This window comes from Panulirus ornatus, chromosome 6 (assembly GCF_036320965.1).
Source record: "Panulirus ornatus isolate Po-2019 chromosome 6, ASM3632096v1, whole genome shotgun sequence".
Lineage (NCBI taxonomy): Eukaryota > Metazoa > Arthropoda > Malacostraca > Decapoda > Palinuridae > Panulirus > Panulirus ornatus.
In genome coordinates this window covers 19852748-20429463 of record NC_092229.1, presented here as the reverse complement: position 1 = coordinate 20429463, position 576716 = coordinate 19852748, and the positions used below count along the sequence as shown (strand labels likewise).

At 41.4% G+C, this 576716-nt stretch overlaps 6 protein-coding genes across 12 annotated transcripts; 3 read left to right on the top strand and 3 right to left on the bottom strand.

Annotated features, from left to right (window-relative positions):
* Positions 1–32132: 32132 nt before the first annotated feature.
* Positions 32133–101495, bottom strand: LOC139749117 (uncharacterized). 3 transcript variants are annotated; one of them, XM_071662711.1, is made up of 4 exons: positions 101302–101495; positions 98957–99024; positions 72043–72243; positions 32133–38636 (listed from the first exon to the last, which is right to left on the bottom strand). In XM_071662711.1, exon 4 carries the CDS (start codon positions 38322–38324, stop codon positions 32880–32882), a length of 5445 nt encoding a protein of 1814 aa, XP_071518812.1. In that variant the 5' UTR covers positions 38325–38636; positions 72043–72243; positions 98957–99024; positions 101302–101495; the 3' UTR covers positions 32133–32879. The 3 variants fall into 3 exon arrangements, with proteins under 3 accessions (XP_071518812.1, XP_071518814.1, XP_071518813.1); XM_071662713.1 differs by having other exon boundaries at positions 32133–38618; positions 101302–101482; XM_071662712.1 differs by lacking the exon at positions 98957–99024 and having other exon boundaries at positions 101302–101464.
* Positions 101496–105723: 4228 nt separating this feature from the next.
* LOC139748942 (uncharacterized) lies at positions 105724–112995 on the top strand. The gene is made up of 3 exons (XM_071662301.1): positions 105724–105857; positions 106531–106624; positions 112583–112995. The coding sequence occupies exons 2-3, from the start codon at positions 106538–106540 to the stop codon at positions 112820–112822; spliced, it is 327 nt and encodes a 108-aa protein (XP_071518402.1). The 5' UTR covers positions 105724–105857; positions 106531–106537; the 3' UTR covers positions 112823–112995.
* A 7832-nt stretch (positions 112996–120827) lies between these two features.
* On the top strand, positions 120828–196274 carry LOC139749116 (RNA-binding region-containing protein 3). Of its 2 annotated transcripts, none has more exons than XM_071662709.1 (7): positions 120828–120946; positions 131302–131453; positions 157853–157978; positions 172128–172262; positions 172423–173159; positions 180050–180203; positions 196099–196274. In XM_071662709.1, exons 2-7 carry the CDS (start codon positions 131317–131319, stop codon positions 196259–196261), a joined length of 1452 nt encoding a protein of 483 aa, XP_071518810.1. In that variant the 5' UTR covers positions 120828–120946; positions 131302–131316; the 3' UTR covers positions 196262–196274. The 2 variants fall into 2 exon arrangements, with proteins under 2 accessions (XP_071518810.1, XP_071518811.1); XM_071662710.1 differs by lacking the exon at positions 120828–120946 and adding an exon at positions 120954–121110.
* LOC139748941 (choline transporter-like protein 1) lies at positions 135207–135956 on the top strand (the record flags this gene model as incomplete). Its single annotated transcript, XM_071662300.1, has 1 exon — positions 135207–135956. A coding segment is annotated over one exon (651 nt), but the record flags the coding sequence as incomplete, so codon positions are not given.
* A 335-nt stretch (positions 196275–196609) lies between the features above and the next one.
* On the bottom strand, positions 196610–332873 carry LOC139749115 (alanine--glyoxylate aminotransferase 2, mitochondrial). 2 transcript variants are annotated; one of them, XM_071662707.1, is made up of 11 exons: positions 332533–332873; positions 304900–304997; positions 295439–295623; positions 274032–274155; positions 273358–273546; positions 237104–237301; positions 232435–232527; positions 221685–221906; positions 221231–221307; positions 210771–210942; positions 196610–199060 (listed from the first exon to the last, which is right to left on the bottom strand). In XM_071662707.1, exons 1-11 carry the CDS (start codon positions 332570–332572, stop codon positions 198962–198964), a joined length of 1497 nt encoding a protein of 498 aa, XP_071518808.1. In that variant the 5' UTR covers positions 332573–332873; the 3' UTR covers positions 196610–198961. The 2 variants fall into 2 exon arrangements, with proteins under 2 accessions (XP_071518808.1, XP_071518809.1); XM_071662708.1 differs by lacking the exons at positions 304900–304997; positions 332533–332873 and adding an exon at positions 301941–302095.
* A 4537-nt stretch (positions 332874–337410) lies between these two features.
* On the bottom strand, positions 337411–574394 carry LOC139749114 (protein CIP2A-like). Of its 3 annotated transcripts, none has more exons than XM_071662706.1 (18): positions 574278–574394; positions 566588–566710; positions 535047–535225; positions 513831–513945; positions 491705–491875; positions 488855–488968; positions 475549–475685; positions 475184–475339; positions 472401–472524; positions 468117–468370; positions 457099–457249; positions 434925–435040; positions 420670–420859; positions 393758–393910; positions 391702–391836; positions 379783–379960; positions 373918–374036; positions 337411–337487 (listed from the first exon to the last, which is right to left on the bottom strand). In XM_071662706.1, the coding sequence occupies exons 2-18, from the start codon at positions 566690–566692 to the stop codon at positions 337446–337448; spliced, it is 2439 nt and encodes an 812-aa protein (XP_071518807.1). In that variant the 5' UTR covers positions 566693–566710; positions 574278–574394; the 3' UTR covers positions 337411–337445. The 3 variants fall into 3 exon arrangements, with proteins under 3 accessions (XP_071518807.1, XP_071518806.1, XP_071518805.1); XM_071662705.1 differs by lacking the exon at positions 337411–337487 and adding an exon at positions 356059–356200; XM_071662704.1 differs by lacking the exon at positions 337411–337487 and adding an exon at positions 359339–359722.
* Positions 574395–576716: the final 2322 nt, after the last annotated feature.

Below are 576716 nucleotides of genomic sequence, written 5' to 3'. Positions count from 1 at the left end.
TGGAAATGGTGAAGAGCTTGTAGATTTATGTGCTGAAAAAGGACTGGTGATTGGGAATATCTGGTTTAAAAAGAGAGATATACATAAGTATATGTATGTAAGTAGGAGAGATGGCCAGAGAGCGTTATTGGATTATGTGTTAATTGACAGGCGCGCGAAAGAGAGACTTTTGGATGTTAATGTGCTGAGAGGTGCAACTGAAGGGATGTCTGATCATTATCTTGTGGAGGCTAAGGTGTAGATTTGTATGGGTTTTCAGAAAAGAAGAGTGAATGTTGGGGTGAAGAGGGTGGTGAGAGTAAGTGAGCTTGGGAAGGAGACTTGTGTGAGGAAGTACCAGGAGAGACTGAGTAGAGAATGGAAAAAGGTGAGAACAATGGAAGTAAGGGGAGTGGGGGAGGAATGGGATGTATTTAGGGAATCAGTGATGGATTGTGCAAAAGATGCTTGCGGTATGAGAAGAGTGGGAGGTGGGTTGATTAGAAAGGGTAGTGAGTGGTGGGATGAAGAAGTAAGATTATTAGTGAAAGAGAAGAGAGAGGCATTTGGACGATTTTTGCAGGGAAAAAATACAATTGAGTGGGAGATGTATAAAGTATAAAAGAAAGAGACAGGAGGTCAAGTGAAAGGTGCAAGAGGTGAAAAATAGGGCGAATGAGAGTTGGGGTGAGAGAGTATCATTAAATTTTAGGGAGAATAAAAAGATGTTCTGGAAGGAGGTAAGTAAAGTGTGTAAGACAAGGGAGCAAATGGGAACTTCAGTGAAGGGTGCAAATGGGGAGGTGATAACAAGTAGTTGTGATGTGAGAAGGAGATGGAGTGAGTATTTTGAAGGTTTGTTGAATGTGTTTGATGATAGAGTGGCAGATATAGGGTGTTTTGGTCGAGGTGGTGTGCAAAGTGAGAGGGTTAGGGAAAATGATTTGGTAAACAGAGAAGAGGTAGTAAAAGCTTTGCGGAAGATGAAAGCCGGCAAGGCAGCAGGTTTGGATGGTATTGCAGTGGAATTTATTAAAAAAGGGGGTGACTGTATTATTGACTGGTTGGTAAGGTTATTTAATGTATGTATGACTCATGGTGAGGTGCCTGAGGATTGGCAGAATGCGTGCATAGTGCCATTGTACAAAGGCAAAGGGGATAAGAGTGAGTGCTCAAATTACAGAGGTATAAGTTTGTTGAGTATTCCTGGTAAATTATACGGGAGGGGATTGATTGATAGGGTGAAGGCATGTACTGAGCATCAGATTGGGGAAGAGCAGTGTGGTTTCAGAAGTGGTAGAGGATGTGTGGATCAGGTGTTTGCTTTGAAGAATGTATGTGAGAAATACTTAGAAAAGCAAATGGATTTGTATGTAGCATTTATGGATCTGGAGAAGGCATATGATAGAGTTGATAGAGATGTTCTGTGGAAGGTGTTAAGAATATATGGTGTGGGAGGCAAGTTGTCAGAAGCAGTGAAAAGTTTTTATCGAGGATGTAAGGCATGTGTACGTGTAGGAAGAGAGGAAAGTGATTGGTTCTCAGTGAATGTAGGTTTGTGGCAGGGGCGTGTGATATCTCCATGGTTGTTTAATTTGTTTATGGATGGGGTTGTTAGGGAGGTAAATGCAAGAGTTTTGGAAAAAGGGGCAAGTATGAAGTCTGTTGGGGATGAGAGAGCTTGGGAAGTGAGTCAGTTGTTGTTCGCTGATGATACAGCACTGGTTGCTGATTCATGTGAGAAACTGCAGAAGCTGGTGACTGAGTTTGGTAAAGTGTGTGAAAGAAGAAAGTTAAGAGTAAATGTGAATAAGAGCAAGGTTATCAGGTACAGTAAGGTTGAGGGTCAAGTCAATTGGGAGGTAAGTTTGAATGGAGAAAAACTGGAGGAAGTAAAGTGTTTTAGATATCTGGGAGTGGATCTGGCAGCGGATGGAACCATGGAAGCGGAAGTGGATCATAGGGTGGGGGAGGGGGCGCAAATCCTGGGAGCCTTGAAGAATGTGTGGAAGTCGAGAACATTATCTCGGAAAGCAAAAATGGGTATGTTTGAAGGAATAGTGGTTCCAACAATGTTGTATGGTTGTGAGGCGTGGGCTATGGATAGAGTTGTGCGCAGGAGGGTGGATGTGCTGGAAATGAGATGTTTGAGGACAATGTGTGGTGTGAGGTGGTTTGATCGAGTAAGCAACATGAGGGTAAGAGAGATGTGTGGAAATAAAAAGAGCGTGGTTGAGAGAGCAGAAGCGGGTGTTTTGAAATGGTTTGGGCACATGGAGAGAATGAGTGAGGAAAGATTGACCAAGAGGATATATGTGTCGGAGGTGGAGGGAAGGAGGAGAAGTGGGAGACCAAATTGGAGGTGGAAAGATAGAGTGAAAAAGATTTTGTGTGATCGGGGCCTGAACATGCAGGAGGGTGAAAGGAGGGCAAGGAATAGAGTGAATTGGAGCGATGTGGTATACCGGGGTTGACGTGCTGTCAGTGGATTGAATCAGGGCATGTGAAGCGTCTGGGGTAAACCATGGAAAGCTGTGTAGGTATGTATATTTGCGTGTGTGGACGTATGTATATACATGTGTATGGGGGTGGGTTGGGCCATTTCTTTCGTCTGTTTCCTTGCGCTACCTCGCAAACGCGGGAGACAGCGACAAAGCAAAAAAAAAAAAATTATTATACTATGCCGCTCTCCCATGTTAGTGAGGTAGCACAAGGAAACAGACAAAAGAATGGCCCAACCCACGCACATATACATACCAATACATTTCAATGTATACATGTATTCACATGTACATATTCTTATATACTGCCTTCATCCATTCCTGCCACACATGAAGGGTGGAGGGAATGAGAAATGGGAAACCAAATTGGAGGTGGAAGGATGGAGTAAAAAAGATTTTGAGCAATTGGGGCCTGAACATACATAAGGGTGAAAGGCGAGCAAGGAATAGGGTGAACTGGAATGATGTAGTATACCGGGGTCAATGTTCTGTCAATATATACATATATATATCCCTGTGGATGGGGGGAAAGAATACTTCCCATGCATTCCCCACGTGTTGTAGAAGGTGACTAAAGGGGGTGGGAGCAGGGGGCTAAAAACCTTCCCCTACTCATATTTTAACTTTCTAAAGGGGAAACAGAAGAAGGAGTCATGCGGGGAGTGCTCATCCTCCTCGAAGGCTCAGATTGGGGTGTCTAAATGTGTGTGGATGTAACTAAGATGTGAAAAAAGGAGAGATAGGTAGTATGTTTGAGGAAAGGAACCTGGATGCTTTGGCTTCAAGTAAAATGAAACTCAAGGGTAAAGGGGAAGAGTGGTTTGGGAATGTCTTGGGAGTAAAGTCAGGGTTGGTGAGAGGACAAGAGCAAAGGAAGGAGTACCACTACTCAGGCAGGAGTTGTGGAAATATATGATAGAGTGTTAGAAAGTAAACTCTAGATTGATATGGGTAAAACTGAAAGAGGATGGAGAGAGATGGGTGATTATTGGTGCCTATGCACCTGATCATGAGAAGAAAAATCATGAGGCAAGAGTTTTGGAAACAGCTGAGTGAGTATGTTAGCAGCTTTGATGCACGTGACCAGGTTATAGTGATGGGTGATTTGAATGCAATGGTGAATTATGTGGCAGTTCAGGGAATAATTGGTGTACATAGGGTGTTCAGTGTTGGAAATAGTGAAGAGCATGTAGATACGTGTGCTGAAAAAGGACTGGTGACTGGGAATACCTGATTTAAAAAGAGAGATATACATAAGTATATATATGTAAGTAGGAGAGATGGCCAGAGACCATTATTGGATTATATGTTAATTAATAGGTGCATGAAAGAGATTTTTTGGATGTTAATGTGCTGAGAATGGCAACTGTAGGGATGTTTGATCATCCTTTTGCGGAGGCAAAAGTGAAGATTTGTAGAGGTTTTCAGAAAATAAGAATGTTGGGGGTTAAGAGAGTGGTGAGAATAAGTAATCTTGGAAAGGAGACTTGTGTAAGGAAGTACCAGGAGCGATTGAGTGCAGAATGGAAAATGATGAGAGCAAATCACCTAAGGGGAGTGGGGGAGAAATGGGATGTCTTTAGGGAAGCATTGATGGCTTTCAAAAAGATGCCTGTGGCATGAGAAAGGTGGGAGGTGGGCAGATTAGAAAGGGTAGTGAGTGGTGGGATGAAGGAGTAAGATTGTTAGTGAAAGAGAAGAAAGAGGCATTTTGACAATTTTTGCAAAGAAATAGTGCAAATGACTGGGAGATGTATAAAAGAAAGTGGCAGGAGGTCAAGAGAAAGGTGCAGGAGGTGGAAGGGAGGGCAAATGAGAGTTGGGGTGAGAGACTATCGTTATATTTTAGGAAGAATAAAATGACATTTTGAAAGAAGGTAAATAAAAAGTATAAGACGAGAGCAAAAGGGAACATCAGTGAAGGGGGCTAATGGGGATGTAATAACAAGTAGTGGTGAAGTGAAGAGATGGAGTATGTTGAAGGTTTGTTGAATGTGTTTGATGACAGAGTGGCAGATATAGGGTCTTTTGGTCGAGATGGTGTGTGGAGTGAGGGTCAGGGAGAATGGTTTGGTAAACAGGAAAGAGGTGGTGAAAGCTTTATGAAAGATCAAAGCCGGAAAGGCAGTGGGTTTGGATGATATTGCAGTGGAATTTAATGAAAAAGGGGGTGACTGTGTTGTTGACTGGTTGGTGAGGGTATTCAATGTATGTATGGTTCATGGTTAAGTGATTGAGGATTGATGGAATGCATGCATCGTGCCATTGTAAAAATGCAAGGGGGATAAAGGTGAGTGTTCAAATTACAGAGGTATACATTTGTTGAGTATTCCTGGTAAATTATATGGGAGGGTATTGATGGAGAGGGTGAAGGCATGTACAGAGCATCAGATTGGGGAAGAGCAGTATGGTTTCAGAAGTGGTAGAGGATGTGTGGGTCAGGTATTTGCTTTGAGGAATGTATGTGAGAAATACTTAGAAAAATAAATGGATTTGTATGTAGCATTTATGGATCTGGAGAAGGCATATGATAGAGATGCTGTGGAAGGTATTAAGAGTATATGATGTGGGAGGTAAGTTTGATAGAAGCAGTGAAAACTTTTCTCGAGGATGTGAGGCATATGTACGAGTAGGAAGAGATGAAATTGATTGGTTCCCAGTGAATGTTGGTTTGCAGCAGGGGTGCGTGATATCTCCATGGTTGTTTAATTTGTTCATAGATGGGGTTGTTAGGGGGGTGAATGCAAGAGTTTTGGAGAGAGAAGCAATTATGCAGTCTGTTGCGGATGTGAGGGCTTGAGAAGTGAGTCAGTTGTTGCTCACTAGCGGCTGATTACAGTGAGAAACTGCAGAAGCTGGTGACTGAATGTGGTAAAGTGTGTGAAAGAAGAAAGCTCACTGTAAATGTGAATAAGAGCAAGGTTATTAGGTTCAGTAGGGTTGAGGGACAAGTCAATTGGGAGGTAAGTTTGAATGGAGAAAAACTGGAGTAAGTGAAGTCTTTTAAGATATGTGGGTGTGGATTTGGCAGGAGATGGAACCATGGAAGCGGAAGTGAGTCACAGGGTGGGGGAGGGGGCAAAGGTTCTGGGAGCATTGAAGAATGTGTGGAAGGAGAGAATGTTATCACGGAAAGCAAAAATGGGTATGTTTTAAGGAATAGTGGTTCCAACAATGTTATATGGTTGCGAGGTGTGGGCTATAGATAGGGTTGTGTGGAGGAGGGTTCATGTGTTGAAATAAGAAGTTTGAGGACAATATGTGGTGCGAAGTGGTTTGATCAAGTAAGTAATGAAAGGGTTAGAGAGATAGGTGGTAATTTAAAGAGTGTGGTTGAGGGAGAAGAGGGTATATTGAAAAGGTTTGGTCACATGGAGAGAATGAGTGAGGAAAGATTGACAAAGAGGATATTTGTGTCAGAGGTGGAGGGAACGAGAAGTTGGAGACCAAATTGGAGGTGGAAAGATGGAGTGAAAAAGATTTTGAGCAATCAGGGCCTGAACATACAGGAGGGTGAAAGGAGTGCAAGAAATAGAGTGAATGGATGGCACTATGTGATATACTGGGGTCGACGTCCTGTCAATGGATTGAACCAAGGCATGTGAAGCATCTGGGGTAAACCATGGAAACTTTTGTGGTGCATATGTATATAATATCTTTCTTTCCTTCATACTATTCGCCATTTCCCGCATTAGCGAGGTAGCATTGAGAACAGAGGACTGGGCCTTTGAGGGAATATCCTCACCTGGCCCCCTTCTCTGTTCCCTCTTTTGGAAAATTAAGAAAAAAAAAAAAACGAGGGGAGGATTTCCATACCCCGCTCCCTCCCCTTTTAGTCCCATTCTACGACACACAGGGAATACGTGGGAAGTATTCTATATATATATATATATATATATATCTTTCTTTTTTCTTTCAAACTATTCGCCATTTCCCGCGTTAGCAAGGTAGCATTAAGAACAGAGGACTGGGCCTTTGAGGGAATATCCTCACCTGGCCCCCTTCTCTGTTCCTTCTTTTGGAAAATTAAAAAAAAAAATTATGAGAGGGGAGGATTTCCAGCCCCCCCGCTCCCTCCACTTTTAGTCGCCTTCTACGACACGCAGGGAACACGTGGGAAGTATTCTTTCTCCCCTATCCCCAGGGATAATATATATATATATATATATATATATATATATATATATATATATATATATATATTTTTTTTCTTTCATACTATTCGCCATTTCCCGCATTAGCGAGGTAGCGTTGAGAACAGAGGACTGGGCCCTTGAGGGAATATCCTCACCTGGGCCCCTTCTCTGTTCCCTCTTTTGGAAAATTAAAAAAAAAAGTGAGAGGGGAGGATTTCCAGCCCCCTGCTCCCTCCCCTTTTAGTCGCCTTCTACAACACGCAGGGAATACGTGGGAAGTATTCTTTCTCCCCTATCCCCAGGGATGATATATATATATATATATCCATATATATTCCCTGGGGACAGGGGAGAAAGAATACCTCCCACGCACTCCCCGCACGTATATATATATATATATATATATATATATATATATATATATATATATATATATATATATATATATATATATTGCCCTGATTCAATCCACTGACAGCACGTCAACCCCGGTATACCACATCGATCCAATTCACTCTATTCCTTGCCCTCCTTTCACCCTCCTGCATGTTCAGGCCCCGATCACACAAAATCTTTTTCACTCCATCTTTCCACCTCCAATTTGGTCTCCCACTTCACCTTGTTCCCTCCACCTCCGACACATATATCCTCTTGGTCAATCTTTCCTCACTCATTCTCTCCATGTGCCCAAACCATTTCAAAACACCCTCTTCTGCTCTCTCAACCACGCTCTTTTTATTTCCACACATCTCTCTTACCCTTACGTTACTTACTCGATCAAACCACCTCACACCACACATTGTCTTCATTTGCTTTTCTAAGAATTTCTCACATACATTCTTCAAAGCAAACACCTGATCCACACATCCTCTACCACTTCTGAAACCACACTGCTCTTCCCCAATCTGATGCTCTGTACATGCCTTCACCCTCTCAATCAATACCCTCCCATATAATTTACCAGGAATACTCAACAAACTTATACCTGTGAAATTTGAGCACTCACTCTTATCCCCTTTGCCTTTGTACAATGGCACTATGCACGCATTCCGCCCATCCTCAGGCACCTCACCATGAGTCATACATACATTAAATAACCTTACCAACCAGTCAATAATACAGTCACCCCCTTTTTTAATAAATTCCACTGCAATACCATCCAAACCAGCTGCCTTGCCGGCTTTCATCTTCCGCAAAGCTTTTACTACCTCTTCTCTGTTTACCAAATCATTTTCCCTAACCCTCTCACTTTGCACACCACCTCAACCAAAACACCCTATATCTGCCACTCTATCATCAAACACATTCAACAAACCTTCAAAATACTCACTCCATCTCTTTCTCACATCACCACTACTTGTTATCACCTCCCCATTTGCGCCCTTCACTGAAGTTCCCATTTGCTCCCTTGTCTTACGCACTTTATTTACCTCCTTCCAGAACATATTTTTATTCTCCCTAAAATTTAATGATACTCTCTCACCCCAACTCTCATTTGCCCTCTTTTTCACCTCTTGCACCTTTCTCTTGACCTCCTGTCTCTTTCTTTTATACATCTCCCACTCAATTGCATTTTTTCCCTGCAAAAATCGTCCAAATGCCTCTCTCTTCTCTTTCACTAATAATCTTACTTCTTCATCCCACCACTCACTACCCTTTCTAATCAACCCATCTCCCACTCTTCTCATGCCACAAGCATCTTTTGCGCAATCCATCACTGATTCCCTAAATACATCCCATTCCTCCCCCACTCCCCTTACTTCCATTGTTCTCACCTTTTTCCATTCTGTACTCAGTCTCTCCTGGTACTTCCTCACACAAGTCTCCTTCCCAAGCTCACTTACTCTCACCACCCTCTTCACCCCAACATTCACTCTTCTTTTCTGAAAACCCATACAAATCTTCACCTTAGCCTCCACAAGATAATGATCAGACATCCCTCCAGTTGCACCTCTCAGAACATTAACATCCAAAAGTCTCTCTTTCGCACGCCTGTCAATTAACACGTAATCCAATAACGCTCTCTGGCCATCTCTCCTACTTACATACATATACTTATGTATATCTCGCTTTTTAAACCAGGTATTCCCAATCACCAGTCCTTTTTCAGCACATAAATCTACAAGCTCTCCACCATTTCCATTTACAACACTGAACACCCCATGTATACTAATTATTCCCTCAACTGCCACATTACTCATCTTTGCATTCAAATCACCCATCACTATAACCCCGTCTCGTGCATCAAAACCACTAACACACTCATTCAGCTGCTCCCAAAACACTTGCCTCTCATGATCTTTCTTCTCATGCCCAGGTGCATATGCACCAATAATCACCCATCTCTCTCCATCAACTTTCAGTTTTACCCATATTAATTGAGAATTTACTTTCTTACATTCTATCACATACTCCCACAACTCCTGTTTCAGGAGTACTGCTACTCCTTCCCTTGCTCTTGTCCTCTCACTAACCCCTGACTTTACTCCCAAGACATTCCCAAACCACTCTTCCCCTTTACCCTTGAGCTTCGTTTCACTCAGAGCCAAAACATCCAGGTTCCTTTCCTCAAACATACTACCTATCTCTCCTTTTTTCACATCTTGGTTACATCCACACACATTTAGACACCCCAGTCTGAGCCTTCGAGGAGGATGAGCACTCCCCGCGTGACTCCTTCTTCTGTTTCCCATTTTAGAAAGTTAAAAAATACAAGGAGGGGAGGATTTCTGGCCCCCTGCTCCCGTCCCCTCTAGTCGCCTTCTACGACATGCGAGGAATGCGTGGGAAGTATTCTTTCACCCCTATCCCCAGGGATAATATACATATATATGCATACATACATACACATACATATGCACATATACACACATACACACATATACATATATATACATATGAAAAATGTAAGAAATAATTTAGAAAACTGAAACTTCTAGCTTGAAATGAAATAAAAATGAATGTCATAATGGTTCAACCTCTGGCTATGGAAAAGGGAAATGTATAATTTATTTACACAAACGTCAATAGTAGTTTTCATCAATTTAACCACTGTATCATACTGCCTGGTCCACTTCTCTTATCATGAAACAGGAATATTGGCTTATGATGTTTCTCAATTTTCTTCATTACACAAAGTACAACCATATCTTGGCTACATGAGGGTAGGTAGTTGGTCATCCGCCATAATAAAGCCTTGACAGACCAAAAATTTATCTGGACCTCAACTTTTCCAGTACATTTATGAAAAACACCTTTTTGCTTTCCATTTGTATCACTTTTTTTTTTTTTTTCCAAAAGAAGGAACAGAGAATTGGGCCAGGTGAGGGTATTCCCTCAAGGCCCAGTCCTCTGTTCTTAATGCTACCTCGCTAATGCGGGAAATGGCGAATAGTTTGAAAGAAAAAGATATATATATATATATATATATATATATATATATATATATATATATATATATATATATATATATATATTATATATATATATTTTCCCTGGGGATAGGGGAGAAAGAATGCTTCCCACGTATTCCCTGTGTGTCGTAGAAGGCGACTAAAAGGGAAGGGAGTGGGTGGCTGGAAATCCTCCCCTCTCTTTTTTTTTTTTTTAAATTTTCCAAAAGAATGAACTGAGAAGGGGGCCAGGTGCAGATATTTCCTCAAAGGCTCAGTCCTCTGTTCTTAACGCTACCTCGCTAACATGGGAAATGGCGAATAGTATGAAAGACAGATGTATATATATATATCTATATTATTATTTTGCTTTGTCGCTGTCTCCCGCATTAGCAAGGTTGCGCAAGGAAACAGATGAAAGAATGGCCCAACCCACCCACATACACATGTATATACATACACATCCACACACGCAAATATACACATCCACACACGCAAATATACATACCTATACATCTCAATGTACACATATATATATACACACAGACATATACATATATACACATGTACATAATTCATAGTCTGCCTTTATTCATTCCCATCGCCACCTCGCAACACATGGAATAACAACCCCCTCATGTGTGTGAGGTAGTGCTAGGAAAGACAAAAAAGGCTTCATTCGTTCACTCTCATTTGCCCTGTTTTTCACCTCTTGCACCTTTCTCTTGACCTCCTGCCTCTTTCTTTTATACATCTCCCACTCATTTGCATTTTTTCCCTGCAAAAATCATCCAAATGCCTCTCTCTTCTCTTTAATAATCTTACTTCTTCATCCCACCACTCACTACCCTTTCTAATCTACCCACCTCCCACGCTCCTCATGCCACAGGCCTCTTTTGCGCAAGCCATCACTGCTTCCCTAAATACATCCCATTCCTCCCCTACTCCCCTTACCTCCCTTGTTCTCACCTTTTTCCATTCTGTACTCAGTCCCTCCTGGTACTTCCTCACACAAGTCTCCTTCCCAAGCTCACTTACCCTCACCACTCTCTTCACACCAACATTCTCTCTTCTTTTCTGAAAGCCCCTACAAATATATATATATATATATATATATATATATATATATATATATATATATATATATATATATATATATATATATATATATATCATGTGAGAAACTGCAGAAGCTGGTGACTGAGTTTGGTAAAGTGTGTGAAAGAAGAAAGTTAAGAGTAAATGTGAATAAGAGCAAGGTTATTAGGCTCTGTACATGCCTTCACCCTCTCAATCAATACCCTCCCATATAATTTACCAGGAATACTCAACAAACTTATACCTCTGTAATTTGAGCACTCACTCTTATCCCCTTTGCCTTTGTACAATGGCACTATGCACGCATTCCGCCAATCCTCAGGCACCTCACCATGAGTCATACGTACATTACATAACCTTACCAACCAGTCAACAATACAGTCACCCCCGTTTTTAATAAATTCCATTGCAATACCATCCAAACCTGCTGCCTTCCCGGCTTTCATCTTCCGCAAAGCTTTTACTAACTCTTCTCTGTGTACGTGTAGGAAGAGAGGAAAGTGATTGGTTCTCAGTGAATGTAGGTTTGCGGCAGGGGTGTGTGATGTCTCCATGGTTGTTTAAAAAAAAATAATATATATATATCCCTGGGGATAGGGGATTAAGAATACTTCCCACGTATTCCCTGCGTGTCGTAGAAGGCGACTAAAAGGGGAGGGAGCGGGAGGCTGGAAATCCTCCCCTCTCGTTTTTTTTTTTAATTTTCCAAAAGAAGGAACAGAGGGGGGCCAGGTGAGGATATTCCACAAAAGCCCAGTCCTCCGTTCTTAATGCTACCTCGCTAACGCAGGAAATGGCGAATAGTTTAAAAGAAAAAATATATATATTTTTTTATTATTTTGCTTTGTTGCTGTCTCCCGCGTTTGCGAGGTAGCGCAAGGAAACAGACGAAAGAAATGGCCCAACCCACCCCCATACACATGTATATACACACACGTCCACACACGCAAATATACATACCTATACATCTCAATGTACACATGTATATACACACACAGACACATACATATATACCCATGCACACAATTCACACTGTCTGCCTTTATTCATTTCCATCGCCACCTCGCCACACATGGAATACCATCCCCCTCCCCCCTCATGTGTGCGGGGTAGCGCTAGGAAAAGACAACAAAGGCCTCATTCGTTCACACTCAGTCTCCAGCTGTCATGCAATAATGCCCAAAACCACAGCTCCCCCTCCACATCCAGGCCCCACACAGCTTTCCATGGTTTACCCCAGACGCTTCACATGCCCTGATTCAATCCACTGACAGCATGTCAACCCCGGTACACCACATCGATCCAATTCACTCTATTCCTTGCCCGCCTTTCACCATCTTCCATGTTCAGGCCCCGATCACTCAAAATCTTTTTCACTCCATCTTTCCACCTCCAATTTGGTCTCCCACTTCTCCTCGTTCCCTCCACCTCTGACACATATATCCTCTTGGTCAATCTTTCCTCACTCATTCTCTCCATGTGACCAAACCATTTCAAAACACCCTCTTCTGCTCTCTCAACCACACTCTTTTTATTACCACACATCTCTCTTACCCTTACATCAAACCACCTCACACCACATATTGTCCTCAAACATCTCATTTCCAGCACATCCACCCTCCTGTGCACAACTCTATCCATAGCCCACGCCTCGCAACCATACAACGTTGTTGGAACCACTATTACTTCAAACATACCCATTTTTGCTTTCCGAGATAATGTTCTCGACTTCCACACATTCTTCAAGGCTCCCAGAATTTTCGCCCCCTCCCCCACCCTATGATTCACTTCTGCTTCCATGGTTCCATCCGCTGCCAAATCCACACCCAGATATCTAAAACACTTCACTTCCTCCAGTTTTTCTCCATTCAAACTTACCTCCCAATTGACTTGACCCTAAACCCTACTGTACCTAATAACATAGCTCTTATTCACATTTACTCTCAACTTTCTTCTTTCACACACTTTACCAAACTCAGTCACCAGCTTCTGCAGTTTCTCACATGAATCAGCCACCAGCACTGTATCATCAGCGAACAACAACTAATTCACTTCCCAAGCTCTCTCATCCACAACAGGCTGCATACTTGCCCCTCTTTCCAAAACTCTTGCATTCACCTCCCTAACAACCCCATCCATAAATAAATTAAACAACCATAGAGACATCACACACCTCTGCCGCAAACCTACATTCACTGAGAACCAATCACTTTCCTCTCTTCCTACATGTACACATGCCTTACATCCTCAATTAAAACTTTTCACTGCTTCTAACAACTTGCCTCCCACCATATATTCTTAATACCTTCCACAGAGCATCTCTATCAACTCTATCATATGCCTTCTCCAGATCCATAAATGCTACATACAAATCCATTTGCTTTTCTAAGTATTTCTCACGTACATTCCTCAAAGCAAACACCTGATCCACACATCCTCTACCACTTCTGAAACCACACTGCTCTTCCCCAATCTGATGCTCTGTACATACCTTCACCCTCTGAATCAATCCCCTCCCATATGATTTACCAGGAATACTCAACAAACTTATACCTCTGTAATTTGAGCACTCACCTTTGTCCCCTTTGCCTTTGTACAATGGCACTATGCAAGTATTCCTCCAATCCTCAGGCACCTTACCATGAATCATACATACATTAAATAACCTTACCAACCAGTCAACAATACAGTCACCCCCTTTTTTAATAAATTCCACTGCAATACCATCTAAACCCGCTGCCTTGCAAGCTTTCATCTTCCGCAAAGCTTTTACTACCTCTTCTCTGTTTACCAAATCATTTTCCCTAACCCTCTCACTTTGCACACCACCTCAACCAAAACACCCTATATCTGCCACTCTATCATCAAACACATTAAACAAACCTTCAAGATACTCACTCCACCTCCTTCTCACATCACCACTACTTGTTACCACCTCCCCATTAGCCCCCTTCACTGAAGTTCCCATTTGTGCCCTTGTCTTACGCACTTTATTTACCTCCTTCCAAAACATCTTTTTATTCTCCCTAAAATTTAATGATACTCTCTCACCCCAACTCTCATTTGCCCTCTTTTTCACCTCTTGAACCTTTCTCTTGACCTCCTGCCTCTTTCTTTTATACATCTCGTGCTAATTTGCATTAGTTCCCTGCAAAAATCGTCCAAATGCCTCTCTCTTCTCTTTCACTAATAATCTTACTTCTTCATCCCACCACTCACTACCCTTTCTAATCTGCCCACCTCCCACGCTTCTCATGCCACAAGCATCTTTTGCGCAAGCCATCACTGCTTCCCTAAATGCATCCCATTCCTCCCCCACTCCCATTACCTCCTTTGTTCTCACCTTTTTCCATTCCGTACTCAGTCTCTCCTGGTACTTCCTTACACAAGTCTCCTTCCCAAGCTCACTTACTCTCACCACTCTGTTCACCCCAACATTCTCTCTTCTTTTCTGAAAACCTCTACAAATCTTCACCTTCACCTCTACAAGATAATGATCAGACATCCCTCCAGTTGCACCTCTCAGCACATTAACATCCAAAAGTCTCTCTTTTGCATGCTTATCAATTAACACGTAATCCAATAAAGCTCTCTAGCCATCCCTCCTTCTTGCATACGTATACTTATGTATATCTTCTCTTTTTAAACCATGTATTCCCAATCGCGAGTCCTTTTTCAGCACATAAATCTACAAGCTCTTCACCATTTCCATTTACAACACTGAACACCCCATGTATACCAATTATTCCCTCAACTGCCACATGACTCACCTTTACATTCAAATCACTATAACCCGGTCTCGTGCATCAAAACCACTAACACACTCATTCAGCTACTCCCAAAACACTTGCCTCTCATGATCTTTCTTCTCATGCCCAGGTGCATATGCACCAATAAACACCCATCTCTCTCCATCAGCTTTCAGTTTTACCCATATCAATGTAGAGTTTACTTCTTTACACTCTATCACATACTCCCACCACTCCTGTTTCAGGAGTAGTGCTACTCCTTCCCTTGCTCTTGTCTCTCACTAACCCCTGACTTTACTCCCAAGACATTCCCAAACCACTCTTCCCCTTTACCCTTTAGCTTCGTTTCACTCAGAGCCAAAACATCCAGGTTCCTTTCCTCAAACGTACTCCCTATCTCTCCTTTTTTCTCATCTTGGTTACATCCACACACATTTAGACACCCCAATCTGAGCCTTCGAGGAGGATGAGCACTCCCCGCATGACTCCTTCTGTTTCCCCTTCTAGAAACTTAAAATACAAGGAGGGGAGGGTTTCTAGCCCCCTTCTCCTGTCCCCTTTAGTCGCCTTCTACGCAACGTGAGGAATGCATGGGAGGTATTCTTTCTCCCCTATCCCCAGGGATTTTCATTTTTTATTATACTGTGTCACTGTCTTCCGCGTTAGCGAGGTAGCACAAGGAAACACATGAAAGAATGGCCCAACCCACCCACATACACATGTATATACATACACATATACATACCCATACATTTCAACGTATACATATACATACATACACATGTACATGTTCATACTTGCTGCCTTTATTCATTCCTGTCGCAACCCCGCCACACATGAAATATAATCCCCCCCCCCTCCCACCACAAGGTAGCACTAGGAAAAGACAAAAGATCACATTCATTCACACTCAGTCTCTAGCTGTCATGCGTACTGCATTGAAATCACAGCTCCCTTTCCACATCCAGGCCCCACAAGACTTTCCATGGTTTACCCCAGATGCTTCACATGCCCTGGTTCAATCCATTGACAGCACATCGACCCTGGTATACCACATCGTTCCAATTCACTCCTTCCTTTCACGCCTGTATGTTCAGGCCCCAGTTGCTCAAAATCTTTTTCACTCCATCCTCCCATCTCCAATTTGGTCTCCCACTTCTCCTCGTTCCCTTCACCTCTGACACATATATCCTCTATTTCAATCTTTCCTCACTCATTCTCTCCATGTAACCAAACCATTTCAATATACCCTCTTCTGCTCTCTCAACCACACTCTTCATTACCACACATCTCTCTCGCTCTTTCATTACTTACTTGATCAAACCACCTCACACCACATATTGTCCTCAAATATCTCATTTCCAGCACATCCAGCCTCCTCCACACAACCATATCTATAGCCCATGCCTCTTAACCATATAACATTGTTGGAACCACTATTTCTTCAAACATACCCATTTTTGCTCTGAGATAATGTTCTCGCTTTCCACACATTCTTCAACGCTCCCAGAACCTTCCTCCCCTCCCCCACCCTGTGACTCACTTCCATTTCCATGGTTCCATCTGCTGCCAGATCCACTCCCAGATATCTAAAACACTTCACTTCCTCCAGTTTTTCTCCATTCAAACTCACCTCTCAATTTACTTGTTGAGTCAATTTACTTGTCCCTCAACCCTACTGAAACTAATAACCTTGCTCTTGTTCACATTTACTCTCAGCTTTCCTCTTTCACACACTTTACCAAACTCAGTCACCAACTTCTGCAGTTTCTCACCCGAATCAGCCACCAGCACTGTATCATCAGCAAACAACAACTGACTAACTTCCCAAGCCCTCTCATCCACAACAGATTGCATTACTTGCCCTTCTCTCCAAAACTCTTGCATTCTCCTCCCTAACAACCCCATCCATAAACAAATTAAACAACCATGGAGACATCACTCATCCTTGCCGCAAAACCAACATTCACTGGAAACCAATCACTTTCCCCTCTTCCTACACATACACATGGCTTACATCTTCAATAAAAACTTATCACTGCTTCTAGCAACTTAACTCCCACATCATATACTCTTAATACCTTCCACAGAGCATCTCTATCAACTCTTATCATATGCCTTCTCCAGATCCATAAATGCTACATACAAATATATATATATATATATATATATATATATATATATATATATATATATATATATATATATATATATACGAATAAAGTGTATATGAACGCGCACCTTCATAGAACACACAAAGCTCCAACAGCCAGGATCGAACCTGGGACCCCTTATGCAAGAGGCAGGCATGTAACCGCTAGGCTAAGGGACTGTATAATAGGAAACAACTATTCGAAATACTAAGTATTTAGTATTTCGAATAGTTGTTTCCTATTATACAGTCCCTTAGCCTAGCGGTTAGCATGCCTGCCTCTTGCATAAGGGGTCCCAGGTTTGATCCTGGCTGTTGGAGCTTTGTATGTTCTATGAAGGTGCGCGTTCATATACACTTTATTCGTATTCATATAACTCCTCATTGTACAGTCAGGTTCGGTAAAACGCTATCAGCTGGCTATGTGTTCTGTTCGGAAACAACCGATAGACCCCGTTGCTCACCATTGTGAGACGAAAGGTATTCGAGTACTTAGTATTTCGAATAGTTGTTTCCTATTATACAGTCCCTTAGCCTAGCGGTTAGCATGCCTGCCTCTTGCATAAGGGGTCCCAGGTTCGATCCTGGCTGTTGGAGCTTTGTATGTTCTATGAAGGTGCGCGTTCATATACACTTTATTCGTATTCATATAACTCCTCGTTGTACAGTCAGGTTCGGTAAAACGCTATCAGCTGGCTATGTGTTCTGTTCGGAAACAACCGATAGACCCCATTGCTCACCATTGTGAGACGAAGGGTATTCAAGTACTTAGTATTTCGAAGTTGTTTCCTATTATACAGTCCCTTAGCCTAGCAGTTAGCATGCCTGCCTCTTGCATAAGGGGTCCCAGGTTCGATCCTGGCTGTTGGAGCTTTGTATGATATATATATATATATATATATATATATATATATATATATATATATATATATATATATATATATATATATATCATACATGTGTATATATGTATGATATATATATATATATATATATATATATATATATATATATATATATATATATATATATATATATATATATATATCCCTGGGGATAGGGGAGAAAGAATGCTTCCCACGTATTCCCTGCGTGTTGTAGAAGGCGACTAAAAGGGGAGGGAGCGGGTTGCTGGAAATCCTCCCCTCTCGTTTTTTTTTTCAATTTTCCAAAAGAAGGAACAGAGAAGGGGGCCAGGTGAGGATATTCTCTCAAAGGCCCAGTCCTCTGTTCTTAACGCTACCTCGCTATTGCGGGAAATGGCGAATAGTACGAAAGAAAGATATATATATATATATATATATATATATATATATATATATATATATATATATATTTTTTATTTTGCTTTGTCGCTGTCTCCTGCGTTAGCGAGGTAGCGCAAGGAAACAGACGAAAGAATGGCCAAACCCACCCACATACACATGTATATACATACACGTCCACCCACGCAAATATACATACCTATACATCTCAACGTATACATATATACACATACAGACATATACATATATACACATGTACATCATTCATACTGTCTGCCTTTATTCATTCCCCTCGCCACACATGAAATAACAACTCCCTACCCCCCTCATGTGTGCGAGGTAGCGCTAGGAAAAGACAACAAAGGCCCCATTCGTTCACACTCAGTCTCTAGCTGTCATGTAATAATGGACCGAAACCACAGCTCCCTTTCCACATCCAGGCCACACAGAACTTTCCATGGTTTACTCCAGACGCTTCACATGCCCTGGTTCAATCCATCGACAGCACGTCGACCCTGGTATACCACATCGTTCCAATTCACTCTATTCCTTGCACGCCTTTCACCCTCCTGCATGTTCAGGCCCCGATCACTCAAAATCTTCTTCACTCCATCTTTCCACCTCCAATTTGGTCTCCCACTTCTTGTTCCCTCCACCTCTGACACATATATCCTCTTTGTCAACCTTTCCTCACTCATTCTCTCAATCTGACCTAACCATTTCAAAACACCCTCTTCTACTCTCTCAACCACACTTTTTTTATTACCACACATCTCTCTTACCCTATTATTACTTACTCGATCAAACCATCTCACACCACATATTGTCCTCAAACATCTCATTTCAGCACATCCACCCTCCTGCGCACAACTCTATCCATATCCCACGCCCCGCAGCCATACAACATTGTTGGAACCACTATTCCTTCAAATAGTGATGTAGGAAGGAGATGGAATGAATATTTTGAAGGTTTGTTGAATGTGCTAGATGACAGAGTGGGTGATATAGGATGTTTTGGTTGAGGTGGTATGTGGAGTGAAAGGGTTAGGGAGAATGATTTGGTAAACAGAGAAGAGGTAGTAAAAGCTTTGCGGAAGATGAAAGCCGGCAAGGCAGCGGGTTTGGATGGTATAGCAGTGGAATTTATTAAAACGGGTGACTGTGTTGTTGCCTTGTTGGTAAGGATATTTAATGTATGTATAACTCATGGTTGAGTGGGAGATGTATAAAAGAAAGAGACAGGAGGTCAAGAGAAAGGTGCAAGAGGTGAAAAAGAGGGCAAATGAGAGTTGGGGTGAGAGAGTATCATTAAATTTTAGGGAGAATAAAAAGATGTTCTGGAAGGAGGTAAATAAAGTGCGTAAGACAAGGGAGCAAATGGGAACTTCAGTGAAGGGCGCAAATGGGGAGGTGATAACAAGTAGTGGTGATGTGAGAAGGAGATGGAGTGAGTATTTTGAAGGTTTGTTGAATGTGTTTGATGATAGAGTGGCAGATATAGGGTGTTTTCGTCGAGGTGGTGTGCAAAGTGAGAGGGTTAGGGAAAATGATTTGATAAACAGAGAAGAGGTAGTAAAAGCTTTGCGGAAGATGAAAGCCGGCAAGGCAGCAGGTTTGGATGGTATTGCAGTGTAATTTAAAAAAGGGGGTGACTGTATTATTGACTGGTTGGTAAGGTTATTTAATGTATATATGACTCATGGTGAGGTGCCTGAGGATTGGCGGAATGCGTGCATAGTGCCATTGTACAAAGGCAAAGGGGATAAGAGTGAGTGCTCAAATTACAGAGGTATAAGTTTGTTGAGTATTCCTGGTAAATTATATGGGAGGGTATTGATTGAGAGGGTGAAGGCATGCACAGAGCATCAGATTAGGGAAGAGCAGTGTGGTTTCAGAAGTGGTAGAGGATGTGTGGATCAGGTGTTTGCTTTGAAGAATGTATGTGAGAAATACTTAGAAAAGCAAATGGATTTGTATGTAGCATTTATGGATCTGGAAAAGGCATATGATAGAGTTGATAGAGATGCTCTGTGCAAGGTATTAAGAATATATGGTGTGGGAGGCAAGTTGTTAGAAGCAGTGAAAAGTTTTTATCGAGGATGTAAGGCATGTGTACGTGTAGGAAGAGAGGAAAGTGATTGGTTCTCAGTGAATGTAGGTTTGCGGCAGGGGTGTGTGATGTCTCCATAGTTATTTAATTTGTTTATGGATGGGGTTGTTAGGGAGGTAAATGCAAGAGTTTTGGAAAGAGGGGCAAGTATGAAGTCTGTTGGGGATGAGAGAGCTTGGGAAGTGAGTCAGTTGTTGTTCGCTGATGATACAGCGCTGGTGTCTGATTCATGTGAGAAACTGCAAAAGCTGGTGACTGAGTTTGGTAAAGTGTGTGAAAGAAGAAAGTTAAGAGTAAATGTGAATAAGAGCAAGGTTATTAGGTACAGTAGGGTTGAGGGTCAAGTCAATTGGGAGGTAAGTTTGAATGGAGAAAAAATGGAGGAAGTAAAGTGTTTTAGATATCTGGGAGTGGATCTGGCAGCGGATGGAACCATGGAAGCGGAAGTGGATCATAGGGTGGGGGAGGGGGCGAAAATTCTAGGAGCCTTGAAAAATGTGTGGAAGTCGAGAACATTATCTCGGAAAGCAAAAATGGGTATGTTTGAAGGAATAGTGGTTCCAACAATGTTGTATGGTTGCGAGGCATGGGTTATGGATAGAGTTGTGCGCAGGAGAATGGATGTGCTGCAAATGAGATGTTTGAGGACAATGTGTGGTGTGAGGTGGTTTGATCGAGTAAGTAACGTAAGGGTAAGAGAGATGTGTGGAAATAAAAAGAGCGTGGTTGAGAGAGCAGAAGAGGGTGTTTTGAAATGGTTTGGGCACATGAAGAGAATGAGTGAGGAAAGATTGACCAAGAGGATATATGTGTCGGAGGTGGAGGGAACGAGGAGAAGTGGGAGACCAAATTGGAGGTGGAAAGATGGAGTGAAAAAGATTTTGTGTGATCGGGGCCTGAACATGCAGGAGGGTGAAAGGAGGGCAAGGAATAGAGTGAATTGGATCAATGTGGTATACCAGGGTTGACGTGCTGTCAGTGGATTGAATCAGGGCAAGTAAAGAGTCTGGGGTAAACCATGGAAAGCTGTGTAGGTATGTATATTTGCGTGTGTGGACGTATGTATATACATGTGTTTGGGGGTGGGTTGGGCCATTTCTTTCGTCTGTTTCCTTGCGCTACCTCGCAAACGCGGGAGACAGCGACAAAGCAAAAAAAAAAATATATATATATATATATATATATATATATATATATATATATATATATATATATATATATATATATATCCCTTGGGAAGTGAGTCAGTTGTTGTTCGCTGATGATACAGCGCTGGTGACTGAGTTTGGTAAAGTGTGTGGAAGAAGAAAGTTAAGAGTAAATGTGAATAAGACCAAGGTTATTAGGTACAATAGGGTTGAGGGTCAAGTCAATTGGGAGGTGAGTTTGAATGGAGAAAAACTGGAGGAAGTGAAGTGTTTTAGATATCTGGGAGTGGATCTGGCAGCGGATGGAACCATGGAAGCGGAAATGGATCATAGGGTGGGGGAGGGGGCGAAAATTCTGGGGGCCTTGAAGAATGTGTGGAAGTCGAGAACATTATCTCGGAAAGCAAAAATGGGTATGTTTGAAGGAATAGTGGTTCCAACAATGTTGTATGGTTGCGAGGCGTGGGCTATGGATAGAATTGTGCGCAGGAGGATGGATGTGCTGGAAATGAGATGTTTGAGGACAATGTGTGGTGTGAGGTGGTTTGATCGAGTGAGTAACGTAAGGGTAAGAGAGATGTGTGGAAATAAAAAGAGCGTGGTTGAGAGAGCAGAAGAGGGTGTTTTGAAGTGGTTTGGGCAAACGCGGGAGACAGCGACAAAGTATAATAAAAAAAATATATATATCCCTGGGGATAGGGGAGAAAGAATACTTCCCACGTATTCCCTGCGTGTCGTAGAAGGCGACTAAAAGGGGAGGGAGCGGGGGGCTGGAAATCCTCCCCTCTTGTTTTTTTTTTTAATTTTCCAAAAGAAGGAACAGAGAATTGGGCCAGGTGAGGGTATTCCCTCAAAGGCCCAGTCCTCTGTTCTTAACGCTACCTCGCTAATGCGGTAAATGGCGAATAGTTTGAAAGAAAGAATAGCTCATGGTGAGGTGCCTGAGGATTGGTGGAATGCATGCATAGTGCCACTGTACAAAGGCAAAGGGGATAAAATAGTGAGTGCTCAAATTACAGAGGTATACATTTGTTTAGTATTCCTGGTAAATTATATTGGAGGGTATTGATTGAGAGGGTGAAAGCATGTACAGAGCATGAGACTGGGAAAGAGCAGTGTGGTTTCAGAAGTGGTAGAGGATGTGTGGATCAGGTGTTTGCTTTGAAGAATGTATGTGAGAAATACTTAGAAAAGGAAATGGATTTGTATGTTGCATTTATGGATCTGGAGAAGGCATATGATAGAGTTGATAGAGATGCTCTGTGGAAGGTATTACGAATATATGGTGTGGGAGGCAAGTAGTTAGAAGCAGTGAAAAGTTTTTATCGAGGATGTAAGGCATGTGTACGTGTAGGAAGAGAGGAAAGTGATTGGTTCTCAGTGAATGTAGGTTTGCGGCAGGGGTGTGTGATGTCTCCATGGTTGTTTAATTTGTTTATGGATGGGGTTGTTAGGGAGGTGAATGCAAGAGTTTTGGAAAAAGGGGCAAGTATGAAGTCTGTTGTGGATGAGAGAGCTTGGGAAGTGAGTCAGTTGTTGTTCGCTGATGATACAGCGCTGGTGGCTGATTCTTATGAGAAACTGCAGAAGCTGGTGACTGAGTTTGGTTAAGTGCGTGAAAGAAGAAAGTTAAGAGTAAATGTGAATAAGAGCAAGGTAATTAGGTACAGTAGGGTTGAGGGTCAAGTCAATTGGGAGGTAAGTTTGAATGAAAAACTGGAGGAAGTAAAGTGTTTTAGATATCTGGGAGTGGATCTGGCAGCGGATGGAACCATGGAAGCGGAAGTGGATCATAGGGTGGGGGAGGGGGCGAAAATCCTGAGGCCTTGAAGAATGTGTGGAAGTCGAGAACATTATCTCAGAAAGCAAAAATGGGTATGTTTGAAGGAATAGTGGTTCCAACAATGTTGTATGGTTGCGAGGCATGGGCTATGGATAGAGTGGTGCGCAGGAGGATGGATGTGCTGGAAATGAGATGTTTGAGGACAATGTGTGGTGTGAGGTGGTTTGATCGAGTAAGTAACATATGGGTGAGAGAGATGTGTGGAAATAAAAGGAGCGTGGTTGAGAGAGCAGAGGAGGGTGTTTTGAAATGGTTTGGGCACATGGAGAGAATGAGTGAGGAGAGATTGACCAAGAGGATATATGTGTCGGAGGTGGAGGGAACGAGGAGAAGTGGGAGACCAAATTGGAGGTGGAAAGATGGAGTGAAAAAGATTTTGTGTGATCGGGGCCTGAACATGCAGGAGGGTGAAAGGAGGGCAAGGAATAGAGTGAATTGGATCGATGTGGTATACCGGGGTTGACGTGCTGTCAGTGGATTGAATCAGGGCATGTGAAGCGTCTGGGGTAAACCATGGAAAGCTGTGTAGGTATGTATATTTGTGTGTGTGGACGTATGTATATACATGTGTATGGGGGTGGGTTGGGCCATTTCTTTCGTCTGTTTCCTTGTGCTACCTCGCAAACGCGGGAGACAGCGACAAAAAAAAAATATATATATATATATATATATATATATATATTTTTTTTTTATACTTTGTCGCTGTCTTCCGCGTTTGCGAGGTAGCGCAAGGAAACAGACGAAAGAAAGAAATGGTCCAACCCCCCCCACATACACATGTATATACATACGTCCACACACGCAAATATACATACCTACACAGCTTTCCATGGTTTACCCCAGACGCTTCACATGCCTTGATTCAATCCACTGACAGCACGTCAACCCCGGTATACCACATCGCTCCAATTCACTCTATTCCTTGCCCTCATTTCACCCTCCTGCATGTTCAGGCCCCGATCACACAAAATCTTTTTCACTCCATCTTTCCACCTCCAATTTGGTCTCCCTCTTCTCCTTGCTCCCTCCACCTCCGACACATATATCCTCTTGGTCAATCTTTCCTCACTCATCCTCTCCATGTGCCCAAACCACTTCAAAACACCCTCTTCTGCTCTCTCAACCACGCTCTTTTTATTTCCACACATCTCTCTTACCCTTACGTTACTCACTCGATCGAACCACCTCACACCACACATTGTCCTCAAACATCTCATTTCCAGCACATCCATCCTCCTGCGCACAACTCTATCCATAGCCCACGCCTCGCAACCATACAACATTGTTGGAACCACTATTCCTTCAAACATACCCATTTTTGCTTTCCGAGATAATGTTCTCGACTTCCACACATTCTTCAAGGCCCCCAGAATTTTCGCCCCCTCCCCCACCCTATGATCCACTTTCCGCTTCCATGGTTCCATCCGCTGCCAGATCCACTCCCAGATATCTAAAACACTTCACTTCCTCCAGTTTTTCTCCATTCAAACTCACCTCCCAATTGACTTGACCCTCAACCCTACTGTACCTAATAACCTTGCTCTTATTCACATTTACTCTTAACTTTCTTCTTCCACACACTTTACCAAACTCAGTCACCAGCTTCTGCAGTTTCTCACATGAATCAGCCACCAGCGCTGTATCATCAGCGAACAACAACTGACTCACTTCCCAAGCTCTCTCATCCCCAACAGACTTCATACTTGCCCCTCTTTCCAAAACTCTTGCATTTACCTCCCTAACAACCCCATCCATAAACAAATTAAACAACCATGGAGACATCACACACCCCTGCCGCAAACCTACATTCACTGAGAACCAATCACTTTCCTCTCTTCCTACACGTACACATGCCTTACATCCTCGATAAAAACTTTTCACTGCTTCTAACAACTTGCCTCCCACACCATATATTCTTAATACCTTCCACAGAGCATCTCTATCAACTCTATCATATGCCTTCTCCAGATCCATAAATGCTACATACAAATCCATTTGCTTTTCTAAGTATTTCTCACATACATTCTTCAAAGCAAACACCTGATCCACACATCCTCTACCACTTCTGAAACCACACTGCTCTTCCCCAATCTGATGCTCTGTACATGCCTTCACCCTCTCAATCAATACCCTCCCATATAATTTACCAGGAATACTCAACAAACTTATACCTCTGTAATTTGAGCACTCACTCTTATCCCCTTTGCCTTTGTACATATATATATATATATATATATATATATATATATATATTTTTAGCGAGGTAGCGTTAAGAACAGAGGACTGGGCCTTTGAGGGAATATCCTCACCTGGCCCCCTTCTCTGTTCCTTCTTTTGCAAAATTAAGAAAAAAATGAGAGGGGAGGATATATATATATATATATATATATATATATATATATATATATATATATATATATATATATATACTTTGTCGCTGTCTCCCGCGTTAGCGAGGTAGCACAAGGAAACAAACGAAAGAATGGCCCAACCCACCCACATACAAATGTATATACATACACGTCCACACACACAAATATACATACCTATACATCTCACCGTATACATATATATACACACACAGACATATACATATATACACATGTACATAATTCATAGTCTGCCTTTATTCATTCCCATCGCCACACACCACACATGAAATAACAACACCCTCCACCCGAATGTGCACGAGGTAGCTCTAGAAAAAGACAAGAAAGGCCACATTCGTTCACACTCAGTCTCTAGCTGTCATGTATAATGCACCAAAACCACAGCTCCCTTTCCACATCTAGGCTCCCCAGAACTTTCTGTGGTTTACCCCCGACGCTTCACATGCCCTGGTTCAATCCATTGACAGCATGTTGACCCCAGTATACCACATCGTTCCAATTCACTTTATTCCTTGCACACCTTTCACCCTCCTGCATGTTCAGGCCCCGATCACTCAAAATCTTTTTCACTCCATCTTTCCACCTCCAATTTGTTCTCCCACTTCTCCTCGTTCCCTCCACCTCTGACACATATATCCTTTTGGTCAATCTTTCCTCACTCATTCTCTCCATGTGACCAAACCATTTCAAAACACCCTCTTCTGCTCTCTCAACCACACTCTTTTTATTAGCACACATCTCTCTTACCCTTTCATTACTTACTCGATCAAACCACCTCACACCACACATTGTCCTCAAACATCTTATTTCCAGCACATCCACCCTCCTCTGCACAACTCTATCTATAGCCCATGCCTCACAACCATATAACACTGTTGGAACCACTATTCCTTCAAACATACCCATTTTTGCTTTCCAAGATAATGTTCTCGACTTCCACACATCTTTCAACGCTCCCAGAACTTTCGCCACCTCCCCACCCTATGATTCACTTCCGCTTCCATGGTTCCATCCACTGCAAAATACACTCCCAGATATCTAAAACACTTCACTTCCTCCAGTTTTTCTCCATTCAAACTCACCTCCCAATTGACTTGACCCTCAACCCTACTGTACCTAATAACCTTGCTCTTATTCACATTTACTCTTAACTTTCTTCTTCCACACACTTTACCAAACTCAGTCACCAGCTTCTGCAGTTTCTCACATGAATCAGCCACCAGCGCTGTATCATCAGCGAACAACAACTGACTCACTTCCCAAGCTCTCTCATCCCCAATAGACTTCATACTTGCCCCTCTTTCCAAAACTCTTGCATTTACCTCCCTAACAACCCCATCCATAAACAAATTAAACAACCATGGAGACATCACACACCCCTGCCGCAAACCTACATTCACTGAGAACCAATCACTTTCCTCTCTTCCTACACGTACACATGCCTTACATCCTCGATAAAAACTTTTCACTGCTTCTAACAACTTGCCTCCCACACCATATATTCTTAATACCTTCCACAGAGCATCTCTATCAACTCTATCATATGCCTTCTCCAGATCCATAAATGCTACATACAAATCCATTTGCTTTTCTAAGTATTTCTCACATACATTCTTCAAAGCAAACACCTGATTCACACATCCTCTACCACTTCTGAAACCACACTGCTCTTCCCCAATCTGATGCTCTGTACATGCCTTCACCCTCTCAATTAATACCCTCCCATATAATTTACCAGGAATACTCAACAAACTTATACCTCTGTAATTTGAGCACTCACTCTTATCCCCTTTGCCTTTGTACATATATATATATATATATATATATATATATATATATATATATATATATATATATATATATATATATATATATATATATATTTTTTTAGCGAGGTAGCGTTAAGAACAGAGGACTGGGCCTTTGAGGGAATATCCTCACCTGGCCCCCTTCTCTGTTCCTTCTTTTGCAAAATTAAGAAAAAAATGAGAGGGGAGGATATATATATATATATATATATATATATATATATATATATATATATATATATATATATATATACTTTGTCGCTGTCTCCCGCGTTAGCGAGGTAGCACAAGGAAACAAACGAAAGAATGGCCCAACCCACCCACATACAAATGTATATACATACACGTCCACACACACAAATATACATACCTATACATCTCACCGTATACATATATATACACACACAGACATATACATATATACACATGTACATAATTCATAGTCTGCCTTTATTCATTCCCATCGCCACACCACCACACATGAAATAACAACACCCTCCACCCGAATGTGCACGAGGTAGCTCTAGAAAAAGCCAAAAAGGCCACATTCGTTCACACTCAGTCTCTAGCTGTCATGTATAATGCACCAAAACCACAGCTCCCTTTCCACATCTAGGCTCCCCAGAACTTTCCGTGGTTTACCCCCGACGCTTCACATGCCCTGGTTCAATCCATTGACAGCATGTTGACACCAGTATACCACATCGTTCCAATTCACTCTATTCCTTGCACACCTTTCACCCTCCTGCATGTTCAGGCCCCGATCACTCAAAATCTTTTTCACTCCATCTTTCCACCTCCAATTTGTTCTCCCACTTCTCCTCGTTCCCTCCACCTCTGACACATATATCCTTTTGGTCAATCTTTCCTCACTCATTTTCTCCATGTGACCAAACCATTTCAAAACACCCTCTTCTGCTCTCTCAACCACACTCTTTTTATTAGCACACATCTCTCTTACCCTTTCATTACTTACTCGATCAAACCACCTCACACCACACATTGTCCTCAAACATCTTATTTCCAGCACATCCACCCTCCTCTGCACAACTCTATCTATAGCCCATGCCTCACAACCATATAACACTGTTGGAACCACTATTCCTTCAAACATACCCATTTTTGCTTTCCAAGATAATGTTCTCGACTTCCACACATCTTTCAACGCTCCCAGAACTTTCGCCACCTCCCCACCCTATGATTCACTTCCGCTTCCATGGTTCCATCCGCTGCAAAATCCACTCCCAGATATCTAAAACACTTCACTTCCTCCAGTTTTTCTCCATTCAAACTTACCTCCCAATTGACTTGTCCCTCAACCCTACTTTACCTAATAACCTTGCTCTTATTCACATTTACTCTCAGCTTTCTTCCTTCACACACTTTACCAAACTCAGTCACCAGCTTCTGCAGTTTCTCACCCGAATCAGCCACCATCGTTGTATCATCAGCGAACAACAACTGACTCACTTCCCAAGCTCTCTCATCCACAACAGACTGAATACTTGCCCCTCTTTCCAAAATCTTGCATTCACCATCCTACCAACCCCATCCAGAAACAGATTAAACAACCATGGAGACATCACACACCCCTGCCGCAAACCAACATTCACTGAGAACCAATCACTTTCCTCTCTTCCTACACGTACACATGCCTTACATCCTTGATAAAAACTTTTCACTGCTTCTAACAACTTGCCTCCTACACCATATATTCTTAATACCTTCCACAGACATCTCTATCAACTCTATCATATGCCTTCTCCAGATCCATAAATGCTACATACAAATACATTTGCTTTTCTAAGTATTTCTCGCATACATTTTTCAAGGCAAACACCTGATCCACACATCCTCTACCACTTCTGAAACCACACTGCTGTTCCCCAATCTGATGCTCTGTACATGCCTTCACCCTCTCAATCAATACCCTCCCATATAATTTCCCAGGAATACTCAACAAACTTATACCTCTGTAATTTGAGCCCTCACTTTTATATCCCTTAGCCTTTGTACAATGGCACTATGCAAGCATTCCGCCAATCCTCAGGCACCTCACCATGAGTCATACATACATTAAATAACCTTACCAACCAATCAACAATACAGTCACCCCCTTTTTTGATACATTACACTGCAATACCATCCAAACCCACTGCCTTGCCAACTTTCATCTTCCGCAAAGCTTTTACTACCTTCTCTCTGTTTACCAAATCATTCTCCCTAATCCTCTCACTTTGCAAACCACCTCGACCAAAACACCCTATATCTGCCACTTTATCATCAAACACATTCAACAAACCTTCAAAATACTCACTCCATCTCCTTCTCACATCACCACTACTTGTTATCACCTCCCCATTGGTCCCCTTCACTGATGTTCCCATTTGTTCCCTTGTCTTACACACTTTATTTACCTCCTTCCAAAACATCTTTTAATTCTCCCTAAAATTTAATGATTCTCACCCCAACTCTCATTTGCCCTCTTTCTCACCTCTTGCACCTTTCTCTTGACCTCCTGCCTCTTTCTTTTATACATCTCCCGCTCTCATTTGCATCATTTCCCTGCAAAAATCATCCAAATGCCTCTCTCTTCTCTTTCACTAATAATCTTACTTCTTCATCCCACCACTCACTACCCTTTCTAAACTGTCCACCTCCCACGCTTCTCATGTCACAAGTATCTTTTGCGCAAGCCACCACTGCTTCCCTAAATACATCCCATTCCTCCCCCACTCCTCTTACATCCTTTGTTTTCACCTTTTTCCATTCTGTACTCAGTCTCTCCTGGTACTCCCTCACACAAGTCTCCTTCCCAAGCTCACTTACTCTCACCACTCTCTTCACCCCAACATTCTCTCTTCTTTTCTGAAAACCTCTACAAATCTTCACCTTTGCTTCCACAAGATAATGATCAGACATCCCTCCAGTTGCACCTCTCAGCACATTAACATCCAAAATTCTCTTTCTCGTGCACCTACCAATTAACACGTAATCCAATAACGCTCTCTGGCCATCTCTCCTACTTATATACATATACCTATGTATATCTCTCTTTTTAAACCAGGTATTCCCAATCACCAGTCCTTTTTCAGCACATAAATCTATAAGCTCTTCACCATTTCCATTTACAACACTGAACACCCCATGTACACCAATTATTCCCTCAACTGCCACATTACTAACCTTTGCATTCAAATCACCCATCACTATAACCCTGTCTTGTGCATCAAAAATACTAACAAACTCAATCAGCTGCTCCCAAATCACTTGCCTCTCATGATCTTTCTTCTCATGCCCAAGTGCATGTGCACCAATAATCACCCATCTCTCTCCATCCACTTTCAGTTTTACTCGTATCAATCTAGAGTTTACTTTTTTACACTCTATCACATACTCCCACCACTCCTGTTTCAGGAGTAGTGCTACTCCTTCTCTTGCTCTTGTCCTCTCACTAATCCCTGACTTTACTCCCAAAACATTCCCAAACCATTCTTCCCCTTTACCCTTGAGCTTCGTTTCACTCAGAGCCAAAACATCCAGGTTCCTTTCCTCAAACATACTACCTATCTCTCCTTTTTTCTCATCTTGGTTACATCCACGCACATTTAGACACCCCAATCTGAGCCTTCAAGGAGGATAAACACTCCCCGCGTGGCTCCTTCTTCTGTTTCCCCCTTTAGAAAGTTAAAATACAAGGAGGGGAGGGTTTCTAGCCCCCTGCTCCCGTCCTCTTTAGTCGTCTTGTATGACACGAGAGGAATGCATGGGAAGTATTCTTTCTCCCTCTCAAAACAAATTTGAGAGAATTCAAAAACTTTTCAAGAACAAAACTGAGGGATGGAACATATGAACTACCATTAGAGGATGAAGGAACTGGAACTGTATGGCCTAGAAAGAAGAGACAAACATGGTAATCTAAGCTTAGTTGAAATATTGAAAGTATAATGGAGAATTATTAAACCTGAAAGCCTATCAAGACAGAAGATACAAACTATGAAATTTCCAAGAATAGAGTGGAACATATCGAATATAACAGATAAGATTATAAACAAACCTACCAAGGAAGCTAAAATGACTATTCAGTATGCTACTTAGAGACATAAGAAACCTACAACTACAAAAACATTCAAAAGACAAATCAACATGTGACTTGAAATCAGTCCCATATGAACCCATACTTGCCCTACCATCATGGCAAAATCTCATTGTAGGTACTTGAAGAAAGGTACTTTAAGTAAATGGCAGTAGAGACATGTGAGACTCTGGGAACTTTATGCATCCTGTACCAGAAACAGACTTGCCGGACACACAGAGATTATGGGGAGCTCCTTCTCTTGGTGACTGCAATATACATGTACTAGAGTAAATATGGCTCCACTATAACTAAAATTTATAATGGCCTTAGGAAGCTTTGAAATGGCCCTGGTTATGTTACTTGATAGAGTTGCTGTTCTGGTCACATATGCATTCCAAACATTTTGCCACAAGCTACATGTGAACCAGTTTGTGGCAAAACCTGGACCTGAGGGGTTTTGTTGGAATATTAAAACAAATGATATCTGCAGTCACATTTTCACTTTCTTTTCCAAGGCACCGGACATGATATACGTCTTTATCACTTTTGACAATTTTACACAAGGTATGAAACAAATGATATACTTCTTTCGTTAAGTGTGGTCATCATTTAAAAATACAAATTAGTGAACTATACATTCATAAAATTCTATGTACTGTACAAAATTTACAAAACTTTCCCAATAAGTGTTTTCCTTGCAGTGATAAGCAAGCTGCTGAATCTATATAAAATAGTAAAAATCATAAAAACCACTTTTGCAATTCCCTTACGATCATGTTAAAAATTCAGCAAAATGTCCTGAAAATTATATACAATGCAGTATTCAATTAAGTCTAACAACCATTATCAAAACTTCAACACTGCTTTCCTGGAAAAAACAAAATAAGGGTTCTCCACCATATGTTTATCAACAATATATACAACAATGTCACTAATTACATTCTCATAAACATACAAAATTAACAAAAATACATCTATAATACCTATTACTTCTCAAATCCTTCACAACAAGAACACCTGACTTCTTAAAACTTCCACTGTGCTTTTTTCCTTTATCTTCATTTTACTTTATTATTCTTTAAATTAACATAGGAACTTGTGTTCTATATCAAGATGTATTTCCTTTACACTACTATGAGGACTTGAAAGGACAATATTCCCTTGCAAACTGTCATTTACCAACCAGGTATTCTTGTATAATACAAATTAGAAGTGTTAATGTATACAAAATTAAATCTCAAATGTACGTATATTCTTTCCGTGTATTCTCATGTGATCTTTAAGCCTCGACGACTGGGTGAAGGCTTTATTACAAGCAAGACACTGGTATGGTTTTTCATTTCTATGTTTTTTGCTGTGATTACTTAAATAAGCTTTTCGACTGAAAGTTAAGCAACACTGATTACACTTGAAAGGCTGTTTTGCAACATGAGTCCCTAAGTGAACTGTGCAGGAACCAGTCCTTTTATAATGTATGTCACAGTCTTTGCAGTACTGGGAAATACTAAAATTTTTCTCTTTAACTGTTCTTTGTTTGGATTCCTGTTGATCTGGCTTAATACTGTCCAATGTACTCAATACTTCATGTCCCATTTTGCTTTCATCATCTTTCAGATCAATATTATCCTTTACTATATGGGATTCTGGCTGAAACAAAATGTCACTTTCACTATTACACCTTTCTCTGAAATTTTTGTTTGTTTCAGTACTTGAGTCAAGAACAGGTGACAATTCCTTACTGCCTTTTCTACTCAATTTTGAACATTTTCTTTTAACCCTTTTAACTGTTTGTGAAGGCTGCTGCTTTAATTCAAGATTTTTTGAAACATCTACTGAATGGTCTTGCATGCCTTTGCACCACATTGCAACATGGTGCTTCAACTTGGAAGATCGAGTAAACACTTTTCCACAAGCTTCGCAGGAATACAATGTATCATAATCTCCATCAGGTGTTTTATGTAGTTTTTTCACCTGCTTATCAACTACTGTATTAGATGCTTTGCTAGACTTTATTCTATCTGGCAGTATACTTGATCTCTTATTCCTTTTATTTTTCAAACGTGTACTTCCTCTTACAGATTTATTACCAACTCTGCCTGCATATTCTTGAGTATGTGTTATACTTCTCTTCACTGGATTTCCTTTATATGAATGTCTGTTTGATTTTGGTTTCATAATTCTATGTTTTTTAATTGTTTTCACATTTTTTGTTGGCCCTCGACTTGACTTTTCAACACTTTCCTCAATTCTTCTGGCTGTGCTATCACTATAAGAATCACTTTCCACACACTGGTTTGGCTGAACTTGACCATCATCATCATCATCATCATCACTACAGCTATCAAAATACTCCTCTTTGACATCTTCCTGTCCTACAAAATTATAATCCTTGTATCTATCATCTATTCTACCATGCTTCACTCTTTGGTGAAATTTTAACGCTGATGCCCTTCTGAAAGGTATCCCACAATCCTCACAAACCTGTTGTGTGTCTCCTCCATGATGCAACAAGTGAGTCTTGTATTCACCGAAGTCTTTCAGTGTTACACTGCAAACCTTGCAGGTAAATATCTTGACAATACTTGCAGGACTGACTTCTGCTGTTTCAGGTGTCCTGTTCCTTTCAGATACTCCTTTTTCATTACCTGGATTTTTCTTTCTCCTAAACTGACATTCATCCTCACTCTTCTCATCCAAGTGAGTATCTAATTCAGTCATGTCTATGCTTTTATCATCACTATCTTCTATGTCCATACAACTTTTCTGGTGTCTCACTAACTGACTACTTAATTTAAAACTGGTTCCACATATACACATATGCTTCTTGATAGAACAAGTATTAATGCCTTCTTTATCTTCCATGCATTTTTTAATATGACTTTTCAACATACAAGACTGAATAAATGAAACTCCACACTTCTTACAGACAAAAGATTTTTTCCGAGTATGACGAAGTTCATGGGAGTTCAAGTGGGCTTTCTGCCTAAAAGCTTCCTCACAGAAGCTGCATTTGTATGGTCGCTCTCCAGTGTGACATCGCTGGTGAGATTTCAGATAGGTTGCAGTGTAGGGTTTTTCACATATATCACAAGTTTTCATTTTAGCTGAAGAATTTTGATTAACATCCTCCTTAAGTTTTTCTTTTCTTGGTCGTCTAGATACAATTTTCTCAAATTGTAATGGCTGCTTAAACTCACTTGGCTGATTATCAAAATCTAAGATTGGCAGATTTCTTTCCCCACTCATAGCATATTCATTATTCTTTATAACATGAGCTTTTTCATTATGAAGGTTTTTAATATGGCGTGTTACTGCAGATCGCTGTGAAAAACATGAACCACACTCTCCACACTTATATGGTTTCATGCCAGTGTGCCTACTCATGTGATCCTTTAAGTGTGTTATTTGTCTAAATGCTCGAGGACAAATATTGCATTTGTATGGTCTTTCTCCTGTATGCATTCTCATGTGACTATGAAGATTAGATGACTGTAAAAATGGCTTATCACACACTTTACATACCCAAATTTTTCTACCTATACTGTTAACATAAGTGGCATAATTCTTTTCACTGAACTCATCTTTTATAGGTTCAGATGTATCTAATAACTGAAATTCTGGTCTTGGACCTTGGCAAGCATCACTCTCTCTATCAGTATCCTTAAATTCTGTTGATTGTTCAATTTCATTTTTCACTTTTATGTCAGACACAGTATCACTGACTGGACTTTCCCCTACTTCAACACAATATCCTTCAGTTTCCATAACCTCCATCTTCTCATTCTTAATAAGTGTGTCATCAAAGTCTGCTACTGGCATCACTTCACTCTTCACATAACCATCTGCATCGGTGACATGTATCACCTCTTGTTTTACTTGACAGTCATTTGCCTCAGTTACATTAATAAATTCCTCATTCACTTTATCACCATCAATTATGTCTTTCTGAATATCTTTTATTGATGGGTTTATAACAACAAAGTCCTTTTCTTCTCCTATTTTGACATTAATACATACATCTGACATTCCACTCTCTGTTAAGCTCATTTCATGTTGGGTGATCCTATGGTTCTGCAGGGAAGAAAGATCTAGGAACCCTGATCCACATATTTCACAAATGCACTTGTGATCTGAATGTTTGAGACTGTGCTTAATCATACTAGTTTTGCTTTTATAACGAATTCCACAAATCTTACATTCATATGGTTCTAATGATATATGAGTTCTCATGTGATCTATCTTGAAGCACTCATTAATAAAAGTCTTTTTGCAGACTTTACAATAAAAATTTCTAACTTTATGTTCTATCACTGGTTTATCCTTTTTTGTGACTACATTCCTACCCTCAGCATGCTTAGTCTTTCTATGAGAATTTAACCTTGAGGACTGGGTAAAAGCAGCATTGCAAATGGTGCAGACATAAGGCCTTTCTCCAGTGTGAATTCTTATGTGAGATCGAAGGTGTGCAATCTGCTTAAAGCCCATTCTACAAAAGTCACAAAAATATGGCCTTTCTCCTGAATGTGTGCGCATGTGAGATATGTAATTTGAAGAAGTTTTACAAACTTTTCCACACTGCTGACAATCATACACCTTCCGGGGCTTCACTCTCTTTTCCTTCAGTTTTTTGTCTTTAACTTTGACTCTCACAGACACAGGTCTCTCACAGCCAGATTTAGGCCTCTTTTGCCTCCTTGGACTGATATGGTCATCATCTGATAATTCATTGCCCTTTGATTTCCTTTTCTTTGGTTTTGTCAACTCTACCTCTCCCAACATTTTAATACCATGAGTCTTTGTTTCCTGGGGATGAATCATAATGGGATCTTCATTTCCTTCTTCTATTACATAGGTTACTTCAGTCAGATGTTCCAGTCCATCATTCCATAAAAGAAGACTTGTGCCATCGGCATGAATCTCTTCTCGTACAACTTGTGAATACCTATGTTCATCATCAGCCAACTCCCCCCGGACATCTTCTGGACATAAGTGTGATTCTTCTTGATAATGATGAATATTATCATCATCATCGTCATGTTGTTCCTGCATCTCTTTTGGACTGCTGTTCATTTCAACCTCAGGTACTTCTACAGGATAGTTACATACATCAACTTCGTGGATTTCTTGGACCACACTTTCATAGGCTTCCTTATGAACATCATCCTTTTTTGAAAATGTTTCAGGAGAATTTTCTACAATAGTTTCATTTCCTGGCACATCCATGGCATGGTTAGCCACTTGCAGTGGTACTGATATCATGCTGTCACTGGAGTTTGTTGAATCAGATATCAATGTGATGTCTTTGTTTCTCAGTGAAGGTGGTAAAACAATAAAAAATCCTTTCCCATGTTCATCTTGGGTTTCCAAAACAGTTCCACTTACTAATGCTGCTCGCACATGATCAGGATGCACAACACTGCCAAGGTTCTGTATATTGTCACACAAGCTAGATGCTAAACTTTCCTTCACTCTATTTTGTGAACATTTCTCTACAGGACCAAGTATTACTTCGCTTCTCCCAGTCTCATTACTATCAACTGTTGAAGGGATGTAAATATTACTATCTGATTTTGCTGTGCCTGGTATGCTGGATGTGATCCTTCTAATATGTAACTGTTCTTCATAAGAAACTGTATTATTTTGTGTTTTGTGCACAGCATTTGGTGTATTTTTTGTTCCAGCTGAATTTGATACAATTTCTGAACTTGGGGTATTCCTGTTCTTACTGGCGGCTACTTCAGCGGGTGGTGTAGATTTTAAGGCTTCATGCGCTGTCTTGTTAAACACATACAAGTAATCGTGCTTCTTAGTATGAACTTTACGATGCAAAGATAAACCAGCCAACCGTGAAAACTCTTGTCCACATTCCTCACACTCAAATGGGCCTACATTAATATGAACCCCTTTATGCTTTTGTAGAGTAACCTTTTCTCGAAAATTTACTCCACATTCATCACATTTAAATCGTCTCTCCCCAGTATGTATCATTCTATGAAACTTTAATCTTGTTGCATTAGAAAACATATGGCCACATTTCTCACACTGGTATGGCTTTTCACCAGTATGGGTTCTCATGTGCATTATCATATGCATCTTTTCATAGGTAGAATGATTACATATGTTACATGAATATGGTTTGATTCCAGAATGCTTTTTCTTGTGTAAATTCAAAGATGACTTCTGAACAAATGTTGAGCCACATTCATCACACTCAAAAGGACGTTCTCCTGTGTGTGTTCGTCTGTGATCTGTTAAGTGATGTCTCTGTCTAAATGCCTTTTGGCATATGATACATTTATATGGTTTTTCTCCAGAATGTGTCATCATGTGCTTTTTGAAATTTGCAGATGACTGTGATATCAAGTTGCACTTTTCACAAGGATAAGTCTTCTCTTTTATCTTCCTTTTTTCTCCCTGGATCCTGTTAGCTACTGTAACATCTTTTAATGCTGAAGATAATTTCATATCATTATCCTCATACCCTTTATCAGGATCATCAACAGCTTCTTCCTTCAGCATAATGTCTTCATGCACAGACCCTGATGACATCCTGATGTTTTGTAATGGGTTTGACTCATGTACAACACAAGCCTTGCCTGGAAATTTATAAACTGATTTTTCCTCACAACGGTCCTGAATAGTTAGCTCAGTCTGAAATATTCTTTCTATTACCATAATGCTCACTTATGTCTATCTAATTTTCTGAAGTTTACAAATGAACTAACACTTGTGTCAAGAGTATGTAACACTGTAATTACATAATTGTACGGTACAGGTAGGGAGTTTTACACTCATAGGACCCTATCTCTTGAATACTCTCTACTATTGAACAACCTTTCAAATTTATGTATGTTGTCTGCATTAATCATGTCCTCAGTCAATCTGTTCTATTCATCAATTCTGTGAAGTCCACAGCAAGTTAGTTTGTCTTGATAACTACCATGCCACATTCTTGTATGACGTCCATATCTGAAATATTTCTCTCATCTGTAAATAAAATAATTCCATCTTATTCTTGCCCTACGCCACAATGTTAGTTCACTACTCTTCTATAGGTATTACTTTGGTCTTTTGTTTATGAGAGCTGACTGCTTGTGTGCCCCTACACTAGCTAGGCCATGCAATACTCAAAAAGCTGCTGCATTACATGATTATTGTGAGGCCACTGCCAACTCAAGTTGTGCTGTTTTGATACCTATTTCTTTCCCTACACCTCAAAACTTTGGAACTCTCTACCTTCTTATGTCTTTCCCAATAACTATGACCTGGCACAAGTTTTTCACATCCACCAAAATTAGTAAATACTTTCCCTTGTCTCTTCTTTTTCCAATTCATTAAGTTTCTATATTTCAATTAAGGCCCAGCCTTGATACGGACTTTAGTCAATGACTGGAGCCTCAAAAAAAAATACTTGATCACTATTCCCCATGCTAGCAAGGTAGTGACAGGGATAGTCAAAGAAAGGATGCATTCACTCACTTCCATTCTCTACCTGTCATACACAATGTGCCAAAACCACAGCCCCCTATCACAATAAGGTAGCACAGACCTTTCCACGGTTTCCCCTGGCCACTTCAAAAGTCCTGGTTCAGTCCATTGACAGCATGTTGACCCCTGTACACCAAAGTGTTACAATTCACTCTATCCAATGCACCACCTTTCACCCTCCTCCATGTTCAGAGCCAGATCACTCAAAATCTTTTTCACGCCATCCTTCCATCGAAAATTGGTCTCCTCGTCCAGAGCAGGAATGTATATCCTCTTTGTCAATCTCTTCCCACTCATTCTCTCTACATATCCAAACCATTTCAGCACACTCTCTTCAGCTCTGTCAACCAAACTCTTTTTATTATTGCACCTCTCTCTTATCCTTTTATTACTTACCCAAACCACCTCACACAACATATCGTCCTTTAACAGTTTATTTCCAACACATCCACCCCCTCTGCACATCCATATCTATAGCCCATGCCTTGCACTAATACAACATTGTTGGGACTACTATACTATCCAGCATACCCATTTTTGCCCTCCCAGATGACAAACCTCTCCTTCCACATATTTTTCAATGCTCCCAGAACCTTTGCCTCCTCACCCACCCTATGATTCACTTCTGCATGCATGGTTCTATTTGTTGCTATGTCCAAACCCAGGTATCTAAAGCACTTAAACTCCTCCAAATTTTCTCTACTCAAACTCACACCCCCAACTAACCTGTGCCTCTAACCTGCTAAACCTAATAACCTTGCCTTTGTTCATATTTACTCCCTCCCTCCTTTCACACACTTCCAAACTCAGTCATCAACTTCTGTGGTTTCTCACTCGAATCTACCACAAGTGCTGTATCATAAGCAAACAACAAATGACTAACTTTCCAAGCCCACTAATCCTTTAAGTGCTGTATCATAAGCAAACAACAAATGACTAACTTTCCAAGCCCACTAATCCTTTATCTCTCTATATCACTGATGCCCATTCTCTCCAGGAACTCCCATCAATGAGGTGGCCACAGCAAAAGTCTCCACTTGTCCCTGTCCTTAAAAAGCCTCCCTTGCACAGACCATTCCATTCATTCTTCCACCATCTCTCTCTCTCCAGTATTCTTCCACTCCATTTCTCCCCATTACAGGTAAATTTTCTTTCACACCAACCTCTTTAATCATACAATCATAAACTCTCCTTGTAAACCCCCCATCTTGCATTCTTTCCAAATGCCCATACCACCTCAGAGTATAACTTTTCATCCACTCTACCAGTCCACAAATCATTCCCTTTACATTCCTTGTCATACAAAATCTCTCATACACCACATCACTTCTTTCTTCATTTCATTTAGTCATACCATGTACTCCTCCCAAATGGCTCAGTTCCACAGCCAGGATTCTTGATTTCTGTGACTCATTCTATGTCAATGTTTTATTTGGTTTCTTACTGTGACTCATTCTATGTCAATGTTCTATTAAGGGACCAAATGACTCTTTTACCCTCTGCTACTTAACTCTTCTTCCAAATCACCAAACTCATCCAAGATAGCTCCTAAATACTTAAATTCTGTCAGTTCTTCTGATCTTTCTTTCCCATATCTATAACACAGTTTAGTACAATTTCTCCTTTTCACTTTATAGGGCTTTGCAAAATCTATACTTTCACTCTGTTTCCTTTCAAACACCATTACTTTACTTTTACTCACATTTATCTTCAATTGCCCAAACACACAACCTTCTACAATTTCTCTTCACTCTCAGCAAACAACATAGTATCATCAAAAAACAAACTTTTCACTCACCACTATACCTCACCATCAAAATCCATCTCTACACCCTCTTTCCCTAGCTCTTCTTTCATCTCTCTAATCACTCCATCCATAAATATGTTAAAAAGCCATAGTGACATCATGCATGTTTACCAAAACTTTCTCTCAACTCTCCATCCACTCTTACATGTGCATTTGCTACTCTATAGAAGGCTTTCACACCGTCCATCAGTTGTCCCCCTACCCGATCTATTCTTAACATGTTACATAAAGCATTCCACTGGACTTTGTCATACGCTTTTTCCAGACTCATAAACAGATACATACAGCTTTTTACCTTTTGCTAGATACTTTTCCCATCATTTTCAACAAAAAATCTGATCCACACATCCCCAACCTTTCCTAATGCCCCCTTGCTCTTCATTTACTTTGCATTCAGTGAGTTCCAAAACTATATCAATCAGCACTTGTGCATAAACTTTTCCTAATACACATAACAGACTTACTCCCCTGAAATTACTACATACATCCTTAGCACCTTTTCCTTTAAATAATGCAACAATAGTAGTTTTCACCTGATCCTCAGGCACAAACTTCTGTTTCCAATCTACATATCAAATGCATTCACTCTATCACTTTCTCTACCATACTTAAAAATTTCAGCTATTATCCCATCCACTCCAGGTCCCTTTCCTACCTTCAACCTCATTACCACCCTCTTTACCTCCCTTCACACAATAGGCCATTACTCATACATCCTCAATGCTAACTCATCTCCCACATTTGGGTACTTCAAAATGCTCTTTCCATTTTTCTCATTTTGATTTAGCAACTTACTTCCTTACTTCTCACATTAACACTCCCATTCTTACATCCACCTCTTCCCTTTTTCATCTCCTTCCAGTACAATTTCATATTTCCCTGAACTTTTCACACAACTTTCTTCCAAAATCTTCATATACTCTTTCTTAGCTTTCCTCTACCAGCTTCATAACATTCTGCTTACACATCTTATATTCTTCCCTCCTTTGCTGTAATTTCACAGGAACATTCTTTCAAGCAACATACCACATGCTTTTTTCTTCATTTTCATAGCATTTCTAATCTCATCTATTCACCATGCATTTACTCTTTTATTCATATATCTCACAACCCTATATCCAACTCCTATTTCTACAACTTTTAACAGTCTTTTCAAAACATTTTAAATGCATTTTTCACACATGACTGCATCCGCACATTTACTGCACTTTTATCTAACCTTTCAGTCACCCTTATTTTATACTCCTCCCTTCATTAATTCTGATTAATCTTCTCACTTGCCAACAGTTCTACCTCTTCATTCTTCCTTATACCATACCTCCACTTCTCCCTGATCCTCACCTACACAAGAACTGCAAAATGGTCAGAGACTCCACAGAATCCTTTCACACTCAAACATCCAGCACAATCTTTCTCTACCTTTCTTCCACTGTCAAATAGTCGATCAAACCCTTTCATTCTTCTCTTCCATCACTTCTCATCCCATATACTTATAAATAATCTTGTGCTGCAAAAAGTTATCTGTCAGGAATAACTCCCACTCAGCACAGATATCCACAAGATAACCTCCATTCTCATTTATTTCAGGCACTTCCCATTCACCAACTATCATGCCAATTTCATCATATCCCATCTCATTCATATCAACCATTACAACTAATTTTTTCTCTCCTCAAAACCGTTTATACAGTCATTCAAATTTTTCCAGAAACATTTCATTTCATTGTTACCTCACAGAGTCTTTATATTCACAGGCACATGTACACATACTCATGTAAACTTTGAAAATCCACACATATACACATACTCATGTAAACTTTGAAAATCCAATCTTTCCTTTAACCCACACTATTTTTTCATCCATTCCATCCACGCTCTGTAACACCTTCCCAAACTCTCGGTGATAAGACAATTACACAGCCTTCTTCCCAACATCCCTGATAATTCTTATTCAAGCCTGTCAATACCAATCCTTCCATGCCCTCCCACAACTTACATTCATCGTTTCAATTTTCACTCCCAAACACCCTCCCCAAGGATACTGGTTTCCCCAGTCCTCAGCACATCCAAACTATAACTTTTAAATTTCTCCACAAGCTCCCTCCTTTTACTGTCATCAGTCATCCCATTAATATTCAAAGCCATCACCTTCAACTGCTCATCCCTTTTGCTCTCCAGCATAACTGGTGGACTCCAGTGCCACTTCTTTGCATTTATCACCTCACACATGACAAGTCACTGGCACAGCAACTCCAGTGTAGTGTATCCCAGTGGCAGCAGGGCTCTCATACTGACCAAAAAACTAAAACCTCAGCACACCTCAAGTGTTTGTCTGTTCAGAAAAATAAAATACTGTTGCCTTCATGGAGTTGGACATCACATCCCCCTCCTGTCCCATCCCAAACAAGGTCACCATGAGGAGGGGTCAGACTTGGATACTACAGAGAACCAGTGTGTCCTCTTGACGCACTGAAATTCAAACATTTTCCAATTTTTGAGCCCTTACGACAGTTTCAGCACCTCCTAACCTCACTGGTTACAATACTGTGACTGCATACTTGCCACTCTCTCCATAACTCTTGTATTTATCTCTCTCATCAATCCATCCATAAACAAATTAAACAGCCAGGATGACATCACAAACCTGAGCCAAAGACAAACCTTCCTTTGGAACCATCAACCTCCTCTTTTCCTATTTGTACAAACACTGTACTTGAAAATAAAAAATCTTCATGCTGCTTCTAGTAGCTCTCCTCCCACACCATACATTCTTAAGGCATCTCTATCAACACTATCATATACTTTCTCCAAATCCATTATATATTTTATTTTGCTTTGTCGCTGTCTCCCGCGTTAGCGAGGTAGCGCAAGGAAACAGACGAAAGAATGGCCCAACCCGCCAACATACACATGTATATACATACATGTCCACACGCGCACAATATACATACATGTACATCTCAATGTACACATATATATACACACACAGACATATACATATATACACATGTACATAATTCATACCGTCTGCCTTTATTTGTTCCCATCGCCACCTCGCCACACATGGAATAACAACCCCCTCCCCCCTCATGTGTGCGAGGTAGCGCTAGGAAAAACACCAAAGGCCCCATTCGTTCACACTCAGTCTCTAGCTGTCATGTAATAATGCACCGAAACCACAGCTCCCTTTCCACATCCAGGCCCCACACACTTTGCATGGTTTACCCCAGAAGCTTCACATGCCCTGGTTCAATCCATTGACAGCACGTCGACCCCGGTATACCACATCGTTCCAATTCACTCTATTCCTTGCATACCTTTCACCCTCCTGCATGTTCAGGCCCCGATCACTCAAAATCTTTTTCACTCCATCTTTCCACCTCCAATTTGGTCTCCCACTTCTCCTCGTTCCCTCCACCTCTGACACATATATCCTCTTGGTCAATCTTTCCCCACTAATTCTCTCCATGTGACCAAACCATTTCAAAACACCCTCTTCTGCTCTCTCAACCACACTCTTTTTATTTCCACACATCTCTCTCACCCTTACATTACTTACTCGATCAAACCACCTCACACCACATATTGTCCTCAAACATCTCATTTCCAGCACATCCATCCTCCTGCGCACAACTCTATCCATACCCCATGCCTCGCAACCATACAACATTGTTGGAACCACTATTCCTTCAAACATACCCATTATTGCTTTCCGAAATAATGTTCTCGACTTCCAAACATTCTTCAAGGCTCCCAGAATTTTCGCCCCCTCCCCCACCCTATGATTCACTTCCGCTACCATGGTTCCATCCGCTGCCAGATCCACTCCCAGGTATCTAAAACACTTCACTTCCTCCAGCTTTTCTCCATTTAAACTTACCTCCCAATTGACTTGACCCTCAACCCTACTGTACCTAATAACCTTACTCTTATTCACATTTACTCTTAACTTTCTTATTTCACACATTTTACCAAACTCAGTCACAAGCTTCTGCAGTTTCTTACATGATTCAGCCACCAGCGCTGTATCATCAGCGAACAACAACTGACTCACTTCCCAAGCTCTCTCATCCACAACAGACTGCATACTTGCCCCTCTTTCCAAAACTCTTGCATTCATCTCCCTAACAACCCCATCCATAAACAAATTAAACAACCATGGAGACATCACACACCCCTGCCGCAAACCTACATTCACTGAGAACCAATCACTTTCCTCTCTTCCTACACGTACACATGCCTTACATCCTCGATAAAAACTTTTCACTGCTTCTAACGACTTGCCTCCCACACCATATATTCTTAATACCTTCCACAGAGCATCTCTATCAACTCTATCATATGCCTTCTCCAGATCCATAAATGCTACATACAAATCCATTTGTTTTTCTAAGTATTTCTCGCATACATTCTTCAAAGCAAACACCTGATCCACACATCCTCTACCACTTCCGAAACCACACTGCTCTTCCCCAATCTGATGCTCTGTACATGCCTTCACCCTCTCAATCAATACCCTCCCATATAATTTACCAGGAATACTCAACAAACTTATACCTCTGTAATTTGAGCACTCACTCTTATCCCCTTTGCCTTTCTACAATGGCACTATGCAAGCATTTCGCCAATCCTCTGGCACCTCACCATGAGTCATACATACATTAAATAACCTTACCAACCAGTCAACAATACAGTCACCCCCTTTTTTAATAAATTCCACTGCAATGCCATCCAAACCTGCTGCTTTGCCGGCTTTCATCTTCCGTAAAGCTTTTACTACCTCTTCTCTATTTACCAAATCATTTTCCCTAACCCTCTCACCTTGCACACCACCTCGACCAAGACACCCCACATCTGCCACTCTATCATCAAACACATTCAACAAACCTTCAAAATACTCACTCCATCTCCTTCTCACATCACCACTACTTGTTATCACCTCCCCATTAGCGCCCATCACTGAAGTTCCCATTTGCTCCCTTGTCTTACGCACTTTATTTACCTCCTTCCAAAACATCTTTTTATTCTCCCTGAAAATTAATGATACTCTCTCACCCCAACTCTCATTTGCCCTTTTTTTCACCTCTTGCACCTTTCTCTTGACCCCTGCCTCTTTCTTTTATACCTCTCACACTCATTTGCATTTTTTCCCTGCAAAAATCGTTCAAATGCCTCTCTCTTCTCTTTCGCTAATAATCTTACTTCTTCATCCCACCACTCACTACCTTTTCTAGTCAACCCACCTCCCACGCTTCTCATGCCACAAGCATCTTTTGCGCAAGCCATCACTGCTTCCCTAAATACATCCCATTCCTCCCTCACTCCCCTTACATCCTTTGCTCTCACCTTTTTCCATTCTGTACTCAGTCTCTCCTGGTACTTCCTCACACAAGGCTCCTTCCCAAGCTCACTTACTCTCACCACTCTGTTCACCCCAACATTCTCTCTTCTTTTCTGAAAACCCCCACAAATCTTCACCTTTGCTTCCACAAGATAATGACCAGACATCCCTCCAGTTGCACCTCTCAGCACATTAACATCCAAAAGTCTCTCTTTCATGCGTCTATCAATTAACACGTAATCCAATAACGCTCTCTGGCCATCTCTCCTACTTACATACGTATACTTATGTATATCTTGCTTTTTATACCAGGTATTCCCAATCACCAGTCCTTTTTCAGCACATAAATCTACAAGCTCTTCACCATTTCCATTTACAACACTGAACACTCCATGTATACCAATTATTCCCTCAACTGCCACATTACTCACCTTTGCATTCAAATCACCCATCACTATAACCCGGTCTCGTGCATCAAAACCACTAACACACTCATTCAGCTGCTCCCAAAACACTTGCCTCTCATGATCTTTCTTCTCATGCCCAGGTGCATATGCACCAATAATCACCCATCTCTCTCCATCAACTTTCAGTTTTACCCATATCAATCTAGAGTTTACTTTCTTACACTCTATCACATACTCCCACAACTCATGATTCAGGAGTAGTGCTACTCCTTCCCTTGCTCTTGTCCTCTCACTAACCCCTGACTTTACTCCCAAGACATTCCCAAACCACTCTTCCCCTTTACCCTTTAGCTTCGTTTCACTCAGAGCCAAAACATCCAGGTTCCTTTCCTCAAACATACTACCTATCTCTCCTTTTTTCTCATCTTGGTTATATCCACACACATTTAGGCACCCCAATCTGAGCCTTCGAGGAGGATGAGCACTCCTCGCGTGACTCCTTCTTCTGTTTCCCCTTTTAGAAACTTAAAATACAAAGAGGGGAGGGTTTCTGGACCCCCGCTCCCGTCCCCTTTAGTCGCCTTCTACGACACGTGAGGAATGCGTGGGAAGTATTCTTAATCCCCTATCCCCAGGAATAATATATATATATATATATATATATATATATATATATATATATATATATATATATATATATACATATATATATATATATATATATATATATATATATATATATATATACATATATATATATATATATAAATATCTATATATATATATATATATATATATATATATATATATATATATATATATATATATATATATATATATATATATATTTATTTATTTTGCTTTGTCGCTGTCTCCCGTGTTTGCGAGGTAGCGCAAGGAAACAGACGAAAGAAATGGCCCAACCCACCCCCATACACATGTATATACATACACATCCACACATGCAAATATACATACCTATACATCTCAATGTACATATATATATACACACACAGACACATACATATATACCCATGCACACAATTCACACTGTCTGCCTTTATTCATTCCCATCGCCACCTCGCCACACATGGAATACCATCCCCCTCCCCCTCTCATGTGTTCGAGGTAGCGCTAGGAAAAGACAACAAAGGCCCCACTCGTTCACACTCAGTCTCTAGCTGCCATGCAATAACGCCCAAAACCACAGCTCCCTTTCCACATCCAGGCCTCACACAACTTTCCATGGTTTACCCCAGACGCTTCACATGCCCTGATTCAATCCACTGACAGCACGTCAACCCTGGTATACCACATCGATCCAATTCACTCTATTCCTTGCCCGCCTTTCACCCTCCTGCATGTTCAGGCCCCAATCACTCAAAATCTTTTTCACTCCACCTTTCCACCTCCAATTTGGTCTCCCACTTCTCCTCGTTCCCTCCACCTACGACACATTTCAAAACACCCTCTTCTGCTCTCTCAACCACACACTTTTTATTACCAAACATCTCTCTTACCCTTTCATTCCTTACTCGAGCAAACCACCTCACACCACATATTGTCCTCAAACATCTCATTACCAGCACATCCACTCTCCTCTGCACAAGTCTATCTATAGCCCACGCCTCGCAACCATATAACATTGTTGGAGCCACTATTCCTTCAAACATACCCATTTTTGCTTTCCAAGATAATGTTCTTGACTTCCACACATTCTTCAAGGCTCCCAGAACTTTCACCCCCTCCCCCACCCTATGATTCACTTCCGCTTCCATGGTTCCATCCGCTGCCAAATCCACTCCCAGATATCTAAAACACTTCCTCCAGTATTTCTCCATTCAAACTTACCTCCCAATTGACTCGTCCCTCAATCCTACTGTACCTAATAACCTTACTCTTATTCACATTTACTCTCAGCTTTCTTCTTTCAATCACTTTACCAAACTCAGTCACCAGCTTCTGCAGTTTCTCACATGAATCAGCCACCAGTGCTGTATCATCAGTAAACAACAACTGACTCACTTCCCAAGCTCTCTCATCCACAACAGGCTGTATACTTGCCCCTCTTTCCAAAACTCTTACATTTACCTCCCTAACAACCCCATCCATAAACAAATTAAATAACCATGGAGACATCACGCACCCCTGCCGCAAACCTACATTCACTGAGAACCAATCACTTTCCTCTCTTCCTATACGTACACATGCCTTACATCCTCGATAAAAACTTTTCATTGCTTCTAACAACTTACCTCCCACACCATATATTCTTAATACCTTCCACAGAGCATCTCTATCAACTCTATCATATGCCTTCTCCAGATCCATAAATGCTACATACAAATCCATTTGCTTTTCTAAGTATTTCTCACATACATTCTTCAAAGCAAACACCTAATCCACACATCCTCTACCACTTCTGAAACCACACTGCTCTTCTCCAATCTGATGCTCTGTACATGCCTTCACCTCTCAATCAATACCCTCCCATACAATTTCCTAGGAATACTCAACAAACTTATACCCCTGTAATTTGAGCACTCACTCTTATCCCCTTTGCCTTTGTACAATGGCACTATGCAAGCACTCAGCCAGTCCTCAGGCACCTCACAATGAGTCATACATACACTGAATAACCTTATAACCAGTCAACAATACATTCACCCCTTTTTTCAATAAATTCCACTGCAATACCATCCAAACCCGCTGCCTTGCCAGCTTTCATCTTCTGCAAAGCTGTTACTACCTCTTCTCTGTTTACCAAATCATTCTCCCTAACCCTCTCACTTTGCACACGCCTTGATCAAAACACCCAATTTCTGCAACTCTATCATCAAACACATTCAACAAACCTCCAAAATACTCACTCCATCTCCTTCTCACATCACCACTACTTGTTATCACCTCCCCATTAGCCCCCTTCACTGAAGTTCCCATTTGTTCCCTTGTCTTATGCACTTTATTTACCTCCTTCCAAAACATCTTTCTATTCTCCCTAAAATTTAATGATACTCTCTCACCCCAACCCTCATTTGCCCTCTTTTTTGCATCTTGCACCTTTCTCTTGACCTCCTGCCTCTTTCTTTTATACATCTCCGATTCATTTGCATTATTTCCCTGCAAAAATCATCCAAATGCCTCTCTCTTCTCTTTCACTAATAATCTTAATTCTACATTTCACCACTCACTACCCTTTCTAATCTGCCCACCTCCCATCCTTCTCATGCCACAAGCATCTTTTGCACAAGCCATCACTGCTTCCCTAAATATATCCCATTCTTCTCCCACTCCCCTTATGTCCTTTGTTCTCACCTTTTTCCATTCTGTACTCAGTCCCTCCTGGTACTTCCTCAAACAAGTCTCCTTCCCAAGCTCACTTACTCTCACCACTCTCTTCACCCCAACATTCTCTCTGCTTTTCTGAAAACCTCTACAAATCTTCACCTTCACCTCCACAAGTTAATGATCAGACATCCCTCCAGATGCACCTCTCAACATATCAACATCCAAAACTCTCTTTTGCGCGCCGATCAATAAGCTCATAATCCAATAACGCTCTCTGGCCATCTCTCCTACTTATATATATATATACTTATATATATATATATATCTCTTTTTAAACCAGGTATTTCCAATCACCTCTCCTTTTTCAGCACATAAATCTACAAGCTCTTCACCATTTCCATTTACAACACTGAACAACCCATGTACACCAATTATTCCCTCAACTGCCACATTACTCACCTCTGCATTCAAATCTCCCATCACTATAACCCTGTCTCGTGCATCAAAACTCCTAACACACTCACTCAGCTGCTCCCAAAACACTTGCCTCTCATGATCTTTCTTCTCATGCCCAGGAGCATATGCACCGATAATCACCCATCTCTCTCCCAATTTCAGTTTTACCCTTATCAATCTAGAGTTTACTTTCTTACACTCTATCACATACTCCCACCACTTCTGTTTCAGGGGTAGTTCTACTCCTTCCCTTCCTCTTGTCCTCTCACTAACCTCTGACTTTAATCCCTTCCTTGTATTTTAACTTTCTAAATGGGGAAACAGAAGGAGTAATGTGGGGAGTGCTCATTCTCCTCGAAGGCTCAGATTGGGGTGTCTAAATGTGTGTGAATGTAACCAAGATTAGAAAAAAGGAGAGATAGGTAGTATGTTTGAGGAAAGGAACCAGGATGTTTTGGCTCTGAGTGAAACAAAGCTCAAGGGTAAAGGGGAAGAGTGGTTTACGAAAATATATTCTTTCTTTTTTCTTTTCTTTTAAGCTATTCGCCATTTCCCACATTAGCGAGGTAGCGTTAAGAACAGAGGACTGGGCCTTTGTGGAAATATCCTCACCTGGCCCTCCTCTGTTCCTTCGTTTGGAAAATTAAAAAAAAACGAGAGGGGAGGATTTCCAGCTTCCCGCTCCCTCCCCTTTTAGTCGCCTTCTACGACACGCAGGGAATACGTGGGAAGTATTCTTAATCCCCTATCCCCAGGGATAATATATATATATATATAAATGGAAAACAGAAGGAGTCAAGAGGGCGAGTGCTCATCCTCCTCATAGACTCAGATTGGGGTGTCTAAATGTGTGTGGATGTAACCAAGATGTGAAAAAAGGAGAGGTAGGTAGTATGTTCGAGGAAAGGAACCTGAATGTTTTGGCTCTGAGTGAAACGATGCTCAAGGGTAAAGGGGAGGAGTGGTTTGGGAATGTCTTGGGAGTAAAGTCAGGGGTTAGTGAGAGGACAAGAGCAAGGGAAGGAGTAGCACTACTCCTGAAACAGGAGTAGTGGGAGTATGTGATAGAGTGTAAATTCTCGATTAATATGGGTAAAACTGAAAGTTGATGGAGAGAGATGCGTGATTATTGGTGCATATGCACCTGGGCATGAGAAGAAAGATCATGAGAGGCAAGTGTTTTGGGAGCAGCTGAATGAGTGTGTTAGTGGTTTTGATGCACAAGACCGGGTTATAGTGATGGGTGATTTGAATGCAAAGGTGAGTAATGTGGCAGTTGAGGGAATAACTGGTATACATGGGGTGTTCAGTGTTGTAAATGGAAATGGTGAAGAGCTTGTAGATTTATGTGCTGAAAAAGGACTGGTGATTGGGAATACCTGGTTTAAAAAGCAAGATATACATAAGTATACGTATGTAAGTAGGAGAGATGGCCAGAGAGCGTTATTGGGTTACGTGTTAATTGACAGGCGCACGAGAGAGACTTTTGGATGTTAATGTGCTGAGAGGTGCAACTGGAGGGATGTCTGATCATTATCTTGTGGAGGCTAAGGTGAAGATTTGTATGGGTTTTCAGAAAAGAAGAGTGAATGTTGGGGTGAAGAGGGTGGTGAGAGTAAGTGAGCTTCGGAAGGAGACTTGTGTGAGGAAGTACCAGGAGAGACTGAGTACAGAATGGAAAAAGGTGAGAACAATGGAAGTAAGGGGAGTGGGGGAGGAATTGGATGTATTTAGGGAAGCAGTGATGGAGTGCACAAAAGATGCTTGTGGCATGAGAAGCGTGGGAGGTGGGTTGATTAGAAAGGGTAGTGAGTGGTGGGATGAAGAAGTAAGATTATTAGTGAAAGAGAAGAGAGAGGCATTTGGATGATTTTTGCAGGGAAAAAATGCAACTGAGTGGGAGACAGATGTATAAAAGAAAGAGACAGGAGGTCAAGAGAAACGTTCAAGAGGTGAAAAAGAGGGCAAATGAGAGTTGGGGTGAGAGAGTATCATTAAATTTTAGGGAGAATAAAAAGATGTTCTGGAAGGAGGTAAATAAAGTGCATAAGACAAGGGAGCAAATGGGACTTCAGTGAAGGGCGCTAATGGGGAGGTGATAACAAGTAGTGGTGATGTGAGAAGGAGATGGAGTGAGTATTTTGAAGGTTTGTTGAATGTGTTTGATGATAGAGTGGCAGATATAGGGTGTTTTTGTCGAGGTGGTGTGCAAAGTGAGAGGGTTAGGGAAAATGATTTGGTAAACAGAGAAGAGGTAGTAAAAGCTTAGCGGAAGATGAAAGCTGGCAAGGCAGCAGGTTTGGATGGTATTGCAGTGGAATCTATTAAAAAAGGGGGTGACTGTATAGCTGACTGGTTGGTAACGTTATTTAATGTATGTATGACTCATGGTGAGGTGCTTGAGGATTGGTGGAATGCGTGCATAGTGCTATTGTACAAAGGCAAAGGGGATAAGAGTGAGTGCTCAAATTACAGAGGTATAAGTTTGTTGAGTATTCCTGGGAAATTATAGGGGAGGGTATTGATTGAGAGGGTGAAGGCATGTACAGAGCATCAGATTGGGGAAGAGCAGTGTGGTTTCAGAAGTGGTAGAGGATGTGTGGATCAGGTGTTTGCTTTGAAGAATGTATGTGAGAAATACTTAGAAAAGCAAATGGATTTGTATGTAGCATCTATGGATCTGGAGAAGGCATATGATAGAGTTGATAGAGATGCTCTGTGGAAGGTATTAAAAATATATGGTGTGGGAGGCAAGTTGTTAGAAGCAGTGAAAAGTTTTTATCGAGGATGTAAGGCATGTGTACGTGTAGGAAAAGAGGAAAGTGATTGGTTCTCTGTGAATGTAGGTTTCCGGCAGGGGTGTGTGATGTCTCCATGGTTGTTTAATTTGTTTATGGATGGGGTTGTTAGGGAGGTGAATGCAAGAGTTTTGGAAAGAGGGGCAAGTATGCAGTCTGTTGTGGATGAGAGAGCTTGGGAAGTGAGTCAGTTGTTGTTCGCTGATGATACAGCACTGGTGGCTGATTCATGTGAGAAACTGCAGAAGCTGGTGTCTGAGTTTGGTAAAGTGTGTGAAAGAAGAAAGTTAAGAGTAAATGTGAATAAGAGCAAGGTTATTAGGTACAGTAGGGTTGAGGATCAAGTCAATTGGGAGGTAAGTTTGAATGGAGAAAAACTGGAGGAAGTAAAGTGTTTTAGATATCTGGGAGTGGATCTGGCAGCGGATGGAACCATGGAAGCGGAAATCAATCATAGGGTGGGGGAGGGGGCGAAAATCCTTGGAGCCTTGAAGAATGTGTGGAAGTCGAGAACATTATCTCGGAAAGCAAAAATGGGTATGTTTGAAGGAATAGTGGTTCCAACAATGTTGTATGGTTGCAAGGCGTAGGCTATGGATAGAGTTGTGCGCAGGAGGGTGGAGGTGCTGGAAATGAGATTTTTGAGGACAATGTGTGGTGTGAGGTGGTTTGATCGAGTAAATAATGTAAGGGTGAGAGAGATGTGTGGAAATAAAAAGAGCGTGGTTGAGAGAGCAGAAGAGGGTGTTTTGAAATGGTTTGGGCAAATGGAGACAATGAGTGAGGAAAGATTGACCAATAGGATATATGTGTCGGAGGTGGAGGGAACGAGGAGAAGTGGGAGACCAAATTGGAGGTGGAAAGATGGAATGAAAAAGATTTTGAGTGATCGGGGCCTGAACATGCAGGAGGGTGAAAGGTGGGCAAGGAATAGAGTGAATTGGAAGCGGAAGTGGACCATAGGGTGGGGGAGGGGGTGAAAATTCTGGGAGCCTTGAAGAATGTGTGGAAGTCGAGAACATTATCTCGGAAAGCAAAAATGGGTATGTTTGAAGGAATAGTGGTTCCAACAATGTTGTATGGTTGCGAGGCATGGGCTATGGATAGAGTTGTGGCAGGAGGATGTATGTGCTGGAAATGAGATGTTTGAGGACAATGTGTGGTGTGAGGTGGTTTGATCGAGTAAGTAACGTAAGGGTAAGAGAGATGTGTGGAAATAAAAAGAGCGTGGTTGAGAGAGCAGAAGAGGGTGTTTTGACGTGGTTTGGGCACATGGAGAGGATGAGTGAGGAAAGATTGACCAAGAGGATATATGTGTCGGAGGTGGAGGGAACAAGGAGAAGAGATGCTCTGTGGAAGGTATTAAGAATATATGGTGTGGGAGGAAAGTTGTTAGAAGCAGTGAAAAGTTTTTATCAAGGATGTAAGACGCTTCATATGCCCTGGTTCAATCCATTCACAGCACGTCGACCCCGGTATACCACATCGTTCCAATTCACTCTATTCCTTGCACGCCTTTCACCCTCCTGCATGTTCAGGCCCCGATCACTCAAAATCTTTTTCACTCCATCTTTCCACCACCAATTTGGTCTCCCACTTCTCGTTCCCTCCACCTCCGACTCATATATCCTCTTGGTCAATCTTTCCTCACTCATTCTCTCCTTGTGCCCAAACCATTTCAAAACACCCTCTTCTGCTTTCTCAACCACGCTCTTTTTATTTCAACACATCTCTCTTACCCTTACATTACTTACTCGATCAAACCACCTCACACCACATATTGTCCTCAAACATCTCATTTCCAGCACATCATCCCTCCTGCGCACAACTCTATCCATAGCCCACGTCTCGCAACCATACAACATTGTTGGAACCACTATTCCTTCAAACATACCCATTTTTGCTTTCCGAGATAAAGTTCTCGACTTCCACACATTCTTCAAGGCTCCCAGGATTTTCGCCCCTTCCCCCACCCAATGATCCACTTCCGCTTCCATGGTTCCATCCGCTGCCAGATCCACTCCCAGATATCTAAAACACTTTACTTCCTCCAGTTTTTCTCCATTCAAACTTACCTCCCAATTGACTTGACCCTCAACCCTACTGTACCTAATAACCTTGCTCTTATTCACATTTACTCTTAACTTTCTTCTTTCACACACTTTACCAAACTCAGTCACCAGCTTCTGCAGTTTCTCACATGAATCAACCACCAGCGATGTATCATCAGCGAACAACGACTGACTCACTTCCCAAGCTCTCTCATCCACAACAGACTGTATACTTGCCCCTCTTTCCAAAACTCTTGCATTCACCTCCCTAACAACCCCATCCATAAACAAATTAAACAACCATGGAGACATCACACACCCCTGCCGCAAACGTACATTCACTGAGAACCAATCACTTTCCTCTCTTCCTACATGTACACATGCCTTACATCCTCGATAAACACTTTTCACTGCTTCTAACAACTTGCCTCCCACACCATATATTCTTAATACCTTCCACAGAGCATCTCTATCAACTCTATCATATGCCTTCTCCAGATCCATAAATGCTACATACAAATCCATTTGTTTTTCTAAGTATTTCTCACATACATTCTTCAAAGCAAACACCTAATCCACACATCCTCTACCATATATATATTTATTATTTTATATTTATTATACTTTGTCGCTGTCTCCCGCGTTTGCGAGGTAGCGCAAGGAAACAGACGAAAGAAATGGCCCAACCCCCCCCTACACATGTATATACATATGTCCACACACGCAAATATACATACCTACACAGCTTTCCATGGTTTACCCCAGACGCTTCACATGCCTTGATTCAATCCACTGACAGCACGTCAACCCCGGTATACCACATCGCTCCAATTCACTCTATTCCTTGCCCTCCTTTCACCCTCCTGCATGTTCAGGCCCCGATCACACAAAATCTTTTTCACTCCGTCTTTCCACCTCCAATTTGGTCTCCCTCTTCTCCTCGTTCCCTCCACCTCCGACACATATATCCTCTTGGTCAATCTTTCCTCACTCATTCTCTCCATGTGCCCAAACCACTTCAAAACACCCTCTTCTGCTCTCTCAACCACGCTCTTTTTATTTCAACACATCTCTCTTACCCTTACGCTACTCACTCGATCAAACCACCTCACACCACACATTGTCCTCAAACATCTCATTTCCAGCACATCCATCCTCCTGCGCACAACTCTATCCATAGCCCACGCCTCGCAACCATACAACATTGTTGGAACCACTATTCCTTCAAACATACCCATTTTTGCTTTCCGAGATAATGTTCTCGACTTCCACACATTCTTCAAGGCCCCCAGAATTTTCGCCCCCTCCCCCACCCTATGATCCACTTCCGCTTCCATGGTTCCATCTGCTGCCAGATCCACTCCCAGATATCTAAAACACTTCACTTCCTCCAGTTTTTCTCCATTCAAACTCACCTCCCAATTGACTTGACCCTCAACCCTACTGTACCTAATAACCTTGCTCTTATTCACATTTACTCTTAACTTTCTTCTTCCACACACTTTACCAAACTCAGTCACCAGCTTCTGCAGTTTCTCACATGAATCAGCCACCAGCGCTGTATCATCAGCGAACAACAACTGACTCACTTCCCAAGCTCTCTCATCCCCAACAGACTTCATACTTGCTCCTCTTTCCAAAACTCTTGCATTTACCTCCCTAACAACCCCATCCATAAACAAATTAAACAACCATGGAGACATCACACACCCCTGCCGCAAACCTACATTCACTGAGAACCAATCACTCTCCTCTCTTCCTACACGTACACATGCCTTACATCCTCGATAAAAACTTTTTACTGCTTCTAACAACTTTCCTCCCACACCATATATTCTTAATACCTTCCACAGAGCATCTCTATCAACTCTATCATATGCCTTCTCCAGATCCATAAATGCTACATACAAATCCATATATATATATATATTTTTTTTTTTTTTTTTTTTTTTATACTTTGTCGCTGTCTCCCGCGTTTGCGAGGTATATATATATATATATATATATATATATATATATATATATATATATATATATATATATATATATACACGTATATGCTTGTGGCTTGAGAAGCATGGGAGGTGGGCAGATTAGAAAGGGTAGTGAGTGGTGGAATGAAGAAGTAAGATTATTGGTGAAAGATAAGAGAGAGGCATTCGGACGATTTTTGAAGGGAAATAATGCAAATAATTGGGAGATGTATAAAAGAAAGAGGCAGGAGGTCAAGAGAAAGGTGCAAGAGGTGAAAAACAGGGCAAATGAGAGTTGGGGTGAAAGTGTATCATTAAATTTTAGGGAGAATAAAGATGTTTTGGAAGGAGGTAAATAAAGTGCGTAAGTCAAGGGAACAAATGGGAACATCAGTGAAGGGGGCTAATGGGGAGGTGATAACAAGTAGTGGTGATGTGAGAAGGAGATGGAGTGAGTATTTTGAAGGTTTGTTGAATGTGTTTGATGATAGAGTGGCAGATACAGGGTGTTTTGTTTGTGGTGGTGTGCAAAGTGAGAGGGTTAAGGAGAATGATTTGGTAAACAGAGAAGAGGTAGTAAAAGCTTTGTGGAAGATGAAAGCCGGCAAGGCAGCGGGTTTGGATGGTATTACAGTGGAATTTATTAAAAAAGTGGGTGACTGTATTGTTGACTGGTTGGTAAAATTATCTAATATACGTATGACTCATGGTGAGGTGCCTGAGGATTGGTGGATTGCTTGTATAGTGCCATTGTACAAAGGCAAAGGCGATAAAAGTGAGTGCTCAAATTACAGAGGTATAAGTTTGATGAGTATTCCCGGGAAATTATATGGGATGGTATTGATTGAGAGGGTGAAGGCATGTATACAGAGGATGAGATTAGGGAAGAGCAGTGTGATTTTAGAAGTGGTAGACAATGTGTGGATGAGGTGTTTGCTTTGAAGAATGTATGTGAGAAATACTTAGAAAAGCAAATGAATTTGTATGTAACATTTATGGATCTGGAGAAGGCATATTATAGAAATGATAGACATGCTCTGTGGAAGGTATTAAGAATATATGGTGTGGGAGGCGAGTTGTAAGAAGCAGTGAAAAGGTTTTATCGAGGATGTAAGGCATGTGTACGTATAGGAAGAGAGGAAAGTGAATGGTTCTCAGTGAATGTTGGTTTGCGGCAGGGGAGCATGATGTCTCCATGGTTGTTTAATTTGTTTATGGATGGGGTTGTTTGGGAGGGAAATGCAAGATTTTGGAAAGAGGGGCAAGTATGCAGTCTGTTGTGGAAGAGAGAGCTAGGGAAGTGAGTCAGTTGTTGTTCGCTGTTGATACAGCACTGGTGGCTGATTCGGGTGAGAAACTGCAGAAGCTGGTGACTGAGTTTGGTAAAGTGTGTGAAAGAAGAAAGCTGAGAGTAAATGTGAATAAGAGCAAGGTTATTAGGTACAGTAGGGTTGAGGGACAAGTCAATTGGGAGGTAAGTTTGAATGGGGAAAACTGGAGGAAATGAAGTGTTTTAGATATCTGGGAGTGGATTTGGCAGCAGATGGAACCATGGAAGCGGAAGTGAGTCACAGGGTGGGGGAGGGGGCTTAGGTTCTCAGAGCGTTGATGAATGTGTGGAAGGCGAGAACATTATCTTGGAAAGCAAAAATGGGTATGTTTGAAGGAATAGTGGTTCCAACAATGTTGTATGGTTGCGAGGCGTGGGCTATAGATAGGGTTGTGCAGAGGAGGGTGGATGTGTTAGAAATGAGATGTCTTAGGACAATATGTGGTGTAAGGTGGTTTGATAAAGTAAGTAATGAGAGGGTAAGAGAGATGTGTGGTAATAAAAAGAGTGTGGTTGAGAGAGCAGAAGAGGGTGTTTTGAAATGGTTTGGTCACATGGAGAGAATGAGTGAGGAAAGATTTACAAAGAGGATATATGTGTCAGAGGTGGAGGGAACGAGGAGAAGTGGAAGACCAAATTGGAGGTGGAAAGATGGAGTGAAAAAGATTTTGTGTGATCGGGGCCTGAACATGCAGGAGGGTGAAAGGCGGGCAAGGAATAGAGTGAATTGGATCAATGTGGTATACTGGGGTTGACATGCTGTCAGTGGATTGAATCAGGGCATGTGAAGCATCTGGGGTAAACCATGGAAAGTTGTGTGGGGCCTGGATGTGGAAAGGGAGCTGTGGTTTTGGGCATTATTGCATGACAGCTAGAGACTGAGTGTGAATAATGGGGCCTTTGTTGTCTTTTCCTAGTGCTACCTCGCACACATGAGGGGGGGAGGGGGATGGTATTCCATGGGAATTCCATGGGAATGAATAAAGGCAGACAGTGTGAATTGTGTGCATGGGTATATATGTATGTGTCTGTGTGTATATATATGTGTACATTGAGATGTATAGGTATGTATATTTGCGTGTGTGGACGTGTATGCATTTACATTGTGTATGGGGGTGGGTTGGGCCAATTCTTTCGTCTGTTTCCTTGTGCTACCTCGCAAACGCAAGAGACAGCGACAAAGCAAAAAAGAAAAAAAAAAGTCTATATATGTATACATTGAAATGTATAGGTATGTATGTATGCATGTGTGGATGTGTATGTATATACATGTGTATGTGGGTGGGTTGGGCCATTCTTTCATCTGATTCCTTGCACTACCTTGCTAACGCGGGAGACAGCAACAAAATATAATAAATACAAGGTGCTTTGGTTAAGGCGGTGTGCGAAGTGAGAGGGTCAGGGAGAATGATTTGGCAAACTGAGAGGTAGTGAAGGCTTTGCAGAAGATGAAATCCGGCAAGGCGGCAGGTTTGGATGGTATTGCTGTGGTATGTATTAAAAAAGGGGGTAACTGTGTTGTCGACTGGTTGGTGAGGATATTCAATATATGTATGGTTCATGGTGAAGTGCCTGAGGATTGGCAGAATGCATGCACAGTGTCATTGTACAAAGGCAAAGGGGATAAAAATGAAAGTTCAAATAACAGAGGTATAAATTTGTTGAGTATTCCTGGGAAATTATATAAGAGGGTATTGACTGAGAGGGTCAAGGCATGTACAGATCATCAGATTGGGGAAGAGCAGTGTGGTTTCAGAAGTGGTGGAGGATGTGTGGATCAGGTGTCTGCTTTTAAGAATGTATGTGGGAAATACTTAGAAAAACAGATGGATCTGTTTGTAGCATTTATGGATCTGAAGAAGGCATATGATAGAGTTGATAGAGATGCTTTGTGAAAGGTATTTAGAGTATATGGTGTGGGATGTAAGTTGCTAAAAGCAGAGAAAAGTTTTTATCGCGGATGTAAGGCATGTGTAAGAGTAGGATGAAAGTGATTGGTTCCCAGTGAATGTCATTTTGCGGTAGGGGTTCATGATGTGTCCATGGTTGTTTAATTTGTTTATGGATTGGGTTGTTATGGAGGTGAATGTGAGAGTTTTGGAGAGAGGGGCAAGTATGCAGTCTGCGGTGGATGAGAGGGCTCGGGAAATGAGTCAGCTGTTGTTTGCTGATGATACAGCGCTGGTGGCTGATTCGGGTGAGAAACTGCAGAAGTTGGTGACTGAGTTTGGTAAAGTGTGTGAAAGAAGAAAGCAGAGAGTGAATGTGAATAAGAGCATGGTTGTTAGGTTGAGTAGGGTTGAGGGACAAGGAACAGAGAAGGGGCCAAGTGATGATTTTCCCTTTAAGGCTCTGTCCTCTGTTCCTGATGCTACCTCACTAACACAGGAAATGGCGAATATGTACGGAAAAAATAATTTATATATGATAATGAGTTACCTACGGGCGAGGAAGATTTGAACTGTCTCCTACCACACGGCAGGGCAGCACACTATCTTTTGGACCAAAAGCCAACAAAAGCTTTTAATCTCAGACCAACCCATGGTCTATGGGATCCCCAAGCACATTTCATGACCTGAGAGGCTAGGGAAAGCCCTCGCCAGCTGTAAGTCATTGGCAGCATCACATCAATCCTCCAATGCTACAGTTGAATTTATACATCTTTACATGACATGTATTGGACACATGGAATAGATGTTAATGATAATGAATAATTTTCCTTAAATTTACTTTCATTCACTGAAGAACCCTTTTTGGCAAATTTCACAAATTTTCTTTTTGTAAAAAATTTAAAATACCTTTACTTAATAATGCTTTCAATAAATTTAATGGAAGATAGTCTAATGGAAGATAGTCAAACTTTATTGTTATCTCAAGTAGAAAAAGTAATAAAAAAAAAAACTGACTCATTTTTAAACGGATAACCGACTTTTGGGGAATGTTCTTGAAATCGAGATAAAATGAAAGGATTAGGTTACGGTCTGGATAATGCATGGTGCTTCTGAAATCGAGATACAATGAAAGGGTTCGGTTATAGTCTGGGTAAAGCACAGGGAAAAGGGTGTCGCTATTCAAAAAGCCAGATCCAGGTTATTTTCTCTTCTATGTAGTTGTGCTCTCAAATGACTCAAAAGTATATTTATTAATTCATTTTACTTTGTCGCTGTCTCCCGCGTTAGCAAGGCAACGCAAGGAAACAGACAAAAGAATGGCCCAACCCACCCACATACCCATGTATATACATACACGTCCACACCCACAAATATACATATCAATACATCTCAATGTATACATATATATACACACTAAGACATATACATATATACACATGTACATAATTCATACTGTCTGCCTTCATTCATTCCCATCACCATCCCACCACACATGAAATAACAACCCCCTTCCCCCTCATGTGCGCGAGGTAGCGCTAGGAAAAGACAACAAAGGCCACATTCATTCACACTCAGTCTCTACCTGTCATGTATAATGCACCGAAACCACAGCTCCTTTTCCACATCCAGGCCCCACAGAACTTTCCATGGTTTACCCCAGACGCTTCACATGCCCTGGTTCAATCCATTCACAGCACGTCGACCCTGGTATACCACATCGTTCCAATTCACTCTATTCCTTGCACGCCTTTCACCCTCCTGCATGTTCAAGCCCCAATCACTCAAAATCTTTTTCACTCTGTCTTTCCACCTCCAAATTCGACTCCCACTTCTCGTTCCCTCTACCTCTGACACATATATCCTCTTGGTCAATCTTTCCTCATTCATTCTCTCCATGTGACCAAACCATTTCAAAACACCCTCTTCTGCTCTCTCAACCACAATCATTTTATTACCACACATCTCTCTTACCCTATTATTACTTACTCGATCAAACCACCTCACATCACATATTGTCCTAAAACATCTGATTTCCAGCACATCCACCCTCCTCTGCAAACTCTATCTGTAGCCCACACCTCACAACCATATAACATTGTTGGAACCACTATTCCTTCAAACATACCCATTTTTGCTTTACGAGATAATGTTCACGACTTCCACACATTCTTCAATGTTCCCAGAACTTTCGCCCCCTCCCCCACCCTATGACTCACTTCCGCTTCCATGGTTCCATCCGCTGCCAAATCCACTCCCAGATATCTAAAACACTTCACTTTCTCCAGTTTTTCTCCATTAAAACTTACCTCCCAATTGACTTGTCCCTCAACCCTTGCTCTTATTCACATTTACTCTCAACTTTCTTCTTTCACACACTTTACCAAACTCAGTCACCAGCTTCTGCAGTTTCTCACCCAAACCAGCCAACAGCACTGTATCATCAGCGAACAACAACTGACTCACTTCCCAAGCTCTCTCATCCACAAAAGACTGCATACTTGCCCCTCTTTCCAAAACTTGCATACACATCCTAACAACCCCATCCATAAACAAATTAAACAACCATGGAGACATCAAACACCCCTGCCGCAAACCTACATTCACTGAGAACCAATCACTTTCCTCTCTTCCTACACGTACACATGCCTTACATCCTCGATAAAAACTTTTCACTGCTTCTAACAACTTGCCTCCCACACCATATATTCTTAATACCTTCCACAGAGCATCTCTATCAACTCTATCATATGCTTCTCCAGATCCATAAATGCTACATACAAATCCATTTGTTTTTCTAAGTATTTCTCACATACATTCTTCAAAGCAAACACCTAATCCACACATCCTCTACCATAAGTATATTTATTATTTTATATTTATTATACTTTTGTCTCTTCTCCCGCTTTGCGAGGTACAGATAAAAAAACAAAAAAAAATAAAAAAAAAAAAAAATAAAAAAGGCCCCCCCCGCAAGGAAACAGACGAAAGAATGGCCCAACCCCCCCCTACACATGTATATACATACACATCCACACATGCAAATATACATACCTACACAGCTTTCCATGGTTTACCCCAGACGCTTCACATGCCCTGATTCAATCCACTGACAGCACGTCAACCCCGGTATACCACATCGTTCCAATTCACTCTATTCCTTGCCCGCCTTTCACCCTCCTGCATGTTCAGGCCCCGATCACTCAAAATCTTTTTCACTCCGTCTTTCCACCTCCAATTTGGTCTCCCTCTTCTCCTCGTTCCCTCCACCTCCGACACATATATCCTCTTGGTCAATCTTTCCTCACTCATTCTCTCCATGTGCCCAAACCACTTCAAAACACCCTCTTCTGCTCTCTCAACCACGCTCTTTTTTATTTCAACACATCTCTCTTACCCTTACGCTACTCCACTCGATCAAACCACCTCACACCACACATTGTCCTCAAACATCTCATTTCCAGCACATCCATCCTCCTGCGCACAACTCTATCCATAGCCCACGCCTCGCAACCATACAACATGGTTGGAACCACTATTCCTTCAAACATACCCATTTTTGCTTTCCGAGATAATGTTCTCGACTTCCACACATTCTTCAAGGCCCCCAGAATTTTCGCCCCCTCCCCCACCCTATGATCCACTTCCGCTTCCATGGTTCCATCTGCTGCCAGATCCACTCCCAGGTATCTAAAACACTTCACTTCCTCCAGCTTTTCTCCATTTAAACGTACCTCCCAATTGACTTGACCCTCAACCCTACTGTACCTAATAACCTTGCTCTTATTCACATTTACTCTTAACTTTCTTCTTCCACACACTTTACCAAACTCAGTCACCAGCTTCTGCAGTTTCTCACATGAATCAGCCACCAGCGCTGTATCATCAGCGAACAACAACTGACTCACTTCCCAAGCTCTCTCATCCCCAACAGACTTCATACTTGCCCCTCTTTCCAAAACTCTTGCATTTACCTCCCTAACAACCCCATCCATAAACAAATTAAACAACCATGGAGACATCACACACCCCTGCCGCAAACCTACATTCACTGAGAACCAATCACTCTCCTCTCTTCCTACACGTACACATGCCTTACATCCTCGATAAAAACTTTTCACTGCTTCTAACAACTTACCTCCCACACCATATATTCTTAATACCTTCCACAGAGCATCTCTATCAACTCTATCATATGCCTTCTCCAGATCCATAAATGCTACATACAAATCCATATATATATATATATATATATCTATATGATATACACGATTATGCTTTGTGCTTGAGAAGCTATGGGAGGTGGCAGATTAGAAAGGGTAGTGAGTGGTGGAATGAAGAAGTAAGATTATTGGTGAAAGATAAAGAGAGGCATTCGGACGATTTTTGAGGGAAATAATGCAAATAATTGGGAGATGTATAAAAGAAAGAGGCAGGAGGTCAAGAGAAACGTTCAAGAGGTGAAAAAGAGGCAAATGAGAGTTGGGGTGAGAGAGTATCATTAAATTTTAGGGAGAATAAAGATGTTTTGGAAGGAGGTAAATAAAGTGCGAAAGTCAAGGAAACAAATGGGAACATCAGTGAAGGGGGCTAATGGGGAGGTGATAACAAGTAGTGGTGATGTGAGAAGGAGATGGAGTGAGTATTTTGAAGGTTTGTTGAATGTGTTTGATGATAGAGTGGCAGATATAGGGTGTTTTTGTCGAGGTGGTGTGCAAAGTGAGAGGGTTAAGGAGAATGATTTGGTAAACAGAGAAGAGGTAGTAAAAGCTTAGCGGAAGATGAAAGCTGGCAAGGCAGCAGGTTTGGATGGTATTACAGTGGAATTTATTAAAAAAAGTGGGTGACTGTATTGTTGACTGGTTGGTAAAATTATCTAATATACGTATGACTCATGGTGAGGTGCTTGAGGATTGGTGAATGCGTGCATAGTGCTATTGTACAAAGGCAAAGGGGATAAAAATGAAAGTTCAAATAACAGAGGTATAATTTGTTGAGTATTCCTGGAAATTATAGGGGAGGTATTGATTGAGAGGGTGAAGGCATGTATACAGAGGATGAGATTAGGGAAGAGCAGTGTGATTTTAGAAGTGGTAGACAATGTGTGGATGAGGTGTTTGCTTTGAAGAATGTATGTGAGAAATACTTAGAAAAGCAAATGGATTTGTATGTAGCATCTATGGATCTGGAGAAGGCATATTATAGAAATGATAGACATGCTCTGTGGAAGGTATTAAGAATATATGGTGTGGGAGGCGAGTTGTAAGAAGCAGTGAAAAGGTTTTATCGAGGATGTAAGGCATGTGTACGTGTAGGAAAAGAGGAAAGTGAATGGTTCTCAGTGAATGTTGGTTTGCGGCAGGGGAGCATGATGTCTCCATGGTTGTTTAATTTGTTATGGATGGGGTTGTTTGGGAGGGAAATGCAAGATTTTGGAAAGAGGGGCAAGTATGCAGTCTGTTGTGGAAGAGAGAGCTAGGGAAGTGAGTCAGTTGTTGTTCGCTGTTGATACAGCACTGGTGGCTGATTCGGGTGAGAAACTGCAGAAGCTGGTGACTGAGTTTGGTAAAGTGTGTGAAAGAAGAAAGCTGAGAGTAAATGTGAATAAGAGCAAGGTTATTAGGTACAGTAGGGTTGAGGGACAAGTCAATTGGGAGGTAAGTTTGAATGGGGAAAACTGGAGAGAAAAATGAAGTGTTTTAGATATCTGGGAGTGGATTTGGCAGGCAGATGGAACCATGGAAGCGGAAGTGAGTCACAGGGTGGGGGAGGGGGCTTAGGTTCTCAGAGCGTTGATGAAATGTGTGGAAGGCGAGAACATTATCTTGGAAAGCAAAAATGGGTATGTTTGAAGGAATAGTGGTTCCAACAATGTTGTATGGTTGCGAGGCGTGGGCTATAGATAGGGTTGTGCAGAGGAGGCGGTGGATGGTTAGAAATGAGATGTCTTAGGGACAATATGTGGTGTAAGGGTGGTTTATAAAGTCATAATGATAGGGTAAGAGAGATGTGTGGAAATAAAAAGAGCGTGGTTGAGAGAGCAGAAGAGGGTGTTTTGAAATGGTTTGGTCACATGGAGAAATGAGTGAGGAAAGATTGACCAAGAGGATATATGTGTCAGAGGTGGAGGGAACGAGGAGAAGTGGGAGACCAAATTGGAGGTGGAAAGATGGAATGAAAAAAGATTTTGTGTTGGATCGGGCCTGCAACATGCAGGAGGGTGAAAGGCGGGCAAGGAATAGAGTGAATTGGATCAATGTGGTATACTGGGGTTGACATGCTGTCAGTGGATTGAATCAGGGCATGTGAAGCATCTGGGGTAAACCATGGAAAGTTGTGTGGGGCCTGGATGTGGAAAGGGAGCTGTGGTTTGTCATTATTGCATGACAGCTAGAGACTGAGTGTGAATAATGGGGCCTTGTGTCTTTTCCTAGTGCTACCAAGTCGCACACATGAGGGGGGGAGGGGGAATGATTGCATGGAATTCCATGGGAATGAATAAAGGCAGACAGTGTGAATTGTGTGCATGGGTAATATATGTATGTGTCTGTGTGTAAATATATGGGTACATTGAGATGTATAGGTATGTATATTTGCGTGTGTGGACGTGTATGCATTTACATTGTGTATGGGGGTGGGTGGGCCAATTCTTTCGTCTGTTTCCTTGTGCTACCTCGCAAACGCAAGAGACAGCGACAAAGCAAAAAAGAAAAAAAAAAGTCTATATATGTATACATTGAAATGTATAGGTATGTATGTATGCATGTGTGGAATGTGTTATGTATATACATGTGTATGTGGGTGGGTTGGGCCATTCTTTCATCTGATTCCTCCTTGGCACTAACCTTGCTAACGCGGGAGACAGCAACAAAATATAATAAATACAAGGTGCTTTGGTTAAGGCGGTGTGCGAAGTGAGAGGGTCAGGGAGAATGATTTGGCAAACTGAGAGGTAGTGAAGGCTTTGCAGAAGATGAATTCCGGCAAGGCGGCAGGTTTGGATGGTATTGCAGTGGAATCTATTAAAAAAGGGGGTAATCTGGTGTTGTCCGGACATGGTTGGTGAGATATTCAATATATGTATGGTTCATGGTGAAGTGCCTGAGGATTGGCAGAATGCATGCACAGTGTCAATTGTACAAAGGCAAAGGGGATAAAAATGAAAGTTCAAATAACAGAGGTATAATTTGTTGAGTATTCCTGGGAAATTATATAAGAGGGTATTGACTGAGAGGGTCAAGGCATGTACAGATCATCAGATTGGGGAAGAGCAGTGTGGTTTCAGAAGTGGTGGAGGATGTGTGGATCAGGTGTCTGCTTTTAAGAATGTATGTGGGAAATACTTAGAAAAACAGATGGATACTGTTTTGTAGCATTTATGGATCTGAAGACGGCATATGATAGAGTTGATAGAGATGCTCTGTGGAAGGTATTAAGAATATATGGTGTGGGAGGCAAGTTGTTAGAAGCAGTGAAAAGTTTTTATCGCGGATGTAAGGCATGTGTAAGAGTAGGATGAAAGTGATTGGTTCCAGTGAATGTCAGTTTGCGGTAGGGGTTCATGATGTGTCCATGGTTGTTAATTTGTTTATGGATTGGGTTGTTATGGAGGTGAATGTGAGAGTTTTGGAGAGAGGGGCAAGTATGCAGTCTGTTGTGGAAGAGAGAGCTAGGGAAGTGAGTCAGTTGTTGTTCGCTGTTGATACAGCACTGGTGGCTGATTCGGGTGAGAAACTGCAGAAGTTGGTGACTGAGTTTGGTAAAGTGTGTGAAAGAAGAAAGTTAAGAGTAAATGTGAATAAGAGCAAGGTTATTAGGTACAGTAGGGTTGAGGGACAAGTCAATTGGGAGGTAAGTTTGAATGGAGAAAAACTGGAGGAAGTAAAGTGTTTTAGATATCTGGGAGTGGATTGGCAGCAGATGGAACCATGGAAGCGGAAGTGAGTCACAGGGTGGGGGAGGGGGGGGGGGGGGGGGGGGGGGGGGGGGGGGGGGGGGGGGGGGGGGGGGGGGGGGGGGGGGGGGGGGGGGGGGGGGGGGGGGGGGGTGGGCCATTCTTTCGTCTGTTTCCTTGTGCTACCTCGCAAACGCAAGAGACAGCGACAAAGCAAAAAAGAAAAAAAAAAAAATATATATATATATAATATATATATATATTTATTTATTTTGCTTTGTCGCTGTCTCCCGCGTTAGCGAGGTAGCGCAAGGAAACAGACGAAAGAATGGCCCAACCCACCCACATACCCATGTATATACATACACATCCACACATGCAAATATACATACCTACACAGCTTTCCATGGTTTACCCCAGACGCTTCACATGCCCTGGTTCAATCCATTCACAGCACGTCGACCCTGGTATACCACATCGTTCCAATTCACTCTATTCCTTGCACGCCTTTCACCCTCCTGCATGTTCAAGCCCCAATCACTCAAAATCTTTTTCACTCTGTCTTTCCACCTCCAATTTCGACTCCCACTTCTCGTTCCCTCTACCTCTGACACATATATCCTCTTGGTCAATCTTTCCTCATTCATTCTCTCCATGTGACCAAACCATTTCAAAACACCCTCTTCTGCTCTCTCAACCACAATCATTTTATTACCACACATCTCTCTTACCCTATTATTACTTACTCGATCAAACCACCTCACATCACATATTGTCCTAAAACATCTGATTTCCAGCACATCCACCCTCCTCTGCAAACTCTATCTGTAGCCCACGCCTCACAACCATATAACATTGTTGGAACCACTATTCCTTCAAACATACCCATTTTTGCTTTACGAGGTAATGTTCACGACTTCCACACATTCTTCAATGTTCCCAGAACTTTCGCCCCCTCCCCCACCCTATGACTCACTTCCGCTTCCATGGTTCCATCCGCTGCCAAATCCACTCCCAGATATCTAAAACACTTCACTTTCTCCAGTTTTTCTCCATTAAAACTTACCTCCCAATTGACTTGTCCCTCAACCCTTGCTCTTATTCACATTTACTCTCAACTTTCTTCTTTCACACACTTTACCAAACTCAGTCACCAGCTTCTGCAGTTTCTCACCCAAACCAGCCAACAGCACTGTATCATCAGCGAACAACAACTGACTCACTTCCCAAGCTCTCTCATCCACAAAAGACTGCATACTTGCCCTCTTTCCAAAACTTGCATACACATCCCTAACAACCCCATCCATAAACAAATTAAACAACCATGGAGACATCAAACACCCCTGCCGCAAACCTACATTCACTGAGAACCAATCACTTTCCTCTTTTCCTACACGTACATATGACTTACACCCTCAATAAAAACTTTTCACTGCTTCTAACAACTTGCCTCCCACACCATATATTCTTAATACCTTCCACAGAGCATCTCTATCAACTCTATCATATGCCTTCTCCAGATCCATAAATGCTACATACAAATCCATTTGCTTTTCTAAGTATTTCTCACATACATTCTTCAAAGCAAACACCTGATCCACACATCCTCTACCACTTCTGAAACAACACTGCTCTTCCCCAATCTGATGCTCTGTACATGCCTTCACCCTCTCAATCAATACCCTCCTATATAATTTACCAGGAATACTCAACAAACTTACACCTCTGTAATCTGAGCACTCACTTTTATCCCCTTTGCCTTTGTACACTGGCACTATGCAAGCATTCAGCCAGTCCTCAGGCACCTCACCATGAGTCACACATACATTAAATATTCTTACCAACCAGTCAACAATACAGTCACCCCCTTTTTTAATAAATTCCACTGCAATACCATCTAAATCCGATGGCTTGCCAGCTTTCATCTTCCACAAACTTTTACTACCTCTTCTCTGTTTACCAAATCATTTTCCCTAACCCTCTCACTTTGCACACCACCTCGACCAAAACACCCTATATCTGCCACTCTATCATCAAACACATTTAACAAACCTTCAAAATACTCACTCCATCTTCTCACATCACCACTACTTGTTATCACCTCCCCATTAGCCCCCTTCACTGAAGTTCCCATTTGTTCCCTTGTCTTACACATTTTATTTACCTCCTTCCAAATCATCCTTTTATTCTCCAAAAAATCTAATGATACTCTCTCACCCCAACTCTCACTTGCCCTCTTTTTCACCTCTTGCACCTTTCTCTTGACCTCCTGCCTCTTTCTTTTATACATCTCCCACTCATTTGCATTATTTCCCTGCAAAAACTGTCCAAATGCCTCTCTCTTCTCTTTCACTAATAATCTTACTTCTTCATGTCACCACTCACTACCCTTTCTAATCTGCCCACCTCCCACGCTTCTCATGCCACAAGCATCTTTTGCATAGCCATCACTGCTTCCCTAAATACATCCCATTCCTCCCCCACTCCCCTTACGTCCTTTGTTCTCACCTTTTTCCATTCTGTACTCAGTCCCTCCTGGTACTTCCTCACACAAGTCTCCTTCCCAAGCTCACTTACTCTCACCACTCTCTTCACCCCAACATTCTCTCTTCTTTTCTGAAAACCTCTACAAATCTTGACTTTCACCTCCACAAGATAATGATCAGACATCCCTTCAGTTGCACCTCTCATCACATCAGCATCCAAAAGTCTCTCTTTCGCGCACCTATCAAATAACACATAATCCAATAACACTCTCTGGCTATCTCTCCTACTTACATACCTATACTTAGGTATATCTCTCTTTTTAACCAGGTATTCCCAATCACCAGTCCTTTTTCAGCACATAAATCTACAAGCTCTTCACCATTTCCATTTACAACACTGAACACCCCATGTACACCAATTATTCCCTCAACTGCCACATTACCCACCTTTGCATTCAAATCACCCATCACTATAACCTGGTCCCGTGCATCAAAACTACTAACACACTCACTCAGCCGCTCCCAAAACACTTGCCTCTCATGATCTTTCTTCTAATGCCCAGGTGCATATGCACCAATAATCACCCATCTCTCTCCATCCACTTGCAGTTTTACCGATATCAATCTAGAGTTTACTTTCTTACACTCTATCACATACTCCCACCACTCCTGTTTCAGGAGTAGTGCTACTCCTTCCCTTGCTCTTGTCCTCTCACTAACCTCTGACTTATCTCCCAAGACATTCCCAAACCGCTCTTCCCCTTTACCCTTGAGCTTCATTTCACTCAGAGCCAAAACATCCAGGTTCCTATCTCTCCTTTTTTCTCATCTTGATTACATCCACACACATATAGACACCCCAATCTGAGCCTTCGAGGAGGATGAGCACTACCCGCGTGACTCCTTCTTTTGTTTCCCGATTTAGAAAGTTAAAATACAAGGAGGGGAGGGTTTCCAGCCCACCGCTCCCATCCCCTTCAGTCGCCTTCTACGATATAATTAAAAGTAATTATATCATATATATATTGAATAGCTACCTCTTTTATAATGCATTAGAAATACTTCCAAGAATTTCCTAACTGATATTTCTAACCCATATTTGTTTTTAGGTTAAAATTTCCAATCATCTTCCAGACCAGATTATCTGATCCACAATTATGATGAGTAAATATATATGATTTTTACCTCTGATTGTGTGCAGATGAAAGCAATGAGGAAGTAGAGGTTTTCCACCTTACTATCACTTTCACTGCTCTTGTCACAAGATGTGCCATGTAGCTCAATGATTCATGTATCATATGATGGTTCTTGCCCTCTTCTGAAATCCCAGCTGATGTCTGATTCCACCAGTTACCCAGAGATGTTGCTTTCAGCCTCCTCCCACAGCTAAAAAAAAACATGTATTTCAGTTATCTACAGGTCATCATGGAAGATGCACATACATTGATCAAGCATGATACCAAATATATTTGCCCACAATCATATAATACATATGAGACACATGGTAACTAAGTAATAAAGAATATCAGAAAAAATGAAATAAGCAAAAAACATTTTAAAGAAAGCATAGCTCAAACCAGAACATAACTACAATATTTCTAAGCATTTCTGACGATGAAAAACAATATCATTGTTAGTGGAATGAATAAAAATACTATACATTTTGTTTAGGTTACAGCTTAACACTGGTTTTTAAGGATCCAATTACAGTCAAATAAACTGTAACTGTGAATTCACTTAGATAGCAACCATTCTATTCCACTCTTTGCAGGTGAACAGAATCATGGATTCAAGTATATTGATGTCTCATGCTGCAAAGTGTCCTCAAAAAAGTCCGAATACCATTTATGATACGGCTTTCAAATTTCAGATTACATTTGTGGAACAAATCTTATTGCAGGGACCTCTTGATTTACACCATTTTCCAGAATAATGCACATGGTCAATTTACTCCCTTTCTTACTTGATGTGGCCTTATGTTTGGAATAATGCAATCACTGTTGGTCAGGCAGTGTGGTTGTGTGGCATCTTCAGCACCATATGAGAAGCCCACATACACATGGCATAGGTATACAGCAGCTTCCCACCCTGAAGCCCTCAGTGCATAGATACAGTCTACAGTCAGAGTGCTACACTATTTTGTGTTAAAGTATATATGTGGCACGTTTTGCCCCTTGCATCATAACACCAAAGAAAATTTTAAGTTCTCCTGGTAAAGGTGATGCTAAGAAGCATAATGCCATCACCACTGAGGTTCAGATGCATTGCTCAAATGTTATGAGAGAGGTTAACAAACAACTGATATTACGCATGCCCTTGAATTTGGTGAATCTACTTTATGGATGATTCGTGATGCACATAAGATCAAGTATAGTGTCAAGAGTGGAACATTAATCAAAACATCGAAGACCTTACATTCTCAAAATCTGATTATGGTGAGAATTGAACAAATGAACACATAAACACCAAACTCATTAAAATGTTCCCAACAGCATGCTTGCGATATATAATGACTTGGCAGTAGCAGAAGGAGAAGTGAGGACATTTCAAGCAAGTTCTGGTTAGTTTGCAAATATTATGAAACAATGCAATTGCCACAACATAAAGATGACTAGTGAAGCTACTTCCGCTGATTATGTTGTAGCAAAAAACTCCCAAGGAACCCTCTTTACTGTTATTGTCTCAAGTAGATTTTTAACATAAGGATACATGTGTCAGAGGCAAAGGGAACAAGCAGGGGACCAAACTGAAGGTGGAAGGCTGGACTGAAAAACATTTTGAGCGATCGGGGCCTGAATACATAGGAGGGTGAGAGGCATGCAAGGAATATAGTGAATTGGAACGATGTGCTGTTAATGGACTGAACCTGGGGATAGAAGAGAAAGAATACTTCCCACGCATTCCTCACGTGTCGTAGAAGCGACTAAAGGGGACGGGAGCAGGGGGCTGGAAACCCTCCCCTCCTTGTATTTCAACTTTCTAAAAGGGGAAACAGAAGAAGGAGTCACATGGGGAGTGCTCATCCTCCTCAACGGCTCAGATTGAGGTGTCTAAATGTGTGTGGATGTAACCAAGATGAGAAAAAAGGAGAGATAGGTAGTATGATTGAGGAAAGGAACCTGGATGTTTTGGCTCTGAGTGAAACGAAGCTCAGGGTAAAGGGGAAGAGTGGTTTGGGAATGTCTTGGGAGTAAAGTCAGGGGTTAGTGAGAGGACAAGAGCAAGGGAAGGAGTAGCACTACTCCTGAAACAGGAGTGGTGGGAGTATGTGATAGAGTGTAAGAAAGTAAACTCTAGATTGATATTGGTAAAACTGAAAGTGGAAGGAGAGAGATGGGTGATTATTGATGCATATGCACCTGGGCATGAGAAGAAAGATCATGAGAGGCAAGTGTTTTGGGAGCAGCTGAGAGAGTGAGTTAGCAGTTTTGATGCATGAGACAGGGTTATAGTGATGGGTGATTTGAATGCAAAGATGAGTAATGTGGCAGTTGAGGGAATAATTGGTGTACATGGGGTGTTCAGTGTTGTAAATGGAAATGGTGAAGAGATTGTAGATTTATGTGCTGAAAAAGGACTGGCAATTGGGAATACCTGGTTTAAGAGGAGAGATATACCAAGTATAAGTATGTAAGCAGGAAAGATGGCCAGAGAGCATTATTGGATTACGTGTTAATTGATAGGCACGTGAAAGAGAGACTTTTGGATGTTAATGTGCTGAGAGGTGCAACTGGAGGGATGTCCAATCATTATCTTGTAGAGGTGAAGGTGAAGATATGTAGGAGTTTTGAGAAAAGAAGAGAGAATGTTGGGGTGAAGAGAGTGTTGAGAGTAAGTGAGCTTGGGAAGGAGACTTCTGTGAGGAAGTACCGGGAGAGACTGAGTATAGAATGGAAAAAGGTGAGAACAAAGGACGTAAGGGGAGTGGGGGAGGAATGAGATGTATTTAGGGAAGCAGTGATGGCTTGCACAAAAGATGCTTGTGGCATGAAAAGAGTGGGAGGTGGGCAGATTAGAAAGGGTAGTGAGTGGTGGGATGAAGAAGTAAGATTATTAGTGAAGAGAAGAGAGGCATTTGAACAACTTTTGCATGGAAATAATGCAAATGACTGGGAGATGTATAAAAAGAAAAGGCAGGAGGTCAAGAGAAAGGTGCAAGAGGTGAAAAAGAGGGCAAATGAGAGTTGGGGTGAGAGAGCATCATTAAATATTAGTGAGAATAAAAAGATGTTTTGGAAGGAGGTAAATAAAGTGCGTAAGACAAGGGAACAAACGGGAACTTCAGTGAAGGGGGATAATGGGGAGGTGATAACAAGTAGTGGTGATGTGAGAAGGAGATGGAGTGAATATTTTGAAAGTTTGCTGAATGTGTTTGATGAAAGAGTGGCAGATATAGGGTGTTTTGGTCGAGGTGGTGTGCAAAATGAGAGGGTTAGGGAGAATGATTTGGTAAACAGAGAAGAGGTAGTAAAAGCTTTGAGGAAGATGAAAGCTGGCAAGGCAGCAGGTTTGGATGGTATTCCTGTGGAATTTATTTAAAAAAAGGGGTGACTGTATTGTTGACTGGTTGGTAAGGTTATTAAATGTATGCATGGCTCATGATGAGGTGCCTGAGGATTGGTGGAATGCTTGCATAGTGCCATTGTGCAAAGGCAAAGGGGATAAAAAAGAGTGTGCAAATTACAGAGGTATAAGTTTGTTGAGTATTCCTGGGAAATTATATGAGAGGGTATTGATTGAGAGGGTGAAGGCATGTACAGAGCATCAGATTGGGGAAGAGCAGTGTGGTTTCAGAAGTGGTAGAGGATGTGTGGATCAGGTGTTTGCTTTGAAGAATGTATGTGAGAAATACTTAGAAAAGCATATGGATTTGTATGTAGCATTTATGGATCTGGAGAAGGCATATGATAGAGTTGATAGAGATGCTCTGTGGAAGGTACTAAGAATATATGGTGTGGGAGGCAAGTGTTAGAAGCAGTGAAAAGTTTTTATTGAGGATGTAAGGCATGTGTATGTGTAGGAAGAGAGAAAAGTGATTGGTTCTCAGTGAATGTAGGTTTGCGGAAGGGGTGTGTGATGTCTCCATGGTTGTTTAATTTGTTTATGGATGGGGTAGTTGGGGAAGTGAATGCAAGAGTTGTGAAAAGAGGGGCAAGTATGCAGTCTGTTGTGGATGAGAGAGCTTGGGAAGTGAGTAAGTTGTTGTTCGCTGATGATACAGCGCTGGTGGCTGATACGTGTGAGAAACTGCAGAAGCTAGTGACTGAGTTTGGTAAAGTGTGTGAAAGAAGAAAGCTGACAGTAAATGTGAATAAGAGCAAGGTTATTAGGTACAGTAGGGTTGAGGGACAAGTCTATTGGGAGGTAAGTTTGAATGGAGAAAAACTGGAGGAAGTAAAGTGTTTTAGATATCTAGGAGTGGATTTGGCAGCGGATGGAACCATGGAAGTGGAAGTGAGTCATAGGGTGGGGGAGGGGGCGAAAGTTCCGGGAGCGTTGAAGAATGTGTGGAAGTTGAGAACATTATTTTGGAAAACAAAAATGGGTATGTTTGAAGGAATAGTGGTTCCAACAACGTTATGTGGTTGCAAGGCGTGGGCTATAGATAGAGTTGTGCGCAGGAGGGTGGATGTGCTGGAAATGAGATGTTTGAGGACAATATGTGGTGTGAGGTGCTTTGATCAAGTAAGTAATAATAGGGTAAGAGAGATGTGTGGTAATAAAAAGAGTGTGGTTGAGAGAGCAAAAGAGGGTGTTTTGAAACGGTTTGATCGCATGGAGGGAATGAGTGAGGAAGATTGACCAAGAGGATATATGTGTCAGGGGTGGAGGGAGCGAGGAGAAGTGGGAGACCAAATTGGAGGTGGAAAGATGGAGTGAAAAAGATTTTGAGTGATAGGGGCCTGAACATGCAGGAGGGTGAAAGGTGTGCAAGGAATAGAGTGAATTGGAACGTATGTGGTATACCGGGGTCGACGTGCTGTCAATGGGTTGAACCAGGGCATGTGAAGCGTCTGGGGTACACCATGGAAAGTTCTGTGGGGCCTGGATGTCGAAAGGGAGCTATGGTTTCAGTGCATTATTACACGACAGCTAGAGACTGAGTATGAATGAATGTGGCCTTTGTTGTCTTTTACTAGCGCTACCTCGCACACATGAGGGGGGAGGGGATTGTTATATTCATGTGTGGCAGAGTGGCGATGCAAATGAATAAAGGCAGACAGTATGAATTATGTACATGTGCATACATGTATATGTTTGTGTGTGTATATATATGTATACGTTGAATTGTATAGGTATGTGTATTTGTGTGTGTGGACGTGTATGTATGTACATGTGTATGTGGGTGGGTTGGGCCATTCTTTCGTCTGTTTCCTTGCGTTACCTCGCTAATGCAGGAGACAGCAACAAAACAAAATAATAATAATAATAATAATAATAATAATAATAATAATATATATATATATATATATATATATATATATATATATATATATATATATATATATATATTATCATTTTTTTTTTATTATACTTTGTCGCTGTCTCCCGCGTTTGCAAGGTAGCGCAAGGAAACAGACGAAAGAAATGGCCCAACCCCCCCCCATACACATGTATATACATACGTCCACACACGCAAATATACATACCTACACAGCTTTCCATGGTTTACCCCAGACGCTTCACATGCCTTGCTTCAATCCACTGACAGCACGTCAACCCCGGTATACCACATCGCTCCAATTCACTCTATTTCTTGCCCTCCTTTCACCCTCCTGCATGTTCAGGCCCCGATCACACAAAATCTTTTTCACTCCATCTTTCCACCTCCAATTTGGTCTCCCTCTTCTCCTTGTTCCCTCCAAGTCCGACACACATATCCTCTTGGTCAATCTTTCCTCACTCATCCTCTCCATGTGCCCAAACCACTTCAAAACACCCTCTTCTGCTCTCTCAACCACGCTCTTTTTATTTCCACACATCTCTCTTACCCTTACGTTACTCACTCGATCAAACCACCTCACACCACACATTGTCCTCAAACATCTCATTTCCAGCACATCCATCCTCCTGCGCACAACTCTATCCATAGCCAACGCCTCGCAACCATACAACATTGTTGGAACCACTATTCCTTCAAACATACCCATTTTTGCTTTCCGAGATAATGTTCTCGACTTCCACACATTCTTCAAGGCCCCCAGGATTTTCGCCCCCTCCCCCACCCTATGATCCACTTCCGCTTCCATGGTTCCATCCGCTGCCAGATCCACTCCCAGATATCTAAAACACTTCACTTCCTCCAGTTTTTCTCCGTTCAAACTCACCTCCCAATTGACTTGACCCTCAACCCTACTGTACCTAATAACCTTGCTCTTATTCACATTTACTCTTAACTTTCTTCTTCCACACACTTTTCCAAACTCAGTCACCAGCTTCTGCAGTTTCTCACATGAATCAGCCACCAGCGCTGTATCATCAGCGAACAACAACTGACTCACTTCCCAAGCTCTCTCATATATATATATATATATATATATATATACATATATATATATATATATATATATATATATATATATATATATATATATATATTTTTTTTTTTGCTTTGTCGATGTCTCCCGTGTTTGGGAGGTAGCGCAAGGAAACAGACGAAAGAAATGGCCCAACCCACCCCCATACACATGTATATACATACACGTCCACACACGCAAATATACATACCTACACAGTTTTCCATGGTTTACCCCAGACGCTTCACATGCCCTGATTCAATCCACTGACAGCACGTCAACCCCGGTATACCACATCGATCCAATTCACTCTATTCCTTGCCCTCCTTTCACCCTCCTGCATGTTCAGGCCCCGATCACACAAAATCTTCTTCACTCCATCTTTCCACCTCAAATTTGGTCTCCCACTTCTCCTCGTTCCCTCCACCTCCGACACATATATCCTCTTGGTCAATCTTTCCTCACTCATTCTCTACATGTGCCCAAACCATTTCAAAACACCCTCTTCTGCTCTCTCAACCACGCTCTTTTTATTTCCACACATCTCTCTTACCCTTACGTTACTTACTCGATCAAACCACCTCACACCACACATTGTCCTCAAACATCTCATTTCCAACACATCCACCCACCTGCGCACAACTCTATCCATAGCCCACGCCTCGCAACCATACAACATTGTTGGAACCACTATTCCTTCAAACATACCCATTTTTGCTTTCCGAGATAATGTTCTCGACTTCCACACATTCTTCAAGGCTCCCAGGATTTTCGCCCCCTCCCCCACCCAATGATCCACTTCCATTTCCATGGTTCCATCTGCTGCCAGATCCACTCCCAGATATCTAAAACACTACTTCCTCCAGTTTTTCTCCATTCAAACTTACCTCCCAATTGACTTGACCCTCAACCCTACTGTACCTAATAACCTTGCTCTTATTCACATTTACTCTTAACTTTCTTCTTTCACACACTTTACCAAACTCAGTCACCAGCTTCTGCAGTTTCTCACATGAATCAGCCACCAGCGCTGTATCATCAGCGAACAACAACTGACTCACTTCCCAAGCTCTCTCATCCACAACAGACTTCATACTTGCCCCTCTTTCCAAAACTCTTGCATTCACCTCCCTAACAACCCCATCCATAAACAAATTAAACAACCATGGAGACATCACACACCCCTGCCGCAAACCTACATTCACTGAGAACCAATCACTTTCCTCTCTTCCTACACGTACACATGCCTTACAGCCTCGATAAAAACTTTTCACTGCTTCTAACAACTTGCCTCCCACACCATATATTCTTAATACCTTCCACAGAGCATCTCTATCAACTCTATCATATGCCTTCTCCAGATCCATAAATGCTACATACAAATCCATTTGCTTTTCTAAGTATTTCTCACATACATTCTTCAAAGCAAACACCTGATCCACACATCCTCTACCACTTCTGAAACCACACTGCTCTTCCCCAATCTGATGCTCTGTACATGCCTTCACCCTCTCAATCAATACCCTCCCATATAATTTACCAGGAATACTCAACAAACTTATACCTCTGTAATTTGAGCACTCACTCTTATCCCCTTTGCCTTTGTACACTATATATATATATATATATATATATATATATATATATATATATATAAGTCGAGAACATTATCTCGGAAAGCAAAAATGGGTATGTTTGAAGGAATAGTGGTTCCAACAATGTTGTATGGTTGCGAAGCGTGGGCTATGGATAGAGTTGTGCGCAGGAGGATGGATGTGCTGGAAATGAGATGTTTGAGGACAATGTGTGGTGTGAGGTGGTTTGATCGAGTGAGTAACGTAAGGGTAAGAGAGATGTGTGGAAATAAAAAGAGCGTGGTTGAGAGAGCAGAAGAGGGTGTTTTGAAGTGGTTTGGGCACATGGAGAGGATGAGTGAGGAAAGATTGACCAAGAGGATATATGTGTCGGAGGTGGAGGGAACAAGGAGAAGAGGGAGACCAAATTGGAGGTGGAAAGATGGAGTGAAAAAGATTTTGTGTGATCAGGGCATGAACATGCAGGAGGGTGAAAGGAGGGCAAGGAATAGAGTGAATTGGAGTGATGTGGTATACCGGGGTTGACGTGCTGTCAGTGGATTGAAGCAAGGCATGTGAAGCGTCTGGGGTAAACCATGGAAAGCTGTGTAGGTATGTATATTTGCGTGTGTGGACGTATATACATGTGTATATATATATATATATATATATATATATATATATATATATATATATATATATATATATATATATCTTTTGCGCAATCCATCACTGATTCCCTAAATACATCCCATTCCTCCCCCACTCCCCTTACTTCCATTGTTCTCACCTTTTTCCATTCTGTACTCAGTCTCTCCTGGTACTTCCTCACACAGGTCTCCTTCCCAAGCTCACTTACTCTCACCACCCTCTTCACCCCAACATTCACTCTTCTTTTCTGAAAACCCATACAAATCTTCACCTTAGCCTCCACAAGATAATGATCAGACATCCCTCCAGTTGCACCTCTCAGCACATTAACATCCAAAAGTCTCTCTTTCGCACGCCTGTCAATTAACACGTAATCCAATAACGCTCTCTGGCCATCTCTCCTACTTACATAAGTATACTTATGTATATCTCGCTTTTTAAACCAGGTATTCCCAATCATCAGTCCTTTTTCAGCACATAAATCTACAAGCTCTTCACCATTTCCATTTACAACACTGAACACCCCATGTATACCAATTATTCCCTCAACTGCCACATTACTCACCTTTGCATTCAAATCACCCATCACTATAACCCGGTCTCGTGCATCAAAACCACTAACACACTCATTCAGCTGCTCCCAAAACACTTGCCTCTCATGATCTTTCTTCTCATGCCCAGGTGCATATGCACCAATAATCATCCACCTCTCTCCATCAACTTTCAGTTTTACCCATATTAATCGAGAATTTACTTTCTTACATTCTATCACATACTCCCACAACTCCTGTTTCAGGAGTATTGCTACTCCTTCCCTTGCTCTTGTCCTCTCACTAACCCCTGACTTTACTCCCCAGACATTCCCAAACCACTCTTCCCCTTTACCCTTGAGCTTCGTTTCACTCAGAGCCAAAACATCCAGGTTCCTTTCCTCAAACATACTACCTATCTCTCCTTTTTTCACATCTTGGTTACATCCACACACATTTAGGCACCCCACTCTGAGCCTTCGAGGAGGATGAGCACTCCCCGCGTGACTCCTTCTTCTGTTTCCCATTTTAGAAAGTTAATACAAGGAGGGGAGGATTTCTGGCCCCCCGCTCCCATCCCCTCTAGTCGCTTTCTACGACACGCGAGGAATACATGGGAAGTATTCTTTCACCCCTATCCCCAGGGATAATATACACATATAAGTGTGTGGAAGAAGAAAGTTAAGAGTAAATGTGAATAAGAGCAAGGTTATTAGGTACAGTAGGGTTGAGGGTCAAGTCAATTGGGAGGTGAGTTTGAATGGAGAAAAACTGGAGGAAGTGAAGTGTTTTAGATATCTGGGAGTGGATCTGGCAGCGGATGGAACCATGGAAGCGGAAGTGGATCATAGGGTGGGGGAGGGGGCGAAAATTTTGGGAGCCTTGAAAAATGTGTGGAAGTCAAGAACATTATCCCGGAAAGCAAAAATGGGTATGTTTGAAGGAATAGTGGTTCCAACAATGTTGTATGGTTGCGAGGCGTGGGCTATGGATAGAGTTGTGCGCAGGAGGTTGGATGTGCTGGAAATGAGATGCTTGAGGACAATGTGTGGTGTGAGGTGGTTTGATCGAGTAAGTAACGTAAGGGTAAGAGAGATGTGTGGAAATAAAAAGAGCGTGGTTGAGAGAGCAGAAGAGGGTGTTTTGAAATGGTTTGGGCACATGGAGAGAATGAGTGAGGAAAGATTGACCAAGAGGATATATGTGTCGGAGGTGGAGGGAACGAGGAGAAGAGGGAGACCAAATTGGAGGTGGAAAGATGGAGTGAAAAGGATTTTGTGTGATCGGGGCCTGAACATGCAGGAGGGTGAAAGGAGGGCAAGAAATAGAGCGAATTGGAGTGATGTGGTATACAGGGGTTGACGTGCTGTCAGTGGATTGAACCAGGGCATGTGAAGCGTCCGGGGTAAACCATGGAAAGCTGTGTAGGTATGTATATTTGCGTGTGTTGACGTGTGTATGTACATGTGTTTGGGGGGGGGTTGGGCCATTTCTTTCGTCTGTTTCCTTGCGCTACCTCGCAAACGCGGGAGACAGCGACAAAGTATAAAAAAAAAAAAATATATACATATACACATACACACACATACACATACATACGCACATATACACACACACACATACATATATATACATATGAAAAATGTAAGAAACAATTTAGAAAACTGAAACTTCTAGCTTGAAATGAATGAAAAAATGAATGTCACATAATGGTTCAACCTCTGGCTATGGAAAAAGGAAATGTATAATTCATTTACACAAACGTCAATAGCAGTTCTCATCAATTTAAACACTGTATCAATAAGCTTCAATGTCTAAGCTACATTTTTCTCCAATTTCACTATTTTCTTGTCAAAACACCATGTATGAAAACTATCACTCCAGTAACACAACTATATACATTTACTTCCCCTTTAAAAAAAAAGTTCTGGGGAAGTCTGTCTCGATACACTGCGGGAAACTCTACCACCTGGCGAGGTTTGTGTTGCAATGGTTCCCGATTTACAAACGTAGTAGCATCACTGCGCAAAAGATGCTTGTGGCATGAGAAGAGTGGGAGGTGGGTTGATTAGAAAGGGTAGTGAGTGGTGGGATGAAGAAGTAAGAGTATTAGTGAAAGAGAAGAGAGAGGCATTTGGACGATTTTTGCAGGGAAAAAATGCAATTGAGTGGGAGATGTATAAAAGAAAGAGACAGGAGGTCAAGAGAAAGGTGCAAGAGGTGAAAAAAAGGGCAAATGAGAGTTGGGGTGAGAGAGTATCATTAAATTTTAGGGAGAATAAAAAGATGTTCTGGAAGGAGGTAAATAAAGTGCGTAAGACAAGGGAGCAAATGGGAACTTCAGTGAAGGGCGCAAATGGGGAGGTGATAACAAGTAGTGGTGATGTGAGAACGAGATGGAGTGAGTATTTTGAAGGTTTGTTGAATGTGTTTGATGATAGAGTGGCAGATATAGGGTGTTTTGGTCAAGGTGGTGTGCAAAGTAAGAGGGTTGGGGAAAATGATTTGGTAAACAGAGAAGTGGTAGTGAAAGCTTTGCGGAAGATGAAAGCCGGCAAGGCAGCAGGTTTGGATGGTATTGCAGTGGAATTTATTAAAAAAGGGGGTGACTGTATTGTTGACTGGTTGGTAAGGTTATTTAATGTATGTATGACTCATGGTGAGGTGCCTGAGGATTGGCGGAATGCGTGCATAGTGCCATTGTACAAAGGCAAAGGGGATAAGAGTGAGTGCTCAAATTACAGAGGTATAAGTTTGTTGAGTATTCCTGGTAAATTATATGGGAGGGTATTGATTGAGAGGGTGAAGGCATGTACAGAGCATCAGATTGGGGAAGAGCAGTGTGGTTTCAGAAGTGGTAGAGGATGTGTGGATCAGGTGTTTGCTTTGAAGAATGTATGTGAGAAATACTTAGAAAAGCAAATGGATTTGTATGTAGCATTTATGGATCTGGAGAAGGCATATGATAGAGTTGATAGAGATGCTCTGTGGAAGGTATTAAGAATATATGGTGTGGGAGGAAAGTTGTTAGAAGCAGTGAAAAGTTTTTATCAAGGATGTAAGGCATGTGTACGTGTAGGAAGAGAGGAGAGTGATTGGTTCTCGGTGAATGTAGGTCTGCGGCAGGGGTGTGTGATGTCTCCATGGTTGTTTAATTTGTTTATGGATGGGGTTGTTAGGGAGGTAAATGCAAGAGTTTTGGAAAGAGGGGCAAGTATGAAGTCTGTTGGGGATGAGAGAGCTTGGGAAGTGAGTCAGTTGTTGTTCGCTGATGATACAGCGCTGGTGGCTGATTCATGTGAGAAACTGCAGAAGCTGGTGACTGAGTTTGGTAAAGTGTGTGGAAGAAGAAAGGTAAGAGTAAATGTGAATAAGAGCAAGGTTATTAGGTACAGGAGGGTTGAGGGTCAAGTCAATTGGGAGGTGAGTTTGAATGGAGAAAAACTGGAGGAAGTGAAGTGTTTTAGATATCTGGGAGTGGATCTGGCAGCGGATGGAACCATGGAAGCGGAAGTGGATCATAGGGTGGGGGAGGGGGCGAAAATTCTGGGGGCCTTGAAGAATGTGTGGAAGTCGAGAACATTATCTCGGAAAGCAAAAATGGGTATGTTTGAAGGAATAGTGGTTCCAACAATGTTGTATGGTTGCGAGGCGTGGGCTATGGATAGAGTTGTGCGCAGGAGGATGGATGTGCTGGAAATGAGATGTTTGAGGACAATGTGTGGTGTGAGGTGGTTTGATCGAGTGAGTAACGTAAGGGTAAGAGAGATGTGTGGAAATAAAAAGAGCGTGGTTGAGAGAGCAGAAGAGGGTGTTTTGAAGTGGTTTGGGCACATGGAGAGAATGAGTGAGGAAAGATTGACCAAGAGGATATATGTGTCGGAGGTGAAGGGAACGAGGAGAAGAGGGAGACCAAATTGGAGGTGGAAAGATGGAGTGAAAAAGATTTTGTGTGATCGGGGCCTGAACATGCAGGAGGGTGAAAGGAGGGCAAGGAATAGAGTGAATTGGAACGATGTGGTATACCGGGGTTGACGTGCTGTCAGTGGATTGAATCAAGGCATGTGAAGCGTCTGGGGTAAACCATGGAAAGCTGTGTAGGTATGTATATTTGCGGGTGTGGACGTATGTATATACATGTGTATGGGGGGGGGGTTGGGCCATTTCTTTCGTCTGTTTCCTTGCGCTACCTCGCAAACGCGGGAGACAGCGACAAAGTATAATAAAAAAAAAAATAATATATATATATATATATATATATATATATATATATATATATATATATATATGAGTAATGTGGCAGTTGAGGGAATAATTGGTATACATGGGGTGTTCAGTGTTGTAAATGGAAATGGTGAAGAGCTTGTAGATTTATGTGCTGAAAAAGGACTGATGATTGGGAATACCTGGTTTAAAAAGCAAGATATACATAAGTATACTTATGTAAGTAGGAGAGATGGCCAGAGAGCGTTATTGGATTACGTGTTAATTGACAGGCGCGCGAAAGAGAGACTTTTGGATGTTAATGTGCTGAGAGGTGCAACTGGAGGGATGTCTGATCATTATCTTGTGGAGGCTAAGGTGAAGATTTGTATGGGTTTTCAGAAAAGAAGAGTGAATGTTGGGGTGAAGAGGGTGGTGAGAGTAAGTGAGCTTGGGAAGGAGACTTGTGTGAGGAAGTACCAGGAGAGACTGAGTACAGAATGGAAAAAGGTGAGAACAATGGAAGTAAGGGGAGTGGGGGAGGAATGGGATGTATTTAGGGAATCAGTGATGGATTGCGCAAAAGATGCTTGTGGCATGAGAAGAGTGGGAGGTGGGTTGATTAGAAAGGGTAGGGAGTGGTGGGATGAAGAAGTAAGAGTATTAGTGAAAGAGAAGAGAGAGGCATTTGGACGATTTTTGCAGGGAAAAAATGAAATTGAGTGGGAGATGTATAAAAGAAAGAGACAGGAGGTCAAGAGAAAGGTGCAAGAGGTGAAAAAAAGGGCAAATGAGAGTTGGGGTGAGAGAGTATCATTAAATTTTAGGGAGAATAAAAAGATGTTCTGGAAGGAGGCAAATAAAGTGCGTAAGACAAGGGAGCAAATGGGAACTTCAGTGAAGGGCGCAAATGGGGAGGTGATAACAAGTAGTGGTGATGTGAGAAGGAGATGGAGTGAGTATTTTGAAGGTTTGTTGAATGTGTTTGATGATAGAGTGGCAGATATAGGGTGTTTTGGTCGAGGTGGTGTGCAAAGTGAGAGGGTTAGGGAAGATGATTTGGTAAACAGAGAAAAGGTAGTAGAAGCTTTGCGGAAGATGAAAGCCGGCAAGGCAGCAGGTTTGGATGGTATTGCAGTGGAATTTATTAAAAAAGGGGGTGACTGTATTGTTGACTGGTTGGTAAGGTTATTTAATGTATGTATGACTCATGGTGAGGTGCCTGAGGATTGGCGGAATGCGTGCATAGTGCCATTGTACAAAGGCAAAGGGGATAAGAGTGAGTGCTCAAATTACAGAGGTATAAGTTTGTTGAGTATTCCTGGTAAATTATATGGGAGGATATTGACTGAGAGGGTGAAGGCATGTACAGAGCATCAGATTGGGGAAGAGCAGTGTGGTTTCAGAAGTGGTAGAGGATGTGTGGATCAGGTGTTTGCTTTGAAGAATGTATGTGAGAAATACTTAGAAAAGCAAATGGATTTGTATGTAGCATTTATGGATCTGGAGAAGGCATATGATAGAGTTGATAGAGATGCTCTGTGGAAGGTATTAAGAATATATGGTGTGGGAGGCAAGTTGTTAGAAGCAGTGAAAAGTTTTTATCAAGGATGTAAGGCATGTGTACGTGTAGGAAGAGAGGAAAGTGATTGGTTCTCAGTGAATGTAGGTTTGCGGCAGGGGTGTGTGATGTCTCCATGGTTGTTTAATTTGTTTATGGATGGGGTTGTTAGGGAGGTGAATGCAAGAGTTTTGGAAAGAGGGGCAAGTATGAAGTCTGTTGGGGATGAGAGAGCTTGGGAAGTGAGTCAGTTGTTGTTCGCTGATGATTCAGCGCTGGTGGCTGATTCATGTGAGAAACTGCAGAAGCTGGTGACTGAGTTTGGTAAAGTGTGTGAAAGAAGAAAGTTAAGAGTAAATGTGAATAAGAGCAAGGTTATTAGGTACAGTAGGGTTGAGGGTCAAGTCAATTGGGAGGTGAGTTTGAATGGAGAAAAACTGGAGGAAGTGAAGTGTTTTAGATATCTGGGAGTGGATCTGGCAGCGGATGGAACCATGGAAGCGGAAGTGGATCATAGGGTGGGGGAGGGGGCGAAAATTCTGGGAGCCTTGAAGAATGTGTGGAAGTCGAGAACATTATCTCGGAAAGCAAAAATGGGTATGTTTGAAGGAATAGTGGTTCCAACAATGTTGTATGGTTGCGAGACGTGGGCTATGGATAGAGTTGTGCACAGGAGGATGGATGTGCTGGAAATGAGATGTTTGAGGACAATATGTGGTGTGAGGTGGTTTGATCGAGTAAGTAACGTAAGGGTAAGAGAGATGTGTGGAAATAAAAAGAGCGTGGTTGAGAGAGCAGAAGAGGGTGTTTTGAAATGGTTTGGGCACATGGAGAGAATGAGTGAGGAAAGATTGACCAAGAGAATATATGTGTCGGAGGTGGAGGGAACGAGGAGAAGAGGGAGACCAAATTGGAGGTGGAAAGATGGAGTGAAAAAGATTTTGTGTGATTGGGGCCTGAACATGCAGGAGGGTGAAAGGAGGGCAAGGAATAGAGTGAATTGCAGCAATGTGGTATACCGGGGTTGACGTGCTGTCAGTGGATTGAATCAAGGCATGTGAAGCGTCTGGGGTAAACCATGGAAGGCTGTGTAGGTATGTATATTTGCGTGTGTGGACGTATGTATATACATGTGTATGGGGGTGGGTTGGGCCATTTCTTTCGTCTGTTTCCTTGCGCTACCTCGCAAACGCGGGAGACAGCGACAAAGCAAAAAAAAAAAAAAAAAAAAAATATATATATATATATATATATATATATATATATATATATATATATATATATATATATATATATATATATAGGTATGTGACTGACTGGTGACTGAGTTTAGTAAAGTGTGTGAAAGAAGAAAGTTAAGAGTAAATGTGAATAAGAGCAAGGTTATTAGGTACAGTAGGGTTGAGGGTGAAGTCAATTGGGAGGTAAGTTTGAATGGAGAAAAACTGGAGGAAGTAAAGTGTTTTAGATATCTGGGAGTGGATCTGGCAGCGGATGGAACCATGGAAGCGGAAGTGGATCATAGGGTGGGGGAGGGGGCAAAAATCCTGGGAGCCTTGAAGAATGAGTGGAAGTCGAGAACATTATCTCGGAAAGCAAAAATGGGTATGTTTGAAGGAATAGTGGTTCCAACAATGTTGTATGGTTGCGAGGCGTGGGCTATGGATAGAGTTGTGCGCAAGAGGATGGATGTGCTGTAAATGAGATGTTTGAGGACAATGTGTGGTGTGAGGTGGTTTGATCAAGTAAGTAACGTAAGGGTAAGAGAGATGTGTGGAAATAAAAAGAGCGCGGTTGAGAGAGCAGAAGAGGGTGTCTTGAAATGGTTTGGGCACATGGAGAGAATGAGTGAGGAAAGATTGACCAAGAGGATATATGTGTCGGAGGTGGAGGGAACGAGGAGAAGTGGGAGACCAAATTGGAGGTGGAAAGATGGAGTGAAAAAGATTTTGTGTGATCGGGGCCTGAACATGCAGGAGGGTGAAAGGAGGGCAAGGAATAGAGTGAATTGGATCGATGTGGTATACCAGGGTTGACGTGCTGTCAGTGGATTGAATCAGGGCATGTGAAGCGTCTGGGGTAAACCATGGAAAGCTGTGTAGGTATGTATATTTACGTGTGTATGACGTATGTATATACATGTGTATGGGGCTGGGTTGGGCCATTTCTTTCGTCTGTTTCCTTGCGCTACCTCGCAAATGCGGGAGACAGCGGCAAAAAATATATATATATATATATATATATATATATATATATATATATATATATATATATATATTTTTTTTTTTTTTTTTCGCTGTTTCCCGCATTAGCGAGGTAGCACAAGGAAACAGTCAAAAGAATGGCCCAACCCACCTACATACACACGTATATACATACACATCCACACACGCACATATATATATCTATACATCTCAACGTGTACACATATATACACACAGACATATGCATATATACACATGCACATAATTCATACTCTTTGCCTTTTATTCATTCCCATCGCCACCCCGCCACACATGAATTGACAACTCCCTCCCCCACATGTGCGCGAGGTAGCGCTAGGAAAAGACAACAAATGCCACATTTGTTCACACTCAGTCTCTAGCTATCATGTATAATGCACCGAAACTACTGCTCCCTTTCCACATCCAGGCCCCACACAACTTTCCATGGTTTACCCCAGATGCTTCACTTACCCTGGTTCAATCCATTGACAGCACGTCAACCCTGGTATACCACAATGTTCCAATTCACTCTATTCCTTGCACGCCTTTCACCCTCCTGCATGTTCAGGCCCCGATCACTCAAAATCTTTTTCACTCCATCTTTCCACCTCCAATTTGGTCTCCCACTTCTCGTTCCCTCCACCTCTGACACATATATCCTCTTTGTCAATCTTTCCTCACTCATTCTCTCCATGTGACCAAACCATTTCAAAACACCCTCTTCTGCTCTCTCAACCACACTCTTTTTATTACCACACATCTCTCTTACCCCTTTCATTACTTACTTGATCAAACCACCTCACACCACATATTGTCCTCAAACATCGCATTTCCAGCACATCCACCCTCCTGCGCACAACTCTATCTATAGCCCAGGCCTCGCAACCATATAACATTGTTGGAACCACTATTCCTTCAAACATACCCATCTTTGCTTTCCAAGATAACATTCTCGCCTTCCACACATTTTTCAACGCTCCCAGAGCTTTCGCCCCCTCCCCCACCCTATGACTCACATCCATTTCCATGGTTCCATCCACTGCCAAATCCACTCCCAGATATGTAATATAATAATGCCCTTTGACCATCTCTCCTACTCTCATGCATATACTTGTGTACACCTCTCTTTTTAAACCAGATATTCCCAATCACCTGTCTTTTTAAGCAAACAAATCCACAAGCTCTTCACCATTTCCATTCACAGCACTGAATATCCCATGTACACCAATCATATCCTCAAATGCCACATTACTCACCTTTGCATTTAAATCACTCATCCCTAATATTTGGTCTCATGCACCAAAACTGTTGACACACTCACTCAGCTGCTCCTACAACATTTGCCTCTCAAGATCTTTCTTCTCATAACCAAGTGCATAAGCACCAACAATCAAACATCTCCCTCCACCCACTTTCAGTTCTACCTACATCAGTCTAGAATTCAATTCCTTATACTTCATCACACACTCTGGGGCTATGGGAGAAAGAATACAGCCCATGTATTCCCTGCGTGTCATTGAAGGCAACTAAAAGGGGTGGGAGTGGGGGGCTGGAAATCCTCCCCTCCAGTCTTACTTTTCCAAAAGAAGGAACATAGAAGGATGCCAAGTGAGGATTTTTCCCTCAAAGGTTCAGTCAATTGTTTCTTACATTACCTCGCTATCATGGAAAATGGCAAATAAATATGAAAAAAATACATATAGAGTATGGGAGTGGGGGGCTGGAAATCCTACTCTCCAGTTTTTTTACTTTTCCAAGTGAAGGAACAGAGAAGGGGACCAAGTAAGGATATTCCCTCTAAGGCTCGGTCCTCAGTTCTTAATGCTACCTAGCTAATGCGGGAAATGGCGAATATGTAAGAAAAAAAGAATATACATATATATTCTACTTCAATATCTAAAAGACAGAACAGAAGAGGCCAAATAGTGAGTGCTCATCCTCCTCAAAGGCTCAGGCTGGGGTGTCTAAATGTGTGTGGATGTAACCAAAATAAGGAGAGAAAGATAGGCAGTATGTTTGAGGAAAGAAATCTGGATGTTATAGCTCTGAGTGAAAAAAAGCTCAAAGGTAAAGGGGAAGAATGGCTTAGAAATGTTTTATGAGTAAAGTCAGGGGTTGGCAAGAGGACAAGATCTCACAATAGTAGCACTACTCCTGAAGCATAAGCATGAGTTATGGGAGTCTGTGAGAGCATAAGGAAGTAAATTCTAGATTGATGTGGGTAAAAATGAAAGTGGATGGCAAGAGCTGGGTGATTATTAGCACTTATGCACCTGACTATGAGAAGAAAGATTATGAGAGGCAAGCATTTTTGGAGCACCTGAGCAAGTGTGTCACCAGTTTTGATGTAAGAGACTGGGTACTAGTGATGGATAATTTAAATGCACTTACATCGGGTATTAGTGATGGATAATTTAAATGCAAATGTGAGTAATGTGGCAGTTGAGGGTATAATTGGGGGCCTGGGGTATTCAGTGTTATAAATGAAAATGGTGAACAGATTGTGGAGTTAAGTGCTGAAAAAGGACTAGTGACTGGAAATAGCTGGTTTAAAAAGAGGGACACACACAAGCTTACATACATGAGTAGGTGAGATAGTCAGCAGGCATTACTGGATTACATATTAATTGATCAGCATAAAATAGAGACTTTTGGGCATATATGTGCTGACACAGGCAGCTGGTGGGATATCTGATTATTAACTTGTAAAGGCGAGGCTGAATATTTGAACAAGTTTTCAGAAAAGAGGAAAAATGTCAGTGAAAAGAGGGTGGTGAGAGTATGTGACCTTGGAAAAGAGACCTGTGGAAAGACATACAAAAAAAGCCTGCATGCAGAATGGCAAAAAGTGAGAGCAAATGATGCAAGGGGACTGAGTGAGGAATGGGAGGTATTTAGGGAAGCAGTAATGGCATGTGCAAGAGATGCATGTGGCATGCAAAAGGTGAGCAGATTACAAATGATAATGAGTGATGGGATATGGTAAAGTTGCTACAGAGAGAAAAGGGAGACATTAGGAAGGTACTTTCAGGGAGGGAGTGCAAATGACTGGAGGATGTACAAGAAAATGCAGGAGGAGGTTAGGAGGAAGGTGCAAGAGTTGAAAAAGAGGACAAATGAGAGTGGGGAGTAAGTGAGTAACAATTCCTTGCGAGCTCTGGTATAGGCCTTAGGACATCATCTCAGTCCTATGGCAAACTCCCAATGGCTCTTGTCCTCTAGACACTGATGAATGTCGTTTTTACAATGGTTACATCAGCATGTCAACAATCCCCCAGCCAAACCGCTATCCGACCTTGCTGCCATGGCTGATCGGCTCTGCCATGTCCATGCACAACAGTCCCTCACCCTCTCCAACCTCTTATCTTCTGACATCCTACTGGGTGCTCCACACTCTCATCCAACAGCACAACCAAGTATGAATGTACTCCTCGTGCCAATGTCTTCAACCACCACCTTCAGTCGCCTAGAGGACCTATCTATTAAGCTTGACTTTTACCAACAACACTTACTTAGCAGTTCCTCATCATGGAACCCCACTCAATGCCCCACAAAATCTAGCCACACGTAACACCTCTGCTCATATCACCACACTTACGGATCGCAAGTGCACAAGTGTGAAGCCCCCTAAAAACTCCACCCACAGGCAATGTTGACAGCCAATCCTTCTGCCCATCTGAGAGCCCCAATGCTGTATGTACCTGACTGTCTCTCTGGCCACCATTTCCTCATTGATATTGGAGTGGCAGTAAGTGTAATTCCACCATCTCCAGAAGCCATGCTCCACTGTACTCCTCGCTATGACCTTCTTGCCGCCAACAGCACCTCAATACCCATGTTCTGCTGGATACCTCTCAAGCTAGACCTAGGCCTCCAATAGATGTGCCAGTGAGCTTTCCTCATAGCCAATGCCCAACAACCTATCATAGGGTATGATTTTCTGGTACATTATAACCTTTTGGACTCAAGGAACAACAAGCTACAGCCCTCCATTATAGAACTTTTCCAGCACCCCTAGCTCCCCATGTTGCTGCCATCACTCCACATGCATTTACACCATTCAATGATGTTTTATCTGAATACTCTGACATCACCAAGCCATCATCAGACACTGCCACTGTTAAGCAATCAGTTACATATCACATCAACACATCCAGCCTTCCTACATCTGAGAAACCATGACAACTTCTTCCTGAATGTTTGATGGTCGCCAAGGCAGAGTTTGACAAAATGTTGAAGATGGGGATCATCCGTCCCTCAGACAGTCGTTGGGCATCTCCCCTGCACATGGTACCAAAGTCTTCCCCCAAAAAGTGGCGTTCTTGTGGCAACTACCAGGCCTTAAATAATTTAACGCATCCAAAACTGCAACCCTATTCCTCATCTGCAGAACTCCTCCCTTGATGTCCATGGTTCAGTGATTTTCTCGAAGATTGACCCGGTTCATGCTTTTCATCAAATCCCAGTGGAGCCTACAAACCTAAGATGGCTTAGGACTATTTGAATTCATCCAGATGCCTTAAGGTTTAAGGAACACAGCCCAAACATTTCAATGCTTTACAGAACAAGCACTTGGCAGCATTCCTGGCTCTTATGCATACCTATACAACATTGTAATGGCTAGTGGTGACAAGAAACAACACTTGCAACACCTATGTCGGCCATCTACAAGACTACGGGTTTAAGGAATCCAAATCAACCCCAACAAGTGTGTGTTTAGTGTCACCTCACTAACATTTCTTGGTCATCAGAAGTCTGCAGAGGGCATCCTTCACCTAGAAGAGAAAGTGCACACTATAAAGGGTTTCCTCAGCAAGTGTCACCTAGGAAATTAGGTGAGATCTTAGGAATTGTACATTCTTTTCATCATTTTATCCCACACTGTGCTGACATCCTGAATTCCCTCCTCAACCTCTTCAAAGGTACCAGGAGCTTTCATGTGGCCCTCAAGTAGTACCCTGAAGCAAATATCACCTTCACCATGATCAAGGATAAGATCTCTAAACATACCCTTCTCTTATATCCTGCACTAGGTGCACCCAAAAGCCTTTCTATCAATGCCTCTTCCTCAACCATAGGAGCTGTCTTCCACTAGCATGTCGCCAAAGATTGGCCATCTATCATCTTCTTCTGGAGGAAACTCACATCAGCAGAGAAGTACAGTACCTTCAACAGAGAACTGCTGGTGATTTACGGTGTCATATGGCAATTCTGGAGTTTCCTGGAAGGTCAGGAGTTCCATGTTCTCAAGGACCATAAAGCCTTGACACACGCCATCATTACCATGAGTGACATCTATTCACCTCAGGTCACCCAACATCTGAATTACACATCTCAGTTTACCATAAACTTCCATCATGTGAAGCATACAGACAACCCAGTGGCCAATGCCCTCTCACAGCACCCCCATTGGTGCAATTGTGTCCTCTGCTCCAATGACTACACCATGATTGAAGCTGCCTCATGGCAGGATCCTGAGTTGATTTACCATCATGGGTCAGCGTCGTCCCTTTGGATCACCGAAGCCCCTATTCCTGGCTCCAGGTGAGCAATCACATGTAATGCATCTCAACACCCCCCACCTCCACTCTTGTATTTCCAAGCCACATCAAAGATACATTTTTGACACTCCAATCCCTCATGGTATCTGTGCAACACAGCACCTCACTCACTGGGTTGTTTGGCCAAGGATTGATGCAAATGTCTGGTGTTGGGCCTCCTCCCAACTCGTGTCAACATTCAAAGGTCCACCAACTCACATAGGCTCCATTCCTGCATGTTGATGTGGTACACAGGGATATTGTCAGACCAGTCTTCCCCCTTTGGGTAATAACTGCTAACTCCTGCTCTGCATCCACCGTTTCTCCAGATGATCTAAAGCTATACTCATGGCCAATATGTCTGCTGAATCCACCACCCAAGCTTTCCTCCATGGATGGATCTCCCAGTTTGGGGTACCTTCTGTTGTTATCATGGAACAGGAAAGACAATACAAGTCAACCCTTTGGATGGAACTCCTTCAGTTCCTTGGTTCTACTCATAACAGAACCATGGCTTATCACCTGCCCTCCAACAGTATAATAAAATTATTTCACATGCAGGGCAAGGCCTCACTCATGGAACAACCCCACCCTCCTCTTGTCCTATTAGGCATCCATTCAGCAATGAAAGAAGATGTGGATTTTTCAGCTGCAAAACTGATTTATGCTTCCACTTTCTGACACCATAGGAATTTCCTCTCCCCAACACCACTCTACACTACCAGACCCCAGACATACATGGAAAGGCTGTGTATCATGCTTGCTGACATCCACCCTGTTCCACCTCACCATCCCTCCACTCAGCCCACATGTTCCTCAAGATCTCCTCTTCGTGACCCACGCTTTCATCCAGGTAGATGCAGTTCATCACCCCCTTACAGCAGCCATATGAAGGTCCCCTCAAAGTACCTGTCCCATTCCCACAAACACTTCACTACTGAACACCATAGAAAGACAGACATCATTTCCTATGACAGCTTGAAACCTGCACACCTTGACACCCCTGTCGAAGTCCTTACTCGACATCCAACTCTCACCCATCCCTTCTCTACTTCCTATCTATCTTTTCCTAAGGTTCCAGTGGCACATTCACAGACTCCAGATGATCTCCAAACTTTCTTACTGGTGCAACTGGGCCAGACCAGGGATCACTACTACCATGAAAAACCCAAGACATCACATCCACCAGTTCCAGACCACCACCTACAGGACCATGCATCTGACCATCACCACCAGGACCAGACATCAAACCACTAGGAACATGGAACAGACCACCAGGACTACACATCAGACCATCAAGACCCCTCAACTGATCACCTTCCCTTTCCACCAGTGGTCAATGTCCAGCCTCATGAAGTACATTCATTCCCCTGCCTATTCCTGGGTCTCCCCATAGTAAAGTGAATTTCAATCCAGATGGCTACATCACATGCACTGGACATTATCTCCACCACACTTTCTGCTACCCAGACAGTAAACTTCTATGACAGAGAAAGGGTATTGTAACATTACTACCTGACCTCCCATCACTCTACTGACTGTACCATCTCCTTCATCAACACCTAACCCTAATTTAAAAGAAAAAATTCAAAAAGGGAGTAGTGTAGCAACCCTACTGTCGTCCCACAAGTGTCACCTTAATGACAACTCCAAGCTTAACTGGGTGGCAGGTAATAGCCTGTGACTTCATCTGACCTAATAATCCTCAGAAAAATGTGCTTGGTGGCCTATGCAATACTAATCTTTGACATCCAAAAACTAAATGGTTTGGTGGCAGTGGATCAAAAGCTGCCATTGTAATTATAGATGACATGACTATTCCCATGTGAGGCACTACTCTTACGGACTTAACCTCAAGTCCAACAGCTTGGAGAGAGTTCAGAAGCTTGTAATAATTGGCTTTGATGTCTCTAATTCCCTTTGGGAGAAAACCTTTCCCAGACTTGACCTCACCACCTCTAAGATACCCTGCAGCAATTCAGTCCGGCAATCAACTTGCCACTAGACAGCAAGTGCACCAATCCGATACCTTTAGTCATGGCAATGGACTCTAAAGTCCATCAGCAGAAGTCCCAATATGACTCCTGATGTTTCATTTTCCTGGCAAGTTGCATTGTGGTGACTCATCTCCAACATTCACAGTTGGCAGGTCTCAGTGGGACCTTCACTCCACCTACAGGAGCTCCATATCGACTTGGCAGCCATGCACTTCTCCCATGTACTGCTTCATCTGATGCCTACCATCACCAGCATCAAAGGAACCCTGCCGAGCCTGTCTCGTATTACTTGACCTACCTTACTTTAATGCTTTTTCAACATAATCCTGCACCTCTAGTAACCTAATGCCCTCTGTTATCTCACCTTGTATATCTTATCCAATAGAGCATTATTGTTGTTGTTTAACATGTTTCTTTTCCCCTTTCCCAGTTTTACCATTCTAATAAACCCAACCAAGAACACAAGAATATCCTGTATGGAAGGAAAGTTGCTACAAGCAGTGAAAAGTTTTTAACAAAGGTGTAAGTCATGTGTACGAGTAGGATGAGAGGAGGGTGAATGGTTTCAAGTGAAGGGTGGTCTGTGGCAGGGGTGTGTGATGTCACCATGGCTGTTCAATTTGTTTATGGATGGGGGAGGTGAGGGAGGAAAATGTGAGTCCTGGAGAGAGAGATTTGTAAAGAGTCTGTTGGGAATGAGAGGGCCTGGGAAGCAAGTAAGTCCTTATTACTTATAATACAGCACTTGTGGCAGATTCGAGTGAGAAACTGCATAAGATAGTAACTGAGTTTGGAAGACTGTGTAAAAGGTTTATTTGGTTTAGCAGGGATGAGGGACAGGTTACTTAGGATGTGATTTTAAATAGAAAAACTGAAGGAAGTGTTTTATATACCTGGGAGAAAACATGGCAGTGAATGGAACCATGGAAGTGGAAGTGAATTATATGGTGGGTTCGGGGGTGAAGATTTTGGGAGTGCTAAAAAGTGTGTGGAAAAAGAGATCGTTATCTGGGAGGGCAAAAATAGGTATGTTTAAAGGAATGATAGTTCTAAAAATAATATATGGATGTGAGGCATGGGCAAAGGAGGATGGATGTGTTCAAAATGAAATACTTGAGGAGAATATGTGGTGTGAGGTGGTATGATCAAGTAAGTCATGAAAGGGTAAGAGAGAGGTGAGGCAATAAAAAGGGTGTGGTTGACAGAGCTGAAGAGAGGTCCTGAAATGGACTAGACACATGAAGAGAATGAGAGAGGATATATGTGTCAAAAGTAGAGGGGAAAAGGAGAACAGGGAGACAAATTGGAGATGGAAGGAAGGAATGAGAAAGATTTTGAGCAACCAGGATCTGAACATGCAGAAGGGTGAAAAGGGTACATGGGATAGAGTAAACTGGAACAATGTGGTATACTAGGGTCAACATGCTGTCAACTGACTGAACCAGGGCAGGTGTAATGTCTGGGGTAAACCATGAAGAGGTCTGTGGGGCTTGGATGTGGAGAGGGAGCTGTAGTTTCAGTGAATTACACATGACAGCTAGAGAATGGGTGTGAGTAAATAAGGCCTTTTTTTGTCTGTTCCTCGTACTACCTTGCTGGCGCGTGAAACAGCAATCAAGTATGAAATTTATATATATAAAACAAGGTTGACAGAGATGCTTTGTGGAAAGTGTTACAAATATATGGTGTGGAAGGAAACATTTTAGAAGCAGTGAGAAGTCTTTATCACGAGTGTAAGGCGTATGTGTAAGAAGGCAGAGAGAAGGGCGAATGGTTAAGGGATGTGTGATATCACCACAGCTGTTTAATTGTTTATGGATGGGTTGGTGAGAGGGGTAAATGCAAGGGTACTGTAGTGAGGGACTGGTATGTAGTCTGTATGGGGTAAGGGGGCCTTGGAAGCGAGTCAATTGTTGTTTGCTGATGAAACAACACTGGTGGCAGATTCGAGTGAAAACTGTATTACTTGGTGTCTATGTCTAGGAGAGTGTGTGAAAGGAGGATGTTGAGAGCAAATGTGAATAACAGCAAGGTTATTAGGTTTAACAGGGCAGAGAAAGAGGTTCATTAGGGTGTGAGTTTGAATGGGGAAAAGTTGAAAGAACTAGTGTTATAGAAGCCTGGGAGTGGACACAGCAGTCAATGAAACCATGGATGTGGAAGTGAATCATAGGGTGGGTGATGGGATGAAGCTTTTGAGTGCAATGAGGAATGAAAATGAGTGTATGAAGGTTTAATAGTCCCAATGATGTATGGATGTGAAGCATAGGCTACATAAAAGAATTCATCTTAAATACTTACATGACTCAGAATCAGTGTTTCCATTTAAAACATTATGATGCATGGCGCCACCACGGGAAAGTGTGAATCTGAATGAAAAGGGAAATTAGCCATTATTAGACCTCATAGGCAAGTTATCTTATTTTTTACAGTTTTATCTTATTTGAAAAGTGATCATATAAAAATACACCTCTACAGAATCACAACAAGTTCCACGTGAATGTGTTGTCATCTGCAAATATTCTCGCACATAGTTTGAGGGTATTTGCAATTTATGCTAAGATGCCATAAACATTACCCCAGCCTTATTTGATGAATTTTGGCAAAACTGATACCAATCAAAGTAATGTTTTAGAAAACTGATGCCATCTTTGCATATCATAGGAATAAAAAAATCTCTACTGAGGCATCTTTACAATTTGTAGAGGACAAATGATGAAAGACTTTAGGTTTAGCACTTGTAACTCCATCAATTCTAGGTTTTCATAAAGCGGGCAGCATTTTGAAATCATAGAGTAAAAACTCAAAATCAAGAGCTGACTGTTTAAAAGATGCAATCATAACACCTCCATTAAATCCTGCAAATAGTAATTGAACAGGAGGGAAGCCTACAGCATCTTGATAGTATTTTCTGATGTCCTCATACACATTGTGAAGACATTAGTACAGAGTCCTTCCTGAAGACAGCTAACTTGGCAATTGTTAAAATTCTATAACATTTCAATTGGTTATCAAGTTGCTAAAAAAGCAAATGAAGCTGTAAAAAGTAATTTATACATGCTAGCAAAGGCAGCCATGTGTATTAACATTTGAATCCCACTTAATCTGAGTTTTGCAAATATGTTGGGTGAGTTCTGATGTCTACATAATTTTAGGGCTTACATTAATTCTCATGAGCTCTGTCCCATAAACAATCAGATTCCTTTATATGCATCTGTACTCATCAGTCACATTCTAACAAAAAACGAAAGAAATGACAGAGATAAGTGGAGTGCTACACATGATTTTCTAAGAATGCATTAAAATATCGAAGACTTCATAAATGCTGTTTTTGATTTCCGTATTTTACATTATGGTATTATTAACCCCACATTTTCCCTAACCCTTGTGACTCTAACATTAACAAGCAATACAGGAAGATAGTTTGAAAGGGTAGCAAATCAAAATCCCACTCTTAAATCATTCGTTACAAGAGGAACAATGATTTCAAATGAGAAAAACCAAGAAAACAAATTATCTAAAGTGGTATTTCTATTTCTAGACTTGTACCCAAACTGATTCACTACACAGAAAGCACTTGGTACTGAGTGCTTTTACCCCACAGTTTTCTAATTCAAAGCTCACCCTTCTATATGGGACTTAAAACTATCGAAGTTGGAAGTGTTACAAGGAATAACCTACACTATGAGCACTATACAATTGCAATGTGTTACAGTTATCTCCCCTATTTACCCATAAATGTTATGGTTACCTATTATGTCTTATTAATTTTTCTTTGAGAAATTGTATAGAAACTGGAGGATGGCCAAGATCAAGTCTCTTTCTCTCTCTCAGGAATGGCCATAAGAGGAAGATGTGGTACAAGGCTGTTGGTAAATGTATAATGTAATCTGTAAACGTTTCAGTCATTTCAAACCCATACGTGAATTTGCCAGAGTGATGTTACATAAAGTAAAATAGAGAGAGATCTATGTATCGAGAATAAATGGTATGATTTATGTTAGGAGAGAAAACAAAGTTTATTTTGCTATTATAAATACACTTCTATAGAACTTTATCTGTGTTTGGTATTTAACCAACTAGAGAAGGGAATAACATGTACAACTACGGCTGTCAGCTGTCGGGAGATGTCAGCCAGATTGTGAGGGAATCTGTGTCTAGCCCAAATCCCTATGTTAACAGAAGCTGTTAAAACAGTTAACTGTTTTAATGGGGCTATGGGCTGATTATACACCCTTCAGTGTGTGAGGGGTGGAGGCATTACGTAGCAAATGAATGGTAAAATCACTCGTCAAAATTTATTAACTTCATAACAGGTGTCCTCTTTCTGCTAGATTACACAAAATAGACTTTAAAAACAAAAACAGAAATCCTCTGCTGTTAGTGAAAATGCTTAAAGTAATTCAGTATTAAGTACAAACATTACAGAGACTGGTGCAGTAGTATAATAGACTTAGTCCCTGAAGGCCAGGGTCCTCGGTCCAGGTCCGATTGCCTGACTGCCCTGCCACCTTGCTCGTTCCAAGTTTTTTTTTCATTCTTATCTATACTAAGCATTGAGGATAACTTCTGTTTCCTCATATGTTGTGCTAAATCCCTCATATCAATTCATCTCGTCAACAACGGGGCACTAGAGAGAGGCTTACCTTTCAATACAAAATCTCATTCAAGTAAACGTTGGTGTAATAAGCTCTTCATATGAACCCATCTTAGTTAACATTTACTGACGAATGGCGGTCTATTATGTTAGTGCTGTCTTTAATTCTTGTTTTGAATGCTACGGAGACAACACCTCAGCCATATTTCTATTTTTTTTCTTGGATGACTGAAACAAAATAAAGTTTAAGACAAGTGACTACGCACAAGTAACGTGAAGACTTTAATATCATCTACTTTTCGTTTACTATATAATCAATAGATGGCAGTAGTATCCCGATTTCAGCAGTCTGCTACTATGTTATTAAAACATTTAAACTATTTTTATTACGAATTCTTGTCACAAATTGGAATTTGTTTATCACCTCAGGATCTTTACATACTCGGTGGAGAATCACTAGCCTTTGATAATTAATTTTCTTCTTGGTTAGGTGTATTTACGCAATTTCTTGAGGTACTGACGTGATAAAAGTCAAATACGAGTTTTAATCTAATCTAATTAAAAGAACAAGACTCCATTAAAGGCTCCATATTTACGTATATCTATACTAATGGAAAATAAATAATTGAATTTCGTTGGCTTCCTGTGGATATATAATGACATCAATACAAAATAGGTTGGTTATTTGGGATTTAAGGAGACTTTTGCCACAGCCACCCCATTGATGGAAATTCCCAGAGGGAACGGGCGTCAGAGATATAGACAGAGTAGATAGATAGGTAGTGTGACCAACTTTTTTGAGTTGCGCTGATTTACATCTAGTATGAGGTGGTATGTAACTACTTACATACCTACATTAACACGAGCCCCTCCATTTTTTTCAGCTCCCCCCACCCCCATAAGATATTGTAAGATTTTACGTTGCAGTGATTGTATAATTTCTCTCAGAAAATCCACTGTCCTGCATTTCTTCCCGTCAAGCATCTCTAGTCTTGTTTCTCGTTCCACCTGAAATCCCTAAAACCGGTACATACATACGTAAGGGATGTATGACGAGTGACTGGTGCCATGAGTTACTGGGTATGCATCGCCACCAAGAGTGTTCGACTCCTTCCTGGTACAGTACAAATAGGTAATTACAGCTGCTAAAGTACATACACGATGAGCATATGCAATTCAGATAATTTTCTTTTTACCTGATACTCTTATTCATAAAATATATAAATGTGTTACACACAATTATCATTATTCAGTCTTTAAATCTAAGTGTACACAGGAATATGTTCATACATGTAACAAGAGCGTATCAAGAAATTCTTGAGTCAAGCATAAATTTAGGAACTTTTATATACCTTATTTCTGAGGCTAAGAAATAAAAAACGCTCGAGCAAAGGCATATTGTTTTTAATATTTGTTAAAAAAGCTAAATATTTCTTTAATCTTTGTTAAAAAAACTAACATTTATTTTAGCATCAAACTACATCAAAACATCATTATGCTAGGATTTTATGTTTATTTATTTATTTGTACTGTAAACCCTATATATCTAGATAATGAAACAGTTAATGTTGATTAACTGAAAATCAATACTCACGAACTGAAACTAATGATACTACGAAAATTAAACAAAAATATATAGAAAACCGATTTGTGTGTAGCGTCTTTGACGAGTTTTGCTACAATTGATATTACTGATTTTTTGTGCTGATATTACTGATCTTTTGTACCTTGATTGTTTTTCATATGAGGTTCAGTTTTAATGAACGATGCAAGTTGACTGTACTACACCTTTTTGCAATATAGCCAATTTTTCGGTGATTATTACAAAGTTCAGAGCTCTGAAACAATGGAACATTGTTCGAAACAGATTGATAGAATAGTACATTAGTACAACAACACGTGGACAAAGTTCAAAATTGTCGGACAAATGACATTCCTAATGATAGTACCACACAATACATGTGTCAGTACGGCAAATACTTCAACAATTAATACTATTAGTACTACAATTATAGAACATGGAATTTCATATCAAAACGATCTGGAACATCGTACATTCGTATATCCTCGATCTATAGGCGGTGCCCATAGTTGCTATATACCACAAGATTTTTGTTATGGCAAAGTAAGTATTCTATGTAATGAAAATATGTACACCTGTACGTAGATTGAGTACGGTAAATATATGTTGTATTAGGAGGTTACCCATTATTACCTACCAAATTTCTTGCACTGTACTTTCATACTGTAGCCTACAGTAATGCATAATCTATTCATAACACCCGCAACAACAATGGCATTATTATACGTACGGAATGTAATTGATTAAATGTATATGGCTATTGTTTATATATTTTGTTTGATTGTCGTTGATGTTAAGTCTATGTATTTTGTGGATTTGTCGTTCAGTCTTCTCATATCAAACTATTTTGTGGGAATGACAAACTTTATAGTTTGTCATTCCCACGGTGGTATGGTAAATGACTCTGTGATATTAATGATGACCACTGGTTTTCTATTCCTCATCTCTGTCAGTAATGCAAAAAGATGTATTTAAGCTGTTCATGTTCATGGAAATCCATTATAATGAAATTTAGTTAGTCTGTAAACTTGGTGAGTGATTAGGAAGTGCACAGGTTTGTGAGGAAAACCACACGACTTGGTTCCTTGAAGGGGTTCCTCCTCCGTACTTTTATTTTTGCCTCACTCTTTCCGGCTTTCGCGGCAACAGTAGGATGCCCCTTAAGAGAAATATTTTAGGCATAAATGATGTGTCATCTAATGTTTGTCCTTGATGACTCTGATGAATAAACATGATAATCAACACGAGAACAACAATTCCTGACAGAAAATGTTACCTTCTGATTTTCTTTTTCATGTTTTCTGGTTTTCATGAGAAATCTGAGAGAATTCTGAAAACTTGCGTATCTAACAATGTTTAGATTGAACGTCACATGGAACTGGAGTAGTTAGACAGAACTAGGGTATAAGAGAATGTCAGGTCTTGTCCATTATTTCAAGAGTCAGATAATCTTGGCGTAAGCTTAGAGTGACTTTACTGGGTATACACATGTGCAATGCACCACAAGGTACATCGCGTAGTTTCCAGTAGGATAACCTACTGAAGTTTTACAAACTTATTTTCAGGAGGGCCCTTGTAGCAAGATGGAACAGTCAACAAAGGAGTAACCGCACCCCACACAAGACACATTTGCACATATAACACCAAAGAACACCACGACCAAAAATATTAATGCACAAAAATAGTCATGCAATGTTATATGAGAAATGGATATTTTCTGAGTACTAAATTCTAATCAATTTTAATAATATCTTAAAAAGGTGACACCAATATAATCGTGCGGCGATAACCAGACCATGCCCTAATTGTCGGGTAGGTCAACATGGTTTAAGAAAATTCAAAATCTAATTCTCTGTAAATCTTTCAGACGGAAATATCCTTTCTACTTACACTACAGATGTAACTTTGATGGTTTTCTTCCCAGTCATTGGCAAATTAACATCTTATTATTGCAGTTTCATAAAAGTTGTTATGATAAGGGAGTGGCTAGAGAGTGGGTCCACCTCGGTCCAGTTTATCTACCGCTTACCTGACCCAAGGTCGAATGAGACATTGTATTGTCAGCTGTTGCTGCTGCAGACGGGCCAGCGTTGTTTATTCATTTAATCTTCGTCAGTACTATGTAAATGGTAGATTCTCAGTCTTTATTTTTTCCGTTGTAATTGTCTTTCTGCCATTTCGTTCTACTTTAAACTATGCCATTTTGCCAGTTTTATGTGCCATTTTGTCCAAAGCCACTGTATCAGAGCGCTGATTTCAATGTCTCGTTGCTTGCAGTCTTACTGAGAAAATTATTAAACCAGTATCCATAGTTAACTTATTCCTTAGCTTCCACTTGATCGATCTCTTAGCCTTCACTTACCTGATCCCTCCCCGAGTCTGGGCCAACTTTTTCAAATGTTCATTTCCAGGGAATTCATCTCTATTCAAAACAACTGGTAACCATGTCTAACTGTGTACAATTTGGACATTGGAACACATCCAACTTATTGAAATTCTCAGTTATGCTTTTTTTTTCTACGAAGTGCGTCTTGATTGTTCACGAGACTACCAGACATTGCAGATATAACAGGCTACAATGTCGACTCATCAACAAAGAAATTAAGTAATGAAAAAGATGCCATCAACCAAAACCACTCACACACACACACACACACACACACACACACACACACACACACACACATATGCACATCCTGTCCATGAGATATTGTCGGTAAGACAAGATCATTGTTTTAGGTTAAGCCATTCAAGAGCTGAGGATGAGTATCTCCAAAAAAAAAAAAAAAAGTGTCCAACACTATTCAGGTTACCCTGACATCAGGAGGGTTTGTAAAATCTAAGAAGACAATGAAGTGCGTGGGTAAAGTATGGGTCATCTTCCACACCCTTATCCCCCGGTGACCTGCATCTCACCTCACTGGTGAGGGAGGGGATGAGGGTTAACGTGCTGGAGGTTAGTGGGTCTGGTTTATTATCCCAGGTCTCCTACTAACGTTCACATTACCGTGGAACTCTTCGCAGTGAGTGTTGTTCCCTTACTATTACTGCAATCAAATACTGTGATTTAGAATACACTAATGTAGTCTTTAAGATATATTTGTACATTCCTAAGCATAAGAAGTGCGCCAATTGACCTACAGAGACCTAAGCGACCCCCTGCACATAACACAGCAGATGCGTCGCCTTGCCTGTGGAGCCACTGAGTTTTTGAGGTTTTGGCCTGCTTGGTTAAACTAACCACATTTTAAGACTGGATAACCATGGCATTTATAGTTTTTTTTTTTTACATTATTTTGTGTCTATAGAGTGAAGTTTTATTTTCATGTGTCATCATTCTTAGTGGTGTGCAAAATCTTTGGTCTTACTGATTCCACTATTTATTTTCATACGTTATTCCTCTTTGTGGTGTACAAATCCTTCGTCTTATTGTTTCATCTATGTATAGATGTGTATTAATGTACACAACTTCCTGTAGAGATATATAATAGATGTGCATTAATGTACACAACTTCCTGTAGAGATATATTATAAATGTGTATCAATGTACACAATTTCTTGTAGAGATATATAATAGATGTGTATTAATGTACACAACTTCCTGTAGAGATACATAATAGTTGTGTATTAATGTACACAATTTCCTGTAGAGATATATATATCTGCTTCATATGATTGCTGGTGTGGTGTCTCTAGGCGAAAGATGGGTCAATTGTTCTGCTCCTGCCGATGGATTTGCAGGATCATGGACGGCATCGCTGAACTGGTGTCTCCTCCCACCAAACGCAAGGTTAGTTGTATCTGGTAAATATTTACTTTCCTTGTATCTGTGCCTTAATCGACTCACCTAATAGATGAAAAGTTGTACTGAATGAGAATCCTACTTACCCTGACATATTTCGAGAGAAAAAAGTTTCTTAGTTCAACATTTGACCTCAAATCGTTGTTTGAGGACAGTTTTTACGTGTTTTTTTGTTTGTTTGTTTCGATATTCCGAGACACTCATTGTACGAACAAACGATTCATAACTTTTGAAGTCAGTTTTTCACGTTTATGAATTTTTCTGTTGTACTTGTTTATTTATTGCTAATCGTCACAGATCGTGAAAACAGCTGGCAAATTGTATCACACAAGCTACATAATACAGTAGATATCCTACGGCTAGTATAAATCAGAGTTTGATTTATTAGACTTGGGAAAAGTAAAGGATTACAGAAGGAAGAGGTGGATGAAGCCCCCCCCTCCCCCTTCCCCCACTTTAAAACGGATTTGTGCCCTGCACACTTTTTAAGTTGCGCCCCTTTAGCGTTGAAGTTTTCTAACATTTCCAACGAAGTCATGGGGGCTAGGGAGCGTTTGTGTCACATATGACATCAACGAGTGACGCCTCAGCCACATTTATCCTAGAGAGGCAAGCACCTTGTGTGACCACACACCTACCTGCACATTGTACTTGTTAAGGGAATTTTATGTGTAACCTTACTATTAATTGTATCTGAGTTTAACAGGTGAAAAATACAGAATTTTGTCTGAACGTAGGTCAATCGTGATGACTATTCTTTGCTTGCCTTAATGTACATTAGAAATATTTCAAGTAACATCCGTTCAGATTTATCTAAACTTGATCTCGCAGCTCTAGCGCCTTTTCGTGAGTCGTTACCCGCCTTTGTGAATGTGATCATCCGCGACTGCCTTTGAAGGCTCGTGTGCAGTGGGAGCCCCATATTTGATAAGAGTATGCTTTATAATAGGGCCAGTGGCCGCACAAAACCAGTCCTGAGCTGCATGTGGCCCACAGGTCGGGGATCATAGTAAACTACAGTCTACACAACTTATTCACTTCCTATGAAGAAAGATCTGGGAAATGTGACACTGTCAGGCTGCCATTTGCACACTGTAGTATGTTGTGTTGGGATATTAGTATAATATACGAACGAGACATGATATTTATGAGAGAAGTTAACTTCCCAGAAAGGTTGTGTGTACAATATCCCATGTAAAGTGTGTAGTCCGTTTTAAATTGATCAAACTGGTAAGGTTCTTAAGATCAGGGTTAAGCAACATATAAACAGTTTTAGCTATGGTCAAGAAATCCAATGCGCTATTTCACTTCAATGACTTTGGTTATCAAATTGTCCGAAGCAGTGTTAAGGTTATCACATAAATTAACTCAGTAATGGATAGAAATACTGTTGAATCGCTTTTTATCAAATATGGTAGAGATATTACAAATCAAAATGTTGTTTTATATGAATTAGATAACTTTTTAAGTGGAAAAAATGTGAATATGTTTTCAAGAATATAGGTTAACCTGAGATTGTGATTTGAGAGGTAAAGTCGTCGAGGCTGACCACTGCCCTAATCCCTTCCCTCAATTCATTTGCCAGCCCCGCCTGGTGGTGGCGGCTGCTCGTATATCATATTTTGGTTCTATCTGTGCTCAGTCCTGACGATGTAATTACGCGAAAGCGCTGAACACCGTATTTTCCATTTCCCTTTTATTTTACACACACACACACACACACACACACACACACACACATATATATATATATATATATATATATATATATATATATATATATATATATATATATATATATATATATATATTTATATTTATATTTTATTATACTTTGTCGCTGTCTCCCGCGTTTGCGAGGTAGCGCAAGGAAACAGACGAAAGAAATGGCCCAACCCCCCCCCCCGTCACATGTATATACATACGTCAACACACGCAAATATACATACCTACACAGCCTTCCACGGTTTACCCCAGACGCTTCACATGCCCTGCTTCAATCCACTGACAGCACGTCAACCCCGGTATACCCCATCGCTCCAACTCACTCTATTCCTTGCCCTCCTTTCACCCTCCTGCATGTTCAGGCCCCGATCACACAAAATCTTTTTCACTCCATCTTTCCACCTCCAATTTGGTCTCCCTCTTCTCCTTGTTCCCTTCACCTCCGACACATATATCCTCTTGGTCAATCTTTCCTCACTCATCCTCTCCATGTGCCCAAACCACTTCAAAACACCCTCTTCTGCTCTCTCAACCACGCTCTTTTTATTTCCACACATCTCTCTTACCCTTACGTTACTCACTCGATCAAACCACCTCACACCGCACATTGTCCTCAAACATCTCATTTCCAGCACATCCATCCTCCTGCGCACAACTCTATCCACAGCCCACGCCTCGCAACCATACAACATTGTTGGAACCACTATTCCTTCAAACATACACATTTTTGCTTTCCGAGATACTGTTCTCGACTTCCACACATTCTTCAAGGCCCCCAGGATTTTCGCCCCCTCCCCCACCCTATGATCCACTTCCGCTTCCATGGTTCCATCCGCTGCCAGATCCACTCCCAGATATCTAAAACACTTCACTTCCTCCAGTTTTTCTCCATTCAAACTCACCTCCCAATTGACTTGACCCTCAACCCTACTGTACCTAATAACCTTGCTCTTATTCACATTTACTCTTAACTTTCTTCTTCCACACACTTTTCCAAACTCAGTCACCAGCTTCTGCAGTTTCTCACATGAATCAGCCACCAGCGCTGTATCATCAGCGAACAACAACTGACTCACTTCCCAAGCTCTCTCATCCCCAACAGACTTCATACTTGCCCCTCTTTCCAAAACTCTTGCATTTACCTCCCTAACAACCCCATCCACAAACAAATTAAACAACCATGGAGACATCACACACCCCTGCCGCAAACCTACATTCACTGAGAACCAATCACTTTCCTCTCTTCCTACACGTACACATGCCTTACATCCTCGATAAAAACTTTTCACTGATTCTAACAACTTGCCTCCCACACCATATATTCTTAATACCTTCCACAGAGCATCTCTATCAACTCTATCATATGCCTTCTCCAGATCCATAAATGCTACATACAAATCCATTTGCTTTTCTAAGTATTTCTCACATACATTCTTCAAAGCAAACACCTGATCCACACATCCTCTACCACTTCTGAAACCACACTGCTCTTCCCCAATCTGATGCTCTGTACATGCCTTCACCCTCTCAATCAATACCCTCCCATATAATTTACCAGGAATACTCAACAAACTTATACCTCTGTAATTTGAGCACTCACTCTTATCCCCTTTGCCTTTGTACAATGGCACTATGCACGCATTCCGCCAATCCTCAGGCACCTCACCATGAGTCATACATACATTAAATAACCTTACCAACCAGTCAGCAATACAGTCACCCCCTTTTTTAATAAATTCCACTGCAATACCATCCAAACCTGCTGCCTTGCCGGCTTTCATCTTCCGCAAAGCTTTCACTACCTCTTCTCTGTTTACCAAATCATTTTCCCTAACCCTCTCACTTTGCACACCACCTCGACCAAAACACCCTATATCTGCCACTCTATCATCAAACACATTCAACAAACCTTCAAAATACTCACTCCATCTCCTTCTCACATCACCACTACTTGTTATCACCTCCCCCACTTGCGCCCTTCACCGACGTTCCCATTTGCTCCCTTGTCTTACGCACTTTATTTACCTCCTTCCAGAACATCTTTTTATTCTCCCTAAAATTTAATGATACTCTCTCACCCCAACTCTCATTTGCCCTTTTTTTCACCTCTTGCACCTTTCTCTTGACCTCCTGTCTCTTTCTTTTATACATCTCCCACTCAATTGCATTTTTTCCCTGCAAAAATCGTCCAAATGCCTCTCTCTTCTCTTTCACTAATACTCTTACTTCTTCATCCCACCACTCACTACCCTTTCTAATCAACCCACCTCCCACTCTTATGCCACAAGCATCTTTTGCGCAATCCATCACTGATTCCCTAAATACATCCCATTCCTCCCCCACTCCCCTTACTTCCATTGTTCTCACCTTTTTCCATTCTGTACTCAGTCTCTCCTGGTACTTCCTCACACAGGTCTCCTTCTCAAGCTCACTTACTCTCACCACCCTCTTCACCCCAACATTCACTCTTCTTTTCTGAAAACCCATACAAATCTTCACCTTAGCCTCCACAAGATAATGATCAGACATCCCTCCAGTTGCACCTCTCAGCACATTAACATCCAAAAGTCCCTCTTTCGCACGCCTGTCAATTAACACGTAATCCAATAACGCTATCTGGCCATCTCTCCTACTTACATAAGTATACTTATGTATATCTCGCTTTTTAAACCAGGTATTCCCAATCATCAGTCCTTTTTCAGCACATAAATCTACAAGCTCTTCACCATTTCCATTTACAACACTGAACACCCCATGTATACCAATTATTCCCTCAACTGCCACATTACTCACCTTTGCATTCAAATCACCCATCACTATGACCCGGTCTCGTGCATCAAAACCACTAACACACTCATTTAGCTGCTCCCAAAACACTTGCCTCTCTTGATCTTTCTTCTCATGCCCAGGTGCATATGCACCAATAATCACCCACCTCTCTCCATCAACTTTCAGTTTTACCCATATTAATCGAGAATTTACTTTCTTACACTCTATCACATACTCCCACAACTCCTGTTTCAGGAGTATTGCTACTCCTTCCCTTGCTCTTGTCCTCTCACTAACCCCTGACTTTACTCCCCAGACATTCCCAAACCACTCTTCCCCTTTACCCTTGAGCTTCGTTTCACTCAGAGCCAAAACATCCAGGTTCCTTTCCTCAAACATACTACCTATCTCTCCTTTTTTCACATCTTGGTTACATCCACACACATTTAGGCACCCCACTCTGAGCCTTCGAGGAGGATGAGCACTCCCCGCGTGACTTATATTTATTTTGCTTTGTCGCTGTCTCCCGCGTTAGCGAGGTAGCGCTTCTGTTTCCCCTTTTAGAAAGTTAAAATACAAGGAGGGGAGGGTTTCTAGCCCCCCCCCCCGCTCCCGTCCCCTTTAGTCGCCTTCTACGACACGTGAGGAATGCACTTTATTCGTATATATATATATATATATATATATATATATATATATATATATATATATATATATATATATATATATATATATATATATATATATATATATATATATAAATATATATATATATATATATATATATATATATATATATATATATATATATATATATATATATATATATATATATATATATATATTATACTTTGTCGCTGTCTCCCGCGTTAGCGAGGTATCGCAAAAAAACGGACCAAAGAATGGCCCAACCCACCCACATACACGTCCACACACGCACATATACATACCTATACATTTCAACGTATACGTATATATACATACACAGACATATACATATATACACATGTACATAATTCATACTTGTTTTCTTTATTCATTCCCGTCGCCACCCAGCCACACATGAAATGACAACCCCCTCCCCCTGCACGCGCGCGAGGTAGCGCAAGGAAAAGACGGCAAAGGCCACATTCGTTCACACTCATTCTCTAGCTGTAATGTGTGTGTGTGTGTGTGTGTGTGTGTGTGTGTGTGTGTGTGTGTGTGTGTAGGTATATGGCCCTGACATCAATTTAATGTTTATAATATATGATAATTATTTTGGAGTTAGGTGGGTTAGGAAGGGGTTCATGATAAAGGTAGTTCGGTAACGAGACCAAATGACCATTTTTAACACTGTTCAACTGTAGTCATGGAATATGACGTCACCCTTCAACTACGTTATTGGGAATTTAATGGTGTTCCATGCTCCTGGAGCAGGTAGAGTAATCCTTGTAATTTTGTGTTGAGCAGCACCGAGTGGAGCGAGTGTGGTGGGCGCAGCCATGTTTACAACAGCTACGTGGCGACCGCCAAGAACGAGACGAGGAGGACGTGTTCCATGTGTGTGAGTTGCTTGTCACCTCCGTAGACCACAACAACGGCCAGACCGGTAAAACTCCCAATCATTACGAGCGAGTGGCCTCCATGGGCGAGGAGGTGTATGAGGAATGGACACCAGCGTACCTACGTCATAATAGCAACATATTCTGAATCCTCGCTAACCCCAAGGATGTATTTCTCACACATCACTGATGAAGCCTACCTACTGTTGATGGGAGACGTCATTAATGAACTGGCAATTTGTCTCTCAGTGATAGTGAATAGTTCGATCAAGAATAAAAGACAGTAATCAGTACAAAATGTATCAGTGACTAAGTATGAGTAAAACTAAGTATGAGTAATCAGTACAAAATGTATCAGTGACTAAGTATGAGTAAAACTGATATATTTGTCTTACTGGCAAAATCGCAGTTTTGTAAACTGGTAGACAAATGTGACTCCTGTATGATCAAGACAAGGGTGACTTATTGACAGATAAAGGACAAGTGTAACTGAAGAGTGTGGTTAGGATAAGATCATTTACCTTCACTTATGTCTACTATTCTAGCATAAGTTCTCTATGACATCGGCTTTATACGTTGCTAATGGATTTTTTTTTGTGTGTAGTTGGTATTGAATAAGCTGGGGACGGTTTGTACATCCTGGTGTAAAGAAACTGCAGCATCTAACGGATGTGGACACTAAGCTGGGCTAGTCTTATATTCAATCAAGAAAATTAATCAGTGAACTTAATCCTATTATCTTCAAAAAACACGATTGTCATCGCATATAACCTCTTAAGATCCCATTCTCAGTGGAGTTACTCACACCTGCTTCATGATACCCTACATGCATCTCTTATATGTCCCTAAGACACATAGCATCAAATTCTATAAAGCAATCAATTAATGACATTTGTTTCTGTATTCCCATGATTGTCTGCGCTACGACGTAATCGAGCGACCCTCGTTCGTTCATGTGATAATCTGTACTGTCGGAGGTCCTCGGGTCGTACGTCGTCACGGAGCAACTAATGAATGATGTGGTACGACCCTCCGCTACGATGACGTTGCCTTTGACCTGACTTGTAGAGGTCAAGTCTGAGGTTACATCATCAGACCCTACGTTCGCATATTTTGTGTTCAAGATGCTAAATTCAACTTTTATTTCTTTGTATGGGGTCACAGTAAGCCCAGGGCCAGATAATGGATAATTAAGTCACAGTTATATGGTAGAAGCAGAGATGATTAATATGTAAATTTGGTACACCGATATCTCCTTCATGGTGGGTCCGGCTGGGCCTCTCAGAGGAATTCTATCATGAGTCCAAATTTTCTTTCGGGTCCCCTTCCCTTATCCATTAGTCATCCTGTTTATGACCACTACGGTTATATATATATATATATATATATATATATATATATATATATATATATATATATATATATATATATATATATATATTATACTTTGTCGCTGTCTCCCGCGTTTGCGAGGTAGCGCAAGGAAACAGACGAAAGAAATGGCCCAACCCCCCCCAATACACATGTATATACATATGTCCACACACGCAAATATACATACCTACACAGCTTTCCATGGTTTACCCCAGACGCTTCACATGCCTTGATTCAATCCACTGACAGCACGTCAACCCCGGTATACCACAGCGCTCCAATTCACTCTATTCCTTGCCCTCCTTTCACCCTCCTGCATGTTCAGGCCCCGATCACACAAAATCTTTTTCACTCCATCTTTCCACCTCCAATTTGGTCTCCCTCTTCTCCTCGTTCCCTCCACCTCCGACACATATATCCTCTTGGTCAATCTTTCCTCACTCATTCTCTCCATGTGCCCAAACCACTTCAAAACACCATCTTCTGCTCTCTCAACCACGCTCTTTTTATTTCCACACATCTCTCTTACCCTTACGTTACTCACTCGATCAAACCACCTCACACCACACATTGTCCTCAAACATCTCATTTCCAGCACATCCATCCTCCTGCGCACAACTCTATCCATAGCCCACGCCTCGCAACCATACAACATTGTTGGAACCACTATTCCTTCAAACATACCCATTTTTGCTTTCCGAGATAATGTTCTCGACTTCCACACATTCTTCAAGGCCCCCAGAATTTTCGCCCCCTCCCCCACCCTATGATCCACTTCCGCTTCCATGGTTCCATCCGCTGCCAGATCCACTCCCAGATATCTAAAACACTTCACTTCCTCCAGTTTTTCTCCATTCAAACTCACCTCCCAATTGACTTGACCCTCAACCCTACTGTACCTAATAACCTTGCTTTTATTCACATTTACTCTTAACTTTCTTCTTCCACACACTTTACCAAACTCAGTCACCAGCTTCTGCAGTTTCTCACATGAATCAGCCACCAGCGCTGTATCATCAGCGAACAACAACTGACTCACTTCCCAAGCTCTCTCATCCCCAACAGACTTCATACTTGCCCCTCTTTCCAAAACTCTTGCATTTACCTCCCTAACAACCCCATCCATAAACAAATTAAACAACCATGGAGACATCACACACCCCTGCCGCAAACCTACATTCACCGAGAACCAATCACTCTCCTCTCTTCCTACACGTACACATGCCTTACATCCTCGATAAAAACTTTTCACTGCTTCTAACAACTTTCCTCCCACACCATATATTCTTAATACCTTCCACAGAGCATCTCTATCAACTCTATCATATGCCTTCTCCAGATCCATAAATGCTACATACAAATCCATGTGCTTTTCTAAGTATTTCTCACATACATTCTTCAAAGCAAACACCTGATCCACACATCCTCTACCACTTCTGAAACCACACTGCTCTTCCCCAATCTGATGCTCTGTACATGCCTTCACCCTCTCAATCAATACCCTCCCATATAATTTACCAGGAATACTCAACAAACTTATACCTCTGTAATTTGAGCACTCACTCTTATCCCCTTTGCCTTTGTACAATGGCACTATGCACGCATTCCGCCAATCCTCAGGCACCTCACCATGAGTCATACATACATTAAATAACCTTACCAACCAGTCAACAATACAGTCACCCCCTTTTTTAATAAATTCCACTGCAATACCATCCAAACCTGCTGCCTTGCCGGCTTTCATCTTCCGCAAAGCTTTCACGACCTCTTCTCTGTTTACCAAATCATTTTCCCCAACCCTCTCACTTTGCACACCACCTCGACCAAAACACCCTATATCTGCCACTCTATCATCAAACACATTCAACAAACCTTCAAAATACTCACTCCATCTCCTTCTCACATCACCACTACTTGTTATCACCTCCCCATTTGCGCCCTTCACTGAAGTTCCCATTTGCTCCCTTGTCTTACGCACTTTATTTACCTCCTTCCAGAACATCTTTTTATTCTCCCTAAAATTTAATGATACTCTCTCACCCCAACTCTCATTTGCCCTTTTTTTCACCTCTTGCACCTTTCTCTTGACCTCCTGTCTCTTTCTTTTATACATCTCCCACTCAATTGCATTTTTTCCCTGCAAAAATCGTCCAAATGCCTCTCTCTTCTCTTTCACTAATACTCTTACTTCTTCATCCCACCACTCACTACCCTTTCTAATCAACCCACCTCCCACTCTTCTCATGCCACAAGCATCTTTTGCGCAATCCATCACTGATTCCCTAAATACATCCCATTCCTCCCCCACTCCCCTTACTTCCATTGTTCTCACCTTTTTCCATTCTGTACTCAGTCTCTCCTGGTACTTCCTCACACAGGTCTCCTTCCCAAGCTCACTTACTCTCACCACCCTCTTCACCCCAACATATATATGTGTATATATATATATATATATATATATATATATATATATATATATATATATATATATATATATATATATATATACAGTGAAAAGTTTTTATCGAGGATGTAAGGCATGGTTGTTCAATTTGTTTATGGATGGCGTTGTTAGGGAAGTGAATGCAAGAGTTTTGGAGAGAGGGGCAAGTAAGCAGTATGTTGCGGATGAGAGGGCTTGGGAAGTGAGTCAGTTGTTGTTCGCTGATGATACAGCGTTGATGGCTGATTCGGGTGATAAACTGCAAAAGTTGGTGACTGAGCTTGGTAAAGTGTGTGAAAGAAGAAAGCTGAGAGTAAATGTGAATAAGAGGAAGGTTATTAGGTTCAGTAGGGTAGAGGGACATGTTAACTAGGAGGTAAATTTGAATGGAGAAAAACTGGAGGAAGTGAAGTGTTTTAGATATCTGGGAGCGGATTTAGCGGCGGATGGAACCATGGAAGCGGAAGTGAGTCACAGGGTGAGGGAGGCGAGAACGTTATCTCGGAGAGCAAAAATGGGTGTGTTTGAAGGAATAGTGGTTCCAACAATGTTATATGGGTGCGAGGCATAGGTTATAAATAGGGTTGTGCGGGGGAAGGTGGATGTGTTGGTGATGAAATGTGTGAGGACAACATGTGGTATGAGGTGGTTTGATTAAGTAAGTAATGAAAGGGTAAGAGAGATGTGTGGTAATTAAAAGAGTGGTTGAGAGAGCAGAAGAGGGTGTATTGAAATGGTTTGGCCACATGAAGAGATGAGTGAGGTAAGATTGAGAGTAAGATTGACAAAGACGATATATGTGTTTGAGGTGGAGGGAACGAGAAAAGGGAGACCTAATTGGAGGTGGAAGGATGGAGTAAAAAAGATTTTGAGCAATCGGGATCTGAACATACAGGAGGGTGAAAGGCATGCAAGGAATAGTGAACTGGTACGATGTGGTATACCGGGGTCGACGTGCTGTCAATAGATTGAACCAGGGCATGTGAAGCGTCTAGGGTAGAACGGAAAGTTTTGTGGGGCCTGGATGTGGAAAGGGAGCTGTGGTCTCGGTGCATTACACATGGCAGTTAGAGCGTGAGTGTGAATGAATGTTGCCTTTGTTGTCTTTTCCTAGTGCTAACCCCGCGCGGGGGGGAGGGGTGCCATTTCAAGTGTGGCGGGGTGGCGGTAGGAATGAATGAAGGCAGCAAGTATGAATATGTATATGTGTTTATGTGTATATGTCTGTGTATATATGTATATGTATACGTTGAAATGTATCGGTATGTATATGTACGCGTGTGGGAGTTTATGTATATACATGTCTGTGTTCTTGGGTTGGGCCATTCTTTCGTCTGTTTCCCTGCGCTAGCACATAATACATTTGCCAAGCACATTCTCATTCATACTTGAAAGAAGCTGTATAAATGCTCACAATGCTCAAAAGTCCTCTCTTATGAGGTCAATTTACTACAGTACATGACTTCTATGTGAGTAAAGGACTATGAATGTTCACAGTGACGAAAAGACCTCCTATTGGATGAGTTAGTGAAGTACATAAATACTCACACTTTAGAGTAATTGCATAATTGTTCACATGACATACTTTCTCCTTGAGGAGTCATTTGATGCGGCACATAATCATTAATACTTTAGAGAAGCCATTCACGTGTTTATATGGCCAAAAGTCCTTCTCCCAAAGGAATGCTCCGGAGAACCACATGGCTATTCACGCAAGAATACCATGTGAATGTTTCCTGATATGTGAATATGCACGTTTACAGTTCACGATGACCTTTTACCCAAGTATTATACGAGTGAACCACGTAAGTATTCACTGACGAGACACTACACTAATGTTCGGTGCTGAAGACCTTCCAGAAAAGTAATTTAGTAGAACACACAATTATTCCTAACGTGAAAAAAGCATTCTTACATTGGAGTATATTATCGTAACAAATGATTGTTCACGCACGTGAAAAACCATAAGAATTTTCCCAATTCCTAACGACCTCTGAAAGTAAGAAGTATATAGTGAAGCACATTACTGTTTAGTCAGACTAAAATCCAAAAAGAAAAAAATTTCGTTGCCAAAGTATCTGACCAGAGGTTATCTTTTTCAACATATTATGGTTCATAAAAGATAGAGGACATTCATTTGACCATTAATATTCGGGAAAAATGCTTCCACAGAAAATTCATGGCCTCTGAGAGGGAGGTGCAGGGTATACATTGTATGTGGACGCGGGGGTCCAAAAGAAGGCTCGGGAATTTCCCGGGATGCCAGGAAATGCAGAAAATCAACATAGCGCTCCATGTCACCCTATTTTCATCTATACCCTTATTAGCGTTATAGCTCATGGCATAAAACCGTAGTAGATAAAAACAGGATGACTAATGGAGAAGGGAAGGGTCCCCAAAAGAATCTTTGTACCCCATGATAAAATTCCTCTTAGGGGCCCTGTTTACACTACAAAACTGCTTAGTCATGCCATTGTTCCTGCCATGGTGAACTTCAGTGTAACAAGATGCTGCTCCCTAAGGACCATTTAATGTCTTACCTGCGATTAGAGAATTCTGATTGTTCTGAGGAAGTGAAAGAATAAGTTGGTATTAGTGCAGACTCCATTATCTGCAAAGTGGATTGATAATAATGATAATAATAATAATAATAATTGAGGGAATAGTGGTTCCAACAATGCTATATGGTTCTGAGGCATGGGCTATAGATAGGGTTTTGCAGAGGAGGGTGGATGTGTTGGAAATGAGATGTTTGAGGAAAATATGTGGTGTGAGGTGGTTTGATCGAGTAAGTAATGAAAGGGTAAGAGAGATGTGTGGAAATAAAAAGAGTGTGGTTGAGAGAGCAGAAGAGGGTGTATTGAAATGGTTTGGTCACATGGAGAGAATGAGTGAGGAAAGATTGACAAAGAGGATATATGTATCAGAGGTGGAGGGAATGAGGAGATGTGGAAGACCAAATTGGAGGTGGAAGGATAGAGTGAAAATGATTTTGAGTGATCGGGGCCTGAACATGGAGGATGGTGAAAGGAATAGAGTGAATTGGACTGATTTGGTATACCAGGGTCGAATATTGCAAGGAATAGAGTGAATTGGAATGATTTGGTATACCAGGGTCGATGTTCTGATAGTGGATTGAACCAGGGCATGTGAAGCGTCTGGGGTAAACTATGGAAAGTTTTGTGGTGCCTGGATGTGGAAAGGGAGCTGTGGTTTCGGTGCATTATACATGATAGCTAGAGACTGAGTGTGAACTAATGTGGACTTTGTTGTCCTTTCCTAGTGCTACCTTGCGTATCTCTGGGGGGAGGAGGGTGTCATTTCATGAGTGGCGGGGTGGCGTCGGGAATGAATAAAGGCAGCAAGTATGAGGTATGTACATGTGTATATATGTATGTCTGTGTATGTATATATATGTATACGTTGAGATGTATAGATATGTATATATGCGTGTGTGGACGTGTATGTATATACATGAGTATGTGGGTGGGTTGGGCCATTCTTTTGTCTGTTTCTTTGCGCTACCTCGCTAACGCAGGAGACAGCGACAAAGCAAAATAGATAAATAAATAAATATGTATATATATATATATATATATATATATATATATATATATATATATATATATATATATATATATATATATTGAAATGTTTAGGTATGTATAAGTGCGTGTGTGGATGTTTATGTATATACATGTGTATGTGGATGGGTTTGGCCTTTCTTCATCTGTTTCCTTGTGCTACCTCGCTAATGCGGGAGACAGCGACAAAGTATATATTTTTTTTTGTCGCTGTCTCCCGCGTTTGCGAGGTAGCGAAAGTATGATATATATTTAATAATAATAATGATAATGATAATAATAATATTAGTAATTATAATTTTCATTATCATTATCATTATAATTAGTCATTATTATCATTAGGAATGTAAGTCCAATCCAGTAAGAATATAAAACTACTCTGCAAAGTACTGTTACACCCACCAACAAGTTAGCAAAATATAATATACAGAATGCCATGATCTGCAGCCAAAAATATTCAAGGTCAATAGATGCTAATAATGTTTTTATTTCATCAATTCACGAAAGACTTTACAGCCGCAAGTACGATCTTTATCGCTCCATCGTGTTTGTTGTTATTGGTGTGTGGCCGCATCCTCATAACCAAGGAAAGTCAGATTCTAACCTCCCACATAACCTCAGATAGTCTTGTTTACAATTATTGACTGTGAATGGTTAGCATTCTTATATTCATTGCACCTAATGTATATTCGTTAATTAGATTTTATTCTCTGTTCAGCTGGGATATCATGCATAAAAGATTTAGGTTTTGGAGGCGTCAGACATTACAGCAACTAAACGCACCATCTAAGGTTGTGTTGTTGATAGTAAATAAAAGTCTGGCTGCATGGGGTTGATTATATGAGTTACAAGCATACCTCTAACAACACAGGTAAAGAGGTAGCACAATCATTAGAGGCAACTGTGTTACATATACCATAAGTGGTAGCAGACGAACTATGTTCTCCGTAGAAAAGAAAAGAAAATCGGAATTGTAGAAAGATTACCCTCTTTGCGTCACTGTATAATTGAAGCGATTGACTTTTCACAAATAAGGTTTGTTGCATATGGATCGAGGTTCCAGTAACTTTGCATCGAAACTAACTTTAAGAAATAGATACTTTTGATGAAGGTCTTTAATATGATTTGTGTTTAGCGCCGCTTTGAAATTCCCTTTAAGAAATGGTTACTTACGGTTATATGTGCTTTATATAGTTCTTTGAGATTACAGAAATACATGCAGAGGATAGTTTGAAGCATTATTTTGAAAGACATTAGGTAAAATGAGAACAGGTATGTATACATGAATCATGTAGAAATAGACAATACACTTGCAAATGCAACAATGGAACCCACAAAAAACCTTCCGTTGTATAAAGAATGAAATTAGAAAAAATCAATGTGTCATGATAAGAATCATCATGTGTTGTCTTTGTGCATCCAACACCATGTTGACAGCGCATTTTCATAAGACTGGCTGCTACTTTCGATATAAATTACTGAAGATTAGAATAATTTATCAATGTCAAAGTAAAGTCTAAAGTTCCTTTAATTGTTTATAGAAGTGTATTACCTGCTTGTACAAGCATTACCTCCTTATTTTTCAGATATACTAATGCCTTCTTACTTAATGTAGTTCATTAGGGTTCCAAGTTTAACTCCATGGTTATATCTTTAATCACAACAAATTATGTGAATCACCTAAGCTATGGGTAGCTCTTTCCCGAAACTATTTTGGATACATGATTAAAATGATAAAGTATCTCAAAAGACTTGAAAGTCACATATTGAATAATCCACCCCGTTTTTCTCATTGCCACAGACATCACCTCACAACAGAAGTAGGCAAGATTGAGGCATGCACATGGTTTTTATTTCCTTAAAAAGAATATTCTGATTGTCTTATTTGTCCATTTTTACTGTGACTAGCAGGTGAGGATTTCATAGGACTTGTTGATTCATTTGTAAATGATTTTAAGCTATTGATATATAGCTGTTGATGGATAATCTTAAATTTTCCATCTGCTGAGCCCATAGCCACCATGGAATTATGTGTTGTAGGATAGGAATCATTACTCTGAGCAAGATTTCTTTGCAAAGACTCCAGATCGGATGCTGAACCTTCATTTATATGAAGAGAAATATATCATCTTGCAAAATATATATATATATATATATATATATATATATATATATATATATATATATATATATATATATATATATATTTTTTTTTTTTTGCTTTGTCGCTGTCTCCCGCATTTGCGAGGTAGCGCAAGGAAACAGACGAAAGAAATGGCCCAACCCACCCCCATACACATGTATATACATACGTCCACACACGCAAATATACATAACTACACAGCTTTCCATGGTTTACCCCAGACGCTTCACATGCCCTGATTCAATCCACTGACAGCACGTCAACCTCGGTATACCACATCGATCCAATTCACTCTATTCCTTGCCCTCCTTTCACCCTCCTGCATGTTCAGGCCCCGATTACACAAAATCTTTTTCACTCCATCTTTCCACCTCCAATTTGGTCTCCCACTTCTCGTTCCCTCCACCTCCGACACATATATCCTCTTGGTCAATCTTTCCTCACTCATTCTCTCCATGTGCCCAAACCATTTCAAAACACCCTCTTCTGCTCTCTCAACCACGCTCTTTTTATTTCCACACATCTCTCTTACCCTTACGTTACTCGATCAAACCACCTAACACCACACATTGTCCTCAACCATCTCATTTCCAGCACATCCATCCTCCTGCGCACAACTCTATCCATAGCCCACGCCTCGCAACCATACAACATTGTTGGAACCACTATTCCTTCAAACATACCCATTTTTGCTTTCCGAGATAATGTTCTCGACTTCCACACATTCTTCAAGGCTCCCAGGATTTTCGCCCCCTCCCCCACCCCATGATCCACTTCCGCTTCCATGGTTCCATCCGCTGCCAGATCCACTCCCAGATATCTAAAACACTTTACTTCCTCCAGTTTTTCTCCATTCAAACTTACCTCCCAATTGACTTGACCCTCAACCCTACTGTACCTAATAACCTTGCTCTTATTCACATTTACTCCTAACTTTCTTCTTTCACACACTTTACCAAACTCAGTCACCAGCTTCTGCAGTTTCTTACATGAATCAGCCACCAGCGCGGTATCATCAGCGAACAACAACTGACTCACTTCCCAAGCTTTTTCATCCCCAACAGACTTCATACTTGCCCCTCTTTCCAAAACTCTTGCATTTACCTCCCTAACAACCCCATCCATAAACAAATTAAACAACCATGGAGACATCACACACCCCTGCCGCAAACCTACATTCACTGAGAACCAATCACTTTCCTCTCTTCCTACACGTACACATGCCTTACATCCTCGATAAAAACTTTTCACTGCTTCTAACAACTTGCCTCCCACACCATATATTCTTAATACCTTCCACAAAGCATCTCTAATCAACTCTATCATATGCCTTCTCCAGATCCATAAATGCTACATACAAATCCATTTGCTTTTCTAAGTATTTCTCACATACATTCTTCAAAGCAAACACCTGATCCACACATCCTCTACCACTTCTGAAACCACACTGCTCTTCCCCAATCTGATGCTCTGTACATGCCTTCACCCTCTCAATCAATACCCTCCCATATAATTTACCAGGAATACTCAACAAACTTATACCTCTGTAATTTGAGCACTCACTCTTATCCCCTTTGCCTTTGTACAATGGCACTATGCACGCATTCCGCCAATCCTCAGGCACCTCACCATAAGTCATACATACATTAAATAACCTTACCAACCAGTCAGTAATACAGAGAGTATCATTAAGTTTTAGGGAGAATAAAAAGATGTTCTGGAAGGAGGTAAATAAAGTGCGTAAGACAAGGGAGCAAATGGGAACTTCAGTGAAGGGCGGAAATGGGGAGGTGATAACAAGTAGTGGTGATGTGAGGAGATGGAGTGAGTATTTTGAAGGTTTGTTGAATGTGTTTGATGATAGAGTGGCAGATATAGGGTGTTTTGGTCAAGGTGGTGTGCAAAGTAAGAGGGTTAGGGAAAATGATTTGGTAAACAAAGAAGAGGTAGTAAAAGCTTTGCGGAAGATGAAAGCCGGCAAGGCAGCACGTTTGGATGGTATTGCAGTGGAATTTATTAAAAAAGGGGGTGACTGTATTATTGACTGGTTGGTAAAAGAAGGAACAGAGAAGGGGGTCAGGTGAGGATATTCCCTCTAAGGCCCAGTTCTCTGTTCTTAACGCTACCTCGCTAACGCGGGAAGTGGCAAATAGTATGAAAAAAAAAAAATCCACTGACAGCACGTCAACCCCGGTATACCACATCGATCCAATTCACTCTATTCCTTGCCCGCCTTTCAACCTCCTGCATGTTCAGGCCCCGATCACTCAAAATCTTTTTCACTCCATCTTTCCACCTCCAATTTGATCTCCCACTTCTCCTCGTTCCCTCCACCTCCGACACATATATCCTCTAGGTCAATCTTTCCTCACTCATTCTCTCCATATGCCCAAACCATTTCAAAACACCATCTTCTGCTCTCTCAACCACGCTCTTTTTATTTCCACACATCTCTCTTACCCTTACATTACTTACTTGATCAAACCACCTAACACCACACATTGTCCTCAAACATCTCATTTCCAGCACATCCACCCTCCTGCGCACAACTCTATCCATAGCCCACGCCTCGCAACCATACAACATTGTTGGAACCACTATTCCTTCAAACATACCCATTTTTGCTTTCCGAGATAATGTTCTCGACTTCCACACATTCTTCAAGGCTCCCAGGATTTTCGCCCCCTCCCCCACCCTATGATCCACTTCCGCTTCCATGGTTCCATCCGCTGCCAGATCCACTCCCAGATATCTAAAACACTTTGCTTCCTCCAGTTTTTCTCCATTCAAACTTACCTCCCAATTGACTTGACCCTCAACCCTACTGTACCTAATAACCTTGCTCTTATTCACATTTACTCTTAACTTTCTTCTTTCACACACTTTACCAAACTCAGTCACCAGCTTCTGCAGTTTCTCACATGAATCAGCCTCCAGTGCTGTATCATCAGCGAACAACAACTGACTCACTTCCCAAGCTCTCACATCCCCAACAGACTGCATACTTGCCCCTCTTTCCAAAACTCTTGCATTCACCTCCCTAACAACTCCATCCATAAACAAATTAAACAACCATGGAGACATCACACACCCCTGCCGCAAACCTACATTCACTGAGAACCAATCACTTTCCTCTCTTCCTACACGTACACATGCCTTACATCCTCAATAAAAACTTTTCACTGCTTCTAACAACTTGCCTCCCACACCATATATTCTTAATACCTTCCACAGAGCATCTCTATCAACTCTGTCATATGCCTTCTCCAGATCCATAAATGCTACATACAAATCCATTTGCTTTTCTAAGTACTTCTCACATACATTCTTCAAAGCAAACACCTGATCCACACATCCTCTACCACTATATATATATATATATATATATATATATATATTTTCATACTATTCGCCATTTCCCGCATTAGCGAGGTAGCACTAAGAACAGAGGACTGGGCCTTTGAGGGAATATCCTCACCTGGCCCCCTTCTCTGTTCCTTCTTTTGGAAAAAAAAAAAAAAAAAAAAACGAGAGGGGAGGATTTCCAGCCCCCCGCTCCCTTCCCTTTTAGTCGCCTTCTACGACACGCAGGGAATACGTGGGAAGTATTCTTTCTCCCCTATCCCCAGGGATAATATATATATATATATATATATATATATATATATATATATATATATATATATATATATATATATATATATATATAATATCCATGGGGATAGGGGAGAAAGAATAATTCCCACGTATTCCCTGCGTGTCGTAGAAGGCAACTAAAAGGGAAGGGAGCGGGAGGCTGGAAATCTTCCCCTCTCGTTTTTTTTTTAATTTTCCAAAAGAAGGAACAGAGAAGGGGGCCAGGTGAGGGTATTCCCTCAAAGGCCCAGCCCTCTGTTCTTAACGCTACCTCGCTATTGCGGGAAATGGCGAATAGTATGAAAAAGAAAAAATATATATATATATATATATATATCCCCTGGGGATAGGGGAGAAAGAATACTTCCCACGTATTCCCTGCGTGTCGTAGAAGGCGACTAAAAGGGAAGGGAGCGGGAGGCTGGAAATCCTCCCCTCATTTTTTTTTTTCCAAAAGAAGAAACAGAGAAAGGGGCCAGGTGAGGATATTCCCTCAAAGGCCCAGTCCTCATCCTCTGTTCTTAACACTACCTCGCTAATGCGGGAAAAGGCGATTAGTATAAAAAAAAAAAATATATATATATATATATATATATATATATATTTTTTTTTTTTTTTTTTTTTTTATACTTTGTCGCTGTCTCCCGCGTCTGCGAGGTAGCGCAAGGAAACAGACGAAAGAAATGCCCCCCCCCCCCCCTACACATGTACATACACATGTCCACACACGTGTATACATACCTACACAGCTTTCCATGGTCCACCCCAGACGCCTCACATGCCTTGATTCACTCCACTGACAGCACGTCAACCCCTGTATACCACATCGCTCCAATTCACTCTATTCCTTGCCCTCCTTACACCCTCCTGCATGTTCAGGCCCCGATCACACAAAATCTTTTTCACTCCATCTTTCCACCTCCAATTTGGTCTCCCTCTTCTCCTCGTTCCCTCCACCTCCGACACATATATCCTCTTGGTCAATCTTTCCTCACTCATTCTCTCCATGTGCCCAAACCATTTCAAAACACCCTCTTCTGCTCTCTCAACCACGCTCTTTTTATTTCCACACATCTCTCTTACCCTTACGTTACTTACTCGATCAAACCACCTCACACCACACATTGTCCTCAAACATCTCATTTCCAGCACATCCATCCTCCTGCGCACAACTCTATCCATAGCCCACGCCTCGCAACCATACAACATTGTTGGAACCACTATTCCTTCAAACATACCCATTTTTGCTTTCCGAGATAATGTTCTCGACTTCCACACATTTTTCAAGGCTCCCAAAATTTTCGCCCCCTCCCCCACCCTATGATCCACTTCCGCTTCCATGGTTCCATCCGCTGACAGATCCACTCCCAGATATCTAAAACACTTCACTTCCTCCAGTTTTTCTCCATTCAAACTTACCTCCCAATTGACTTGACCCTCAACCCTACTGTACCTAATAACCTTGCTCTTATTCACATTTACTCTTAACTTTCTTCTTCCACACACTTTACCATATATATATATAGGATTGGCGGAATGCGTGCATCGTGCCATTGTATAAAGGCAAAGGGGTAAGAGTGAGTGCTCAAATTACAGAGGTATAAGTTTGTTGAGTATTCCTGGTAAATTATATGGGAGGGTATTGATTGAGAGGGTGAAGGCATGTACAGAGCATCAGATTGGGGAAGAGCAGTGTGGTTTCGGAAGTGGTAGAGGATGTGTGGATCAGGTGTTTGCTTTGAAGAATGTATGTGAGAAATACTTAGAAAAGCAAATGGATTTGTATGTAGCATTTATGGATCTGGAGAAGGCATATGATAGAGTTGATAGAGATGCTCTGTGGAAGGTATTAAGAATATATGGTGTGGGACGCAAGTTGTTAGAAGCAGTGAAAAGTTTTTATCGAGGATGTAAGGCATGTGTACGTGTAGGAAGAGAGGAAAGTGATTGGTTCTCAGTGAATGTAGGTTTGCGACATAGGTGTGTGATGTCTCCATGGTTGTTTAATTTGTTTATGGATGGGGTTGTTAGGGAGGTAAATGCAAGAGTTTTGGAAAGAGGGGCAAGTATGACGTCTGTTGGGGATGAGAGAGCTTGGGAAGTGAGTCAGTTGTTGTTCGCTGATGATACAGCGCTATTGGCTGATTCATGTGAGAAACTGCAGAAGCTGGTAACTGAGTTTGGTAAAGTGTGTGAAAGAAGAAAGTTAAGAGTAAATGTGAATAAGAGCAAGGTTATTAGGTACAGTAGGGTTGAGGGTTAAGTCAATTGGGAGGTAATTTTGAATGGAGAAAAACTGGAGGAAGTAAAGTGTTTTAGATATCTGGGTGTGGATCTGGCAGCGGATGGAACCATGGAAGCGGAAGTGGATCATAGGGTGGGGGAGGGGGCGAAAATTCTGGGAGCCTTGAAGAATGTGTGGAAGTCGAGAACATTATCTCGGAAAGCAAAAATGGGTATGTTTGAAGGAATAGTGGTTCCAACAATGTTGTATGGTTGCGAGGCATGGGCTATGGATAGAGTTGTGCGCAGGAGGATGGATGTGCTGGAAATGAGATGTTTGAGGACAATGTGTGGTGTGAGGTGGTTTGATCGAGTAAGTAACGTAAGGGTAAGAGAGATGTGTGGAAATAAAAAGAGCGTGGTTGAGAGAGCAGAAGAGGGTGTTTTGAAATGGTTTGGGCACATGGAGAGAATGAGTGAGGAAAGATTGACCAAGAGGATATATGTGTCAGAGGTGGAGGGAACGAGGAGAAGTGGGAGACCAAATTGGAGGTGGAAAGATGGAGAGAAAAAGATTTTGTGTGATCGGGGCCTGAACATGCAGGAGGGTGAAAGGAGGGCAAGGAATAGAGTGAATTGGATCGATGTGGTATACCGGGGTTGACGTGCTGTCAGTGGATTGAAACAGGGCATGTGAAGCGTCTGGGGTAAACCATGGAAAGCTGTGTAGGTATGTATATTTGCCTGTGTGGACGTATGTATATACATGTGCATGGGGGTGGGTTGGGCCATTTCTTTCGTCTGTTTCCTTGCGCTACCTCGCAAACGTGGGATACAGCAACAAAGCAAAAAATAAATATATATATATATATATATATATATATATATATATATATATATATATATATATATATATATATATATATATGTGGTGTTTAGGTCTACTTAACTAGTTCAAACATATGATTACCATTGTTTAGTTTATAATTTGTTTATGGATGGGTGTTTAGGGAGGGAAATGCAAGAGTTTTGGAGATAGGAGTGATTATGCAGTCTGTTGGAGTTGAGAGGGCCTGGGAAGTGTGTCATTTGTTGTTTGCCAATGATACAGCACCGGTGACTGATTCAAGTGAGAAACTGTAGAAGTTGGTGACTTAGTTTGTAAAAGTGTGTGAAAGGAGAAAGTTGAGAGTAAATGTGAATAATAGTAATGTTATTAGGTTCAATAGGGTTGAGGGACAAGTTAGTTGGGATGTAAGATTGAATGGAGAAAAATTAGTGGAAGTGAAGCATTTTAGATATCAGGGAGTGGACTTAGCAGCATATGGTACCATGGAAGCAGAAGTGTCACCAGATGGGGGAAAGGGTGAAGGTTCTTGGAGCAGTGATGAATGTGTGGAAAGAGAGAATGTTATTTTGTAGAGCAAATAAGGGTATGTTTGAAGGAATAGTAATCCCAACCATATCATATTGTTGCGAGGCTTGGGCTATAGATAGGGTTGTATGGAGAAGAGTTGATGTGTTGGAAATGAAATGCTTGAGGATAATAAGTGGTGTGAGGTGATTTGACTGAGTAAGTAATGAAAGGGTAAGAGAGATGTGTGGTGATAAAAAGAGTGTGGTTAAGAGAGCAAAAGAGGGTGTGTTGAAATGGTTTGGACACATGGAGAGAATGAGTGAGGAAAGGTTGACAGAGAGGATGTATATGTGTCAGAGGTTGAGGGCACAAGGAGAGACAGGAAACCAAATTGGAGGTGGAAGGATGGAGTGTAAAAAATTTTGAGTGATCGCTGCCTGAACATACAGGAGGGTGAGAGCTGTGCAAGGAATAGAGTGAATTGGAATGATGTATACCAGGATCAATGTGCTGTCAGTGGATTCAACCAGGGCATGTGAAATGTCTGGGATAAACCATGGAAAGGTCTGTAATAGAAAACGTACAGTTGAGGAAAATCACAGAACAATATTACACACGAAAGTCCACTAAATATACTGAGAAGGGCCCAGCGAGACTGTTATTGTTTGGATGTGTAATTGAGGTCAGATTCGGCTGGTCTGATTCTTTTAGACTTTTGTAACATTGGACTGTGTTCCTGATGTCCAGCAGTAGGACCATGTTCCTGATGCCCAGCAGTGGCAGACTTGGTAGCTTGTGGCGGGCCAATGACGTGTCCCATCCATCTCCATCCTTATTGTCTGGATGTTGATGACAGGTGCTTTCTGACATATGTGAATGGGTTCTCATACCTGTAGTCTCCTCCAGTCACTGCAACTAGTAATGATTTAGTGTTATTCACTATAATCTACTTTATTAGTCTCCTTCCATACTTTTGTTCATGATGTTTGATTCCACCTTTTTGTAAGTGGAGCAAAAGGCTGAGGCTTAGGGTGCAGTTTGTAAATCCAATTTACTTTATGTTCTGAGGCTGACAGTCCCCAATATTGCATAGGTACTCATATACCACATCAGTATGGTTCAAACTTCCAGAGCAACCTGCCATACACAAAAGTATGGTAGGCCTCTTTTTGCTCTCTTTTTCATCAATGCCAGTCTGTTGGGCTAGACTTGTTCCTTTTTCCATACATACTTCATATATCGATTTCCCTATTTGTACCTCTACGTACTTTTTCCTATTGCTTTTTTGTATTATATTATTTTCTCCAATTTTTTCACTCAAGCTTTGGCCTTAGTGAGGACTTCAGACCTTGTAACATAAAAGAAGAGATGGAGGGTTAACCAGAATTAAAAGATGGTGGAATTGAAACTCAGATATAAGAAAAAACTTTGATATTATTATTGCCAACACTTTAAGACCTTGGTTTGTAATGGGAAAATAGCTTGGACAGTGAAATAATGTGAGGGTGATTTTTTGAGGTTTGGCCATGTGGTTCAAAGACTGGATAAACTGAAGGATGAGAAAGTTAAGAGTGAGGTGAAGTAGTGCTAAGCAGTAAGTCGAGATGCTGTGAATATAAATAGGAGGTAACAAAGAATATACTATATTTGAGTGAAATAGATGGAAATACATATACAGGAAGAACAAAAGTAAGACAGAGGGACAGATTGAGGGAGCCCATATATGGGGAGTTTGTCTTGATGAAATGCAAAGAAGTATTTACATATGGTACCCATCAAAGCTGTTTGGGAGAATCTTTTTGGGATATTGATTAAGGTGCACAAGGAATTGTTATTATAGTTCAGATATATACATATAACATTTCAGATTTGAGATAACAAGATGCCAAACATCCTTCAAATTTGGTCCTTTGAGAAGACAATGACTGACAAGGACAAGGAAGAACTTTTGAAACATTTCGGAGCTGTGAATGTTAAGCATGTTGCTCGCCATGGCAAAAACGTTGTTGCACTTGCAAGGTAAGGTCTGAACGAGTGAAACAGGAGTGTGCACAAAAGTGTGTGTATATTATCTCGTTTATCTAACTCTGTCTATCTATCTATCTATATATTATTATTATTATTATTATTATTATTATTATTATTATTATTATTATTATACTTAGTTGCTGTCTCCTGTGTTAGTGAGGTAGAGCAAGGAAACAGATGAAAGAATGGCCCAACCCACTCTCATACACATGTATATACATAAACACACACACACGCACATATACATACTTATACATTTCACCGTATACATACATATACATACACAGACATATACATATATAAACATGTACATATCCATTCATGCTGCATTCATCCATTCCTGTCGCCACCCCTCCACACATGTAAACCCCCCCCTGTGCACGTGCGTGCGAGTAGGCTAAGAAAAGAAAACAAAGGCCACATTCATTCACACTCACTCTCTAGCTCTCATGTGTAATGCACCAAAACTACAGCTCCCTTTCCACATCCAGGCCCCACAAAACTTTCTGTGGTTTATCCCAGACACTTCACATGCCCTGGTTCAATCCACTGACAGCACATCCACCCCAGTATACCACATCCTTCCAATTCACTCTATTCCTTGCACGCCTTTCACCCTCCTGTATCTTCAGGCCCCGATCGCTCAAAATCTTTTTCACTCCAGCCTTCCACCTCCAGTTTGGTCTCCCACTTCTCATTCCCTCTACCTCTGACACATATATCCTCTTTGTCAATCTTTCCTCACTCATTCTCTCCATGTGACCAAACCATTTCAATACACCCTCTTCTACCCTCTCAACCACATCCTTTTTATTACCAGACATCTCTCTTACCCTTTCATTACTTTCTCGATCAACCCACCTCACATCACATACTGTCCTCAAACATCTCATTTCCAACACATCCACCCTCCTCTGCACAACCTTATCTATTATACCCCATGCCTCACAACCATATAACACAGTTGGAACCACTATTCCTTCAGATATACCCATTTTTGCTCTCCGAGGTAGCATTCTCGCCTTCCACACATTCTTCAACACTCCCAGAACCTTCGTCCCCTCCCCCATCCTGTGATTCACTTCTGCTTCCATGGTTCCATCCGCTGCCAAATCCATTCCCAGATATCTAAAACACTTCGCTTCCTCCAGTTTTTCTCCAAACTTACTTCCCAGTCTACTTGTCCCTCAACCCTACTGAACCTAATAACCTTGCTCTTATTCTCATTTACTCTCAGCTTTCTTCTTTCACACACTTTACCAAACTCAGTCACCAACTTCTGCAGTTTCTCACCCGAATCAGCCACCAGCACTGTATCGTCAGCGAACAACAGCTGACTCACTTCCCAAGCTCACTCATCTATAACAGACTGCATACTTGCCCCTTCTCCAAAACTCTTGCATTTCCCTTCCTCACAACCCCATCCATAAACAAATTAAACAACCATGGAGATATCACATATCCCTGCTGCAAACTGACATTCACTGGGAACGAATCACTTTCTTCTCTTCCTACACGTACACATGCCGTACATCCTCAATAAAAACTTTTCACTGCTTTTAGCAACTTACCTCCCACACCATATATTCTTAATACCTTCCACAGAGCATCTCTATCAACTCTATCATATGCCTTCTCCAGATCCATAAATGCTACATACAAATCCATTTGCTTATCTAAGCATTTCTTACATACATTCTTCAAAGCAAACACCTGGTCCACACATCCTCTACCACTTCTGAAACCACACTGCTCTTCCTCAGTAGGATGCTCAGTACGTGCCTTCACCCTCTCAATCAATACCCTCCCATATAATTTCCCAGGAATACTCAACAAACTTATACCTCTGTAATTTGAGCACTCACTTTTATCCCCTTTGCCTTTGTACAATGGCACTATGCAAGCATTCTGCCAATCCTCAGGCTCCTCACCATGAGTCATACATACATTGAATAACCTTACCAACCAGTCAACAATACAGTCACCTCCTATTTTAATAAATTCCACTGCAATACCATCCAAACTCGCTGCCTTGCCAGCTTTCATCTTCCGCAAAGCTTTTACTACCTCTTCTCTGTTTACCAAATCATTCTCCCTAACCCTCTCACTTTGCACACCACCTCAACCAAAACACCCTATATCTGCCACTCTGTCGTCAAACACATTCAACAAACCTTCAAAATACTCACTCCATCTCCTTCTCACATCACCACTACTTGTTATCACCTCCCCATTAGCGCCCTTCACTGAAGTTCCCATTTGTTCCCTTGTCTTATGCACTTTATTTACCTCCTTCCAAAACATCTTTTTACTCCTTAAAATTTCATGATACTCTCTCACCCCAACTCTCATTTGCCCTCTTTTTCACCTCTTGCACCTTTCTTTTGACCTCTCACCTCTTTCTTTTATACATCTCCCACTCATTTGCATTATTTCCCTGCAAAAATCGTCCAAATGCCTCTCTCTTCTCTTTCACTAATAATCTTACTTCTTCATCTCACTACTCACTACCCTTTCTAGGCTGCCCACCTCTGACGCTTCTCATGCCACAAGCATCTTTTGCGCAAGCCATCACTGCTTCCCTAAATACATCCCATTCCTCCCCCACTCCCCTTATGTCCTTTTCTCTCACCTTTTCCCATTCTGTACTCAGTCTCTCCTGGTACTTCCTCACACAAGTCTCTTTCCCAACCTCACTTACTATCACCACTCTTTTCACCCCAACATTCTCTCTTGTTTTCTGAAAACCTCCAAAAATCTTCACCTTCACCTCCACAAGATAATGATCAGACATCCCTACAGTTGCACCTCACTGCACATTAACATCCAAAAGTCTCTCTTTCGTGCACCTATCAATTAACACATAATCCAATAATGCTTTCTGGCCATCTCTCCTACTTACATATGTATACTTACGTATATCTCTCTTTTTAAACCAGATATTCCCAATCACCAGTACTTTTTCAGCACATAAATCTACAAGCTCTTCACCATTTCCATTTACAACACTGAACACGCCATGTACACCAATTATTCCCTCAACTGCCACATTACTCACTTTTGCATTCAGATCACCCATCACTATAACCCGGTCTCGTGCATTAAAACTACTAACTCACTCACTCAGCTGCTCCCAAAACACTTGCCTCACATGATCTATCTTTTCATGCCCAGGTGCATATGCACCAATAATCACCCATCTCTCCATCCACTTTCAGTTTTACACATATCAATCTAGAGTTTACTTTCTTACACTCTATCACATACTCCCACCACTCCCGTTTCAGGAGTAGTGCTACTCCTTCCCTTGCTCTTGTCCTCTCACTAACCCCTGACTTTACTCCCAAGACATTCCCAAACCACTCTTCCCCTTTACCCTTGAGCTTCGTTTCACTCAGAGCCAAAACATCCAGGTTCCTTTCCTCAAACATACTACCTATCTCTCCTTTTTTCTCATCTTGGTTACATCCACACACATTTAGACACCCCAACCTGAGCTTTCGAGGAGGATGAGTACTCCCAGCGTGACTCCTTCTTCTGTTTCCCCTTTTAGAAAGTTAAAATACAAGGAGGGGAGGGTTTCCAGCCCCCTACTTCCATCCACTTTAGTCGCCTTCTACAACACGTGAGGAATGCCTGGGAAGTATTCTTTCACCCCTATCCCCAGGGATATATATATATATATATATATATATATATATATATATATATATATATATATATATATATATATATATATATATTTGCACTGTAGCAAAAGGGTCACTGCTTATTACCATTTGTAAGCTACCGAGGCTGATTATACAGTGGATTACAAAGAAGTGTAAGGATCCTGAACATAGCTGTGCACGGTGTGGTCTTAGACTTTGTTGCTGTTGCCTTTGGTGCTTTGAACACTTCCTTAAATACATGAACCACAATGCTTACACCGTCACAGCTACCAGAGGGACTGCATTCTGCACCTCTGCCAAAATTGCTTGGCGTGTGGTGCTAACTAACATGCTGCAGGTGGCCACAGTGAACAGTGTTGGTGACTTGACACTGTTCTTGGCCAAAGTAGCTGTGACAGGAATTGTATGCTGCATCGCTCTCCCAGTGCTGCATGCTGACCCCACTCTTCACCTCTATGCTATACCACTTATTGTTACAGCTGTGTTTGCATTCTTCATTACACATTGTGTCTTTTCCGTCTATGAGATGGCAGTTGATACATTGTTCTTGTGCTTCTCTGATGACTACAACACATATGACACTACAGATGGTCGGGAATTGGTTGCTGACAAAGAACTGTATGAGTTTATGGTCAAACATGAGGACATTGACAGGAAAAATTCTCGAAAATCTCGAAGACGAGACCCACCTGAAACAATCAGGTTTAAAGAAGGAACTGTTTAAGTGTGATTTACTTAAAGTGGTGTTTGCTTCATCAGACATTATTTGAAATTAAATTTCCTTAACTGGATATATAATGCATATCCAGGAGCAGCATACTGTTTTGTTTTGTTTTTTCTTTTTACAGTATACATCCAGAAGTGTAGATATAAAAGGGCATTGCAGGATGTGGTACCAAAGTATTATCTTATTTATTAAGATTATTGTTTTGATAGTTCTTATTCCTAGGTCTGGGGAATATCTGGAAGACAGAAGCAAAAGATATTACTGCCTTTTTTTTTTGGTTTAGCGAATCAAAATTTGTAATGAAATATTTTATTTAGATCCCTGCATAAGCATTGGTACCTTAATGATCTGAATTTTATCTGAGGTGTCTTATTGAGATACCATAGCCCATCTGTATTGAGAGAAGAAATTTCTATGCTTGTTGCAGTCAAGCACACTTGCCTTTTTCACTACTAGTACAGGAGGACAGGTCATATTACTGAGAATTTATGATATTGATCACAATATTTCTTAATTATTTTGTAACTCTGTAAATATTTTAGGTCTGTGATCTATGAAATGTGATATATATATTTCCATAAAAAAAAATTTTGTTATTGCCTTATTAATGTTTTGCCTTCATGATAATCAGCATATTTAGATTTCCTGTACAGTATTTTTCTTTTGACTGATTGCAAAAGTGTACATGAACTAGAATCAGGAAGTTCAAGATGTGTGTGTGTATACATATATATATATAGGGGATTAAGAATACTTCCCACGTATTCCCTGCGTGTCGTAGAAGGCGACTAAAAGGGGAGGGAGCGGGGGGCTGGAAATCCTCCCCTCTCGTTTTTTTTTTTTAATTTTCCAAAAGAAGGAACAGAGGGGGCCAGGTGAGGATATTCCAAAAAAAGGCCCAGTCCTCTGTTCCTAACGCTACCTCGCTAACGCGGGAAATGGCGAATAGTTTGAAAGAAAGAAAGATATATATATATATATATATTTTTTTTTTTTTTTTTTTTTTTTTTTTTGCTTTGTCGCTGTCTCCCGCGTTTGCGAGGTAGCGCAAGGAAACAGACGAAAGAAATGGCCCAACCCACCCCATACACATGTATATACATACGTCCACACACACGCAAATATACATACCTACACAGCTTTCCATGGTTTACCCCAGACGCTTCACATGCCCTAATTCAATCCACTGACAGCACGTCAACCCCGGTATACCACATCGCTCCAATTCACTCTATATATATATATATATATATATATATATATATATATATATATATATATATATATCTTTCTTTTAAACTATTCCCCATTTCCCGCATTAGCGAGGTAGCGTTAGGAACAGAGGACTGGGCCTTTTTTGGAATATCCTCACCTGGCCCCCTCTGTTCCTTCTTTTGGAAAATTAAAAAAAAAACGAGAGGGGAGGATTTCCAGCCCCCCGCTCCCTCCCCTTTTAGTCGCCTTCTACGACACGCGGGGAATACGTGGGAAGTATTCTTAATCCTCTATCCCCAGGGATATATATATATATATATCTTTTCTTTCAAACTATTCGCCATTTCCCGCATTAGCGAGGTAGCGTTAAGAACAGAGGACTGGGCCTTTGAGGGAATACCCTCACCTGACCCAATTCTCTGTTCCTTCTTTTGCAAAATTGAAAAAAAAAAAAAAAAAAAAAAAAAAAAAACGAGAGGGGAGGATTTCCAGCCCCCCGCTCCCTCCCCTTTTAGTCGCCTTCTACGACACGCAGGGAATACGTGGGAAGTATTCTTAATCCCCTATCCCCAGGGATATATATATATATATATATATATATATATATATATATATATATATATATATATATATGCTTGTGGCATGAGAAGAGTGGGAGGTGGGTTGATTAGAAAGGGTAGTGAGTGGTGGGATGAAGTAAGAGTATTAGTGAAAGAGAAGAGAGAGGCATTTGGACGATTTTTGCAGGGAAAAAATGAAATTGAGTGGGAGATGTATAAAAGAAAGAGACAGGAGGTCAAGAGAAAGGTGCAAGAGGTGAAAAAAAGGGCAAATGAGAGTTGGGGTGAGAGAGTATCATTAAATTTTAGGGAGAATAAAAAGATGTTCTGGAAGGAGGTAAATAAAGTGCGTAAAACAAGGGAGCAAATGGGAACTTCAGTGAAGGGCGCAAATGGGGAGGTGATAACAAGTAGTGGTGATGTGAGAAGGAGATGGAGTGAGTATTTTGAAGGTTTGTTGAATGTGTTTGATGATAGAGTGGCAGATATAGGGTGTTTTGGTCGAGGTGGTGTGCAAAGTGAGAGGGTTAGGGAAAATGATTTGGTAAACAGAGAAGAGGTAGTGAAAGCTTTGCGGAAGATGAAAGCCGGCAAGGCAGCAGGTTTGGATGGTGTTGCAGTGGAATTTATTAAAAAAGGGGGTGACTGTATTATTGACTGGTTGGTAAGGTTATTTAATGTATGTATGACTCATGGTGAGGTGCCTGAGGATTGGCGGAATGCATGCATAGTGCCATTGTACAACGGCAAAGGGGATAAGAGTGAGTGCTCAAATTACAGAGGTATAAGTTTGTTGAGTATTCCTGGTAAATTATATGGGAGGGTATTGATTGAGAGGGTGAAGGCATGTACAGAGCATCAGATTGGGGAAGAGCAGTGTGGTTTCAGAAGTGGTAGAGGATGTGTGGATTAGGTGTTTCCTTTGAAGAATGTATGTGAGAAATACTTAGAAAAGCAAATGGATTTGTATGTAGCATTTATGGATCTGGAGAAGGCATATGATAGAGTTGATAGAGATGCTCTGTGGAAGGTATTAAGATTATATGGTGTGGTAGGAAAGTTGTTAGAAGCAGTGAAAAGTTTTTATCGAGGATGTAAGGCATGTGTACGTGTAGGAAGAGAGGAAAGTGATTGGTTCTCAGTGAATGTAGGTTTGCGGCAGGGGTGTGTGATGTCTCCATGGTTGTTTAATTTGTTTATGGATGGGGTTGTTAGGGAGGTAAATGCAAGAGTTTTGGAAAGAGGGGCAAGTATGAAGTCTGTTGAGGATGAGAGAGCTTGGGAAGTGAGTCAGTTGTTGTTCGCTGATGATACAGCGCTGGTGGCTGATTCATGTGAGAAACTGCAGAAGCTGGTGACTGAGTTTGGTAAAGTGTGTGGAAGAAGAAAGTTAAGAGTAAATGTGAATAAGAGCAAGGTTATTAGGTACAGTAGGGTTGAGGGTCAAGTCAATTGGGAGGTGAGTTTGAATGGAGAAAAACTGGAGGAAGTGAAGTGTTTTAGATATCTGGGAGTGGATCTGGCAGCGGATGGAACCATGGAAGCGGAAGTGGATCATAGGGTGGGGGAGGGGGCGAAAATTCTGGGGGCCTTGAAGAATGTGTGGAAGTCGAGAACATTATCTCGGAAAGCAAAAATGGGTATGTTTGAAGGAATAGTGGTTCCAACAATGTTGTATGGTTGCGAGGCGTGGGCTATGGATAGAGTTGTGCGCAGAAGGATGGATGTGCTGGAAATGAGATGTTTGAGGACAATGTGTGGTGTGAGGTGGTTTGATCGAGTGAGTAACGTAAGGGTAAGAGAGATGTGTGGAAATAAAAAGAGCGTGGTTGAGATAGCAGAACAGGGTGTTTTGAAGTGGTTTGGGCACATGGAGAGAATGAGTGAGGAAAGATTGACCAAGAGGATATATGTGTCGGAGGTGGAGGGAACGAGGAGAAGAGGGAGACCAAATTGGAGGTGGAAAGATGGAGTGAAAAAGATTTTGTGTGATCGGGGCCTGAACATGCAGGAGGGTGAAAGGAGGGCAAGGAATAGAGTGAATTGGAGCGATGTGGTATACCGGGGTTGACGTGCTGTCAGTGGATTGAATCAAGGCATGTGAAGCGTCTGGGGTAAACCATGGAAAGCTGTGTAGGTATGTATATTTGCGTGTGTGGACGTATGTATATACATGTGTATGGGGGGGGGGGTTGGGCCATTTCTTTCGTCTGTTTCCTTGCGCTACCTCGTAAACGCGGGAGACAGCAACAAAGTATAATAAAATAAATAAATATAAAATATATATATATATATATATATATATATATATATATATATATATATATATATTATTTATTATGCTTTATTTTGCTTTGTTGCTGTCTCCCGCGTTTGCGAGGTAGCGCAAGGAAACAGACGAAAGAATTGGCCCAACCCACCCCCGTACACATGTATATACATACACGTCCCCACACGCAAATATACATACCCATACATCTCAATGTATACATATATATACACACACAGACATATACATATATACACATGCACACAATTCACACTGTCTGCCTTTATTCATTCCCATCGCCACCTCGCCACACATGGAATAACATCCCCCTCCCCCCTCATGTGTGCGAGGTAGCGCTAGGAAAACACAACAAAGGCCCCATTCATTCACACTCAGTCTCTCACTGTCATGCAATAATGCCCGACACCACAGCTCCCTTTTCACATCCAGGCCCCACACAACTTTCCATGGTTTACCCCAGACGCTTCACATGCCCTGATTCAATCCACTGACAGCACATCGACCCCAGTATACCACATCGATCCAATTCACTCTATTCCTTGCCCGCCTTTCACCCTCCTGCATGCTCAGGCCCCGATCACTCAAAATCTTTTTCACTCCATCTTTCCACCTCCAATTTGGTCTCCCACTTCTCCTCGTTCCCTCCACCTCCAACACATATATCCTCTTGGTCAATCTTTCCTCACTCATTCTCTCCATGTGCCCAAACCATTTCAAAACACCCTCTTCTCCTCTCTCAACAACACTCTTCTTATTTCCACACACCTCTCTTACCCTTACATTACTTACTCGATCAAACCACCTCACACCACATATTGTCCTCAAACATCTCATTTCCAGCACATCCACCCTCCTGCGCACTACTCTATCCATAGCCCACGCCTCGCAACCATACAACATTGTTGGAACCACTATTCCTTCGAACATACCCATTTTTGCTTTCCGAAATAATGTTCTCGACTTCCACACATTCTTCGAGGCTCCCAGGATTTTCGCCCCCTCCCCCACCCTATGATTCACTTCCGCTTCCATGGTTCCATCCGCTGCCAGATCCACTCCCAGATATCTAAAACACTTTGCTTCCTCCAGTTTTTCTCCATTCAAACTTACCTCCCAATTGACTTGACCCTCAACCCTACTGTACCTAATAACCTTGCTCTTATTCACATTTACTCTTAACTTTCTTCTTTCACACACTTTACCAAACTCAGTCACCAGCTTGTGCAGTTTCTCACATGAATCAGCCACCAGCGCTGTATCATCAGCAAACAACAACTGACTCACTTCCCAAGCTCTCACATCCCCAACAGACTGCATACTTGCCCCTCTTTCCAAAACTCTTGCATTCACCTCCCTAACAACCCCATCCATAAACAAATTAAACAACCATGGAGACATCACACACCCCTGCTGCAAACCTACATTCACTGAGAACCATTTCCCGCGATAGGTAGCGTTAAGAACAGAGGACTGGGCCTTTGAGGGAATATCCTCACCTGGCCCCCTTCTCTGTTCCTTCTTATATATAAATATATATATCCCTATCCCTGGGGATAGGGGAGAAAGAATACTTCCCACGTATTCCCTGCGTGTCGTAGAAGGCAACTAAAAGGGGAGGGAGCGGGGGGCTGGAAATCCTCCCCTCTTGTTTTTTTTTTTTAATTTTCCAAAAGAAGGAACAGAGAAGGGGGCCAGGTGAGGATATTCCCTCAGAGGCCCAGTCCTCTGTTCTTAACGCTACCTCGCTATTGCGGGAAATGGCGAATAGTTTGAAAGAAAAAGAATATATATATATATATATATATATATATATATATATATATATATATATATATATATATTTTTTTTTTTTTTTTTTTTTGCTTTGTCGCTGTCTCCCGCGTTTGCGAGGTAGCGCAAGGAAACAGACGAAAGAAATGGCCCAACCCACCCCCATACACATGTATATACATACGTCCACACACGCAAATATACATACCTACACAGCTTTCCATGGTTTACCCCAGACGCTTCACATGCCGATTCAATCCACTGACAGCACGTCAACCCCGGTATACCACATCGCTCCAATTCACTCTATTCCTTGCCCTCCTTTCACCCTCCTGCATGTTCAGGCCCCGATCACACAAAATCTTTTTCACTCCATCTTTCCACCTCCAATTTGGTCTCCCTCTTCTCCTTGTTCCCTCCACCTCCGACACATATATCCTCTTGGTCAATCTTTCCTCACTCATTCTCTCCATGTGCCCAAACCATTTCAAAACACCCTCTTCTGCTCTCTCAACCACGCTCTTTTTATTTCCACACATCTCTCTTACCCTTACGTTACTTACTCGATCAAACCACCTCACACCACACATTGTCCTCAAACATCTCATTTCCAGCACATCGATCCTCCTGCGCACAACTCTATCCATAGCCCACGCCTCGCAACCATACAACATTGTTGGAACCACTATTCCTTCAAACATACCCATTTTTGCTTTCCGAGATAATGTTCTCGACTTCCACACATTCTTCAAGGCTCCCAGAATTTTCGCCCCCTCCCCCACCCTATGATCCACTTCCGCTTCCATGGTTCCATCCGCTGCCAGATCCACTCCCAGATATCTAAAACACTTTACTTCCTCCAGTTTTTCTCCATTCAAACTCACCTCCCAATTGACTTGACCCTCAACCCTACTGTACCTAATAACCTTGCTCTTATTCACATTTACTCTTAACTTTCTTCTTTCACACACTTTACCAAACTCAGTCACCAGCTTGTGCAGTTTCTCACATGAATCAGCCACCAGTGCTGTATCATCAGCGAACAACAACTGACTCACTTCCCAAGCTCTCTCATCCCCAACAGACTTCATACTTGCCCCTCTTTCCAAAACTCTTGCATTCACCTCCCTAACAACCCCATCCATAAACAAATTAAACAACCATGGAGACATCACACACCCCTGCCGCAAACCTACATTCACTGAGAACCAATCACTTTCCTCTCTTCCTACACGTACACATGCCTTACATCCTCGATAAAAACTTTTCACTGCTTCTAACAACTTTCCTCCCACACCATATATTCTTAATACCTTCCACAGAGCATCTCTATCAACTCTATCATATGCCTTCTCCAGATCCATAAATGCTACATACAAATCCATTTGCTTTTCTAAGTATTTCTCACATACATTCTTCAAAGCAAACACCTGATCCACACATCCTCTACCACTTCTGAAACCACACTGCTCTTCCCCAATCTGATGCTCTGTACATGCCTTCACCCTCTCAATCAATACCCTCCCATATAATTTACCAGGAATACTCAACAAACTTATACCTCTGTAATTTGAGCACTCACTCTTATCCCCTTTGCCTTTGTACAATGGCACTATGCACGCATTCCGCCAATCCTCAGGCACCTCACCGTGAGTCATACATACATTAAATAACCTTACCAACCAGTCAACAATACAGTCACCCCCTTTTTTAAAAAATTCCACTGCAATACCATCCAAACCAGCTGCCTTGCCGGCTTTCATCTTCCGCAAAGCTTTTACTACCTCTTCTCTGTTTACCAAATCATTTTCCCTAACCCTCTCACTTTGCACACCACCTCGACCAAAACACCCTATATCTGCCATTCTATCATCAAACACATTCAACAAACCTTCAAAATACTCACTCCATCTCCTTCTCACATCACCACTACTTGTTATCACCTCCCCATTTGCGCCCTTCACTGAAGTTCCCATTTGCTCCCTTGTCTTACGCACTTTATTTACCTCCTTCCAGAACATCTTTTTATTCTCCCTAAAATTTAATGATACTCTCTCACCCCAACTCTCATTTGCCCTTTTTTTCACCTCTTGCACCTTTCTCTTGACCTCCTGTCTCTTTCTTTTATACGTCTCCCACTCAATTGCATTTTTTCCCTGCAAAAATTGTCCAAATGCCTCTCTCTTCTCTTTCACTAATACTCTTACTTCTTCATCCCACCACTCACTACCCTTTCTAATCAACCCACCTCCCACTCTTCTCATGCCACAAGCATCTTTTGCGCAATCCATCACTGATTCCCTAAATACATCCCATTCCTCCCCCACTCCCCTTACTTCCATTGTTCTCACCTTTTTCCATTCTGTACTCAGTCTCTCCTGGTACTTCCTCACACAAGTCTCCTTCCCAAGCTCACTTACTCTCACCACCCTCTTCACCCCAACATTCACTCTTTTTTTCTGAAAACCCATACAAATCTTCACCTTAGCCTCCACAAGATAATGATCAGACATCCCTCCAGTTGCACCTCTCAGCACATTAACATCCAAAAGTCTCTCTTTCGCGCGCCTGTCAATTAACACGTAATCCAATAATGCTCTCTGGCCATCTCTCCTACTTACATAAGTATACTTATGTATATCTCGCTTTTTAAACCAGGTATTCCCAATCATCAGTCCTTTTTCAGCACATAAATCTACAAGCTCTCCACCATTTCCATTTACAACACTGAACACCCCATGTATACCAATTATTCCCTCAACTGCCACATTACTCACCTTTGCATTCAAATCACCCATCACTATAACCCGGTCTCGTGCATCAAAACCACTAACACACTCATTCAGCTGCTCCCAAAACACTTGCCTCTCATGATCTTTCTTCTCATGCCCAGGTGCATATGCACCAATAATCACCCATCTCTCTCCATCAACTTTCAGTTTTACCCATATTAATCGAGAATTTACTTTCTTACATTCTATCACATACTCCCACAACTCCTGTTTCAGAAGTATTGCTACTCCTTCCCTTGCTCTTGTCCTCTCACTAACCCCTGACTTTACTCCCCAGACATTCCCAAACCACTCTTCCCCTTTACCCTTGAGCTTCGTTTCACTCAGAGCCAAAACATCCAGGTTCCTTTCCTCAAACATACTACCTATCTCTCCTTTTTTCACATCTTGGTTACATCCACACACATTTAGGCACCCCACTCTGAGCCTTCGAGGAGGATGAGCACTCCCCGCGTGACTCCTTCTTCTGTTTCCCATTTTAGAAAGTTAATACAAGGAGGGGAGGATTTCTGGCCCCCCGCTCCCGTCCCCTCTAGTCGTTTTCTACGACACGCGAGGAATACGTTGGAAGTATTCTTTCACTCCTATCCCCAGGGATAATATACATATATATATACACACACACACACACACACACACACACACACATACACACACATACGCACATATACACACACACACATACATATATATACATATGAAAAATGTAAGAAACAATTTAGAACACTGAAACTTCTAGCTTGAAAATGAATGAAAGCTTTGCGGAAGATGAAAGCCGGCAAGGCAGCAGGTTTGGATGGTATTGCAGTGGAATTTATTAAAAAAGGGGGTGACTGTATTGTTGACTGGTTGGTAAGGTTATTTAATGTATGTATGACTCACGGTGAGGTGCCTGAGGATTGGCGAAATGCGTGCATAGTTCCATTGTACAAAGGTAAAGGGGATAAGAGTGAGTGCTCAAATTACAGAGGTATAAGTTTGTTGAGTATTCCTGGTAAATTATATGGGAGGGTATTGATTGAGAGGGTGAAGGCATGTACAGAGCATCAGATAGGGGAAGAGCAGTGTGGTTTCAGAAGTGGTAGAGGATGTGTGGATCAGGTGTTTGCTTTGAAGAATGTATGTGAGAAATACTTAGAAAAGCAAATGGATTTGTATGTAGCATTTATGGATCTGGAGAAGGCATATGATAGAGTTGATAGAGATGCTCTGTGGAAGGTATTAAGAATATATGGTGTGGGAGGAAAGTTGTTAGAAGCAGTGAAAAGTTTTTATCGAGGATGTAAGGCATGTGTACGTGTAGGAAGAGAGGAAAGTGATTGGTTCTCAGTGAATGTAGGTTTGCGGCAGGGGTGTGTGATGTCTCCATGGTTGTTTAATTTGTTTATGGATGGGGTTGTTAGGGAGGTAAATGCAAGAGTTTTGGAAAGAGGGGCAAGTATGAAGTCTGTTGGGGATGAGAGAGCTTGGGAAGTGAGTCAGTTGTTGTTCGCTGATGATACAGCGCTGGTGGCTGATTCATGTGAGAAACTGCAGAAGCTGGTGACTGAGTTTGGTAAAGTGTGTGGAAGAAGAAAGTTAAGAGTAAATGTGAATAAGAGCAAGGTTATTAGGTACAGTAGGGTTGAGGGTCAAGTCAATTGGGAGGTGAGTTTGAATGGAGAAAAACTGGAGGAAGTGAAGTGTTTTAGATATCTGGGAGTGGATCTGGCAGCGGATGGAACCATGGAAGCGGAAGTGGATCATAGGGTGGGGGAGGGGGCGAAAATTCTGGGGGCCTTGAAGAATGTGTGGAAGTCGAGAACAGTATCTCGGAAAGCAAAAATGGGTATGTTTGAAGGAATAGTGGTTCCATCAATGTTGTATGGTTGCGAGGCGTGGGCTATGGATAGAGTTGTGCGCAGGAGGATGGAGGTGCTGGAAATGAGATGTTTGAGGACAATGTGTGGTGTGAGGTGGTTTGATCGAGTGAGTAACGTAAGGGTAAGAGAGATGTGTGGAAATAAAAAGAGCGTGGTTGAGAGAGCATAAGAGGGTGTTTTGAAGTGGTTTGGGCACATGGAGAGAATGAGTGAGGAAAGATTGACCAAGAGGATATATGTGTTGGAGGTGGAGGGAACGAGGAGAAGAGGGAGACCAAATTGGAGGTGGAAAGATGGAGTGAAAAAGATTTTGTGTGATCGGGGCCTGAACATGCAGGAGGGTGAAAGGAGGGCAAGGAATAGAGTGAATTGGAGCGATGTGGTATACCGGGGTTGACGTGCTGTCAGTGGATTGAATCAAGGCATGTGAAGCGTCTGGGGTAAACCATGGAAAGCTGTGTAGGTATGTATATTTGCGTGTGTGGACGTGTGTATGTACATGTGTATGGGGGGGGTTGGGCCATTTCTTTCGTCTGTTTCCTTGCGCTACCTCGCAAACGCGGGAGACAGCGACAAAGTATAAAGAAAAAAAAAAAAAAAAAAAATATATATATATATATATATTCTTGTTTCTAAAAGGGGAAACAGAAGAAGGAGAGCAAAGGAGGTGAGAGCAAAGGGCATAAGGGGAGTGGGGGAGGAATGGAATGTATTTAGGGAAGCAGTGATGGCTTGCGCAAAAGATGCTTGTGGCATGAGAAGCGTGGGAGGTGGGCGGATTAGAAAGGGTAGTGAGTGGTGGCATGAAGAAGTAAGATTATTAGTGAAAGAAAAGAGATAGGCATTTGGACGAGTTTTGCAGGGAATTAGTGGTAATGACTGGGAGATGTGAGGCAGGAGGTCAAGAGAAAGGTACAAGAGGTGAAAAAGAGGGCAAATTGAGAGTTGGGGTGAGAGAGTATCATTAAATTTTTGGGAGAATAAAACGATGTTTTGGAAGGAAGTTAATAAAGTGTGGAAGACAAGAAAGCAAATGGGAGCATCGATGAAGGGCTCAAATGGGGAGGATATGTATGCGAAAGATGAAAGCCAGCAAGGCAGCGGGTTTGGATGGTACTGCAATGGAATTTGTTATAAAAGGGGGTGACTGTGTTGTTGACTGGTTTGCAAGGTTATTTAATGTATGTATGACTTATGGTGAGGTGCCTGAGGATTGGCGGAATGCTTGCATAGTGCCATTGTACAAAGGCAAAAGGGGACAAAAGCCATTGTACAAAGGCAAAGGGGACAAAGGTGAGTGCTCAAATTACAGAGGTATAAATTTGTTGAGTATTCCTGGGAAACTATATGGGAGGGTACTGATTGAGAGGGTGAAGGCATGTACAAAGCATCAGATTGGGGAAGAGCAGTGTGGCTTCAGAAGTGGTAGAAGATGTGTGGATCAGGTGAGAAATACCTAGAAAAGCAAATGGATTTGTATGTAGCATTTATGGATCTGGAGAAGGCATATGATAGAGTTGATGGAGATGCTCTGTGGAAGGTATTAAGAATATATGGTGTGGGAGGCAAGTTGTTAGAAGCAGTGAAAAGTTTTTATCAAGGATGTAAGGCTTGTGTATGAGTAGGAAGAAAGTCAGTAAATGTAGGTTTGAGGCAGGGGTGTGTGATGTCTCCATGGTTGTTTAATTTGTTTATGGATGGGGTTGTTAGGGAGGTGAATGTAAGAGTTTTGGAGAGAGGGGCAAGTATGCAGTCTGATGTGGATGAGAGAGCTTGGGAAGTGAATCAGTTGTTGTTCGCTGATGATACAGCACTGGTGGCTGATTCGGGAGGGACTGCAGAAGCTGGTGACTGAGTTTGGTAAAGTGTGTGAAAGAAGAAAGCTGAGAGTAAATGTAAATAAGAGCAAGGTTATTAGGTAAAGTTGGGTTGAGGGACAAGTCAATTGGGAGGCAAGTTTGAATGGAGAAAAACTGGAGGAAGTGAAGTGTTTTAGATGTCTGGGAGTGGATTTGGCAGCGGATGGAACCATGGAATCTGGAGTGAGTCATAGGGTTGGGGAGGGGACAAAAGTTCTGGGAGCATTGAAAATGTGTGGAAGGCAAGAACATTATCTCGGAAAGCAAAAATGGGTATGTTTGAAGGAATAGTGGTTTCAACAATGTTATATGGTTGCGAGGCGTGGGCTATAGGTGGAGTAGTGCGGAGGTGGTTGGATGTGCTGGAAATGAGATGTTTGAGGACAGTATGTGGTGTGAGGTGGTTTGACCGAGTAAGTAATGAAAGGGTAAGAGAACTGTGTGGTAATAAAAAGAGTGTGGTTGAGAGAGCAGAAGGTGTTTTGAAATGGTTTGGTCACATGGAGAGAATGAGTGAGGAAAGATTGACAAAGAGGATATATGTATCAGAGGTGGAGGGAACGAGGAGAAGTGGGAGACCAAATTGGAGGTGGAAAGATGGAGTGAAAAAGATTTTGGGTGATCGTGGCCTGAACATGCAGGAGGGTGAAAGGCATGCAAGGAATAGAGTGAATTGGAACGATGTGGTATACCAGGGTCGACGTGCTGTCAATTGATTGAACCAGGGCATGTGAAGCGTCTGGGGTAAACCATGGAAAGTTTTGTGGGGCCTGGATGTGGAAAGGGAGGTGTGGTTTCGGTGCATTATTACATGACAGCTAGAGACTGGGTGTGAACGAATGTGGTCTTTGTTGTCTTTTCCTAGTGCTACTTCGCACACATGAGGGGCGAGGGGGCTTTTATTTCATGTGTGGCGGGGTGGCGATGGGAATGAATAAAGGCAGCAAGTATGAATTATGTACATGTGTATATATGAATATGTCTGTGTGTGTATATATATGTATACGTTGAGATGCATAGGTATGTATATTTGCGTGTGTGGATGTATATGTATATACATGTGTATGTGAGTGGGTTGGGTTATTCTTTTGTCTGCTTCCTTGCGCTACCTCGCTAATGCGGGAGACAGCGACAAAGCAAAAAATAAATAAATATATTGCAGGGAAAAAATGCAATTGAGTGGGAGAAGTATAAAAGAAAGAGACAGGAGGTCAAGAGAAAGGTGCAAGAGGTGAAAAAAAGGGCAAATGAGAGTTGGGGTGAGAGACTATCAGTAAATTTTAGGGAGAATAAAAAGATGTTCTGGAAAGAGGTAAATAGGGTGCGTAAGACAAGGGAGCAAATGGGAACTTCAGTGAAGGGCGTAAATGGGGAGGTGATAACAAGTAGTGGTGATGTGAGAAGGAGATGGAATGAGTATTTTGAAGGTTTGTTGAATGTGTCTGATGACAGAGTGGCAGATATAGGGTGTTTTGGTCGAGGTGGTGTGCAAAGTGAGAGGGTTAGGGAAAATGATTTGGTAAACAGAGAAGAGGTAGTAAAAGCTTTGCGAAAGATGAAAGCCGGCAAGGCAGCAGGTTTGGATGGTATTGCAGTGGAATTTATTAAAAAAGGGGGTGACTGTATTGTTGACTGGTTGGTAAGGTTATTTAATGTATGTATGACTCATGGTGAGGTGCCTGAGGATTGGCGGAATGCGTGCATAGTGCCATTGTACAAAGGCAAAGGGGATAAGAGTGAGTGCTCAAATTACAGAGGTATAAGTTTGTTGAGTATTCCTGGTAAATTATATGGGAGGGTATTGATTGAGAGGGTGAAGGCATGTACAGAGCATCAGATTGGGGAAGAGCAGTGCGGTTTCAGAAGTGGTAGAGGATGTGTGGATCAGGTGTTTGCTTTGAAGAATGTATGTGAGAAATACTTAGAAAAGCAAATGGATTTGTATGTAGCATTTATGGATCTGGAGAAGGCATATGATAGAGTTGATAGAGATGCTCTGTGGAAGGTATTAAGAATATATGGTGTGGGAGGCAAGTTGTTAGAAGCAGTGAAAAGTTTTTATCGAGGATGTAAGGCATGTGTACGTGTAGGAAGAGAGGAAAGTGATTGGTTCTCAGTGAATGTAGGTTTGCGGCAGGGGTGTGTGATGTCTCCATGGTTGTTTAATTTGTTTATGGATGGGGTTGTTAGGGAGGTAAATGCAAGAGTCCTGGAAAGAGGGGCAAGTATGAAGTCTGTTGGGGATGAGAGAGCTTGGGAAGTGAGTCAGTTGTTGTTCGCTGATGATACAGCGCTGGTGGCTGATTCATGTGAGAAACTGCAGAAGCTGGTGACTGAATTTGGTAAAGTGTGTGGAAGAAGAAAGTTAAGAGTAAATGTGAATAAGAGCAAGGTTATTAGGTACAGTAGGGTTGAGGGTCAAGTCAATTGGGAGGTGAGTTTGAATGGAGAAAAACTGGAGGAAGTGAAGTGTTTTAGATATCTGGGAGTGGATCTGGCAGCGGATGGAACCATGGAAGCGGAAGTGGATCATAGGGTGGGGGAGGGGGCGAAAATTTTGGGAGCCTTGAAAAATGTGTGGAAGTCGAGAACATTATCTCGGAAAGCAAAAATGGGTATGTTTGAAGGAATAGTGGTTCCAACAATGTTGTATGGTTGCGAGGCGTGGGCTATGGATAGAGTTGTGCGCAGGAGGATGGATGTGCTGGAAATGAGATGTTTGAGGACAATGTGTGGTGTGAGGTGGTTTGATCGAGTAAGTAACGTAAGGGTAAGAGAGATGTGTGGAAATAAAAAGAGCGTGGTTGAGAGAGCAGAAGAGGGTGTTTTGAAGTGGTTTGGGCACATGGAGAGAATGAGTGAGGAAAGATTGACCAAGAGGATATATGTGTCGGAGGTGGAGGGAACGAGGAGAAGAGGGAGACCAAATTGGAGGTGGAAAGATGGAGTGAAAAAGATTTTGTGTGATCGGGGCCTGAACATGCAGGAGGGTGAAAGGAGGGCAAGGAATAGAGTGAATTGGAGCGATGTGGTATACAGGGGTTGACGTGCTGTCAGTGGATTGAATCAAGGCATGTGAAGCGTCTGGGGTAAACCATGGAAAGCTGTGTAGGTATGTATATTTGCGTGTGTGGACGTGTGTATGTACATGTGTATGGGGGGGGGTTGGGCCATTTCTTTCGTCTGTTTCCTTGCGCTACCTCGCAAACGCGGGAGACAGCGACAAAGTATAAAAAAAAAAAAAAAAAAAAAAAAAACACACGTGTGTGTGTGTGTGTGTGTTACTTGACTTCACTTACTTACGGTTACTGCACAAGTGAAAAATCACCTTTGGTGAGATTTGTGTCATTCTCACTCCTACGGAGTCTACCTTTCCTTGATACACCTCATATTCTGATACGTACATCATCTTTGTCAACCTCTCCTTACTCATTCTAGGACAATTGATTAATAAAACCAACTTGTAAAAACATTCTTGATCTTGTCTTCACTAGTGACAAACTTAATCAACTCTTGAGAAGTAGGCGAGAGTTTGTCAAACAGTCATCAGTTTGATTGCATTAGAGATAGATTTAGATTTTGAAATTTATGACAACAAACTCTTGATGTTCACACGGTAGAGGAAATGTGGGATAATTCTAAAAACATACGACACGAGATTGAAAATTAACATACTCCTCAAATTATGAAGAGAACTTGCAATATTTCTAAACCATAATGGATGAATAGGAGAATAGAAGGACTTATTTGCCAAAAGAAGAAAACATATAAGAAATTCAAATCACTGGAAACCAATGAATATCACCAGGAATTAATCAAAATCCAAGGAGTGTAAGAATATCATAAGACAGGAGTAAATGTGAGGAAGAAAAAAGAATTTCTTTGAAAGTTAAGAACAGTCCTAAGAAATTCTTCACATGTATAAGACAAAGGAAGACAGTAAAAGAAGGAATTGGACCATTAAGAAGTGAACATGGTACACTAACTACTGAGGACAAGGAAATTGCTACAGTATTTAATTATTCCTTTAACTCTGTATTCACAATTGAAGAAACATCTCGAATACCACAACCAGTGAAAATGTTTCAAGGACCTGATGAAGAAGAGTTGAAGGTTAGAGAAACAAAGAGCTCGGAAGTACTTAAATACATGGACCAATTGAATCCTAATAAATCCAATGGCCCAGATAACTAAGCTCCTAGATTTTGAAAAGAGGTCAGGAGACAGCTGATATACCCCATAACAAAAATATTGGATAGTCAGGTGACAACTGACTGGAAACTAGCAAATTTGATCCCTATATAGTAAATAGGAGACAGAAAGTGTGCATTGAACTACCACCCAAATAGCCTTTTGTCAGTTCGATAAAATGATGGAAAAAGTAATACAAGAAAAAAATTTCACATTTCTAGATCATAAAATTATATCAGACAACTAACGGTTTCTACATTAGAAGATCCTGCCTGACAAATTTGCTGAAATTTTTTAATGTTATTTATCAGAACTGGGACAAAAAAGTACTGTCTGATGTGTTATATTTAGATGTCCAAAAGGCTTTTGATAACGTACCTCTCAAGAGACTTTTACATAAACTCAGAACATGGAATCAATTAAGAACTCTGTACATGGATCAGAGACTAGCGTACCAGAAGGATACAGCATGTAGTATTAAATGGTGAAGCTTCAGATTGGCTAGATGTAACGATTGGTGTGCCACAGGGGTCAGTCTTAGGCCCCATTCCTTTTATGATATATATTAACGACCTAGAACTTGATCTCATATCTAAGATCTCCAAACTTGCTGACAATACTAAACTAGGAGGTAGAGCTATAAGCAGGCGGGACTGCGAAATGATTCAAAGAGATCTTGATTTACTGGTAGAGTAGACAAGTGTAAAGTTATGCACTTTGGAGACGAGAATATATGTTACGACTACAAACTATTCCGATACTCTTTAACTAAAGTAAATGAGGAAGAGGACCTTGGAGTTGTCATTTGCAAAAATATGAAGTATACTAAACAGTGTCAAGCAGCAAGTATAAAAGGCAACCAAATGTTAGGTTTCAAGGCCAGGAACATAGATTACAAGACACCAGACACGATTCTCACACTTTATAATTCTCTAGTAATACCACAAACCTGAATATGCAGTCCAGTTTTGGTCCCCAGACTATACAATAAAGGTGAGGGAAAAATTAGAGCAAGTACAAAGATGCTCTATGGGTGGGTTGGGCCATTCTTTTGTCTGTTTCTTTGTGCTACCTTGCTAACGCGGGAGACAGCAACAAAGTATAACAAAAAAAAATAAGACGCATGAGAAAATTTATCCCATTCCTTAGAAATCTGGCATACTAAGAGAGGCTAAGATGATTGGATCTCTTCTTGCTTAAAGAATGTAGTGACTTTGCAGTGACTTAATACTAATGTTCAAAATTCTGAAGAAGTTCGAGACAGTAAATCCTGAACATCTTCGAAATACAAGAATATATGGTTACCTGGACAAATGGAATAAAACTCCAAGCTAAAAGATGTAGTATAGATGTGGGAAAAAGCTTCTTTTCCTATTGGTGTTTTGAGCACTGGAATAAGTTACCATCAGACATAGTGAATGCTAAGACTATAAGTACCTTCATAAGACATTTAGACAAATATTTTATAAATTCAGGTATACTCTGAGAAAAATGCCAGAAATAAAACTGTATAAATGACAGTGGTAATGGGGACACTAGAGGGCAAGTCAATGATAGCTTAAAAACTGCTGAGCAGAATCACATTTTCTTGTTAAATTTTTTATTCCAGACAACCCAGTTGAGAGCCAATCAGGCCTTCTGTTGTCTATCTTTCTCATGTAAAGTCATGTAAACCATACTTTTTTCATGACTACATCTCTTTCTTACCTTACCATTACTTCAAACCACCAGACACCACATGTTGTCTTCAATATTTCATTTCCAACACATTTACCCTCCTCCACACTTTCTTATCTGTAGCCCATGCCTTGCAACTTTAGAACATTATTTGGACTACTATACCTTTAAACATACCCATTTTAGTCCTATATAACAACCCCTCTTTCCACACATGTTCCCAGAACTTTGTCCTCTCACCCACCCTATGACTCGCCTCTGCTTCCATTTGCTGTCATGTCCATTATTCCAGGCTATCAAAACCTCTTTGTTGCCTCAAAATTTTCTCCATACAAGAGCTCTTGCAGCTCCAAGGCTACATTACACTCAGTAGCTGAGACAGGATGGACTTCTTTGAAGTGATGATTTCTTTGAAAGAATCATCAAAAACTTTATTACAGTTAACTAGAACATTATGGCATTGCTGGACTCTACTGTCTTGTGATTTCATTGCGAGTAAAAGTTCACCTTCATTGAGTTTGTATTATTACTGTGCAATCTTGCAGAAACCTTCTTGCTCCAAAGGTGTCCATCCTTTCCATGATACTGATTTTAGTGCAGCTTTGAAGCTATAGGAACCCCTGGAGAAAGGGCATTAGAGTTATATTGCAATATTAACTAGTCTGTAGTATAGATAAAATGACATATAACTTAACCAGGTGAAACATTGTTTACATGTGCAGATGCCCTCTAACTTATGCTGGTCTACTCCCAGGCATATGAAGTGCCTCAGGGGGAGATCAAGAAAGTGCCCAATATCAGTACCTTCAAAATTCAGAAGGAATATGATTAATTGAATTGTGTAATAAGGGATGGATGATGTGGTGTCATTGGGTTGAACCAGAGCATATGAAGTGACCAAAGTAAATCTTACAATAGTTTGTGAGGCTTATCTGTGAATGGTAAGCTCTGATTTCCCTGTATTATACATATTGAGAGAGTGGATGCATGCAGAGGTTAGGGTGAGGCAATAGGGGACACAGGCAGCTGGTCTTGCATTTCATTCACTGAAGGAGTTGGTGTCAGTGTGCATTGTGAGGGGGTAGTTAATTTATTCCTGACATTATCTCATTAAAGTGGGATAAACAAATTGGTATGAAGTAGCAATTGTGATAACCCCAGGGAATAGTAAGAAAAATATTTTTTTTTTTTTTTTTTTTTTTATACTTTGTCGCTGTCTCCCGCGTTTGCGAGGTAGCGCAAGGAAACAGACGAAAGAAATGGCCCAACCCCCCCCCCCCATACACATGTACATACACACGTCCACACACGCAAATATACATACCTACACAGCTTTCCATGGTTTACCCCAGACGCTTCACATGCCTTGATTCAATCCACTGACAGCACGTCAACCCCTGTATACCACATGACTCCAATTCACTCTATTCCTTGCCCTCCTTTCACCCTCCTGCATGTTCAGGCCCCGATCACACAAAATCTTTTTCACTCCATCTTTCCACCTCCAATTTGGTCTCCCTCTTCTCCTCGTTCCCTCCACCTCCGACACATATATCCTCTTGGTCAATCTCTCCTCACTCATTCTCTCCATGTGCCCAAACCATTTCAAAACACCCTCTTCTGCTCTCTCAACCACGCTCTTTTTATTTCCACACATCTCTCTTACCCTTACGTTACTTACTCGATCAAACCACCTCACACCACACATTGTCCTCAAACATCTCATTTCCAGCACATCCATCCTCCTGCGCACATCTCTATCCATAGCCCACGCCTCGCAACCATACAACATTGTTGGAACCACTATTCCCTCAAACATACCCATTTTCGCTTTCCGAGATAATGTTCTCGACTTCCACACATTTTTCAAGGCTCCCAAAATTTTCGCCCCCTCCCCCACCCTATGATCCACTTCCGCTTCCATGGTTCCATCCGCTGACAGATCCACTCCCAGATATCTAAAACACTTCACTTCCTCCAGTTTTTCTCCATTCAAACTCACCTCCCAATTGACTTGACCCTCACCCCTACTGTACCTAATAACCTTGCTCTTATTCACATTTACTCTCAACTTTCTTCTTCCACACACTTTACCAAACTCAGTCACCAGCTTCTGCAGTTTCTCACATGAATCAGCCACCAGCGCTGTATCATCAGCGAACAACAACTGACTCACTTCCCAAGCTCTCTCATCCCCAACAGACTTCATACTTGCCCCTCTTTCCAGGACTCTTGCATTTACCTCCCTTACAACCCCATCCATAAACAAATTAAACAACCATGGAGACATCACACACCCCTGCCGCAAACCTACATTCACTGAGAACCAATCACTTTCCTCTCTTCCTACACGTACACATGCCTTACATCCTCGATAAAAACTTTTCACTGCTTCTAACAACTTGCCTCCCACACCATATATTCTTAATACCTTCCACAGAGCATCTCTATCAACTCTATCATATGCCTTCTCCAGATCCATAAATGCTACATACAAATCCATTTGCTTTTCTAAGTATTTCTCACATACATTCTTCAAAGCAAACACCTGATCCACACATCCTCTACCACTTCTGAAACCGCACTGCTCTTCCCCAATCTGATGCTCTGTACATGCCTTCACCCTCTCGATCAATACCCTCCCATATAATTTACCAGGAATACTCAACAAACTTATACCTCTGTAATTTGAGCACTCACTCTTATCCCCTTTGCCTTTGTACAATGGCACTATGCACGCATTCCGCCAATCCTCAGGCACCTCACCATGAGTCATACATACATTAAATAACCTTACCAACCAGTCAACAATACAGTCACCCCCTTTTTTAATAAATTCCACTGCAATACCATCCAAACCTGCTGCCTTGCCGGCTTTCATCTTCCGCAAAGCTTTTACTACCTCTTCTCTGTTTACCAAATCATTTTCCCTAACCCTCTCACTTTGCACACCACCTCGACCAAAACACCCTATATCTGCCACTCTGTCATCAGACACATTCAACAAACCTTCAAAATACTCATTCCATCTCCTTCTCACATCACCGCTACTTGTTATCACCTCCCCATTTGCGCCCTTCACTGAAGTTCCCATTTGCTCCCTTGTCTTACGCACCCTATTTACCTCCTTCCAGAACATCTTTTTATTCTCCCTAAAATTTACTGATAGTCTCTCACCCCAACTCTCATTTGCCCTTTTTTTCACCTCTTGCACCTTTCTCTTGACCTCCTGTCTCTTTCTTTTATACTTCTCCCACTCAATTGCATTTTTTCCCTGCAAAAATCGTCCAAATGCCTCTCTCTTCTCTTTCACTAATACTCTTACTTCTTCATCCCACCACTCACTACCCTTTCTAAACAGCCCACCTCCCACTCTTCTCATGCCACAAGCATCTTTTGCGCAATCCATCACTGATTCCCTAAATACATCCCATTCCTCCCCCACTCCCCTTACTTCCATTGTTCTCACCTTTTTCCATTCTGTACACAGTCTCTCCTGGTACTTCCCCACACAGGTCTCCTTCCCAAGCTCACTTACTCTCACCACCTTCTTCACCCCAACATTCACTCCTCTTTTCTGAAAGAAAAATATACTCTATGTTATTATTGGAAAGAACCATTACTGGGAGATAACGTTTAGCACCGGTAATAATGTGCCCATGGTTGACTGAGGTCAGCTGATATACTTATTGTAGTTGATTAAATGTTGTAAATGTATAATGGATTGCTGTCACATGGTAAGATTAACTATAGTTTTTGTATCATTTGGATTCCAGTTTCAAGAGTAATGAAGACTGTGAATATGCACTGCAGAAGCTACACCAGCTTGAAGTTCTTGGAGTAAGACTTATGGCTATCTACAAAAATTCTTCAGCTTTGTCATGCTCAGAACAGCCCCACAGGTATGTTAGAGGTATGACATTAGGAATTTCATGGATTTTAACATACTTTAAATGAGTAGAAACACTGGAGATATGTTTGTTTTTTTTGTAGTGTATATGCCCCTGTCCCCTAGACCTGTATTTTTAAAACAAAAAGAGAGCTTATTTATAGCATCACAGTAACCAAAACATAATACTCTGGAGTTCATCATGATAGAGATGCAGACAGGTCTGAATGTTAAAACTAAATACCACCATGTGGAAATTTTATGCACCAGCCATTGCCACATCTGTTAGGTAGAGCTCAACAGAGAAATGTTAATCATTCTTCAGGAGAACATTATGAGTAATGCTTTTTAATATCAGTGTGTGTGGAAAATGAAGTATGGGACTCACAGGTATACACTAAATGAAGCTTTGAAAGAAAAAAGGAAATTTTATGGAACTTGAATGTGAAGCACAAAATAAGATATTAGGAAATTAATTGTAGTCTCCTTAGTCAACCTTGCACTCTTCCTTAACCTCAGAACAATTTGTTAACTATATCCAAGGTATATCAAACAAATATGGTTGCACAAAATAAAACAAATATATGCCTGCAGTATCTAACAGCTTGGTAGACCAGACTCTTATGAAGAAAAATTAGGTGAAAAATGATCTTTAGGAGTAGAAGATATCTCCAAGAACCAGCATAAGGTATTCGTAAGGTAAAATAAATTTTTACCAGCGAGTTATAGTATAATTATGTTGAATTAAACTGTATTGGATTCTCTCTTTTCATGAATACAACACTAGGTGTTGTACAGGCTTGCTCATTATCTCTGTGAACAGAAGAGATGTTTGTGCATCTTAGAAGTCAACTTGTAGGAGTAGAGAGACTAGAAATCCACCCATTCTGTTAATCACATTATAAATGTGGGAAGCAGGAGCCTAACAAGACTTTTTACTTTAATCTTCAGCAGTGTGCTTAAATAAGATGCATCTCTTATTAATGGATATAGATGAAATTAAGATTTTCTTGAGAAATTTGAGTCACTGTATAAATGGTTCTGTTAAAAAGATGGTTGTAATGGTTGATATGAAAGTGAAGGTGGGATGTGATGAAATTGGTGAGATACTTGGTAAATTGGGAGTGCCTGGAGTAAATGATAATGGAAATTATCTTTTGGATATCTGTGCTGAGAAGTCTGTTCCTTGTAAACACCTATTTTTTTTAGCACATGATGATCCACAGGCACACTAGGATGAGAAATGATGGAAGAGAAGAACAAAAGTGTTTGACTATGTGGCAGTGGATGAAAAGTTGAATAAAGAGGGGTTGTTATCTAGGACTAAAATGGGTATATTTAAAGGTATAGCAGTCCCAGTAATGTTCTAAGGATGCGAGGCATAGGCTACAGATAAGAAAGTGTGGAGGAAAGTGAGTGTGTTGGAAATTAAATGTTTGAGGACATGTGGTGTCTGGTGGTTTGATTAAGTTGTGGTTTGTGTGGGACGAGGATCAGGGAGAAGTGGAGGTATGGTGTAAGTAAGAATGGAGAGGTTAGTGTTGGCAAGTTAGAAGATGAATCAGAAAGAATGCAAGGAAGAGTATGAAAGAAGGGTGACTGAAAATTTAAAAATGGAAATAGAGTAAGTATAGGGATGCAGTTGTATGAATGAGGTGTTTATACTATGAAGAGAAAATGCTTAGAGGCTGTTGTATTTGTAGTTGGATACCAGGGTGTGAGATATAGGAATAAAAGAGGAAATACATGGTGGATTGATGGCATTAGAAGTGCTATGGAAGAGAAGAAAAAAGGCATGTGGTAGATTGCTTGAAAGGAGTGTATCAGTAGAATTACAACAAAGAAGAAAGGAAGAATATAAAGAGTGTGAGCAGAATGTTAAGAAGCTGACAGAGGAAAGCAAAGAGAGAGTAGACAAAGATTTTGGAAGAAAGTTGAGTGAATAGTTTAGGGAAAATAAGAAACTGTACTGGAAGGGGTGAAAAAGGAATGCAGTGAATGTAGGAGTGAAAATGTTAATGTAAGAAGTAATGCAGGGGAGTTGCTGAATCAAAGGGAGGAAGTGCAAACAAGAAAGAGTACATATTTTGAATAACTGATAAATGTTGGAGAAATTGAGTTTAGAGTTAATCTTTTATTAGCATATGTTTAAGAAAATAATATAAATCAGTAGGATGAGATAACTTTCTGATTCTCACCCAATACTGTACGTTGATAACTAAACATTACTTTCATATAAATACAGTTACACTAAATTACTTTCTTTTCACCCAGTAATAGTTACTATATACATATGTTGGTCATTGTACACTAACATATATTTTTTTTTCTTTTTTTGCCGCTGTCTCCCGCGTTTGCGAGGTAGTGCAAGGAAACAGACGAAAGAAATGGCCCAACCCCCCAACCCCAAATACACATGTATATACATACGTCCACACACGCAAATATACATACCTACACAGCTTTCCATGGTTTACCCCAGACGCTTCACATGCCCTGATTCAATCCACTGACAGCACATCAACCCCGGTATACCACATCGCTCCAATTCACTCTATTCCTTGCCCTCCTTTCACCCTCCTGCATGTTCAGGCCCCGATCACACAAAATCTTTTTCACTCCATCTTTCCACCTCCAATTTGGTCTCCCAATTCTCCTCGTTCCCTCCACCTCCGACACATATATCCTCTTGGTCAATCTTTCCTCACTCATTCTCTCCATGTGCCCAAACCATTTCAAAACACCCTCTTCTGCTCTCTCAACCACGCTCTTTTTATTTCCACACATCTCTCTTACCCTTACATTACTTACTCGATCAAACCACCTCACACCACACATTGTCCTCAAACATCTCATTTCCAGCACATCCATCCTCCTGCACACAACTCTATCCATAGCCCACACCTTGCAACCATACAACATTGTTGGAACCACCATTCCTTCAAACATACCCATTTTTGCTTTCCGAGATAATGTTCTCGACTTCCACACATTCTTCAAGGCTCCCAGGATTTTCGCCCCCTCCCCCACCCTATGATCCACTTCCGCTTCCATGGTTCCATCCGCTGCCAGATCCACTCCCAGATATCTAAAACACTTTACTTCCTCCAGTTTTTCTCCATTCAAACTTACCTCCCAATTGACTTGACCCTCAACCCTACTGTACCTAATAACCTTGCTCTTATTCACATTTACTCTTAACTTTCTTCTTTCACACAGTTTACCAAACTCAGTTACCAGCTTCTGCAGTTTCTCACATGAATCAGCCACCAGCGCTGTATCATCAGCGAACAACAACTGACTCACTTCCCAAGCTCTCTCATCCCCAACAGACTTCATACTAGCCCCTCTTTCCAAAACTCTTGCATTCACCTCCCTAACAACCCCATCCATAAACAAATTAAACAACCATTAATAATTTTTCTCACAAAGTAACTATGCATTAGTTAAAATACAAATCATCATGGTGGAGCATACATTATATGTTCCCTTACTATCTCTTTAATGTCTAGATAATGTACACATATATATACACACACAGACATATATACACATGTACACAATTCATACTGTCTGCCTTTATTTATTCCCATCGCCACCTTGCCACACATGGAATAACAACCCCCTCCCCCCTCATGTGTGCGAGGTAGCGCTAGGAAAAGACAAAAAAGGCCCCATTTGTTCACACTCAGTCTCTAGCTGTCATGTAATAATGCACCGAAACCACAGCTCCCTTTCCACATCCAGGCCCCACAGAACTTTCCATGGTTTACCCTAGACGTTTCACATGCCCTGGTTCAATCCATTGACAGCACGTCGACCCTGGTATACCACATCGTTCCAATTCACTCTATTACTTGCCCGCCTTTCACCCTCCTGCATGTTCAGGCCCCGATCACTCAAAATCTTTCTCACTCCATCTTTCCACCTCCAGTTTGGTCTCCCACTTCTCCTTGTTCCCTCCACCTCTGACACATATATCCTCTTGGTCACTCTTTCCTTACTCATTCTCTCCATGTGACCAAACCATTTCAAAACACCCTCTTCTGCTCTCTCAACCACACTCTTTTTATTTCCACACATATCTCTTACCCTTACACAACTTACTCGATCAAACCACCTCACACCACATATTGTCCTCAAACATCTCATTTCCAGCACATCCACCCTCTTGCGCACAACTCTATCCATAGCCCACGCCTCGCAGCCATACAACATTGTTGGAACCACTATTCCTTCAAACATAGCCATTTTTGCCTTCCGAGATAATGTTCTCGACTTCCAAACACTCTTCAAGGCTCCCAGAATTTTCGCCCCCCACCCTATGATTCACTTCCACTTCCATGGTTCCATCCGCTGCAAGATCCACTCCCAGATATCCAAAACACTTTACTTCCTCCAGTTTTTCTCCATTCAAACTTACCTCCCAATTGATTTGACCCTCAACCCTACTGTACCTAATAACCTTGCTCTTATTCACATTTACTCTTAACTTTCTTCTTTCACACAGTTTACCAAACTCAGTCACCAGCTTCTGCAGTTTCTCACATGAATCAGCCACCAGCGCTGTATCATGATACAGCGAACAACAACTGACTCACTTCCCAAGCTCTCTCATCCACAACAGACTGCATACTTGCCCCTCTTACCAAAACTCTTGCATTCACCTTCCTAACAAGCCCATCCATAAACAAATTAAACAACCATGGAGACATCACACACCCCTGCCGCAAACCTACATTCACTGAGAACCAATCACTTTCCTCTCTTCCTACATGTACACATGCCTTACATCCTCGATAAAAACTTTTCACTGCTTCTAACAACTTGCCTCCCACACCATATATTCTTAATACCTTCCACAGAGCATCTCTAGCAACTCTGTCATATGCCTTCTCCAGATCCATAAACGCTACATACAAATCCATTTGCTTTTCTAAGTATTTCTTAAAGGTACAGAAGGCAGGTACAGAGCATCAGATTGGGGAAGAGCAGTGTGGTTTCAGAAGTGGTAGAGGATGTGTGGATCAGGTGTTTGCTTTGAAGAATGTATGTGAGAAATACTTAGAAAAGCAAATGGATTTGTATGTAGCATTTATGGATCTGGAGAAGGCATATGATAGAGTTGATAGAGATGCTCTGTGGAAGGTATTAAGAATATATGGTGTGGGAGGCAAGTTGTTAGAAGCAGTGAAAAGTTTTTATCGAGGATGTAAGGCATGTGTACGTGTAGGAAGAGAGGAAAGTGATTGGTTCTCAGTGAATGTAGGTTTGCGGCAGGGGTGTGTGATGTCTCCATGGTTGTTTAATTTGTTTATGGATGGGGTTGTTAGGGAGGTGAATGCAAGAGTCTTGGAAAGAGGGGCAAGTATGAAGTCTGTTGGGGATGAGAGAGCTTGGGAAGTGAGTCAGTTGTTGTTCGCTGATGATACAGCGCTGGTGGCGGATTCATGTGAGAAACTGCAGAAGCTGGTGACGGAGTTTGGTAAAGTGTGTGAAAGAAGAAAGTTAAGAGTAAATGTGAATAAGAGCAAGGTTATTAGGTACAGTAGGGTTGAGGGTCAAGTCAATTGGGAGGTGAGTTTGAATGGAGAAAGACTGGAGGAAGTGAAGTGTTTTAGATATCTGGGAGTGGATCTGTCAGCGGATGGAACCATGGAAGCGGAAGTGGATCATAGGGTGGGGGAGGGGGCGAAAATTTTGGGAGCCTTGAAAAATGTGTGGAAGTCGAGAACATTATCTCGGAAAGCAAAAATGGGTATGTTTGAAGGAATAGTGGTTCCAACAATGTTGTATGGTTGCGAGGCGTGGGCTATGGATAGAGTTGTGCGCAGGAGGATGGAGGTGCTGGAAATGAGATGTTTGAGGACAATGTGTGGTGTGAGGTGGTTTGATCGAGTAAGTAACGTAAGGGTAAGAGAGATGTGTGGAAATAAAAAGAGCGTGGTTGAGAGAGCAGAAGAGGGTGTTTTGAAATGGTTTGGGCACATGGAGAGAATGAGTGAGGAAAGATTGACCAAGAGGATATATGTGTCGGAGGTGGAGGGAATGAGGAGAAGAGGGAGACCAAATTGGAGGTGGAAAGATGGAGTGAAAAGGATTTTGTGTGATCGGGGCCTGAACATGCAGGAGGGTGAAAGGAGGGCAAGGAATAGAGTGAATTGGAGCGATGTGGTATACAGGGGTTGACGTGCTGTCAGTGGATTGAATCAAGGCATGTGAAGCGTCCGGGGTAAACCATGGAAGGCTGTGTAGGTATGTATATTTGCGTGTGTGGACGTGTGTATGTACATGTGTATGGGGGGGTTGGGCCATTTCTTTCGTCTGTTTCCTTGCGTTACCTCGCAACCGCGGGAGACAGCGACGAGGTATAAAAAAAAAAAAAAAAAAAAAATTTCAAAGCAAACACCTGATCCACACAACCTCTACCACTTCTGAAACCACACTGCTCTTCCCCAATCTGATGCTCTGTACATGCTTTCACCCTCTCAATCAATACCCTCCCATATAATTTACCAGGAATACTCAACAAACTTATACCTCTGTAATTTGAGCACTCACTCTTATCCCCTTTGCCTTTGTACAATGGCACTATGCAAGCATTCCACCAATCCTCAGGCACCTCACCATGAATCATACATACATTAAATAACCTTACCAACCAGTCAACAATACAGTCACCCCCTTTTTTAAATAACTTCCACTGCAATACCATCCAAACCTGCTGCCTTGCTGGCTTTCATCTTCCGCAAAGCTTTTACTACCTATTCTCTGTTTACCAAATCATTTTCCCTAACCCTCTCACTTTGCACACCACCTCGACTAAAACACCCTATATCTGCCACTCTGTCATCAAACACATTCAGCAAACCTTCAAAATACTCCATCTCCTTCTCACATCACCACTACTTGTTATCACCTCCCCATTAGCCCCCTTCACTGAAGTTCCCATTTGCTCCCTTGTCTTGCACACATTATTTACCTCCTTCCCATCTTTTTATTCTCCCTAAAATTTAATGATACTCTCTCACCCCAACTCTCATTTGCCCTCTTTTTCACCTCCTGCCTCTTTCTTTTATACATCTCCCACTCATTTGCATTATTTCCCTGCAAAAATCGTCCAAATGCCTCTCTCTTCTCTTTCACTAATAATCTTACTTCTTCATCCCACCACTCACTACCCTTTCTAATTAACCCACCTCCCACGCTTCTCATGCCACAAGCATCTTTTGCGCAAGCCATCACTGCTTCCCTAAATACACCCCATTCCTCCCCCACTCCCCTTACCTCCTTTGTTCTCACCTTTTTCCATTCTGTACTCAGTCTCTCCTGGTACTTCCTCACACAAGTCTCCTTCCCAAGCTCACTTACTCTCACCTCTCTCTTAACCCCAACATTCTCTCTTCTTTTCTGAAAACCCCTACAAATCTTCACCTTCGCCTCCACAAGATAATGATCAGACATCCCTCCAGTTGCACCTCTCAGCACATTAACATCCAAAAGTCTCTCTTTCGCGTGCCTATCAATTATCACGTTATCCAGTAACGCTCTCTGGCCATCTTTCCTACTTATATACGTATACTTATGTATATCTCGCTTTTTAAACCAGGTATTCCCAATCACCAGTCCTTTTTCAGCACACAAATCTACAAGCTCTTCACCATTTCCATTTACAACACTGAACACCCCATGTATACCAATTATTCCCTCAACTGCCACATTAGTCAACTTTGCATTCAAATCACCCATCACTATAACCCGGTCTTGTGCATCAAAACCACTAACACACTCATTCAGCTGCTCCCAAAACACTTGCCTCTCATTATTATCATTATTATTACATTTTGTTGCATAGTTTCTAGAATTATTGCTGTCAGAATAGTCAATCATCATCCTGTCTCTTCATTTTCCTTTTCATTAACCTTCCTTTATTTTAGTTAGGGCCTGGCCTTGATGTAGACTTTTGTCTTTGACTGGAAAAAGTCTTGGAAAAGTTAATCCATTCTCATCATTGCAAGAAACATTGAATTTTGTTGACATCTTAGTATAATCCTCATTGCTTCACTTTGTATTAATTCAATTCTACTAATTTTACTTTTGCCCAAAACTGACAAGCATGATGCAGCATTGTCAGTTAAAGATAGTTTATTCTGCCCTTACAGGATTTGTTTTTCAGTCTGGGAATCATCTTGGTAGTTTAGCACTGTACTCTTTCCATTCTGTCATTGTCTTTTCTCAAGTAGTGTGACCAAAACTTATCACAATACTCAAGATGGAGATGCATCAGGGATTGTAAAGAATAGGGATGATTTCCCTAGCCTTAAATTGTATGGCCCTACTTGTGTATCCAAGACCCTTGTTCCCTCTTTTTTACAACTTCTGTGCATTGTTTACTTGGCCTTATGTTACTAGCGATTATTACACTCTTACCTCCTTTGCCTTTTGTAGTTAAACTGAATTCATACTGTAGCTTACCTTTTTGTTTTTAATTCTATGTAAAGCTTTGCATGTCGATATTAAAATTCATTTGCCACCTATGAGCCCAATTCAGTGGTATGTCTGTGACAGTTTGAAGTTGCAGACATTCAAGTGCATATGTAGATTTATTTCCCAGCTAGTATCATCTGTGAATTTTGATCTTACTATGCAGCCCATTATCAATGTCATTAATATATAGGAGAAAGAGAACCAGTCCCAAGACTGGTCTATTTGACATTCTGCATGTTATATCTAACCACTCTGAAGCTTGACCATTAATCACAACTTTGTGTTTATGGCCAGTCATTCAATTTCTTATCCGCTGAGTACAATCCCATCAGTACCATGTAACTTAACTTTTGCTAGTAACCAATGATTTGGAACCTTATTGAAAGCTTTTTTAAAAATCTAGATAGATGACATCAACTGCTTTCATCGTGTATGTTATTATCATTATTATTGTACTTAATTGCTGTGTCCTGCATTAGTAAGGTAGTGCCAGGAAACAGATGAAAAATGGCCCATCCACTCATATATATACATAAACACCCACACATGCACATATATATATCAACATATCCATATACATACACAAGCACAGACATATACATATATACTTGTTTGCCTTCATCTATTCCTCTCGCCACCCCACTACACAGGAAATAATGTTGCTGCCCCCCCTTCAGCATGGTAGCACCAGGAAGACAGACAAAAAAGGTCACATTCATTCACACTCAGTCTCTAGCTGTCATGTGTAATGCATTGAAACCACAGCTCCCTATTCACGTCCATTCTCCACAGACCTTTCCATGGTTTACCCCAGACATGTCACAGGCCTTGGCTCAGTCCATTGACAGCACGTTGACCCTGGTATACCACATTGTTCCAGTTCACTCTATTCCTTGCATGCCTCTCACCCTCCTGTATGTTCAGGCCCTGATCACTCAAAATATTTTTCACTCCATCCTTCCACCTCTCCTTGTTCCCTTCACCTTTGACACATATATCCTCTTTGCCAACCTTTCCTATCACATTCTCTCCAAGTGTCCAAACCATTTCAACACACCCTCTTCTGCTCTCTCAACCACACTCTTTTTTTTGTTTCTATGTGACATGACGAGTGATTTCATTATAAAACCAAGGTGAGATTCATTTATTAAGTGATAGTCATCTTAATGGTTTATAATTGTGTCTCAAATGATGCTTTCTACAAGTTTTCCAACTCAGCAATAAGCTGATTAGACAATGATTTTTGGGCATTGACTCGATACATTTTTTGAACATTAGTGATGCATGCACAAACTTCCATTCTTACGGAACTTTTCTCATAGCAAGAGACTTTTTGAAGAGAGCAGTCATGGCCTTAAATATCTCATTCTTCACCTTTTTCATTGTCCTCTGATAAAACTCAATAGGGCCTGCCATTTTATTTCCCTTAAGTCTGCTTATTGCTAAATGTCTTCAGTTTTTATGTCAGTATGTTAAAGAACATTTGCTTCTCCTCTCAGTGAAACTGGAATGGGACTTGACTTGTCTTTCATCTTAAACACAGGTGTAAAAACTCATTTAACATTTTTGCCATGGCTTCTTAGCCTTCAACTTAGATATTGTTTTTGTAATTAAAGGACCAGTTGACTGTGTAATGGCTCTCTTGCTTCTAACATAGCTGTAAGACTCCATAGGGATTCTTTAGCCATATTTCAGCAATATACTGCTCATACTGACGTTTACTTTATCATACGTCTGTAAGTTTCTGTACACAAATGTACATTATTTACTCAGTCATGTTGGTTATTGGTCTCTTGAATTGTGTAATGGAGATCGATACTTTTGATTTACCAGATTGAATCCCATGTTTTGTTTCTCATAACTGTATTTCCTCCAATGTGCCAAGGATGTACTATTTTTACGGAGTAGAAGGCTGATGTAATTAGTATAATTTGCACTTTGAAATTTTTGTCGGCAGTGCTTTCAAAAGAATATTCCTTGAAAATTTTATTCGCTGTGGCTGTTTTAGCTCTACTAAGGAATCAACTGGCCAAAGATTTCTGTCATAGGGAATACTGGTTAAAGATCAATCTGAATTCCTTGAAACTGGGCTTTGATTATTTTTCTGGATTGTAGATAGCAATCTTTCAGTTGGCCCAGACAGGATATGACCCTTTCACAACCATAAATGTTGTTCTTGTGTACTTGCATAGTTTGGAATGTCTGTGTAATATGTAACCTTTATATCTAAAGCATTTAAAAATCATCCATTTAGTGTATTTACCCAAATTTCTTTATTGTCTCCACTTCTGACAAATGAAATGGATACATAGATGATTTACTGAGGTTAGCATCTGACACAGCTGAGGCATCAGAAGGCATGTGTTCTGTTTCATCCTCCAGTATGTTAACATATGTGAAGTTCATTAAGGTAAAGATCTTGATTGGTAACATTATGCACAAGAGATTCTTGGAAAATGAGTTAAAAGTTGAAGTTCCTGGATGTGCACATCATCTGGAAGCATTCTTCAACATTACATGAAGTCACTTGCTTCATGATTTGAGTAACAAAATTTTTTTCTTGGGTAGCAAGTGTTATTTCTTAATTGCTTATGTATAAAAAGTAGAGAAAAAGGATATTATTCCCTTTAGATTTTGCTTTTGTCACCAGGACAGATATTTTGAAATTTACCCATTTCCAATTGGACAGTGGGCAAATTTGCACATTTTTATTCACTTCAAGTCAGAAAAACAACATATGAATCGTAACATGCATTTACACAAATGTTTAATAAAATTACTCACAAAAGATCCAGAAAAGAGTAATTTTTGAGATTTATGATTGTACTGTAAATTACTTTCACGAATCAGACCCCAAATATAATCTCCCATCATGTTCTCGGTATATGTTTCTTGGTTTAAGCATTCAAAGTCCAGTATATCCTGGAGGAAGCGCTTGCTTTGCTCCTCTGAATATGTTCCCCTGTTCTTGAATTCATCAAGATGAGTGTCAAGGATATGGACTTTGAGGGATATCCTGCAGCCTATTTTGCCATAGTTTTCAAATTAATCTCAACCAGCTCCACATAGCTTTTGGCCTTTAGATTGCTCAGGAAGCCCAAAACCACTACAACAAAGCTGTACCAAGCTGCTTTCTCCTTCCTAGTGAGCATCTTGGGGAATTCCTTGCACTCCAGGATCTTCTTTATTTGTGGTCCAGCAAAGGCACCAGCTTCAACCTTTGCCTCAGACAGCTTAGGAAAGAAGTCCTGAAGGTACTTGAAGGCTGCAGACACCTTATCTAGAACTGTGATGAATTGTTTCATAAGGCCTAATTTTATGTGCATTGGTGGCATCAACACTTTCCGGGGGTCCACCAGTGGCTCCCACATAATGTTGCTCAGCCTCACAGACAACTCAGCCTGCTGTGGCCAGAATTTGTCTTGATCCCAACAGGCACGTTGAAATACGCATTGTAGGCCTTGCACATCTCAGTTGATGCTGCCATGGAGTACCTTTGCGCTTGTTCTGATAAATTGGCTTTAGACATAGCAAAATGTGTCTGCTAGATGCTTGCAGCCTCTAGATGCCATCTCAGAAAAATTTATGTATATGTATCCACTTAGGCAGGTAGATCTAAACCGAACTGGTTGGCTTAAGGCCCTTATATTATACTACTATTAAATTACTGGGAACTTCTAGAAAGTTTTATATCAGCTACTCAGCATTAAATCTATCTGGAATGTTCTGAAAAATAGGTAAATTTAAAAATATCAGTGTCCTGATCATAAAAGCAAAGTTTCAAGGGAATAATAGCCATTTTCCATACTTTTTAGACATAGTCAATTAGAAAATAACACATTACCCAGAAACAAAAAAAAAAGGTAAAATTTATTATAGTGTGATTTTTAGTTTTTTTAATCAGTTTCTCTTGAGTGTGATACACACTCATCATTTCTTGCTGAATGTTGAAACTTTTATGTTCCAACATTTGTTTAAGCCCTAATATTGCTGCTTTATGGTATGTACTAAATACTCTACCTACCTATTTATATCTCTTGACATCTTTTCCCTCCTGGAACTCCCTCAGATGGATGGCCAAAGCAACAGTCTCCATAACTAATGAACTCCAGTGCCATTTCTTAGCCTTTAGTGCCTCACCCTTTACAGGCCATTGAAAGAGGGCAACTCTAGAGTATTGTTTACATAGGCTCTTACCTACCGTTCCTGCTGACTACCTTTACCTAATGCTCCTGCCTAAATGTTCTTATCTAATACTTTTATCAATTGCTCTTACCATTTTAGTGAAAGGCAGGGCTAGTGTATAGTGATCACTGCAGGAAAATCTAGATACGAAGAATGAGCTGTGTTAGTTAATTGTTGTCAAGTGTGACAAGGAGAGACTGTATGTTTGTGGACAGAATAGTCCATGTGTGGTTGAGGAAGAAATAAAAGACTGCTTCCTGGATCAGAGGAGTGCAGCTTGACAACCAATGAAGTGCTGGCTCACTATGCAGTCATTTGTAACCCTCCTGATATCCAGGCAGGTAGCACTGGTGTTATACCTCCCAGTTGTTGGCTGCTTACCAACTGCTACCTACTCAATATCTAATTTCTGTGGAATTTTAATTTTTTGCATACTGTACTTTAATGGATAACTAAAATGCCTCCTAACTATACCATTACCCTCAGCATTACTATTTGGGTGCTCACTGGACATCATCATAAAAACAGAATAAAGGCAAAGTCCACAGCAATAATTGAGATAGCTTGAAGCTTTACTGCATCATATTTAAACCAGGAACTGTAGTTGCATGGGCAACAGTAGTATACAGAATATGAGTTGCAATCTTTGGAAACTCTAGCACCTTTTTTGGATGTTTTATGATTGGTTGTAGTTGAAATCTACTTGTTTTAATATGAAAGATCAAGTTGTTGAGACTAAAACATTCTTAAAAAAGACACATTGTCACTTTTATACAAGGAAATCATCTACTTGTATTAAAGATCAATTTGTTGAGACTAAAAACGTTAATTAAAAAACAGTCATTCATACAAAGGAGGCAGAAAGTTCTGTATGTAGGGTGCCTAAAGGTCAGTAAAGTACAATGTCAGACTTTGGGACTAATGGCCTGCGGCAGAAATACTGTGTCATCATGCAACAAGCAACGGTGCTACACTTAGACAGAATAACATGACATGGTTAAAAACATCAAATACTATGCCGAGTATTGATACATTACATATATGCTGGAAAAGATTTTGGGGACTGATGTAATTGTGTGATGGCTAAGGTCGTGTGGAAAGGCCTTGACAGCAAGATAATGGCAGAGCCTTGTAATCTCTGCTGTAGGTCAACCCTACATTGATAATGCTCATTAGAAACCAGTTTAACAATATGCTTGTGCAATATTATTGTGATTTCCTGCTGCTATGTACTCTCCTGTTTTTGGTTTTTCCCTGTTCATAAAAGTTGCTTAACCTGTTGGGACATTTTAGTGATAATACAAAAAGAAGGCAGTTGATTGTCTTTTATAGTTTCCATATGAAGATAAAAGTTCATCTGTTAGTTATGCATGTTTGTATCTACATTGTGATGATAGTGACAAGTGTTTTTAAAAAGTGGATTTTTTTGCCTTTAGGAACTTTCAGTGACCATGAATGTTTTGACTGTCTTATGCCTTTTGTAATTTCAGATCCAAGGAGGAAACCAAGATAAATGAGTCAAGTCAACAGGAGAAAATAAGAAGAAAGATGAGGGAATTTGAATCACACTTGAGTGCTATTGGACCAAATGTAGGAATCACCCATCCCATACCACCCCATTTAAGGTTAGAAATTACCTAAATGTGCATTCTGAAATGATATTTATCACATTGGTATTCTGACATACTAATGGAAAAGTTGTCATAGTGTTCAACTTTCCTGTGGTTTTATAGCTAATTGATTATTTGCAATACTGACAGACCTTTAAATATCAATGTATTTCAGATATTTATATCCCCCACCTTCGCCATCTGTTGTAGCCAACATTGCACAGACTCTTGTAGCTGTTCCCAAATTTTATACACAAGTCTTACATTTAATGAACAAGATGAATCTTCCCATTCCATTTGGACCTCTAAAAACTCTTCCTCCAATTTATGCAAAAGTTTTGAAACTAATGGGATATTCTGAAAGTGTTGATAGAATGGAATGGAATATAAGTGAGTGTGCAAAAAACACTAATGAGGTGGAGTCTAATTCAAGTGAGTTTATTGAGAATGAACCAAAAGAAAATCATTCAGATTTCCAGCAGGATACAACAGAGACAGAGTCAGAACTGGAAAGTGATGGAGGTGAATCATTTAATCGACAAAAGCAGGTAACTTTGCCTGTTAGAAGAAAACTCAAGCCTAAAAATACCATAAACAAAAAGCCTAAATTGTCTCTATTAAAACAGACCAGTGTGTGTCACCCTAGAAACCTAGACCTACCCTCTGTGAAAGATGTATTTGAGGCTAGTGAAAGTCAAGGCCCAAGAAAAATGCAACTGAAATTACAGGGAACAGTTCTCCCACAAGTAGACATGGAATCAGAAAGAGATCCCCTTCAGCCTGGAGGTTTTGGAAAAATGGAATCTCCTCTGGACTCCAAAAAAACAACAGATGATATGGTTGAATGGAAGAGGGAGTCTGCAAAGTACATTACAAAAGAGGAGTTGCATGACAACATTGTGAACAAGACAGGTAGGTTGTTAAAACTTTAGCATGGAAAGTTGGATACATGGATACCATAGTCATTGAAACTTTGATTAAATATACCTCTTTGCCCAATAGCTTTGGCTGATATATTAGCTTTTTTCTTTATTCTCATTACATATATCTGATGCCCAGTCCATCTGGGAACTCCCATTAAAGGGGTGGCCATGGTAACAGAGTGTACACTTATTCCTGTCCTAACATGCCTCCCTTGCATAAACCATTCATAAATTCTTCCTTTATTCCTCTCCTTCCAGTACCCTTCCACTCTTATTTTCCCTTGTCACACATGGTCTTCCTCTCACACCAAGCCCTATAACTTTACTGCACCAAGCCCTTTAATTGTACTATCATACACTCTCCATGTAAACTTCCCTCTTACATTCTGTCCGCATGCCCCAACCACCTCAAAGTATTACATTTCACCCACTGTGCCACTAAAAAATTCATTTTCTTTGTATTCCCTGCCATACTAAGTCTCTGATACACCTCCTCTTTACTTCATTTCATCTAGTCATACCACATGTTCCTCTTAAATAATTAATTTCCACAACCTGGATGCTTGACCTCTGTAATGCATTCCATGATTCATCTGCTTTGGTCTGAGCTGGGAGAACTATGCTGACCCTTAATCCTTTTTTCACTTCTGTACTTATACCTCTAACCATAGTCATTCTGTTCAGGGACCCAAACTTACCCAACATAGCTCCAAAATACTTAAATTCTGTCACCTCTTCCAGTCTTTCTTCCCCCATATCTATAACAAGTTAGTACACCTTCTCTCACTCTATAGGGCTTTGCAAAATCTCTACTTTCAAGCACCATTACCTTAATTTTACTCTAATTTACCTTCAGTCACTTACACTAACACACATCATAAAACACACAACCTTCTGCAACTTCTCTTTACTCAGCAAACAACACAGTATCATCCACAAACAGGCTTGTCACTAGCCACTATACCTCAACACCACACTTCATCTCTACACCCATTTTACCTAGTTTTGTTTTTCTCTCTCTTATCAGTCCATCCATATGTATGCTCAAAAGCCATGGTGATATCACATAGTTCTGCCTCACACTCACATGTATACCAAAACTTTCAACTCTCCATCCACTCTTGCATATGAATTTGCTCCTGTAGGGAAGGCTTTCACACCATCCAACAATTGTTCCTGTTCTCCAGCTATCCTTAATACATCTCAGAAAGCATGCCACTCGACTCTGTCATACACTTTCTCCAGATCCATAAAAGCTACATACAGCTTTGTACCTTTTGCAAGATACTTTACAACAGTCCTTCTCACCACAAAAAAGTAAACCTCCTTGCCCCTCACTTATTTTGCATTTAGCCACTTCCATAACTGTCATTCAACAGTCTTACATACACTTTTCCTGGTATACGTAACAGACTTGTTCCCCTGTACTTAAGTTTTCCTGGTGTACTTAACATTTATGGATCTGGAGAAGGCATATGATAGGGTTGATAGAGATGCTTTGTGAAAGGTTTTAAGAGTATATGGTGTGGGAGGTAAGTTGGTAGAAACAGTGAAGTTTTTACCAAGGATGTAAGGCATGTGTACAAGTAGGAAGAGAGGAGAGTGACTGGTTCGCAGTGAATGTTGGTTTGCGGCTGGGTGTGTTATGTCCCCATGGTTGTTTAATTTGTTTATGGATGGGGTAGTTAGGGAGGAAATGCAAGAGTTTTGGAGCAAGGGGCAAGTATGCAGTCTGTTGTGGATGAGAGGGCCTAGGAAGTGTCAGTTGTTGTTCGCTTATGATACAGCTTTGGTGGCTGATTTAGGTGAGTAACTGCTAAGGATGGTGACTGAGTTTGGAAAAGTGTGTGAAAGGAGAACTTGAGAGTAAATGTGAATAAGAGCAAGGTTATGAGGTTCAGTAGGGTTGAGGGACAAGTTAATTGGGATGTAAGTTTGAAAGGAGAAAAATTGGAGGAAGTGAAGTGTTTTAGATATCTGGGAATGGACTTGGCAGCAGATGGAACCATGGAAGCAGAAGCGAGTTACATGGTGGGGGAGGGAGCAAAGGTTCTGGGAGTGATGAAGAATGTGTGGAAGGAGAGAACGTTATCTCGCAGCAAAAGTGGGTATGTTTGGAGGAATAGTAGTTCCAACAATGTTATTTGGTTGTGAGGCATGGGCTGTAAATAGGGTTGTATGGAGGAGGGTGGATGTGTTGGAAATGAGATATTTGAGGACACTGTGTGGTGTGAGGTGGTTTGATCGAATAAATTATGAAAGGGTAAATGAGATGTGTGGTAATAAAAAGAGTGGTCGAGACAGCAGAAGAGGGTGTATTGAAATGGTTTGGTCAAATGGAGAGAACAAGTGAGGAAAGATTGACAAAGACGATATATGTGTCAGAGGTGGAGGGAATGAGGAGAAGTGGGAGACCAAATTGGAGGTGGAAGGATGGAGTGAAAAAGATTTTGAGCAATCGGGGCCTGAATATACAGGAGGGTGAAAGGCATGCAAGCAATAGAGTGAATTGGCACGATGTGGTATACTAGGGTCAACATGCTGTCAGTGGATTGAACCAGGGCATGTGAAGTGTCTGGGGTAAACCATGAAAGGTTATGTGGGGCTTGGATGTGGATAGGGAGCTGTGGTTTAAGTGCATTACAGATGACATATATAGACAGTGTGAACGAATGTGGCCTTTGTTGTCCTTTCCTAGTGCTACCTCGTGCGCATGGGGGGGGGAGGGAGGTGCTGTTTTTCATGTGTGGCGAGGTGGCTACTGGAATGGATAAAGGCAGCAAGTATATGCACATATATATATATATATATATATATATATATATATATATATATATATATATATATATATATATATATATATATATATATTATCCCTGGAGATAAGGGAGAAAGAATACTTCCCACGTATTCCCTGCGTGTCGTAGAAGGCAACTAAAAGGGGAGGGAGCGGGGGGGGCTGGAAATCCTCCCCTCTCGTTTTTTTTAATTTTCCAAAAGAAGGAACAGAGAAGAGGGCCAGGTGAGGATATTCCCTCAAAGGCCCAGTCCTCTGTTCTTAACGCTACCTCGCTAACACGGGAAATGGCGAATAGTTTAAAAGTTTAAAAAATATATATATATGTCGTATGTAAGTAGAAGAGATGGCCAGAGAGTGTTATTGGATTAAGTGTTAATTGATAGGCGCACGAAAGAGAGACTCTTGGATGTTAATGTGCTGAGAGGTGCAAATGGAGGGATGTCTGATCATTATCTTGTGGAGGCAAAGGTGAAGATTTGCAGAGGTTTTCAGAAAAGAAGAGAGAATGTTGGAGTGAAAAGAGTGGTGAGAGTAAGTGAGCTTGGGAAGGAGACTTGTGTGAGGAAGTACCAGGAGAGACTGAGTACAGAATGGAAAAAGGTGAGAACAAAGGACGTAAGGGGAGTGGGGGAGGAATGGGATGTATTTAGGGAAGCAGTGATGGCTTGCGCAAAAGATGCTTGTGGCATGAGAAGAGTGGGAGGTGGGTTGATTAGAAAGGGTAGTGAGTGATGTGATAAAGAAGTAAGATTATCAGTGAAAGACAAGAGAGAGGCATTTGGACGATTTTTGCAAGGAAATAATGCAAATGAGTGGGAGATGTATAAAAGAAAGAGGCTGGAGGTCAAGAGAAAGGTGCAAGAGGTGAAAAAGAGGGCAAATGAGAGTTGGGGTGAGAGAGTATCATTAAATTTTAGGAAGAATAAAAAGAAGATTTGGAAGGAGGTAAATAAAGTGCGTAAGACAAGTGAAGGGGGCTAATGGGGAGGTGATAACAAGTACTGGTGATGTGAGAAGGAGATGGAGTGAGTATTTTGAAGGTTGTTTTATGATAGAATGGCAGATATAGTGTTTTGGTTGAGGTGGTGTGCAAAGTGAGAGGGTTAGGGAAAATGATTTGGTAAACCGAGAAGAGGTAGTAAAAGCTTTGCGGAAGACGAAAGCCGGCGAGGCAGTGGGTTTGGATGGTATTGCAGTGGAATTTATTAGGAAAGGGGGTGACTGTATTGATGACTGGCTGGTAAGGTTATTTAATGTATGACTCATGGTGAGGTGCCTGAGGATTGGCAGAATGCTTGCATAGTGCCAATGTACAAAGGCAAAGGGGATAAAAGTGAGTGCTCAAATTACAGAGATATAAGTTTGTTGAGTATTCCTGGGAAATTGTATGGGAGGGTATTGATTGAGAGGGTGAAGGCATGTACAGAGCATCAGATTGGGGAAGAACAGTCTGGTTTCAGAAGTGGTAGAGGATGGTGGATCAGGTGTTTGCTTTGAAGACTTTTAAAAATGTATGTGAGAAATACTTAGAAAAGCAAATGGATTTGTATGTAGCATTTATGGATCTGGAGAAGGCATATGAGAGAGTTGATTAGAGATGCTTTGTGGAAGGTATTAAGAATATATGGTGTGGGAGGCAAGTTTTTAGAAGCAGTGAAAAGTTTTTATCGAGGATGTAACGCATGTGTACGTGTAGGAAGAGAGGAAAGTGATTGGTTCTCAGTGAATGTAGGTTTGTGGCAGGGGTGTGTGATGTCTCCATGGTTGTTTAATTTGTTTATAGATGGGGTTGTTAGGGAGGTAAATGCAAGAGTTTTGGAAAGAGGGGCAAGTATGCAGTCTGTTGTGGATGAGAGAGCTCGGGAAGTGAGTCAGTTGTTGTTCGCTGATGATACAGTGCTGGTGGCTGATTCAGGTGAGAAACTGCAGAAGCTGGTGACTGAGTTTGGTAAAGTGATTGAAAGAAGAAAGCTGAGAGTAAATGTGAATAAGAGCAAGGTTATTAGGTACAGTAGGGTTGAGGGACAAGTCAGTTGGGAGGTAAGTTTGAATGGAGAAAAACTGGAGGAAGTGAAGTGTTTTAGATATCTGAGAGTGGATTTGGCAGCGGATGGAACCATGGAAGCGAAAGTGAATCATAGGGTGGGGGAAGGGGCGAAAGTTCTGAGAGCGTTGATTAATGTGTGGAAGTCGAGAACATTATCTCGGAAAGCAAAAATGGGTATGTTTGAAGGAATAGTGGTTCCAACAGTGTTATATGGTTGCAAGGCGTGGGCTATGGATAGAGTTGTGCGGAGGAGGGTGGATGTGATGGAAATGAGATGTTTGAGGACAATATGTGGTGTGAGGTGGTTTGATCGAGTAACTAATAATAGGGTAACAGAGATGTGTGGTAATAAAAAGTGTGTGGTTGAGAGAGCAGAAGAGGGTGTTTTGAAATGGTTTAGTCACATGGAGAGAAAGGGTGAGGAAAGATTGACCAAGAGGATATATGTGTCAGAGGTGGAGGGAATGAGGTGAAGTGGGAGACCAAATTGGAGGTGGAAATATGGAGTGAAAAAGATTTTGAGTGATCGGGGCCTGAACATGCAGGAGGGTGAAAGGTGTGCAAGGAATAGAGTGAATTGGAACGATGTGGTATACCGGGATCGACGTGCTGTCAATGGATTGAACCAGGGCATGTGAAGTGTCTGGGGTAAACCATGGAAAGTTCTGTAGGGTCTGGATGTGGAAAGGGAGCTGTGGTTTCGGTGTATTATTGCATGACAGCTAGAGACTGAGTGTGAATGAATGTGGCCTTTGTTGTCTTTTCCTAGCGCTACCTCGCACAAATGCGGGGGGGGGGAAGGGGTTGTTATTTCATGTGTGGCGGGGTGGCGATGGGAATGATTAAAGGCAGATAGTATGAATCATGTACATGTGTATATATTTATATGTCTGTGTGTGTATATATATGTATACGTTGAGATGTAAAGGTATGTAAATTTGCATGTGTGGACATGTATGTATATACATGTTTATGTAGGTGGGTTGGGCCATTCTTTCGTCTGTTTCCTTGCACTACCTCGCTAACATGGGAGATAGCGACCAAGTATAATAATGAAATATATATACGAGTGGATGGACCATTCTTTGTCTGTTTCCTGGCACTACCTCACTGATGTGGGAAATAGCGATTAAGTACAATAATAATACTTAACAGACTTATTCCCCAACTCCTATTAATGAATTTTTTATTGCACAGGACTACACCACTAAAATCCTCACCAGACACCACTTGCCAAATATTTTCTTTCACTTTCATGTTATCAAGAAACATCCCAAGATAGGGAATAATTTCTTGAAAAGTATGTCTCCTCTTTGTGAAGATGGCAGTATAATATTTGTGTTCATCTACATCATTATTTTCATCCTCTACTTACTATTGTTTGTTAGTGCTTTCAGTCCTAGTTGCAACTTAGTAAAGTAAAATCATCCAGAACTATGAAATATTTTCTCATTTATTTGGAGGTTGATACGCTTTTACCTGAACACCCTATGCTTATCACTGGTCAATGCATGTACTAATTTGCTTCATATCCTCCCTATCAGTTCTCTTGATATAATTTTGAGGAAGGCTCAACATGGGTATTCCTCCTTCTCATCACTGACCCTTCCACCTTTAACCTCCTCACCCACTTTCACTGCTTCCTTTTTTCTCCAGCTTACCTCTTTAGCTCATTCTTCTTATCCCATTTTCTCTAACTTCTTCCCTGTTTTCTATAATGGTTAAGTGTTACTTGAGCTCTCACTCCCTTGCTTATACACACCTCCAGCTTCCTGCATTAATGACCAAGGCTTCACAAACTTGTTGCTCCATTTGATGCTGCTGCTGCTTTTGGTAGTGGTGTTGACATGATAATGGTTGTAGTATTGGTGTTGTGGTGGCTTGATATAATGGGGTAGTGTGGTGTGTAATGTGACAATCCTGTTGCTTCTGCTGCTGTTGTATTCCTTCTTCAAAATAGTTACAGTGCCTATTCCTTTTTAATACCACACCACTTCTGTTGTACTTAACGAGGGTCAATTTCTTTTCACAGACTGGCCTCTGCTAACAGTATTCAAAAATTACAAGTCAGGTGAGCCATCAACTAAACTATATATCAAGAATTTGGCCAAAACAACTAATGAAAAAGATTTGAAATATATATATGGACGGTATATATTTTGGCAAAATGAGGAGGAAGCTAATGGGTAAGTAAATTTTCACTAGGTTATCAAATTTCTGATGTATTATTGGTATCTCATATTGAATACTGATGTATGGAAGCAGCTATTTCTGTGTTAAAGCAGGATGATTCATGCAAAATATAGACACTGTTTGAAGCTAGTACACACAATGTCTCATGTTAGAGAACTAAGCACCTTAACAGTTGGCACAGAATGAAGCTTGTAATAATGCCTTCCCATGACTTACAGAGTTGCCATCTTTTTACTAGAGCACTCTAAAAATTGAGCGAAAGAATTATGAGAATTCCCTTCTTGAGATCACACTATGTAGACAGGATACAAAGAAAGGAAATGTGAAAAGTCAGAGTTTTGGGAAAACATTTATGAATATGATATTATTTAACCTTTCTGGTTTGCATTTGATTTTTTTCCTTCCTCCTTTTATAGAAAACTTTATATTTTTTTTCTCAATTTATGAAAAGGGGCACAAAATGTATTAATCATATTTTATTTTTCAATTTATGAAAAGGAGCACAAAATATATTAGAATAATTACTTTTTCCTTGTGAATTAAGTCTAAAGTTCTCCTAGTTTAAGAAAAACACTTTATTTACTGGATTGGCCAATCCATAGTATGTAAAGAAAATCCCTAACTTTTTTATTATGTAATAAAGTGAAAAAGAGAAAATTCATATCCATCAATTTTCTTAAAAACTGAGCATCCATCCCTATTTTAGGAAAAACATGATTTATGTATTGGCCAATCCTTTACTGTATACTGTTGGCATGGGCTGATGTGGGTGCTAGGGAAATGCAGGTGGTACACAACCCTCCACTGTGGTCACTAGTGGCTTATTAAGGCCTTCAGACAGCTCCAATTCTCTAAGTTGTTATCTAAGGCCAGCCAATGGAACCTACAGCGTAAACAGAATTCAGATTTTGGTGGGAAATTATGTGTTGAGATTGACACCAATAGTGCTCTGTTGCATAATTGTAGATTGGCACCAGTAGCACTAAAAGGATTCCTGGTAATTAATTATAAGTAATCTAGGGTGAATGTTCCCAAACAGATTAAGCTACCTGTGGAACAAAGGCTATGAATGGAAAGTTGAATGTGTAATCCCAAATCACTTCACTTTCATTATTACTATAGTGAAGATTGATGGAAGGTATAAATTGCTCAGTAAATACAGAACTTTTTAAAGAAGAGTTGAAAGATGCTTTTTTTTTTTTTTTAGAAAGGAATGTAGGACTGAAAGAGTGGAGTGAAACAAGGGAGCTTAGTAGAATAACAATTTTGGAACTTTTTTTTTTGAGAAAGTGAAAATTTATAGAGAAAAAATAAGAAGCACCTTTTTTAAGTGCAGAAGGCTCATATTTCATTTTAATACACTGGGCATGGGGTCAAGGAATAGTGTGAGTGATTTAAAGTCTATATTACCTAATCTACTCCATTAAATTGGCAGTGGAATATGAACCACTCACATTCATTCATTCTATAGCTTTCATGTGTAATGCACCAAAGCTATAGCTTCCTATCCACATCCAGACCCCAAAGACCTTTCCATGGTGTACCCCAGATGTTTCAAATGCCCTAGTTCAGTCTACTGACAGCCCGCCAACTCCAGAGTACCACATCGTTCCATTACACTCTATTCCATACATGCCTTTCACCCTCCTGTATATTCAGGCCCCGATCACTCAAAATTTATTTCAATCCACTCTTCCACCTCCATTTTGGCCTCCCACTTCTCCTTGTTCCCTCCACCTTTAACACATATCTCTTTGTCAACCTTTCTTAACCCATTCTTTCCATATATCCAAACTAATTCAACACACCCTCTTCTGCTCTCTCAACCATGCTCTTTTTATTACCACACATCTCTCTTACCCATTCATTACTTACCTGATCAAATGAACTCACTCCCCATATTGACCTCAAGCAATTCATTTTTGACACATCCACCCTCCTCTGCACAACCCTATCTATAGCCCATGCCCTGCAACCATATAATATTGTTGGAACTACTATTCCTTCAAATATACCCATTTTTGCTCTCCAAGATAAACATTCTCTCTTTCCAAACATTCTTCATTGTTTCCCAAACCTTTGCCCCTTCCCCCACCATATGACACACTTCCACTTCCATGGTTCCATTCCCTGCCAAGTCCACTCCTAGGTATCTGAAACACTTAACATCCTACAAATTTTCTCCATTAAAACTTACGTCCCAACTAACTTGTCCTCAATCCTGCTGAACCTAGTAGCCTTACTTTTATTCACATTTACTCTTAGCTTTCTCCTTTCACACACTCTTCCATCTCAGTCACCAACTTTTGCAAATTCTCACTTGAATCAGCCATCAGTGTTGCTCATTGGCAAGCATTAACTGCCCAATGCATTAACTGACTCACTAACCGGGCCCTCGCATCACTAACAGACTGCATACTTGCCCCTCTCTCCAAAACTAATGCATTTACCTCCCTAATCATCTCATTCCTAAACAAATTTAACAACCATGGTTACATCACACACCCTTGCTGCAGACCGACTTACACTGTGAACCATTCACTCTCCACTCTTCCTTCATATGCACTCCTTAAACCCTTGATAAAAACTTCTCTGCTTCTAACAGCTTACCTGCCACACCATATATTCTTAAGACCTTCCATAAAGCAGATCTATCTACCCTACCATATGCCTTCTCCAGATCCATTAATGCCACATACAAATTCATCTTTTTACCTACACGTTTCTCATTCTTCAGAATAAAGACCTGATCCATACATCCTGTACCACTTTTGAAACCACACCGCTCCTCCCCAGTATGATGTTCTGTACATGCCTTCAATCTTTCAATCAATACCCTCTTATAATATTTTCCAGGTATACTCAACAAACTTATACCTCTGTACTTTGAACATTCATCTTTATCCTCTTTGTCCTTATACAATGGCAATATACATACATTCCTCCAATCCTCAGGCGAGTCACCATGATCCATACATACATTAAATATCCTTACCAAGTAATCAACACCCTGTTTCTTAATACATTCAACTGCAGAACCATACAATCCTTCCGCCTTGCTGGTTTTCTCTGAATATCATCTTCCACAAGGCTTTCACCAACTCTTCTCTTTTCACCAAAACACTCTCCCTGACCATCTCGCTTCGCATACCATCCCAACTCAAACACCTTACATCTACCACTCTTATCATCTTATTTTCATCATTCCTTCAAAATACTAACGAAAGAATGGCCCAACCCACCCACATACACATGTATATACATACACGTCCACACACGCAAATATACATACCTATACATCTCAGTGTACACATATATATACACACACAGACATATACATATATACACATGTACATAATTCATACTGTCTGCCTTTATTTATTCCCATTGCCACCTTGCCACACATGGAATAACAATCCCCTCCCCCCTCATCTGTGCGAGGTAGCGCTACGAAAAGACAACAAAGGCCCCATTCGTTCACACTCAATCTCTAGCTGTCATGTGATAATGCACCGAAACCACAGCTCCCTTTCCACATCCAGGCCCCACAGAACTTTCCATGGTTTACCTCAGATGCTTCATATGCCCTGGTTCAATCCATTCACAGCACGTCGATCCAGGTATACCACATTGTTCCAATTCACTCTATTCCTTGCACGCCTTTCACCCACCTGCATGTTCAGGCCCCGATCACTCAAAATCTTTTTCACTCCATCTTTCCACCTCCAATTTGGTCTCCCACTTCTCCTCATTCCCTCCACCTCTGACACATATATCCTCTTGGTCAATCTTTCCTCTCTTATTCTCTCCATGTGACCAAACCATTTCAAAACACCCTCTTCTGCTCTCTCAACCACACTCTTTTTATTTCCACACATCTCTCTTACCCTTACATTACTTACTCGATCAAACCACCTCACACCACATATTGTCCTCAAACATCTCATTTCCAGCACATCCACCCTCCTGCGCACAACTCTATCCATAGCCCACGCCTCGCAGCCATACAACATTGTTGGAACCACTATTCCTTCAAACATTACCATTTTTGCTTTCCGAGATAATGTTCTCGACTTCCAAACATTCTTCAAGGCTCCCAGAATTTTTGCCCCCTTCCCCACCCTATCATTCACTTCCGCTCCATGGTTACATCCGCTGACAGATCCACTCCCAGATATCTAAAGCACTTTACTTCCTCCAGTTTTTCTCCATTCAAACTTACCTCCCAATTGACTTAACCCTCAACCCTAATCTACCTAATAACCTTGCTCTTATTCACATTTACTCTTAACTTTCTTCTTTCACACACTTTACCAAACTCAGTCACCAGCTTCTGTAGTTTCTCACATGAATCAGCTACCAGCGCTGTATCATCAGCGAACAACAACTGACTCACTTCCCAAGTTCTTTCATCCACAACAGACTGCATACGTGCCCCTCTTTCCAAAACTCTTGCATTCACCTCTCTAACAACCCCATCCATAAACAAATTAAACAACCATGGAGACATCACACATCCCTGCCGCAAACCTACATTCACTGAGAACCAATCACTTTCCTCTCTTTCTACACGTACACATGCCTTACATCCTTGATAAAAACTTCTCACTGCTTCTAACAACTTGCCTCCCACACCATATATTCTTAATACCTTCCACAGAGCATCTCTATCAGCTCTATCATATGCCTTCTCCAGATCCATAAATGCTACATACAAATACATTTGCTTTTCTAAGTAGTTCTCACATATATTCTTCAAAGCAAACACCTGATCCACACATCCTCTACCACTTCTGAAACCACAATGCTCTTCCCCAATCCGATGCTCTGTACATGCCTTCACCCTCTCAATCAATACCCTCCCATATAATTACCAGGAATACTCAAATAACTTATACCTCTGTAATTTGAGCACTCACTCTTATCCCCTTTGCCTTTGTACAATGGCACTATGCAAGCATTCTGCCAATCCTCAGGCACCTCACCATGAATCATACATAAACAACCTTACCAACCAGTCTACAATACAGTCACCCCCTTTTTTAATAAATTCCACTGCAACACCATCCAAACCTGCTGCCTTGCCGGCTTTTGTCTTCCGCAAACCTCTTACTACCTCTTCTATGTTTACCAAATCATTTTCCCTAACCCTCTCACTTTGCACACCACCTCGACCAAAACACCCTATATCTGCCACTCTATCATTAAACACACTCAACAAATCTTCAAAATACTCACTCCATCTCCTTCTCACATCACCACTACTTGTTATCACCTGCCCATTAGCCCCTTCACTGAAGTTCCCATTTGCTCCCTTGTCGTACACACTTTATTTACCTCCTTCCAAAACATCTTTTTAGTCTCCCTAAAATTTAATGATACTCTTTCACCCCAACTCTCATTTGCCCTCTTTTTCACCTCTTGCACCTTTCTCTTGACCTCCTGCCTCTTTCTTTTATACATCTCCCACTCATTTGCATTTTTTCCCTGCAAAAATCGTCCAAATACCTCTCTCTTCTCTTTCACTAATAATCTTACTTCTTCATCCCACCACTCACTATCCTTTCTAATCAACCCACCTCCCACGCTTCTCATGCCACAAGTATCTTTTGCGCAAGCCATCACTGCTTCCCTAAATACATCCCATTCCTCCCCCACTCGCCTTACCTCCTTTGTTCTCACCTTTTTCCATTCTGTACTCAGTCTCTCCTGGTACTTCCTCACACAAGTCTCCTTCCCAAGCTCACTTACTCTTACCACTCTCTTCACCCCAACATTCTCTCTTCTTTTCTGAAAACCCATACAAATATATATATTTATTTATTTATTTATTTATTTTGCTTTGTCGTTGTCTCCCTCGTTAGCGAGGTAGCGCAAGGAAACACATGAAAGAAATGGCCCAACCCACCCACATACACATGTATATACATACACGTCCACACACGCAAATATACATACCTATTCATCACAACGTATACATATATACACACACACAGACATATACATATATACACATGCACATAATTCATACTGTCTGCCCTTATTCATTCCCATCGCTACCCCGCCACACATGAAATAACAACCCCCTCCCCCCAAATGTGCGCGAGGTAGTGCTAGGAAAAGATAACAAAGGCCACATTCGTTCACACTCAGTCTCTAGTTGTCATGTAATAATGCACCGAAACCACAGCTCCCTTTCCACATCCAGGCCCCACAGAACTTTCCATGGTTTACCCCAGACGCTTCACATGCCCTGGTTCAATCCATTGACAGCACGTTGACCCCGGTATACCACATTGTTCCAATTCACTCTATTCCTTGCACGCCTTTCACCCACCTGCATGTTCAGGCCCCGATCACTCAAAATCTTTTTCACTCCATCTTTCCACCTCCAATTTGGTCTCTCACTTCTCATCATTCCCTCCACCTCTGACACATATATCCTCTTGGTCAATCTTTCCTCACTCATTCTCTCCATGTGACCAAACCATTTTCAAAACACCCTCTTCAGCTCTCTCAACCACATTCTCTTTATTTCCACACATCTCTCTTACCCTTACATTACTTACTCGATCAAACCACCTCACACCACATATTGTCCTCAAACATCTCATTTCCAGCACATCCACCCTCATGTGCACAACTCTATCCATAGCCCACGCCTCCCAGCCATACAACATTGTTGGAACCACTATTCCATCAAACATTACCGTTTTTGCTTTCCGAGATAATGTTCTCGACTTCCAAACATTCTTCAAGGCTCCCAGAATTTTTGCCCCCTTCCCCACCCTATCATTCACTTCCGCTTCCATGGTTACATCCGCTGCCAGATCCACTCCCAGATATCTAAAGCACTTTACTTCCTCCAGTTTTTCTCCATTCAAACTTACCTCCCTATTGACTTAACCCTCAACCCTAATCTACCTAATAACCTTGCTCTTATTCACATTTACTCTTAACTTTCTTCTTTCACACACTTTACCAAACTCAGTCACCAGCTTCTGTAGTTTCTCACATGAATCAGCTACGAGCGCTGTATCATCAGCAAACAACAACTGACTCACTTCCCAAGTTCTTTCATCCACAACAGACTGCATACTTGCCCCTCTTTCCAAAACTCTTGCATTCACCTCCCTAACAACCCCATCCATAAACAAATTAAACAACCATGGAGACATCACACACCCCTGCCGCAAACCTACATTCACTGAGAGCCAATCACTTTCGCCTCTTTCTACACGTACACATGCCTTACATCCTTGATAAAAACTTCTCACTGCTTCTAACATCTTGCCTCCCACACCATATATTCTTAATACCTTCCACAGAGCATCTCTGTCAACTCTATCATATGCCTTCTCCAGATCCATAAATGCTACATACAAATCCATTTGCTTTTCTAAGTAGTTCTCACATACATTCTTCAAAGTAAACACCTTATCCACACATCCTCTACCACTTCTGAACCCACACTGCTCTTCCCCAATCTGATGCTCTGTACATGCCTTCACCCTCTCAATCAATACCCTCCCATATAATTACCAGGAATACTCAAATGACATACCTCTGTAATTTGAGCACCCACTCTTATCCCCTTTGCCTTTGTACAATGGCACTATGCAAGCATTCCACCAATCCTCAGGCACCTCACCATGAATCATACATACATTAAATAACCTTACCAACCAGTCAACAATACAGTCACCCCCTTTTTTAATAAATTCCACTGCAATACCATCCAAACCTGCTGCCTTGCCGGCTTTCGTCTTGCGCAAAGCTCTTACTACCTCTTCTCTGTTTACCAAATCATTTTACGTAACCCTCTCGCTTTGCACACCACCTCGACCAAAACACCCTATATCTGCCACTCTATTATCAAACACACTCAACAAACCTTCCAAATACTCACTCCATCTCCTTCTCACATCACCACTACTTGTTATCACTGCCCATTAGCCCCTTCACTGAAGTTCCCATTTGCTCCCTTGTCTTACGCACTTTATTTACCTCCTTCCAAAACATCTTTTCAGTCTCCCTAAAATTTAATGATACTCTTTCACCCCAACTCTCATTTGCCCTCTTTTTCACCTCTTGCACCTTTCTCTTGACCTCCTGCCTCTTTCTTTTATACATCTCCCACTCATTTGCATTTTTTCCTTGCAAAAATCGTCCAAATGCCTCTCTCTTCTCTTTCACTAATAATCTTACTTCTTCATCCCACCACTCACTACCCTTTCTAATCAACCCACCTCCCACGCTTCTCATGCCACAAGTATCTTTTGCACAAGCCATCACTGCTTCCCTAAATACATCCCATTCCTCCCCCACTCGCCTCACCTCCTTTGTTCTCACCTTTTTCCATTCTGTACTCAGTCTCTCCTGGTACTTCCTCACACAAGTCTCCTTCCCAAGCTCACTTACTCTCACCACTCTCTTCACCCCAACATTTTCTCTTCTTTTCTGAAAACCCTTACAAATATATATATTTATTTATTGGATGGTATTTATTAAAAAAGGGGGTGACTGTATTGTTGACTGGTTGGTAAGGTTATTTAATGTATGTATGACTCATGGTGAGGTGCCTGAGGATTGGCGGAATGCGTGCATAGTGCCATTGTACAAAGGCAAAGGGGATAAGAGTGAGTGCTCAAATTACAGAGGTATAAGTTTGTTGAGTATTCCTGGCAAATTGTATGGGAGGGTATTGATTGAGAGGGTGAAGGCATGTACAGAGCATCAGATTGGGGAAGAGCAGTGTGGTTTCAGAAGTGGTAGAGGATGTGTGGATCAGGTGTTTGCTTTGAAGAATGTATGTGAGAAATACTTAGAAAAGCAAATGGATTTGTATGTAGCATTTATGGATCTGGAGAAGGCATATGATAGAGTTGATAGAGATGCTCTGTGGAAGGTATTAAGAATATATGGTGTGGGAGGCAAGTTGTTAGAAGCAGTGAAAAGTTTTTATCGAGGATGTAAGGCATGTGTACGTGTAGGAAGAGAGGAAAGTGATTGGTTCTCAGTGAATGTAGGTTTGTGGCAGGGGTGTGTGATGTCTCCATGGTTGTTTAATTTGTTTATGGATGGGGTTGTTAGGGAGGTGAATGCAAGAGTTTTGGAAAGAGGGGCAAGGATGAAGTCTGTTGGGGATGAGAGAGCTTGGGAAGTGAGTCAGTTGTTGTTCGCTGATGATTCTACTTTGTCGCTGTCTCCCGCGTTAGTGAAGTAGCGCAAGGAAACAGATGAACAAATGGCCCAACCCACCCACATACACATGAATATACATAAACTCCCACACATGCACATATACATACCTATACATATCAATGTATACATATACATACACAGACATATACACATATGCACATATTCATATATGCTGCCTTCATCCATTCCTGCCACCACCCCGCCACACATGAAATGACACCCCCTTCCTGCCGCTTGTCCACAAGGAAGCAGTAGGAAAAGACAACAAAGGGTATACTTAGACTTTAGCTGTCATAGGTAATGCACCAAAACCACAGCTCCCCTTCCACATCCAGGCCCCACAAAACGTTCCATAGTTTAACCGAGACACTTCACATGCCCTGGTTCAATCCACTGACAGCATGTCAACCCCGGTATGCCACATCATTCCAATTCACTCTATTCTTTGCATGCCTTTCACCCTCCTGTACGTTCAGGCCCCGATCACTCAAAATCTTTTTCACTCCATCCTTCCACCTCAAATTTGGTCTCCCACTTCCCTCGTTCCCTCCACCTCTGAGACATGTATCCTCTTTGTCAATCTTTCCACACTCTATGTACTACCACACATCTCTCTTAGCCTTTCATTACTTACTCAATCAAACCACCTTACACCACATATTGTCCTCAAACATCTCATTTCCAACACATACACCCACCTTCGCACAACCCTATCCATCGCCAATGAGTCACAACCATATAACTTTGTTGGAACCACTATTCCTACTAACATACCCATTTTTGCTTTCCGAGATAACATTTTCACCTTCTACAGATTCTTCAATGCTCCCAGAACCTTCGCCCCCTCCCCTACCCTGTGACTCACTTCCGCTTTCATGGTTCCATCCGTTGCCAAATCCACCCAGATATCTAAAACAATTCACTTCCTCAAGTTTTTCTCCATTCAAAACTACCTCCCAAATTGACTTGACCCAATATGTCCCTAATAACCTTGCCTTTTCACTTTTAAATCTTAACTTTCTTTTTCCCAACATTTTACCAACTCATCACCAGTTTTGGGCAGTTTTTCAAGGGGAAACAGCAAACCAACCTGATCACCCCAACCCCAAACCCCAACAATTTAACTTCCCCTTTCCAAAAAGCTCTTTTTTACCCCCCCAAAAACCCCCACCTTATATTTTTTTTAAAAATTTATTTATTTAAAAATATATATATTATATTTAGGGATTGCGAAAAAAAGTTTTGGGGCATGAGAAGAGTGGGAGGGGGTTTGTTTAAAAGGGGGAAGTGAGGGGGTGGGATGAAGAAGTAAGAGAATTAGTAAAAAGAGAAGAGAGGGGCCCATTTGGACGTTTTTTTGCAGGGAAAAAATGAAATTGAGGGGGAGATGTATAAAAAAAAAGAACGGGAGGTCAAGAAAAGGGTGCAAGAGGTAAAAAAAAAAGGGCAAATGAATTTGGGGTGAGAGAGTATCAAAAAAATTTTGGGGAAAAAAAGTTTTTCTGGAAGGAGGTAAAAAAAAGTGCATAAAAAGGGAGCAAATGGGGAAATTCAGTGAAGGGCACAAAAGGGGGGGGTGTTAAAAATATGGTTATGTGAGGAGATGGAGTGAGTTTTTGAAAAGGGTTTTTTGAAGGGGTTTGATTAGAGTGGGAGATATTTGGGTTTTTTTGGTTTGGGGTGGTGGGGGCAAAGTGGAGGGTTAAGGGGGAAAAAAAATTTTGGGAAAAAAAAAGAGGGAGTAAAAGGGTTTCGGAAGATGAAAGGGGAAGGCAGCAGGTTTTGGGTGGTTTCAGTGGGAAATTTAAATTTAAAAAAAGGGGGTGGGCTTTATTGTTTACCCGGTTGGTAAGGTTTTTAATTAAGTAGATATGGGGAGGTCCCAGGGTTGGCGGAATGCGTGCCAAAAACCCTCATATTTTTTGGGTGGTATTTTCAGGGAATTTATTTAAAAAAGGGGGTGAAAGTATTGTTTTACTGGGTTTTGGAAAAGGGTTTTTTAAAAGGAAAGTAGGGCCATGGTGAGGTGCCCGAGGATTGGGGGAAAGCGTGCATTTGCCCCCATATTCCCTAAAGGCCCAGCCCTCTTTCTTTTCGCTACCCCACTAAAGCGGGAAATGGGAAAAGTAAAAAGAAAAGAAAAATATATTATTTTTTTTTTTTTTGCTTTTGTCGTGTTTCCCCCGGGTTTTCGGGGGGGTTTGGCCGGAAAAAGGAAAGAAAAGGCCCCAACCCCCCCCCATAACATGTTTTTACATACGTTCCCCAACCCCGCAAAAATAAACTACAAGCTTTCCAAGCTTTACCCCAGACGCTTAATGCCCATTCAAAACCCCTGACAGCATCAACCCCCGGTTTTACCACATCGCTCCCAAATTTACTCTATTCCCGCCCCCCTTTCACCCTCCTTCATGTTCAAGGGCCCCCACACACAAAAATTTTTTTTACTCCCTCTTTCCCCCTCCAATTTGGTTTTCCCCCTTCTCACACACCCACAACCCCTTCAAAAAAAAGACATATGAAAAATGTAAGAAACAATTTGAAAAATGAAAAATTCCCAGCTTGAAATTTAAAAAAAAAAAAAAAAAATGAAAAGACCAAAAAGGTTTAAAATCGGTATGGAAAAAAAGGGAAAAAATTTTTAAAATTTAAAAATATATATATAAATAATTTATTAATATATTAAAATTTTTATATTATTTTTTTTTTAAAAAAAAAAATTTTTTTTTTTAAAAATATTAATATATATATAATATATATATACTTTTTTTTTTTTTTTTTTATACTAAATTTTCATTTCCCCCGTTAAAAGGGGGGTAGCGGGTTTGAACAGAGAATTTGGGGTTAGAGGGAATTTTCCTCATGAACCCCCCTTTTTTGTTCCCTTTTTTTGGAAAATTAAAAAAAAAAAAAAAAAAAGGGGGAGGATTTTTCCCGCCCCCCCCCTCCCTTTCCCCCTTTTTGTCACCTTCACGACACCAGGGAATACTTTGGGGAAATATTCTTTCTCCCCTTTTCCCCGGGAAAAAATATAAAAATAAAAATAATTTAAAAATATTGGGGTGGGGAGGAATTTTTTAGAAGCAGTGAAAAGTTTTTTTTCGAGGATGTAAGGGGATGTGTACGTGTAGGGAAAAAGGAAAGTGATTGGTTTTTAAATGAATGTTGGATTTTCCCGGGAGGGGTGTGTGAGGGCTCCATGGTTTTTAAATTTTTTTATGGGTGGGGTTGTTTTGGGAGGTGAATGCAAAAAGTTTTTGGGAAAAAGGGGGAAGTATGGTCTGTTGGGGATGAGAATTGGGGGAAATGAGTCAGTTTTTGTTCGCTGATGGAAAACAGCCCCCGGGGGCTGATTCAAGGAGAAAAGCAGAAGCTGGGGATGAGGGTTTTTTTTGGTTTAAAATGTTGGGGAAAAAGAAAATTTAAAAAGTAAATGGGAATTAAAAGCCAAAGGTTTTTTTTAGGGACAGTGGTTGAGGGTCAGTCAATTGGGGGGTTAGTTTGAATGGAGAAAAACCCGGGGGAAGTGAAGTGTTTTTGATATTTGGAAATGGATTGGCAGCGGAAGGAACCATGGAAGCGGGGAAATGGATCTAGGGTGGGGGAGGGGGGCGGAAAAAATTTGGGAGCCCTTTAAGAATGTGTGGAAATCGAGAACATTATCTCGGAAAACAAAAAAGGGTTTTTGTTTGAAGGGGAAAATGGGGCCCCAAAAATGTTTTTTATTTGGGTTTTTAGGCGTGGGAAGATAGAGTTTTGGGGCGGAGGATGGATTTTGGGTGGAAATTTAATGTTTGAGGACTTTTGTGGTGTGGGTGGTTTTTATCGAGTAAATAACCCTAAGGGTAAGAGAGTGTTTTTGGAAATTTAAAAAAAGCGTGGTTGAAGAGCAAAGGGGGTTTTGAAGGGTTTGGGCACATGGAGAAAGGGGGAGGAAGATTGCCCAAGAGGTAAGTGTGGGAGGTGGGGGGAAAGAGGAGGGGAGGGAGCCCAAAATTTGGGAGGTGGAAAAATGGAGTGAAAAAGTTTTGTGTGATCGGGGGCTAAAATGCGGGGGGGTAAAAGGGGGGCAAGATGGTGAATTGGAATGTGGTAACGGGGTTGAGTGTGTCAAGGATTGAATCAAGGCATGTGAAGGTCTGGGGAAAACCCAGGGAAAGCTGTGAGGAAATTTTATTTGGTGTGGGAGGGTTGTATTACATGTGTAGGGGGGGGGGGGGGTTGGGGGGCCATTTCTTTCGTCTGTTTTTGCGTTTCCCTGAAAACGGGGGGAGACGCGCAAAGTAAAAAAAAAAAAAAAAAAAAAAAAAAAAAAATATATATAATATATATTATTTATTTATATTTTCTTTTGCAGCCTTTCCCCGCAATTAGGAGGTAGCGCAAGGGAAAAACAGACAAATAATGGCCCAACCCACCCACATACAATGGGTTGGGCCATTTTTCGTCTGTTTCCTTGCCATTGGACAAAGGCAAAGGGGATAAAGGTAAGTGTTCAAATTACAGAGGCACAAGTTTGTTGAGTATTCCTGAGAGATTGTATTCGAGGATATTGATTTTGAGGATGAAGATATGTAGAGCATCAGACTGGGGAGGAGCAGTGTGGTTTCAGAAGTGGTAAAGGATGTGTGGATCAGGTGTTTGCTTTGAAGGATGGATGTGAGAAATACTTAGAAAACAGATAGATTTGTATGTAGCATTTACAGATCTGGGGAAGGCATATGATAGGGTGGATAGAGATGCTTTGTGGAAGGTTTTAAGAGTATAAGGTGTGGAAGGTAAGTTGTTAGTAGTGAAAAGTTTTTAACAAGGATGTCAGGCATGTGTACGAGTAGGAAGAGAGGAAAGTGACTGGTTTCCAGTGAATGTCGGTTTGCATGATGTCTCCATGTTTGTTTAATTTGTTTATGGATGGGGTGGTCAGGGAGGTGAATGCAAGAGTTTTGGATGAGAGGGCTTGGGAAGTGAGTAAGTTTTTGTTGATATAGTGCTAGTGGGTGATTCGGGTGAGAAACTGCAAAAGTTGGTGGGTGACTGAATTTGGTAAAGTTTGTGAAAGAAGAAAGTTGAGATTGAATGTGAATAAGAGCAAGGTTATTTGGTTCAGTAGGGTTGAGGGACAAGTTTATTGGGAGGCAAGTTTGAAAGGAGAAAAACTGGAGGAAGTGAAGTGTTTTAGATATCTGGAAGTGGACTTACCAGTGGATGGAACCATGGAAGCAGAAGTGAGTCACAGGGTTGGGAGGGAGCAAAGGTTCTGGGAGCATTGAAGAATGTGTGGAAGCCAAAAACGTTATCTCGGAGAGCAAAAAAAGGATATGTTTGAAGGAATAGTGGTTCCAACAATGTTATATGGTTGCAAGGCATGGGCTATAGATACGGTTGTATGGAGGAGGGTGGATGTGTTGGAAATGAAATGTTTGAGGACAACATGTGGTTTGAGGTGGTTTGATCGTGTAAGTAATGAAAGGGTAAGAGAGATGTGTGGTAAGAAAAAGTGTGGTTGAGAGAGCAGAAGAGGGTGTGTTGAAATGGTTTGGTCACATGGAGAGAACGAGTGAGGAAAGATTGACAAAGAGGATATATGTGTGAGAGGTGAAGGTAAGAAGGAGTAGTGGGACACCAAAATGGGGGTGGAATGATGGAGTGAAAAAGATTTTGAGATATCTGGGCTTGAATATACAAGAGGGTGAAAGGCATTCAAAGAATAGAGTGAATTGGAATGATGTGTTTACCGGGGTTGACGTGCTGTCAATGGATTGAACCAGGGTATGTGAAGCATCTGAGGTAAGTGGTCTGTGGGGCCTTTATGTGGAAAGGGAGCTGTGGTTTTGGTGCATTACACATGACAGCTGGAGATTGTGTGAACGAATGTGGTCTTTTTTGTCTATTGCTGGCACTGCCTTGCTGGAGGGAGATGCAATTTCGTATGTGGCGGGGTGGCGATGGGAATGGATGAAGGCAACAAGTATGGATATGTACATGTGTATATATGTATATGTCTGTGTATGTATATGGGTGGCGACAGGAATGGATGAAGGCAACATGTATGGATATGTACATGTGTATATATGTATATGTCTGTGTATGTGTATGTTGAAATGTGTAGGTATGTATAAGTGCGTGTGTGGGCGTTTATGTACATACATGTGTATGAGGGTGGGATCGGCCATTCTTCATCTGTTTCCTTGTGCTACCTTGCTAATGCAGGAGACAGCGGCTAAGTATAATAAAAAAAAAGCGTCACCAATTACTTTTGGGCAATATAATATTGGTGTGGCCTGGTCAGAGTCTGGGTGACATGCCTTACTAGTAAAGGAACTGTTGTTTTCTTCAAACATTTTTTTTTTTTTTTTAATACTTTGTCGCTGTCTCCCGCGTTTGCGAGGTAGCGCAAGGAAACAGACGAAAGAAATGCCCCAAACCCCCCCCCATACACATGTACATACGTCCACACACGCAAATATACATACCTACACAGCTTTCTTCAAACATATGCAGGAAAATTTGACTGTATGAGTTGTGGGATTAGGCTGTACAGAGGTACTTCACATGGTTTGAGAGCAGTACTTTTACAGTTAAAGAGTATGGTATATGTAATGTTATATCATTAAATGGGCATTATTGCTGGGAAGTGTTAAAGATATGTATGAGCTTCAAGTAGTATTTTGACAAATTTTGCAGGTTTTCTATTCGTCTGATGAAAGAGGGTCGCATGAAGGGACAAGCCTTTGTAACATTCCCATCGGTGAAACAAGCAAGTGAAGCCTTAGAAGACACCAATGGATTCATCTTAAATGATAAGCCAATGGTTGTAGCATTTGGTAAAGTCAAGACAGCTGAATAAAAACCAACTTACTGGTGGTTGTTTTTCACTCCTATACTTAATTTTCAGTAGAAATTACAAGCCCAAACGCTTAGATTCTGTGATAGAAAAGGTCTCCACTATGTGATTCACCATCTTTTTAAGGAAACTAGAGTCATGTATTGGGTCAAGCCTTTGGATGACCAATTATTTTGTCTTAGGTCTGTCATATCTAAGTTTGCCAAGCAGGGTACACTTAATTCTCAAATACTGGTTGGGTGATAAACTGTAACACTGTTTTTCTTCTGTAATACATATTAACAATCAGTAACTAACCTCTTTGCTCAATGATGTCATAGGACCCAACATTCTAAGAGAGAGAAACAATGGTTTAACAGATATTTGCTTTAATTACTGCAGTACTTACTGTTTTGAAGCATTTATTTAGTATAATTTTGCACCAATATATGATGTAGTTTAATACATTCTTTCACGTTAAGCTCTGGTAAACCAAATGAGAAAGATTACTTTTCATGCAAGGTCATGAGTATTTAGCAAATTAAAAGCTGACACTTACAAAATTCATGCATACATTTTGTTCCTTTACAGTGATATAATAAAACAGTGAGAATGCTGTATAAATATTAATACTTTCAGTGATATGAAATACCTTGCCCCCAAAAATGGTAAAAACAGTCTGACAACAGAAAATTCTTGTAAATATTTTTCTTTAAAAATTCTTTTCGTGAAATTTTTATCAAAATATTAAACTAATGAAGGAATTCAGTGTATGTTCCAGAGGCCTGAATCTTTAAAATTACCCAGTTAAGAGAAAGGAATGCATATTTATGTTACCCACCTGTGCCACGACACTTGTACTAATGTTTTCATAATTTCAGTAAAAGTTGGGGAGGTAATAACAAATAGTGATGAAGTGAGGAGTATTTTGAAGGTTTGTTGAATGTGTTTGATGATAGAGTGGCAGATGTAGGGTTTGGTCAGGGTGGTGTGCAAAGTGAGAGGGGTCAGGGAGAATGGTTTGGTAAATGGAGAAGAGGTATCAGGGAGAATGGTTTGGTAAATGGAGAAGAGGTACTGAAAGCTTTGCAAAAGATGAAAGCCAGCAAGGCAGCAGGTTTGGATGGTATTGCACTGGAATTTATTAAAAATGGGTGACACTGTGGTTGATTGGTTGGTAAGGATATTCACTGTATGTACGGTTCAAGGTGAAGTGCCTGAGGAGTGGCGGAATGCATGCATAGTGGTATTGTACAAAGACAAAGGGGATAAAGGTGAGTGTTCAAATTACAGAGGCATAAGTTTGTTCAGTATTCCTGGGAAATTATATGGGAGAGTACTGACTGAGAGGGTAAAGGCATGTACAGAGCATCAGACTGGGAGAGAGAAGTGTGGTTTCAGAAGTGGCAAAAGATGCGTGGATCAGGTGTTTGCTTTGAAGAATGTGAGAAATACTTAGAAAAACAGATGGATTTGTATGTAGCTTTTATGGATCTGGAGAAGGTATATGATAAGGTTGATAGAGATGGTGTGGGAGGCAAGTTGCTAGAAGCAGTGAAAAGTTTTTACCAAGGATGTAAGGCATCTGTACGAGTAGAAAGAGAGGAAAATGATTGGTTCCCAGTGAATGTCAGTTTGCGACAGGGGTGCATGATGTCTCCATGGGAGTTTAATTTTATGGATGGGGTGGTTAGAGAGGTGAATGCAAGAGTTTTGGAGACAGGGGCAAGTATGCAGTCTGTTGAGGATGAGAGGGCTTGGGAAGTGAGTCAGTTGTTGTTCGCTGATAATAGAGTGCTGGTGGATGGTTCAGGTGAGAGAACTGCAGAAGATGGTGACTGAGTTTGGTAAAGTTATGAAAGAAGAAAGTTGAGAGTAAATGTGAATAAGAGCAAGGTTATTATGTTCAGTAGGGTTGAGGGACAAGTTAATGGGATGTAAGTTTGAATGGAAAAAAACTGAAGGAAGTGAAGTGTTTTAGATATCTGGGAGTGGACTTAGCAGTGGATGGAACCATGGAAGTGGAAGTGAGCCATAGGGTGGGAGAGGGGGCAAAGGTTCTGGGAACATTGCAAAATGTGTGGATGTCGAGAACATTATTTCGAAGAGCAAAAATGGGTATGTTTGAAAAAAAGAAGTGGGAAACCAAATTGGAGGTGGAAGGATGGAGTGAAAAAGATTTTGAGCAATTGGGGCCTGAACATACAGGAGGGTGAGAGGCATGCCAGGAAAAGAGTGACTTGGAACAATGTGATATACTGGGGTCGATGTGTTGTCACTGGACTAAACCAGGGCATGTGAAGTATCTGGGGTAAACCATGGAAAGGTCTGGATGTGGATAGGGAGCTGTTGTGTTGATGCATTACACATGACAGCTTGAGATTGAGTGTAAACGCATGAGCCTTTTTTGTCTGTATTCCTGGCGCTGCTCCACAGAAGCAGGGGATAGCAATGCTGTCTTCCTAAGGGGCAGGGTAGTGACAGGAATTGATGAAGGTGAGCAAGTATGAATATGTAAATGTCTGCGTATGTGTATGTATAAGTATGTATGTGTTGATATATATATGTGTGTATGTGGGTTTATGTACATATATGTGTATATGAGTGGATGAGCCATTCTTCATGTTTCCTGGCACTACCTTGCTAACGCGGGAAACGGTGATTATGTATAATAATAATATAATAATAAGAACTGTAATTGTACCTAAATAGCCCCAAGAGAAACTATTCACTCATTGTTTTATGTAGCACCTTACGTAGTACCCCTACAGTGAAGTCTACATCATCATAGCTGATGCACATTGGAGGCTTGATCCTAAAGACCTGAAATGTAAGAATACACTTTTATTTACAGAAAACACTAAGAAATATCAAGTATCTCTTACTCCTTAATCTTAAATGAGTCTCCCATCAAGTAGAGTTGCTTCCTTAAAGTAAGAATGGTAACAAAGGCATACTGATTTAAAAAAAGAGTGGAAATGAATTTTGGACTCTAAGACTTTATGTTCAACTCGGTGTCAACCTAGGATATTGGCTAGATGGAGTGTCTGATGGTCTAGTGGTCCCATCAGTGCTGTGTGGATGCAAGGCGTGGCTTTTACAAAAAAATGTAAAGGATACAGTGAATGAATTAAAAAAATGAATGTCTGAGGACAGTATGTGGTATAAAGAGGGTTGATTGAATAACAAATGACAGGGTAAAAGAGAGATTTGGTAATAAAAGGAGTATATCTGAGAGAGATGAAGAAGGTATGCTGAAATGGTTTGGACATATAAAGAGAATGAGTGAGGAAAGGATGACTAAGAGGGTATACATGTCAAAAGTGGAAGCAACAAGGAAAAGGGAAAACCAATAAGGAGGTGGAAATATGAAGTGAAATATGCTTTAAAGGCTGAAGGTTCTAGACATGTAAGAGATTTCAAGGCATGCAAGGGAAAGAGCAAATTGAAATGACATGTTCTACTGGGGATAACATACTGTCAACTGCCTGAGCATGTGAAGCAGTCTTGGAAAACATGGAAAGGTCTGAGGGGCCTGACTGTAGATAGAGGGATCTGGTTTCTGTGTATTATACATGACAGCTAGAGAGTGGAAGAGGCCATTTGTTCATCTGTTCCTGGAGAAGTCTATTTATGTTATTTATACATTTTCTCTGCTGCCTGAGTAGCATGAAAATGTTGTATTATTCTCCACAGCATTCTAAAGATTACTGACCAGCTAAGTTAAAAATATATAGGCAAAAGATGGGGAAATATTGTCTGAGTTGCCAGTAATCGTTTGATTACACACTATTTTCCTATTCAATGCACCCAGAATTTTTAAATGCCCAGTCCATATACAGCACTCTCACAATCCATGGGTTATATAAAATATGATCAACATACTTAGAAAATGAGGGAATTTATTGATGATACAAGAATTGAAGTGTTATGCTGAAAAATTGAGCAAGGGCAACTTTCTGACAATGCTGAATTACAAAATTATAACTAAATTCTTATCAGTACTACTGGCATAAAGTATAATCACACTGTTAATTCTTGAGCCTTCACTGAATTTTTATCAGGAAAGAACTAGCATATCCTTAACAGCCACATGTAGTATTTAAAAAGAATTGCCTTTTGGGTAGTGAGTGGTGGCATGAAGTAAGATTGTTAGTGAAAGAGAAGAGAGAGGCATTTGGTTGATTTTTGCAGGGAAATAATGCACATGACTGGGAGATGTATAGAAGAAAGAGGCAGGAGGTCAAGAGAAAGGTGCAAGAGGCGAAAAAGAGGGCAAATGAGAGTTGGGGTGAGAGAATAGCATTAAATTTTAAAGAGAATAAAAAGATGTTTTGGAAGGAGGTAAATAAAGTGCGTAAGACAAGGGAACAAATGGGAACATCAGTGAAAGGGGCTAATGGGAAGGTGATAACAAGTAGTGGTGATGTGAGAAGGAGATAGAGTGAGTATTTTGAAGGTTTATTGAATGTGTTTGATAACAGAGTGGCAGATATAGGGTGTTTCGGTCTAGGTGGTGTGCAAAGTGAGAGGGTTAGGGAGGATGATTTGGTAAACATAGAAGAGGTAGTAAAAGCTTTGCGGAAGATGAAAGCTGGCAAAGCAGTGGGTTTGGATGGTATTGGAGTGGAATTTGTTAAAAAAGGGGGTGACTTTGTTGTTGACTAGTTGGTAAGGTTATTTAATGTATGTATGACTCATGGTGAGGTGCCTGAGGATTGGGGAATGCTTGCATAGTGCCATTGTACAAAGGCAAAGGGGATAAAGGTGAGTGCTCAAATTACAGAGGTATAAGTTTGTTGAGTATTTCTGGGAAATTATATGGGAGGGTATTGATTGAGAGGGTGAAGACATGTACAGAGCATCAAATTGGGGAAGAGCAGTGTGGTTTCAGAAGTGGTAGAGGATGTGTGGATCAGGTGTTTGCTTTGAAGAATGTATGCCAGAAATACTTAGAAAAGCAAAAGGATCTGTATATAGCATTTCTGGATCTGAAGAAGGCATATGATAGAGTTGATAGAGATGCTCTGTGGAAGGTATTAAGAATATATGGTGTGGGAGGCAAGTTGTAAGAATCAGTGAAAAGTTTTTATCGAGGATGTAAGGCATGTGTACGAATAGGAAGAAAGGAAAGTGACTGGTTCTCAGTGAATGTCGGTTTGCAGCAGGGGTGCGTGATGTCTCCATGGTTGTTTACTTTGTTTATGGATGGGGTTATTAGGGAGGTGAATGCAAGAGTTTTGGAAAGAGGGGCAAGTATGCAGTCTGTTGTGGATGAGAGAGCTTGGGAAGTGATTCTGTTGTTGTTTGCTGATGATACAGTGCTGGTGGCTAATTCGGGTGAGAAACTGCAGAAGCTGGTGACTGAGTTTGGTAAAGTGTGTGAAAGAAGAAAGCTGAGAGTAAATGTGAATAAGAGCAAGGTTATTAGGTTCAGTAGGGTTGAGGGACAAGTCAACTGGGAGGTAAGTTTGGAGAAAAACTGGAGGAAGTGAAGTGTTTTAGATATCTGGGAGTGGGTTTGGCAGCGGATGGAACCATGGAAGCGGAAGTGAGTCATAGGGTGGGGGAGGGGGTGAAAGTTCTAGGAGCGTTGAAAAATGTGTGGAAGGCGAGAACGTTATCTCGGAAAGCAAAAATGGGTATGTTTCAAGAAATAGTGGTTCAGATAATGTTATATGGTTGTGAAGCGTGGTCTATAGATAGAGTTGTGCGAAGGAGGGTGGATGTGCTGGAAATGAGATGTCTGAGGACAATATGCGGTGTGAGGTGGTTTGATCGAGTAAAAAATGAAAGGGTAAGAGAGATGTGTGGTAATAAAGAGGATGTGGTGGAGAGAGCAGAAGAGGGTATTTTGAAATGGTTTGGTCACATGGAGAGAATGAGTAAGGTAAGATTGACAAAGAGGATATATGTGTCAGAGGTGAGGGAATGAGGAGAAGTGGGAGACCAAATTGGAGGTGAGAAAGATGGAGTGAAAAAGATTTTGAGCAATCGGAGCCTGAACATGCAGGAGGGTGAAAGGCATGCAAGGAATAGAGTGAATTGGAACGATGTGGTATACTGGGGTCGACATGCTGTTAATTGATTGAACCAGGGCATGTGAAGCATCTGGGGTAAACCATGGAAAGTTTTGTGGGGCCTGGATGTGGAAAGGGAGCTGCGGTTTCAGTGCATTATACATGACAGTTAGAGACTGTGTGAACGAATGTGGCCTTAGTCATATTTTCCTAGTGCTACCTTGCGCACATGTGGGAGGAGGGGGTTGGCGACAGGAATGAATAAGTACAGACAGTATGAATTATGTACACGTGTATATATGTATATGTCTGTGTGTATATATACGTATACGTTGAGATTTATAGGTATGTATATGTGCGTGTGTAGATGGGTACGCATATATGTGTGTATGTGGGTGGGATGGGCCATTCTTTCATCTGTTTCCTTGCGCTACCTCACTAACGTGGGAGACAGCGATAACGTATAATAAATATAAAATAAATACATGTGCAAGGTAATTTCATTGTTATATAAAATACACAGACTAATGAGGTACTGTAAGTTTGCTAGGTTGGGCCTTCACTGAATTTTTATCAGGAAAGAACTAGCATATCCTTAACAGCCATATGTGGTAATTAAAAAGAATTGCCTTTTGGGTTCTATTCCTATTAATATGGGCAAGGGAATTTTATTGTTATATAAAATACACAGTGTTGTAAATGGAAATGGTGAAGAGCTTGTAGATTTGTGCGCTGCAAAAGGACTAATCATTGGGAATACCTGGTTTAAAAAGAGAGATATTCATAAGTATACATGTGTAAGTAGGAGAGATGGCCAGAGAGCATTATTGGATTACGTGTTAATTGATAGGCGCGTGAAAGAGAGACTTTTGGAAGTTAATGTGCTGAGAGGTGCAACTGGAGGGATGTCTGATCATTATCTTGTGAAGGCGAAGGTGAAGATTTGTAGAGGTTGGGGTAAAGAGAGTGGTGAGAGTAAGTGAGCTTGGGAAGGAGACTTGTGTGAGGAAGTACCAGGAGAGACTGAGTACAGAATGGAAAAAGGTGAGAACAAAGGACATAAGGGGAGTGGGGGAGGAATGGGATGTATTTAGGGAAGTAGCGATGGATTGCGCAAAAGATGCTTGGGCATGAGAAGCGTGGGAGGTGGGCATATTAGAAAGGGTAGTGAGTGGAGGGATGAAGGAGTAAGATTATTAGTGAAAGAGAAGAGAGCGGCATTTCAACGATTTTTGCAGGGAAATAATGCAAATGAGAGGGAGATGTATAAAAGAAAGAGGCAGGAGGTCAAGAGAAAGGTGCAAGAAGTGAAAAAGGGGGCAAATGAGAGTTGGGGTGAGGGAGTATTATTAAATTTCAGGGAGAATAAAATGATGTTTTGGAAGGAGGTAAATAAAGTGTATAAGACAAGGGAACAAATGGGAACATCAGTGAAGGGGGTTAATGGGGAGGTGATAACAAGTAGTGGTGATGTGAGAAGGTGATGGAGTGAGTATTTTGAAGGTTTGTTGAATGTGTTTGATGATAGTAGCAGATATAGGGGGTTTTGGTCAAGATGATGTGCAATGTGAGAGGGTTAGGGAGAATGATTTGGTAAACAGAGAAGAGGTAGTAAAAGCTTTGCGAGGTGGTGTGCAAAGTGAGAGGGTTAGGGAAAATGATTTGGTATACAGAGAAGAGGTAGTAAAAGCTTTGCGGAAGATGAAAGCTGGCAAGGCAGCGGGTTTGGATGGTATTGCAGTAGAATTTATTAAAAAAGGGGGTGACTGTGTTGTTGACTGGTTGGTAAGGTTATTTAATGTTTGTATGACTCATGGTGAGGTGCCTGAGGATTGGCGGAATGCTTGCATAGTGCCATTGTACAAAGGCAAAGGGGATAAAGGTAAGTGCTCAAATTACAGAGGTATAAGTTTGTTGAGTATTCCTGGGAAATTATATGGGAGGGTATAGATTGAGAGGGTGAAGACATGCACAGAGCATCAGATTGGGGAAGAGCAGTGTGGTTTCAGAAGTGGTAGAGGATTTGTGGATCAGGTGTTTGCCTTGAAAAATGTATGTGAGAAATACTTAGAAAAGCAAATGTATTTGCATGTAGCATTTATGAATCTGGAGAAGGCATATGACAGAGATGATAGAGATGCTCTGTGGAAGGTATTAAGAATATATGGTGTGGGAGGCAAGTTGTTAGAAGCAGTGAAAAGTTTTTATCGAGGATGTAAGGCATGTGTACGAGTAGGAGGAGACGAAAGTGATTGGTTCTCAGTGAATGTCGGTTTGCAGTAGGGGTGCATGATGTCTGCATGGTTGATTAATTTGTTTTTGGATGGGGTTGTTAGGGAGGTGAATGCAAGAGTTTTGGAAAGAGGGGCAAGTATGCAGTCTGTTGTGGATGAGAGAGCTTGGGAAGTGAGTCAGTTGTTCGCTGATGATAAAGCGCTGGTGGCTGATTTGAGTGAGAAACTGCAGAAGCTGGAGACGGATTTTGGTAAAGTGTGTGAAAGAAGAAAGCTGAGAGTAAATGTTAATAAGAGCAAGGTTATTAGGTACAGTAGGGTTGAGAGACAAGTCAATTGGGAGGTACATTTGAAAGGAGAAAAACTGGAGGAAGTGAAGTGTTTTAGATATCTGGGAGTGGATTTGGCAGAGGATGGAACCATGGAAGCGGAAGTGAGTCATAGGGTGGGGGAGGGGGCAAAAGTTCTGGGAGCGCTGAAAAATGTGTGGAAGGCGAGCATGTTATCTCGGAAAGCAAAAATGGGTATGTTTCAAGGAATAGTGGTTCCAACAATGTTATATGGTTGCAAGGCATGGGCTATAGATAGAGTTGTGCGGAGGTGGGTGGATGTGTTGGAAATGAGATGTTTGAGGACAATGTGTGGTGTGAGGTGGTTTGATCGAGTAAGTAATGAAAGGGTAAGAGAGATGTGTGGTAACAAAAAGAGTGTGGTTGAGAAAGCAGAAGAGGGTGTTTTGAAATGGTTTGGTCATATGGAGAGAATGAGTGAGGAAAGATTGACAAAGAGGATATATGTGTCAGAGGTGGAGGGAACGAGGAGAAGTGGGAGACCAAATTGGAGGTGGAAAGATGGAGTGAAAAGGATTTCGAGTGATCGGGGCCTGATCATGCAGGAGGGTGAACGGTGTGCAAGGGATAGAGTGAATTGGAACAGGGATAGAGTGAATTGGAACAATGTGGTATACTGGGGTCGATGTGCTGTCAATGGATTAAACCAGGGCATGTGAAGCATCTTGGGTAAACCATGGAAAGTTCTGTGGGGCCTGGATGTGGAAAGGGAGCTGTGGTTTTGGTGCATTATACATGACAGCTAGAGACTGAGTGTGAACAAATGTGGCCTTTGTTGTCTTTTCCTAGTGCTACCTTGCGCACATGTGGGGGGAGGGGGTTGTCATTTCATGTGTGACGGGGTGGCCACGGGAATGAATAAGGGCAGATAGTATGAATTATGTACATTTGTATATATGCATATGTCTGAGTGTGTATATATACGTATACGTTGAGATGTATACATATGTATATGTGCATGTGTGGACGTGGATGTATATACACGTGTATGTGGGTGTGCTGGGCCATTCTTTCGTCTGTTTCCTTGCGTTACCTCGCTAACGCGAGAGACAGCGACAAAGTACATGAAAAAAAAAATACACAGACTAATGAGGTACTGTAAGTCTGCTAGGTTGGGCTGAGGACCCAATTTCTGCAAAATCAATACCCACTAAAGATGAATGTATGCCTTTACCTGCCTTATGCAAATGGAACTGGAGTTGAAGGTGAAAGGTGCACAAGATCTTACGCTGGATACCCAGGCCAACATGTGCAAGGGCATTTTACTGTCATGTGAAATACACTGAAAACAATTTGGTAATAAAGTCTGCTGGATTGAGGATGGGAACCCAATTTCTGCAAAATCAATACCCACCAAAGGTGCATGTATGCACTTTATCCATCCCATACAAATGGGAGTGAAGTTGAGGGTGAAAGGTACACAAGATTTTAACCCCATATTCTAAGTAACCAGCAAATAACATGCAATATGTTGTACATGGCTAAATTAGTTGAAAGGCAGGAAACTTATCATAAATGACTGAAAAATTCTTAGACGATGTTACGAGATGGTCCACCTTTAAGGCACACTCTCTAGGAGTACTAAAGAGACTGAAAGTTAAGCGTTCAGTTTCAAAGACCCAACCATCCTAATGACCATCTTTCTCTTTCTGATATTTGCCTTCATCTTTCTTCTTTTAAGCACTCTGCAAAACTCATATAGAGCTTTTGTAATTTCCCTTCACTCTTACTACCAATACAGAACACCACAAAGAGCTTAAATCTTTTCCTTCTTTCTTTCATTTCTTTCACTATCCCATCAATGTGAATATCAAAAAGCCAAGGTAACACCATCTTACACTTTCACACTTGCTCTACTATTCTTTTTTTTTTCAGAATGCTTGTTGCACCCAGCATTTTCCCTACCCCAACAGAGATGTTCAGTGCCTCCTGCAACTGGTCATCCCATCCTCCCGACATACTTTTTTTCAGACTCCACTCATGGACAAAATTCTTCATGATGGTCAGACCTTAACTGAGATATGAAAAGGATTAAAGATTTGGTAAACAGAGAAGAGGTAGTAAAAGCTTTGCGGAAGATGAAAGCCGGCAAGGCAGCAGGTTTGGATGGTATTGCAGTGGAATTTATTAAAAAAGGGGGTGACTGTATTGTTGACTGGTTGGTAAGGTTATTTAATGTACATATGACTCATGGTGAGGTGCCTGAGGATTGGCGGAATGCATGCATAGTGCCATTGTACAAAGGCAAAGGGGATAAGAGTGAGTGCTCAAATTACAGAGGTATAAGTTTGTTGAGTATTCCTGGTAAATTATATGGGAGGGTATTGAGTGGGTGAAGGCATGTACAGAGCATCAGATTGGGGAAGAGCAGTGTGGTTTCAGAAGTGGTAGAGGACGTGTGGATCAGGTGTTTGCTTTGAAGAATTTTTTTTTTTTTTTTTTTTATACTTTGTTGCTGTCTCCCGCGTTTGCGAGGTAGCGCAAGGAAACAGACGAAAGAAATGGCCCAACCCCCCCCATACACATGTATATACATACGTCCACACACGCAAATATACATACCTACACAGCTTTCCATGGTTTACCCCAGACGCTTCACATGCCTTGATTCAATCCACTGACAGCACGTCAACCCCGGTATACCACATCGCTCTAATTCACTCTATTCCTTGCCCTCCTTTCACCCTCCTGCATGTTCAGGCCCCGATCACACAAAATCTTTTTCACTCCATCTTTCCACCTCCAATTTGGTCTCCCTCTTCTCCTTGCTCCCTCCACCTCCGACACATATATCCTCTTGGTCAATCTTTCCTCACTCATCCTCTCCATGTGCCCAAACCACTTCAAAACACCCTCTTCTGCTCTCTCAACCACGCTCTTTTTATTTCCACACATCTCTCTTACCCTTACGTTACTCACTCGATCAAACCACCTCACACCACACATTGTCCTCAAACATCTCATTTCCAGCACATCCATCCTCCTGCGCACAACTCTATCCATAGCCCACGCCTCGCAACCATACAACATTGTTGGAACCACTATTCCTTCAAACATACCCATTTTTGCTTTCCGAGATAATGTTCTCGACTTCCACACATTCTTCAAGGCCCCCAGAATTTTCGCCCCCTCCCCCACCCTATGATCCACTTCCGCTTCCATGGTTCCATCCGCTGCCAGATCCACTCCCAGATATCTAAAACACTTCACTTCCTCCAGTTTTTCTCCGTTCAAACTCACCTCCCAATTGACTTGACCCTCAACCCTACTGTACCTAATAACCTTGCTCTTATTCACATTTACTCTTAACTTTCTTCTTCCACACACTTTACCAAACTTTGAAGAATGTATGTGAGAAATACTTAGAAAAGCAAATGGATTTGTATGTAGCATTTATGGATCTGGAGAAGGCATATGATAGAGTTGATAGAGATGCTCTGTGGAAGGTATTAAGAATATATGGTGTGGGTGGCAAGTTGTTAGAAGCAGTGAAAAGTTTTTATCGAGGATGTAAGGCATGTGTATGTGTAGGAAGAGAGGAAAGTGAATGGTTCTCAGTGAATGTAGGTTTGCGGCAGGGGTGTGTGATGTCTCCATGGTTGTTTAATTTGTTTATGGATGGGGTTGTTAGGGAGGTGAATGCAAGAGTTTTGGAAAGGGGCAAGAATGAAGTCTGTTGTGGATGAGAGAGCTTGGGAAGTGAGTCAGTTGTTGTTCGCTGATGATACAGCGCTGGTGGCTGATTCGTGTGAGAAACTGCAGAAACTGGTGACTGAGTTTGGTAAAGTGTGTGAAAGAAGAAAGTTAAGAGTAAATGTGAATAAGAGCAAGGTTATTAGGTACACTAGGGTTGAGGGTCAAGTTAATTGGGAGGTAAGTTTAAATGGAGAAAAACTGGAGGAAGTAAAGTGTTTTAGATATCTGGGAGTGGATCTGGCAGCAGATGGAACCATGGAAGCGGAAGTGAATCATAGGGTGGGGGAGGGGGCGAAAATCCTGGGAGCCTTGAAGAATGTGTGGAAGTCGAAAACATTATCTCGGAAAGCAAAAATGGGTATGTTTGAAGGAATAGTGGTTCCAACAATGTTGTATGGTTGCGAGGTGTGGGCTATGGATAGAGTTGTGCGCAGGAGGGTGGATGTGCTGGAAATGAGATGTTTGAGGACAATGTGTGGTGTGAGGTGGTTTGATCGAGTAAGTAATGTAAGGGTAAGAGAGATGTGTGGAAATAAAAAGAGCGTGGTTGAGAGAGCAGAAGAGGGTGTTTTGAAATGGTTTGGGCACATGGCGACAATGAGTGAGGAAAGATTGACCAAGAGGATATATGTGTCGGAGGTGGAGGGAACGAGGAGAAGTGGGAGACCAAATTGGAGGTGGAAAGATGGAGTGAAAAAGATTTTGAGTGATCGGGGCCTGAACATGCAGGAGGGTGAGAGGCGGGCAAGGAATAGAGTGAATTGGATCGATGTGGTATACCGGGGTTGACGTGCTGTCAGTGGATTGAATCAGGGCATGTGAAGTGTCTGGGGTAAACCATGGAAAGCCGTGTGGGGCCTGGATGTGGAAAGGGAGCTGTGGTTTCGGGCATTATTGCATGACAGCTAGAGACTGAGTGTGAACGAATGAGGCCTTTGTTGTCTTTTCCTAGCGCTACCCCGCACACATGAGGGGGGAGGGGGATGGTATTCCATGTGTGGCAAGGTGGTGATGGGAATGAATAAAGGCAGACAGTGTGAATTGTGTGCATGGGTATATATGTATGTGTCTGTGTGTGTATATATATGTGTACATTGAGATGTATAGGTATGTATATTTGCGTGTGTGGACGTGTGTGTATATACATGTGTATGGGGGTGGGTTGGGCCATTTCTTTCATCTGTTTCCTTGCGCTACCTCGCAAACGCGGGAGACAGCGACAAAGCAAAAATATAAAGAGATACAGCAGTAAGGACCTTCTCATCCCAACTTTTGCATTCATATTTCTCAGCGTAATTATTTTTCTAACCTCCAAATTTTGTATTCATTCAGCTAATTGCTTACAGAATTTTTTCATCTTGTCTTACCTGCTTTTCTTTTTCTGCTTAGAGATGAATAAATATACACCAGGATTTATTCATCTTTCCCAGTCTTGCAGTACACCCTAACAATTCTAGAATTCCCCCCATTTCTTTCGAAACCTTTCCCTACCAACTCTTGGTGTCAATTATAGGCAACAACCTCCTTACCCTAACTCCTGTGACATTATTCCAATACTGTCCAAGGAAATTTCCAACAATACTATTCCTATCCCTGTCTCTGACACCTACCTGCAAATGAACTGCTCTCTTTCGTGTCCATTCAAGAAAGGCCAATGAATAAGAGGCAAACTAATTGCGATACATGACACATGGGTCAGCTTTCTGGGCCAATACTAAACTCATAAAAATGTACCAGATAATGATATGTTACTGTTCACAGCTGTATGATATTGTTTCTAGGAGGTGCACTGCATGGTTATGAATCATGAATTCTAATATCATTATGACAAGTAAATGAAAATAATCTGAACCAGAAAATCAAAACAATTTCTGACATTGCTGTCACTTCCTCAAGTGATGTTAGCGCATCTTAGCATTTCTCAACCAAACACCAAAAATAATTTTTTATACCTTGTTGCTTTTCTCACTTTAGCAAAGCTGGGTCAGCAACAAGCCAACAACTTGAACACAACCAATCTCTGCCATTATATAAAATGCACCCAAAACAAACTCCATTCACAGCCAAGCTTCTTCGACTACTTAACATGATGGTTAGTTGGTACAAGACTTTTTGAGCAAGGTGAAGGTCTGCAGTATCCTGGGTGTGGAGGGTTATATGGATTCTCATTTAAGACTAACTCAGATAATCAAAGCCAGTTTTAAATTAAAAGTAAAAATCAACCTGTACTTACATTTCCATAATAGCCACCTTTTCCTAAGATGACACCAAGGTCTTTACATGAATCCCATATCTTCATCATCATTTGTGGATTCATTGGTACACGTGTATTCCTATCCTGGACCATCTCCACACCAATCATTAATCCTTTCCCTCGTACGTCTCCTACAACTGGATATTCTTCCCTGAAATGATAAAAAATTTATAGGTGACCTACTTTTTATAACCTTTCTTCCCCCATAATAGATAATCCTTGGTGAGGCCATCAACATGCTTATAACACAATTACTTGGTTCTTTAATCTTATCTTTGGTGCTCTGCCTGTATTTGCTGCATCTCACTTCATTCAGTTACATTCATAGGCATTCATCGTAATTCTCACCTGTCCATGCAACATTACCCCTTCTTTTATGCCCAGTGTCTCCACAATATTACCTTGTAATATCATCTTTCTTTAATTCTAGCCACTGTAAAAGGTCCATGTTTATTTCTTAGATTGTCTTAACTGCTTGTATTTTACTAACTGCTAGGATACAAGCTTCAATAAGATACACTGGCCTACATTGCATTCTTCTTTATATCAAGTAAACCTCACTGAACTTTTTCACCTTAAGCTCTTTACAACTGTTTTTCAGAGCCTGCTAAATATCACTCATCTTTACAGCTCTTTTCAGAATATGCCAAATACTGCTTGCATTTTAAAACTGTGATAGCTTCGGCCAACTATTTTTGAACATAAAACCCTAATATTTCAACTCTTGCAACCTTTGTTCCTTTCTACTGAGATAATCTATCCATTGAAGGAGTTTTCCCCGATTCCTACCAGGTGATCCAGCCCCTCAATCAGCCCCATGTCTGTCTGTAAATACTTATTTGTATGGTAAAGAAGGAGTTTTACACCAGTGGAGCCCAGTCTCTTGAACATACTCTAATATCATACATCCTAGGTTTATGCAAGCTATCTGCATTAACCATGTTCTCAGTCATTCTATTCCATTTGTACACCAATTTCAAACAATAAGGGTACTCCTTAACATCATTTTTAACAAGTTTCTTAATTAATTTCATCTTTTGTCCTCTGGTTGCTCTATTTCTTCATCTCTTGAAGATCTGTTCACTGCCCATGTTCTCAGTCTGTTTCTAAAACTTGAGGATATGATCAGGTCACCCCTCACTCTTCCAGGATGATCAAATATAAAGCCTCCAGCTTTTTCCTGTAATTTGTCTTTTAATTCTGGTACTATTTTTGTTGCCTTCCTCTGGACCCTCTCTATTAGCTATTTGTGCTTCTTTAGGTGAGATGATCAAACTTGAGAAGCATATTGTTTTCTAGTTTTGGCCTATTGTAGTACTTGAACAAGTTGCTAAATATTTCCTTATCCATGCACTTTAAACCTATTATGATGCTTGTCAGCATACAGTCTGTCTTTTAAACCTATTATGATACTTGTCAGCAGAGTCTGTCTTTTAAACCTATTATGATATTTGTTGGCAGACAGTCTGTCTCTTAAATATTCTAATATGGGACTCTGGCAACAGGTTAGGGATGATGTCAACCCTAAAGTCCTCAAATATAAGATCATGTTTCCTGCTTGATAATAATCACATGGAGGCCTTCTTTCACTTTGTCCCATCCTAATTACATTACATTACCTTAGGTTAAATTTTGCCAACCATGCATCAGACCAACTTAGAGTCTCTTTAGGTTCTCTCTCCTATTATCTGATGCAATCCTCCTTACTTCTCATTTCCCTTAAGAATGACTTTGCATCATCTGCAAACATATTCAGGTATGATTCCATACTGCATAATCTGCAAACATATTCAGGTATGATTCCATACCTTCAAGCAAGTCATTTACATACATCAAGAAGAGTTCAGATCCCAAAACAAAACCCTGTGGCACTCTGTTGATCACCTCGACCCATCTGGAGAAAGCTTCTCTGACCTGCATCCTTAATGCCTCAATGCCTATTTTTTCTTTCTTTCTATACAACCTGATCGTTGTTTCCCTTGCTAGCAAGGTAGTGCCAGGAACAGATGAAGGAAGGCCGCATCCGCTCACAATCATTCTCTTGCTATCCCATGTAATGCAACAAAACCACAGCTCCCTGTCCACAACCAGGCACCACAAACCTTTCCACAGTTTACTCCAGATACTTCAAATGCCCTGATTCAGTCCGTTAACACCATGTTGACCCCTGTATACCACATTGTTCCAATTCACTCTATCCCATGCATACCTTTCACTCTCCTGCACGTTCAGGCCATGATTGCTCATATTTTTTCCCCCCATCCTTCCATCTTCAATTTGGTCTCCCCATTCTCCATGTTCCCTCCACTTTTGAAACATAAATCCTCTTTGTCAATCCTTACTCTCTATATGTCTAAAGGATTTCAGCAGATCCTCCTCAGCTATACCAACCACACTCTTAATATTAACACCTCTCTCTCTCTCTCTTACTACTTATTGTCCTAGACATTTCATTTCCATCACACCCATCCCCCTACACAGTCTTATCTATACCCCATGACTTACATCCATATAATAATGATGAGACTACTATACCTTCAAACATACCCATTATTGCCCTCCCAAATAACAATCTCTCTTTCCACACATTCTTCAGTGCTCCCAAAACCTTTGCCTCATCACCCGACCTATGATTCACTTCTGCTTCCATGGTTCCATTTACTGTAATGTCCACACCCAGGTAAGTGAAACACTTCGCTTCCTACTTTTCTTCATTCAGACCCACACCCTAACTAACCTTTCCCTTAATTCTGCTAAAGCTAATAACCTTGCTTTTTTTCACATTTACTCTCACATTCCTCCTTTTATACACCCTTCCAACTTATTCACCAACTTCTGCAGTTTAACACTCAAATCTGTCACCAGTGCTGTATCATCTACAACCAACACCTGAGTCACTTCCCGGGGCCTCTCATCCCCTACAGAATGCATTCTCGCCCCTCTCTCTACTTGCATTTACCTCCCTAACCACCTCATCCATACACAAATTAAACAATAATGGTGACATCACAAACCCCTGCTGCAAAACCAACCATCACATGCAGCCAATCATTTCCCTTACACCCTTGACTAGAACTTCTCACTGCTTCGAGCACCTTTCCTCCCACACTATATATTCTTATGACCTTCCACGAGGCATCTCTATCAACCCTATCATGTGCTTTCACTAGATCTATAAGTGTCACGTACAAATCCATCTATTTTTCTAAGTATTTCTCACACATATTCTTCAATGCAAACCCCTGATCTACATATCCTCTACCACTCTTCCCCAATCTGATGCTCTGTATATAACTTCAATTTCTCAATCACTATCTTCCAATACAACTTATCAGGTACATTCAACAAACTTATACCTCTGCAGTTTGAACACTCACCTTTAACCCCCTTGCCTTTATACAGAGGCACTACACATGCATTCTGCCAATCCTTGGGCACATAAACTGAAATTCCTAACTAGCCAATCAACAAACAGTCACCCCTTTTCTTAATAAATTCAAAAGCAATACCATCCACTCCAGCCGACATGCTACATCTCATCCTTTGTAAGCCTTTCACTACCTCTCATCCCTTTACCAAATCACTCTTCATGACTCTCACCTAGCGCTACTTCGCACACATTAGGGGGAGGGGATTGTTATTTCATGTGTGGCGAGGTGGCGATGGGAATGAATAAAGGCAGGCAGTATGACTTATGTACAAGTGTATATATGTATATGTCTGTGTGAGTATATATATGTATATGTTGAGATGTATGGGTATGTATATTTGCGTGTGTGGACATGTATGTATATACATGTGTATGTGGGTGGGTTGGGCCATCCTTTCGTCTGTTTCCTTGCGCTACCTCGCTAACGCTTTTGTCGCTGTCTCCCGCGTTAGCAAGGTAGCGCAAGGAAACAGACGAAAGAATGGCCCAACCCACCCACATACAAATGTATATACATACACGTCCACACATGCAAATATACATACCTATACATCTCAATGTACACATATATATACACACATAGACATATACATATATACACATGTACATAATTCATACTGTCTGCCTTTATTTATTCCCATCGCCACCTCACCACACATGGAATAACAACCCCCTCCCCCCTCATGTGTGTGAGGTAGCGCTAGGAAAAGACAACAAAGGCCCCATTCGTTCACACTCAGTCTCTAGCTGTCATGTAATAATGCACCGAAACCACAGCTCCCTTTCCACATCCAGGCCCCACAGAACTTTCCATGGTTTACCCCAGACGCTTCACATGCCCTGGTTCAATCCACTGACAGCACGTCGACCCCAGTATATCACATCGTTCTAATTCACTCTATTCCTTGCACGCCTTTCACCCTCCTGCATGTTCAGGCCCCGATCACTCAAAATCTTTTTCACTCCATCTTTCCACCTCCAATTTGGTCTCCCACTTCTCCTCTTTCCCTCCACCTCTGACACATATATCCTCTTGGTCAATCTTTCCTCACTCATTCTCTCCATGTGACCAAACCATTTCAAAACACCCTCTTCTGCTCTCTCAACCACACTCTTTTTATTTCCTCACATCCCTCTTACCCTTACATTACTTACTCGATCAAACCACCTCACACCACATATTGTCCTCAAACATCCCATTTCCAGCACATCCACCCTCCTGCGCACAACTCTATCCACTGCCCACACCTCACAACCATACAACATTGTTGGAACCACCATTCCTTCAAACATAACCATTTTTGCTTTACGAGATAATGTTCTCGATTTCCAAACATTCTTCAAGGCTCCCAGGATCCCCCCCCCCCCATGATTCATTTCCGCTTCCATGGTTCCACCCGCTGCCAGATCCACTCCCAGATATCTAAAACACTTTACTTCCTCCAGTTTTTCTCCATTCAAACTTACCTCCCAATTAACTTGACCCTCAACCCTACTGTACCTAATAACCTTGCTCTTATTCACATTTACTCTTAACTTTCTTCTTTCACACACTTTACCAAACTCAATCACCAGCTTCTGCAGTTTCTCACATGAATCAGCCACCAGCGCTGTATCATCAGTGAACAACAACTGCCTCACTTCCCAAGCTCTCTCGTCCACAACAGACTGCATACTTGCCCCTCTTTCCAAAACTCTTGCATTCACCTCCCTAACAACCCATCCATAAACAAATTAAAACAACCATGGAGACATCACACACCCCTGCCGCAAACCTACACATAAATGCTACATACAAATCCATTTGCTTTTCTAAGTATTTCTCACATACATTCTTCAAAGCAAACACCTGATCCACACATCCTCTACCACTTCTGAAACCACACTGCTCTTCCCCAATCTGATGCTCTGTACATGCCTTCACCCTCTCAATCAATACCCTCCCATATAATTTACCAGGAATACTCAACAAACTTATACCTCTGTAATTTGAGCACTCACTCTTATCCCCTTTGCCTTTGTACAATGGCACATGCAAGCATTCCGCCAATCCTCAGGCACCTCACCATGAATCATACATACATTAAATAACCTTACCAACCAGTCAACAATACAGTCACCCCCTTTTTTAATAAATTCCACTGCAATACCATCCAAACCTGCTGCCTTGCCGGCTTTCATCTTCCGCAAAGCTTTTACTACCTCTTCTCTGTTTACCAAATCATTTTCCCTAACCCTCTCACTTTGCACACCACCTCGACCAAAACACCCTATATCTGCCACTCTATCATCAAACACATTCAACAAACCTTCAAAATACTCACTCCATCTCCTTCTCACATCACCACTACTTGTTATCACCTCCCCATTAGCCCCCTTCACTGAAGTTCCCATTTGATCCCTTGTCTTACGCACTTTATTTACCTCCTTCCAAAATATCTTTTTATTCTCCCTGAAATTTAATGATACTCCCTCACCCCAACTCTCATTTGCCCTCTTTTTCACCTGCACCTTTCTCTTGACCTCCTGCCTCTTTCTTTTATACATCTCCCACTCATTTGCATTTTTTCCCAGCAAAAATCATCCAAATGCCTCTCTCTTCTCTTTCACTAATAATCTTACTTCATCCCACCACTCACTACCCTTTCTAATCAACCCATCTCCCACGCTTCTCATGCCACAAGCATCTTTTGCGCAAGCCATCACTGCTTCCCTAAATACAGTCTCAGTCATACTCGGAGATAAACAGTTCCACAGGTCAAATACTCTGAGACTGCCTGCAAATTTTCTAACATTACCTTATTTCTTTCGCGTCTCGCTACCGTCACATTTCACATTTCAACAGATGACCAGAGAGATTGACAGTGTAACGCAGAAGGATCTAATTGAAAAATGGGTGGCACCAAAATTAGAAAGGTTAGTAAGGCAGGAGGCCATTCTTTCGTCTGTTTCCTTGCGCTACCTCGCTAACGCGGGAGACAGCGACAAAGCAAAATAAATAAATAAATATTTAATCTAATGGCCTCCTGCCTTACTAACCTTTCTAATTTTGGTGCCACCCATTTTTCAATTAGATCCTTCTGCGTTACACTGTCAATCTCTCTGGTCATCTGTCCAACTATGTGCCCACCAACCCATCCATCCACCCACTGTGCAAGAGTCAAAAAGATGAAGAAAAATCTATACTCACTGAATGTTGGACAAATGGAAGAATACAGTGAAAAAAACAGGAAATGCAAGCTATCAAAAAATCACAGACTGCACGACAGAATAAGTAAGGTCATGAAGTGGGGCCACACAAATGTCAAACCCTTTTCATATGCATGAAAAAAATTTAGAAGGATTGGAAAAACCAGCAATATATTTACATGCAAATACTCCCATACACCAGCTCAAAATACCATGTCAGCATTAACCTTTTTAAACTGAGAAATACCAACAATAACGTTTGACGTTTGTGTAAATAAATTATACATTTCCTTTTTTCCATAGCCAGAGGTTGAACCATTGTGTGACATTCATTTTTTTCATTCATTTCAAGCTAGAAGTTTCAGTTTTCTACATTTTTTCATATGTATATATATGTATGTGTGTGTGTGTGTGTATATGTGCATATGTATGTGTATGTGTGTGTATGTGTATATGTATATATATATGTATATTATCCCTGGGGATAGGGGTGAAAGAATACTTCCCACGTATTCCTCGCGTGTCGTAGAAAGCGACTAGAGGGGACGGGAGCGGGGGGCCAGAAATCCTCCCCTCCTTGTATTAACTTTCTAAAATGGGAAACAGAAGAAGGAGTCACGCGGGGAGTGCTCATCCTCCTCGAAGGCTCAGAGTGGGGTGCCTAAATGTGTGTGGATGTAACCAAGATGTGAAAAAAGGAGAGATAGGTAGTATGTTTGAGGAAAGGAACCTGGATGTTTTGGCTCTGAGTGAAACGAAGCTCAAGGGTAAAGGGGAAGAGTGGTTTGGGAATGTCTGGGGAGTCAAGTCAGGGGTTAGTGAGAGGACAAGAGCAAGGGAAGGAGTAGCAATACTCCTGAAACAGGAGTTGTGGGAGTATGTGATAGAGTGTAAGAAAGTAAATTCTCGATTAATATGGGTAAAACTGAAAGTTGATGGAGAGAGGTGGGTGATTATTGGTGCATATGCACCTGGGCATGAGAAGAAAGATCATGAGAGGCAAGTGTTTTGGGAGCAGCTGAATGAGTGTGTTAGTGGTTTTGATGCACGAGACCGGGTTATAGTGATGGGTGATTTGAATGCAAAGGTGAGTAATGTGGCAGTTGAGGGAATAATTGGTATACATGGGGTGTTCAGTGTTGTAAATGGAAATGGTGAAGAGCTTGTAGATTTATGTGCTGAAAAAGGACTGAGGATTGGGAATACCTGGTTTAAAAAGCGAGATATACATAAGTATACTTATGTAAGTAGGAGAGATGGCCAGAGAGCGTTATTGGATTACGTGTTAATTGACAGGCGTGCGAAAGAGAGACTTTTGGATGTTAATGTGCTGAGAGGTGCAACTGGAGGGATGTCTGATCATTATCTTGTGGAGGCTAAGGTGAAGATTTGTATGGGTTTTCAGAAAAAAAAGAGTGAATGTTCGGGTGAAGAGGGTGGTGAGAGTAAGTGAGCTTGGGAAGGAGACCTGTGTGAGGAAGTACCAGGAGAGACTGAGTACAGAATGGAAAAAGGTGAGAACAATGGAAGTAAGGGGAGTGGGGGAGGAATGGGATGTATTTAGGGAATCAGTGATGGATTGCGCAAAAGATGCTTGTGGCATGAGAAGAGTGGGAGGTGGGTTGATTAGAAAGGGTAGTGAGTGGTGGGATGAAGAAGTAAGAGTATTAGTGAAAGAGAAGAGAGAGGCATTTGGACGATTTTTGCAGGGAAAAAATGCAATTGAGTGGGAGATGTATAAAAGGAAGAGACAGGAGGTCAAGAGAAAGGTGCAAGAGGTGAAAAAAAGGGCAAATGAGAGTTGGGGTGAGAGAGTATCATTAAATTTTAGGGAGAATAAAAAGATGTTCTGGAAGGAGGTAAATAAAGTGCGTAAGACAAGGGAGCAAATGGGAACTTCAGTGAAGGGCGCAAATGGGGAGGTGATAACAAGTAGTGGTGATGTGAGAACGAGATGGAGTGAGTATTTTGAAGGTTTGTTGAATGTGTTTGATGATAGAGTGGCAGATATAGGGTGTCTTGGTCGAGGTGGTGTGCAAAGTGAGAGGGTTAGGGAAAATGATTTGGTAAACAGAGAAGAGGTAGTGCAAGCTTTGCGGAAGATGAAAGCCGGCAAGGCAGCAGGTTTGGATGGTATTGCAGTGGAATTTATTAAAAAAGGGGGTGACTGTATTGTTGACTGGTTGGTAAGGTTATTTAATGTATGTATGACTCATGGTGAGGTGCCTGAGGATTGGCGGAATGCGTGCATAGTGCCATTGTACAAAGGCAAAGGGGATAAGAGTGAGTGCTCAAATTACAGAGGTATAAGTTTGTTGAGTATTCCTGGTAAATTATATGGGAGGGTACTGATTGAGAGGGTGAAGGCATGTACAGAGCATCAGATTGGGGAAGAGCAGTGTGGTTTCAGAAGTGGTAGAGGATGTGTGGATCAGGTGTTTGCTTTGAAGAATGTATGTGAGAAATACTTAGAAAAGCAAATGGATTTGTATGTAGCATTTATGGATCTGGAGAAGGCATATGATAGAGTTGATAGAGATGCTCTGTGGAAGGTATTAAGAATATATGGTGTGGGAGGAAAGTTGTTAGAAGCAGTGAAAAGTTTTTATCGAGGATGTAAGGCATGTGTACGTGTAGGAAGAGAGGAAAGTGATTGGTTCTCAGTGAATGTAGGTTTGCGGCAGGGGTGTGTGAAGTCTCCATGGTTGTTTAATTTGTTTATGGATGGGGTTGTTAGGGAGGTAAATGCAAGAGTTTTGGAAAGAGGGGCAAGTATGAAGTCTGTTGGGGATGAGAGAGCTTGGGAAGTGAGTCGGTTGTTGTTCGCTGATGATACAGCGCTGGTGGCTAATTCATGCGAGAAACTGCAGAAGCTGGTGACTGAGTTTGGTAAAGTGTGTGGAAGAAGAGTGGAAGAAGAAAGTTAAGAGTGAATGTGAATAAGAGCAAGGTTATTAGGTACAGTAGGGTTGAGGGTCAAGTCAATTGGGAGGTGAGTTTGAATGGAGAAAAACTGGAGGAAGTGAAGTGTTTTAGATATCTGGGAGTGGATCTGGCAGCGGATGGAACCATGGAAGCGGAAGTGGACCATAGGGTGGGGGAGGGGGCAAAAATTCTGGGGGCCTTGAAGAATGTGTGGAAGTCGAGAACATTATCTCGGAAAGCAAAAATGGGTATGTTTGAAGGAATAGTGGTTCCAACAATGTTGTATGGTTGCGAGGCGTGGGCTATGGATAGAGTTGTGCGCAGGAGGATGGATGTGCTGGAAATGAGATGTTTGAGGACAATGTATGGTGTGAGGTGGTTTGATCGAGTGAGTAACGTAAGGGTAAGAGAGATGTGTGGAAATAAAAAGAGCGTGGTTGAGAGAGCAGAAGAGGGTGTTTTGAAGTGGTTTGGGCACATGGAGAGGATGAGTGAGGAAAGATTGACCAAGAGGATATATGTGTCGGAGGTGGAGGGAACGAGGAGAAGAGGGAGACCAAATTGGAGGTGGAAAGATGGAGTGAAAAAGATTTTGTGTGATCGGGGCCTGAACATGCAGGAGGGTGAAAGGAGGGCAAGGAATAGAGTGAATTGGAGCGATGTGGTATACCGGGGTTGACGTGCTGTCAGTGGATTGAATCAAGGCATGTGAAGCATCTGGGGTAAACCATGGAAAGCTGTGTAGGTATGTATATTTGCGTGTGTGGACGTATGTATATACATGTGTATGGGGGGGGTTGGGCCATTTCTTTCGTCTGTTTCCTTGCGCTACCTCGCAAACGCGGGAGACAGCGACAAAGTATAATAAAAAAAAATAAACAATAATGATGATTACCGAAGTTTCGCCAGGTTCTGTAAGAAATATGTTCCAACTTCAGAGCAATTCCGCTGTATTTCATTTTCTTCCAATGCCTGCAACAGTATCAGTAACCATTAGCTTGTTGAAATATCTTACATACAACATCCAATAATGTTAGCTACTTTGCAATAAATTTTGATGGAGTAACTAATTTACCAGAAAATTTTACTTGCAAAACCCGTTAAATGTTAGCTACATGTACTTTGCAATAAGTTTGATGGAGTTAATAATTTAACTGGAAAGATGTCTTATTATCCAAAACTAGATGTGTGTGTTTAGTTATATTTTTGGTGCTTTGATATACAAGGAATTTCACTAATTGGAATCTTTGATGATTTTGATCAAAAAGGGTACTATCTGGCTTTTAAACAGTTTGTAGGATTTTTAAGCACTGAAAGTTTCAGTATCTATGTTCAAAGTAAAACCCTACCTCTAGAACAGCTAAACCAACTGCTGAAGCAACTGGATTACCACCAAATGTATTAAAATGCAGGGCCTGTGACATGGTTTTGGCAACTGAAGGTGTTGTAACAACTGCAGCAAGTGGAAATCCATTGCCAATACCTTTGGCCATGGTCACAATATCAGGAACAACTCCATGCCCCTCAAAACCCCAGAAGTGTTCCCCTGTGCGACCAAAACCAGACTGTACCTGTAACAGTGATGTACAAATGTGAAAATTGCATACATTAATTACAACCATTATTTAGAAATGTTTAATGTTTCTTTTATGCTCATGTTATAAATAAACAAGTAGTGTGTGTACTGTTCTTACATTCAATGAATTCTCATATTTTTAATGATGGAGGCTCCAGTCAAGGACAAAAGTCCACACCATGGCTGGATTTCAACTGAAATATAAAGAGGCTAATGAGAGAGAGAGAAAGAAAAGATAAGTACTTTTTATGGAATTATACAAAGCCTTTCATTAAACATCAACTTCCTGATCAAATATTGAAGAATAATGACAAAAAGTGGAAGTTCCAGGTATTTTCAGCCTAAAAGCACTTTTGCTGTCAAACCTGGAATATAACTTAATGAAAGCATATCTTACTTCAAATGATAATTTAAAATATTCTATAATACTCCCTAGAGCTGAAAAATAACACAATGATCATGTAAAATATTTTATAACACTTCGTAGGGCTGAGAGATAGTACATAATATAAACTGAAAATAGGAAACAAAATTGGTGAGAATAGAGTGTTGAGAGTAAAAGAGCTTGGAAAAGAGACTTTTGTAAAGAAATACCAGGAAGGACTGAGTGTAGAATGGCAAAAGGTGCCAGAAAATGAAGCAATGGGAACAGATGAGAAGAGGAAAGTATAGGGAAGCAGTACTGGCATACATTAGAGATGTGTGTGGAATGCAAACCATGAGAAGAGATGAAGTACAGTTGTGAAAGAAAAAGAAAAGAAAGGTGTTTGGCCAGTACTTACAAGGGAGTGCAAATGATTGAGGGATGTATAAGAGAAAGCAACAGGAGTCAAGAGGTTGAAAAAGACAAAAGGTAGTTGGAGTGAGTGGGTATCAGTAAACTTTAGGAAGAATAAGTTGTGTTGGAGGGAATTAACAATGTGATAAAAATGAGAGAACAAATAGGAACATTGGAGAAGGAAGCAAAAGAGGAAGTGGTAACACATAGTGATGAAATGAGCATTTTGAAGGACTGATGAATATGTTTGATGAAGGGTGGCAGATGTAGGGTGTCTGGATCAGGGTGGTATGTGATGTAAGAGAGTTACAGAAAGTGGTTTGGTGAAGAGAGAAGAGATAAAGAGAGCTCTACTTAAGATGAAAAGCTGGAGTGGATATCGCAGCTGAATTTATTAAGAAACAGGGTGACTATGCTGTTGATTTTCTAGTTAAGATTTTTCAATGTATATATGGATCGGTGGGATATGACTGAAGATTGAATAAATGCATATATAGCACCACCGTATCGAGGCAAGGGTGATAAAGGTGAGTGTTCAAACTAGAGTACCCAGTAAGTTGTATGGAAGAGGAGTGACTGAGATGGTGAAGGCATGTACAGAACATTACAGGAGCAGTGTACTTTCAGAAGTGGTAAAGGATGTCTGGCTCAGTTGTTTGCTTTAAAGAATATGTGTAAAAAATACTGAGTGAAACAAGGATTTGTATGTGGCATTCTGGATCTGAAGAAAGCATATGACAGGGATGATAAGAGATGCATTGTGAATACATGGTATGATATGAAATCTGCTATAAGCAGTGAGAAGTTTTTGTCATGGGTATAAGTCATGTGTGGGTAGGAAAAGAGGAGAGTTGGTCTGTCACTGGGGTGTGTGATGCCACCATGGTTGTTTAATTTGTTTATCAATTGGGTGAATAGGGAGGTAACTGCAAAAGTCTTGGAGAGGGATAAGTATGCAGTTCGTAGGGGATGAAAGGGCCTGGGAAGTGAGAAAGTTACTGTTTACTGATAATACACTACTGGTGGCAGACTTGACAAGAAACTGCTGAAACTGGAAACCCAGTTTGGAGTGTGTCTGAAAGGAGGAAGTTGAGAGCAAATGTGACTAAAAGCAAGATTATTCGGTTTAGCAGGGTAGAGGGAGAAGTTAGCTGGGATGTGAGACTGTATGGAAAAAACTTGGAGGAAGTGGTGTTTCAGATACCTGGGAGTGGACACAGCAGTTAATGAAACCACTGAAGCTGAAGTAAGTCATAAGGTGGGTGAGGGGGCAAAGATTCTGGGAACGCTGAGGGTGAGTGGAAAGAGAGATCATTACATGGAAGGGGAAAAATGGGTATATTTGAAGGTATGGTAGTCCCAACAATATCATGTGCATGCGAGGCATGGGCTTTAGATAATTCTGTTTATAGGAGGGTGTATGCACTAGGAATGAAATGTTTGAGGACAATATGTGGTGTGAGGTGGTTTGATAAAGTAGGCAGGTAGTTCAGGTATCTTTTGCATCATAAAACACTACATTTCAAGATTAAAGTAAAATCAATGAAAGGCTTTTTTACCTTAAGTAATAACCCAACATACTCTATAAAGCTTCCTAGAGCAGACATATGGCTAGTAATATGGAAAAAATATAATATGCAATAATTTTTAATCCTGATTGCAGTATTCAATGTTCTTAAAAGATGATACTAACCCCAGAATCTTATTCATCATGAAAAGTTCCATGTATACAGATATTTTAAACCACATCTGTTATTCAAGAAAAAATATTAAAATTACAGGTAGTTCTGGGAATTTTTCAGTCTAAATAAACTCTTCTTTCAAACTTGGAATATAACTTAAAGAGAAGCTTCCTTACCCTTTATTATAACCTAAATTACCCCAAATACTTCCTAGGCCTGACCTGATGGTACATAATACAAATGAAAAAGCTATTTATATATATTTATTATACTTAGTCGCATCTCCTGTGTCAGCTCAAGTAAACAGACAAAAGAATGGCCCAACCCACTCACATACACATGTATGTACATAAACGCCCATACACGCACATATACATAACTTGCTGCCTTCATCCATTCCCATCACCACCCCACAGCACATGAAATAGCACCACCCACCCCCTGCGCGTGCACAAGATAGTGCTAGGAAAAGACAACAAAGGCCACATTCGTTCACACTCAGTCTCTAGCTGTAATGTGTAATGCACCAAAATCACAGCTCCCTTTCCACATCTACACCCTGCAAAACTTTCCATGATTTACCCCAGATGCTTCACATGCCCTGATTCAATCCATTGACAGCACGTCGATCCCAGTATACCACATCATTCCAATTCACTCCATTCCTTACATGTCCATCACCCTCATGTATGTCCAAGCCCCGATCGCTCTAAATCTTTTTCACTCCATCCTTCCACCTCCAATTTGGGCTCCCACTTCTCCTCATTCCCTCAACCTCTGACACATATCCTCTTTGTCAATCTTTCCTCACTCATTCTCTTTTATGAATGATATTAAGCCAGGTTACAGTGATGGGTGATTTCAATGCAAAGGTGAGTAATGTGGCAGTTGAGGGAATAATTGGTGTACATGGGGCATTCAGTGTTGTAAATGGAAATGGTGAAGAGCTTGTAGATTTATGTGCTGAAAAAGGACTGGTGATAGGGAATACCTGGTTTAAAAAGAGAGATATACATATGTATACGTATGCTGGTAGGAGAGATAGCCTAATTGATAGGTGTGCGAAATAGAGACTTTTGGATGTTAATGTACTGAGAGATGCATCTGGAGGGATGTCTGATCATTATCTTGTGGAGGCGAAAATGAAGATTTGTAGAGGTTTTCAGAAAACAAGAGAGAATGTTGGGGTGAAGAGAGTGGCGAGAGTAAGTGAGCTTGGGAAGGAGACTTGTGTGAGGATGTACCGGGAGGAGAGACTGAGTACAGAATGGAAAAAGGTGAGAACAAACTATGTAAGGGGAGTTGGGGAGGAATGGGAAAATTTTAGGGAAGCAGTGACGGCTTGCGCAAAAGATGCTTGTGGCATGAGAAGTGTGAGAGGTGGGCAGATTAGATAGGGTAGTGAGTGGTGGGATGAAAATGTAAGATTATTAGTGAAAGAGAAGAGAGAAGCATTTGGACAATTTTTGCAGGGAAATAATGCAAATGACAGGGAGATGTATAAGATGTATAAAAGAAAGAGGCAAGTCGAGAGAAAAGTGCAAGAGGCGAAAAAGAGGGCAAATGAGAGTTGGGGTGAGAGTATCATTAAATTTTGGGGAGAATAAAAAGATGTTTTGGAAGGAGGTAAATAAAGTGCATAAGACATGGGAACGAATGGGAACATCAGTGATGGGGGCAAATGGGGAGGTGATAACAAGTAGTGGTGATGTGAGAAGGAGATGGAGTGAGTATTTTGAAGGTTTGTTGAATGTGTTTGATGACAGAGTGGCAGATATAGGGTGTTTTGGATGAGGTGGTGTGCAAAGTGAGAGGGTTAGGGAGAATGATTTGGTTAACAGAGAAGAGGTAGTAAAAGCTTTGTGGAAGATGAAAGCCGGCAAGGCAGCGGGTTTGGATGGTATTGGAGTGGAATTCATTAAAAAAGGGGGTGACTGTACTGTTGACTGGTTGGTGAGGTTATTTAATGTATGTATGACTCATGGTGAGGTGCCTGAGGATTGGTGGAATGCTTGCATAGTGCCACTGTACAAAGGCAAAGGGGATAAAAGTGAATGCTAAAATCACAGAGGTATAAGTTTGTTGATTATTCCTGGGAAATTATATGGGAGGGTATTGATTGAGAGGGTGAAGGCATGTACAGAGCATCAGATTGGGGAAGACCAGTGTGGTTTCAGAGGTGGTAGAGGATGTGTGGATCAGGTGTTTGCTTTGAAGAATGTATGTGAGAAATACTTAGAAAAGCAAATGGATTTGTATGTAGCATTTATGGATCTGGAGAAGGCATATGATAGAGTTGATTGAGATGCTCTGTGGAAGGTATTACGAATATATGGTGTGGGAGGCAAGTTGTTAAAAGCAGTGAAATGTTTTTATCGACGATGTAAGGCATGTGTAAGTATAGGAAGAGAGGAAAGTGATTTGGTTCTCAGTGAATGTTGGTTTGCAGCACGGGTGCATGATGTCCCCAAGGTTGTTTAATTTGTTTATGCATGGGGTTGTTAGGCAGGCGAAAGCAAGAGTTTTGGAAAGAGGGGCAAGTATGCAGTCTGTTGTGGATGAAAGAGCTTGGGAAGTGAGTCAGTTGTTGTTCGCTGATGAAACAGCGCCGGTGGCTGATTCAGGTGAGAAACTGCAGAAGCTGGTGACTGAGTTTGGTAAAGTGTGTGAAAGAAGAAAGCTGAGAGTAAATGTGAATAAGAGCAAGGTTATAAGGTACAGTAGGATTCATGGACAAGTCAATTGGGAGGTAAGTTTGAATGGAGAAAAAACTGGAGGAAGTGGAGTGTTTTAGATATGTGGGAGTGAATTTGGCAGCGGAGGGAACCATGGAAGCGGAAGTGAGTCATAGGGTGGGGGAGGGGGCAAAAGTTCTGGGTGAGATGAAGAATGTGTGGAAGGCGAGAATGTTATCTTGTTAAGCAAAAATGGGTATGTTTCAAGGAATAGTGGTTCCAACAATGATACATGGTTGAGAGGCATGGGCTATAGATAGAGTTGTGCAGAGGAGGGTGGATGTGCTGGAAATGAGATGTTTGAGGACAATATGTGGTGTGAGGTGGTTTGATTGAATATGTAATGAAAGGGTAAGAGAGATGTGTGGTAATAAAAAGAGTGTGGTTGAGAGAGCAGAAGAGTGTGTTTTGAAATGGCTTGGTCACATGGAGAGAATGAGTGAGGAAAGATTGACAAAGAGGATATATGTGTCAGAGGTGGAGGGAACGAGGAGAAGTGGGAGACCAAATTGGGGTGGAAAGATGGAGTGAAAAAGATTTTGAGTGATCGGGGCCTGAACATGCAGGTGGGTGAAAGGCGTGCAAGGAATAGAGTGAATTGGAACGATGTGGTATACCGGGGTCAACGTGCTGTCAATGGATTGAACAGGGCATGTGAAGCATCTGAAGTAAACCATGGAAAGTTCTGTGGGGCCTGGATGTGGAAAGGGAGCTGTAGTTTCGGTGCATTGTACATGACAACTAGAGACTTAGTGTGAACGAATGTGGCCTTTGTTGTCTTTTCCTAGCACTACCTCACACACATGCAGGGGGAGGGGATTGTTATTTCATGTGTGGCGGGGTGGCAATGGGAATGAATAAGGGCAGACAGTATGAATTATGTACATGTGTATATATGTATATGTCTGGGTGTGTATATATATATGTATATGTTGAGATGTATCGGTATGTATATGTGCGTGTGTGGACGTGTATGTATATACACGTGTATGTGGGTGGGTTGGGCCATTCTTTCATCTGTTTCCTTGCACTACCTTACTAACGCGGGAGACAGCGACAAAGTATAATAAATAAATTTGAATAATTATTTCAAAGCATAATTTCAAGACATAATGGTCCTTCAACAAATTTTCAACCCAGAATTTCATTCAATATGAAAATGAACAGTGAGAGTTTAAAACAAATCTATTTTTCAGAAAAAAAGGACAAAAAATAGTACTTATTACACCAAAAATCTTTTTGCTTCAAAAATAAAATATATATTGATATAAGACTTTCTTTTCTTACCTTAAAAAAATTTGAAAATATTCAGTAATGCTTCCTAGGACTGACAGATAGTGAAGAATATGGAGCAAATTATCAAATATATCAAACAAGTATTCATTCTGAAGGTTATTTAGTGAAGAATATAAAGCAAATTATCAAATATATCAAACAAGCATTCATTCTGAAGATTACTTAATGTTTATAAAAGAACATTTCATTCCCAGAATCTTATTCACATGAAATGTCAAGTCATAAGATTTTAAAGCATATCTAGTTTTTGAAGAAAAATGACAAAATTTGCTGGTAATAAAGAGTTAAGGGTATTTCTTTAGCCAAAAAACTTTCTTTCAAAAATGGAATACTGAGTAACTTAATGAGAGGCTTCTCTACCTCAAATAATAAAAAATACTATACTACTTCCTAAGGGTGGCAGAAAGTGCATAACATATTGCAAAAGATTAAGAATCATTAAAAACTGAGTTTAAAAGAAAATGTAATTCTTTTTAGAAAAAATTAAAGAAGTACTGGTAGGTTCAGTGTATTTTTTTTCACCAAAATTGATTTGCCTTAAAACTGAAAAGTAACTTCTTGAAAGGTTTCTTTACCTTGCATATATGTGCTTCTTTGGGCCTACAGATAGCAGGTAATATGAGGTAAATCATCATGATATGTCTTAATCATGTAAATATTTCAAAGCTCGATTTCAGCACTTTTCTTAATATTCCTAGAAGAACATCTCCAACTTTCCATTTTGGTAGGTGGTAGTTGGTAGGCAGTCAACAAGCAGGGAGGTATATTACCAGTACTACCTGCCTATGTATCATGAAGGTTAGTGATGGCTACTACTTTAGCGGTTATCAAATTCCACTCCTCTTACCCAGTTAGCTGTCTTTCCCTTCTGCATTACCCACACATGGTCCAATGGCATTCTGTCCACAAACATATAATTTCTTCTCATCATAAAAAAAATGTGACAACACTTGACTCACATAGCTCATTCTTCTTAACACTAGAGTTTCCTATGATGAGCATTATGCACTAGCCATGGCTTTTAGCAAAATGTTAAATGTAATAGATAGAAGCAGTAGTTAGGAATATTTAGACAGGAGCATTAGACAGAAACATGAGGTAGAAGTAGTAGGTGGGAACAATTGGCAGGAGCACTGGGTAGAAGTAGTCGCTAGGAAATTATGTAGGACCCTCTGCAAACATTATGCTAGAGTTACCTCTGCCAGTGGCCTGTTAAGGGTGAGGCACTAAAGGCTAAGAAGCAGCACTGGAGTTCACTAGTTATTAAGACTCTATTGTCATGGCCACCTACTTAAGGAAGGTCCAGGTGGGAATAGGCATCAGAGATATAGGTATAGAGACAGAACATTTCAGCCCCTCAGATTCTTATTCTTGAGAAGTTTCATGTACACAGACTTTATAGGAAATATATTTTGGAGAAAAACAACTAAAATTGCAAGTTAATATTCTGTGTATCTTTCTAGCTAAAAACTATTTTCATCAAAATTAGAATATAATTTAATTAGAGGACTCCTTTACCTTAAATGATAACTTAGTTTTTCAATAATACTTCCTAAAGGTGTCACATAGTACATAATATGAAGCAAAATATAATGGATGTTGTATATACCTCTAAGACCCATTCCCTATAGGAACTCCCATCAAAAGGGTAGACATGGCAAAAGTCTCCTCTTATCCCTGTCTTTGCATGCCTTCCTCACATACACCATTCCACACATTCTTCCCTCTATTTTTCTCCTGCCAGTGCTCTCCATTCAAATTCCCCATGTCACTGGTGGTCTTCCTCTCATACTAACCTATTTGATTGTACTATCCTACATTCTCACAAACTCCCCATCTTCTATTCTTTCTACACATACATCCCAAACCACTACAAAGGATTTTGTTTCATCCACTTTACCACTCCATAATACATTCCCTTTGCATTCCCTGCTGTACCAAATCTCTCATATATCCCCTCATTACTTTTTTGTTCCACCTAGTCATAGATATTAAACAACTATTAATTTCAGGACTTATGGTCCTAAAGCAGCATCTTTGTCTTAAGTGTTTTTCAACAGGAAAAATATGACCCACAATTAGCTTAAACATTTTTTTCTTTAATCAAAAATGTTGTTTTTGTCAGAAAACTTTCAAAAATGAAATATAGCTTAAGGAGTTACTTCTCTACCTTAAAGAATAAGCAAAAATATCATATAATGCTTCTAAGAGCTAAAAACAGCATGTAATATGAAGCAAATTATCACAAAATATATCAAAAGTAATAATGTCAAAGCATGATTTCAGTACTTAATGTCTGTAAAAGAAATTTTGATCCCACCCTCTTATTAGGAATAGAAAGCAAGATGAATACCAAGATTTTAAGCCAAATCTATTTTATGAAGAAAATATAAAACTTGCAGGGTATTTTTTAAAAGGCTTACAAACTATTTCTTTCATCAAATCTTAAGTAATTTACAATATTCTGTAATATCTCCAAGAGCTGAATATAACACATAATTTGAATGAAAACATCATGAATGATACTTAACATCTTATGCCAAAGCTTAAATTCAGGACTTAATGGTCCCAAACAACATTTTCACATGTAAAAGGAGCCTTCTCCAAAAGGGTCAAGGTGACCAGAAAAATACCTCAGGGTTCTGTTCTGGGACAATCATTCTTATAATAATAGTCTATGTAAATGACTTGCCTGAAGGCATGGATTCCAACCTGAATATGTTTGCATATGATGAAAAGGTCATGAAGGAAGTGAAAAGTGAGGATTGCAACAACTTGCAAGGGGATGTAAACAGTCTCCAAAGTTAGGGTGATACACTGTCAATGAAATTCAACTGTAAATAAGTTTGGGACTGAGTTAAAGAAGGTCTCAATACAATCATCTTCTAGCTGGAACTCAGTTTCAGGATTCTGCCAGAGTACCACATTAGGAGAATAATTAAAGAGACATACTTTCTGCCAGTAAATATTGCTACAGATTTTTCAAGTATTTGGATGAGAAAATATTTTGCATGCTCTTCATACCTTACATAAGGCCAAAACAAAAATATCATTCTATGGTCTGCTCAGCACACCTAAAAAGTCACAAAGAGCAAACAGACGTCCAAAGGAGGTACCAGAATCAAGATAGCTAAATCATAAGGAAATGCTAGAGGCATAATACTTGCCCACCTTGGAAGAGAGAGGAGTGAAGGGAGACTTGATAGCAAGTGCTGAGTTTTCAAAACAGATAATTGACATGACCAGTGAATAGTTCTTTGAAATATGTAGGGATAAAGTAACCAGAGAACATGATACGAGATTAAGTCAGAAACTTGTTGAAAAGGATATAAAGAAATGCTTTGTAAGTATAAGACCAGTGGATGAATAAAACTGAAGACATGGTTAATAAAGACAGCATATATGAATGCAAAAATCTGTATGACAGTTGAGAATGTTCAAGAGAAGGGATCCCATAAGCATAAAACTCCTACCGTATACAGTACAAATAGATAATTACACACACACACACAATGAATCCTAAATATCTTCTGCCAGTTGTTGGACTTCCTTCTTCATTCAGTATTTACAGTCAGTTAAAGTGTTAAATAAAGACACTGAATACTCAATATCTTTTGAGTCATATACTTAAACATTAAGGTTCATTTGCATATGTAAAAATAAATGATATGATCTACTCAGTTGTATATCTGTCCACAACACATGCATAAATACCAAAACCCACTCAAAGCAGCATGTGATCTATACTTAAACAGAGCAACATTTTTATGAAGCTTCAGACTCAAAAGCTCAGAGATTTCAAGTACATACAGCTCCAGGTCTGTCCCTGTCAATTTCAATGTGTGTCTGTAAATAAACATTATTATAATAAGCAGATTGGTTCCTGCTTTTCCTCCTCACACACTATCATACCACATACTACAGCTAGCATTCATGCCTGTTACTTCAGGTTCTGAAGCTCCATATATCAAAGGCATCATGGCTACTAATGTTCTGATTTCATAAAATCATGCAAACAGTATAAAGGCTTACTTCATCAGAAATGCAGAGACCTCCTTTAGAGCGCACCAGCTCAAATGCTTCCTTCAGGTAGCCCAAAGGGAACTGCACTGTGCCTCCAACACCCTTAAAATGAAAAAACTTTTACTACAGATAGTAACTAGGTTTTCATGGGAAAAAACAAAGTGAAATTTAGTCCAGTGGCTTTAGTCTGAACAATACATTCACAGACAAACATGACAGAGCACTATTTCTATAAAATAATGATATTATCAGTGTTTAGAAACAATAATGATAAAGAAAATTAAATTTCAATTAAGTAAGCTAAACCTTGAGGATATAAATAATCATGTTTATATCAAAAATATAGTGGCTAATATTCAAGATTTCAAAAGCATGGATATTATTTTCTCAAGAGAAAATTATCATAATGCCCATTAGATTCTATTTAAAGAGTCAAACTGGAGAGGTGCAAACAATTACGGATGACAAAGCTTGCAAACTTGCAGTTCCCCTGCCCATTAGTTTAAAACTGCCACTTTACATGTGTCATCCAGGGATCAGCAAGGCCTTTGCAATGTATTTCACTTTCAACTGCATCTCCCCACCACGCCTCATAGGACTGGATAAGCCCAGTGGATCTTTTATGTGCTTGCTCACTCCCACCATTAGCTCCACTGTAGATGATCTTTACAAACAATATGCTCTTAACCTTCTACATTCAAAGATTTATGAAATACTGTAAAACATAAAAAAAAGTTCTGGACAACATTACGTGGTCTTAATTTTGAACTTGGATAGGTGTAAACAATAATTAAAGTGACATAACTCAAAGCAATTAAAATTTATCAAGGGTTTTCCCTTTACATCAATATTCTATTGAGCTAGAGATATTTCTTAGCTTTTAGTATAGATGTAGCCCTACTAACATATAATTTGTCAAAATTGTGGTTATCAAATCTCTTGCCATCACTGTCAGTAATGCCAAATGTAATCTTGTGGTAGACACTAAATAACATAAACAGTATATCTAACATTAAGACAGCTAAAGAATGAGAATGGTAACTAATACCCATTGCTGTTTGGAAGATAATACTTAACAAATGGAATTCATTGTCTGATAATTGTTGAAGACTGTTTCCAAGAGGGTTTCTTCTCAAATTGCCTTAATGGGGAGTTAAGTTGTATGTCTCTAAATCCATCAAATGATCCTTCATAGTAATCAAGGACTGATAAAAAAAGACTATTTTTGAGGTTTGATTCTTCTTTCTTGTTTGAAAAGAGTCATTAATAGAGCATTACAGTTCTATTTTCAATCCTGTCCAATTTTTCTTTTTAAGGTATACACTAACATCATGAATATAAGATCTCAATTGAAAAAAAAATTGGATGAGCAAATATGAGGTAAAAAGAGATGGATAGGTGTATGATGCATAATTCATGCCAGTACATATCAACTACAAGACATTAATTTTAAGGTATAGTTTGATACATATACAAAAATCTGTTGTTGTAAGGGAAGCCAAAATTTTCTCTTTCTTTCTTTCATACTATTCGCCATTTCCCGCATTAGCGAGGTAGCGTTAAGAACAGAGGACTGGGCCTTTGAGGGAATATCCTCACCTGGCCCCCTTCTCTGTTCCTTCTTTTGGAAAATTAAAAAAAAAAAAAAAATGAAGACAAAATAAATTAGCATTAAATCAGCGGTTTAATATCTAAAATAAGATTATAAGATAAAAGCAATTTCCTGGTCATCAAATTAATCTTAAATAAGATCACACGATAAAAGCAATTACCTTATCATCATCAGATTTAGACCACTACACTGGGAATTTTCTGTAATGTCACCATTTAATTAGTAATATAATTATAATGAAAAAAAAGAAGTTATGGAGAAGCCTTTGGAAACACTCTGCTAGAGTTTCTTTTTCCCAGTGGCCAGTTAAGGGAGAGATACTTTAGATTAAGAAAATGCACTGGAGTTCATCAGCTGTGGAGACTTTTAATATGACAACACCCAAGAGGGAGTTCCCAGAATGAACAGGCATCAAAGATACATATAGAAACTGGTAGTCCTGTTTATATGTCAAAATTTCTTTTCTTCCAAACATTTGCATTGTTTATCCAAAGACTGATACATCCTAGTGTGGAGTACTGCTCTCACATCTGGGGTGGTTCTAGCTCTACATACATTCTTGACAAAGTTGAGCTGAAAGCAGTCTGGCTTATCAACCCTCCTAGGCTAACTTCAAAATTTACCCACTTGCCCTACACCACAATGTTGGTTTACTTACCCCTTCTATAGGTAGTACTTTGGTTTTTGTTCCCAAAAGCTGGCTGCATGTGTACCCCACTACTAGCTAGACCATGCAATACTTGACAGGCTGCTGCATTACATGATTACTGTGTGACCAGTGGCAACTCGAGTGAGGGCCACTTTGATAAAAGCTTATTTCACTTATTCTCAAAGCTTTGGTACTCTTTACCCTCTTGTGTTTTTCCCAATAACTATGACCTGGCAGTTTTTAAAAGACAGGTTTCTATCTTACTCCAAAATTTGTAAACACATTCCCTTCCTTCCTCTTTTCTTCCCCTTTTAATGACCTCTTTTATTTCAACTAAGACCCAGCCTTGATGAGGACTTTTGTCAGTGACTGGAGCCTTAAAAAAAAAAAAAAATATATATAACATACATACATACATGGGGTGAGAGAGTATCATTAAATTTTAGGGAGAATAAAAAGATGTTCTGGAAGGAGGTAAATAAAGTGCGTAAGACAAGGGAGCAAATGGGAACTTCAGTGAAGGGCGCAAATGGGGAGGTGATAACAAGTAGTGGTGATGTGAGAAGGAGATGGAGTGAGTATTTTGAAGGTTTGTTGAATGTGTTTGATGATAGAGTGGCAGATATAGGGTGTTTTGGTCGAGGTGGTGTGCAAAGTGAGAGGGTTAGGGAAAATGATTTGGTAAACAGAGAAGAGGTAGTAAAAGCTTTGCGGAAGATGAAAGCCGGCAAGGCAGCAGGTTTCGATGGTATTGCAGTGGAATTTATTAAAAAAGGGGGTGACTGTATTATTGACTGGTTGGTAAGGTTATTTAATGTATGTATGACTCATGGTGAGGTGCCTGAGGATTGGCGGAATGCGTGCATAGTGCCATTGTACAAAGGTAAAGGGGATAAGAGTGAGTGCTCAAATTACAGAGGTATAAGTCTGTTGAGTATTCCTGATAAATTATATGGGAGGGTATTGATTGAGAGGGTGAAGGCATGTACAGAGCATCAGATTGGGGAAGAGCAGTGTGGTTTCAGAAGTGGTAGAGGATGTGTGGATCAGGTGTTTGCTCTGAAGAATGTATGTGAGAAATACTTAGAAAAGCAAATGGATTTGTATGTAGCATTTATGGATCTGGAGAAGGCATATGATAGAGTTGATAGAGATGCTCTGTGGAAGGTATTAAGAATATATGGTGTGGGAGGCAAGTTGTTAGAAACAGTGAAAAGTTTTTATCGAGGATGTAAGGCATGTGTACGTGTAGGAAGAGAGGAAAGTGATTGGTTCTCAGTGAATGTAGGTTTGCGGCAGGGGTGTGTGATGTCTCCATGGTTGTTTAATTTGTTTATGGATGGGGTTGTTAGGGAGGTGAATGCAAGAGTTTTGGAAAGAGGGGCAAGTATGAAGTCTGTTGGGGATGAGAGAGCTTGGGAAGTGAGTCAGTTGTTGTTCGCTGATGATACAGCGCTGGTGGCTGATTCATGTGAGAAACTGCAGAAGCTGGTGACTGAGTTTGGTAAAGTGTGTGAAAGAAGAAAGTTAAGAGTAAATGTGAATAAGAGCAAGGTTATTAGGTACAGTAGGGTTGAGGGTCAAGTCAATTGGGAGGTGAGTTTGAATGGAGAAAAACTGGAGGAAGTGAAGTGTTTTAGATATCTGGGAGTGGATCTGGCAGCGGATGGAACCATGGAAGCGGAAGTGGATCATAGGGTGGGGGAGGGGGCGAAAATTCTGGGGGCCTTGAAGAATGTGTGGAAGTCGAGAACATTATCTCGGAAAGCAAAAATGGGTATGTTTGAAGGAATAGTGGTTCCAACAATGTTGTATAGTTGCGAGGCGTGGGCTATGGATAGAGTTGTGCGCAGGAGGATGGATGTGCTGGAAATGAGATGTTTGAGGACAATGTGTGGTGTGAGGTGGTTTGATCGAGTAAGTAACATAAGGGTAAGAGAGATGTGTGGAAATAAAAAGAGCGTGGTTGAGAGAGCAGAAGAGGGTGTTTTGAAATGGTTCGGGCACATGGAGAGAATGAGTGAGGAAAGACTGACCAAGAGAATATATGTGTCGGAGGTGGAGGGAACGAGGAGAAGAGGGAGACCAAATTGGAGGTGGAAAGATGGAGTGTAAAAGATTTTGTGTGATCGGGGCCTGAACATGCAGGAGGGTGAAAGGAGGGCAAGGAATAGAGTGAATTGGAGCGATGTGGTATACCGGGGTTGACGTGCTGTCAGTGGATTGAATCAAGGCATGTGAAGCGTCTGGGGTAAACCATGGAAAGCTGTGTAGGTATGTATATTTGCGTGTGTGGACGTATGTATATACATGTGTATGGGGGTGGGTTGGGCCATTTCTTTCGTCTGTTTCCTTGCGCTACCTCGCAAACGCGGGAAACAGTGACAAAGCAAAAAAAAAAAAAAAAACATACATACCTGAATGGATTCTGCAAAGAAAGCTGCAAGCTTCCCTCCTGGCAAAGAATATTGAAGAACTTCATCCAGTTGACCAATGTACTTCCCTACTGAAGAACATACTCCATTCACCACATCACTCTCACTGGCACGAGTAGATTGTATGGGAGAATCTCGGGAACCACCCCACAGTCCTTGGTAGGGATCAGGATTCATCACCTGCATATAAAATATTTTTTTTTTATTATTTTCCTTTGTCGCTGTCTCCCGCATTAGCGAGGTAGTGCAAGGAAACAGACGAAAGAGTGGCCCAACCCACCCACATACACATGTATATACATACACGTCCACACCCGCAAATATCCATACCTATACATCTCAACGTATACATATATATACATACACAGACATATACATATATACCCATGTACATAATTCACACTGTCTGCCTTTATTCATCCCCATTGCCACCCTGCCACACATGAAATAACAACCCCCTCCCCCCTCATGAGCGTGAGGTAGCGCTAGAAAGACAACAAAAGCCACATTCATTCACACTCAGTCTCTAGCTGTCAAGTAATAATACACCGAAACCACAGCTCCCTTTCCACATCCAGGCCCCACAGAACTTTCCATGGTTTACCCCAGACGCTTCACATGCCCTGGTTTAATCCATTGACAGCACGTCGACCCCAGTATACCACATCGTTCCAATTCACTCTATTCCTTGCACGCCTTTCACCCTCCTGCATGTTCAGGCCCTGATCACTCAAAATCTTTTTCACTCCATCTTTCCACCTACAATTTGGTCTCCCACTTCTCCTTGTTCCCCCCACCTCTGACACATATATCCTCTTGGTCAATCTTTCCTCATTCATTCTCTCCATGTGACCAAACCATTTCAAATCACCCTCTTCTGCTCTCTCAACCACACTCTTTCTATTACCACATATCTCTCTTACCCTATAATTACTTACTCGATCAAAACACCTCACACCACATATTGTCCTCAAACATCTCATTTCCAACACATCCACCCTCCTCTGAACAACCCTATCTACAGCCCATGCCTCAATACCATATAACATTGTTGGAACCACTATTCCTTCACATACCCATTTTTCCTTTCCGAGATAATGTTCTCCCCTTCCACACATGCTTCAATGCTCTCAGAACTTTTGCCCCGTCCCACACGCTGTGACTCACTTCCGCTTCCATGGTTCCATGCACTGCCAAATCCACTCCCAGATATCTAAAACACTTCACTTCCTCCAAGTTTTTCTCCATTCAAACTTACCTCCCAATTGACTTGTCCCTCAACCCTACTGAACCTAATAACCTTGTCCTTATTTACATTTACTCTCAGCTTTCTTCTTTCACACACTTTACCAAACATAGTCACCAGCTTCTGCAGTTTCTCACCCAAATCAGCTACCAGTGCTCTATCATCAGTGGACAACATCTGACTTACTTCCCAAGCCCTCTCATCCACAACAGACTGCATACTTGCCCCTCTCTCCAAAATTCTTGCATTCACCTCCCTAACAACCCCATCTTTAAACAAATTAAACAACCATGGAGACATCACACACCCCTGCCGCAAACCGACATTCACTGGAAAACAATCTCTTTCCTATCTTCCTACTTTTACACATACCTTACATCCTCGATAAAAACATTTCACTGCTTCTAGCAACTTGCCTTCCACACCAAATACTCTTAATACCTTCCACAGGTATTTCAAAGCAAAAACCTGACCCACACATCCTTTAGCACTTCTGAAACCACACTGCTCTTCCCCAATCTGATGCTCTGTAAAAAACCTGACCCACACATCCTTTAGCACTTCTGAAACCACACTACTCTTCCCCAATCTGATGCTCTGTACAAGTCTTTAACCTCTCAATCAAGAGCCTACCATATAATTTCCCAGAAATACTCAACAAACTTATACCTTTGTAATTTGAATACTCACGTTTATCCCCTTTGCCTTTGTACAGTGGCACTATCCATGCATTCCGTCAATCCTCAGGCACTTCACCATGGGCCATACATACATCAAATATCCTCACCAACCAGTCACAACACAGTCACCCCTATTTTTAATAAATTCCACTGCAATACCATCCAAACCCACTGCCTTGCTGGCTTTCATCTTCTGCAAAGGTTTCACTACCTCTTCTCTGCTTACCAAAACATTCTCCCTCACCCCCTCACTTCGCACACCAAAACACCCTATATCTGCCACTCAATCATCTAACACATTCAACTAACCTTCAAAATATTCACTCCATCTTCTGACCTAAACACTACTTGTTATCACCTCCCCATTAGCCCCCTTCACCGATGTTCCCATTTGTTCTCTTGTCTTATAAACTTTATCTACCTCCTTCCAAAACATCTTTTTATTCTCCCTAAAATTTAATGATACTCTCTCACCCCAACTCTCATTTGCCCTCTTTTTCACCTCTTGCACCATTCTCTTGACCTCCTGCCAATTTCTTTCATACATCTCCCAGTCATTTGCACTATTTCCCTGCAAAAATCGCCCAAATGCCTCTCTTTTTCTCTTTCAATAACATTCTTACTTCATCCAACCACTCACTACCCTTTCTAATCTGCCAAACCTCCCACACTTCTCATAGTACAAACATCTTTTGTGCAAGCCATCACTGCCTCCCTAAATACATCCCATTCCTCCCCCACTCCTCTTATGTCCTTTGCTCTCAACTTTTTCCATTATGAACTCAGTCTCTCCTGGTACCTCCTCACACAAGTTTCCTTCCCATGCTCACTTACTCTCACCACTCTCTTCATCCCAACATTTTCTCTTATTTGCTGAAAACCTCTACAAATCTTTACATTCGCTTCCACAAGATAATGATCAGACATCCCTCCAGTTGCACCTCTCACCACATTAACATCCAAAAGTCTCTCTTTCACGCGCCTGTCAATTAACACATAATTGAATACCGCTCTCTGGCCATCTCTACTACTTACATACGTATACTTATGTATATATCTTTTAAAATACAAGGAGGGGAGGGTTTCTAGCCCCATGCTCACGTCCCCTAAGGTTGACTTTTACATCACGCGTGGAATGCGCGTAAAGTATTCTTTCTCCCTATCCACAGGGATATCTATATATTCATTTATTTATGATACTTCATCGCTATCTCCCACGTTAGCGAGGTAGCGCAAAGAAACAGACGAAAGAATGGCCCATCTCACCCACATACACATGTATATACATACACGTCCACACACGCACATATACACACCTATACATCTAAACGTATACAAATATATACACAGACAGACGTATACATATATGTACATGTACATAATTCATAGTCTGCCCTTTTTCATTCCCGTCACCACCCCGCCACACATGAAATAAAAACTGCCTCCCCCCAAATCTGCGCGAAGTAGTGCTAGGAAACGACAACAAAGGCCACATTCGTTCACACTCAGTCTCTAGCTGTCATGTATGTATAATGCACCGAAACCACAGCTCCCTTTCCACATCCACGCCCCGCAAAACTTCATGGTTTACCCCAGATGCTTCACATGCCCTGGTTCAATCCACTGACAGCACGTCGACCCTGGTATACCACATCATTCCAATTCACATGATCCACACATCCTCTACCACTTCTGAAACCACACTGCTCTTCCACAGTCTGATGCTCTGTACATGCCTTCAACCTCTCAATCAATAACCTACCATATAATTTCCCAGGAATACTCAACAAACTTATACCTTTGTAATTTGAATACTCATGTTTATCCCCTTTGCCTTTGTACAGTGGCACTATGCAAGCATTCTGCCAATCCTCAGGCACCTCACCATGAGTCATACATACATTACATAACCTTGCCAACCAGTCAACAATACAGTCACCCCCTTTTATAATTGCACTGCAACACCATCCAAACGCACTGCCTTGCCAGCTTTCATCTTCCGAAAAGCTTTTACAACCTTCTCCCTGTTTACCAAATCATTCTCCCTAACCCTCTCACTTTCCACACAACCTCAATCAAAACACCCTATACTGCTACTATATCATCAAACATATTCAACAAACCTTCAAAATACTCACTTTATCTCCTTCTCACATCACCACTACTTGTTATCACCTCCCCATTAGCCCCCTTCGCTGATGTTCCCATTTCTTCTCTTGTCTTACGCACTTTATTTAACTCATTCCAAAACATCATTTTATTCTCCCTAAAATTTAATGATACTCTCTCATCCCAAGCATCTTTTGCCAGAGCCATCACAGCTTCCCTCAAAGGCTAGGTCCTCTATTCTTAACGCGGGAAATGGTAAACAGTATGAAAATAGATACATATATATATATATATGTATATATATATATATATATATATATATATATATATATATATATATATATATATATATATATAAATAAATATTTTTTTTTTTTTTTTTTATACTTTGTCGCTGTCTCCCGCGTTTGCGAGGTAGCGCAAGGAAACAGACGAAAGAAATGGCCCAACCCCCCCATACACATGTACATACACACGTCCACACACGCAAATATACATACCTACACAGCTTTCCATGGTTTACCCCGGACGCTTCACATGCCTTGATTCAATCCACTGACAGCACGTCAACCCCTGTATACCACATTGCTCCAATTCACTCTATTCCTTGCCCTCCTTTCACCCTCCTGCATGTTCAGGCCCCGATCACACAAAATCCTTTTCACTCCATCTTTCCACCTCCAATTTGGTCTCCCTCTTCTCCTCGTTCCCTCCACCTCCGACACATATATCCTCTTGGTCAATCTTTCCTCACTCATTCTCTCCATGTGCCCAAACCATTTCAAAACACCCTCTTCTGCTCTCTCAACCACGCTCTTTTTATTTCCACACATCTCTCTTACCCTTACGTTACTTACTCGATCAAACCACCTCACACCACACATTGTCCTCAAACATCTCATTTCCAGCACATCCATCCTCCTGCGCACAACTCTATCCATAGCCCACGCCTCGCAACCATACAACATTGTTGGAACTACTATTCCTTCAAACATACCCATTTTTGCTTTCCGGGATAATGTTCTCGACTTCCACACATTTTTCAAGGCTCCCAAAATTTTCGCCCCCTCCCCCACCCTATGATCCACTTCCGCTTCCATGGTTCCATCCGCTGACAGATCCACTCCCAGATATCTAAAACACTTCACTTCCTCCAGTTTTTCTCCATTCAAACTCACCTCCCAATTGACTTGACCCTCAACCCTACTGTACCTAATAACCTTGCTCTTATTCACATTTACTCTTAACTTTCTTCTTCCACACACTCTACCAAACTCCGTCACCAGCTTCTGCAGTTTCTCACATGAATCCGCCACCAGCGCTGTATCATCATCGAACAACAACTGACTCACTATATATATATATATATATATATATATATATATATATATATAGGTGATAACAAGTAGTGGTGATGTGAGAAGGAGATGGAGTGAGTATTTTGAAGATTTGTTGAATGTGTTTGATGATAGAGTGGCAGATATAGGGTGTTTTGGTTGAGGTGGTGTGCAAAGTGCGAGGGTTAGGGAAAATGAGTTGGTAAACAGAGAAGAGGTAGTAAAAGCTTTGCGGAAGATGAAAGCTGGCAAGGCAGCAGGTTTGGATGGTATTGCAGTGGAATTTATTAAAAAAGGGGGTGACTGTATTGTTGACTGGTTGGTAAGGTTATTTAATGTATGTATGACTCATGGTGAGGTGCCTGAGGATTGGCGGAATGCGTGCATAGTGCCATTGTACAAAGGCAAAGGGGATAAGAGTGAGTGCTCAAATTACAGAGGTATAACTTTGTTGAGTATTCCTGGCAAATTATATGGGAGGGTATTGATTGAGAGGGTGAAGGCATGTACAGAGCATCAGATTGGGGAAGAGCAGTGTGGTTTCAGAAGTGGTAGAGGATGTGTGGATCAGGTGTTTGCTTTGAAGAATGTATGTGAGAAATACTTAGAAAAGCAAATGGATTTGTATGTAGCATTTATGGATCTGGAGAAGGCATATGATAGAGTTGATAGAGATGCTCTGTGGAAGGAATTAAGAATATATGGTGTGGGAGGAAAGTTGTTAGAAGCAGTGAAAAGTTTTTATCGAGGATGTAAGGCATGTGTACGTGTAGGAAGAGAGGAAAGTGATTGGTTCTCAGTGAATGTAGGTTTGCGGCAGGGGTGTGTGATGTTTCCATGGTTGTTTAATTTGTTTATGGATGGGGTTGTTAGGGAGGTGAATGCAAGAGTTTTAGAAAGAGGGGCAAGTATGAAGTCTGTTGGGGATGAGAGAGCTTGGGAAGTGAGTCAGTTGTTGTTCGCTGATGATACAGCGCTGGTGGCTGATTCATGTGAGAAACTGCAGAAGCTGGTGACTGAGTTTGGTAAAGTGTGTGAAAGAAGAAAGTTAAGAGTAAATGTGAATAAGAGCAAGGTTATTATGTACAGTAGGGTTGAGGGTCAATTCAATTGGGAGGTGAGTTTGAATGGAGAAAAACTGGAGGAAGTGAAGTGTTTTAGATATCTAGGAGTGGATCTGGCAGCGGATGGAACCATGGAAGCGGAAGTGGATCATAGGGTGGGGGAGGGGGCGAAAATTCTGGGGGCCTTGAAGAATGTGTGGAAGTCGAGAACATTATCTCGGAAAGCAAAAATGGGTATGTTTGAAGGAATAGTGGTTCCAACAATGTTGTATGGTTGCGAGGCGTGGACTATGGATAGAGTTGTGCGCAGGAGGATGGATGTGCTGGAAATGAGATGTTTGAGGACAATGTGTGGTGTGAGGTGGTTTGATCGAGTAAGTAACGTAAGGGTAAGAGAGATGTGTGGAAATAAAAAGAGCGTGGTTGAGAGAGCAGAAGAGGGTGTTTTGAAATGGTTTGGTCACATGGAGAGAATGAGTGAGGAAAGACTGACCAAGAGGATATATGTGTCGGAGGTGGAGGGAACAAGGAGAAGAGGGAGACCAAATTGGAGGTGGAAAGATGGAGTGAAAAAGATTTTGTGTGATCGGGGCCTGAACATGCAGGAGGGTGAAAGGAGGGCAAAGAATAGAGTGAATTGGAGTGATGTGGTATACCGGGGTTGTCGTGCTGTCAGTGGATTGAATCAAGGCATGTGTATGGGGGTGGGTTGGGCCATTTCTTTCGTCTGTTTCCTTGCGCTACCTCGCAAACGCGGGAGACAGCGACAAAGCAAAAAAAAAAAAAAAAAAAAAAAAAAGTACCAGGAGAGACTGAGTACAGAATGGAAAAAGGTGAGAACAATGGAAGTAAGGGGAGTGGGGGAGGAATGGGATGTATTTAGGGAATCAGTGATGGATTGCGCAAAAGATGCTTGTGGCATGAGAAGAGTGGGAGATGGGTTGATTAGAAAGGGTAGTGAGTGGTGGGATGAAGAAGTAAGAGTATTAGTGAAAGAGAAGAGAGAGGCATTTGGTCGATTTTTGCAGGGAAAAAATGCAACTGAGTGGGAGATGTAAAAAAGAAAGAGACAGGAGGTCAAGAGAAAGGTGCAAGAGGTGAAAAAAAGGGCAAATGAGAGTTGGGGTGAGAGAGTATCATTAAATTTTAGGGAGAATAAAAAGATGTTCTGGAAGGAGGTAAATAAAGTGCGTAAGACAAGGGAACAAATGGGAACTTCAGTGAAGGGCGCAAATGGGGAGGTGATAACAAGTAGTGGTGATGTGAGAAGGAGATGGAGTGAGTATTTCGAAGGTTTGTTGAATGTGTTTGATGATAGAGTGGCAGATATAGGGTGTTTTGGTCGAGGTGGTGTGCAAAGTGAGAGGGTTAGGGAAAATGATTTGGTAAACAGAGAAGAGGTAGTGAAAGCTTTGCGGAAGATGAAAGCCGGCAAGGCAGCAGGTTTGGATGGTATTGCAGTGGAATTTATTAAAAAAGGGGGTGACTGTATTGTTGACTGGTTGGTAAGGTTATTTAATGTATGTATGACTCATGGTGAGGTGCCTGAGGATTGGCGGAATGCGTGCATAGTGCCATTGTACAAAGGCAAAGGGGATAAGAGTGAGTGCTCAAATTACAGAGGTATAAGTTTGTTGAGTATCCCTGGTAAATTATATGGGAGGGTATTGATTGAGAGGTGAAGGCACGTACAGAGCATCAGATTGGGGAAGAGCAGTGTGGTTTCAGAAGTGGTAGAGGATGTGTGGATCAGGTGTTTGCTTTGAAGAATGTATGTGAGAAATACTTAGAAAAGCAAATGGATTTGTATGTAGCACTTATGGATCTGGAGAAGGCATATGATAGAGTTGATAGAGATGCTCTGTGGAAGGTATTAAGAATATATGGTGTGGGAGGAAAGTTGTTAGAAGCAGTGAAAAGTTTTTATCGAGGATGTAAGGCATGTGTACGTGTAGGAAGAGAGGAAAGTGATTGGTTCTCAGTGAATGTAGGTTTGCGGCAGGGGTGTGTGATGTCTCCATGGTTGTTTAATTTGTTTATGGATGGGGTTGTTAGGGAGGTAAATGCAAGAGTTTTGGAAAGAGGGGCAAGTATGAAGTCTGTTGGGGATGAGAGAGCTTGGGAAGTGAGTCAGTTGTTGTTCGCTGATGACACAGCGCTGGTGGCTGATTCATGTGTGAAACTGCAGAAGCTGGTGACTGAGTTTGGTAAAGTGTGTGGAAGAAGAAAGTTAAGAGTAAATGTGAATAAGAGCAAGGTTATTAGGTACAGTAGGGTTGAGGGTCAAGTCAATTGGGAGGTGAGTTTGAATGGAGAAAAACTGAGGGAAGTGAAGTGTTTTAGATATCTGAGAGTGGATCTGGCAGCGGATGGAACCATGGAAGCGGAAGTGGATCATAGGGTGGGGGAGGGGGCGAAAATTCTGGGGGCCTTGAAGAATGTGTGGAAGTCGAGAACATTATCTCGGAAAGCAAAAATGGGTATGTTTGAAGGAATAGTGGTTCCAACAATGTTGTATGGTTGCGAGGCGTGGGCTATGGATAGAGTTGTGCGCAGGAGGATGGATGTGCTGGAAATGAGATGTTTGAGGACAATGTGTGGTGTGAGGTGGTTTGATCGAGTGAGTAACGTAAGGGTAAGAGAGATGTGTGGAAATAAAAAGAGCGTGGTTGAGAGAGCAGAAGAGGGTGTTTTGAAGTGGTTTGGGCACATGGAGAGGATGAGTGAGGAAAGATTGACCAAGAGGATATATGTGTCGGAGGTGGAGGGAACAAGGAGAAGAGGGAGACCAAATTGGAGGTGGAAAGATGGAGAGAAAAAGATTTTGTGTAATCGGGGCCTGAACATGCAGGAGGGTGAAAGGAGGGCAAGGAATAGAGTGAATTGGAGCGATGTGGTATACCGGGGCTGACGTGCTGTCAGTGGATTGAATCAAGGCATGTGAAGCATCTGGGGTAAACCATGGAAAGCTGTGTAGGTATGTACATTTGCGTGTGTGGACGTATGTATATACATGTGTATGGGGGGGGGTTGGGCCATTTCTTTCGTCTGTTTCCTTGCGCTACCTCGCAAACGCGGGAGACAGCGACAAAGTATATAAAAAAAAATATATATATATATATATATATATATATATATATATATATATATATATATATATATATATATATATATATATATATATATATATATATATATATATATATATATATATATATATATATATATATATTTTTTTTTTTTTTCTTTTTTTTTTGCTTTGTTGCTGTCTCCCGCGTTTGCGAGGTAGCGCAAGGAAACAGACTAAAGAAATGGCCCAACCCACCCCCATACACATGTATATACATACATCCACACATGCAAATATACATACCTACACAGCTTTCCATGGTTTACTCCAGACGCTTCACATGCCCTGATTCAATCCACTGACAGCACGTCAAACCCGGTATACCACATCGCTCCAATTCACTCTATTCCTTGCCCTCCTTTCACCCTCCTGCATGTTCAGGCCTCGATCACACAAAATCTTTTTCACTCCATCTTTCCACCTCCAATTTGGTCTCCCACTTCTCCTCGTTCCCTCCACCTCCGACACATATATCCTCTTGGTCAATCTTTCCTCACTCATTCTCTCCATGTGCCCAAACCATTTCAAAACACCCTCTTCTGCTCTCTCAACCACGCTCTTTTTATTTCCACACACCTCTCTTACCCTTACGTTACTTACTCGATCAAACCACCTCACACCACACATTGTCCTCAAACATCTCATTTCCAGCACATCCATCCTCCTGCGCACAACTCTATCCATAGTCCACGCCTCGCAACCATACAACATTGTTGGAACCACTATTCCTTCAAACATACCCATTTTTGCTTTCCGAGATAATGTTCTCGACTTCCACACATTCTTCAAGGCACCCAGGATTTTCGCCCCCTCCCCCACCCTATGATCCACTTCCGCTTCCATGGTTCCATCCGCTGCCAGATCCACTCCCAGATATCTAAAACACTTCACTTCCTCCAGTTTTTCTCCATTCAAACTTACCTCCCAATTGACTTGACCCTCAACCCCACTGTACCTAATTACCTTGCTCTTATTCACATTTACTCTTAACTTTCTTCTTTCACACACTTTACCAAACTCAGTCACCAGCTTCTGCAGTTTCTCACATGAATCAGCCACCAGCGCTGTATCATCAGCAAACAACAACTGACTCACTTCCCAAGCTCTCTCATCCCCAACAGACTTCATACTTGCCCCTCTTTCTAAAACTCTTGCATTCACCTCCCTAACAACCCCATCCATAAACAAATTAAACAACCATGGAGACATCACACACCCCTGCCGCAAACCTACATTCACTGAGAACCAATCACTTTCCTCTCTTCCTACACGTACACATGCCTTACATCCTCGATAAAAACTTTTCACTGCTTCTAACAACTTGCCTCCCACACCATATATTCTTAATACCTTCCACAGAGCATCTCTCTCTCTCTCTCTCTCTCTCTCTCTCTCTATATATATATATATATATATATATTTTTTTTTTTGCTTTGTCGCTGTCTCCCGCGTTTGCGAGGTAGCGCAAGGAAACACACGAAAGAAATGGCCCAACCCACCCCCATACACATGTATATACATACACGTCCACACACGCAAATATACATACCTACACAGCTTTCCATGGTTTACCCCAGACGCTTCACATGCCCTGACCCTCAACCCTACTGTACCTAATAAGCTTGCTCTTATTCACATTTACTCTTAACTTTCTTCTTTCACACACTTCACCACAGATTGGGGTGTCTCAATGTGTGTGGATGTAACCAAGATGAGAAAAAAGGAGAGATAGGTAGAATGTTTGAGGAAAGGAACCTGGATGTTTTGACTCTCAGTGAAATGAAGCTCAAGGGTAAAGGGGAAGAGTGGTTTGGGAATGTCTTGGGAGTAAAGTCAGGGGTTAGTGAGAGGACAAGAGCAAGGGAAGGAGTAGCAATACTCCTGAAACAGGAGTGGTGGGAGTATGTGATAGAGAGTAAGAAAGTAAACTCTAGATTGATATGGGTAAAACTGAAAGTGGATGGAGAGAGATGGGTGATTATTGGTGCATATGCACCTGGGCATGAGAAGAAAGATCATGAGAGGCAAGTGTTTTGGCAGCAGCTGAATGAGTGTGTTAGTGGTTTTGATGCATGAGACCGGGTCATAGTGATAGGTGATTTGAATGCAAAGTTGACTAATGTGGCAGTTGAGGGAATAATTGGTATACATGGGGTGTACAGTGTTATAAATGGAAATGGTGAAGAGCATGTAGATTTGTGTGCTGAAAAAGGACTGTTGATTGGGAATACCTGGTTTAAAAAGAGAGATATACATAAGTATACGTATGGAAGTAGGAGAGATGGCCAGAGGGCTTTATTGGATTACGTGTTAATTGACAGGCGCGCGAAAGAGAGACTTTTGAATGTTAATGTACTGAGAGGTGCAACTGGAGGGATGTCTGATCATTATCTTGTGAAGACAAAGGTGAAGATTTGTAGAGGTTTTCAGAAAGGAAGAGAGAATGTTGAGGTGAAGAGAGTGGTGAGAATAAGTGAGCTTAGGAAGGACACTTGTGTGAGGAAGTACCAGGAGAGACTGAGTACAGAATGGAAAAAGAAGAGAACAAAGGATGTAAGGGGAGTGGGGGAGGAATGGAATGTATTTAGGGAAGCAGTGATGGCTTGCGCAAGAGATGATTGTGGCATGAGAAGCGTGGGAGGTGGGCAGATTAGAAAGGGTAGTGAGTGGTGGGATGAGGAAGTAAGATTATTAGTGAAAGAGAAGAGGAGGCATTTGGACGATTTTTGCAGGGAAATAATACAAATGAGTGGGAGATGTATCAAGGAAAGAGCCACGAGGTCAAGAGAAAGGTGCATGAGGTGAAAAAGAAGGCAAATGAGAGTTGGGGTGAGAGAGTATCATTAAATTCTAGGGAGAATAAAAAGATGTTTTGGAAGGGGGTAAATAAAGTGCCTAAGACAAGGGAACAAATGGGAACTTCAGTGAAGGGGGCAAATGGGGAGGTGAAAACAAGCAGTGGTGATGTGAGAAGGAGATGGAGTGAGTATTTTGAAGGTTCGTTGAATGTGTTTGATGATAGAGTGGCAGATATAGGGTGTTTTGGTCGAGGTGGTGTGCAAAGTGAGAGGGTTAGGGAAAACGACTTGGTTAACAGAGAAGAGGTAGTAAAAGCTTTGCGGAAGATGAAAGCCGGCAAGGCAGTGGGTTTGGATGGTATTGCAGTGGAATTTATAAAAAAAGGGGGTGACTGTATTGTTGACTGGTTGGTAAGGTTATTTAATGTATGTATGATTCATGGTGAGGTGCCTGAGGATTGGCAGAATGCGTGCATAGTGCCATTGTACAAAGGCAAAGGGGAGAGGAGTGCTCAAATTACAGAGGTATAATTTTGTTGACTATTCCTGGGAAATTATATGGGAGGGTATTGATTGAGAGGGTGAAGGCATGTACAGAGCATCAGATTGGGGAAGAGCAGTGTGGTTTCAGAAGTGGTAGAGGATGTGTGGATCAGGTGTTTGCATTGAAGAACGTATGTGAGAAATACTTAGAAAAACAAATGGATTTGTATGTAGCATTTATGGATCTGGAGAAGGCATATGATAGAGTTGATAGAGACGCTCTGTGGAAGGTATTAAGAATATATGGTGTGGGAGGCAAGTTGTTAGAGGCAGTGAAAAGTTTTTATCGAGGATGTAATGCATGTGTACGTGTAGGAAGAGAGGAAAGTGATTGGTTCTCAGTGAATGTAGGTTTGTGGCAGGGGTGTGTGATGTGTCCATGGTTGTTTAATTTGTTTATGGATGGGGTTGTTAGGGAGGTGAATGCAAGAGTTTTGGAAAAAGGGGCAAGTATGCAGTCTGTTGTAGATGAAAGAGCTTGGGAAGTGAGTCAGTTGTTGTTCGCTGATGATACAGTGCTGGTGGCTGATTCATGTGAGAAACTGTAGAAGCTGGTGACTGACTTTGGTAATGTGTGTGAGAGAAGAAATCTGAGAGTAAATGTGAATAGGAGCAAGGTTATTAGGTACAGTAGGGTTGAGGGTCGTCAATTGGGAGGTAAGTTTGAATGGAGAAAAACTGGAGGAAGTGAAGTGTTTTAGATATCTGGGAGTGGATTTGGCAGCAGATGGAACCATGGAAGCAGAAGTGAATCATAGGGTGGGGCGTGGTTGGGGGGGGGAGATTCTGGGAGCGTTGAAGAATGTGTGGAAGTCGAGAACATTATCTCGGAAAGCAAAAAATAGGTATGTTTGAAGGAATAGTGGTTCGAACAATGTTGTATGGTTGCGAAGTGTGGGCTATGGATAGAGTCGTGCAGAGGAGGGTGGATGTGTTGGAAATGAGATGTTTGAGGACAGTATGTGGTGTGAGGTGTTTTAATCGAGTAAGTAATAATAGGGTAAGAGAGATGTGTGGAAAGAAAAAAAGTGTGGTTGAGAGAGCAGAAGAGGGTGTTTTGAAATGGTTTGGTCACATGGTGAGAATGAGTGAGGAAAGATTGACCAAGAGGATATATGTGCCTGAGGTGGAAGGAACGATGAGAAGTGGGAGACCAAATTGGAAGTGGAAAGATGGAGTGAAAAAGATTTTGACTGATCGGGGCCTGAACATGCAAGAGGATGTAAGGTGTGCAAGGAATAGAGTGAATTGGAACGATGTGGTATACCGGGGTCAACATGCTGTCAATGGATTGAACCAGGGCATGTGAAGCGTCTGGGGTAAACCATGGAAAGTTGTGTGGGGCCTGGATGTGGAAAGGGAGCTGTGGTTTTGGTGCATTATTACATGACAGCTAGAGACTCAGTGTGAATGAATGGGGCCTTTGTTATCCTTTCCTAGCGCTACCTTGCTCACATGAAGGGGAGGGGGTTGTTATTCCATGTGTGGCGAGGTGGCAATGGGAATGAATAAAGGCAGACAGTATGAAGTATGTACATGTGTATATATGTATATGTCTGTGTGTGTATATATATGTATACATTGAGTTATATAGGTATGTATATTTGCGTGTATGGACGTGTATGTTATACATGTGTATATACCTTGCTAACGCGGGAGACAGCAACAAAGCAAAATAAATATTTATATATATATAAGCAAAATAAATAAATATATATATATTTTTTTTTATTATACTTTGTCGCTGTCTCCCGCGTTTGCAAGGTACCGCAAGGAAACAGACGAAAGAAATGGCCCAACCCCCCCCATACACATGTATATACATACGTCCACACACGCATATATACATACCTACACAGCTTTCCATGGCTTACCCCAGACGCTTCACATGCCTTGATTCAATCCACTGACAGCACGTCAACCCCGGTATACCACATCGCTCCAATTCACTCTATTCCTTGCCCTCCTTTCACCCTCCTGCATGTTCAGGCCCCGATCACACAAAATCTTTTTCACTCCATCTTTCCACCTCCAATTTGGTCTCCCTCTTCTCCTTGTTCCCTCCACCTCCGACACATATATCCTCTTGGTCAATCTTTCCTCACTCATCCTCTCCATGTGCCCAAACCACTTCAAAACACCCTCTTCTGCTCTCTCAACCACGCTCTTTTTATTTCCACACATCTCTCTTACCCTTATGTTACTCACTCGATCAAACCACCTCACACCACACATTGTCCTCAAACATCTCATTTCCAGCACATCCATCCTCCTGCACACAACTCTATCCATAGCCCACGCCTCGCAACCATACAACATTGTTGGAACCACTATTCCTTCAAACATACCCATTTTTGCTTTCCGGGATAATGTTCTCGACTTCCACACATTCTTCAAGGCCCCCAGAATTTTCGCCCCCTCCCCCACCCTATGCTCCACTTCCGCTTCCATGGTTCCATCCGCTGCCAGATCCACTCCCAGATATCTAAAACACTTCACTTCCTCCAGTTTTTCTCCATTCAAACTCACCTCCCAATTGACTTGACCCTCAACCCTACTGTACCTAATAACCTTGCTCTTATTCACATTTACTCTTAACTTTCTTCTTCCACACACTTTACCAAACTCAGTCACCAGCTTCTGCAGTTTCTCACATGAATCAGCCACCAGCGCTGTATCATCAGCATATATATATATATATATATATATATATATATATATATATATATATATTCTTTCTTTTTTTCAAACTATTCGCCATTTCCCGCATTAGCAAGGTAGCGTTAAGAACAGAGGACTGGGTCTCTGAGGGAATATCCTCACCTGGCCCCCTTCTCTGTTCCTTCTTTTGGAAAACCAAAAAAAAACAAGAGGGGAGGATTTCCAGGCCCCCGCTCCCTCACCTTTTAGTCGCCTTTTAAGACACGAAGGGAATACGTGGGAAGTATGCTTTCTCCCCTATCCCCAAGGATATATATATATAAATATATATCAACTGAAAGTTGATGGAGAGAGATGGGTGATTATTGGTGCATATGCACCTGGGCGTGAGAAGAAAGATCATGAGAGGCAAGTGTTTTGGGAGCAGCTGAATGAGTGTGTTAGTGGTTTTGATGCACGAGACCGGGTTATAGTGATGGGTGATTTGAATGCAAAGGTGAGTAATGTGGCAGATGAGGGAATAATTGGTATACATGGGGTGTTCAGTATTATAAATGGAAATGGCGAAGAGCTTGTAGATATGTGTGCTGAAAAAGGACTGCTGATTGGGAATACCTGGATTACGAAGAGAGATATACATAAGTATATGTATGTAAGTAGGAGAGATGGCCAGAGAGCGTTATTGGGTTACGTGTTAATTGATAGGCGCGCGAAAGAGAGACTTTTGAATGTTAATGTACTGAGAGATGCAACTGGAGGGATGTCTGATCATTATCTTGTGGAGGCGAAGGTGAAGATTTGTAGAGGTTTTCAGAAAGGAAGAGAGAATGTTGGGGTGAGGAGAGTGGTGAGAGTAAGTGAGCTTGGGAAGGACACTTGTGTGAGGAAGTACCAGGAGAGACTGAGTACAGAATGGAAAAAGGTGAGAACAAAGGATGTAAGGGGAGTGGGGGAGGAATGGAATGTATTTAGGGAAGCAGTGATGGCTTGCGCAAAAGATGCTTGCGGCTTGAGAAGCGTGGGAGGTGGGCAGATAAGAAAGGGTAGTGAGTGGTGTGATGAAGATGTAAGATTAAGAGAGAGGCATTTGGACGATTTTTGCAGGGAAATAATGCAAATGAGTGGGAGATGTATAAAAGAAAGAGGCAGGAGGTAAAGAGAAAGGTGCATGAGGTGAAAAAAAGGGCAAATGAGAGCTGGGGTGAGAGTGTATCATTAAATTTTAGGGAGAATAAAAAGATGTTTTGGAAGAGGTAAATAAAGTGCGTAAGACAAGGGAGCAAACGGGAACTTCAGTGAAGGGGGCAAATGGGGAAGGGATAACAAGTAGTGGTGATGTGAGAAGGAGATGGATTGAGTATTTTGAAGGTTTGTTGAATGTGTTTGATGATAGAGTGGCAGATATAGGGTGTTTTGGTCAAGGTGGTGTGCAAAGTGAGAGGGTTAGGGATAATGATTTGGTAAACAGAGAAGAGGTAGTAAAAGCTTTGCGGAAGATGAAAGCCGGCAATGCAGCGGGTTTGGATGGTACTGCAGAGGAATTTATAAAAAAAAGGGGGTGACTGTATTGTTGACTGGTTGATAAAGTTATTTAATGTATGTATGATTCATGGTGAGGTGCCTGAGGATTGGCAGAATGCTTGCATAGTGCCATTGTACAAAGGTAAAGGGGATAAGAGTGAGTGGGGATAGGGGATTAAGAATACTTCCCACGTATTCCCTGCGTGTCGTAGAAGGCGACTAAAAGGGGAGGGAGCGGGGGGCTGGAAATCCTCTCCTCTCGTTTTTTTTTTTTTTTTTTTTATTTTCCAAAAGAAGGAACAGAGGGGGCCAGGTGAGGATATTCCAAAAAAGGCCCAGTCCTCTGTTCTTAACGCTACCTCGCTAACGCGGGAAATGGCGAATAGTTTAAAAGAAAGAAAGAAGTTTGTTGAGTATTCCTAGTAAATTATATGGGAGGATACTGATTGAGAGGGTGAAGGCATGTACAGAGCATCAGATTGGGGAAGAGCAGTGTTGTTTCAGAAGTGGTAGAGGATGTGTGGATCAGGTGTTTGCTTTGAAAAATGTGAGAAATACTTAGAAAAGCAAATGGATTTGTATGTAGCATTTATGGATCTGGAGAAGGCATATGAGAGTTGATAGAGATGCTCTGTGGAAGGTATTAAGAAAATATAGTGTGGGAGGCAAGTTGTTAGAAGCAGTGAAATGTTTTTATCGAGGATGTAAGGCATGTGTACGTGTAGGAAGAGATGAAAGTGATTGGGTCTCAGGGAATGTAGGTTTGCACCAGGGGTGTGTGGTTTCTCCATGGTTGTTTAATTTCTTTATGGATGGCATTGTTAGGGAGGTGAAAGCAAGAGTTTTGGAAAGAGGGGCAAGTATGCAGTCTGTTGTGGATGAGAGAGCTTGGGAAGTGAGTCAGTTGTTGTTCACTGATGATACAGCACTGGTGGCTGATTCATGTAAGAAACTGCAGAAGTTGGTGACTGTGTTTGGTGAAGGTTGTGAAAGAAGAAAGTTGAGAGTAAATGTGAATAAGAGCAAGGTTATTAGGTACAGTAGGGTTTAGGGTCAAGTCAATTGGGAGGTAAGTTTGAATGGAGAAAAACTGGAGGAAGTGAAGTGTTTTAGATATCTGGGAGTGGATTTGGCAGCGGATGGAACCATGGAAGCGGAAGTGAATCATAGGGTGGGGGAGGGGGCGAAAATTCTGGGAGCCTTGAAGAATGTGTGGAAGTCAAGAACATTATCTCGGAAAGCAAAAATGGGTATGTTTGAAGGAATAGTGGTTCCAACAATGTTGTATGGTTGCGAGGTGTGGGCTATAGATAAAGTTGTGTGCAGGAGGGTGGATGTGTTGGAAATGAGATGTCTGAGGACAATGTGTGGTGTGAGGTGGTTTGATCGAGTAAGTAATAATAGGGTAAGAGAGATGTGTGGTAATAAAAAGAGTGTGGTTGAGAGAGCAGAAGAGGGTGTTTTGAAATGGTTTGGTCACATGGAGAGAATGAGTGAGGAAAGATTGACCAAGAGGATATATGTGTCAGAGGTGGAGGGAACGAGAAGTGGGAGACCAAATTGGAGGTGGAAAGATGGAGTAAAAAAGATTTTGAGTGATCGGGGCCTGAACATGCAGGAGGGTGAAAGGCGTGCAAGGAATAGAGTGAATTGGAACTGTGGTATACCGGGGTCGACGTGCTGTCAATGGATTGAACCAGGGCATGTGAAGCATCTGTGGTAAACCATGGAAAGTTCTGTGGGGCCTGGATGTGGAAAGGGAGCTGTGGTTTCGGTGCATTATTACATGACAGCTAGAGACTGAGTGTGAAAGAATGGGGCCTTTGTTGTCTTTTCCTAGCGCTATCTCGCACACATGAGGGGGGAAGGGGTTGTTATTTCATGTGTGGCGAGGTGGCGATGGGAATAAATAAAGGCACACTGTATGAATTATTTACATGTGTATTTATGTATATGTCTGTATGTGTATATATTCCTATGAGTCAAAGGGGAAAATGAAACACGAAAAGTTCCCAAGTGCACTTTCGTGTATATTTCTCTCTTGTGTCTCTCCTGATCATGTAATCATTACACGAAAGTGCACTTGGGAACTTTTCATGTTTCATTTTCCCCGTGGACTCATATGAATATCTTGATCACTCGCAAAATTGTGATCCTTTCCAATGTGTATATATATGTATACATTGAGATGTATAGGTATGTATATTTTGCGTGTGTGGAAGTGTATGTATATACACGTGTATGTGGGTGGGATGGGCCATTCGTTCGTCTGTTTCCTTGCGTTACCTCGCTAATGCGGGAGACAGCGACAAAGCAAAATAAATAAATATAAATAAAAAATATATATATATACATGTTGAAATGCATAGGAATGTATATGTGCATGTGTGGACCTGTATGTATATACATGTGTATGTGGCTGGGTTGGGCCATTTTTTCTCTGTTTCCTTGAGCTACTTCTCTAAGGCAGGAGACAGCGACAAAGTATAATAAATAATTAAATAATTAAATAATTAAATAATTAAAGATTGACCAAGAGGATATATGTGTCGGAGGTGGAGGGAGCAAGGAGAAGAGGGAGACCAAATTGGAGGTGGAAAGATGGAGTGAAAAAGATTTTGTGTGATCGGGGCCTGAACATGCAGGAGGGTGAAAGGAGTGCAAGGAATAGAGTGAATTGGAGCGATGTGGTACACCGGGGTTGACGTGCTGTCAGTGGATTGAATCAAGGCATGTGAAGCGTCTGGGGTAAACCATGGAAAGCTGTGTAGGTATGTATATTTGCGTGTGTGGACGTATGTATATACATGTGTATGGGGGGGGTTGGGCCATTTCTTTCGTCTGTTTCCTTGCGCTACCTCGCAAACGCGGGAGACAGCGACAAAGTATAAAAAAAAAAATATATATATATATATATATATATATATATATATATATATATATATATATATATATATATATGTAGTAAAAGCTTTGCGGAAGATGAAAGCCGGCAAGGCAGCAGGTTTCGATGGTATTGCAGTGGAATTTATTAAAAAAGGGGGTGACTGTATTGTTGACTGGTTGGTAAGGCTATTTAATGTATGTATGACTCATGGTGAGGTGCCTGAGGATTGGCGGAATGCGTGCATAGTGCCATTGTACAAAGGCAAAGGGGATAAGAGTGAGTGCTCAAATTACAGAGGTATAAGTTTGTTGAGTATTCCTGGTAAATTATATGGGAGGATATTGATTGAGAGGGTGAAGGCATGTACAGAGCATCAGATTGGGGAAGAGCAGTGTGGTTTCAGAAGTGGTAGAGGATGTGTGGATCAAGTGTTTGCTTTGAAGAATGTATGTGAGAAATACTTAGAAAAGCAAATGGATTTGTATGTAGCATTTATGGATCTGGAGAAGGCGTATGATAGAGTTGATAGAGATGTTCTGTGGAAGGTATTAAGAATATATGGTGTGGGAGGAAAGTTGTTAGAAGCAGTGAAAAGTTTTTATCGAGGATGTAAGGCATGTGTACGTGTAGGAAGAGAGGAAAGTGATTGGTTCTCAGTGAATGTAGGTTTGCGGCAGGGGTGTGTGATGTCTCCATGGTTGTTTAATTTGTTTATGGATGGGGTTGTTAGGGAGGTGAATGCAAGAGTTTTGGAAAGAGGGGCAAGTATGAAGTCTGTTGGGGATGAGAGAGCATGGGAAGTGAGTCAGTTGTTGTTCGCTGATGATACAGCGCTGGTGGCTGATTCATGTGAGAAACTGCAGAAGCTGGTGACTGAGTTTGGTAAAGTGTGTGAAAGAAGAAAGTTAAGAGTAAATGTGAATAAGAGCAAGGTTATTAGGTACAGTAGGGTTGAGGGTCAAGTCAATTGGGAGGTGAGTTTGAATGGAGAAAAACTGGAGGAAGTGAAGTGTTTTAGATATCTGGGAGTGGATCTGGCAGCGGATGGAACCATGGAAGCGGAAGTGGATCATAGGGTGGGGGAGGGGGCGAAAATTCTGGGAGCCTTGAAGAATGTGTGGAAGTCGAGAACATTATCTCGGAAAGCAAAAATGGGTATGTTTGAAGGAATAGTGGTGCCAACAATGTTGTATGGTTGCGAGGCGTGGGCTATGGATAGAGTTGTGTGCAGGAGGATGGATGTGCTGGAAATGAGATGTTTGAGGACAATGTGTGGTGTGAGGTGGTTTGATCGAGTAAGTAACATAAGGGTAAGAGAGATGTGTGGAAATAAAAAGAGCGTGGTTGAGAGAGCAGAAGAGGGTGTTTTGAAATGGTTTGGGCACATGGAGAGAATGAGTGAGGAAAGATTGACCAAGAGAATATATGTGTCGGAGGTGGAGGGAACGAGGAGAAGAGGGAGACCAAATTGGAGGTGGAAAGATGGAGTGAAAAAGATTTTGTGTGATCGGGGCCTGAGCATGCAGGAGGGTGAAAGGAGGGCAAGGAATAGAGTGAATTGGAGCGATGTGGTATACCGGGGTTGACGTTCTGTCAGTGGATTGAATCAAGGCATGTGAAGCGTCTGGGGTAAACCATGGAAAGCTGTGTAGGTATGTATATTTGCGTGTGTGGACGTAGGTATATACATGTGTATGGGGGGGGTTGGGCCATTTCTTTCGTCTGTTTCCTTGCGCTACCTCGCAAACGCAGGAGACAGCGACAAAGTATAAAAAAAAAAATATATATATATATATATATATATATATATATATATATATATATATATATATATATATATATATATGTAGTAAAAGCTTTGCGGAAGATGAAAGCCGGCAAGGCAGCAGGTTTCGATGGTATTGCAGTGGAATTTATTAAAAAAGGGGGTGACTGTATTGTTGACTGGTTGGTAAGGCTATTTAATGTATGTATGACTCATGGTGAGGTGCCTGAGGATTGGCGGAATGCGTGCATAGTGCCATTGTACAAAGGCAAAGGGGATAAGAGTGAGTGCTCAAATTACAGAGGTATAAGTTTGTTGAGTATTCCTGGTAAATTATATGGGAGGATATTGATTGAGAGGGTGAAGGCATGTACAGAGCATCAGATTGGGGAAGAGCAGTGTGGTTTCAGAAGTGGTAGAGGATGTGTGGATCAGGTGTTTGCTTTGAAGAATGTATGTGTATGTGAGAAATACTTTGAAAAGCAAATGGATTTGTATGTAGCATTTATGGATCTGGAGAAGGCATATGATAGAGTTGATAGAGATGCTCTGTGGAAGGTATTAAGAATATATGGTGTGGGAGGAAAGTTGTTAGAAGCAGTGAAAAGTTTTTATCGAGGATGTAAGGCATGTGTACGTGTAGGAAGAGAGGAAAGTGATTGGTTCTCAGTGAATGTAGGTTTGCGGCAGGTGTGTGTGATGTCTCCATGGTTGTTTAATTTGTTTATGGATGGGGTTGTTAGGGAGGTGAATGCAAGAGTTTTGGAAAGAGGGGCAAGTATGAAGTCTGTTGGGGATGAGAGAGCTTGGGAAGTGAGTCAGTTGTTGTTCGCTGATGATACAGCGCTGGTGGCTGATTCATGTGAGAAACTGCAGAAGCTGGTGACTGAGTTTGGTAAAGTGTGTGAAAGAAGAAAGTTAAGAGTAAATGTGAATAAGAGCAAGGTTATTAGGTACAGTAGGGTTGAGGGTCAAGTCAATTGGGAGGTGAGTTTGAATGGAGAAAAACTGGAGGAAGTGAAGTGTTTTAGATATCTGGGAGTGGATCTGGCAGCGGATGGAACCATGGAAGCGGAAGTGGATCATAGGGTGGGGGAGGGGGCGAAAATTCTGGGAGCCTTGAAGAATGTGTGGAAGTCGAGAACATTATCTCGGAAAGCAAAAATGGGTATGTTTGAAGGAATAGTGGTGCCAACAATGTTGTATGGTTGCGAGGCGTGGGCTATGGATAGAGTTGTGCGCAGGAGGATGGATGTGCTGGAAATGAGATGTTTGAGGACAATGTGTGGTGTGAGGTGGTTTGATCGAGTAAGTAACATAAGGGTAAGAGAGATGTGTGGAAATAAAAAGAGCGTGGTTGAGAGAGCAGAAGAGGGTGTTTTGAAATGGTTCGGGCACATGGAGAGAATGAGTGAGGAAAGATTGACCAAGAGAATATATGTGTCGGAGGTGGAGGGAACAAGGAGAAGAGGGAGACCAAATTGGAGGTGGAAAGATGGAGTGAAAAAGATTTTGTGTGATCGGGGCCTGAGCATGCAGGAGGGTGAAAGGAGGGCAAGGAATAGAGTGAATTGGAGCGATGTGGTATACTGGGGTTGACGTGCTGTCAGTGGATTGAATCAAGGCATGTGAAGCGTCTGGGGTAAACCATGGAAAGCTGTGTAGGTATGTATATTTGCGTGTGTGGACGTAGGTATATACATGTGTATGGGGGTGGGTTGGGCCATTTCTTTCGTCTGTTTCCTTGCGCTACCTCGCAAACGCGGGAGACAGCGACAAAGCAAAAAAAAAAAAAAAAAAAAAAATATATAGATATATATATATTTTCTTTCTTTTCTTTCGTACTATTTGCCATTTCCCGCGATAGCGAGGTAGCGTTAAGAACAGAGGACTGGGCCTTTGAGGGAATTTCCTCACCTGGCCCCCTTCTCTGTTCCTTCTTTTGGAAAATTGAAAAAAACGAGAGGGATAGGGGAGAAAGAATACTTCCCACGTATTCTATGTGTGTCGTAGAAGCCGACTAAAAGGGAATGGGAACGGGGGCTGGAAATCCCCCACTCTCGTATTTTTTTATTTTCCAGAAGGAACAGAGAAGGGGGCCAGGTGAGGATATTTCCACAAAGGCCCTGTCCTCTGTTCTTAATGCTACCTCGCTAATGTGGGAAATGGTGAATGGTATGAAAGATATATATATCTTTTTTTTTCATACTATATATATATATATATATTATTCCTTGCGCTACCTCGCAAACGCGGGAGACAGCGACAAAGTAAAATAAAAAATAAAAAAAAATATATATATATTCAAAGTTAAGAGTAAATGTGAATAAGAGCAAGGTTATTAGGTACAGTAGGGTTGAGGGTCAAATCAATTGGGAGGAAAGTTTGAATGGAGAAAAACTGGAGGAAGTAAAGTGCTTTAGATATCTGGGAGTGGATCTGGCAGCGGATGGAACCATGGAAGCGGAAGTGAATCATAGGGTGGGGGAGGGGGCGAAAATCCTGGGAGCCTTAAAGAATGTGTGGAAGTCGAGAACATTATCTCGGAAAGCAAAAATGGCTATGTTTGAAGGAATAGTGGTTCCAACAATGTTGTATGGTTGCGAGGCGTGGGCTATGGATAGAGTGGTGCGCAGGAGGGTGGATGTGCTGGAAATGAGATGTTTGAGGACAATATGTGGTATGAGGTGGTTTGATCGAGTAAGTAATGTAAGGGTGAGAGAGATGTGTGGAAATAAAAAGAGCGTGGTTGAGAGAGCAGAAGAGGGTGTTTTGAAATGGTTTGGGCACATGGAGAGAATGAGTGAGGAAAGATTGACCAAGAGGATATATGTGTCAGAGGTGGAGGGAACGAGGAGAAGTGGGAGACCAAATTGGAGGTGGAAAGATGGAGTGAAAAAGATTTTGAGTGATCGGGGCCTGAACATGCAGGAGGGTGAAAGGCGGGCAAGGAATAGAGTGAATTGGATCGATGTGGTATACCAGGGTTGATATGCTGTCAATAAATTGAATCAGGGCATATGAAGCGTCTGGGGTAAACCATGGAAAGTTCTGTGGGGCCTGGATGTCGAAAGGGAGCCGTGGTTTCGGGCATTATTGCATGACAGCTAGAGACTGAGTGTGAACGAATGGGGCCTTTGTTGTCTTTTCCTAGCGCTACCTCGCACACATGAGGGGGGAGGGGGATGTTATTCCATGTGTGGCGAGGTGGCGATGGGAATGAATAAAGGCAGACAGTGTGAATTGTGTGCAAGTGTATATATGTATGTGTCTCTGTGTGTATATATATGTGTACATTGAGATGTATGGGTATGTATATTTGCATGTGTGGACGTGTATGTATATACATGTGTATGGGGGTGGGTTGGGCCATTTCTTTCGTCTGTTTCCTTACGCTACCTCGCAAACGCAGGAGACAGCGACAACGCAAAATAAATAGTAAATAAATAAATAAATATATATTTAATTATTTATTGTACTTTGTCGCCGTCTCCTGCCTCAGAGAAGTAGCTCAAGGAAACAGAGAAAAAATGGCCCAACCCACCCACATACACATGTATATACATACAGGTCCACACACGCACATATACATACCAATACATTTCAACATGTATATATATATATATATATTTTTCATTTATCTATATTTATTTATTTATTTTGCTTTGTCGCTGTCTCCTGCGTTAGCGAGGTAGCGCAAGGAAACAGATGAAAGAATGGCCCATCCCACCCACATACACGTGTATATACATACACGTCCACACACACAAAATATACATACCTATACATCTCAATGTATACGTATATATACACATTGGAAAGGATCACACAAGCATGTTGTTATTTCATGTGTGGCGAGTTGGCGATGGGAATAAATAAAGGCAGACTGTATGAATTATGTACATGTGTATATATGTATATGTCTGTATGTGTATATATTCCTATGAGTCCACGGGAAAATGAAACACAGAAAGTTCCCAAGTGCACTTTCGTGTAATAATCACATCATCAGGGGAGACACAAGAGAGAAATATACATGAAAGTGCTCCTGCATGTTCAGGCCCTGATCACTCAAAATCTTTTTCACTCCATCTTTCCACCTCCAATTTGGCCTCCCACTTCTCCTCGTTCCCTCCACCTCTGACACATATATCCTCTTGGTAAATCTTTCCTCACTCATTCTCTCCATGTGACCAAACCATTTCAAAACACCCTCTTCTGCTCTCTCAACCACACTCTTTTTATTACGATACATCTCTCTCACCCTTTCATTACTTACTCGATCAAACCACCTCACACCACATATTGTCCTCAAACACATTTCCAACACATCCACCCTCCTCTGTGCAACCCTGTCTATAGCCCATGCCCCAACAATGCAACATTGTTGGAACCACTATTCCTTTATACATACCCATTTTCACTCTCCAAGATAATGTTCTTGCCTTCCACACATTCCTCAATGCTCCAAGAACCTTCACCCCCTCCCATACCCTGTGACTCACTTCCACTTCCATGGTTCCATCCGCTGCCAAATCCACTCCCAGATATCTAAATCACTTCATTTCCTCCAGTTTTTCTTTATTTAAACTCACCTCCCAATCTACTTGTCCCTCAACCCTACTGAAACTAATAATTACCTTGCTCTTATTCTTTTTTCTTTCATACATATTCACCATTTCCCATGTTAGCAAGGTCACATTAAGAACAGAGGACTGAGCCTTAGAGGAAATATCCTCACAAGGCAGCCTTCTCCATTCCTTCTTTTGGACTATTAAAAAATGGGAGGGGAGGATTTTCAGCCCCCTATTTGGTAAAGTGTGTGAAAGAAGAAAATTGAGAGTAAATGTGAATAAGAGCTAGGTTATTAGGTTCAGTAAGGTTGAGGGACAAGTTAATTGGGAGGTAAATTTGAACAGAGAAAAACTGGAGAGGAAGTGTTCTAAATATCTGGGAGTGGACTTAGCAGCGGATGGAACCATGGAAGCGGAAGGGAGTCACAGGGTGGGCAAAGATTCTGGAAGCATTGAAGAATGTGTGAAAAGAGAGAATGTTATCTCAGAGAGCTAAAATGGGTATGTTTGAAGAAATATTGGTTCCAACAATGTTATATGGTTGCAAGACATGGGGTATAGATAAGGTTGTGCGGAGAAGGGTGGGTGTGTTGGAAATGAAATGTTTGAGAACAATATGCGGTGTGAGGTGCTTTGATCGAGTAAGTAATGAAAGGGTAAGAGATATGAGGTAATACAAAGAGTGTGGTTGAAATAGCAGAAAAGGGTGTGTTGAAATGGTTTGGTCTCATGAGAGAATGAGTGAGGAAAGATTGAGAAAGTGAAAGAGGGAACAAGGAGAAGCAGGAGACCAAATTGGGGGTGGAAAGATGGAGTGAAAAAGATTGTGAGCGATCGGGACCTGAACATACAGGAGGGTGAAAGGCATGCATGGTGTAGAGTGAATTGGAATGATGTGATATACCAAGATCAACGTGCTGTCATTGGATTGAACCAGGACATGTGAAGCGTCTAGAGTAAACCATGGAAAGGTCTGTGGGTCTTGGATGTGGAAAGGAAGCTGTGGTTTCAGTGCATTACACATGACAACTGGAGACTGAGTGAGAATGAATGTGGCCTTTTTTTTCCTTTCCTAGCACCACCTCACTGGGGGGGATGCTATTTCATGTGTGGCAGGGTGGCTACAGGAATGGATGATGGCAGCAAGTATGAATAAGTACACACACATATATATTTTTTCTTTTTTTTGCTTTGTCGCTGTCTCCCGCGTTTGCGAGGTAGCGCAAGGAAACAGACGAAAGAAATGGCCCAACCCACCCCCATACACATGTATATACACACGTCCACACACGCAAATATACATACCTACACCGCTTTCCATGGTTTACCCCAGACGCTTCACATGCCCTGATTCAATCCACTGACAGCACGTCAACCCCGGTATACCACATCGCTCCAATTCACTCTATTCCTTGCCCTCCTTTCACCCTCCTGCATGCTCAGGCCCCGATCACACAAAATCTTTTTCACTCCATCTTTCCACCTCCAATTTGGTCTCCCTCTTCTCCTCGTTCCCTCCACCTCCAACACATATATCCTCTTGGTCAATCTTTCCTCACTCATTCTCTCCATGTGCCCAAACCATTTAAAAACACCCTCTTCTGCTCTCTCAACCACACTCTTTTTATTTCCACACATCTCTCTTACCCTTATGTTACTTACTCGATCAAACCACCTCACACCACACATTGTCCTCAAACATCTCATTTCCAGCACATCCATCCTCCTGCACACAACTCTATCCATAGCCCACGCCTCGCAACCATACAACATTGTTGGAACCACTATTCCTTCAAACATACCCATTTTTGCTTTCCGAGATAATGTTCTCGACTTCCACACATTCTCCAAGGCTCCCAGAATTTTCGCCCCCTCCCCCACCCTATGATCCACTTCCGCTTCCATGGTTCCATCCGCTGCCAGATCCACTCCCAGATATCTAAAACACTTCACTTCCTCCAGTTTTTCTCCAATCAAACTCACCTCCAAATTGACTTGACCCTCAACCCTACTGTACCTAATAACCTTGCTCTTATTCACATTTACTCTTAACTTTCTTCTTTCACACACTTTACCAAACTCAGTCACCAGCTTCTGCAGTTTCTCACATGAATCAGCCACCAGCGCCGTATCATCAGCGAACAACAAGTGACTCACTTCCCAAGCTCTCTCATCCCCAACAGACTTCATACTTGCCCCTCTTTCCAAAACTTTTGCATTCACCTCCCTAACAACCCCATCCATAAACAAATTAAACAACCATGGAGACATCACACACCCCTGCCGCAAACCTACATTCACTGAGAACCAATCACTTTCCTCTCTTCCTACACGTACACATGCCTTACATCCTCGATAAAAACTTTTCACTGCTTCTAACAACTTGCCTCCCACACCATATATTCTTAATACCTTCCACAGAGCATCTCTATCAACTCTATCATATGCCTTCTCCAGATCCATAAATGCTACATACAAATCCATTTGCTTTTCTAAGTATTTCTCACATACATTCTTCAAAGCAAACACCTGATCCACACATCCTCTACCACTTCTGAAACCACACTGCTCTTCCCCAATCTGATGCTCTGTACATGCCTTCACCCTCTCAATCAACACCCTCCCATATAATTTACCAGGAATACTCAACAAACTTTTTTCTTTTTCTTTTATACTATTCGCCATTTCCCGCATTAGCGAGGTAGCGTTGAGAACAGAGGACTGGGCCCTTGAGGGAATATCCTCACCTGGGCCCCTTCTCTGTTCCCTCTTTTGGAAAATTAAAAAAAAAAAGTGAGAGGGGAGGATTTCCAGCCCCCCGCTCCCTCCCCTTTTAGTCGCCTTCTACGACACGCAGGGAATACGTGGGAAGTATTCTTTCTCCCCTATCCCCAGGGATAATATATATTTTTTTTTTTTTTTTTTTTATACTTTGTCGCTGTCTCCCGCGTTTGCGAGTGTAGCGCAAGGAAACAGACGAAAGAAATGGCCCAACCCCCCCCCCATACACACGCACATACACACGTCCACACACGCAAATATACACACCTACACAGCTTTCCATGGTTCACCCCAGACGCTTCACATGCCCTGCTTCAATCCACTGACAGCACGTCAACCCCTGTATACCACATGACTCCAATTCACTCTATTCCTTGCCCTCCTTTCACCCTCCTGCATGTTCAGGCCCCGATCACACAAAATCTTTTTCACTCCATCTTTCCACCTCCAATTTGGTCTCCCTCTTCTCCTTGTTCCCTCCACCTCCGACACATATATCCTCTTGGTCAATCTTTCCTCACTCATCCTCTCCATGTGCCCAAACCACTTCAAAACACCCTCTTCTGCTCTCTCAACCACGCTCTTTTTATTTCCACACATCTCTCTTACCCTTACGTTACTCACTCGATCAAACCACCTCACACCACACACTGTCCTCAAACATCTCATTTCCAGCACATCCATCCTCCTGCGCACAACTCTATCCATAGCCCACGCCTCGCAACCATACAACATTGTTGGAACCACTATTCCTTCAAACATACCCATTTTTGCTTTCCGAGATAATGTTCTTGACTTCCACACATTCTTCAAGGCCCCCAGAATTTTCGCCCCCTCCCCCACCCTATGATCCACTTCTGCTTCCATGGTTCCATCCGCTGCCAGATCCACTCCCAGATATCTAAAACACTTCACTTCCTCCAGTTTTTCTCCATTCAAACTCACCTCCCTATTGACTTGATCCTCAACCCTACTGTACCTAATAACCTTGCTCTTATTCACATTTACTCTTAACTTTCTTCTTCCACACACTTTACCAAACTCAGTCACCAGCTTCTGCAGTTTCTCACATGAATCAGCCACCAGCACTGTATCATCAGCGAACAACAACTGACTCACTTCCCAAGCTCTCTCATCCCCAACAGACTTCATACTTGCCCCTCTTTCCAAAACTCTTGCATTTACCTCCCTAACAACCCCATCCATAAACAAATTAAACAACCATGGAGACATCACACACCCCTGCCGCAAACCTACATTCACTGAGAACCAATCACTTTCCTCTCTTCCTACACGTACACATGCCTTACATCCTCGATAAAAACTTTTCACTGCTTCTAACAACTTTCCTCCCACACCATATATTCTTAATACCTTCCACAGAGCATCTCTATCAACTCTATCATATGCCTTCTCCAGATCCATAAATGCTACATACAAATCCATTTGCTTTTCTAAGTATTTCTCACATACACTCTTCAAAGCAAACACCTGATCCACACATCCTCTACCACTTCTGAAACCACACTGCTCTTCCCCAATCTGATGCTCTGTACATGCCTTCACCCTCTCAATCAATACCCTCCCATATAATTTACCAGGAATACTCAACAAACTTATACCTCTGTAATTTGAGCACTCACTCTTATCCCCTTTGCCTTTGTACAATGGCACTATGCACGCATTCCGCCAATCCTCAGGCACCTCACCATGAGTCATACATACATTAAATAACCTTAGCAACCAGTCAACAATACAGTCACCCCCTTTTTTAATAAATTCCACTGCAATACCATCCAAACCTGCTGCCTTGCCGGCTTTCATCTTCCGCAAAGCTTTCACTACCTCTTCTCTGTTTACCAAATCATTTTCCCTAACCCTCTCACTTTGCACACCACCTCGACCAAAACACCCTATATCTGCCACTCTATCATCAAACACATTCAACAAACCTTCAAAATACTCACTCCATCTCCTTCTCACATCACCACTACTTGTTATCACCTCCCCATTTGCGCCCTTCACTGAAGTTCCCATTTGCTCCCTTGTCTTACGCACTTTATTTACCTCCTTCCAGAACATCTTTTTATTCTCCCTAAAATTTAATGATACTCTCTCACCCCAACTCTCATTTGCCCTTTTTTTCACCTCTTGCACCTTTCTCTTGACCTCCTGTCTCTTTCTTTTATACATCTCCCACTCAATTGCATTTTTTCCCTGCAAAAATCGTCCAAATGCCTCTCTCTTCTCTTTCACTAATACTCAACAAACTTATACCTCTGTAATTTGAGCACTCACTCTTATCCCCTTTGCCTTTGTACAATGGCACTATGCAGGCATTCCGCCAATCCTCAGGCACCTCACCATGAGTCATACATACATTAAATAACCTTACCAACCAGTCAACAATACAGTCACCCCCTTTTTTAATAAATTCCACTGCAATACCATCCAAACCTGCTGCCTTGCCGGCTTTCATCTTCCGCAAAGCTTTTACTACCTCTTCTCTGTTTACCAAATCATTTTCCCTAACCCTCTCACTTTGCACACCACCTCGACCAAAACACCCTATATCTGCCACTCTATCATCAAACACATTCAACAAACCTTCAAAATACTCACTCCATCTCCTTCTCACATCACCACTACTTGTTATCACCTCCCCATTTGCACCCTTCACTGAAGTTCCCATTTGCTCCCTTGTCTTACGCACTTTATTTACCTCCTTCCAGAACATCTTTTTATTCTCCCTAAAATTTAATGATACTCTCTCACCCCAACTCTCATTTGCCCTCTTTTTCACCTCTTGCACCTTTCTCTTGACCTCCTGTCTCTTTCTTTTATACATCTCCCACTCAATTGCATTTTTTCCCTGCAAAAATCGTCCAAATGCCTCTCTCTTCTCTTTCACTAATACTTACTTCTTCATCCCACCACTCACTACCCTTTCTAATCAACCCACCTCCCACTCTTCTCATGCCACAAGCATCTTTTGCGCAATCCATCACTGATTCCCTAAATACATCCCATTCCTCCCCCACTCCCCTTACTTCCATTGTTCTCACCTTTTTCCATTCTGTACTCAGTCTCTCTTGGTACTTCCTCACACGAGTCTCCTTCCCAAGCTCACTTACTCTCACCACCCTCTTCACCCCAACATTCACTCTTCTTTCCTGAAAACCCATACAAATCTTCACCTTAGCCTCCACAAGATAATGATCAGACATCCCTCCAGTTGCACATCTCAGCACATTAACATCCAAAAGTCTCTCTTTCGCGCGCCTGTCAATTAACACGTAATCCAATAACGCTCTCTGGCCATCTCTCCTACTTACATAAGTATACTTATGTATATCTCGCTTTTTAAACCAGGTATTCCCAATCATCATTCTCTGTTTATATATATATATATATATATATATATATATATATATATTTTTTTTTTTTTTTATACTTTGTCGCTGTCTCCCGCGTTTGCGAGGTAGCGCAAGGAAACAGACGAAAGAAATGGCCCCCCCCCCCCATACACATGTACATACACACGTCCACACACGCAAATATACATACCTACACAGCTTTCCATGGTTTACCCCAGACGCTTCACATGCCTTGCTTCAATCCACTGACAGCACGTCAACCCCTGTATACCACATGACTCCAATTCACTCTATTTCTTGCCCTCCTTTCACCCTCCTGCATGTTCAGGCCCCGATCACACAAAATCTTTTTCACTCCATCTTTCCACCTCCAATTTGGTCTCCCTCTTCTCCTCGTTCCCTCCACCTCCGACACATATATCCTCTTGGTCAATCTCTCCTCACTCATTCTCTCCATGTGCCCAAACCATTTCAAAACACCCTCTTCTGCTCTCTCAACCACGCTCTTTTTATTTCCACACATCTCTCTTACCCTTACGTTACTTACTCGCTCAAACCACCTCACACCACACATTGTCCTCAAACATCTCATTTCCAGCACATCCATCCTCCTGCGCACATCTCTATCCATAGCCCACGCCTCGCAACCATACAGCATTGTTGGTACCACTATTCCCTCAAACATACCCATTTTTGCTTTCCGAGATAATGTTCTCGACTTCCACACATTTTTCAAGGCTCCCAAAATTTTCGCCCCCTCCCCCACCCTATGATCCACTTCCGCTTCCATGGTTCCATCCGCTGACAGATCCACTCCCAGATATCTAAAACACTTCACTTCCTCCAGTTTTTCTCCATTCAAACTCACCTCCCAATTGACTTGACCCTCACCCCTACTGTACCTAATAACCTTGCTCTTATTCACATATATATATATATATATATATATATATGAGAGAGCTTGGGAAGTGAGTCAGTTGTTGTTCGCTGATGATACAGCGCTGGTGGCTGATTCATGTGAGAAACTGCAGAAGCTGGTGACTGAGTTTGGTAAAGTGTGTGGAAGAAGAAAGTTGAGAGTAAATGTGAATAAGAGCAAGGTTATTAGGTACAGTAGGGGTGAGGGTCAAGTCAATTGGGAGGTGAGTTTGAATGGAGAAAAACTGGAGGAAGTGAAGTGTTTTAGATATCTGGGAGTGGATCTGTCAGCGGATGGAACCATGGAAGCGGAAGTGGATCATAGGGTGGGGGAGGGGGCGAAAATTTTGGGAGCCTTGAAAAATGTGTGGAAGTCGAGAACATTATCTCGGAAAGCGAAAATGGGTATGTTTGAGGGAATAGTGGTTCCAACAATGTTGTATGGTTGCGAGGCGTGGGCTATGGATAGAGATGTGCGCAGGAGGATGGATGTGCTGGAAATGAGATGTTTGAGGACAATGTGTGGTGTGAGGTGGTTTGATCGAGTAAGTAACGTAAGGGTAAGAGAGATGTGTGGAAATAAAAAGAGCGTGGTTGAGAGAGCAGAAGAGGGTGTTTTGAAATGGTTTGGGCACATGGAGAGAATGAGTGAGGAGAGATTGACCAAGAGGATATATGTGTCGGAGGTGGAGGGAACGAGGAGAAGAGGGAGACCAAATTGGAGGTGGAAAGATGGAGTGAAAAAGATTTTGTGTGATCGGGGCCTGAACATGCAGGAGGGTGAAAGGAGGGCAAGGAATAGAGTGAATTGGAGTCATGTGGTATACAGGGGTTGACGTGCTGTCAGTGGATTGAATCAAGGCATGTGAAGCGTCTGGGGTAAACCATGGAAAGCTGTGTAGGTATGTATATTTGCGTGTGTGGACGTGTGTATGTACATGTGTATGGGGGGGGGGTTGGGCCATTTCTTTCGTCTGTTTCCTTGCGCTACCTCGCAAACGCGGGAGACAGCGACAAAGTATAAAAAAAAAAAAAAAAAAAAAAAAAAAAAAAATATATATATATATATCTTTCTTTCTTTCAAACTATTCGCCATTTCCCGCATTAGCGAGGTAGCTTTAAGAACAGAGGACTGGGCCTTTGAGGGAATATCCTCACCTGGCCCCCTTCTCTGATCCTTCTTTTTGGGGGAAAAAAAAAAAAAAAAGAAAAGAGAGGGGAGGATTTCCAGCCCCCCGCTCCCTCCCCTTTTAGTCGCCTTCTACGACATGCAGGGAATACGTGGGAAGTATTCTTTCTCCCCTATCCCCAGGGATATCCGCATCTGGTCTCCAAGGTAAGAAGCCTCTGGACGATAGATTAATGTAGGTAAGGGAAGTCGGCAAGTTAGATCCGTAACTTCGGGAAAAGGATTGGCTCTGAGGACTGAGCCAGTCGGGCCTGTGCAGGAAGCGGGCCTGGGTTCAGGCGCAGGACTGGACGAGGTGAAGGAGGTTGTGGTGGTGGTGTTGGACTTACTTTTGGTGTTGTTGATTTTCTGTCCAAGCCCTCTGCATCATCACAGCAAAGTTCTTCTTCTTCTTCCTCCTCACCCGCCACCCATTGTTGGCACATCTCTGTGTTGCCCCTGTACTGTGTTTCTGCTACTTCTTTTTCTGTGCTGCTGCTGATGCTGTCGTATGACATGCATACACGCGTGCAGGCAGGGCTGTACTAGTCAAGTGGTGCAGGCAAGCAAGGCAGTAGTAATGTGTCTGCGTCTTTGGTGTGGTTGCCTAAGGTGAAGGAAGGAAGGGTGTGGAATTTTGTGATGCACGGCTTGTCACTGATGATACCGATAGTAATAATAATATATATATATATATATATATATATATATATTTTTTTTTTTTGTCGCTGTCTCCCGCATTTGCGAGGTAGCGCAAGGAAACAGACGAAAGAAATGGCCCAACCCACCCCCATACACATGTATATACATACGTAAATGTTCATACTCAGTCTCTAGCTGTAATGTGCTAAGCACCAAATCCACAGTTCCCTTTCCACATCCAAGCCCCACAGACCTTTCCATGCTCTACCCTAGACACTTCACATGCCCTGGTTCAATCCATTGACATCATGTCGACCCCAGTGTGCCACATCATTCCAATTCACTCTATTCCTTGTACACCTTTCACCCTCACGTATGTTCTTATTATATCAGGTGATTCTCCTTAAACATGGTCAATTATCACATATATTATCAGTCTTTACCAAACATGCTATTACTCTTGCAGAAAATTCAAGAAAGAGATTGTTAGTCCATTGAACGTTTTGCTAAGGCTCAATGGAAAATAGAGAGGATGCCTGCAGTAAGGCGGGTTAAGAAAAGAGGGTTGATACATTGGTTCAGTTTAGTAATGAGTTGAGGAATATAGGCGTGTAATGTATATTACAATATCACAGATTTTTCGAGGGCAAATTCTACCCATGCTCCCCTAACTGGGTGATATTCTGCAGCATTAGATATGGGTGTTCACATGAAAGAGAAAAGAAAGGATTTATAAACCACAGTATCATTATCATGGAATCAATTTGAAAAACTGTTTCACTAATAAATAAGTCAATGGATGAAAATACAAAATTGATCTTAATTCAATGACTTTTAGAAACTTTTGCTATGTTCCACTTAGCACATGCTTACAAGTTTCCTGAAGCTTTTCCAACCTAGCTATCGTTCATGAGCGCACAATTTCAGATGATTTTTAGAAGGTAAGAAAGATTTCAGAAATGCACCAACTCTTGTATGATATGAAAATCAAACCTTTAAAGAATGCAAATAAAAACACTACTTAAATTCACTTACATGATGAATACCAAAACTGTGTGCGAAGTTATATTTCCAGGTACCATGAGCTGTAAGTCCAGCTGAATAGGGTGAAGCTCCATGATAAGAATTTCTCAGAGTTAATATATCAAAGTTACCTGTGTGCAACCTGGCCATCATCATTGCTAAGTCATTGGCTTCAGAGCCACTATTGACAAAGTAAACAACCTGCAAAACAGAAGAAATAAACTGTCAAACCACAAGAATACTACTATAATTAGAATAACCCTCTTCTATGCAAAAGACCATATTCCACATGCACTTATTGAATAACTGGTGCATATTGGCGGCCTTCATATTGATAAAAAGTCTGAAAGTTTAAATTAATATCGAATTAATTACTCACTTGCTGTCTTTATTAGCTGCAACATTCTTTAAATGATGCCAGTTGTAACAGTCATGTTACATACATGTTTTAATAATTCATGTCAGTCATGTTATATACATAAGTTTTAATTATCTATATAAGCAAAATTAATGAGGAAGGCTTTAATTATTTTTTCTGTATCAGTTTTGCATAGTTACGTAATGCAAAGTATCGAAAAAGAAATGTGTGGATCTACCTTCGTTTTCTCCAATACACATCAGAACATGGGCATATGATGACACATATGTTTAAATTCAAAGTTATAATGAAAACTAGAAAAGCTCACTTTGAGATCTCCAGGTAGTGTCTGTGTAAGCCTCTCTGCATATTCATGAATCTTTGGGTGCAGGTAGATGTTAGTTGTGTGCCACAATCGATTCATCTGTTCTGTGGCAGCAGCTATTATTTTCCTATGGAAAAACAATTACAACAGTAATGATGGGTGATGTTTTACTCGAGTTCAAACACTTTAGTAATTGTGGTATCTTACAAAATCTCTTATGGAACGGTGAAAACTGTGGTGAAAAAACTTATGAGCATGATAGAAACTTTCTTTCATAAGAATTCAGGCCATAGAAATGCATTATCAGAGAGAAACATGTGGTATGAGGGGGAGAATGGCATGGTATGGCAAGATGGAGAGTTTTACAAGGAAAATAAACGAGTGCACAACTAAATGGGTTGGTGTGAAAGGAAGACTCTCTGTGACATGGGAAAATAGAATGGAAGAGTACTGGTGGGAGAAAAATGAGAGAGAAAAGGCATCAGTCATAAAAAGAATGGATAAATAAGTTAATGGTAGAGAGGACTATTAAGTTCAGGGAAACTGTGAGGATAAATAATTTAAGAGTATGTAAAAAACTGAATAAAATGAGAACACATATGAAAATCTCACCGTATGATCAAAATTTACCTTTTTTTTTTACATAATCTGAAAATATGCGGTTGTTAAGGTCATATGTTTTATATTCAGTTGCTCGGAGATGCATAGGAGTGAATGAATGCTTTCTACAATACATACTTCACCATGAGGCATGACACACAGCAAGCATCATTAACACTGGTACAATTCTTTAATAACATTCAAATTTAAGGAAAATAACAGTAAACATAAGGGTTTTCATGGGTACTGGGTACTGTCGAATACTGAAAATGTCTCACCAGCATTATTCCTACACTGATTAATCCCATAATTTTCATTACCTTCATTTCATGGCACTCTTCACTATCAACATTCATTGTTCAGGGATGATAAAAAAGAAATTCTCAGTTACACTCCCAAGTCTTAATTCATCCTCCATAACAATTTCTATAATTTCATATGAAAATTCATTATATTCTAGTTAACAAGGTAGTAAGACTTTTGTAAAGCTACTACTACTACAACTATCAATGAAACTACTACTAAAGGTATAATCTACCACACCTTCGTGCCCTATAAGCCCCTTCTGTCCTTATGAAGGGTTCCTGCAGTACTCACGGAGCTGGCCAAATCCAATGGTCAGGACCACTAGTCATAAAGTGTTATGATGTCTGTGTGTCTATATGCAGAGAGTGCAGGGCAACTGAATAGTAAGTGTTCAGTGTCTTCTTTATGGTAGCTGCATCATGGGCATGAAGGGCCTTGGGATATGCTAAAACGTTGTTTGTAGTGTTGTGGTGATAGGCGATGTCCAGAGCACATGCAGGATAGTATGATTTTGTGTTTGTCTGGGGAGTGTGGTTTCTGATGAGTGTATAACTGATGGGTTGGAGTTTAAGGCCAAGTTGGAAGGTTGGTTCTCTAGAGCTTGTTGGGTTATTTCAGTATGTATCTGCTTTCTCAGTGCTATATCTATTGAAAATGGGGGGTGTGAGCAGAACTTAGTTAAGTGGAAGACTGAGTTAAACAACAAACGTTTCAACACAATTCATAATCATTCAAGCCCACAATGCAACTACCATAAAGATGATGCTGAGCACTTACTACTCAACTGCTCTGCACTCTCTGCATATAGACAAACATGCAGCATCACAACATTTTGTGACCTGCATTCCCCAGTAGTGAATAAGGCCAGCTTCCTGAGGATTAAAGGAGTCTCACAAGATAGAAGGGACTCCTAAGACAGGAAAGCAATATAAGTAGCATACAAATATATTCTCTTGAGTACCACTTCCCAAGTCAGCAAGGTAGTGCCAGAAAAGGCGAAGAAAGGCAACATTCACTCACATCCATTCTCTAGCTGTCATGTGTAATGCTATCTCCACAACTAGATCCCACACACCTTTCCATGGTTTACCCCAGCCACATCACATGCCCTGGTTCAGTCTACTGACATTAAGTAGACCCCCCGAATGCCACACTGTTCCAATGCACTTAATCCAATGCACACTTTTCACCCTCTTGCATGTTTAGGAACTGATCACTCAGAATCTTATTCACTCCATCCTTCCATCTCCAAACTGGTTTACCATTTCTCCTTGTTCTTTCCATGTCTGTCAAATATATCCTCATTGTTAATCTTTCCCCACTCTTTCTCTCCATGTGTCCAAACCATTTCAGCAAACCCTCTTCAGTTCTCTCAACCAAACTACTTGATCACCACACCTCTCTCTTACTCTTTTATTACTTAATCAAACTACCTCCTGCCAAATGATGTCCTAAGCATTTAATTTCCAACACATTCATCCTTGTCCATAAATCTTCATCTACAGCCCATGCCTCACATCCATCTAACAATCTTATTACTATACCTCCAAACACACCCATTTTCTGCCCTCCAAGAAAATGACCTCTAACACATTCTCCACTGCTCCCAAAACCTTCACCTTTTTGCTCAATCTATGACTCACTTCGTTTGTTCCACTCCCTGCCACATTCACTTCCAGATATTTAAAGCAAGCAATTCACCTCCTCCAAGTTCTCTCTATTCAAATTCATACCCCAACTAACCTGTACCTCAACCCAACTAAAGTAAACCTAATAACCTTGCTTTTATTGACTTTATAAAACTTTCGATTTCCTTTCACACACTTCCAAATTCAGTCACCAACTTCTACACTCTCTCACTTGAAGCTGCCAGCAGTGCTGTACCATCATCAAACAACAACTGATGCACTTCCCAAGCCTCCTCATCCCCTTCAAACTGCATAGTTGCCCCTCACTCCAAGACTCTTGCATTCACCTCTCTCACCACCCCATCCATAAACAAATCAAACAGACTTGGTAGCATCACACATCCCTGCCACTCACCAATTTTCACTTGGAACCATTCACTCTCCTCTTTTCCTGCTCATACACATGCTTTACACCCTTGACAAACACTTCTTATTGCTTTTTAAAAGCTCTCCTCGAACATCATTTATCCTTCAAACCTTCCACAAGACATCTCTATCAACCCAAATATATGCTTTCTCAAGATCCCTAAATACCAAACACAAACCCCTCTGTTTCTCTAAGTGTTTGTACCATAAACATTCTTAACTGCAAAAACCTGATCCAAACATCCTCTACCAATTCTAAAACCACACTTCCTCTCCAAACTGATGCTCTGTACATGACTCAACCCTCTCACTCACCATGCTCCTATACAACTTACTGGGTACACTCAACAAGCTTATACCAATGCAGTTTAAACACTCACCTTTATCACCCTTGCCTTTATATATTGGCACAATATTTGCATTTTGCCAGTCCTCAGGCACTCCACCATTATTCATACATACACTGAAAATGCTAAATAACCAATGAACAGCACAAGGCATCCCCTTTCTTGATCAATTCAACTGCAATACCATTCACTCTGGCCACCTTGCCACATTTCATCTTATTTTAAGCTTTCACTACCTATTCTCTCTTCGCCAAACCACCCATGATGACCCTCTCACTTCAAATACCACCCCAACCCAGATACCCTATATCAGCCATCCTATCATCAAACACATTCACCAATCCACCAAAATAGTCACTCCATCTCCTCCTCACTTCACCAGTACCTGTTACCACTTTCCCTTCTACAGCCTTCACTTTGTTTTTCACACACAGTTAACCTCCTTCCACGACCTTCTTTTCCTCCTAAAGTATACTGATACTTGCTCACTTTAACTTTTCCTTTGACTCTTTTTCAACCCCTGCATCTTCCTCTTGACTTCCAAACACTTTCTCTTATATCTCTCACACTCATTTGCACTACTCTGTACATTCCATCCATATCTATCTGTATCTCTATTGCCTATTCCCACCTGGAACTCCCCCAAATGAGTGGCCACAATAGAGTCTCCATAACTAGTGAACTCCAGTGGAACTTCTTAGCCCAAAAGCCTCTCTTTTCTGTTTCACAAGATGGAGTGAAAAAGATTTTGTGATAGGGCCCTAAATATACAGGAGGGTGAGAGGCATGCAAGGAATAGAGTGAATTGGAATGAAGTGCGACATCAGGGTTGACACGCTGTCAATGAACTGGATCAGGGCATGTGAAACATCTGGGGTAAACCATGGGAAGATATGTGGGATCACATGACAGCTAAAGACTGACAGTGAACGAATGTGGCCTTCTTTGTCTGTTTTCCTGGCACTATCTCAGTGGTGATGCTGTTTCCTGTTGAGCAGGGTGGCACTGGGAATGGATGAAGGCAAGTGAGTGCGAATATGTAAACATGTATATAGCTGTGTATGTGCATGTATGTGTGTATATATGCATATGTTGATATTCATCTATCTATTATACTTAATCGCTGTTTCCCGTGTCAGAGAAGTAGTGCCAGGAATCAGCCAAAGAGTGGCCCATCCACTCATATACACATATTTACATATACATAAATGCCCATACACATGCAAATACATACACATACATATCAACATATACATATATATACATACACATAGAAATACACATATATACACATGTTCATAATCATGCTTGCCTTCATCCATTCCTGGCGCTACCCCCAACACACAGGAAACAGCATCGCTACCCCCTGCTTCAGCAAGGCAGGGCCAGGAAAACAGACAAAAAAAGGCCACTTCAGTAGGAGTTCATACAATTTCATTTAACATGTAATTTCTTTTATACATGTGGCATGACATGTTTCATGGAGACAATCCACCTCAACAGGTGCCATTACTTAACATAGTTATTTAAATCTCAACATCACTTGATTCCCACCCTCCAACACCAATCATTATAGACCAAGCACTGTCTTGGTGTTGGACATCAGGAATCAGGTGTGATGTTGGGATTTTAATAACTCTGTTATGTACTGGCACCTGATGAGGTGGATTGTCCACAAAATATGTCGTGCCACATGTACAGAAAACTTACATGTTAAATAAAGTTGTATGAACTTCTACTGAAGTGAAATTTCACCTTCATACTATCATCACGGCCAAGTGCGTTTTCATCAAATCTACATGTGTTTGATGATAGAATGGCAAATATAAGGTGTTTTGGTCAGGGTGGTGTGCAAAGCATGAGGGTTAGGGAGAATGGTTTGATAAAGAGGAAAAAGGTAGTGAAAGCTTTGTGGAAGATGAAAGCCGGCAAGATGGCGGATTTGGATGGTATTGCAGTGATTTATTAAAAAAAGGGGGTGACTGTGTTGTTGATTGGTTAGTAAGGATACTCAATGTATGTATGGATCATGGTGAAGTGCCTGAAGATTGGCAGAATGCATGCATAGTGCCATCAGACAAAGGCAAAGGGGATAAAGGTGAGTATTCAAATTACAGAGGTATAAGTTTGTTGAGTATTCCTGGGAAATTATATGAGAGGGTATTGATTGAGAGAGTAAAGGCAGGTACAGGGCATCAGATTGGGGAAGAGCAGTGTGGTTTCAGAAATGGAAGAGGATGTGTGGATATGGAGTGGGATATAAGATGCTAGAAGCTGTGAAAAGATCTTACCAAGGATGTAAGGCATAAGTACAAGTGGGAAGAGAGGAAAGTGATTGCTTCCCGGTGAATGCCAGTCTGCAGCAGGGGTGCACGATGTCTCCATAGTTGTTTGATTTGTTTATATATGTGGTGGTTAGGGAGGTGAATCCAAGAGTTTTGGAGAGAGGGGCCAATATGCAGTCTGTTGTGGATGAGAGGGCCTGGGAAGCGAGTCAGTTGTTGTTCGCTGATGATACAGCACTGGTGGCTGATCCAGGTGAGAAACTGCAAAGGTTGGTGACTGAGTTTGGTAAAGTGTGTGAAAGAAGAAAGTTGAGAGTAAATGTGAATAAGAACAAGGTTATTAGGTTCAACAGGGTTGAGGGACAAGTTAATTGGGAGGTAAGTTTGAATGGAGAAAAACTGGAGGAAGAGAAGTGTTTTAGATATCTGTGAGTGGACTTAACAGCAGATGAAACCATGGAAGTGGAAGTGTGGGGGAGGGGGTGAAGGTTCTGGGAGCATTGAAGAAAGTGTGGAAGGTGAGAATGTTATCTCGGATAGCAAAAATGGGTATGTTTAAAGGAACAGTGGTTCCAACAATGTTACAAGGTTGAAAGGCATGGGATATAGATAGGATGGTGCGGACGAGGGTGGATGGGTTGAAAATGAAATGTTTAAGGACAAAATGTGGTGTGAGGTGGTTTGATCAAGTACATAATGAAAGGGTAAGAGAGATGTGTGGCAATAAAAAGTGTGTGGTTGAGAGAGCAGAAGGTGTGTTGAAATGGTTTGGACATGGAGAGATTGAGTGAGGAAAGATTGAAAGAGAGGATATGTCAGAGGTGGAGGGAACAAGGAGAAGTGGGAGACCAAACTGGAGGTGGAAGGATGGAGTGACAGAGATTTTGAGTGATTTGGGCATAAACATACATGAGGATGAAAGGCATGCAAGGAATAGAGTGAATTGGAACAATGTGGTATACCATGGGCACTGTGCTGTCAATGGAATGAACCAGGTTATGTGAAGTGTCTGGGGTAAAGCATGGAAAGGTCTGTGGGGCCTGGGTGTGGAAAGGGAGCTGTGGTTTCAGTGTATTACACAAGACAGCTAGAGACAGAGTGAATGAATGTGGCCTTTTTTTGTCTTTTCCTGGCACTACCTCACTGGAGGGGGAATACTATTTTATGTGTGGTGGGTGGGGATGGGAATGGATGAAGGCAGGAAGTTTGAATATGCACATGTGTATATATGCATATGTCTGTGTATGTGTATGTATGTATACTCTGAAATGTATATGTATGTATATGTGAATGTATGGGCATTTATATTTTTTTTTCTTTTTTTGCTTAGTCGCTGTCTCCCGCGTTTGCGAGGTAGCGCAAGGAAACAGACGAAAGAAATGGCCCAACCCACCCCCAAACACATGTATATACATACACGTCCACACACGCAAATATACAATACATACACAGCTTTCCATGATTTACCCCAGACGCTTCAAATGCCCTGATTCAATCCACTGACAGCACGTCAACCCCGGTATACCACATCGATCCAATTCACTCTATTCCTTGCCCTCCTTTCACCCTCCTGCATGTTCAGGCCCCGATCACACAAAATCTTTTTCACTCCATCTTTCCACCTCCAATTTGGTCTCCCACTTCTCCTTGCTCCCTCCACCTCTGACACATATATCCTCTTGGTCAATCTTTCCTCACTCATTCTCTCCATGTGCCCAAACCATTTCAAAACACCCTCTTCTGCTCTCTCAACCACGCTCTTTTTATTTCCACCCATCTCTCTTACCCTTACGTTACTTTCTCGATCAAACCACCTCACACCACACATTGACCTCAAACATCTCCTTTCCAGCACATCCATCCTCCTGCGCACAACTCTATCCATAGCCCAAGCCTCGCAACCATACAACATTGTTGGAACCACTATTCCTTCAAACATACCCATTTTTGCTTTCCGAGATAATGTTCTCGACTTCCACACATTCTTCAAGGCTCCCAGGATTTTCGCCCCCTCCCCCACCCTATGATCCACTTCCACTTCCATGGTTCCATCCGCTGTATTTTAACTTTCTAAAAGGGGAAACAGAAGGAGTCACGCGGGGAGTCGAAGGCTCAGATTGGAGTGTCTAAATGTGTGTGGATGTAACCAAGATGAGAAAAAAGGAGAGATAGGCAGTATGTTTGAGGAAAGGAACCTGGATGTTTTGGCTCTGAAAGAAACGATGCTCAAGGGTAAAGGGGAAGAGAGGTTTGGGAATGACTTGGGAGTAAAGTCAGGGGTTAGTGAGAGGACAAGAGCAAGGGAAGGAGTAGCACTACTCCTGAAACAGGAGTGGTGGGAGTATGTGATAGAGTGTAAGAAAGTAAACTCTAGATTGATATGGGTAAAACTGAAAGTTGATGGAGAGAGATGGGTGATTACTGGTGCATATGCACCTGGGCATGAGAAGAAAGATCATGAGATGCAAGTGTTTTGGGAGCAGCTGAAAGAGTGTGTTAGTGGTTTTGATGCACGAGACCCGGTTATAGTGATGGGTGATTTGCAAAAATGAGTAATGAGGCAGTTGAGGGAATAATTGGTATACATGGGGTGTTCTGTGTTGTAAATGGAAATGGTGAAAAGCTTGTAGATTTATGTGCTGGAAAAGGACTGGTTATTGGGAATACCTGGTTTAAAAAGAGAGATATACATAAGTATACGTATGTAAGTGGGAGAGATGGCCAGAGAGCATTACTGGATTGTGTGTTAATTGATAGGCACGCGAAAGAGAGACTTTTGGATGTTAATGTGCTGAGAGGTGCAACTGGAGGAATGTCTGATCATTATCATGTGGAGGCGAAGGTGAAGATTTGTACAGGTTTTCAGAAGAGAGAATGTTGGGGTGAAGAGAGTGGTGAGAGTAAGTGAGCTTGGGAAGGAGACTTGTGTGAGTAAGTACCAGGAGAGACTGAGTACAGAATGGAAAAAGGTGAGAACAAAGGAGGTAAGGGGAATGAGGGAAGAATGGGATGTATTTAGGTAAGCAGTGATGGCTTGCGCAAAAGATGCTTGTGGCATGAGAAGCGTGGGAGGTGGGTTGATTAGACAGGGTAGTGAGTGGTGGGATGAAGAAGTAAGATTAAGAGAGAGGCATTTGGACGATTTTTGCAGGGAAATAATGCAAATGAGTGAGAGATGTATAAAAGAAAGAGGCAGGAGGTCAAGAGAAAGGTGCAAGAGGTGAAAAAGAGGGCAAATGAGAGTTGGGGCGAGAGAGTATCATTAAATTTCAGGGAGACTGAAAAGATGTTTTGGAAGGAGGTAAATAAAGTGCGTAAGACAAGGGAACAAATGGGAACTTCAGTGAAGGGTGCAAATGGGGAGGTGATAACAAGTAGTGGTGATGTGAGAAGGAGATGGAGTGAGTATTTTGAAGGTTTGTTGAATGTGTTTGATGATAAAGTGGCAGATGTGGGGTGTCTTGGTCGAGGTGGTGTGCAAAGTGAGAGGGTTAGGGAAAATGATTTGGTAAACAGAGAAGAGGTAGTAAAAGCTTTGCGGAAGATGAAAGCCGGCAAGGCAGCAGGTTTCGATGGTATTGCAGTGGAATTTATTAAAAAATGGGGTGACTGTATTATTGACTGGTTGGTAAGGTTATTTAATGTATGTATGACTCATGGTGAGGTGCCTGAGGATTTGCGGAATGCGTGCATAGTGCCATTGTACAAAGGCAAAGGGGATAAGAGTGAGTGCTCAAATTACAGAGGTATAAGTTTGTTGAGTATTCCTGGTAAATTATATGGGAGGGTATTGATTGAGAGGGTGAAGGCATGTACAGAGCATCAGATTGGGGAAGAGCAGTGTGGTTTCAGAAGTGGGAGAGGATGTGTGGATCAGGTGTTTGCTTTGAAGAATGTATGTGAGAAATACTTAGAAAAGCAAATGGATTTGTATGTAGCATTTATGGATCTGGAGAAGGCATATGATAGAGTTGATAGAGATGCTCTGTGGAAGGTATTAAGAATATATGGTGTGGGAGGAAAGTTGTTAGAAGCAGTGAAAAGTTTTTATCGAGGATGTAAGGCATGTGTACGTGTAGGAAGAGAGGAAAGTGATTGGTTCTCGGTGAATGTAGGTTTGCGGCAGGGGTGTGTGATGTCTCCATGGTTGTTTAATTTGTTTATGGATGGGGTTGTTAGGGAGGTGAATGCAAGAGTTTTGGAAAGAGGGGCAAGTATGAAGTCTGTTGGGGAGGAGAGAGCTTGGGAAGTGAGTCAGTTGTTGTTCGCTGATGATACAGCGCTGGTGGCTGATTCATGTGAGAAACTGCAGAAGCTGGTGACTGAGTTTGGTAAAGTGTGTGAAAGAAGAAAGTTAAGAGTAAATGTGAATAAGAGCAAGGTTATTAGGTACAGTAGGGTTGAGGGTCAAGTCAATTGGGAGGTAAGTTTGAATGGAGAAAAACTGGAGGAAGTAAAGTGTTTTAGATATCTGGGAGTGGATCTGGCAGCGGATGGAGCCATGGAAGCGGAAGTGGATCATAGGGTGGGGGAGGGGGCGAAAATCCTGGGAGCCTTGAAGAATGTATGGAAGTCGAGAACATTATCTTGGAAAGCAAAAATGGGTATGTTTGAAGGAATAGTGGTTCCAACAATGTTGTATGGTTGCGAGGCGTGGGCTATGGATAGAGTTGTGCGCAGGAGGATGGATGTGCTGGAAATGAGATGTTTGAGGACAATGTGTGGTGTGAGGTGGTTTGATCGAGTAAGTAACGTAAGGGTGAGAGAGATGTGGAAATAAAAAGAGCGTGGTTGAGAGAGCAGAAGAGGGTGTTTTTAAATGGTTTGGGCACATGGAGAGAATGAGTGAGGAAAGATTGACCAAGAGGATATATGTGTCAGAGGTGGAGGGAACGAGAAGTGGGAGACCAAATTGGAGGTGGAAAGATGGAGTGAAAAAGATTTTGTGTGATCGGGGCCTGAACATGCAGGAGGGTGAAAGGAGGGCAAGGAATAGAGTGAATTGGATCGATGTGGTATACAGGGGTTGACGTGCTGTCAGTGGATTGAATCAGGGCATGTGAAGAGTCGGGTAAACCATGGAAAGCTGTGTAGGTATGTATATTTGCGTGTGTGGACGTATGTATATACATGTGTATGGGGTGTGGGTTGGGCCATTTCTTTTGTCTGTTTCCTTGCGCTACCTCGCAAATGCGGGAGACAGCAACAAAAAATATATATATATATATATATATATATATATATATATATATTTATATTTTTTTTATTATACTTTGTCGCTGTCTCCCGCATTTGCGAGGTAGCGCAAGGAAACAGACGAAAGAAATGGCCCAACCCCCCCATACACATGTATAAACATACGTCCATACACGCAAATATACATACCTACACAGCTTTCCATGGTTTACCCCAGACGCTTCACATGCCTTTATTCAATCCACTGACAGCACGTCAACCCCGGTATACCACATCGCTCCAATTCACTCTATTCCTTGCCCTCCTTTCACCCTCCTGCATGTTCAGGCCCCGATCACACAAAATCTTTTTCATTCCATCTTTCCACCTCCAATTTGGTCTCCCTCTTCTCCTCGTTCCCTCCACCTCCGACACATATATCCTCTTGGTCAATCTTTCCTCACTCATTCTCTCCATATGCCCAAACCACTTCAAAACACCCTCTTCTGCTCTCTCAACCACACTCTTTTTATTTCCACACATCTCTCTTACCCTTACGTTACTCACTCGATCAAACCACCTCACACCACACATTGTCCTCAAACATCTCATTTCCAGCACATCCATCCTCCTGCGCACAACTCTATCCATAGCCCACGCCTCGCAACCATACAACATTGTTGGAACCACTATTCCTTCAAACATACCCATTTTTGCTTTCCGAGATAATGTTCTCGACTTCCACACATTCTTCAAGGCCCCCAGAATTTTCGCCCCCTCCCCCACCCTATGATCCACTTCCGCTTCCATGGTTCCATCCGCTGCCAGATCCACTCCAAGATATCTAAAACACTTCACTTCCTCCAGTTTTTCTCCATTCAAACTCACCTCCCAATTGACTTGACCCTCAACCCTACTGTACCTAATAACCTTGCTCTTATTCACATTTACTCTTAACTTTCTTCTTTCACACACTTTACCAAACTCAGTCACCAGCTTCTGCAGTTTCTCACATGAATTAGCCACCAGCGCTGTATCATCAGCGAACAACAACTGACTCACTTCCCAAGCTCTCTCATCCCCAACAGACTTCATACTTGCCCCTCTTTCCAAAACTCTTGCATTTACCTCCCTAACAACCCCATCCATAAACAAATCAAACAACCATGGAGACATCACACACCCCTGCCGCAAACCTACATTCACTGAGAACCAATCACTTTCCTCTCTTCCTACACGTACACATGCCTTACATCCGCGATAAAAACTTTTCACTGCTTCTAACAACTTTCCTCCCACACCATATATTCTTAATACCTTCCACAGAGCATCTCTATCAACTCTATCATATGCCTTCTCCAGATCCATAAATGCTACATATAAATCCCTTTGCTTTTCTAAGTATTTCTCACATACATTCTTCAAAGCAAACACCTGATCCACACATCCTCTACCACTTCTGAAACCACACTGCTCTTCCCCAATCTGATGCTCTGTACATGCCTTCACCCTCTCAATCAATACCCTCCCATATAATTTGCCAGGAATACTCAACAAACTTATACCTCTGTAATTTGAGCACTCACTCTTATCCCCTTTGCCTTTGTACAATGGCACTATGCACGCATTCCGCCAATCCTCAGGCACCTCTCCATGAGTCATACATACATTAAATAACCTTACCAACCAGCCAACAATACAGTCACCCCCTTTTTTAATAAATTCCACTGCAATACCATCGAAACCTGCTGCCTTGCCGGCTTTCATCTTCCGCAAAGCTTTCACTACCTCTTCTCTGTTTACCAAATCATTTTCCCTAACCCTCTCACTTTGCACACCACCTCGACCAAAACACCCTATATCTGCCACTCTATCATCAAACACATTCAACAAACCTTCAAAATACTCACTCCATCTCCTTCTCACATCACCACTACTTGTTATCACCTCCCCATTTGCGCCCTTCACTGAAGTTCCCATTTGCTCCCTTGTCTTACGCACTTTATTTACCTCCTTCCAGAACATCTTTTTATTCTCCCTAAAATTTAATGATACTCTCTCACCCCAACTCTCATTTGCCCTTTTTTTCACCTCTTGCACCTTTCTCTTGACCTCCTGTCTCTTTCTTTTATACATCTCCCACTCAATTCCATTTTTTCCTTGCAAAAATCGTCCAAATGCCTCTCTCTTCTCTTTCACTAATACTCTTACTTCTTCATCCCACCACTCACTACCCTTTCTAATCAACCCACCTCCCACTCTTCTCATGCCACAAGCATCTTTTGCGCAATCCATCACTGATTCCCTAAATACATCCCATTCCTCCCCCACTCCCCTTACTTCCATTGTTCTCACCTTTTTCCATTCTGTACTCAGTCTCTCCTGGTACTTCCTCACACAGGTCTCCTTCCCAAGCTCACTTACTCTCACCACCCTCTTCACCCCAACATTCACTCTTCTTTTCTGAAAACCCATACAAATCTTCACCTTAGCCTCCACAAGATAATGATCAGACATACCTCCAGTTGCACCTCTCAGCACATTAACATCCAAAAGTCTCTCTTTCGCACGCCTGTCAATTAACACGTAATCCAGTAACGCTCTCTGGCCATCTCTCCTACTTACATAAGTATACTTATGTATATCTCGCTTTTTAAGCCAGGTATTCCCAATCATCAGTCCTTTTTCAGCACATAAATCTACAAGCTCTTCACCATTTCCATTTACAACACTGAACACCCCATGTATACCAATTATTCCCTCAACTGCCACATTACTCACCTTTGCATTCAAATCACCCATCACTATAACCCGGTCTCGTGCATCAAAACCACTAACACACTCATTCAGCTGCTCCCAAAACACTTGCCTCTCATGATCTTTCTTCTCATGCCCAGGTGCATATGCACCAATAATCACCCACCTCTCTCCATCAACTTTCAGTTTTACCCATATTAATCGAGAATTTACTTTCTTACATTCTATCACATACTCCCACAACTCCTGTGTCAGGAGTATTGCTACTCCTTCCCTTGCTCTTGTTCTCTCACTAACCCCTGACTTTACTCCCCAGACATTTCCAAACCACTCTTCCCCTTTACCCTTGAGCTTCGTTTCACTCAGAGCCAAAACATCCAGGTTCCTTTCCTCAAACATACTACCTATCTCTCCTTTTTTCACATCTTGGTTACATCCACACACATTTAGGCACCCCACTCTGAGCCTTCGAGGAGGATGAGCACTCCCCGCGTGACTCCTTCTTCTGTTTCGCATTTTAGAAAGTTAATACAAGGAGGGGAGGATTTCTGGCCCCCCGCTCCCGTCCCCTCTAGTCGCTTTCTACGACACGCGAGGAATACATGGGAAGTATTCTTTCACCCCTATCCCCAGGGATAATATACATATATATATACATATACACATACACACACATACACATACATACGCACATATACACACACACACATACATATATATATACATATGAAAAATGTAAGAAACAATTTAGAAAACTGAAACTTCTGGCTTGAAATGAATGAAAAAATGAATGTCACATAATGTCACATAATATATATATATTTTTTTTTTTTATACTTTGTCGCTGTCTCCCGCGTTTGCGAGGTAGCGCAAGGAAACAGACGAAAGAAATGGCCCAACCCCCCCCATACACATGTATATACATACGTCCACACACGCAAATATACATACCTACACAGCTTTCCATGGTTTACCCCAGACGCTTCACATGCCTTGATTCAATCCACTGACAGCACGTCAACCCCGGTATACCACATCGCTCCAATTCACTCTATTCCTTGCCCTCCTTTCACCCTCCTGCATGTTCAGGCCCCGATCACACAAAATCTTTTTCACTCCATCTTTCCACCTCCAATTTGGTCTCCCTCTTCTCCTTGCTCCCTCCACCTCCGACACATATATCCTCTTGGTCAATCTTTCCTCACTCATTCTCTCCATGTGCCCAAACCACTTCAAAACACCCTCTTCTGCTCTCTCAACCACGCTCTTTTTATTTCCACACATCTCTCTTACCCTTACGTTACTCACTCGATCAAACCACCTCACACCACACATTGTCCTCAAACATCTCATTTCCAGCACATCCATCCTCCTGCGCACAACTCTATCCATAGCCCACGCCTCGCAACCATACAACATTGTTGGAACCACTATTCCTTCAAACATACCCATTTTTGCTTTCCGAGATAATGTTCTCGACTTCCACACATTCTTCAAGGCCCCCAGAATTTTCGCCCCCTCCCCCACCCTATGATCCACTTCCGCTTCCATGGTTCCATCCGCTGCCAGATCCACTCCCATATATATATATATATATATATATATATATATGTGTGTGTGGATGTAACCAAGATGTGAAAAAAGGAGAGATAGGTAGTATGTTTGAGGAAAGGAACCTGGATGTTTTGGCTCTGAGTGAAACGAAGCTCAAGGGTAAAGGGGAAGAGTGGTTTGGGAATGTCTGGGGAGTAAAGTCAGGGGTTAGTGAGAGGACAAGAGCAAGGGAAGGAGTAGCAATACTCCTGAAACAGGAGTTGTGGGAGTATGTGATAGAGTGTAAGAAAGTAAATTCTCGATTAATATGGGTAAAACTGAAAGTTGATGGAGAGAGGTGGGTGATTATTGGTGCATATGCACCTGGGCACGAGAAGAAAGATCAAGAGAGGCAAGTGTTTTGGGAGCAGCTGAATGAGTGTGTTAGTGGTTTTGATGCACGAGACCGGGTTATAGTGATGGGTGATTTGAATGCAAAGGTGAGTAATGTGGCAGTTGAGGGAATAATTGGTATACATGGGGTGTTCAGTGTTGTAAATGGAAATGGTGAAGAGCTTGTAGATTTATGTGCTGAAAAAGGACTGATGATTGGGAATACCTGGTTTAAAAAGCGAGATATACATAAGTATACTTATGTAAGTAGGAGAGATGGCCAGAGAGCGTTATTGGATTACGTGTTAATTGACAGGCGTGCGAAAGAGAGACTTTTGGATGTTAATGTGCTGAGAGGTGCAACTGGAGGGATGTCTGATCATTATCTTGTGGAGGCTAAGGTGAAGATCTGTATGGGTTTTCAGAAAAGAAGAGTGAATGTTGGGGTGAAGAGGGTGGTGAGAGTAAGTGAGCTTGAGAAGGAGACCTGTGTGAGGAAGTACCAGGAGAGACTGAGTACAGAATGGAAAAAGGTGAGAACAATGGAAGCAAGGGGAGTGGGGGAGGAATGGGATGTATTTAGGGAATCAGTGATGGATTGCGCAAAAGATGCTTGTGGCATGAGAAGAGTGGGAGGTGGGTTGATTAGAAAGGGTAGTGAGTGGTGGGATGAAGAAGTAAGAGTATTAGTGAAAGAGAAGAGAGAGGCATTTGGACGATTTTTGCAGGGAAAAAATGCAATTGAGTGGGAGATGTATAAAAGAAAGAGACAGGAGGTCAAGAGAAAGGTGCAAGAGGTGAAAAAAAGGGCAAATGAGAGTTGGGGTGAGAGAGTATCATTAAATTTTAGGGAGAATAAAAAGATGTTCTGGAAGGAGGTAAATAAAGTGCGTAAGACAAGGGAACAAATGGGAACTTCAGTGAAGGGTGCAAATGGGAAGGTGATAACAAGTAGTGGTGATGTGAGAAGGAGATGGAGTGAGTATTTTGAAGGTTTGTTGAATGTGTTTGATGATAGAGTGGCAGATATAGGGTGCTTTGGTCGAGGTGGTGTGCAAAGTGAGAGGGTTAGGGAAAATGATTTGGTAAACAGAGAAGAGGTAGTGAAAGCTTTGCGGAAGATGAAAGCCGGCAAGGCAGCAGGTTTGGATGGTATTGCAGTGGAATTTATTAAAAAAGGGGGTGACTGTATTGTTGACTGGTTGGTAAGGTTATTTAATGTATGTATGACTCATGGTGAGGTGTCTGAGGATTGGAGGAATGCGTGCATAGTGCCATTGTACAAATGCAAAGGGGATAAGAGTGAGTGCTCAAATTACAGAGGTATAAGTTTGTTGAGTATTCCTGGTAAATTATATGGGAGGGTATTGATTGAGAGGGTGAAGGCATGTACAGAGCATCAGATTGGGGAAGAGCAGTGTGGTTTCAGAAGTGGTAGAGGATGTGTGGATCAGGTGTTTGCTTTGAAGAATGTATGTGAGAAATACTTAGAAAAGCAAAGGGATTTGTATGTAGCATTTATGGATCTGGAGAAGGCATATGATAGAGTTGATAGAGATGCTCTGTGGAAGGTATTAAGAATATATGGTGTGGGAGGAAAGTTGTTAGAAGCAGTGAAAAGTTTTTATCGAGGATGTAAGGCATGTGTACGTGTAGGAAGAGAGGAAAGTGATTGGTTCTCAGTGAATGTAGGTTTGCGGCAGGGGTGTGTGATGTCTCCATGGTTGTTTAATTTGTTTATGGATGGGGTTGTTAGGGAGGTAAATGCAAGAGTTTTGGAAAGAGGGGCAAGTATGAAGTCTGTTGGGGATGAGAGAGCTTGGGAAGTGAGTCAGTTGTTGTTCGCTGATGATACAGCGCTGGTGGCTGATTCATGTGAGAAACTGCAGAAGCTGGTGACTGAGTTTGGTAAAGTGTGTGGAAGAAGAAAGTTAAGAGTAAATGTGAATAAGAGCAAGGTTATTAGGTACAGTAGGGGTGAGGGTCAAGTCAATTGGGAGGTGAGTTTGAATGGAGAAAAACTGGAGGAAGTGAAGTGTTTTAGATATCTGGGAGTGGATCTGGCAGCGAATGGAACCATGGAAGCGGAAGTGGATCATAGGGTGGGGGAGGGGGCGAAAATTCTGGGGGCCTTGAAGAATGTGTGGAAGTCGAGAACATTATCTCGGAAAGCAAAAATGGGTATGTTTGAAGGAATAGTGGTTCCAACAATGTTGTATGGTTGCGAGGCGTGGGCTATGGATAGAGTTGTGCGCAGGAGGATGGATGTGCTGGAAATGAGATGTTTGAGGACAATGTGTGGTGTGAGGTGGTTTGATCGAGTGAGTAACGTAAGGGTAAGAGAGATGTGTGGAAATAAAAAGAGCGTGGTTGAGAGAGCAGAAGAGGGTGTTTTGAAGTGGTTTGGGCACATGGAGAGAATGAGTGAGGAAAGATTGACCAAGAGGATATATGTGTCGGAGGTGGAGGGAACGAGGAGAAGAGGGAGACCAAATTGGAGGTGGAAAGATGGAGTGAAAAAAATTTTGTGTGATCGGGGCCTGAACATGCAGGAGGGTGAAAGGAGGGCAAGGAATAGAGTGAATTGGAGCGATGTGGTATACCGGGGTTGACGTGCTGTCAGTGGATTGAATCAAGGCATGTGAAGCGTCTGGGGTAAACCATGGAAAGCTGTGTAGGTATGTATATTTGCGTTTGTGGACGTATGTATATACATGTGTATGGGGGGGGGTTGGGCCATTTCTTTCGTCTGTTTCCTTGCGCTACCTCGCAAACGCGGGAGACAGCGACAAAGTATAAAAAAAGAAAAAAAAAAAAAATATATATATATATATATATATATATATAATATATATGTATATATATATATATATATATATATATATATATATATATATATTATCCCTGGGGATAGGGGAGAAAGAATACTTCCCACGTATTCCCTGCGTGTCGTAGAAGGCGACTAAAAGGGAAGGGAGCGGGGGGCTGGAAATCCTCCCCTCTCAATTTTTTTTTTTAATTTTCCAAAAGAAGGAACAGAGAAGGGGGCCAGGTGAGGATATTCCCTCAATGGCCCAGTTCTCTGTTCTTAACGCTACCTCGCTAATGCGGGAAATGGCGAATAGTTTGGAAAAAAAAAAAAAAAATATATATATATATATATATATATATATATATATATATATATATATATATATATATATTTTTTTTTTTTTTTGTCGCTGTCTCCCGTGTTTGCGGGGTAGCGCAAGGAAACAGATGAAAGAGTGACCCAACCTACCCTCATACACATGTATATACATACACGTCCATACACGCAAATATATATATATATATATATATATATATATATATATATTATATATATATTTTCTTTTATTTTGCTTTGTCGTTGTCTCCCGCCTTAGCGGGGTAGCGCAAGGAAATAGATGAAAGAGTGACCCAACCTACCCTCATACACATGTATATACATACACGTCCATACACGCAAATATATATACCTATACATCTCAACGTATACATATATATACACACACAGACATATACATATATACACATGTACATAATTCATACTGTCTGCCTTTATTCATTCCCACTGCCAACCTGCCACACATGAAATAAAAACCCCCTCCCCCCTCATGTGTGCAAGGTAGCACTAGGACAAGACAACAAAGGCCACATTTGTTGACACTCAGTCTTTAGCTGTCATGTAATAATGCACCAAAACCACAGCTCCCTTTCCACATCTAGGCCCCACAGAACTTTCCATGGTTTACCCCACACGCTTCACATGCCCTGGTTCAATCCATTGGCAGCACGTCTGGGTGGGTGTGCCATTCTTCTTCTGTTTTCCGTGTGCTACCTCGCCGAAGCAGGAAACAGTGATTAAAGAGTAAATGCAGTGGTGATTAATTTTCAATTCATTTTATTGTTTTTGTTAAATCTTAAACACAGAAAAAACAGCTTACAAATCAGTACATAAATAACGGAGTTATGAGGCTTGAAAAGAGTCTATTTTTACGTGTCTGAAAAATTTTTACCTGTCTGAAAAATCCAATCAATCGAAAAGAGAAATGACCAAAAACGAGGCTCGCCAGGCTGACATCACTACATGCACATATAATGGCGGTAGATATGACAAGAAGACATGCAACTCGAGATCCAGCGAAGATGGCTCATCAATTTTTGAGGATCCTGACAACGGAGATGTTCAGCTAGGGACCCAACCATACCTTTTTGAGCCGGAAGCTGATCTGAATGGAAGTTCAAATATGCAAGGTAGCCCCATGCCCGAAGGAAACACAGGACGCTTGGGGAATAACAAATGGTAAGAAATATATATGTTACAAGAAATATATTAAGTTGTATTCTCGAATTATAAATATTTAAATCTATATAGGTATATCGTCAATATTTAGAGGAGGATACACTTTCATATATCACTCCTTACATTGAATCTGATACAGTTTAGGCACAATAGCTGAATAACCTATATTTTTACATGTACAAAGGCAATTATGTGCAAAATGACCTCCAATACACTGCTAATCAGAGCATCCCCTCCCAACTGTATGCATGTGCACACACACAATACTTAAGCATTACAATATCCTATCCGTAACAAATTGCATTACTACTGTGGAATAGTATTTCATTATTTGACAAAGTTACCATCATTATATTTACAGGTGTTTCTATGGTCACTGTCCCCCAATAACGACAATTACCGAGTCAATTTGCTGCCATGAACTCCCACAGGTTATGGCTGTCCTTGAGGAGGACCCAGAAAAACAATATACCATTGAGCATCTTGGCTTCCACCCAGTATACCTACATCTATCAGTATTTCGAACTGCATACAGACGGCAATACGATGACCTCTAAGAAACTAATGCGGTGGTCCAAAATGGGTCCTTGCTCTGGACAGTTGGTAATGCATCACACTCCAAGCCCTTCCTTTTCACTGAAACTCCCATAGACTCCACAATCCGGTACCTGGTTGGGTAGGCATCTCAGTGAAATGCATCGAACACAACAAAGAGTACTTTGAAGGGCCACTCCAGTCTCAGTGGGAATTCTGGACAAAATGTATCTACTGTCGCAACACCGCTGGCCCACCAAACGGGAAATAGCGTAAAATGACGCAGTCTGCCTTCATCATGCTGCATCCATTCGCAGCACATCGTCTTCCCCCTCTGTAAACCACAGCAGGAGTGCCGTTGGCCATTGTCAACACTGCTGACATGATTCATTTCAAATACAAACTATAAATCACTATACTAAAACTACAGCAACGAAACTAAACTCACTACAAAACTATTAACTATATAATCCAAACGAAAGAACTGTACAAACACTAAACATAAAGAAAAAAACAGCGCAGCAAAGTCCTTGTGCAATTTCCTTTTAAATCAAAATGATGGTGTTGATGTAATGATGTCACAGCGAGGGTGCCAGTAGAACCATGAGATTAGGAAAACCTTTCAGGTGTGAAAAAGAGCTTTCACACTATCTCTGCTGTAGTTGAACTGATCTAGATGAAATTTTCAGAACAAGCATATTTTTCTTAGTACATTTAATTATAGCATCATCAAAATGCATTGCATATGCCCTTTAAGTATATAAAATAGAATGACTATATCAATTATTTTCTACGATATCCATTACCAACTATGCCTAAATGTAGTTGTACCAAGAGTGATAAAAGATCTGTAGGTTTGTATCATTATCAATGGATGAAAAATTACAATACTGATAAAGAACTTCTTACTCTAAAGGGATCCATCATTTCCCTACTAATGAATGTAGCACAGTACTAAAGCTGTAAGATTCCTCTAAAGGGGGTTCTGGGTTTATATGATTAAAAAATATTGTATCATCCCATCCCTTTTTCCAACATGCTTATTCTCTTGATACATTGTAATTTCTAATCACAAAATGAGTTAAAAAGATTCACTTACGGATGACAGTGTCCCACGCTGATGGTGACTATTCCTCCAAAAAGATCAAGGTATCTCTTTCCATTGTAATCAAACAGCCACTGCATGTATCCATCATGTATAAGGAGAGGTTCACTGAAATGTGTCACCAAGGCAGGACTTAGAAGGTTTCCTCTCACCTGCTGTATGTGACGTTTCTCAGGTCCCTGAGGAAAGGAATTACAAAAAGTTTGAGTCACTAAACTTATCTGTTAAAACTACTGATCATATAATGTAGACCAACAATTCAGATCTGCACATATATACTGCTACTTAATAAATTGTTACAATGATACAAAATGTCTCAATTTATTCATAAAATTGAAAATAATGAAAATTATTTTAAGAACATTAGAAAATTAAAATAAATGTTGAACAACATGGACAGCATCACATAAATCAATCTAGTGATTTTTTATGTCCTTAAAAACTTTGGAGTCATGCACATTAGGATCAACTATACATAAAGAAACTCAGACCTCTTAAACCAAAAAGTCTACATGTTTAAAGTAGCCACCAATAATCACCATCTTTACCATATACTTCTGTTGTAGCCTTCACAGCACTACTCTGTTGCCATCAGCATTTCTGGCATTCGTCTCTAAAAACAGGGACTCAAAGATAGTCTTAGAATCTCTTTGCTTAATGCCAAACTGAGAGCATAGAGAAACACCAATACAAAAGCTGATTCTATATATTCAAAGTGAGAATGTGTATATACAATGTCTGGTGTGAAGTTAAAAACTTGTAGTAAAAGGCTTGGTTACAGTTGCAGCATGGAGATACAGAGCATAAGACAAAGGAGACCTGAATGATACTCTAGCAGAGTATGAGTATGATGCTTATGTACAACAGGAATCTGTTCTGATAGATGCAACAGATTTTCTGAAGGTCATTTCACCTCTGATCTGTTAGCTACTGGTTCTTTGTGCTTTGTTGAAATTGTTCTTGAGATATGGAGTATTACAGTATTCTCTTTCCACATCCAAGGCAAAATGAATGAGATTCAAGAAAACATTCAAGACACCATATGGTATGACTGAAAACCATGGCATAGCCAATTACAATGAAATTTCCCAATCTAAACTCCTAGTCTGACCACAATGGTAATGGCACAGGAATGGTTTGACAAGGCTTGTCAAAAGAGAAGCTATTTTGTATGGCATATATATTTCTTTTCATACTGTTCGCCATTTCCTGCATTAGCGAGGTAGCGTTAAGAACAGAGGACTGGGTATTTGAGGGAATATCCTCACCTGGCCCCCTTCTCTGTTCCTTCTTTTGGAAAATCAAAAAAAAAAAAAAAAAAAAAAAAAAAAAAAAAAAAAAGAGAGGGGAGGATTTCCTGCCCCCCGCTCCCTTGCCTTTTAGTCACCTTCTACGACACGCAGGGAATACATGGGAAGTATTCTTTCTTCCCTATCCCCAGGGATATATATTTATTTCATTTATTTCATTTTGCTTTGTCGCTGTCTCCCACGTTTGCGAGGTAGCGCAAGGAAACAGACGAAAGAAATGGCCCAACCCACCCCCATACACAATGTATACACACACACACACACACATCCACACACGCAAATATACATACCTATACATCTCAATGTACACATATATATACACACACAGACACATACATATATACCCATGCACACAATTCACAGTCTGCCCCCATTCACTCCCATCGCCACCTCGCCACACATGGAATACCATCCCCCTCCCCCTTCATGTGTACGAGGTAGCAATAGGAAAAGACAACAAAGGCCCCATTCGTTCACACTAAGTCTCTAGCTGCCACGCAAACCACAGCTCCCTTTCCACATCCAGGCCCCACACAACTTTCCATGGTTTACCCCAGACGCTTCACATGCCCTGATTCAATCCACTGACAGCACGTCAACCCCGGTATACCACATCGATCCAATTCACTCTATTCCTTGCCCTCCTTTCACCCTCCTGCATGTTCAGGCCCCGATCACACAAAATCTTTTTCACTCCATCTTTCCACCTACAATTTGGTCTCCCACTTCTCATTCCCTCCACCTCCGACACATATATCCTCTTGGTCAATCTTTCCTCACTCATTCTCTCCATGTGCCCAAACCATTTCAAAACACCCTCTTCTGCTCTCTCAATCACGCTCTTTTTATTTCCACACATCTCTCTTACCCTTACATTACTTACTCGATCAAACCACCTCACACCACACATTGTCCTCAAACATCTCCTTTCCAGCACATCCACCCTCCTACGCACAACTCTATCCATAGCCCACGCCTTGCAACCATACAACATTGTTGGAACCACTATTCCTTCAAACATACCCATTTTTGCTTTCCGAGATAATGTTCTCGACTTCCACACATTCTTCAAGGCTCCCAGGATTTTCGCCCCCTCCCCCACCCTATGATTCACTTCCGCTTCCATGGTTCCATCTGCTGCCAGATCCACTCCCAGATATCTAAAACACTTTACTTCCTCCAGTTTTTCTCCATTCAAACTTACCTCCCAATTGACTTGACCCTCAACCCTACCGTACCCAATAACCTTGCTCGTATTCACATTTACTCTTAACTTTCTTCTTTCACACACTTTACCAAACTCAGTCACCAGCTTCTGCAGTTTCTCACACAAATCATCCACCAGCACTGTATCATCAGCAAACAACAACTGACTCACTTCCCAAGCTCTCTCATCCACAACAGACTTCATCCTTGCCCCTCTTTCCAAAACTCTTGCATTCACCTCCCTAACAACCCCATCCATAAACAAATTAAACAACCATGGAGACATCACACACCCCTGCCGCAAACCTACTTTCACTGAGAACCAATCACTTTCCTCTCTTCCTACACGTACACATGCCTTACATCCTCGATAAAAACTTTTCACTGCTTCTAGCAACTTGCCTCCCACACCATATATTCTTAATACCTTCCACAGAGCATCTCTATTGACTCTATCATATGCCTTCTCCAGATCCATAAATGCTACATACAAATCCATTCATTTATATTCATTTATATTCATATATTTCATTTTACTTTGTAGCTGTCTCCCGCATTAGCGAGGTAGTGCAAGGAAACAGACGAAAGAATGGCCTAACCCACCCACATATACATGTATATACATAACATCCACACTGGTTCAAAATCTTTTTCACACCATCTTCCCACCTCCAATTTGGTCTCCCATTTCTCGTTCCCTCCACCTCTGACACATATATCCTCTTAGTCAATCTTTCCTCACTCATTCTCTCCATGTGACCAATCCATTTTAAAACACCCTCCTCTGCTCTGTCAACCACACTCTTTTTATTATCACACATTTCTCTTACCCTCTCATTACTTACTTGATCAAACCACCTCACACCACATACTGCCCTCAAACATCTCATTTCCAGCACATCCACCCTCCTCCGCAAAACTCTATCTATAGCCCATGCATCGCAATCATATAACATTGTTGGCACCACTATTCCTTCAAATATACCCATTTTTGCTCTCCGAGATAATGTTCTCCCCTTCCACACATTCTTCATCACTCCCAGAACTTTCGCCGCCTTCCCCACCCTGTGACTCACTTCCACTTCCATGATTCCATCCGCAGCCAAATCCACTCCCAGATATCTAAAACACTTTACTTCCTCCAGCTTTTCTCCATTCGAACTCATCTCCCAACTGACTTGTCCCTCAACTCTACTGAACCTAATAACCTTACTCTTATTTAAATTTACTCTCAGCTTTCTTCTTTCACACACTTTACCAATCTCAATCACCAGCTTCTGCAATTTCTCACATGAATCAGCCACCAGCCCTCTATCATCAGCGAACAACAACTGACTCACTTCCCAAGCCCTCTCATCCACAACAGACTGCATACTTGCCCCTCTCTCCAAAACTCTTGTATTTATCTCCCTAACAACCCCGTCCATAAACAAACAACAATGGATACATCATGCATCCCTGCCGCAAACCACCATTCACTGGGAACCAATCACTTTCCTCTCTTACTACTCGTACACATGCCTTACATCCTCGATAAAAGCTTTGCACTGCTTCTGGCAACTTACCTCCCACACCATATACTCTTAATACCTTCCATAGAGCATCTCTATCATATGCCTTCTCCAGATCCATTAAAGCCACATACAAATCCATCTTTTTTTTCAAAGTAATTCTCAGATACATTCTTCAAAGTAAACACCTGATCCACACATCCTCTACCACTTATGAAATCACACTGCTCTTCCCATCTGACACCTTGTACATGCCTTCACCCTCTCAATCAATACCCTCCCATATAATTTCCCAAGAACATTCAATAAATCTATACCTCTGTAATTTGAGCACTTACCTTTATCCCCTTTACAGTGGCACTACGCATACATTGTCAATCCTCAGGCATCTCACCATAAACCATACATACACTGAATATTCTCACCAATCAGTCAACAACAAAGTAACCCCCTTTCTTAATAAATTCCACTGCAATACCATCAAAACCAACCACCTTGCCGGCTTTCACCTTCCGCAAAGCTTTCAATACCTCTTCTCTGTTTATCAAACCATTCTCCCTGAACATCATATATCTACCACTCTATCATCAAACACATTCAACAAACCTTCAAAATATTTACTCCATCTCCTCACTTCACCACTATTTGTTATTACCTCCCCATTAGTCCCCTTCACCGATGTTCCCATTTGTTCTCTTGTCTTATGCACTTTATTAACTTCTTCCAAAACATCTTTTTATTCTCCCTAAAATATAACAATACTCTCTCACCCCAACTCTCATTTGCCCTCTTCTTCACCTCCTGCACCTTTCTCTTAACCTCCTGCCTTTTTCTTTTATACATCTCCCAATCGTTTGCACTATTTCCCTGCAAAAATCTTCCAAATGCCCCTACACGCAATCATATACATATCAACATATACATACAAAGACATATGCACATATGTTCATACTTGCTTGCCTTCATCCTTTCCCGTGACTACCCCATCACACAAGAAACAGCATCACTGCTCCCTGCTTCAGTGAGGTAGCCCAGGAAAACAGACAAAATAGCCACTTTCGTTCACACTCACTCTCTAGCTGTCATGTATAAAGCACCAAAAGCTCAGCTCCCTATCCACATCCAGGCCCCACAGACCCTTCCAAGGTTTACTCAATGCTTCGCATGCCCTGGTTCAGTCCACTGATTGTACATTGACCCTGGTATGAGTATCTAATGTTATATCATGAATAAGCATTCCCTTCAGTTTCTCAGGATAATAAAAATCTATCTGTCTTAAGTCCCTTGACACATTTAACTCAATAGGAAATTTTTTTCATGCACTGCACAGGAGTATAAATGGCCTTAAGGTGCAAGTTCTCATGTGGGTTGAAGAGGGAATACTAAAGAGAAATTTGTTGGGCATCTTAATTCTTAATAATTTAACTATGTGGATTAACATTGGTACCTTGTGTCCCTGAACAACTATCACTAATCAATGTGGTTTACATTCCACCTCATAATCACAACTTCTAAATGGTACTCTATAGATACATCCTGCAAAACTTTCTGGTGAGTTCCTGATTAAGATATTCTTTATAGTATTGTCTTCCCTTCACAGAGGCATCATCAGGAATCTACAAAGAGAGAAAAATACTCCATCACATAACTAGGATTAAAAAAGTAAACAAAATATAAAAAAACACTCAGAAAAAACAGCACATAGCACATGAAAGGAAGGGAAATACTTAGCAAACTAACAATCTCATGAAGGGTAGTATCTCCTCTATGATGGTACCTTGTGTCCCTGAACAACTATAACTAATCAATGTGGTTTACATTCCACCTTGTATAGATCTGGCCATCATACAGTTATGTAACTAGGTGACCTCTGCTTCTGCCTCCAGGTATGGAAGGGTCAAGTCATCCACAAATGCGCACAAGAGCACATCAGGAATTGAATGCACTTTCCACTTACACCCCACATTTGTGAAGGAAAAATGTGCCATCTTTAGATGTGAGAGACATGGCTTCTCCACATCATCCAGTGTGCAGTTATCATATGGGGCACCAAAGGGTTATGACTGACAAGATAAAAGTGAGGCAAACCTTGCAGATACATGCAGCACTTTTTCATTGCCCATCATAGCATACCTCATCGCCATATGGCATGGAAATCAAAAGCCACACTGCACAAGCCTTCACTTATTACCGTTGCACCGCAGAAACGTATAGCCCATTCTCTTCTTACACGAGATGTTTTGTTTGCAGCACTGCAGGAAGGGTAGGATCAAAGTGGGCGAGAATTAGGAGTCCAAGCTAGGGCTGTCTTTCATTTTCGAGTGACGCTTGGTGGTTAGTCATTCTTGAGGCTGAGGGAGTGAGGTGTGTGTGTGCTGATGCGAAATCTGCTGGCTAATTCATGAGACCTTTGAATGACCTGATGTCTGTGATATTCGTGGTTGTGTGGAAATCAGCTATCAAACTCACCTTAAATGGGTTTTCAGTCAAACCTTCATAACTCGGAAGGCTGGATATCATACACAAACTCAATCTTCAAGGTTAAGGCATGTTTAATGCACCGCTGAAGTATCTAACGGCCAAACTGAAGGTAGGCTCCTACTAAGTCATAGATGAGCATATCGTACGTCCTGTGGCCTTCGCAAACTGTTGATGAATTCAAGAGCACTGTTGCCATATTTGGAAAAAAATTCCATTTTCACATATCCTATGGGACCAAGTAGAAACTTGTAACATTCCCACAGGGTGATGAAGGTAGTAAGCAACTATGCCTACTCTTAGCAGGAGCTGCCAGTACCCCAGCAGTGTGTCCATCGTGACCAGGCCGATGCGATGTTGCGCAGCGTTGGGGAAGGGTCGCGGATGGGCGTGTCGCAAAAGTTGCTTGTTCAGCATAGTGAAACACTTCCCTCTTGTTTTAGTGCGACCCCGGTGGGATGAAACCATCCCGATACCTCGTCAATTAGTGAATGATCCTTTGCTGCACCATGCTGCTTTGTGTGTGCTTGCCAGGCCAGGGAGATGGCCCGGGGAATGTGAAGGGCTGCACCTCCTGTAGCTGAGTATTCATGGGCGAGTCGAACATGGTCCGCATCAGGTTTGACATCGGCCGGGTATTAGTTGTGAAGTGTTTATCTGCTTGGGTTAGTTAGCAGGAACGATACTGATGGCTCGCGTCATACCAGGAGAGAAGGGCATCGTCTATATCATGGAAAATGTCGAAGGTGGCGTGGTCTGACAAATCTCCCAGGTTGAGAATTGTCCTGAATAACCCTACAAGTGATAGTTTATGGCTCTCCGTTTGTCAAGGAAACCTCCTCGTCCTGCAGAGGGTAGAGTTCCGACTCCTAGAGGCCAAGCTGTTGTAGATGACGTCTCTGCACCGGTGTCGGGGGCAGCAGAAACCCCCGACGTGTCTAGTCATGTAAAAGCACGCTTGTCGTTGAGCTTGGGTTGGCTGGGGACCTATGGACGTCACTAAGATTCAGGCGAATCCTGTAGTTTCTTGCGACACAACTTCTTGAAGTATCTCGTGCTGCCACAATGGGAATACTTTTTTCCCCAGGACGGACAGTTTCACAGTTTCACAACCTTCACTTTACTGATGGAGTTCTGCTTGTTGCTTGTTGGCGCGAGTTGTCGAGCGCTGGCGACGCTTCAAGATATATAGAACAGCCATCGACTTACCTGCCAAATTTGTCGTCGTGTTAAAAGCCGACTTCTCGGTGCGTCACAAAGACGGTAAGTTCAGGTGGTCGATGACCAGGAGTTTCTTCCAAATTTCCCTGGCTCCGGATGCCTGGGCCGATGAAAGTCACCAGACGAGCATCTATGCAGTGTCCACACGGCTCTGCACTGCCAGAAAGCCCCCTGATAGCGACGCAGAAATCGTCGAAGGCTTACCCCTCATGCTGGCAGCGTTATTCGAAGTACACCCAACATAAGGCTACGTTGCGTGGCGCTTGAGGTAAGCTTTGATGAGCTGAAGGGTGTCTTCCATACCCAGGGTAGGTCTTTTTGGTAACCTATATGGCATGGGCCGGAGTGGCTAACATATCATGCATGGGACAGAACCTGGGGCGTGTTAGTTGTGTGCGCTGTGGCTGACTTTTCAAGTGTAGCAGTTCTACGGAGTCTAACCAAAGCACTACTCCACACTTAAACTCGCAGAGAAACACGTTGACATGAGCTTATGATGTACTGGTATTGGTGGCTGGCGAGGCGTGCCGTCCATGGGGTCAGGACTCCAGGTTCCGGTAGTGTGGGACGGGCCAGCACCCGCTGCATCAGTCTTGAAACTACTACTGCTGCTGCTGCTGCAGGAGCTTTTCCTGAAACTTTCGGCGCTCGTCGTCAGCCTTAGCACCTGTTGAGCGGCGACCTGTTTTGCTGCTAGGCTTATAATTCTCGGCGATCGTCGTCAGACTTGGCATCCTGCTAAACGGCGAGCGTTTGTTAAACCATCAGGGGTGCCGACCTCTCCATCGCTAACGTTACAACGGCATCTACCTTCCCGAACTCCTCTGGAATCACAGTCTACCTTCGCCTTGCTTCCGTGAATTGCCGGGAATGGCAACACTGGTTGTAGGGATAATGATTCACTGCCGTTGGGGAAACAGGTTATAAACACGAGGTCCTGAGGTGAGCTGGAACAAAGTGCCAACATCGGGCCGGTACGATGACAGCGTCAGAGATACCTGGGTAGGTCGCAGCAGACCAATGACGGTCGCTGACGCTTGAGGAAGGCGGCTAACACAAGCAATACATGTAGGAAGGGCGTGCAGATTGGCATATCTAGCACGTTTTGCGGTGACTAGCGCTGGCTTGCAATATCTTGTCACTGAGTCAGTCTTTTAACAGCACTCCTTCAGCACATCCTCACTAAGCCATGTAGATACAGTGAAACAAACACGCTGGTGCTGACGTGAAGCCTAAGTTTATCTCCGCAAACAAACAAGATACACAAGTGAGGTAGAAACAACCACCTGTGCTGAATGTCTGAGAGCTCGCTTCTGTCCACAGAGCGCATCACGGTAGTTTAAAACAGAGGAAGCCGAGCATAATGCATTACATTACTAACATTACATGTAAGGCTACATGAGGCATAATGTGATACACAGAAATACATAACGTATACCTCTTCCATTCAGCCCTTGAATAAGGATTGTGATTCGGAACTATTCTTATGCCTCTTTAAAGTTTTCTTCCAATTCAGAATCAAATATTTTTTTTCACTTTCACGGTCACTTGAAATCTAACACAAGTTAAATTACAAAAATATCTCTTAATAAAGATTCTAAGGATACACTTTACCCAATGTGGTATATCTAAGACTGAAGGAAGTCCGTTACAAAGTCTTTGGTAAGAATTATTCTAAAAATAAGTGAACTGCAAAACGCTGGGCTTATATAGAATAATGTAGTCTTACTTTGTAGGGTGGAGGTTCGTAGTCGCAAGGCGGCATCTTCAGGTCCTGTGACGATGGTACAGGTACCCCCATGGGCTGAGACGACAGTAGGCGTACTCCTAAAAATATAACACAATGTATATACACATATAAACCACTTCACACCATAAATCTATTAGTATCTCTTGAGATAAACTACTCGTCTGACGAAGTTTTTCAACCCCATCCATAAACAACCCCATCCATAAACGTGTTAAACAACCATGGAGACATCATGCATCCCTGCCGCAAATCGACATTCACTGGGAACTAATCCCTCCTCTCTTCCAACTCGTACACATGACTTACATCCTCGACAAAAAATTTTCACTGCTTCTAGCAACATGCATCCCACACCATATACTCTTAATACCTTCCACAGAGCATCTCTATCAACTCTATGCCTTCTTCAGATCCATAAATGCTACATGCAAATCCATTTGCTTTTCTAAGTATTTCTCACATACATTCTTCAAAGCAAACACCTGATACACACATCCTCTACCACGTGAAACCACACTGCTCTTCCCTAATCTGATGCTCAGTACATGCCTTCACCCTCTCAATCAATACCCTCCCATATGATTTACCAGAAATACTCAAGAAATTCATACCTCTGTAATTTGAACACTCAACTTTATGCCCTTTGCCTTTGTACAATAGCAATATGCATGCATTCCGCCAATCCGCAGGCACTTCACAATGAACCATATAATCATATAATCATATAACCATATAGCATTTATGGATCTGGAGAAGGCATATGATAGAGTTGATAGAGATGCTCTGTGGAAGGTATTAAGAATATATGGTGTTGGAGGCAAGTTGTTAGAAGCAGTGAAAAGTTTTTATCGAGGATGTAAGGCATGTGTACGTGTAGGAAGAGAGGAAAGTGATTGGTTCTCAGTGAATGTAGGTTTGCGGCAGGGGTGTGTGATGTCTCCATGGTTGTTTAATTTGCTTATGGATGGGGTTGTAAGGGAGGTAAATGCAAGAGTCCTGGAAAGAGGGGCAAGTATGAAGTCTGTTGGGGATGAGAGAGCTTGGGAAGTGAGTCAGTTGTTGTTCGCTGATGATACAGCGCTGGTGGCTGATTCATGTGAGAAACTGCAGAAGCTGGTGACTGAGTTTGGTAAAGTGTGTGGAAGAAGAAAGTTGAGAGTAAATGTGAATAAGAGCAAGGTTATTAGGTACAGTAGGGGTGAGGGTCAAGTCAATTGGGAGGTGAGTTTGAATGGAGAAAAACTGGAGGAAGTGAAGTGTTTTAGATATCTGGGAGTGGATCTGTCAGCGGATGGAACCATGGAAGCGGAAGTGGATCATAGGGTGGGGGAGGGGGCGAAAATTTTGGGAGCCTTGAAAAATGTGTGGAAGTCGAGAACATTATCTCGGAAAGCAAAAAATGGGTATGTTTGAGGGAATAGTGGTTCCAACAATGTTGTATGGTTGCGAGGCGTGGGCTATGGATAGAGATGTGCGCAGGAGGATGGATGTGCTGGAAATGAGATGTTTGAGGACAATGTGTGGTGTGAGGTGGTTTGATCGAGTAAGTAACGTAAGGGTAAGAGAGATGTGTGGAAATAAAAAGAGCGTGGTTGAGAGAGCAGAAGAGGGTGTTTTGAAATGGTTTGGGCACATGGAGAGAATGAGTGAGGAGAGATTGACCAAGAGGATATATGTGTCGGAGGTGGAGGGAACGAGGAGAAGAGGGAGACCAAATTGGAGGTGGAAAGATGGAGTGAAAAAGATTTTGTGTGATCGGGGCCTGAACATGCAGGAGGGTGAAAGGAGGGCAAGGAATAGAGTGAATTGGAGTCATGTGGTATACAGGGGTTGACGTGCTGTCAGTGGATTGAATCAAGGCATGTGAAGCGTCTGGGGTAAACCATGGAAAGCTGTGTAGGTATGTATATTTGCGTGTGTGGACGTGTGTATGTACATGTGTATGGGGGGGGGGGGGTTGGGCCATTTCTTTCGTCTGTTTCCTTGCGCTACCTCGCAAACGCGGGAGACAGCGACAAAGTATAAAAAAAAAAAAAAAAAAAAAAAAATCCTTACCAACCACTCAAAAACACAGTCACCCCCTTTTTTAATAAATTCCACTGCAATACCATCCAAACCCGCCGCCTTTCCGGCTTTCATCTTCCGCAAAGCTTTCACTACCTCTTTTCTGTTTACCAAACCATTCTCCCTAACCCTCTCACTTCACACAGCACTTCGACCAAAACACCCTTTATCTGCCACTCTATCATCACACACATTCAACAAACCTTCAAAATACTCACTCCATCTCCTTCTCACATCACCACTACCTGTTATTACCTCCGCATTAGCCCCTTTACTGATGTTCCCATTTGTTCTCTTGTCTTACGCACTTTGTTTACCTCCTTCCAAAAAATCTTTTTATTCTCCCTAAAATTTAATGATACTCTCACCCCAACTCTCATTTGCCCTTTTTCACCTTTTACACCTTTCACTTGACCTCCTGCCTCTTTCTTTTATACATCCCCCAATCATTTGCATTATTTCCCTGCAAAGATCTTCCAAATGCCTCTCTTCTCTTTGACTAATGATCTTACTTCTTCATCCCACCACTCACAGCCCTTTCTAATCTGCTCACCTCCCACGCTTCTCATGCCACAAGCATCTTTTACTCAAGCCATCACTGCTTCCCTAAATACATCCCATTCGTCCTCCACTCCCATTACGTCCTTTGCTCTCACCTTTTTCCATTCTGTACTCAGTCTCTCTTGGTACTTCCTCACACAAGTCTCCTTCCCAAGTTCACTTACTCTCACCACTCTCTTCACCCCAACATTTTCTCTTCTTTTCTGAAAACCTCTACAAATCTTCACCTTCGCCTCCACAAGATAATGATCCGACATCCCTCCAGTTGCACCTCTCAGCACATTTACATCCAAAAGTCTCTCTTTCACGCACCTATCAATTAACATGTGATTCAATAACGCTCTCTGGCCATCTCTCCTACTTACATACGTATACTTATGTATCTCTCTTTTTAAACCAGGTATTCCCAATCACTAGTCCTTTTTCAGCACACAAATCTACAAGCTCTTCACCATTTCCATTTACAACACTGAACACCCATTATATATATATATATATATATATATATATATATATATATATATATATATATATATATATATTGTTACGAACACGTGTGTGTGTGTCCACATGTTCGTATATTTGAGTATGGTGTATCTCTGTGTATGGTGTGCCTTGGCGTAGGGTGTGGTTGCTATCGGCTCGGATCTCACTTCCCTGACCATGTTAATTGTCCTAGCAATTATATTTTGAAGCAGATGTTGACCAGTCCTCTAGCACCCAAACCCTTGTCAACGGCGTCAGGTCAAGGCGTGCGGCCAGATGTGGGGTATGTCATCCCGTACGTTCGCTGCTGTCGTGGACAAAGGAACAAAGGATTTTGAATTCCCGCCATATGTAGGCCGGACCTAAGGCCTCCTTCAGCCAATCACGTCAAGATGAGGGTGTGACAATCAGTCTTTTGACCTATCAAGGGCAATTGTGTCATTCTGACCTATCGTAGCCATAAGTGGCGGGTCAAGGCGTGGCTAGCTGTTCCTGCCTTGCTGGTCCTTCGCTTAAAAGGCTCAGACGATCGTCTGGGAGTCGATTCCTTCAGCAGTCCCGAGCCCTGTCTCGAACCCCGTAGCTACAGCTGCCCTAGTTTGTAAGATGTTTACTGTGTCACGTCAGGTTTAGCTAAGTGTAATGAAGATATTTACTGTGTTACGTCAGGTTTAGCTAAGTGTAACGATGATGTTTACTGTGTCACGTCAGGTCTAACCAAGTGTAAGGTTACCGAACAAAGAATCATAAAGGAAAGAGATCTCCTGGTTTGAAATCCTATCTGGAATGTTAACTCATTTTCAATGTTAAGCTCATGTTCAATGTTTAACTCATGTTCAGTGTTAACGTAAATGATTCGTGCCTGATTTATGTGTTCACCTTGTACATTTGAATTCTTTCATTATAAGTAATTCTAACCTTGGTGTTTGTTTTAATCCCATAACGTTAAGATAGCGTTATCCTGAGTTGTGCAATATAACAAATCAAACGTCCTTGCAAAGACAAGGATTAGTATAGTATTTGTAACATATATATATGTTACTGGCGACCTTGCTCGAATAAGCACTGAGTTCGTAACATACACTATATATATATAGTTACGAATCCTCCTACTGGGAAGGATCGTCAACTACGCACACGCATAACACTATCTTAAGAGTTATGGGATTAAATCAAAGACCAGTATGAAAACTACTTATAATCGAAGAAATAGAGTATAAAATAACAGAAGCACATTAATCAGGCGCAAATCATTTACGTTAACACTGAATATGAGTTCAATATTCCACGTACGATTTTAAACCATATCTCTCTCCTTTATATCAATTTGACTCTAGCAACATGATTCAAGATACACTTGCTCGTTGGACACTTCTATGACAAGTTACAATACTCTATGACACTCGGAACTAAATGACAGAGGCAGTGCAATGCCGTAGAGTTTCGTATAGCGCCACCCTTACACTGATGGTAGGCTACGGGTTTGAGACAGAGCGTAAACCCATTACCTGCTGGGCCTGCTGGGTAGAGAGGAATCGTGGCCCAGCGGGCGTCAGAGGTTTTTATTAAAGGGAGGAGCGACCCAGGAGTGGCCTGCCCCGCCCTGCTGCCCTAGTCTCAGCTGGGATTGGTGAAGGGTGACCCATAGTGCCACTCTTGATTGGCTAGAGGCCTAAGGTCCAGCTGTGACTGGAGGAGGGTGGCTCATAATGCCACTCCTACTTGGCTGGATTCCTAAGGTCCGGCTGTGACTGGAGGAAGGTGGCTCATAGTGCCACTCCTGGTTGGCTGGAGGGTCTTAGGTCCGGCCCTCATCTTGCCTAAGGCCCAACCTCCTGTTGTCCTGACGGTAACGACAATATACAGGCAGCCATATTTCCTAGCTGACCTCCTATCTTGACCCCAGTCGTCTGGTGCCTCTTACGGGGGAGAAATGACAGGTCCAGTGTTGAGATTAACTGGATTGATGGCCCAGCATGACCCCTGATCTTGACCTAGGCCATCTGGCTCCTCGGGTATGGGAAAGATGGCAGGCCTAAGAGTTGCGAGTGCCTGAACTGATGACCCGGCCAGGGGAGTGAAACCCAAGCCGAGATAACGGAGGCCTTGGCCCCCTTCTCTGCCATCCTACAACATAAAATATCACTTACACCATAAACACACAAAGGGAAACAGACGTTCGAACATGGGGTACACACACACATGTTCGTAACACCCCCTTCCTTAAAGGAGAGTATTCCTGGACGAGGAATTTTATTACCTTAAGAGCGGGATAAACAGTCTGCTAGCACATTATGTGCACCAGCAATATGATAAATATCTAAATTATACTCTTGAAGAAACTAAGCCTACCTAGTTAATCTTTGATTCTTATCTCGGAACCTGTTAAAATATTGAAGTGGATGGTGGTCAGTAAACACCCTGATAAGATTGCCTGAAGGGCACAAGCATACATGAAAAAAGCTGCAATTCAAGTATCAATGACAAAAGTTCCTTCTCAGAGGTGGAATAATTCCTTTGGGCTTGATTGAATTTCTTACTAAAATAGCTTACAGGATGGTCAACCTTCTCTGCGTCCTCCTGTAAGAGGATATCACCAGCTCCTACATTACTGGCATCTACTGCTAACTTGAACGGCTGGTCAAAATCAGGAGCCTGCAAAATAGGACTATTACAAAGTATGGCCTTTAACTGATGAAAGGCTGTCTCACACTGCTCATTCCAAACATATCTAACATCTTTCTTCAATAAATCTGCTAGAGGGGCCGCGAGTGTTGCAAAATTAACAATGAACATCCGGTAGTACCCAACCATACCCATAAAACGTCTGTTCTCTTCTAGATCGTGGGGGCACCCATCTGGGATAAAGCCTGGACTTTTGCAGTCGGTGGGACTAGCTCACCTTGACAGATCACATAGCCCAAATACTGCTACTTGGCCTTCACAAATTCGCATTGGTCCTAACTGAGAACAAGGCTAGCCTCATTCAAGACCGTCAGAACGTTGCCAAGTCTCTGTAGATGTAGACGACACAACCAGGCAGGTCTCTGATGAGGATGTCCATAAGTCGTTGAAATGTGGCAGGGACATTCTTCATGCCAAAAGGCATCACTTTACACTTACAAGTCCGTCCTAACAATACAAAGGTACTGATGTCTTGTGCTCTCTCCGTTAATCTAATTTGCCAGTACCTCTTCTTGAGGTCTAGTTTTGTCAAACAGCGAGCATTGCCGACACGATCTCTGCAGTCTTCCACACGCGGCAAGGGGTAACTATCAGTTCTCGTCACCTCATTAACCCGGCGTTAGTCAATACAGAACCGATAGGTCCCATCGGGCTTGGGTACAAGAATAACAGGGAAGCTCCACACTGACTGACATGGCTCAATCAGGTCATGCTCCAGCATATAGTTCAGCTCCTGATGGATGGCTGCTCGCTGTGGACTTACCCGGTAAGAAGCTTGTTTGACGGGCCGGGCATCTCCCACATCTACATCATGGCTTGTGAGCAACTTCTATCCAGGTGTGCTTCGGAAAACCTCCGGGTGTTTTGACAGCAGGACAGACATTTACACACATTGTTTCTCCGTTAGATGCGAAAGTTTCGCCTCCCACTTCCCGTCCGCGCCTCCGTCCGGTTCCCAGGTCTCCAAGGCACCCGCAGCTGGGTCGTCGTCCTCGTCAAATACAGCTACCGCGAGGTAGCACAAGGAAACAGACGGAAGTATGGCCCAACCCACCCAAATATCACATGCACATATACATACCTATACATTCAACGTATACATATATATACATACACAGACATATACATATAAACACATGTACATAATTCATACCTGCTGCCTTTATTCATTCCTGTCGCCACCACGCCACACATGAAATGACAACCCCCTCCCCCGCATGCGCGCGAGGTAGCGCTAGGAAAAGACAACAAAGGCCACATTCGTTCACACTCAGTCTCTCGCTGTCATGTATAATGCACCGAAACCAAAGCTCCCTTTCCACATCCACGCCCCACAAAACTTTCCATGGTTTACCCCAGGCGCTTCACATGCCCTGGTTCAATCCATTGACAGCACATCAACCCCGGTAGACCACATCGCTTCAATTCACTCTATTCCTTGCACATCTTTCTCCCTCCTGCATGTTCAGGCCCCGATCGCTCAAAATCTTTTTCACTCTATCCTTCCACCTCCAATTTGGTCTCCCACTTCGCCTCGTTCCCTCCACCTCTGACACATATATCCTCTTTGTCAATCTTTCCTCACTTATTCTCTCCATGTGACCAAACTATTTCAATACACCCTCTTCTGCTCTCTCAACCACACTCTTTTCATTACCACACATCTCTCTTACCCTTTCATTACTTACTCGATCAAACCACCTCACACCACATATTGTCCTCAAACATCTCATTTCCAACATATCCACCCTCCTCCGCACAACCCTATCTATAGCCCACGCCTCGCAACCATATCACATTGTTGGTACCACTATTCCTTCAAACATACCCACTTTTGCTTTCCGAGATAATGTTCTCGACTTCCACACATTTTTCAACGCTCCCAGAACTTTTGCCCCCTCCCCCACCCTGTGACTCACTTCCGCTTCCATGGTTCCATCCGCTGCCAAATCCACCCCCAGACATCTAAAACACTTCACTTTCTCCATTTCAACTTACCTCCCAGTTGACTTGTCCCTCAACCCTACTGTACCTAATAACCTTGCTCTTATTCACATTTACTCTTAACTTTCTTCTTTCACACACTTTACCAAACTCAGTCACCAGCTTTTGCAGTTTCTCACCCGAATCAGCCACCAGCGCTGTATCATCAGCGAACAACAACTTACTCACTTCCAAAGCCCTCTCATCCACAACAGACTGCATACTTTCTCCTCTCTCCAAAACTCTTGCATTCACCTCCCTAACAACCCCATCCATAAACAAATTAAACAACCAGGAGACATCACGCACCCCTGCCGCAAACCGACATTCAGTGAGAACCAATCACTTTCCTTTCTTCCTACCCGTACACATGCCTTACATTCTCGATAAAAACTTTCACTGCTTCTAGCAACTTGCCTCCCACACCATATATTCTTAATACCTTCCACAGAGCATCTCTATCAACTCTATCATATGCCTTCTCCAGATCCATAAATGCTGCATACAAATCCATTTGCTTTTTTAAGTATTTCTCACATACATTCTTCAAAGCAAACGCCTGACCCACACATCCTCTACCACTTCTGAAATCACACTGCTCTTCCCCAATCCGATGCTCTGGACATGCTTTCACCCTCTCAATCAATACCCTCCCATATAATTTCCCAGGAATACCCAACAAACTTATACCTCTGTAATTTGAGCACTCACCTTTATCCCCTTTGCCTTTGTACAATGGCACTATGCATGCATTCCGCCAATCCTCAGACACCTCACCATGTGTCATACATACATCAAATATCCTTACCAACCAGTCGACAACACAGTCACCCCCTTTTTTAATAAATCTAATAAATTCCGCTGCCTTGCCGGCTTTCATCTTCCGCAAAGCTTTAACTACCTCTTCTTTGTTCACCAAATCATTCTCCCTAACCCTCTCACTTCGCACACCACCTCGATAAAAACACCCTATATCTGCCACTCTTATCATCTAAAACATTCAACACTCCATCTCCTTCTCACATCACCACTACTTGTTATTACCTCCCCATTAGCCCCCTTCACCGATGTTCCCATATGTTCTTTTGTCTTACGCACTTTATTTACCTCCTTCCAAAACATCTTTTTATTCTCCCTAAAATCTAATGATACTCTCTCACCCCAACTCCCCTTTGCCCTCTTTTTCACCTCTTGCTCCTTTCTCTTGACCTACTGTCTCTTTCTTTTATACATCTCCCACTCATTTGCACTATTTCCCTGCAAAAATCGTCCAAAAGTCTCTCTCTTTCTCTTTCACTAACATTCTTACATCTTCATCCCACCACTCACAACCCTTTCTAATCTGCCCACCTCCCACGCTTTTCATGCAACACGCATCTTTTGCGCAGGCCATCACTGCCTCCCTAAATACATCCCATTCCTCCCCCACTCCTCTTACGTCCTTTGCTCTCACCTTTTTCCATTCTGTACTCAGTCTCTCCTGGTACTTCCTCACACAAGTCTCTTTCCCAAGCTCACTTACTCTCACCACTCTCTTCACCCCAACATTCTCTTTTCTTTTCTGAAAACCTCTACAAATCTTCACCTTCGCCTCCACAAGATTATGATCAGACATCCCTCCGGTTGCATCTCTCAGCACATTAACATCCAAGTCTCTCTTTCACGCGCTTATCAATTAACACGTAATCCAATATCGCTCTCTGGCCATCTCTCCTACTTACATATGTATACTTATGTATATCTCGCTTTTTAAACCAGGTATTCCCAATCATCAGTCCTTTTTCAGCACATAAATCTACATGCTGTTCACCATTTCCATTTACAACACTGAACACCCCATGTACACCAATTATTCCCTCAACTGCCACATTACTCACCTTTGCATTCAAATCGCTCATCACTATAACCCGGACTCGTGCATCAAAACTACTAACACACTCACTCAGCTGCTCCCAAAACACTTGCCTCTCATGATCTTTCTTCTCATTCCCAGGTGCATAGGCACCCATCTCTCTCCATCAACTTTCAGTTTTACCCATATCAATCTAGTTTACTTTCTTACACTCTATCACATACCCCCACAACTCCTGTTTCAGGAGTAGCGCTACTCCTTCCCTTGCTCTTGTCCTCTCACCAACCCGACTTTACTCTCAAAACATTCCCAAACCACTCTTCCCCTTTACCCTGGGGATAGGGGAGAAAGAATACTTCCCACGCATTCCCCACGTGTCGTAGAAGGCGACTAAAGGGGACGGGAGCGGGGTGCTAGAAACCCTCCCCTCCTTGACCTTAACTTAAAGGGGAAACAAAAGAAGGAGTCACGCCGGGAGAGCTCATCCTCCTCGAAGGCTCAGATTGGGGTGTCTAAATGTGTGTGGATGTAACCAAGATGATGAAAAAGGTGAGACAGGTAGTATGTTTGAGGAAAGGAACCTCAAAGATATATATATATATATATATATATATATATATATATATATATATATATATATATATATATATATATATATATATATATATATCTTTACATGCATTGCATTTGAGTAGTAATACAATAGGACTTGTGGGAGTGTCTCACTGTGTGAGTAAATTCGAGTTTGATGCGAGTAAAACAAAGTGAATGGCGACAGACAGATGATTATTGACGCTCATGCACTTGGTCATGAAAAGAATAACCATGAGGCAAGTGTTCTTGGAGCAGCGGCGTGAGTGCGTCAGCAGTTTTGGTGCACAACACCGGCATTAGTGATGGCTGATTCAAATGCGAAGGTTGGTAATATGGAAGTTGAGAGCATAACTGGGGCGCATGGGGTATTCATTGTTATAAATGGAAATGGTGATGAGCTTGTGCAATTGTATGCTGAAAAAAGACTGGTGATTGGGAATACCTGGTTTAAAAATTGGGATATACACGTGTACGTATATGCGTAGGAGAGATGGTCAAGGGGCATTATCAAATTATGTATATCAATTTACAGGGGTGTAAAAGAGAGATTTCTGGTTGTAAATGTGCTGAGAGGGGCAGCTGGTGGGATGTCTGATCACTATTTTATGGAGGCAAGGGTGAAGGTTTGAAGAAGTTTTTGAGAGGAAAAAATGTTGGCGAGAAGAGAGTAGAGAGAATAAGCGAGTTTGGAAAGGAGACTTATGTGAAGAAACATCAGGAGAGACTGAGTGTCGAATGGCAAAAGGTGGGAGTTAATGAAGCGAGGGGAGTGGATGAGGAATGGGAGGTATTCTGGGAAACAGTGATGGCATGTACAAGAGACGCAAGTGGCATGCAAAAGATGGGAGGTGGGCAGACAGAACGGGTAGTGAGTGGTGGGATGAAGTAAAGATGCTACTGAACGAGAAAAGATAGGTGTTCGGGCGGTACTTACAGGAAGGAGTGCAGATGATTGGAAGATGTATAAGAGAAAGCAGCATGTCATGAGGAAGGTACAGGGATTGAAAAAAGGGCATATGAGAGTTTGGGTGAGAGTGTACCATTAAGCTTTAGGGAGAATAAAAAGGTGTTTTGGAAGGAGGTCAATAATGTGCAAAAGACATGATACCAAATGGGAGCATCAGTGAAGGGAGCAAAAGAGGATGAGATAACTGACAGTGATGAAGTGAAGAGCAGATTGAGTGACTATTCTGAAGGATTGGTAAATGTGTTTAATGACAGAGTGGCAGATGTAGGGGGTTTTGGTTGAGGTGGTATGCGAAGTGAGTCTTGGAGAGTGATTTGGTGAAAGCCTTGCGGAAAATGATATGCAGCAAGGCGACTGGAGCAGATAGTATTGCAATTTAATTTGTTGAGAAAAGGGGGTGACTGTGTTGCTTATTGTTTGGTAAGGATATTCAGTCTATGCATGGATCATGGTGAGGTGCCTGAGGACTGGCGGAATGCATGTATAGTGCCAGTGTAAAAAGGCAAGGGGGATAAGGTGAGTGGTTGAACTACGGAGGTATAAGTTTGTTAAGTATACCTAGTAAGATGTATGGAAGGGTACTGACTGAGAGAGAGAAGGCATGTACAAAACATCAGATTGGAGAGCAGTGTTGTTTCAATAGTGGTAGAGGATGTGTGGTTCACGTGTTTGCTTTGAAGAATGCGTGCATGAGATACGTCGATAAATATACGGATTTGTATGTGGCATTTATGTATCTGGAGAAGGCATATGATAAGGTTGACAGAGATGCTTTGTGGAAGTCCTTAATTATAGACGCTGTAGGAGACAAGCTGCCAGAAGCAGTGAGAAGTTTCTATCAAGGAGAGTGAATGGTTCCCAATGCAGGTCGGTCTGCATTAATTTGTTTATGGATGGGATGGCGAGGAAGGCAAATGCAAGAGTCTTGTAGAGAGGGGAGAGTATGCAGTGTATGGGCGATGAGAGGGCCTGTGAAGTGAGTCAGGTGCTGTTTGATGATATACAGCACTAGTGGCAGATTCGAGAGAGAATCTGCACAAGTTGGTGACTGAGTCTGGAACAATGTGTGAAAGGAGAATGTTGAGACTGAATGTGAAAAAAGTAAGGTTATTACATTCAGCAGGTTAAGGAATACGTTAGTCAGGATGTAAATTTGAACGGAGAAAAATTGGAGGCGTAATGATTTTAGGTGTCTGGGAACGAACATGGCAGCGAATGGAACCATGGAAGCGGAAATGAGTCATAGGGTGGGGGGAGGGGGCGATGGTTCTGGGAACTCTGAAGAGAGAACGTTATCTGGGAGGGCAAAAATGGGTATGAGTGAAGGAACAGCCCGACCAATAATATATGGTTATGAGGCATGGGCTATTAACAGACTTGTTCGGAGAGGTGGATGTGTAGGAAATAAAATGTCTGAGGACATGTGGTGTGAGGTGGTTTGATCGAGTATGAAACGAAAGGGTAAGAGATTTGTAGTAATAATCAGTGTGGTAAGAGAGTAGAAAAGGGTGTGTTGAAATGCTCTGGACATATGGAGAGAATAAGTGAGGAAAGGTTGATAAAGAGGATTTATGTCAGAAGTGAGAGGGACAGGGAGGACGGGGAAACCAAATTGGAGATGAAGTGAAGAATTTTTGAGCGATCGAAGCCTGAACATGCAGGAGGGTGAAAGGGGTGCAGGGAATGGAGTGACTTGGAAAGATGAGGTATACTGAGGCCAACGTGCTGACAATGAACGGAACCAGGGCATGTGAAACGTCAGAGATAAACCATGGAAAGGTTTGTGGGGCCTTGATGTGGATAGGGAGCTGTGGTTTCGGTGTATCATAACGCATGACAACTCGCGTATGGATGTGAGGGGTTGTGGCCTTCATTTGTGTTTTCTGCCGCTACGTCGCTGACGCAGGGGGAAGCGATCGGGTGTTGGGGACGATGAGAATGCGTTATCTTTTATATATATATATATATATATATATATATATATATATATATATATATATATATATATATATAGTGAAAGAGAAGAGAGAGGCATTTGGACGATTTTTGCATGGAAAAAATGAAATTGAGTGGGAGACGTATAAAAGAAAGAGACAGGAGGTCAAGAGAAAGGTGCAAGAGGTGAAAAAAAGGGCAAATGAGAGTTGGGGTGAGAGAGTATCATCAAATTTTAGGGAGAATAAAAAGATGTTCTGGAAGGAGGTAAATAAAGTGCGTAAGACAAGGGAGCAAATGGGAACTTCAGTGAAGGGCGCAAATGGGGAGGTGATAACAAGTAGTGGTGATGTGAGAAGGAGATGGAGTGAGTATTTTGAAGGTTTGTTGAATGTGTTTGATGATAGAGTGGCAGATATAGGGTGTTTTGGTCGAGGTGGTGTGCAAAGTGCGAGGGTTAGGGAAAATGAGTTGGTAAACAGAGAAGAGGTAGTAAAAGCTTTGCGGAAGATGAAAGCCGGCAAGGCAGCAGGTTTGGATGGTATTGCAGTGGAATTTATTAAAAAGGGGGGTGACTGTATTGTTGACTGGTTGGTAAGGTTATTTAATGTATGTATGACTCATGGTGAGGTGCCTGAGGATTGGCGGAATGCGTGCATAGTGCCATTGTACAAAGGCAAAGGGGATAAGAGTGAGTGCTCAAATTACAGAGGTATAAGTTTGTTGAGTATTCCGGGCTAATTATATGGGAGGGTATTGATTGAGAGGGTGAAGGCATGTACAGAGCATCAGATTGGGGAAGAACAGTGTGGTTTCAGAAGTGGTAGAGGATGTGTGGATCAGGTGTTTGCTTTGAAGAATGTATGTGAGAAATACTTAGAAAAGCAAATGGATTTGTATGTAGCATTTATGGATCTGGAGAAGGCATATGATAGAGTTGATAGAGATGCTCTGTGGAAGGTATTAAGAACATATGGTGTGGGAGGAAAGTTGTTAGAAGCAGTGAAAAGTTTTTATCAAGGATGTAAGGCATGTGTACGTGTAGGAAGAGAGGAAAGTGATTGGTTCTCAGTGAATGTAGGTTTGCGGCAGGGGTGTGTGATGTCTCCATGGTTGTTTAATTTGTTTATGGATGGGGTTGTTAGGGAGGTGAATGCAAGAGTTTTGGAAAGAGGGGCAAGTATGAAGTCTGTTGGGGATGAGAGAGTTTGGGAAGTGAGTCAGTTGTTGTTCGCTGATGATACAGCGCTGGTGGCTGATTCATGTGAGAAACTGCAGAAGCTGGTGACTGAGTTTGGTAAAGTGTGTGAAAGAAGAAAGTTAAGAGTAAATGTGAATAAGAGCAAGGTTATTAGGTACAGTAGGGTTGAGGGTCAATTCAACTGGGAGGTGAGTTTGAATGGAGAAAAGCTGGAGGAAGTGAAGTGTTTTAGATATCTGGGAGTGGATCTGGCAGCGGATGGAACCATGGAAGCGGAAGTGGATCATAGGGTGGGGGAGGGGGCGAAAATTCTGGGAGCCTTGAAGAATGTGTGGAAGTCGAGAACATTATCTCGGAAAGCAAAAATGGGTATGTTTGAAGGAATAGTGGTTCCAACAATGTTGTATGGTTGCGAGGCGTGGACTATGGATAGAGTTGTGCGCAGGAGGATGGATGTGCTGGAAATGAGATGTTTGAGGACAATGTGTGGTGTGAGGTGGTTTGATCGAGTAAGTAACGTAAGGGTAAGAGAGATGTGTGGAAATAAAAAGAGCGTGGTTGAGAGAACAGAAGAGGGTGTTTTGAAATGGTTTGGTCACATGGAGAGAATGAGTGAGGAAAGATTGACCAAGAGGATATATGTGTCGGAGGTGGAGGGAACGAGGAGAAGAGGGAGACCAAATTGGAGGTGGAAAGATGGATTGAAAAAGATTTTGTGTGATCGGGGCCTGAACATGCAGGAGGGTGAAAGGAGGGCAAAGAATAGAGTGAATTGGAGCGATGTGGTATACCGGGGTTGACGTGCTGTCAGTGGATTGAATCAAGGCATGTGTATGGGGGTGGATTGGGCCATTTCTTTCGTCTGTTTCCTTGCGCTACCTCGCAAACGCGGGAGACAGCGGCAAAAAAAAAAAAAAAAAAAAAAAAAAAAATATATATATATATATATATATATATATATATATATATATATATATATATATATATATATATATATATATATATATATATATATGCTGTTTTCTGTGGGGCAAGGTGGCGTAGGAAATGGATGAAGGCGGACAAGTATGAATATGTACATACGTATGTGAGCGTATATGCACATATATGTGTATGACAGTGGATGTGCTTTCCTTCGTCTGTTTCTTGGCGCTGCCTCGCTAACACGGGAAACAGCAATCAAGTACGAAATTCTCTCTCTCTCTCTCTCTCTCTCTCTCTCTCTCTCTCTCTCTCTCTCTCTCTATATATATATATATATATATATATATATATATATATATATATATATATATATATATATATATATATATATTTTTTTTATACTTTGTCGCTGTCTCCCGCGTTTGCGAGGTAGCGCAAGGAAACAGACGAAAGAAATGGCCCAACCCCCCCCATACACATGTATATACATACGTCCACACACGCAAATATACATACCTACACAGCTTTCCATGGTTTACCCCAGACGCTTCACATGCCTTGATTCAATCCACTGACAGCACGTCAACCCCGGTATACCACATCGCTCCAATTCACTCTATTCCTTGCCCTCCTTTCACCCTCCTGCATGTTCAGGCCCCGATCACACAAAATCTTTTTCACTCCATCTTTCCACCTCCAATTTGGTCTCCCTCTTCTCCTCGTTCCCTCCACCTCCGACACATATATCCTCTTGGTCAATCTTTCCTCACTCATTCTCTCCATGTGCCCAAACCACTTCAAAACACCCTCTTCTGCTCTCTCAACCACGCTCTTTTTATTTCCACACATCTCTCTTACCCTTACGTTACTCACTCGATCAAACCACCTCACACCACACATTGTCCTCAAACATCTCATTTCCAGCACATCCATCCTCCTGCGCACAACTCTATCCATAGCCCAAGCCTCGCAACCATACAACATTGTTGGAACCACTATTCCTTCAAACATACCCATTTTTGCTTTCCGAGATAATGTTCTCGACTTCCACACATTCTTCAAGGCCCCCAGAATTTTCGCCCCCTCCCCCACCCTATGATCCACTTCCGCTTCCATGGTTCCATCCGCTGCCAGATCCACTCCCAGATATCTAAAACACTTCACTTCCTCCAGTTTTTCTCCATTCAAACTCACCTCCCAACTGACTTGACCCTCAACCCTACTGTACCTAATAACCTTGCTCTTATTCACATTTACTCTTAACTTTCTTCTTCCACACACTTTACCAAACTCAGTCACCAGCTTCTGCAGTTTCTCACATGAATCAGCCACCAGCGCTGTATCATCAGCGAACAACAACTGACTCACTTCCCAAGCTCTCTCATCCCCAACAGACTTCATACTTGCCCCTCTTTCCAAAACTCTTGCATTTACCTCCCTAACAACCCCATCCATAAACAAATTAAACAACCATGGAGACATCACACACCCCTGCCGCAAACCTACATTCACTGAGAACCAATCACTTTCCTCTCTTCCTACACGTACACATGCCTTACATCCTCGATAAAAACTTTTCACTGCTTCTAACAACTTTCCTCCCACACCATATATTCTTAATACCTTCCACAGAGCATCTCTATCAACTCTATCATATGCCTTCTCCAGATCCATAAATGCTACATACAAATCCATTTGCTTTTCTAAGTATTTCTCACATACATTCTTCAAAGCAAACACCTGATCCACACATCCTCTACCACTTCTGAAACCACACTGCTCTTCCCCAATCTGATGCTCTGTACATGCCTTCACCCTCTCAATCAATACCCTCCCATATAATTTACCAGGAATACTCAACAAACTTATACCTCTGTAATTTGAGCACTCACTCTTATCCCCTTTGCCTTTGTACAATGGCACTATGCACGCATTCCGCCAATCCTCAGGCACCTCACCATGAGTCATACATACATTAAATAACCTTACCAACCAGTCAACAATATAGTCACCCCCTTTTTTAATAAATTCCACTGCAATACCATCCAAACCTGCTGCCTTGCCGGCTTTCATCTTTCGCAAAGCTTTCACTACCTCTAATATATATATATATATATATATATATATATATATATATATATATATATATATATATATATATATACACATAAAAGGGAAGAGGAAATGTGCTGTTTCCGTTCATACGCGTGCGGCTTGTGGTAGGCGGGTATGATTTCGGGTACAGAATGAAAGCATTTACCCGTCACTGTTAAAAAGCTAAGTGAGATTGGGGACGGTGACAACTCTGCACACTACCAGTCTGATAAGATATGGTGATGGAGGTCAGAGTGTCCGCTGGTCTGGTTAACGATCTCACATACGTCTAGGGAAGTGTGCGCTAGTTGACTGATGACGTACGTATCTTGGTACGGGCGATATCAGCGTCTCATCTGCTTAGAAATTACTAGTCTAACGTCCTGGGACTGGGAGCAGCCGTGGTATTGTGTGCCGTAGTATTACCTAAATAGTACCGCGGATAATGCAACCCACAGACCTCTCCAAGGTCACTATATGACACATGAGGCTTCTACAATTACCCGCCTCCCCACCACCACCACCACTACTTCCACGACTACATTCACCACCACCACTACCAAACTCACCATCACTAACGCTAAAACTACCATCGCTAGCAGTTCCACCGCCATTCACCCTCACCACTCTCATAATCATCACTACAACTAAAACCATCATCGATGGCACCACCACCACCATCACATGCACCACCATCATATGCACCACCATCACATGCACCACCAACACCACCATCACATGCACCACCAACACCACCATTGCCACTGTCATCATCACCAGCACCATCATCACTATCATCAACACTTGCACCGTCACCACTATCATCATTACCTGCAACACCACCGTCATCGTTAGCACCACTATCAACAATGAAATCACTCGTACCACCATCACTATCATCATCATCTTGCCTAGCACCACCTTCATCATCATCACCAGCACCACCACTTGAACTACCATCGTGACGGTCATAACTGTTATCAGCACAATCATAACTATCACCACAATCATAACTATCACCACCATCATCACTGTAATTGGCATCACCATAACTGGCACCATCAGCATCATCACAATAACTGGCACCACCAGCGTCACCATAAACTGGCACCATCATCATCATAACTGACACCACCATAATCATAACTGGCACCATCATCATCATAACTGGCACCATCAACATCATCATAACGCACTATCAACATCATAACTGGCACCATCAACATCACCATTTATGTGTTGGTGATGATGTTGATGGTGCGTTATGATGTTGGTGCCAGTTCTGGTGATGATACACAATCTTATCAATAAACAGAGAATTTGAAGCAGGTAAATCAAGATTATCCAAGACATCAACCAAATAGTCTAATCAACTGGAACTTTTATGAACAAGGACGAAACAAAACTTAGCGATCTGAAATCAAAATCAACGTGGATATCATTAAGCTTGTTAAATAAATCTACATTGTTCATGACAATAATTAGATACATTACCAACTAGTGGGCTTAATTAAGAAACTAACCATTTTGATCATTTATATGTGATTGAGCCCAATGAACTCACTATGGGTCTTGCAGGAGAGTTCGGCTCCATATATGTATGGAGTTATCAAAACACACAAGCTAAACTTTCCAGCAAGACTCATAGCGAGTCCAGTGGGCTTAACCACATATAAATTATCAAATGGTTAGTTTCTTTATCAAACCCATTAGATAGTAAGATATCAAATTCAAACATCGTGAACAATGTAGATTTAGCTACCAAGCTAACAATCTTAATGATAACCATGTTGATTTTAATTTCAAACTAGTAAATTTTGATGTTTCATCCTTGTTCACAAAAGTTCCAAATGATGATCTCTCAGAAGATTTGGTTGATGTCTTGGATAATCTTGAATCACTTGTTTCAAATTCTGCATTAACTGAATTGATAAAATTGTGTATAAAAGACTGTATTTCAATTTAATGGAGAATATCATACTCTAAAATTTGTTATGGCGATGGATAACCCTCTTTCACCAATATTAAGTAATCTTTCCATGGAATTCTTTGAAACAAAATTACTGAGGGATATCTTACCCTCTAAGGCAATTTGCTTTAGGTAAGTAAAAGTTCTTTGTGTCTGGCCAACAAAGGAAAATTGACAAATATTTCTCCCTTTACTTAATACCTTCTATCAAATTTAATGTGGAAGTGGAAAATAATGGTATATTACCATATTTATATTGCACGATCCATAGGGGTAGAAACATAGTTAAGTTTAGCATACACAGAAAACCCACCAATGTTAGTTCTTATATTCACTATTTCTCAGCTCATGAATTAAACTATCATCGTTCCAGTCGGTGTTCCTTAGTGGATTATACATATGCAGTCTGGAATTCACTGATTTGAGTTTAAAAAGATATATTCTATTGTATCCAAGTTAAAGTATCCTAGATCTTTCATTGATAATTCCCTTAAGTTGGCAAAGGAATCATTATATAGAGTTAAACTCAAACCTCCCCTTCATACCAAGAATATTTTAGCTCTCCCTTTTAGTGATAATTTTACATTACTTCCCAGGTTGTTTAAATCCTTAAATGTAAATGTAGCCTTCAACAATGACAGTACTATAAAGCTTTATAATGAAAAAAAAAAAAAAAGTCTGCGACTGTGTTTACAGAATCCCTGTAAAAAATTTAATGTTTTATGTGCGGAGACGAGTAAGGATCTTTATGTTAGACTTAAGCAACATAAATATAGTACTAAGAACAAGAATCAAATGCTTTGTTTGATTGTTAAAAAGCAAACCACTGAACTGACCGGAGTAACGCTAATTCAACTATTTACTCTAACTCCTTTACAACGAGAAAAATATCATTGAATCTTCTATTATTAAATACGTAAGGAATTGTTACATCAATATTAAAGAATGTCTGTACAAACCTGATAGCTTTGTCGTAGGCAAAATATGTAAACAGTTCCCTTCCCTGTCCACATAAAAATTCTATGACAAGCATGTTGCCAGACTCGAACACCAACCCGAACAGCACCATCCGGTAACACTTGTTTACCAATGGCATCTTAGCTCGTCTCCTCCTTGTACATCAACTGATTGTTCTACGTATTCTATCTCAATCTTGTATCTCCCCTGACGATGTGTTCATTACAACAAGAGAGCGCATTTGGGAACTTGTGTTTCACTTTACTTTTGGATATCAGCATGTACTAGAACACGCACACCACTGTGACCTCTTGCAATTATATATATATATATATATATATATATATATATATATATATATATATATATATATATATATATATATATATATATATATATACGAATGAAGTGCACATGAACGCGCCCCTTCATAGAACATACAAACCTCCAACAGCCAGGATCGAACCCGGGACCCCTGTGCCACAGGTGGGAATGCTAGGCCCATAGCCTAGCGGATGCATTCTTAGACCCATAGCCTAGTGTCTACTACCATTCCTAGGCCCATAACCTAGCGATAGTATTCCCGCCTGTGGCACAGGGGTCCCGGGTTCGATCCTGGCTGTTGAAGGTCTGTATGTTGTATGTATACATATTGTGCTTTTATGCGCCGAAAAAGAGAAATTGCTCAGATTAATGTTCAAACATGGATTACAATAGTATGAATAATTATGAAATGGCCTCCCCACAGGTCTCATGATATCTCATTTCCACGTCACTAGCTAGAGTTGATGTAGCTTCTGCTGTCAAGAAATTTGAAGACCCGATTGGCTAAATGTGACATCATCCGGCATCATGATGGTTATTGCATCACCATAGTTCAGAAGACTATGTCGAGATAAGTTCTGATCACGATTAATTTCACTAATGGCTCTCGTGCAGACAAGTCCTAACCCAAGTATTTGAACGATGAGGATGAAATAACCTTCTTCATGAACGACCCATTCACCTGGTACACACACACACACACACACACACACCGTCAACTACATTTTAGGCTTCACTGGCTTGCATATTTTTTTTTTTTTTTTGCTGAATTTGTTGAACATATCTTTGCAAGAATATTAAGTGTGCATAGTGACTGCAAACGAGACAGATGCAGGTATTCCAAGGAAACCATGATGTGTCCAAACGAGTGTTGTGCAAGGTTCTCGAATTTCCTTCTTTTCAATGACTGGTTGCTCAAAGGTGAGGAAGGGAAGGAGGAACACAAGGTTGGTGCTCAGACCACACTGAGAATCATTGTTGGTGAGATCATATGGCGCTTGTCTGACAAGAAAAATGCCTTTGATGGATAATTTGGCAAACAAAAATCATGAACTGTGAATTCAGAGCCCGTCTGTAGCGTTAGAAGATATTACTGACAACGATCACCCTGCCAAGCAAGAATTAAGAGAACTAATGAATTACAGCGTCATGCCACATCGTGTCCTCCGCGACCACGAGTTGCAATTCTAGGTGACCTAAGATGAAAAAACACCCAAAGTTATTACGCACCACATTAATCCCTCATCCCGTGTCATAATATACTACTGAGATGCAGGCACGTCCACTTTTGTAACTAATGCTACATATAGAAATCTTTGCAGTTAGCATGACTTCCGAAAGGGAGTGCGCGGACCAAGGTATACTTGGTAAGGTACATCAAATACATCATATATCAAATAAGATTGGAAAACGTTGATCTAAAAGATGCCGATGCAGAGTATTCATTGCTTTGTTGTCCTATCCTTGGCAATGTTTTAGTATATGGTTTTATACTATATTTCTACTAATGAATAAATCAAGACAACGATCAAAGACATAAACCGAAAGCCTAGGCCCATCCAGGGCTGTGGGAGTAAAGACCTCCAAAGACGTCACCAGGTAAGCATCAGGCATAGGCACTATTACCAGCAATAGCACCACCATTTTCAGCAAAACGAAAGACAACTTACGTTACCAACAGCACCACAGTCACTAATATCAACACCATTAAGCACACAATCACGATCAACACTCATAGTACAAACAACTAACACCATCCTCGTAACAACAGATACGTAAAAACAATGGGTAACAGTTACTTGGGTTTAAAGCCACCGTTGCAACGAATCTTTTGTATGACCACCACAGCAGCGGACATGGTTGTGCAGCAGCCTCAGCAGTAACAGGTCTGTTGGTTGGATAGCTACCTCAGCAACGGATCCGTTGGTTGAATAGCCATAGCAGAACTGATCTTCTTCGTTTAAACTACATTAAGGTATGCCTTGGATATATAACCATAGCAGTGGGTTTGTTTGGTCATAGAGCTACAGCAATAACGGGTCTGTTGTACAGTTACACAACGGGTCTTTCGGTTGTATAATAATAACAACAACAGGTTGTTGAATGTATAGCTATTACCTACACCACCACCACCACCTAGAAGAACATCCTCTGACATCGCATCACCAACCAGCATCACAACAAGACGCATCAAACATCATGGCTCCTCGACCTTGAACGAGATTATAAACTCTATGACATAATAAGATAAGGTTGGCAGGACCGAGTGTGCGAGGGGCTTGTAAGGGAGGGAGGGAGGCAGACCTCAACGGTCTAACTAGTATTTATTTATTTACTTATTTTGCTTTGTCGCTGTCTCCCGCGTTAGCGAGGTAGCGCAAGGAAACAGACGAAAGAATGGACCAACCCACCCACATACACATGTATATACATACACGTCCACACACGTAAATATACATACCTATACATCTCAACGTATAAATATATATATACAGAGACATATACATACATACCCATGTACATAATTCATACTATCTGCCCTTATTCATTCCCATCGCCACCCCGCCACACATGAAATAACAACCCCCTTCCCCCGCATGTGCGCGGGGTAGCGCTAGGAAAAGACAACAAAGGCCACATTCGTTCACACTCAGTCTCTACCTGTCATGTATAATGCACCGAAACCACAGCTCCCTTTCGGCCCCACAGAACTTTCCATGGTTTACCCCAGACGCTTCACATGCCCTGGTTCAATCCATTGACAGCACATCGACCCCGGTATACCACATCGTTCAAATTCACTACATTCCTTGCACGACTTTCACCCTCCTGCATGTTCAGGCCCCGATCACTCAAATTTTTTTTCACTCCATCTTTCCACCTCCAATTTGGTCTCCCACTTCTCGTTCCCTCCATCTCTGACACATATATCCTCTTGGTCAATCTTTCCTCACTCATTCTTTCCATATGGCCAAACCATTTCAAAACACCCTCTTCTGCTCTCTCAACCACACTCTTTTTATTACCACACATCTTTCTTTCCTTTACATTACTTACTCCATCAAACCACCTCACACCACATATTATCCTCAAACATCTCATTTCCAGCACATCCACCCTTCGCACAATTCTATCCATAGCCCACGCCTCGAAACCATATAACATTGTTGGAACCACTATTCCTTCAAACATACCCATTTCTGCTTTCCGAGATAATGTTCTCGACTTCCACACATTCTTCAAGGCTCCCAGAATTTTCGCCCCCTCCCCCAACCTATGATTCACTTCCGCTTCTATGGTTCCATCCGTTGCCAAATCCACTTCCAGATATCTAAAACACTTTACTTCCTCCAGTTTTTCTCCATTCAAACTTACCTCCCAAGTGACTTGTCACTTAACCCTACTGTACCTAATAACCTTGCTCTTATTCACATTTACTCTCAGCTTTCTTCTTTCACACACTTTACCAAACTCACTCACCAGCTTTTGCAGTTTCTCACACGAATCAGCCACCAGCGCTCTATCATCAGCAAACAACAACTGACTCACTTCCCAAGCCCTCTCATCCACAACAGACTGCATACTTGCCCCTCTTTCCAAAACTCTGCATTCACCTCCCTAAAAACCCCATCCATAAAATTAAACAACCATGGAGACATCACACACCCCTACTGCACACCGACATTCAGTGAGAACCAATCGCTTTCCTCTCTTCCTACACGTACACATGCCTTACATCCTCGATAAAAACTTTTTACTGCTTCTAACAATTTGCCTCCCACACCATATATTCTTATACCTTCCACAGAGCATCTCTATCAACTCTATCATATGCCTTCTCCAAATCCATAAATGCTATATACAAATCAAATTGCTCTTCTAAGTATTTCTCACATACATTCTTCAAAGCAAACACCTGATCCACACAGCTTCAACCACTTCTGAAACAACACTGCTCTTCCCCAATCTGATGCTCTATACATGTCTTCACTCTCTCAATCAATACCCTTCATATAATTTACCAGGAATACTCAACAAACTTATACCTCTGTGATTTGAGCACTCACTCTAATCCCCTTTGCCTTTGTACAATGGCACTATGCAAGCATTCCGCCAGTCCTCAAGCACCTCACCATGAGTCATACATACATTAAATAACCTTACCAACCAGTCAACAATACAGTCACCACCTTTTTTAATAAATTCCAAACCTGCTGCCTTGTCGGCTTTCATCTTCCGCAAAGCTTTTACTACCTCTTCTTTGTTTACCAAATCATTCTCCCTAACCCTCTCACTTTGCACACCACATCGACCAAAACACCCTATATCTGCTACTCTATCATCAAACACATTCAACAAACCTTCAAAATACTCACTCCACCTCCTTCTCACATCACCACTACTTGTTATCACCTCCCCATTAGCCCCCTTCACTGAAGTTCCCATTTGTTCCCTTGTCTTACGCACTTTATTTACCTCCTTCCAAAACATCTTTTTATTCTCCCTAAAATTTAATATTCTCTCACCCCAACTCTCATTTGCCCTCTTTTTCACCTCTTGCACCTTTCTCTTGACCTGCCTCTTTCTTTTATACATCTCCCAGTCATTTGCATTATTTCCCTGCAAAAATCGTCCAAATGCCTCTCTCTTCTCTTTCACTAATAATCTTACTTCTTCATCCCACCACTCACAGCCCTTTCTAATCTGCCCACCTCCCACGCTTCTCATGCCACAAGCATCTTTTGCGCAAGCCATCACTGCTTCCCTAAATACATCTCATTCCTCCACCACTCCCCTTACCTCCTTTGTTCTCACCTTTTTCCATTCTGTACTCAGTCTCTCCTGGTACTTCCTCACACGTCTCTTTCCCAAGCTCACTTACTCTCACCACTCTCTTCACCCCAACATTCTCTCTTCTTTTCTGAAAACCTCTACAAATCTTCACCTTCGCCTCCACAAGATAATGATCAGACATCTCTCCAGTTGCACCTCTCAGCACATTAACATCCAAAAGTCTCTCTTTCGCGCGCCTATCAATTAACACGTAATCCAATAACACTCTCTGGCCATTCATCCTACTTACATACGTATACTTATATATATATATATATATATATATATATATATATATATATATATATATATATATATATATATATATATATATATATATATATCTCTCTTTTTAAGCCAGGTATTCCCAATCATCAGTCCTTTTTCAGCACACAGATCTACATGCTCTTCACCATTTCCATTTACAACACTGAACACCCAATGTACACCAATTAATCCCTCAACTGCCACATTACCCACCTTTGAATTCAAATCACCCATCACTATAACCCGGTCTCGTGCATCAAAACTACTAACACACTCACTCAGCTGCTCCCAAAACACTTGCCTCTCATGATCTTTCTTCTCATGCCCAGGTGCATATGCACCAATGATCACCCATCTCTCTCCATCCATTTTCAGTTCTACCCATATCAATCTAGAGTTTACTTTCTTACACTCTAACACATACTTCCACCACTCCTGTTTCAGGAGTATTGCTACTCCTTCCCTTGCTCTTGTCCTCTCACTAACCCATGACTTTACTCCCAAGACATTCCCAAACCACTCTTCCCCTTTACCCTTGAGCTTCGTTTCACTCAGAGCCAAAACATCCAGGTTCCTTTCCTCAAGCATACTACCTATCTCTCCTTTTTTCTCATCTTGGTTACATCCACAATTTGCTTTGGTAACTGTAAACCAAACAGTTCCTTTCTGTGGTGACTAAACAGACCCGTCGTTGCAATCAACAGATGTGTTGTTGTGGTAAGTATCAGCAGTTTCGTGGTCGTTGTACCGTTATAACCAACAAATCCATTGTGGTGCATGGATAACCAACAAGTCTGTTGTTATGATGACAGCATAATCAACAAATCTGTTTTTCCTCTGAGAATCTGAATAATAGATCTGTTATGGTGATCATTCAGGCAATGCATCAGTTGCAACCATTCTCATAATACCAACAGATCCATTTCAGAGTTCACCAACCAACAGATCCATTATTCCGGTGAACATGACTCCAGAGCTATTGTTATGATGTATGAACAACCAAGAGATTCTTTACTGCTTTGGCAATACAATTACCAGACCCATTACAGCTGTAGCTATACAATCAACAACCTGTTGATGTTGTTTTATACAACCAAAGGACCCGTTGTGTAGCTGTACAACAGACCAGTTATTGCTGTAGCTCTACGACCAAAGAAAACCACTGCTATGGTTTTATATCCAAGGCATCCATCCGTTAACGTAGTTTAAACAACGAAGATCGGTTCTGCTATGGCTATACAACCAACGGATCCGTTGCTGAGGCAGCTATCCAACCAACAGACCTGTTAATGCTGAGGCTACACAACCAACATGTCCGCTGCTGTGGTGGTCATAGAAAAGATTCGTTGCAACGGTGGCTTTAAACCCAAGTTATCCATTGTTATTGTGTATCTGTAGTTGCGTTCACCGAACAATATTCTGTTGCTCATCGAATGTCATAACTGAAAGATTCGTTGATTAGGTGCACCTATACAAATAACATATTCTGTTGCTCATCGAATGTCATAACTGAAAGATTCGTTGATTAGGTGCACCTATACAAATAACAGAGAAGTTGCTGTTGTGAATTTACAATCGAAAGTTCCATAATGTGCTGTTGTGAGTTTACAATCGAAGGTTCCATAAAGATCTTTTGATTATACAGTTACTAAACATCAAAATCCTCAGAAAAACTGACAACAGATCCTTAGCTGTCAAGAATTCATCCTTTGTTTTATTGACATTTTACAGTTTTATCCTCCTTTGTTTTATTGACGTTTTACAGTTTTAAAGTGTTGATACTTCATGTATATTCAGTTCATAATACTACTGATAACATAAAAAAAGCATTTCAACATTATTTTCACCAAGAACATATCTGAACACATCCTAATATTCTCTAATCACAAAATTCAAGTACATAGGACACAACTCACCATTCTGGAGATAAGGCCGAGGAAGGCAGCAGCGGTACATCTTGTTCACTCAGTGTCCAACCTAACAATGTATCACACTGAACGAAAACCAAACACGCGGCAGGGCAAAGTTAGACTGTGATTGGTCGAAACTTTTCTCTCGCGCATGCATCCTCCTCTTTGCTTTCAGCCAATTAAACTTTGCCTAATCCAACCACAATATGTTGGGCGTGGTCACCATAAGTCTGAACCTTCATAAATGCTACTTAACGTAGGCAGTGTTCCATATCTCAGCGATTAATGCTTATTAAAACAAGTCGAAACGTAGTTGACACTGCGTACCCTACGTTACTCCGTCTGATACAGTGTTGCCAACTGTACTTAATGCAAATCGCTATGGTGGCCTTCAAAGTGAGTCATATTCAGTGAAAATCCGCAAGATTTTATATAATTCATGAAATGCATTTCAGGGCCTGCAATTACTGTACATTATATATCTATTAATAATAACCACATCAGCCACTGCAACTATCGCTGAAGCACCTTTACTACTTTGTGTTCAAGCTGGTGTAATATAAACATCGTGTCCCAAAACAACTGTGCCATAATAGTTGTTATATCAAAGGAATGACAACATTACTCTTTATTCGACTGAGACGTCTCCAATTCCCTTTAAGGATAGCTTTTCCTCCCAGACCGCCTTCATGACCTGAACTTCATAGATAAGTGTACCACTCCAGTACCTGAAGTCTTGGCCATGTGACACCACACCCCTGCTGTCCTTAGAGCGCCTCCTTCGTCGGTAAAGTCCCGACGTTTGATTTTTTTGCAGCTTTCCTTGTAGTGCTTGATCTTCGACGTCCACCTTCGTCAGGACTTTGGTGAGACACCGCCTCCGCCCGTCAGGAGCAGCAGCTGTAATAACAAGGTACTTACGGGCCACATCCACAGCACTCCTGCAACCCCAAGCACAAACCGGCAGCCGCCACACACCACAGTTAGGCAACGATACATGCTACAACCACCACCTACTGGAACTCCCCACATGGACTCGGCAACCATGCGCTCTTGCTTCATCTGGCATCCTCGCCAGCATCACTCACCCTACCTCTCCTTCATCATAGCATGCACCTCCAGGAGCTCCCTTTTCCTAAAATACTTCACTTTATGTACGGTAACTCAATAACACCCGCAAAAAGCTTGATTTGCATTCTGGGCATCACCGAGTTAAGGGAAAGTTTTATTTGGCTGTCTTGCACGGTAGATTGGCTCGGATTTTTTTTCTTTACATATTGTGATGCCTTTACGTGTTTGTACAAATCACAGATCTTCACAATAATTTCATATTTGCAAAATAGGCGATATTATTTTTCCCTTACATTTTCCACTGGTCTTAACCACTCTTTTAAGTCTGAGTATGTTTTTTCAATTCCTCCGGTAAGACTGGTGGCAAACTTGGCCCGTTCTTACCACTCAAAATCGGGACTTTCATTATGACAGAGGCGAGAGGACTGTGTCTGCAGATAAGCTGAAGTGAAAGGGGGTGGGTTGAGAACACGGCGTGTCAGGTCGTAACGTGATCATAACGGGTGGAGTACCTCCATAAGTAAGACTACCAGTAGCAGACGGCTTAAGAATCTGATATGAACAGGTGAACGTAAATCCACTAAAAAAAAAAAAAAATCCGTTATTCACAACATGCCTCCGAAAACGCTAGATTTAGAGGAGTTTTCACTAGGTTGGCAATGATGCGAGTCTGTTGGCAGGAGACATCACGCGTAGCGAAATTCTTTCGAATGTACATGAATTTTAAACCAATCATATCTTGTCATTGTGAGACCCTACAAACCATATTACCTTCTAAATAACATTCGTTGGAATAATACAGATGTGTGAACATTAATAACTCAAAATTAATAGTCTAACATATAGATGTAACGAACTGATGGAGTATCATCAACCCAAACAAACAACGTTTACGGTGATTAATAAACAAGGCCGATGGGACTTCTCTAAGGCAATTATGATACTAGATCAGAAACAGAATAATGTTATAGTAACACAAAAGCAAACACGACAAGGACAAATACCAATATACATGACACGGGATTCATGAAGTCCAATTGAAGTAAAGTCCGTCCTAAATTTAAAGCGAAGAATTTTCGTATATATACTATAGGCGACTCCAGTCATGGTCAACAATCCACATCAAGAGCATGAATTAATTGAAATATAAAAAAAGGTTAAAGAGGGACAAAGAAAGTATAAGGAAAAATACTGAGAATTTTCGAAATGAAAACATTTTAAAACTTGGGAAGATGAGTAATGTGGCAGTTCAGGGTATAACTGGTGTACATGGGGTGTTCAGTGATGTAAATGGAAATGGTGACGAGCTTGTGGATTTTTTTTTTTACTGAAAAAGGACTGGTGATTGGGAATACCTGGTTTTAAAAAGAGATACATAATGTTAGTTATCTCCCCTAATTTACTCATTTTATAGTTACCCATTTATCTTATTCAGTTTTCTTTGAAAAATATATAGAAATGAAAGGTTTGGTCAGAAGAATGTAATACAAAGCTGTTGGTAAATGTGTTATGTAATCTGTACATTTCTCAGTCATTTCAAAACCTAATGTTATATCATTGAGGCCAGTAAATTTGCCAGAGTAATGTTAAGTAAAGTAATATAGAGATAAATTGTATTATTTATGGTACGAGAGCGCCATGATTATTTTGCTATTATAAATATATTTCTATAGATTTTATCTGTGGTATTTGACCAACTTTAGAAGAAGGGAAAAGGAGGTATATCATTACAGCCGTTGCTGACACATGTCAAAAGTGACATGCAGAGAGAATTAATTGATTAGTTGGTATCCTTATAAAAAATTGAAGTACCTCAAGAAACTGATAGTTGTGAAAAAGTTGCAATGGAGAAATTAATATTAGAATGTGAGCTTAAGAAAATACAAATAGAGGCTGATGAGGTAAGGCTTAGACAATTAGAAATGAGGAAAGAACAGGTTCAAGAAGGAGAATTGGAGATAAGATGATAGAGTAAGTCAGTTACCTGAGTTTATAGAAAAAGAAGCTGAGGACTTTTTATTCATTTTGAAAGACTTGCAACTATTAAAGAATGGGATGAAATTGACGGGGCTATGTTGATGCAGAATAAATTTAAGGGTAAGGCGAGAGAGGTTTATGCATGTCTTAGTTTCATGGAATCAGTAGATAATGTTGTTAAGGATGCAGTATTAAAAACTGGAATTGGACGCAGAAGCATATTGGAGAAATGTCAAGAAAATTAGCGGAGAAACTCATCTGGAGATGGCTAGAGAATGTGGATTGACATTTGACAGGTGGTATATATCAGAAAAAGTAGAAATGATGGAGCAGCAGAAACAACTAATTCAGTTGGAATAGTTCAAAAGTTTCTTACAACCTGAAATATATCATGAAATATGCAAGAGTGGAGTGAAAAATGTGATGGAAGTAATAGACAGAATTATAACAAACCTTATAAATATCCACACTAATATTAAACAGCCTAGTCAGCATATTTTGTGGTAGGTTCACATAACTATGAGCCACTAAACAGTGTAGGAAATAGATTCCAAGTACATAATACAGGTATTCAAGACCTCAGTTTAGTGTAACATTTATGTCAGACAGGAGAGACCACCAATGAAATGCTTGGGATGTGGAGAATTTGGTCATGGTATATACCAGTGTCAAAAATCACCAGAGACTGTAGGATACAATGTTACTTTGGAACAGAAACGTGATATTTGTAAGGTAAGAGGTAAAGAGTATAATATGAATAAATCAAAATGTGCAATTTATGAGCCATATAATACTGAAGGAAAGGTTGGAATTAAAGGTAGTCCTAAGAAGAAAACTTTGACATCGAGGGATACTGGGGCTAGTCAGAGTTTAATTCTGAAAGATATATTAGAGTGGACAAAGGAGTCTTACTCTGGAGAAAAAGTAAATATAAAAGTTATGGATAGGCAAGCCTATCCAGTTGCAGTATATAAATCTTGAGAGTGGATTTGTGAGTGACTGTGTAAAGGTTGGGATGTGTGAGGAATTTCCTATACCTGGAGTACCCATGCTATTAAGGAATGATTTGACTAACAAATTAGTCCCAGAGCCTATTATGAACAATATTCATTTGATGTAGATACTATTGTAAACGTGAACCACCTGACATAAAACTGGAGAATCAGATCGAGAGTAATATACAGTGTAGTGAAATTGTTTATCCAGCTTGTGTTGTGATTAGGTCAATGTTAAAGAGAGGAGAAGTTGATTATTATTTAGGTGAATTATTTAATGAAAAGTATGTAACTAGAAATAATACAATAGAACTTGGAGATAAGAGCACTGTGGAATTAAAAACTGATATATTTCCAGATTTTGTTGTGGATAAGGAAGAGTTGACACTGTTACAGAAGAGTGATAAGAGTTTGAAAGAATGTTGAATTGAAGCTGCTAGAAATGGGAATGAATGATGTGTCAGTTGTATTTTATGTACAAAATGGTGTGTTAATGAGGAAATGGAGGCCTGCTTATGTTCCAGCATCTGATCACTGGGAGGTCAGAAAGCAAATTGTAGTTCCAAAGAATTATAAGGCACATGTAATTACTGTCTCATAGTTCTTGTTTGTCTGGACATTTGGGAGTTAGGAAGACATAAAATAGAATATTAACTCATTTTAATGGCCAAATATGAAGATAGATGTGTCCCAGAATTGTAAGACTTGTGAATTATGTCAGAGAGTAGGTAAACCCAACCAGACCTATATAGCCAGCACCATTGTAGCCACTTCCTGCTTTTTGTAAACCTTTTAACAAAATTGTAATTGATTGTGTAGGTCCTCTACTTAAACCACATAAAGGAAATCAATATTTATTAACAATAATGTGTGCATCTACCAGATTTCCAGAAGTAGTACCATTACATAGCATCCATTCTGAAAATATTGTAAGAGAGTTAGTGAAATATTTCTCCTGGGTGGGTATGCCTGAAATTATACAGTCAGACCAGGGAAGCAATTTCATTTCAGGAATGTTTGAAAAAATATTAAAGGGGTTACATATAACACATAAGATGTCAAGTGCTTATCACCCGCAAAGCCAAGGAGTTGTGGAGAGATTCCATCAGACTTTGAAAAATACTTTGAGAATGTATTGTGAGGAATTGTCAGTAGACTGGGATGAGGGTCTGCCTTTAGCAATGTTTGCCATTAGAGATTCAGTACACGAGTCTACAGGTTTTAGTCCATTTGAGTTAGTGTATGGACATAAAATAAGAGGTCCATTGAGTATGTTGAAAGAGAAATGGTTTGGGAAGAGTGATTCTCCTGAATTATTGAAGTATGTATCGAATTTTAAAATCAGATTGTGTAAAGCTAGAGAGATTGCTGCAGAAAATCTGAAAGGGTGTCAAAAAAATATGAAGGTATGGTATGAGAAAAAATCTAGAGGCAGAGAGTTCAAACCAGGTGATCAAGTGTTGGTATTATTGCCTCATGGATGAAATCCTCTGAAAGCAAGGTTTTATGGTCCTTGGGTTTTGAGAAAAGAGTGGATGATCTGAACTACACTGTGAATACAGGTACACCACCGATTTTCCAGCACTCTTGGTTCCAAAGCCTTCCTGGATTAACCATTTTGCCGGACCAACCGCGGTAATGTAATAATGATTCATCAACACACCTCTAACCCACTAATTATACATCTCCCATGTGTCTAAAGTATACCATTAACTGCTAGAAATTTAAATTAAACAAATATTAAATGTAAATTGAATAAATAAATGAAATACATTACATGTCTGCTCAGGACTGAGGTGCTTGTTAGCTACGAGTTTCGCAAATTCGTCCACATACTCAGCAGCTCCATCGTGGTTTGCAGACCGCTTTTCTCTGCACACTTTATTCATGGAAATCCCATGACGCTTCTTGAATCTTGAATCCATCCTTCACTATAGTCATGCTCATGTTGTAATTTGAGTTCTTTATGGAATAACTTAATATGGTCCATTATCATGCTACCTGACAAGTCCACTCCATCACTCCGATGCTGTCGAAACCATTACATCATCACTTGATCGTGCTCAGTACTCTTACCATCTTTCATAGTTTCTCTAATTGTCATTTGCTTCTTGGAATCGGTCTGCATAGAATTTCAATACTTTCTCCCTTTGCTTCTTTATATCACAAACAGTTGATGAACCGATACTGTAGATGTCACACAGCATACGCACCTAAACACCAAAGTCCATTTCTTCAACAGTTCAACTTTATCTTGGATCGATACGGAATGTTGTTTACATTTGACACCAAGACTGACACTCTCATGTCTTAGAAGCTGTAGCTAGGATTAAATTTAAACAAAATAAGCTAAGAATCTCACAGAATTGCAGTATCACCACCAACAAGTGCAGTGTAAAGAATGTAGATTAGTGTGCCCTACACACAACGCAATCTATGGCCACCCAGTAAACTAGTCTGGTGGCCGTGGGAATTTCAAGTTCCCTCACATAATTTTGTCCGGACTTAAGGTGCCGAACCATCAGTTGCCGGAAATTTGGTGGTGTACCTGTACTCCAGAAAGATGCAAGCTGAGCCAAATGTGTCGCATAAACATGATAAAACCTTATCATGATAAAAATTCAGCAAAGGATGATGTTACAAATGTGCACTGTGCATGTGGCATGTCTGATGATGCAGAGGATGTGGATGGAAGTGAGAATATAAAGTTTGAGAGATGTGAAGACAAATTGTTAAAAACATTCAGATATTAAATAATTTGAAAAAGAAGCTTGACCATTTAGAAACTGCAACAAGAGATGAGATCATACAACAATGAATGAGTTTTGGTGTTTGTGTTCTGATGTTCCTAAGAGAACTGATTTTTTACTGCATGACATTGAAATTGATGATGCAACACCTATCAAGTAGCACCCTTATAGAATGAATCCTGAAGTGAGAGATAATGAGAAAAGAAGCACTGTAAATGTTTGACAATGATATGATTAAAAAAGTGATAATCATTGCAGTTCACCTTGTGTGTCAATAACTAAACCTGATGGTATTGCCTTCAGATTTTGTACTGATTTCAGAAAGGTAAATAAAATAACTAAAGCTGACTTGTATCCTATTCCAAAAGTAGATGTTTGTATTGATCAGATAGGAGATGCTAAATTTGTAACTAAGTTAGACTTACTGAAAGGGTATTGGGAAGTGCCTTTAACTGAAAGAGCAAAGGAAATTTCTGCATATGTAACTTTGGATGGTTTGTATCAGTATAAAGTGATGCCCTTTGGTATGAAAAACAGTGGTAGTACTTTCCAAAGATTAGTAAATCAAGTATTCTGTGATGTTAAAGACTGTTCTGTATATATATAGATGATATAGTATTGTATTCAAAAACTTGGGAAGAACATTTGTATTTAGTGAGGGAAATGTTAATAGGCTGGACAAAGCAAATTTGACAGTAAACCTTGTAAAGAGTGAATTTGCTAGAGCAACTATAGAATATCTAGGTTATCCTGTTGGTCAGGGATGTGTAAAACCAATCACTACTTAAGATTGAAAGTATTGTAAAATTTCCAGCACCTACAGGTAAGAAAGAATTATTGAGATTTCTGGGTATTGCTAGATACTATTGTAGGTTTTGTAAGAAATTTTTCAATCATTGCTCTACCAGTAACCAACTTACTGTCAAAGAAAGTCAAATTTGTATGAAGTGATCAATGTGATGAAGCCTTTAAGAAATTGAAAAAGATTCTTGTATGTACACCCATACTTTCTACTCATAATTATGATAGACCATTTATATTGTATATAGATGCAAGTGATTTTGAGGTTGGTGTAGTCTTAATGCAGGAGAAAGATGATATTGATTCTCCAATTTGTTATTTTTCAAAGAAGCTTCTGTCCTATCTGAAAAACTAATAGAACTATTGAAAAGGAAACATTAGCCTTAATTTTAAGTTTGAATCATTTTGATGTATATTTGAGAGAAGTAGGAAGGCCGATCCGAGTGTTTATGGATCACAATCCCCTTGTATTTTTGCAAAGATGAAAAATGTAAACCAACTTTTAACAAGGTGGAGTCATTTGTTACAAGATTATAATTTGATGATTAAGCATATAAGAGGAAAGGATGATGTTATAGCTGATGTATTGTCTCGTATACCAGTTAGTCATGAGTCAACTTGTAGCTGACTCATGTTTCTTTTGGAAGGGGTTGTTACAGTTATCTGCCCTATTTACCCATAAACGTTATGTTACCCATTATATCTTACTCAGTTTTCTTTGAGAAATTGTATAGAAACAGGAAGATGGCCAAGGTCAAGCTCTCTCTCAGGAATGGCCATAAGAGGAAGGGTGATACAAAGCTTTTGGTAAAAGTATAATGTAATCTGTACACATCTCATTCATTTCAAACCCTTATGTTATATAACTGAGGCCAGTTAATTTGCCAGAGTAATGTTAAGTAAAGTAATATTGAGAGAGATCTATGTATCAAGATAAATAGTATTATTCATGTTACGAGAGAGCCATGATTATTTTGCTATTATGAATATATTTTTATAGATTTTATCTCTGTATGGTATTTGACCAACTTGAGAAGAAATGGAAAAGTAGGTATATCATTACAGCTGTCAGATATTAGCCAGATTGTATGGGAATCTGTGTCTAGCCCAAATCTCTGTTAACAGAAGCTGCTATTTCAGAGTTATCTGTTCTAATGGGCCTGTGGGTTGATTATACACCCTTTAATATCTAAGGGGTGGAGGCAGAATGTAACAATAAGTATACGTATGTGAGTAAGAGAGATGGCCAAGGGGTGATATTATATTACGTGTGAATTGATAGGTGTGTGAAAGAGAGACTTTTGGATATTAATGTGCTGAGAGGGGCAGCTGGAGGGATGTCTGATCACCATCTTGTGGAGGCAAAGGTGAAGATTTGCAGAGGTTTCCAGAAAAGAAAAGGGAATGTTGGGGAGAAGAGAATGGTGAGAGTAAGTGAGCTTGGAAAGGAGACTTGTGTGACGCAATATCAGGAGAGATTGAATGCAGAATGACAGAAGGTGACAGCAAATGATGTAAGGGGAGTATGGGAGGAATGGGATGCATTTAGGAGGTAAATGGACAGTATTCTTTCATCCTTGATGTGCCAAAGGCTGCTGTTTTTCATTTCTCTTACATATTTGGTACTATTTCTTATTTTCTAATCAGCTGAAATATTTACTGTATAACATGGAAACTTCATTATTTACATGTCTTCATGTTATAAACATCTATTTCACTTGATCTCAAAATCCACATTTTACTTTAGCCCTGCTATTAAGTCTTTAACACATGAAGGTAGGAACTTGTTTGACCACAGTATTTGGAAAAGATTCATTTCCCTCGTAGTTATCAGCTAGTACTAAATCATGCACACCACTGTAACCTACAGCAATATATATATATATATATATATATATATATATATATATATATATATATATGATATAGGCATATGATAGAGTTGATAGAGATGCTCTGTGGAAGGCATTAAGAATATATGGTGTGGGAGGCAAGTTGTTAGAAGCAGTGAAAAGTTTTTATCGAGGATGTAAGGCATGTGTACGTGTAGGAAGAGAGGAAAGTGATTGGTTCTCAGTGAATGTAGGTTTGCGGCAGGGGTGTGTGATGTCTCCATGGTTGTTTAATTTGTTTATGGATGGGGTTGTTAGGGAGGTGAATGCAAGAGTTTTGGAAAGAGGGGCAAGTATGAAGTCTGTTGGGGATGAGAGAGCTTGGGAAGTGAGTCAGTTGTTATTCGCTGATGATACAGTGCTGGTGGCTGATTCATGTGAGAAACTGCAGAAGCTGGTGACTGAGTTTGGTAAAGTGTTTGAAAGAAGAAAGTTAAGAGTAAATGTGAATAAGAGCAAGGTTATTAGGTACAGTAAGGTTGAGGGTCAAGTCAATTGGGAGGTAAGTTTGAATGGAGAAAAATTGGAGGAAGTAAAGTGTTTTAGATATCTGGGAGTGGATCTGGCAGCGGATGGAACCATGGAAGTCGAAGTGAATCATAGGGTGGGGGAGGGGGCGAAAATCCTGGGAGCCTTGAAGAATGTGTGGAAGTCGAGAACATTATCTCGGAAAGCAAAAATGGGTATGTTTGAAGGAATAGTGGTTCCAACAATGTTGTATGGTTGCGAGGCGTGGGCTAGGGATAGAGTTGTGTGCAGGAGGGTGGATGTGCTGGAAATGAGATGTTTGAGGACAATGCGTGGTGTGAGGTGGTTTGATCGAGTAAGTAATGTAAGGGTAAGAGAGATGTGTGGAAATAAAAAGAGCGTGGTTGAGAGAGCAGAAGAGGGTGTTTTGAAATGGTTTGGGCACATGGAGAGAATGAATGAGGAAAGATTGACCAAGAGGATATATGTGTCGGAGGTGGAGGGAACGAGGAAAAGTGGGAGACCAAATTGGAGGTGGAAAGATGGAGTGAAAAACATTTTCTGTGATCGGGGCCTGAACATGCAGGAGGGTGAAAGGAGGGCAAGGAATAGAGTGAATTGGATCGATGTGGTATACCGGGGTTGACGTGCTGTCAGTGGATTGAATCAGGGCATGTGAAGCGTCTGGGGTAAACCAGATCACACAAAATCTTTTTCACTCCATCTTTCCACCTCCAATTTGGTCTCCCACTTCTCCTCGTTCCCTCCACCTCCGACACATATATCCTCTTGGTCAATCTTTCCTCACTCATTCTCTCCATATGCCCAAACCATTTCAAAACACCCTCTTCTGCTCTCTCAACCACGCTCTTTTTATTTCCACACATCTCTCTTACCCTTAAGTTACTTACTCGATCAAACCACCTCACACCACACATTGTCCTCAAACATCTCATTTCCAGCACATCCATCCTCCTGCGCACAACTCTATCCATAGCCCACAAATCGCAACCATACAACATTGTTGGAACCACTATTCCTTCAAACATACCCATTTTTGCTTTCCAAAATAATGTTCTCGACTTCCACACATTCTTCAAGGCTCCCAGGATTTTCGCCCCCTCCCCCACCCTATGATCCACTTCCGTTTCCATGGTTCCATCCGCTGCCAGATCCACTCCCAGATATCTAAAACACTTTACTTCCTCCAGTTTTTCTCCATTCAAACTTACCTCCCAACTGACTTGACCCTCAACCCTACTGTACCTAATTACCTTGCTCTTATTCACATTTACTCTTAACTTTCTTCTTTCACACACTTTACAAAACTCAGTCACCAGCTTCTGCAGTTTCTCACATGAATATGAATCAGCCACCAGCGCTGTATCATCAGCGAACAACAACTGACTCACTTCCCAATACATATATGCAAAGGTGAGTAATATATATATGCAAAGGTGGGTAATGTGGCAGTTGAGGGAATAATTGGTATACATAGGGTGTTCAGTGTTGTAAATGGAAATGGAGAAGAGCTTGTACATTTATGTGCTGAAAAAGGACTGGTGATTGGGAATACCTGGTTTAAAAAGCGAGATATACATAAGAATATGTATGTAAGTAGGAGAGATGGCCAGGGAGAGTTATTGGATACCGTGTTAATTGACAGGCGCGCGAGAGAGACTTTTGGATGTTAATGTGCTGAGAGGTGCGACTGGAGGGATGTCTGATCATTATCTTGTGGAGGCTAAGGTGAAGATTTGTATGGGTTTTCAGAAAAGAAGAGTGAATGTTGGGGTAAAGAGGGTGGTGAGAGTAATTGAGCATGGGAAGGAGACTTGTGTGAGGAAGTACCAGGAGAGACTGAGTACAGAATGGAAAAAGGTGAGAACAATGGAAGTAAGGGGAGTGGGGGAGGAATGGGATTTATTTAGGGAATCAGTGATGGCTTGCGCAAAAGAAGCTTGTGGCATGAGAAGCGTGGGAGGTGGGTTGATTAGAAAGGGTAGTGAGTGGTGGGATGAAGAAGTAAGATTATTAGTGAAAGAGAAGAGAGAGGCATTTGGACGATTTTTGCAGGGAAAAAATGCAATTGAGTGGGAAAAGAAAGAGACAGGAGGTCAAGAGAAAGGTGCAAGAGGTGAAAAAGAGGGCAAATGAGAGTTGGGGTGAGAGAGTATCATTAAATTTTAGGGAGAATAAAAAGATGTTCTGGAAGGAGGTAAATAAAGTGCGTAAGACAAGGGAGCAAATAGGAACTTCAGTGAAGGGCACAAATGGGGAGGTGATAACAAGTAGTGGTGATGTGAGAAGGAGATGGAGTGAGTATTTTGAAGGTTTGTTGAATGTGTTTGATGATAGAGTGGCAGATATAGGGTGTTTTGGTCGAGGTGGTGTGCAAAGTGAGAGGGTTAGGGAAAATGATTTGGTAAACAGAGAAGAGGTAGTAAAAGCTTTGCGGAAGATGAAAGCCGGCAAGGCAGCAGGTTTGGATGGTATTGCAGTGGAATCTATTAAAAACGGGGGTGACTGTATTGTTGACTGGTTGGTAAGGTTATTTAATGTATGTATGACTCATGGTGAGGTGCCTGAGGATTGGCGGAATGCGTGCATAGTGCCATTGTACAAAGGCAAAGGGGATAAGAGTGAGTGCTCAAATTACAGAGGTATAAGTTTGTTGAGTATTCCTGGTAAATTATATGGGAGGGTATTGATTGAGAGGGTGAAGGCATGTACAGAGCATTAGATTGGGGAAGAGCAGTATGGTTTCAGAAGTGGTAGAGGATGTGTGAATCAGGTGTTTGCTTTGAAGAATGTATGTGAGAAATACTTAGAAAAGCAAATGGATTTGTATGTAGCATTTATGGATCTGGAGAATGCATATGATAGAGTTGATAGAGATGCTCTGTGGAAGGTATTAAGAATATATGGTGTGGGAGGCAAGTTGTTAGAAGCAGTGAAAAGTTTTTATCGAGGATGTAAGGCATGTGTACGTGTAGGAAGAGAGGAAAGTGATTGGTTCTCAGTGAATGTAGGTTTGCGGCAGGGGTGTGTGATGTCTCCATGGTTGTTTAATTTGTTTATGGATGGGGTTGTTAGGGAGGTGAATGCAAGAGTTTTGGAAAGAGGGGCAAGTATGAAGTCTGTGGTGGATGAGAGAGCTTGGGAAGTGAGTCAGTTGTTGTTCGCTGATGATACAGCGCTGGTGGCTGATTCATGTGAGAAACTGCAGAAGCTGGTGACTGAGTTTGGTAAAGTGTGAAAGAAGAAAGTTAAGAGTAAATGTGAATAAGAGCAAGGTTATTAGGTACAGTAGGGTTGAGGGTCAAGTCAATTGGGAGGTAAGTTTGAATGGAGAAAAACTGGAGGAAGTAATGTGTTTTAGATATCTGGGAGTGGATCTGGCAGCGGATGGAACCATGGAAGCGGAAGTGAATCATAGGGTGGGGGAGGGGGCGAAAATCCTGGGAGCCTTGAAGAATGTGTGGAAGTCGGGAACATTATCTCGGAAAGCAAAAATGGGTATGTTTGAAGGAATAGTGGTTCCAACAATGTTGTATGGTTGCGAGGCGTGGGCTATGGATAGAGTTGTGCGCAGGAGGGTGGATGTGCTGGAAATGAGATGTTTGAGGACAATGTGTGGTGTGAGGTGGTTTGATCGAGTAAGTAATGTAAGGGTAAGAGAGATGTGTGGAAATAAAAAGAGCATGGTTGAGAGAGCAGAAGAGGGTGTTTTGAAATGGTTTGAGCACATGGAGAGAATGAGTGAGGAAAGATTGACCAAGAGGATATATGTGTCGGAGGTGGAGGGAACGAGAAGTGGGAGACCAAATTGGAGGTGGAAAGATGGAGTGAAAAAGATTTTGTGTGATCGGGGCCTGAACATGCAGGAGGGTGAAAGGCAGGTAAGGAATAGAGTGAATTGGATCGATGTGGTATACCGGGGTTGACGTGCTGTCAGTGGATTGAATCAGGGCATGTGAAGCGTGTGGGGTAAACCATGGAAAGTTGTGTGGGGCCTGGATGTGGAAAGGGAGCTGTGGTTTCGGGCATTATTGCATGACAGCTAGAGACTGAGTGTGAACGAATGGGGCCTTTGTTGTCTTTTCCTAGCGCTACCTCGCACACATGCGGGGGGGAGGGGGATGGTATTCCATGTGTGGCGAGGTGGCGGTGGGAATGAATAAAGGCAGACAGTGCAAATTGTGTGCATGGGTATATATGTGTGTCTGTGTGCGTATATATATGTGTACATTGAGATGTATAGGTATGTATATTTGCGTGTATGGACGTGTATGTATATACATGTGTATGGGGGTGGGTTGGGCCATTTCTTTCGTCTGTTTGCTTGCGCTACCTCGCTAACGTGGGAGACAGCGACAAAGCAAAATAAATAAATAAATAAAAATATATTGGAGAAAAACTGGAGGAAGTAAAGTGTTTTAGATGTCTGGGAGTGGATCTGGCAGCGGATGGAACCATGGAAGCGGAAGTGAATCATAGGGTGGGGGAGTTGGCAAAAATCCTGGGAGCCTTGAAGAATGTGTGGAAGTCGAGAACATTATCTCCGAAAGCAAAAATGGCTATGTTTGAAAGAATAGTGGTTCCAACAATGTTGTATGGTTGCGAGGCATGGGCTATGGATTGAGTAGTTCGCAGGAGGGTGGATGTGCTGGAAATGAGATGTTTGAGGACAATATGTGGTGTAAGGTGGTTTGATCGAGTAAGTAATGTAAGGGTAAGAGAGATGTGTGGAAATAAGAAGAGCGTGGTTGAGAGAGCAGAAGAGGGTGTTTTGAAATGGTTTGGGCACATGGAGAGAATGAATGAGGAAAGGTTGACAGAGGATATATGTGTCAGAGGTGGAGGGAACGAGGAGAAGTGGGAGACCAAATTGGAGGTGGAAAGATGGAGTAAAAAAGATTTTGAGTGATCAGGGCCTGAACATGCAGGAGGGTGAAAGGCGTGTATATATATGTATAGGTTGAGATGTATAGGTATGTATATGTGGGTTTGTGGACGTGTATGTATATACATGTGTATGTGGGTGGGTTGGGCCATTCTTTCGTCTGTTTCCTTGTGCTACCTCTCTAACGTAGGAGACAGCAGCAAAGTATGATAAATATAAAATAAATAAATATATCTATATAAATTTCTACCAATCAGTACTTAAGTAAACCATGGATTATTGTCTTTTTTAAACTTGATAGCTATTTCCCATGTTAGTGAGGTAGTACCAAGAAACAGGAGAATGACACATCCATTCACATATACATACGTAAGTTTTGGAAAGAGGGCCGAGTATACAGTCTATTGTGGATGAGGGGGCATGGGATGATACAGCTCTATTGGCTGATTCGTGTGAGAAACTGCAGAGGTTGGTGACTGAGTTTGGTAAAGTGTGTGAAAGGAGAAAGTTGAGAGTAAATGTGAATAAGAGCAAGGTTATTAGGTTCAGTAGGGTTGAACCACAGCTCCCTTTCCACATCCAGGCCCCACAGAACTTTCCATGGTTTACCCCAGACGCTTCACGTGCCCTGGTTCAATCCACTGACAGCACGTTGACCCCGGTATACCACATCGTTCCAATTCACTCTATTCCTTGTGCCCCTTTCACCCTCCTGTATGTTCAGGCCCTGATTGCTCAGAATCTTTTTCACTCCATCCTTCCACCTCCAATGTGGTCTCTCACTTCACCTGATTCCCTTCACTTCTGACACACATATCCTCTTTGTCAATCTCTCCTCACTCATTCTCTCCTTGTGGCCAAACCATTTCAATACACCCTCTTCCGCTCTTTTAACCACAATCTTTTTATTACCACACATCTCTCTTACCCTTTCATCACTTACTCGATCAAACCACCTCATACTACATATCATACTCAAACTTTTCATTTCCAATGCATGCACCCTCCTCTGCACATACCTATCTACAGCCCATGCCTCGCAACCATATAGCATTGTTGGAACCACTATTCCTTCAAACATACCCAGTTTTACTCTCCGAGATAATGTTCTCTCCTTCCACCCATTCTTCAACATTCCCAGAACCTTCGCCCCTCCCGCACCCTATGACTCACTTCCGATTCCATGGTTCCATCCGCTGCTAAATCCACTCCCAGATATCTGAAACACTTCACTTCCTCCAGTTTTTCTCCATTTAAATGTAGCTCCCAATTAACTTGTCCCTTAACCCTACTGAACCTAATAACCCTGCTCTTATTCACATTTACTCTCAGCTTTCTTCTTTCACACACTTTACCAAATTCAGTCACCAACTTCTGCAGTTTCTCACATGAATCAGCCACCAGCGGTTTCATCAGCGAGAAACAACTAACTCACTTCCCAAGCCCTCTCATCCACAACAGACAGCATACTTGCCCCTCTCTCCAAAACTCTTGCATTCAACTCCCTAACAACCCCATCCATAAACAAATTAAACAACCATGGAGACATCACTAACCCCTGCTGCAAACCAACATTCACTGGGAACCAATCACTTTCCTCTCTTCCTGCTCGTACACATGCCTTACATCCTTGATAAAAAAATTTCACCGCTTCTAGCAACTTACCTCCCACACCATATACTCTTAATACCTTCCACAAAGCATCTCTATCAACCCTACCATATGCCTTCTCCAGATCCATAAATCCCACATGCAAATCCATTTGTTTTTTCTAATTATTTCTCACATACATTCTTCAAAGCAAACACCTGATCCACACAGCCTTTACTACTTCTGAAACCACACTGCTCTTCCCCAATCTGATGCTCTGTACATGCTCTCTACCCTCTCAGTCAATACCCTCCCATATAATTTCCCAGGAATACTCAACAAACTTATACCTCTGTAATTTGAACACTCACCTTTATCCCTTCTGGCTTTGTACAGTGGCACTATGCATGCATTCTGCCAATCCTCAGGCACTTCACCATGAGCCATACGTACAATGAATATCCTTTCCAACCTGTCAATAACATGGTAACCCCCTTTTTTAATAAGTTCCACTGCAATACCCTCTAAACCCACTGCCTTGCTGGATTTCATCTTCCGCAAAGCTTTCACTACCTCCTCTCTGTCTATTAAACCATTTTCTCTGAACCCTCTCACTTTGCACACCTCCTCGACCAAAACACCCTATATCTGCCACTCTATCATCAAACACATTCAACATACCTTCAAAATACTCACTCCATCTTCTCACTTCACTATTACTTGTTATTACCTCCCCATTAGCCCCCTTCACCGATGTTCCCATTTGTTCTTTTGTCTTACCCACTTTATTTACCTCTTTCCAAAACATCTTTTTATTTTCCCTAAAATTTAATGAAACTCTCTCACCCCAACTCTCATTTGCCCTCTTTTTTACCTCTTGCACCTTTCTCTTGACCTCCTGCCTCTTTTATACATCTCCCATTCACTCGCACTACTTCCTGCAAAAATCGTCCAAACGCCTCTCTCTTCTCTTTCACTAACAATCTTACTTCTTCATCCCACCACTCACTACCCTTTCTAATCTTCCCACCTCCCACCTTTCTCATGCCACGAGGATCTTTTATACAAGCCATCATTGCCTCACTAAATACATCCCATTCCTCCCCCACTCCCCTTACGTCATTTGCTCTCACCTTTTTCCATTCTGCACTCAATCTCTCCTGGTACTTCCTCACACAAGTCTCCTTATCAAACTCACTTACTCTCACCACTCTCTTCACCCCAACATTCTCTCTATGTGTGTGTGTATATTGTTCATTTTTTATATTTATTTACTATACTTTGTCGCTGTCTTCCGCGTTTGTGGGGTAGCATAAGGAAACAGATGAAAGAATGGCCCAACCCACTCACATACTCATGTATATATATACACATCCACACACACACATATACATACCTATACATTTCAATATATATATATATATATATATATATATATATATACACACAGACATATACATACATATATATATATGTACATATTCATACTTGCTGCCTTTATTCATTCCCGTTGCCACCCCGCCACACATGAAATAGCATCCCCCCACCCCCCTGCGAGCTAGCACTAGGAAAAGGCAAAAGGCCACATTCGTTCACACTCAGTCTAGCTGTTATGTGTAATGCACTGAAACCACAGCTCCCTTTCCATATCCAGGCCCCTCAAAGCTTTCCGAGGTTTACCCCAGACGCTTCACATGCCCTGGTTCAATCCATTGACAGTATGTTGAACCCCATTATACCACATCGTTCCAATTCACTCTATTCCTTGCATGCCTTTCACCCTCCTATATGTTCATGCCCCCATCGCTCAAAATCTTTTTCACTCCATCTTTCCACCTCCAATTTGGTCTCCCACTTCTCGTTCCCTCCACCTCTGACACATATATCCTCTTTGTCAATCTTTCCTCACTCATTCTCTCCAAATCACTTCAATACACTCTCTTCTGCTCTCTCATTCACACTCTTTTTATTACCACATCTCTCTTACCCTTTCATTACTTACTGATCAAATCACCTTACACCATATATTGCCCTCAAACATCTCATTGTTGGAACCACTATTCCTTCAAAGATACCCATTTTTCCTCTCCAAGATAACATTCTCATCTTCCACACATTCTTCAACACTCCCAGAACTTTCGCCCCCTCCCCCACCCTATGATTCACCTCCGCTTCCATGGTTCCATCCGCTGCCAAATCCACTCCCTGATATCTAAAACACTTCACTTCCCCCACTTTTTCTCCATTCAAACTTACCTCCCAGTTAATTTGTCCCTCAACCCTACTGTACCTAATAACCTTGCTCTTATTCACATTTACTCTCAGCTTTCTTCTTTCACACACTTTACCAAACTCAGTCACCACCTTCTGCAGTTTCTCACCCGAATCAGCCACCAGTGTTTTATCATATATTTATTATACTTAATTGCCGTCTCCTGCGTCATCAAGGTAGTGCAAGGAAACAGACGAGGTATGGTCCAACCCACCCACATTCACATGTATGTACATAAATGTCCATACATGCACGTATACTTAACTACGTGTATGTATATAAGTGGATGGGTCTTTCTTCATCTGTTTCCAGGTGCTTCCTTGGTGAATTGGATATGGTTATCAAGTATAATAATAATATAAACAATGGGATGCAATCAGCAATAGACCATGGTTCCTTTCGAGGCTGCTTGTTACAGTGGAAGTTATCAGAATCTCACAGATTAGTGTGGTAAAAGTTAGAGTACATAGAGATTTTTGAGAGAGATTAACCTCAAATTGTCATTTTGATATGAAGGCACAAATAATGAGCAGTGGACTGGAAGCACAATATTTTTGAGTGTATTTTTAGACGTATCTATAGTACTGCTTTTAACCAGTCTAAATGGCAAATTGTTCTATATGTGAATGAATGTGGCCTTTTTTGTCCGTTTTCCTGAGCTACCTTACTTAGACGCAGGGGGTGGCAGTGCTGTGTCCTGTGGGGTGGGGTGGGGTGGTGCCACGAATTTATGAAGGCAAGTAAGCGTGAATATGTACATGTGTATATATATGTATATGGCTGTGTATGTGCATGTATATGTGTATATGTTGATATGTACATGTACACATATGTAACTGCGTGTATGTATATGTGTGTATCTATGAGTGGATGGGTCTTTGTTCACATTTCCTGGTGCTACCTCGCAGACACAGGAAATGGTGATCATGTATAATAATATAAACGAAGGAATTCAAACAGCAATAGACCACTGGGTCCTTTTAAGGCTGCTTGTGATAGTGGAAGATATCAAAAGCTCACAGATTAATGTGGTAAAAGTTAGAACATATGCAGATCATTCATAGAGATTAACTTGCAAATTGTCATTTTGACTATGGAGGCAAAAATAAGGAGAGTCATGGACTGGAAGCAAAGTATTTTTGAGGGGATTCTTTAATGTACCTATGGTACTGCTTTCAACCAGTCTAAATAGCAAATTGTTTTATGTGTGAATGAATGTGGCCTTTTTTGTCTGTTTTCTTGGTGCTATCTCACTGACATGGGGTGGCAATGCTGTGTTCTGTGGGGCAAGGTGGTGCCAGGAATTTATGAAGACAAGCAAGCGTGAATATGTACATGTGCATATATGTATATGGCTGTGTATGCGCATGTATATGTATGTATATATTGATATGTATATGTATGTGTGGGAGCAGGGGGCTGGAAATCCTCCCCTCTCTTTTTTTTTTTTTTTTTCCCCAAAGGAAGGAACAGAGAAGGGGGCTGGATGAGGATGTTTCCTCAGAGGCCCAGTCCTCTGTTCTTAATGCTACCTCGCTGACGCGGGAAATGGCAAATAGTATGGAAAAAAAAAAAAAATGTATGTATACGTGTAACTGAGTGTATGTATATGAATGGATGGGTCTTTCTTCATCTGTTTCCTGGTGCTACCTCGCTGACACAGGAGACGGCGATCAATTATAATACTAATATAAACAAAGGAATTCAAACAGCATCAGACCACTGGGTCCTTAAAGTTGAGGCTACTTGTGATAGTGGAAGATAGCAGAAACTCATAGATATATCAACAATCCACTTGAAGAAAAAGTACTTCACCTCATTTGAGGTAAATCATTTGTCCATGAGCTTGTATCCATTCTTTTGAGTAAAATCAGATGAATCAAGTCTGAGGCAACTTTACATATAGATTATTCAGAGAGATTAACCTGCAACTTGTCATTTTGACTATGGAGGCAAAATAATGAGTCATGGACTGGAAGCAAAGTATTTTTGAGTATATTCTTGAACATATCTATGGTACTGCTTTCAACCAGTCTAAATGGCAATTTATACCATACCTTAACAATCCTGTTGAAGAAAAAGTACTTCACCTCATTCAAGGTAAATCTTTTGTCCATGAGCCTATATCCATTACTATGCGTAAAATCAGATGAATCAAGTCTGAGATAACTTGACAGATAAAGATTATCAAAGACTTTGATCACTCTGAATACCTCTATCAAATCATCTCTTAACCTTCCCTTTTCTATGTGAAATAGATACATTTGTTCTGATTTCATAGGATTTGTTTCTCTAATTCAGGAATCATCTTTTTAGTTCACTGCTTAGCTCTCTCCATTCTATGTCTTTTTTTTTAGGTAGGGTGACCAAAACTTAACACAGTATTCAAGATATAGACAAACTAACGAATTATGAAGAGTAAGGATGATTTTCCTGAACTAAAATTCAAAGGTTCTGCATATGAAACCATGAATTTTGTTTGCTCTTTACAGTGTTTCTGTGCACTGCTTACTTGGTTTAGGTCGCAAGAGATTATTACACCTAGGTCTTTTTGCTTGTATACCTTTTGTAGTTCATCAGAATTCATACTGTAACTTGTTTTTTTGTTTTTACTATCCATATGTAAAACTTGAACTTATCGATATCAGAAATCATATACCACTTATGAGCTCAGTTCATCACTTTGTCTATGTCAGTCTGAAGCAGTAGACATTAATGTTCATTTGTAGCTTTGTATGATAAGCAAATTTTGATATAATGCAATGCAGTCCATTATAAATATCATTAATATAAATGGGAAAGAGAAGTGATCCCAAAACTGATCCTGTGGCACTCCACTTGTCATGTCTTACCATTCATCACTACTCTTTGCTTATAGCTGGTTAACCAATTTCCTGTCCAATGAAGTACAGCCACATTAGTGCCATGGGACTTAATTTTAGCTAGTAATCTTTGATGCGGAACATTACTGAAAACTTTCTGAAAATCTAGATAATTAACATCAAATGCTTTACTTTTGTCATACATTTTGATTATATCATACAAGAAATCAAGCAGATTTGTAAGACACGAGTGGTTTTGTCAGTAACCATGCTAAGAATCATATTTAAGTGGTGTTCCTCTAAATGGTTTACAATTCTATCTTGAATGATGGTTTCCATAAGTTTCCAACTGTAGATGTTCAGCTAACAGGATGCTAATTTCTGGGCAGTGACTTACTACCTTTTTTGAATATCAGTGTTACATTGGCAAACTTCTATTCATCTTTAAATTTTCCTGGAGTAAGTGAGTTACTGAAAAGGGCATTGAACAGCTTAATTATCTAATTTTCACCTCTTGTTCTTGGTTAAAATTATCAGGGCTTACCATTTTACTTATTTTCATTCCATTTATTGCTGAAAGTATGTCCTCAGCTTCTGTCAATCCGTTGAAGAATGTTCTCTCTCTTATCAATGAAACTGGATTTATCCCAAACAATGGGCACATTTTTTATCACCAGTCCACTACTTTGGTTTTGTTTAATAAATAGACAGTGTACTAGGAATTGGTACGTATGTTCCCTCTGCTGTTTTGAAGGTTTTTCTGAAGCTTGACTAAGCTACGTTCATGTGATTTTCATTGACTTTATGAACCCAAGTTTCCCCTGTCAAGAACAATGCGATCATTAAAATTTACACATTTAAAAATCAGGTATTTTTTTGCAAGTGTCATGTTGACCAGCATTGCATGCAGTGTTGGAAGCAACCTTAAAACAATTTGTCAGAGGTCACTTGTACCAAACTTTTCTCCAACTTTCAGCATGATTAATGAGATCCTTATTTGTAGTTAGAACTGAATCCAGTATATTCTCTTCACAAATAGGTTTCTTGACAAATTGGATTAGGGCACTATCATTCAAATTTAGTAAGAATCCACACCCAAAGCTACACCCATACTGAAATTATGTTAAAATCACCTACTATGACAGAATCTTGTTCATTACAAATTTCTGATAACTGATCATTAATTTTTTTATCCACCTCTGGTGTCTGTGCAGAGGGCCTATAAGCTAGTCCTACAATTATCTTTTTATGAAGATTATCTGTAATTAACCAAAAAATGAAGTAGACAGTCTCAGTGGCTAAAATAGTTTTTTCCATGGGATTCAAATGAGCTTTAACAAAGAGTTTGACACCACTGCCTGCTTTGTTTTCCCTATCCCTATTAAACAGTGTACCCTAGAATTGAATATTTGGCAAGGAAATCTCTATTGCTGATATCTTAACAAGATTCAGAAATGGAAATCATATCATTTTTCATTCTAACATTGTCCGTACTAATTCTGTTATTATATTTTGTATACTCCGATTTACAAAATATTTCAAGACAAAATTGAGACTTATTGGGAAAGGAACTTATGGAAGGGGATGGGTCAGCTCCACACAAGTGGAATCTTTTAAGTACAAGGCATGTGTAGACTCACTAGGGATCCCACCAAAGCACGCAACTCCTACTTCATTCAGGTGTAGTCTGTCCTCCATAACTTTATCTGACTGCATGAGGAAATGCCACAAGTTTATGAACTCAATTCCTTTTGGAAAAGAGTCTCTTATTTGTTATTTACACTGAACGCCTTACTAAAGAAGGCATTCCCAGCATCGATCCTGGGAAGAACTCCTGGAATCTTAATATTGTTAGTTTTACCACAAAAATGTCCAGTAAGCCAGTGATACTTCCCTCTGATTTCTTCAATACAGTGTTAGTATCTAAATGACGAATAATAATTGTATTATCCTTAGTACCACCACAAACCTCATCCAGCATCGGCAACATCATCTACCTTAGCACCTGAAAAACAAAAGTGTCTACAGGGTGAAGGGATTTCGGAGTAGAATTCCTCCCAACTGTCCTTACATCATAGATTTGCTGACCAGCCTTATTTCATGTTCACTGTCGTCGACATCACCCAAAGCCTGAAACCAGTTCTTTTTTTTAATTATTGGTTCAAAGGTAAACAAGGGGTCGGCTTTTCCTGTGGAGGAAAAAAGTATCACATTAGGGTGTCTCAAAACCCAAAGTGCTACTGTCTAACACTGATGGCTCACTCCCTGATTCTCTCTGCAAGCTGGATTTGACAGTGTTCTGAAGGACATCTACCTGTCTCAGAATAGCTTTTATTATCATCAGCTGCAACCTGCTTTTCCTCAAGGGTCTATCTGTCCATGCAAAACTTGCAAATCACAGGCATTGCAAGACCATTTTAAAACTGAATGCCAAACTTCCCACTGGATATACAACACTGATGACCTGCTGAAACAGTAAACAGAAGTCGTATATTATTGCAAATAAGGCTTAGTAAAAATAAAAATAAAATACCTCATAGTGTTTCCAAAGTGCATATATAGGAAGGAGTATTTTTCTTTTTTTTTTTACCCCACATGTTCATTGCACTTTTTAGCACTACATTACAATATACAACTGGCAAAACATGTCAAAGAAAACACATAAAAATGCTCTACTTGAAATGATAGATAGAAAACTGAAAAATCACAACAAAAGTATATTAGATATGCAACATTAAATCATTCTCTGAAGCAAACACAGACATTTTTTACCACATGGAAGGATGGTACCAAACTGAAATATATTACATTTCTACTCACATTTCCTTAAGTTCATCCATTCAATATAATTCAACAAATGAAAATTTTCCCCAGTACATAAAATCAAGGGCAAATAATACATAGTTTAAGTTTGTCTCGGTTTATATTTCCTAGTAAATGGATATCACTCAATCTTACCAAAAAATTATAAGACTAAGATCAACACTTGGTCAAAAGATTCAAGTCAGCGTGATTTAATTGTTTTTGAAATATGTGCATTAAATAGGTGTGTGTGTGTGTGTGTGTATATATATATATATATATTTATTTTTTTATTTATTTATTTTGCTTTGTCGCTGTCTCCTGCATTAGCGAGGTAGTGCAAGGAAACAGACGAAAGAATGGCCCAACCCACCCACATACACATGTATATACATACACGTCCACACACGCATATATGCATACCTATACATCTCAATGTATACATATATACATTGAGATGTATATATGTATACATATGTACATATGTATGACACACAGACATATACATATATACACATGTACATAATTCATAATCTGCCTTTATTCATTCCCATCGCCAGCTCACCACACGTGGAATAACAACCCCCTTCCCCCTCATGTGTGCGAGGTAGCGCTAGGAAAAGACAACAAAGGCCCCATTCGTTCACACTCAGTCTCTAGCTGTCATGTAATAATGCACCAAAACCACAGCTCCCTTTCCACATCCAGGCCCCACAGAACTTTCCATGGTTTACCCCAGATGCTTCACATGCCTTGGTTCAATCCATTGACAGCACATTGACACCACATCGTTCCAATTCACTCTATTCTTGCACGCCTTTCACCCTCTGCATGTTCAGGCCCCAACTGCTCAAAATCTTTTTCACTCCATCCTTCCTCCTCCAATTTGGTCTCCCACTTCTCCTTGTTCCCTCCACCTCTGACACATATATCCACTTTTTTAATCTTTCCTCACTCTTTCTCTCCATGTGACCAAACCATTTCAATACATCCTCTTCTGCTTTCTCACCCACACTTTTTTTTTGTTACCACACATCTCTCTTGCCCTTTCATTACTTACTCAATCAAACTGCCTCACATCACATACTGTCCTCAAACATCTCATTTCTGACACATCCACCCTCCTCTGCACAACCCTATCTATAGCCCATGCCTCGCAATCATATAACATTGTTAGAACCACTATTCCTTCAAACATACCCATTTTTGCTTTTGAGATAATGTCCTCGCCTTCCACATATTCTTCAATACTCCCAGAACCTTCGTCCCCTCCCCCATCCTCTAACTCACTTCTGCTTCCAGGTTCCATTCGCTGCCAAATCCACTCCCAGATATCTAAAACACTTCACTTTCTCCAGTTTTTCTCCAATCAAACTTACCTCCCAAATGACTTGTCCCTCAACTTTACTGTACCTAAGTCTGTTGGGGATGAGAGAGCTTGGGAAGTGAGTCAGTTCTTGTTCGCTGATGATACAGCGCTGGTGGCTGATTCATGTGAGAAACTGCAGAAGCTGGTGACTGAGTTTGGTAAAGTGTGTGGAAGAAGAAAGTTAAGAGTAAATGTGAATAAGAGCAAGGTTATTAGGTACAGTAGGGTTGAGGGTCAAGTCAATTGGGAGGTGAGTTTGTATGGAGAAAAACTGGAGGAAGTGAAGTGTTTTAGATATCTGGGAGTGGATCTGGCAGCGGATGGAACCATGGAAGCGGAAGTGGATCATAGGGTGGGGGAGGGGGCGAAAATTCTGGGGGCCTTGAAGAATGTGTGGAAGTCGAGAACATTATCTCGGAAAGCAAAAATGGGTATGTTTGAAGGAATAGTGGTTCCAACAATGTTGTATGGGTGCGAGGCGTGGGCTATGGATAGAGTTGTGCGCAGGAGGATGGATGTGCTGGAAATGAGATGTTTGAGGACAATGTGTGGTGTGAGGTGGTTTGATCGAGTGAGTAACGTAAGGGTAAGAGAGATGTGTGGAAATAAAAAGAGCGTGGTTGAGAGAGCAGAAGAGGGTGTTTTGAAGTGGTTTGGGCACATGGAGAGAATGAGTGAGGAAAGATTGACCAAGAGGATATATGTGTCGGAGGTGGAGGGAACGAGGAGAAGAGGGAGACCAAATTGGAGGTGGAAAGATGGAGTGAAAAAGATTTTGTGTGATCGGGGCCTGAACATGCGGGAGGGTGAGAGGAGGGCAAGGAATAGAGTGAATTGGAGCGATGTGGTATACCGGGGTTGACGTGCTGTCAGTGGATTGAATCAAGGCATGTGAAGCGTCTGGGGTAAACCATGGAAAGCTGTGTAGGTATGTATATTTGCGTGTGTGGACGTATGTATATACATGTGTATGGGGGGGGTTGGGCCATTTCTTTCGTCTGTTTCCTTGCGCTACCTCGCAAACGCGGGAGACAGCGACAAAGTATAATAATAATAATAAAAAAAAAATAACCTTACTCATATATATATATATATATATATATATATTTTTTTCATACTATTCGCCATTTCCCGCATTAGCGAGGTAGCGTTAAGAACAGAGGACTGGGCCTTTGAGGGAATATCCTCATATGGCCCCCTTCTCTGTTCCTTCTTTTGGAAAATTTAAATACATATATATATATATATATATATATACCATAAAGAAATTTTTTCAAGGATTTTGAAACTGAAATAAAGAATTCTAATCATGTATATCAGGAAATATCATATCAGAATCCCAGTTTGCCTGCAGAAATGTTATGAATCATATCCTGAATGCGTTTCAGTTCATTAAACTTCTTTGTCATATCCTCTAGTTCTGCTTCTTTTGCTGACATGGCTTCTTCATGACTGTGTATCAGCAATTCCAACTCTGAGTTCTGAGAATTGGAAAGTCATTAAATACAATTCTTATTAGCTATCAAAATCATGGTAATAAAAATCATATCTCTGATATACAATGTTCCAATATGCAACACAATATTTCTTGCAGAATATTCCCTCAACATTACAATCACTGATTAGTTCTGCATACTTTTGTACAAACAAATCTTTACAATATCTTCTTCCATAGGCTTTCTTTCCACTTCATCCCTGGTGGTGTTATGTACACTAATTTGGTTTTTCTCCCATCATCCTCTCTATTCTTTATGCACCAATCAATTCAAAACTCCATACTTTCCCTACTTATCTATTCATATCTCTGATATCTGTTCCCTTTGGGAACTGCTTTAAGGGAGTGGTTATGGCAAAAGTCTCCACAATTGGTGAACACCAGTGCCACTTATTAGCCTTTAGTGCCTCACCCTCAACAGGCCACTGGTAGAGGGCAACTCTAGCACATTGCTTTCAGAGGCTCCTACCAAAAGCTCCAACCAACTACTTCTACCTATGTCTACTTAATGTTCTTACTTATTACTTCTAGCTCATACTTCCGCCTAATGTTCCTACTAACTACTACCACCTAATGCTCCTGTCCAATGTCCCTACCTACTTCTATCTATTGCTCTATCAATTTGCTAAAAGGCAGGGCTAGTACATAGTGCTCACCACAGGAAAAATCTAAAGTTATGAAGTATGAGTTTTGAGAGTTAAATGTTGACTAGTGTTGTGTGTGACAAGGATACTGTATGTTTGTGGACAGAATTCCAGCAGTCCACATGAGGGTGAGGCAGAAAGAAAAGACAGCTACCTGTGTGGGAGGAGTGCAACTTGACAACACTGAAGTGCTGGGTCACTATGCAGCTGTCATTAACCATCTCCATAACCAGGTGGGTATTATCAGTAATATACCTCCCTAGTTGGTGGCTGCCTACCAACTACTACCTATTTTACCACTCCTCTGATTTCAAATTATCTTAAACTCTCTCCAATACCCATCTATGAGCAAAGTCCAAAACTCAGCTATGAATAAAAACTTGGTCTACACAATTTTCCTTTATACCAGTATACAGTGTTCCTCATTTACAAGGTTCAGTCATTTTCATAAATAATCACTTTTTTATACCTATTTGCCTTTTCTAACCTTAGGTAGAATTAGGAATAGATAACTGACCCTTAGAAGAAAAACCCTTAATTCACTCCTTCAATTCCTACTTTTAAAAAGTTATGACATAAGAAAAAAGAAATTACACCCCATTGTTCCCATCCCTCTTAGTTGCCTCTTAGGAAACAAAGAAGAAACATAGTATCAATCCACATGAGAGGCCTTCCATGAATTGAAACTGCTATATACTTATTTTCTTGTGATATTCTCAGCATTCTCCATATGCCTTTCTATTATGCTATTGGCCTTCTTTCTGAGTTTGATTGATAGTCCTTTGGCTAATGTAACATAACTCATTGGATGCCTCGGTAATATATCTATTTTTCTCGGCTAAGTATTCATCACTGTATATTCTGATTGTCCTTAAGAACAACTCCATAATTGCTCCATACTTTGTTCTCTCATTGTGTGCCAATAAGTAATAAATAAAGTCAATCCTGTTGGTGGTTTTCCGGTATAGTGAAAACTTTACACCCTGGTCAGACCTCTAAATTATCATGTCAAAAAAAAAATGTGATTTTCCAATTATCTTCCTCTTCTACTGTAAAATGAATATCTCTGTTGACATCATTTAGCATTCTTAATCTGTTGTCCACGTTGGATTCCTTAGGAGCTACCATTATCATGTCATCCATGTACCTGCACCTCAAGTCACCCCTGCCTATGATCCTACTGTAGCTTCTACCTCTAAAGTTTTCACATACAGGCATGCCATGACAGGGCTAAGGCAGGAACCCATGGCTAGACCCCCCTGCTGTCAGCATTCCTTGTTGAACGTAAATGCTCCAAAATTGACACACAAGACACCAGTTTTACATGCGGTGTTTTGGATACCGGGAACTCATCTCAAATACTATCTAAAGCTCTTCTAACTGACTGCATGGCCCTTTCCACAGGCAAGTTAACAAATAAAGCCTTGACATCAAAACTTGCTAGGTTTTAATTGTCAAAATCAATGCTTTTCAATCTTCCTATTAGATTTCTTGAATGCTCTAAGTGTGCTCCAATACTTAATGTAATGGGCCTCATTCGTATATTTTGTTTGTGAACATAAAGCTGATACAAGCTGATAGAACATCAAATGTATCTGCTGTCCACATAGACAAGTGTGGACATCTAACAAAGCAGCAAGAGGTAAATATATAGCATGAGGGACTGAACAAGCAAGCAAGAAAAGCTGTGGAAGCTGGTACATATGCATAGATGAAGTGATAAACAGTCTTAAGGGCTTTGTATGTTGGGCTGGACCAGCAGCAAAAATGGCAGTCACAGAAAGCAGGGGAACACAGCAAAGAAAAGTGAAACATGGCTGGCCAAGGATAAAGAATATGGTGCAGTGTCCAGCAAGATACCACTCTCTTGCTGGGATATAAAGACTTGTGCCTTTTTATCTTACTTGGTTTCTAAGCAGAAGGCTTATGCACAAGCTGAAACATTAGAAAGGTAAAACTCAGAAGCTCAACCCTGCCTTTAGTCACCATCTCAGGTCAAAATTTGTCATAATGAATAATTCCCATTTGTCAAGTGGTGGTTGAGGATGAAGTCTGGAAGAGCATGAGTACAGAAGGAAAAGGATGACTGCAAGTTGCCTGAACCATAAGAGATCCCTAAAGGAGCATTTCGAGGACAAGTGCTGCCAAGATATGCACTACTTCAACTACGAAACTGAGGAAAGCCATTTAGTGACAGTGTGAGATCGTTTATATGAAGCGAAAATTTAACAAAGTGTGTGGGTTAATGTAATATACCATTATCGCAACATTTGGTCATTAAACTGACAAGGAAAAATTCTGCACAGGAAAATATGTCGCAGATACTGGTGTATCTATGTGATAACAGTGAATGAAGAGAAGTGAGAAAGTAGACATAGTGTTAAACCTTTCAACAAAACAGTTAACAAAAACAGAGATGCAGGCGTTATTGTTAAGTGTGAAGTTTGATATTAGGCAGGACAGTGACACTGACAAAGGGTTCAAGCAAGAAATATTGACATGTTTCAAGGCCCTAGCCAATAACCAACCAAGTACACTCTCCAGACAGCACATAAAAGCCCTAAATGGGTTAAATGAAGACCAGGCCATAGTTGTAATACAGGCAGACAAGTGTGGTGGAGTGGTTGTGATGAACAGATTATGTGTAAAATGATGGACGAGAGAGAGAGAGAGAGAGAGAGAGAGAGAGACCCCAACCACAAAGAATGAAAGGTCTCCTAAGGTTCACAAACCAAATTTGCCAATGAGGCCCATAACATCAGGCATTTGAAGCACACCACATAGGCTGATCAAGTGGTTGGCCAGGCCTATCTAATGCCTTAGGATCCATCAGTGGAGCATACTTGATGAATCTGACAGATCTAATAGGAAGATTGAGAAGCACTAATTTTCACAATAAAAACCAATGTACTAATGGAAAGAGCCATTCAAGTAATTAGAAGAGCTTTAGATAACATTTGAGATGAGGAGTTATTGGTATCCAAAACAGACTAAGTAAAACTAGTGTCTTTGTGTGTCAGTTCTGAAGCATTCCCATTCAATGAGGAGTACAGACAGCACGGGGGTCTAGCCATGGGATCCACCCTTAGTGCTGTCATGGAATGCCTACACTTGGAAACTTTGGAGTAAACAGCTACAGTAGAATCATAAGGACTTATTGGTATCCAAAACAGACTAAGTAAAGCTGGTGTCATTGTGTGTCAGTTTTAGAGCATCCACGTTCAATAAGGAGGAGTACAAACAGTACAGGGGTCTAGCCATGGGATCCAACCTTAGTACTTTCATGGCATGCCTGTACTAGGAAACTTTGGAGATAAACAAACAGTATAATTATGAGTTGTCAGTATCCAAAACAAACTATGTAAAACTGGCATCTGTATGTCAGTTTTGGAACATTCACATTCAGTGAGGAGGAGTACAGACAGCACAGGGGTGAGCCATGGGATCCACACTTAGTGCTGTCAAGGAATGTCTGTCTGTCCTTGGAAATTTCGAAGATAAACAGCTACAGTAGGATCATGGGCAGGGGTGCATAGTGGTACAGGTACATGGATCAAATAGTAGTGGTAGTTCCTGAAGAAACCAACTTGGACAACAAATCAAAACTTGAATAATATCAACAGAGATATGTAACTTAAAATAGAAGAGGAAGAGAATGTGAAATAACGTTTCTTGGACACGATAATATGAAGGTCGGAGCAGGGTGTAAAGTTTTCAGTATACCAGAAAACCAACAGGAATGAGTTTATTCATTACCTATAAGGACACAATGAGAGAACAAAGTCTGGAGTTCTTCACTTCTTCTTAAGGGCAATAAGAATAAGCTGTGATGAACGTTTGGAAGAGAAAAAAAGATATATCACCGAGGCATTCACGAAAGTTGTAATACCCTAAAGAACTGTAAATCAGACTCAAGAAGAAGACCAATAGCATAATGGAAAGGCACAGATAGAATGTTGGGAAAAGCACAGAGGAAAAGAGGTATATAACAGTCCCCAGTTCAAGGAAGGCTTCAGATACAGATATATACTCACAGAAGACATAATTAAATGTTGCTACATCATCAAGGAAGAAGACAGGTGATGAGTTGAAAACAAGAAGTGGATGAAAGTGTTAACAAAGATAGTGTGATATACAGTATACCATATTCTGGATGTCCAACTATATAACGTGAGGAAACAGGGTGAGGTATTACCAGAAGGATCAGCATACATAAAGTTGATATAAGACACCACAGGATATAAGATGTGTTTGCTGTCCACGTACACAAATATGAATATGTATGAAAGTGTCAAGACACAAATATAATGCATGATAACCTTGCTCTTATTCACATTTACTCTTAACTTTCTTCTTTCACACACTTTACCAAACTCAGTCACCAGCTTCTGCAGTTTCTCACATGAATCAGCCACCAGTGCTGTATCATCAGCAAACAACAATTGACTCACTTCCCAAGCTCTCTCATCCACAACAGACTGCATACTTGCCCCTCTTTCCAAAACTCTTGCATTCACCTCCCTAACAACCCCATCCATAAAGAAATTAAACAACCATGGAGACATCACACACCCCTGCCGCAAACCTACATTCACTGAGAACCAATCACTTTCCTCTCTTCCTACACGTACACATGCCTTACATCCTCGATAAAAACTTTTCACTGCTTCTAACAACTTGCCTCCCACACCATATATTCTTAATACCTTCGACAGAGCATCTCTATCAACTCTATCATATGCCTTCTCAAGATCCATAAATGCTACATACAAATCCATATATATATATATATATATATATATATACAGAGGTATAAGTTTGTTGAGTATTCCTGGTAAATTATATGGGAGGGTATTGATTGAGAGGGTGAAGGCATGTACAGAGCATCAGATTGGGGAAGAGCAGTGCGGTTTCAGAAGTGGTAGAGGATGTGTGGATCAGGTGTTTGCTTTGAAGAATGTATGTGAGAAATACTTAGAAAAGCAAATGGATTTGTATGTAGCATTTATGGATCTGGTGAAGGCATATGATAGAGTTGATAGAGATGCTCTGTGGAAGGTATTAAGAATATATGGTGTGGGAGGAAAGTTGTTAGAAGCAGTGAAAAGTTTTTATCGAGGATGTAAGGCATGTGTACGTGTAGGAAGAGAGGAAAGTGATTGGTTCTCAGTGAATGTAGGTTTGCGGCAGGGGTGTGTGATGTCTCCATGGTTGTTTAATTTGTTTATGGATGGGGTTGTTAGGGAGGTAAATGCAAGAGTCCTGGAAAGAGGGGCAAGTATGAAGTCTGTTGGGGATGAGAGAGCTTGGGAAGTGAGTCAGTTGTTGTTCGCTGATGATACAGCGCTGGTGGCTGATTCATGTGAGAAACTGCAGAAGCTTGTGACTGAGTTTGGTAAAGTGTGTGGAAGAAGAAAGTTAAGAGTAAATGTGAATAAGAGCAAGGTTATTAGGTACAGTAGGGTTGAGGGTCAAGTCAATTGGGAGGTGAGTCTGAATGGAGAAAAACTGGAGGAAGTGAAGTGTTTTAGATATCTGGGAGTGGATCTGTCAGCGGATGGAACCATGGAAGCGGAAGTGGATCATAGGGTGGGGGAGGGGGCGAAAATTTTGGGAGCCTTGAAAAATGTGTGGAAGTCGAGAACATTATCTCGGAAAGCAAAAATGGGTATGTTTGAAGGAATAGTGGTTCCAACAATGTTGTACGGTTGCGAGGCGTGGGCTATGGATAGAGTTGTGCGCAGGAGGATGGATGTGCTGGAAATGAGATGTTTGAGGACAATGTGTGGTGTGAGGTGGTTTGATCGAGTAAGTAACGTAAGGGTAAGAGAGATGTGTGGAAATAAAAAGAGCGTGGTTGAGAGAGCAGAAGAGGGTGTTTTGAAATGGTTTGGGCACATGGAGAGAATGAGTGAGGAAAGATTGACCAAGAGGATATATGTGTCGGAGGTGGAGGGAACGAGGAGAAGAGGGAGACCAAATTGGAGGTGGAAAGATGGAGTGAAAAAGATTTTGTGTGATCGGGGCCTGAACATGCAGGAGGGTGAAAGGAGGGCAAGGAATAGAGTGAATTGGAGCGATGTGGTATACAGGGGTTGACGTGCTGTCAGTGGATTGAATCAAGGCATGTGAAGCGTCTGGGGTAAACCATGGAAAGCTGTGTAGGTATGTATATTTGCGTGTGTGGACGGGTGTATGTACATGTGTATGGGGGGGGGTTGGGCCATTTCTTTTGTCTGTTTCCTTGCGCTACCTCGCAAACGCGGGAGACAGCGACAAAGTATAAAAAAAAAAAAAAAAAAAAATATATATATATATTTTTTTTTTTGCTTTGTCGCTGTCTCCCGCGTTTGCGAGGTAGCGCAAGGAAACAGACGAAAGAAATGGCCCAACCCACCCCCATACACATGTATATACATACGTCCACACACGCAAATATACATACCTACACAGCTTTCCATGGTTTACCCCAGACGCTTCACATGCCTTGATTCAATCCACTGACAGCACGTCAACCCCTGTATACCACATCGCTCCAATTCACTCTATTCCTTGCCCTCCTTTCACCCTCCTGCATGTTCAGGCCCCGATCACACAAAATCTTTTTCACTCCATCTTTCCACCTCCAATTTGGTCTCCCTCTTCTCCTCGTTCCCTCCACCTCCGACACATATATCCTCTTGGTCAATCTTTCCTCACTCATTCTCTCCATGTGCCCAAACCATTTCAAAACACCCTCTTCTGCTCTCTCAACCACGCTCTTTTTATTTCCACACATCTCTCTTACCCTTACGTTACTTACTCGATCAAACCACCTCACACCACACATTGTCCTCAAACATCTCATTTCCAGCACATCCATCCTCCTGCGCACAACTCTATCCATAGTCCATGCCTCGCAACCATACAACATTGTTGGAACCACTATTCCTTCAAACATACCCATTTTTGCTTTCCGAGATAATGTTCTCGACTTCCACACATATATATATATATATATCCGTGGGGATAGGGGAGAAAGAATACTTCCCACGTATTCCCTGCGTGTCGTAGAAGGCGACTAAAAGGGGAGGGAGCGTGGCTGGAAATCCTCCCCTTTCTTGTTTTTTTTAATTTTCCAAAAGAAGGAACGGCGAATAGTATGAAAAAAAAAAAAAAAAAAAAAAAAAAAAAAAAAGGAACAGAGAAGGGGGTCAGGTGAGGATATTCCCTCTAAGGCCCAGTTCTCTGTTCTTAACGCTACCTTGCTAACGTGGGAAATGGCAAATAGTATGAAAAAAAAATATATATATATATATATATATATATATGGTGTGGGAGGCAAGTTGTTAGAAGCGGTGAAAAGTTTTTATCGAGGATGTAGGGTATGTGTACGTGTAGGAAGAGAGGAAAGTGATTGGTTCTCAGTGAATGTAGGTTTGCGGCAGGGGTGTGTGATGTCTCCATGGCTGTTTAATTTGTTTATGGATGGGGTTGTTAGGGAGGTGAATGCAAGAGTTTTGGAAAAAGGGGCAAGTATGAAGTCTGTTGGGGATGAGAGAGCTTGGGAAGTGAGTCAGTTGTTGTTCGCTGATGATACAGCGCTGGTGGCTGATTCATGTGAGAAACTGCAGAAGCTGGTGACTGAGTTTGGTAAAGTGTGTGAAAGAAGAAAGTTAAGAGTAAATGTGAATAAGAGCAAGGTAATTAGGTACAGTAGGGTTGAGGGTCAAGTCAACTGGGAGGTAAGTTTGAATGGAGAAAAACTGGAGGAAGTAAAGTGTTTTAGATATCTGGGAGTGGATCTGGCAGCGGATGGAAGCGGTAGTGGATCATAGGGTGGGGGAGGGGGCGAAAATTCTGGGAGCCTTGAAGAATGTGTGGAAGTCGAGAACATTATCTCGGAAAGCAAAAATGGGTATGTTTGAAGGAATAGTGGTTCCAACAATGTTGTATGGTTGCGAGGCGTGGGCTATGCATAGAGTTGTGCGCAGGAGGATGGATGTGCTGGAAATGAGATGTCTGAGGACAATGTGTGGTGTGAGGTGGTTTGATCGAGTAAGTAACGTAAGGGTAAGAGAGATGTGTGGAAATAAAAAGAGTGTGGTTGAGAGAGCAGAAGAGGGTGTTTTGAAAAGGTTTGGGCACATGGAGAGAATGAGTGAGGAAAGATTGACCAAGAGGATATATGTGTCGGAGGTGGAGGGAACGAGGAGAAGTGGGAGACCAAATTGGAGGTGGAAAGATGGAGTGAAAAAGATTTTGTGTGATCGGGACCTGAACATGCAGGAGGGTGAAAGGAGGGCAAGGAATAGAGTGAATTGGATCGATGTGGTATACCAGGGTTGACGTGCTGTCAGTGGATTGAATCAGGGCATGTGAAGCGTCTGGGGTAAACCATGGAAAGCTATGTAGGTATGTATATTTGCGTGTGTTGACGTATGTATATACATGTGTATGGGGGTGGGTTGGGCCATTTCTTTTGTCTGTTTCCTTGCGCTACCTCGCATACGCGGGAGACAGCGACAAAGCAAAAAAAAAATATATATATATATTTTTATATATATATATATATATATATATATATATATATATTATCCCTGGGGATAGGGGATTAAGAATACATCCCACGTATTCCCTGCGTGTCGTAGAAGGCGACTAAAAGGGGAGGGAGCGGGGGCTCGAAATCCTCCCCTCTCTCTCTTTTTTTTCTTTTAATTTTCCAAAAGAAGGAACAGAGGGGGCCAGGTGAGGACATTCCAAAAAAGGCCCAGTCCTCTGTTCTTAACGCTACCTCGCTATCGCGGGAAATGGCGAATAGTATGAAAAAAAATATATATATATATATATATATATATATATATATATATATATATTATTTTATTTTATTTATTTTTTTTTTTGTGGAAGATGAAAGCCGGCAAGGCAGCAGGTTTGGATGGTATTGCAGTGGAATTTATTAAAAAAGGGGGTGACTGTATTGTTGACTGGTTGGTAAGGTTATTTAATGTATGTATGACTCATGTTGAGGTGCCTGAGGATTGGCGGAATGCGTGCATAGTGCCATTGTACAAAGGCAAAGGGGATAAGAGTGAGTGCTCAAATTACAGAGGTATAAGTTTGTTGAGTATTCCTGATAAATTATATGGGAGGGTACTGATTGAGGGGGTGAAGGCATGTACAGAGCATCAGATTGGGGAAGAGCAGTGTGGTTTCAGAAGTGGTAGAGGATGTGTGGATCAGGTGTTTGCTTTGAAAAATGTATGTGAGAAATACTTAGAAAAGCAAATGGATTTGTATGTAGCATTTATGGATCTGGAGAAGGCATATGATAGAGTTGATAGAGATGCTCTGTGGAAGGTATTAAGAATATATGGTGTGGGAGGAAAGTTGTTAGAAGCAGTGAAAAGTTTTTATCGAGGATGTAAGGCATGTGTACGTGTAGGAAGAGAGGAAAGTGATTGGTTCTCAGTGAATGTAGGTTTGCGGCAGGGGTGTGTGATGTCTCCATGGTTGTTTAATTTGTTTATGGATGGGGTTGTTAGGGAGGTGAATGCAAGAGTTTTGGAAAAAGGGGCAAGTATGAAGTCTGTTGGGGATGAGAGAGCTTGGGAAGTGAGTCAGTTGTTGTTCGCTGATGATACAGCGCTGGTGGCTGATTCATGTGAGAAACTGCAGAAGCTGGTGACTGAGTTTGGAAAAGTGTGTGGAAGAAGAAAGTTAAGAGTAAATGTGAATAAGAGCAAGGTTATTAGGTACAGTAGGGTTGAGGGTCAAGTCAATTGGGAGGTGAGTTTGAATGGAGAAAAACTGGAAGAAGTGAAGTGTTTTAGATATCTGGGAGTGGATCTGGCAGCGGATGGAACCATGGAAGCGGAAGTGAATCATAGGGTGGGGGAGGGAGCGAAAATTCTGGGAGCATTGAAGAATGTGTGGAAGTCGAGAACATTATCTCGGAAAGCAAAAATGGGTATGTTTGAAGGAATAGTGGTTCCAACAATGTTGTATGGTTGCGAGGCGTGGGCTATGGATAGAGTTGTGCACAGGAGGGTGGATGTGCGGGAAATGAGATGTTTGAGGAAAATATGTGGTGTGAGGTGGTCTGATCGAGTAAGTGATAATAGGGAGAGAGAGATGTGTGGTAATAAAAAGAGTGTGGTTGAGAGAGCAGAAGAGGGTGTTTTGAAATGGTTTGGTCACATGGAGAGAATGAGTGTGGAAAGATTGACCAAGAGGATATATGTGTCAGAGGTGGAGGGAACGAGGAGAAGATCAATAAATGCTACATACAATTCCATTTGTTTTTCTAAGTATTTCTCACATACATTCTTCAAAGCAAAAACCTGATCCACACATCCTCAACCACTTCTGAAACCACACTGCTCTTCCCCAATCTGATGCTCTGTACATACCTTCACTCTCTCAATCAATACCCTCCCATATAATTTCCCAGGAATACTCAACAAACTTACACCTCTGTGATTTGAAGACTCACCTTTATCCCCTTTGCCTTTATACAGTGGCATTATGCATGCATTCCGCCAATCTTCAGGCACTTCACCATGATCCATACATACACTGAATATCCTCACCAACCAGTCAACAACAGTCACTCCCTTTTCAATAAATTCCACAGCAATACCATCCAAACCTGCCGGCTTTCATCTTCTGCAAAGCTTTCACTACCTCTTCTCTGTTTACCAAATCATTCTCCCTGACCCTCTCATTTCACACACCACCTCGACTAAAACACCCTATATCTACCACTCTATCATCAAACACATTCAATAAACCTTCTCCCTCTCAAAGACGAAAGAATGGCCCAACCCACCCACATGCACACGTATAAACATAAATGCCCACACACGCACATATACATACATATCTATACATTTCAATGTATACATACATATACATACACAGACATACACATATACACACATGTACATATCCATACTTGCTGTCTTCATCCATTCCCATCGCCACCCCACCACACATGAAAATGGCACCCCCCTCCCCCTGCATGCATGAGGTAGCACTAGGAAAAGACAACAAAGGCCACATGTGTAATGTACTGAAACCACAGCTCCCTTTCCACATCTAGGCCAGGATATTCCCTCAAAGGCCCAGTCCTCTGTTCTTAACGCTACCTCGCTAACGCGGGTTATGGCGAATAGTTTGAAAGAAAAAGAAATCTCTCTTACCCTTTCATTACTTACTCGATCAAACCGCCTCACACCACATATTGTCCTCAAACATTTCATTTCCAACACAGCTACCCCTTCTGTACCACCCTATCTATACCCCATACCTTGCAAGCATATAATATTGTTGGAATTAGTATTCCTTCAAGGATACCCATTTTTGCCCTCTGAGATAATGTTCTCTCTTTCCACACATCATTCACTGCTCCCAGAACTTTTGACCACTCCCCAATCCTAAGATTCGCTTACACTTCCATGGTTCCATCCATTGCCAAGTCCACTCCCAGACATCTAAAACATTTCACTTCCTCCAATTTTTCTCCATTCAAACATAAATTTCAACTAATTTGTCCCTCAACTCTGTTGAACCTAATAACCATTCTTTTATTCACATTCACTATCAAGTTTCTCCTTTCACACAGTCTTCCAACCTGTGCAGTTTCTCACTCAAATCAGCCAGCAGTGCTGTATCATCAGTGCACAACAATTATCTCACTTCCCAGGCCCTCTCAATAGCCAACTACATACTTGCCCCTCTAACCAAGACTCTTGCATTTTCTTCCCAAATTACCCCACCCATAAACATCAAACAACCATGGTAACATCACACCCCTTCTACAGACCGACCTTCCCTAGGAACCAACTCACTCTCCTCTCTTCCTAATCATACACATGCCTTACATCCTTGATGAAAACTTCTTACTGCTTCTTGCAGTGCACTTTCCACACTATATATTCTTAACACCTTCAACAAAGCATCTCTATCAACCCTATCATATGCATTCTCTACATCCATAAATGCCACAAACAAATCCATCTCTTTTTCTAAGTATTTCATACACACACTCCTACATGCAAACACCTGATCTACACAACCTCTACCACTTCTGAAGCCACACTGCTCCTCCCCAATCTCATGCTCTGTATATACCTCCACGCTCTCAATCAATACCTTCCCATAAAACATACGAGGTATACTCAACACACTTATCCCTATGTAGTTTGAACACTCACCTTTATCCCTTTTGCCTTTATACAATGGCACTATACATACTTTCTGCCAATCCTCAGACACTTCACCATCATCTATACATACAATGAATACTTACCAACCAATCAACAACACAGTCACCCCCTTACAACTACAATTTCATCCACATCCATCACCTTGCAGCATTTCATCTTCTGCAAGGCTTTCACCACTTCTCTCTTCCCTAAACCACTCTCCATGACTCTCACTTCGCTTAAAAACCTGACTAAAACACCCTACATGTCACTATATCATCAAAACCCTACATGTCACTATATCATCAAACACATTTTAGATTCCTTCAAAATACTCACTCCATCTTACTTCATCCCCTGTTATTACTTATCCTTTTCCTCCATTCACCAATGTTCCCATTTGTTCTCTTGTCTTCTGCACATCATTTACCTCCTTCCAAAACATCTTTTTATTCTCCCTAAATTTTACCGACATTCTCTCACCCCAACTCTCATTTGCCCACCTTTTTAACACCTGCACCTTCCTCTTCTCCCGCTGCTTTCTCCAATACATCTAATCATTTGTACTCCTTCCTTGTAAGTACTGCACAAACGTCTCTCTCTTCTTTTTCATAAACAACTTTACCTCTTCATCCTACCATTGACTACCCTTTCTAATCTGACCATTTCCACCTTTCCCATGCCACATGCATCTCTTGCACATACCATTACTGTTTCCCTAAATACCTTCCATTCCTCATCCACTCCCCTCACTTCATCTCCTCTCACCTTTTGTCATTCTACACTCTATCTCTGCAGGTATATCTTCACACAAGTCTCCTTGCCAAGCTCACTCTCTACACTCTTTTCTCCCCAACATTGTTTCCTCTTTTCCAAAAACTTTTACAAATCTTCACAGTACATCCTTGGTCAGCGGATGTCACCCCTCTGCTACTACTAAGTTGAATCGTTACTGGGGAAATGCATAATGTTTTCAGCTCTCAATCAATTCTCTAACATCCTAATAAAAAAATATTCCTGCCCTTATCAACCTAAAACACTCTCAGCTATGCACTTTTCTTATGACTTTTTCACACCATATACCCTTTTCACAACTTCACTCTTCATTCTCTTAATTCCACTTATACTATACTACAGCTCATATTTTTCATCTATCCTGAATTTTACACACAAGGGTTTCACAGTCATATGTCAGCACTGAGACAATTACTTTTCTGCACAAGGTTCTTACAAAACCTAGCATCCTATTTCATTAACCTTAACTTTTTCTCACTCACCACTATATGTAATATGTAAATCAACATTCTTAAAAATATCTCATTTCCTTATGGTAGACTAAAAATTCCTACCTCCTTTTTCTGCTGTATCAGCACTTTCTCTACTCTTTGATTTTCTTTCTGCAACTCATCGTATTCTCTCCTTCCTTTTTTCAGTTCTTCCTCTAACTTTTGGTTATGGTCTTGTAACTCTGAAACACATATTCTTTACACCACTATGAAGACTGGAAATGTTTAGAGAGTAGTTAACTTCACAGTTTTCTTTTATTATTAACATTGAAGGCTCCAATCATGGACAAAAGCCTACACCAAAGCCAACCCTTAATTGAAATATAGAGAGGTTACTGAAAGGGAAAAAGCAGAGACAAGGGAAAGAATTTACAAATTTCTAAGAAAGTGAAACACATGTCTTTTAAACTGTGCAGAGTCATAGTAATTGGGAAAGATGTAAATGGGTAGAGAGTTCTACAGCTGTGAGGTGTAGGGAAAGAAACAATGATCAAAATGGCCCACCCATGAGTTGCCTACAGCAACACAAGGGAAAGTATTTACGATTTTCTAAGAAAGTGAAAAACGTCTTTTAAACTGTGCAGAGTCACGGTAATAGAGAAAGATGTAAATGGGTAGAGAGTTCTACAGCTATGAGGTGTAGGGAAAGAAACAATGATCAAAATGGCCCACCCTTGAGTTGCCTACAGCAACACAGTAATCATGTGACACATCAGCTTGCTGAGTATTGCATGGTCTAGCTGCTGATGGGGGTACACAAGCTGGCAGCTTTCATGAGCAAACACTAAAGTAATACCGACAGAAACAGGAAAATTAACCTACACTGCGGCATAAGGCAGGTGGGTCAAGTTTTGAAAATAGCCCGGGAGATTTTATAAGCTGGACTGCTTTCGACTCAACTCTGAAGTAAGGATGCAGAGCGAGAGCCATCCCAGATGTGCGAACAGTACTCCAAACAAGGACGGATCAATCCTTTGTATCAACTGAGCAACTGTTCAGAAGAAATTTCAAATTATTTTTTATAGGCATACTAATTAAAACCTGGATGTTTTGGCTCTGAGTGAAACAAAGCTCAAGGGTAAAGGGGAAGAGTGGTTTGGGAATGTCTTGGGAGTAAAGTCAGGGGTTGGTAAGAGGACAAGAGCAAAGGAAGAAGTAGCATTACTCCTGAAACAGGAGTGGTGGGAGTATGTGATGGAGTGTAAGAAAGTAAACTCTAGATTGATATGGGTAAAACTGAAAGTGGATGGAGAGAGATGGGCGATTATTGGTGCCTATGCACCTGTGCATGAGAAGAAAGATCATGATAGGTATGTGTTTTGGGAGCAGCTGAGTGAGTGTGTTAGCAGTTTTGATGCACGAGACCAGGTTATAGTGATGGGTGATTTGAATGCAAAGGTGAGTAATGTGGAAGTTGAGGAAATAATTGGTGTACATGGGGTATTCAGTGTTGTAAATGGAAATGGTGAAGAGCTTGTAGATTTGTGTGCTGAAAAAAGACTGGTGACTGGGAATACCTGGTTTAAAAAGAGAGATATACGTAAGTATATGTATGTGAGTAGGAGAGATGGCCAGAGAGCATTATTGGATTAAGCATTAATTGACAGGCGCGTGAAAGAGAGACTCTTGGATGTTAATGTGCTGAGAGGTGCAACTGGAGGGATGTCTGATCATTATCTTGTGGAGGCGAAGGTGAAGATTTGTAGAGGTTTTCAGAAAGGAGGAGAGAATGTTGGGATGAAGAAAGTGAGCTTGTGAAGGAGACTTGTGTGAGGAAGTACCAGGAGAGACTGGGTGCAGAGAGGAAAAAGGTGAGAGCAAAGGACGTCAGAGGAGTGGGGGAGGATTGGGATGTATTTAGGAAAGCAGTGATGGTTTGTGCAAAAGATGCTTGTGGCATGAGAAGCATGGGAGGTGGGCAGATTAGAAAGGGTAGTGAGTGGTGGGATGAAGCAAGATTATCAGTGAAAGAGGAGAGAGGCATTTGGAAAATTTTTTTGCATAGAAATAGTGCAAATGACTGGGAGATGTATTAAAGAAGGAGGCAGGAGGTCAAGAGAAAGGAGCATGAGGTGAAAAAGAGGGCAAATAAGAGTTGGGGTGAGAGAGTATCATTGAATTTTAAGGAGAATGAAAAGATGTTTTGGAAGGAGGTAAATAAAGTGCCTAAGACAAGAGAGCAAATGAGAACATCAGTGAAGGGGGCTAATGGGGAGGTAAAAACAAGTAGTGGTGATGTGAGAAGGAGATGGAGTGAGTATTTTGAAGGTTTGTTGAATGTGTTAGGTGATAGAGTGGCAGATATAGGGTGTTTTGGTCGAGGTGGTGTGCGAAGTGAGAGGGTCAGAGAGAATGATTTGGTAAACAGAGAAGAGGTAGTGAAAGCTTTGCAGAAGATGAAAGCCGGCAAGGCAGCGGGTTTGGATGGTATTGCAGAGGAATCTATTAAAAAAGGGGGTGACTGTGTTGTTGACTGGTTGGTGAGGATATTCAATGTAAGTATGGCTCATGGTGAAGTGCCTGAGGATTGGAGGAATGCATGCATAGTGCCATTGTACAAAGTCAAAGGGGATATAGGTGAGTGTTCAAATTACAGAGGTATAAGTTTGTTGAGTATTCCTGGGAAATTATATGGGAGGGTATTGATTGAGAGGGTGAAGGAATATACAGTACAGAGCATCAGATTGGGGTAGAGCAGTGTGGTTTCAGAAGTGGGAGAGGATGTGTTGATCAGGTGTTTGCTTTGAAGAATGTATGTGAGAAATACTTAGAAAACCAAATGGATTTGTATGTGGCATTTATGGATCTGGAAAAGGCATATTTGATAGAGTTGACAGAGATGCTCTGTGGAAGATATTAAGAGTATATGGTGTGGGAGGCAGGTTGCTAGAGGCAGTGTGATTGGTTCTCAGTGAATGTAGGTTTGTGGCAGGGGTGCGTGATGTCTCCATGGTTGTTTAATTTGTTTATGGATGGGGTTGTTAGGGAAGTAAATGCAAGAGTTTTGGAGAGAGGGGCAAGTATGCAGTCTGTTGTGGATGAGAGAGCTTGGGAAGTGAGTCATTTGTTGTTCGCTGATTATACAGCGCTGGTGGCTGATTCGGGTGAGAAACTGCAGAAGTTGGTAACTGAGTTTGGTAAAGTGTGTGAAAGAAGAAAGCTGAAAGTAAATGTAATTAAGAGCAAGGTTAATTATTAGGTACAGTAGGGTTGAGGGACAAGTCAATTGGGAGATAAGTTTGAATGGAGAAAAACTGGAGGAAGTGAAGTGTTTTAGATATCTGTGAGTGGATCTGGCAGAGGATGGAACCATGGAAGCAGAAGTGAGTCACAGGGTGGGGTAGGAGGTGAAAGTTCTGGGAGCGTTGAAGAATGTGTGGAAGGCGAGAACATTATCTCGGAGAGCAAAAATGGGTATACTTGAAGGAATGGTGGTTCCAACAATGTTATATGGTTGTGAGGTGTGGGCTATAGATAGAGTTGTGCAGAGGAGAGTGGATGTGCTGGAAATGAGATGTTTGAGGACAGTGAGTGATTTGAGGTGGTTTGATGAAGTAAGTAATGAAAGGGTAAGAGAGATGTGTGGTAATAAAAAGAGTGTGGTTGAGACAGCAGATGAGGGTGTATTGAAATGGTTTGGTCACATGCAGAGAATGAGTGAGGAAAGATTGATGAAGAGGATATATGTGTCAGAGGTGAAGGGAACAAGAAGAGACCAAATTAAAGGTGGAAAGTTGGAGTGAAAATGATTTTGAGTGATCTGGGCCTGGACATGCAGGAAGGTGAAAGGCGTGCAAGGAATAGAGTGAATTGGAATGATGTGGTATACCAGGGTCGACATGCTGTCGGTCAATGGATTGAACTAGGGCATGTGAAGCGTGTGGGGTAAACCATGGAAAGTTTTGTGGGGCCTGGATGTGGAAAGGGAGCTGTGGTTTTGGTGCATTATACATGACAGCTAGGGACTGAGTGTGAACAAACGTGGCCTTTGTTGTGTTTTCCTATCGATGCGTCATGCACATGCGGGGTAAGGGGGTGTCATTTCATATGTGGTGGGGTGGCGACGGGAATGAATAAAGGCAGAAAAGTATGAATTGTGTACATATCTATATATGTATATGTCTGTGTATGTATATATATGTATACGCTGAAATGTATAGGTATGTATATGTGCGTGTGTGGACGTGTATGTATATACAGGAGTATGTGGGTGGGTTGGGCCATTCTTTCGTCTGTTTCCTTGCACTACCTCGCTAACATGGGAGACAGAGACAAAGTATAATAATAATAAAAGAAACTAATTAGAACTGTCGAAGGATTGAGGAACTTGTAGAGAAATCTTTGATAGAGATAGGCAGAAACAGGGTCTTGGAGTATGTAGCCAATGACCAGGGAGGTATTTGACCAGTACTGAGTAATAGGAGGGTTAGTGACACCTGCAGAGTGAGCCAGCACTTCAGTGGTTGTCAAGTTGCACTCCTCTGGCCCAGTTAGGTATCTTTTCTTTCTGTCTCACCAACATGTGGGCTACCAGCATTCTGCTCACAAACATACAATCTCTTCTTGTCACACATAACACTTGATGACAATTACTCACAAAGCTCATTCTTTGTAACTCTATATCTTCCTGTGGTTAGCACTATGTGCTTAGCCCTGTCTTTTGGCAAAATGGCAGGAGCAACAGATAGAAGTATTAGGTAGGAGCATTAGGTAGAAACATTTGGTAGAAGTAGGTAGGAAAAACAGGCAAGAGCATTAGGTAGTAGTAGTCATAAGGAACAATAGGTAGAGGCCTTTGCAAACACTGTGCTAGACTTGCCCTTTGTCAGTGGCCTGTTAAGAGTGAGGCACTAAGAAGTGGTGCTGAAATTCATAACTTATGGAGATTCTATTGCTGTGGCCACCCCTTTCAGGTAGTTCCAGAAGGAAACAGGGGTCAGAGATATAGACACACAGATCCTGCTGAGATATCTAGTCCTAGCCTGAGTTTACTGAGGAAGGTGTGTTGAGGCAAGATGCAGATAGAGTAACAGAAGGAGCAAAATTGAAGGGTATGGAGGGATGCTGTGTTGAGTTGTAAGCATATAAGCACATTTAGTTATTAGTAAAAGAAAGGATATCCTTAATATAAAAACCAAACATAGAGGGTCATTGCTGTTGATGGAGAAAGGGGCATGAAAAGGCACGAGGGTGAAACTGTACAGAGGATAGAGTGAACTGGAGCATGGTAGTACTGAGGGGCTGATGTGCTGCCAGTTTATTGAACCAGGATATGTAAAATGGTCGAGGGAAACCACTGAAAGGTCTGTGGGGCCTGGTTGTGAATAAGGAGCTGTGGTATCTGTGCACCACATATGACAGCTATCTCACTCATCCAGGAAAGAGAATGGAAAAAAAATGCTTCTCCAAATGTCCCTTTTTTAAACCTTCCACTTACTGCAGCCTCTATTTCATTATTCCTAGTCGAAAGAAAGTAGGGAGGGTGACAGGACCTTGCACTAAGATGTGATTGTTGAAATATCCTGTGAAGAAATCTTTACAACTTTCTGAAGGATGGCTTCAATCAAAGCTGCATGCATGACTTAGCAAGGGATACTTTAGCCCAGTAATAGTGAGGAAATCTGTCCATGAATAGAGCCTTTGACATAAAAAGAATGAAAAAAAATGTCTACTGCTATGAAGTTTTAATGTCAGACCCTCTGAGTTAGGAAGCTAATATGATGACCTTAGACTGCATTTCCATGCATATTAGTTATAAAGCAGTCAAACAGTTTATTTTTCAAATGTATGCAATAGGTTCTTGTTTAACCTGATGATTTAATTTCTGTGTCCTACAAAGAAAACAATTTCAGCAAGTTTATTTATGTACTTTTTACTTTTCATTACACAGACAGCCAAAATCACAATTACAGGATACCATGAACTTACTTTGTTGTTTCTCTTGTTCCTCCTTGATCTGCTTATGGACATTTTTGTTTTCGTTGTGGGCATCAGATAACTGTCGCTGAAGCTTGCGAATTTTCTCCTCTCGAATATCAAGACTCTCTCTCAGTGCAGATAATTCCTTCTGCAAATCCACTTTCTGTCTTTCTATGTCAGTTTTTTCCTGAAGTATAGCACCAACAAAGATTAATAAAACTTTATTCTATTCATAAAGTTCAGGATGTTGTTACATGCAAATTACAACTACTGTACTTCATCCATTCAAGATCCTGTACTCTTACTAAAATCTTCAACAAATGTCTCAGGTATGGATACTGAATCTACAACACTTGAGGGTATGGAGGAGTTAGGTAATTAAACAGTTTAAGAGATTCTATATGCACCATCCTCCTTTAAATAAAGTAAGTGGATACATGATTACGGTGGAATTTTTATAAGGAACTAATTATTTCAATAACTGAAGGCAGGTAAACACTAACACTGACACAGCACTCAGAAGTACAATAGTATATCTAATATCATTATCAACTCTGTCCTCAATGTTATGGGGTGGATCAGAAATATTCAGCCTTTTAAACAGTTCTCAAACATTTCAATATGTTATCCAGTATCTCAAAAGGAAATATGAACTTCACTGCATAGATCAGCACTTCTTACTTTTTCAATAGGCACGCACACAAAGCTGATTCAGGTGAGACCAACATCTACATGCACACCTTTATGTATGATTCCACCGCATTCAATATCAAATCATTCAACAAGATCATCCCATCCTAAACAGCTTTCAGTTATATACCTTTAAAATAGTTTCTACAAACTCAATATCCTTCTAACATCATTCTTCATCTATTCTCTATCCTCCTCCACATTTACTCCACCTCTACTGCAATTATTTCTGAATTATCCTTGCCTTTTCAAATTTAGCTTTCACATTACTTCATCAGAGTTGGGCAAAGTGCTCCTTCATGCAGGTTTCTTGTACATAAATTTTCTTCCATTTACTTTTCCATGCATCTCAATTTCATCCCTAGTGAGACTCCACTCTCATCCTCACACCACCACTATACAGTCAGACTCATTATTAATGTTCCACTGGGATCCCTCTTGTTTTTCCTTCTTTCATAATTGTTTGCAGTTTCCTGCATTAGCAAGGTAACACCAGGAGTAGATGGAGAAAAGGCCTCAGTTACTCCCATCCCATCTCTAACTGTCATGTATAATGCATCAAAACCACAGCCCCCTATCCACAATCAAGCCCCACAGACTTTGCCATAGCTTCCCCTGGCTCCTTCATATGCCTTGGCTCAGTCCACTGACAGCTCATCATCCCTTGTACACAACATCGCTCCAGTTCACTCTGTCCCATGCAAGTTTTTAACCCTCCTGCATGTTCAGGCCCTGAACTCTCAAAATCTTTTTCATTCCATCCCTCCATCTCCAATTTGGTCTCTCTTTTCTCCATGTCCCTGCCGCTTCTGACACATATATCCTCTTTATCATCTCCTTATTCATTTCCTCCATATGTCCAAACCATTTCTGCACATCCTCTTCAGTTCTCTCAATCATACTTTTCTTACTATCACACCTCTCTCTTACCATCTATTTACTTACCCGATTAATCCTCTTCACAACACATATTGTCCTTAAACATTTCATTTCCAACACCTCCACCTTTCCCTGCCAAGTCTCATCATTAGCCCATACCTCATCCACACAACAATGGTGGGAATACTTTACCTTCAAACATAACCATTTTCACTCTCCCAGATAATGCTCCCCTTTCTGCACACTTCTCAGTGCTCTCACAACCTTTGCCCCTTCACCCATTCTATGATTCACCTCTTCTTCCATGGTTCCATTCACTGCCATGCGGCAGGGGTGCGTGGTCTCCATGGCTGTTAAATTTGTTTATGGATGGGGTTGTTAGGGAGGTTAACACAAGAGTTTTGGAGAGAGGGGCAGGTATGCAGTCTGTTGTGGATGAGAGGGCTTGGGAAGTGAGTCAGTTGTTGTTCGCTGATGATACAGCGCTGGTGGCTCATTCAGGTGAGAAACTGAAGCTGGTGACTGAGTTTGGTAAAGTGTGTGAAAGAAGAAAGCTGAGAGTAAATGTGAATAAGAGGAAGGTTATTAGGTTCAGTAGGGTTGAGGGTCAAGTCAATTGGGAGGTAAGTTTGAATGGAGAAAAACTGGAGGAAGTGAAGAGTTTTAGATATCTGGGAGTGGATTTAACAGCGGATAGAACCATGGAAGTAAGTCACAGGGTGGGGGAGGGGGTGAAGGTTCTGGGAGCTTTGAAGAATGTGTGGAAGGCGAGAATGTTACCTTGGAGAGCAAAAATGGGTATGTTTGAAGGAATAGCGGTTCCAACAATATTATATGGTTGCGAGGCATGGGCTACAGATAGGAGTGTGGGGAGAAGGGTGGATGTTTTGGAAATGAGATGTTTGAGGACAATATGTGGTAAGACGTGGTTTGATCACATAAGTAATGAAAGGGTAAGAAAGATTCGTGGTAATAAAAAGATTGTGGTTGAGAGAGCAGAAGAGGGTGTATTGAAATGGTTTGCTCACATGGAGAGAATGAGTGAGTAAAGACTGAACAAGAGGATATGTGTGTCAGAGGTGGAGGGAACGAGGAGAAGTGGGAGACCAAATTGGAGGTGGAAGGATGGAGACAAAGATTTTGAGCGATCGTGGCCTGAACATACAGGAGGGTGAAAGGCGTGCAAGGAATAGAGTGACATGGAACGATGTGGTATACCGGGGTCGATGTGCTGTCAATGGATTGAACCAGGGCATGTGAAGCATCTGGGGTAAACCATGGAAAGTTTTGTGGGGCCTGGACGTGGAAGGGGAGCTCTGGTTTCGGTGAATTACACATGACAGCTAGAGACTGTGAACAAATGTGGCCTTTGTTGTCTTTTCCTACTGCTACCATGCGCGAGCGCAGAGGGATGGGAGTGCCATTTCATGTCTGGCGGGGTGGCGACAGGATTTTTTTTTTTCCCAAAAAATAAGGAACAGAGAAGGGGACCAGGTGAGAATATTCCCTCAAAGGCCCAGTCCTCTGTTCTTAACGGTACCTCACTAACGTGGGAAATGGCGAAGTTTGAAAAAACAAACAAAAAAAACATTGAAATGTATAGGTATGTATATGTGTGTGCATGGGCATTTATGTATATGCATGTGTATAAGGGTGGGCTGGGCCATTCTTTCATCTGTTTCCTTGCACTACCTTGCTAACACAGGAGACACCAAAAAAGATTTTATTCATTTATTCTGCTTTGTCGCTGTTTCCCTCGTTAGCGAGGTAGCGCAAGGAAACAGACAAAAGAAATGGCCCAACCTACCCACATACACATGTATATACACACACGCACATATACATACCTATACATCTCAATGTACACATATATATACACACAGACATATACATATATACACATGTACATAATTCATACTGTCTGCCTTTATTTATTCCCATCGCCACCTCGCCACACATGGAATAACAACCCCCTCCCCCTTCTTGTGTGCGAGGTAGCGCTAGGAAAAGACAACAAAGGCCCCATTCGTTCACACTCAGTCTCTAGCTGTCATGTAATAATGCACCGAAACCACAGCTCCCTTTCCACATCCAGGCCCCACAGAACTTTCCATGCTTTACCCCAGACACTTCACATGCCCTGTTTCAATCCATTGACAGCACGTCGACCCCGGTATACCAAATTGTTCCAATTCACTCTATTCCTTGCACGCCTTTCACCCTCCTGCATGTTCAGGCCCCGACCACTCAAAATCTTTTTCACTCCATCTTTCCACCTCCAATTTGGTCTCCCACTTCTCCTCGTTCCCTCCACCTCCGACACATATATCCTCTTGGTCAATCTTTCCTCACTCATTCTCTCCATGTGACCAAACCATTTCAAAACTCCCTCTTCTGCTCTCTCAACCACACTCTTTTTACCCCCACACATCTCTCTTACCCTTACATTACTTACTCGATCAAACCACCTCACATCACATATTGTCCTCAAACATCTCATTTCCAGCACATCCACCCTCCTGTGCACAACTCTATCCATAGCCCATGCCTTGCAACCATACAGCATTGTTGGAACCACTATTCCTTCAAACATATCCATTTTTGCTATCCGAGATAATGTTCTCAACTTCCAAACATTCTCCAAGGCTCCCAGAATTTTCGCTACCTCCCCCACTCTATGATTCACTTCCGCTTCCATGGTTCCATCCGCTGCCAGATCCACTCCCAGATATCTAAAACACTTTACTTCCTCCAGTTTTTCTCCATTCAAACTTACCTCCCAATTGACTTGACCCTCAACATTTACTCTTAACTTTCTTCTTTCACACACTTTACCAAACTCAGTCACCAGCTTCTGCAGTTTCTCACATGAATCAGCCACCAGCGCTGTATCATCAGCGAACAACAACTGACTCCCTTCCCAAGCTCTCTCATCCGCAACAGACTGCATACTTGCCCCTCTTTCCAAAACTCTTGCATTCACCTCCCTAACAACCCCATAAAATTAAACAACCATGGAGACATCACACACCCGTGTCACAAACCTACATTCACTGAGAACCAATCACTTTCCTCTCTTCCTACACGTATACGTGCCTTACATCCTCGATAAAAACTTTTCACTGCTTCTAACAACTTGCCTCTCACACCATATACTCTTAATACCTTCCATAGAGCATCTCTATCAACTCTATCATATGCCTTCTCCAGATCCATAAATGCTACATACAAATCCATTTGCTTTTCTAAGTATTTCTCACATACATTCTTCAAAGCAAACACCTGATCCACACATCCTCTACCACTTCTGAAACTACACTGCTCTTCCCCAATCTGATGCTCTGTACATGCCTTTACCCTCTCAATCAATACCCTCCCATATAATTTGCCAGGAATACTCAACAAACTTATACCTCTGTAATTTGAGCACTCACGTTTATCCCCTTTGCCTTTGTACAATGGCACTATGCAAGCATTCCGCCAATCCTCAGGCACCTCACCATGAATCATACATACATTAAATAACCTTACCAACCAGTCAACAATAGTCACCCCTTTTTTAATGAATTCCACTGCAATACCATCCAAACCTGCTGCCTTGCCAGCTTTCATCTTCCATAAAGCTTTTACTACCTCTTCTCTATTTACCAAATCATTTTCCCTAACCCTCTCACTTTGCACACCACCTCGACCAAAACACCCTATATCTGCCACTCTATCATCAAACACATTCAACAAACCTTCAAAATACTCACTCCATCTCCTTCTCACATCACTACTTGTTATCACCTCCCTATTAGCCCCCTTCACTGAAGTTCCGATTTGCTCCCTTGTCTTACGCACTTTATTTACCTCCTTCCAAAACATCTTTTTATTCTCCCTAAAATTTAATGATACTCTCTCACCCCAACTCTCATTTGCCCTCTTTTTCACCTCTTGCACCTTTCTCTTGACCTCCTGCCTCTTTCTTTTATACATCTCCCACTCATTTGCATTTTTTCCCTGCAAAAATCGTCCAAATGCCTCTCTCTTCTCTTTCACCAATACTCTTACTTCTTCATCCCACCACTCACTACCCTTTCTAATCTGCCCACCTCCCACGCTTCTCATGCCACAAGCATCTTTTGCGCAAGCCATCACTGCTTCCCTAAATACATCCCATTCCTCCCCCACTCCCCTTACCTCCTTTGTTCTCACCTTTTTCCATTCTGTACTCAGTCTCTCCTGGTACTTACTCACACAAGTTTCCTTCCCAAGCTCACTTACTCTCACCACTCTCTTCACTCCAACATTCTCTCTTCTCTTCTGAAAACCCCTACAAATCTTCACCTTCGCCTCCACAAGATAATGATCAGATCCCTCCAGTTGCACCTCTCAGCACATTAACATCCAAAAGTCTCTCTTTCGCGCGCCTATCAATTAACACGTAATCCAATTACGCTTTCTGGCCATCTCTCCTACTTACATATGTATACTTATGTATTCTTTTTCTTTTATACTATTTGCCATTTCCCGCGTTAGCGAGGTAGCATTAAGAACAGAGGACTGGGCCTTTGAGGGAATACCCTCACCTGGCCCAATTCTCTGTTCCTTCTTTTGGAAAAAAAAAAAAAAAAAAAAAAAAAAAAAAAAAAAAAAATCTACAAGCTCTTCACCATTTCCATTTACAACACTGAACACCCCATGTATACCAATTATTCCCTCAACTGCCACATTACTCACCTTTGCATTTGAATCACCCATTACTATAACCCGTCTTGTGCATCAAAACCACTAACACACTCATTCAGCTGCTCCCAAAACACTTGCCTCTCATGATGTTTCTTCTCATGCCCAGGTGCATGTGCACCAATAATCACCCATCTCTCTCCATCAACTTTCAGTTTTACCCATATCAATCTAGAGTTTACTTTCATGCACTCTATCACATACTCCCACAACTCCTGTTTCAGGAGTAGTGCTACTCCTTCCCTTGCTCTTGTCCTCTCACTAACCCCTAACTTTACTCCTAAGACATTCCCAAACCACTCTTCCCCTTTACCCTTGAGCTTCGTTTCACTCACAGCCAAAACATCCAGGTTCTTTTCCTCGAACATACTACCTATCTCTCCTTTTTTCTCATCATGGTTACATCCACACACATTTAGACACCCCAATCTGAGCCTTCGAGGAGGATGAGCACTCCCCGTGTGACTCCTTCTGTTTCCCCTTTTAGAAAGTTAAAATACAAGGAGGGTTTCTGGGCCCCCGCTCCCGTCCCCTTTAGTCGCCTTCTACGACACGTGAGGAATGCGAGGGAAGTATTCTTTCTCCCGTATCCCCAGGGATGCCAAAAAAGTAAAATAATATATACTTCATAAACCTGGGATAGGGGAGAAAGAATACTTTCCACGCATTCCCCGCACATCATAGAAGGTGACTAAAGGGGACGGGAGCAGGGGGTTAGAAACCCTCCCCTCCGTGTATTTCAACTTTCTAAAAGGGGAAACAGAAGGAGTCATGTGGGGAGTGATCATCCTCCTCGAAGGCTCAGATCTGGGTGTCTATATGTGTGTGGATGTAACCAAGATGAGAAAAATGGAGAGATAGGTAGTATGTTTGAGGAAAGGAACCAAGATGTTTTGGCTCTGAGTGAAATGAAGCTCAAGGGTAAAGGAGAAGAGTGGTTTGGGAATGTCTTCGGAGTAAAGTCGGGTTGGTAAGAGGACAAGAGCAAAGTAAGGAGAAGCACAACTCCTGAAGCAGGAGTTGTGGAAGTATGTGATATTGTAAGAAAGTACACTCTGGGTTAATATGGGTAAAACTGAAAGTGGATGGAGAGAGATGGGTGATTATTGGTGCCTATGCACCTAGTCATGAGAAGAAAGATCATGAGAGGCAAGTGTTTTGGGAGAAGCTGAGTTAGTGTGTTAGCAGTTTTGATGCATGAGACCAGGTTATAGTGATGGGTGATTTGAATGCAAAGGTGAGTAATGTGGCAGTTGAGGGTATAACTGGTGAACATGGAGTGTTTAGTGTCGTAAATGGAAATGGTGAAGAGCTTGCAGATATGTGTGCTGAAAAAGGACTGGTGATTGGGAATACCTGGTGTAAAAAGATAGATATACATAAGTATACGTATGTAAAGATGGTCAGAGAGCGTTATTGGATTATGTGTTAATTGATAGGTGCGTGAAAGAGAGACTTTTGGATGTCAATGTGCTGAGAGGGACAACTGTAGGGATGTCTGATCATTATCTTGTGGAGGCAAAGGTGAAGATATATAGAAGTTTTCAGAAAAGAAGAGAGTAGTAAGAGTAAGTGAGCTTAGAAAGGAGACTTGTGTGAGGAAGTACCAGGAGAGATTAAGTGCAGAATGGAAAAAGGTGAGAGCAAATGATGTAAGGGGAGTGGGGGAGGAATGGGATGTATTTAGGGGAGCAGTGATAGCTTGCGCAAAAGATGCATGTGGTATGAAAAAGGTGGGAGGTGGGCAGATTAGAAAGGGTAGTGAGTGGTGGGATGAAGAAGTAAGATTGTTAGTGAAAGAGAAGAGAGAGGCATTTGGACGAGTTTTTCAGGGAGGTAGCGCAAATGAATGAGAGATGTATTAAAGAAAGAGGCAAGAGGTCAAGAGAAAGGTGCAAGAGAGCAAATGAGAGTTGGGGTGAGAGAGTATCATTAAATTTTAGGGAGAATAAATAGATATTTTGGAAGGAGCTTAATAAAGTGCATAAGACAAGAGAACAAATGGGAACATCGGTGAAAGGGGGCTAATGGGGAGGTAATAACAAGTAGTGGTGAAGTGAGAGAGATGGAATGAGTATTTTGAAGGTTTGTTGAATGTGTTTGATGATAGAGTGGCAGATATAGGGTGTTTTTGTCAAGGTGGTGTATGAAGTGAAAGGGTCAGGGAGAATGATTTGGCATACAGAGAAGAGGTAGTGAAAGCTCTGCGGAAGATGAAAGCCGGCAAGGCAGCGGGTTAGGATGGTATTGCAGTGGAATTCATTAAAAAAGGGGGTGACTGTGTTGTTCATTGGTTGGTGAGGATATTCAATGTATGTATGATTCATGGTATGGTAAAGTGCCTGAGGATTGGCGGAATGCATGCATAATGCCATTGTAAAGGGGATAAAGATGAGTGTTCAAATTACAGAGGTATAAGTTTGTCGAGTATTCCCAGGAAATATATGGGAGGGTATTGATTGAGAGGGTGAAGGCATGTACAGTGCATCAGATTGGGGAAAAACAGTGTGGTTTCAGAAGTGATAGAAGATGTGTTGATCAAGTGTTTGCTTTGAAGGATGTATGTGAGAAATACTTAGAAAAGCAAATGGATTTGTATGTAGCATTTATGGATCTGGAGAAGGCATATGAGAGAGTTGACAGAGATGCTCTGTGGAAGGTATAAAGAGTATATGGTGTGGGAGGTAAGTTGCTAGAAGCAGTTAAAAGTTTTTATCGAGGATGTCAGGCATGTATATGAATAGGAAGGGAAGAAAGTGATTGGTTCCCAGTGAATGTCGGATTGTGGCAGGGGTGCGTGATGTCTCCATGGTTGTTTAACTTGTTTATGGATGGGATTGTTAGGGAGGTGAATGCAAGAGTTTTGGAGAGAGGGGCAAGTATGCAGTCTGTTGTGGATGAGAGGGCTTGGGAAGTAAGTCAGTTGTTGTTCGCTGATGATACAGCGCCGGTGGCTAATTCATGTGAGAAACTGCAGAAGTTGGTGACTGAGTATGGTAAGGAGGATGATACAGCACTGGTGGCTGATTCAGGTGAGAAACTGCAGAAGCTGGTAACTGAGTTTGAAGAATGAAAGAAGAATGCTGAGAGTAAATGTGAATAACAGCAAGGTTATGAGGTTGAGTAGGGGTGAGGGACAAGTAAATAGGGAGGTAAGTTTAAATGGAGAAAAACTGGAGGAAGTGTTTTAGATATCTGGGAGTGGATTTGGCAGCGGATGGAACCTGGAAGCAGAAGTGAGTCAGAGAGTGGGGAAGGGGACGAAGGTTCTGAGAGTGTTGAAGAATATGTGGAAGGCGAGGACATTATCTCGGAAAGCTAAAATGGGTATGTTTGAAGGAATAGTGGTTCCAACAATGTTATATGGTTGTGAGGCATGGGCTATAGATAAGGTTGTGCAGAGAAGGTTGGATGTGTTGGAAATGAGATGTTTGAGGACAATATGTGGTATGAGGTGGTTTGATCAAGTAAGTAATGAAAGGGTAAGTGAGATGTGTGGTAATAAAAAGAGTGTGGTTGAGAGAGCAGAAGAGGATGTTTTGATATGGTTTACTTACATGGAGAGAATGAGTGAGGAAAGATTGACAAAGAGGATATATCTGTCAGAGTTGGAGGGAACAAGGAGAAGTGGGAGACCAAATTGGAGGTGGAAGGATGGAGTGAAAAAAATTTTGAGTGATCAGGGCCTGAACATACATTAGGGTGAAAGGCATGCAAGGAATAGAGTGAGTTGGAAAGATGTGGTATACCGGACTTGATGTGCTTTCAATGGATTGAACCAGGGCATGTGAAGCATCTGGGGTAAACCATGGAAAGTTTTGTGGGCCCTGGATGTGGAAAGGGAGCTATGGTTTCGGTGTATTACACATGACAACTAGAGACTGAGTGTGAACAAATGTGGCCTTTGTTGTCTTTTCCTGGCACTACCTCGCACGCACACGGGGGGAGGGGAGTGCCATTTCATGTGTGGCGGGGTGGCAGTGGGAATGGATGAAGGCAGCATGTATGAATATGTACATGTGTATAAGTCTGTCTATGTATATGTTGAAATGTATAGGTATGTATATATGCATGTGTGGGCGTTTATGTATATAAGTCTGTCTATGTATATGTTGAAATGTATAGGTATGTATATATGCGTGTGTGGGCGTTTATGTATATACATGTGTATGTGGTTAGGTTGGGCCATTCTTTCATCTGTTTCCTTGTGCTACCTCACTAACGCAGGAGACAGTGACAAAGTATATCAAATAAATATAATACTACATAAACCATATATCAAACCAACTCTGAAGTCTCTCTCTCTCTCTCTCTCTCTCTCTCTCTCTCTCTCTCTCTTTCTCTGCTGTAATGTATGGTCACCAATGAAACAATTAGGAATTAACATCAAGGAGATGGATCATATGGACTACCATGAAAGGCTGAAAGAACTGCAACTATACAGCCTACATTAAAGAATAGAAAGGCATATGACAATCTGAGTATGGTAACAAATAGAAGGTATTAAAAAAAGATGTGATAAACCTGAAAGCCTCTCAACAGGGAAGATGCTGAGCTGTTAAGTCTTCAAGAATACCATGGTACATACAAAAAATGAATCAGACAAGAATATTTGACAGTGCTGCTAAGAAGCTAAAACAGTTCCCAACCTGGGGGTTATGAAGCCTTGAGAGAACATGGACATTTTTTCATATCATGTCACAGTCTTGGGAGAAACTGAGTCTAAGGTACTCCAGACCCTTGGTTAGGGTGAAGGAGGAGATGGTACAGCATGTGCAGAATTTTATGTATCTCATAAAATAACTATTACTATTATTATAATATTTTGTCCAAATCAAAATGAAAAGCAGAAACAGACTGGATGTGGAGGATGACATGAGACTGGTTCTCACAAACACCCAGCCTCTCTTGTCAGATGCAGTCCCAACCATCCCACTAGCTAGGTTGAAGAGTTGATGAAACGATGGGTATCAATGAGAAAAATATGAGCTTGGTTTAATATAATCTTTAAATAAATGTACCTAATGACACTATGATGTATCACAGGAGCAGTAAATTCTGTATTATTCATTATTCATTTGTTGTTCCATGTTTCCACTTCTCAAGAAAGGATTGCTGAATGACTGTGAAACTGAACAGGGTAATATGGGGGGAGGGGGGTAGTGAGTGTTATGGTATTTTGAGAAAGGAGTCATGAGCAGAAAAATGTTGGGACCCACTGGTTAGAATGATTATTCAACATAGTGCCAGGAGACTTAAGAAATGCACGAGGAACAACCACAAAAACACTAAAAAGGTAATCTCTTACATGGTTGAAATCAGTCCTAGATAAACCAAAAATCAATAATTATGCAATGCAGGAGGTAGCTGAGAAAAAGAGTCTCATACAATCAAGCATGACATGCAGTGAGTGCTTCATGGTATCCCTGCCATTCTGGTTAAATCTTGCCATAGGTACTCATAGGTAGTCTCTCTCTGGTAAAACATTTTCATGGCAAGGGATTCAGACATGGATATCAAGAACAAAAACTGCAGAGTCCAAGGAGACACTCAAACTATCTTTTTTGTAGTTGTGAAAAAAATTACATGACATGATCAGGAATAACATTAAAGATTATAACAAACTCTTACCTTACGATAAGTATCTCGAAGCTCCCTAGCAGAACTCTGAATCTGAGAAATGCTTGTCTGCAGTTCAGAATTTACTTTTTGGACTCCTTGTAGACGCTCCTCCCATGTACACAGAAGGCTTCGTAGATAATCATTCTGAAAATTTTTATAATAGCATTAATATGGCCCTTCGTGGTGTAGTGGTTAGCGTACCTCACCATGATGCACTCATAGGCCGTCAAGGGTGGAGCACACAGGTGTGAATCCTGGTTGTGGTCAGTCCACAGTCAACTCAACTGTTCATCCACCCTTTGGGATTGGTCGATAAAATGGGTACATGGCTCAGGCTACAATATACAAAGTGAATTGCAATAATGTGGTATACCAGGGTCGACGTGCTGTCAATGGACTAAAGCAGGACACGTAAACGTCTGGGCTAAACTACGGAAAGGTCTGTGGAGCCGAGATGTGGATAAGGAGTTGTGGTTTTGGTGCATTACACATGACAGCTAGAGACTGGGTGTGAATGCATGTGGCCTCTTTTGTCCGTTTTCCTGGGTCTACCTCGCTGAGCAGGGGGTGGTGATGCTGTTTCCTTTTTTTTTTTTTTTGGGGGGGGGGGGGGGGGGTTGGATGAAGGCAAGAGAATATGAATATGCACATGTGTATATATGTGTATGACTGTGTCTTTGGTTTCGATGCAATACACACGACAGCTAGAGACTGACTGTGAATGAATGGGGGGGGATTTCATGTGTGGTGGGGTGGCAACGGGAACGGATAAAGGCAGCAAGTATGAATATGTACATGTGTATATATCATACAAACCTCCAACAGCCAGGATCGAACCCGGATCCCCTGTGCACTATGTTCGTATGTGTATATATGTATATGTCTGTGTAAGTATATGTATGTATATGTTGAAATGTATAAGTATATGTGCATGTGTGGGTGTTTATGTATATACATGTGTATGTAGGTGGGTTGTGCCATTCTTTCGTCTGTTTCCTTGCGCTACCTCGCTAACGCAGAAGACAGCGACTAAATATAATAAATAAATGAATATAACCGTATATATGTATGCATATGCATGTATATATAAATATGTATATGTATGTGAGTGAGCGTGTATGTATATGTGTGTATGCAAGTGGATGGGTCTTTCTTTGTCTGTTTCCCGGCACTACCTTGCTGATGCGGGAAACAGAGATCAAGTATATTAATAAATATGGTTTACAATTGTTTATTCATTATTTATAATTACATCAGAGCTCCTTTTTGTAAAGGTCCTAATGTAACACTAGGACCTTTTCCAGGGGCTCCTGCAGCCCAAGGCTGCAGAGTCAGGGCAGACTCCTTTGAAGTGTGAAGTTCTTTGATGAGATTGCATTCTCTTCTCTTAACTGATGATGATACAGCCTTGCTAGAGGTGACTTTTCACTCTTGCTGTTATCTCAAGCCAATAGATCCAGGACATTTAATCATCAGTGTTATATGTTTTATCAGCTGCATTTTTCATAGACATCTGCCCCACTATCATACATACACCTCTGCTATCTCAAAACAATGACCACAGCACCCATACAGTACATCGTTCCTTAAACTAAATAATGAATAATCAAAACAAAAAAGATACTAATCCATGGAATGGAAAAAGCTGGCCTGGAAGCAAGCAGCAGGCATGTTGGAAACACAACATCCAATAGAATTCTGAGGGTTACTAACAGTGGGTAGATTAATGACATCTCTGTGAGGGTCTCTGATTGGCCAAGGGTGGGCCTGAAACAAGCAAGATGCTGCTAGCATGGTAAAGAGGTAAGCAAAGGAGGTGGAGGTTACTGCTCCCTCACTAAAAAATACATATCCAACAAAATGGCTCTCATGCTCTTAAGACGCCTTGGAGGAGAGAAATATTTGAGTCTTAATGCTTTACCCCTATTTTCAATACAGTTCATTAATTTTTACTATATTTTGCCAGTTACATTTCCCAGCAACCACAGTATTCCACTTAAACTTCATCTAAAATTTCAAAAATCTTGCAATAAAAAAGCAGTATGTTAAGAAATAGTTTACACACCTGCACTCTTGTTTGTAGAAACGAGTGATGTGTCTGCCTGTTCTGCACATCTGCTGCATTCAGTGCATTCTGCAGTGACCTTTCCATATGAGCCATAGCTGCCATCCTATATTCATACATTTCCATTATATCTGTCAGTGCACAGTCCTTCAGCTGAAATCAATCATCATTAATTCTTTGTTTTAAATGTGGAAGCTACATAAATTATATGAACAATCAGGTAAAAGTAGTCTATCTACTTCATCTCTGATGCCCATTCCTTCTGGGAATTCCTATCAAGGGGGTGGCCATGGCAAAAGAGTCTCTGCTTTTCTTTGTCCTTACATGCCTCCCTTGCATACACTATTCCTCACATTCCCCATTTCTCTCCTTCCAGTACTCTTCCATCCTATTTTCCCATGTCACAGGTGACCTTCCTCTCACACCAATCACTTTAATCATACCATCATACACTCTCCTTGTAAACTCCCAATCTTGAATTCTTTCCACATACCCAAACCTCCTTAAAGTATTATGTTTCATCCACTTTGCCACTTAACAATTCACTCCCTGTCATACCACATCTCTCATGCTCTCCCTCATTACTTTTTTCATTCCATCTAGTCTTACCAAATGCACTTCTCAAATAGTTCATTTCCACAGCTTGGATTCTTGACCTCTGTGACTCATCCCAAGTGCATGCTTCAACTGCATAGTTTAGGTTGGGAGGACTATGCCGTCCCTTAATCCTTTCCTCACTTCCATACTTACATTATTTTCATTATTTTATTAAGAGACCCAATTCTTCTTCCCTGTAATGCTCTCTCCTCATTTCTCCTTCCATATCACCAAACTTACCCAAGACAGCTCCCTAATATTTAAATTCTGTCTCCTCTTTCTGCCCCCATAACTAAAACACCATTTAGTATACTTCTCTCAAATTATATGGCATTACAAAATCTATACTTTCATTGTTTACTTTCAAATACTATTTCATTACTTTTATTTGCATTTACCATCAATCACTGGGGATAGGGGAGAAAGAATACTTCCCACGCATTCCTCACGTGTCGTAGAAGGCGACTAAAGGGGACGGTAGCGGGGGGCCAGAAACCCTCCCCCTCATTGTATTTTAACTTTCTAAAAGGGGAAACAGAAGGAGTCACAAGGGGAGTGCTCATCCTCCTCGAAGGCTCAGATTGGGGTGTCTAAATGTGTGTGGATGTAACCAAGATGAGAAAAAAGGAGAGATAGGTAGTATGTTTGAGGAAAGGAACCTGGATGTTTTGGCTCTCAGTGAAACGAAGCTCAAGGGTAAAGGGGAAGAGTGGTTTGGGAATGTCTTGGGAGTAAAGTCAGAGGTTAGTGAGAGGACAAGAGCGAGGGAAGGAGTAGCGCTACTCCTGAAACAGGAGTGGTGGGAGTATGTGACAAGAGTGTAAGAAAGTAAATTCTAGATCGATATGGGTAAAACTGAAAGTTGATGGAGAGAGATGGGTGATTATTGGTGCATATGCACCTGGGCATGAGAAGAAAGATCATGAGAGGCAAGTGTTTTGGGAGCAGCTGAATGAGTGTGTTAGTGGTTTTGATGCACAAGACTGGGTTATAGTGATGGGTGATTTGAACGCAAAGGTGAGTAATGTGGCAGTTGAGGGAATAATTGGTATACATGGGGTGTTCAGTGTTGTAAATGGAAATGGTGAAGAGCTTGTAGATTTACGTGCTGAAAAAGGACTGGTGATTGGGAATACCTGGTTTAAAAAGCGAGATATACATAAGTATACATATGTAAGTAGAAGAGATGGCCAGAGAGCGTTATTGGATTACGTGTTAATTGATAGGCGTGTGAAAGAGAGACTTTTGGATGTTAATGTGCTGAGAGGTGCAACTGGAGGGATGTCTGATCATTATCTTGTGGAGGCGATGGTGAAGATTTGTAGGGGTTTTCAGAAAAGAAGAGAGAATGTTGGGGTGAAGAGAGTGGTGAGAGTAAGTGAGCTTGGGAAGGAAACTTGTGTGAGTAAGTACCAGGAAAGACTGAGTACAGAATGGAAAAAGGTGAGAACAAAGGAGGTAAGGGGAGTGGGGGAGGAATGGGATGTATTTAGGGAAGCAGTGATGGCTTGCGCAAAAGATGCTTGTGGTATGAGAAGCGTGGGAGGTGGGTTGATTAGAAAGGGTAGTGAGTGGTGGGATGAAGAAGTAAGATTATTAGTGAAAGAGAAGAGAGAGGCTTTTGGACGATTTTTGCAGGGAAAAAATGTAAATGAGCAGGAGATGTATAAAAGAAAGAGGCAGGAGGTCAAGAGAAAGGTGCAAGAGGTGAAAAAGAGGGCAAATGAGAGTTGGGGTGAGAGAGTATCATCAAATTTTAGGGAGGATAAAAAGATGTTTTGGAAGGAGGTAAATAAAGTGCGTAAGACAAGGGAGCAAATGGGAACTTCAGTGAAGGGGACTAATGGGGAGGTGATAACAAGTAGTGGTGATGTGAGGAGATGGAGTGAGTATTTTGAAAGTTTCTTGAATGTGTTTGATGATAGAGTGGCAGATATAGGGTGTTTTGGTCGAGGTGGTGATCAGAGTGAGAGGGTCAGGAAAAATGATTTGGTAAACAGAGAAGAGGTAGTAAAAGCTTTGCAGAAGATGAAAGCCAGCAAGGCAGCAGGTTTGGATGGTAATGCTGTGGAATTTATTAAAAATGGAGGTGACTGTATTGTTGGCTGGATGGTAAGGTTATTTAATGTATGTATGATTCATGGTGAGGTGCCTGAGGATTGGCGGAATGCTTGCATAGTGCCATTGTACAAAGGCAAAGGGGATAAGAGTGAGTGCTCAAATTACAGAGGTATAAGTTTGTTGAGTATTCCTGGTAAACTGTATGGCAGGGTATTGATTGAGAGGGTGAAGGCATGTACAGAGCATCAGATTGGGGAAGAGCAGTGTGGTTTCAGAAGCAGTAGAGGATGTGTGGATCAGGTGTTTGCTTTGAAGAATTTATGTGAGAAATACTTAGAAAAGTAAATGGATTTGTTTGTAGCATTTATGGATCTGGAGAAGGCATATGTCGAAGCTATTAAGAATATATGGTGTGGGAGGTAAGTTGTTAGAAGCAGTGAAAAGTTTTTATCGAGGATGTAAGGCATGTGTATGTGTAGGAAGAGAGGAAAGTGATTGGTTCTCAGTGAATGTAGGTTTGCGGCAGGGGTGTGTGATGTCTCCATGGTTGTTTAATTTTATGGATGGGGTTGTTAGGGAGGTGAATGCAAGAGTTTTGGAAAGAGGGGCAAGTATGCAGTCTGTTGTGGATGAGAGAGCTTGGGAAGTGAGTCAGTTGTTGTTCGCTGATGATACAGTGCTGGTGGCTGATTCATGTGAGAAACTGCAGAAGCTGGTGACTGAGTTTTGTAAAGTGTGTGAAAGAAGAAAGTTAAGAGTAAATGTGAATAAGAGCAAGGTTATTAGGTACAGTAGGGTTGAGCTCAGGTCAAGTCAATTGGGAGGTAAGTTTGAATGGAGAAAAACTGGAGGAAGTAAAGTGTTTTAGATATGTGGGAGTGGATCTGGCAGCGGATGGAACCATGGAAGCGGAAGTGAATCATAGGGTGGGGTAGGGGGCGAAAATTCTGAGAGCCTTGAAGAATGTTTGGAAGTCGAGAACATTATCTCGGAGAGCAAAAATGGGTATGTTTGAAGGAATAGTGGTTCCAACAATATTGTATGGTTGCGAGGCGTGGGTTATGGATAGAGTTGTGCGCAGGAGGGTGGATGTGCTGAAAATGAGATGTTTGAGGACAATATGTGGTGTGAGGTGGTTTGATCGAGTAAGTAATGTAAGGGTAAGAGAGATGTGTGGGGGTAAAAAGAGCGTGGTTGAAAGAGCAGAAGAGGGTGTTTTGAAATGGTTTGGTCACATGGAGAGAATGAGTGAGGAAAGATTCACCAAGAGGATATATGTGTCAAAGGTGGAGGGAACGAGGAGAAGTGGGAGACCAAATTGGAGGTGGAAAGATGGAGTGAAAAAGATTTTGAGTGATCGGGGCCTGAACATGCAGGAGGGTGAAAGGCATGCAAGGAATAGAATGAATTGGAACGATGTGGTATACCGGGGTCGATGTGCTGTCAATGGATTGAACCAGGGCATGTGAAGCGTCTGGGGTAAACCTTGGAAAGTTCTCTGGGGCCTGGATGTGGAAAGGGAGCTGTGGTTTCAGTGCATTATTACATGACAGCTAGAGACTGAGTGTGAACGAATGGGGCCTTTGTTGTCTATTCCTAGCGCTACCTCGCACACATGAGGGGGGGAGGGGGTTGTTATTCCATATGTGGCGGGGTGGCGATGGGAATAAATAAAGGCACACAGTATGAATTATGTACATGTGTATATATGTATATGTCTGTGTGTGTATATATATATGTACACTGAGATGTATAGGTATGTCTAATTGCGTGTGTGGACGTGTATGTATATACATGTGTATGTGGGTGGGTTGGGCCATTCTTTGGTCTGTTTCCTTGCGCTACCTCGCTAACGCGGGAAACAGCGACAAAGCAAAATTCATAAAAATAAATAATAAAATAAATACCATCAATCACCTATGCTTACACACATCATAAAACACACAACCTTCTGCAACTTCGCTTCACTCTCAGCAAACAACACAATATCATCCACAAACAGATTTATCACTGGCCACCAAACTTCACCACCACACTCAATCTCTATACCCCCTTTCCCTATTTCTTATTTCATCTCTTTTAATTTTTTATCCATATATATGTTAGAAAGCCAGAGTGACATCACACAGCCCTGCCACACATCCACAAGTTAACAGAAACATTTGCTCAACTCTCCATCAACTCTTGTACATACATTTGCTCCTCTATAGAAGGTATTCACACCATCCAACGGCTGTCCCTCTACCCCACATATCCTAAACACATCCCGTAAAGCAATCCACTTGATTCTGTCATACACTTTCTCCAGATCCATAAAAGCTGCATACAGCTTCCCATCTTTTGCTAGATACTTTTTCATAGTCACTCTTAATGCAAAAAACTGATCTACATATCCCCTACCTTTTCTAAAACACATTGCTCCTCACAAATTTGGCATTCTGTCACTTCCATCACTCTGTCAATTAACACACTTGCATACACTTTTCCTGGTATACCTAAAAGACTTATTCCCAGTAACTGTTAGCTGCATCCTTAGCTCCTTTTCCTCTGAATAAAGTTACAATAACAGCTTTCACCCAATTATTAGCCACAATATGTATACACCCTATCACACTTTCTCCTTACTTCAACATTTCAGCAGTAATCCCATTCACTCCAGATGCCATTCATATCTTCAACCTCTTTATCCCCCTTTTTCCCTCCCTCCCTGCTACTGACTCTTGCATTTGTATTCTTTTCCTTCCATCCTCCATGCCCATGCATGTAAAAATAACTGCATCAACTTCTACCACAGTCATCAATTCTTCAAAATATTCTTTTCGTCTTCCTTTCACTTCCTCCTTCTGATTCAGCAATTCCTCTTCCTTACTTCTCACATATACATTACCACTCTTACAGCCACCTCTTTCCAGTCCAATTTCTTATTTTCCTTAAATTTTTCACTAAACTTTCTGCCAAAATCTTCATCTACTCTTTCCTTCCTTTCCTCTATCAGCTTCTTAACATTCTGCTTCCACATCTTATATTCTTCCCTCCTTCCCTGCTGAACTTCCATCAGTGCATTCACTTCCAGCAATCTCCCATATGTCTATTTCTTCTCTTCCACAGCATTTCTAATCTCATCCATCCATCCACCATGTATTTCCACTTTTACCTTTACATCTCACAAACTTGTATCCAACTACCAATTCTACAACCTTTAAAAATCTTTTTCTAAACATTTTAAACACCACATTCACACAAGATTGCATCTCTGCATTTACCACACTTTCATATCAACTTTCGGTCACCCTTCTCTCACTCTCCACAATGCATTCTTTCTGATTCATCTTCTCCCTTCCCAACACTTTTAACTCTCCATTCTTCCTTATGCCATACCTCCATTTACCCCTGATCCTAACCTTCATGGGAAATGCAAAATGGTCAGAATCCCCAAAGAATCCCCTTCACAACTCTAGCATCTAGCACAACCTTTCTTAACCTTTCATCCACTGCCACATAATCAATCAGACCTCATGTTCTTCTCTTCCATTACTTTTCATCCACACATATCTGTGAATCACCTTGTACTAAAAAAAGGATGTTTGAAAAGAATAAACTCTTTCAGCACAAACACCTGAAATATAACCTCCATTCTCATTTACTCCAGGCACTCCCAACCTACCAACTATCTCATTAATTTCAACACATCCAACTTTTGCATTTATATCACCTCTTACAACCACCTTTCTCTCTTTCTCAAACCTATCTATACAGTCATCAAATTCTCCATAAATGCTTCATTTCATTCTTACCTTAAAAGTCTTAATATTCACAGGTGCATATAAACATACCCATGCATACTTCACAATTCCAATCTTTTCTTTCTCTCACACTTTTCTTGATACATTCCATCAAAGGTCTGTAACACCTTCCCATACCCTCACTGATAGCACAATTCAACATCCTTCTTTCCCTCATCACAGATAATTCTTAATCATTCCCATCCGTACCATTCACCCACAACTTGCATTCATCCTTTACGTTTTCACTCCATACACACTGCCCAGGGATATAGGTTTCCCGATCCTATCACATCCAAATGATGACTTTCAAAATTCTCCATGAGCTCCCTCCTTTTACTCTCACCAATCATCCCATTAACATTCAGAGCCAGCATCCTGAATTGCTTGTCCTTTTTACTCTGACATAACTGATGGAATCCACTGCTGCTTCTTAGCCTTTAGCACTTCACTCTTAACAGGCCACTGGCAAAGGACAACTACAGAGCAGTGTTTCCAAAGGCAAATATATACAGAAAATAAACAAAATACCCATTATTAGTTCTACACAAACATTAATTACTAACAAAATATAATGAATTGCCTAATACAGTAGAACATAGTATACATGAACTAATTACCACTTCTACAACACAGAGAACACTGGTTAGCATTTATAACCTTATCAATTCACAGGCCACCCAGAAACAAGCACATAAATTTAAATCCTGGTTGCAGCAGTCAGTCCACAGTCATCCCACCTTTCATCCACCACAAGGAGCTGGTCAATAAAATAAGTATCTAGAGGCTGGAAACCCTCCCCTTCTTGTATCTCAATTTCTAAAAGAGGAAACGGAAGGAGTCAAGCAGGGAGTGTTTATCCTTTTCAAAAGCTCAGATTGGGGTGTCTTAAATGTGTGTGGACATAACCATGAAGAGAAGAAAGGAAAAATAGGTAGTATGTTTGAGGAAAGAAACCTGGATCTTCTGGCTCTGAGTGAAACAAAGCTCAAGGGTAAAGGAGAAGAATGGTTTCGAAAAGTCATGGAAGTAAAGTCAGGGGTTGGTGAGAGGACACGAGCCAAGGAAGGAGGAGCACACTCCTAAAGCAAGAGTTGTTGGAGTGTGTGACAGCATGTAAGGAAATAAATTCTGGATTGAAGTGGGTAAAACAAAAGTGGATGGAGAGAGATGGGTGATTATTAGTGGTTATGTATGTGCTCATGAAAAGAAAGATCTTGAGAGGCAAGTGAGTGTGTTACCAATTTTTGTACACAAGACTGGGTAGTTGTGATGGGTGACATAAATGCGAAGGCGAGTGATATGGCAGTTAAGGATATAATTGGTGTACATGGGGTACTCAGTGTTGTGAAAGGAAATGGTGAAGAGCTTGTGGATTTGTGTGCTGAAAAAGATTGGTGAATGGTAATGCATGGCTTAAAAAGAGGGATATAGATAAGCATATGTATGCGAGTATGAGAGATGGTCAAAGGGCATTATTGGATTATGTGTTAATTGATAGGTGTGTAAAAGAGAGACTTTTGGATGTTAATGGGCTGAGAGGGGCAGCTGGAGGGATGTCTGATCACTATCTTGAGGAGCCAAAGGTGAAGATTTGTAGAGGTTTTCAAAAAAGAAGAGAATGCTGGGGAGAAGAGAGTGATGAGAGTAAGTGAGGTTGGAAAGGAGACTTGTGTGAGGAAGCACCAGGAGAGATTGAGTGTAAATGGCAAAAGGAGAGAGCAAATGAACCGAAGGGGATGGGTGAGGAATGGGATGTATTTAGGGAAGCAGTGATGGCATGTGCAAAAGATGCATGTGGCATGAGAAAGAAGGGAGGTGGACTGATTAGAAAAGGTACAGTGGTGGGATGAAGAAGTAAAGTTGTTACTGAAAGAAAAAAGAGTGGCGTTTGGATGATACTTACAAGAAAGGAGTAAAAATGACTGGGAGATGTATAAAAGAAAATGGCAAGAGGTCAAAAGGAAGGTGCATGGGTTAGAAAAGAGGGCAAATGAGAGAGAGTTGGGGTAAGAGAGTATTATTAAACTTTAGGGAGGATAAAAAGATGTTTTGGAATGAGGTAAATAAAGTGCAGAAGACAAGAGAACAAATGGGAATATCAGTGAAGGGGGCAAGGGGGGAAATAATAACAGGTAGAGGTGAAGTGAGGAGGGGGGCAGATTGAGTATTCTGAAGGTTTGTTGAACGAGTCTGATGATGGAGTGGCAGACATAGGGTATTTTGGTCGGGGTGGTATGCCAAGTGAGAGGGCCAGGGAGAATGGTTTGGTTAAGAGAGAAGATGTAGCGAAAGCTTCGAGGAAGATGAAATCCTGCAAAGCAGCGGGTTTTGATGGTATGACAGTAGAATTGATTAAGGAACAGGGTGACTGTGTTGTTAAGTGGTTTGTAAGGATATTCAGTGTATGTATGGATCATGGTGAGATGCCTGAGGATTGGCAGAATGCATGCATAGTGCCATTGTACAAAGTCTAAGGGGATAAAGGTGAGTGTTTAAACTACAAAGGCATAAATTTGCTGAGTATTCCTGGGAAGTGTATGGAAGGGTATTGATTGAGAGGGTGAAGGCATATACAAAGCATCATATTAGGGAAGAGCAGTGTGGTTTCAGAAGTGGTAGATGTGTGGATCAGGTGTTTGCTTTGAAGAATGTGTGTGAAAAATACTTAGAAAAGCTGATGGGATTGTATGTAATTTATGAATCTGGAGAAGGCATATGATAAGGTTGATAGAGATGCTCTGTGGAAGGTATTAAGCCTATATGGGTGGGAGGTAAGCTGCTATAAGCAGTGAAAAGCTTTAACCAAGGATGTAAGGCATGTGGATAAGTATAAAGAAAGGAGAATGATTGGTTCCCAGTGAATGTCGGTCTGCAGTAGGGGTGGGTGATGGCCCCATGGTGGTTTAATTTGTTTATGGATGGGGTGGTTAGGGAGGTGAATGCAAGAGTTTTGGAGAGAGGGGCGTGGATGCAGTCTGTTGAGGATGAGAAGGCCTGGCAAGTGAGCTAGTTGTTGTTCACCGATGATACAGCTCTGGTGGCTGATTTGAGTGAGAAAGAAACTGCAGAAGTTGGTGACTGAATTTGGAAAAGTGTGAGAAAGGAGAAGGTTGAGAGTACATGTGAATATGAACAAGGTTATTAGGTTCAATAGGGTTGAGGGAAAAGTCAATTGGGAGGTAAGTTTGAATGGAGAAAAACTGTAGGTAGTGAAGTGTTTCATATATTTGGGAGTGGACTTGTATCGAATGGAACCATGGAAGAGGAAGTGAGTCACAGGGTGGGGGAGGGGGCAAAGGGTCTCAGAGCAATGAAGAATGTGTGGAAGGAGAGAACATTATCTTGGAGAGCAAAAATGGGTATGTTTGAAGGAATAGTAGTTCCAACAATGTTATATGGTTGTGAGGCATGGGCTACAAATAGGGATATACTAAGGAGGGTGGATGTGTTGGAAATAAAATGTTTGAGGACAATATGTCATGTGAGGTGGTTTGATTGAGTAAGTAATGAAAGGGTAAGAGAGATGTGTGGAATTAAAAATATTGTGGTTGGGAGAGTAGAAGAGGGTGTGTTGAAATGGTTTGGACATGTGGAGAGAATGAGCAAGGAAAGATTGACAAAGAGGATATATTTGTCAGAGGTGGAGGGAATAAGAAGCAAGAGACCAAATTGGAGGTGGAAGGATGGAGAGAAAGATTTTGAACGAATGGGGCCTGAACATACAGGAGGGTGAGAGGCGTGCAAGGAATAGAGTGATTTGGAATGATGTGGTATACTGGGGTTGATGTGCTGTCAATGGACTGAACCAGGGCATGTGAAACATCTGGGGTAAACTATGGAAAGGTCTGCGGGGCCTGGATGTGGATAGGGAGCTATGGTTTTGGTGCATTATACATGACAGCTAGATTTGGTGTGAATGAATGTGGCCTTTTCTGTCTGTTTTCAAAAATTCCTTAGTCCAACATTCTTCCAGGCATATTTCAATCAACTTTCTTTGATTCCTGAACCCCTGAAGCTTCCTTCATTTCCTCCTGCAGTTTCGTATGTTCTTCCAACATTCAATCACATTCATGGCTTACAGTTTCTGCTTGTTTCAGGGCAGTATCACATTCTGCATCAAGACAATGTTTTTCTTCCTTAAGTTCTTTGATTTTCGTTTAAGACATTTGCTTCCTTCTGTCTTTCTTCTTTTTCTCCTTTGTCTTGCTTTAGAAGAGTTTCTGCAGTATGAGATGCACTCCGAGCCTGTCTAATTGCTGCATCTCTCTCAGCCAAAGTTATAGCCGTTTCCCACATCAGCTAAGTAGTGCCAGGAAACAGATGAAGAATGGCCCATCCACTCATATAAAAATATATGGCTGATTCATGTGAGAAAACTGCAGAAGCTGGTGACTGAGTTTGGTAAAGTGTGTGAAAGAAGAAAGTTAAGAGTAAATGTGAATAAGAACAAGGTTATTAGGTACAGTAGGGTTGAGGGTCAAGTCAATTGGGAGGTAAGTTTAAATGGAGAAAAACTGGAGGAAGTAAAGTGTTTTAGATATCTGGGAGTGGATCTGGCAGCGGATGGAACCATGGAAGCAGAAGTGGATCATAGGGTGGGGGAGGGGGCGAAAATTCTGGGAGCCTTGAAGAATGCGTGGAAGTCGAGAACATTATCTCGGAAAGCAAAAATGGGTATGTTTGAAGGAATAGTGGTTCCAACAATGTTGTATGGTTGTGAGGCGTGGGCTATGGACAGAGTTGTGCGCAGGAGGATGGATGTGCTGGAAATGAGATGTTTGAGGACAATGTGTGGTGTGAGGTGGTTTGATCGAGTAAGTAACGTAAGGGTAAGAGAGATGTGTGGAAATAAAAAGGGCGTGGTTGAGAGAGCAGAAGAGGGTGTTTTGAAATGGTTTGGGCACATGGAGAGAATGAGAGAGGAAAGATTGACCAAGAGGATATATGTGTCGGAGGTGGAGGGAACGAGGAGAAGTGGGAGACCAAATTGGAGGTGGAAAGATGGAGTGAAAAAGATTTTGTGTGATCGGGGCCTGAACATGCAGGAGGGTGAAAGGCGGGCAAGGAATAGAGTGAATTGGATCAATGTGGTATACCAGGGTCGACGTGCTGTCAGTGGATTGAATCAGGGCATGTGAAGCGTCTGGGGTAAACCTTGGAAAGTTCTGTGGGGCCTGGATGTGGAAAGGGAGCTGTGGTTTCGGGCATTATTGCACGACAGCTAGAGACTGAGTGTGAACGAATGGGGCCTTTGTTGTCTTTTCTTAGTGCTACCTCGCACACATGAGGGGGAGGGGGATGTTATTCCATGTGTGGCGAGGTGGCGATGGGAATGAATAAAGGCAGACAGTGTGGATTGTGTGCATGTGTATATATGTATGTGTCTGTGTGTGTATATATATGTGTACAGTGAGATGTATGGGTATGTATATTTGCGTGTGTGGACGTGTATGTATATACATGTGTATGGGGGTGGGTTGGGCCATTTCTTTCGTCTGTTCCCTTGCGCTACCTCGCAAACTTGGGAGACAGCGACAAAGCAAAATAATAATAAATAAATAATAAGACTTTTCCAGTAACTGTAGCTGCATCCTTAGCCCCTTTTCCTCTGAATAAAGTTAAAATAACAGCTTTCACCAATTATTAGCCACAATATGTATCACCCTATCAAAACTTTCCCCTTACTTCAACATTTCAGCAGTAATCCCTTTTCACTCCAGATGCATTCATATCTTCAACCTCTTTATCCCCTTTTTCCCTCCCTCCCTGCTACTGACTCTTGCATTTGTATTCTTTTCCTTCCATCCTCCATGCCCATGCTTTGAAAAAATAATGCACCCAACTTCTACCACAGTCATCAATTCTTCAAAATATTCTTTTCGTCTTCCTTTCACTTCCCCCTTCTGATTCAGCAATTCCTCTTCCTTACTTTCACATATACATTACCACTCTTACAGCCACCTCTTTCCAGTCCAATTTCTTATTTTCCTTAATTTTTCACTAAACTTTCTGCCAATCTTCATCTACTCTTTCCTTCCTTTCCTCTATCAGCTTCTTAACATTCTGCTTCCACATCTTATATTCTTCCCTCCTTCCCTGCTGAACTTCCATCAGTGCATTCACTTCCAGCAATCTCCCATATGTCTATTTCTTCTCTTCCACAGCATTTCTATCTCATCCATCATCCACCATGTATTTCACTTTTACCTTTACATCTCACAAACTTGTATCCAACTACCAATTCTACAACCTTTAAAAATCTTTTTCTAAACATTTTAAACACCACATTCACACAAGATTGCATCTCTGCATTTACCACACTTTTCATATCAACTTTCGGTCACCCTTCTCTCACTCTCCACAATGCATTCTTTCTGTTCATTCTTCTCCTTCCCAACACTTTTAACTCTCCATTCTTCCTTATGCCATACCTCCATTTACCTGATCCTAACCTTCATGGGGAAATGCAAAATGGTCAGAATCCCCAAAGAATCCCCTTCACAACTCTAGCATCTATGCACAACCTTTCTTAACCTTTCATCCACTGCCACATAATCAATCAGACCTCATGTCTTCTCTTCCATTACTTTTCATCCACACATATCTGTGAATCACCTTGTACTAAAAAAAGGATGTTTGAAAAGAATAAACTCTTTCAGCACAAACACCTGAAATATAACCTCCATTCTCATTTACTCCAGGCACTCCCAACCTACCAACTATCTCATTAATTTCAACACATCCAACTTTTGCATTTATATCACCTCTTACAACCACCTTTCTCTCTTTCTCAAACCTATCTATACAGTCATCAAATTCTCCATAAATGCTTCATTTCATTCTTACCTTAAAAGTCTTAATATTCACAGGTGCATATAAACATACCCATGCATACTTCACAATTCCAATCTTTTCTTTCTCTCACACTTTTCTTGATACATTCCATCAAAGGTCTGTAACACCTTCCATACCTCACTGATAGCACAATTCAACATCCTTCTTTCCTCAATCACAGATAATTCTTAATCATTCCCATCCGTACCATTCACCCACAACTTGCATTCATCCTTTACGTTTTCACTCCATACACACTGCCCAGGGATATAGGTTTCCCGATCCTATCACATCCAAATGATGACTTTCAAAATTCTCCATGAGCTCCCTCCTTTTACTCTCACCAATCATCCCATTAACATTCAGAGCCAGCATCCTGAATTGCTTGTCCTTTTTACTCTGACATAACTGATGGAATCCACTGCTGCTTCTTAGCCTTTAGCACTTCACTCTTAACAGGCCACTGGCAAAGGACAACTACAGAGCAGTGTTTCCAAAGGCAAATATATACAGAAAATAAACAAAATACCCATTATTAGTTCTACACAAACATTAATTACTAACAAAATATAATGAATTGCCTAATACAGTAGAACATAGTATACATGAACTAATTACCACTTCTACAACACAGAGAACACTGGTTAGCATTTATAACCTTATCAATTCACAGGCCACCCAGAAACAAGCACATAAATTTAAATCCTGGTTGCAGCAGTCAGTCCACAGTCATCCCACCTTTCATCCACCACAAGGAGCTGGTCAATAAAATAAGTATCTAGAGGCTGGAAACCCTCCCCTTCTTGTATCTCAATTTCTAAAAGAGGAAACGGAAGGAGTCAAGCAGGGAGTGTTTATCCTTTTCAAAAGCTCAGATTGGGGTGTCTTAAATGTGTGTGGACATAACCATGAAGAGAAGAAAGGAAAAATAGGTAGTATGTTTGAGGAAAGAAACCTGGATCTTCTGGCTCTGAGTGAAACAAAGCTCAAGGGTAAAGGAGAAGAATGGTTTCGAAAAGTCATGGAAGTAAAGTCAGGGGTTGGTGAGAGGACACGAGCCAAGGAAGGAGGAGCACACTCCTAAAGCAAGAGTTGTTGGAGTGTGTGACAGCATGTAAGGAAATAAATTCTGGATTGAAGTGGGTAAAACAAAAGTGGATGGAGAGAGATGGGTGATTATTAGTGGTTATGTATGTGCTCATGAAAAGAAAGATCTTGAGAGGCAAGTGAGTGTGTTACCAATTTTTGTACACAAGACTGGGTAGTTGTGATGGGTGACATAAATGCGAAGGCGAGTGATATGGCAGTTAAGGATATAATTGGTGTACATGGGGTACTCAGTGTTGTGAAAGGAAATGGTGAAGAGCTTGTGGATTTGTGTGCTGAAAAAGATTGGTGAATGGTAATGCATGGCTTAAAAAGAGGGATATAGATAAGCATATGTATGCGAGTATGAGAGATGGTCAAAGGGCATTATTGGATTATGTGTTAATTGATAGGTGTGTAAAAGAGAGACTTTTGGATGTTAATGGGCTGAGAGGGGCAGCTGGAGGGATGTCTGATCACTATCTTGAGGAGCCAAAGGTGAAGATTTGTAGAGGTTTTCAAAAAAGAAGAGAATGCTGGGGAGAAGAGAGTGATGAGAGTAAGTGAGGTTGGAAAGGAGACTTGTGTGAGGAAGCACCAGGAGAGATTGAGTGTAAATGGCAAAAGGATGAGAGCAAATGAACCGAAGGGGATGGGTGAGGAATGGGATGTATTTAGGGAAGCAGTGATGGCATGTGCAAAAGATGCATGTGGCATGAGAAAGAAGGGAGGTGGACTGATTAGAAAAGGTACAGTGGTGGGATGAAGAAGTAAAGTTGTTACTGAAAGAAAAAAGAGTGGCGTTTGGATGATACTTACAAGAAAGGAGTAAAAATGACTGGGAGATGTATAAAAGAAAATGGCAAGAGGTCAAAAGGAAGGTGCATGGGTTAGAAAAGAGGGCAAATGAGAGAGAGTTGGGGTAAGAGAGTATTATTAAACTTTAGGGAGGATAAAAAGATGTTTTGGAATGAGGTAAATAAAGTGCAGAAGACAAGAGAACAAATGGGAATATCAGTGAAGGGGGCAAGGGGGGAAATAATAACAGGTAGAGGTGAAGTGAGGAGGGGGCAGATTGAGTATTCTGAAGGTTTGTTGAACGAGTCTGATGATGGAGTGGCAGACATAGGGTATTTTGGTCGGGGTGGTATGCCAAGTGAGAGGGCCAGGGAGAATGGTTTGGTTAAGAGAGAAGATGTAGCGAAAGCTTCGAGGAAGATGAAATCCTGCAAAGCAGCGGGTTTTGATGGTATGACAGTAGAATTGATTAAGGAACAGGGTGACTGTGTTGTTAAGTGGTTTGTAAGGATATTCAGTGTATGTATGGATCATGGTGAGATGCCTGAGGATTGGCAGAATGCATGCATAGTGCCATTGTACAAAGTCTAAGGGGATAAAGGTGAGTGTTTAAACTACAAAGGCATAAATTTGCTGAGTATTCCTGGGAAGTGTATGGAAGGGTATTGATTGAGAGGGTGAAGGCATATACAAAGCATCATATTAGGGAAGAGCAGTGTGGTTTCAGAAGTGGTAGATGTGTGGATCAGGTGTTTGCTTTGAAGAATGTGTGTGAAAAATACTTAGAAAAGCTGATGGGATTGTATGTAATTTATGAATCTGGAGAAGGCATATGATAAGGTTGATAGAGATGCTCTGTGGAAGGTATTAAGCCTATATGGGTGGGAGGTAAGCTGCTATAAGCAGTGAAAAGCTTTAACCAAGGATGTAAGGCATGTGGATAAGTATAAAGAAAGGAGAATGATTGGTTCCCAGTGAATGTCGGTCTGCAGTAGGGGTGGGTGATGGCCCCATGGTGGTTTAATTTGTTTATGGATGGGGTGGTTAGGGAGGTGAATGCAAGAGTTTTGGAGAGAGGGGCGTGGATGCAGTCTGTTGAGGATGAGAAGGCCTGGCAAGTGAGCTAGTTGTTGTTCACCGATGATACAGCTCTGGTGGCTGATTTGAGTGAGAAAGAAACTGCAGAAGTTGGTGACTGAATTTGGAAAAGTGTGAGAAAGGAGAAGGTTGAGAGTACATGTGAATATGAACAAGGTTATTAGGTTCAATAGGGTTGAGGGAAAAGTCAATTGGGAGGTAAGTTTGAATGGAGAAAAACTGTAGGTAGTGAAGTGTTTCATATATTTGGGAGTGGACTTGTATCGAATGGAACCATGGAAGAGGAAGTGAGTCACAGGGTGGGGGAGGGGGCAAAGGGTCTCAGAGCAATGAAGAATGTGTGGAAGGAGAGAACATTATCTTGGAGAGCAAAAATGGGTATGTTTGAAGGAATAGTAGTTCCAACAATGTTATATGGTTGTGAGGCATGGGCTACAAATAGGGATATACTAAGGAGGGTGGATGTGTTGGAAATAAAATGTTTGAGGACAATATGTCATGTGAGGTGGTTTGATTGAGTAAGTAATGAAAGGGTAAGAGAGATGTGTGGAATTAAAAATATTGTGGTTGGGAGAGTAGAAGAGGGTGTGTTGAAATGGTTTGGACATGTGGAGAGAATGAGCAAGGAAAGATTGACAAAGAGGATATATTTGTCAGAGGTGGAGGGAATAAGAAGCAAGAGACCAAATTGGAGGTGGAAGGATGGAGAGAAAGATTTTGAACGAATGGGGCCTGAACATACAGGAGGGTGAGAGGCGTGCAAGGAATAGAGTGATTTGGAATGATGTGGTATACTGGGGTTGATGTGCTGTCAATGGACTGAACCAGGGCATGTGAAACATCTGGGGTAAACTATGGAAAGGTCTGCGGGGCCTGGATGTGGATAGGGAGCTATGGTTTTGGTGCATTATACATGACAGCTAGATTTGGTGTGAATGAATGTGGCCTTTTCTGTCTGTTTTCAAAAAATTCCTTAGTCCAACATTCTTCCAGGCATATTTCAATCAACTTTCTTTGATTCCTGAACTCCTGAAGCTTCCTTCATTTCCTCCTGCAGTTTCGTATGTTCTTCCAACATTCAATCACATTCATGGCTTACAGTTTCTGCTTGTTTCAGGGCAGTATCACATTCTGCATCAAGACAATGTTTTTCTTCCTTAAGTTCTTTGATTTCGTTTAAGACATTTGCTTCCTTCTGTCTTTCTTCTTTTTCTCCTTTGTCTTGCTTTAGAAGAGTTTCTGCAGTATGAGATGCACTCCGAGCCTGTCTAATTGCTGCATCTCTCTCAGCCAAAGTTATAGCCGTTTCCCACATCAGCTAAGTAGTGCCAGGAAACAGATGAAGAATGGCCCATCCACTCATATAAAAATATATGGCTGATTCATGTGAGAAACTGCAGAAGCTGGTGACTGAGTTTGGTAAAGTGTGTGAAAGAAGAAAGTTAAGAGTAAATGTGAATAAGAACAAGGTTATTAGGTACAGTAGGGTTGAGGGTCAAGTCAATTGGGAGGTAAGTTTAAATGGAGAAAAACTGGAGGAAGTAAAGTGTTTTAGATATCTGGGAGTGGATCTGGCAGCGGATGGAACCATGGAAGCAGAAGTGGATCATAGGGTGGGGGAGGGGGCGAAAATTCTGGGAGCCTTGAAGAATGCGTGGAAGTCGAGAACATTATCTCGGAAAGCAAAAATGGGTATGTTTGAAGGAATAGTGGTTCCAACAATGTTGTATGGTTGTGAGGCGTGGGCTATGGACAGAGTTGTGCGCAGGAGGATGGATGTGCTGGAAATGAGATGTTTGAGGACAATGTGTGGTGTGAGGTGGTTTGATCGAGTAAGTAACGTAAGGGTAAGAGAGATGTGTGGAAATAAAAAGGGCGTGGTTGAGAGAGCAGAAGAGGGTGTTTTGAAATGGTTTGGGCACATGGAGAGAATGAGAGAGGAAAGATTGACCAAGAGGATATATGTGTCGGAGGTGGAGGGAACGAGGAGAAGTGGGAGACCAAATTGGAGGTGGAAAGATGGAGTGAAAAAGATTTTGTGTGATCGGGGCCTGAACATGCAGGAGGGTGAAAGGCGGGCAAGGAATAGAGTGAATTGGATCAATGTGGTATACCAGGTCGACGTGCTGTCAGTGGATTGAATCAGGGCATGTGAAGCGTCTGGGGTAAACCATGGAAAGTTCTGTGGGGCCTGGATGTGGAAAGGGAGCTGTGGTTTCGGGCATTATTGCACGACAGCTAGAGACTGAGTGTGAACGAATGGGGCCTTTGTTGTCTTTTCTTAGTGCTACCTCGCACACATGAGGGGGAGGGGGATGTTATTCCATGTGTGGCGAGGTGGCGATGGGAATGAATAAAGGCAGACAGTGTGGATTGTGTGCATGTGTATATATGTATGTGTCTGTGTGTGTATATATATGTGTACAGTGAGATGTATGGGTATGTATATTTGCGTGTGTGGACGTGTATGTATATACATGTGTATGGGGGTGGGTTGGGCCATTTCTTTCGTCTGTTCCCTTGCGCTACCTCGCAAACTTGGGAGACAGCGACAAAGCAAAATAATAATAAAAAATATGGAGGGAGTGATAAGAGACATGACATGAAAACTAGGGAAAATGGAAGCAGAGACAGAGTGTGCTGGTGAGGTATGGTGGCTAGTAAAAGAGCATATTTCTGGGTGATATTGTTGTCTGTTGAGAGTGAAGAGGAGTTGCAGATAGTTGCAAGTGTCGTTTATGATATGTGTAAGCATAAGTGATTGAAGGTAAATGAGAGTAAAAGTAAAATAATGGAGTTTAAGAAGGAAACTGAGTGAAAGTGTAGTTTGTGTAAAACCCTATAGAGTGAAAGATAAAAGTGTACTAAACTGTGTTATAGGTATGGGGGAGAAAAACTAGGAGAGCTGAGATGATTAAAGCTTTTAGGAGCTGTCTTGGGCAAGTTTGGTGATGTGGAATTTGAGAAAAAGGAGCAATCAGTACAAGGTAAAAATCATTGGGTTCTTTAATTGAATAATGGAGGGTAGAGGTGTAAGTATGGAAGTGAAAAAAGGATTATGGGTTAGCATATTCCCAGACCCTAACCTACACAGCTGAGAGATGGACATGTAACGAGTCACAAACAGAGGTCAAGAATCCAGACTGTGAAAATGTGCTATTTAAGATGAGTATGTGGCATGACATACGCAATGAAGAAGGAATTGAAGGGGTGTATAAGAAATGTGGTATGACAGGGAATGAACTATGGAGCGGTAGAGTGGGTGAAATGTAATACTTTGAGGTGGTGTGGAAGTATAGAAAGAATGCAAGACATGAAGTTTACAAGGAGAATGTATGATGGTACAATTAAAGGGATTGATATGATAGGAAGACCACCTGTGACACAGAGAAATAGAGTGGAAGAGTATTGGAGGGTGAAAAATGGTGGAAGAATGCACGGGATGCATGTAAGAACAGGGATAAGTGGAGTCTCTCTTGCCATGGCAACCCCCTTGACAGGAGTTCCTAGGGGGAATGGGCATCAGAGATTAGATGGATATATAGTTTGCAATGCTAATTTTTTTCAAATTATGGGTGGTATCACCACAATCTAGAAACTGTAACTCGTACATGTCTACAGAGTGAAGTGTTACTTGGTTGTATGTCTGGTTGTTTAGTGCCTGTCGAGTCATTATGGTGTGTATATGTTTTGTCAATTTCACTTTTGCAGAGGAACATGGATCTGTTAGTACAGATTATTAAAGTGTGAAGCAGGAGTAAACTTTTAATTTCTATTAGAGGGATGGCGCTGGTTATGCAGTGGTTTGGGTGGGTGTGGTCTGGTGCAGTTGTAAAGAGTTAATTGCCAAGCATATTGAAGTGCAATTCAATTAACAGCATTTCTGTTTAACTGTGAAGATGTTGAATCCCTTTGGTTATTGGGCAGCCTTAATCATTCACATGGAAAAACATTTCCACACAATGTAATCTAAATTCATTCCTCTAGTATCACCATCCAAAATTTCTCTAACTCATAACACTACATTAACTGAATCCGTCCACCTCATCAGCATCCTATCTCTCCCACTTATAACTTCAACATTTTGAAATGGATTTCTTCATACAACCTGTTCCCTGCAAAGTTCTACATAGCTGCACCTCATCTAATCCCTTAATTTATATACTTTTCTAATGGCTTCTTCTCCATTATTTTCATTTATTCTATTTTACTTTGTCGCTGTCTCCCGCGTTAGCGCAAGGAAACAGACGAAAGAATGGCCCAACCCACCCACATACACATGTATATACATACACGTCCACACATGCAAATATACATACCTATACATCTCAACGTATACATATATATACACACACAGACATATACATATATACACATGTACATAATTCATACTGTCTGCCTTTATTCATTCCAATCGCCACCTCGCCACACATGAAATAACAACACCCTCCCCCCTCACGTGTGCGAGGTAGCACTAGGAAAAGACAACAAAGGCCCCATTCGTTCACACTTAGTCTCTAGCTGTCATGTAATAATGCACTGAAACCATAGCTCCCTTTCCACATCCAGGCCCCAGAGAACTTTCCATGGTTTACCCCAGACGCTTCACATGCCCTGGTTCAATCCATTTACAGCACATCGACCCCAGTATACCACATCATTCCAATTCACTCTATTCCTTGCACGCTTTTCACCCTCCTGCATGTTCAGGCCCTGATCACTCAAAATCTTTTTCACTCCATCTTTCCACCTCCTATTTGGTCTCCCAATTCTCCTCGTTCCCTCCACCTCTGACACATATATCCTCTTGGTGAATCTTTCCTCACTCATTCTCTCCATGTGACCAAACCATTTCAAAACATCCTCTTCTGCTCTCTCAACCACACTCTTTTTATTACCACACATCTCTCTTACCATATTATTACTTACTCGATCAAACCACCTCACACCACATTTTGTCCTCAAACATCTCATTTCCAGCATATCCACCCTCCTGCGCACAACTCTATCCATAGCCCATGCCTCGCAACCATATAACATTGTTGGAACCACTATTCCCTCAAACATACCCATTTTAGCTTTCCGAGATAATGTTTTCGACTTCCAAACATTCTTCAAGGCTCCCAGAATTTTTGCCCCTTCCCCCACCCTATGATTCACTTCCGCTTCCATGGTTCAATCCGCTGCCAAATTCACTCCCAGATATCTAAAACACTTCACTTCCTCCAGTTTTTCGTCATTCAAACTTACCTCCCAATTGACTTGACCCTCAACCCTACTGTACCTAATAACCTTGCTCTTATTCACATTTACTCTCAACTTTCTTCTTTCACACACTTTACCAAACTCAGTCACCAGCTTCTGCAGTTTCTCACATGAATCAGCCACCAGCGATGTATCATCAGCGAACAACAACTGACTCACTTCCCAAGCTCTTTCATCCACAACAGACTGCATACTTGCCCCTCTTTCCAAAACTCTTGCATTCACCTCCCTAACAACACCATCCATAAACAAATTAAACAACCCTGGAGACATCACACACCACTGCCGCAAACCTACATTCACTGAGAACCAATCACTTTCCTCTCTTCCTAACATACACATGCCTTACATCCTCAATAAAAACTTTTCAATGCTTCTAACAACTTGCCTCCCACACCATATATTTTCAAAACCTTCCACAGAGCATCTCTATCAACTCTATCAAATGCCTTCTCCAGATCCATAAATGCTACATACAAATCCATTTGCTCTTCTAAGTATTTCTCACATACATTCTTCAAAGCAAACACCTGATCCACACATCCTCTACCACTTCTGAAACCGCACTGCTCTTCCCCAATCTGATGCTCTGTACATGCCTTCACCCTCTCAATCAATACCCTCCCATATAATTTACCAGGAATACTCAACAAACCTTTTCTTTCTTTCTTTCAAACTATTCGCCATTTCCCGCATTAGCGAGGTAGCGTTAAGAACAGAGGACTGGGCCTTTGAGGGAATACCCTCACATGGTCCAATTCTCTGTTCCTTCTTTTGGAAAATTAAAAAAAAACGAGAGGGGAGGATTTCCAGCCCCCCGCTCCCTCCCCTTTAAGTCGCCTTCTACGACACGCAGGGAATACGTGGGAAGTATTCTTTCTCCCCTATCCCCTATTACCTCTGTAATTTGAGCACTCACCTTTGTCCCCTTTGCCTTTGTACAATGGCAATATGCAAGCATTCCGCCAATCCTCAGGCACCTCACCATGAATCATATATTATATATATTATATTATACTTTGTCGCTGTCTCCCGCGTTTGCGAGGTAGCACAAGGAAACAGACGAAAGAAATGGCCCAACCCCCCCCCCATACACATGTATATACATACCTACACAGCTTTCCATGGTTTACCCCAGATGCTTCACATGCCTTGATTCAATCCACTGACAGCACGTCAACCCCGGTATACCACATCGCTCCAATTCACTCTATTCCTTGCCCTCCTTTCACCCTCCTGCATGTTCAGGCCCCGATCACACAAAATCTTTTTCACTCCATCTTTCCACCTCCAATTTGGTCTCCCTCTTCTCCTCGTTCCCTCCACCTCCGACACATATATCCTCTTGGTCAATCTTTCCTCACTCATTCTCTCCATGTGCCCAAACCACTTCAAAACACCCTCTTCTGCTCTCTCAACCACGCTCTTTTTATTTCCACACATCTCTCTTACCCTTACGTTACTCACTCGATCAAACCACCTCACACCACACATTGTCCTCAAACATCTCATTTCCAGCACATCCATCCTCCTGCGCACAACTCTATCCATAGCCCATGCCTTGCAACCATACAACATTGTTGGAACCACTATTCCTTCAAACATACCCATTTTTGCTTTCCGAGATAATGTTCTCGACTTCCACACATTCTTCAAGGCCCCCAGAATTTTCGCCCCCTCCCCCACCCTATGATCCACTTCCGCTTCCATGGTTCCATCCGCTGCCAGATCCACCTTACCAACCAGTCAACAATACAGTCACCCCCTTTTTTGATAAATTCCACTGCAATACCATCCAAACCCGCTGCCTTGCCGGCTTTCATCTTCCGCAAAGCTTTTACTACTTCTTCTCTGTTTACCAAATCATTTTCCCTAACCCTCTCACTTTGCACACCACCTTGAACAAAACACCCTATATCTGCCACTCTATCATCAAACACATTCAACAAACCTTCAAAATACTCACTCCATCTCCTTCTCACATCACCACTACTTGTTATTACCTCCCCATTAGTCCCCTTCACTGAAGTTCCCATTTGTTCCCTAGTCTTACGCACTTTATTTACCTCCTTCCAAAACATCTTTTCATTCTCCCTAAAATTTAATGACACTCTCTTACCCCAACTCTCATTTGCCCTCTTTTTCACCTCTTGCACCTTTCACTTGACCTCCTGCCTCTTTCTTTTATACATCTCCCACTCATTTGCATTATTTCCCTGCAAAAATCGTCTAAATGCCTCTCTCTTCTCTTTCACTAATTATCTTACTTCTTCATCCCACCACTCACTACCCTTTCTAATCTGCCCACCTTCTACGCTTCTCATGCCATAAGCATCTTTTGCGCAAGCCATCACTGCTTCCCTAAGTATATCCCATTCCTCCCCCACTCACCTTACCTCCTTTGTTCTCACCTTTTTTCATTCTGTACTCAGTCTCTCCTGGTACTTCCTCACACAAGTCTCCTTCCCAAGCTCACTTATTCTCACCACTCTCTTCACCCCAACATTCTCTCTTCTTTACTGAAAACCTTTACATATCTTCACCTTTGCCTCCACAAGATAATGATCAGACATCCCTCCAGTTGCACCTCTCAGCACATTACCATCCAAATGTCTCTCTTTCACGCACCTATCAATCAACACGTAATCCAATAACGCTCTCTGGCCATCTCTCCTACTTACATACGTATACTTATGTATATCTCGCTTTTTAAACCAGGTATTCCCAATCACCAGTCCTTTTTCAGCACATAAATCTACTAGCTCTTCACCATTTCCATTTACAACACTGAACACCCCATGTATACCAATCATTCCCTCAACTGCCACATTAGTCACCTTTTCATTCAAATCACCTATCACTATAACCAGGTCTCGTGCATCAAAACTACTGACACACTCATTCAACTGCTCCCAAAATACTTGCCTCTCATGATCTTTCTTCTCGTGCCCAGGTGCATATGCACCAATAATCACCCATCGCTCTCCATCAACTTTCAGTTTTACCCATATCAATCTAGAGTTTACTTTCTTACACTCTATCACATACTCCCACCACTCCTGCTTCAGGAGTAGTGCTACTCCTTCCCTTGCTCTTGTCCTCTCACTAACCCCTGACTTTACTCCCAAGACATTCCCAAACCACTCTTCCCCTTTACCCTTGAGCTTCGTTTCACTCAGAGCCAAAACATCCAAGTTCCTTTCCTCAAACATACTACCTATCTCTCCTTTTTTCTCATCTTTGTTACATCCACACACATTTAGACATCCCAATCTGAGCCTTCATGGAGGATGAGCACTCCCCACATGACTCCTTCTTCTGTTTCCCCTTTTAGAAAGTTAAAATACAAGGAGGGGAGGGTTTCTAGCCCCCCCCGCTCCCATCCCCTTTAGTTACCTTCTACAACACATGAGGAATGCATGGGAAGTATTCTTTCTCCCCTTTCCTCTATTATACCTAAATTAGTTCCTACTATACTATATAATCTATTCATTTCTACTGTCTGTGCTCATTCTATCCCTTTTCAAAGATAAATGGATATTTCATGTAAAGAAGTAATCAATCATGCTGCTTTTTTGCATACTGTAAATATGAAAGGTACCTCCAACTCCATCTTATGTAACATTCTTTCCAACATCAGCAATCCACTGTTACCTTTATTGAACTTCATATGTGTTCTACCTAAATTCAACCAATTTCAATTGTTCCCATTAATCTTGGCACAACACAGGGAATATAATCTCTCTCAGATACAAATACTTTATTCTTATGAATACTTACTCTTTGTGCAATGTTTCATCAAATCAATTCATCTTCTTATGCCCCATAAATAAAAGCATAATAAAACATCACAGAAATATTTCCCCATCATGACAGCCTTCTATATTCATTCAAAAACTTCTGATAACACAATTTCCTAGTCTCTCAAAAGCTTCAACAAAACCTCTCACTCTCCTGAATGCTCAGGCCCTGATACCCTAAAGCCTCCCTAACTCCATCCTTGAACCTCCTTTCGGTCTCCCCAAAGTAGATAGTATAGGTTATATCATAACTCACATTCCACAATTACATGCATTATATTTGGTATAAAGATACAACACAGACTCAAGTTTGAGAAATATGACAAAAAATCAGATCGTGTCTTCTATCTATAGTCCTAAGGAACACAAAGATGACAACAGCAAAACCTCTGTTAATGTTATGAAGGCAAAGAACTGACCAAACTACAATTACAGATATATATAAAATGGCATATACAATATAATTACAATACACAAAGTTGCAGCTATGCTAATTCCAAAACAATATAGACCAAGTTAGCCTACAATCTTGTACAGTCAAATTAAAACATGATAAAATACACATTCCAGAACACCTCCAAAACCAATTTCAAAAACAAAGGCTAGCATGGATAGATCTGTACCAAGCAAAAGCTTACAGACACAACTACTTGTTTACTAACTTAATTTATAAAACTCTATTACAAGGAAAGTGAATGGACATTTTCCCTTTTCTGAAAACCTCTACAAATTGTTGCCCTTGCCTCCACCACGTAATGATAAGACATCCCAACACCTGCTCTTCTCAGCACATGCATATCCAAAAGTCTCTCTTTTGCATGCCTGTCAACTGGTATATAACCTAATAGGCTTTCTAATCACCAAAGCATATTTGTGTGTGTCCCTCTTTTCAAACCAGATATTCCCAATCACCAGTCTTTATTCAGCACAGAATTCCACAAAATGTTCACCATTTTCATTCATTTTACTGAATACCCCATGCCTCCTAATTATTCCTTTAACTGCCAAATTACTTACTTCCACTAAAAATCGGTCTCTTGCATTAAAACTGCTGACACATCACCCAGCTGCTCCTAAAAATCTTGCTTCTCTTCCTCTTTCTTCTCGTGGCCAGGTGTATAATCACTAATACTTACCCTCCTTTATAATCCATTTATATCAAAATCGATTTTAAATTCAAGTTCCTTACATTCCTTGACATGCTCTCACAACTTCTGCTTCAGCAGTAGCGCTATCCCTTCCTTAGCTCTAGAGCTCTCACTAACCCCTAACTTTACCCTTAATACATTCCCAAACCATTCTTCCCCTTTACCCTTGAGTTTTGTTTCCCTTAGAGCGAGAACATCCAGGTTTCTTTCCTTTCATTTTGGTTACATGCACATACATTCAGACACCCCTAGCCTGAGCCTTCAAAGAGGATGCATACTCTTTATAAGACTCCTTTTTCTGCTCCATCTACTAGAAAATATAAGGGGAGGTATGTCACTTTCTGTGACATGCAGTGAATATGTGGGTAGATTTCTTTCTTCCCTATTCTCAGGGATACAAGAATAAAGTAAGGAGAAAAATAAAATAAAAAAAAACTCACCTCCATCTTATCAACAGTGCCTCTAAGTCGAGCAATCATGTTGTCCACATTTTCTTCAGAACCTGGGGAAAAAAGTGGTAGATGACACTGGACACCAAAGAGTTTTGTCTTTGGCTCATAAACATCCATTTTCATGGAGGGATGAGAAGATGCATTTGCTTCTTCTACCGCTCTCACAAGGGGACCCATACTGAAAGCAAGAATTAATAACAATTAAAGTTTGGCACCAGGGGAGCTGGAAAATCCTTTTCTCTTGTATCATCGCTTTCTAAAACTAGGATGATAGGAAAAACCATGCAAGGATCTCTGAACAAATGCTATGACTGGGATGTCTGAATGTGTGTGGTTGCAGTCAAGATGAAAATAAGGAAGGGATAGGTGAATTTTTGATCGACAAACCTGGATGTTTTGCCTCTAAGAACAAGAGCACAGAAAGGGGTGGCACTTTTAATGCTTAGCATGCTGTGGGAAAGTGATTATAAGTGCAGGGAATTGAGTTAAAGGCTGATGTGGCTTGACTGAAAATAGATAACAAAAGGTTGGTATTAGTTAGTTATCATTTAGTTATTTATTATACTTTGTCGTTGTCTCCCACGTTAGCGAGGTAGCACAAGGAAACAGACAAAAGAGTGGCCCAACCCACCCACATACACGTATATACATACACATCCACACACGTAAATATACATACCTATACAACCCAACGTATACATATATATACTCACAGACATATACATATATACACATGTACATAATTCATAGTCTGCCCTTATTCATTCCCGTCACCACCCCACCACACATGAAATGACAACTCCCTACCCCCACATCTGTGCAAGGTAGCACTAAGAAAAGACAACAAAGGCCACATTCGTTCACACTCACTCTCTAGCTGTCATGTATAATGCACCAAAACCACAGCTCCCTTTCCACATCCAGGCCCCACAAGACTTTCCATGGTTTACCCCACACACTTCACATGCCCTGGTTCAATCCACTGACAGCACATCGACCCCAGTATACCACATCGTTCCAATTCACTCTATTCCTTGCACGCCTTTCATCCTCCTGCATGTTCAGGACCCGATCACTTAAAATCTTTTTCACTCCATCTTTCCACCTCCAATTGGGTCTTCCACTTCTTCTAGTTCCCTCCATCTCTGACACATATATCCTCTTTGTCAATCTTTCCTCACTCATTCTCTCCATGTGACCAAACCATTTTAAAACACCCTCTTCTGCTCTCTCAACCACACTCTTTTTATTACCACACATCTCTCTTACCCTTTCATTACTTACTCGATCAAACCACCTACCACCACATATTGTCCTCAAACATCTCAATTCCAGCACATCCATCCTCCTCCGCACAACTCTATCCATAGCCCATGCCTCGCAACCACATAACATTGTTGGAACCACTACTCCTTCAAACATACCCATTTTTGCTTTCCAAGATAACGTTCTTGACTTCCACACATTTTTCAACACTCCCAGAACTTTCGTCCCCTCCCCCACCCTATGATTCACTTCCGCTTCCATAGTTCCATCCACTGCCAAATCCACTCCAAGATATCTAAAACACTTCACTTCCACCTGTTTTTCTCCATTCAAACTTACCTCCCAGTTGACTTGACCCTCAACCCTACTGTACCTAATAACTGCTCTTATTCCCATTTACTCTCAGCTTTCTTCTTTCACACACTTTACCAGACTCAGTCACCAGCTTCTGTAGTTTCTCACCCGAATCAGCCACCAGCGCTCTATCATAAGCGAACAACAACTGACTCACTTCCCAAGCCCTCTCATCCACAACAGATTGCATACTTGCCCCTCTTTCCAAAACTCGTGCATTCACCTCCATAACAACCCCATCCATAAACAAATTAAACAACCATGGAGACATCACGCACCCCTACCGCAAACCAACATTCACTGAGAACCGATCACTTTTCTCTCTTCCTACACGTACACATGCCTTACATCCTCGATAAAAACTTTTCACTGCTTTTAACAACTTGCCTCCCACACCATATATTCTTAATACCTTCCACAGAGCATCTCTATCAACTCTATCATATGCCTTCTCCAGATCCATAAATGCTATATACAAATCCATTTGCTTTTCTAAGTATTTTCTCACATACATTCTTCAAAGCAAACACCTGATCCACATATCCTCTACCACTTCAGAAACCACACTGCTCTTCCCCAATCTGATGCTCTGTACATGCCATCACCCTTTCAATCAATACCCTCCCATATAATTTCCCAGGAATACTCAACAAACTTATGCCTCGGTAATTTGAGCACTCCCTTTTATCCCCTTTGCCTTTGTACAATGGCAATATGCAAGCATTCTGCCAATCCTGAGGCACCTCACCATGAGTAATTCATACACTAAATAACCTTACCAACCAGTCAACAATACAGTCACCCCCATTTTTAATAAATTCCACTGCAATACCATCCAAACCTGCTGCCTTGCCAACTTTCATCTTCCACAATGCTTTTACTACCTCTTCTCTGTTTACCCAATCATTCTCCCTAACCCTCTCACTTTGCATACCACCTCAACCAAAACACCCTATATCTGCCACTCTATCATCAAACACATTCAGCAAACCTTCAAAATACTCACTCCATCTCCTTCTCACATCACCACTACTTGTTATCACCTCCCCATTTGCCCCCTTCACTGATGTTCCCCTTTTGTTCCCTTGTCTTACGCACTTTATTTACCTCCTTCCAATCTTATGCACTTTATTTACCTCCTTCCAAAGCATCTTTTTATTCTCCCTAAAATTTAATGATACTCTCTCACCCCAACTCTCATCTGCCCTCTTTTTCACCTCTTGCACCTTTCTCTTAACCTGCCTCTTTCTTTTATACATCTCCCACTCATTTGCATTACTTCCCTGCAAAAATCATCCAAATGCCTCTCTCTTCTCTTTCACTATTAATCTTACTTCTCCATCTCACCACTCACTACCCTTTCTAATCTGCCCACCTCCCACGTTTCACATACCACAAACATCTTTTGCGCAAGCCATCACTGCTTCCCTAAATACATCCTATTCCTCCCCCACTCACCTTACCTCCTTTGTTCTCACCTTTTTTCATTCTGTACTCAGTCTCTCCTGGTACTTCCTCACACAAGTCTCCTTCCCAAGCTCACTTACTCTCACCACTCTCTTCACCCCAACATTCTCTCTTCTTTTCTGAAAACCTCTACATATCTTCACCTTCGCCTCCACAAGCTAATGATCAGACATCCCTCCAGTTGCACCTCTCAGCTCATTAACATCCAAAAGTCTCTCTTTCGCATGCCTATAAATTAACACGTAATCCAATAACGCTCTCTGACATATCTCCTACTTACATACGTATACTTATGTATATCTCTCTTTTTACACCAGGTATTCCCAATCACCAGTTCTTTTTCAGCACATGAATCTACAAGCTCTTTACCATTTACATTTACAACACTGAACACCCCATGTACACCAATTATTCCCTCAACTGCCACATTACTCACCTTTGCATTCAAATCACCCATCACTATAACCCGGTCTTGTGCATCAAAACTACTAACACACTCATTCAGCTGCTCCCAAAACACTTGCCTCTGTGCCTCTCATGATCTTTCTTCTCATGCCCAGGTGCATATGCACCAATAATCACCCATCTCTCTCCATCCACTTTCAGTTTTACTCATATCAATCTAGAGTTTACTTCTTACACTATCACATACTCCCCCCACTCCTGTTTCAGGAGTAGTGCTACTCCTTCCCTTGCTCTTGTACTCTCACTAACCCCTGAATTTACTCCCAAGACGTTCCCAAAGCACTCTTCCCCTTTACCCTTGAGCTTCGTTTCACTCAGGGCCAAAACATCTAGGTTCCTTTCCTCAAACATACTACCTATCTCTCCTTTTTTCTCATCTTGGTTACATCCACACACATTTAGACACCCCAATCTGAGCCTTCGAGGAGGATGAGCACTCCCGCATGACTCCTTCTTCTGTTTCCCCCTTTTAGAAATTCAAAATATAAGGAGGGGAGGGTTTCTAGCCCCCCGCTCTTGTCCCCTTTAGTCGCCTTCTACGACATGTGAGGAATGCGTGGGAAGTATTCTTTCTCCCCTATCCCCAGGTATTAGTTAGTACTTATGCAATATGAAGCATACATGCAAAGGAGAGAGGAATACATTTTGGAAGATGATGAGAGTGCTTTGGTACTTCTAATAAGAAAGATCGAATCATAGTACTTGAGGATCTGAATGCACAGATGTGATGTGCCCCTGAGGGTAAAATCAGGGAGCATATTGTTCATAAAAATGAAGAAACTACTATCAAATTGGGCAGTAACTTAGGTACATAAATATTCATAGGTGAGTGAGGATGGAGGTCTATGGACACTAATGGATAATCTGTTGAGACTCAGTGTGCAAAGGAGAGTTTGCAAGATTTAAAAATGCTTAGATGGGCTGCCAGTGGAGTGTCTGGTCATTTCTTGGTGAAACTGAGAGTTAAGTTCACTGGTGATGGGTTTAAGGAAAAGGATAACATGTGGGAGAAATGCTAAAAATTCAATGAGTTTGGGAAAGTGGCCTGTTTGTGGAACTACCAGCAAAGATTGAAAGGAGAATGGCACAGAATGAAAAATAAAATTATGGGAGTCTAAGTTACAAAGAAAGGTTAGACTTTCAATTTGCCCATCTTGGAAAAGGGAAGGGTGATGGGTGACTTGATCACAACCTTTAAGTTTTTAAAACAGATCAATGATGTGGGCAGTGAGCAGCTCTTCAAGAGATATAGGGATAAGAAGGACCGAACATGAAATCAAGTAAGAAACTTGTTAATAAAGGTATGAAGAAGTAATTCATAGAATAAGAGTTGAAGATGCAAGGAAATGACTGAGAACATGGTTGATGCTGACTGCATACATAAATTGAAGAAGTTGTATGATAGTGAAGAATGTTCAGGAGATGGGGCCCCATGAGTGTAAAACTCCCTCCCTGTTATACAATACACATAGGTAATTACATAAAACTTGCAAGCAGTGGTACAAACACCTGGGGACATTGAAACACGGGTACAGAGAGAAATATTAAGTGACGCTGTAGAGACAGTGACAAGCATTACTGGAGACAAAATAATCAGATAGATATCTGGTCTGGTAGACAGAAAGTGAAAAAATGTAAAAGTATTCAGGATCAGTATTTGTTGTGAAAACAGGAAATACAGTATTTAATAAAGCAGAAACAAGGAGGCTAACAAAGTAGCAATGAGGGATCTGTCAGAAAAGTGGGTAGCACAAATGTTTAGAAAGATTAGAAGAAGGAAATTGTCAGACATGAATCACTGACTATTTTTGGACGAGAAGATCAAATTCCAAACAAAGAAGAAAAATTGAAGAAGTAAAGAATGCTGATCAAAAGACTGCTTAAGGATACAACCATGCCAAATGCAGTGTTTAAAGAAATGAGGGAAACTGGTGGAGTCAAGACAAATCAGGACAACCAGTAATACTTATGTTTGGTTTGGAGGTACTTAAACAAGCTAAGAAACTTAGAAACAAAGATGAATTCAGCAGGACCTCCTTTAGAGAGATAGTGAGTGAGTTATATAGATACATAGACCAAAGGTCCAAGTGAGGTGGTCTGGGGGGAAAAATTTACGCAGTAGAAGAAAAGGGTAACAAAGCAAAGGCTCTCTCCCGACCAATGTGGCCTTTCTTGTCTTTTCCTAGCACTACCTTGCACATGCGCACGCGGGGGGAGGGGGGTGCTGTTTCATGTGTGGCAGGGTGGTGATGGGACTGGATGAAGGCAGCAAGTATGAATATGTACATGTGTATATATGTATATGTATGTATATGTTGAAGTGTATAGGTATGTATATGTGCGTGTGTGGGCGTTTGTGTATATGCATGTGTATGTGGGTGGGTTGGGCCATTTTTTTTGTCTGTTTCTTTGTGCTACCTCAAAGACGCGGGAGACAGCAATTAAGTATAATAAATAAAATAAATCATATTTTCTATTTCTTATTATACTTTGTCGGTCTCCCACGTTAGCGAGGTAGCACAAGGAAACAAACGAAAGAATGGCCCAACCCACCCACATACACATGTATATACATAAACGCCCACACATGCACACATACATACCTATACATTTCAATATATACATACATATACATACACAGACATATACATATGTACATTTTTTAATCATACTTTGTTGCTGTCTCCTGCGTTAGCAAAGTAGCGCAAGAAAACAGACGAAAGAATGGCCCAACCTACCCACATACATACATATATACATACACATCCACACATGCACATATACATACCTATACATTTCAACTATATATATATATATATATATATATAACATATATATAATATATATATATATATATATATATATATATATATATATATATATATATATATATATATATATATAATAAAAAAATATATATATATATATATTTTTTTTTCTTTGTCGCTGTCTCCCGCGTTTGCGAGGTAGCGCTAGGAAACAGACGAAAGAAATGGCCCAACCCACCCCCATACACATGTATATACATACGTCCACACACGCAAATATACATACCTACACAGCTTTCCATGGTTTACCCCAGACGCTTCACATGCCCTGATTCAATCCACTGACAGCACGTCAACCCCGGTATACCACATCGATCCAATTCACTCTATTCCTTGCCCTCCTTTCACCCTCCTGCATGTTCAGGCCCCGATCACACAAAATCTTTTTCACTCCATCTTTCCACCTCCAATTTGGTCTCCCACTTCTCCTCGTTCCCTCCACCTCCGACACATATATCCTCTTGGTCAATCTTTCCTCACTCATTCTCTCCATGTGCCCAAACCATTTCAAAACACCCTCTTCTGCTCTCTCAACCACGCTCTTTTTATTTCCACACATCTCTCTTACCCTTACGTTACTTACTCGATCAAACCACCTCACACCACACATTGTCCTCAAACATCTCATTTCCAGCACATCCATCCTCCTGCGCACAACTCTATCCATAGCCCACGCCTCGCAACCATACAACATTGTTGGAACCACTATTCCTTCAAACATACCCATTTTTGCTTTCCGAGATAATGTTCTCGACTTCCACACATTCTTCAAGGCTCCCAGGATTTTCGCCCCCTCAAATTACAGTGGTATAAGTTCCAACAATGTTGTATGGTTGCGAGGCGTGGGCTATGGATAGAGTTGTGCGCAGGAGGATGGATGTGCTGGAAATGAGATGTTTGAGGACAATGTGTGGTGTGAGGTGGTTTGATCGAGTAAGTAATGTAAGGGTAAGAGAGATGTGTGGAAATAAAAAGAGCGTGGTTGAGAGAGCAGAAGAGGGTGTTTTGAAATGGTTTGGGCACATGGAGAGAATGAGTGAGGAAAGATTGACCAAGAGGATATATGTGTCGGAGGTGGAGGGAACGAGGAGAAGTGGGAGACCAAATTGGAGGTGGAAAGATGGAGTGAAAAAGATTTTGAGTGATAGGGGACTGAACATGCAGGAGGGTGAAAGGCGGGCAAGGAATAGAGTGAATTGGATCGGTGTGGTGTACCGGGGTTGGCGTGCTGTCAGTGTATTGAATCAGGGCATGTGAAGCGTCTGGGGTAAACCATGGGAAGCTGTGTGGGGCCTGGATATGGAAAGGGAGCTGTGGTTTCGGGCATTATTGCATGACAGCTAGAGACTGAGTGTGAACGAATGAGGCCTTTGTTGTCTTTTCCCAGCGCTACCCCGCACACATGAGGGGGGAGGGGGATGGTATTCCATGTGTGGCGAGGCGGCGGTGGGAGTGAATAAAGGCAGACAGTGTGAATTTTGTGCATGGGTATATATGTATGTGTCTGTGTGTGTATATATGTGTGTACATTGAGATGTATAGGTATGTATATTTGCGTGTGTGGACGTGTGTGTATATCCATGTGTATGGGGGTGGGTTGGGCCATTTCTTTCTTCTGTTTCCTTGCGCTACCTCGCAAACGCGGGAGACAGCGACAAAGCAAAATAAATAAATAAATAAATAAATATGCGAGGTAGCGCAAGGAAACAGACGAAAGAAATGGCCCAACCCCCCCCCCCCATACACATGTATATACATACGTCCACACACGCAAATATACATACCTACACAGCTTTCCATGGTTTACCCCAGACGCTTCACATGCCCTGCTTCAATCCACTGACAGCACGTCAACCCCGGTATACCACATCGCTCCAATTCACTCTATTCCTTGCCCTCCTTTCACCCTCCTGCATGTTCAGGCCCCGATCACACAAAATCTTTTTCACTCCATCTTTCCACCTCCAATTTGGTCTCCCTCTTCTTGTTCCCTCCACCTCCGACACATATATCCTCTTGGTCAATCTTTCCTCACTCATCCTCTCCATGTGCCCAAACCACTTCAAAACACCCTCTTCTGCTCTCTCAACCACGCTCTTTTTATTTCCACACATCTCTCTTACCCTTACGTTACTCACTCGATCAAACCACCTCACACCACACATTGTCCTCAAACATCTCATTTCCAGCACATCCATTCTCCTGTGCACAACTCTATCCATAGCCCACGCCTCGCAACCATACAACATTGTTGGAACCACTATTCCTTCAAACATACCCATTTTTGCTTTCCGAGATAATGTTCTCGACTTCCACACATTCTTCAAGGCCCCCAGAATTTTCGCCCCCTCCCCCACCCTATGATCCACTTCCGCTTCCATGGTTCCATCCGCTGCCAGATCCACTCCCAGATATCTAAAACACTTCACTTCCTCCAGTTTTTCTCCATTCAAACTCACCTCCCAATTGACTTGACCCTCAACCCTACTGTACCTAATAACCTTGCTCTTATTCACATTTACACAGACATATCCATGTACATAATTCATACTTGCAGCCTTTATTCATTCCCGTCATCACCATGCCACACATGCAATGACACCCCCTTCCCCTGCACATGTGTGAGGTAGTGCTCGGAAAAGACAACAAAGGCCACATTCGTTCACACTCACTCTAGCTGTCATGTATAATACACCGAAACCACAGCTCCCTTTCCACATCCAGGCCCCACAAAACTTTCCATGGTTTACCCCAGACGCTTCACATGCCCAGGTTCAATCCACTGACAGCACGTCGACCCTAGTATACCACAACGTTCTGATTCACTCTATTCCTTGCACGCCTTTCACCCTCCTGTATGCTCAGGCCCCAATCGCTAAAAATCTTTTTCACTCCATCCTTCCACCTCCATTTTTTCCCACTTCTCATTCCCGCCACCTCTGACACATATATCCTCTTTGTCGGTCTTTCTTCACTCATTCTCTCCATGTGACCTAACCATTTCAATACACCCTCTTCTGCTCTCTCAACCACATTCTTATTATTACCACACATCTCTCTTACCCTTTCATTACTTACTCGATCAAACCACCTCACACCACATCCTGTCCTCAAACATCTCAATTCCGACACATCCACCCTCCTCTGCATAACCCTATCTATAGCCCATGCCTCACACCCATATAACATTGTTGGAACCACTATTCCTTCAAACATACCCATTTTTGCTCTCCAAGAAAACATTCTTGCCTTCCACACATTCTTCAATGCTCCCAGAAACTTCACCCCCTCCCCCACCCTATGACTCACTTCTGCTTCCATGGTTCCATCCATTGCTACATCCATTCCCAGATATCTAAAACACTTCACTTCCTTCAGTTTTTCTCCATTCAAACATACCTCACAGTTTACTTGTCCCTGAATCCTACTGAACCTAATAACCTTCCTCTCATTCACATTTACTCTCAGCTTTCTTCTTTCACACACGTCATCAAACTCTGTCGCCAACTTCTGCAGTTTCTCACCTGAATCAGCCACCAGCACTGTATTGTCAGGGAACAACTGACTCACTTCTCAAGCCCTCTCATTGACAGCAGACTGCATACTTTCCCCTCTCTCCAAAGTTCTGGCATTCACCTCCCTAACAACCCCATCCATAATCAAATTAAAAACCATGGAGACATCATGCACCCCTGCCACAAACAGACATTCACTGGGAACCAATCACTTTCTTCCTACTCATAACACCTGCCTTACATCCTCGATAAAAACTTTTCACTACTTCTAGCAATTACCTCCCACACCAAATATTCTTCATACCTTCCACAGAGTATCTCTATCAACTCTACCATATACCTTCTCCAGATCCATAGATACTACATACAAATCCATCTGTTTTTCTAAGTATTTCTCATGTATATTCTTCAAAGCAAACACCTGATCCACACATCCTCTACAACTTCTGAAACCACACTGCTCTTCCCCAATCTGATGCTCTGTACATGCCTTTACCCTCTCAATCAATATTCATTTATTTATTTTGCTTTGGCGCTGTCTCCCGCGTTATCAAGGTAGCGCAAGGAAACAGACGAAAGAATGGCCCAACCCATCCACATACACATGTATATACACACACGACCACACATGCAAATATACATACCTATACATCTCAGTGTACACATATATATACACACACAGACATATACATATATACACATGTACATAATTCATACTGTCTGCCTTTATTTATTCCCATTGCCACCTCACCACACACAGAATAACAACCCCCTCCCCCCTCATGTGTGCGAGGTAGCGCTAGGAAAAGACAACAAAGGCCCCATTCGTTCACACTCAGTCTCTAGCTGTCATGTAATAATGTGATAATCAATACCCTCCCATATAATTTCCCAGGAATACTCAAACTTATACCTCTGTAATTTGAGCACTCACCTTTATCCTCTTTGCCTTTGTACAATGGCACTATGCATGCATTTCGCCAATCCTCAGGCACTTCACCATGAACCATACATACTTTGAATATCCTCACCAACCAGTTAACAACATAGTCAACCCCCTTTTTTAATAAATTCCACTGCATTATCATCCAAACCTGCTGCCTTGCTGGCTTTCACCTTCTGCAAAGCTTTCACTACCTCTTCTCTGTTTACCAAATCATTCTACCTGACCCTATCACTTCACACACCACCTCGACCAAAACACCCTATATCTACCACAGTATCATCAAACACATTCAACAAACCTTCAAAATACTCACTCCATCTCCTTCTCACATCACCACTACTTGTTATTACCTCCCCATTTAACCCCTTCACTGATGTTCCCATTTGTTCTCTTGTCTTACGCACTTTATTTGCCTCCTTCCAAAACATCTTTTTATCCTCCCTAAAATTTAATGATACTCTCTCACCCCAACTCTCATTTGCCCTCTTTTTCAAATCTTGCACCTTTCTTTTGACCTCTTGCCCCTTTCTTTTATACATCTCCCAGTCATTTGCTCTACTTCCCTGCAAAGATTATCCAAACGCCTCTCTCTTCTCTTTCACTAGCAATCTTACTTCTTCATCCCACCACTCGCTACCCTTTCTAATCTGTCCACCTCCCACCTTTCTCATGCCACAGGCATCTTTTGCGCAAGCCATCACTGATTCCCATTCCTCCCCCACTCCCCTTACATCATTTGCTCTCACCTTCTTCCATTCTGCACTCAATCTCTCATGGTGCTTCCTCACATATGTCTCCTTTCCAAGCTCACTTACTCTCACCACTCTTTGCATCCCAACATTCTCTATTCTTTTCTGAAAACCTTTACAAATCTTCACCTTCACCTCCACAAGATAATGATCAGACATACCTCCAGTTGCCCCTCTCAGCACATTAACATCCAAAAGTCTCTCTTTCATGAGCCTATCAATCAACACGTAATCCAATAACGCTCTCCAGCTATCTCTCCTACTTACATATGTATCTTTATGTTTATCTCTCTTTTAAAACCAGGTATTCTCAATCACCAGTCCTTTTTGAGCACACAAATCTACAAGCTCTTCACCATTTCCATCGACAACACTGAACACCCCATGTACATCAATTATACCCTCAACTGCCACATTACTCACCTTTGCATTCAAATCACCCATCACTATAACCCGGTCTAATTCATCAAAGCTGCTAACACACTCACTCAGCTGCTCCCAAAACACTTGCCTCTCATGATCTTTCTTCTCATGACCACGTGCATAGGCACCAATAATAACCCATCTCTCTCCATCCATTTTCAGTTTTACCCATATCAATCCAGAGTTTACTTTCTTACACTCTATCACATACTCCCAAAACTCCTGCTTCAGGAGTAGTGCTACTCCTTCCTTTGCTCTTGTCCTCTCACCAACCCAGGACTTTACTCCCAAGACATTCCCAAACCACTCTTCCCCTTTACATTTGAGCTTCGTTTCACTCAAGAGCCAAAATATCCAGGTTCCTTTCCTCAAACATACAAACTATCTCTCCTTTTTCTCATCTTGGTTACATCCACACACATTTAGACACCTCAATCTGAGCCTTTGATGAGGATGAGCACTCCCTGCATACAGACATATACATTTCAACGTAAACAGACATACACATACACAGACATATACATATATACACATGTACATATTCATACCTGCTGCCTTCATCCATTCCCACTGCAATCCCGCCATAAATGAAATAGCATCCTCCACCTTCCAGCGGGGTAGTGCCAGGAAAAGACAAAAACAGACACAGTTGTTCACACTTGGTTTCTAGTTATCATGTGTAATGCACCAAAACTACAGCTCCCTTTCCACATCCAGGCCTCACACACCTTTATATAGCTTACCCCAGATGCTTCACATGCCCTGGTTCAATCCACTGACAGCACGTTGACCCCGGTATACCACATCGTTCCAATTCACTCTATTCCTTGCACTCCTTTCACCCTTCTGTATGTACAGGCCCTAATCACTCAAATCTTTTTCACTACATCCATCCACCTCCAATTTGGTCTCCCGCTTATCCTTGTTTCTTCCACCTCTGACACACATATCCTTTTTGTCAACCTTTCTTCACTCGTTCTCTCCATATGCCTAAACCATTTCAACACACCCTCTTCTGCTCTCTCAACCACAATCTTTTTATTTCCACAAAGCTCTCTTACCCTTTCATTACTTATTCGATCAAACCACCTCACACCACATACTGTCCTCAAACATCTCATTTCTAACACATCCACCATTGTCCATACAACCCTATCTATAGCCCATGCCTCGCAACCATATAACATTGTTGGAAATACTATTCCTTCAAATATAACCATTTTAGCTCTCTGAGATAATGTTCTCCACTTTCACACATTCTTCATCGCTCCCACAGCCTTCATCCCCTCCCCCCACCCTGTAACTCACTTCTGCTTCTAAAGTTCCATTCACTGCTAAGTCCACAACCACATATCTAAAACACTTCACTTCCTCTAATTTTCTTCATTCAAACTTATATCCCAACTGACTTGTCCCTCAACCCTGCTGAACCTAATAACCTTGCTCTTAGTCACATTTACTCTCCACTCTCTCCTTTCATGGACTTTTCCAAACTCAGTCACCAATTTCTGCAGTTTCAATTTCAAATCAGCCACCAATGCTGTATCATTGGCGAACAACAAGTGGCTCACTTCCCAGGCTCTCTCATCCCCAACAGACTGCAAACTCGCCCCTCTCTCCAAAACTCTTGCATTTACATCCCTAACTACCTCATCCATAAACAAATTAAACCACCACAGGGACAGCATAAACCCCTGTGGCAATAGACCTTCACTGGGAACCAATCACTCTCCTCTCTTCCTATTCATACACATGCCTTACATCCTTAATAAAAAACTTTTCACTACTTCTATCTGTCTATATCTCTAATGCCTGTTCCCTCCTGGAACACCATCAAGGAGGTGACCATGGTAAAAGTCTTCATAACCAGTGAACTCCAGTGCTGATTCTTTACCTTTAGTGCCTCACCCTTAACAGGCCAGTGGCAGAGGGCAACTCTAGCACAAATGTACGCTGATTTTAAGATTCTGATTGCAAGACAGTATATGGATATGGAAAAACTAAGGCTAGTTACAAATGGAAGATACATGAAAGTTTGATAAATAACCCAGCCTTTCAACTAACAAAGGATCTAAATAGCATTTCTCATACATAATTCCTACCAGCTCTACAAAAAATTACAGTAAAAATATCAACAGTTGTATTATGAGAGCTACTTTTGAAAAATGGACATCTTATGTTGCTTTGATAAATATGACTGATTCAGTTTTCAAAAAGTTTATATACATACCTTTCACTGGGCACTGTTCCTTCTGAAATAACTGCAACAGCTCTGGCCACAAACTCTGGGGTACTTGAGCGCTCACAGTGAACCAGATGGGTCATCACAGGTGGATTATTAAGCATCTATAAAAAAAAAAAAAAAAGGACTTCAAAAAAAATCCACAAACAAAAATCATTTTACATATACTTTTCATGTACTAGTTAAAGTTGGTCTGATGAAGTTGGTCTCAGTGATGGTGAAAAAAAGCCTCAATGTAAATACATTATCATCTATAAGGAGATAAGCAACAGGAACCTAAGTAAGAAAATACTTTGGTGTTAACATCATCCCTAAGCTGCTGCTGGAATCCCATGTTAGGATAACAGTAAAATAGACAAACCTACAGGTGGCAAATATTATAATAGAATTCAAGTATAGTACAGGTAAAGAATTACTCAGCAAGCTGCTCATGTTCTACTAGAAAGAATATGCTTCTCAAGTCCAGTAATAAAAAACTGAGAGTTCTGGAGAAGGGCATCAAGGATGGTGCCAGAATTAGGAGAGCTGAGTTAAAGGGTATGGCTATGGGCTTTGAGTTGTTCACTATAGAAAAGAGTAAGGGATCACTTGATCACAACCTTTAAGTTTTAAAAACAGATCCATGATGTGGACAGTGAGCAGCTCTTTTGACAGATGTAAGGATAGAGCAAACAAAGAAAACATGAAATTAAGCAAAAAACTTGCTAAAAAAGATACAAAAAGTACCTTATATCATGCAAGCAGTGGATGAATGGAACAGAATGACTGAGGACACAGCCGATGCAGACAGCATGCATATATCTAAGAATTTATACAACAGTAGAGAATGTTCGACAGATGGAAGAACCCCATTACTATAAACCTCCCTTCCTATACAGTGCAAATAGGAGTGGAAGCAGGAAAATGTCATACCTATCTATAAGGAAAAAGGCAGGGAGGAGGCACTGAACAAAAGATCAGTCTCCCTGATGAGTGAGCTCTGCAGGAAACGATTATCAGGAAATAATGAATGACTTCCCTAAGTGATGGAAACTAAGCACCAGACAACACAGTTGCTGGGAAAGGAGTCAATGCCTGAAGAACATTTTAGATTTTTATGAGATAGTGAGCTCTGTTTGAGAAAAAAGAGAATGCAAGGTAGACTGTTTACATCTAGAATGCAAAAAAGCAGATGGCATTGTACTATGCACATTAAAAAGCTGGATCTTCTAAAAGAAACAAAGAAGATTCTCCTTTGATGGACAGATTACCTTAGTGTGAATGGGAACTAAGAAAGGATGTCTGAGAAGCCTTCTCACCAAGCTACAGAGAACTGTTCTGGGACCACTGCTTTTCTTGATCTATGTGAATGAATAGCCAGGACTGGACTCCTACCTGAATATGTTTGCAGATGATGCCAAAGTCAAAAGGTGGTAAAAAACAAGAGGGATTACATCAACTTAAAAGGGGACCTATACAAACAGCAAAGTGAGCTTGATGCAAGGCTGATGAAATTCAATCTGAGTAAACATAAAGTAATACGGATGGGACATAGTGAAAGAAGGCCTCAGTATGAGTAAAGAAGAATCTGGAAAGAAAAAAATCCCCAGGAATCTGTAAGTGAGAGGGACTTGCGAGTTAATAGCATCCCTATCCTGTTGCCAGAGTCCCATATTAGTCAAAACGTAAAAGAAGCAATTTTACCATTACGCTCCTGAAAGTCGAACCAAAACTACCAAGAACAGCAGGCGAACAGCGTACCACAGGACCACCAATGAGATAAAACCTACTTCTCCAGAACTGTCTGTTTTTTGGTTCATATATATTGGGTACATTTCAGCTTCAAGAAGAATTTTGAGATAATTTCCATGACTATTTCAAGTATAAAAGCACTTCATTATATCATACTTCAATGAGGCAAACTGTCTGTTGGAAAATATCTAAATGGCAATCAAGTATATGGCTAAGGAATAGAAAACTGTTCACATCCTACACTAGGCCAAAACTAGAATAAGCTTCTCAAGCTTGGTCACAAAATTTAAAAAAGCGCAATGAACTTGTACAGATGGTCCATTTAAGGGCTTCAAATATGATATCAAAGCTAAAAGAGCTGACTTACAGCTAAAAATCGTATTTGTCCAGCATGGATGAGAGGATACTGAGGGGTGACATGATCAATCACAACCTTCAAGTTTTAAAACTAGCTTGACGAGAATGATTGTGAATGTTTCTTTGAAAGATGCAGAGACAGATCAACCAGAAGTCATAAGATGAAATACAAAAAGAAACTTCCGAAAAAAGGATACAAAGATGTGTTTTTAAAGACAGGAACATTCGGTAAGAGCACTGTGGAGAAGCCTCTGAAAACACTGACCTAGAGTTGCTTTCTGCCGGTGGGACGTTTACCCAAGATGTTTCACATGCCCTAGTTCAGTCAGTCGACTGACAGCACTTCGACCCTGGTATACCATATCATTCCAATTCACTCTCTTCCTTGCATGCCACTCACCCTCCTGTATGTTCAGACCCCAATCACTCAAAATCAATTGAACTCCATCCTTCCACCTCCAATTTGGTCTACCGCTTCTCCTTGTTCCCTCCACCTCTGACACATATATCATCTTTGTCAACCTTTCCTCACTTATTCTTTCCGTATGCCAAAACCATTTCAACAAACCCTCTTCTACTTTCAACTGCATTCTTTTTATTACCATATATCTCTTATCCTTTCATTACTTACTTGATCAAACCACCTCACACCACACATTGTCCTTAAACATTTTACTTCCAACACATCCATCCTCCTCCGTACAACCTTATCTATAGCCCATGCCTCACAACCATATAATATTGTTGGAATTACTATTCCTTCAAATATGCCCATTTTTGCTCTTCGAGATAACGTTCTCTCCTTCCACACATTCTTCATTGCCTTCAGAACATTCGCTCCCTCTCCCACCCTGTGATTCACTTCTATGTATCGTAGAAGGTGACTAATGGGGGCAAGAGCAAAAGTGTGGAAACCCTCACCTCCTTGTATTTCAATTTCTAAAAGAGACCCCTCACCTCCTTGTATTTCAATTTCTAAAAGAGGAAACAGAAGGAGTCAAGCGGGGAGTCCTCATCCTCCTCAAAGGCTCATATTGGGGTGTCTGAATGTGTGTGGATGCAACAAAGATGAGAAGAAAGGAGACATTAGGTAGTATGTTTGAGGAAAGAAACCCGGATGTTCTGGCTCTGAGTGAAATGAAGCTCAAGGGTAAAGGAAAAGAATGATCTGGAAAAGTGTCGGGAGTAAAGTCATGGGTTAGTGAGAGGATAAGAGCTAAGGTTGGAGTACCACTACTCCTGAAGCAGTTGTGGGAGCGTGTGATAAAGTGTAAAAAAAGTAAATTCTACAATCATGTGGGTAAAAATGAAAGTGGATGGAGAGAGAGGGGTGATCATTGGTGCTTAATCACCTGGTCAGGAGAAGAAAGATCATGAGAGGCAAGTATTTTGGGAGCACCTAAGTGACTGTGTCAGCAGCTTTGGTGCACGTGGTCAGGTAATAGCGATGGAGACTTAAACGCAAAGGTGAGTATAACTGGTTCACATGGGGTATCCAGTGTTGTGAATGGAAACGGTTAAGAGCTTGTGAATTTGTGAGCTGAAAAAAGACTAGTGATTGGGAATACCTAGGTTCAAAAAGAGAGATATACATAAGTATACATATGTGAGTAGGAAAGAGACGGTCAAAGGGCATTATTGGATTACGTGTTAATAGATAGGCTTTTGGTTGTTAATGAAATGAGAGGGGCAGCTGGAGGGATGTCTGACCACTATCTTGTGGAGGTGAAGGTGAAGATTTGTAAAGGTTTTCAAAAAGGAAAAAATGATTGTTGGGAGAAGAGAGTGGTGAGAGTAAGTGAGCTTGGAAAGGACACTTGAGTGAAAAAGTGCCAAGAGAAACTGAGTGTACAATGGCTAAAGGTGAGAGCAAATGATGTGAGGGGAGTGGGTGAGGAATGGGATGTATTTAGGAAAGCAGTGATTGCATGTGCCAAAAAATCATGTGGCATAAGAAAGGTTGGAGGTGGACAGGTTAGAAAGGGTAGAGAGTGGTGGGATGAAGAAGTAAAGCTGTTAGTGAAAGAGAAAAGAGTGGCGTTTGGACGATACTTACAAGGAAGGAGTGAAAATGATGGGGAGAAGTATAAGAGAAAGTGGTAGGTCAAGAAGAAGGTGCAAGGGTTCAAAAAGAGGGCAAATGGGAGTTACAGTGAGAGAGTAATATCAAACTTTAGGGAGAAAAAAAAAAGATGTTTTGGAATGAGGTAAATAATGTGCATAAGACAAGAACAAATGGGAACATCAGCGAAGGGGCAAGGGGTGACATAATAACAAGTAGTGATGAAGTGAAGAGATGGAGTGAGTATTTTGAAGGTTTGCTGAATGTGTTTGATGATAAAGTGGAAGATATAGAGTGTTTAGGCTGGGGTGGAGCGTGAAGTTAGTGACCGAGTTTGGACAATTGTGCAAAAGGATAAAGTTGAGAGTAAATGTGAATAAGAACAAGGTTATTAGGTTCAGTAGTGTTGAGGGACAAGTTGACTATGAAGTAAGTTTCAATGGAGAAAGGTTGGAGGAAGTGAAGCGTTTTTGATATCTGGGAGTGGACTTGGCAATGAATGGAACCATGGAAGTGGAAGTGAGTCATAGGGTGGGGGAGGGGGCAAAGGTTCTGGGAGCGATGAAGAATGTGTGGAAGGAGAGAAAGTTATCTCATTGAGCAATAATGAGTATGTTTAAAGGAATATTAGCTCTGACAATATTAAATGGTTGCGAAGCATGGCCTATAGACAGGGTTGAACAGAGGAGGTTGGATGTGTTGGAAATGAAATGTTTGAGGGCAATGTGTGGTGTGAGGTGGTTTGATTGAATAAGTAATGAAAGGGTAAGAGAGATGTGTGGTAATAAAAAGTGTGGTTGAGAGAGCAGAAGAGGTGTGTTTGGACATATGGAAAGAATGAGAGAGGAAAGGGTGACAAAGAGGATATATGTGTCAGAGGTGAAGGGAACAAAGAAGCAGGAGACCAAATTCGAGGTAGAAAGATGGAGTGAAAAAGATTTTGAGTGATCGTGGCCTGAACATATAGGAGGGTGATAGGCATGCAAGGAATAGAGTGAATTGGAATGATGTGGTATACTGGGGTCGACTTGCTGTCAATGGACTGAACTAGGGCATGTGAAACGTCTGGGGAAAACCATGGAAAGGTCTGTGGGGCCTGGATGTGGATAGGCAGTTGTAGTTTCGGAACATTACATATGACAGCCAGAGACCGAGTGTGAACAAATGTGGCCTTTTTTTGTCTGTTTTCCTGGTGATACCTCAACTACCACATTACTCACCTTCACATTTAAATTACCCATCACTAATACCCAGTCTCATGTACCAAAGCTGCTGACACATTCACTCAGCTGCTCCCAAAACACTTGCCTCTCATGATCTTTTTTCTCATGACCAGGTGCATAATCACCAATAATCACTCACCTCTCTCCATCCACTTTCAGTTTTACCCACATCAATCTAGAATTTACTTTCTTACACTGTCACACACTCCAACAACTCCTGCTTCAGGAGTATTGCTACTCCCTCCTTAGCTCATGTCCTCTCACCAACCCCTGACTTTACTCCCAAGACTTTTCCAAATCATTCTTCCCCTTCACCCTTGAGGTTTCTTTCACGAAGAGCCAGAACATCCAGGTCTCATTCCACTAACATACTACCTATCTCTCCTTATTTTGGTTACATCCACACACATTCAGACCCAATCTGAGCCTTTAAGGAGGATGAGCACTCCCTGCTTGACTCCTGTTTTCTCTTTTAGAAATTTATATACAAGAATGGGAGGGCTTCCAGTCTCGCGCTCTCGCCCCCTTTAGTCGCCTTCTACAACACACAGGGAATACATGGGAAGTATTCTTTCTCCCCTATCCCCAGGAAAAGGATGTATGTAGGAATTCTAAGGGAACAACTTTGTTAAGTATACTAGGAAAAGTGTATGCAAGAAAGTTGACTAATAGAGAGGAAAAAGACTGAATGTAGAATAAGCAAGGGGAAAGCTGGTTTCAGGAAAGGTACAAGGTGTGTGGGTCATATTCATAAAGTAAAAAGTGACTATGTAAAAGCATCTAACAAAAGGCAACAAGTTGCATGCAGCTTCTGCAGATCTGAAGAAAGCATATGACAGAGTTGAGTAGAATGCTTTATGGGATGTAGTAAGGATATATAGGGTAGGATGAACTCTGTTGGAGAGTGTGAAAGTCTTCTACACAGAAGCAAATGCATACATAAGAATGGATGGATAGCTGAGCAAAGCATTTCAGTATACATGTGGGTGTGAGGCAAAAGTGTGATGTCACAAAGGTTTTTTAACATATATATATGGATGAAGTGATAAGAAAGGTGAAAGCAAAACTTGGGAAAGGGGGTGCAGAGATGGAGAGAAGTGGTGAGATATGGTTTCTAGTGACAAGTTTGTTTGTGGATGGTTCAGTGTTGTCTGCTGCAGGTGAAGACGGAGTTGCAGAAAGCTGTAAGTGTGTTTTAAGATGTGTGTAAGCATAGGTAATTGAAGGTAAATGAAAGTAAATTTAGAGTAATGGTGTCTGAAAGAAAACAGAATGAAAGTATAGATTCTGTGAAACCATACAGAGTGAAAGAAAATATACCACAGTGTTATAGATATGGGGGAGACAAACTGGAGATGAAAGCAAAACTAAGGAAAAGGCATGTAAAGATGGAGTGTGGTGGTGAGATATGGTGGATAATGGCAAGCCTGCCTGCAAATGATACTGTGTAGTTTGCTGAAAGTGAGGAGTTGCAAACAGTTGTAAGTGTGTTCTATGATGTGTGTAACTGTAAACAATTGAAGGTAAATGCAAGTAAAAGTAAGGTAATGGCGACTGAAAGGAAACAGTGAAAGTATATATTTTGTAAAACCATACAGAGTGGAAGAAGAAAGTGTACTTAAATAGTGATTTGGATATGGGGAGAGAAAGACTGTAAGAGGTAAAAATTTAAGTATTTGGGAGCTGTCTTAGGTAAATTTGGTGATATGAAAGGAGAGATAAGGGAGAGAGCAGTACAGGGTAGAAGATTCATTGAGTCCCTTAATAATGATGGGCAGATGTGTAAGTATGGATGTGAAGAGAGGATCAAGGGACAGCATAGTCCTCCCAACCCTGACCTATGCAGACAAAACATGGACAGGGAATGAGTCAAAAAGGTCAAGAATCCAGGCTATGGAAATAAGTTATTTGAGAAAAGCATGTGATGTAAATAAATGGAATAAAGAAAGAAATGATGTATGAGAGATGTGGTATAGCAAGAAATGCAGAGAGTTAGTACAAAATTGTGAAGTGGTAGAATGAGTGAAACATATTTCTTTGAAATGCTTTGGGTATGTGAAAAAAATGCAAGCCAGGGAGTGTACAAGAGTGTGTAATAGCATAAATAAGGGGGTTCATGCAAGAGGAAGACCACCTTTGACATGGAAAAATAAGGTGAAGGAATAGGGGGGGGGGGGGGGGGGGGGGGGGGGGGGGAGAGAGAGGTAAAAGAATGGATGGAATCACGCAGGAGGGGGAGGCATGTAAGGTCAGAGATAAGTGGAGACTCTTTTGCCATGTCCACTCCTTGACATGTGTTCCTGGTGGGAAAGGGCATCATATATATATATATATATATATATATATATATATATATATATATATATATATATATATATATATATATGCAAAAGATGCTTGTGGCATGAGAAGAGTGGGAGGTGGGTTGATTAGAAAGGGTAGCGAGTGGTGGGATGAAGAAGTAAGATTATTAGTGAAAGAGAAGAGAGAGGCATTTGGACGATTTTTGCAGGGAAAAAATGCAATTGAGTGGGAGATGTATAAAAGAAAGAGACAGGAGGTCAAGAGAAAGGTGCAAGAGGTGAAAAAGAGGGCAAATGAGAGTTATGGTGAGAGAGTATCATTAAATCTTAGGGAGAATAAAAAGATGTTCTAGGAGGAGGTAAATAAAGTGCATAAGACAAGGGAGCAAATGGGAACTTCAGTGAAGGGCGCAAATGGAGAGGTGATAACAAGTAGCGGTGATGTGAGAAGGAGATGGAGTGAGTATTTTGAAGGTTTGTTGAATGTGTTTGATGATAGAGTGGCAGATATAGGGTGTTTTGGTCGAGGTGGTGTGCAAAGTGAGAGGGTTAGAGAAAATGATTTGGTAAACAGAGAAGAGGTAGTAAAAGCTTTGCCGAAGATGAAAGCCGGCAAGGCAGCAGGTTTGGATGGTATTGCAGTGGAATTTATTAAAAAAGGGGGTGACTGTATTATTGACTGGTTGGTAAGGTTATTTAATGTATGTATGACTCATGGTGAGGTGCCTGAGGATTGGCGGAATGCGTGCATAGTGCCATTGTACAAAGGCAAAGGGGATAAGAGTGAGTGCTCAAATTACAGAGGAATAAGTTTGTTGAGTATTCCTGGTAAATTATATGGGAGGGTATTAATTGAGAGGGTGAAGGCAAGTACAGAGCATCAGATTGGGGAAGAGCAATGTGGTTTCAGAAGTGGTAGAGGATGTGTGGATTAGGTGTTTGCTTTGAAGAATATATGTGAGAAATACTTAGAAAAGCAAATGGATTTGTATGTAGCATTTATGGATCTGGAGAAGGCATATGATAGAGTTGATAGAGATGCTCTGTGGAAGGTATTAAGAATATATGGTGTGGGAGGCAAGTTGTTAGATGCAGTGAAAAGTTTTTATCAAGGATGTAAGGCATGTGTACGTGTAGGAAGAGAGGAAAGTGATTGGTTCTCAGTGAATGTAGGTTTGCGGCAGGGGTGTGTGATGCCTCCATGGTTGTTTAATTTGTTTATGGATGGGGTTGTTAGGGAGGTGAATGCAAGAGTTTTGGAAAGAGGGGCAAGTATGAAGTCTGTTGGGGATGAGAGAGCTTGGGAAGTGAGTCAGTTGTTGTTCGCTGATGATGCAGCACTGGTGGCTGATTCATGTGAGAAACTGCAGAAGCTGGTGACTGAGTCTGGTAAAGTGTGTGAAAGAAGAAAGTTAAGAGTAAATGTGAATAAGAGCAAGGTTATTAGGTACAGTAGGGTTGAGGGTCAAGTCAATTGGGAGGTAAGTTTGAATGGAGAAAAACTGGAGGAAGTAAAGTGTTTTAGATATCTGGGAGTGGATCTGGCAGCGTATGGAACCATGGAAGCGGAAGTGGATCATAGGGTGGGGGAGGGGGCGAAAATCCTGGGAGCCTTGAAGAATGTGTGGAAGTCGAGAACATTATCTCGGAAAGCAAAAATGGGTATGTTTGAAGGAATAGTGGTTCCAACAATGTTGTATGGTTGCGAGGCGTGGGCTATGGATAGAGTTGTGCGCAGGAGGATGGATGTGCTGGAAATGAGATGTTTGAGGACAATGTGTGGTGTGAGGTGGTTCGATCGAGTAAGTAATGTAAGGGTAAGAGAGATGTGTGGAAATAAAAAGAGCGTGGTTGAGAGAGCAGAAGAGGGTGTTTTGAAATGGTTTGGGCACATGGAGAGAATGAGTGAGGAAAGATTGACCAAGAGGATATATGTGTCGGAGGTGGAGGGAACGAGGAGAAGAGGGAGACCAAATTGGAGGTGGAAAGATGGAGTGAAAAAGATTTTGTGTGATCGGGGCCTGAACATGCAGGAGGGTGAAAGGAGGGCAAGGAATAGAGTGAATTGGAGCGATGTGGTATACCGGGGTTGACGTGCTGTCAGTGGATTGAATCAAGGCATTTGAAGCGTCTAGGGTAAACCATGGAAAGATGTGTAGGTACGTATATTTGCGTGTGTGGACGTATGTATATACATGTGTATGGGGGTGGGTTGGGCCATTTCTTTCGTCTGTTTCCTTGCGCTACCTCGCAAACGCGGGAGACGGCGGCAAAAAAAAAAAAAAAAAAAATATATATATATATATATATATATATATATATATATATATATATATATATATATATAACTTTTTCTTTTTCTTTCATACTATTCGCCATTTCCCGCGTCAGCGAGGTAGCGTTAAGAACAGAGAACTGGGCCTCAAAGGAAACATCCTCACTCGGCCCCCTTCTCTGTTCCTTCCTTTGGAAAAAAAAAAAAATGAAAAAAACGAGAGGGGAGGATTTCCAGCCCCCCGCTCCCTTCCCTTTTAGTCGCCTTCTAAGACACGCAGGGAATACGTGGGAAGTATTCTTTCTCCCCTATCCCCAGGGATATGTATATATATGTATATATATATATATATATATATATATATATATATATATATATATATATATATATATATATATATATGTGCTGGAAATGAGATGTTTGAGGACAATGTGTGGTGTGAGGTGGTTTGATCGAGTAAGTAACGTAAGGGTAAGAGAGATGTGTGGAAATAAAAAGAGCGTGGTTGAGAGAGCAGAAGAGGGTGTTTTGAAATGGTTTGGTCACATGGAAAGAATGAGTGAGGAAAGATTGACCAAGAGGATATATGTGTCGGAGGTGGAGGGAACGAGGAGAAGAGGGAGACCAAATTGGAGGTGGAAAGATGGAGTGAAAAAGATTTTGTATGATCGGGGCCTGAACATGCAGGAGGGTGAAAGGAGGGCAAAGAATAGAGTGAATTGGATCGATGTGGTATACCGGGGTTGACGTGCTGTCAGTGGATTGAATCAGGGCATGTGAAGCGTCTGGGGTAAACCATGGAAAGCTGTGTAGGTTTGTATATTTGCGTGTGTGGACGTATGTATATACATGTGTGTGGCAGTGGGTTGGGCCATTTCTTTCATCTGTTTCCCTGCGTTACCTCGCAAACGCGGGAGACAGCGACAAAGCAATATATATATATATATATATATATATATATATATATATATATATATATATATATATATATATCCCTGGGGAGAGGGGAGAAAGAATACTTCCCATGCATTCCTCACGTGTCGTAGAAGGCGACTAAAGGGGACGGGAGCGGGGGGCTAGAAACCCTCCCCTCCTTCTATTTTAACTTTCTAAAAGGGGAAACAGAAGGAGTCACTTGGGGAGTGTTCATCCACCTCGAAGGCTCAGATTGGGGTGTCTAAATGTGTGTGGATGTAAACAAGATGAGAAAAAAGGAGAGATAGGTAGTATGTTTGAGGAAAGGAACCTGGATGTTTTGGCTCTGAGTTAAACGAAGCTCAATGGTAAAGGGGAAGAGTGGTTTGGGAATGTCTTGGGAGTAAAGTCAGGGGTTAGTGAGAGGACAAGGGCAAGGGAAGGAGTAGCACTACTCCTGAAACACGAGTGATGGGAGTATGTGATAGTGTAAGAAAGTAAACTTTAGATTGATATGGGTAAAACTGAAAGTGGATGTAGAGAGATAGGTGATTATTGGTGCATATGCACCTGAGCATGAGACGAAAGATCATGAGAGGCAAGTGTTTTGGGAGCAGCTGAATGAATGTGTCAGTGGTTTTGATGAACGAGACCAGGTTATAGTGATGGGTGATTTGAATGCAAAGGTGAGTAATGTGGCAGCTGATGGAATAATTGGTATACATGGGGTGTTCAGTGTTATAAATGGAAATGGTGAAGAGCTTGTAGATTTGTAGATTGTAGATTTGTGTGCTGAAAAAGGACTGGTGATTAGGAATACCTGGTTTAAAAAGAGAGATATACATAAGTATATGTATGTAAGTAGGAGAGATGGCCAGAGAGCATTATTGGATTACGTGTTGATAGGCGTGCAAAAGAGAGACTTTTGGATGTTAATGTACTGAGAGGTGCAACTGGAGGGATGTCTGATCATTATCTTGTGGAGGCGAAGGTGAAGATTTGTAGAGGTTTTCAGAAAGGAAGAGAGAATGTTGGGGTGAAGAGAGTGAGAGTAAGTGAGCTTGGAAGTGAGGAAGTACCAGGATAACCTGAGTACAGAAAGGAAAAAGGTGAGAACAAAGGAGGTAAGGGGAGTGGGGGAGGAATGTGATGTATTAAGGAAAGCAGTGATGGCTTGCGCAAAAGATGCTTGTGGCATGAGAAGCGTAGGAGGTGGGCAGATTAGAAAGGGTAGTGAGTGGTGGGATGAAGAAGTAAGATTATTAGTGAAAGAGAAGAGAGAGGCATTTGGACGATTTTTGCAGGGAAATAATGCATATGAGTGGGAGATGTATAAAAGAAAGAGGCAGGAGGTCAAGAGAAAGGTGCAAGAGGTGAAAAAGAGGGCAGATGAGAGTTGGGGTGAGAGAGTATCATTAAATTTTAGGGAGAATAAAAAGATGCTTTGGAAGGAGTTAAATACAGTGCGTAAGACAAGGGAACAAATGGGAACTTCAGTAAAGGGGGCTAATGGGGAGGTGATAACAAGTAGTGGTGATGTGAGATGGAGTGAGTATTTTGAAGGTTTCTTGAATGTGTTTGATGATAGACTGGCAGATATAGGGTGTTTTGGTCGAGGTGGTGTGCAAAGTGAGAGGGTTAGGGAAAATAATTTGTTAAACAGAGAAAAGGCAGTAAAAGCTTTGCGGAAGATGAAAGCTGGCAAGGCAGCGGGTTTGGATGGTATTGCAGTGGAATTTATAGAAAAAAAAGGGGGTGACTGTGTTGTTGACTGGTTGGTAAGGTTATTTAATGTATGTATGAATCATGGTGAGGTGCCTGAGGATTGGCGGAATGCTTGCATAGTGCCATTGTACAAAGGCAAAGGGGGACACAGGTGAGTGCTCAAATTACAAAGGTATAAGTTTCTTGAGTTTTCCTGGTAAATTATATGGAGGATATTAATTGAGAGGGTGAAGGCATGTACAGAACATCAGACTGGGGAAGAGCAGTGTGGCTTCAGAAGTGGTAAAGTATGTGTGGACCAGGTGTTTGCTTTAAGGAATGTATGTGAGAAATACTTTGAAAAGCAAATGGATTTCTATGTAGCATTTATGGATCTGGAGAAGGCATATGATATAGTTGATAGAGATGCTCTGTTGAAGGTATTAAGAATATATGGTATGGGAGGCAAGTTGTTAGAAGCAGTGAAACGTTTTTATCGAGAATGTAAGGCATGTGTACGTGTAGGAAGAGAGGAAAGTGATTGGTTCTCAGTGAATGAAGCTGTGCGGCAGGGGTATGTGATGTCTCCATGTTTGTTTAATTTGTTTATGGATGGGGTTGTTAGGGAGGTGAATGCAAGAGTTTTGGAAAGAGGGGCAAGTATGCAGTCTGTTGTGGTTAAGAGAGCTTGGAAAGTGAGTCAGTTGTTGTTCAATGATGACAGAGCGCTGGGGGCTGATTCATGTGAGAAACTGCAGAAGCTGGTGACTGAGTTTGGTAAAGTGTGTGAAACAAGAAAGTTGAGAGTAAATGTGAATAAGAGGAAGGTTATTAGGTACAGTAGGGTTAAGGGTCAAGTCAATTGGGAGGTAAGTTTGAATGGAGAAAAACTGGAGGAAGTGAAGTGTTTTAGATATCTGGGAGTGGATTTAGCAGCGGATGGAACCATGGAAGCGGAAGTGAATCATAGGGTGGGGGAGGGAGCGAAAGTTCTGGGAGCCTTGAAGGATGTGTGGCAGTCGAGAACATTATCTCGGAAAGGAAAAATAGGTACGTTTGAAGGAATGGTGGTTCCAACAATGTTGTATGGTTGCAAGGTGTGGGCTATGGATAGAGGTATGCGCAGGAAGGTGGATGTGCTGGAAATGAGATGTTTGAGGACAATGTGTGGTGTGAGGTGGTTTGATCGAGTAAGTAATAATAGGGTAAGAGAGATGTGTGGTAATAAAAAGAGTGTGGTTGAGAGAGCAGAAGAGGGTGTTTTGAAGTGGTTTGGTCGCATGGAGAGAATGAGTGAGGAAAGATTCACCAAGAGGATATATGTGTCAGAGGTGGAGGGAACGAGAAGAAGTGGGAGACCAAATTGGAGGTGGAAAGAGGGAGTGAAAAAGATTTTGAGTGATCGGGGCCTGAACATGCAGGAGGGTGAAAGGCATGCAAGGAATAGAGTGAATTGGAATGATGTGGTATACCAGGGTCGACGTGCTGTCAATGGATTGAACCAGGGCATGTGAAGCGTCAGGGGTAAACCATGGAAAAATCTGTAGGGCCTGGATGTGGAAAGGGAGCTGTGGTTTCGGTACATTATTACATGACAGCTAGAGACTGAGTGTGAACAAATGGGGCCTTTGTTGTCTTTTCCTAGCGCTACCTCGCTCACATGAGGGGGGTAGGAGGTTGTTATTCTATGTGTGGCGAGATGGCGGTGGGAATGAATAAAGGCAGACAAAATTAATTATGTACATGTGTATATATGTATATGTCTGTGTGTGTATATATATGTATACACTGAGTTGTATAGATATGTATATCTGCGTGAGTGGACGTGTATGTATATACATGTGTATGTGGGTGGGTTGGGGCATTCTTTCATCTGTTTCCTTGCGCTACCTTGCCAACACGGGAGACAGCGACAAAGCAAAATAATAAATATAAATTCATCCCTGGGGATAGGGGAGAAAGAATACTTCCCACACATTCCTCACGTGTCATAGAAGGCGACTAAAGGGGACAGGAGCGGGAGGCTAGAAACCCTCCCCTCCTTATATTTTAACTTTCTAAAAGGGGAAACAGAAGGAGTCACGCGGGGAGTGCTCATCCTCCTCGAAGGCTCAGAATGGGGTGTCTAAATGTGTGTGGATGTAACCAAGATGAGAAAAAAGGAGAGATAGGTAGTATGTTTGAGGAAAGGAACCTGGATGTTTTGGCCCTGAGTGAAACGAAGCTCAAGGGTAAAGGGGAAGAGTGGTTTGGGAATGTCTTGGGAGTAAAGTCAGGGGTTAGTGAGAGGACAAGAGCAAGGGAAGGAGTAACACTACTCCTAAAATAGGAGTGGTGGGAGTATGTGATAGAGTGTAAGATAGTAAACTCTAGATTGATATGGGTAAAACTGAAAGTTGATGGAGAGAGATGGGTGATTATTGGTGCATATGCACCTGGGCATGCGAAGAAACATCATGAGAGGCAAGTGTTTTGGGAGCAGCTGAATGAGTGTTAGTGGTTTTGATGCACGAAACCGGGTTACAGTGATGGGTGATTTGAATGCAAACTAAGTAATGTGGCAGTTGAGTGAATAATTGGTATACATGGGGTGTTCAGTGTTGTAAATGGAAATGGTGAAGAGCTTGTAGATTTATGTGCTGAAAAAGGACTGGTGATTGGGAATACCTGGTTTAAAAAGAGAGATATACATAAGTATACATATGTAAGTAGGAGAGATGGCCAGAGAGCATTATTGGATTACGTGTTAATTGATAGGCGTGCAAAAGAGAGACTTTTGGATGTTAATGTGCTGAGGGTGCAATTGGAGGGATGTCTGATCATTATCTTGTGGAGGCAAAAGTGAAGATTTGTAGAGGTTTTCAGAAAAGAAGAGAGAATGTTGGGGTGAAGAGAGTGGTGAGAGTAAGTGAGCTTGGGAAGGAGACTTGTGTGAGGAAGTACCAGGAGAGATTGAGTACAGAATGGAAAAAGGTAAGAACAAAGGAGGTAAGGGGAGTGGGGGAGGAATGGGATACATTTAGGGAAGCAGTGATGGCTTGCGCAAAAGAGGCTTGTGGCATGAGAAGCGTGGGAGGTGGGTTGATTAGAAAGGGTAGTGAGTGGTGGGATGAAGAAATAAGATTATTAGTGAAAGAGAAGAGAGAGGCATTTGGACGATTTTTGCAGGGAAATAATGCAAATGAGTGGGAGATGTATAAAAGAAAGAGGCAGGAGGTCAAGAGAAGGGTGCAAGAGGTGAAAAAGAGGGCAAATGAGAGTTGGGGTGAGAGAGTATCATTAAATTCTAGTGAGAATAAAAAGATGTTATGGAAGGAGGTAAATAAAATGTGTAAGACAAGGGAACAAATGGGAACATCAGTGAAGGGGGCTAATGGGGAGGTGATAAAAAGTAGTGGTGATGTCAGAAGGAGATGAGCGAGCATTTTGAAGGTTTCTTGAATGCGTTTGATGATAGAATGGCAGATATAGGTTGTTTTGGTCGAGGTGGTGTGCAAAGTGAGAGGGTTAGGGAGAATGATTTGGTAAACAGAGAAGAGGTAGTAAAAGCTTTGTGGAAGATGGAAGCCAGCAAGGCAGCGGATTTGGATGGTACTGCAGTGGAATTTATTAAAAAAGGGGGTAACTGTATTGTTGACTGGTTGGTAAGGTTATCAAATGTATGTATGACTCATGGTGAGGTACCTGAGGACTGGAGAAATGCTTGCATAGTGCCATTGTACAAAGGCAAAGGGGATAAGAGTGAGTGCTCAAATTACAGAGGTATAAGTTTGTTGAGTATTCCTGGGAAATTATATGGGAGGGTATTGATTGAGAGGGTGAAGGCATGTACAGAGCATCAGATTGGGGAAGAGCAATGTGGTTTCAGAAGTGGTAGAGGATGTGTGGATCAGGTGTTTGCTTTGAAGAATGTATGTGAGAAATACTTAGAAAAGCAAATGGATTTGTATGTAGCATTTATGGATCTGGAGAAGGCATATGATAGAGTTGATAGAGATGCTCTGTGGAAGGTATTAAGAATATATGGTGTGGGAGGCAAGTTGTTAGAAGCAGTGAAAAGTTTTTATCAAGGATGTAAGGCATGTGTACTAGCAGGAAGAGAGGAAAGTGATTGGTTCTCAGTGAATGTTGGTTTGCGGCAGGGGTGCGTGGTGTCTCCATGTTTGTTTAATTTGTTTATGGAGTTGTTAGGGAGGTGAATGCAAGAGCTTTGGAAAGAGGGGCAAGTATGCAGTCTGTTGTGGGGGAGAAAGCTTGGGAAGTGAGTCAGTTGTTGTTCGCTGATGATAGAGCAATGGTGGCTGATTCGGGTGAGAAACTGCAGAAGCTGGCGACTGAGTTTGGTAAAGTGTGTGAAAGAAGAAAGCTGAGAGTAAATGTGAATAAGAGCAAGGTTATTAGGTACAGTAGGGTTGAGGGAGAAATCAATTGGGAGGTAAGTTTGAATGGAGAAAAACTGGAGGAAGTGAAGTGTTTTAGATATTTGGGAGTGGACTTGGCAGCGGATGGAACCATGGAAGCGCAAATGACTCATAGAGTGGAGGAGGGAGCGAAAGTTCTGGGAGCGTTGAAAAATGTATGGAAGTCGAGAACGTTATCTTGGAAAGCAAAAATGGGTATGTTTGAAGGAATAGTGGTTCCAACAATGTTATATGGTTGCGAGGCGTGGACTATAGATAGAGTTGTGCGGAGGAGGGTGGATGTGTTGGAAATGATATGTTTGAAGAAGATATGTGGTGAGAGGTGGTTTGATCAAGTATGTGTGGTAATAAAAAGAGTGTGGTTAAGAGAGCAGAAGAGGGTGTTTTGATATGGTTTGGTCACATGGAGAGAATGAGTGAGGAAAGACTGACAAAGAGGATATATGTGTCAGAGGTGGAGGGAACGAGGAGAAGTGGGAGACCAAATTGGAGGTGGAAAGTATTTATATTTATTCATTTATTTATTTTCCTTTCTCGCTGTCTCCCACGTTAGCGAGGTAGCGAAGGCAACAGACGAAAGAATGGCCCAACCCACCCACATACACATGTATATACATACACGTCCACACACACAAATATACATACCTATACATCTCAACGTATACATATATATATATATATATATATATATATATATATATATATATATATATATATATACACACACACAAACATATACACATGTACATAATTCATACTCTCTGCCTTTATTCATTCCCATCGCCACCGCGCCACACATGAAATAACGACCCCCTCCCCCCTCATGTGTGCGAGGTAGCGCTAGGAAAAGACAACAAAGGCCACATTCGTTCACACTCAGTCTCTAGCTATCATGTAATAATGCACTGAAACCACAGCTCCCTTTCCACATCCAGGCCCCACATAACTTTCCATGGTTTACCCCAGACGCTTCACATGCCGTGGTTCAATCCATTGACAGCACATCAAGCCCGGTATACCACATCATTCCAATTCACTCTATTCCTTGCATGCCTTTCACCCTCCTGCATATTCAGGACCTGATCACTCAAAATCTTTTTCACTCCATCCTTGGAGGTGGAAAGATGGAGTGAAAAAAAAAAAGAATGAGTGATTGGGGCCTGAACATGCAGGAGGGTGAAAGGCATGCAAGGAATAGAGTGAACTGGAACAATGTGGTATACCGGAGTCGACGTGCTGTCAATGGATTGAAACAGGGCATGTGAAGCATCTGTGGTAAACAAAAGGAAAGTTTTGTGGGGCCTGGATGTGGAAAGGGAGCTGTGGTCTCGGTGCATTATACACGACAGCTGGAGACTGAGTGTTAACGTATGTGGCCTTTGTTGTCTTTTCCTGGCACTACCTTGTGCACATGTGGGGGGAGGAGGTTGTCATTTCATGTGCAGTGGGGTGGCGACAGGAATGAATAAGGGTAGACAGTATGAATTATGTACATGTGTATATATGTATATGTCTGTATATGTATATATACAGAAGCTGGTGACTGAGTTTGGTAAAGTGTGTGAAAGAAGAAAGTTAAGAGTAAATGTGAATAAGAGCAAGGTTATTAGGTACAGTAGGGTTGAGGGTCAAGTCAATTGGGAGGTGAGTTTGAATGGAGAAAAACTGGAGGAAGTGAAGTGTTTTAGATATCTGGGAGTGGATCTGGCAGTGGATGGAACCATGGAAGCGGAAGTGGATCATAGGGTGGGGGAGGGGGCGAAAATTCTGGGAGCCTTGAAGAATGTGTGGAAGTCGAGAACATTATCTCGGAAAGCAAAAATGGGTATGTTTGAAGGAATAGTGGTTCCAACAATGTTGTATGGTTGCGAGGCGTGGGCTATGGATAGAGTTGTGCGCAGGAGGATGGATGTGCTGGAAATGAGATGTTTGAGGACAATGTGTGGTGTGAGGTGGTTTGATCGAGTAAGTAACGTAAGGGTAAGAGAGATGTGTGGAAATAAAAAGAGCGTGGTTGAGAGAGCAGAAAAGGGTGTTTTGAAATGAAATGGAACAAGGAGAAGAGGGAGACCAAATTGGAGGTGGAAAGATGGAGTGAAAAAGATTTTGTGTGATCGGGGCCTGAACATGCAGGAGGGTGAAAGGAGGGCAAGGAATAGAGTGAATTGGAGCGATGTGGTATACCGGGGTTGACGTGCTGTCAGTGGATTGAATCGGGGCATGTGAAGCGTCTGGGGTAAACCATGGAAAGCTGTGTAGGTATGTATATTTGCGTGTGTGGACGTATGTATATACATGTGTATGGGGGTGGGTTGGGCCATTTCTTTCATCTGTTTCCTTGCGCTACCTCGCAAATGCGGGAGACAGCGACAAAAAAAAAATGTATATATATGTATACGTTGAGATGTGCAGGTATGTATATGTGCATGTGTGGACGTGTATATATATATACATGTGTATGTGGGTGGGTTGGGCCATTCTCTCGTCCGTTTCCTTGCACTACCTAGCTAATGCGGGAGACAGCGACAAAGTATAATAAATATAAATCTCTCTTACCCTTTCATTACTTACTCGATCAAACCAACTCACACCACGTATTGTCCTCAAACATCTCATTTCCAACACATCCACCCTCCTCCGTACAACCCTATCTATAGCCCACGCCTCGCAACCATATAACATTGTTGGAACCACTATTCCTTAAAACATACCCATTTTTGCTTCCTAAGATAATGTTCTCACCCTCCGCACATTTTTCAATGCTCCCAGTACCTTCGACCCCTCCCCCACCCTGTGACTCACTTCTGCTTCCATGGATCCATCCGCTGCCAAATCCACTCCCAGATATCTAAAACACTTCACTTCCTCCAGTTTTTCTCCATTCAAACTTATCTCCCAATTGACTTGTCCCTCAACCCTACTGTACCTAATAACCTTGCTCTTATTCACATTTACTCTCAGCTTTCTTCTTTCACACACTTTACCATACTCAGCCACCAGCTTCTGCAGTTTCTCACCCGAATCAGCCACCAGCGCTGTATCATCAGCAAACAACTGACGCTTCCCAAGCCCTCTCATCCACAACAGACTGCATACTTGCACCTCTCTCCAAAACTCTTGCCTTCACCTTCCTAACAACCCTATCCATACACAAGTTAAACAGCCATGAGAAACCATGCACCCTTGCCACAAACCGATATTCATTGAGAACCAATCACTTTCCTTTCTTCCTACTCATACACATGCCTTACATCCTCGATAAAAACTTTTCACTGCTTCTAACAACTTGTCTCCAACCCCATATATTCTTTATACCTTCCACAGAGCATCTCTATCAGTTCTATCATATGCTTTCTCCAGATCCAATGCTACATAAAAATCCATTTGTTTTTTGAAGTATTTCACACATACATTCTTCAAAGCAAACACCTGATCCAAACATCCTCTACCACTTCTAAAACCACACTGCTCTTCCCCAATCTGATGCTTTGTATTTGCCTTCACCAGGAATACTCAACAATCTTGTACCCCTGTAATTTGAACACTCACCTTTATCCTGTTAGCCTTTGTACAATGGCACTATGCATGCATTCCGCCAATCCTCAGGCACTTCACCATGATCCATACATACACTGAATATCCTTACCAACCAATCAACAATACAGTCTCCCCCTTTTTTAATAAATTCCACTGCAATACCATCGAAACCTGCCGCCTTGCTGGCTTTCATCTTCTGCAAAGCTTTCACTACCTCTTCTCTGTTTACCAAACCATTCTCCCTAACCCTCCCACTTCGCACACCACCTCGACCAAAACTCTATCATCTAACACATTCAACAAACCTTCAAAATACTCACTCTATTTCCTTCTCACATGTCCACTACTTGTTATTACCTCCCCATTAGCCCCCTTCACCAATGTTCCCACTTGTTCTCTTGTCTTACGCACTTTATTTACCTCCTTCCAAAACATCTTTTTATTCTCCCTAAAATTTAATGATACTCTCTCACCCCAACTCTCATTTGCCCTCTTTTTCACCTCTTGCACCTTTCTCTTGACCTCCTGCCTCTTTCTTTTATACATCTCCCAGTCATTTGCACTATTTCCCTGAAAAATCGTCCAAATGCCTCTCTCTTCTCTTTTACTAATAATCTTATTTCTTCATCCCAATACTCACCACCCTTTCCAATCTGCCCATCTCCCATGCTTCTCATACCACAAGCATCTTTTGCACAAGCCAACACTGCTTCCCTAAATACATCCCATTCCTCCCCCACTCCCCTTACATCCTTTGCTCACATCTTTTTCCATTCTGCACCCAGTCTCTCCTGGTACTTCCTCACACAAGTCTCCTTCCCAAGCTCACTTACTCTCACCACTCTATTCACCCCAACATTCTCTTTTCTTTTCTGAAAACCTCTACAAATCTTCACCTTCGCCTCCAAAGGATAATGATCAGACATCCCTCTAGTTGCACCTCTCAGGACATTCACATCCAAAAGTCTCTCTTTCACGGGCCTATCAATTAACACGTAATCCAATATTCATACTTGCTGCCTTCATTCATTCCTGTCGCCACCCTGCCACACATGAAATGGCAACCCCCTCCCCCCGCACATGTGTGAGGTAGCGCTAGGAAAAGACAACAAAGGCCACATTCATTCACACTCAGTCTCTAGCGGTCATGTGTAATGCACCAAAACCACAGCTCTCTTTCCACATCCAGGCTTCACAAAACTTTCCATGGTTTACCCCAGACGCTTCACATGCCCTGGTTCAATCCATTGACAGCACATCGACCCTGGCATACCACATCATTCCTATTCATTCTATTCCTTGCACACCTTTCACCCTCCTGTATGTTCAGGCCCCAATCCCTCAAAATCTTTTTCACTCCATCTCTCCACCTCCAATTTGGTCTCCCACTCCTCCATGTTCCCTCCACCTCTGACACATATATCCTCTTTGTCAATCTTTCCTCATTCATTCTCTACAGGTGACCCAACTATTTCAATAAACCTTCTTCTGCTCTCTCAACCACACTCTTTTTATTACCACACATCTCTCTTACCATTTCATTAACTACTCGATCAAACCACCTCACACCATTCTAAAAGATACAAAACTCATTCCAAAAGATACAAAAAAAACATAAAGAAATCCAAAATTACCTGGCTATACTCCAGCATATATTCTGGATTCTGTGAACCAAGGACCTTGACAACAGTCAGAATCATGACGACAGCCTGTGCTATATTTTCCACAAAGTTGGCATGTAAGTCATTTACCAAGAGGATGGAGATGTCCTGTTGACTTCTGGAACTAGATGAATAATACTGTATATTTTAGGAAAAGAATTATACTCACTCATTACACAAATGTATCACCCACTCATTATAAATCATATATCAAAACACTAAACATGCAAACCATAGCAGGAATCTTGGAAATTCATTGAAAACAGAAACCTTAGCCCCAGTTCCCAGAAATATAAAAAATTTAGGCTCCTTATGGTAGAACAGGAAAAGCATGAAACCCTTCAGTATAGCATTCCAAATAAATATAAATGATATACATTTGTCATATCTTACAATGAAACAAATAACAACACACATACCCACCAACACAATTACTGCACTATATTTATGTTGTCTAAGTTATTCAATATTCTGAAATCTTTTAACAGACCCCTCTCTGATTTTGTGGCTTTTTAAAGAAAATAATTCTAAGTCTCTTAAGTCTTTCCCTGTAAGCTTTACTTGTAACTGACAAAACTGATTGTGCTGCTTTTATTTGCATTCATCCTTGGTGATAAGAACATAATGGTACATTCTATGAGAGGTTTGACTAAGGATTGTAAGGAGTGAGTACTTCAGTGTGCTCTTAATTAAAAGGTCTCTTCATAAAAATACTCATTATCATTTTATTATTATCATACTTAGTCGCTGTCTCCTGCGTTAGCGAGGTAGTGCAAGAAAACATATGAAAGAATGGCCCAACCCAACCACATACACATGCATATACATAAACGCCCACACACGCACATATACATACTTATACATTTCAACGTATACATACATATACATACACAGACATATAAATATATACACATGTACATATTCAGACTTGCTGCCTTCATCCATTCCCATTGACACCCCGCCAAACATGAAACAGCAGCCCCTTCCCCCCACACGAGGTAGCGCTAGGACTTCAATTAGGTCTCCCACTTCTCGTTTCCTCCACCTCTGACACACATATCCTCTTTGTCAATCTTTCCTCACTCATTCTCTCCATGTGACCAAACCATTTTAATACACCCTCTTCTGCTCTCTCAACCACACTCTTTTTACTACCACACATCTCTCTTACCCTTTCATTATTTACTCGATCAAACCACCTCACACCACATAGTGTCCTCAAACATTTAATTTCCAACACATCCACCCTCCACACAACCTTATCTACAGCCCATGCCTCACAAACATATAACATTGTTGGAACCACTATTCCTTCAAACATTCCCATTTTTGCCCTCCGAGATAATGTTCTTGCCTTCCACACATTCTTCAACTCACCCAGAACTTCGCCCCCTACCTCACCCTGTGACTCACTTCTGCTTCCATGGTCCCATCCACTGCCAAATCCACTCCCAGATATCTAAAACACTTCACTTCCTCCAGTTTTTCTCTATTCAAACTTACCTCCCAATTGACTTGCCCCTCAACCCTACTGTACCTAATAGCCTTGCTCTTATTCAAATTTACTCTCAGCTCTCTTCTTTCACACACTTTACCAAACTCAGTCACCAACTTCTGCAGTTTCTCACCCGAATCAGCCACAAGCGCTGTATTATCAGTGAACAAGTGACTCACTTCCCAAGCCCTCTCATCCACACCAGACTGCATACTTGCCCCTCTCTCCAAAACTCTGCATTCATCTCCCTTACAACCCCATCCATAAACAAATCAAACAACCATGGAGACATCAGGCACCCCTGAAGCAAACTGACATTCACTGGGAACCAATCACTTTCCTCTCTTTCTACTCGTACACATGCCTTACATCCTTGATAAAAACTTTTCACTGCTTCTAGCAACTTACCTCCCACACCATATACTCTTAATACCTTCCATAGCGCATCTCTACCAACTCTAATCATATGCTTTCTCCAGATCCATAAATGCTACATACAAATCCATCTGTTTTTCGAAGTATTTCTCACATACATTCTTCAAAGCAAACACCTGATCCACACATACTCTACCACTTCTGAAACCACACTCCTCCTCCTTAATCTGATGCTCTGTACATGCCTTCACCCTCTCAATCAATACCCTCCCATACAATTTCCCAAGAATACTCAACAAACTTATACCTCTGTAATTTGAACACTCCCCTTCATCCCCTTTGCCTTTGTATAATGGCACTATGCATGCATTCCGCCAATCCTCAGGCACCTGATCATGAACCATACATACAGTGAATATCCTTACTAACCAGTCAACAACACAGTCACCCCCTTTTTTAATAAATTCCACTGCAATACCATCCAAACCTGCTGCCTTGCCGGCTTTCATCTTCCGCAATGCTTTCACTACCTCTTCTCTGTTCATCAAACCATTCTCCCTGACCCTCTCACTTCGCACACCACCTCGACCAAAACACCCTATTTCTGCCACTTTATCATCTAACACATTCAACAAACCTTCAAAATACTCACTCCATCTCTTTACTTCACCACTACTACTTATTACCTCCCATTAGCCCCCTTCACTGATGTTCACATTTGTTCTCTTGTCTTACGCACTTTATTTACCTCCTTCTAAAACATCTTTTTACTCTCCCTAAAATTTAATGATACTTTCTCTCCCCACCTCTCTTTTGCCCTCTTTTTCATCTCTTGCACCTTTCTTTTGACCTCTTGCCTCTTTCTTTTATACATCTCCCACTCATTCACACTACTTCCCTGCAAAAATCATCCAAACGCCTCTCTCATCTCTTTCAATAACAATCTTACTTCTTCATCCCACCACTCACAACCCTTTCTAATTTGCCCATCTCCCACTTTTCTCATGCCACAAGCATCTTTTGCGCATGCCAACACTGCTTCTCTAAATAAATCCCATTCCTTCCCAACTCCCACAGTCATTTGCTCTCACCTTTTGTCATTCTGCACTCAATCTTTCCTGGTACTTCCTCACACAAGTGTCCTTTCCAAGCTCACTTACTCTCACCACTCTCTTCACCCCAACATTCTCTCTTCTTTTCTGAAGACCTCTACAAATCTTTACCTTCGCCTCCACAAGATAATGATCAGACATCCCTCCAGTTGCCCCTCTCAGCACATTAACATCCAAAAGTCTCTCTTTCACATGCCTATCAATTAACACATAATCCATTAATGCTCTCTGGCCATCTCTCCTACTTACATATGGTATACTTATGTATATCTCTCTTTTTAACCAGCAGATATAAACAGAATTTTTGGTCAGCTGTGTCCTCTACAGTATTACAGGTGTACTTCAAGAGCTTTACTTTCAATCCCACAATTCAGTGTTTACAGATGCTGGTAAGTTACCATATCACGGAAATTTAATCAAACTACCTTTGATCCAAAGGTGTAACCATACCATAAAATGCCATACTAAAGGCAGAACACTGTACATTTTTTTTCTTTCATTCTTTCATATTAGAATGCCATTTCCCACATTAGAAAGTCAGTGCCATGAACAGATGAAGAAAGGCCACATCCACGCATGAGCATTCTCTGTTATGTGCAATGCTTCAAAACCACAGCTCCTTATCCACAATCAGGGCTCACAGACCTTTCCAAGGATTACCCAGAATGCTTCACAAGCCCTAATTAATATATATGATTCTCACAATTGATCACTGTTTCCTACATTACCGAGGTATCATTCATGTACTTAGTTAATCAATAAGAATAATTAATAGTCTATATATTGTACTTTACTGATATCCAAGAGGTCATAACACCATGAGAACATACACCTCTCTACTGATAACACAGAAAGATAAACACATCCACTCACATGCACATATATAATCATATATGCACATAATTGTACATATACATACACATACATAGGGTGGGGGAAGGGGTAAAGGTCCTGGGAGCGCTGAAGAATGTGTGGAAGGTGAGAACATTATCTCAGAAAGCAAAAACGGGTATGTTTGAAGGAATAGTGGTTCCAACAACGTTATTGGTTGCAAGGCATGGGCTATAGATAGGGTTGTGCGGATGAAGATGGATGTGTTGGAAATGAGATGTTTGAGAACAATATGTGGTGTGAGGAGGTTGATCGAGTAAGTAATGAAAGGGTAAGAGAGATGTGTGGTAATAAAAAGTGTGTGGTTGAGAGAGCAAAAGAGGGTGTATTGAAATGGTTTGGTCACATGGAGAGAATGAGTGAGGAAAGATTGACAAAGAGAATATATGTGTCAGAGGTGGAGGGAACGAGAAGTGGGAGACCAAATTGCAGATGGAAGGATGGAGTGAAAAAGATTTTGAGTCATCGGGGGCCTGAACATGTAGGAGGGTAAAAGGTGTGCAAAGGAATAGAGTGAATTGGAACGATGTGGTATACCAGGGTCAACCATGGAAAGTTTTGTGGGGCCTGGATGTGGAAAGGGAGCTGTGGTTTCGGTGCATTATACATGACAGCTAGAGACTGAGTGTGAACGAATGTGGCCACCGTTGTCTTTACCTAGTGCTACCTTGCATGAGTGTAGGGGGAGGGAGGTGTCATTTCATGTGTGGCAGGGTGGCGACAGGAATGAACAAAGGCAGCAAGTGTGAATTGTGTACATGTGTTTATGTCTGTGTATTTATATATATGTATACGTTGAAATGTATAGTTGTGTATATGTTCGTGTGTGGACGTGTATGTATATACATGTGTATGTGGGTGGGTTGGGCCATTCTTTCGTCTGTTTCCTTGCGCTACCTCGCTATACGGGAGACAGCGACAGAGTATAATGAATAAATAAATATACATATACTTTTCTTTCTTTCAAACTATTCGCCATTTCCCACATTAGCGAGGTAGCGTTAAGAACAGAGGAGTGGGCCTTTGAGGGAATACCCTCACCTGGCCCAATTCTCTGTTCCTTCTTTTGGAAAATTAAAAAAAAACGAGAGGGGAGGATTTCCAGCCCCCGCTCCCTCCCCTTTTAGTCGCCTTCTACGACATGCAGGGAATACGTGGGAAGTATTCTTTCTCCCCTATACCCAGGGAACATACATATACTATATTATTAATTTATTTTGCTTTGTTGCTGTCTCCTGCGTTTGCGAGGTAGCACAAGGAAACAGATGAAAGAAATGGCCCAACCCACCCCCATACACAATGTACACACACACACGCCCACACACGCAAATATACATACCTATACATCTCAATGTACACATATATATACACACACAGACACATACATATATACCCATGCACTTAATTCACACTGTCTGCCCCCACCCATGAATATACATATACACATGTACATATTCACAATTGCTTGCCTTCATCCATTTCCAATACCACCCTACATCACAGGATAGAGCAAATATGCATGAAGGAAGAAAATAAAGACAATATATACATTCTCTTCTCCCCAAATTCGATTGTCTCCCACTACATCAGCAACATAGCACCAGGAAACAAATGAAGATAGGCCATATCCACTCATATCCATTCTGTATCTTTCACATGTAATGTACTGAAACCTCTGCTCCATTTCCACAACCAGGCCCCACAGACCTTTCCATACTTTACCTAAGACATTTCACATTCCCTGGTATAGTCCACTGACAGCAAGTTAACCCCGGTTTACCACATTACTCCAATTCACTCTCTTCCATGAACGCCTTTCAGCCTCACGCATGTTCAGGCCCCGATCACTCAAAATCATTTTATGTAAACCTTCCATCTCCAATTTGATCTCCCAGTTCTTGTTCCCTCCACTTCTAACACACATATCCTCTTTGTCAACCTTTCCTCACTCATATTCTCCATATGTCCATACCATTTCAACACATCCTCATCTGCTTTCTCAACCATACTATTGTATTACAACATATCTCTTTCACCCTCACATTACTTACTAAAACCACCTCACACCACATACTGTCCTCAAATATCTAATATCCAACACATCCATCCTTCTCCGCAAAATCCTATCTATAACCTACGCCTTTTAACCATACAATATTGTTGTAACAACTATTTATCTATATTCTACTTTGTCGCTGTCTCCCGCATTAGCGAGGTAGCGCAAGGAAACAGACGAAAGAAAAGCCCAACCCACCCACATACACATGTATATACATACACATCCACACACGCAAATATACATACCTATACATCTCAACGTATACATATACATACACACACTGACATATACATATATACACATGTACATAATTCATACTGTCTGCCTTTATTCATTCCCATCACCACCCCGCCACACATGAAATAACAACCCCCTTCCCCCGTATGTGCGCAAGGTAAAACTAGGAAAAGACAACAAAGGCCCCATTCGTTCACACTCAGTCTCTAGCTGTCATGTATAATGCACCAAAACTACAGTTCCCTTTCCACATCCAGGCCCCACACAACTTTCCATGGTTTACCCCAGACGCTTCACACGCCCTGGTTCAATCTATTGACAGCACGTCGACCCCGGTATACCACATCGTTCCAATTCACTCTATCCCTTGGATGTATTTCACCCTCCTGCACGTTCAGGCCCCGATCACTCAAAATCTTTTCACTCCATCTTTCCACCTCCAATTTGGTCTCCCACTTCTCCTCGTTCCCTCCACCTCTGATACATATATCCTCTTGGTCAATCTTTCCTCACCCTTTCTCTCCATGTGACCAAACCATTTCAAAACACCCTCTTCTGCTCTCTCAACCACACTCTTTTCTACCACCACACATCTCTCTTACCCTGTTATTACTTACTCGATCAAACCACCTCACACCACATACTGTCCTCAAACATCTCATTTCCACCACATCCACCCTCCTCCTCACAACTCTACAGCCCATGCCTTACAACCATATAATATTGTTGGAACCACTATTCCTTCAAACATACCCATTTTTGCTTTCTGAGATAATGTTCTCAACTTCCACACATTCTTCAATGCTCCCAGAACTTTCGCCCCCTCCCCCACCCTATGATTCACTTCCGCTTCCATGGTTCCATCCGCTGCCAAATCCACTCCCAGATATCTACAACACTTCACTTCCTCCAGTTTTTCTCCATTCAAACTTACCTCCCAATTGACTTGTTGCTAAACCCTACTGTACCTAATAACCTTGCTCTTATTCCTTCAAAAATACCCACTTTTGCTCTCTGAGATAATGTTCTCTCTTTCTGCACATTCTTCACTGCTCCTAAAACCTTTGCCCCCTCTCAACTATATGACTCACTTCAGCTTCCATGGTTCAATTCATTGCCATGTCCACTCCCAGATATCTAAAACATTTCACTTCCTCAATTATTCTCTATTCAAACTTAATTCCCAATTAACTTGTCCCTCAACCCTGCTGCACTTAATAACCTTGCTTTCATTCATGTTTATTCTAAACTTTCTTCTTTCAAACACTCTTCCAAACTCAGTCACCAACTTCTGCAGTTTCTAACTCAAATCAGCCACCAGTGCTGTATCATCAGTGAACAACAACTGACTCACTTCCCATGCCCTGTCATCCCAACAAACAGCATACTCACCACTCTCCCCAAGACTCTTACATTTACCTTCCTCACCACACCCTCCATAAACAAATCAAACAACCATGGGGACATTACAAAACCCAGCCAAGGACCAACCTTCACTGGGAACCATTCACTCTCATCTCATCCTTCTAATACACACACCTTACACACTTGATTAAAACTTCACACTGCTTCAAGCAGCTTACCTCCCACACCATATATTCTTTAGACCTTCCATAAAGCATCTCCATCAACCCTATCATAAGCCCTCTCTAGATCCATTAATGCCACAAACAAGTCCATCTGTTTTTCTAAGCATTTATCACACACATTCCTCAAAGCAAAAACTTGATTTACACATCCTCTACCACTTCTAAACCATGCTGCTCCTCTAAAATCTGAAGCTCTGTACATGCCTTCACCCTCTATATCAGTATGCAACCAAATAATTTACCAGGTATACCCAACAAACTTATGCACCTGTAGTTTTACCACTAACCTTTATCCCCTTTAAAGACCTTTCAACAACAACCCTATCATATACCTTCTCCAGATCAATAAATGCTACATACAAATCCATCTGTTTTTTGAAGTATTTCTCACATACATTCTTCAAAGCAAACACCTGATCCACACATCCTCTACTGCTTCTGAAACCACATTGCTCTTCCCCAATCTGAGGCTCTGTACATGCCTTTACCCTTTAAATCAACACCCTCCCATATAATTTCTCAGGAATACTCAGCAAACTTATGCCTCTGTAATTTGAACACTCACCTTTATCCCCTTTGCCTTTCTACAATGGCACTATGCATGCATTCTGCTAATCCTCAGGCACCTCACCACGAACCATACATACAGTGAATATCCTTACCAACCAGTCAACAACACAGTCACCCCCTTTTTTTTTATAAATTCCACTGCAATATCATCCAAACCCACTGCCTTGCCAGCTTTCATCTTTCGCAAAGCTTTCACTACCTCTTCTCTGTTTACCAAACCATTCTCCCTGACCCACTCACTTCACACTCCACCCCGACCAAAACACTCTATATCTACCACTTTATCATCAAACACATTCAACAAATCTTCAAAATACTCACTTCATCTCCTCACTTCATCATTACTTGTTATTACCTCCCCATTTGCCCCCTTCACCAATGTTCCCATGTGTTCTCTTGTCTTATGCACTTTATCTGCCTCCTTCCAAAACATCTTTTTATTCTCCCTGAAATTTAATGATACTCTCTCACCCCAACTCTCATTTGCCCTCTTTTCCATCTCCTGCACCTTTCTCTTGACCTCCTGCTGCTTCCTTTAATACATCTCCCAGTCATTTGCACTACTTCCCTGCAAAAATCATCCAAACACCTCTCTCTTCTCTCTCACTAACAATCTTACTTCTTCCCACCATTCACTACCCTTTCTAATCTGCCCAACTCCCATCTTTCTCATTCCACATGTATCTTTTGCACAATCCATCAATAGCCTCCCTCAATACATCCCATTCTTCCCCCACTCCCCTTATGTAATTTGCTCTCACCTGTTGCCTTTCTGCACTCAATCTCTCTTGGTACTTCCTCACACAAGTCTCCTTTCCAAGCTCACTCACTCTAATCACTCTCTTCTCCATAACATTCTCTTTTCTTTTCTGAAAACCTCTATAAATCTTCATCTTTGCCTCCACCAAGACAGTGATCAGACATCCCCCCAGCTGCCTCTCTCAGCACATAAACATCCAAAAGTCTCTCTTTTACACGCCTAACAATTAACACGTAATCTAATAATGCCCTCTAGCCATCTCTCCTACTCCTTATGTATATCTCTCTTTTCAAACCAGGTATTCCCAATCACCAGTCCTTCTTCAGCACACAAATCCACAAGCTCTGGGGATGGGGGAAAAGAATACTTCCCATGTATTCCCAGCATGTCATAAAAGGTGACTAAAAGGGGAGGGAGCAGGGTGCTAGAAATCCTCCCCTATAGTTTTTACTTTTCCAAAAGAAGGAACAGAGAAGGGGGACGAGTGAGGATTTTCCCTCTTAGGCTCATGTGTAAAGCACCAAAACCACAGCTCCCGGTATATCACATCATTCCAATTCACTCTATTCCTTGCATGCCTTTCACCCTCCTGTATGTTCAGGCCCTAATCGCTCAAAATCTTTTTCACTCCATCCTTACACCTCCAATTTGGTCTCCCGCTTCTCCTTCTTCCCTTCACCTCTGACACATATGTCCTCTATATCAATCCTTCCTCACTCATTCTCTCCATATAACCAAACCATTTCAACACACCCTCTTCTGCTCTCTCAACCACAGTCTTTTCATTGCCACACATCTCTCTTACCCTTTCATTACTCACTCGATCAAACCACCTCACACCACATATTGTCCTAAAACATTTCATTTACGACACATCAACCCTCCTTCACACAGCCCTATCAATAGCCCATGCCTCACAACCATATAACATTGTTGGACCTACTATCCTTCAAACATTCCCATTTTTACTCTCCAAGATAACGTTCTATCCTTCCACACATACTTTATCGCTCCCAGAACCTTCGCCCCTTCCCCCATCTTGTGACTCACTTCCGTTACCGTAGTTCCATCCGCTGCTACATCCACTCCCAGATATATAAAACACTTCACCTCCTCCAGTTTTTCCTCCATTCAAACTTACATTCCAGTTAACTTCTCTCTCAACCCTACTGAACCTAATAATCTTGCTCTTATTCACATTTACTCTCAACTTTCTCCTTTTACACACTTTTCCAAACTCAGTCACCAACTTCTGCAGTTTCTCACTTGAATCTGCCACTAATGCTGTATCATCTGCAAACAACAACTGATTCACTTCCAGGTCCTCTCATCCCTAACAAACTGCATACTCACCCCTCTCTCCAAAACTCTTGCATGCACTTCCCTAACTACCCATCCATAAACAAATCAAACAACCATGGGGACATTACACACTCCTGAAGCAAACCGACATTCACCGGGAAACAATCACTCTCCTCTCTTCCTACTTGTACACATTACAGCTAAAGAGTGGATGTGAGCAAATGAGGCCATTTCTTCATCTGTTCCTGGTACTATCTCACTAATGTGGGAAGTGGTGAATATGTTTGAAAAAATAGATATATATTTCATTCCTTTCTGTCTTTCCTGCTTAAATGAGATGGTATCAAAAACAATCTAACAATGGCCTTATTCGCAAAAATTCAATCCTCATTTGTCCTTCCATTTTCTCTAATTTACTGCTTTCATCTTGTTAGCCAGATTCAAGTGTAAAGGCTTTTCACACTCTTAGTAATTCCTCTCATGATTATTGTTGTGGAGGTTTTCTCACTTCCCTACTCCTGGAGGTGGAACACAAGCATCAAAATTTTCAAGGTTATTCTCTCCATATTACCCCATGAGAATGTTGAATGGGTTGACTTACCTATGAGCATTAGATTCATAATCAAAGCTGGCAAAGGTTTGTGCTAAGGAGTTCCCTGATGATGAGCAGGGTGTTTCAACAATCAAAACTCTCTTCAACAGAGAGGAGAATACTTCTGGCTGAAGCTCAAATGCCAACTTGAAGCGGATAGCTGTATCACGACAGCAAAGGCCTTCTAACAGAGTTAAGGTAGCAGTAATACGATGTAACTTGTTATCATCCATATGTACATCTTCACCAAAGTTCAGTGATTCCTGCGGAAATACTGAAGGTTAGCAATGAACATATCATTCAGCATTATGAATGGAAGGGGAAATTAATCAGAGCTGCCACAAATCAATTACAGTTACACATGTATGGACTGCTATAAATCAAATTAACTCTAAGTATTCTGAAAACGAGTTCAAGTATGTGTAAAAGAGAGGAAATTATGAAATGTTAATTTCCTTTCATTTTTCTGACAAACTAATTGCCATAACATTTTGAAAAGAGTCCAATTCAATTTACCAAACTCATTATTGGCTGTGTCATAGATGTATGTGTAAGAGCATGAATAAATAGTTAAATGTATGAGCCGATAAGTCTTTGTGACAATGGTTTGGAAATCAGATCAAAAATACTTGCATTTTCTAGGGCTATTTTGCTCCTCAAGATCAGGGTTGTCAATGGATACTAGAGGCTAGAACACGAAATCTCATGTTTTGTCTGCTGGCTGTTACTTTAGTAAAAAATCTTAAGACTTTCACTACACAGTTCCATTTGAATTATCCAAAAGATAACACAAAATCTCATGTTTTGTCTGCTGGCTGTTACTTTATCAAAAAAAATCTTAAGGCTTTCACTACACAGTTCCATTTGAATTATCTACAAAGTTGTTCTTATATTCAGTGAGTTAAAAAGTAATGGGACAACTTTTTACCAGAGACATATACATCCTTTAGGATAACCAGACATAATCAAGGACCTCAACTTTGAAAAAGCTCCCCATAAAAATAGACTATATTCATATTTTGTCTCTAAAATCTTATCATTCCGTAAAATATACATTTCCATATTTCCTATAAAAGCATACCAAACATCATAAAATCTGCAGGAGACAAGATTAATTGTCTCAAATACATGCATGTGAATGAAAAAGGCCAAATCAGCAGGCAACTAAGATTTTCTGGTATGGATTTAAAGGTTATTTCTTATGACTGCTTGTCATGATCAGAGCTGATACTAGACACAAGAGCTTAGAACACTGAACTCTTATGATTAGATTATCTGCTGGCTGTTACTTCACAGAAAAAATCTAAGCACTGGACTTTCATTACACAACCCACTTTGAATTATTCAGACAGCTGTTTTTCATTCTACTGAGCTAAAATGTAATGGGAGAACTCTCAACTATACACATCAGTTAGGACAACAGACAATTATAAACTGTCAATTAAGAAAAAGCTTTTCATGAAAAATTAAGTAATTTCAAAATAAATTTTGTTTCTTTAGCCTTTAAAAGGCAGCCAACAACTACTGAGATGCTCAATGAGAACAGCATCCAACAACTACTGAGATGCTCAATGAGAACAGCATTCAACAACTATTGAGGTGCTCTTTGAGAACAGCATCCAACAACAATAATCTGATATGCTAACTTTCTTCTGTTTAAATATCCAGCTGACTTAATTATCATTAGTAGCCCAGAGAGGTCACTCTGATCAGTAGGGAAGCAGTGCAAAAGTTCTGCTTTCCTCAGTATCCCTAAGAAAGTAACACGAGATCAAAGAGGAAGGTGTAAGGGCTGATAAAAAGGGCAAACAAGGGTTGGGGTGAGCAAACATAAGCAAAGTTTAGGGAGAATAAATAAATTTTTTTTTGAAAGGAGATAAACAGTGGCAGTAAAAAAAAGACAAGAGGGAATATAAGTGAAAAGAGCAAAAGCAGAAGTGGTAACAGACAGAGATGAGCTTAAGCAGATATAGTGAGTATTTTGAATAATTGCTGGATGTGTCCAATAATAGGTTGGCAGATGTGGGCTGTTTTAGACCCAAGATATGGATGTGAGCAGTGTTGGACACAAAGATATGCAAAGTGAGAGTTATGGGAGGTGGCTTGATGAAGAGAAGTGATGGTGAAAGCCTTGCATTAGATGAAGTGTGTCAAAGGGACTGGAGTGGAAAGGAATGCAGGAAAATTTCCAAACAAAATGGGAGATTGTGCTGTTAATTAGTTTGTTAGCATTTTCAGTATATGTATGACTCACGCTGAGGTGCCTAAGGATTCATGTAATGCCTGTACAGTGCCAGTGAAAAAAAAAGAGGGGGCAATGGGGACAAAAGTATTATCATTTGTTATTTTGCTTTGTCGCTGTCTCCTGCGTTAGCGAGGTAGCGCAAGGAAACGGACAAAAGAATGGCCCAACCCACCCCCATACACATGTATATACATACACGTCCACACATGCAAATATACATACCTATACATCTCAATGTATATATATATATATATACACACACAGACATATACATATATAAACATTTACATAATACATACTATCTGCCCTTATTCATTCCCATCGCCACCCTGCCACACATGGAATAACAACCCCCTCCCCCCTCATGTGTGTGAGGTAGCACTAGGAAAGAGGCCACATTTGTTCACACTCAGTCTCTAGCTGTCATGTATAATGCAACGAAACCATAGCTCCCTTTCCACATCCAGGCCCCACACAACTTTCCATGCTTTACCCCAGATGCTTCACATGCCCTGGTTCAATCCATTGACAGCACGTTGACCCCGGTATACCACATCGTTCCAATTCACTCCATTCCTTGCACACCTTTCACCCTCCTGCATGTTCAGGCCCCGATCACTCAAAATCCTTTTCACTCCATCTTTCCACCTCCAATTTGGTCTCCCACTTCTCCTCGTTCCCTCCACCTCTGACACATATATCCTCTTGGTCAGTCTTTCCTCACTCATTCTCTCCATGTGACCAAACCATTTCAAAACACCCTCTTCTGCTCTCTCAACCACACTCTTTTTATTTCCACACATCTCTCTTACCCTTACATTACTTACTCGATCAAACCACCCCACACCACACATTGTCCTCAAACATCTCATTTCCACCACATCCACCCTCCTGCGCACAACTCTATCCATAGCCCATGCCTCGCAACCATACAACATTGTTGGAACCATTATGCCTTCAAACATACCCATTTTTGCTTTCCGAGATAATGTTCTCGACTTCCACACATTCTTCAAGGCTCTCAGAATTTTCGCCCCCTCCCCCACCCTATGATTCACTTCCGCTTCCATGGTTCCATCCACTGCCAAATCCACTCCCAGATATCTAAAACACTTCACTTCCTCCAGTTTTGCTCCATTCAAACTTACCTCCCAATTGGGGACAAAAGTAAATGTCTGAATTACAGAGATATAAGTTTGTTGAGTGCCCTATATATGGCAAATTGTATGGAAGAGTAGTGCCTGAGAAGGTGGTGGCATGCAGAGACCATACAGGGGAAGAACAATGTGGTTTCAAGAGTGGTAAAGGATGCATGGATCAGGTGCTTGCTTTGAAGATTGTGGGAAAGAAATACTTATAGAAACAGATGCATTTGTGTGAGGCATTTATGGATATGGAGAAGGTATATGATAAGGTTCACAGTGATGTTTTGTGGAAGATTTTATGTATATACAGTGTGGGAGGAGAGCAACAGAAAGTAGGGAGGAATTCTTATCAAGGGGAAAAGGCATAAGAGTGAGTAGGAAGAGATGAGAACAAGTGGTTCCCAGTGAATGAAGGTTTGAGGCAGTATTGTGTAATGTTTCTGTGGCTGTTTGATTTGTTTATGGATGGGGAGGTGAGGGAGATGAATGCAAAGGTAGGCGGAAGAGCATGAAAGTGGAGCTAGTTACTGTTTGCTGATGACAAGGCACTAGCGGCAGATACAAGTGAGAAACTGCAGAAGCTGGTTTGGAAGTGTGCATGAAAGGAGAAAGATGACAGTAAATGTGAAAAAAAAGCTAGGTTATTAGGTTTATCGGTGAACACAGAGAGGTTGTTTTGTTGCATCCTCTGCTGCCATATCCATCCAACTCCAAGTTTTCCCCATTCAAACTTATAAAGCATTCTATTTCATCCTCCACTTACACTTTTTCTTTGTGAGGACAAAGTTTTTCTACAAAATCTAAAAGCTACATAAGTTTTCACGAAATCTGTTTATGGTTTTAAAAATGTCTACAACAATTTAATGTGAAACAACACTGCAGAAACAGTAAAAGAAAACATACTTTGACAGCAGTGATGAAGTCTTCAATATATGTAGAGAAGACCGAATCATCTTGGGTTATAAAACAGTGCATAACCCTCACAGAAGCAACACCGCACTGCTCTGAATGCATCCATCCTATTATTCTAATTATGGGGGAAGTATATTATTATCATCATATTATCTTAGAAGCACAGTATATCATATGCAAACTAACAGCATCATGAGAATTTGAGATTCATAAGAGACCATAATTCTATTAGTTAATTCATTTCAAGCAATGAAAGCATAACAGCTCAGATAATGAAAGTCTTAAGAATAATTTTTGAGCAAAAATTAGGCACAACAAAAATATCTGCCAAAAAATTCCAGCAAGGCTCTTTTCTAGAAAGTATAGTACGTGGAAAATCTACAAAACAAAGTACACTGGCCCTATAATCACTGAAAACTAATAAAGATATGCAGTTGCAATAGAAAACACAATACAAATAAAGTTAAACCATATCGCCAAAGCCTGTCTCCAGATGGCTGCATTCAATTTCATACGCTCTCTAACAGGAATTTAACAGAAAGCACTTGTCCATGCGAGTAAACTAGAGGGTGGATAAGGTTAGTGTGACTGGAGGTATGATTGCAATTTAAAGGACTAAGAGTACTAGTTGTACACTCAGGCATAGTGGTGACTGGTTGAAGTGAGCGGAAGTGTAGAAATAAGAGTGGCAAATGGCGTTTCCTTACTCTGTAAATGATAGGGGAGAACTGAAACAGTGGGTAGTGTGGCATACACAGTATCAGTAACAACAACAAAAACCCTAGGCATGCACCTCTCCCTGAAATCCTCGCATTCACCTCCCTCACCACACCATCCAAAGAAGAACCTCAACCAACCATGGTAACACCACAGCTCAGCCACAGACTCGCCTCCACCTAGAGCCACTCATCCTTCTCTCTTCCTATCCGAACATGTCTTACTCTTTTGATAAAGACATTGATAGCCATTGATTATAAACTAAATGATTTCAGACAATAATGACCACTCTTCTCTAGAACACTAGAATCATAACTGCAACTTATCACAGAGCTTGTCATATCCAAGAAGTAATTTTTAAAATGAAGACATTGAACATTCATTCCATACCTGCCCAGCTCTCACTTCACAAGACAAACATGTAACATCATCACATTCATTGACCTGTAGTCCTGCCCAGTGGATGTGGTTGGTTTACAGTGTACTGTGGAGTTACACTGAGAGGCTCCTGGGGTAGGCAAGTAAAAGTAAAGTATATGGCCAAGTCAGTGGGGCTTGACTTTGGATGGCTGGTGCTATTTTCAGAGATGGCTACAGAGTGGGTGAGTGCAAATGAAGCTACTGTTCACTCATGCCAGACTCCATCTTGCTAAGGTAGGAAAAGCAATTAGGTATCAAAAAACATACATATATATATATATATACCTTATCTTAATTTGCCAAAACCCTCCTCAAAGCAATCAAAAACTACAGGCTGAGAAATGTGGTGATGTGGTGTGCTTGCCTTTGTAAGTTTGAGTGCTGGAAAACTGAATCATAGAAGTTTAGTGTTTTTAGTATGGAAGCTACATTCTGACCATAATGGATCTTATGTAGAATCAATATCTATAATGTTGTAGAGATAGGTAGTGTCAAAAGTACAATGAGAAAGTGTAACATATGTGTCTGAGGAGTTTCAGATGGATGTATGTCAGGTGGAATGTAGGTCATGATTTGGATCAGGGAGAAGCCAGATGTTTTGAGCTTGTCCTGTCATTACAGTATAAAGATGTTTTGTCAATGTAGCATTTGCTGAGGGAGAGGGGGATCTAGAAATATAGGATGCATAACTGTGAGACAGGAGCTTTTTATTTCCCTATGAATTCTTGTGACTGGGTTTGTGTTGGTTTGGGTTAGATGGGCTAAAACTAATGCAAAGAACTGAGTGTCGAGATGAGGCAAGACTGTACTGGAAATAATTCTGTTTCTCTCTACAGTTGCTGAGTGTTCATGGTTGCTACACATCAAATTATTGTTCTAAGTGCTCTGTTCTGTGTGGTTTGCAGTTTTGTTGTCTGCTTTTAAAAGGGTGACTGACATAGCATATGAAGCATAACTTGTGTGGATCACATTAATAGTTTGTAGAGCATACTGAGAGAATCCTCTCTTGTCTGAAACTGGTGCCAATGAATATTCTGAGTGCATTTAGTTTGTTTACAGCCTTTGTGCTGATGTATGAAATGGAGGTGAATATCAAGTAGGTGTCATATATGATATATAATATGGATGGTGTTTTGCTAAGTAGGTGAAGTTGACCATTCAGAGTTATGTAAGGGTGCAATTTGGATTCATGTCTGTCAGGGGTTTAAGAGGGTGATCGTGAATTTCTGTTGGGATACAGAAATTCTGTTTTCAGTAAAGTTCTGATAGTTTGATGTAATGCTTCATGATTTTTGTTGCATGTGCAATGTTAAGGTACTATGGTGTAACAGTGAGGTCATGTGCGTATAAGAGAACTTTAAGACTGTACAATGCAGGGGACTAGGGTAGGTCAAGTAGGAAGAGACTGGAAAGAGTTAAAGAACTCCTCCTAACAGTACATTAAACTTTAGTGTATTAGCACCTAACTGTTAAATATTAAAAGAGATCTATAAATTCAAAGGCTGTAGAGGAATAAATCTGTCGAATATGAATTCTCTTAACAGTACGGTTTTCAACAAAAATAAAATCTAAAACAAAAAGATTGTTTTAAAGATAAGTGTTTAGTTAATGTAAATATCCTAAGCACTATGACTTACTTGGGAAATATATCCATATAAAGAGGCCGTATCTCTGAATGGTCAAACTCAACAAGGTGATACAGCAGATCCAGCATTACTTCAGTAAGGCATTCTGGGCTCTCAGGAACCATACTTTTGAGCAAAGGTATCAAACCAGATGCATAATCTTTGTACCTGTGATTTTTACCTCTGTCAATGATCTGGCATGTCAATGATCTGAGCAAATAATTATATATTTTTTTCAGATAAACCTACAAAAACACCTCCTTTTCTTAACTAAATATTTCAATCCTAGGATGTGAATTCATCAAACTTCATATCTATCTAATGTCTGATAAGAAAATGCAAAAAGATATAGAGAAGATTATCTGAAGGAAATTTACCCTCTGAGACGTTCTTCTACACTTGGACAAGAAGTAAGCTCCCCAAAAACATCAGCAGCCAGCCGAAGCCAGGAAACATTATTTTCCATGAAACCATAAGTTGCTGCAGCAAAGACCAAGTCTACAATATGTTCAATCTGTCAAAGAAATTAAGAAAAACTTGTTAGATTTTTCAATACTGTGATCACTATTCCTCTTACGTAAACTTTCTAAATAATGTGTAAATAGAAGATGGAAGAAGAAATGCTAACCAGTGTGTTTTGTGTGTTCTGGTAGGGGTAAAAGAGCTACTGGCAAAATTATTAAGGAGAAACACAATAGAAGTATCGCCCATGGCTGACAATCTGTAATTTGCCTAGATCTTTTGGTTTTGCCTGCTAATGATTTTACTAGTTTAGGATTTTGCCTAAGAAATACAGCATATGACTGGGTTGAATCTCCCTTGTCATCATCTAGAGACTCATTCTCATCTGTTAGCTCACACCCAGGTAGTTCTGACCTTAGTGATTTTTGGTTCTTAGAGGTACTTGAGTGTTCCTCAAGACATTCCTGAAGGTTTCTCCCCATGAAGGGCATCTGAATTATGCTCCCTCGAGAAGGCATCAGAACAACACCCCTTCAAGAAGGCATTAGAACAATGCCCCCTCTAAAGGGTATCAGAACAATGCCCCCTAAAAAGAGCATCAAAAGAAGCATTTGATCTACTACCATTGTGAAAGCAAAGAGGTTTTGAAGTTTCAGTGAGTAATAATTTTTGTCTTTTTTCTTTATTTGGAGGAGTAGCTTTTGACTGTTGAGCTGGCAATCTTCCATTAGAACAAAGCCTTATAAAAATTACGCAAAAGATATCATGAGGAAGGTTCTGTTTACATCTCTTCTTGCTTTAGCAACTCGTTTTTTAGGTGTATACATCTCTCTATCTCTGACACCCATTCCCTTTGGGTACTCCCTCAAGGGGGTGGCCATGGCAAAAGAGTCTTCATGACTGGTGAACTCCAGTTCCACTTCTTAGCCTTTAGTGCTTCATCTGTAACAGGCCACTAGCGGAGGACAACTCTAGCAGAGATTTTTCAGAGGCTCCTCAAAGTTCTACCTAATGTGTCTACTAAATATTCCAAACAAATATTCTGAATTATTACTTCTACCTAATACTCCCACTAATGTTCCTACCTACTAGTTCTACCTAATGCTCCTGTCTCATGTTCCTACCTACTACTTCCATCTATTGTTCCTACCATTTGCCAAAAGGTAGGACTGGCAAATAGTGCTCATTGCAGAAAAATCTAGAGTTACATATGTTGAGTTGTGTGAGTCAAGTATTGTCAAGTGTTAAGTGTAACAAGGAAATTGTTTATTTGGGGAAAGAATGTCAGCAGTCCAAGTGTGGGTGAGGCAGAAAGAAAAGACAGCTACCTGGGTCAGGGCAATGCAACTTGACAACCATCGAGGTGGTTGTTCACTACACAACAGTCATTAACCATCCCAATACCCAGGCAGGTTGTACCAGTAATATACCTCCTTAGTCAGTGGTTGCCTACCAACTACACTCAGGTTAAAATTTGTATTTCTCATACAAATCTAATGCAATTTTTGTCAACAACTTTGAATTTACCTCTACAATTTTGTGTTAAATACATAGGTATATGCATGGGATTTCTTGAAGGATTCCCTCAAAATCACTACAATCATAATCATGACTCTTGTATTTGTCCTTTACATAAAACTGAACTGAGGATGGGATGATACTAACACCCCACCAGCCTGCCCTTCCATCTTGTAAGGAACTTCTGTGATAATGAATACTAAAACCACAATAATTATATTCACTCTTTTGCCATCAATTTTCCTATCAACTTTCTCTGTTAGTCATTTTAAGCTGATAATATTTAGCTTTATGTCTTTGAAGTTTTCTTTACCTTTGTTTTGCAGTAGTCAATGGGAAATTATTCTCACTGACTGACTGAGGTATCTGATACAAATAAAGCCTTCGAGTGAATCACCTTAACAGTTGCTTGTTTGTTGGTACCTTTCATTATATAGAAGCTTCCCTACTCAAATGTTTAACATTGAAAGCTCCCATATATGTTTTCAATTATCTTTTTAAGTTCACTTCCACATGATTTTTATGGTCTATGCACCTGGTCTTAAGAAAGATCATTAGATGCAAGTGCTTTGGGAGCAGCAGACTGATTGCCTCAGAAGTTTTGAATTACGTAATGTGGCAGATGAGGGTATAATTGGGGTGCACTGGGTATTCATCGTTAGGAATGAAAATGGTGAGCATCTGGCAGAGATGTGTGCCAAAAAAAAAGACAGGTGATTGGGAATACCTGGTTTAAAAAGGAGGGATATACACAAGTACACACATGTGAGTAGGAGACATGGTCAGTGGGCATTATTAAATTACATATTAAGTGACAGGAATGTAAAAGAGAGAATTTTGGATGTAAATGTCCTGCAATGAGCAGCTGGTGGGATATCTTGTGGAGTCAAAGGTGAAGATTTGTGGAGGTTTTCGAAAAAGAGGAAACAATATCAGGGAGAAGAGAGTAGTGAGAGTAAGCTTGGAAAAGAAACCTCTTTCTTTCTTTCTTTCACACTATTCGCCATTTCCCGCGTTAGCGAGGTAGTGTTAAGAACAGAGGACTGGGCCTTTGAGGGAATATCTTCACCTGGCCCCCTTCTCTGTTCCTTCTTTTGGAAAATTAAAAAAAAACGAGAGGGAAGGATTTCCAGCCACCCACATGTGGCATGCAAAAGGTGGGAGGTGGGCAGATTAGAAAGGGTAGTGAGTGAAGGGATAAAGATGTAACGTTCCGAGTGAAAGAGAAAAGAGGGGCATTTCGGCAGTACTTACTAGAAAGGAGCAAAAATGAGTGAGAGATATATAAGAAAAAGTGGCAAGAGGTCAAGAGGAGGGTGCAGGGGTTAAAAAGAAGGCAAATGAGAGATGGAGTAAACAAGTATCAGTAAACTTTAAGGAAAATAAGATGCTTTGGAAGGGGGAAAATAATGTATGAAAGACAAGAAAACAAACAGGAACATTAGTGAAAAGGGGCAAAAGGGAAAGTATTAACAAATACTGATAAAGTGAGGAGATGGCATGAATATTTTGAAGGATTGTTAAATGTTTGATGATAGAGTGGCAGATGTAGGGTGTTTAGACTGGGGTGGTATGCAAAGTGAGAGAATCATGGAGAGTGGTTTGGTGAAGAGAGAAGAGGTGGTGAAAGCTTTGCGTAAGATGAAATGCAGCAAGGTGGCCAGGGTGGATGGAATTGCAATTAAAATTATTAAGAAAGGAGATGATTGTGTTGATAAGAATTCTCAATGTATGTAAGGATCATATTGAGGTGCCTAAGGATTGGCAGAATGCATGGATAGTGCCACTGTGTAAAGAAAGGGGGCATAAAGGTGAGCATTCAAACTATAGAGGTACGAGTTTGTTCAGTATACTTGGTAAGTTGTATGGAAGGGTACTGACTAAGGGGGTGAAGGCATGTGCAAGAGGAGGAGGAGCAGTGTAGTTTCAGGAGTAGAGTATGTGTGGATCAAATTTCCTTTAAAAAATAACTATGAGAAATATCTAGAAAAAAACAGTTGGATCTGTATGTGGCAATTATGAATCTGGAGAAGGCACATGATAGGGTTGATAGAAATGCTTTGTTGAAGTTATTATGAACATATGGTGTGGAAGGAAAGCTGCTAAAGTTTTTATCAAGGATGTAAGGCATGTGTATGAGTAAAGAGAGAGGAAAGTGAATAGTTCCAAGTGAAGGTTGGTATGCAGCACAGGTGCATGATGTCACCTTGGTTGTTCAGTTTGTGTATAGATGGGATGGTGAGGGAGGTAAATGTGAGCCTTAGAGAGAGGGGTGAGTATGCAGTCTGTTCTCGATGAGAGGGCCTGGGATGTGATTCAGATGTTGCTTGCTAATGATACAGCATTGGTGGCTGATCACATTGAGAAACTCTAGAAGCTGGTAACTGAGTTTGGAAGTGTGTGTGAAGGGAGAAAGTTGTGAGTTAATGTGAATAAATGCAAGGTTATTAGGTTCAGTAGGGTTGAGGGACAAGTTAATTGGGATGTAAGTTTGAATGGAGAAATATTGGAGGAGTGAAGTGCTTTAGATATCTGAGAGTGGACTTAGCAGTGGATGGAACCATGGAAGCAGAAGCGAGTCACGTGTGTGTGTGTGTGTGTGTGTGTGTGTGTGTGTGTGTGTGTGTGTGTGTGTGTGTGTGTGTGTGTGTGTGTGCGTGCGTGCGTGTGTGTGTGTGTCCTGTGAGCATTGAAGAAAGTGTGGAGGGAGAGAACATTATCTCGGAAAGCAAAAATGGGTATGTTTGATGGAATAGTGGTTCCAACAATGTTATATGGTTGCGAGGCATGGGCTACAGATAGGGTTGTACAGAGGATGGGGGATGTGTCGGAATTTAAATGTTTGAAGACAATATGTGGTGTAAGGTGGTTTGATCAAGTAAGTAATGAAAGGGTAAAAGAGATGTGTGGAAATAAAAAGAGTGTGGTTGAGAGAGCAGAAGAGGGTGTGTCAAAATAGTTTGGACATATGGAGAGAATAAGTGAAGAAAGACTGACAAAGAGGATATATGTGTCAGAGGTGGAGGGAACAAAGAGAAACGGGAGACCAAATTGGAGGTGGAAAGATGGAGTGAAAAAGATTCAAGCAATAGGAGCCTGAACATACAAGCGGGTGAAAGGTGTGCAAGGAACACAGTGAATTGGAATGGTGTGGTATACCAGAGTCGATGTGCTATCAGTGGACTGAACTAGGGCACATGAAGTATCTGAGATAAACCATGGAAAGGTCTGTGGGGCCTGGATGTGGATAGGGAGCGAGCTGTAGCTTTGGTACATTACACATGACAGCTAGAAACTGATTAAGAATGAGTCTGGGCTATTTTGTCAGTTTTTCTTGGCGCTACCTCGCTGAAGAAGGGGGTGGCGATGCTGTTTCCTGTAAGGCGGGGTAGCGCCAGGAATGGATGAAGGCAAGCAAGTATGAATATGTACATGTGTACAATGCTCCCAGAACCTTCACCCTCTGCTCCACCCTCTAACTCACTTCCGCTTCCATAGTTCCATCCCCTGCTAAGTCCACTCCCAGATATCTAAAACATTTCACTTCCTCAATTTTTTCTCCATTCAAACATACCTCCCAATGAACTTGTCCGTCAACTCTATTGAACCTAATAACCTTGTTCTTATTCACATTTACTCTCAGCTTTCTTCTTTCACACACTCTACCAAACTCAGTCACCAGCTTCTGCAGTTTCTCACCCAAATCAGCCACCAGCGCTGTATCATCAACAAGCAACAACTGACTCACTTCCAAAGCCCTATCATCCACAACAGACTGCATACTTACCCCTCTCTCCAAAACTCTTGCATTCAGCTCCCTAACAACCCCATCTATAAACAAATTAAACAACCATGGAGACATCACACACCCCTGCCGCAAACCGACATTCGCTGGGAACCAATCACTTTCCTCTCTTCCTACTTGTACACATGCCTTACATCCTCAATAAAAACTTTTCACTGCTTCTAGCAACTTACCTCCCACACCATATCCTCTTAATACCTTCCACAAAGCATCTCTATCAACCCTATCATATGCCTGCTCCAGATCCATAAATGCTACATACAAATCCATATGTTTTTCTAAGTATTTCTCACATACATTCTTCAAAGGAAACATCTGATCCACTCATCCTCTACCACTTCTGAAACCACAAGGCTCTTCCCCAATCTGATGCTCTGTACATGCCTTTACCCTTTCAATCAACACCCTCCCATATAATTTCCTAGGAATACTCAACAAACTTACCTCTGTAATTTGAAGACTCACCTTTATCCCCTTTGCCTTTGTACAAATGGCACTATGCATGCATTCTGCCAATTCTCAGGCACTTCACCATGATCCATACATACACTGAATATCCTTACCAACCAGTCAAAAACACAGTTATCTCCTTTTTTAATAAATTCCACTGCAATACCATCCAAACCCACCACCTTGCTGGCTTTCATCTTCCACAAAGCTTTCACTACCTCTTCTCTATTTACCAAACCATTTCCCCTGACCCTCTCACTTTGTCCACCACCTTGAACAAGACACCCCATATCTGCCACTCCATCATCAGACATTCAACAAACCTTCAAAATACTCACTCCATCTCCTTCTCACTTAACCACTACTTGTTATTACCTCCCCCGTAGCCCCCTTCACCAATGTTCCCATCTGCTCTCTCGTCCCACGCACCTTATTCACCTCCTTTCAAAACATCTTTTTTATTTCTATATTTATTTTGCTTTGTCGCTTTCTCCCGCGTTAGCGAGGTAGCATAAGGAAACAGACGACAGAATGGCCCAACCCACCCACATACACATGTATATACATACACGTCCACACACACAAATATACATACCTATACATCTCAATGTACCCATATATATACACACACAGACATATACATATATACACATGTACATAATTCATAGTCTGCCTTTATTCATTCCCATCGCCACCTTGCCACACATGGAATAACAACCCCCTCCCCCCTCATGTGTGCGAGGTAGCGCTAGGAAAAGACACCAAAGGCCCCATTCGTTCACACTCAGTCTCTAGCTGTCATGTAATAATGCACCGAAACCACAGCTACCTTTCCACATCCAGGCCCCACACAACTTTCCATGGTTTATCCCAGATGCTTCACATGTCCTGGTTCAATCCATTGGCAGCACGTCGACCCCGGTATACCACATCGTTCCAATTCACTCTATTCCTTGCATGCCTTTCACCCTCCTGCATGTTCAGGCACTGATCACTCAAAATCTTTTTCACTCCATCTTTCCACCTCCAATATGGTCTCCCACTTCTCGTTCCCTTGGTCCCTTCTCTTGGTCAATCTTTCCTAACTCATTCTCTCCATGTGAACAAACCACTTCAAAACACCTTCCTCTGCTCTCTCAACCACACTCTTTTTATTTCCACACATCTCTCTTACCCTTACATTACTTACTCGATCAAACCACCTCACACCACATATTGTCCTCAAACATCTCATTTCCACCACATCCACCCTCCTGCGCACAACTCTATCCATAGCCCACACCTCGCAACCATACAACATTGTTGGAACCACTATTACTTCAAACATACCCATTTTTGCTTTCCGAGATAATGTTTTCGACTTCCAAACATTCTTCAAGGCTCCCAGAATTTTCGCCCCCTCCCCCACCCTATGATTCACTTCCGCTTCCATGGTTCCATCCGCTGCCAGATCCACTCCCAGATATCTAAAGCACTTTACTTCCTCCAGTTTTTCTCCATTCAAACTCACCTCCCAATTGACTTGACCCTCAACCCTACTGTACCTAATAACCTTGCTCTTATTCACATTTACTCTTAACTTTCTTCTTTCACACACTCTACCAAACTCAGTCACCAGCTTCTGCAGTTTCTCACATGAATCAGCCACCAGAACTGTATCATCAGCGGACAACAACTGACTCACTTCCCAAGCTCTCTCATCCACAACAGACTGCATACTTGCCCCTCTTTCCAAAACTCTTGCATTCACCTCCCTAACAACCCCATCCATAAACAAATTAAACAACCATGGAGACATCACACACCCCTGCCGCAAACCTACATTCACTGAGAACCAATCACTTTCCTCTCTTCCTACACGTACACATGCCTTACATCCTCGATAAAAACTTTTCACTTCTTCCAACAATTTGCCTCCCACACCATATATTCTTAATACCTTCCACAGAGCATCTCTATCAACTCTATCATATGCCTTCTCCAGATCCATAAATGCTATACACAAATCCATTTGCTTTTCTAAGTATTTCTCACATACATTCTTCAAAGCAAACACCTGATCCACACATCCTCTGCCACTTCTGACACCACACTGCTCTTCCCCAATCTGATGCTCTGTACATGCCTTCACCCTCTCAGTCAATACCCTCCCATATAATTTACCAGGAATACTCAACAAACTTATACCTCTGTAATTTGAGCACTCACTCTTATCCCCTTTGACTTTGTACAATGGCACTATGCAGCATTTCGCCAATCCTCAGGCACCTCACCATGAATCATACATACATTAAATAACCTTACCAACCAGTCAACAATACAGTCACCCCCTGTTTTAATAAATTCCACTGCAATACCATCCAAACCTGCTCCCTTGCCGGCTTTCATCTTCCGCAAAGCTTTTCCTACCTCTTCTCTGTTTACCAAATCATTTCTCCCAACCCTCTCACTTTGCACACCACCTCAACCAAAACACCCTATATCTGCCACTCTATCATCAAACACATTCAACAAATCTTCAAAATACTCACTCCATCTCCTTCTCACATCACCACCACTTGTTATCACCTCCCCATTAGCCCCCTTCACTGAAGTTCCCATTTGCTCCCTTGTTTTACGCACTTTATTTACCTCCTTCCAAAACATCTTTTTATTCTCCCTAAAATTTAATGATACTCTCTCACCCCAACTCTCATTTGCCCTCTTTTTCACCTCTTGCACCTTTCTCTTGACCCCCTGCCTCTTTCTTTTATACATCTCCCACTCATTTGCAATTTTTCCCTGCAAAAATCATCCAAATGCCTCTCTCTTCTCTTTCAGTAATAATCTTATTTCTTCATCCCACCACTCACTACCCTTTCTAATCAACCCACCTCCCACACTTCTCATGCCACAAGCATCTTTTGCACAAGCCATCACTGCTTCCCTAAATACATCCCATTCCTCCCCCACTCCCCTTACCTCCTTTGTTCTCACCTTTTTCCATTCTGTACTCGGTCTCTCCTGGTACTTCCTCACACGAGTCTCCTTCCCAAGCTCACTTACTCTCACCACTCTCTTCACCCCAACATTCTCTCTTCTTTTCTGAAAACCCCTACAAATCTTCACCTTCGCCTCCAGAAGATAATGATCGGACATCCCTCCAGTTGCACTTCTCAGCACATTAATATCCAAAAGTCTCTCTTTCGCGCGCCTATCAACTAACACATAATCCAATAACGCTCTCTGGCCATCTCTCCTACTTACATACGTATACTTATGTATATCTCGCTTTTTAAACTAGGTACTCCCAATCACCAGTCCTTTTTCAGCACATAAATCTACAAGCGGTGATGTGAGAAGGAGATGGAATGAGTATTTTGAAGGTTTGTTGAATGTGTCTGATGACAGAGTGGCAGATATAGGGTGTTTTGGTCGAGGTGGTGTGCAAAGTGAGAGGGTTAGGGAAAATGATTTGGTAAACAGAGAAGAGGTAGTAAAAGCTTTGCGGAAGATGAAAGCCGGCAAGGCAGCAGGTTTGGATGGTATTGCAGTGGAATTTATTAAGAAAGGGGGTGACTGTATTGTTGACTGGTTGGTAAGGTTATTTAATGTATGTATGACTCATGGTGAGGTGCCTGAGGATTGGCGGAATGCGTGCATAGTGCCATTGTACAAAGGCAAAGGGGATAAGAGTGAGTGCTCAAATTACAGAGGTATAAGTTTGTTGAGTATTCCTGGTAAATTATATGGGAGGGTATTGATTGAGAGGGTGAAGGCATGTACAGAGCATCAGATTGGGGAAGAGCAGTGTGGTTTCAGAAGTGGTAGAGGATGTGTGGATCAGGTGTTTGCTTTGAAGAATGTATGTGAGAAATACTTAGAAAAGCAAATGGATTTGTATGTAGCATTTATGGATCTGGAGAAGGCATATGATAGAGTTGATAGAGATGCTCTGTGGAAGGTATTAAGAATATATGGTGTGGGAGGCAAGTTGTTAGAAGCAGTGAAAAGTTTTTATCGAGGATGTAAGGCATGTGTACGTGTAGGAAGAGAGGAAAGTGATTGGTTCTCAGTGAATGTAGGTTTGCGGCAGGGGTGTGTGATGTCTCCATGGTTGTTTAATTTGTTTATGGATGGGGTTGTAAGGGAGGTAAATGCAAGAGTCCTGGAAAGAGGGGCAAGTATGAAGTCTGTTGGGGATGAGAGAGCTTGGGAAGTGAGTCAGTTGTTGTTCGCTGATGATACAGTGCTGGTGGCTGATTCATGTGAGAAACTGCAGAAGCTGGTGACTGAGTTTGGTAAAGTGTGTGGAAGAAGAAAGTTGAGAGTAAATGTGAATAAGAGCAAGGTTATTAGGTACAGTAGGGGTGAGGGTCAAGTCAATTGGGAGGTGAGTTTGAATGGAGAAAAACTGGAGGAAGTGAAGTGTTTTAGATATCTGGGAGTGGATCTGTCAGCGGATGGAACCATGGAAGCGGAAGTGGATCATAGGGTGGGGGAGGGGGCGAAAATTTTGGGAGCCTTGAAAAATGTGTGGAAGTCGAGAACATTATCCCGGAAAGCAAAAATGGGTATGTTTGAGGGAATAGTGGTTCCAACAATGTTGTATGGTTGCGAGGCGTGGGCTATGGATAGAGATGTGCGCAGGAGGATGGATGTGCTGGAAATGAGATGTTTGAGGACAATGTGTGGTGTGAGGTGGTTTGATCGAGTAAGTAACGTAAGGGTAAGAGAGATGTGTGGAAATAAAAAGAGCGTGGTTGAGAGAGCAGAAGAGGGTGTTTTGAAATGGTTTGGGCACATGGAGAGAATGAGTGAGGAGAGATTGACCAAGAGGATATATGTGTCGGAGGTGGAGGGAACGAGGAGAAGAGGGAGACCAAATTGGAGGTGGAAAGATGGAGTGAAAAAGATTTTGTGTGATCGGGGCCTGAACATGCAGGAGGGTGAAAGGAGGGCAAGAAATAGAGTGAATTGGTGTCATGTGGTATACAGGGGTTGACGTGCTGTCAGTGGATTGAAGCAAGGCATGTGAAGCGTCTGGGGTAAACCATGGAAAGCTGTGTAGGTATGTATATTTGCGTGTGTGGACGTGTGTATGTACATGTGTATGGGGGGGGGGTTGGGCCATTTCTTTCGTCTGTTTCCTTGCACTACCTCGCAAACGCGGGAGACAGCGACAAAGTATAAAAAAAAAAAAAAAAAATCTACAAGCTCTTCACCATTTCCATTTACAACACTGAACACCCCATGTATACCAGTTATTCCCTCAACTGCCACATTACTCACCTTTGCATTCAAATCACCCATCACTATAACCCGGTCTTGTGCATCAAAACCACTAACACACTCATTCAGCTGCTCCCAAAACACTTGCCTCACATGATCTTGCGTCTCATGATCTTTCTTCTCATGCCCAGGTGCATATGCACCAATAATCACCCATCTCTCTCCTTCAACTTTCAGTTTTACCCATATCAATCTAGAATTTACTTTCTTACACTTTATCACATACTCCCACAACTCCTGTTTCAGGAGTAGTGCTACTCCTTCCCTTGCTCTTGTCCTCTCACTAACCCCTGACTTTACTCCCAAGACATTCCCAAACCACTCTTCCCTTTTACCCTTCAGCTTCGTTTCACTCAGAGCCAAAACATCCAGGTTCCTTTCCTCAAACAAACTACCTATCTCTCCTTTTTTCTCACCTTGGTTACATCCACACACATTTAGACACCCCAATCTGAGCCTTCGAGGAGGATGAGCACTCCCCGCGTGACTCCTTCTTCTGTTTCCCCTTTTAGAAAGTTAAAATACAAGGAGGGGAGGGTTTCTGGCCCCCCCGCTCATGTCCCCTTTAGTTGCCTTCTACAACATGTGAGGAATGCGTGGTAAGCATTCTTTCTCCCCTATCCCCAGGGGATAATCTAATGATACTCTCTCCCCAACTCTCATTTGCCCTCTTTTTCAACTCTTGCATCTTTCCCTTAACCTCCTGCCTCTTTCTTTTATACACTCATTTGCTCTACTTCTCTGCAAGAATCATCCAAATACCTCTCTCTTTTCTTTCACTACCAATCTCATTTCTTCATTCCACCAATCACTACCCTTTCCAATCTGCCCACCTCCCACCTCTATCATGCCACAAGCATCCCCTGCGCAAGCCATCACTGCCTACCCAAATACACCCCACTCCTCCCCTACTCCCTCCATGTCATTTGCTCTCATCCTCTGCCACTCTGCCCTCAATCTCTACTGGAACTTCCTCACACAAGTCTCCCTTTCAAGCTCACTCACTTTAACCACTCTCCTCATCCCAACATTCTCTCCTTTCTGAAAACCTCCACAAATCTTCACCTTCGCCTCCAGAAGATATTGATCAGACATCCCTCCAGCTACCCCTCTCAGTATATTAACATCCAAAAGTCTCTCTTTCACGCACCTATCAATTGACACGTAATCCAATAACGATCTCTGGCCATCTCTCCTCCTTACATAGGTATACTTATGTTTATCTCTCTTTTTAAACCACGTATTCCCAGTCCGTTTTCAGCACATAAATCTACAAGCTCCTCACCATTTCCATCTAAAACACTGAACACCCCATGTACACTAATTATACCCTCAACTGCCACATTATTCATCTCTGCATTCAAATCACCCATTACTATAATCTGGTCTCGTTCATCAAAGCTGCTAACACACTCACTCAGCTGCTCCCAAACACTTGCCTCTCATGGTCTTTCTTCTCATGACCACGTGCATAGGCACCAATAATCACCCATCCCTCCCCATCCACTTTCAGTTTTAGCCACACCAGTCTAGAGTTAACTGTCTTACACTCTATCACATACTCCCACACTCCTGCTTCAGTAGTAGTGCTACTCCTTCCTTTGCTCTTGTCCTCTCACCAACCCAGGACTTTACTCCCAAAACATTTCCAAACCACTCTCCCCCTTTACCCTTGAGCTTCATTTCACTCAAAACATCCAGGTTCCTTTCCTCAAACATACTACTTATCAATCCTTTTTTCTCATCTTGGTTACAGTAACACACATTTAGACACCCCAATCTGAGCCTTCGAGGAGGATGAGCACTCCCCACATGATTCCTTCTTCTGTTTTCCCTTTTAGAAAGTTAAATACAAGGAGGGGAGGGTTTCTAGCCCCCCGCTCCTGCCCCCCTTAGTCGCCTTCTACGACACATGGGTTGTACGTGGGAAGTATTTTTTCTCCCCTATCCCTACCTGCACCCTCTTTGGACAAATATCATCAGATGTGAGAAGTCTTAATACCAGTGTTTCCATTACTTACAATGTTTCTTTTATTATATGCTGACTGTATCTAAATCTGCAGCTTCAATTTTTTGTAAAATTTTGTAAGATCTTTTTTCAATGTTAACTCTGAAAATTTCAAACAAAGAATGAGTTATGATGAGGCTATGCTGTGCTCCAACAGAAAAACACTTACAAGGGAAAAATCCAAATCAGCGACTTTCAAATCCAGGCAGAACATCAATTCTGATGCAAGAAGTTTTATGTTGATAGTAGCTGTTTTCATGTCTGTCAATTTCTGCATTAAAACCTGTAATTATAGTTACTATTATTCTCATCAAAAAGTAGACCAGTTGTAAATGATCATCAACAAAAGTATTAATATAAGAAAAGCACAGAAAATGGTCTTTCTCCCACATAACATTTTCTCTTTCCCTGCATTCACACATTACAACAGCAGCACTACTTAGGGGTCTGCTGTACTATTTCAGACTCTATACTATCCTTTAAAGACTACTTTTTCACCATAACTTTACCCTTGTATCTACCTTTCCCTAACTTTTTTCTTTCCAAATGCTTCAAAGTATGTGCAATGAATGACAAAGAACTTTTCTTCTAATTTCCCAGCAGAGAGAGAGAGAGAGAGAGAGAGAGAGAGAGAGAGAGAGAGAGAGAGAGACAGACAGACAGAGAGAGACAGACAGAGAAAGAGACAGAGAGAGAGAGAGACAGACAGAGAGAGAGACAGAGACAGAGAGAGAGAGAGAAGAGAGAGAGAGAGAGAGAGAGAGAGAAGAGAGAGAGAGAGAGAGAGAAGAGAGAGAGAGAGAGAGAGAGAGAGAGAGAGAGAGAGAGAGAGAGAGAGAGAGAGAGAGAGAGAGAGAGAGAGAGAGAAGAGAAGAGAAGAGAAGAGAAGAGAAGAGAGAAGAGAAGAGAGAAGAGAAGAGAGAAGAGAGACTTTAAATGCAAGTATCAATGACAAGATTTTGCAATGAGGCACAGTTAGCTCGCAATGCTCACTATATATTCTATTTGTTTCACATTACTTTTACCCTTTGCTGATACACACTGCATACCCGTTCTTTTCCATCAAAATCTCTCAAACCTTCTTTAGTCTAATCTACCAAATCACCTTCATCTCTTCACTTTCAGTTACGTCATCATGAACATATCAGCATCATCATATCCTCATCGTTTTATGCTACCATGTAATTTTTGCTTATTCCATGTACCATCATCCTTTACTCCTTACATAACCACAAAGAGCAGATCCACTCCACATCAAAATGCATCTCTTTCTCGCATTCAATTTCGACCTGGAATATTCCACATTTTACAATACCCAAACTTAATTGTAATATGGGTTTCAATTTTTCAATGTCACACATTTTCCCTTTGATTTTTAGAGCTTTTTGATACTGAATATTTTGTTGTCAATTAGTCTGACAGCTTCCTTTAATGATATTGTGTAGTTTTCTTAATCTTACCAACTCCTTTCATCCGTCTAAATATCATCTGTAGAGGCACTATTATCTGTGTTGTAACAACCTATAGTCTTACCACTTCTCTTTAATGCTAGATTCAACAAAATCATATATTAACTCTACAGTCATGTATTCTATTTTTCAAATTCTCAGTTAGTAATGATACCATAATAACTCATTTCACAATCCTCATTTACATTAATTATCATTTTCACTGTCTAGTATTACTTGTTTCCTCCTATTCTAAAACTAACACTTGTCAACTGTGATTAATGAAAAGTTAGGTGCAGTTTACATAAATAAATCTAATGAGTACTACTTAACAATAGGCTTTCACATGTCAAGCTTCATTTATGGAACAAATTCTCTTATTTGCTTAAGGAGGAAATATCATATTGTGGCAGTATGGTACAGTCATAGACATCAAAGGACACAATTTGCTGCCTTAGTTACCACACAGTATTGAGATTGGAGGGATGAAACTATTGCTCATGGTCCTTATTTTTTTGCCATTCTTGTCCCATGTGATATTCATATTTCTCTGCCACTCAAGGGTCCTTCAAGGTTGTCCCAGGTAGATATGGCCCATATTCTTGCTTAGAAGCAAAAAATATAAAAAAATGTCTTCAAGGAAAATCTTAAGACATACTGGCAGGGCCAATTCCAGCATCCAGGAACTTGTTTAGTTTTACTTCTGGTCAACCCAAGAAAACCAGTTAGGTGACTGATAACCTGATGAAGCATGAGGTGTTGAAAACCCATCCCTATCAGGTTATCAATCATCTTACCGGTATTCCTTGGTTGATAAGACCCAACTTTTCAGGGAGAGATGACATTTCCAGGAAACCCAAGAGTGTTTGGATAGTGGACTCTGTCCAAACACTATATCAAGAAATTTGTTGAAAGACACATTCTCTTGCTTTCATGCGAGAATATGAGCCTCTTCTGAGGACAATTTCTTATGATCCATGCTAGTTACTGGTAGAAGAAAAATATTGCCCATAACAGAAATAGCAAAAATATCTCTAAACACAAGGACAGCAAGCAAAAGTTATCTCATTACAATAAATACCACAAGGTAACTGAGGTAACCAAACCATGTAATTTGACTTCTAAGGCAGTATCATGCAACCAAATATATGATATCCCTACCATAAGTGAATTATCAAATCTCTTCAGCAACTTGGCAACTCGATGGTGGATTGTTTTGTTAATCTAAGATCTTTTCCTACCCTCTAAAGCTTTGGAGCTCATCACTCTCTCATGTGTTTCCCATTAACTATGACCTAGCACATTTTAAAAGACAGGTTTAACATTTCCTCACAAATTTGTAAATGCTTTTCCTTGTCTTTTCTTTTCCCTTTCATAATCCTTTCTATATTTCAATTAAGGCTCAGGCTTCATGTGGACTTTTGTCTGCGAATGGTGCTAAAAAAAATAGTAATTATTTCTTCTGATGACACAATGCTAAATTTAATCAAGCATTTACCTTGTGGCTTCTATTACTTTAATCAGTCACTTACCAAATGGGCTCCATGTGTGAAAGAGATAAAGAATCTCACCTTGTTATTACCATGATTACGGAGACAAGAAACAACTGGAGGATTAGATCTACACAGGTTTGCTAACGTTGTAAGAGCTGGTACTAACAGATCATCTCCACTGTTCCCTTCAGTGATAAGATCCACCAGAAAAGGAATTAGCTTTAGCATCCATGCCTCCATGCGTGCAATCTGCAAGAAAAGGTTTTCATAAAAAGAGCAACAATTATAACAGAAGTACATATACATCTACAAAAAAAAAAATGATTTACACTAACGGAAGGGAGAAAGAATAATACCTCTATACTCCTCACATGTCGTACAAGGCAACTAATTAGGGCAGAAGTGGGGGGGGGGACTGGAAACCCTCCCCTATTTGTATTTCAATTTCTAAACAGGGAAACAGAAGGAGGAGCCAGGCAGGGAGTGCTCATCCTCCTCAAAGGCTCAGACTGGGGGTGTCTAAACATGTGTGGATATAACCAAAATGAGAAGACAGGAGAGATAGATAGTAAATTTGAGGAAAGAAATCTGGATGTTCTGGTTCTGAGTGAAATAAAGCTAAAGGGTAAGGGGGAAGAATGGTTTGTAAATGTCTCAGGAGTAAGGTCAGGGATTGGTGAGAGGAAACAGCTAAGGAAGGAGTAGCACTACTGCTGAAGCAGGGGTTGTGGGAGTGTGTGACAAGATGTAAGGAACTAAATTCTAGATTGATGTGGGGTAAAGCTGAAAGTGGATGGTGAGAGATGAGTGATTACTGGTGTTTATGAAGCTGGCCATGAAAAAAAAGATCATGTGAGGCAAGTGATTTGGGAGCAGCTAAGTGACTGTCAGCAGTTTCTGCGGACAAGACCAGGTATTAGCGATGGGTGATTTAAATGTAAAGGTAAGTAATGTGGCAGTTGAGGGTACACTTGGTTTGCTTGGGGCATTCTGTGCTATTAATGGAAATGGTCGTGAGCTTGTGGAGTTGTGTGCTGAAAAAGAATGATGATTGGGAATCCATGGTTTAGAAAGAGTGGTGTAAACAATCGACTAAACCAGGGCATGTGACACATCTGGGGTAAACCAAGGAAAGGTCTTTGGGGCCTGGATGTGGATAGGGAGCTGTGGTCTCAGTGCATTACACATGGCAGCTATAGGAAGGATGAGCAGATGTGGCCTTTCTCTGTAAGTTTCTTGACGCTACCTCACTGTTGCAAGAGGTGGCGATGCTGTTTCCTGAGTGGGTTGGCGCTGGGAAAGTATAAAAGTGAGCAAGTGTGAATATGTATGTGTATGTGTGCTTTAATATTATCATCATACTTGATTGCCATTTCCCATATCAGCAAGGTAGTGCCATGAAAAAGACAGACCCATCCACTTATATACACATGTATACATACATGCACATACATATAAATCTTTTTTTATCTTATACATAATCACTGTTTCCTGCATCAGCAAGGGAGCAACAGTAAACAGACGAAGAATAGCCCTTCCACTTACATACACACATATAATACACCATTATCACTATACTTAATCGCTGTTTCCAGCAACAGTGAGGTAGCACCAGAAAACAGACAAAGAATGGCCCATCCACTCATATACACATTTATCTTATATCTCATACTTAACTGGCGTCTCACGCAAGAGTGAGGTAGTGCAAGGAAACACAAGGAATGGCCCAACCCATCCACATACACATGTATGCACGTAAATGCCCACTCACACACATACACATACATATACATTTCAATGTATATATACATATACATATCCATACTTGCTGCCTTCATCTACTCCTGTTGCCACCCTGCCACACACGAAATAGCATTCCCCTACCACTCCTCCAGCAAGGCAGCAGCAGGAACAGACAAAAAAAGGCCACATTAATTCAAGTTTAGTGTCTAGCTGTCATGTGTAATGCACTGAAACCACAGCTCCCTTTCCACATCCTTCAGGCCCCACACACCTTTCCATGGTTTACCCAGGATGCTTCACATGCCCTGGTTCAGTCCACTGACAGTATGATGACAACGATATACCACATCGTTCCAGTTCACTCTATTCCTTGCACTCCTTTCACCTTCCTCTATGTTCAGGCCCTGATCACTCCATCCTTCCACCTCCAATTAGGTCTCCTACATCTTCTTCTCTCCATCTCTGAAACATATATCCTCTTTGTCAATCCTTCCCCACTCATTCTCTCCATGTGTCCAAACCATTTCAACACACCCTCTTCTGCTCTCTCAACCACACTCTTTATATTACCACACCTCTCTCTAACCCTTTCATTACCTACTCAATCAACCCACGTCACACCACATATTGTCCTCATACATTTCAGTGGGGAGCGGGGGGCCAGAAATCCTCCCCTCCTTGTAGTTTTTAAGTTTCTAAAATGGGAAACAGAAGAAGGAGTCAGGCGGGGAGTGCTCATCCTCCTCAAAGGCTCAGACTGGGGTGTCTAAATGTGTGTGGATGTAACCAAGATGTGAAAAAAGGAGAGATAGGTAGTATGTTTGAGGAAAGGAAGATGTTTTGGCTCTGAGTGAAACGAAGGTCAAGTGAAAAGGGGAAGAGTGGTTTGGGAATGTCTTGGGAGTAAAGTCAGGGGTTCGTGAGAGGACAAGAGCAAGGGAAGGAGTAGCAGTACTCCTGAAACAGTTGTGGGAGTGTGATAGAATGTAAGAAAGTAAATTCTCGATTAATATGGGTAAAACTGAAAGTTGATGGAGAGAGATGGGTGATTATTGGTGCATATGCACCTGGGCATGAGAAGAAAGATCATGAGAGGCAAGTGTTTTGGGAGCAGCTGAATGAGTGTGTTAGTGGTTTTGATGCACGAGACCGGGTTATAGTGATGGGTGATTTGAATGCAAAGGTGAGTAATGTGGCAGTTGAGGGAATAACTGGTATACATGGGGTGTTCAGTGTTGTAAATGGAAATGGTGAAGAGCTTGTAGATTTATGTGCTGAAAAAGGACTGGTGATTGGGAATACCTGGTTTAAAAAGCGAGATATACATAAGTATACGTATGTAAGTAGGAGAGATGGCCAGAGAGCATTATTGGATTACGTGTTAACTGACAGGCGTGCGAAAGAGAGACTTTTGGATGTTAATGTGCTGAGAGGTGCAACTGGAGGGATGTCTGATCATTATCTTGTGGAGGCTAAGGTGAAGATTTGTATGGGTTTTCAGAAAAGAAGAGTGAATGTTGGGGTGAAGAGGGTGGTGAGAGTAAGTGAGCTTGGGAAGACTTGTGTGAGGAAGTACCAGGAGAGACTAAGTACAGAATGGAAAAAGGTGAGAACAATGGAAGTAAGGGGAGTGGGGGAGGAATGGGATGTATTTAGGGAATCAGTGATGGATTGCGCAAAAGATGCTTGTGGCATGAGAAGAGCGGGAGGTGGGTTGATTAAAAAAGGTAGTGAGTGGTGGGATGAAGAAGTAAGATTATTAGTGAAAGAGAAGAGAGAGGCATTTGGACGATTTTTGCAAGGAAAAAATGAAATTGAGTGGGAGATGTATAAAAGAAAGAGGCAGGAGGTCAAGAGAAAGGTGCAAGAGGTGAAAAAGAGGGCAAATGAGAGTTGGGGTGAGAGAGTATCATTAAATTTTAGGGAGAATAAAAAGATGTTCTGGAAGGAGGTAAATAAAGTGCGTAAGACAAGGGAGCAAATGGGAACTTCAGTGAAGGGCGCAAATGGGGAGGTGATAACAAGTAGTGGTGATGTGAGAAGGAGATGGAGTGAGTATTTTGAAGGTTTGTTGAATGTGTTTGATGACAGAGTGGCAGATATAGGGTGTTTTGGTCGAGGTGGTGTGCAAAGTGAGAGGGTTAGGGAAAATGATTTGGTAAACAGAGAAGAGGTAGTAAAAGCTTTGCAGAAGATGAAAGCCGGCAAGGCAGCAGGTTTGGATGGTATTGCAGTGGAATTTATTAAAAAAGGGGGTGACTGTATTGTTGACTGGTTGGTAAGGTTATTTAATGTATGTATGACTCATGGTGAGGTGCCTGAGGATTGGCGGAATGCGTGCATAGTGCCATTGTACAAAGGCAAAGGGGATAAGAGTGAGTGCTCAAATTACAGAGGTATAAGTTTGTTGAGTATTCCTGGTAAATTATATGGGAGGGTATTGATTGAGAGGGTGAAGGCATATACAGAGCATCAGATTGGGGAAGAACAGTGTGGTTTCAGAAGTGGTAGAGGATGTGTGGATCAGGTGTTTGCTTTGAAGAATGTATGTGAGAAATACTTAGAAAAGCAAATGGATTTGTATGTAGCATTTATGGATCTGGAGAAGGCATATGATAGAGTTGATAGAGATGCTCTGTGGAAGGTATTAAGAATATATGGTCTGGGAGGCAAGTTGTTAGAAGCAGTGAAAAGTTTTTATCGAGGATGTAAGGCATGTGTACGTGTAGGAAGAGAGGAAAGTGATTGGTTTTCAGTGAATGTAGGTTTGCGGCAGGGGTGTGTGATGTCTCCATGGTTGTTTAATTTGTTTATGGATGGGATTGTTAGGGAGGTGAATGCAAGAGTTTTGGAAAGAGGGGCAAGTATGAAGTCTGTTGTGGATGAGAGAGCTTGGGAAGTGAGTCAGTTGTTGTTCGCTGATGATACAACTCTGGTGGCTGATTCATGTGAGAAACTGCAGAAGCTGGTGACTGAGTTTGGTAAAGTGTGTGAAAGAAGAAAGTTAAGAGTAAATGTGAATAAGAACAAGGTTATTAGGTACAGTAGGGTTGAGGGTCAAGTCAATTGGGAGGTAAGTTTGAATGGAGAAAAACTGGAGGAAGTAAAGTGATTTAGATATCTGGGAGTGGATCTGGCAGCGGATGGAACCATGGAAGCAGAAGTGAATCATAGGGTGGGGGAGGGGGCGAAAATCCTGGGAGCCTTGAAGAATGTGTGGAAGTCGAGAACATTATCTTGGAAAGCAAAAATGGGTATGTTTGAAGGAACAGTGGTTCCAACAATTCTGTATGGTTGCGAGGCGTGGGCTATGGATAGAGTTGTGCGCAGGAGGGTGGATGTGCTGGAAATGAGATGTTTGAGGGCAATGTGTGGTGTGAGGTGGTTTGATCGAGTAAGTAATGTAAGGGTAAGAGAGATGTGTGGAAATAAAAAGAGCGTGGTTGAGAGAGCAGAAGAGGGTGTTTTGAAATGGTTTGGGCACATGGAGAGAATGAATAAGGAAAGATTGACCATGAGGATATATGTGTCAGAGGTGGAGGGAACGAGGAGAAGTGGGAGACCAAACTGGAGGTGGAAAGATGGAGTGAAAAAGATTTTGTGTGATCGGGGCCTGAACATGCAGGAGGGTGAAAGGAGGTCAAGGAATAGAGTGAATTGGATCGATGTGGTATACCGGGGTTGACGTGCTGTCAGTGGATTGAATCAGGGAATGTGAAGTGTCTAGGGTAAACCATGGAAAGTTGTGTGGGGCCTGGATGTGGAAAGGGAGCTGTGGTTTCGGGCATTATTGCATGACAGCTAGAGACTGAGTGTGAACTAATGGGGCCTTTGTTGTCTTTTCCTAGTGCTACCTCGCACACATGAGGGGGGAAGGGGATGGTATTCCATGTGTGGCGAGGTGGCGATGGGAATGAATAAAGGCAGTGTGAATTGTGTGCATGGGTATATATGTATGTGTCTGTGTGTGTATATATATGTGTACATTGAGATGTATAGGTATGTATATTTGCGTGTCTGGACGTGTATGTATATACATTGTGTATGGGGGTGGGTTGGGCCATTTCTTTCGTCTGTTTCCTTGTGCTACCTCGCAAACGCGGGAGACAGCGACAAAGCAAAATAAAATAAAATATAACATTTCATTTTCAACACATCCATCCTCCTTCGCACAACCCTATCTACAGCCCATGCCTCACAACCATATAATACTTGGAACCACTAATCCTTCAAACATACCCATTTTGCTCTCCGAAATAACATCCTTGACTTCCACACATTCTTAAACGTTCCCAGAACCTTCGCCCCCTCCCTCACCCTAGACACTCACTTTTACTTCCATGGTTCCATCCACTACTAAGTCCACTCCCAGATATCTAAACACTTCACTTCCTCCACTTTTTCTCCATTTCAACATACCTCCGAATGAACTTGTTCCTCAAAACTAGTGAATCTAAAAACCTTGCTCTTATTCATATTCACTCTCAACTTTCCCCAATAACACAAGTTACCAAACTCAGTCACCAACCTTTGCAGCATCTCACCAGAATCAGCCACCAGTGCTGTATCATTAGCGAACAACAGCTGACTCACTTCTCAAGCCCTATCATTCATAACAGACTGCATATTTTTCCCTCCATCTAAAACTCTCGCATTCATCTCCCTAACAACCCCAACCATACACAAATTAAACAACCATGGAGACATCACATACCCCTGCCACAAACCTACATTCACTGAGAACCAATCACTTTCCTCTCTTCCTACACGTACACGTGCCTTACATCCTCAATAAAAACTTTTCACAGCTTCTAACAACGTGCCTCCCACACCATATATTCTTAATACCTTCCACAGAGCATCTCTATCAACTCTACCATATGCTTTCTCCAGATCCATAAATGCTATACACAAATCCATTTGCTTTTCTAAGTATTTCTCACATACATTCTTCAAAGCAAACACCTGACCCACACATCCTCTACCACTTCTGACACCACACTGCTCTTCCCCAATCTGATGCTCTGTACATGCCTTCACCCTCTCAATCAATACCCTCCCATATCATTTCCCAGGAATACTCAACAAACTTATACCTCTGTAATTTGAGCACTCACTTTTATCCCCTTTGCCTTTGTACAATGACACTGTGCAAGCATTCCGCCAATCCTCAGGCACCTCACCATGAGTCATACATACATTAAAAAACCTTACCAACCAGTCAACAATACAGTCACCCCCTTTTTTAATCAATTCCACTGCAATACCATCCAAACCTGCTGCCTTGCCAGCTTTCATCTTCCACAAAGCTTTTACTACCTCTTCTCTGTTTACAAAATCATTCTCCCTAACCCTCTCACTTTGCACACCACCTCAACCAAAACACCCTATATCTGCCACTCTATCATCAAACACATTCAACAAACCTTCAAAATACTCACTCCATCTTCTCACATCACCACAACTTATCACCTCCCCATTAGCCCGCTTCACTGAAGTTAACATTTGTTCCCTTGTCTTACGCACTTTATTTACCTGCCTCCAAAACATCTTTTCATTCTCCCTAAAATTTAATGATATTCTCTCACCCTAACTCTCATTTGCCCTCTTTTTCACCTCTTGCACCTTTCTCTTGACCTCCTGCCTCTTTATTTTATACATCTCCCACTCATTTTCATTTTTTCCCTGCAAAAATCATCCAAATGCCTCTCTCTTCTCTTTCACTAATAATCTTACTTCTTCATCCCACCACTCACTACCCTTTCTAATCAACCCACCTCCCACTCTTCTCATGCCACAAGCATCTTTTGCGCAATCCATCACTGATTCCCTAAATACATCCCATTCCTCCCCCACTTCCCCTATGTCCTTTGTTCTCACCTTTTTCCATTCTGTACTCATTTTCTCCAGGTACTTCCTCACATGTCTCTTTCCCAAGCTCACTTACTCCCACCACTCTCTTCACCCCAACATTCTCTCTCCTTTTATGAGAACCTCTGCATATCTTCACCTTCGCCTCAACAAGATAACGATCAGACATCCCTCCAGTTGCAGCTCTCAGCACATTAACATCCAAAAGTCTCTCTTTCACGCTCCTATCAATTAACACATAATCCAATATCGCTCTCTGGCCATCTCTCCTACTTACATATGTATACTTATGTATATATCTCTTTTTAAACCAGGTATTCCCAATCACCAGTCCTTTTTCAGCAAATAAATCTACAAGCTCTTCACCATTTCCATTTACAACACTAGACACCCCATGTACACCATTTATTCCCTCAACTTCCACATTACTCACCTTTGCATTCAAATCACCCATCACTATAGGCCCGGTCTCGTGCATCAAAACTACTAACACACTCACTCAGCTGCTCCCAAAACACTTACCTCTCATGATCTTTCTTCTCATGCCCAGGTGCATATGCACCAATAATCACCCATCTCTCATCATCCACTTTCAGTTTTACCCATATCAATCTAGAGTTTAATTTCTTACTCTCTCTCTCTCTCTCTCTCTCTCTCTATATATATATATATATATATATATTCTTTTTTCTTTCAAACTATTCGCCATTTCCCGCGTTAACGAGGTAGCGTTAAGAACAGAGAACTGGGCCTTTGAGGGTATATCCTCACCTGGCCCCCTTCTCCGTTCCTTCTTTTGGAAAATTAAAAAAAAAAATAATGAGATGGGAGGATTTCCAGCCCCCCGCTCCCTCCCCTTTTAGTCGCCTTCTATGACATGCAGGGAATACATGGGAAGTATTCTTTCTCCCCTATCCCCAGGGATATATTATATGGGAGGGTATTGATTGAGAGGGTGAAGGCATGTACAGAGCATCAGATTGGGGAAGAGCAGTGTGGTTTCAGAAGTGGTAGAGGATGTGTGGATCAGGTGTTTGCTTTGAAGAATGTATGTGAGAAATACTTAGAAAAGCAAATGGATTTGTATGTAGCATTTATGGATCTGGAGAAGGAATATGAAAGAGTTGATAGAGATGCTCTGTGGAAGGTATTAAGAATATATGGTGTGGGAGGAAAGTTGTTAGAAGCAGTGAAAAGCTTTTATCGAGGATGTAAGGTATGCGTACGTGTAGGAAGAGCGGAAAGTGATTGGTTCTCAGTGAATGTAGGTTTGCGGCAGGGGTGTGTGATGTCTTCATGGTTGTTTAATTTGTTTATGGATGGGTTTGTTAGGGAGGTGAATGGAAGAGTATTGGAAAGAGGGGCAAGTATGAAGTCTGTTGGGGATGAGAGAGCTTGGGAAGTGAGTCAGTTGTTGTTCGCTGATGATACAGCGCTGGTGGCTGATTCATGTGAGAAACTGCAGAAGCTGGTGACTGAGTTTGGTAAAGGGTGTGAAAGAAGAAAGTTAAGAGTAAATGTGAATAAGAGCAAGGTTATTAGGTACAGTAGAGTTGAGGGTCAAGTCAACTGGGAGGTAAGTTTGAATGGAGAAAAACTGGAGGAAGTAAAGTGTTTTAGATATCTGGGAGTGGATCTGACAGCGGATGGAACCATGGAAGCGGAAGTGGATCATAGGGTGGGGGAGGGGGTGAAAATTCTGGGAGCCTTGAAGAATGTGTGGAAGTCGAGAACATTATCTCGGAAAGCAAAAATGGGTATGTTTGAAGAAATAGTGGTTCCAACAATGTTGTATAGTTGTGAGGCGTGGGCTATGGATAGAGTTGTGCGCAGGAGGATGGATGTGCTGGGAATGAGATGTTTGAGGACAATGTGTGGTGTGAGGTGGTTTGATCGAGTAAGTAACGTAAGGGTAAGAGAGATGTGTGGAAATAAAAAGAGCATGGTTGAGAGAGCAGAAGAGGGTGTTTTGAAATGGTTTGGGCACATGGAGAGAATGAGTGAGGAAAGATTGACCAAGAGGATATATGTGTCGGAGGTGGAGGGAACGAGGAGAAGTGGGAGACTAAATTGGAGGTGGAAAGATGGAGTGAAAAAGATTTTGTGTAATCGGGGCCTGAACATGCAGGAGGGTGAAAGGAGGGCAAGGAATAGAGTGAATTGGATCGATGAGGTATACCAGGGTTGACGTGCTGTCAGTGGATTGAATCAGGGCATGTGAAGCGTCTGGGGTAAACCATGGAAAGCTGCGTAGGTATGTATATTTGCGTGTGTGGACGCATGTATATACATGTGTATGGGGGTGGGTTGGGCCATTTCTTTCGTCTGTTTCCTTGCGCTACCTCGCAAATGCGGGAGACAACGACAAAGCAAAAAAAAAAGAAAGAAAAAAAAATACTATATTTATCTTATTTTGCTTTGTCGCTGTCTCCTGCATTTGCAAGGTAGCGCACGGAAACAGAAGAAAGAAATGGCCCCAACCCACCCCCATACACATGTATATACATACACGTCCACACACGCAAATATACATACCTATACATCTCAATGTACACATATATATACACACACAGACATATACATATATAAACGTACTTAATTCATACTCTCTGCCTTTATTTATTTCCATCGCCACCTCGCCACACATGGAATAACATCCCCCTCCCGCATACCCAGCAATCATCCAAATGTTGCCATGTTCGAATCCTTGTGGTTGGAGGGTATTATGTGCTCATGAAAAGGTGCAGATTCATATGAACTGTACTTGTGTTCATATACTTAAAACATGTGACTGTAACTTCTGTAAAACCGCAGACTACTGGTAACGTGAGCCTGATGGGACATGACTGTCTTGACTGTCGCTCATGGATGTAGACAAAGGGTATCCGATTACTAGTAACTGAATGGTCAATTCTCTATTAGGGGCACTCATAGCTGAGTGTTTAGCATATCCAGCAATCATGCAAATGGTGCAGGGTTTGAATCCTTGCTGTTCGAGGGCATGTGTCCAATGAAAATATTTGTGTTCATACCTCCACATGTGACAGTAAGCTCTGTAAAACTGATGACAACTGGTAAAGTGAGCTTGATGGGACAAGACTGGTCTAGACCCCATTTCTCATAGACATGAGATGAAGGGTATTCAATTTCTAGTAATCAAATTGTCATTTCTCTATTACGGGTGATCATAGCCAAGTGCTTAGCATACCCAGGAATTATACAAATAGTACCAAGTTTGAATCCTTGCTGTCATATGGCATTATGTGTTCTATGAAAAAGTGAGCATTCATATGCACTATATTTATGTTTTTATGTATATGTACATTATGTGCATGCTTTTGTATATCATATGTGCAAGAGAGTGGATGGATCCTTCTTCGTCTATTTCCTGGCACTACCTTGTTAACGTGGGAAATGGTCATCAAGAATAATAATATTTATTTATTTATTTATTTTGCTTTGTTGCTGTCTCCCGCGTTAGCAAGGTAGTGCAAGGAAACAGACGAAAGAATGGCACAACCCACCCACATACACATGTATATACATACACGTCCACACACACAAATATACATACCTATACATCTCAATGTATTTATTTATATTTATTATGCTTTGTCGCTGTCTCCCGCGTTCGCGAGGTAGCGCAAAGAAACAGACGAAAGAAATGGCCCAACCCACCCCCATCACAGTGTATATACCTACACGTCCACACACGCAAAATATACATACCTATACATCTCAATATACACATATATATATATATATATATACACACACAGGCACATACATATATACCCATGCACACAATTCACACTGTCTGCCTTTATTCATTCCCATCGCCACCTCGCCACACATCTCAATGTACACATATATATACACACACAGACATATACATATATACACATGTACATAATTCATACTTTCTGCCTTTATTCATTCCCATCGCCACTTTGCCACACATTGAATAACAACCCCCTCCCCTCTCATGTGTGCAAGGTAGCGCTAGGAAAAGATAACAAAGGCCCCATTCGTTCACACTCAATCTCTAGCTGTCATGTAATAATGCACCGAAACCACAGCTCCCTTTCCAAATCCCGGCCCCACAGAACTTTCCATGGTTTACCCCAGATGCTTCACATGCCCTGGTTCAATCCACTGACAGCACATCGACCCCGGTATACCACATCGTTCCAATTCACTCTATTCCTTGGACACCTTTCACCCTCCTGCATGTTCAGGCCCCGATCACTCAAAATCTTATTCACTCCATTTTTCCACCTCCAATATGGTCTCCCACTTCTCCTTGTTCCCTCCACCTCTGACACATATATCCTCTTGGTCAATCTTTCCTTACTCATTCTCTCCATGTGACCAAACCATTTCAAAACACCCTCTCCTGCTCTCTCAACCACACTCTTTTTATTTCCACACATCTCTCTTACCCTTACATTACTTACTCGATCAAACCACCTCACACCATATACTGTCCTCAAACATCTCATTTCCAGCACATCCACCCTCCTGCACACAACTCTATCCATAGCCCACGCCTCGCAGCCATACAACATTGTTGGAACCACTATTCCTTCAAACATACCCATTTTTGCTTTCCAAGATAATGTTCTCGACTTCCACACATTCTTCAAGGCTCCCAGAATTTTCGCCCCCTCCCCCACCCTACGATTCACTTCGGCTTTCATGGTTCCATCCGCTGCCAGATCCACTCCCAGATATCTAAAACACTTTACTTCCTCCACTTTTTCTCCATTCAAGCTTACCTCCCAATTGACTTGACCCTCAACCCTACTGTACCTAATAACCTCGCTCTTATTCACATTTACTCTTAACTTTCTTCTTTCACACCCTTTACCAAACTCAGTCACCAGCTTCTGCAGTTTCTCACATGAATCAGCAACCAGCGCTGTATTATCAGCGAACAACAACTGACTCACTTCCCAAGCTATCTCATCCACAACAGACTGCATACTTGCCCCTCTCTCCAAACCTCTTGCCTTCACCTCCCTAACAACCCCATCCATAAACAAATTAAACAACCATGGAGACATCACACACCCCTGCCGCAAACTTACATTCACTGTGAACCAATCACTTTCCTCTCTTCCTACACGTACACATGCCTTACCTCCTCAATAAAAACTTTTCACTGCTTCTAACAACTTGCATCCCACACCATATATTCTTAAAACCTTCCACAGAGCATCTCTATCAACTCTATCATATGCCTTCTCCAGATCCATAAATGCTACATACAAATCCATTTGCTTCTCTAAGTATTTCTCACATACATTCTTCAAAGCAAACACCTGATCCACACATCCTCTACCACTTCTGAAACCACACTGCTCTTCCCCAATCTGATACTCTGTACATGCCTTCACCCTCTCAATCAATACCCTCCCATAGAATCTACCAGGAATACTCAACAAACTTATACCTCTGTAATTTGAGCACTCACTCTTATCCCCTTTGCCTTTGTACAATGGCACTCTGCAAGCATTCCACCAATCCTCAGGCACCTCACCATGAGTCATACATACATTAAATAACCTTACCAACCAGTCAACAATGCATTCACCCCCTTTTTTAATAAATTCCACTGCAATAACATCCATACCTGCTGCCTTGCCAGCTTTCATCTTCCACAAAGCTTTTACTACCTCTTCTCTATTTACCAAATCATTTTCCCTAACCCTCTCACTTTGAACACCACCTCGACCAAAACATCCTATATCTGCCACTCTATCATCAAACACATTCAACAAACCTTCAAAATACTCACTCCATCTCCTTCTCACATCACCACTACTTGTTATCACCTCCCCATCAGCCCCCTTCACTGAAGTTCCCATTTGCTCCCTTGTCTGACGCACTTTAATTACCTCCTTCCAAAACATCTTTTTATTCTCCCTAAAATTTAATGATACTCTCGCACCCCAACTCTCATTTGCCCTCTTTTTCACCTCTTGCACCTTTCTCTTGACCTCCTGCCTCTTTCTTTTATACATCTCCCAGTCATTTGCATTATTTCCCTACAAAAATCGTCCAAATGCCACTCTCTTCTCTTTCATTAATAATCTTACTTTGTCATCCCACCACTCACTACCCTTTCTAATCAACCCACCTCACAAGCTTCTCATGCCACAAGCCTCTTTAGTGCAAGCCATCACTGCTTCCCTAAATACATCCCATTCCTCCCCCACTCCCCTTACCTCCTTTGTTCTCACCTTTTTCCATTCTGTACTCAGTCACTCCTGGTACTTCCTCACACAAGTCTCCTTCCCAAGCTCACTTACTCTCACCACTCTCTTCACCCCAACATTCTCTCTTTTTTTCTGAAAACCCCTACAAATCTTCACCTTCGCCTCCACAAGATAATGATCAGACATCCCTCCAGTTGCACTTCTCAGCACATTAACATCCAAAAGTCTCTCTTTCGCACGCCTATCAATTAACACACAATCCAATAATGCTCTCTGGCCATCTCTCCTACTTACATACATATACTTATGTATATCTTGCTTTTTAAACCAGGTATTCCCAATCACCAGTCCTTTTTCAGCATATAAATCTACAAGCTCTTCACCATTTCCATTTACAACACTGAACACCCCATGTATACCAATTATTCCCTCAACTGCCACATTACTCACCTTTGCATTCAAATCACCCATCACTATAACCTGGTCTTGTGCATCAAAACCACTAACACACTCATTCAGCTGCTCCCAAAACACTTGCCTCACATGATCTTTCTTCTCATGCCCAGGTGCATATGCACCAATAATCACCCATCTCTCTCCATCAACTTTCAGTTTTACCCATATTAATCTAGAATTTACTTTCTTACTCTCTATCACATACTTCCACAACTCCTGTTTCAGGAGAAGTGCTACTCCTTCCCTTGGTCTTGTCCTCTCACTAACCCCTGACTTTACTCCCAAGATATTCCCAAACCACTCTTCCCCTTTACCCTTGAGCTTCGTTTCACTCAGAGCCAAAACATCCAGGTTCCTTTCCTCAAACATACTACCTATCTCTCCTTTTTTCTCATCTTGGTTACATCCACACACATCTAAACACCCCAATCTGAGCCTTCGAGGAGGATGAGCACTCCCCGTGTGACTCCTTCTGTTTCCCCTTTTGGAAAGTTAAAATAGAAGGAGGGGAGGGTTTCTGGCCCCCCGCTCCCATCCCCTTTAGTCGCCTTCTACATCACATGAGGAATGCGTGGGAAGTATTCTTTCTCCCCTATCCCCAGGGATAGGGGAGAAAGAATAATAAAGATTAATAAACAAATAATAAATAGAAACAAGTATACATATGTAAGGAGATATGGTCAATGGGCATTATTTGATTACATATTAATTGATAAGCATGTATAAGAGAGACTTTTGGATGCACAATTGCTGAGAAGGGCAGCTGGTGAGATCAAAATACTATAATAACATAAAAATCCATCTTCAGCTTCACATACTGTGACCTCTTATTTCCACACACTCCTCAGGAACCTAGCCCCCCTCACCCAATACGTCTAATTCCAGGCATCTAAAACACCCCTTTTTCTCCAGGTCTTCTCCATTCACCCACAATTCAACTAACCACTCTCACTCCACTGGTAAACCTAATGATCTTGCTCTTAATCACATTTACTTTCAACTCTCTCCTTTCACACACACACACTCTCCTTAATTCAGACATCAGCTTCTGCAGTATTCACTTAAATTTGCTACCAGAGCTGTGTCATCAACAAAGAACAACTGAATCACCTCCCAGGCATTCCTTCCCATGAAAGACTGCAGATCTGCCCCTCTCTCCAAGACCCTTGCATTCATCTTCTTCACCATCCCATCTATTAACAAATTTAACAGCCAAAGTGATAGCACATAATCTTGCTGCAGACCCATCATCACCTTGAACTACTCACCCTCCTCTCTTCCATCTCACACACACATACCTTTCTCTCTTGGTCAAAGCTCTTCACTGCTTCTAGTAGCTTTCCACCCACACCATATATTCATTACACTTTGCACATAGCATCCCTATCATATGCTTTCTCCAGAATTACAAATGCAAAATAGAAAACTACCTGTTCCTCTATGTATTTCCCAAATACATTCTTCAAAGCAAACACCTAATACTCATCAATCCAAAGGCCATACTGTTCCTCCCAATTTGACATGGTTCAATAAAGCACTGATGAAAGTCAATTTGTGTGAAGGATGCTTGGAATTTCAGGCTTCTTGAATTTGTTTCAAAATCTTACATTCCGGTTAATGAAGTCTGAAACAGTAAGATTTTAGCGTATTTTAAATTCATCAATTGCTTTTGTTACTATATGTATAAATGCAGATACAAGGTCAGACAGACTGCTTGTATGTGAACTGCCTAAAAGCATTTTGCACTGTCCTGCATAAGAGCCTAATCAAGAAGCTGGAACAACATGCAGGAATAAGAAAAAGGAAAACACCTTCAATGGGCAGATCATTATTTCTGTGGAAGGGAGCAAAGGACACATGTCAAAGAAGCCTTCTCAAACTGGATCAAGGTGACTAGTGGGGTGCCAGGAGTTCTACTCTAGGACTATTACTCTGACTGATCTATGTTAATGCCTAGCCTGAAGGATTGGACTCCTACTTGAATATGTTTGCAGATGATACAAAGGTCATGAGGGATGCGAAAAGTGAGGAGGACTGCATCAGCATACAAAGAGACCTAAACAGACTTCAAAGTTGGTCTAATACAAGGCTGACAAATTTCAACTTCTCTAGCTAATCTGTTTTAATAAACAAACCTTATTCTTTAAATCCACTCCTCAGTGATGGTTGTTGTTTGCTGATGATACAGCGCTGGTGGCTGATTCAGGTGAGAAACTGCAGAAGTTGGTGACTGAGTTTTGGAATGTTTCTCCATTCGAACTTACCTCCAAATTGACTTGTCTCTCAACCCTACTGAAGCAAATAACCTTGTTCTTATTCACATTTACTCTCAGTTTTCTTCTTTCACACACTTTTATCAAAGTCACTCACTAGCTTCTGCAGTTTCTGCATATTTTGAAATATAATTCAATCATAGTTAGTCAGAGTTTTGTAAACATTTCACTTACAATGTAAATTGCTGAATAATTCACTCAATACCAAGGAAATGGTTGAAATGGTTTGGGCAAATGGAGAGAATGAGTGAGGAAAGATTGACCAAGAGGATATATGTGTCGGAGGTGGAGGGAACAAGGAGAAGTGGGAGACCTAATTGGAGGTGGAAAGATGGAGTGAATAAGATTTTGAGTGATCGGGGCCTGAACATTCAGGAGGGTGAAAGGCAGGCAAGGAATACAGTGAATTGGATCGATGTGGTATACCAGGGTCGACGTGCTGTCAATGGAGTGAATCAGGGCATGTGAAGCGTCTGGGGTGAACCATGGAAAGTTCTGTGGAGCCTGGATGTGGAAAGGGAGCTGTGGTTTCGGGCATTATAGCATGACAGCTAGAGACTGAGTGTGAACGAATGGGGCCTTTGTTGTCTTTTCCTAGCGCTACCTCGCACACATGAGGGGGGAGGGGGATGTTATGCCATGTGTGGCGAGGTGGCGATGGGAATGAATAAAGGCAGACAGTGTGAACTGTGTGCATGTGTATATATATGTATGTGTCTGTGTGTGCATATATATGTGTACGTTGAGATGTATGGGTATGTATATTTGCGTGTGAACGTGTATGTATATACATGTGTATGGGGGTGGGTTGGGCCATTTCTTTTGTCTGTTTCCTTGCGCTACCTCACAAACGCGGGAGACAGCGACAAAAAGAAAAAAAAAAGAGCAAATGTAATGAGTATGGGAAAAAGTGAAAGAAGACCTCAATATGTTCATTATCTAGCCAGAAATAGCTTCAGGATCCTGTATGAGATCAACTTCGGAGTCAACAACATTCCAATTCTGTTACCATAGTCCCATACCAGGAGAATAGTTAAGGAAATAAACTGTCTACAACATATAATAAAATATCTTTCAAGTATATGTATAAGGAAATATTTAAAAAGTTGCTCAAATCCCACATAAGGCCAAAACGTGAATATACTTCTCACATTTATTCACTGCACATAAAGAAACACAAAGAACTAAGAGAGAAGGTCCAGGTTAAGGCAACAATGATGGTACCAGAATCAAGAAAGCTGAGTTACTGGGAAAGGATAGACTTTGAATTTGCCCACCTTAGAAGAGAGAAGAGTGAGGGGTGACCGGATCAATTGCCCACCTCAGAAGAAAGAAGAAAAAAAGGTGACTGGATCACAACCTATAAGATCTTAAAAGAGAATGATGACATGAACAGTGAACACTTCTTTGAGATATGTCGGGATTGAGCAATCAGAGAACATAATATGAAATTAAGCATGAAACTTGTCAAAAAAGATGCTATAAAATACTTTTTAAGAGTGGTAGATGAATGGAAAAGAATGACTAAGGACATGGTTAAAGCAAACATCATAAAGCTGCACAATGGCAAAGACTGTTTCAGAGATTGGGCCCATCGAATGTAAAACTCCTTCCCTGTAGAGTAATTGCAAATGGGTTATTACAGACATATGAAGGTAATTATAGACATATGAAGTAAGGGGAGTGGGGGAGGAATGGAATGTATTTAGGGAATCAGTGATGGATTGCACAAAAGATGCTTGTGGCATGAGAAGAGTGGGAGATGGGTTGATTAGAAAGGGTAGTGAGTGGTGGGATGAAGAAGTAAGAGTATTAGTGAAAGAGAAGAGAGAGGCATTTGGACGATTTTTGCAGGGAAAAAATGCAATTGAGTGGGAGATGTATAAAAGAAAGAGACAGGAGGTCAAGAGAAAGGTGCAGGAGGTGAAAAAAAGGGCAAATGAGAGTTGGGGTGAGAGACTATCAGTAAATTTTAGGGAGAATAAAAAGATGTTCTGGAAGGAGGTAAATAAAGTGCGTAAGACTAGGGAGCAAATGGGAACTTCAGTGAAGGGCGCAAATGGGGAGGTGATAACAAGTAGTGGTGATGTGAGAAGGAGATGGAGTGAGTATTTTGAAGGTTTGTTGAATGTGTTTGATGATAGAGTGGCAGATATAGGGTGTTTTGGTCGAGGTGGTGTGCAAAGTGAGAGGGTTAGGGAAAATGATTTGGTAAACAGAGAAGAGGTAGTAAAAGCTTTGCGGAAGATGAAAGCCGGCAAGGCAGCAGGTTTGGATGGTATTGCAGTAGAATTTATTAAAAAAGGGGGTGACTGTATTGTTGACTGGTTGGTAAGGTTATTTAATGTATGTATGACTCATGGTGAGGTGCCTGAGGATTGGCGGAATGCGTGCATAGTGCCATTGTACAAAGGCAAAGGGGATAAGAGTGAGTGCTCAAATTACAGAGGTATAAGTTTGTTGAGTATTCCTGGTAAATTATATGGGAGGGTATTGATTGAGAGGGTGAAGGCAGGTACAGAGCATCAGATTGGGGAAGAGCAGTGTGGTTTCAGAAGTGGTAGAGGATGTGTGGATCAGGTGTTTGCTTTGAAGAATGTATGTGAGAAATACTTAGAAAAGCAAATGGATTTGTATGTAGCATTTATGGATCTGGAGAAGGCATATGATAGAGTTGATAGAGATGCTCTGTGGAAGGTATTAAGAATATATGGTGTGGGAGGCAAGTTGTTAGAAGCAGTGAAAAGTTTTTATCGAGGATGTAAGGCTTGTGTACATGTAGGAAGAGAGGAAAGTGATTGGTTCTCAGTGAATGTAGGTTTGCGGCAGGGGTGTGTGATGTCTCCATGGTTGTTTAATTTGTTTATGGATGGGGTTGTTAGGGAGGTGAATGCAAGAGTTTTGGAAAGAGGGGCAAGTATGAAGTCTGTTGGGGATGAGAGAGCTTGGGAAGTGAGTCAGTTGTTGTTCGCTGATGATACAGCGCTGGTGGCTGATTCATGTGAGAAACTGCAGAAGCTGGTGACTGAGTTTGGTAAAGTGTGTGAAAGAAGAAAGTTAAGAGTAAATGTGAATAAGAGCAAGGTTATTAGGTACAGTAGGGTTGAGGGTCAAGTCAATTGGGAGGTGAGTTTGAATGGAGAAAAACTGGAGGAAGTAAAGTGTTTTAGATATCTGGGAGTGGATCTGCCAGCAGATGGAACCATGGAAGCGGAAGTGGATCATAGGATCGGGGAGGGGGCGAAAATTCCGGGAGCCTTGAAGAATGTGTGGAAGTCGAGAACATTATCTCGGAAAGCAAAAATGGGTATGTTTGAAGGAATAGTGGTTCCAACAATGTTGTATGGTTGCGAGGCGTGGGCTATGGATAGAGTGGTGCGCAGGAGGATGGATGTGCTGGAAATGAGATGTTTGAGGACAATGTGTGGTGTGAGGTGGTTTGATCGAGTAAGTAACGAAAGGGTAAGAGAGATGTGTGGAAATAAAAAGAGCGTGGTTGAGAGAGCAGAAGAGGGTGTTTGAAATGGTTTGGGCACATGGAGAGAATGAGTGAGGAAAGATTGACCAAGAGGATATATGTGTCGGAGGTGGAGGGAACGAGGAGAAGAGGGAGACCAAATTGGAGGTGGAAGGATGGAGTGAAAAAGATTTTGTGTGATCGGGGCCTGAATATGCAGGAGGGTGAAAGGAGGGCAAGGAATAGAGTGAATTGGAGCGATGTGGTATACCGGGGTTGACGTGCTGTCAGTGGATTGAATCAGGGCATGTGAAGCGTCTGGGGTAAACCATGGAAAGCTGTGTAGGTATGTATATTTGCGTGTGTGGAAGTATGTACATACATGTGTATGGGGGTGGGTTGGGCCATTTCTTTCGTCTGTTTCCTTGCGCTACCTCGCAAACGCGGGAGACAGCGACAAAGTAAAAAAAAAAAAAAAAAGAACAGGTGTTTGCTTTGAAGAATGTATGTGAGAAATACTTAGAAAAGCAAATGGATTTGTATGCAGCATTTATGGATCTGGAGAAGGCATATGATAGAGATGATAGAGATGCTCTGTGGAAGGTGTTAAGAATATATGGTGTGGGAGGCAAGTTGTTAGAAGCAGTGAAAAGTTTTTATAGAGGTTATAAGGCATGTGTACGTGTAGGAAGAGAGGAAAGTGATTGGTTCTCAGTGAATGTTGGTTTGTGGCAGGGGTGTGTGATGTCTCCATGGTTGTTTAATTTGTTTATGGATGGGGTTGTTAGGGAGGTGAATGCAAGAGTTTTGGAAAGAGGGGCAAGTATGCAGTCTGTTGTGAATGAGAGAGCTTGGGAAGTGAGTCAGTTGTTGTTCACTGATGATACAGCGCTGGTGGCTGATTCGTGTGAGAAACTGCAGAAGCTGGTGACTGAGTTTGGTAAAGTTTGTGAAAGAAGAAAGCTAAGAGTAAATGAGAATAAGAGCAAGGCTATTACGTACAGTAGGGTTGAGGGACAAGTCAATTGGGAGGTAAGTTTGAAAGGAGGAAAACTGGAGGAAGTGAAGTGTTTTAGATATCTAGGAGTGGATTTGGCAGCGGATGGATCCATGGAAGCGGAAGTGAATCATAGGGTGGGGGAGGGGGCGAAAGTTCTGGGAGCGTTGAAGAATGTGTGGAAGTCAAGAACGTTATCTCAGAAAGCAAAAATGGCTATGTTTGAAGGAATAGTGGTTCCAACAATGTTATATGGTTGCGAGGCATGGGCTATGGATACAGTCGTGCGAAGAAGGGTGGATGTGCTGGACAATATGTGGTGTGAGGTGGTTTGATCGAGTATGTAATGAAAGGGTAAGGGAGATGTGTGGTAATAAAAGGAGTGTGGTTGAGAGAGCAGAAGAGGGTGTTTTGAAATGGTTTGGTCACATGGAGAGAATGAGTAAGGAAAGATTGACCAAAAGGATATATGTGTCAGAGGTGTAGGGATAGAGGAGAAGTGGGAGACCAAACTGAAGGTGGAAAGATGGAGTGAAAAAGATTTTGAGTGATCGGGGCCTCAATATGCAGGAGGGTGAAAGGTGTGCAAGGAATAATGTGAATTAGAACGATGTGGTATACCGGGGTCAACGTGCTGTCAATGGATTGAACCAGGGCATGTGAAGCGTCTGGGGTAAACCATGGAAAGTTCTGTGTGGCCTGGATGTGGAAAGTGAGCTGTGGTTTCGGTGCATTATTACATGACAGCTAGAGACTGAGTGTGAACGAATGTGGCCTTTGTTGTCTTTTCCTTGCGCTACCTCACGCACATTAGGGGGGAGGGGGTTGTTATTTCATGTGTGGCAGGGTGGCGATGGGGATGAATAATGGCAGACAGTATGAATTATGTACATGTGTATATATGTATATGTCTGTGTGTGTATATATATGTATACGTTGAGATGTATAGGTAGGTATATTTGCGTGTGTGGACGTGTATGTATATACATGTGTATGTGGGTGGGTTGGGCTATTCTTTCATCTGTTTCCTTGCGCTACCTCGCTAACGCGGGAGACAGTGACAAAGCAAAATAAAAAAATAAATAAAATAAAAATGAACAGAAATTATATGGTACATATTGACTTCCAATTTGCACAGTATAGTATATCATTTGCATGAAATAATGAAAAAACCTTCAATACCAACCTTTAGTTTGTATGAAATCCCCTCTATGAGATTCAAAGTCTTCAGTGTCTTGTCCTTACTTAGCTTAGATTCTACTAAGAAGTCACTTAGTACGGGAACAATTTTGATATCATCTCTGTATAGGAAGAAAAACCTGAGGTCAATAAGATGCAAGTATTACAATGCATAATACTTCACTGTGATACAATAAATAATTAATTTTAACTCTCACAAATGATATGGATGTTAATGAGGGAGCTTATGTTGTCACAATAAGAGTGTGAGAGACTGATGTGAATGGAAAGGGTAAAACTTATGAATGAAAGCAAAAGGAAATTGCAAAATAAAATTCTTTTTCTAAATTTGAAATAAGAAGTAGACTCCATGCTGAAAATGACTGCCATTTTGCAGTATCCAAAACATCACCACAAATCAAACAGATGGGTCTGGAGAAAAAGTACCAACCACTTCATTCACAGTACTCATGCTGATTATATGAAGAATTTGTTTTTATACAGGCAGAGCACAAGTCAATGCATATTATAAAAAAATATTTGTAATAACGCCAGAGAGTGTCATTGGATTACATTTTAATTGATAGGTGCGCGAAAGAGAGACTTTTGGATGTAAATGTGCTAAGAGGTGCAACTGGAGGGATGTCTGATCATTATCTTGTGGAGGTGAAGGTGAAGATTTGTAGAGGTTTTCAGAAAAGAAGAGAGACTGTTGGGGTGAAAAAAGTGGTGAGAGTAAGTGAGCTTGGGAAGGAGACTTGTGTGAGAAAGTACCAAGAGAGACTGAGTACAGAATGGAAAAAGGTGAGAACAAAGGACGTAAGGGGAGTTGGGAAGGAATGGGATGTATTTTGGGAAGCAGTGATGGCTTGCGCAAAAGAGGCTTCTGGCATGAGAAGCATGGGAGGTGGGCAAATTAGAAAGGGTAGTGAGTGGTGGGATGAAGTAAGATTATTAGTGAAAGAGAAGAGAGAGGCATTTGAACGATTTTTGCAGGGAAATAATGCAAACGACTTGGAGATGTATAAAAGAAAGAGGCAGGAGGTCAAGAGAAAGATGCAAGAGGTGAAAAAGAGGGCAAATGAGAGTTGGGGTGAGAGAGTATCATTATGTTTTAGGGAGAATAAAAAGATGTTTTGGAAGGAGGTAAATAAAGTGCGTAAGACAAGGGAACAAATAGGAACTACAGTGAAGGGGGGTAGTGGAGAGGTGATAACAAGTAGTTGTGATGTGAGAAGAAGATGGAGTGAGTGTTTTGAAGGTCTGTTGAATGTGTTCGATGATAGAGTGGCAGATATATGGTGTTTTGGTTGAGGTGGTGTGCAAAGTGAGAGGGTTAGGGAGAATGGTTTGGTAAACAGAGAAGATGTAGTAAAAGCATTGCGGAAGATGAAAGCCAGCAAGGCAGTGGGTTCGAATGGTATTGCTTTGGAATTCATTAAAAAAGGGGGTGACTGTATTGTTGACTGGTTGGTAAGGTTATTTAATGTATGTATGACTCATGGTGAGGTGCCTGAGGATTGGCGGAATGCTTGCATTGTGCCATTGTACAAAGGCAAAGGGGATAAAAATGAGTGCTCAAATTACATAGGTATACTTTTGTTGATTATTCATGGGAAATTATATGGGAGGGTATTGACTGAGAGGGTGAAAGCATGTACAGAGCATCAGATTGGGGAAGAAGAGTGTGGTTTCAGAAGTGGTAGAGGATGTGTGGGTCAGGTGTTTGCTTTGAAAAATGTATGTGAGAAATACCTAGAAAAGCAAATGGATTTGTATGTAGCACTTATGGATCTGGAGAAGGCATATGATAGAGTTGATAGAGATGCTCTGTGGAAGGTATTAAGAATATATGGTGTGGGAGGCAAGTTGTTGGAAGAAGTGAAAAGTTTTTATCGAGGATGTAAGGCATGTGTACGTGTAGGAAGAGATGAAAGTAATTGGTTCTCAGTCAATGTTGGTTTGCGGAAGGGGTGTGTAATGTCTCCATGGTTGTTTAATTTGTTTAAGGATGTGGTTGTTAGGGAGGTGAATGCAAGAGTTTTGGAGTGAGGGGCAAGTATGCAGCCTGTTGTGGATGAGAGAGCTTGGGAAGTGAGTCACTTGTTGTTCGCTGATGATAGAACACTGGTGGCTGATTCGTGTGAGAAACTGCAGAAGCTGGTGACTGAGTTTGGTAAAGTGTGTGAAAGAAGAAAGCTGAGAGTAAATGTGAATAAGAGCAAGGTTATTAGGTACAGTAGGGTTGAGGGACAAGTGAATTGGGAGGTAACTTTGAATGGAGAAAAACTGGAGGAAGTGAAATGTTTTAGACTGGGAGTGGATTTGGTAGCAGGTGGAACCATGGAAGCAGAAGTGAATCATAGGGTGGAGGAGGGGGCGAAAGTTCTGGGAGCGTTGAAGAATGTGTGGAAGTCAAGAACATTATCTCGGAAAGCAAAAATGGTTATGTTTGAAGGAATAGTGATTCCTACAATGTTGTATGGTTGCGAGGCGTGGGCTATGGATAGAGTTATGCACAGGAGGGTGGATGTACTGGAAGTGAGATGTTTGAGGACAATATGTGGTGTGAGGTGGTTTGATCGAGTAAGTAATGTAAGGGTAAGAGAGATGTGTGGTAATAAAAAGAGTGTGGTTGAGAGAGCAGAAGAGGGTGTTTTGAAATGGTTTGTTCACATGGAGGGAATGAGTGAGGAAAGATTGACCAAGAGGATATATGTGTCAGAGGTGGAGGGAATGAGGAGAAGTGGGAGACCAAATTGGAGGTGGAAAGATGGAGTGAAAAAGATTTTGAGTGACCGGGGCCTGAACTTGCAGGAGGGTGAAAGGCGTGCAAGTAATAGAGTGAATTGGAATGATGTGGTATACCTGAGTTGACGTGTTGTCAATGGATTGAATCATATATATATATATTTACCCCTGGGGATAGGGGAGAAAGAATACTTCCCACGTATTCCCTGCGTGTCGTAGAAGGCGACTAAAAGGGAAGGGAGCGGGGGGCTGCAAATCCTCCCCTCTCGTTTTTTTTTTTTTTCCCAAAAGAAGGAACAGAGAAGGGGGCCAGGTGAGGATATTTCCCTCAGAGGCCCAGTCCTCTGTTATTAACGCTACCTCGCTAATGCGGGAAATGGCGAATAGTATGAAAAAAATATATATATATATATATATATATATATATATATATATATATATATATATATATATATATATATATATATATATATTTTTTATACTAATCGCCATTTCCCGCATTAGCGAGGTAGCGTTAAGAACAGAGGATGAGGACTGGGCTTTTGAGGGAATATCCTCACCTGGCCCCATTCTCTGTTTCTTCTTTTGGAAAAAAAAAAAAAAAAAAAAATATATATATATATATATATATATATATATATATATATATATATATATATATATGTGTGTGTGTGTGTGTGTGTGTGTGTGTATGTGTAGGAAGAGAGGAAAATGATTGGTTCTCAGTGAATGTAGGTTTGCAGCAGGGGTGTGTGATGTCTCCATGGTTGTTTAATTTGTTTATGGATGGGGTTGTTAGGGAGGTGAATGCAAGAGTTTTGGAAAGAGGGGCAAGTATGAAGTCTGTTGGGGATGAGAGAGCTTGGGAAGTGAGTCAGTTGTTGTTCGCTGATGATACAGCGCTGGTGGCTGATTCATGTGAGAAACTGCAGAAGCTGGTGACTGAGTTTGGTAAAGTGTGTGAAAGAAGAAAGTTAAGAGTAAATGTGAATAAGAGCAAGGTTATTAGGTACAGTAGGGTTGAGGGTCAAGTCAATTGGGAGGTAAGTTTGAATGGAGAAAAACTGGAGGAAGTAAAGTATTTTAGATATCTGGGAGTGGATCTGGCAGCGGATGGAACCATGGAAGCGGAAGTGGATCATAGGGTGAGGGAGGGGGCGAAAATTCTGGGGGCCTTGAAGAATGTGTGGAAGTCGAGAACATTATCTCGGAAAGCAAAAATGGGTATGTTTGAAGGAATAGTGGTTCCAACAATGTTGTATGGTTGCGAGGCGTGGGCTATGGATAGAGTTGTGCGCAGGAGGATGGATGTGCTGGAAATGAGATGTTTGAGGACAATGTGTGGTGTGAGGTGGTTTGATCGAGTGAGTAACGTAAGGGTAAGAGAGATGTGTGGAAATAAAAAGAGCGTGGTTGAGAGAGCAGAAGAGGGTGTTTTGAAGAGGTTTGGGCACATGGAGAGGATGAGTGAGGAAAGATTGACAAAGAGGATATATGTGTCGGAGGTGGAGGGAGCAAGGAGAAGAGGGAGACCAAATTGGAGGTGGAAAGATGGAGTGAAAAAGATTTTGTGTGATCGGGGCCTGAACATGCAGGAGGGTGAAAGGAGGGCAAGGAATAGAGTGAATTGGAGCGATGTGGTATACCGGGGTTGACGTGCTGTCAGTGGATTGAATCAAGGCATGTGAAGCGTCTGGGATAAACCATGGAAAGCTGTGTAGGTATGTATATTTGCGTGTGTGGACATATGTATATACATGTGTATGGGGGTGGGTTGGGCCATTTCTTTCGTCTGTTTCCTTGCGCTACCTCGCAAAGGCGGGAGACAGCGACAAAGCAAAAAAAAATATATATATATATATATATATATATACAAATCTTCACCTTAGCCTCCACAAGATAATGATCAGACATCCCTCCAGTTGCACCTCTCAGCACATTAACATCCAAAAGTCTCTCTTTCGCGCGCCTGTCAATTAACACGTAATCCAATAACGCTCTCTGGCCATCTCTCCTACTTACATAAGTATACTTATGTATATCTCGCTTTTTAAACCAGGTATTCCCAATCATCAGTCCTTTTTCAGCACACAAATCTACAAGCTCTTCACCATTTCCATTTACAACACTGAACACCCCATGTATACCAATTATTCCCTCAACCGCCACATTACTCACCTTTGCATTCAAATCACGCAACACTATAACCCGGTCTCGTGCATCAAAACCACTAACACACTCATTCAGCTGCTCCCAAAACACTTGCCTCTCATGATCTTTCTTCTCATGCCCAGGTGCATATGCACCAATAATCACCCATCTCTCTCTCCATCAACTGGGTTTCCAGAAAAGAAGAGTGAATGTTGGGGTGAAGAGGGTGGTGAGAGTAAGTGAGCTTGGGAAGGAGACTTGTGTGAGGAAGTACCAGGAGAGACTGAGTACAGGGTGGAAAAAGGTGAGAACAATGGAAGTAAGGGGAGTGGGGAGGAATGGGATGTATTTAGGGAATCAGTGATGGATTGCGCAAGGGATGCTTGTGGCATGAGAAGAGTGGGAGGTGGGTTGATTAGAAAGGGTAGTGAGTGGTGGGATGAAGAAGTAAGAGTATTGGTGAAAGAGAAGAGAGAGGCATTTGGACGATTTTTGCAGGGAAAAGATGAAATTGAGTGGGAGACATATAAAAGAAAGAGACAGGAGGTCAAGAGAAAGGTGCAAGAGGTGAAAAAAAGGGCAAATGAGAGTTGGGGTGAGAGAGTATCATTGAATTTTAGGGAGAATAAAAAGATGTTTTGGAAGGAGGTAAATAAAGTGCGTAAGACAAGGGAGCAAATGGGAACTTCAGTGAAGGGCGCAAATGGGGAGGTGATAACAAGTAGTGGTGATGTGAGAAGGAGATGGAGTGAGTATTTTGAAGGTTTGTTGAATGTGTTTGATGATAGAGTGGCAGATATAGGGTGTTTTGGTCGAGGTGGTGTGCAAAGTGTGAGGGTTAGGGAAAATGATTTGGTAAACAGAGAAGAGGTAGTAAAAGCTTTGCGGAAGATGAAAGCCAGCAAGGCAGCAGGTTTGGATGGTATTGCAGTGGAATTTATTAAAAAAGGGGGTGACTGTATTGTTGACTGGTTGGTAAGGTTATTTAATGTATGTATGACTCATGGTGAGGTGCCTGAGGATTGGCGGAATGCGTGCATAGTGCCATTGTACAAAGGCAAAGGGGATAAGAGTGAGTGCTCAAATTACAGAGGTATAAGTTTGTTGAGTATTCCTGGCAAATTGTATGGGAGGGTATTGATTGAGAGGGTGAAGGCATGTACAGAGCATCAGATTGGAGACGAGCAGTGTGGTTTCAGAAGTGGTAGAGGATGTGTGGATCAGGTGTTTGCTTTGAAGAATGTATGTGAGAAATACTTAGAAAAGCAAATGGATTTGTATGTAGCATTTATGGATCTGGAGAAGGCATATGATAGAGTTGATAGAGATGCTCTGTGGAAGGTATTAAGAATATATGGTGTGGGAGGCAAGTTGTTAGAAGCAGTGAAAAGTTTTTATCGAGGATGTAAGGCATGTGTACGTGTAGGAAGAGAGGAAAGTGATTGGTTCTCAGTGAATGTAGGTTTGCGGCAGGGGTGTGTGATGTCTCCATGGTTGTTTAATTTGTTTATGGATGGGGTTGTTAGGGAGGTAAATGCACGAGTTTTGGAAAGAGGGGCAAGGATGAAGTCTGTTCGGGATGAAAGAGCTTGGGAAGTGAGTCAGTTGTTGTTCACTGATGATACAGCGCTGGTGGCTGATTCATGTGAGAAACTGCAGAAGCTGGTGACTGAGTTTGGTAAAGTGTGTGAAAGAAGAAAGTTAAGAGTAAATGTGAATAAGAGCAAGGTTATTAGGTACAGTAGGGTTGAGGGTCAAGTCAATTGGGAGGTGAGTTTGAATGGAGAAAAACTGGAGGAAGTGAAGTGTTTTAGATATCTGGGAGTGGATCTGGCAGCGGATGGAAACATGGAAGCGGAAGTGGATCATAGGGTGGGGGAGGGGGCGAAAATTCTGGGAGCCTTGAAGAATGTGTGGAAGTCGAGAACATTATCTCTGAAAGCAAAAATGGGTATGTTTGAAGGAATAGTGGTTCCAACAATGTTGTATGGTTGCGAGGCGTGGACTATGGATAGAGTTGTGCGCAGGAGGATGGATGTGCTGGAAATGAGATGTTTGAGGACAATGTGTGGTGTGAGGTGGTTTGATCGAGTAAGTAACGTAAGGGTAAGAGAGATGTGTGGAAATAAAAAGAGCGTGGTTGAGAGAGCAGAAGAGGGTGTTTTGAAATGGTTTGGTCACATGGAGAGAATGAGTGAGGAAAGATTGACCAAGAGGATATATGTGTCGGAGGTGGAGGGAACGAGAAGAAGAGGGAGACCAAATTGGAGGTGGAAGGATGGAGTAAAAAAGATTTTGTGTGATCGGGGCCTGAACATGAAGGAGGGTGAAAGGAGGGCAAGGAATAGAGTGAATTGGAGCGATGTGGTATACCGGGGTTGACGTGCTGTCAGTGGATTGAATCAAGGCATGTGAAGCATCTGGGGTAAACCATGGAAAGCTGTGTAGGTATGTATATTTGCGTGTGTGGACGTATGTATATACATGTGTATGGGGGTGGGTTGGGCCATTTCTTTCGTCTGTTTCCTTGCGCTACCTCGCAAACGCAGGAGACAGCGACAAAGCAAAAAATATATATATATATATATATATATATATATATATATATATATATATATATATATATATATATATATATATATACATATATATGTACAAAATTCATACTTGCTGCCTTTATTCATTCACGTCATCACCCCGCCACAAATGAAATGACAACCCCCTCCCCCTACATGTGTGTAAGGTAGCACTAGGAAAAGACAACAAAGGCCACATTCATTCACACTTATTCTCTAGCTGTCATGTATAATGCAACAAAACCACAGCTCCCTTTCCCCATCCAGGCCCCAGAAAACTTTCCATGGTTTACCCTAAATGCTTCACATGCCCTTGGTTCAATCCATTGACAGCACCTCCACACCGGTATACCACATTGTTCCAATTCACTCTATTACTTGCATGCCTTTCACCCTCCTGCATGTTCAGGCCCCAATCCCTAAAAACCTATATAACTCCATCCTTCCACCTCCAATTTGGTATCCCACTTCTCCTCATTCCCTTCACAACTGACACATATATCCTCTTGGTCAATCTTTCCTCACTCATTCTCTCCATATGACCAAACCATTTCAATACACCCTCTTCTGCTCTCTCAACCACACTCATTTTATCATCACACATCTCTCATACCCTTTCATTACTTAATCAACCACCTCACACCACATATTGTCCTCAAACATCTCATTTCTAACTCATCCACCCTCCTCCACACAACCTTATCTATAGCCCACGCATTGCAACCATACCACATTGTTGGAACCACTATTCCATCAAACATACTCATTTTTGCTTTTCAAGATAATGTTCTCGCCTTCCACACAATCTTCAACTCTCACCCACCCTGTGACTCACTTCCGCTTCTACGGTTCGATCAGCTGCCAAATCCACTCCCAGATATCTAAAAAACTTCACTTCATCCACTTTTTCTCCATTCAAACTTACCTCCCAAATGACTTGTCCCTCAACCCTACTGCACCTAATAACCTTGCTCTTATTCACATTTACTATCAGCTTTCTTCTTATCACACACTTTACCAAACTCAGTCAACAGCATCTGCAGTTTCTCACCCAAATCAGCCACCAGCGCTCTATCATCAGCGAACAACAACCGACACTTCCCAAGCCCTCTCATCCACAACAGACTGCATACTTGCCCGTATCTCCAAAACTCTTGCATTCACCTCCCTGAAAACCCCAACCATAAACAAATTAAACAACCAAGGAGACAACACGCACCCCTGCTGCAAACTGACATTCGCTGGGAACCAATCACTTTCCTCTCTTCCTACACGTACACATGCCTTACATCCTAAATAAAAACTTTTCACTGCTTCTAACAACTTGCCTCCCACACCATATACACTTAATACCTTCCAAAGAGCATCTCTATCAACTCTATCATATCCTTTCTCCAGATATATACATGCTACATACAAATCCATTTGTTTTTCTAAGTATTTCTCACATACTTTCTTCAAAGCAAACACCTGATCCACACATCCTCTACCACTTCTGAAACCACATTGCTCTTCCCCAATCTAATGCTCTGTACATGCCTTCACCCTCTCAATCAATACCCTCCCATGAAATTACCCAGGAATACTCAAAAAAACATATACCTCTGTAACTTGAACACTCACCTTTGACCCCTTTGCCTTTGTAGAATGGCACTATGCATGCAGTTCGCCAACCCTCGGGCACTTCAGCATGAGCCATACATACATTGAACATCCTCATCAACTAGTCAACAACACAGTCACCCTCTTTTTTAAGAGATTACACTGCAATACCATCCAAACCCACTGCCTTGCCGGCTTTCATCTTCGGCAAAGCTTTCACTACTTCTCTCTTTACCAAAATATTCTCCCTGATCCTCTCACTACACACCACCTCAACCAAAACAACCTACATCTGTCACTCTATCATCTAACACATTCAACAAACCTTCAAAATACTCACTCCATCTCCTTCTCATATCACAACTACTTGTTATTACCTCCCCATTAGCCCTCTTCACCGATGTTGCCATTCGTTCTCGTCTTATGCACTTTATTTACCTCCTTCGAAAACATCTTTTTATTCTCCCTAAAATTTGATGATACTCTCTCACCCAACTCTCATTTGTCCTCTTTTTCACCTCTTGCACCTTTCCCTTGACCTCCTGCCTCTTTTTTTTTATACAACTCCCAGTCATTTGCATTATTTCCCCGCAAAATTCATTCAAATGTCTCTGTCACTAATAATCTTACTTCTTCATCCTACCACTTACTACCCTTTCTAATCTGCCCACCTCCCATGCTTCTCATGCCACAAGCATCTTTTGTGCAAGCCATTACTGCTTCCCAAAATACATCCCATTCCTCCCCCACTCCCCTTACATCTTTTGCTCTCACCTTTTTCCATTCTGCACTCAGTCTCTCCTGGTATTTCCTCACACAAGTCTCCTTCCTAAACTCACTTTCACCACTCTCTTCACCCTAACATTTTCTCTTCTTTTCTGAAAACCTCTACAAATCTTCACAAGATAATGATCAGACATCCCTCCAGTTGCCCCTCTCAGCACATTAACATCCAAAAGTCTCTCTTTCACGCGCCTATCAATTAACACGTAATCCAATAATGCTCTCTGGCCATCTCTTTTACTTACATACATATACTTATTTATAGCTCTCTTTTTAAACCAGGCATTCCCAATCACCAACCCTTTTTCAACACATAAATCTACAAGGTGGTGAGAGTAAGTGAGCTTGGGAAGGAGACCTGTGTGGGGAAGTACCAGGAGAGACTGTGTACAGAATGGAAAAAGGTGAGAACAATGGAAGTAAGGGGAGTGGGGGAGGAATGGGATGTATTTAGGGAATCAGTGATGGATTGCGCAAAAGATGCTTGTGGCATGAGAAGAGTGGGAGGTGGGCTGTTTAGAAAGGGTAGTGAGTGGTGGGATGAAGAAGTAAGAGTATTAGTGAAAGAGAAGAGAGAGGCATTTGGACGATTTTTGCAGGGAAAAAATGCAATTGAGTGGGAGAAGTATAAAAGAAAGAGACAGGAGGTCAAGAGAAAGGTGCAAGAGGTGAAAAAGAGGGCAAATGAGAGTTGGGGTGAGAGACTATCAGTAAATTTTAGGGAGAATAAAAAGATGTTCTGGAAGGAGGTAAATAGGGTGCGTAAGACAAGGGAGCAAATGGGAACTTCAGTGAAGGGCGTAAATGGGGAGGTGATAACAAGTAGCGGTGATGTGAGAAGGAGATGGAATGAGTATTTTGAAGGTTTGTTGAATGTGTCTGATGACAGAGTGGCAGATATAGGGTGTTTTGGTCGAGGTGGTGTGCAAAGTGAGAGGGTTGGGGAAAATGATTTGGTAAACAGAGAAGAGGTAGTAAAAGCTTTGCGGAAGATGAAAGCCGGCAAGGCAGCAGGTTTGGATGGTATTGCAGTGGAATTTATTAAAAAAGGGGGTGACTGTATTGTTGACTGGTTGGTAAGGTTATTTAATGTATGTATGACTCATGGTGAGGTGCCTGAGGATTGGCGGAATGCGTGCATAGTGCCATTGTACAAAGGCAAAGGGGATAAGAGTGAGTGCTCAAATTACAGAGGTATAAGTTTGTTGAGTATTCCTGGTAAATTATATGGGAGGGTATTGATTGAGAGGGTGAAGGCATGTACAGAGCATCAGATTGGGGAAGAGCAGTGCGGTTTCAGAAGTGGTAGAGGATGTGTGGATCAGGTGTTTGCTTTGAAGAATGTATGTGAGAAATACTTAGAAAAGCAAATGGATTTGTATGTAGCATTTATGGATCTGGAGAAGGCATATGATAGAGTTGATAGGGATGCTCTGTGGAAGGTATTAAGAATATATGGTGTGGGAGGCAAGTTGTTAGAAGCAGTGAAAAGTTTTTATCGAGGATGTAAGGCATGTGTACGTGTAGGAAGAGAGGAAAGTGATTGGTTCTCAGTGAATGTAGGTTTGCGGCAGGGGTGTGTGATGTCTCCATGGTTGTTTAATTTGTTTATGGATGGGGTTGTAAGGGAGGTAAATGCAAGAGTCCTGGAAAGAGGGGCAAGTATGAAGTCTGTTGGGGATGAGAGAGCTTGGGAAGTGAGTCAGTTGTTGTTCGCTGATGATACAGCGCTGGTGGCTGATTCATGTGAGAAACTGCAGAAGCTGGTGACTGAGTTTGGTAAAGTGTGTGGAAGAAGAAAGTTGAGAGTAAATGTGAATAAGAGCAAGGTTATTAGGTACAGTAGGGGTGAGGGTCAAGTCAATTGGGAGGTGAGTTTGAATGGAGAAAAACTGGAGGAAGTGAAGTGTTTTAGATATCTGGGAGTGGATCTGTCAGCGGATGGAACCATGGAAGCGGAAGTGGATCATAGGGTGGGGGAGGGGGCGAAAATTTTGGGAGCCTTGAAAAATGTGTGGAAGTCGAGAACATTATCTCGGAAAGCAAAAATGGGTATGTTTGAGGGAATAGTGGTTCCAACAATGTTGTATGGTTGCGAGGCGTGGGCTATGGATAGAGATGTGCGCAGGAGGATGGATGTGCTGGAAATGAGATGTTTGAGGACAATGTGTGGTGTGAGGTGGTTTGATCGAGTAAGTAACGTAAGGGTAAGAGAGATGTGTGGAAATAAAAAGAGCGTGGTTGAGAGAGCAGAAGAGGGTGTTTTGAAATGGTTTGGGCACATGGAGAGAATGAGTGAGGAGAGATTGACCAAGAGGATATATGTGTCGGAGGTGGAGGGAACGAGGAGAAGAGGGAGACCAAATTGGAGGTGGAAAGATGGAGTGAAAAAGATTTTGTGTGATCGGGGCCTGAACATGCAGGAGGGTGAAAGGAGGGCAAGAAATAGAGTGAATTGGAGTCATGTGGTATACAGGGGTTGACGTGCTGTCAGTGGATTGAAGCAAGGCATGTGAAGCGTCTGGGGTAAACCATGGAAAGCTGTGTAGGTATGTATATTTGCGTGTGTGGACGTGTGTATGTACATGTGTATGGGGGGGGGGGTTGGGCCATTTCTTTCGTCTGTTTCCTTGCGCTACCTCGCAAACGCGGGAGACAGCGACAAAGTATAAAAAAAAAAAAAAAAAAAAAAAAAATCTACAAGCTCTTCACCATTTCCATTTACAACACTGAACACCCCAGGTACGCCAATTGTTTCCTCAACTGCCACATTACTCACCTTTGCATTCAAATCACCCACTCACCTGCTCCCAAAACACTTTCTTCATATGATCTTTCTTCTCATGACCAGGTGCACAGACACCAATAATCACCCATCCCTCTCCATCCACTTTTCAGTTTTACCCATATCAATCTAAACTTTTCTTTCTTACACTCTATCACATACTCCCACAATTCCTGCTTTAGGAGCAGTGCTACTTCTTCCTTTGCACTTGCCCTCTCACCAACCCCTGACTTTACTCCCAAGACATTCCCAAACCACTCTTCCCCTTTACCCTTGAGCTTCATTTCACTCAGAGCCAAAAGATTCAGGTTCCTTTCCTCAAACATACTCCCTATTTCACCTTTTTTCTCATCTTGGTTACATCCACACACATTTAGACATCCCAATCTGAGCCTTCGAGGAGGATGAGCACTCTCTGCACGACTCCTTCTGTTTTCCCTCTTTTTTTTATCTTTATTTTATTTTGCTTTGTCACTGTCTCTCACATTAGCGAGGTAGCGCAAGGAAATGGAGGAAAGAATGGCCCAACCCACCCACATACACATGTATATACATACACGTCCACACACACAAATGTACATACCTATACATCTCAACGTATGCATATATATATACACACACAGACATATACATATATACACATGTACATAATTCATACTGTCTGCATTTATTCACTCCCATCGCCACCCCACCACACATGAAATAACAACCTCCTCCCCCCGTATGTGCGTGAGGTAGCGCTAGGAAAAGACAACAAATGCCACATTTGTTCACACTCAGTCTCTAGCCGTCATGTATAATGCACTGAAACCACAGCTCCCTTTCCACATCTAGGCCCCACACAACTTTCCATGGTTTACCCCAGACGCTTGACACGCCCTAGTTCAATCCATTGACAGCACGTCCATCCTGGTATACCGCGTCATTCCAATTCTTTCTATTCCTTGCACACCTTTCACCCTCCTGCATGTTCAGGCCCCAATCACTCAAAATCTTTTTCACTCCATCTTTCCACCTCCAATTGGGTCTCCCACTTCTCATTCCCTCCACCTCTGACACATATATCCTCTTGGTCAATCTTTCCTCACTCATTCTCTCTATGCAACCAAACCATTTCAAAACACCCTCTTCTGCTCTCTCAACCACACTCTTTTTATTACCACACATCTCTCTTACCCTATTATTACTTACTCGATCAAACCACCTCACACCACATATTATCCTCAAACATCCCATTTCCAGCACATCCACCTCCTGCGCACAATTTTATCCATAGCCCACACCTCGCAAACACATAACATTGTTGGAACCACTATTCCTTCAAACATACCCATTTTTGCTTTCCGAGATAATGTTCTCGACTTCCACACATTCTTCAATGCTCCCAGAACTTTCACCTCACCCACCCTATGATTCACTTCTGCTTCTATGGTTCCATCCGCTGCAAAATCCACTCCCAGATATCTAAAACACTTCACTTCCTCCAGTTTTTCTCCATTCAAACTTACCTCCCAAATGACTTGACCCTCAACCCTACTGTACCTAATAACCTTGCTTTTATTCACATTTACTCTCAGCTTTCTTCTTTCACACACTTTACCAAACTCAGTCATCAGCTTCTGCAGTTTCTCACACGAGTCAGCCATCAGCGCTCTATCATCAGCGAACAACAACTGACTCACTTCCCAAGCTCTCTCATCCACAACAGACTGCATACTTGCCCCTCTTTCCAAAACTCGTGCATTCACCTCCCTAACAACCCCATCCATAAACAAATTAAACAACCATGGAGACATCACACACCCCTGCCGCAAACCTACATTCAATGAGAACCAATCACTTTCCTCTCTTCCTATGCGTACACATGCCTTATATCCTCATTAAAAACTTTTCACTGCTTCTAACAACTTGCCTCTCACACCATATATTCTTAATACCTTCCACAGAGCATCTCTATCAACTCTTCCATATGTCTTCTCCAGATCCATAAATGCTACATACAAATCCATTTGCTTTTCTAAGTATTTCTCACATACATTCTTCAAAGCAAACACCTGATCCACACATCCTCTACCACTTCTGAAACCACACTGCTCTTCCCCAATCTGATGCTCTGTACATGCCTTCACCCTCTCAATCAATACCCTCCCATATTATTTCCCAGGAATACTCAACAAACTTATACCTCTGTAATTTGAGCACTCACTTTTATCCCCTGTGCCTTTGTACAATGGCACTATGCAAGAATTCCTCCAATCCTCAGGCAACTCACCATGAGTCATACATACATTAAATAACCTTACAACCACTCAACAATATAGTCACCCCCTTTTGTAATAAATTCCACTGCAATACCATCCAAACCCACTGCCTTGCTGGCTTTCATCTTCCGCAAAGCTTTTACTACCTCTTCTCTGTTTACCAAATCATTCTCCCTAACCCTCTCACTTTGCACACCACATCGACCAAAATACCCTATATCTGCCACTCTGTCATCAAACACATTCAACAAACCTTCAAAATACTCCCTCCATCTCCTTCTCACATCCCCACTGCTTGTCATCACATCCCCATTAGCCCCCTTCACTGAAGTTCCCATTTGTTCCCTTGTCTTACGCACTTTATTTACCTCCTTCCAAAACATCATTTTATTCTCCCTAAAATTTAATGATACTCTCTCACCCCAACTCTCATTTGCCCTCTTTTTCACCTCTTGCACCTTTCTCTTGACCTCCTGCCTCTTTCTTTTATACATCTCCCAGTCATTTGCATTTCTGGGAGATGTATAAAAGAAAGTTAAAATACTCACATCCCCTTTAGTCGCCTTCTATGACACACGGGGAATGCGTGGGAAGTATTCTGTCTCCCCTATCCCCAAGGATATATATACATATATACATTTATTGTACTTAGTAGCTGTCTCCCACGTTAGTGAGGTAGCGGAAGGAAACAGATGAAAAAATGGCCCAACCCACCCACATACACATGCATATATGTAAATGCCCACACACACACACACACACATATACATATCTATACATTTCAACATATACATACATATACATTTTACTATTATTATATTATTATTATTATCATTATTATTATTATTATTATACTTTGTCACTGTCTCCCACATTAGCGAGGTAGCACAAGGAAACAGACGAAAGAATGGCCCAACCCACCCACCCCAATCCGCCCACATACACATGTATATACATACACGCCCACACACGCACATATACATACCTATGCATCTCAACATATACATATATATATACACACACAGACATATACAGATATACACATGTACATAATTCATACTGTCTGCCTTTATTCATTCCCATCGCCACCCCGCCACACATGAAATAACAACCCCCTGCCCCTGCATGTGCACAAGGTAGTGCTAGGAAAAGACAACAAAGGCCACATTCGTTCACACTCAGTCTCTAGCTGTCATGTATAATGCACTGAAACCACAGCTCCCTTTCCACATCCAGGCCCCACACAACTTTCATTCGTTTACCCCAGACGCTTCACATGCCCTGGTTCAATCCATTGACAGCACGTCGACCCCGGTATACCACATAGTTCCAATTCACTCTATTCCTTGCACGCCTTTCACCCTCCTGCATGTTCAGGCCCCAATCACTCAAAATCTTTTTCACTCCATCTTTCCACCTCCAATTGGGTCTCCCACTTCTCCTCGTTCCTACACCTCTGACACATATATCCTCTTGGTCAATCTTTCCTCACTCATTCTCTCCATGTGACCAAACCATTTCAAAACACCCTCTTCCACTCTGTCAACCACATTCCTTTTATTACCACACATCTCTCTTACCCTTTCATTACTTACTCGATCAAACCACCTCACACCACATATTTTCTTCAAACATCTCACTTCCAACACTTCCACCCTCCTCCACGCAACTCTATCAATAGCCCATACCTTGCAAACATATAACATTGTAGGAACCACTATTCCTTCAAACATACCCATTTTTGCTTTCCAAGATAATGTTCTCGACTTCCACACATTCTTCAATGCTCCCAGAACTTTTGCTCCCTCCCCTACCCTATGATTCACTTCCACTTCTATGGTTCCATCCGCTGCCAAATCCACTCCCAGATATCTAAAACACTTCACTTTCTCCAGTTTTTCTCCATTCAAACTTACCTCCCAATTGACTTGTTCCTCAACCCTACTGTACCTAATAACCTTGCTCTTATTCACATTTACTCTTAACTTTCTTCTTTCACACACTTTAACAAACTCAGTCACCAGCTTCTGCAGTTTCTCACCCGAATCAGCCACCAGCACTCTATCATCAGCGAACAACAACTGACTCACTTCCCATATACATATAGAGACTTATACATATATACAGATGTACATATTCATACTTGCTGCCTTCATCCATTCCTGTCGCCACCCCGCCACACATGAAATTGCACCCCCCTCTCCTTGTGCACGCATGAGGTAGCACTAGGAAAAGACAACAAAAGCCACATTTGTTCACACTCAGTCTCTAGCTGTCATGTGTAATGCACCGAAACCACAGCTTCCTTTCCACATCCAGGCCCTACAAAACTTTCCATGGTTTACTCCGGACGTATTACATGCCCTACTTAAACATACTGACGCTATATCGACCCCGGTATACCACATCATTCCAATTCACTCTATTCCTGGCACGCTTTTCACTCTCCTGTATGTTCCGTGTGTGTGTGTGTGTGTGTGTGTGTGTGTGTGTGTGTGTTCCATGTGTGGTGGTTGGCGACGGAAATGGATGAAGTCAGCAAGTATGGTTATGTACATGTGTATATATGTATATGTCTGTTTATGTATATGTATGTATATGTCATGTGTGAGCATTTATGTATATACAAGTGGGTGGGTTGGGCCATTCCTCGTCTGTTTCCTTGTGCTACCTCACTAACATGGGAGACAGACGAAAGAATGGCCCAACCCACCCACATACACATGTATATACATACATGTGTGGTGGTTGGCGACGGAAATGGATGAAGTCAGCAAGTATGGTTATGTACATGTGTATATATGTATATGTCTGTGTATGTATATGTATGTATACGTCATGTGTGGGCATTTATGTATATACAAGTGTAAGTGGGTGGGTTGGGCCATTCCTCATCTGTTTCCTTGTGCTACCTCACTAACATGTCACTAACATGGGAGACAGACGAAAGAATGGCCCAACCCACCCACATACACATGTATATACATACACGCACATATACACACCTATACATTTCAATATATACATACATATACATTTCTTTTTCTTTCAAACTATATGCCATTTCCCGCATTAGCGAGGTAGCGTTAAGAACAGGGGACTGGGCCTTTGAGGGAATATCCTCACCTGGCCCCCTTCTCTGTCCCTTCTTTTGGAAAAAGAAAAAAATGAGAGGGGAGGATTTCCAGCCCCCCGCTCCCTCCCCTTTTAGTCGCCTTCTACGACACGCAGGGAATACGTGGGAAGTATTCTTTCTCCCTTATCCCCAGGGATAATACATATGCATACATAGACATATACATATATACACATGTATATATTCATACTTGCTGCCTTTATTCATTCCTGTCGCCACCCTGCCACACATGAAATAGCATCCCTCCCTCCCCACCCTGCGAGGTAGCACTAGGAAAAGAGAATAGGCCACATTCGTTCACACTCAGTCTCTAGCTGTCATGTGTAATGCACCGAAACCACAGCTCCCTTTCCACATCCAGGCCCCACAAAACTCTCCATGGTTTACCCGAGACACTTTACATATCCTGGTTCAATCCACTGAGAGCATGTTAACCCCAGTATACCGATTCACTCTATTCCTTGCAAGCCTTTCACCCTCCTCTATGTTCAGGCCCCGATCACTCAAAATCTTTTTCACTCCATCCTTACACCTCCAATTTGGTCTCCCACTTCTCCTCGTTCCCTCCACCTCTGACACATACATCCTCTTTGTCAACTTTCCTCACTCATTCTCTTCATGTGACCAAATCATTTCAATACACCCTCTTCTGCTCTCTCAACCACACTCTTTTTATTACAACACATCTCTCTTACCATTTCATTACTTACTTGATCAAACCTCCTCACACCACATATTCACCTCAAACATTTCATTTCCAACACATCCACCCTCCTCCGCACAACCCCATTTATAGCCCATGTCTTGCAACCAAATAACACTGCTGGAACTACTATTCCTTCAAACATACCCAATTTTGCTCTACGAGATAACGATCTCGCCTTCCATACATTCTTCAACGATTCCAGAACCTTCGCCTCCTTCCCACCCTGTGAAGCACTTCTGCTTCCATGATTCCATCCACTGCTAAATCCACTCCCAGATATCTAAAACACTTCACTTCCACCAGTTTTTACCATTCAGACTTACCTCCCAGTTAACTTGTCCCTTAACCCTACTGAACCCAAGAACCTTGCTCTTATTCCCATTCACTCCCAGCTTTACATCTACATGTATCCCAGAACTTTTGCTCAGCTCTCCATCCACTCTACCCACGCATTTGCTCCTCTGTAGAAGAATTTTATAACATCCAACAGTTGTCCCTGTATACCATATATCCTTAACACATCCAACAAAGTCTTCCACTCAACTCTGTCATACACTTTCTCCAGATCCACAAAAGCAGCATACAACTTCTTACCTTTTGCTAAATACTTTTCCATGGTCATCTTCACTACAAAAATCTGATCCATACATCCCATGCCTTTTCTAAAACCCCGTTGCTCTTCACTTATTCTGCATTCAGTCACTTCCATCACTCTGTCAATTAATATTCTTGCATACACTTTTCCTGGTATACTTAAGCTTATTTCCCCATGATTACTATATAAATCCTCAGCACCTTTCCATTTGAATAAAGGAATGATAATAGCTTTCATCCAATGCTCAGGCACAGCCTTCTGTTTCTATGCTAAATTACATATAAGATGCATCCACTCTATCACATTTCGCCCTCCATACTTCAGCATTTCAGCCATAATCACATCCACTCCAGGTGCCTTTCCTACTTTCAGCCTCATTCTTGTCCTTCTTACCTCCCTTTTTGCTATAACACCGCACTTGTATCCTCTTCCTTCCATCCTCCAAACCCATGCAGGTAACATTCATCAGTTCTTCAAAATACTCTTTCCATCTTCCCTTCACTTCCTTTTGATTCGGCGATTCCCCTTCCTTACTTCCCACATCATCACTTCCACCCTTACATCCACCTCTTTCCTTTTTCACCTCCTTCCAGTACAGTTTTTTATTATCCTAAAACTTTTCACTCAACTTTCTTCCAAAATCTTCATTTTCTCTTTCTTTGCTTTCCTCTATCAGCTTCTTAACATTCCACTTACATAGTTAGTATTCTTCCCTTCTCCTTTGCTGAACTTCCACTGGTACATTCCTACTGAGCAATCTATCATATGCATTTTTCCTCTTTTCCACAACATTTCTGATCTCTTCTGTCCACCATTCATTGCCCCTTTTTATTCCTGTATCTCACTATCTTCTATCCAACTATTGATTCGACAACCTTTTATGGTATTTCTCTAAACATTTTAAACACCTCATTCACACATGACTGCATTCCTACAATCACTGCACTTCCATCTAAGCTTCCAATTACCTTCCTTTCATACTCCTCCCTGCATTTTTCCTGATTCATCTTCTCCCTTGCCTAAACTGTTACCTTTCCATTCTTCCTTACACCATATCTCCACTTCTCCCTGATCCTCATCCCCACAAGAACCACGAAATGGTCAAAGTTTCCAAAGAATCCTCTCATGAATCTAGCATCCACCACAGCCTTTCTCAATCTTTCAGCCACTACCGCATAGTCAATCAAAGCCTTTTGCTCTCCTCTTCTATCATTCCTCATCCATGTATATCTATGGATTATCTTGTTTTCTGATTTCAACAATGAGTGGAGCAAAACTTTGTGATCAGTGGTTCTTATATGAAAGCGGTAAAAAATGCAAAACATACACCTCTTTTTACTGCTTGCATCATGAACCCTGCATATCTGTGTTTACCAAGCCAATTTCATATCTTGATCTGATGATTTGGTTCAGAGAGTATGAGGTGGGCTTTCACAAAGTGGTAGTGGTAGTGGCAGGAGTGGGTTAAAATGTTTACTCGTATAACTATCTTTACAGCCAGTAAATGATCATGAGTGGGACAAAAGATTATGAAGTGACCACAGATTCAACAAAGTTATATGGTGGCCAAAAGAAATAAGTCTTTGGTTCATCAAGCTTATAAGTATTACACATGTAAATGGGTAGAAAATTTTGGAACAATAATTCAAAACTGAAGGATGTGTAGCAGACCATAACTAAAGACGACAATATGAAAGTGGCCAAAAAAGAAAATGATTGCTAAATGCTGGTGTGATCATTTGCATTTACAAGAGCAGTGTTTCCATGGAGTAGTAAACACTGATATGCTATAAAAAAAATGCATGAATAACATTCTGGAATAACATAAGCAGAAATAAAAATTACATCTTTACATCATTTTAATCACTACATCTTACCTAAGAGCAACACGAACTGTTGGAGACTGGCTAATGTGGGCTAGAAGGTTGATAACCTTCCATGCTACACCCAATTTGGTATCTGCTGGCTTCAAAAACTGCTCCAAGCACACATAAAATTCCAGTGTCTCTACGCTCGTTGGCTTAAATATATGTAAATCATTCATCATTGACAGAATCTGTAAGATTACATAATATCAGACATTATTTGTCATCAACAAATCCACTTTTTCAACAACAAAAATTTACTGATGACCTACAATACCAAACAGATGGCACTACATCATCCCCTCAGACCTACAATGTGATGAAAAAGAGCTTTAACTTTGTCCTTGGTTTCATTCATGAAAAATATAGGTTTTGAAATTCAAAAAACTTTTCTCTCCAAGGCATTTTGCCCACATGCATAAGAAATTCTATGGGATATTTTTTTTAGGAAACTTGGAGTTAAGACCTCCTAACCATTTGTCTTCCCCACCCATCACTATACTCCAAACTATGTATAGCAAGGTAAGGGAGACAAAAGTGATTGTTCAAATTTCACAGAGAGATAAGTTTGTCAAGTGCACCTGATACAATGTATGGGAGAGTGGTGACTAAGAGGGTGGTATCATGCACAGAGTATAAGACTGAGGAGAACTGTAGTTTCAGGAGTATTAAAGGATGTGTGGATCAGGTGTTTGCTTTGAAGAATGTGTATAAGATATCTAGAAACAAAAATTTACATGGAAAATGCATATGATAGGGTGGATAGAGATGCTCTGCGGAAGGTGCTATGTGTATGTGGTGTGAGAGGAAAACTGTTAGAAGCAATGAAGAGTCATCAAGATAGGGAACAGGTCTGCAATCGGTCAGGGATGGGGAGCCCTGGGAGGTGAGTCAATTACTGTTTGCTGATGAAACAGTGTTGGAGGCAGATTTAACTACAAAACTGCGGAAGTTGGCTTCTGAGTTTGGCAGAGGTTGAAAGGAGAAAATTGAAAATAAATGTGAACAGAAACAAGTATATTAAATTCAGCAATGCAAAGAGCTTTAATCAGGGTGTTAGGATGAACGGATAAATGTGGAGGAAATGGTGTTTTAGATATCAGCAAGTGGACATGAGATCTCAAGTAAGCCTCAGTGTAAGCCAGGGGGTAAAGATATTTGGGAATGCGTGGAAAGAAATGTCACTATCTGGGAGGGCAAAGATGGGCAAGTTTGATGGTGTAGTAGTTCTAACAGTGTTATATGGATGCAAGACATGGCTCTAGATGAAAAAGTACAGAAAAGAGAGAATGTGTTGGAAGTTGAATGTCTGAGGAAAAGATGTGGTGGTAAGAGGGGTGACTGAGTAAAAATATGGTAAGAAAGAGGTGTGATTATAAGAAGAGTATGGTTGAGAAGCTGAAGTGGGTGTGCTGAAATGGTATGGACATATGGAGAGAATGAGCAAAGAGATGTTCATAAAGAATCATATATGATTCAGAAGTGGAGACATGAAGAACACCAAACTGGAGACTGAAGGATAGAATGAACAATGTTTTGAATGATCCATGCCTGAACACGTGGCAGATATAGGGTGTTTTGGTCGAGGTGGTGTGCAAAGTGAGAGGGTTAGGGAGAATGATTTCGTAAACAGAGAAGAGGTAGTAAAAGCTTTGTGAAAGATGAAAGCTGGCAAGGCAGCAGGTCGTTTGGATGGTATTGCAGTAGAATTTATTAAAAAAGGGGGTGAATGTATTGTTGACTGGTTGGTAAGGTTATTTAATATATGTATGACTCATGGTGAGGTGCCTGAGGAATGGAGGCATGCTTGCATAGTGCCACTGTACAGAGGAAAAGGGGATAAAAGTGAGTGCTCAAATTACAGAGGTATAAGCTTGTTGAGTATTCCTGGGAAATTATATGGGAGGGTATTGATTGAGAGGGTGAAGGCATGTACAGAGCATCAGATTGGGGAAGAGCAGTATGGTGTCAGAAGTGGTAGAGGATGTGTGGATCAGATGTTTGCTTTGAAGAATGTATGAGAAATACTTAGAAAAGCAAATGGATTTGTGTGTAGCATTTATGGATCTGGAGAAGGCATATGATAGAGTTAATAGAGATGCTCTGTGGAAGGTATTAAGAATATATGGTGTGGGAGGCAAGTTGTTAGAAGCAGTGAAAAGTTTTATCGAGGATGTAAGGCATGTGTACGTGTAGGAAGAGAGGAAAGTGACTGGTTCTCAGTGAATATTGGTTTGCAGTAGAGGTGTGTGATGTCTCCATGGTTGTTTAATTTGTTTATGGATGGGGTTGTTAGGGAGGTGAATGCAACAGTTTTGGAAAGAGGGGCAAGTATACAGTCTGTTTTGGATGAGAGGGCTTGGGAAGTGAGTCAGTTGTTGTTCGCTGAAGATACAGCACTGGTGGCTGATTCGTGTGAGAAACTGCAGAAGCTGGTGACTGAGTTTGGTAAAATGTGTGAAAGAAGAAAGCTGAGAGTAAATGTGAGTAAGAGCAAGGTTATTAGGTACAGTAGGGTTGAGGGTCAAGTCAATTGGGAGGTAAGTTTGAATGGAGAAAAACTGGAGGACGTGAAGTGTTTTAGATATCTGGGAGTGGATTTGGCAGCGGATGGAACCATGGAAGTGGAAGTGAATCATAGGGTGGGGGAGGGGGCAAAAGTTCTGCGATTGTTGAAGAATGAGTGGAAGTCGAGAACATTATCTCAGAAAGCAAAAATGGGTATGTTTGAAGGAATAGTGGTTCCAACAATGTTATATGGTTGTGAGGCATGGGCTATGGATAGAGGTGTGCGGAGGAGGGTGGATGTGCTGGAAATGAGATGCTTGAGGACAATATGTGGTGTGAGGTGGTTTGATCAAGTAAGTAATAATAGGGTAAGAGAGATGTGTGGTAATGAAAAGAGTATGGTTAAGAGAGCAGAAGAGGGTGTTTTGAAATGGTTTGGTCACATGGAGAGAATGAGTGAGGAAAGATTGACCAAGAGAATATATGTGTCAGAGGTGGAGGGATCGAGGAGAAGTGGGAGACCAAATTGGAGGTGGAAAGATGGAGTGAAAAAGATTTTGAGTGATCGGGGCCTGAACATGCAAGAGAGTGAAAGGCATGAAAGGATCGAGTGAATTGGAACAATGCTGTATACCGGGGCCAACGTGCTGTCAATGGATTGAACCAGGGCATGTGAAGTGTCTGGGGTAAACCATGGAAAGTTCTGTAGGGCCTGGATGTGGAAAGGGAGCTGTGGTTTCGGTGCATTATTACATGACAGCTAGAGACTGAGTGTGAACAAATGTGGCCTTTGTTGTCTTTTCCTAGCGCTACCTCGCGCACATGCAGGGGGAGGGGGGTTGTTATTTCATGTGTGGCGGGGTGGTGATGGGAATCAATAAAGTCAGACAGTATGAATTATATACATGTGTATATATGTGTATGTCTCTGTGTGTATATATATGTATACATTGAGATGTATAGGTATGTATATGTGCATGTGTGGATGTGTATGTATATACATGTGTAAATGGGTGGGTTGGGCCATTCTTTCGTCTGTTTTCCTTGCACTACCTCGCTAACGCGGGAGACAGCGACAAAGCAAAATAAATAAATAAATGAATATATATATATATATATATTATACTTTATTGCACTTTTTTTATCCTCCCTAAAATTTAATGATACTCTCTCACCCCAACACTCATTTGCCCTCTTTTTCTCCTCTTGCACCTTTCTCTTGACCTCCTGCCTCTTTTTTTTTATACATCTCCCAGTCACATGCACTATTTCCCTGCAAAACTTGTCCAATGGCATCTCTCTTCTCTTTCACTAATAATCTTACTTATTCATCCCACCACTCACTACCCTTTCTAATCTGCCCACCTCCCATGGTTCTCATGCCACAAGCATCTTTTGCACAAGGCATCACTGCTTCCCTAAATACATCCCATTCCTCTCCCCTTATGTCCTTTGCTCTCATTCTGCACCCAGTCTCTCCTGGTACTTCCTCACACAAATCTCCTTCCCAAGTTCACTTACTCTCACTCTCCTTCCCAAGCTCACTTACTCTCACCACTCTTTTCACCCCAACATTCTTCTTTTTTGAAAAACTTCTATAAATCTTCACCTTCGCCTCCACAAGATAATGATCAGACATCCCTCCAGTTGTACCTCTTGGCACATTAACATCCAAAAGTCTCTCTTTCATGCGCCTATCAATTAACACATAATCCAATAATGCTCTCTGGCTATCTCTCCTACTTACATACATATACTTATGTATATCTCTCTTTTTAAACCAGGTATTCCCAATCACCAGTCCTTTTTCAGCACATAACTCTACAAGCTCTTCACCATTTCCATCTATAACACTGAACACCCCATGTACACCGATCATTCCCTCAACTGCCACATTACTCACCTTTGTATTCAAATCAAAAAACCCAGTCTCATGCATCAAAACTGCTAACACACTCACTCAGCTGCTTCCAAAACACTTGCCTTTCATGATCTTTCTTCTCATACCCAGGTGCATATGCACCAATAATCTGATTACCCATATCTCTCCATCCACTTTCAGTTTTATCCATATCAATCTAAACTTTACTTTCTTACACTCTATCACATACTCCCACCACTCCTGTTTCAGCAGTAGTGCTACTCCTTCCCTTGCTCTTGTCCTTTCACCAACCCCTGACTTTACTCCCCAAACATTCCCAAACCACTCTTCCCCTTTACTCTTGAGATTTGTTCCACTCAGAGCCAAACCATCCAGCTTCCTTTCCTCAAAACATACTACCTATCTCTCCTTTTTTCTGAGCCTTTGAGGAGGATGAGCCCTCCTTGCATGACTCCTCCTTCTGTTTCCCCTTTTAGAAAGTTGAAATACAAGGAGGGGAGGGTTTCTAGCCTCCAGCTCCCATCCCATTTTGTCGCCTTCTACGACACATGGGGAATGCGTGGGAGTATTCTTTCTCCCCTATCCCCAGGTAGGTATATATATATATATATATATATATATATATATATATATATATATATATATATATATATATATATATTTTTCTCCATTCAAACTCACCTCCCAATTGACTTGACCCTCAACCCTACTGTACCTAATAACCTTGCTCTTATTCACATTTACTCTTAACTTTCTTCTTCCACACACTTTACCAAACTCAGTCACCAGCTTCTGCAGTTTCTCACATGAATCAGCCACCAGCGCTGTATCATCAGCGAACAACAACTGACTCACTTCCCAAGCTCTCTCATCCCCAACAGACTTCATACTTGCCCCTCTTTCCAGGACTCTTGCATTTACCTCCCTAACAACCCCATCCATAAACAAATTAAACAACCATGGAGACATCACACACCCCTGCCGCAAACCTACATTCACTGAGAACCAATCACTTTCCTCTCTTCCTACACGTACACATGCCTTACATCCTCGATAAAAACTTTTCACTGCTTCTAACAACTTGCCTCCCACACCATATATTCTTAATACCTTCCACAGAGCATCTCTATCAACTCTATCATATGCCTTCTCCAGATCCATAAATGCTACATACAAATCCATTTGCTTTTCTAAGTATTTCTCACATACATTCTTCAAAGCAAACACCTGATCCACACATCCTCTACCACTTCTGAAACCGCACTGCTCTTCCCCAATCTGATGCTCTGTACATGCCTTCACCCTCTCAATCAATACCCTCCCATATAATTTACCAGGAATACTCAACAAACTTATACCTCTGTAATTTGAGCACTCACTCTTATCCCCTTTGCCTTTGTACAATGGCACTATGCACGCATTCCGCCAATCCTCAGGCACCTCACCATGAGTCATACATACATTAAATAACCTTACCAACCAATCAACAATACAGTCACCCCCTTTTTTAATAAATTCCACTGCAATACCATCCAATCCTGCTGCCTTGCCGGCTTTCATCTTCCGCAAAGCTTTTACTACCTCTTCTCCGTTTACCAAATCATTTTCCCTAACCCTCTCACTTTGCACACCACCTCGACCAAAACACCCTATATCTGCCACTCTGTCATCAGACACATTCAACAAACCTTCAAAATACTCATTCCATCTCGCGTCTGCGAGGTAGCGCAAGGAAACAGACGAAAGAAATGGCCCAACCCCCCCCCCATACACATGTACATACACACATCCACACACGCAAATATACATACCTACACAGCTTTCCATGGTTTACCCAAGACGCTTCACATGCCTTGATTCAATCCACTGACAGCACGTCAACCCCTGTATACCACATCGCTCCAATTCACTCTATTCCTTGCCCTCCTTTCACCCTCCTGCATGTTCAGGCCCCGATCACACAAAATCTTTTTCACTCCATCTTTCCACCTCCAATTTGGTCTCCCTCTTCTCCTCGTTCCCTCCACCTCCGACACATATATCCTCTTGGTCAATCTTTCCTCACTCATTCTCTCCATGTGCCCAAACCATTTCAAAACACCCTCTTCTGCTCTCTCAACCACGCTCTTTTTATTTCCACACATCTCTCTTACCCTTACGTTACTTACTCGATCAAACCACCTCACACCACACATTGTCCTCAAACATCTCATTTCCAGCACATCCATCCTCCTGCGCACAACTCTATCCATAGCCCACGCCTCGCAACCATACAACATTGTTGGAACCACTATTCCTTCAAACATACCCATTTTTGCTTTCCGGGATAATGTTCTCGACTTCCACACATTTTTCAAGGCTCCCAAAATTTTCGCCCCCTCCCCCACCCTATGATCCACTTCCGCTTCCATGGTTCCATCCGCTGACAGATCCACTCCCAGATATCTAAAACACTTCACTTCCTCCAGTTTTTCTCCATTCAAACTCACCTCCCAAATGACTTGACCCTCAACCCTACTGTACCTAATAACCTTGCTCTTATTCACATTTACTCTTAACTTTCTTCTTCCACACACTTTACCAAACTCCGTCACCAGCTTCTGCAGTTTCTCACATGAATCCGCCACCAGCACTGTATCATCAGCGAACAACAACTGACTCACTTCCCAAGCTCTCTCATCCCCAACAGACTTCATACTTGCCCCTCTTTCCAAGACTCTTGCATTTACCTCCCTAACAACCCCATCCATAAACAAATTAAACAACCATGGAGACATCACACACCCCTGCCGCAAACCTACATTCACTGAGAACCAATCACTTTCCTCTCTTCCTACACGTACACATGCCTTACATCCTTGATAAAAACTTTTCACTGCTTCTAACAACTTGCCTCCCACACCATATATTCTTAATTCCTTCCACAGAGCATCTCTATCAACTCTATCATATGCCTTCTCCAGATCCATAAATGCTACATACAAATCCATACATATATATATATGTGTTAAATTACATTAGGTTCACAAGTGGAAAGATGGAGTGAAAAAGATTTTGGGCGATCGGGGCCTGAACATTCAGGAAGGTGAAAGGCATGCAAGGAATAGAGTGAATTAGAATGATGTGGTACACCGGGGTCAACGTGCTGTCAATGGATTGAACCAGGGTATGTGAAGTATCTGGGGTAAACCATGGAAAGTTTTGTGGGGCCTGGATGTGGAAAGGGAGCTGTGGTTTCAGTGCATTGTACATGACAGCCAGAGACTGAGTGTGAATGAATGTGGCCTTTGTTGTCTTTTCCTAGTGCTACCTTGCGCACATGCAGGGGGAGGGATGTATCATTTCATGTGTGGCGGGGTGGCAACAGAAATGAATAAAGGCAGCAAGTATGAATTATGTACATGTGTATATATGTATATGCCTGTTTATGTATATATAGGTATACGTTGAAATGTATTGGTACATATACATGCATGCATGGATGTATATACATGTGTATGTGGGTGGGTTGGGCCATTCTTTCATCTGTTTCCTTGCGCTACCTCACTAACACGGGAGACAGCGACCAAGTATAATAAATGAATAAATAAGTATATAAATGTATATGTGTGTACATGTACGAGTATGTGCATGTATGTATATATGTATGTATATGAGATGACAGGTCTTTCTTCATTTGTTTCCTGGTGTGGGAAACAAAAATCAAATATAATAACCAAATAAATTATGTTCTCTGAATGTTTGCTTCTGGGAAACACTATGCTGAAATAGCCATCTGCCAATGGCCTGTCAATGTTGAGACACAAAAAGTTATGAAGAATCTCTGGAGTCTACCAGTTATGTCAAGGAGTAAAAGAGGCAAGTGATTGAGGGTGATGGCTCTGGATATTAATAGGATAATTGGTGAGAGTAAAAGGAGGGGAGCTTGTGGAGAATTTTAAAAGCTATAGTTTGGATGTACTGGGAATTGGGGAAATCCATATCCTTGGGCAGTAGAAATGGAAATGATAAATGCAAGTTGTGAGAGGGTGTAGGAGGAGGAGTGGTAAGGACAGAAAAGAATAAAATGTACGAAATAGGGGAAAGAAGTATGTGCATCAGTGGTATCACTGACAGTATGGGAGGGTGTTACAGAGCATGGACGGAATGGATCAAGAACAGTGGTGGTGAAAGGAATTACTGGAATTGTGAAGTTTGCATGAGTATGTGTATATGGACCTGTCCATATAAAGACTGTATGGGGTAAGGATGAAATGAAGCATTTCTGGAGAAACTGGGATGACTATAAGTGGGTTTGAGAAGAAGGTGGTTGTAATGGATGATATGAATACAAAGGTGGGATGTGATGAAATTGGCAAGATAATTGGTAAAAAGGGAGTGCCAAGAGTAAAAGAGAATGGAAGTTACCCTGTGGATGTCTGTGCTGAGAGGGGTTTATTCCTTGCAAACACCTTTTTTCAGCACAAGTTGATTAAAAAAGAATAGAATGGATAAGAAATGATGGCAAAGAACAAAAAGGTTTGACTGATTATGTGTTTGACTGATTATGTGGCAGTGGATGAAGGTTAAAATAAACATTCCTTGGAGATTCTAACAATTTTGCATTTCTTGTGAAGGTGAGGATCAGTGAGAAGTAGAGGTAAGACATAAGGGAGAATGGAGAGATAAAAGCATTAGCAAGGGAGAAGATAAATCAGACAGAATGTAAGGAGTATGAAAAAAGGGTGACAGAAAGTTTATATAAAAGTGCAGTACTTGGAGGGATGCAGTCATGTATGAATGAGGTTTTCAAAATGTTTAGAGATAGATTGTAACAGGTTGCAGAATTAGTAGTTGGACATTAGGTTGTGAGATACAAGATTAGAAGTGGAAATGCATGATGGGCAGATGAGATTAAATGCTGTGAAAGAGAAGAAAAAGGCATATAGCAGACTGCTCAAAAGGAATGCACCAGTGAAAGTTCAGCAAAAGAGGAGGGAAGGCTACAAGATATGTAAGCAGAATGTTAAGGTAATGGAGAAAAAAGGGTAGATGAAGATTTTGGAAGAAAGTTTAATGAAAATATTAGGAAAATAAGAAATTGTCCTAGAACATGGTCATAAAGGAATGAAGTGGATGTAAGAGAGGATACATAAATGTGAGAAGTAAGGGAGTTGGTGAATCAAAAGGAGGAAGTGAAAGGAAACGAAGACTATTCTGAAGAAATGATAAATGTGGGAGAAGGTGAAGCAGCAGTTGTTACATGGGTATAAAGGATGGAAGGAAAAGGAAACTCATGCAGAGGAGGTAAAAAGGGAGAAAATGAAGCTGAAGATAAGAAAGGCCACAAGAGTAGGTGTGATTAAACTTGAAATGTTGAAGTAAGGGGAAAAAGCAAGACTGAGCAGATGCATTTCATGTAATCTAGCATGAATGCATGAAATTGTGTCTGAGGATTGGTTGAAAGCTATTACTGTTTCTTTATTCAAATGTAAATGTGTTAAGGATGTATGCAAAAATTATAGGAGAATAAGTCTGTTAAGTATACCAGGAAAAGTGTAAGCAAGAGTATTGACAGACATAGTGATGGAACTGACTGAATGCAGAAAAGTGAGGAGCAAGGGGGTTTAAGGAAAGGTATGGGATGTGTGGATCAGATATTTGCCAGGATATTGAGTGTGGAAAAGTATCCAGCAAAAGGTTAGAAGCTGTATGTAGCTTTTATGGTTTTGGTGAAAGCGTATGACAGAGCTGAGTGGAATGCTTTATGGGATGTGTTAAGGATATATGGGGAAGAGGGACAACTGGTGGATGGTGTGAAAGCCTTCTTTAGAGGAACAAATGTATGTCTAAGAGTGGATGAGGAGTTGAGTGCAAGGTTTGGTACACATCATGTAGGTACAAAGCAGGGCTGTATGATGTCACCATGGCTTTTTAACATATGTATGGGTAAAGTGATAGGAGAGATGAGAGTAAACTAGGGAAAAGGGGAAGAAGATGGAGACTGTTGGTGAGGTATGGTGGCTAGTGACATGCCTGTTTGTGGAAGATACTGTATTGTTTCTTAAAAGTGAAGAGGAATTGCAGAAGGTTGTGTTTTATGATGTGTGTAAGCATAGGTGAATGAAGATAAATGCTGGTAAAAATAAAGTAATGGTGTCTGAAAAGATACATAGTGAAAACAGAGATTTTGCAAAGACCACAGAGTGAAAGAAGAAAGTGTACTATAACTGTGTTATAGGAATGGGGGAAGAAAGACTGAAAGTGACGGTATTTAAGCATTTGAGAGCTATCTTAGGTAAGCTTGTTTATTACGGAGATAAGGGAGAGAGCATTAAAGGGTAAAAGAGTCATTGGGTTCCTTAATAGAATAATGAAGGGTAGATGTGTAAGTATGGAAGAGAAGAAAGGATTAAGGGATGGCATAGTTCTCTTGACCCTGAACTATGTATCCAAACCATAAACATGACATGAGTCACAAAGGTCGAGATTCCAGGCTGTGGATATTATCCATTTGAAAGAAGCATGTGGCATGACTAGATGGAATGAAAAAGTCATAAGGAGTATATATGAGAGATATGATCTATTTATCTATCCTTATCTCCAATGCCTGTTCTGTCAAGAAACTCCTATGGAGGGGTGGCAGCGGCAAAAATAGTCTCCACTTATCTATACATCTATCTCTATCTCTGATGCCTGTTCCAAATGGAACTCCCTCAAAGGTGTAGCCAGAGCAGCACAGTCTCCATTATCAAAGAATTCCAGGCCACTTTTTAGCCTTTCGTGCCTCACCCTCAACAGGCCACTGGCAGAGGCAAGTCTAGCACAGCATATGCAGAAGCTCCTACTTAATGTTCCAAGTGACTACTCCTAACTAATGCTCCTACTTGCTACTTCTAGCAAATGTTTCTACCATCCCTGTCCTTACATGGCTCCCTCACACCCATCATTCCATGCATTTATCCACCGTTTCTCCCCCTCCAATGTTCTACTTTTATTTCCCCATGTCACAAGTATTGTGTTTTACCACTCTACCACTCAAAAATTTATTCCGTTTGCATTCCCTGCCATACAAAATCTCTCATACACCCTCTCATTCCTTTCTTCATTCTATTTAGTCATCCCACAAGCTCCTCTCAAATAGTTCATTTCCACAGCCTCCATGTTTTGGCTGCAGAGGTCAGTATTGGGAGGACAATGCTGTCCCTTAATCTTTTTTTTTTACTTCCACACTTCCACCTCTACTATTCTACTCTTCTACCCTGTACTGTACTACTATCTACCTTATCTTTCCCTCCATCTCACCAAACTTATCTAAGATAGCTCCTATATACTTAAATTTTCTCACCTCTTCCATTCTTTCTCCTCCCTTATCCATGACACAGTTTAGTACCTTCATTTTTCACTCTATAAGGTCTTGCAAAATCTATACTTTCACTCTCTTTCTTTTCAGACACCATTACTTTACTTTTACTCTAATCTACCTTCAATCTCCTACACTTACACACATTGTAAATCATTCTTACAACTTTCTGCAACTCCTCTTCACTCTCAGCAAACAACATAGTATCATCTACTAACAGGCTTGTCACTAGCCACCATATCTCAAGACCACACTCTATCTCTACACCCCCTTTCCCTAGTTTGGCTTTTATTTCTCCTATCATACCATCATTATGTTAAAAAGCCATAGTGACATCATACAGCCCTGCCTCACACTCACTTGTAAACTCAAATTTTTATTCAACTCTCCATCTACTCTTATACATGCATTTACTACTTCATCCTCACATCATCCAGCAGTTGTCCTCCTAAAGTTGGTATAGCAGGGAATACAAAGGGAATGAATCATGGCGTGGTAGAGTGGGTGAAACATAATGGCAAGTGGAAAGAATGCAAGAAGGGGAGAAGGAGAGTGTATGATAGTATGATTAAATGGGTGGTGTGAGAGGAAGATCACCTATCTGTGACATGGGAAATAGGTTGGAAGAGTAATGGAGAGAAATAGGGGATGAATGCATGGAATAGTGTACGCTAGGAAGGCATGTAAGGACAGAGATAAGTGGAGACTCTTTTGCCGTGGTCACTCCATTGATGGGAGTTCTTGGAGGGAACAGGTGTCAGAGATACAGAAAGACAGATATGCGAGCTGTCAATGGAATGAAACAGGGCATATGAAGTGGTCAGGGAGAAAACCAAGGTAAGATCTGTAGGGACAGGTTGTGGATAGGAGACTCTGGTGTTGATGCATCAAACAAGACAGAAAGAGAGTGGGTATACATGAATGATGCTGTTCTTTTGCCTGTTCCTAAAACTACTTCTCTACCAGAGGAAACAACAAATAAGATGTAATATGTATGGTACAGTACAAACATACAGGAAATAAGAATCCTAAAATATTGACCAAGGTAAAATTCAGTAAATCATTTATCAAAACTAAATACTAAATATCAAAACAAAAAGAATAAGGGATGGGAAAATGGTGTGGCAGCAGGACGTCTTAACAACACAGGAGTCGACTGGAAAGTGAGCTGCCTGTGGATGAGAGCCAGTGGAGCCAGTGGTTCGATGACATTATCTCTTTGGAGGCCTCTGATTGACTTAGGGCAGGGCTGGAATTTACAATCTGCTGCTCTCTAGTTTCCTGGGTAACACAGAATGGGAAATACCAATGCTCCTCTCCAGACAGACAAAAGCTTAGAAGATCTTAACCCTTATGTTCCTAGAGAAAATATTTCAGGCAGAAAGATCCTCAAGAGAAAAAGACCTCATATTTCTAATCAACAGTCAAGAGAATATGCAGAAAACCTGACCTGAATTCAGAGATGGGAACAGAGTCGATCAAAAATCACAACTTTCAATTAAACATGAACTGATAAGTTTCAAGATGAAAGAGTCTGCTCAGGCAAATCTTTAGGAAGGCTAAGCCTAAACTTGGGTGCCTTTAACAAACTATACAATAATCCAGTATATAATGAACAAAATTTACTTACAGTACAATAATACTGAAACCCACATAAAAATGTAACATAAAAAGTGGTGCAATACACACACACACACACACACACACACAACTTCAACTCACTTACCTGAATGCTCTCGACTAAACTGATTATATCTACACTTACAGTTTTAACTAATGTCTGACCTCAAAATTCATGGGTGTTATGTTTCTAGAAAATTACATGAATGTTAATACTTCAACTCTAAAATCCCATGCTAATGCAATATTGCAAATCATGATTAAGATAAAAAATAAGGTCTTCAAATTTTTTCCATTATGAAATGAAAGAAATACACGTAAAAGTTAAAGATATGCATATCCAAGTGAGCTAACATATCTTATATAGCCACAGTGTAATGATGAAGTTAACACATACATTCCCTGTGGAAACAGAAGAAGGATAGTGGAGGAAGACTGGAAGAGGGTAGAGGTGGAGTGGGGTGACACTTATCAATATTTATGAGAGAAATACAAGTAAAATAAAAGAGAAGTACAAACAAGTGAGTCAACATAACTTATAGTCATTATATAACAATTTTCATTTCACATTCATCCATCACTAAAGGCAATAGGGGAAAGGCAAAGGAGAAAGCTGCTGCAGCAATGGGCGAGCCTTGAGATGCAAATTTACCAACTGAAAAATCACTATCTGTGGTTCCTATTGAAAAAGATCTATATATATATTTACACAATTACATACATTCACACATATTTACATTTATCAACATCAATACTATTATTACTATTATTCATATTTATCTATCATACTTAATCACTGTTTCCAGCATCAGCGAGGTAGTAAAACGAAACAGGAAGAATGGCCCAACCCCCCACATACACATATATGTCTCCATGGTTGTTTAATTTGTTTATGGATGGGGTTGTTAGGGAGGTGAATGCAAGAGTTTTGGAAAGAGAGGCAAGTATGCAGTCTATTGTGGATGAGAGAGCTTGGGAAGTGAGTCAGTTGTTGTTCGCTGATGATACAGCACTGGTGGCTGATTCGGGTGAGAAACTGCAGAAGCTGGTGACTGAGTTTGGTAAAGTGTGTGAAAGAAGAAAGCTGAAAGTAAATGTGAATAAGAGCAAGCTTATTAGGTACAGTAGGGTTGAGGGTCAAGTCAATTGGGAGGTAAGTTTAAATGGAGAAAAACTGGAGGAAGAGAAGTGTTTTAGATATCTGGGAGTGGATTTGGCAGCGGATGGAACCATGGAAGTGGAAGTGAATCATAGGGTGGGGGAGCGGGTGAAAATTTTTGATCTAGTAAGTAATAACAGGGTAAGAGAGATGTGTGGTAATAAAAAGAGTGTGGTTGAGAGAGCAGAAGAGGGTGTTTTGAAATGGTTTGGTCACATGGAGAAAATGAGTGAGGAAAGATTGACCAAAAGAATATATGTGTCAGAGGTGGTGGGAACGAGGAGAAGTGGGAGACCAAATTGGAGGTGGAAAGATGGAGTGAAAAAGATTTCAAGTGATCGGGGCCTAAACATGCAGGAGGGTGAAAGGCGTGCAAGGAATAGAGTGAATTGGAACGATGTGGTATACCAGGGTCGACATGCTGTCAATGGATTGAACCAGGGCATGTGAAGCATCTGGGGTAAACCATGGGAAGTTCTGTGGGCCTGGATGTGGAAAGGGAGCTGTGGTTTCGGTGCATTATTACATGACAGCTAGAGACTGAGTGTGAATGAATGTGGCCTTTGTTGTCTTTTCCTAGCACTACCTTACACACATGAGGGGGAAGGGGGTTATTACTGCATGTGTGGCGAGGTGGCGATGGGAACGAATAAAGGCACACAGTATAAATTATGTATATATGTATATGTCTGTGTGTATATATATATGTATGTTGAGATGTATAGGTATGTATATTTGCATGTGTGGACGTCTATGTATATACATGTGTATGTGGGTGGGTTGGGCCACTCTTTCATCTGTTTCCCTGAGCTACCTCACTAATGCGGGAGACAGTGACAAAGCAAAAAAAAAAAAAATCATTATCATTAATATTATACTTTATTGCTGTTTCCTACATCAGCGAGGTAGCATCAGGAAACAGATGAAGAATGGCCCATCCACTCGTATACACATATATATACATGAATGCCCATACACACACACATATATACATATACATATCAATATATATACACATATACATACATATACATACACATACACACACTCATACGTATATATACACATGTACATATTCATACGTTCTTGCCTTCATCCATTCCTGTTGCTACCTCATCCCACAGGAAACAGCATCACCATCCCCTGCTACAGAGAGGTAGAGCCAGGAAAACAGACAAAAAAAGCCACATTCATTTACACCCAGTCCCTAGCTGTCAAGTGAAATGCACCAAAACCACAGCTCCCTATCCACATCCAGGCCCTACAGATGTTTCCATGGTTTACTGCAGACTCTTCACATGCCCTGGTTCAGTCCACTGACAGCAAGTCGATCCTGGTATACCACAGCATTCCAATTCACTTTATTCCTTACACATCTCTCACCCTCCTGTGTATTTAGGCCCCGATCGCTCAAAATCTTTTTCACTCCATCCTTCCAACTCCAATTCAGTTTCCCACCTCTCCTTGTTCCCTCCACCTCTGACATATATCCTCTTTGTCAATCTTTCCTCACCCCACACCCTCTTCTGCTCTCTCAAACACACTCTTCTTATTACAACACAGCTCTCTTACCCTTTCATTACTTATTTGTTCAAACCACCACATACTGTCTTCAGATATTTCAATTCCAACACATCCACCCTCCTCCATACAACCCTATCTATAGCTCATGCCTTGCAACCATATAACATTATTGGAACTAATGTTCCTTTGAGCATACCCATTATTGCTCTCCAAGATAACATTCTCTCCTTCCACACATTCTTCATGCTCCCAGAACCCTTGCCACCTCCTCCACCCTGTGACACTTCTGCTTCATGGTTCCATCCACTGCTAAGTCCACTCCCAGATATCTAAAACACTTCACTTTCTCCAGTTTTTCTCCATTCAAACTTACATCCCAATTAACCTATCCCTCAACCCTACTGAACCTAATAACCTTGCTCTTATTCACATTTACTCTCAACTTTCTCCTTTCACACAATTTTCCAAACTCAGTCACCAACTTCTGCAGTTTCTCACACGAATCAGCCACCAGTTGTGTATCATCGACAAACAACAATTGACTCAAGTCCCAGGCCTTCTCATCCCCAACAGACTGCATACTCGTCCCTCTCTCCAAAACTCTTGCATTTACCTCCCTAACCATACCATCCATAAACAAATTAAAGAACCCTTGGGACATCACACACCCCTGCCGCAGACCAACATTTACTGGGAACCAATCACTCTCCTCTCTTCCTACTCATACACATGCCTTAAATCCTTGGAAAAAACTTTTCACTGCTTCTAGCAACTTACTTCCTGCACCGTATACTCTTATGACCTTCTGTAAAGCATCTCTATCAACCCTATCATATGCTTTTTGCAGATCCATAAATGCTACATACAAATCCACCTGTTTTTTAAGTACTTCTCACATACATTCTTCAAGACAAACACCTGATCCACATATCCTCTACCACTTCTGAAACCACACTGCTCTTCCTCAATCTGATGCTCTGTACATGCCTTCACTCTCTCAATCAATCAATACCCTCCAGTATAATTTCCCTGGAATACTCAACCAACTTATGCCTCTATAGTTTAAACACTCGCCATTATCCCCTTTGCCTTTGTACAATGGCACTATGCATGTATTCTGCCAATCCTCAGGCACTTCACCATGGTCCATACATACAATGAATATCCTTACCAACCAGTAAACAGAAGTCACTCCCTATTTTAATAAATTCTCTCTTAAGCAAATCATTCTCCATGACCCTCTCACTTTGCACTCCACCCTGACCAAAACACCCTATATCTGCCACTCTATTATCAAACACATTTTACAAACCTTTGAAATACTCACTCTATCTCCTTCACACTTCATCACAACTTTTTGTTACTTTCCCACTTGAACCCTTCACCGATGTTCCTATTTGTTCTCTTGTCTTACACACATTATTTACCTCCTTCCAAAACATCTTTTTATTCTCCCTAAAGTTTAACAATACTCTCTCACCCTAACTCTCATTTGCCCTCTTTTTCAACCCTTGCACCTTCCTCTTGACCTCCTGCCGCTTTCTTTTATACATCATTTGCTCCTTCCTTGTATCATCCAAACACATCTCTTTTTCTCTCAATAACAACTTTACTTCATCCTACCACTCAATACCCTTTTTAATCTGACCATCTCCCACCTTTCTCATGCCACATGCATCTTTGCAATTGCCATCACAGCTTCCCTAAATACATCTCATTCCTCATGCACTTCCCTCATGTCATTTGCTCTCACCTTTTGCCATTCTCCACTCAAACTCTACTGGTACTTCCTCACATAAGTGTCCTTTCTAAGCTCACTTACTCTCATCTCTCTCTTCTCCCCAACATTCTCTCTTCTTTTTTGAAAACCTCTACTAATCTTCACCTTCGCCTCCACAAGATAGTGATCAGACATCCCTCCAGCAGCCCCCACTCAAACTCTACTGGTACTTCCTCACATAAGTGTCCTTTCTAAGCTCACTTACTCTCATCTCTCTCTTCTCCCCAACATTCTCTCTTTTTTTTTGAAAACCTCTACTAATCTTCACCTTCGCCTCCACAAGATAGTGATCAGACATCCCTCCAGCAGCCCCTCTCAGCACATTAACATCCAGATGTCTCTCTTTTACATGCCTATCAATTAACACGTAATCCAATAATGCCCTTTGACCATCTCTCCTACTCACATACATATACTTTTGTATGTCTCTCTTTTTAAACCAGGTAGTCCCAATCGCCAGTCTTTTTTCAGCACACAAATCCACAAGCTTTTCATCATTTCCATTCACAACACTGAATCCCCCATGTACATAAATTATACCCTCAACTGCCACATTACTCACCTTCACATTTAAATCACTCATCACTAAAACCCGGTCTTGTACATCAAAGCTGCTGACACACTCACTCAGTTGCTCCCAAAACACTTGCCTCTCATGATCTTTCTTCTCATAAGCAGGTGCATAAGCACCAACAATCACCCATCTCTCTCCATCCACTTTTGGTTTTACCCACATCAACCTAGAATTTACTTTCTTACATTGTATCACATACTCCCACAACTCCAGGGTTGACATGCTATCATTGGACTGAACCAGAGCATGTGAAGTGTCTGGGGTAAAGCATGAAAAGGTTTGTGGAGCCTGGGTGTAGATAGACAGCTGTAGTTTCGGGGCATTACACAAGACAGTCAGAGACTGAGTGTAAATGAATGTGGCCTTTTTTGTGTTTCCTGGTGCTACCTCACTGAAACAGAGGGTAGCGACACTGTTTCTTGTGGGATAGGGTAGCACCAAGAATGGATGAAGACAAGCAAGTGAGAATATGTACAAAAGTATATATGTATATGTCTGTGTATGTGTATGTATATGTATATATATGTGTATATGTTGATATGCTTATGTACATTTATGTGTGTGTATGGTCCAATCTTCGTCCGTTTCCTGGCACTACCTTGCTGACACGGGAAACGGTGATCAAACATAATATATATATATTAGTTATTTCATTACACTTTGTTGCTGTCTCCCGCATTAGTGAGGTAGCGCAAGGAAACAGACGAACGAATGGCCCAACCCACCCACATACACATGTATATACATACACATCCACACACGCACATATACATACCTATACATCTCAACATATACATATATATATATACATATATATATATATATATATATATATATATATATATATATATATGTATATATATATATATGTATAAAAGAAAGAGACAGGAGGTCAAGAGAAAGGTGCAAGAGGTGAAAAAAAGGGCAAATGAGAGTTGGGGTGAGAGAGTATCATTAAATTTTAGGGAGAATAAAAAGATGTTCTGGAAGGAGGTAAATAAAGTGCGTAAGACAAGGGAGCAAATGGGAACTTCAGTGAAGGGCGCAAATGGGGAGGTGATAACAAGTAGTGGTGATGTGAGAACGAGATGGAGTGAGTATTTTGAAGGTTTGTTGAATGTGTTTGATGATAGAGTGGCAGATATAGGGTGTTTTGGTCGAGGTGGTGTGCAAAGTGAGAAGGTTAGGGAAAATGATTTGGTAAACAGAGAAGAGGTAGTAAAAGCTTTGCGGAAGATGAAAGCCAGCAAGGCAGCAGGTTTGGATGGTATTGCAGTGGAATTTATTAAAAAAGGGGGTGACTGTATTATTGACTGGTTGGTAAGGTTATTTAATATATGTATGACTCGTGGTGAGGTGCCTGAGGATTGGCGGAATGCGTGCATAGTGCCATTGTACAAAGGCAAAGGGGATAAGAGTGAGTGCTCAAATTACAGAGGTATAAGTTTGTTGAGTATTCCTGGTAAATTATATGGGAGGGTATTGATTGAGAGGGTGAAGGCATGTACAGAGCATCAGATTGGGGAAGAGCAGTGTGGTTCCAGAAGTGGTAGAGGATGTGTAGATCAGGTGTTTGCTTTGAAGAATGTATGTGAGAAATACTTAGAAAAGCAAATGGATTTGTATGTAGCATTTATGGATCTGGAGAAGGCATATGATAGAGTTGATAGAGATGCTCTGTGGAAGGTATTAAGAATATATGGTGTGGGAGGCAAGTTGTTAGAAGCAGTGAAAAGTTTTTATCGAGGATGTAAGGCATGTGTACGTGTAGGAAGAGAGGAAAGTGATTGGTTCTCAGTGAATGTAGGTTTGCGGCAGGGGTGTGTGATGTCTCCATGGTTGTTTAATTTGTTTATGGATGGGGTTGTTAGGGAGGTGAATGCAAGAGTTTTGGAAAGAGGGGCAAGTATGAAGTCTGTTGGGGATGAGAGAGCTTGGGAAGTGAGTCAGTTGTTGTTCGCTGATGATACAGCACTGGTGGCTGATTCATGTGAGAAACTGCAGAAGCTGGTGACTGAGTTTGGTAAAGTGTGTGAAAGAAGAAAGTTAAGAGTAAATGTGAATAAGAGCAAGGTAATTAGGTACAGTAGGGGTGAGGGTCAAGTCAATTGGGAGGTAAGTTTGAATGGAGAAAAACTGGAGGAAGTAAAGTGTTTTACATATCTGGGAGTGGATCTGGCAGCGGATGGAACCATGGAAGCGGAAGTGGATCATAGGGTGGGGGAGGGGGCGAAAATCCTGGGAGCCTTGAAGAATGTGTGGAAGTCGAGAACATTATCTCGGAAAGCAAAAATGGGTATGTTTGAAGGAATAGTGGTTCCAACAATGTTGTATGGTTGCGAGGTGTGGGCTATGGATAGAGTTGTGCGCAGGAGGATGGATGTGCTGGAAATGAGATGTTTGAGGACAATGTGTGGTGTGGGGAGGTTTGATCGAGTAAGTAACGTAAGGGTAAGAGAGATGTGTGGAAATAAAAAGAGCGTGGTTGAGAGAGCAGAAGAGGGTGTTTTGAAATGGTTTGGGCACATGGAGAGAATGAGTGAGGAAAGATTGACCAAGAGGATATATGTGTCGGAGGTGGAGGGAACGAGGAGAAGTGGGAGACCAAATTGGAGGTGGAAAGATGGAGTGAAAAAGATTTTGTGTGATCGGGGCCTGAACATGCAGGAGGGTGAAAGGAGGGCAAGGAATAGAGTGAATTGGATCGATGTGGTATACCGGGGTTGACGTGCTGTCAGTGGATTGAATCAGGGCATGTGAAGCGTCTGGGGTAAACCATGGAAAGCTGTGTAGGTATGTATATTTGCGTGTGTGGACGTATGTATATACATGTGTATGGGGGTGGGTTGGGCCATTTCTTTCGTCTGTTTCCTTGCGCTACCTCGCAGACGCGGGAGACAGCGAAAAAAAAAATATATATATATATATATATATATATATATATATATACACACACACAGACATATACATATATACACATATACATAATTCATACTGTCTGCCCTTCTTCATTCCCGTCGCCACCCCACCACACATGAACTGAAAAACCCCCTCCCTCTGCATGTGCACGAGGCAGCGCTCAGTCTATAGCTGTCATATATAATGCACCGGAACCACAGCTCCCTTTCCACATCCAGGCCCACAGAACTTTCCATGGTTTACCTAAGATGCTTCACATGCCCTGGTTCAATCCACTCACAGCACGTCGACCCCAGTATACCACATCGTTCCAATTCACTCTATTCCTTGCACGCCTTTCACCCTCCTGCATATTCAGGACCTGATCACACAAAATCTTTTTCACTCCATCTTTTCACCTCCAATTGGGTCTCCCACTTCTCGTTCCCTCCACCTCTGACACATATCCCCTTTCTCAATCTTTCCTTACTCATTCTCTCCATGTGACCAAACCATTTCAAAACACTCTCTTCTGCTCTCTCAACCATACTCTTTTTATTACCACACATCTCTTTTACACTTTCATTACTTACTCGATCAAACCACCTCACACCACATATTGTCCTCAAACATCTCATTTCCAGCACATCCACCCTCCTCCGCACAACTCCATCAATAGCCCACGCCTCACAATTATATAACATTGTTGGAACCACTATTCCTTCAAACATACTCATTTTTGCTTTCCAAGATAACGTTCTCGACTTCCACATATTCTTCAATGCTTCCAGAACTTTCGCCCCCTCCCCCACCCTATCATTCACTTCCGCTTCCATGGTTCCATCCGCTGCCAAATCCACTCCCAGACATCTAAAACACTTCACTTCCTCCAGTTTTTCTCCATTCAAACTTACCTCCCAATTGACTTGTCCCTCAACCCTACTGTACCTAATAACCTTGCTTTTATTCACATTTACTCTCAGCTTTCTTCTTTCACACACTTTACCAAACCCAGTCAACAGCTTCTGCAGTTTCTCACATGAATCAGCCACCACCGCTGTATCATCAGTGAACAACAACTGACTCACTTCCCAAGCCAATCGAGGGTGGCACTATAGGGTAACGGAGGACGCAAGGCGTGCCTACTTGTAATAATAACCTTTGACACCCACTGAGCCTCGATTCCTGTCTAGCCCAGCGAGGTAAGTGGTTTTTCCCTGTCCCAAAGCCCATAAGTTGAGTGATGTGTGCGATACAGATTCCAGGTGTTGTACTGCCTCTGTCATTTAGTTTCGAGTGTCATAGAGTATTGTAAGTTGTCACTGAAGTGTCTAACAATTAACGTATCTTGAATCATGTTATCGAAGATAAATTGTCATAAAGGAGAGAGATCTCCAGGTTTGAAATCTTACCTGGAATGTTAAACTCATGCTCAGTGTTAACGTAAATGATTTGTGCCTGATTCATGTGTTCTCCTGGTTTGAAATCTTACCTGGAATGTTATACTCATGCTCAGTGTTAACGTAAATGATTTGTGCCTGATTCATGTGTTTATTTTGTACTCTTTACTTCTTTTATTATAAGTAGTTCTAATGCTGGTGTTTGATTTAATCCAATGACTTTTGAGATAGTGTTATCCTGTGTTGTGTAACATAGAATTTGGTATCCTTGCCTGGATAAGGATTAGATAGAATTTGAAACTTGTAAAGTAACAATTGGCGACCTTACCAGGATAAGTTTAGAATCCATAATATAACTATGTTTGAAGGAACAGTGGTTCCAACAATGTTATATGGTTGCAAGGGGTGGGCTATAAGGTGCAGAGGAGGATGAATGTGTTGGAAATGAGATGTTTGAGGACAATATGAGGTGTGAAGTGATTTGATCGAGTAAGTAATGAAAGGGTAAGAGAGATGTGTGGAAATAAAAAGAGCGTGGTTGAGAGAGCAGAAGAGGGTGTTTTTGAAACGGTTTGGTCCATGGAGAGAATAAGTGAGGAAAGATTGAGAAAGAGGATATATGTGTCAGGGGTGGAGGGAATGAAGAGAAGTGGGAGACCCAATTGGAGGTGGAAAGATGGAGTGAAAAAGATTTTGTGTGATCGGGGCCTGAACATGCATGAGGGTGAAAGGAGGGCAAGGAATAGAGTGAATTGGATCGATGTGGTATACCGGGGTTGACGTGCTGTCAGTGGATTGAATCAGGGCATGTGAAGCGTCTGGGTAAACCATGGAAAGCTGTGTAGGTATGTATATTTGCGTGTGTGGACGTATGTATATACATGTGTATGGGGTGGGTTGGGCCATTTCTTTCGTCTGTTTCCTTGCGCTACCTCGCAGACGCGGGAGACAGCGAAAAAAAAAATATATATATATATATATATATATTATATATATATATATACACACACACAGACATATACATATATACACATATACATAATTCATACTGTCTGCCCTTCTTCATTCCCGTCGCCACCCCACCACACATGAACTGAAAAACCCCCTCCCTCTGCATGTGCACGAGGCAGCGCTCAGTCTATAGCTGTCATATATAATGCACCGGAACCACAGCTCCCTTTCCACATCCAGGCCCACAGAACTTTCCATGGTTTACCTAAGATGCTTCACATGCCCTGGTTCAATCCACTCACAGCAACGTCGACCCCAGTATACCACATCGTTCCAATTCACTCTATTCCTTGCACGCCTTTCACCCTCCTGCATATTCAGGACCTGATCACACAAAATCTTTTTCACTCCATCTTTTCACCTCCAATTGGGTCTCCCACTTCTCGTTCCCTCCACCTCTGACACATATCCCCTTTCTCAATCTTTCCTTACTCATTCTCTCCATGTGACCAAACCATTTCAAAACACTCTCTTCTGCTCTCTCAACCATACTCTTTTTATTACCACACATCTCTTTTACACTTTCATTACTTACTCGATCAAACCACCTCACACCACATATTGTCCTCAAACATCTCATTTCCAGCACATCCACCCTCCTCCGCACAACTCCATCAATAGCCCACGCCTCACAATTATATAACATTGTTGGAACCACTATTCCTTCAAACATACTCATTTTTGCTTTCCAAGATAACGTTCTCGACTTCCACATATTCTTCAATGCTTCCAGAACTTTCGCCCCCTCCCCCACCCTATCATTCACTTCCGCTTCCATGGTTCCATCCGCTGCCAAATCCACTCCCAGACATCTAAAACACTTCACTTCCTCCAGTTTTTCTCCATTCAAACTTACCTCCCAATTGACTTGTCCCTCAACCCTACTGTACCTAATAACCTTGCTTTTATTCACATTTACTCTCAGCTTTCTTCTTTCACACACTTTACCAAACCCAGTCAACAGCTTCTGCAGTTTCTCACATGAATCAGCCACCACCGCTGTATCATCAGTGAACAACAACTGACTCACTTCCCAAGCCAATCGAGGGTGGCACTATAGGGTAACGGAGGACGCAAGGCGTGCCTACTTGTAATAATAACCTTTGACACCCACTGAGCCTCGATTCCTGTCTAGCCCAGCGAGGTAAGTGGTTTTTCCCTGTCCCAAAGCCCATAAGTTGAGTGATGTGCGCGATACAGATTCCAGGTGTTGTACTGCCTCTGTCATTTAGTTTCGAGTGTCATAGAGTATTGTAAGTTGTCACTGAAGTGTCTAACAATTAACGTATCTTGAATCATGTTATCGAAGATAAATTGTCATAAAGGAGAGAGATCTCCTGGTTTGAAATCTTACCTGGAATGTTAAACTCATGCTCAGTGTTAACGTAAATGATTTGTGCCTGATTCATGTGTTCTCCTGGTTTGAAATCTTACCTGGAATGTTATACTCATGCTCAGTGTTAACGTAAATGATTTGTGCCTGATTCATGTGTTTATTTTGTACTCTTTACTTCTTTTATTATAAGTAGTTCTAATGCTGGTGTTTGATTTAATCCAATGACTTTTGAGATAGTGTTATCCTGTGTTGTGTAACATAGAATTTGGTATCCTTGCCTGGATAAGGATTAGATAGAATTTGAAACTTGTAAAGTAACAATTGGCGACCTTACCAGGATAAGTTTAGAATCCATAATATAACTATGTTTGAAGGAACAGTGGTTCCAACAATGTTATATGGTTGCAAGGGGTGGGCTATAAGGTGCAGAGGAGGATGAATGTGTTGGAAATGAGATGTTTGAGGACAATATGAGGTGTGAAGTGATTTGATCGAGTAAGTAATGAAAGGGTAAGAGAGATGTGTGGTAATAAAAAGAGTGTGGTTGAGAGAGCAGAAGAGGGTGTTTTGAAACGGTTTGGTCCATGGAGAGAATAAGTGAGGAAAGATTGAGAAAGAGGATATATGTGTCAGGGGTGGAGGGAATGAAGAGAAGTGGGAGACCCAATTGGAGGTGGAAAGATGGAGTGAAAAAGATTTTGAGTGATCGGGGCCTGAACATGCAGGAGGGTGAAAGGCATGCAAGGAATAGAGTGAATTGGAACTATGTGGTATACCGGGGTTGATGTGCTGTCAATGGATTGAACCAGGGCATGTGAAGCATCTGGGGTAAACCATGGAAAGTTTCGTTGGCCCTGGATGTTGAAAGGGAGCTGTGGTTTCGGTGCATTATACATGACAGCTAGAAACTGAGTGTGAACGATTGTAGCCTTTGTTGTCTTTTCTTAGTGCTACCTCGCGCACATGCGGGTGGAGGGGGTTATCATTTCATGTGTGGTGGGGTGGCGATGGGAATGAATAAGGGCAGACAGTATAAATTATGTACATGTGTATATATGTATCTGTCTGTGTGTGTGTTTATATATATGTATATGTTGCGATGTATAGGTATGTATATGTATGTGTGTGGATGTGTATATATATATACATGTGTATGTGGGTGGGTTGGGCCATTCTTTCGTCTGTTTCCTTGTGCGACCTCGCTAACACGGGAAACGGCGACAAAGTATAATAAAATATCATATGTAAGTAGGAGAGATGGCCAGAAAGCGTTACTGGATTACGTGTTAATTGATAGGCACACGAAAGAGAGACTTTTGGATGTTATTGTGCTGAGAGGTGCAACTGGAGGGATGTCTGATCATTATCTTGCGGAAGTGAAGGTGACGATTTGTAGAGGTTTTCAGAAAAGAAGAGAAAATTTTGGGGTGAAGAGAGTGGTGAGAGTAAGTGAGCTTGGGAAGGAGACTTGTGTGAGGAAGTACCAGGAGAGTCTCAGTGCAGAGTGGAAAAAGGTGAGAGCAAATGACGTAAGGGGAGTGGGGGAGGTATGGGATGCATTTAGGGAAGCAGTGATGGCTTGTGCAAAAGATGCTTGTGGCATGATAGCATGGGAGGTGGGCAGCTTAGAAAGGGTAGCAAGTGGTGAGATGAAGCAGTAACATTATTAGTGAAAGAGAAGAGAGAGGCATTTGGACAAGTTTTGCAGGGAAATAGTGCAAATGACTGGGAGATGTATAAAAGAAAGAGGCAGGAGGTCAAGAGAAAGGTTCAAGAGGTGAAAAAGAGGGCAAATGAGGGTTGGGGTGAGAGAGTACCATTAAATTTTAGGGAGAATAAAAAGATGTTTTGGAAGGAGGTAAATAAAGTGCGTAAGACAAGAGAACAAATGGGAACATTGGAGAAGGGGCCTAATGAGGAGGTAATAACAAGTAGTGGTGAAGTGAGAAGGAGATGGAGTGAGTATTTTGAAGGTTTGTTGAATGTGTTTGATGATAGTGTGGCAGATACATGGTGTTTTGGTCGATGTGGTGTGCAAAGTGAAAGGATTAGGGAGAATGATTTGGTAAACGGAGAAGTGGTAATGAAAGCTTTGTGGAAGATGAAAGTCAGTAAGGCAGCAGGTATGGATGGTATTGCAATGGAGTTTATTAAAAAAGGTTGTGAGTGTATTCTTGACTGGTTGGTGAGGATATTCAATGTATGTATGGCTCATGGTGAAGTGCCTGAGGATTGGCAGAAGGCATGCATAGTACCATTGCACAAAGGCAAAGGGGATAAAGTGAGTGTTCAAATTACAGAGGTATAAGTTTGTTGAGTATTCCTGGGACATCATATGGGTGGGTATTGATTGAAAGGGTGAAGGCATGTACAGAGCATCAGATTGGGGAAGAGAAGTGTGGTTTCAGAAGTGGCAGAGGATGTGTGGATCAGGTGTTTGCTTTGAAGAATGTACGTGAGAAATACTTGGAAAAACAAATGGATTTGTATGTAGCATTTATGGATCTGGAGATGGCATATGATAGAGTTGATAGAGATGCTCTGTGGAAGGTATTACAAGTATATGGTGTGGGAGGCAAGGTGCTGAAAGCAGTGAAAAAGTTTTTATTGAGGATGTAAGGCATATGTACAAGTAGGAAGAGAGGAAAGTGATTGGTTCTCAGGAAATGTCGGTTTGCAACAGGGGCGTGTGATGTCTCTATGACTGTTTGATTTGTTTATGGATGGGGTTATTAGGGACGTGAATGCAAAGAGTTTTGGAGAGAGGGGCAAGTATGAAGTCTGCTGTGGATGAGAGGGCTAGGGAAGTGAGTTAGTTGTTGTTCGCTGATGATACAGTGCTGGTGGCTTATTTGGGCGAGAAACTGCAGGAGCTGGTGACTGAGTTTGGTAAAGTGTGTGAAAGAAAAAAGTTGAGAGTAAATGTGAATAAGACCATGGTTTTTAGGTACAGTAGGGTTGAGGGACAAGTAAACTGGGAGGTACGTTTGAATGCAGAAAAACTGGAGAAAGTAAAGTGTTTTAGATATCTGGGAGTGGAATTGGCAGCGGATGAAACCATGAAAGCGGAAGTGAGTCATAGGGTGGGGGAGGGGGCGAAAGTTCTGGGAGCATTGAAAGATGTGTGGAAGGCGAGAATTTTATCTCAGAAAGGAAAAATGGGTATGTTTGAAGGAATATTGGTTCCAACAACGTTATATGGTTGCAACACGTGGGCTATAGATAGAGTTGTGCAGAGGAGGGTGGATGTGCTGGAAATGAGATGTTTGAGGACAATATGTGGTGTGAGGTGGTGTGATCGAGTAAGTAATGAAAGGGTAAGAGAGATGTGTGGTAACAAATAAAGTGTAGTTGAGAGAGCAGAGGAGGGTGTATTGAAATGGTTTGGTCACATGGAGAGAATGAGTGAGGAAAAATTGACAAAGAGGATATATGTGTCAGGTGGAGGAAACGAGGAGAAGTATGAGCCCAAATTGGAGGTGGAAGGATGGAGTGAAAAAGATTTTGAGCGGTCGGGGCCTGAACATGCAGGAGGGTGAAAGGCATGCAAAAACAGAGTGAATTGGAACGATGAGGTATACTGGGGTCGATGTGCTTTCAATGGATTGAACCAGGGCATGTGAAGCGTCTGGGGTAAACCATGGAAAGTTTTGTAGGGCCTGGATGTGGAAAGGGAGCTGTGGTTTCAGTGCATTATATATGACAGCTAGAGACTGATTGTGAACGAACATGGCCTTTGTTGTCTTTTCCTAGCTCTACCTCACACACGTGCGGGGGAGAGGGTTGTCATTTCATGTGTGGCGGGGTGGCAACGGGAATGAATAAAGACAGCAAGCATGAATTATGTACGTGAATGTATGTATATGTCTGTGTATGTATATATATATATATATATATATATGTATAATATGAAATGTTTCCCATTTTAGAAAGTTAAAAAATACAAGGAGTGAGTGCTCAAATTACAGAGGTATAAGTTTGTTGAGTATTCCTGGTAAATTATATGGGAGGGTATTGATTGAGAGGGTGAAGGCATGTACAGAGCATCAGATTGGGGAAGAGCAGTGTGGTTTCAGAAGTGGTAGAGGATGTGTGGATCAGGTGTTTGCTTTGAAGAATGTATGTGAGAAATACTTAGAAAAGCAAATGGATTTGTATGTACCATTTATGGATCTGGAGAAGGCATATGATAGAGTTGATAGAGATGCTTTGTGGAAGGTATTAAGAATATATGGTGTGGGAGGCAAGTTGTTAGAAGCAGTGAAAAGTTTTTATCGAGGATGTAAGGTATGTGTACGTGTAGGAAGAGAGGAAAGTGATTGGTTCTCAGTGAATGTAGGTTTGCGGCAGGGGTGTGTGATGTCTCCATGGTTGTCTAATTTGTTTGTTTATGGATGGGGTTGTTAGGGAGGTAAATGCAAGAGTTTTGGAAAGAGGGGCAAGTATGCAGTCTGTTGGGGATGAGAGAGCTTGGGAAGTGAGTCAGTTGTTGTTCGCTTATGATACAGCGCTGGTGGCTGATTCATGTGAGAAACTGCAGAAGCTGGTGACTGAGTTTGGTAAAGTGTGTGAAAGAAGAAAGTTAAGAGTAAATGTGAATAAGAGCAAGGTTATTAGGTACAGTAGGGTTGAGGGTCAAGTCAATTGGGAGGTAAGTTTGAATGGAGAAAAACTGGAGGAAGTAAAGTGTTTTACATATCTGGGAGTGGATACGGCAGCGGATGGAACCATGGAAGCAGAAGTGGATCATAGGGTGGGGGAGGGGGCGAAAATCCTGGGAGCCTTGAAGAATGTGTGGAAGTCGAGAACATTATCTCGGAAAGCAAAAATGGGTATGTTTGAAGGAAAAGTGGTTCGTCGTTCCAACAATGTTGTATGGTTGCGAGGCGTGGGCTATGGATAGAGTTGTGCTGAGGAGGATGGATGTGCTGGAAATGAGATGTTTGAGGACAATGTGTGGTGTGAGGTGGTTTGATCGAGTAAGTAACGTACGGGTAAGAGAGATGTGTGGAAATAAAAAGAGCGTGGTTGAGAGAGCAGAAGAGGGTGTTTTGAAATGGTTTGGGCACATGGAGAGAATGAGTGAGGAAAGATTGACCAAGAGGATATATGTGTCGGAGGTGGAGGGAACGAGGAGAAGTGGGAGACCAAATTGGAGGTGGAAAGATGGAGTGAAAAAGATTTTGTGTGATCGGGGCCTGAACATGCAGGAGGGTGAAAGGAGGGCAAGGAATAGAGTGAATTGGATCGATTTGGTATACCGGGGTTGACGTGCTATCAGTGGATTGAATCAGGGCATGTGAAGCGTCTGGGGTAAAACATGGAAAGCTGTGTAGGTATGTATATTTGCGTGTGTGGACGTATGTATATACATGTGTATGGGGGTGGGTTGGGCCATTTCTTTCGTCTGTTTCCTTGCGCTACCTCGCAAACGCGGGAGACAGCGGCAAAAAAAAAAAAAAAAAAAAAAAAAAAAAAAAAAAAAAGACGAAATGTATAGGTATGTATATGTGCATGTGTGAACATGCATGTATATACATGTGTATGTGGGTGAGTTTGGGCATTCTTTCGTCTGTTTCCTTGCATTACCTCACTAATGCAGGAGACAGTGACAAAGTATAATAGAAAAAAAAATGGAGAGAGAGAGAGAGAGAATCGTGATCTTAAAGAGTGAGTTCAAAGAATGTGAGAACTTCCTGAATATCAACCCGGAAGGAAACCCACAGGAGCTGCAGGATCATCAGAATCACCACTCGATCCAATAGAGGTGGGGATTGTGACTGGATGGGTAGTGCTATCACTTTTCTTGAAAAACTTAATCCATACATTAAGTGTTCTCTCCGGTTTCTTAAAGGGTAGGTAACAGGTCTGAAAATAAACTTATGTTCAGGTGCACTTGCTATCACACTTGATATCTGAATCACTCTTCCTAATATAACTCACTGTGAACTCTTGAACATCATAATGGCACCCAATTGATGCTGCACTCTTACCTCTAATCATATGATCTAAAAATCCAAATTTTGGACCAAAGTCCTCACTTTTTTCCACCTTTATTTGCAATGAATTTACTTACAACAGTTACCTTACACTTAGAAGCCATGACTACAAGCAAAATTCACTGAAAAAAGGCAAGTACAATAAGTTAACAGACAGCCAAGTTCTGACAAATGTCAAACATGGAGACAGTATGGGGCACTTACATCCCATATTGTGCACCACAGTGTGGTTAAGAAAAAACAAGGCAATTTGGGCATGAAGATAAACAAACAACATGTGACACTACAGTTTAAACCCAACAGAACAAATTCATCTGCTGCAAAGGTTAAACAGGTATACAGAGTAACCTATAAAAGATCAAAACTGCAAATGAATGCAAAGAGCACATAGTATACAAACACAGCACTTATACATGAATCCAGTAATGTATTTAACTAAAAATATGACAGCAGCACAGATAAAACTACTAAAGATTAGGACATCTACAGACTATCATTTGAAATTATTTTGTAAGTATACCTGTAGATGTCGCTGCAGCTGATTGAGATTCTTATCAGTTCTACTTCGGCGAAAATCATAAGCAATGCTAATGAAGTTCTTTATTTGTGGACTGATACCCCCCATACTGAGGTACAGCAAGATCTGTGAAGAATAAGAAAATACAAGGAAATTAACAATATCAAATGTACTTAAACACTTGGGGATTCTAATCAAACAAACTTCAACACTAGAAATATTATTATCTTTATTGTACAGTATCTTCATCAATTTCAAACCTGCAGACAAGTATGGGGTAAAGGTCTCCTTAAAACAGTAACCTATTGATTCTGATATATACACAATAGTTTTAAAGGACTCTAACTGCTTGAGGTTTCACAATGAAAGAAAAGTCACCTTTGGTGAGGCTGTCTCAATGGGAGAATAGTCCTGTCAATGAATATCTCACTCCAAAGGAGCTTACACTTCCCTGCAACTGGAATAAGCACAGCCTTAGGCTGCAGAAGCATTTACAAACTTCCTGGGCAACATCAGTGCTCTTCTTGACTGAGGAACATTAAAGTAGCATCTGGAACCATGTTACACCCCTCATGTTAGGACTTACTTTCTGTCTCATCAAAACAGTCCTACCAGTATAGTCCTGCCATCTTCTCCTTACAAACACCACAAACCCACTCAAACCTCATTTATTTTCTTCACATAAGTTCTCTTGCCATCTCCAGTCTCCATAATTGTTTTTAAATGTAATCATGTTATAGTCCGACAAACGTATGGCTTCTAATCCCAGGCATCAAGAGGAGCTAAGAATCTCCGGATTCCCGCCTGACTCTACTGCCAATGAGTGGGAAGGCTCAGACATTAGTTATAAAAGACTCTCCCACAACCTTTCCCTCTCTGACAGACCTACCTCTTTCTATTTACTATACCTACATTCATATTTCTAGTAACCTCTGTTATGTTGAACACCATCTGCCTAGTGCTTCTAATATCTTACTTCTCTTCAAGACCCAATAGTTTAATGCTGTTTTCACTATCCCTTTTATATCAAACTATAATCTCCACTCTATTTCATTTCATAGGGTGTGTCAGCGCTTATTAAAAAATCAACACACTTGCTGCACGCCTCGAAGACCTTGAGCATCAAAACTTTGATGCTATGTGGCTCAAGGTCTGTCTCCCAACTATCACACTTTTCCTTTATTTCACCCACTACTCTCTCAATTCTAGATATCTATCTTTCTTTGACTATGTAAACTCCTGCAATGAGACTGTGGCACCCTCTCATTTGCAAGCCAAAATCCTCTACCCACAGGATTTCAACATTTACCACAAGGAAAGGTTGAATTCCTCCCATATGGATGGTGGGAGGACTGGAGCCCTAACATTCTCAATGATAAAGCAAATTATCTCCCACCCAACCCAATCCTAATATTATGGAGATGTTTTTCATCTCTAATCCTTCATGCTGTAACTATACAATCTCACCTCAACTGGCTCAGCAGACCACACTCTCATAAATGTATCTATTTCAATGGCACCTCCCCTACCAGCAGCCCCCCTTCTAAACCCGAATGTTGGTACCTAAACAAAGATGACTGGAATAACTTATGAAAATTCCTTTCTGACTATCCACGAGTAAATTAGTTTATTCATTTTTCTTTTCTTTTAACACTGGAAGCTCCAATCATTGACAAAAGACCACTTCAAGGCCAGGCCTTGTTTGAAATATACAGAGGTAAATGAAAGGGAAAAATAAGAGACTGGGGAAAGTATTTATGAATCTTGGAGAAAGTTAAAAACTTGTCTTTAAATATGTACCAAGCCATAGTTATTTAGAAATACAAAGCTTCAAGGTGTTGGGAAAGAAACACTGATCAAAACAGCTCACCGCTGATGTATCAATGGCTACACAGTAATCACATAATGCTTAAGCTTGCCAAGTATTGCATAGTCTAGGCAGAGGTGGGGCATACAAGCAGCCTGCTCTCAGTAGCAAAATATCAAAGTAATACCTATAGAAGAGGGAAAGTGAACCAACATATGGTGCACAGCAAGTGGGCCAAGTTTTGAAGTTACCCTGGGAGATTTTATAAGTCAGACCAAGCTTCAAGGTGTAGGGAGAGAAACGCTTATCAAAATGACCAACCTAAGTTGCCAGTGGTCACACAGTAATCATATAATGCAGAAGCTTGCCAAGTATTGTGTGGTCTAGCCTTAGGTGTAGGCACACAAGCAACCAGATCTCAGTAGCAAAATACCAAAGTAATATCTATGGAAGAGAGAAAGTGAACCAATACTGTGGTCCATAGCAAGAAGGCCAAGTTTTGAAGTTAGCCAGGGAGAGTATATAAGTCGGACTACTTTTGACTCAACTCTGTTAAGTAAGGATGCAGAGCTATAACAACTCCAGATGTGAGAGCAGTATTCCATACAAGGAAAGATCAAACCTTTGTATAAACAGAACAACTGTTCAGAAGAAAAGAAATTTGGAAATCTAAAGAGGGGCCCATAGTTTCTTAGATGTAGACTTAGCAATTTCTGTAATGTTGGGTTTCTGAGATAGAAAGGGTGATACAGTCAGACCAAGTATGTTCAATGAGTTAAAAGGTGAAATTACAGAACTTTCAAAGAACGGAAAAGTTGTGAGGAATTTTCGATACAGAGAGTATGGGGACGGGTAACCCTCTTTCACCAGTATTAAGTAATTTTCACATTGAATTCTTTGAAACAAAATCACTAAGGGATATCTTACCTTCTAAGGCAATTTGGTTTAGGTATGAAGGTGATGTTCTTTGTGTTTGGCCAACAAACAAAAATTTACAAACATTTCTCCCTTTACTTAACAGTTTAGTACCTTTTATAAACCTCACTATAGCTTTTACTTAACAGTTTAGTACCTTTTATTAACTTTACTATAGAAGTGGAAAACAACTGTCTGTTACCATTTTTAGACTGCATGATCCAGAGGGATAAAAACATAGTGTAAGTTTAGCATATACATAAAAATCACCCATATTTGATCACAAATTCATTATTGCTCAGCTCAACATGACAGTTAAATTATCATCATTCCAGTCAATGATCCTTTGGGTATTACGTATATCCAGTCCAGAATACGGTGATGATGAGTTTGAAAAGATATACTATAATGGATCCAAGTTAAAGCATCTCAGATCTTTCATCAATATATCCCTTAAGTTGGCAAAGAAATCATCTTATATAGTTAAACACAAACCTACCCTTGATACTAAGAATATTCTAGTTCTCACTTTTAGTTATAATTTTACATCAATTCATAGGTTGCTTAAATCCTTTGATGTAATTGTAGCCTTGAGCAATAACAATACTATAAAGAATATCTTAATAAAAAGCTCACCAGAAAATTCTACGGACTGTTTACAGAGTACCTTGTAAAAATTGCAATATTTGATGTTGGGCAGGCTGGTAAGAGTCTTTATGTTAGACGTAAGCAACATAAATATATTATAAGAATAGGACAAGGATCAAATGCTTTGTTTAATTACGTTAAAAATTATCACTGATTCTTCTCTCATTCAATACACAAAGAACTGTAACATTAATACTAATAAATTTCTATACAAACTACGACAGCCTTGTCGTAAGCAAAATCTTTAAACAGTTCCCTTTCTTATCCACATAATAAAAATTTTAATGACATGCTTGATGTATCTCCATTGACGATGTGATCATTATGGGAAAGTGCACTTAGGAAATTATCATGTTTCATTTTCCTAGTGGTTTTATGACATGAGGGGAGTGGGTAATGAATGTATGTACGGAAACAGTGATGGCTTGTGCAAAAGATGCATGTGGCATGAGCAAGTTGGGAGGTGGGCAGATTAGAAAGGGTGGTGAGCGGTGGGATGAAGAAGTAAGGTTGTTAGTGAAAGAGAAAAGAGATGCATTTGGATGATACTTGCAAGGAAGGAATGCAAATGACTGGGAGATTTATATAAAAAAAAAAGGAGATAAAGAAATGTTTTGGAAGGAGGTAAATGATGTATGTAAGACAAGAGAACAAATGGGAGCATCAGTGAAGGGGGCAAGTAGGGAAGTAATGACAGGCAGTGATGAAGTGAGGAGATGGAGTATTTGAAGGTTTGTTGAATGTGTTTGATGACAGAGTGGCAGATATAGGGTGCTTTGATTGGGGAGGTGTGTGAAGTGAGAGGGTCAGGGAGAATGGTATGGTTAAGAGAGAAGAGGTAGTGAAAGTTTTGCGGAGGATGAAATCCAGGAATGCATGCATTTTGCCAATCCCCAGGCACTTAACTATGATCCATACATACAGTGAATATTTTTACCAACCAATCAGCAACATAGTCACCCCCATTTTTAATAAAATTGCATTGTAATACCATCCAAACCTACCACCTTGCCAGCTTTCATCTTCCGCAAAGCTTTCACTACCTCTTCTCTGTTCACCAAACCATTCTCCCTGACCCTCTCACTTCACACATTACCCTGACCAAAATACATTATATCTGCCAATCTATCACCAAACATATTCAGCAAACCTTCAAAATATTCACTCCCATCTCCTTCTCACTTCATCACTACTTGTTATTGCCTCCCCATTTGCCCCCTTCACTGATGTTCCTATTTGTTCTCTTGTCTTACACACTTTATTTACCTCCTTCCAAAACATCTTTTTATTCTCCCTAAAATTTGATGATACTCTCTCACCCCAACTCTCATTTGCCCTCTTTTTCACCTCTTGCACCTTTCTCTTGACCTCCTGTCTCTTTCTTTTATACATCTCCCACTCAATTGCAGTACTTCCCAGCAAAATCATCCAAATGCCTCTCTCTTCTCTTTCACTAACAATCTTACTTCTTCATCCCACCATTCACTACCCTTTCTAATCTGCCCACCTCCCACCTTTCTCATGACACAAGCATCTTTTGCACAAGCCATCACTGCTTCCCTAGATACGTCCCATTCCTCCCCAACTCCCCTTACGTCATTTGCTCCCACCTTCTTACATTCTGCACTTAATCTCTCCTGGTACTTCTTCGCACAAGTCTCCTCTACAAGCTCACTTACTCTCACCACTCTCTTCACCCCAACATTCTCTCTTCTTTTCTGAAAACCTCTACAAATCTTCACCTTTGCCTCCACAAGATAATGATCAGACATCCCTCTAGACATCCAAGTCTCTTTTTCATATGCCTATCAATTAACACATAATCCAATAATGGTCTCTGGCCATCTCTCCTACTTACACACGTATACTTATGTATATGTCTCTTTTTAAACCAGGTATTCCCAATCACCAGTTCTTTTTCAGAACACAAATCTACAAGCTCTTCACCATTTCCATTTACAACAAAATGTACACCAATCATTCCCTTAACTGCCACATTACTCACCTTTGCATGCAAATCATCCATCACTATAATCTGGTCTCGTGCATGAAAACTGCTAACACACTCACTCAGCTGCTCCCAAAACACTTGCCTCTCATGATCTTTCTTCTCATGACCAGGTACATAGGCACCAATAATCACCCATCTCTCTCCATCCACTTTCAGTTTTACCCATATCAATCTAGAGTTCACTTTAATACCCTCTATCACATATTCCCACAACTCCAGCCTCAGGAGGAGTGCTACTCCTTCCTTTGCTCTTGTCCTCTCACTAACCCCTGGCTTTACTCCCAAGACATTCCCAAACCACTCTTCACCTTTACCCTTGAGCTTCGTTTCACTCAGAGCAAAAACATCCAGGTTCCTTTCCTCAAACATACTACCTATCTCTCCTTTTTCTCATCTTGGTTACATCCGCACACATGTAGACAACCCAATCTGAGCCTTCGAGGAGGATGAGCACTCCCCGTATGGCTCCTTCTTATGTTTCCCTTTTTAGAAATTTAAATACAAGGAGGGGGGTTTCCAGCCCCTGCTCCCGCCCCCTTTATTCGACTTCTACGACACATTGGAATATGTGGGAAGTATTCTTTCTCACCTATCCCCAGGGGTTATACAGACATACACATGTACATATTCATACTTGCATGCCTTCATCCATTCCTGGTGCTACCCTGCCCCACAAGAAACAGCATCGTTACTGCCCATTTCAGGGAAGAAGCACTAGGAAAAAAAAATAGGCCACATTCATTTACACTCAAGTCTCTAGCTATCATGTGTAATGCACTGAAACCACAGCTCCCTATCCACATCCAGGCCCCACAGACCTTTCCATGGTTTACCCTAGATGTTTCACATGCCCTGGTTCAGTCCATTGACAACACATTGACCCCAGAATACTGCATCATTCCAATTCACTCTATTCCTTGCATACCTTTCACCCTCCAGTATGTTCAGGCCCCAATTGCTCAAAATCTTTTTCACTCCATCCTTCCACCTCCAATTTGATCTGCTTCTCCTTGTTCCCTCCACCTTTGACACATATATCCTTTGTCAATCTCTCCTCACTCATTCTCTCTGTATGTCAAAACCATTTCAACACACCCTCTTCTGCTCTCTCAACCACACTCTTTTTATTTCCATGCATCTCTCTTACCCTTTCATTACTTACTCAATCAAACCACCTCACCACATACTGTCCTCAAAAATTCCATTTCCAACACATCTACCCTCCTTTGTACAATCCTATATGTAGCCCATGTCTCACTACTATATATTATTGTTGGAACTACTAGTCCTTCAAACATACCCAATTTTGCTCTCCGAGATATCGTTCTCTCTTTCCACACATTCTTCATCACTCCCAGAACCTTCACCCCCACCCTGTGACATGAACCTTCTAAGAAATTTACAGTAAATTCATCCTGCTTAAATTTTACCTCATTCACTCTCACTAGCTCTTGTTTACCGACCAGAAATGTAATGACTCTCAACATGTGACCATCTGTTACAGTAAGTTTACCTAAATGCCCTCAATGTAGCACCTGATCAAATGCCTTTAGAAAGAAAAGATAAACGCATTATATAAACATTCTCCTGTTGAGAGCTTTAGTCTAAATGTCCAACACCTTTAAAAGTATTTGTGTAATACATATCCCAGTTTGGGACCCATTTGATTTTTAGCAAACAGATTGTCAGTGTACATGTACCATATATCTGCTGAGTCCATTCATATATGTTTTTTCCAAATCCATACATTAATTCTGTGGAGCCCCTTAAGTAACATTAAATCTGTCTGGGCACTAAGTGGTAATCACTCAATTCAACAAGCAATTATGTACTTAAAAATATTCATTTCATCTTTCATCCAAAAACTACGGGTGAAACTTAAGTAGATCATATGTCATACATAGAGACACTTGGCTGAATACTTGAGAGCATAGACATATATTACGTGAATAAGATTAAATTTATAAAAAACAATTCTCTCCGTAAAAATAACGAAATAGTTTACTTCTTTAAAGTTCAAGAAGTTGAAATGATCAAATTTCTATATTAAATTTTCTATTTCTAAACAAACTGCTGTATTTCGCTCTTCTCCATATTTTGAATAACTTTAAGAACCATGTCTTAGCTACATATAAAATAACTAATCTCTGCTCTAAAATACTTCACCGAAGCTTTGGCCTGGATGGGTACCACTGCCAAGTGGGTGTACTGTCAGCGTACGTCATACACATTTACATCTTAAACTATAATGAATATCATACAGTTAGAGACTGTTTATAATACTTCATGTCTTTACGAATGGTAACACCTACCAATAAATTATGACCGTCTGATGAAAGAAGTATGAGCCAGGTTTTCCCGTACCTTGAACTCGTTTCAAATCACACACAATTTGTATTGGCGGCTAAACAGGTCGTTCGCAGAAGAGCCAATACGACCCAGAATCTGGATTGAGATTCCTAGTCATACAATTTGGATTATTCTGGTCATTTATATATAAAACTATGCAATATCTATGAAAAACAGTAATCCCTTGAACTTGAATTATCTATTAGAAACCAAAGGGAACTGGAACAGGAATACTGCGATCTAAATTTACGGTGATGGCGTCTTACATCTCATTACGGTAGAGAGATGGTTAACATATTTGTGTCACCGAATTCATCAAACTTTAATTTACGAAGCTTACTGCTTTTTGTCTCCCTTTCCCATACTGGCTGATTCATATCACTTTATATCAACGGTAAGAACGTAACAAATGAAACGTTGAATCAGTGCCAATTTTAATACATGAGGGAAGTTATTTGATGGAAAACAAGTTAATGGGTTCAGTTCATAAACATCGGGGATGGCCAGATTAAATGCGAAAAATGGAATCTATCCTAGATCATTCAAGTAACTTTACTGTAACTGCGACTGCGTGAAGTAAAGCTGTTGGTAAACCTAAGGACATGGCTCCGAGGCCTCATAAATTTAGGAAGTGATCCTTAAATTCTAACATTATAGATAAATAGCGCTTCTAAAACAATTTGTATAATCTTTACATGTTCTTATCATTACAACGGCTATGATTTTCATAACATAATCATTTATGTTTTTGGTCACAATACTGTAGTGGGACACATTTCATTATGGGGTTAGGAGGTGTGACTGGTGTTTCTTGTTTAATCTCTCTCGGTAAGTACCTGCTAAACAACAGTCGAAGCAATGGGCCTATACAAATCTAATATCCCTTAAGTATAAACATAGTTAAACGCTGCCTGAAGGATACGGTTTCTCCGTGACTTGTCGATACATTCCAAAACCCTAATTACACTTCGTAGTATCATTGACCTTCTGGCAGTAAAAGACTTTTTACCCATTACTGATAGTTATCATGCTGAACATCATGAGGAGATACAGTCTGTTATCATTGTGGAACAATTAATACAATAGGTAATGACAGGCAAAAGCCACACAGCCACCGAGACGGTCAACATTGTTTAGCTTTGGTGGCCAGGGATGCTAAATCCCATTGGGCGTCTTGGTAAGTCAGGCACCCCCTTGGTCTGGAACTACCTTAAACTCATTAGTGAACAGATTTTGAAGACAAGTTCTATTGTTACTCAGGGGAGGAGAAACGCTAGCTGATGGATTTTACGTTGTCATCGGATGATCTAATCCAGGTGCAACCAACAGTAGCTTGTAACGAGGTAAAATAAAACTCGATATGGAAGACTGGGAAAAATGTTCGGTGTATGTTTCCCAGAAGTATAGAGGTCAATTTTTCTACACAGTGTAGCCTCAGAAGGCAGCGAGTTTATAATACAAGACCAGGAAACCAAGAATGTCTTAGAGAACGTGCTGCAGCTGGGAGGGGTAATAATCCTTTTTTTTTTTTATTGAAGCTAAACAGCGACGAGAAAGTAACTAAAACTGTTATTGTTGGGAAAAACTTTAGAGTGTTCCCATCGGTGTACTCCCTTAGTTGCAGGTAGCGAGGACTGTGATCTACAGACGCGAAGCGTTCCTGCACTGGCCGGGAGGGGAGGGCGCACGGGACAGTTCAACGGGTGTGACCTCCAGAACCGATCTGTTGCCACCTGTGTCAGAGGTATGGTCATGTGAGAGCCAGGCCTACGTTATGGGAGATGTGCGGGCAACATCCAACCGGACATTATATGGAAAAGGTGGCTAGTGAGGAGGGACAACTCATTTGTTCTAACCGTTCAAGTGGCCAATGTTCATGGAATCGGCGCAGTCCACTTTCGGGAGAACAAACTCCATGACACAAGTTCATCCATGTTTCACACCCTTAAATCTTGACCTGTATTGATTTATGTCAACAATTTCAAGATTACTCACAAACTTTTTAAGAATTCCTACATCTTGCAAGATGAGGTTAAACAGATGAGTTCCCGAAAAAATTCATATGAATGAGGCTTCACAACCCGATATAAGAAATTAACTTTTTAATGACTAAAAGGTTATGAAAAATGTTATATAGAGAAGTTCGTTGATAAACGAACATAGTACTTGATAAAAGACTTTCATCAACTCCATTCAGCAAGGAGCTTGATACTACAGGAGAAATTATCGGAGTGTAATGTGGAACACACAATCAACATGTTAAGAGTCTATCCTCGAGGAGTGAAGCGAAACTGGTTCGGATCCTTTGGTTTAACGGTTGAGATCGACACACTGTATGTTAAGGAGCACACAATCTATTCGCCACGAGACCACATATCCTGAAAGAAAGGCAAGCTCTCAAG

What these genes read in the sequence shown, in the direction of transcription:
- LOC139749117 (XM_071662711.1), bottom strand. Translation starts at nt 38,324, where the DNA reads ATGGTAATAGAAAGAATATTTCAGACTGAGCTAACTATTCAGGACCGT.
- LOC139748942 (XM_071662301.1), top strand. Translation starts at nt 106,538, where the DNA reads ATGGGTCAATTGTTCTGCTCCTGCCGATGGATTTGCAGGATCATGGAC. An exon ending in CTCCTCCCACCAAACGCAAG is followed by an intron (nt 106,625 to 112,582) that starts GTTAGTTGTATC and finishes TGTGTTGAGCAG; the next exon opens with CACCGAGTGGAGCGAGTGTG.
- LOC139749115 (XM_071662707.1), bottom strand. Translation starts at nt 332,572, where the DNA reads ATGTACCGCTGCTGCCTTCCTCGGCCTTATCTCCAGAATG. An exon ending in AGCGTGGGACACTGTCATCC is followed by an intron (nt 274,156 to 295,438) that starts GTAAGTGAATCT and finishes GTTTTTCCATAG; the next exon opens with GAAAATAATAGCTGCTGCCA. An exon ending in ACAGTTTTGGTATTCATCAT is followed by an intron (nt 237,302 to 273,357) that starts GTAAGTGAATTT and finishes TTTTATATGCAG; the next exon opens with GTGATGAATCCTGATCCCTA.
- LOC139749116 (XM_071662709.1), top strand. Translation starts at nt 131,317, where the DNA reads ATGCCAAACATCCTTCAAATTTGGTCCTTTGAGAAGACAATGACTGAC. An exon ending in TGCTCAGAACAGCCCCACAG is followed by an intron (nt 157,979 to 172,127) that starts GTATGTTAGAGG and finishes TTGTAATTTCAG; the next exon opens with ATCCAAGGAGGAAACCAAGA. An exon ending in CAACATTGTGAACAAGACAG is followed by an intron (nt 173,160 to 180,049) that starts GTAGGTTGTTAA and finishes TTCTTTTCACAG; the next exon opens with ACTGGCCTCTGCTAACAGTA.
- LOC139749114 (XM_071662704.1), bottom strand. Translation starts at nt 566,692, where the DNA reads ATGGGGGGTATCAGTCCACAAATAAAGAACTTCATTAGCATTGCTTAT. An exon ending in TTCGAGATACTTATCGTAAG is followed by an intron (nt 379,961 to 391,701) that starts GTAAGAGTTTGT and finishes GCTATACTTCAG; the next exon opens with GAAAAAACTGACATAGAAAG. An exon ending in GGAACAAGAGAAACAACAAA is followed by an intron (nt 374,037 to 379,782) that starts GTAAGTTCATGG and finishes TATGTGTTTCAG; the next exon opens with AGTTACAAGACCATAACCAA.